The sequence below is a fragment of the Mastigoproctus giganteus genome, chromosome 10 (assembly GCF_048544385.1).
Source record: "Mastigoproctus giganteus isolate SK-2022 chromosome 10, ASM4854438v1, whole genome shotgun sequence".
NCBI classification, from domain to species: Eukaryota; Metazoa; Arthropoda; class Arachnida; order Uropygi; family Thelyphonidae; genus Mastigoproctus; species Mastigoproctus giganteus.
In genome coordinates, this window is record NC_143584.1 from 187,977,192 (window position 1) to 188,553,907 (window position 576,716).

The following is a 576,716-nucleotide window of genomic DNA, read 5'->3' on the forward strand; positions in this document are numbered from 1 at the left end:
CTGTGAAGAAAATGTTCCAAAATATAATGGCATGCAGACAATAATTAAAAAAAACTGTATGCATTATATCACCAATCTCCAATTAAGGATTATTGCTAAAGTACTTGATGTGGAAACTACTGCATAAAGATCGGTCGTGTGTTCGGGCCACGATGGGCAGTTTGCAGCTTGCGGACGGCAATATGAGAAAACAAAATTAAATATTTATTTTTTAATGCTAAAATAATGACAGTATGCAATTATTTGACAAACACCACATTTCTGACAGTAATCACAGTTTAATTATATCAAAATCACAAATTTAAATTTGCAAAAAATTATACAAATTATAATCAAACTTTTAAGTATTATAGTAATAGGCCTGACCACTCGGTCAGAAGCGAGAGTGCATAGCACGCGTTCCTTGAGTGTACCGAGGTTCCCGAGCGGCAACAGCTCGGGAACGTGTCAAGCAAAACCGTTCATCCGTACTTAGGATGATAGTTTCAAACAGAGGATGCATACGCATACCTCTGTCTCTGTTCATAATATTGTGGTCGGATGAACAGATTCGTAGGCTCTCGAGCCATTTACGGATCCAGAACCCATGCGCCCGATCCACAATAACCGCATCCTCTGGGGAGATTTGATTATGTGGACGAGACAAAACGACGGCTCAAGGATCGTCTGGGGCAGCATGCAAATGCTATAAAAACCGCTGATTACAATAAGTCTGCTGTGGCCGAACATTTTTGGGAGAAGCAGCATCAAACCTCCCCAGAGGATGGTGTTATTGTGGATCGGGCACATGGGTTCTGGAACCGTAAATGGCTCGAGAGCCTACGAATCTGTTCATCCGACCACAATACAGTATTATGAATAGGGACAGAGGTATGCGTATGCATCCTCTGTTTGAAACTATCATCCTAAGTACGGATGAACGGTTTTGCTTGACACGTTCCCGAGCTGTTTCCGCTTCCAGTTCAGACCATGCGCCGACTGCACCACGTGTATAAGTACCGTGAGCCTGTTATATATGGACGTGCTGCAGGAAGTTTTGTTACTGCTGAGGAAGGAAGCCGATGCTTCCGAAAGCTCCGGTTTATTTTATCGCAAGGATCTTATCACAGTTTTAATGTTTTTCACGTGTACATAATTTAATTTAATATAATAGCAGTTTTAGTAAATATTTATTTTATTTTTAATTTATAAATATTTTAGTTACAGTAAAATACTTATTCTTATGGTTGGTGTATGAGCTGATTTATTGCTAAAATATGAATTTGCCCAACCTCAGAGGCCTTTTTCAGGATACTTCTCTTTCTTAGTGATTCCCTTCTACTTCTCTGTCTCACACACACACACGGGTAACTCAGAAAATTTTTTTTTGGCTGGTGCAGCATAAGCCCTAGGCTTCCTTACACCACACGGCTAATAATTAGAATAATATTGAAAAATGCAGAGTGCAAAGCTATGATAATACAGCCAATATGGCTGGAAAATATTCTGCTTTTCAAGCTAGAATAAGGCAACATAGCTTCACAGCATTTTATATACCACGTACTAGTCATTTAGTCACTAAATATAGAAGGCAACTATGTAGAAGAATCTTGTTTTGCTGCATTTAAAAATCCATTCACATTCACAAGAAATCGGTGATACGCGATGGTCAGCCAGAGCGGATTAAGGTTGCCAACTCATTCACAGACTTGGGCCGGAGATTTAAGGGGGGGGGAGGCTTTTGAAATTTGAAAGTAATATTTTATATACAGACAGATAAATAAGTTTAATAAAATTTTAAAAATTTATTTCATAAAGCTTCATAAAACAAAATTGTTTTTTTTTTTTAATTATACTTTTTTTTGATCCTGTGCAGTCTTTAAGAATGGGATATGTTCAGGTTGTTAAGGAATTCAATAAATTCCTGGCATTCCATATTAAAATTTACACGAGTACACAGCCTTCACTAATTCGACTCGCATGCGGTTTCGATCTGCATGCCATACTGATTCCATAATCGAAAATATTCTTTCCACAAATGCATTGCTTACAGGAATACTCATGGCATTTTCAACGATCATTTTAACTGCTACTACTTCCATTAATTTGAATATATTTAACCATAGTGCCTCATTCGTCATATTGTCACTTTTTTAAATTTGGCAAACTTAAATTTATACTGTGAATCGGACCGTACACAGGGTATCCATCAACATTTAAATTTAAAAGTTCAGCTAATTTTAAAACGGGTTCATAATTTAAATTTCACTTTTTTATATATATTGGATTGATATATATAATGGATTAATATATATATATAATGATAAATATTGGATTTGATTCGATTCAAACTTGTAGTTTCGACATATATAATCAAGTGTCCGTTTGTAAGCACTCTGCTTCGGAAATAAATTTCGGTTGTTGATATGGTCTGAATTTATGTATAAAATCTAGCTTTTGCACCAAAAACATTATCCTGAATTCTAATTTCTAGTTTTTGTTTTAGATTTACCATTACGTCATGCAATTCCACCGACGATATATATAATCATTTTCTAAAATTAAAATAGATTCACAAAGAAGTTTAGAAAATGAGAAGCAAGATGTATCTATAATTCATAGAAAGATGGAGTATTCATATCTTTTTCGATTTCGTTTTGTTAATCCTTAAATATATTCTAAAGGAATGAATCACATTCTTCTTCTCCTTGTTGTAGGAAATACAATTTAACAGCAGGTCAAGAGGCAATGAGCCTGTCCACTGCTTTCATTAAACTGTAGTGCTGTTGCTGAACTCGGACAAATCTTATCGACCAATGTTTCTAAATCTAACGATAACTTCTTACATCCATATTTTGCGGCGTTATGGATAACGTGGCAATTACAATTCGCTTTTATTAAAAAAGGACTTTTATCCTTTAATTTCTGGAAAACAGAATTATGCTCACCATAATTTTCGTTAGCATTGTCAGCACTAAAAGCTGTTACATTGTCAATGGACAAATCTAGCGCATTGAGGCAACCCATAATCTTATTATAAATTGATGCTGAAGATTCATAATCGTTTGCATAAAAAATCTAATATTTTGCTCTTAGTCCCTTCTCCAGTTACGAAATAAGTTACAATTAAAGGAAAAAAAGTTTTTCATCGCCTCTATTGGATGCATCTGTTGAAACAGAAAAATAACGGTATTTGTCATCTTTCTTCAGATCATTTAAAACAATTTTGATCGACTCTGGGCCAAGTACGTTTTCAGTGTAACTGGATGCTTTTGTTTTACCACAATGGATTAGTTTGGAAAGGCAACTGTCATTAAAGGCATCTTGGCATTTAACTTAATCCCACAATCAGTGCTATTGTAGCTGTGTTGGTGTTTCACAGCAGGGTAAACCATAGCTAACTCGGCAATAACATTTTTTAAGTGTGTTTGAGAAGATTTTGTAGTCACAAAATTTACTATTGACATACTTTGATTTTGTGCACTCACAAGCTGCCTGTGATGTTTACTTCTTTCGTCCTTTTTCACAGATCTTTCTCCGTCGTGTTTTATTAAAAATGCTATGCGACACAACTTATATTTTGCAGTAGCGTTGTTCTGCTTTGTCAACTAACTTTTGTATTCCGATTGTTTGAGCCAGTGATGTTTGGATTTCTTCTTACGCTCTTCATTTTGTATAGAACCTTCCCGCATTTTGAGTTCCATCCTTTCATCACTATCACTTCCGGAATCTGGCATTTATAGAGGATTAAAGATTTTACAGTTTAACAAACAAATCAGTAAGAAAATACGCAAAACCAATAAAATACATTATATATTACTTAAACCCCACACCACATCTGGTGAGTATGGGCTTGGCACACCCAGGGTCCTGAGCTGGATATCATTCTTCTTCTTTTTCTTGGTGATTCCCTTCTACTTCACTCTCTCTCGGGGAATTCATAAATTTTTTTTTTTTTTTTTTTTTGCTGGTGCAGCATAAGCTTCAGGCTTCCTTCCACCATATGGCTAATAATAATAATAATATTATTATTTTAAATAAATACTTGATACTTGGCCCTTTGTTGGGCCGGCCGGAGAACTCCGGCCCAAAAGTACATAGTTGGCAACCATAGAGCAGATGCCGTATCAGCATTGAAAAGAGGTTATAAAAAAATTAAAGAAGCTCTTATCGATATTTCAACGTCTGACACGAAAAGCCGTTTTGCCAGTTAGATTCTACAAAATTAGCCACAAATTTCGACGAACACGAAACAGTTCTATCAGCAACGATTTGGAACACGGTGTTGGAGTGAATAATGCTCCTAGCAAATCCCTCAGGTTCCAAAAAATAAATTTACTGAAAAGCGCGAATATTTTAAAATCATTGAAAGAATTTATTCCAGAAATAGTTTTGAAACAATTGAATACGCAGCTAAATTATTAACTGATGAGACTGAATAAATAGATGAACAAAACGGAATAAAGAAACGTAAACTTATGTACGATGAAATAAGAGACGATGTTATTTTAACTGGCAGAAAATTATTCATTGCTAATTCCGCTAATGTTATTTGTGATACACTTATTGCTGAATTAAATAGCCGATCTATACATCGAGAGATTAAATATGTTTAGTGTTTTTTTTTTTTTTTTAAATGATAACTAAATACTATGGAGGAAAACAAGTACGAGTTTAATTCGTGTTGACATATTGGCAGATGTAAACGTGACATTGATATTGAAGAATTCAAATCAGAAAGAGAGCAATTTTTAAACTATGCCAAATAAGAAAATGTTTCAAATATTGAATGTATGTACATTATTATTTATGATGAACTCGGATCGACATTTCCGAATGATTAAACAATTCTGAAAATATTTCTCACAATGCCTGTGACAAACGCAAAGGGTAAACGGTCTTTCACAGCACTAAAAATAATAAAAACTAGTTAAGAAATAATTTTGTGCTCAACAAAATGTCCGATTTATCATTATTATTTATCGAGTCCGAGGTAATGAATACTATAAATTATGACAAGATAATTGATTAATTTTCGAAATCAAAGGCAAATAGAAAAAGAAAAAAAAAAGAGCCCATAATTCTATCCCCGGGGGCTCACATCTGGTGAGTATTGGGCTTGGCACACCCAGGGTCCTGAGCTGGATATCATCATTCTTCTCTTCCTTGGTGATTCCCTTCTACTTTTGACTCTCTCTCTCAGGGTAACTCGGGAACTTTTTTTTTTTTTTTTTTTTTCCTGGTGCAGGTGCAGCATAAGCCTCAGGCTTCCTTGTATCATATGGCTAATAATAATAATAATTCAGTACCAGGTACATCATAGAGTAGTTACTGTTACCACAGTAAGGCAGGCGTTAAAAACGTTTTAATTTTCAGATATTAATAAAATTCATGGATAATAATATAACAATATTTTTATTCTATTAATAATAATTACATATCGGTTACTGGAAGTATTGGTCTGCGATGACTGAAGTAGGATATATAATTTTTACATTGAAGAGATTTTAGTTCATTACTAAATGCACCATCTGTCGTTGTTCCATTATGTGTGGTATTTATAAAAAATCTGATGACATGTCCAAGTTGAAGAATGTCTTTATAAATGTGCAGAACCCTTTTCCAGTCTCAGAGTTTAATTCTAAAGAAAAAAGAAAAAAAATTCAGTTCAATCTGAATACACCAGGTGACTTGAAACCAGATGCGTTTTCGAATTAACGCATTTCCCAGATTCTGAAAGTTTTTTTTTTTTTTGTATTTTAAAACCTTAATATTTCAGTTTCTAAATTCCTTAGCTTTCCAACGATATGCTGTGTGTCCACATTATCCTGTTTATTACGTGAGAAAATTTCGTTGATCACATGTTCATATTTCCCACTAACCTGGAAAAAGTACTGCAATTTTCAGAGGTTTGAAAGGTTTCCCTCTAGTATAGAGCTAAATGCAAAATTTCGTTAGGTTTGGTCCAGTGGAAGATAAATTAAACTGGAAATCTTGCAATATTGTTAGCCTGAGAGTTTTTACTTTCCCTGGAATTATAACCTGTCCATACTAATACTCAGTTATCAGTATTGTAAGGGAGCAACATCAAGCCTGAGTTGTGTAACTGTAGGTATCTAGGACCAGCCAAAAGAATGAAGAGAATTTTTCCGTTGTAGCTAAGTGAAGTTTGTATCCCAGGGAATGTGAAAATCTCTCGTTCTAACTAGTTTATTCCCCCATAGCTGATGAGAAGCAAGATAAAAAAACTTCCCTGAAGACTATCACAGCACATGGGCCAAAAAACGGTACACGCATATGTCAAACATAGGAAACAAGGAGCCAGAGAGAATGTTATCTAGGAATATATCTAGAATTTCACAATTAATGTACAATGAAAGAATGCTGTAAACTAGGCCCTTTTCGCCAACCGCAATACCCAAAAGTTTTTACAACTGGGGTAACACAACAGAAAGCGTGGGAGGTTGGCAAAAAGGGAAGTCAGCATGACAGTAGGTGGGCATTTTATTAATATCTCCGACACTAGGATGCCAAGCAAAACACCCAGAGATGAGGGGACCCATCTGGGGGCACAAGTCATCCCTGGTCCGTCTTGGAAAGGAAACTTGTGACTTCCAGTGGCCAATAAGAGAATTTTGCTCTCAAAGACAAAGGAGAGCACAACGAATAAAAAGGGCCCAAAATGAGACCAAAGGGTTGTCTCTGTCTCGCCACAGCCGAAGGCTCTGCTGGGTCTAGTCTACAACGTTCCTGTGCTCCTTGAAGATTCCTCACCAGCATTGAGTTGCCCGCCACCGCCAAAGTCACCATCGGCTACTCACCTCAGCTCCCTCAGTAGCCGCCTGCACCACCCTTTCTAGCAAGAGAGATAGAATTGTGAGAATCAGAGAGGGCCGCCGCCAACTTCACTACAGAAGGAAGCTTTGCAACAAGCCCCGGCACAAACCCACCTAAACTGGTAAGCAAAAAAAAACCATCCTTACGTATAAATGAACATGTGTGAAACAGCTAAAATATATTTTAAACTCAATGCTTCTTTTCTTATTCTCTTTATATGTGGAAACCAGAATTAAGTCAATAACGTGTGTATGTCATAGTTTATGTTCTAGTATTGTTTAGAGGATGTTAGAAGTAAGGGACATGATTTGTTTAGAAAGATAAAATGTACAGTCCCCTGAAATCACAAGACCATTGAATTTTGTAGCTTTAACTATGTCTTACTGTTAGTATATCGTTGCACTTAGAATTGATGCACACTTTACTCATTGTTCTATTATTGTGTGAAAGCAGATTGTGTACATGAACTTGTTGTTTATAATAAATGTTATTAAGCGTTATTTGCATGTCGCATTCTCTCTGTCAATATCTTAAACCATGCCAGGGTAAACAAACTAAGAAAATGGATTTTGAGGGATGGAAAGATGCCAAGCAACCTTTCCATTAAAAACACAACGGCATCTGTTGCCGCAGAAATCCGGGGTCCCTAAAACCTCTGATTTCCTAGGGCTCAGATTATTGTCCTAACTGATTGCATAAATCGAAGCAGGATAGATGTCACAGGTGTACCCCGAAGAAAGGGGGGTCAACATTATATTGTCTCCAGGGGCTCACATCTGGTGAGTATGGGCTTGGTACACCCAAGGTTCTGAGTCTTGGGTATGCCAAGCCATTTATTCTCTTTCCGAAGATTTTAAAAAGTTTTTAAATTCTGAATGGGACATGTTATAGTTTTCTTTCAGTATAAGTTCGGCTTCTAAATTTTCTGATAAAAGACGGTTTCTCTTTCCACCAAGCAGTTTTCATTAAGCTGAAAACTCTTTCTGATGAAGCATTTGAATGTGGAATGCTTAATATGGAGCTTACAATTATTTAATTTCTGGAGGCAAATTATTTGCCTCCAGAAATCTTGAGAAAAATTGCACCCATTTTTTATCAACACGCATTTTCTTTTCTTCATTTCTTCAAATTAATACGTTATACATGTAATTAAAAACAATAAAGAGAAAAAAGATTTCTCAGTTCTCATTTTTCTCTTGTTATCAGAATTAATTTTTAACACATCTGTTAGATTCCAATAAGAATTAAATAAAATCAATGAATTAACAGTTTTTTCCTCTCTTATTGGGACAAATGATGGTATTATCTCGAAGCGGGACTTGAAGTTCTAAATCGGGACAATCCCGGCCATATTGGGATGGTTGACCACCCTGATCCTGAACTACTGAAAAGGATGTCGTAAATTGCATTGCAGAGGTGAACTGGTTTCATCAGGGCAACAGTTATTAACAGGCACATGAGGTGTTAGACTCGAGCATCGCCATAGAAGGGGATTTGCATTTGGTGATTATGGTAATTTTCAGAAAAAACATTTTAACATTAGCAGTTATTTAAAATGCCTTTTCTTAAAAGAAAATGTAAATTTTCAAGCAATCTTAAGACGAAGTATCGTTGCTTTGATGTTGGGTGGAACGAAAATGAGGCGAAGTGTACTATTTGTGAAAGTTACATATCAATTGCTCGTAAAGGTTCCACCTATTTGGAGCAGCATGTTCAAAAAATAAAGGTGCAGATTTCATCTCCTTCTGGGAAATTGGAATCATTTTTTTTTCCAACATTATTCACACAATACAAAATCACATTCTGCTAAGGGGCCTTTTTATTCCATGTAATTAAGCATCATCAGTGAAAAAAGATTTTCCTTCTTGAAGCAGACAGTGCTTTCCATTCGTGTGATTAGGGGAAGACTTTGGCCTAGGGCCCATAAAACGGTTTTATTATAAATTTTTTCATTATTTTATTTTAAATAAATTTATAATGTTCTGCTTGTTTCACGACGATCAATCAAAGCATCTTTGCATGCTGCACTATCTGGTGAATCATCGTGTATACCGTGTCAGGCTCGATATACACAATGATTTGGTGCCTCTGTAGCCAGGTGGGCAGGAGCAGCAGTGCGTAGCACACGCTTCTTGATTAGACTGGGGTTCAAGACCGTGACCACCAAATACGGAGGATGTGGAAAGGTCGGGAAATGACCACCGCATATCCCCGGAGCAATATGGCCTTAGTTGCTAATGCTCCAAATAACAAACAAACATAACATAAACATAACATGATGATTCACCAGATAGTGCTAGTTGCACATTGATTAGGTAGATTTAGTTACTTAATCAATGCCTCTGTTGTATGTTGGTATGAACTATTTGATTTAAGTTGGCAACTTCAATAATATAGTTCAAATGTATTTTTATCCATATTTAGTGATAGAAGACCTTTTTTAACCCATTCAATTGTGTCCTCCATTACAATTTCTGAAAGGTGGCAACCCTAGGTGGGGTCTGAAATGAGAATCATGCATAGTGCCTGATTTTTCCTTAGTCCGCCACTGCCTGTGATCATAAGGTCAAAAAAGTACTGTCAGCTTCAGTAAGGAAAATCGTTTTTCTCAATTTGCATTAAATTTTTAAATTGCTTTTTGAATTTTAAATTTTTTAAATTGCTTTTTGAATTTTAAATTAATTTTTTAATTGCTTTTTGAATTATTTTTTTAATTGAAAAGACTGTTTAAGCATGGGTAATGCATCTCCATCATTTCTACTACTCAGGTAGTATGCATGCATCATTTTATTATATCTCATATTGTGAATACCTTCACAATGAGTTGCCTAGGTATTGTACTACTTCGAATAAGTAATGCTTCTCTTGTAGAGAAGACTACTGTTACTTATTCTCAGATGGGCACTACCACCACCCAGATGGCACCGTTTCAAAGCTGGTTGGCTTCATCACCCAGTTATGAAGGGTTGTCAGTGGACAGTCTCTTTTGAAAGCACCTTAATGGAAGTTTACTGTAATAGAAATTATATGCAATTTTTATTTTTCCCATAAAAGTTGCATCATCGTTTTGATAATTTTCGGTTAGCATATCATTACATTTAAAATGACATTATTTTATGAGTAGTTTTTGTTGTTTTACTTACAAAATTCGATCCATGCTATCACTTCTGTTGGAACTGCATGAGTACAAAGAAGCAAAAAGTATCAGGTATTTATGGTATAAATCTGATACCTTTCAGTATTTATACCGAAAGCAAATAAATACAAATTTGCTTCATGTCAAGTCATTTAAAGAGTATTCACTCTGTTGCACTGCCAAGGTCTCAGACAATGCTGCAGGCTTACCACATGTGGAAGCAATTACCTTGATCTTCTATTTTCCACAATAGAAATTCACTGACTGACAGAAATAAACATGGTTTCTTCCAACTATGAAGCATTAAAGTTTGAAATTCTCTTAACAATGAAGCCAACAAAGTTGCAATGAAGCATTAGAATTACAGTGTAAGGGAGCCACAGGTTTTTCTGCAATGGCCAAAAACAAGTAGATAAGAAAATACAGATTATGCACTTCCCTCCTCATGTAGGTGACTATCCAGTTGACCTTTGAATTTCTTCAAACTGTCAGAATCAACTATCTGTGGAGGCAAATTGTTCCAGTAATCAGTGACTTGCTGACTAAAAGAACTTCTTACAATCTGGTCCAAAGTTCTTCCCCTATAACTTGAATTTATGGCCCCTAATTCTGGAATTCTCTATAACAGTGAAAATGATGCCTTTATTCATTTTACTAACCTCTCTAAGAGAAGAGCCTTGTCATCCTCAGTCGGGTTCCCCCAATGGTGTCTGGTTGCCAAGCTCTGTAGCCCACATAATCAGTCTTTCCTCATACAGTCACTCCTTTGCTGATCTCACCATGCGAGTTGTCCATCTTTGGATCCTTTCAAGAAGCTCAATGTCTTCCTTCAGATGGTCTCCATACTTGGACACAGTATTCCATATGCATCCTTACAATGGCATGGTGAGATATCAGTGGGATTATGACCTCCAAATCTCTACAGGATACTGTTTGATAAATCATCAACAGGACATCATGGGCTTTCCTGGCTGCCTGTTTACAGTGCTCAGAAAACTTCATAACTCCCAGATCCCTTTCTTCCTCTATTTTTTTAATTAAACTCTACCAAGTGCAGGGATTCACATCTGGTGAGCATGGGCTTGGCACACCCAGGATCCTGAGGCTGGATATCATCATTCTTCTCTTTCTTGGTGGTGATTCCCTTTTGACATTCTCTCTCTCTCTATTAGGGTAACTCTGGAATTTTTTTTTTTTTTTGGCTGGTGCAGCATAAGCCTCGGGCTTCCTTACACCATATAGCTAATAATAATAATAAGTGTATAATTTATTTTGGCATTGCTATTCTCCAAGTGTAAGACCTTGCATTTTGCTGGATTAAAACATAGCTGCCACTTTTCTGACCATTCTTGAAGTCTGTTCAAGTCATCCTGAAGGAGTACTGCTTGGAATTAATCGTTAAAAACTCTTCCAAAATTTGACATCATCTCCCATATCCCTTCATTAACATTATTTATGGAAATAAGAAACACCAGTGGTCCGTGAACTGATTCTCAGGGGACTCCACTTCTGATGTTACACCAATCTGAAGAATATCCATTGATCACAATTCTCTGCCTTCTGCCCTGCAATCCATCTTAGAATTTCCAGTAATCCCAACATGTTACAGCTTATATAGTAAACTCTCATGAGGGACTAAACCAAATACTTTACTAAAATCCAAATAAATTGTATGGAAATTGTTCCTTACATCCAGCTCATAAGCAACTGTGTCAAAATAGCCTACTAGGTTAGTTAAACATCGGTTAACAAAACCATGTTGTGTGTCCTTTAAATCTGCAAACTAGGTTTAATTTCCATAAGGCTAATTGGCCAAGAATTATAGAGCAACTTAATTCTGTTGACTGGTCTTCTGACTGTTTCCCTGATCTTAATAAATATTTTGAATTGATGTTCCAGAATATCAACTCTATTCTTAGCTTGTAGTATTAGTGGTGCAAATGATGCAAGGAAGCAAGCTCATAGCATCAGCCCAAAAAAAAAAAAAAAAAAAAATATATATATATATATATAATTATTTGCATAAATAAATTCTGAAGCAGTTTCCCAATATATTTAAATAGTAATTCTGCTTTATTTAATTTAAATATCAACTTAAATCAATAATAAATAAATAAAATGGTGAAAAATGTGTACAACAAAAGTAAAAATATATTTTTCAGAGAGTGTCATTTTGAAAGCAAATTTTATTTATAAGAAATACTACACATTCAGAAAAATAGTTTGTTTGTTTGTTATTTGGTTTTTAGGAGCATTAGCAACTAAGGCCATATTGCTCCGGGATATGCGGTGGTCATTCCCTGACCTTTCCGCATCCTCTGCATTTGGTGGTGACGGGCTCGAACCCCGGTCTAATCAAGAAGCGTGTGCTACGCACTGCTGCTCCTTCCCACCTGGCTACAGAGGTGCCCAGAAAAATAGTACAGTATATACAACTTATTGTTACTTTCCACACACAAATATGTTAATTTTATATTTAATGCTTAACGTTTATTCCCCTATGTTAATACCAAAATTGAACTTTGGTGCAATCAAAACTGTGGGTACCACAGGGGTTAAAAAAAAACAAAAAAAAAAACACATAATCACTGAAAAAGGTGTGATTGATAATGAATTCTTTTAACACATCTTTTTAAACTTTTTTTTTTCCTTCCAAGGAATGCTTCCACAGCCATATTTACAATATGAACCGCCGACCGGGCTAGCCGAGTGGGTAAAGTACCTGCCTGGCAACCCAAAGGTCGGGTTCGATTCCCGCCTCGGGCTTGGATCAAAGTACTGCAAAAACCTTGGGAGGTGCAATATGGCCACAGAAGCCGATGCGCCAACGACTACCAAATCAAAAAAAAAAAAAAAAAAAACAATATGAACCATACAATGTAATTCATAATTTTCCAGCAAAATTTTTATTTTATTATAAACTAGCACATATTAAGGCATAGGTAGACATTGAAAATAATTTTTTGTACTTAATTTTTCTTCTAATTATTTATTACCGGCATTTCTCAAACTGTGTTCCGTGAAATTAAAAAAAATAAATAAAAATAAATAAAATTTTTTGCATATTTGCAGCATACACCACTTTTGTATCATTATAATTTTTAACATAATACTTTTTTGGTTATTGATATACTGGGGTAAACTAATAATCAAATAGACCATGGTACACTTTATTTTGGCGGGCTTTTGTATAAAGAAGTATGCTTAGAGGTAATGATATTACGAAAAAGTAGCAATGTAGTGATGTAATATGCCATTCGTATGCAATTTAGCCTGGCGTATACGAATTGAAGGAGAGTGGAAAGCGAACCGATATCATAACTAAACTCACTTCCTTGTATAAAATTTTTTGATAATTATCAGTATTTTGAAATATTATTTTTAAAATAAATGACCATGGATTTGTGGTTGAAAAAAAGGAACTTTAAAATGAGTACTTCTAGTATTGCAACTGTGGTCGATGAACAATCGCAGCCTTTTGTTCCCAAAAAATCTGAAGTGAAAAAACAGGAACCAACTAACAAAAGATCAAACGAAAGTATGACGACAGTTATTTGAATTTCGGCTTCACATGTGTTGGAAATAATGATGCTTCTGATGCACAATGCGTAATGTAAATGTAATAAAATATTAGCAAACAGTTCTTTGGCTCCCATTAAACTTGTGTTCCATAAATAAATTGTGAGATGAAAAGTGTTCCGTGACTAAAAAAGTTTGGGAAACACTGTTCTAAACTGTTTCATTCAAATGAGAATTACAAAGCTTTAATAATACGTGAAGTCAGTGGGACTTAGAAATATTTTCATTAAAATGGAAATAATGAAATATTTTCATTTTCATTAAAGTTGTATATTGATCTTCAGCTTCTGATTATTTGCAGAAACAAAGATGTTGTAAGAAAGTTGCTTTATCAAATACTGACAGGAAACTACAACTCACACTGAACCTTTAGAGAAGGTACACCTCACCTGCTCACTGGCTGCAGTCCTTAAAAGGGACAGCTTCAAGAATCATACTTTTCAAGCCAATCTGGTAAAGAACAGCAACATTAACAGAACTGATCAATATTGCTAACATTACTTAAATAGATATGTTTCAGGACTGTTAATTTTATTGACTTTGCTGGTTGTATGTGATGTTATGAATAAAATAAAATAATAGCAATACCATCATATCCCATCTTCGGCTCTTATATCATGTATGTGAATAGACATTTTTCATAGAAATATTTGGCTAAGTGCCCCATTTTTTTATATCTTTTTATTTATTTTTGTCAATGTTGATCACAAATACAAAAGATATTAGAACATATATAATGTACTAATAATGTAAAGATGCTGTAATGTACTAATAGTGTTTAGTACATTACAGCATCTTCATACCTGTATCACTACATAGTAGCAGATGGTAAAAAAACAAAATTTTATGAAATGTAATGCAAGTTAATAAAATACCTTATTTTTAATAATGAAGTATAGACGTGACATTGCTGATATGTGTGATGAACAAATGGTGCTCCAGCCATTTTGAGTCCTGCATGGGGGTTTGAAAAGTTTGTGGCCTGAGTATAAAAGGTTAGTGGTCGAGCATTAAAAATTTCTGTACTCAATGTATAACACTTCAAACAGTAACCCACTAAGTTTCATACAGTTTCAATAACAGATTTTTTTTAATTACAAATCCAGAGGTTGTGAGAATGAGGAAAGATGGACAAAATCAGTTCCTGTGCACTCATTCATTATTTGGGGAAAAAGAGACTAAAGCCAAAGGCAATTCATAAGGATATGGTTACAACTTTTGGGGGTGGATGCCCCTTCCTATTTCATGGTAAAGAAGTGGGCCATAGAATTTAAATGAGTGGAGGAGAGACAGGAAGATGACACCAGCAAATTTACTTGCAAAGTTTATGAACATAGATAAGACGTGGGTTCACTTTCAGCAAGAGACAAAGGAGCAGTCTAAACACAGGAAACACAACTGTTCTCCCTCTCCAAAGAAAGCCAAGTTGATTCCTTCTGCTGGCAAGGTGATGACATAAGGTTTTTGGGATGCTGGTGGAGCATTGCTAGTGAAAACACAGACCTTGTGAGACATTTGCATGAAAACATCAAAGACAAACACCAAGGAAAACTCAGCAAAGGAGCCTTGTTCCACCAGAATACTGTGCCTGCTCACAAGTCTGTCATTGCCATGGCTGCAATGCATGAGTGTGGTTTGAAATCTTGGACCATTCCCCATATCACCAGACCTAGCATCATCAGAATTCCACCTATTTCCTGATTTGAAAAAACACCTGGCTGGCATCCATTTTCCCATCGATAGTGATGTCATTGCTGCATTCCTGGAGGCCCAAGAGAAAACTTTATTTGCAGCTGAAATCAATGCATTTCAGCATCAGTGGCAAAAGTGTATGGACTGCAAAGGGAACTGTTGAAACGTAACACGTTACCAGACTTCTCAAATAAATCTTTCATACTCAAGCCATAAACTTTTCAAATGCCTCTTGTAATATGGGTTACAGTATAAAAATATTCTGTAATTACATGTTCCAAAATTTGGATTTGGTGAAATAAATGCTAAGCAGTTTCTGTTCCTCATTCACAAAATAATGTTAAATAATGTAATAAAAAAGTAAACATTCCATAAAAGATATTTTCCATAAATTTTATGAAAAAAAAAAAAAGTTAGCTGGTATTTATGTAGTAATATTACAAAAAAGTTATAGGCCTTGTATAAGAGGTCATTTTTGCTGATGACATATGAGATAAGATCAGTATTTATATTACAAAATTTTAATGCCTTTCTTTTCTTACTATTTTCTCCATTTTCTAATTTAATTCTAGACTTCAAATCAAATTCTGTAGGTTACACGTAACAGTTATATTTTTGTTATATTAAAATACATTTTTAATTATGTAATTATGAACATTTTCATAAAAAAAAATAACCAACCACTGCTCTTCAAGCAATCCACTACTATATGTAAAAACATTATTCTAAGGTAACAGGTTCCCAACCAGTGGTTCACGAACCCCCAGGGGTTCGCACTAAAAATTTTGTAATGGCATCTGCTTAGATTTACATAGGTATATTTTTGTAAACTACAAAATAGTTTAATATTAATTTATGCAGTTTGGTTCAAAATTTATATTTAGTTGTGGTTTGGGTAACATGCCCTTACATAGTGAGTCTGCGTGACAGGATGTTGGTGGGGGGGGAGATTGGGTGCAAATGTGCCAATATTTATACACCATTTGGCTTTGGTAAAAGGGTTATTATTATTATTAGCCTTATGGTGCGAGGAAGCCTGAAGCTTATGCTGCACCAGGCAAAAAAAAAAAAAATTCTGAATTACCCCGAGAGAGAAATAGAGAGAAGTAGAAGGGAATCACCAAGAAAGAGAGGAATGATGATACCCAGCTCAGGACCCTGGGTGTGCCAAGCCCATATAAAAATTATAACTAATAATAAAAATGATAGAATAAAGTAAAATAAAATTAAATATTAAGTGAAGAATCGCAACGAAAGAAACTACATATCCCACAATTCCTTATAATTAGGTTACTATTTAACTTTATTAGTAAAATAATAAGAGGAGTATACCTCAATATAGTGCGTAGAACCCTTTAGTAAAATAATAAGAGGAGTATACCTTAATATAGTGCGTAGAACCCTTTGTTAGTAAAATAATAAGAGGAGTATACCTCAATATAGTGCGTAGAACCCTTGTATTAGTAAAATAATAAGAGGAGTATACCTCAATATAGTGCGTAGAACCCTTTATTAGTAAAATAATAAGAGGAGTATACCTCAATATAGTGCGTAGAACCCTTATATATTAACCGTAACTATCTAAGTTACTATTTAACGTATATTGTGTTAAATAAAAGCTTTCCATACTACATTTTCTTTCTCAAAGACCATTGTTATGTATAGGTACTCAATAATAATTTTATATTATTATGCAATATCCCTTATAAAAATGTAGTACTGGAAATATTTTATAATAAAAATTCAGAACTATTATACGATTTCAGAGAATATAAGCTTAGTGGTTCACAATAAAAATATTATGTTGAAAGGTGTTCACAAGTCAAAAAAGGTTGGGGGAACTGCTTCTAAGAGAATATTGGCAGAATGAATTCCCATAGATCAACTAATTACTGATTTTATTTCATATACCCATTAGGTTACACTTAAGCATATACAATTTGTAGTCATACAGCAAGTCAATACCATGCAGTGGTTTACCTCCCAAGTTATACTTTAAATATATACAGTTTGTAGTTACCTTATAAAATATCGAGCAGTTAGTTACTCCACACTAATTACAATCTGTAAAGATTAAATATTCTTCAACATTTTTTCAGTCTGTTCTCTCATTTTGTATTTTTGAATTTTACCAGATGCTGTCACGGGAAATTTCTCCACAAAAAATATATAGCGAGGAATCTTGAAATGACTGATCTATTAGAAAAAATCTATTAGTAAACAACACTTGGTATATGGCAGTTAAAAACAAAAGTTCCGAATCAATGTTTTTTAATCTGAGAATTGTTACACAATGCAAATAGAGTAACTCTGATAAAAATTTGATTCAAATATACATATACTGTACCATCTTATTATGGTATATAAATAAGAACATTTAGTGTAAACACACTGCTGATGCAACAGTACATTCACATGCTATCCCTTAGAAGGAAACAGATGAAGAAAAAACTTTTAACTGTGAAAAAAGGAGCTCAGTTTTGATTCAGCTGCTAAAGTTATAGTTAAATTAAACTGACCAGATGTCGTGGATTATGCAGGACAGTCCCGGATTTCAGTCATTTGCCCCGCATTGCAAACTGTCCCAGAAAATATTCCAGATTGGACATGTAGCCTCCATACTTAATGGCAAACATAATGCAAATCGTTTGCATTATGTTTGCCGGGAACCAATGGCACAACGGAAAGAGTTTTTTCGGTAGTAATAATAATAAGCTGTGGACACAACAAACACACAACTGATCGTAGAAACGCTGAAAGCAATACTACAAGTTAAGTGCAATTTTGCTAATTCTTGTGAAGAATTTTATGAAGAAACAGCAAATAATGAAGAATTATTAAAAAAAATTCACTCAGCGGAAAAATATATTTAATTATATTATATAATTTCTCTTGTTTTTATTATTAAAAGAAGTATGTATTTTTATTATTATTTCACAGAAAAAAATCTAAGCTTTTTTCACTAAACAAAAATGAAAATCGATTAAAAGCATGACCCCTTCAATAAGTGTTTTTTTATTTTTCCTTCTAATTACAACTATTTTTCTCAGTTCATGTTCTTCATGCAACCTTCTGTTTGTTTTCAGCCTTTCTGTGAAAAAAAAAAATTTGTTTTGTTTATGAAGAAAAAACTAACTGTGAAAAAAGAGCTCAGTTTTGATTCAGCTGCTAAAGTTATAGTTAAATTAAAGTGACCAGATGTCCTGGATTATGCAGGACAGTTCTGGATTTCAGTCGTTTGCCCCACATTGCAAACTGTCCTGGAAAATATCCCGGATTGGACATGTAGCCTCTTTACAGATTAAATTTGGAATCCTTTAAATGAAAGTTAGTATAGTTATTCTACTGTTGAAGAGTACGGGCAAAATGTATTTGTTCATTTGTAAGCAATGCTAACTACATTTAATAAAAGGTAAATATAATTTGTAAATAAAGTATTTTGCAATTCATTGTTACATGTTACATGTAATGTACATTAACATAAAAAACTGTCTACAAGCTTCTTTACAGGCATCAGACCTACTGTACTTACAAGAAAGCCGCTTCTATAGATTGGTGTACTTTATAAAATAAATAAACTTACACACTTTTATTTTGTAAAGTACAGCAATCTATAGAAGTAGTTTTCATGTGAGTACAGTAGGTCTGATGCCTATAAAGAAGCTTAAGCATTTTTTTTTTTTTTTAAGTTTTTGTTTTAAACTGCTGACAGTTGCAGAAAAGTTCTAGTTTAGTAATTTGCTAATTATTGAATATTTTGCCAATGAGAGCTTGTCTTCTTCCAAGCTGTAACACTGGTATTTTAATGGAAATTTGTAGCACAGGATGTTCAAATTACAAAGATTTTGTTCTTGTTATACAGTATTGTTTTGTCTTATGCTGATAGACAGTGTCTAGAAAAAAGAATTGCAAAAGATTCTTTGTAATTACAGCAAACCCTTGATTTAACAGACCCCAATATAATGGATTTCAGATTTAATGGACCGGACAAATAATAATACAGTAATGTACATATTAATCTCGACCATATTATTTTTTTTTTGGATTATACAAAACTTCAGTGTTATTATTAATTAAAATTAATAATAATTACCTATTTACATTATTGTTTTGATAATTACCTACTTTTATTTTTATAATTCAGGAAATTGTGTTTTATTCTTTCTGAAAACATGTTCAAATAGCTGTTTTCCCAGATTATAGATAAGAGCAGGCAGTGACTTGCAAGCTGAATGTGACTTGGGACTCTAAAGTGCAGGTCTACCGACTCGCTTTGTTTCGGTCTCAGTCTACCTCAAGTTATCATGCAGTCAGGTTGTATACAGAGCATTTCTATGATTTCTGAATTGTGACTTTATTTGTTAAATAATTTTGCAATCTTTACAATTTAAAATGGCATCAAGTGATAGAGGAATTAAAAGAAAGCATGTAAACTTAAACGGGCACAGAAATTACAGCTAATTGAGAAATTAGAACAAGGCATCTCAGTAGCACATGTTTGTGAAATTTACGCCGTAAAAAAACAAACTGTTTCTGATATCCGTAAATCAAAGGCCAAATTGCAACACTTTATATTTACAACAGAATATTACATATTCTTTATTATAATTTAATAATTTTATATTGTACAGTACTGTATATTGTATTAAAGCTTTTTTCTTTACATTAAGAACAATAAAAAATGTCCCCCCAGGTTACATTCGATTTAACAGACTTTCAGCACTAACAGACACCCTTTCTCCCCTATTAGTCCATTAAATCAGGGTTTTACTGTATTCTTGTTTCAGAAAAAGTATATTGTTTATTTTATTGATGAGAACAGCCTTTTTAAACTTGATTGATGTACTCTGTTGAACATGATTAAAGGTAATGAACCAATGAGTTTCTTGTTGTAATTATGTGTGAATGTTTTTCAAGGAGTAGTTTTGTTATTTAGGTTCATTATTGCACAACACCACACACACTTACTGTTTTGGTGGCGTAATTGTAATGGCAACAATTTCGGTACCAACAGTTTTTCTTCTAGGTACCTTCCATATCACATTAAAAAATTTTACTTGTAAAATTTTTTACTGTGTGATATGGAAGGTACACAAAAGAAATGTATTATTAGTTAATATATGTTAGTTGTTAATGAGTAATTGCTTACAAATGATTTCTTCTATATGACAGCAAAACATCTTGTAAGTAGAAGTGTGCCTAAAAAGCTAAGAAAATTTGATAATTGTAATATACAGAACTTATTATTGTTAAACTATAAAAAAATTGTAATATTTGTAAAAATTGTAAAATTGTAATATTGTAAAATTGTAAAAATTGTAATATTTGTAATAATTGTAAAAATTGTAAAAATTGTAAAAAAATTGTAAGGGTCAAACTAATCCATTATTATTGTGATTATTATACTAAAATTATTGCAAATTAGAGAGAGAGATGAATATTGCTGATGCAGTGGTGCATTCGTGTGCTGATACATAGAATGAGCCAGATAGAAAAGATGGGAAAAAAATGATGAATGTCAGGTATCAGGGGTTTGTTTATTATTATATTTTGGGTATTGGGAATTTTCTTGATATTATATTTAGTACTTATAACAGATATATATTCATTTTAAACACAGATATATATTCATTTTAACAGCCAGATATTACTATCCCCTCCCCCCTTTCATGCCCTTATATAAAAGTTGGGAACTGTGATTCATTTCCAGACTTTTACACAAGTGCAAAAATGAGGTGAGGGAGTATTTCTCCCATATGCCATTATATAAAAGGAACTGTAGTTCACTTACATAACTGATACTGTTATATAAGTGAAGTACAGTACTAAATAATATCAAGCAAGTTCCTGATGCCCAACATTTATCAAAAAATTTAAACTGTGGAAAATAAGCTGTTTTGATTCAGCTTTTAAATTACAGTCCTTGAGGCTGTCGTATATGGCAGTTAAAAACAAAAGTTTTTCAAATAAATTAGACATTCTCTCAGACATGCCTAGCTATGCTTGCTACCTGGGAGTCTAAAACGCTGATGGAACTGATGACACTCAAGTCAAGTGGACCTAATTTCAGCAAAGTCTGGTCAATCTGTGACAGCCAGATCCTCTGCTTTCACCTTCATGATGGTGGGACTGTTAGTAACCCTGGATATAAAACCCCCATGTGCAAGTCCTGAAATATGGCACCTAACACACAGTAAACTGCACCAAAGAAAAGACCACTAATCCAACAACCCAACATAGTGATTGTGAAACCTGCATCTAAAGATGCTCCCAAAACCAGCGAGGTAGTTAAAACAACTGTAGTCACAGAACTGAAGGAAGATTTAAGGACCACCAAGATTACATCCATCCAAAAAACCCAGACAGTCGGAGTCATTATAGAGACTGAAACGCGGGAGGAATCTGCCAAAATCCTAGAGAATCCATGGATACAGGTGCTTGGGCTAGTTGCAGAGAAACCCAAGAGAAAGCAATCAGTGATCCTCATTTTTGACATTGACAAAGATATTACTCCAGAGATATTAAAAGAAGAAATATACCATAGAAATCTCCAGATTGACTTCCCAAACATGGAAAAAGAGAGCACGATCATGCCAAAATACAAGACAAAATCAAGAAATGGGGGAGCTGCCAACTGGGTAGTAGAGCTTTCTCCTCCTGCCTGGCAAAAGATCTTCACACAGAACAGAGTTTATAAAGAATGGGGAAGCCACTGCTTTAAAGAGTATGTGGGAGTCCCCAAATGTTTTAAATGCTACTGGTATGGAGATACCACGCACATGTGTGCCTAGGCACACCAACCTGTGGGCATTGCACAAAGAAAGGACATGAGTACAATACATGCCCCAACAAATCAGCCGAGCCTGTCTGTGCAAACTGCAAGGCCCAGAACATGGATCATAACCACTCCATACGGGACAGTAAATGCCCTGTCTACTTAAAACAAAAGAGTATTTACCAAACATGAACTGACTGTGGGTACTCTACATAAATGTTTTAATACTAGAGAAATCAAGTTTATTCAAATCAATGCACAGAGGGCTCGTGCGGTGGTTGACCAAATTCGGATTAAGGCTGATGATACTAATACAGACGTAATTCTACTACAAGAGCCATATACAAGCAATAAAAAAGTGAGAAGATATCCAAAATAATCCAAATGGAAGGAGAGACACTGTGGGCAGCAATTGCTGTTCAGAATCCCGAGATCACAGTAATGAAGGTCACACATCTCTACTCAGCCTGGACAGGTTGTGCACAGCTCTTGACCCCCTTCCCTCTTGGTGATTTTTATGTAATTTCTCTATACTGCAGACTCGGCGAAGATGTATTGCCAGCCATTAAATACTTGGAAACTGCTCTAGTGGAACTACCGATGGCGAGACTACTAATTAGTGCAGATTAGCATTAGCATTAGTAGAGGCATTTGATGCAAGAAAGCAAGCTTATGCAGCATCAGCCAAAAAAAAAAATAAATAAAAAAATAAAAATAAATAAATAAATAAAAAATAACCACTTCCACTTCACCCCTCTGTTTGTTCGAAATACCTGTCCAGCTGAGCCTTAAACTTATTTAGGCTATCAACTTCCACAGCAAGGGATGGAAGTCTATTCCACCAACCAACCACCCGCTGGCTAAAGGCAAATTTCCTCACGTCTATCCTATTCAATGACTGATGACACAGATATGCAGTCGATAAGGCAGACTGGGCCCTCTTTCAAAAGACCCTGTGCGACCACTTCCACCAGTTACCAGCAGATGACCCTAGGCCTAGATGTCAATTGCCTTTCAAGGCTTTGGCATAGCAACACTGAAGATCAATGGGGAACCGGGAATGGACAGTGTCTGGAAGAATTCTTGGCTAATTCCACTCTTAGTCCTCAATCTGCCCCACAATCTTCCCATATTCTCCAGCACCCTGTGGGAGACTTCCATAGATCTAACTTGCTACTAGATCAATGGCAGGCTATCTCCAGAACTGGGTGGTCCAGGAGGCTTGAACCACCTCTGATCACCGGGCTATTACCTTTGAAATGAAGTGCTCCATTGCCCACGCTCCCATTCAATGACTGATGACACAGAGATATGCAGTCGATAAGGCAGACTGGGCCCTCTTTCAAAAGACCCTGTGTGACCACTTCCACCAGTTACCAGCAGATGACCCTAGGCTAACTGACCCTAACCAACATCAACAAACTGTCACCAACCTCATTACCACTGCGTGTGACACAGCAACGAAGAAGAAAAATCCTAGACTAGGCACTGTCCCCTGGTGGTCCGCAGAGTTACAGAATCTTCAATGAGAGGTGAACTGGAGGAGGGAAATCTTCCAGCATGTCAGGAGACCTTGGCCTGCCGCTGAGGTTGAAGAATTAAGACAACAATACAGGAACATCCGAAATGAGTACACTGCTCTAATTAGAAAAAAGAAAACAGAAATCATGGGAAGATCTTGTCATCTCAGTTGGAAATCAAGACCCCTGGGGGTGGTATATAAAGTTACCACCAACAAACTCCCCAGGGGAGAAGTTATCCCGTCAACCATAACACCAACGGGAATATGACAAACACCCAGACCAGCTCGATAAATAATATTCTTGTTGCAATATTTAAGCAGCCAGCAATGGTAACAACCCCACAGCAGCTCTTGTTATGCAGAGAAAATGATGACTACAGCACAGAAACAATGGAACCACCATTTACTTTGGAGGAACTTAATTTAGCAGCAGCAAGAATTAGGACACATAAGTCACCTGGTCTGGACAAACACCAGCTAGAAATTGTAAAAAACTAATTGAGTATATCACGCACCCTGTCTTGGACCTCTTCAACCACTGTCTCCGAGCAGGATATTTCTCAAGTGCATGGAAAGTAGCATGTGTATGCTTGATCCTAAAAAATCCAAACAAGCTGCCAGATAGACCAGACTCCTACTGCCCAATTGCTTTTCTCTCCTGCCTTAGCAAATTTTTTGAACATCTCCTACATAACAGAATAACAACTCATTATGTCAATGCCAATCTTCAGTCACAAAACCAGTATGGCTTCAGGAAGAGATGGTCAGCTGTGGATGCCCTGGATAACATCATCACAGCCACCAAAAGCTCTACCAAGAAATATTTTCTTGAAATCTCAATTGATTTCGCTAGGGGTTTTGACTCATTCTGGTGGTCAAGCATCCTGGGTAGCCTTCTAGACTTCGAGCCACAAACCTGTCCCAAAACCTATATCTCTGCATCCACAGCTATCTCTTGAACCGCAGCATAACTGTCAGAACACCATACAACCAGATCACCCGACTGATCTACAGGGGCTGCCCACAGGGGTCCGTGCTGGGGCCTCCTCTTCTGGAACATCATCCTAGACAAATTCCTCTCTACCAACCTAGCAAACGTCAATACCCAGGGTAAGGACCAGGTAAGCCAATAACAGAGCACAGCTTGAAGATATAGGAAATAGAGCACACGCTACCCTACAAAATTGGACTAATGAGCAAAACCTCCAGATCTCACCGGACAAAACCTGCTCCATACTTCTTAAAGGAATGCTCGATATCTGGAGACCTCCACAACTAAAAATACAGGGCAGAACTGTCAAGGGCGCCTCTGTAGCCAGGTGGGAAGGAGCAGCAGTGCGTAGCACACGCTTCTTGATTAGACCGGGATTCGAGCCCGTCACCACCAAATACAGAAGATGCGGAAAGGTCAGGGAATGACCACCACATATCCCTGGAGCAATATGGCCTTAGTTGCTAATGCTCCTAAAAACCAAATAACAAACAAACAACAACAGAACTATCAAGTTTGACAGTTCTGCCCTGTATTTTTAGTTGTGGAGGTTCTTATTATTTTTAGTTGTGGAGTTATTATTATTATTATTATTATTATTGGCCATATGGTGCAAAGAAGCCTGAGGCTTATGCTGCACCAGCAAAAAAAAAAAAATTTTGAATTACCTAAGAGAGAGAGAGAGAGAGAGAGAGAGAGAGAGAGAGAGAGAGAGAGAGAGATAGAGAAGTAGAAGGGAATCACCAAGAAAGAGAAAAAGAGAAGAATGATGATATCCAGATCAGGACCTTGGGTGTGCCAAGTCCACACTCACCAGATGTGAGCCCCTGGGGTATGGAGTATCTACGAATCATCCTGGACAAGGACCTATCCTTTATCCCTCATCTGACGTATCTACGTAAAAAGATCAGTATCTACACCTCACTAGTAAACAGACTAAAGAGCCATCTTCTTACCAATAATCACATGTGCAGCAGGAATCTGGTACACAAAGGCCATAACAGCAGTCAACTACAGAAAGCTTGAAACAATACAATGAGAAATGCTACCGACCATCACCAGGGCAGTGTGCACGGTCAGCACCCATGCCATTCAGGTGCTGGCCAGTGTACTACCCCTGGACCTTGAGGTCATCGGATGCGGGTTGCTATATCACCTCTCTAAGGGCAAAGCAGTATCAATCATGGATTACATAACAGACCCAGCTAACACAGCTAAAGCAGAGAAAAAAACACCTAGCCCACTACCTGCAATGAACCTGGCAATCCAGGTGGACTAACTCTGCTAAAGAAGAGATTACGAGAAAGTTCATTCTCGACACTACCAGAGTTTATCCGGAAATGCAGAAATGGTTCTCACCTGGCCTCCATGTCACGTTCTTCTTAACCGGCCATGGGCCCATCAAAGGGAAATTACAAGCACTAAGAATTATTGATGACTCTCTATGCCACTGTGGTTTCCCAGAAAGCTGAAGCCACTTAAATCAACAAAATCCACTGTCCTTGATAGAAGATTGAAACATGGGAAATAAGGTATAAAAAATGAAGTAATAGACCGTAAGAAGATAAAACATATTATTTATGATGCATGTAAACATGATGGAGACATTGCAGTTCTACTCAGGTTAACTAGAAATTCGTTAGATGTCAGGGCTGATGGGAATATCAATAAAATAAGAAAGGACTTCAAGCAAAGGGTAGCAAATTTATCAAGCCAGAGCCCTTACTTTTCAAAGTACTGCATTAAGAAATTGAAAATTGAATAACAGTTTGATAGTGTAAATTTTTTGACCTTTGCTGAGAATCGTAAACAGGTGCTTCCAAGGTTAAAACAGTGGGAAGATGATTGTTATTTTGGTTTTTAGGAGCATTAGCAACTAAGGCCATATTGCTCCGGGGATATGCGGTGGTCATTCCCTGACCTTTCCGCATTCTCCGTATTTGGTGGTCATGGGTTCGAACCCCGGTCTAATCAAGAAGTGTGTGTTACGCACTGCTGTCCTGCCCACCTGGCTACGGAAGCGCCATGGGAAGATGATATTAACCATCTGTCCAATGAAGTTGCACCTATCACTGTAGAGCCACCAGACAATTTCGTATACATTACAGACTATAAGCCTGGTGAAGGGATACTTATTCCCGATGATCCGTTAGTGGGCTGTGAATGTCAGAACTGCTACGAGAGCAAAAAGGAATGCTGCACAAGTCAGTCAGGTGGATGTTTTGCATATAACAGATATGGACAAAAGGCACTCCCAATATATGAATGCAATAAGAGGTGTTCCCAATATATGAATGCAATAAGAGGTGTAAATGTGGTCCGAATTGTTTAAACCGTGATGTTCAGAAAGGAACAAAGGTAAGAAAACAATTTGTTTGAATGTAAGGTAGCTACTTAATTTTAAAATTGTCAGTGAGTGATTCTTCCCATTTAAAACATCCAAAAATCACAGAAACCTTGAATGCATATATACCATTAAAAAAATACTCCACTGGAAGGATTCCAAGTTGATGAATAATGAAGTTGCCAGATTACTTGAGCAGAAAAAGACAGCATGGAAAAGTTAGAGCAATAAAAAGTACAGAAGTGTATAACAGCTACAAATTGATCTGTAATAATGCCACAGAAAAGGTTAGGCTGGCAAATTATGAGAAATTGCTGGCAAAGAGAGAAAAGGGGGGGAGATAAGGAATTCTTCACATATATAAATGCAAAGAAGAGAAGAACAAACCAGATTGGACCCTTATGTAATGGACATGGGATAGTATTAGATACCCCGGCTGAAGTTGCAGATGAACTCAACAGTTACTTTGCATCGATATTTACAGAAGAAAACCACTCAATGAGAAATTATGGGAGTAAAGTTGAAAAAAATGTAATTCATGATGTTGAAATTTCACATGTTTATTTAATAAAAAAACTTTCGCGCCTACAGGGTTGATGGCATATACCCAGTGGGAAGCTATATAATGAGCTCGCGAGAGCCCATTGTTACTTTTTATTGAAAATTTGCAAGCCTACTGTCGAGATGATCATTTATTTTACAAATGAAATCCTGAATGCAATTATTGAGTATCCAGAGCCGAAACTATGGTGGGGCCCCATTCCTAGCATTTTAATTAATGGAGCAATCGATCAGTTATGTATTTTAAAATTGCTTCATTTTTGACTTAATTACATTTGGACCTCTGTTTAACGAACTTCTTTATAGCTATTTTTTTAATTCCCCTTGGTAATTACCTAAAGACCAGAGAAAACCTCTGGCCTTTAGGCAATTTAGATAATTAGAAAGTGCGAATTAAGGGTGAGAGGATTACCATTTCACAGTGTTAGTGGTGTCCATAAAACCAATGCAGTTATATACCGAGAAGTCGTGTAGTCAATATGCTTTCCATAGCCAGTCAGAGGATTAAGAAGATTCTCGACACAGATTATAGCCTGTGGTCAACCTGTGTTGTGGTTCCCCTTTACTCCGACAAATGGTGTATGTTTTTCGGAGAAGTGAGTGATCCTTGCCTCCCAGTAAATTTCTCCTGTCGATGTTTACATGGCCACAGTTGCTGAATATCCATGTGATTCCAACATTTTGCACTGTATTCAAAGAACTAGTGAGAGTAAAATGTTCAACGTAGGGGGGATTGAGGCAACTAAGATATATAAACTTTACAAAGATGAAATGGTGGCAGATTTTGAAACGTTGGTGAGTTTCTACACAGTTTGCTATGTAGAAAATGTCCTAAAATATAATGGCATACAGGCAATAATTTAAAAACAAAACTATCACCAATCTCCAAAAAACTAGCACGAATTAAGGATGATTGCTAAAGAACTTGATGTGGAAACTATAAAGATCAGTCTTGTAGTAGTAGTGGCATGTGATGCAAGAAAGGAAGTGTATGAGCTTATGCAGCATCAGCCAAAAAAAAAAAAAAAAAATCACACCATTCCCTCCAAATTCCTGTCCAGTTCCTCCTTAAATTTATTCAACATATCAACTTCCACAACGACAGATGGACGTTTGTTCGAGCAATTAACCACCCGCTGGCTAAAGGCAAATTTCCGCACATCTATTCTACATCTGTCCTTTCTTAATTTGAATTTATGCCCCCTTAGGTTCGTAATCTGAACAAGTGGAAGGATCCCATCAGAATTCAGTGTGCTCAACCCATTCAAGGCCTTATACACCTCAATCAGATCACAGTGCAGGTGCCTAGTCTCCAGCCACTGCAATTTTCAGAACTTAAGCCTCTCTTGGTAAGAGGATCCCTTCATTCCCCTCACCAAACTTGTTGCCCTTCTCTGTTATTTGTTATTGTTATTTGGTTTTTTTTTAGGAGCATTAGCAACTAAGGCCATATTGCTCCGGGATATGCGGTGGTCATTTCCTGACCTTTTCGCATCCTCCATATTTGGTGGTGACGGGCTCGAACCCCGGTCTAATCAAGAAGCATGTGCTACGCACTGCTGCTCCTTCCCACCTGGCTACGGAGGCGCCTACCCTTCTCTGTACACACTCAAATAAATCTACATCCTTCCTAAAATGAGGCCTCCAGACATGTATGCAGTACTCAAGGCGTGGCCTGACCATTGCCTTATACAGATGGACAATCACCTCCTTTTCCCTGCTAGCAAAATTCCTATATATCATTGACAAAACCCCCATGACTTGCCCTGGCAGCCTCTCTGCATTGCTCAGAAAACTTCATATCTGACTGCACAATTACTCCCAGGTCTTTTTCATTTTCTACCACCTTAAGTGTAGTACCACACAGTTGGTACGTTTCTCTGGGGTTATGTCTACCCATATGCAGTACTTTGCATTTGTCAAGGTTAAACTTCAGTTGCCACTTCTTAGCCCATCTGCCCAAATTATCTAGATCCTGTTGCAGTAGCACACTGCCATTACTGTCATTAACAACCCTGCCAACCTTTGTATCATCTGCAAACTTCGACATTAAGCCTGATATACCTTCATCAATATCATTGATAAATATACAAATCAGCAGTGGACCCAACACCAAACCCTGTGGGACTCCGCTAATAACATTAGTCCACGAAGAGCAGCACCCATTGATTACCACCCTCTGTCTTCTCCCACTTAAACATCCTTTTATCCATTGTAGCAACTTACCCTTAATACCATTCTGCTCAAATTTGTACAATAGTCTTCCATGCGCAACAGTGTCAAAAGCTTTCCTGAAATCCAAATATATGATATCAAAATTATTTTTTGCATCCAGTTCCTTTGTAACCACATCATAATATCCTATCAAATTTTTCAGACAACACTTTCCCTTAACAAACCCATGCTGGGTCTGAATTATTGCTGCAGTCTTGTCTAGATGATCTTGCAATGCATCTTTAACCAGTGACTCCATTATTTTACCCGGAACAGAAGTTAAACTAACTGGTCTGTAATTACTCGTGTCACCCTTCGATTCCCCCCCCTTTGTGAATTTGGGATACATTTGCATATCTCCAGTCCATGGGAACCTCCCCTGAGTCCAAGGATGCTCTCATAATTATGGCTCAGGGTTTGCTTAGTTGATTTCCCGCCTCCTTTAATATAACTAGATAGATCCCATCCACCCCAGGTGCTTTTCTTATGTTTAACTTCAACAATTTCTCCTCCACTTTGCTCTCAGTTATTACAAAATCATTAAGTATCCTGCTACAATTTGATAACCTTCTGCCATTAAACCTTAATAATTCCAAACTTATTCCTTAATATTTTCCTTAATATTTTCAAACCTTAATAATTCCTCATGTGTGAATGTAGATGCAAAATACTCATTCAGTTTGTTTGCTATCTGAGCAGGATCATCAACAGTCGAACCATCAATGTCAAGTGGACCAATCAGATTCACTCCCTTCCTTTTAGATTTTATATAAGTAAAGAAATCCTTGCTGTTTTTCTTAGCATCTTTTGCCAAGGATTTCTCATAATCTGCCTTCGCCTGCCTAACCTCCTTGGTGACCTGATTACAGACTAGCTTATATCTGCCATAGGCTTCTGAGTCGCTTGATAATTTATATGCATCCCATGCATTTTTATTCTCTGTCACGAGTCTCATTAGTTCATTAGATAAACATTTAGGCCTAAACCTTGAACAATATTTCTTAATAGGTATGAAACTTTTAGTAGCATCCACGATTAATTCCTTGAATGCTTCCCACTTAGAATTTACTGTTGGTAACATCGTCAGTTGATCTCATTGTGTTCTGGCATCGATGAGCAGCTTGTAGTTGAGAGTTGGAGGAATTATCTCGCTTTGTGCAAACATTTTGCATCAGAAGTGAAATATTCCGGATTATGAAATCGACTTTTAAATTTGGAATTTCTTGACCATTTAGCACTAATGATCGACATCCTGCAGGAGCTCTCTTACCTTTCAGAAATTTTACAGAATCACAATGGTAAAAGCATATAAATTAATTATTCAAACTATCAATGCTATTGCTAATTTGAAAAATTCTGAACGAAATTATGAAACTACAATTGAGAGTATGTTGAAGTTAAAAGAATTTGAAGAAATCAAAATCAAAAGTAAAAAAATTACCTTGTGACAAGTTATTAAATGCATTGTTTTATTCTTAAAGGATTAGTTATTAATGCAACAGGGAGCTTTTAAATTAAATAAAGAAAATAATGATACCATTGAAAGAAATTTTAAATATATGCTACCCGAAATTGTGGAATGTGAAAGAACTTTCGTGCCGGTTACAAGACGGTGAAAACCGAATAAGAAATTTAAGTTTTCTGATAAAATATGAAATAAAAATTAATTAATGATTTTAGAGATTTTGTCAAAGACGACAGTTTATCTTTAAAATCAAGTGAAATTCCCTCTTAAATTATAAAAGCCAGAAATATCTTTGAAACCATTGCAATTAGCAGTGCTGAAGCTGAGTGAGCTTTCAACATAATGAATAATATTGTGACAATTAAACATGTTGCAGATTATGATGACCATACATCTAAATGGAAAACCACTGCTTCAATTTGATCAGGATCTTTATGTCAAATCATTCCTCTGTAATCATTGATCAGCTATTGAGTAAAGCAGATCGAAAACAAATATTAATAAAAAAGTAAATTGGCAATTTTTAGAATAAATTTTTCCTGAATATTTGTGAAATAATTTTTTTTTCACGTAATCTGTGATTTTTTGTGTACTTTTTCTAGAAATTTTGTTTTTTAGGTAATATTTGTTTTTATATTGTGGAATGCTTTGTGATAGTTTTTATGTTATTTGTGATATGGGAAATATTGGTCCTTGAGGAGGTCCCAGACATTCTTTCAGACAGGCCAGACAAGCTGTACTGGCTACCTGTGAGTCTAAAACGCTAATGGAACTAATATTTGGGTGACATCCAAGTCAAGTAGACCCAATTTCGGTAAAGTCCAGATGGTCTGTGACAGCCAAATCCTCTGCTTGCACCTTCACGATAGTGGGACTGTTAGTAATCCTGGGTATAACCTCCATGCACAAGCACACTGTGGGTGACCACCCAGGTATGAACCAACGTAAGCAGGGGTCGAGGTGTGGTGCCCACACCACATGGAGGAATGTCGACCCTCTGTGTTACCAGGCAATACTAGGTGGTAAATGACTCTCATCAACCGGTGCAATATTACCACTTTGCTTATTGGAGGCTTGAAGAGGTGGAACCCATGTTTAGTCTCCAGAGCTAAGTTCCGGTCAACCCTTCCCCATCTCTTCCATCATGCAGTATGACTGATGACTCTTGAGGTTATGATAAACATCATGGCGAGATCCAATCTTCCTTACATTTCGAGGGTACAGATCTAAAACGGTGTTCCCAGGCCGGCTGCTAGTTAGTACACTGGACCAAACCTATTGGTAACTCTTTAGGAGGCTTTTGGATCAACTAGTGTATACTCTTGCTACCTCTACTCTGCCAGATAGTGATGGAGGGAGTCCGAGTAGTGTGTATGTGGGTGGCATTGTCAAGGATCTGGATATATTCTTACCATGTGTATGCCATATCCAAAAATTTCATTATTTCATACAGCATGTCCCCTCACCTTTTTCTTACTATTGAATACACCATGAATGGTGAAACTAATAGAATAAGCTTATCTGCAAAAAAATTTTCTAAACCTCCCAAACACTTCCTAATTCATTTCAAAAATATACCTGGTCTCAATTCTAATCTCAACGATGTCCATTTCCACTTGCAGTCTGTCAAACCCCATGTACTTTTTCTGACAGAATCTCAGTTACTGGTTAATTCAACTACTGCTCAGTTGCCCAAATTATGCATTGTATGATTCCTTTCACCTCAAAGGTGGTACTTGTGCATATGTCCATTCCAATATTCCTTGCCAGAGAATTGGTAATCTGGAATATCCTCTGGCTTAAAATCTCTCTACCTCATTGTGTCAAATTCATCTGTTGCCTCTACTGTTCTCCCAACTCCACTAATCACTTGGAACTCTTTGACTTCCTCTCTTTGCAACTTGACTTTCTCCAGTCCAACTTTCCTAACAGTGAGGTAATTTTCCTCGGTGATTTTAATGTTCACAACTCCAGCTGGCTTCTGTTTTCTAGTCACACCGACCCAGCTGGTCGAGATTCTGAAGCTTTTGCAATTACTGATGACCTTGCACAGATTGTTCATTTACCTACAAGAATGGCAGACAATCCTAACCATACAGCCAACACGCTTGATCTTTTTCTCACAAACAACCCTTCTCAGCTGCCCACATCAACGCCAGAGCTTGCACTTAGGCAACACAGAGGCAGCCCCCTAGGCAGAATGCGCTGGTCCCACAGGAACTAGTAGTTGTTGGTGACTCTATTGTCAGGGAAACGGGGAACATGCTTTGTAAAAAGGATAGGTGGAATAGGACCAGGGTATGTCTGCCAGGGGCAAAGGTTGATGACGTTGTAGAGCGGATATCATCTTTTAAGGGCACAAAAGGTGATATAGTTGTACACGTTGGCACTAATGATATTAAGAGTAGAAGACCGGCGGAATTAATTAGCAAGTACAGGTCAATGTTGAAAAAAAGCCGTGAATTAGGGTTGAATTTGAAAGTGTCTGCAATTCTGCCCAGACACGATAGGAGGGAGTATATGATGAGAGCCTTGTCAATCAATTCGGCCCTGGAGGGATTGTGCAAGGCTCAAGGGGTAGAATTTTTTTCAGCCTGGACTGTACTTGTTAACAGGAGAGATTGCTTCTACAGGGATGGGATACACTTAAATAGAAAGGGTGCAAGAATTTTTGCTGATGCTGTCGAGGCAGTGTTAGGTGGGTCGGAAAACTGCTAATTGGGGGGGGATACAAGGACTAATAGATTAACAGTAGCCACTGGCAGAGGTGGAAGTGATTCTTGCACTGCTTCTATTGAAATGAGCAGTAGCCTGAAAAACAAGATGCAGGATATTTCAGAGACTGCTGGGAGTCATTGCGGTACAAGTAAACACATGGGTTGAGTTAGAGTAGCTAAGAATAGAAACAGGTGCATGTATACCTGCGTGTACACCAATGCTAGGAGTTTGGTAAATAAACTTGATGAATTTGAGGTATTGCTCAAAACATCAAAGGCAGATATTGTTGGGATATCAGAGACGTGGTGTCACACAGATATAAGTAATGCGGAACTGGAATTTGGGGAATACAATGTGTATAGAAAGGATAGACAGGACAGGAGGGGAGGAGGGGTTATGCTATTAATTAAGAAACACATAAAGTCCAAGGAAGTGAAGCCAGTCGACATCGATGGACAGGGCAGTGTCGAGTCAGTTTGGTGTGACATAAGCATAGGGAAATCAAAATTGAGAGTAGGAGTGTGCTATAGGCCTAATGACTCTGATGAGTATAATAAGATATTGTACAGGGAAATAGAGTGGGCCAGTAAATCAGAGAGTCTTATAATGGGGGATTTTAATTTCCCAGATATTGACTGGAATTTGTGGGTTGGTCACTCGCACACTAGCAAGGCTTTTGTGGATTTATTGGATGATTGTTTTCTACATCAGCATGTTCGTGAGGCAACAAGAGGGAGCAATACTCTTGATCTGATTATCAGTAGTGATTCTTCATGCATTAAGAACCTGGAGATAAATGAACCACTAGGTGGCAGTGATCACAGTGTGTTGAAGTGGGATTTACTCAAGGAGGTAACTACCATCAGAGGTAAAGGTTTTTGTTTTCGTAAAGGAGACTATGATGGTCTGAGACAGTATTTAAATTCTATACAGTGGGACCAACTGATGATGTTACCAACAGCGAACTCAAAATGGGAAGCATTCAAGGAACTAATCTTGGAGGCTACCAGGCTTTACATACCAACTAAGAAATATTGTTCAAGGTTTAGGCCTAAATGGTTGTCAGATGAACTAATGAGGCATGTGGCAGAGAAGAAAAATGCATGGGATACATACAAATTAATGGGTGACATGGAAGCCTATGATAGATATAAGTTGGTCTGTAACCAAGTCACAAAGGAGATTAGGCAGGCAAAGGCAGACTACAAAAAATCCTTGGCAAAGGATGCAAAGAAAAACAGAAAAGAGTTCTTTACATATTTAAACTCGAGAAGGAAAGGGATGAATCAGATTGGTCCACTGGATATTGATGGTTCAACAGTTGAGGATCCTGCTCAGGTGGCTAACAATCTAAACAAGTATTTTGCATCTACATTCACGCATGAGGAGTTATTCAGGAAAGAGAATGATGTAAGTAAAGTAAACATTGGCAGTGAGCTGGATGATTTTGTAATAACTGAGAGGAAAGTGGAGGAGAGATTATTGAGGATAAACATAAAAAAGGCACCTGGGGTGGATGGGATCTATCCAGTTATATTAAAGGAGGCAGCAAAGGAAGTAAGCAAACCCCTAGCCATAATTATGAGAGCTTCTTTGGACTCAGGGGAGGTACCCATAGACTGGAGATGTGCAAATGTAACCCCAATTCACAAAGGAGGATCAAAGGCTGCCACAAGTAATTATAGACCTGTTAGTTTAACTTCTGTTCCAGGTAAATTAATGGAGGCACTGGTTAAAGTAGCACTGCAGGATCATCTAGACAAGAATTCAGTTATAGCTCAGACGCAGCATGGTTTTGTTAAGGGCAGGTCTTGCCTGACCAATTTGATTGTATACTATGATGTAGTCACAAAAGAACTGGATGCAGGGAATAACTTTGATATTATATACTTGGATCTTAGAAAGGCTTTTGATACTGTTGCACATGGAAGACTGCTGCACAAATTGGAGCAGTGTGGCATTGGAGGCAAATTGCTGCTATGGATAAGGGGATGGTTGAGTGGCAGAAGACAGAGAGTGGTAATCAATGGACACTGCTCAACGTGGACTAATGTTATTAGTGGAGTTCCTCAGGGTTCAGTGTTGGGTCCGTTGTTGTTTTCGGTGTTTATGAATGATATTGATGATGGAATATCAAGTTTAATGTCCAAGTTTGCAGATGATACAAAGGTTGGCAGGGTTGTTAAGGACATTACTGACGCTATGCTGCTGCAACAGGATCTGGAAAGGTTGAACAGATCGGCTGAGAGGTGGCAAATGAAGTTTAACATTGACAAATGTAAAGTACTACATATGGGAAACAGTAACCCCAGAGCAGCGTATCAACTCTGCGGTACTACACTGACAGTGGTGGAGAATGAAAAGGATCTGGGGGTAATTGTGCAGGCAGATATGAAATTCTCTGAGCAGTGCAGACGAGCTGCAAGAGTAGCTCATGGTGTCTTGTCAATGATATACAGGAATTTTTCTAGCAGGGATAAGGAGGTGATTATTCCCTTGTATAAGGCAATGGTTAGGCCACATCTTGAGTACTGTATACAGGTCTGGAGGCCTCATTTCAAGAAGGATGTTGAGCTGCTGGAACGAGTACAGAGAAGGGCAACAAGATTAGTGAATGGAACAAAGGGTTGCTCTTATGAAGAAAGGCTTAAGTTTTGCAAATTACAGTCTGGAGACTAGGCACCGGCGAGGTGATCTGATAGAGGTGTATAAGGCTTTGAATGGTTTGAGAATGCTCAATGCCAATGGGATTCTTCATCTTGCTCAGAATAATCACCTCAGAGGGCATAAATTCAAATTGAGGAAGGACGGATGTCGGATAGATGTGCGGAAATTTGCCTTTGGCCAGCGGGTGGTTGGTTGGTGGAACCGACTTCCATCACTTGTTGTTGAAGTTGATAGCCTAAACAAATTTAAGGCTCAACTGGACAGGTATTTCGAATGAACGGAGGGGTGAAATGGGAGTGGGTTTTTTTTTTTTTTTTTTTTTTTGGCTGATGCTGAATAAGCTTGCTTTCTTGCATCATATGCCTCTACTAATGCTAATGCTAAAGTACACAATCGAAGTGAGTGGTCCTTTAGGTACCCCAGATCATAACTTGGTGATTGTCTCTTCTCCAATGGAGCCTTTATCTCATGGCTATTCTGAACCTCATATTGTTTGGCATTACAAGAATGCAAAATAGGATGACCTGCTAGATTTCTTTTCCTTGGTAGGACTACTGTTTCAAAACTTCTGATGTCAACGTTTGCTCAGATCTTTTCAGTGAAATTATTCTTCTAAGAATGGAATCCTTTATTCCACACTCCACTTTAAAATCTCATCCATTATCTAAACCTTGGTTTTCAAATAAATGTGCTAGTGCTAAGGCTGTTCAAGAGAAGAATGTTGCATATCGTAATTGGCTTGTTTCCAATTCTTCAGTTTCATTTTCTGCCTACACCAAAGCTCGCAACAATTGTAAAGCAGTCATTAATCAGTCCAAACAAGATTTTGAACAGGCTAAGAGTAGAAAACTTGCTTCTTACCCTAATGGTAGCCGAACATTCTGGTCTCTTGCCAAAGCTATTGGCCGCAACCTTTGCCCATCTCTGCTCCCACCTCTGTCAAAAATAGACAATTATGTTGTCACTTCAGCCAAGGATAAAGCTGACCTGCTAGCATCCCATTTTTCTTCCAAATCATGTATTAATGATCTTGGTAAAACACCTCCTACCATTCCCAAAACGCTCTATTCAATCCCTCCTGTGGTCTTCTGCCAAAAGGATGTCAGAAGGATTTTGACGAATCTCGATGCTAAGAAAGTTCCGGGTCCTGATGGTATTTCTCCACTTGTTCTCAAAACCTGTGCTCCTGAACTTACTCCTATTTTTGCCACCTTTTTTCACTTTCTTATTCCAAAGGTGATTTTCCTTCTGATTGGAAATTTGCTCACATCCAGCCAGTTCCTAAAAAGGGCGACAAGTCCCCCCCCATCCAATTATCATCCATTGCAATTACTTCTACTCTTTCTAAAGTAATGGAGAAATCAATTAACTACCAACTCTTAAATTACCTAGAAACCTTCTGTCTGATCAAAAATTGCCAGAATGGATTTCGTCAGTGTCAATCCACTGGTCTTATTCTGGCTTATGTTACCCATTTACAGACAAATTCAATGGAAAAGTTTGGTGAAACACAAGTAGTTGCTCTTGACATCTCAAAGGCTTTCGATCGTGTTTGACATAAAGGTCTTCTAAACAAGCTTCCATCTTATGGTTTGTCAACTGTGTTTTGTAATTGTTTTTCCAGTTTTCTCTCTGATTGCTCACTGAGGGTGATGGTAGGTGGCTCTTTGTCTTCTAACTTCTCCACTAATTCTGGTGTCCCCCAAAGTTCACTTCTCTCCCCCACTTTTTTTTTTTTTTTTTAGTTAGTTATTGGTGCATCGGCTTCTATGGGCATGATGCACCTCCCATGGTTTTTTCAGTACTTTGATCCAAGCCCGAGGCGGGATTCAAACCCGCGACCTTTGGGTTGCCAGGCAGGCACTTTACCCACCTAGCTAGCCCGGTCAGCACTCTTTTCCTCTTGTGTATTAATGACCTTCTTCCATTGACTGGAAATCCTATCCATAGTTTTTCAGACGATAGCACATTGCATTCCACTTTCTAGCTTGAAAAACCTTGCCCTGCTCAATCAGCTTCAACTTCTAGAATATCTGCTACCAATTCCTTAAATGCTGATCTCCAGGTAATTCTCCAATGGGGCAAAGACAACTTAGTTGATTTCAATCCTTCTAAAACTCAGTCTTGTCTTATATCTCGGAAAAAGTCTTCTTCTCTTATGCTTATCTTTGGTGACACTCTGATTTCTAGGCAAAATGATATCTTTCTTTTGGGGATTACCCTTACTTCTAATCTCTCTTGGCACAAGCACATTACAAATATTGCTTCCTCTGCATCAAAAAAAACTTGGTTTTCTCTTTCGCTCTCGATGTTACTTTTCTTCCAAACAGCTGTTCACTCTGTACAAATTGTAAATCCACCCTACCATGGAATATTGTTCCCACATCTCGGTGGTGTCCCCAAACCTCTCTCAGGTTTCTAGATTTCATTCAGAAGAGGGCAATTAGGTTAATTAATGACTCCTCTCTAACAGAGTTTCTCCACTCGCTGTCTCATAGACATACTGTTTCTGCTGCATGCCTTTTCTTCAGATATTTCCATAGGCACTGTCCTTCTGAATTGGCTTCTATAATTCCCAATCTCTCCTTGAAAACAGTCCAAACACATGCTGCCACCAGCGAACATCCATACATTGTCCAACTTCAAACTCACAGAACCAACTTTTCATCTTCCTCGTTTATTCTTTCAACTGCTGTTTTCTGGAACAACCTTCTTTCATACGTATTTCCTGAAAATCACATTCTGCAGAAGTTCAAGTCTAATGTCAACAAATATCTTCTTTCGTCTTCTCAACCTCCAACCCGAGCACGGTACTAAGTACTATAGGTTCTAATACCACTCGTGCTTGGGGTTTTCATTTAAAAAATATATATATTTCATGTTATTTTTTATTCGCAATATTAAAATTTTATCGTGAAAAAAATTTATCCATTATATTTCCCTGGTTGTTAAAAAAAACGAATAAAAAGGTTGCATGTGTGCCGAGCATGCGCGGTAGATGGTTTATGCGAAACATCCTTCGCGTTTCTTTTAGGTATTTTGATTTGTATATATCGATTACGAAATAAAAGAGCTTTTTTATTGTAATTATTTTATTGATCATTCACAGATTTTCATAATTTCTGGAAGACAAGATATAATGGATTTATGATAACTAAAGTAAGAGATGTTATACTTGCGAGTGCAACATATCTAAATTTCTCTGTAAAATACAGTAGCACCAATTGATGTACTGATCTTGTAGTTGAAGCGACATATGCAGGTGTTAGGGGCACCTAACAATGGAATATAATGAAAATGCGAGACAAAAAAAGAAATTGTTGACAAATATTTGTATTGTTGCAATCATTCTTACTGCAGTAATAACTTCAGAAAGCATGATTGTGACATCATACTATTTAAAAATTTTAAAAAGTTAAAACTCCAGACACTGTCTTATCCAGTTACCATCGTAAGACAAGGTATGATGACCAGGTTTTTAAGTTTTTTTTTTTTTTAATTAGACCTAGGAACGTTTTACATATTCACTTATACGCATGGTTAAGGGAGTAATAAGCCACATCTGATCACCCCCCTAAATCCGCCCTTGATTTGAGATATCATGCCGGTCACGAAAAATGCGTCACGCGCTCTAATCACACTACTAGTAGAAGAGCCAGTCATTGAGTTTGCGGAGCTGTGTACAAAAATAAATGCGAGGCCCCAAAAAAATAAACTTTTATTTACTCATTAAAGATACATGCTTTTTCAAATCTAAAAATAATTATTAAAATAAAATCACAGAAAGTTTTATAGCAAAAGTAACAAAAACAATTTCTATACCTCTAAACAAAAAAATATTAATATAAACAAAAAAAAACTATATATTTTATTACAAAGTAATTCTACGTGCTTTTTTCACTGTGAAATCATCTATAATTTGTGAAAAATCTATCTCATTGCAAATGTTTCTTTCAATTGCAACTAGCGATAGCCCAACTAGTTAAAAAATATTTTAATTTTTAATTTATTATGAAAATACATCGGCAGCGCGGGGCTGTGTGCGGTGCACATCCTGCACTCCCCTTTCGCGGCTGTGACTAGTAGTGCAAGCATGGGAAGTGCCTCTAGTGGAAGCCGCGGATGACGTCACTTCCATGACTGATCAAATGGTAGAAAGTTGGAAAAATGCAAGCCCATTGTTAAATATTCACAGCTCACCACTGCATATACCCTATAATCATAAGGGAGGCAGCAAGTGAGTGCATTGAGCCATTGAGGTTAATTATGCGAGCATCACTGGACTCGGGACTGATTCTTGGAAAAGTGCCAATGTATCTTCAATACATAAGGGCGGTTCTAAGAGTGAAGTGGAAAATTACCAGCCGGTTAGTCTAACTTCAGTAGTAGGGAAAATCATGGAGACAATGATAAAAGTTGGAATTCAGGATCATTTAGATAGAAATGGAATTCTTAAGGATACTCATCATGGTTTTGTAGAGGGAAAATCATGTTTAACTAATCTGGTTAGCTATTTTGACAGGGTCACTCCAGAGCTGGACTTTGGGAATAATTTCGACCTTGTTTATTTGGATTTCAGCAAAGCATTTGACTCAGTCCCACATGAGTGGTTGCTTCATATGATGGAACAAGTTGAAATCACAGTGAAAATCCTTAGATGGATAGCTGGATGGCTTCAGGGCAGTAGGCAGAGGGTTATGATAAATGGTTATTCCTCAAATTGGGTTGATATAAGGAGTGGGATTCCCCAAGGATCAGTATTAGGACCACTGTTGTTTTTGATTTTCATAAATGACATCGATGAAGGGTAGAGGGCGTGATGTCTAAATTTGCAGATGATGTAAAGATTGGTAGAGTTAATGATTGCTGCCAAGCAGAGCTTCTTCAGAATGAGCTAGATAGACTTCAGGGATGGTCAGGAAAATGGTAGCTATGGTTTAATTCAGCAAAGTGTAAGGTATTGCATCTGGGGAACAATAACTCCAAAATAACTTATACACTTAGTGGAGTTGAACTAAAAACGGTAGTGGAGGAAAGGGACTTGGGTGTTATGATACAGTCAGACTTTATAAGTTCTCTGAGCATTGTAGACAGGTTGCAAGGAAGGCCCATGGTGTCCTATCGATGATGTATCGAACAATTGTTAGTAAAGATAAGGACGTCATAATCCCATTGTATAAGGCTATTGTTAAACCACACTTGGAATACTGTGTTCAAGTATGGAGACCGTACCTAAATAAAGACATTGTTCTTCTTGAAAGGGTCCAGAGATGGGTAACTTGCCTGGTGAGATTGACAAAAGGGGATCCATATGAAGAAAGACTTTGAATATGTGAGTTGCAGATCTTGGCACCTTAGGCATAAACAAAATGAATGGGGACGAAATTTTCACAGTTATAAATGATTCTAGAACTAGGAGCCATAATTTCAAGTTACGGGGAGAGATGTTTAGACTGGATTAAACGAAGCTTTATTTGAGCCAGCGAGTTATAAATTACTTGAATAAGTTACCTACATGGGTGGTAGAGGCTGATAGTTTGGGGAAATTCAAAGGTCAGCTGGATAATTACCTACGGGAGGAGGGAAACGCTTAGGTTGTCCATTTCCTTTTATCTTATTTATTAAATATTATTTTTTAAAATTTTTTTCTTCTTATTATTATTTTATTTTGTTTATTTTTTGTTATTTTATTATTATTGTTATTTATTTATTTTATCATTATTGTTATTTATTTATTTTATCATTATTATTATTATTATTATTTTATTTTTATTTATTATTTTTATGTTTATTTTTTGGCTGGTGCAGCATATGCCATAGGCTTCCTTACACCATGTGGCCATTGCTAATACTAATAACACCGACGACTACATTGCCTTCACCCACTTTGTTCAAGAATTGTTCACCCGACTTGGGCGCTTCGACGAACCCAAACTTGAAAACTGTACAGTACCACCCACAACTGACGATGCAGCTTTCAATCTCTGACTGGAGCGTCGACTGAGAGAGAACTTCCATTAACGTACAGTGGAAGATAAGGAAACTAACACACTCCAACCCCATCAAGCACCATCTGGCGATTTGTATTAGGTGCCTAACCTTTTTTCCTTTAAATCTGGTGCCTTCATAGCCAGGTGGGAAGGAGCAGTAGTACGTAGCACACGCTTCTTAATTTAGACCGGGGTTCGAGCCCGTCACCACCAAATACGGAAGATGCGGAAAGGTCAGGGAATGACCACTGCATATCTTGGAGCAATATGGTCTTAGTTGCTAATGCTCCTAAAAACAAAATAACAAACAAATAAATAAACCTTTAAATCCCCTTCCCTAGGTGGGGGAGGATACGGTTTCTGTCTCCTCCCCTTCCCTGCCTCCCCCTTCTCCTGGTGAGGCCTGGGCCTGCCCCACTGACTTTTTGGGGTCGCCTTCTCTATCATCCCCATATTTCTGTCTTTTTCCCCCAGTCTTCAGTCTTCCTTCCCCGCTCTGACTAAACTCTCAGCGTACACCCCACACAATGTCAAACATTAACAATGTCCAAAATTAAACCGCATTAATATAAACCTATTTCGGCCTTACCTAAATTCCAGCATTTTTACCTCACATTTTTTTTTTTTAAGGTCCTAGCCACTGAAATCTCAGGAAATTAGGTGGCAGGACCTGCCAGAGTGAAAATTTAAAACTACTGGGTACCTGGTCTGCCTCCACAAGACATGGTGTGGACAACGTTGGGCCCCAGCAGGGATCTAGCGGCTAAATGGCCAGAAGAACAATGGTACATAACACTACATTTACAAAATCCATACACTTTTAAATCTCTGACTTTTACAGTGAACTGTTACACCTATAATGAAAGCAACATGGAGATGGGGGAAATCCATGGTGCCGTTGGACATAAATACACTATACACTAGCTAGCATACTGTAATTGACCACCCAGGTGCGAACCAACATTAAGCAGGGGTCGAGGTGTGGTCCCCTCTGTGTTACCAGGAAATTCTAGGTGGTAGATGACTCTCATCAACTGGTGCAATACTACCACTTTGCTTATCAGAGGCTCGAAGTGGTGGAACCTATGTTTAGTCTACAGAGCAAAGCAAACCCTCTCATCAATTCCATCATGCAGTATGATTGATGTCTTTTGAGGTTATGATGGACATCGTGGCAAGATCCAATATTTCTTACATTTGGAGGGTACAGCTCTAAAATGGTGTTAGCAGGCCTGCCGCCGGATTGTCCACCAAACTGAACCTATTGGTAACTCCGTAGGAGGCTTCCAGATTAGCTAGGGTATAATCTCGCTGTCTCTACTCTGCCAGATAGTGACTGGAGGTAGTCCAAGAAGTGTGTATGCAGGGGCATTGTTGAGGCCACGTTATATCAAGGAGCTGGGTATATTTTCACCAAAAGTTTCATTACTTCATAAAGCATTTCCTCCCCTCCCCACCTTACAATTGAATATATCATGAATTGGCAAACCAATAGAAAAAACATATCTGCAAAAAGATCTAAACCTCCCAAACACTTCCTAGTTCATTTCACAAATATACATAGTCTCAATTATAATCTCAATGATGTCCATTTCCACTTGCAGTCTGCCAAACCCACATGTACTTTTTTGACAGAATCTCAGTTATCGGTTGATTCAACTACTACTCATCTCAGTTTCCCAAATTATTCACTGTATGATTTCTTTCACCTCAAAGGTGGTACTTGTGCATATGTCCATTCTGATATTTGTTAGAGACTTAGTAATTTGGAATCTCCTCTTTTCAATCTTCTCTGGCTTAAAATCTTCTCTACCACATTCTGGCAAATTCATCTGTTGCCTCTATTATTCTACCAATTCCACTAATCACTTGGAACTCTAACTTTCTCTCTTTGAAACTTGACTTTCTCCAGTCCAACTTTCGTAACAGTGAGGAAATTTTCCTTGGTGATTTTAATGTTCACAACTCCAGTTAGCTTCTGTTTTCTAATCACATGGACCCAGCCCTTCAAGATGCTGAGGCTTTTGCAATTATTAATTACCTCTCACAGATTATTCATATATGTACCATGAAACCATGAATCCCAACATGCTTGATCTTTTCCCCATAAACAACCCTTCCAAGTACATAGTCGAGGTGAGTGGTCCTCTAGGCACCTCAAGATCACAACTTGGTGATGGTCTCTTCTCCAATGCAGCCTTTGTCTCATGACTATTCTCAACCTTGTGGTTTTTGACCTTACAAGAATGCAAAATGGCATTATCTGTGAGATTTCTTTTCTTCTTTTCCTTAGTCGGATTACTGTTTCAAATCTTCTGATGTCAACGTTTGCTCAGATTGTGTCAGTGAAATTATTCTTTTTGGGATGGAATCCTTTATTCTACACTCCACCTTAAAATCCGACCTTTGTTAAATATGCTAAGACTGTTCAAGAGAAGAATGTTGCATATTGTAATTGGCTTGTTTCCAAATCTTCAGGTTTATTTTCTGCCTACACCAAAGCTCGCAAAATTGTAGAGCAGTTATTAATTAGTCCAAACTAGATTTCAAACAGGCTAAAAGTAGAAAACTTGCTTCTTGTCCAAATGGTAGCGAGCATTCTGGTCTCTTGCCAAAGCTATTAGCTGCAACTTTTGTCCATCTCTGTTCTCACCTCTGTCAAAACCAGTTAGTGTACTGTTCTGTGTACTTACTCCTGTTCTGTGTATTGCCACTTCAGCCAAAGATAAAGCTTACTTGCTAGCATCATAATTTTCTTCCAACTCATATAGTGATTACATTGGTAAATCACCTTCGACCATTGTCAGTGCATTCCATTCAATGCTTCCTGTGGCCTTCAGTCAAAAGGATGACAGAAGGATTTTTAACAATCTTGATGCTAAGGAAGCTCCAGCTCCTGATGGTATTTCTCCACTTGTTCTCTAAACCTGTTCTGTGTCACCCTTTTTCACTTTCTTATTCCAAAGGTGTTTCCCTTCTTCCTTGGAAATTTTCTCATATCCCACTAGTTCCTAAAAAGAGCGACAAAGCCCTCCCATCCAATTATCTTCCCATTACACTTACTTCTACTCTCTAAAGTAATTGAGAAATCAAGGAACCACCAACTCTTAAACTATCTAGAAACTATCCATCTGATCAATGATCACCAGTATTAATTCTGTCAGTGTCATTGTATTGGTCATATTCTGGCTTATGTTACACATCTATGGACAAATTCAATGAAAAAGGTTAGTGAAATTCAAGCAGTTGCTCTTGACACTTCAAATGCTTTTGATTGTGTTTGGCATAAAGGTGTTCTAAATAAGCTTCCATATTATGGTTTGCCAATTGTTTTTTGGAATTGAGTATCCAGCTTTCTCTCTGATTGCTTGCTGGTGGTGATGGTAGGTGGCTCTCTGTCTTCTTACTTCTCCACTAGGCGCCTCCGTAGCCAGGTGGGAAGGAGCAGCAGTGCATAGCACACGCTTCTTGATTAGACCGGGGTTCAAGCCCGTCACCACCAAATACGGAGGATGCGGAAAGGTCAGGGAATGACCACCGCATATCCCGGAGCAATATGGCCTTAGTTGCTAATGTTCCTAAAAAAAAAAAAAAAAACTAAACAAACAAAAACTTCTCCACTAATGCTGGTGTTTCCCTCCCCAGGGTTCAGTTCTTTCTCTCACTCTTTTCCTCTTGTATATTAATGAACTTCTTCCACTGACCAGAAATCCTATCCATAGTTTTGCTGATGATGGCACGTTGCATTCCACTTTCTAGGTTGCAAAGCTTTGCCCCACACAAACAGATTTAACTTCTTGAATATCCACTACCAATTCCTTGAATACTAACCTCCAGGAATTTTTCAGTTGGGCAAAGATAACTTTGTTGATTTCAATCCTTCTAAAACTCAGAGATCTGTCTTATATCTCACAAATAGGATTCTTCTGCTGCTATGCTTATCTTCAATGACACTCTGATTTCTAGGCAAGATCATGTATTTCTATTGGGGATTATTCTGACTTCTAATCTTTCTTGGCATAAGCACATTACAGATATTGCTATCTCTGCATCTGAAAAACTTGATTTTCTCTTTCATTCTCAGCATTACTTTTTTTTCCAAACAGCTATTCACTCAGTAAAATTTGGAAATCTGCCCTGCTATGGAATATTGTTTCCACATCTGGGGAGGCGCCCCTAAAATCTCTCTTAGGCTTCTAGATTCCATTCAAAAGAGGGCAGTTAGGTTCATTAATGATTCTCTCCAATATCTGTCTCATAGACTTCTGCTGAATGCCTTTTCTGTAGATACTTCCATGGGCACTGTTCTTCTGAATTGGTTTCTTTAATTCCCGCTCTCTCTTTCAAAGCAGTCTGAACATATGTCACAGCCAGTCAACATCCTTTTTACTGTGCAACTTTAAACTAACAGAACCAACTTTTCTTCTTTCTCATTTGTTCATTCAACTGCCATTTTCTGGAACAACCTTCCTTCATACATATTTCCTAAAAATTACAATCTACAGAAGTTCAAGTCTAATGTCAATAAATACGTTCTTTCATCTTCTCAACCTTCACTCCATGCACGGTACTAAGTACAGTACTATAGGTTCTAATACTTCTCATATTTCAGGTTTTCATGAAAAAAAAAAAAAAGTATGACCTGGAGCTGCATATACTTATGTATGTTTAACTTAATTAAAGACTTCTCAAAATTTAGTTTTAGTCTAATCTGATTGAATGTAAAATTGAATATTTGAAAATTTAGTTAAAGTCCTGAAAAATAATACATTTTGAATAATAATAACTGTTGGTTTGATTAGGAGAAACACATTACAGAATGAATTTTAGCAAACAGTGAAATCATATCATATATATGAGTTTGACTTTCATCAGGAAACATTCTATTCCTGGGAGATACAGAAAAGTTTTTCTGTGGTAATAATTTAAATTAAAATTGCAAAGTACTTTTTTATCCTTTATTCTTCTTGTTTCTAAAATGTAATACTTAAAACAAGTTGCTTGAAAAAGGCTTCTAAACTGAGTATGTATCATAATTTTTATTTTATTTTTTCATGAAAACCTGAAACACGAGAGGTATTAGAACCTATAGTACTTAGTACCATACATGGGGTTGGAGATTGAGAAGATGAAAGAAGCTTTTTATTGATATTAGACTTGAACTTCTGCAGATTGTAATTTTCAGGAAATACGTATGAAGGAAGGTTGTTCCAGAAAATGGCAGTTGAATGAATAAATGAGGAAGGTGAAAAGTTGGTTCTGTGAGTTTGAAGATGGACAGTAAATGAATGTTGGCTGGTGGTGGCATGTGTTCAGACTGTTTTGAAAGAGAGAGTGGGAATTAGCATTAGCATTAGTAGAGGCATTTGATGCAAGAAAGCAAGCTTATGCAGCATCAGCCAAAAAAAAAAAAAAAAAAAACCCACTTCCACTTCACCCCTCTGTTCGTTCAAAATACCTGTCCAGCTGAGCCTTAAACTTATTTAGGCTATCAACCTCCACCACAAGGGATGGCAGTCTGTTCCACCAACCAACCACCCGCTGGCTAAAGGCAAATTTCCGCACGTCTATCCTACAACTGTCTTTCCTCAATTTGAATTTATGCCCTCTCAGGTGATTTTTCTGAGCTAGAGGAAGAATCCCATCAGCATTGAGCATGCTTAAACCATTCAAGGCTTTATACACCTCTATCAGATCACCTCGCTGGTGCCTAGTCTCCATACACTGTAATTTGCAAAACTTAAGCCTTTCTTCGTAAGAGCACCCCTTTGTTCTATTCACTAATCTTGTTGCCCTTCTCTGTACTCGTTCCAGCAGCTCTACATCCTTCTTGAAATGAGGCCTCCAGACCTGTATACAGTACTCTAGGTGTGGCCTGACCATTGCCTTATACAATGGAATAATCACCTCCTTATCCCTGCTGGAAAAATTCCTGTATATCATTGACAATACTCCATGAGCTACTCTTGCAGCCCGTCTGCACTGCTCAGAGAACTTCATATCTGCCTGCACAATCACCCCCAAGTCCCTTTCATTCTCTACCACTGTCAGTGTAGTACCACAGAGTTGATACGTTGCTCTGGGGTTGCTTTTTCCCATGTGTAGTACTTTACATTTGTCAATGTTACACTTCATTTGCCACCTCTCAGCCCATCTGCTCAACCTTTCCAGATCCTGTTGCAGCAGCATAGTGTCAGTAGTGTCCTTGACAACCCTGCCAACCTTTGTATCATCTGCAAACTTGGACATTAAGCTTGATATACCATCATCAATATCATTTATAAATACAGAAAACAATAATGGACCCAACACTGAGCCCTGAGGGACTCCACTAATAACATTAGTCCACGATGAGCAGTGTCCATTGATTACCACTCTCTGTCTTCTCCCCCTCAACCACCCCTTTATCCATAGCAGCAATTTGCCTCCAATGTCACACTGCTCCAATTTGTGTAGCAGTCTTCCATGTGCAACAGTATCAAAAGCCTTTCTAAGATCCAAGTATATAATATCAAAGTTATTCCCTGCATCCAGTTCTTTTGTGACTGCATCATAGTATCCAATCAAGTTGGTCAGGAAAGACTTCCCCTTAACAAAACCATGCTGTGTCTGAGCTATAACTGAAGTCTTGTCTAAATGATCCTGCAGTGCTTCTTTAACCAGTGCCTCCATTAATTTTCCTGGAACAGAAGTTAAGCTCACAGGTCTATAATTACTTGTGTCAGCCTTTGATCCTCCTTTGTGAATTGGGGTCACATTTGCACATTTCCAGTCTATGGGTACCTCCCCTGAGTCCAAGGAAGCTCTCATAATTATGGCTAAAGGTTTGCTTACTTCCTTTGCTGCCTCCTTTAATATAACTGGATAGATCCCATCCACCCCGGGTGCCTTTCTTGTGTTTATCTTCAACAGTTTCTTCTCCACTTTACTCCCAGTTATTTCAAGATTCTGTAGCTTACTGCTAGAGTTGAATACACCTCTGGCATTCCCCTTGCTGAATAACTCCTCATGTGTGAATGTCGATGAAAAATATTCATTTAGTTTGTTAGCTACCTGAGCAGGATCATCAACAGTTGACCCATCAATATCAAGTGGACCAATCTGATTCATCCCCTTCCTTCTAGAGTTTACATAAGTAAAGAACTCTTTGCTGTTTTTCTTTGCATCCCTTGCCAAGGATTTCTCGTAATCTGCCTTCGCCTGCCTAACCTCCTTTGTAACTTGGTTGCATATCAACTTGTATCTATCATAGGCTTCTGTGTCATGTGTTAATTTGTAAGTATCCCATGCATTTTTCTTCTCTGCCATATGCCTCATTAGTTCATCTGACATCCATTTTGGCCTAAACCTTGAACAATATTTCTTAGTTGGTATGTAAAGCCTAGTAGCTTCCAAGATAAGTTCTTTGAATGCTTCCCATTTTGAATTTGCTGTTGGTAACATCATCAGTTGGTCCCACTGTATAGAATTTAAATACTGTCTCAGTCCATCGTAGTCGCCTTTACGGAAGCAATAACCCTTCCCTTTACCCCTAATGGTAGTTACCTTTTTCAGTAAATCCCACTTCAGCACACTGTGATCACTGCCACCTAGTGGTTCATTTATCTGCAGATTCTTAATGCATGAAAAATCACTGCTGATAATCAAATCAAGAGTATTACTCCCTCTAGTTGCCTCCCGAACATGCTGATGTAGAAAATAATCATCCAATAAATCCACAAAAGCCCTGCTAGTGTGTGAGTAACCAGCCCCCAAATTCCAGTCAATATCTGGGAAATTAAAATCTCCGATTATAAGACTCTCTGATTTACTGGCCCACTCTATTTCCCTGTACAGTTCCTTATTATACTCATCAGAGTCATTAGGCCTATAGCACACTCCTACTCTCAATTTTGATCTCCCAATGCTTATGTCACACCAAACTGACTCAACACTGCACTGTCCCGCGATGTCGACTGGCTTCACTTCCTTGGTTTTTATGTGTTTCTTAACTAATAGCATAACCCTTCCCCCCTTCCTATCCTGTCTATCCTTTCTGTAGACGTTGTACTCCCCAAATTGCATTTCTGCATCCCTTAAATCTGTGTGACACCACGTCTCTGATATCCCAACAATATCTGCCTTTGATGTTTTGAGCAATACCTCAAATTCATCAAATTTATTTACTAAACTCCTAGCATTGGTGTACACGCAAGTATACCTGCACCTGTTTCTATTCTTAGCTACCCTAACACAACCCATGTGTTTACTTGTACCGCAATGGCTCCCAGCAGTCTCTGAAATACCATGCATCTTGTTTTTCAGGCTTCTGCTCATTCTAATAGAAGCAGTGCAAGAATCTCTTTCACCTCTGCCAGTGGCTACTGTCAATCTATTGGTCTTTGTCTCCCCCCAAGCTAGCAGTTTTCCGACCCACCTAACACTGCCTCGATAGCATCAGCAAATATTCTTGCACCCTTTCTATTTAAGTGTATCCCATCCCTGTAGAAGCAATCTCTCCTGTTAACAAGTACAGTACAGGCTGAAAAAAATTCTACCCCTTGAGCCTTGCACAATCTTTCCAGGGCCAAATTGATCGACAAGGCTCTCATCATATACTCCCTCCTATCGTGTCTGGGCAGAATTGCAGACACTTTCAAATTCAACCCTAATTCTCGGCTTTTGTTCAACAGTGACCTGTACTTGTTAAGTAATTCTGCCGGTCTCCTACTCTTAATATCTTTAGTGCCAACGTGTACAACTATATCACCTTTAGTGCCCTTAAAAGAAGAGCACAAGAAGAAGAATTGAAAGAAGAATTATAGAAGCCAATTCAGAAGAACACTGCCCATGGAAGTATCTGTAGAAAAGGCATGCAGCAGAAACAGTACGTCTATGAGACAGCGAGTGGAGAAACTCTGTTAGAGAGGAGTCATTAATAAACCTAACTGCCCTCTTCTGAATGGAATCAAGAAGCCTGAGAGAGGTTTTGGGGGCACCACCGCAGATGTGGGAACAACATTCCATGGCAGGACGGATTTGCGATTTGTACAGAGTGAACAGCTGTTTGGAAGAAAAGTAACACCGACAGCAAAAGAGAAAACCAAGTTGCAGAGGAAGCAATATTTGTAATGTGCTTGTGCCAAGAGAGATTAGAAGTCAGGGTAATCCCCAAAAGAGATATATCATTTTGTCTAGAAATCAGAGTGTCACCAAATATAAGCACAGGAGCAGAAGAATCCTTTTTGTGAGATATAAGGCAAGACTGAGTTTTAGAAGGATTGAAATCAACTAAGTTGCCCCACTGGAGAATTACCTGGAGATCGGCATTTAAGGAAATGGTAGCAGATATTCGAGAAGTTAAAGCTGATTGAGCAAGGCAAGGTTTCTCAAACTGGAAAGTGGAATGCAATGTGCTATCATCAGCAAAACTATGGACAGGATTTCCAGTCAATGGAAGAAGGTGATTAATATACAAGAACAAAAGAGTATGGGAAAGAACTGAACCTTGGGGGACACCAGCATTCGTGGAGAAGTTAGAAGACAGAGAACCATCTACCATCACCCGCAGTGAGCAGTCAAAGAGAAAACTGGATAACCAATTACAAAAGACAGTTGGCAAACCATAAAATGAAAGCTTGTTTAGAAAACCTTCATGCCAAACATGATCGAAAGCCTTTGAGATGTCTAGAGCAAATGCTTGTGTTTCACAAAACTTTTCCATTGAATTTGTCCATAAATGGGTAACATAAGCCAGAATATCACCAGTCGATCGACAATGACGGAATCCACACTGCCGATCGTTGATCACACGGAAGTTTTCAAGGTAGTTTAAGAGTGGGCAGTTAATTGATTTCTCCTTTAGTTTAGAAAGAGTAGAACTAATTGCAATGGGATGATAATTGGATGGGAGGGATTTCTCACCCTTTTTAGGAACTGGCTAGATATGAACAAATTTCTAAGCAGAAGGAAAAACACCTTTGGAATAAGAAAGTGAAAAAAGGCAGCAATGAACAGGAGCACAGGTTTTGAGAACAAGTGGAGAAATACCATCAGGACCTGGAGCTTTCTTAGAATCAAGATTCATCAAAATCCTTCTGACATCCTTTTGGCAGAAGACCACAGGAGGCATTGAATGGAGCATGTTGGAAATGGTGGGAGGTGTTTTACCAAGATCATTAATACATGATTTGGAAGAAAAATGGGATGCTAGCAGATCAGCTTTATCTTTGGCCGAAGTGACAACAGGACCATCTGGTTTTGACAGAGGTGGGAGTACAGATGGGCAACAATTGCGGCCAACAGTTTTGGCAAGAGACCAGAATGCTCGGCTACCATTAGGGCAAGAAGCAAGTTTTCTACTCTTAGCCTGTTCAAAATCTAGTTTGGACTGATTAATAACTGCTTTACAATTGTTGCAAGCTTTGGTGTAGGCAGAAAATGAAACTGAAGAATTGGAAACAAGCCAATTACGAAATGCAAAGTTCTTCTCCTGAACGGCCTTAGCACATTTATTGGAAAACTATGGTTTGGATAAAGGACGAGATTTTAAAGTTGAGTGTGGGATAAAGGATTCCATTCCTACAAGAATAATTTCACTGACACGATCTGAGCAAATGTTGATATCAGAAGTTTTGAAACAGTAGTACAACAAAGGAAAAGAAGAATAGAAATCTCGCGGGGCATCCCAATTTGCATGCTTGTAATGCCAAATAACACAAGGTTGGGAATAGCCATGAGATAAAGGCTCCATTGGAGAAGAGACGATCACCAAGTTGTGATCTGAGGTACCTAAAGGACCACTCACTTCGACTGTGTACATAGAAGGGTTGTTTGTGAGAAAAAGATCAAGCATGTTGGCTGTACGGTTAGGATTGTCTGGTATTCTTGTAGGTAAATGAACAATCTGTGCAAGGTCATTAGTAATTGTAAAAGTTATTCAATTTTCTCAACCAGCTGGGTCGGTGTGGCTAGAAAATGGAAGCCAGCTGGAGTTGTGAACATTAAAATCACCAAGGAAAATTACCTCACTGTTAGGAAAGTTGGACTGGAGAAAGTCAAGTTGCAAAGAGAAGTCGTCGAAGAACTCCAAGTGATTAGTGGAGTTAGGCGAACGGTGTAGAGACAACAGATGAATGTGACAGAATGAGATAGAGAGATTTTAAGCCAGAGAAGATAGAAAAAAGGAGATTCCAAATTACCAAGTCCCTGACAGGGACATTTTTGAGATTAGAATTGAGACCACGTATATTTGCGAAATAAACTAGGATGTGTTTGGGAGGTTTTCTTCTTTTCGTAGATAAGCTTACTCTATTAGTTTGACAATTCATAATATATTCAATAGTAAGAAAAATTGGGGGGAGACATGCTGTATGAAGTAATGAAATTTTTGGATATGGCATACACATGGTAAGAATATACTCAGATCCTTGACATAACGTGGCCTTAACAATGCCTCCCCCCCCAAATGCACACTACTCGTACTCCCCCCCATCACTGTCTTGCAGAGTAGAGGTAGCAAGATTATACTCTAGCTGATCTGGAAGCCTCCTAAAGAGTTAACAATAGGTTCAGTCCGGTGTACTAACTAGCGGCCGGCCTGCGAATTCCATTTTAGAGCTGTACCCTCGAAATGTATGGAAGATTTGATCTCTCCATGATGTCCATCATAACCTCAAAAGTCATCAGTCATATTGCATGATGGAAGAGATGGGGAAGGGTTCCCCATCTATTCATAGCTTTAACTAAGAAAGTGTGATGATGAATTTTTACTGATCAATTAGCAAAATATGAAACAGAAAAGTGTAATTTAAAAAGCTAAGAAAAGTACTTAAGGTAGAAAGTTTTGCTAAATTGTTACTTGTTATAAAAAAAAAATGTGTAGTTAACCATCATTCAATAAAATGATAGTGAAGTTATAAGCTTGCAGAGTGAAGTTCTTGAAATAAACCAAAAGCATTGTAGCAAATTTACTGTATATGTCAAAATAAACAAAAATTTGTACCTTTTCTTTACAAAAATCTTTGACATCTTTTTCTGATATACTATTCTTATATTTCAACTTAATCCAGGCACAAAGTTCCTCACCCATTCTTTTATCTGGCACTCCGATAACCTGAAAAAATAATAAATCCTCAGACATAAAAGATTTATTATGAAGAAGGGATTATTGAGTAATTAGAATTTAGTTATATTTTACAAATTAAGTGAGTGAATTTAATAAAATTAATAATGTCACCAGGGTTGTTCAAAACTTCTAGTGCAATGAATGACTGTGCTTTTTCAACAGAAATTTATGTCATGAAATGTAAACCTTTGATTGCTAATGAAATGTAAGTCTTGGATGGCTAATGAAACCAAGTATTCTTAAGGCAGCATTTCAAACTTGAAATTATGCAGATTTTTGACATTCAGTAATGTGGGATATGCAATTTCATGGAAGAGAATTTGCTCACTTTCAACTCAGATCATGTAAGTGGCCTTCAACTTTTTCAGTGATGTACATTATCAAGGAGAATTTATTGTTATTACCAGATTGTGTAGTGTTCTTAGCATAAATGCTTATGAAGGGGGCAGTGAAATTCAGTTGGTCTTTATTTCCCACAGAAATGAACAGCACTTCATATCTCTTCCCTCATGAACACTGTTAGTTTCTGTTAATTTCATTACCATTTTCAATCAGATGTCCATAACTTGATCAATTCAACTCCCCCCCCACTGATGTAATGCACACATGTAACTGACACTCTTTATAAGTAGTTTGTTCAAAAAGTATCATTTTGGAAAGAAAATTTTAGTTACTTAATGAAATTGGTAGCAAATAATGTAAAAAAGCAAGCTTATACAGTATCAGCCAAAACAAAACACTTTCCATATCACCTGTCTATAAACTTCCTGTATCACCTAGTAAAGCATTGAAGTAATGTTCCTATCACTTAATACAACTTCTTTAATTCAGCCATTAGATCACAGCATTATCCACTCTAAAACAGTAGTGATGTCACACTTTTGTAAAGCTTGGTTGAAATTCTGTCATTAATGAGAAACTTACTTTGAGTTACACAGTATTAAGCAGCACATGGAGACTCATAACATCTGTGTTGATTTATTAACACATTCTGCACCATTATTTAAATAATGGTGCAGAAGGATTAAAATAATAAATATTTTTAAAATATTAAAATATCAAGACTGTTGAAGGTGTAAATGTGTGTCCCATGGTCAGCCCCTAACTACTCATGCAGCAAACAACATTGATTCTCAATAGAATCAAAAATTTGCGCCTAGCATACTGACAATCCATACTATTTCAAATCCAGTGGGAGATAGTATGGCATCAAAGAGCCTTGAATGTCAAGAATCATGCTACTGGAATAAAATCTGATTAAACAGTGAAACCCAGATTAAAAACTATTTTATTTACAAATAAAATAAAAGAAATACAGGCAACCCCCGTATAACAAGGTACTTCTACAACATGGTTTTACTCTAACATGACTGATAAACTGTGGCAATCTTCGCACAATACGGTACTTATGTAACATGGTTTAGCTCTAACATGGTTAGAGAATTGTGGCAAACCTTGCATAATACAGTATTTTTGAGCTTTTGTGCGGGAAAACCCTGCTATTATGTTGGATGTAATTTTCAACATTTCCATTCTTTTTTGTGAATATCTGCTGTTGACTAGCTAGTCAATATGCAAAAAAAAATTGGGAAATCCCCATGTTAGGTTCTGTGCTATTGAACTTGTGCTTGTTTAAATTGTGAAAAAATCTAGATTTCAAAGTTTTATTTCTATTGGATAACATGCCAGGCCATCCAAAAGATTTAAGTCATCCAAATGTTGAAGTAATGTTCCTACCACTTAATATAACTTTTTTAATTCAGCCATTAGATCACAGCATTATATCTAACTTTAAAACTCATTACATCAGAAAATTGTTACAATGGATTTTGGAATAAGTCCATTGATTTTGATTAGGAATCTATTGAAGTAATGGGAGCATGGAAATATTTTTCAATTGTGGACTGTATAGGCTTAATAATAGCCTTATCTCTCAAAAAAAGTAAAACTGTCAAAATTAAATGCATGTTGGAAAAATGTATGGCCAGAGTCAGTTTATTCAGAAAATATGGTTAAAATCAGCAGAAAATGGAATCATGTGATAAAAATAACCCAATAAAATACAAACAATTATATTAGGACACCCAAATATTTAAATTCATCCGCTGTGCACTATGTCTGTAAATTGCATGTGTTCTATGGTCTATTTGCCTGTATTGATGGACAAAAAATCCCCAAGTTTCTGGGGAAAAAACCTTGCTATTTATGCCTGAGACCGACTAACTCAGCAATGGAGTGAAAAAAGCCCATTAAAGTTCCTCACGTTATTGATGGGATTCGAACACAGGCCTTTACCACCTGGGATGGGGAGGATGGTGATGATACCACTCTGCTACCTGCACAGACACGAAATCGTGTGATGGTAGAACTTGCTAAGTGCATATGAGGGGAAGGTTTTGATGATATGACTACTGAAGCCCTCCTGGGTAGCACAGTTGGTAGAATCTTATCCCCCCACACAGGGTTGAAAACACCTGAGTTGGAATTCTGTCGAATGCGGGAGGAATTTTTATGGGTATTTTTCACAACGTGGCTGAGTTAGTCATGCTACCCTCGAAAAAGCCATGCTAACCCTGTTCTCAGGCGAGGGTAGCATGGCTTTTTCTCCTGGAAACTTGGGTTTTTCTCTCTAGTAAAAGAGAAAATCGACCTCAGAACACATGCAATTTATAGATAATATATAGAGAGCAACATGGCCTTAGTCATTGATGCTCCTAAAAAAAAAAAAAGATATGATTACTGAAGATGTTCAAGAATTACTGGAAGAAAAAAAGTCTGGCAAGTCAGATTTGGTGGTAATGGCTTCAGAGGTAAACCAAATTAATTCAGAGGATGGTAGCGCAGATAAAAATTCTGATCTTCCCAATTTTAGACTAAAAAGCATACGGGAAGGAAAGCATAAAGTTAGCCGAGCAATTAGAATCTTATTTTTTGAATGCAGACTCTTTGACTGTAAGGAGTTCAGAGTTCAAAAGGGAGCTAGAAAAATGCTTAGTTCCATATGATGAAATTTACAAAGATCTATCAAGCAAAATTGAACAAACCCAGATTACTGATTTTTTAAAGAGAGCAGAAGATACACGAATTCTAGAATGGTGTATTTTTGTTAGCTTTTGGATAACACAGTTTCGTACTACACAAGATTTTATAGGAACCTAACTACCATATTATACGAGGGTTACCTATATATAAAAGATACTAAAAATTAAGATAAATTCATTGAAATATAGAAACGTTTTCAAAGCTGCATATGTCACTTTATAAAGTTTGCAGAAAATGATGTAAAAAAATTGTTAAATTTTCAATGGGAAGGAAGGAAAGGGGGAGGAAAGAAGGAATATCAAATATCAAAAATGAGTGAATATAGGAAAAAAGAAGGGGATGAGGAGGGAAAACATGGGACGAAAAAAAATATGAAAAGGAAAAATAATCAGTTTGTCCTTTTTTTGATATTCATATCCACCTAATTTTTAGTATTCAAGCATTACAAAATATATTTTTGTAATTGTTACCTTGTAAATTTCTATGATCCTATGTGACCATACTGCAGTATAAACTGAAAAGCTATTTATCTTACATATATTTATTTTATTTTATTTGTAAATAAATTGCTTTCTAGGCATATTAGCATATATGCATAATGTACCTATTATCTTCATCATATACATCTGTCCATTTGCATATAATAATTTGGCACTTTTAGAAAAAATTGTCAAGCCATCCCAAATTTTATTAAAATCAAGGTAATAGAAATACAGCAATTATTTCTTTGTCTGTCCATATGGATTTTCATGAAATTTTATACTTGATTCTTTTATAAAGTTTTGCAAAGTCTCTCCAAATTTCATTAAAATTGGAATAAAAGAAGTCTGGCAATTATTATTTCACAGATATCACATAGGCTATCCATATACCATACATCCAAGGTGGTAGATGACTTTCATCATTGCTTATTGGAGGCTTGAAGTGGTGAACCCCATGTTTAGTCTCTAGAGCAAAGTTTCCGGCATCCCCATACTTCTCCTTCAACCCATGCATGGTACTAAGTACTATAGGTTTTGATACCTTTCGTGTTTGGGGTTTCCGTAAAAAAAAAAAAAAAAAAAAATACCATACATTGTAGCCGAAGCACTGGATCTTATGTTTTTTGCTGCGAAGTGATTAGAGGAATGAATGGGAAAAAAGGATATATTTGCAGAAACAAAATGCCTTTGGTTCATGAATAAAAGTCATTGCTTTATTGGTAGTTTTTTTTTTTTGATTATTATAAATCATGAATTATTACTATTTGCTACTGTGCCTCAAATTTAATACACTAAGTACATTAACTAACTTATTAATTTGGTTTTCACTATTTAGTCAGTTGTAGCAAGATTTAATTATAGTGAGATACCACAGAGTAATTGTCTATGATTTATTTCCATGGTGATTAAATCAATTAATTCACAGCTGCAACCCTTTTTATAGCTTGTATATGTTATATTTATTGTGGAAAAAAATTCCAACATTATAAGTATTCATTATATTGACATAATTCCAAAACTCAAGCAACTTCAGGATTGTCATTACTAATTAAATCACTCAAAAACAGAGTAAAAGTACAGTATAACAGTCAATCAGTTGCATGATAATCAGTTTCCCTTGATAAAATCATTCAGAAAATTATTATATCAAGGTATGTTATTTATTATTATTCTAATTTTTTTTAAAACAGCTAATAAATTTAATAAATAAACTTACAGAATAAGACAATAATACAATACACCTTAATGATTAGTTAACTAGCACATTCAAAATAAATATAACTTAGGTTAGAAAGACCATATATATATATATATATATACCAACCTGAACTTCTGCTATTTGTGGATGTGTGTGTAGCAGACCCTCAATCTCTAAAGGATAAATATTTTCTCCTCCTCTGATAATCATATCTTTAATCCTTCCAACAATTTTTACAAATCCATCTTCATCCATAATGCCAGTATCTCTAAGTAACAAAAATAATTTATTTTTATTTAACTTATCTGAAAACAATTTCTTGTTAAGCCATAAAAACAATCCATTCATTAACATTTGTCGATGATGCTGATGTCAATAATGATTTTTACGGAGATCTCAAATATGAAAGTCGGTTGAAACTTCAGGCCTGAAGTAGCCGAGTGGTCAGGAGCGAGAGTGCATAGCACGCGTTCCTTGAGTGGACCGGGATTCAAGCCCGTGATTACTAAATACGATAAATATTTGTATTGACAATTTGTTGTAAACTCTACTGACTTGGTTGTCATGCAGGAGTATAAACAGAAAATTTATTTATTATTATTACTATGAATGGGTCATGGGAAAGATGAACTGCTACTGGCTAGATACCAGATTTACAACTGGCTTGGGTAACAATAATGGGATCAAATATGCCATTTCGCAAGAGCAGTGCCCATTTTTGAAGTTCTGTATCTACATAGAAGGTATGCAGCACAAACTGAATATCTATATGATAAAAAAGTGATGTGAGTCTGGAGGATGGGTAGGAGAAGATAGAGATAGAGAGATCACTGATTAATTTAATCAGAGTTGGGATTAGGACATCTTTATCAAAGATGTAAGAGTAAAGGAATTTAATGGTGTATGATCATCTGATAAAGGTAACTGAGAAGAAAGGGAAGAGGTGCACTTTAGTAACAACAGGCAGTGCAAAAGTACCTCATTCCAGCTCTGAACCTAATTCAAGGGTTTAGTGTCAAACAACTTTAACTACAAAATCATTTTGTAGTAAACATTTTGTAATTAACCAAAAAAATGTCATTTGACATTTAAATGACATTTTCTTGGTTTACCGGAAATGTGTTTATAGCCCAATCTAACTTATAAAGTACTAGAAATATACAGTTGTATGACATGATATGCATTGTTATTTGTATAAAGTAAAACTAAAGTTATCTCAAAACAAAAATGCAATTTGTTTTGAGATAACTTTAGAGTTTTACCCTCGAATTGCAATGATACAAAGGCAATTTTTAGATTGATTTTGAACATTCATCCAGTTGTGAAGATAGTACTGTATGATAGGGTAAATTTGAGATTTGTACCAATTTAACAGCTTCTCAGAACAAAAAAAATAAAGTTAAAAAGAAACTAGTTTTTTTTTTCAGTCTGAAGAAGCTATAATTGTACTTATAGTTATAGCAAAAGAGTTTATCGATTAAAATTATTCTAAGATAAATTTACTCTTTTCTAAAAATTTTAAATATTATTGAAGATGAACATGGACAAAACATGTTCTTTTGTTTACAAAAGATATGGCAGATTAGGTTTTAAAAGAAATAAAATTAAGTCACTTGCTCTCCACTAGAGAACACACTGGAAATTACTATTTGAAGGGTTTCAAGAGTTTAAATCTTGCTTGGCTTCCGTAGATGAGTGGTCATGAGCAGGAGTGCAGTAGCGTATGCCCATTGCGTAGACCGGGGTTCAAGTCCCTGACTGCTAAATATGTTGATCTGCCAACCCATGCTGGACCAGAATGGCAGATTATGGTTTATTTTCCTAAACACTTCATGTTGAGGAAGCTTCCATCCTGCAGTGGATTGATAATGGCTGTAGTTTACCTTTTTTTTCCATTCTTTTATGCTGATATGTCTATAATTTATTTAATGCTTTTAGAGGTGTTTTACTCATTTTTTAAGTTGATAAAGAAGCCTTCTGATCTGAGAGCTACTTCTGCTATTAGTTGAAATTTATCCATTAATGAATAAATTAAACTAAAAATTAAGTAATGGTACAAGCACATAAACACATTAAAAAGGATCAAAAAATCAAGACTTAGATGTCTCACCGCTGCATCAACAGTAGATGGTAGAATTAAAATTTGGTTGATAGAGTAAATTATTTAAGTCTGTTTTATTGCTATTTAATCATTTTTCTTATCAGTTCTCATCTGATTTTATTAGTTTTAATCTAGTGTTTACATGTTTAACTTTCTTCCTTTTTTAATTTTTTTTATAAAATACTTATTTTAGAATATTTCTTGATTTGCTGGCTGTTACAAGATTTTTTATTAGTGTTTTATTTGTATTTTTTAGCATTTGTATTAATATTTTTATTACAAATTCGTATTTGTCTAAAAATGTCACTGTTATTATAGTAACGATTTATTTGTCTACATTAAAAGTTCTATGGCTTAACCCAGCAGGTGGTGGGGCACCTCACAGGTGCTGTTCAAAAATAATATTCCCAACTTTAGCCCCATTAATCAATGATTAAAAATTTGAAATTTTTGAAATGTAGTCAAACTGATACTGGAACAGTGTCTGAAGGGATTTTCTTATGGTTTACTCATAGAAATTTGGTGCAAGAACCTGTCAGGTGCCCTGCCACCATTTTTGCAATTATTTTGATTTTGCTTGAAGTATGGCACATTGTCAGACAAGTGCCAATGCTGTGTTTGTTTAAAGTTTCAGGTTAACTGTTTTTCCTCTCCCAATTAAAAAAAGTTAAAAAAAAAAGATACTTCAAGTATCACCTATATTAGCAGTTCCCAAACTTTTTTGACGGGTGAACCCCTTTTGGCATATTTTTATTGCAAACCACTAAGCGTATATTCTCTGAAATCGTATAATAATTCTGAATTTTTATTATAAAATATTTCCAGTACTACATTTTTATAAATGATATTGTGTAATAATATAAAATTGTTATTAAGTAACTATACACTGATGAGCCAAAACATTAAGACCACCTACCTAATATGATGTTGGTCCTCCATGTACAGCACATACCTGGCGAGACAGGGACACTACAAGATTTCTAAATGTGTCTTGTCTTATCTGGTACCAACACATCCTTTAACTCCTGTAACGTCCGTAGTTGAGATACTGCAGATCGGAGTTGCTCTTCCAACACAACCACAGATATTCGATGGGATTGATATCTGGGGAATTTGGAAGCCAGGGTAATACCTGGAAGTCTTCCTCATGTTCCGCGAACCAGTCTCGAACAATCCAGGTGGTGTGTGGCATGGTTTATTATCCTGCTGAAAGATGGCACCCGCCAGAGGGGAAGACCATTGCTGTGAAAGGGTGTACCTGGTCAGCAGTGATGTTTAGGTAGGTGGTAGATGTCAGAGTGCTTGGCACATGGATGACTGGACCCAGGAAACTGAATCCCAGCAGAACACTGCTCAAAGCATGAAACCGCCACCACCAGCTTGTTTTCGTCCCACAGTGCATCCAGATGCCATCACTTACCCAGGTAAACAACAAACACATACCCGGCTGTCCACATGGTGCAACAGGAAACATGATTCATCGGGCCAGATGACCTTCTTCCAATCTTCTATTGGAATGAGCAGAAGCCTGGAAAACAAGATGCAGGATATTTCAGAGACTGCTGGGAGTCATTGCGGTACAAGTAAACACATGGGTTGTGTTAGGGAACTAAGAAAAAGAACAAGTGCATGTATACTTGCGTGTACACCAATGATAGGAGTTTGGTAAATAAATTTGATGAATTTTAGGTATTGCTCAAAGCATCAAAGGCGGATATTGTTGGGATATCAGAGACGTGGTGTCACACAGATATAAGGAATGCAGAACTGGAATTTGGGGAGGACAATGCCTACAGAAAGGATAGACAGGATAGGAAGGGAGGAGGGGTTATGCTATTAGTTAAGAAACACATAAAATCCAAGGAAGTGAAGCCAGTTGACATCGCTGGACAGTGCAGTATCAAGTCAGTTTGGTGTGACATAAGCATTGGGAGATCAAAATTGAGAGTAGGAGTGTGCTATAGGCCTAATGACTCTGATGAGTATAATAAGAAACTGTAGAGGGAAATAGAGTGGGCCAGTAAATCAGAGAGTCTTATAATGAGGGATTTTAATTTATGGGATTTATGGGTTGGTCACTCACACACTAGCAAAGCTTTTGTGGATTTATTGGATGATTCTCTATCTGCAGATTCATGCGGATAGAGATATTCCTCTATCTGCAGATTCATGCATGAATCTGCAGATAGAGGAACCACTAGTGGCAGTGATCACAGTGTGCTGAAGTGGGATTTACTCAAAGAGGTAACTACCATCAGGGGTAAAGGGAAGGGTTAGTTATTGCTTTCGTAAAGGTGACTACGATTGACTGAGACAGTATTTAAATTCTATACAGTGGAAACAACTGATGATGTTACGAACAGCAAATTCAAAATGGGAAGCATTCAAAGAACTTATCATGGAAGCTACTAGGCTTTACATACCAACTTAGAAATATTGTTCAAGGTTTAGGAATAAATGGATGTCAGATGAACTAATGAGACATATGGCAGAGAAGAAAAATGCATGGGATACATATAAATTAACATGTGACACAGAAGCCTATGATATATATAAGTTGATCTGTAACCAAGTTACAAAGGAGGTTAGGCAGGCGAAGGCAGATTACGAGAAATCTTTGGCAAGGGATGCAAAGAATAAAAACGCAAGGAGTTCTTTACTTATGTAAACTGTAGAAGGAAGGGGATGAATCAGACTGGTCCACTTGATATCGATGGTTCAACTGTTGATGATCCTGCTCAGGTAGCTAACAAACTAAATGAATATTTTGCATCGACATTCACACATGAGGAGTTATTCAGTGAGGGAAATGCCAGAGGTGTATTCAACTCTGGCAGTAAGCTAGATAATCTAGATAAAGTGGAGGAGAAATTGTTGAAGATAAACACAAGAAAGGCACCTGGGGTGGATTGGATCTAACCAGTTATATTAAAGGAGGCAGCAAAGGAAGTAAGCAAACCCTTAGCCATAATTATGAGAGCTTCCTTGGACTCAGGGGAGGTACCCATAGACTGGAGATGTGCAAATGTGACCCCAATTCACAAAGGAGGATCAAAGGCTGACACAAGTAATTAATGACCTGCGAGTTTAACTTCTGTTCCAGGAAAATTAATGGAGGCACTGCAGGATCAACTAGACAAGACTTCAGTTATAGCTCGGACACAGCATGGTTTTGTTAAGGGGAAGTCTTGCCTGACCAATTTGATTGGATACTAGGATGCAGTCACAAAAGAACTGGATGCAGGGAATAACTTTGATATTATATAATTGGATCCTTGAAAGGCTTTTGATACTGTTGCACATGGAAGACTGCTGAACAAATTGGAGCAGTGTGGCATTGGAGGCAAATTGCTGCTATGGATAAAGGGGTGGTTGAGGGGGAGAAGACAGAGAGTGGTAATCAGTGGACACTGCTCATCATGTACTAATGTTATTAGTGGAGTCCCTCAGGGTTCAGTGTTGGGTCCATTATTGTTTTCTGTATTTATAAATAATATTGATGATGGTATATCAAGCTTAATGTCCAAGTTTGCAGACGATACAAAGGTTGGCAGGGTTGTTAAGGACACTACTGATGCTATGCTGCTGCAACAGGATCTGGAAAGGTTGAGCAGATGGGCTGAGAGATGGCAAAAGAAGTTTAACATTGACAAATGTAACGTACTACATACGGGAAACAGCAACCCCAGAGCAACGTATCAAACTCTGTGGTACTACACTGACAGTGGTAGAGAATGAAAAGGACCTGGGGGTAATTGTGCAGGCAGATATGAAGTTCTCTGAGCAGTGCAGATGGGCTGCAAGAGTATCTCATGGTGTCTTATCGATGATATACAGGAATTTTTCTAGCTGGGATAAGGAGGTGATTATTCCCTTGTAGAAGGCAATGGTCAGGCCACACCTTGCGTACTGTATACAGGTCTGGAGGCCTCATTTCAAGAAGGATGTAGAGCTGCTGGAACGAGTACAGAGAAGGGCAACAAGATTAGTGAATGGAACAAAGGGTTGCTCTTACGAAGAAAGGCTTAAGATTTGCAAATTACAGTGTCTGGAGACTAGGCAAAAGCGAGGTGATCTGATAGGGGTTTATAAAGCCTTGAATGGTTTGAGCATTCTCAATGCTGATGGGATTCTTTCTCTTGCTCAGAATAATCACCTGAGAGGGCATAAATTCAAATTGAGGAAAGACAGATGTAGGATAGATGTGCAGAAATTTGCCTTTAGCCAGCGAGTAGTTGGTTGGTGGAACAGACTTCCATCCCTTGTTGTGGAAGTTGATAGCCTAAATAAATTTAAGGCTCAGCTGGACAGGTATTTTGAACGAACAGAGGATTGAGGTGGAAGTTTTTTTTTTTTTTGGATGATGCTGCATAAGCTTGCTTTCTTGCATCATATGCTAATGCTAATATGTGGAAACCAGAATTAAGTCAATAACGCATATCATAGTTTATGTTCTAGGATTGGTTAGAGGATGTTAGAAGTAAGGGACAGGATTTGTTTAGAAAGATAAAATGTACAATCCCCTGAAATCACGAGACCATTGAATTTTGTAGCTTTAACTATGTCTTACTGTTAGCATATCTTTGCACTTAGAATTGATGCACACTTTACTCATTGTTCTATTATTGTGTGAAAGCAGAGTGTGTACATGAACTTGTTGTTTATAATAAATGTTGTTAAGTGTTATTTGCATGTCGCATTCTCTCTGTCAATATCTTAAACCACGAGGGATGAAGTGGAAGTTTTTTTTTTTTTTTTTTTTTGGCTGATGCTGCATAGGCTTGCCTTCTTGCATCATATGCCTCTGCTAATGCTAATCACTCAAGGTCCAGTCTCTATGCTTGCATGCCCATTGTAGGCACTGTCGCTGGTGAACCTTGGTTAGCATGGGCACTCGGAGTGATCTGCGGCAACGCAGCCCCATTTTCAGCTGGGTTTGATGTACTGCGTGTTGCACAGAAGGGCAACTGAGTTGCACTTCTGTTGCCACGTACAATCTGGGAGAGCCTTCGCTCACCTCGAGCATCGATTAGCCGTGGTCGTCCAACACCTCGCTGGCAGTTCGTTGGTTCCCCCTTCTCGGACCACTTTCGGTAGGTGCTAACCACAGCTGACCACGAGCATCCCACCAGCTGTGCCGTTTCTGATATGCTCTGACCCGGTCGTCTGGCCATTGCAATTTGGCTTTTGTCAAAATCACTTAAGTCCGCTGTCTTTCCATCTGAAGAACAAGAGCACCACTGATTAATGGCGCTCAGTATCAGGTGTTTTTTATACCATTGTTCACCTGCAGTTGCTTTGATTTGCATAATGAATTGCTGGTCATAATGTTTTGGCTCATCGATATACATAACATTGTTCTTTAAGAATGAACAAATTTTAAAAAATATATATAAAATAAAAAATAAAAAATATAAAAAAAGAAAAATATATTCTCAGTGGGCACCACCACCCAGACGGCACCATTCCAGAGCTTGTTGGCTCACCGATCGGTGGGTGGGCAGGTACACTGGTACCCGCCCACCAATGAGTGAGCCAAGACAAGCTCTGAAATGGTGCTGTCTGGGTGGTGTGCCCACTGAGAATAAATAACAGTAGTCTCCTCTATTAGAGAAGCATTGTTTATTCGAAGTAGTGCAATACCTGTTATTTCATTGTGAAGGTAGCCACAATATGAGATAAATCAAACGACGTCTTTACACTACTTATGCCAACATTATATAGTAGTCTTCCATGCACAACAGTGTCAAAATATTTCCTAAAATACAAGAATATTGGTGAAAGTGATTCTTGCACGGCTTCTATTTAAACAAGCAGCAATCTGGAAAACAGGATGCAGGGAATTTCAGAGATGCTGGGAGTTATTGCGGTGCAAGTAAACACATGAGTTGTGTTACGATAGCTAAGAATAGTAACAGGTGCATGCATATTTGCGTGTATACCTAATTCTAGGAGATTAGTAAATAAATTCGATGAATTTGAGGTGTTGGTCAAAACATCAAATGCAGATATTTTTGGGATATCAGAGACGTGATGTCACACAGATATAAGGAATGCAGAACTGGAATTTGGGGAGTACAATGTGTACAGAAAGGATAGACAGGATAGGAAGGGAGGAGGGGTTATGCTATTAGTTAAGAAACACACAAAATCCAAGGAAGTGCAGCCAGTTGACATCATTGGACAGTGCAGTGTCGAGTCAGTTTGGTGCAACATAAGCACTGGATGATCAAAATTGAGAGTAGTAGTGTGTTCTGGCCTAATGACTCTGATGAGTATAATAAAAAACTATACAAGGAAATAGAGTGGGCCAGTAAATCGGAGAGCCCCTTATAATGGGGGATTTTAATTTCCCAGATATTGAACAGAATTTGTGGGCTGGTCACTCACACACTAGCAAGGCTTTTGTGGATTTATTGGATGATTGTTTTCTACATCAGCATGTTTGAGAGGCAACTAGAGGGATTAATACTCTTGATCTGATTATCAGTAGTGATTCATCATGCATTCAGAATCTGCAGATAGAGGAACCACTAGGTGGCAATGATCACAGTGTGCTCAAGTGGGATTTATTCAAAGTGGTAACTACCATCAGTGGTAAAGGGAAGGGTTTTTGCTTTCATAAAGCCTACAGAGGTCTGAGACTGTATTTAAATTATATACGGTGGGACCAACTGATGATGTTACCAGCAGCAAATTCAAAATGGGAAGCATACAAAGAATTAATATTGAAAACTACTAGGCTTTTCATACCAACTAAGAAATACTGTTCACGGTTTAGGCCTAAATGGATGTCAGAAGAACTAATAAGACATGTGGCAGAGAAGAAAAATGCATGGGATACATATAAATTAATGGGTGACATGGAAGCCTATGATAGATATAAGCTGGTCTGTAACCAAGTCACAAAGGAGGTTAGGCAGGCAAAGGCAAATTATGAGAAATCCTTGGCAAGGGATGCAAAGAAAAACAGCAAAGAGTTCTTTACCTATATAACTCTAGAAGGAAAGGGATGAATCAGATTGGTCCACGGGATATTAATGGTTCAACTGTTGATGATCCTGCTCAGGTGGCTAACAAACTAAATGAGTATTTTGCATCTACATTCACAGATGAGGAGTTATAAAGGGAGGGGAATGCCAGAGGTGAATTAAACTCTGGCAGTGAGTGAGATGATTTTTTAATAACTGAGAGGAAAGTGGAGGAGAAATTGTTGAAGATAAACATAAGAAAGGCACCCAGGGTGGATAGGATCTATCCAGTTATATTAAAGGAGGCAGCAAAGGAAGTAAGCAAACCCTTAGCCATAATTATGAGTGCTTCCTTGGATGCAGGGGAAGTACCCATGGACTGCAGATGTGAAAATGTGACCCCAATTCACAAAGGAGGATGAAAGAGCGACACAAGCAATTACAGACCTGTGAGTTTAACTTCTGTTTCAGGGAAATTAATGGAGGCACTGGTTAAAGAAACACTGCAGGATCATCTAGACAAGACCTCAGTTATAGCTTGGACACAGCATGGTTTTGTTAAGGGGAAGTCTTGTCGCACCAATTTGATTAGATACCATGATGTGGTCAAAGGAACTGGATGCAGGGAATAACTTTGATATCATATATTTGGTTCTTATAAAGGCTTTGGTTACTGTTGCACATTGAAGACTGCTGCACAAATTGGAGCAGTGTGGTATTGGAAGCAAATTGCTGCTATGGATAAAGGGATGGTTGAGTGGGAGAAGACAGAGAGTGGTAATCAATGGACACTACATGGACTAATGTTATTAGTAGAGTCCCTCAGGATTCAGTGTTGGGTCCATTGTTGTTTTCTGTATTTATAAATGATATTGATGACGGTATATCAGGCTTAATCGCCAAGTGTTCAGACGATACAAAGGTTGGCAGGGTTGTTAAGGACACTAATGACAGTACACTGCTGCAACAGGATCTAGAAAAGTTGAGCAGATGGGCTGAGAGGTGGCAAATGAAGTTTAACATTGACAAAGGTAAAGTACTACATATGGGAAGCAGTAACCCCAGAGTAACGTATTAACTCTGTGTTACTACACTGACAGTGGTAGAGAATGAAAAGGACCTGGGGGTAACTGTGCAGGCAGATATGAAGTTTTCTGAGCAGTGCAGACGGTCTGCAAGAGCAGCTCATGGTGTCTTGTCAATGATATACAGGAATTTTTCTAGCAGGGATAAGGAGGTGATTATCCCCTTGTATAAGGTGATGGTCACACCACACCTTGAGTACTGCATACAGATCTGGAGGCCTCATTTGTAAAGGATGTAAAGTTGTTGGAAAGAGTACAGAGAAGGACAACAAGATTAGTGAATGGAAAATAGGGTTGCTCTTACGAAGAAAGGCTTAAGTTTTGCAGATTACAGTGTCTGGAGACTAGTCACCTGTGAGGTGATCTGATTGAGGTGTATAAAGCCTTGAATGATTTGAGCATGCTCAATGGTGATGAGATTCATCCTCTTGCTCATATAATAATCACCTGAGAGGGCGTAAATTAAAATTGTCACCGAAGACAATCATAGGAGCTGAAGAATCCTTTTTGCAAAATATAAGGCAGGACTGAGTTTTAGAAAGATTGAAATCAACTAAGTTGTCTTTGCTACACTGGAGAATTACCTGGAGATCAGCATTTATGGAATTGGTAGCAGATATTCAAGATGTTGAAGCTGGTTGAGCAGGGCAAGGTTTTTCAAAATGAAAGGTGGAATGCAATGTGCTATCATTAGCAAAACTATGGACAGGATTTCCGGTCAATCGAAGAAGGTCATTAATATACAAGAACAAAAGAGTATGGGAAAGAACTGAAATTTTGGGGACACCAGAATTAGTGGAGAAGTTAGAAGACAGAGAGCCATCTATCATCACCCTCAGTGAGCAATCAGAGAGAAAACTGGATAACCAATTACAAAAAACAGTTGGCAAACCATAAGATGAAAGCATGTTTAGAAGACCTTTATGCTAAACACAATCGGAAAGCCTTTGAGAAGTCAAGAGCAATTGCTCGTGTTTCACTATTAAGAGTAGGAGACCGGCGGAATTACTTAACAAGTACAGGTCACTGTTGAAAAAAAGCCGTGAATTAGGGTTGAATTTGAAAGTGTCTGCAATTCTGCCCAGACACGATAGGAAGGAGTATATGATGAGAGCCCTGTCGATCAATTCGGCCCTGGAAAGATTGTGCAAGGCTCAAGGGGTAGAATTTTTTTCAGCCTGGTCTGTACTTGTTAACAGGAGAGACTGCTTCTACAGGGATGGGATACACTTAAATAGAAAGGGTGCAAGAATGTTTGCTGATGCTATCGAGGCAGTGTTAGGTGGGTCGGAAAACTGCTAGATTTTGGGGATACAAGGACTAATAGATTAACAGTAGCCACTGGCAGAGGTGAAAGTGATTCTTGCACTGCTTCTATTGGAATGAGCCACAGCCTGGAAAATAAGATGCAGGATATTTCAGAGACTGCTGGGAATCATTGGGGTACAAGTAAACACATGGGTTGTGTTAGGGTAGCTAAGAAAAAGAAAAGGTGCATGTATACTTGCGTGTACACCAATGCTAGGAGTTTAGTAAATAAATTTGATGAATTTGAGGTATTGCTCAAAACATCAAAGGCAGATATTGTTGGGATTTCAGAGACGTGGTGTCACACAGATATAAGGAATGCAGAACTGGAATTTGGGGAGTGCAATGTCTACAGAAGGGATAGGCAGGATAGGAAGGGAGGAGGGGTTATGCTATTAGTTAAGAAATACATAAAATCCAAGAAAGTGAAGCCAGTCGACATCGCTGGACAGTGCAGTGTCGAGTCAGTTTGGTGTGACATAAGCATTGGGAGATCAAAATTGAGAGTAGGAGTGTGCTATAGGCCTAATGACTCTGATGAGTATAATAAGAAATTGTACAGGGAAATAGAGTGGGCCAGTAAATCAGAGAGTCTTATAATGGGGGATTTTAATTTCCCAGTTATTGACTGGAATTTGGGGGCTGGTCACTCACACACTAGCAAGGCTTTTGTGGATTTATTGGATGATTGTTTTCTACATCAACATTTTCGGGAGGCAACTAGAGGGAGTAATACTCTTGATTTGATTATCAGTAGTGATTCTTCATGCATTAAGAATCTGCAGGTAAATGAACCACTAGGTGGCAGTGATCACAGTGTGCTGAAGTGGGATTTACTCAAAGAGGTAACTACCATTAGGGGTAAAGGGAAGGGTTATTGCTTTCGTAAAGGTGACTACGATGGACTGAGACAGTATTTAAATTCTATACAGTGGGACCAACTGATGATGTTACAACAGCAAATTCAAAATGGGAAGCATTCAAAGAAATTATCTTGGAAGCTACTAGGCTTTACATACCAACTAAGAAATATTGTTCAAGGTTTAGGCCTAAGTGGATGTCAGATGAACTAATGAGACATATGGCAGAGAAGAAAAATGCATGGGATACATACAAATTAACACATGACACAGAAGCCTATGATAGATGTAAGTTGATCTGCAACCAAGTTACAAAGGAGGTTAGGCAGGCGAAGGCAGACTATGAGAAATCTTTGGCAAGGGATGCAAAGAAAAACAGCAAAGAGTTCTTTACTTATGTAAACTCTAGAAGGAAGGGGATGAATCAGATTGGTCTACTTGATATCGATGGGTCAGCTGTTGATGACCCTGCTCAGGTAGCTAACAAACTAAATGAATATTTTGCATCGACATCCACACATATGGAGTTATTCAGCGAGGGGAATGCCAGAGGTGTATTCGACTCTGGCAGTAAGCTAGAGAATCTTGTAATAACTGAGAGTAAAGTGGAGGAGAAATTGTTGAAGATAAATACAAGAAAGGCATCCTGGGGTGGATGGGATCTATCCAGTTATATTAAAGGAGGCAGCAAAGGAAGTAAGCAAACCCTTAGCCATAATTATGAGAGCTTCCTTGGACTCAGGGGAAGTACCCATGGACTGGAGTTGTGCAAATGTGCCCCAATTCAGAAAGGAGGATCAAAGGCTGACACAAGTAATTATAGACCTGTGAGTTTAACTTCTGTTCCCGGAAAATTAATGGAGGCACTGGTTAAAGAAGCACTGCAGGATCATCTAGACAAGACTTCAGTTATAGCTCAGACACAGCATGGTTTTGTTAAGGGAAAGTCTTGCCTGACCAATTTGATTGGATACTATGATGCAGTCACAAAAGAACTGGATGCAGGGTATAACTTTGATATTATATACTTGGATCTTAGAAAGGCTTTTGATACTGTTGCACATGGAAGACTGCTGCACAAATTGGAGCAGTGTGGCATTGGAGGCAAATTGCTGCTATGGATAAAGGGATGGTTTACGGGGAGAAGACAGAGAGTGGTAATCAATGGACACTGCTCATCGTGGACTAATGTTATTAGTGGAGTCCCTCAGGGTTCAGTATTGGGTCCGTTATTGTTTTCTGTATTTATAAATGATATTGATGATGGTATATCAAGCTTAATGTCCAAGTTTGCAGATGATACGAAGGTTGGAAGGGTTGTCAAGGACACTACTAACACTATGCTACTGCAACAGGATCTGGAAAGGTTGAGCAGATGGGCTGAGAGGTGGCAAATGAAGTTTAACATTGACAAATGTAAAGTACTACATATGGGAAACAGCAACCCCAGAGCAACGTATCAACTCTGTGGTACTACACTGACAGTGGTAGAGAATGAAAGGGACCTGGGGGTGGTTGTGCAGGCAGATATGAAGTTCTCTGAGCATTGCAGACGGGCTGCAAGAGTAGCTCATGGTGTATTGTCGATGATATATAGGAATGTTTCTAGCAGGGATAAGGAGGTGATTATTCCCTTGTATAAGGCAATGGTCAGGCCACACCTAGAGTACTGTATACAGGTCTGGAGGCCTCATTTCAAGAAGGATGTAGAGATGCTGGAACGAGTACAGAGAAGGCAACAAGATTGGTGAATGGAACAAAGGGTTGCTCTTATGAAGAAAGGCTTAAGTTTTGCAAATTACAGTGTCTGGAGACTAGGCACCAGCGAGGTGATCTGATAGAGGTGTATAAAGCCTTGAATGGTTTGAGCATGCTCAATGCTGATGGGATTCTTTCCTCTTGCTCAGAATAATCACCTGAGAGGGCATAAATTCAAATTGAGGAAAGACAGATGTAGGATAGACGTGAGGAAATTTGCCTTTAGCCAGTGGGTGGTTGGTTGGTGGAACAGACTTCCATCCCTTGTCGTGGAGGTTGATAGCCTGAATAAGTTTAAGGCTCAGCTGGACAGGTATTTCCAACGAACAGAGGGGTGAAGTGGAAGTGGTTATTTTTTATTTATTTATTTTTTTTTTTTTTGGCTGATGCTGCATAAGCTTGCTTTCTTGCATCAAATGCCTCTACTAATGCTAATGCTAATATCATAGGTGATAAATCAGAATTTTTCTGATTACAACCTTACAGAATTTTTCTTCTTTCTGAAAGAAATAGGTTTATGTGACCATTTCTAACTGCTTCCATAGAAGACAACACAAGTAGTATTCACTACACTGATAGATGCAATATGGTCTAAGTAGCCTTTGACCAGAAAAATCCAAGCACAACAACAAACACTCTATTTTTTGATCCGAAAAGATACGAGACATTTTCTCACTAATCTCTATTAAATTATTTGTTAATGAAAATGTTGAAAATTTATGTTATACATACCCAGTAGATAACCTTAGAAAAAATAATTATTACTTGCGTTTGCATTCTTAATGATAGGTCTGGCATCTGATTGTTAATAAAATAATTAATAAAAAAAAAAGGTGATATGGAATATTTCCAAAATTATTTTATTAATTGACTGTGAAATTAATTGTCTGCAAAAGTTTTAACAAATTAAATTGTTATTAAAAAATAAAAACAAAAACATTTCAACTATTATTTTAAGGTCCAAAATACTTATCAAGATTGCACTACTTTACTAAATTTTTAAAAACATTTCAAATTCTATGCTCCCTCGTTTTAGAGCCCTGGTGCAGTAAATCCAATGCACCCCCATTTGCATAGCTCTGTATGTTGTAACACAGCAATATGCATAGTCTTACACTTGGAGAATAACAAAATAACTTATATACTTGATGGAGCTGAATTAAAAACAGCAGAGGAAGAAAGAGATTTGGGTGCTACAGAGTAGGCAGACATGAGTTCTCCATCAGACTGGTGGCAAAGAAGGCCTGTGGTGTCCGACATATCATTGATTCATTGAATATTTGCTTTTAGAGATAGGCATAATTCCACTGTATAAGACAATGGTGAAACGACAATTGAGGTATTGTGTCCAAGTGTGGAGATCACATAAATAGTCTGAGTTTCTTGAAAAGGTAAAAAGATGGACAATATGCTTGGAGAAATCAGCAAAATGGCACCGACCTCGAAATAAGTGGGCCAGAGAGTTTGGTATCTATGCACTTTGCAGGGGGTCTCCATGAGGTGTACAAGCTCTGAGAAGGGATAGTAAAATGAATGAATGAAGGTGAAATTTTCTAGGTTATTTATTTTATTTTATTTTTTTTTTTTGGTAGTTGTTGGCGCATCGGCTTCTGTGGCCATAGTGCACCTCCAAAGGTTTTTGCAGTACTTTGATCCAAGCCCGAGGCGGGATTCGAACCCGCGACCTTTGGGTTACCAGGCAGGCACTTTACCCACCAGGCTAGCCCGGTCGGCAATTCTAGGTTATAAATGCTGCTAAAACTAAGGGACATATTCAAATTAAAGGAGAAGCAATACAGACTGGATTGTAGGAAGTTTTCTTTAAACCAACATCTGTAAATCACTAAGAATAAGTTACCTCCCTGAATAGTTGAGAGTGATAGTTGGGGAAAATTTAAAATTTAAAGGTCAGCTGCATAGGTACCTTCACAGCTGATCTTTGCATTGGAGTTAAGGAGGTGATCTAAGTGCCATGATGTGAGAAGAGAAACATATAGGCAGTTTATTTTTATTTTATTTTATTTTATTTTTTGCTATTATTTTATTTTTTTGGCTGTTGCAGCACAAGTCTCAGGCTTCCTTTCACCATATGGCTATATTATTAATATTAATACCAATAATTTGCACCTTCATAGGACTTACCCAGTGTGATACCATCTGGCAGAATCTAAAACTTCATCAGTTCCAGTTTTATCATCAAAATAGCCAAGGAATACACCAAAACCACGAGAACAGATTTCACCTTTAGTGCCAATAGGAACAATTTTCCCATTAGAATCAATAATTTTAACCTGAAATAGGAAAAATAGTTAATGAAATATGAAATCTAATGTTATCCAAATAAAATATGCTAAAAGATGAAATAAACATCAAAGTGGTTATTTTTTGGTTCTTGGATGATTACATAACTTTGATTTTGGCTGATGGTAATGAGTTAATCAGAGGTTATTTATGAATAATAATAGTGAACAATTATGCTTATTATTTTATTTTCTTTCAACATACATAGCATCATGTCTAGTATTACTGTATACTAACATTTCTTGAAACAATGAGATTTTTAAAATTCTATAAGAAATATAGAGAATATTATGACTTATAATAAACAACATGGGTGGTGGTATCCACTGAGAATAAGTAACAATAGTCTTCTCCTTTAGGTGAAATATTACTTATTCAAAGTAGTGCAATGTTGTGGCAACTCGTTGTGCAGGTATTCACATTATGAGATATAACTTAAACGATGCCGCCCTTTGCAAATAATTTTGCTAATTCAGAATTAGCTGTGTACTAATATGATGCAGTTGGACTAACTTGTACGTAATAAACAATAATATAATATCTTATAAATAAGACCATAAGTAGTTACAAAGTATTACATTATACTATATATTGCAATATATAGTATATATATTATATATTGCAATATATAATATATATACTATATATTATAGTATATATACTATATATTGCAATATACTATATATATATACTATATATGCCCATGGGGCTAATAGGGCAATAGTGTAAAGTTAGTGAACAGTGAGAGGGTATGTCTGCCAGGGGCAAACGTTGATGACATTGTAGAGCAGATATTATCTTTTAAGGGCACAAATGGTGATATTGTTGTACACATTAGGAATAATGACATTGAGAGTAAGAGATCTGCAGATTTACTCAATAAGTACAGATCAATGTTGAAAAAAAGTCATGAGTTAGGGCTGCATGTGAAAGTGTCTGCAATCCTGCACAAACACGATAGGAGAGAGTATATGATGAGGGCCTTGCCAATCATTTTGGCCCTGGGGAGATTGTGCAAGGCCCAAGGGGTAGAATTTTTTTCACCTTGGTCTGTGCTTGTTGACAGGAGAGACTGCTTCTACAAGGACGGGTGCAAGAATATTTGCTGATGCTATCGAGGCAGTGTTAAGTGAGTTGGAAAACTGCTAGCTTGGGGGGATACGCAGACTAATAGATAAACAGTAGCACTGGCAAAGGTGAAAGTGATTCTTGCACTGCTTCTATTGGAATGAGCAGCAGCCTGGAAAACAAGATGCAGGGTATTTCAAAGACTTGTAGGAGTCATTGAAGTACAAGTAAACACATGGGTTGTGTTAGGGTAGCTAAGAATAGGAAGCGAGGCAGTGTTAGGTGGGTCAGAAAACTGCTTGCATAGGGGGGAATACACAGACTAAAAGGTTAACAGTGGCCACAGGCAGAGGCAAAATTGATTCTTTCACTACTTCTATTAGGATGAGCAGTAGCATAGAAAGCAAGGCAATGGAGATTTCCAGGACTGTTAGGAGTCATAATGGAACAAATAAATATATGGGCTGTGTTAGGGTAACTAAGAGTAGAAACAGATGCATGTAGACTTGCATGTACACCAATGCTAGGAGTATAGTTAATAAATTTGATGAGATTGAAGTGCTAGTCAAGACATCAAAGGCAGATATTGTTGGGATACCAGAGACGTGGTGGAATTTGATGAATACAATGTGTACAGAAAGGATACACAGGGCAGGAAGGGAGGAGGGGTTATGCTGTTAGATAAGAAACACAAAATCTAAGCAACTGCATCCAATTGATGTTGGTGGACAATGAAATGTCGAGTCTCTTTGGTGTGACATAACTGGGAAAGGAAAAATGAGAGCAGGTGTGTGTTATAGGGCTAATGAATCTGATGAGTATAATGAGCAATTGTGCAGAGAAATAGAGTGGGCCAGTAAATCAGAATGTCTTATAATGAAAGATTTTAACTTTCCAGATATTTACTGGAACTTGTGAGATGGTCACTCGCACACTAGCAAAGCAAGACTTTTTTGGATTTATTGGATGACTGTTTTCTACAGCAGCATGTTCGAGAGGCAACCAGAGGGAGTAATACTCTTGATCTGATTATCAGCAGTGATTATTCATGCATTAAGAATTTGCAGATGAAGGAACCACTGGTTGACGGTGATCACAATGTACTGGTATGGGAATTACTTAAAGATGTAACTACCATCAAGGCTAAAGGGAAGGGCTTTTGCTTTTGTAAAGGTGACTACAGGGATCTCAGACAGTTTTTAAATTCTGTACAGTGGGACCAACTGATGATGTTACCAACATTGAATTCTAAATGGGAAACCTTCATGGACTTAATCTTGGAGGCTGCTAAGCTTTTCATTCCAACTAAGAAATACTGTTCAAGGTTTAGGCCTAAATGGATATTGGATGAATTAATGAGGCTCGTGGAAGAGAAGAAAAATGTATGGGATGCTTATAAAGTATCAGGAGACACAGAAGCCAATGGCAGATATAAGCTTGTCTGTAATCAAGTCACAAAGGAGGTTAGGTAGGCAAAGGCGGATTACGAGAAATCTCTGGCAAAGGATGCAAAGAAAAACAGCAAAGAGTTCTTTACTTATGTAAACTCTAGATGAATAGAAATGAATCAGATTGGAACACTAACATAGATGGGTTGACTATTGATGACCATGCTCAGGTAGCTGATAAACTGAATGAGTATTTTGTATTGACATTCACACATGAGGAGTTATTCAATTAGGGGAATTCCAGATGTTTATCAAACTCTAACAGGGAGCTAAGTGATTTTGTAATAACTGAAAGCAAAGTGGAGGAGAAATTGTTGAACTTAAACACAAGGAAGGCACCTAGCATGGACGGGATCTATCTAGTTATATTAGAAGAGGCAGCAAAGGAAGTAAGCAAACCCTTCGCCATAATTATGAGAGCTTCCTTGGACTCATGGGAGGTCACCACGGACTAGGGGTGTGCAAATGTATCACCAATCCACAAAGGGGGGTTCAAAAGGTGGCACAAGTAACTATATACCTGTTAGTTTAACTTGTGTTCCACAGAAAATAATGGAGTCACTGGTTAAAGAAGCATTGCAGGATCATCTAGACAAGACTGCAGGAATAGTTAAGACACAGCATGGGTTTGTTAAAGGGAAGTCTTGTCTGACCAATCTGATTGGATACTATGATGTGGTCAGTAAGGAACTGAATGTAAAAAATAATTTTGATATCATATACTTGAATTTCATGAAAGCTTTTGATACTGTTGCACATGGAAGACTGCTGTACAAATTGGAGAGGTATGGCATTAAGGGTAAGTTACTACAATGGATAAAGGGATGGTTGAGTGTGAGACAACAGAGAGTGGTAATCAATGGACACTGCTCTTTGTGGACAAATGTTATTAGTGGAGTTCCCCAGGGTTCGGTGCTGGGCCCATTGTTGTTTTGTATTCATCAATGATATTGATGATGGTATATCAGGATTAATAACCAAGTTTGAAGATGATAAAAAGGTTGGTAGAGTTGTTAACGACAGTAATGACAGATATGCTACTCTAACTGGATCTAATATCCAGTTGGAGTAGCATATTGTTTCCACTTCTCAGCCCATTTACTCAATAAGTTGGGTAAATGGGCTGAGAAGTGGAAACTGAAGTTTAACATTGACAAATGCAAAGTACTGTATATGAGCAATAACCCAAGAGAAACGTACTAACTGTGTGGTACTGTACTCAGGGAAGTGGAAAGTGAAAAAGGTAAAGTAAAGTGCAGCCATTATCAACCCACTGCAGGGTGGAAGCCTCCCCAACAATTCATGCTGAGGGAAATGGACCATAATCTGCCACGCTGGTCCAGTGCGGGTTGCAGATCGACCGTATTCAGCAGTCAGGGGCTTGAACCCCGGTCTACTCAAAGAGCGTGTGCTACTGCACTCCCGCTCCTGCCCACTCGGCTACGGAGGCCGAAATGAAAAAGACCTGGGGGTAACTGTGCAGTCAAATATGAAGTTTGCTGAACAATGCAGATGGGCTGCCAGGGCAGGTCATGGGTCTTGTCAGTGATATATAGAAATTTGGCTAGCAGGGACAGGGAGGTGTTTATCCCGTTGTACAAGGAAATGGTCAGGCCACACCTAGAGTACTGTGTACAGGTCTGAAGGCCTCATTTTAGGAAGGATGTAGCGTTCCTAGAGCGAGTATAAACAAGGGCAACAAGATTGGTAAGAGGAACAAAGTAGTGCTCTTACCAATAAAGGCATAAGTTCTGCAAATTGCAGTGTCCGGAAAGTAGGCACCTGTGAGTTAATCTGATTGAGGTGTATAATGCCTTGAATAGGTTGAGCAAGCTGAATGCTGATGGGATTCTTTCTCTTGCTCAGATTAAGAATCTCTGGATGCAAAGATTCAAATTGAGGAAAGACAGTTGTAGAATAGATGTGCAGAAATTTGCCTTTAACCAGCGGATGGTTGATTGGTGGAACAGACTTTCATCTTTTGTTGCGGAAGTTGATAGCCTAAATATATTTAAGGCTGAGCTGGACAGGCATTTGGAACGAATGGAGGGGTGAAATGGGAGGGGTTTTTTTTGTTTTTTTTTGGCTGATGCTGCATAAGCTTGCTTTCTTGCATCGTATGCCTCTACTAATACTAATTGGTGAAACTATATCAGTGAATTTGATTATTTTGTTGTTTATTTTCTTGCTGTTGTGTTTTTGCCCTATTTAGGTTGTCCTACTTCTACGTAGTCTGGTGTGGGCAGTCAGGGTATATCCTTGCTGGCTAAATGGGCAATTTTCAGAGTTATTATAGAGGAAATTGAGTTAACCAATTCTGTGCCCTGAGATATTGAGCTCCTGGGATCTATGGCCCGTTAAACTTGGGCATGCTGTTTTTAATTTGCCGAGGATAGATTTCCTGAGTATTTTAGTCTTGTTTGAGGTATGGCATGACCATACCTCAAATGAGTAATGATACCTCCAATTGGATTTTGGAGGTTAAGTTGAAGGCACTGGGAATATTGAGAAATAATGATAGAATCTATGCGAATTGGACAGCATATTAATACAGAGAGATTTTCTCGGTGACACAATGCTTCAGGTATTTGAAATTTGGACACATAGCGAAGCACTGTAAGAGAGACGCATGTTGTGGTCACTGCTCAAGATTTAGACACTCCTATAAGGATTGCACTTTTAAAAGTGAGAATCCAGTCTGTTGTAATTGCAAGGTGAAAAATAAGAAGGCAATGCACACTGCGTTAGATAAAAAATGTCTGGAATATGTGACGGCCTTAGAGCAATATAAGAGTAAAATCACTTATGGCTAGTTGCTGGAGGATTATATAGTTGAATGCTCAAAGCTCAATGAGTGTAGCTGCCCAGTTAAATCTGGAAAAGGAGAGACAGAGTATAGATCTTGCATTATTACAAGAACCATATCAGTTTAATGGAAATACAAGAGGATATCCAAGTCATTATCATATTTTTCTCATGGAGAACATCTCAAGACTGCAATAATAGTAAGAAGTAATGATTTGGTGATGACCAAAATGTGTGATGACATGTAAATGATTTAGAGAGAATCTGTCAGTCCTTAATAACATGTTATATAGTGATAGCAATGGACTCTAATGTTAACTCTACTCTTTTGGGGAAAAGCAGTCCAATGAAAGAGGTTTGATGCTTGAGGAATTCCTCTCATCTTCAGGACTAGAGGTGCTTAATGTGCAAGGCCATATTCACACATATTCAACAATATACGGGCAATCGTATATAGATGTCACCTTAGCTACATGCTCTATCTTCAATAGGATATATGATTGGAGAGTTTAAGATCATTTGACAACAAGTGACTATAATGGAATTTGCTTTGAAATAAAGTTTGAAAATCAGATCAGAGAAAAGATAGAATTGAAAAGGTTCTCTATAAAAATGGCTAATTGGCCAAGCAACTTGACCTTAAATACTTTTGTGAACAGTGTAAACTGGAATATGCTAACACCAGTGGAAATTGTACAGAAATTGGAGGAAATAATGTAACTAGCATCAAAGAGTTCAATGGTAAAACAAAAGTTAAGGGATAGATCTGTCTTTCAGTGGGGTGTGGATTTAGAGAATAAAGGGAAACAATTGAGGAATGTAAGAAGGCAACTTTGTCGCTATAGATGAGTTTACAATGTGGAAATGTCCAATGTTTATTATAATGTGTACAAAAGCTTACGAAAGATTTATGTTACAACTATTGAGAAGGCAAAGTAGTGTTCTTGGAAGAAGTATGTCAGGGGAAAAGGATCACGAGACCCAGATTTAGAGATGCGCACTTAGAGAATAAGATGCAGATTTAGAGAATAAGAGAAAAACAATTGAGGAATGTAAGAAGGCAACTTTGCTGTTATAGACGAGTTCACAACATGGAAACATCTAATGTTTATTATAATGTGTACAAAAGCTTAAGAAAGATTTATGTTACAGCTATTGAGAAGGCAAAGCAGTCTTCTAGGAAGAAGTATGTCAGGGGAAAAAAGATCAAGAGACCCGTGGAATTCTCTTTTTAAGCTAATAACTGAGAAATACTATTTTAGAGATGTAAATTGTATAGTTGGAAATGTAAATATAACAACTTTAAATTGGCAACAATCCCTGAGCATGATCCTAGATGAACTGTTTCCTAGTGAGCATTATGTTCATTTGTCTGAAGATCAATTGTCGATGAATTATTATTATTAGCCACAGGATGCAAGGAAGTCTGAGGCTTATGCTGCACCAGCCAAAAAAAAAAAAAAAATTTCCCAAGTTACCCTGAGAGAGAGAGGGGGTGGGGAGAGAGTCAAAGTAGACAGGAATCACCAAGAAAAAGAAGAATGATGATATCCAGCTCAGGACCCTGAGTGTGCCAAGCCCATACTCACCAGATGTGAATTCTGGCAATGAAGGGTATTTCTCTGGTGTCAATGAGGGCTTATTCATTTCTGAGGAGGTGACAGGTGCTGTAGAGCAGGCAAAGGATGGCTGATCGCCAGGCCTAGATTTTATTGAGGTAAAAGTGTTCAAGAGAGCATGTCAAATAAGAACAGACCTGTTTGTAAAAGTTTTTAATGGGTTGCTTGAGCAAGGTTCCTTCCCCCAGGCATGGAAAGTGGCTGATTTGCAGTTGATAATAAAAAGTCCTGATAAATTGCCAAGTGAACCTGGTTCATATTGTCCTATAGCTCTATTACCAGTTATGGAAAAAACTTATGAAAGGTTATACATTAGCTGCCTGATTATTAGGTATGAACAAAGATACTCTGATAGCCAGTATGCCTATAAGAAAGGAAAATCAACAGAGGGTGCCATAACTAGAATGGTACAATATGTTCAAGAATAAGAGGAATAATATGTGCTGGGCTTATTTGTAGACCTTCAAGGCGCATTCGACATGCTTTGGTGGGGAGGCATATTGCCAAGAATTAGAGCAGTAGGGATCTCTTAAATTGTATAATGTTTTTAGAGATTACTGAGAGATTAGAAATACTTCTATTACTTAGTAATAGAAGTATTATTGTGAGAACTAACTAAACAGAGATCAGTAGAAGTGTAGAAAGAGGATGTCCTCAAGGCTCGGTGACTGGGCCTCATACATGGTTTATAGTTTTGGATGAGTTTTCGAATCGACACTATGTTGGAATTAATTTAATAGGGTATGCCAAAAATCTGCTTATTCTTGTATATGCAAATGCAAGATCACAACTTGAATATAGTGCTTCAGAAGTATTAAATGACTTAATATTGTGGGCAGATTCATATAAGTTGAAAATTTCGAAGGTAAAGTCGGTATAGGTCTTATTAAAGGGAGGAGGATCAATGATGAATTGGAGGCTGTATTGCAAAATAAATGGACCAATTCTGAGAAGGGACAACATTTATATGCCTTTGGGGTTCAGTTGGAGGTTGTTGCCAAAGACATGGGGAAGTTAATAGAGGAAGAAGAGAAGGAATTATCTAACGAAGAACTTATTGACTTGTAGGCAGCGATAGTGAAAGAAGAAAATGCTGACGAAGCTTAAGAAGAACTAAATGAGGAGCCAAGACGATTCATCACTGGAGAGATGGAATGGCATTTCGTGAAATTGCATCAGCAATGGCGAGGTTTGAGAAGATTGATCAGCAAACGATTCTTAAAAGTTAACAGAGGGGTGAATGATGTGCTTGCTTGCTACAAAGAAATCTACGATGAAAAGAAAAAAAGCCGCCATCCAGTCATCCATTAATATATTCTTTCGTAAGGTTGAGCGGTAGACCCCTTATAAATCTCCACAGCCCTCAACTTCTGTAGTGGCATACTTATCAGCTGAAGATGTTGATTCTGGCAACGATGCTTGTGAGGTAAAACTTACTGACATTATGCCTGTCTCCTCTCTTTTTCTGTAATTTTATAATTTTTAAATTTTTTTAAATTGCAGTTTTTGTAATTTTTCCTGTGCATGAGATAAAAAAAAATTGAATAAATACAATAAATAATTCTATTTACATGTTCATCGAACATTTCTTTTTTGATTCAATGAATTCAGTGAGCACAGTTGCGAGTGCTGCACAAACAAAATACCCCGACTTACGTAGCATTCCGCAGAACGAAACCCTTACGTAAGTAGGGGAGTTCCTGTATAAAGAAATGAGACGTTCTAAGATATTTAAACTTCATGTCTTGCACTCACATTTTGAGTTCTTTTCTGAAAACCTTGGCATGGTGAGTGACGAGCAGAGTAAATGATTCCTTCAAGATATTAAGTCAATGTCTTGAGGGAAAATCGCTCTCAAGGTTCCTGGAATGAATGTATGTTGACAGAATTCTGCTGCTGATTGTTATACTGCAATATGCAGGACAAATATTATCAAAAGAAATCACTGGAACAACATTTTTAAATTTTATGTATCTTTTTTACAATAGTGTATTGTATTATTATAATTATGTACATAAGTAGTGTATTAGATTTAAACTGTAACAGTGATAAAATGTAATCATAACTAGTTTTGTGTTTTGTAATGAATTGTCTTAATTAACTTGTACTGATATTATCAGCAGTCATATGAAAACTACATATACTAGGAAAAAAACAAGAATATATTTGAAATCAGTGCACAAAAGTGATTTACAAAAGTGCATTTACATTTTTTATGAGAGGGGAAAAAAAGTTTCATTTTGTTGACTGCTGTTATCAGGTGACACAAACGTCCAAGATAAGTATAAACTAGTAGTAGTAGTAGTAGTAGTGGCATGTGATGCAAGAAAGCAAGTGTATGAGCTTATGCAGCATCAGCCAAAAAAAAAAAAAATCACCATTCCCTCTAAATGCCTGTCCAGTTCCTCCTTAAATTTATTCAACCTATCAACTTCCACAACGACAGATGGAAGTTTTTTCCAGCAATTAACCACCCGCTGGCTAAAGGCAAATTTCCGCACATCTATTCTATATCTGTCTTTTCTTAATTTGAATTTATGCCCCCTTAGGTTCGTAATCTGAACAAGTGGAAGGATCTCATCAGAATTCAGCATGCTCAACCCATTCAAGGCCTCATACACCTCAATCAGAGGCAATCGTGCAGGTGCCTAGTCTCCAGCCACTGCAATTTGCAGAACTTAAGCCTCTCCTGGTAAGAGGATCCCTTCATTCCCCTCACCAATCTTGTTGCCCTTCTCTGTACACACTCAAGTAAATCTACATCCTTCCTAAAATGAGGCCTCCAGACCTGTACGCAGTACTCAAGGCGTGGCCTAATACAGAGGGACAATCACCTCCTTCTCCCTGCTAGCAAAATTCCTATATATCATTGACAAAACCCCATGACCTGCCCTGGCAGCCTGTCTGCATTGAACTACTCTGTAATAAGGTCACTTAGGCATAAAGCAAGCTAAGGCAGATTACAAGAAATGTTTGTTGAAGAATATGAAGAAAAGTAGCAAAGAATTCTTTGTTCATGCTAACACCAGAATGAATGGGATGAATCACACTGGTTAACTAGATATGAACAGTATAACTAATGATGATCCTGTTCAGATTGTTTACAAATTGAATAAATATTTTGCATCTATATTCACATAAGAAGATATTTTTAGGGATGTAGATATTAGATGTATTATCAAATTGTAACTGGAATCTAAATGATTTTGTGAGAAGAAAAATAAATTTTTGAAGCTAAAAGCAAATAAGGCACCTGGGACTGATAGAAAGTATCCAATTATATTAAACGAAGCAGCAAAAGAGGTAAGCAAACATTTTGCAAAATTGTGAGAGCATCTTTGAATTTAGGGATGATTTCTCAAATTGGAGGCTAGCAAATGTCTCTCCTATTCACAAACAGGGTTCAAAGGGTAAAGTGAGTAATTATTAACTTTACCCTTTGGCTTAACTTCTGTTACAGGGAAAATAATGAAGTCATTGATGAAAGAAGTAATGCAGGATCATCTTGACAGGACTGCATGGATTTTTTAAGAGGTGGACTTGTCTGACCTATCCGATCGGATACTGTGACAAAGGAACTGGATGCAAAAAATAATTTTGACATCATATACCTAGATTACAGAAAAGCATGTTTCTGTAATCTAGGATACTGTTGCACGTGACGGTTTTCTACATTAGCATGTTAGAGAGGTAACAAGGTAGACCAATACTCTTGATCTGATTATCAGTAGTGATTCTTCATGCATTAAGAATCTGCAGATAAAAGAACCACTAGGTGGAAGTAATCACAGTGTACTGAATTGGGATTTACTTAAAAATATAACTACCATCAAGGGTAAAGGGAAGGGTTTTTTCCTTTTGTAAAGGAGACTACTTGGTCTCAGACAGTTTTTAAATTCTATACAGTAGGACCAACTAATGATGTTAGCAACAACAAATTTTAAATGAGATGAATTCAGTGAAAAAATCATAGAAGCTACTAGGCTTTTAATATCAACTAAGAAATACTGTTCAAGACTTAGATCTAAATGGATGTCAGATGAAGTATAGAGACATGTGGCTGAGAAGAAAAATGCATGGGATGAGTATAAATTATCAGGTGATACAGAAGTCTGTTAGATAAAATCTAGTCTAGTCCAGTGCTACTCAAAGTGTGGTCTGTGAACTGTTTGTTACAAGTCCGCAAAGAATTGGAAGTTCGTCACGGATGTTACCGCTCCCCGACGATTCATCCATTACTGGTTCACAAGATTTCTATTTTACAAAAGTACAGGTCCATGACAGATTGGAAATAAAAGAAACTGTTCCTTTGCCACAGATAGTTTGAAAAGCACTGATCTAGTCTACAAATCAAGTCACAAAGTAGGTCTGGCAAGCCTATGTCAATGGTTTAACTGTTGATGATCCTGCTCGGGTTGGTGAACCTGAATAGGTATTTTGCATCTACATTCACACAGGAGAAATTCTTTAGGGAGGGGGATGCCAGAAGTTTATCAAACTAAAAGGGAGATGAATGAATGTGATAACTCAGAGGAAAGTGGAAGAGAATTTGTTGAACTTAAACATAAAAAAGGCACCTGGGATGGATGAGATCTATTCAGTTATATTAAGAGAAGCAGCAAAGGAGATAAGCAAATCCTTAGCATTAACTAAAGGGCATCTTTGGATTCGGGGCGGACACTGTGGACTTGAGATGTGCAAATGTATCCCAATTCACAGCGGGGGGATCAAAGGGTGACATGAGTAATTAAAGATCTGTTAGCTTAACTTCTGTTCCAGGAAAAATAATGGAGTCACTGGTTAAAGAAGTAATGCAGGACCTTCTAGACAAGAGGGCAATTATACTTTGGTCATAAAGTGGATTTGTTAAGGAGAGATCTTGTCCGACTAATCTGACTGGATATTATGAGATAGTGACAAAGGAATTAGATGCAAAAAAAAAAAATTATATCATATACTTGGATTTCAGGATAACATTCGATACTCTTGTACACAAAAGAATACTGCACAAATTGGAGCAATGTTGCATTAAGGGAAAGTTTCTGCTATCAATGTACACTACTCTTCGTGGATTAATGTTATTAATGGAGTCCCCCAGGGTTCAGTGTTGGGCTCGTTGTTATTTTCTGTATTTATCAGTGATATTGATGAGGGAATATAGGGCTTAATGTTTGCAGATGATACAAAGGCTAGCAGGGTGGTTAATGATGGTAATGAAGGTATGCTGCTGCAACAAAATCTAAAAAAATTAGGCAGATGAAGTTTAACATTGAACAATATAAGGTACCACATATGGGTAGCTATAATCCCACAGTAATGTATCAACTTTGTGATAATGCACTTAGGGTTGTGGAAAATGAAAAGGACCTGAGGTAACTGTGCAGTCTGATATGAAGTTCCCTGAGCAGTGCAGAGGCAATTATAGCAACTGCATATGGGTAGCTACAATCCCACAGTAACGTATCAACTTTGTGTTAATGCACTTAGGGTTGTGGAAAATGAAAAGGATCTGAGGTAACTGTGCAATCTGATATGAAATTCCCTGAGCAGTGCAGAGATGGGCTGCCAGGACAACTCATGGGGTTTTGTTAATGATATACAGGAATTTTGCTAGTAGGGATAAGGAGGTGACTATCCCATTGTATGAGACAATGGTCAGGTCACATCTTGAATACTGCATACAGGTCTGGAGACCTCATTTTAATAAGGATGTAGAGCTGCTGGAACAGGTACAGAAAAGGGCAACAAGATTGGTGAAGGGAACGAAGGGTGCTCTTATCAAGAAAGGCTTACGTTCTGAAAATTTCAGCATCTGGAGACTAGAGACCTGCAAGGCGATCTGAATGAGATGTTTAAGCTTTTCAATGGTTAGGGCAAACTCAATTCTGATGAGATTTTTCCTCTTGCTCAGACTGTGCACATAAGGGGGCACATATTCGTGTTGAGGAAGTAAGGTTGCAGTATAGATATGCAGAAGTTTGCATTCAGCTAATGAGTGGCTGATTGCTGGAACAAGCTACCATCCATTGTTGTGAAAGTGGATAGTATTAATAAATTGAAAGAAGAAGTAGATAAATTATTGGTGGGGATGGATAGGTGAAATGGTGTTTTTATTATTACTTTTTTTTTTTGGCTGATGCTGTATAAGGTTAACTCCCTGCATCTTTTGCCACTATTAATACTAATATTAATAATAAATGGCTTTACAAATTGGAGTAGTGTGGCTTTAGGGACAAGTTACTGCTAAGGATAAAGGGTTTAGTGGCAGAAAACAGGTGTTTTCTGCCACTCTTCTTCTTGAATTAATATTATTGGAGGAGCCCCTCAGTATTCAGTGCTATAACCTTACTGTTTTCAATGTTTATTAATATTCATACCATTCACTTCTACAAAAACAGATGGAAGTTTGTTTCAACAATCAACCACACACACTGTCTGAAGGGAAACTTCAGCACATCCATCCATCCTAAATTTGAATTAGCATTAGCATTAGTAGAGGCATTTGATGCAAGAAAGCAAGCTTATGCAGCATCAGCCAAAAAAAAAAAAATAAAGTAAAATAAATAAATAAAAAATAACCACTTCCACTTCACCCCTCTGTTCGTTCGAAATACCTGTCCAGCTGAGCTTTAAACTTATTTAGGCTATCAACTTCCACGACAAGGGATGGAAGTCTGTTCCACCTACCAACCACCCGCTGGCTAAAGGCAAATTTCCGCACATCTATCCTACATCTGTCTTTCCTCAATTTGAATTTATGCCCTCTCAGGTGGTTATTCTGAGCAAGAGGAAGAATTCCATCAGCATTGAGCATGCTCAAACCATTCAAGGCTTTGTACACCTCTATCAGATCACCTCGCTGGTGCCTAGTCTGGAGACTAGGCACCAGCGAGGGGATCTGATAGAGGTGTAATTCGCAAAACTTAAGCCTTCCTTCGTAAGAGCACCCCTTTGTTCCATTCACTAATCTTGTTGCCCTTCTCTGTACTCGTTCCAGCAGCTCTACATCCTTCTTGAAATGAGGCCTCCAGGCCTGTATACAGTACTCTAGGTGTGGCCTGACCATTTCCTTATACAAGGGAATAATCACCTCCTTATCCCTGCTATAAAAATTCCTATATATCATTGACAATACACCATGAGCTACTCTTGCAGCCCATCTGCACTGCTCAGAGAACTTCATATCTGCCTGCACAACCACCCCCAGGTCCCTTTCATTCTCTACCACTGTCAGTATAGTACCACAGAGTTGATACGTTGCTCTGGGGTTGCTGTTTCCCATATGTAGTACTTTACATTTGTCAATGTTAAACTTCATTTGCCACCTCTCAGCCCATCTGCTCAACCTTTCCAGATCCTGTTGCAGCAGCATAGTGTCAGTAGTGTCCTTGACAACCCTGCCAACCTTCGTATCGTCTGCAAAGTTGGACATTAAGCTTGATATACCATCATCAATATCATTTATAAATACAGAAAACAATAATGGACCCAATACTGAACCCTGAGGGACTCCACTAATAACATTAGTCCATGATGAGCAGTGTCCATTGATTACCACTCTCTGTCTTCTCCCCCTCAACCACCCCTTTATCCATAGCAGCAATTTGCCTCCAATGCCACACTGCTCCAATTTGTAATTTATGCCCCTTATGTGTGTAATCTCAGCAACAGGAAGAATGCCATCAACATTTAGCTTACTCAATCCATTCAAGGCCTTAAACACCTCAATTAGATCTCCCTGCAGGTGCCTAGTTTCCAGATGTGTCAATTTGCATAACTGAAGCCTTTCTTCGTAAGAGCACCCTCACGCTACCTGCACCAATCTGGTTGCCCTTCTCTGCACCCGTTCCAGCAGATCTACATCCTTCCTCACATTAGGCCTACAGACCTGTATACAGTATACAAGATGTGGCCTAAACATAGCCTTGTCCAAAGAGATAATCACCTCATTATTCCTGTTAGCAAAGTTTATGTATATCATTGACAAAACCCATGAGCTGTCCTGGCAGCCTGTCTGCACTGCTCAGAGAATTTCATATCACACTGCACAATTATCCCCAGGTCTTTTTCATTTTCCAATACCTGAAGTGTTATGCCACACAGTTGCTATGTTAATCTGTGATTACTGTAAGAGTTCTGTCCATATGTAGTACCTTGCATTTGTCAACATTAAAATTCAACAGTTATTTCAGCCATGTATATTACACTCTTATTTTATCTGATAAATTGATAAATTTATTACAAGTTTTTTTTTCCAACTGAAATACGTACTTCTACATGATCAAGAGGCCTGCCAATAGTATAGAAAACTTTTTCTCTGCTATCAGTTGAATTGATGGCTAATATTACAGGGCTGTTTTCAGTAGTTCCATAACCTAGCTGTAATAAAACATCTAAGATAAGTAATTTGTCTCAGAGATTCTACATAATATCTAACAACAAGAATATTGGAAACAAAAAAAACAAACAAACTACATTTCGCTAATAATACTAAATGCTAGGTGATACCGATTTGCAAATGCCTAAAAAAATTTGTAGACTTCACTTCAATGAAATATACTTGAGTAAAAGGATCTAAATCAACTGCACTGTAAAAAGCAATGCTTAGAAATACTAACATTCAGTTGTGTGCCTTAACAAAAAAGACAACATATTTATCAGCAATAATCAAAAAATAAATTAGTTTGTCACTTCATTTGTGTGCAGAACATGAAAAGTGCTAAGACCACGTAACCACTCATTGACAAAGTTTCAATTAGAGTTGATATATGTCAGGGTGGTGGAACAAGCTTTGATTTAATGGCATAAAGCACTATTAACTGTTTAAAAAAAAATAAAAAAGTAAAACATACAACTTCATCTCTCAGCAGATAGCAGATGGTCTTGTCTTGATTAGTGAATCGCTGATGACCTGTGAATAATGAAGTAGTTCTGTACGATTTGCCACTAAGACTTAGAGAAGTGTTAGCACATTGCCAATCAATAAAGTTGTCTGTCAGTCTGAAATGAGTAACTACAGACCAGTAAATCTAACTTCAGCAGTATGGAAAATAATGGAAGTGACAATTAAAAATGCAATAACAGGGCATCTTGATAGAAACGGTATTCCGAAGGAAACACAGCATTGTTTGTAAAGAGAAAATCTTGTTTAACTAATTTAGTTAACTATTATGAAAGAGTCACTCATCATGTGGATGTAGAAAATAATTTTGACATTACTTATTTGAACTTTTGCAAAGCATTAGACTGCCATACACAAAAGGTCACTGTATAAACTGGAACATGGTAGTATCAAGGATAAGATCCTTAAATAGATTGTACATTGATTACATTGTGAATAATGGTTACTCTTCAGATTGGGCATTAGAAATGAGGCTTAAGAACCAATGTTGTTTCTGATTTTTTTAAACAACATTGACAAAGGGCAGGCAGTGATGATATTTGAAGTTGATATCAAGATTGGGAGAGTGAACAATGACAGCAGCACTCCTTCAGAATGAGGTGCCTCCGTAGCCAGGTGGGAAGGAGCAGCAGCAGTGCGTAGCACACGCTTCTTGATTAGACCGGAGTTTGAGCCCGTCACCATCAAATACGGTGGATGCAGAAAGGTCAGGGAATGACCACCGCATATCCCGGAGCAATATGGTCTTAGTTGCTAATGCTCCTAAAAAAACAAAAACAACAACAACAACCTTCAGAATGGCTTGGATAGGCTTTGGAATGGTGAGAAAGTGACAGCTTGTTTTAATGCTGCAAAATTTTTTGGGGGGGAGAGATCTGGGGGTTACTATCCAGATGGGCATGAATTTCTTCATGAAGTGTTGCCAGACAGTAAGGTAGGTGTCCTTTTGATGATTTATAGGACATTTGCTTGCAGAGTTAGGAGGCCATTGTCTTACTGCCATTATATAAGGCATCACACATAAAGAAAAATATCGAGCTGATTGAAAAGGTCCAAAGATTCCCTGTTTGGCAGCAACTTTTTGTTTTTGTAACACCTCAGTTAACATTCAGTAAACAGATGATTTCGGTATTCCAGATTCATTGGCTATTTCTTCACAAGCCACATGTCTGTCTTCCTCCAAAATGGTGGAAATAATGACTACCAGTGTGCTGTCCATGAATGTTCTCAGCCTACTTGTGAATTTCTTGTCTTCAACACTGGTCTGACCTTGACAAAACTTGTGAGACCAGGAAATTGTGCTACAATCTACTGCTGACTCACCAAAGCTTCCTGCAACAATTCATAAAATTTGTGTCATCATTCAACAATGTAAAGTTTCAATTTTCATAAAAGAGCTTTGAACTGAAACTGTAATCTGACCTGAAACAATATCACCATCCATTTTTAAGTCTCCACACAAACATTCAATGCAAGCACTCTGCTTCAACCACACTAATCTTGAGGTTAAACTTCAAATTATTATCCTGATGACTGTCAGTTGTGCAGGTGTATGGGCGTGAGGAGCACATGCACTGTGTATTACTTTTGGGATAAACCTTGTATGATATAAAAATTATTATTTTCATCCATTTCCTTTGTTACTACGTCATAGTAGTTAATCAGATTGGTCAGAAAGCATCCCTTCCCATTAATAAACCCATTCTGTGATTTCCATATAATTCCATTCCTGTTAAGATAATCCTGCAATACTTCTTCAACCACTGACTATTATTTTCCCTGGAATAGAAGTCAAGTTTACAGGTCTATAGATGCTCATGTTGCTCTTTCATTCCTCCTTTGTGAATAGGAGAGACATTTGCAAACCTCCAATCCACAGGAACCTTCCCCAAATCCAATGATGCTCTCATAATTATGACCAAGGGTTTACTTACTTCTTTTGTTGCTTCTTTTAATATAAGAAAGGAAAAAGAAAAATGCATGGGATGCATATAAATTATCAGGCGACACAGAAGCCTATGGCAGATATAAGCTAGTCTGTAATCAAGTCATAAAGGATGTTAGGCAGGCAAAGGCAGATGATTATGAGAAATCTTTGGCAAAGGACACAAAGTAAAACAGCAAAGAGTTCTTTACTTATGTAACCTCTAGAGGGAAGGGGATGAATCAGATTGGTTCACTTGACATAAATGGTTCAACTATTGATGATCTTGCTCAAGTAACTGATAAACTGAATGAGTATTTTGCATCTACATTCACACATGAGGAGTTATTCAAGGAGGAGAATGCCAGAAGTTTATTAAAAACTCTAACAGAGAGATAAGTGATTTTGTAATAACTGAGAGCAAAGTGGAGCAGAAATTGTTGAAGTTAAACATAAAATATGCACCTGGGGCAGATGGAATCTATCCAGTTATAATGAAGGAAGGAAAGTAAGGGAAGTAAGCATACCCTTAGCCATAATTATGAGAGCATCCTTAGAGTCAGGGGAGGTCCCCATGGACTGGAGATGTGCAAATGTATCCCCAATTCACAAAGGGGGTTCAAGGGGTAATGATTGATGATTGATTGTTTATTTTTTAGGAGCATTAGCAACTAAGGCCATATTGCTCCAGGGATATGCGGTGGTCATTCCCTGACCTTTCCGCATCCTCCGTATTTGGTGGTCACGGGCTCGAACCTTGGTCTAATCAAGAAGCGTGTGCTACGCACTGCTGCTCCTGCCCACCTGGCTACAGAGGCGCCTCAAAGGGTAACAGAAATAATTATAGATCTGTTAGTTTAACTTCTGTTCCAGGGAAAATAATGGAGTAACTGGTAAAGGAGGTGATAAAGGATTACCTAGACAAGACAGCAATAATAGCTCAGACACAGCATGGGTTTGTTAAGGGGAAGTCTTGTCTGACCAATTTGTTTGGATACTACAAAGTGGTCACAAAGTAACTGGATGCAAAAAATAATTTTGATATCATGTACTTGGATTTCAGGAAAGCTTTTGATATTGTTCCACACGGACTGGTGTACAAATTGGAGCAGTATGGCATTAAGGGCAAGTTACTGCAATGGATAAAGGGATGGTTGAGTGGGAGATGGCAAAGAGTGTTAATAAATGGACACTGCTCTACATGGACTAATGTTATTAGCGGAGTCCCCCAGGGTTCAGTGCTGGCCCATTGTTGTTTTGTGTATATATCAGTGATATCGATGAAGGTATATTAGGCTTAATGTCCAAGTTTGTAGATGATACAAAAGTTGGCAGGGTTGTTAATGACAGTAAAGACAGTATGCTACTGCAACAGGATCTAGAAAAGTTAGGCAGATGGGCTGAGAAGTGGCAACTGAAGTTTAACATTGACAAATGCAAAGTACTCCGCATGGGTAGCAGTAACCCAAGAGAAATGTACCAACTGTGTGGTACTACACTCAGGGAGGTGGAGAATGAAAAAGACTTGGGGGTAATTGTGCAGTCAGATATGAAGTTCTCTGAGCAGTGCAAATGGGTGCCAGAGCAGGTCATGGAGTTTTGTCAATGATATATAGAAATTTTGCTAGCAGAGACAAGGAGGTGATTATCCCTTTGTATAAAGCAATGGTCAGGCCACACCTTGAGTACAGTATACAGGTCTGGAGGCCTCATTTTAGGAAGGATGTAGAGTTGCTAGAACGAGTATAGAGAAGAGTAGCAAGATTGCTGAGAGGAACAAAAGGGAGTGCTTAAGAAGAAAGGCTTAAGTTCTGCAAGTTGCAGCATCTGGAGACTAGCAACCTGCGAGGTGATCTGAGTGAGGTGTATAAGGCCTTGAATGGTTTGAGCAGGCTCACTGCTGACAGGATACTTCCGCTTGCTCAGATTAAGAACCTGAGGGGACATAGATTCAAATTGAGGAAAGACAGTTGTAGAATGGATGTGCAGAATTTTGCCTTTAGCCCGCTGGTAGTTGACTGCTGGAACAGACTTCCATCTGTTGTTGTGGAAGTTGATAGCTTAAATAAATTTAAGGCTGAACTAGACAAACATTTGGAGTGACAGGATGGGGTCACTCCAAATATTTGTCTAGTTTGTCTAAAATAGGAAGGTTTTTTTTTTTTTTTTTTGGATGATGCTGTATAAGCTTGCTTTCTTGCATTATATGCTTCAGCTAATGCTAATGCTTATAACAAAATCATCTGGTGTTCCCCACCCTTAAAAACGTGTTCAAATGTGAATCTAAATGAAAAATAATTATTTAATTTGTCAGTAACCTGAACAGAATAATAATGGGCCAATGTAGTCACATCTAGTAAGCCAATGCAATTCATCCCTTTCCTTCTAGTGTCAACATAATCAAATAATTATTTCTACTTTTCTTTGCATTCTTAGCCAAAGAATTCTCATAATCTGTCTCATCTTGCCTAACCTCTTTAGTGACCTGACTGAAGACTAGTTTGTACTTACTGTAAAATTCTATGTCCCCTGCTAATTTATAATCAACCCACATATTTTTTCTACTCTGCCACTAGTCTCATCAGTTCATCTGATATCCATTTATGTCTAAACCTTGAACAGTATCTGTTTTTCGGTATATAAAGCTTAGTAGCTTGTAATATAAGGTAGAAGCTTCGGTATATAAAGCTTAGTAGCTTCTTTTCTGAATGCCTCCCATTTAGAATGTTCAGTTGGTAACATCATCCATTGGTTCCACTGAAAGGCCACTATCTAAGGCTACTGTAGCTTAAATCAAAATGCCTTCCTTTTACCCTTGACAGTAGTTCTAATTTTAAGTAGATCCCACATCAATATACAGGGTGTCTACATACACATGAAACAACCTTAAGGGCTTATAACTTTTCATTGAAGAAAGCAAAAAGAGTAATATTCACTCAGTTCATAGCCAGCATGCTTGGGTTTCATTTGATATATGCAAAACAACATCTAGGCACATTACAGTATGTAATGTGATGTATGTGATAGTTCAACATTATAGATATTCAATATGTGCACCTTTCATAGCATGGAATAAGTCATGACGGTATTCAATTTCGATTCACACACACTCTAAGACATCAGGTGAAAGAGAGGCCACTGTTGATGTCATGCACCCTTTCAATTTAACAATGTCCTGTATCTTTGTAAGTACACATAACTCCCACAGGCGCCTCTGTAGCCAGGTGGGTAGGAGTAGCAGTAAAAAGCACACGCTTCTTGATTAGATTGGGGTTTGAGCCCGTGACCACCAAATATGGAGGATACAGAAAGGTCAGGGAATGACCACCGCACATCCCCGGAGCAATATGGCCTTAGTTGCTAATGCTCCTAAAAAAAAAAACAACCAAATAACTCCCACAGTAAAAAACTGAGTGGGATAAGGGCAGACAATCTCAGCAGCCAAGGAATGGGTCCATTTCTACCCATCCAGCAGTCTGGCACTCAGACATTAAGGAAAGAGCAAACATGATACCAGCAAGGAGGTACCCCATCCTGATGGAATATGAGGGTAGTTGGCAGTCCTCTAATTGCAGTGCCACAAACAGTTTAAATCATGTCTAAGTATGCATGGCCTGTCATGGTAATTTTAATTCAGCTGTCAATAGCACACATTTTGCTTTCTCTTGTGGGTTATCATAATTCAATCTGAAACACATTATATAAAATAAATATAATATAAAAATCATATAATTGGAAATATTTATTTATAAAATGTTATAAGGCTTCAAAGTTGTTTCAAATTCTATGTGGACACCCTGCATTATGATCACTGCCAACTAGCGATTCCTTTATCTGGATATTCTTAATGCATGAAGAGCCATTGTTGATAACCAGATCAATGGTATTTGCTTTATCTTGTTGCTCCTCTAACATGCTACTTTAGAAAACAATTATTAAGTAAATCCAGAAAATTTCTGCTACTGTGTGAGAGACCAACCCACAAGTTCTAGTAAATATCTAGAAAGTTAAAGTACCATGTTATAAGACATTCCGATATACTGACTCACTTTACCAGTTATACTCATCACAGTCGTTTAGCCTATAGAAGACTCCTGCCCTCATTTTAGTTCCCAGTGTTTGTTACACCAAACTGACTCAACATTACATTCTCCACCCACATTATATGTGCTTCTGAACCAAAAGCATTACCATCTCTCCTCTCCTGCCTGTACACATTGTACTCACCATTTTCAAATTCTGCATTGCTTATGTTTGAGTGGCACTCTTTTTCTGATAGTGAACAAGTGTATAAGCAAGTATACATGCACCTATTTTTGTTTTTAGTAATCTTGTAAGCTCCAACATCTCACTTTTCAGACTGCTGTATATCCCAACAGAAGTAGTGGCAAGAATCACTTTCACCTCTGCTTGTGGCTGTTGTTATCCTATTAGTCTATGTATCCTCCCCTGGCTAGCAGTTTTCTGACCCACTTAATGCTGCCTCAATAGCAATAGCAGATATTCTTGCATCCCTTTGATTTAAGTATATACAATCCCTGTAAAAACATTCTCTCCTGCTAATGAGCACAGAAAACACTAAGAAAAATTCTACCCCATGAGCCTTGCAGCCATTCCAGGTTCAAATTAATTGACAAAGCTCTCACCATGTACTTACTGTAGAATTCTATGTCCCCTGCTAATTTATAATCAACCCATATATTTTTTCTACTCTGCCACTAGTCTCATCAGTGGCAGAGTAGAAAAAACTCCCTCCTGACATATCTGGCCAGAATTGCACACACTTTCATATTTAATCCTAATTCATAACTTTTTCTCAACATGGCACTGTTCTTATTAAGTAAATCCTCAGCTCTCCTTTTCTTAATATCTTTAGTACCAACATTTAATACAATATCACCTTGTGTATGCCTTAAAAGATGATAGCTGTTATACATCATTTATTATTTATTATTTTTATTAAAATTTGATAGTGCAGCAAAAGACCAGGGCCTCATTGCCCCTTATGGCAAATGCTAATACTAAGAATAAGACAACAGTCTTACTTATAGCATTTCAAATCTTTCCGGCTACTAAATACCCAGAGCAACAGAGCATCATGTCAATACTATAATCTTATTGTCATAGTACATCAATTTATACTGCTTTTTTTTTTTTTTTTACACACTACCATCAATCTAATTAGTGTTAGTATTAGTGGTGGCAAATAGTGCAAGAAAGCGAGTTTATAGAGCAAGGGTGTCCATAGCGCGGCTCGCGCAGGCTTGTGGTGCGGCTCTCATGTGGATATATTTTGATTTTTATTTATATCGCAATTTTATATAAAACACTGATTAAAATTTAAAAATAGTAACTTTATTTTTTAAGTAAGCATATTTCTTGTTACAAAGTTTTTTTTTCAAAAACATAAAAAAGATACACAAATTTCTCAAAATACTAATTCTTACAGACATACTTCACAGAAGATATTTACATATTAAGTTTGATTGTCAATGCTTTATGGGTGTTGATCTTAGCAGTTAGCTGCTGAAAGTTTGGTTGATGGTTATTTGTTAGGGCAGTATGTACAGGCTCATTTAAATGCTCATCAGTCAAAACTGACCAATACTTATTTTTAATAAATTTAAGTGTTGAACACAAAGACTCACAAGAATATGTCGTACTGAAAATAGAGATTAATCTCTGTGTACATTCTTTTGTTTTAGGATATTTTTATTCTGGAACCTGCTTCCAAAACTCAATAGTTGAGCAGCCACTTCCTTTTAGTTGTTTCAATCCTTCATCCTCTTGGATCTCCAGTAGCTCCAAATTTACAGCTGCTGTATCCCCAGCAATTTGTGGTGAGACGGGACAGCCATTCTTCATAATGACAAGAAATGGATTTTTTAAAAATGCAAATTATGGTTTAAGTGCTCTTAAATCACAAAATCTATCATTAATTTCTTCTGCCAGTTTGTGTAACTTGCATGCATAATCTCTAGTTATTATTTCAAATCCAGGTAGAGTTTACAAAGTTTTACTCAAACACGTGAAATGAGTGAAGGTTTTAGAAACCAGATCCTTCTCGAAGAGTTTCAGTTTGTTATGGCAGCTGAACACACTCTGTGCTAGATCAGAAATAAATTTACCTTGTCCTTGCAGAGATACATTTAATGATTGTAAATGCTGAACAACATCTGTGAAAAATGTCATATCTATTAACCACTAGGCATCCTCAAGTTGAGGGAAAGATTTCCCTTTTTCTTTGAAAAATTGTTTGATTGGCTCCATCAAGTGAAAGAACTTGGTTAGAACAAGCTGATCATTGTCTATTTCTTCCATGAAGGCTTTGAACTGTCGATATGTTTTGGTGCTTGAGGGTATGTAGGTTTCAGAACTACCTCCATAACATGTTCATATTTAAAATATCTTGCTGCTAGGTGTTCTCTAAGAATAATGCAATGGACAGGGATAAAATTGGGAAAAAATGCATCAGCAGTTAAAAGTCCCACAAACCCTTTATTGACACTTTTCATAGCCAGGGCGCCATCAGTTACAACACTAACTATCTTCTTAATCGGTATAGAAGCTTTGCCAAGTGCAAGGTCAAGAGCTCCTTTATGTCTGAAGCTCGAGTCATATCCTTCAAAGCAATCAGATCTAATAGTTCTTCTTTGACGTCTAGGTTATTTGTTACAAAACAAACAAATATGGCTAGTGGTGGTTTATCTTCAATGTCTGTAGATTCATCCAAGGCCAGACTCAGCACTGAACAATTTTTTAAATCATGTTGCAAGTTATTTATGATGTCAGTGCTGATTACAGAAATTTGTCTTTCCACTGTATTAATTGAAATTACTTGAGCAATATTTTTCTTAATGAACTCTCCTTCGATGTAGGGGCGCTTTGCCCGAGCAATATTGAAGGCCAAAATAAATCCGTCCTCTGTTGTTACATCTGCTTGCCTCTTTAATAAACATTGATATAACCTTGGTTTGACTATTAAATTTTTCTTTTAAAGACAATATTTTAGTTCACCTTAACACAGTACCAGCAGGAAATTGCAGGGAGAAAGAAATGTGATTTATTTCGTAATGATGTTTAAGGTTACTGACATTTAAATGTGACAATGTTACTTGACACAAAAGACACATTGGTTTACCATTTCTCTCCACAAAAACAAACTCCTCTTCCCAATCTGCCTTAAATCCCTTATTCTCATCTTCATATTTAAGTTTTCTAGACAGAATAATAACTTTTAAAGGGCCTCACTTAAAAATAAACTAATAATGTTCGCACAAATTAACTCGTGCACTGTAAAAAACTGATTGAACCACATGTACGTTTAAAGCATTTTATCACAGAGATGCTACACACGACAGATGGAGCCATCAGCTCTTTCCAATAGGCCTTCCACTACTGCGGTTCACAAAGGTCATCTAGGTGGCCACCCCTGTTATAGAGCATCATCTAAAAAAAACTTCCCACATCACCCTTCCATCCTCTCTAACAATTTGACTAGTTCTTCCTTGAATTTATTTAAACTACCCACTTTTGCAACGATGGATGGAAGTTTGTTATAATAAACAAACACCGGCTGGCTGAAGACAAACACATCTGCACATTTATCCTACGACCAACCTTCCTCAATTTGAATTTATGCCCCTTCATTTGTGTAGTCTGAGCAAGAGGAGGAATGCTATCAGCATTGAGCTTGCTCAATCCATTCAAAGCCATCAATCAGATCACCTTACAGGTGGCTGGACTCCAGATGCTGCAATTTGCAGAACTGGAGCCTTTCTTGGTAAGACCTCCCTTTTATTCCCTTCACTAATCTCACTGCCCTTCTCTCCACCTGTACCAACAGTTTCCCATCCTCCAGACCTGTATGCAGTACTCAAGATGTGGCTTAACCATTGCCTTGTTAAATGAGATAATTGCCTCCTTATCCCTGCTACCAAAATTCCTGTATATTATTGACAAAACCCCATGAGCTGTGCTGGCAGCCTGACTGTACTGCTCAGCAAACTTCTTATCTGACTGCACAATTATCCCCAGATAATTTTCATTTTCTACTAGCCTAAGTATAGTACCACATGGTTGGTATGTTAATCTGGAAATACTGCTACCCATATACAATACCTTGCATTTTTCAGCTTCAACTGCCATTTTTCATCTCATCTGCCTAATTTTTCAAGATCTTTTGCTTACCTTGATTATTCTCATTCATTAACCACCCTGCCAATCTATGTTTGCTCTGCAAACTTACACATTTAGTCTGATATACCTGTGTCAATATCATTAATAAATATATAAAACAATGGCCCAGCACTGAACCCTAGGGTGCTCCACTAAGAACATTAGTCCAGGAAGAGCAGTAATATCTGCTCTTTGTCTCCATTAATATCTGCTCTTTGTCTTCACACACACAACTGTCCTTTTATAGCAGTAACATGCCCTTAATTCCTTAAGTATATGATGTCAAAATTATTTTTTGCATCCAGGTCCTTTGTTACTGGGTCATTGTATCCAATCAGATTGCCCCTTAACAAATCTATGCTGTAACTGCAATATAATTGTTTTCTGTCTGGATGGTCCTGCATTACTTCTTTAACCAGTGTCTCCATTATTTTCACTGGAACAGAAGTCAAGCTAACAGGTCTGTAATTACCTATGTCACCTTTTGATTCCCATTTGTGAATTAGGGATGCATTCACACATCTCCAGTCAATAGGGACCTACCCTGAATCCAAATATGCTCTCATAATTATGGCTAAGGGTTTGCTTACCTCCTTTGCTGCTTCCCTTAATATGATTGGATAGATCCCATCCATCTCAGGCACATTTTTTATGTTTAGCTTCAACAATTTCTCTTACACTTCCTCTCAGTTATCAAATCATTTCCTATTAGAATTCGATAAATTTATGGCATCCCCTTCCCTAAAGAATTCTTCATGTGTGAATGTAGATGCAAAATTGCTATTCAGTTTTGTCAGCAACCTGAGCATGCTCATTAAGAGTTAAACCATTGACATCAAGTGAAACAACATGATTCAATCCCTTCCGTCTTCTGTTAATATAAGTAAAGAAGTATTTACTGTTTTGCTTTGCATTCTTTGCTAGAGACTTCTCTTAATCTGCCTTCACTTGCCTAACCACCTTTGTGATTTGATTGCAGACTAGTTTATACCTACCATGTGCATCTGTATCACCCAATAATTATATGCATCCATGCATTTCTCTTCTCTAAACTGGGTCTCATTAATTGCCCCAATTTCCAGTTAAGTCTAAGACTTGAACGATATTTCTTACTTGGTATAAAAAGCCTAGTAGCTTCTTCAGTTACTTCTGTGAATGCTTCCTGTTTATAATTTGCTGCTGCTAACATCATCAGATAGTTCCACTGCATAGAATTTAAAACCTAGTCACATTTATGAAAGCAAAAACCCTTCTCTCTGCCCTTGAAAATAGTTACATCTTTAAGTAAATCCAACATCAATATGCTGTGATCACTGCCAGTATGCCAACTAGTGGGCCTTTTATCTGGAGATTCTCAATGCATAATGGGTTGCTGTGGATAATCAGATCAAGAGTATTGCTTTCTCTTGTTGTCTAATATGGTGGTGTAGAAAACAGTTATCTAGTAAATTCACAAAAGTTTTGTTAGCATGTGTGAGTGACCAACTCACATGTTTCTGTCAATATCTGAAAGCAACAATTCCTCCATCATAAGTTATCATGTTATTTGAAAAAAATGTTTAATGTAACAAAATAAAATTAATTTATGTAACTTCTTAAAATAATTCTTCTCTTACAACCTAATCCATGAACTGATGACAGAATTCATTAATCTAAATTTTTAGAATTTTTTACATTAAAATTTTTAATCATAATAATTAAATTTAACATTAAATTAAATTATATTTAATATTAAATTAAATATTTAATTATATTTAATATTAAATTTAATTTAATTTTGAATTAAATATATTTTTTTTTATCTAAAAGCAAGTGTTTTTAGATTAAAATGCCAGAGGTATCAATTTTCTCATTGAAGTAAATTAAAACAGTTGATCCATTTTTAAGTACAGGTGTCATAAAACTGACAGTAACCAATTTATTTTTTATGTAGCTTTGTTGGTTTATAGTGTCAAATAGAGATTAGGTTGGAGATGAATTTCATTTGCATTTTTTTGTGTTATACAGGGTGTTTCAGTTAAACGTTTCAGAACTTCTAAGAGGGGTAGGGTACATCCTGACAACTCGAAATCATATAGCAATGTGGGGTCGGAAATGCTTTCGTGAAGCAGTATTGTACACAGAAGTTGTCGTGCAGCACAGATTCGATTTTCGGTCAATGAATGGGCCGGTATTATGGGAGATCACCTCATCGGATCTTACCTGTTACCGTGTCGTCTAACCGGACCTATCTACTTGATCAAGTATTGCCACAACTTTTGAGAGATGAACAGATTTCTGCATCGACGCAACAGACAATGTGGTTCCAACATGATGGAGCCCCTGCCCATTATAGCGGAGATGTTCGTAACTACCTGGATGTCACATTTGGTCAACAGTGGATCGGACGTGGTGGTCCCGTGCGTTGGCCTGCTCGGTCACCCGACCTATCATGTCTTGATTTTTATTTCTGGAGTCATATGAAATCGCTAGTTTATGACACCCCTGTTGACAATGCTGAGGAGCTGGTTGCAAGAATCGCAGTAGCTGCCGAAGAAATTCGAAATTCGCCTGGAGTATTCCAGAATGTTCGGATGTCCATGCGTCGGAGATGTGAGGCGTGCATTGTAGCCCGTGGAAGAAACTTCGAACACTTACTTTAATCCATGTACCTTTTGCTTCTTTTCATGTATTATTAAAACGATTTCTTACTTACGGTCTCTTTTCTTTATGGTGCTTCTGTGAACAACACCGCTTCAGGAAAGCATTTCCGACCCCACATTGCTATATGATTTCGAGTTGTCAGGATGTACCCTACCCCTCTTAGAAGTTCTGAAACGTTTAACTGAAACACCCTGTATATAAATGTATAGAAAGCAACATGTGTAATGAAGTTACCATACTTCTATATGAAGTTGATTAAATCAAAACCTGCAGAATCTGATAATGTGTGACATTTTTTTTTACATATCTGGGTAGTTCTTTTATGACTATTTGTTTATGGTGCTATACTGCAGATTAGCTCATAACACAGGTGTTAAAGTTGTTCCCTGGTACCCATATTATACTGAGGTTTCACTGTATATAATTTCATGCTTCACTCTACTGTTATATGTTATCAAACAGTTGTTCTCTGTAATAGTACAGCCCGAATCCTAAACTTTTTGTCAACTGTGAGCCACATTTAAAATTTAAAAATATCTGATGTGTCGCCACAGGGAAAATTATGGAAATAAAAATTACCACTGGAAATTGGCTACTAAAAACTTTTATTTAAAGTTTAATTCAAATAAGTATAGAATTTTTAAACTTTTTAAAAGTTAAATCTCTCAGAATTGCTACTTAACAGTGTCCATTGTATTAGAGAACATTGCACTCTTTCCCAAACTTAAACTGCCTCCTTTCTACTGCAAGCTAAAACAGATTCTTTCCATCCCCATTTAGAAGAAAACTGACACCTTTATAGAAACTCTAGGCAGTCAGGAAATGCATAGGATAACTGAGTGAGTCATTCAGAACAGTCGTTGTAACAAACTACACGTAGCTCGCAAGCCACCCATTAGGAACCTTGGTAAAGTGGCTTTGTACTTTTCACTTTTCTGGAGGTCTGGATTAAAATCCTGTTTCAGATATGAGAAATTCTTAAAACATCTCTTCAATCAGGCCTGCAGTTATCTGATTTCAGGCAGAAGGACTGGGGTTTTCCCTAATTATTGCAGAACATATAAATCAGCCTATGACCATGCACTTGTTCAGATATAATACATGGCACAATGTAGCTTAAGATGCTGATGAGCCAAAAAAGGAACAATAAAACAGTTTATTGAAAATGTTCCATATATTCTTCAACTTATTAATGTTAGAATTATTATTAGAATCAGAATTAAAGCTTTACAATTATTTTTACAGTTTTTAAATACTTACCATTAATGTTTCGAGATTAAATAATCTTTTAGCTTCTCTTAATACCTCCTCAGGACATGGAGCACCTCCCAAAATACCTAAAAAACAAAGCAAAAATGAATTTTCTGCACATACGTCATATAGACTCACAAAAGCAGTAAGGTAGAAAGAACTGTCCACCGTTCCTATCTTAATAATGCAAAACCAACATTTTAAAATGCTAGTTTTGCATTTTGAAATATTAGCACTGTTATCCATACAGTAACATGTTAACTCCTGTGTTAACACTAAAACCATGTCTCAACATATTTGGACTGCAGACCTTGAGATCTGCCAACTGCATCACATGCTGTTTATTCTGTAAGATGGAAGAGAGGAGAGCTCTTGTTGTGCACTGAATTGTACAGACATTTCAAAATTTGTGACTCTGCAATTATGTGAAAGTACCTAATAGATAAGTAGGCTGCTTTATTGAATACTCCCTTTTATATATAAAATATATAAAAATATATTTCTTTTATTGCATTCTGGAGGGAGAACTAAATGACATATTTATGATAGAAAAATACAGTAATGCAAATATAATAAGGCATAACATTTCAAATTTGCAAGGAACAAGCTCAAGTAACAAAGAGCAAATCAAAATTTATAAAAATATTTATGCTTCTAACTAAATATCCAAACTATGGTTGCATTCATATAAACTTTTACATTGGAAAATTAGGCTACTGGCGAAAAGATCTATCCATTTGTACTCCTACTGCTGTTATAACCTGATTGTTCTATTGCATTCAAAACGATACATAAAGACTTTCTAGCATCTTATTTTTTTTTCTAACTCTTATATTATCAACAATTCAGTAAACCACCTCCTACAATGAAAATACACTCCATTCACTGCTTCCCTTTATCTTAAAAAAAAAGGATATTAAAAGAATTCTGAACAATCTTGATGTCAAGAAAGCTGTAATGAAGCTATTTCTTCACTTTTTCTTCAAACCTGCTCCTGAGTTTGCATTGCATCATAGCTTTAGTTGCTAATGCACCAATAAAATCTAAAACAAACCATCCCGGAGCTCCTGAGCTTGCTCCTCTTCTTTTTCACATTTCTACAGTTTCTAATTTCACTGGCATTATTCCTTCTGCCTGAAAATTTGCTTGTATCTAGCTAGTTCCTGAATAGGAAAACAAATCCCATCCATCCAATTACTGCCACATTGAACTTATATCTACTCTTTCCAAAGTAGTGGAAAAATCTATCAAACAGAAACTCTTGAACAGCCTTGAAACTTTCCATCAATCAAAGGTTGCTAATATTTTGCTAGCAGGGATAAGGAGGTGATTATCCCTTTGTATAAGGCAATGGTCAGGCCACACCTTGAGTACTGCATACAGGCCTGGAGGCTTCATTTTAAGAAGGATGTAGAGTTGCTTGAACAAGAACAGAGAAAGACAGCGAGATTGGTAAGGGAAAACAAAGGGTTGCTCTTATTCAGGAAGGCTTAAGTTCTGCAAATTGCAGCATTTGGAGACTAGGCTATCACCAGATCACCTATGAGGTGATCTGATTGAGGTGTATAATGCTTTGAGCAAGCTCAATGCTAATGGGATTCTTCTACTTGCCCAAATTATGCACTCGAGGGGCATCAATTCAAATTGGGGAAAGACAGTTGCAAAATAGATGTGTAGAAATTTCCTTTTAGCCAGCAGGTGGTTGATTGCTGGAACAAACTTCCATCTGTCATTATTGTGGAAGTTGACAGCTGAAGTTGTCAGCTGTCAACTTAAATAAATTCAAGGAAGAATTGGAAAAACTTTTGGAGCGAATGGACAGGTGAAATGGGAAGGGTTTTTTTTGTTGACGCTGTATGCACTTGCTTTCTTGCATCATATGCTTCTACTAATGCTAATATGGTTTCCATAAGTGATCCATTGGTAATGTATTGGCTCATGTTACTCACCTTTGGACATACTTGGTGGAAAAGTTTAGTGAAACTCCAGCAGTTGCCATTAACATTTCTAATATTTTTGATAATGTTTGACTTAAAGAGCTTCTAAACAAGCTCCTGCATACATAAGAACTGCATACTGTATTTTGCTCTGTATTCTAACTTATATACTGGTCCCCAAGGTTCAGTACTTTCTCCCATTTTTTTCCTCTTTCATCATTAACAACCTTCTTTCATTTATTGGAAATCCTATTCATAGTTTTGCCAATGTACATTCTATCTTCCACTCTGAGAAACCATGCCCTGCACAAACAACTTCAGCTTCTCAAATATATGCTACTAATTCCTCAAATTCCAATCTCCAGGTAATTCTACAATGGAATGAATAAAACTTATTAATTAAAACTGCTTTGTCTTATTTCTTGGGGAGGGGGGGGAAGTCTACTACTCCTCTGTTCATCTTTGAAGGTGCTCAGATTTGTACATAAGATTGCATATTTTTATTAGGAATTACCCTAACTTCTAATCTCTCTTAGCATAAGCACATCACAAATACTGTTTCCTCTTCTTCAAAAAAATTGGATTTTATATATTTCTCTTGGCATTACTTTTCTTCTAAGCAACTATTGTGTCTGTATGAATCTTAAATGCATCCTACCATGGAATACTGTTTCCACATCTGTGGTGGTGCTCCCAAAACCTCTTTCAAGCTTCTATATTCCATACAAAAGAATACAGTCAGGTTAATTAATGAGTCACCTCTTACAAAGTTAATCCACTTTCTGTCTCATGGAAAGTTTCTGTTTCAGTTTCAGCTGCAAGCATTTTATATAGATATTTCCATGGGCATTTCATCTTAATTGTCATCTGTAGTTCCACTACTACCTTTCAAACCAGTCCAAACAAGTGTCTCAACCTGTTAATGTTCATTCACTGTCCAATTCCAAACTCAAAGAATTAACTTTTCCTCTAACTCATTTATCTCTTCTATTCTATGGAGCAACTTCATTCTCATATATTTCCCAAAAATTACAATTTATAGAAATTCAAGCTTAATGTCAACAAGTATCTTCTATCTTCTCAGTCTTCAATCCATGCACAGTACTAAGTACAATAGGATCTAATACTGAACTTGATTTCTGTTCACCAAAAGTCACTTTTATTAAGAGTGTGAGGCTAAGTACAGGGGGTACATAAAATAATGGAAACATATTTCATAAGAATTACAGGCATGCACTAAAATGGCATTGGGCCCCCTTAGCTTTTAAAACAGCTTTTACTCTATATGGAATAGATTCAAATAAATCTTGAACTGTCTTAACAAGAATATTGGATCATTCCTCATGGAGGAATGTGTCAAACTCCTTTATGATCATTCCTTTATCCCAAGTGATAAAGGTGGAGGAAATCTGCTTTTAACTCTACTTCCAAATATGCCCACAGTAGCTCAATAACATTTAGGTCTGGTGATTGCCAGCGGGTAGTTAGGTCTGGTTATTAGCCAGCGGGTAGTTAGGTCTGATGATTAGCCAGCGGGTAGTTGGTTGGTGGAACAGACTTCCATCCCTTGTTGTGGAAGTTGATAGCCTAAATAAATTTAAGGCTCAGCTGGACAGGTATTTCGAACGAATGGAGGGGTGAAATGGGAGTAGCTTTTTTTTTTTTGTTTTTTTTTGGCTGATGTTGCATAAGCTTGCTTTCTTGCATCATATGCCTCTACTAATGCTAATGATTGTGCAGGCCATGGGAGATGCCTAGCCTCGGTTTCATGCTACTCAAACCAAGACTGGACACATCTGGCTGTGTTATTGGAGCACTATCATCTTGAAACATGGCATCATTTGTGGGAAACAATGTTTGCACTATGGGATGAACCTAATGACTCAGAATATCCTGGTGGCAGCAATTTGTCAGTTCAAGGTGATGATAGGACCTAAAGAATACTAAGACATTGCTGCCCAAGCCATCGTTGATCCTCCTCCATGTTTAAAGATTGGCACAAGACAGTCAGAATGATGTGCTTCCTTTGATATTTGCCAAATTTAAACTTTCCCTAATGTTTTAAAAGTTTCAATGATGATTCGTCTGAAAATATGAGACATTTCCAATCCTCAAGTGTCCAGTTTTTTGCTCCTTACCCCCATCACATCCTCTTTCTAGCATTACCATCAATAACAAGTGGCTTAGCAATAGTAGCTCTGCCATAAAGTTCTCGCTGAACTGCTTTGGTAGAAACTAGATTCCTGAAACTCACACTAAATTCTGAAGTTGTTTTTGAGGCAGTAGTTTTATGTTTTCAGGCTACAATACTTTTGAGCAGTGTTTCCCAACCTGTGTTCTGCGAAACACTGGTTTTCCGTGTGATGTGAACACGTTCTGTGAAAAAATTGTAATTAATAATTTTTTTTTTTTTTCTAATTTAAATTTTGCATATTTGAAGCATACAACACTTTCTGTATTTCAAAAAATAATGTTGAATTACACTCATACAGAGTGTAATTCAACATTATTTTTTCTGGCTATTCACAGATCACGTACTGGATATGATATATTCACTCAACACGTTTGTATGTGTAAATTTTTTTATGCATACAAACAGCACAATTGTTAAGTTTTAATAGATTTTTATAATACTTTATACATGTTTTCTTGATAGAAATATTGTGCAATATTTTATGTTTTCATTTTGATTTTCTTTTCAAAAATAAAATATATTTGAGCATTAATTATGTATATTTTATTTCAAAACCAAATAGCCACAAAAAAATATAAATGTTCCATAAATATAAGATAAAAAGTGTTCTGTGACTAAAACGGTTTGGTAAATGCTGCTTTTGAATGCCTGGCGGTCTCTTTCAAGTCAACTTCGATTATCTGACACAATTCATTCTATCAGATTTTGTTTTTTTATACTTGGTGAATACAGACATCACTTTTAACATAGTTTCTCTGGATACATTAAACAAATTAGCAGTTTTAGTCACAATGCCCCTGACAAATGTGCACCAACTATCTAACCTCTCTGGAATTCAGACAGGTCAGCCATTTTCTTTAAGTACCTTTTTACATCATCTCTAAATAAACATCAGCTTTTATCATCTTTCCTTCACAGTAGCACCTGCAGGAAACAAAAAAAAAAAAAAAAAAACCATCACTGTATGTTCATAAATATTCCATACAACCATTAAAAATGCTACCACTACTTTTATATCAAATGTTTCCATTATTTTATCCCTCCCCTCCCCGTATATTACACTGGTGAGCCAAAACATTATGACCACCTATCTAATATGGTGTCGGTCCTTCACGTGCAGCCAAAACAGCTCGTATCCTGCAAGGCACGGACGCTACAAGATTTCTAAATGTCTTGTGGTATCTGGTACCAACACATAGCCAGCAGATCCTTTAACTCCTGTAAGGTCTGTGGTTGAGATGCCGCAGATCGGAGTTGCTGTTCCAACACAAACCACAGATGCTCGATGGGATTGATGTCTGGGGAATTTGGAGGCCAGGGCAATACCTTGAAGTCCTCCTCATGTTCTGCGAACCAGTCTCGAACAATCTGGGTGGTGTGGCATGGCACATTATCCTGCTGAAAGATGGCACCGCCAGAGGGGGAAGACCGTTACAATGAAAGGGTGTACCTAGTCAGCAATGATGTTTAGGTAGGTGGTAGATGTCAAAGTGCCTGGCACATGGATGACTGGACCCAGGGTATCCCAGCAGAACATCGCCCAAAGCATGGCACCACTGCCACTGGCCTGTTTTCGTCCCATGGTGCATCCAGGCACCATCACTTCCCCAGGTAAATGATGCACCCATACCTGGCCGTCCACATGGTGCAACAGGAAACGTGATTCATTGGACCAGACGACTTTCTTCCAATCACTCAAGGTCCAGTTTTGATGTTCGTGTGCCCATTGTGGGCACTGTCGCCAGTGAACCATGGTTAGCATGGGCACTCAAAGCGGCCTGTGGCTACGCAGCCGCAATTTCAGCAGGGTTCAATGTACTGTGTGTTGTGACACATTACTCCCATCACCAGCATTCCAATTACCGGCAAGTTGTGCCAAACTTGACCTTCTGTTGCCACATAACATCCGGGAGAGCCTTCGCTCACCTTGAGCATTGATGAGCCGTGGTCATCAAACCTCACTGGTGGTTCATGGGCTTCCCCTCCTCGGACCACTTTCGGTAGGTACTAACCACGTCTGACTGTGAGCACCCCACCAGCCATGTAGTTTCGGATATGCTCTGATCCAGTGGCCTGGCCATTACAATTTGGCCTTTGTCAAACTCACTTAAGTCCGCTGTCTTTCCCATCTGAAGAACAAGAGTAACACTGATTAACGGAGCTCAGTATCAGGTGTTTTTTATACCATGTCCCGACCCGCGCCCACACTATAGTTCACCTGCAGTTGCTTCCACAGCTGGAACTAGGGTGGGGTGAGCAGGGCGCCAGCCCCAGGTGCAGAATTTTAAGGGCACATTCGGCCAGTTATATTTTAAAATTTCTCCATTTTTGATTTAATTACAGTTGGACCTGTGTTTAAAGAACTTCTTTATAGCGAATTTTGTGAATTCCTTTTGGTAATTACATTTAAAAGTTTCTGCGGAATGAAGAAAATTTCCATATAACGAACAGATTACGAGAGACTTAACTTTGTATGCTCTGTTTCTACTTCTGACTTTTATGCAATTTAAACAATTAGAAAGCGCAAGTTAAAAGGATTACTGTTACACAATGTGAGTGGAACATAAAACATATGCAGCACCTATACTACATACCGAGAAGTCATGTTAGTCAACTGTTTTCTATAGTTGCATATTTTCTATAGTTTTTTTATATTTTCTATAGTTGCATTACTATAGTTTTCTATTAGCATTAGCAATGCTAATGCTAATGCTATGCTACTGCAACAGGATCTGGAAAGGTTGAGCAGATGGGCTTGAGAGGTGGCGAATGAAGTTTAACGTTGACAAATGTAAAGTACTACATATGGGAAACAGCAACCCCAGAGCAACGTATCAACTCTGTGGTACTACACTGACAGTGGTAGAGAATGAAAGGGACCTGGGGGTGATTGTGCAGGCAGATATGAAGTTTTCTGAGCAGTGCAGACGGGCTGCAAGAATAGCTCATGGTGTATTGTCGATGATATATAGAAATTTTTCTAGCAGGGATAAGGAGGTGATTATTCCCTTGTATAAGGCAATGGTCAGGCCACACCTAGAGTACTGTATACAGGTCTGGAGGCCTCATTTCAAGAAGGATGTAGAGATGCTGGAACGAGTACAGAGAAGGGCAACAAGATTAGTGAATGGAACAAAGGGGTGCTCTTACGAAGAAAGGCTTAAGTTTTGCAAATTACAGTGTCTGGGGACTAGGCACCAGCGAGGTGATCTGATAGAGGTGTATAAAGCCTTGAATGGTTTGAGCATGCTCAATGCTGATGAGATTCTTCCTCTTGCTCAGAATAATCACCTAAGAGGGCATAAATTCAAATTGAGAAAAGACAGATGTAGGATAGACGTGAGGAAATTTGCCTTTAGCCAGCGGGTGGTTGGTAGACTTCCATCCCTTGTCGTGGAAGTTGATAGCCTAAATAAGTTTAAGGCTCAGCTGGACAGGTATTTCGAACGAACAGAGGGGTATAGTGGAAGTGGTTATTTTTTATTTATTTATTTATTATTATTATTTTTTTGGCTGATGCTGCATAAGCTTGCTTTCTTGCATCAAATGCCTCTACTAATGCTAATGCTAATGCTAATAGCCAGTCAAAAGATTAAGGCGTATTCCCAACATGGATAATAGCTTCTGATCAACATGTGTTCTTGTTTAAAATAAGAATAAAAATTTTATTAACAGAAATACTGCATTATCTTTGCATGTGCTGCTTATGATTCAGAAATTTTTGTGATTTTGTGAGAATTTTACAAATTTTGAAAATAACAGAGAAACTCCAATTACAAACTTTTATAAAGTATGGCTCATTTTGTGACATCACACCTCTGAGCTTTTTGGTTTGTCCTCCAGTACTAACCACTGGAGGACAAATAAAATTTTTCAAATATCTGTTGATATTTCAACAGATATCTGAAAAATCATGTTTTATCAATTCTGCAGGATATAAAATCTGTAACCCCTTTACAACTTCTCCAATTCATTCAGGGGTATTGTCTAATAGATTCTTATCTAAATACAGAAATAGTGCTATGAATTTTTCTTACCCTGCCTGTAACAGTAGCTTCTTGTGAAAGGTCCTTCAAAGCGAGAAAAATTCAATTAAAATAATACACCTTTATTGCATATTTTTTGTTTATGTTATAATGTTAAAAGTATTATATTTCATAATATTTTATACTAGATATATAAACAAACTATCTGGTTTTCGAATTTTGTTGTAGTTATATGTACTTTCTTTGTAGTTTATATAGAATTAAATTCTCTGTAGATATAAACGAATATTTGTAAGTTTCTTTTCTTTGATATTTTTGTTTTGTTATATTCATTATATTATTTAAATTATTTTATTAATAAATATAGTATATGCAAATTGTAGACCATTGCAATGGTAATTTTTATAAATTAATAAAGATTGCACAGGTGTAGCAAGGGAGGTGCAGTGGGGGGAATTTCCCCCGGGCACCGAGCTTCAGGGGTGCAAACTGAAGGAATTATCTATAACAATCAGGGGTACCAGGAAGACATATTGCCCCTGGGTGTCAACAACCCTAGGTATGCTACTGAAAGATTGACTACCTGCATATAATGGGGTGTACTTATAACACTTTTTCCCCAGCCATAGGATTGCCTAGTTCCAGCTCTGGTTGCTTCGAATTGCATAACGACTCGCTGGTCATAATGTTTTGGCTCATCGGTGTATACAGTAAAGTATATTTCATTTTACAATATGAGATAGATATATTACATAATAAAGCATATTTACCATCACATAAACAGCTGATATCATACTTCTTTAAGTTTGGATTATTCATTACATCTATAAACATTGTAGGAGTACCAAACATACTTGTACACCTGAAATATTGAAGCATTAATAATTTTTCTATTCATTTGTAATGCAATCAAAAACAACAATTTAATATAAGTATTAGTGATATGACAAAAGAAAGAGTGAATTAAATAACACTCTGAAGCGCTGTGGCCAGTGCAGATGATAGGAATTTAAAGTAAATCTATCTGCATACTTCTCATTTTGAATCCACTCACTCAATATCATCCTCCACCCCATCTTTGTATGATCTCCAACTCTGGGTAACTTGTTCCTTCATACACATCTCCTCTCCATAGGCTGAATCATGGCCCCATTCATAAATTCCTCCTTTAATTATTATCAATTTGCTAACTGCTGCTAGCAAATTGAAAATTTGCTAGCAGCAGTTAGCAAATTGATAATAATTAAAAGGACATTACATATTCAATAATTTTTACAAATACAGGTAACCCTCGTATAACACGGTAGTTTGGTTGCTGCAAAATCTCGTGTAATGCAAAACCGTGTTATACGGGACTAAGAACCAATACAAAAAGGGTGGTTGTGTTCCAAAAGCTAACAAAAATATGGCATTTTTTTTATAACTATCGGAAACTTAATTTTTATAGTAGTAATAACTTAATATTTTAACTTTATTTTTATAATAGAACACCTAGGCTTCGCATAACGCGAGTTCAATTAACGCGATATTCAGTTAACGCTATTTGAAAAATGATACCACTTTTCACTTTACACAATGCAAATTTCCAGTTAACGGGATCTTTTTTTTTTTATGCGATAGTTGAAAAAAGATTTGAATCGCGCATTAAGCTTACTGCGAGTCGTACAGTCAATAAACAAAGGTTTGCCTGCTGCCCGCCTGGGTGTGTTCCATCAACCATCGGAAGAAGACGTGTTTGTCTCCTGCTAATAAAGTCAATGCAGACTTGCATTTAAAAATTCAAATTTTTAAATGAGCCAGATGAAAATGTTACTGCGAAGGAGATAACGGTAAAAGAATTAGATGAAATCTTTCGTATCACATAGAACCTCAAACAAAAGTTTTGATGTTCTCTGCGATATTTATTTCGCCAGGGCCCAGAGAAGATTGTTGTCGGCTATCAGAAATTGACTGATGAAAAGAGAAAGTCAACACTGTTCAAATATTTCCGCAACAGTAATTTCTTCATTGTGTATTTTATGTCAGAGGTTCCCAAAGTTTCTTGGTTCACGGCATCTGTAATGTTTCAGTAATTTTTTCAAGGCGCACCCAGACCAAAAGAAATACCTAACAGTTTCATTTAGTGGTTAGGTCCAAACAACTTAATAAGAAATGCTGAAACTGTGAACTACCTCGAGCTAGTAGTCTGCGCGGTATCCGACAGATGTCGAGTATCGCTGTGTTTCCCTCAAAAATTTAAAATATTCCGTGGTGCACAGTTTAAGGATCGCTGTTTTATGCAATAAACATTTAATTCCATAATTATTTTCATTAACTTTTACATTATATACAGTTAAAAAGTTATTTAAAAGGTATTTTTAAAATTCTTTATGGACATTCCAGAAGGTCAAGGACCAATTATAATTTTTCCTATTGGTTATTATATTCGATTAACGCGTTTCCGTTTTGCGCGATGCGCTCGCAGGACGAATTAATCGCGATAATCGAGACCCGCCTGTAATAACTTAAACAGTAATAACTGAAAATGTCTTACCTTAAAAATTGTGATGCTTATATGTCAGATAATGTACGTTCGTTTAATTTTCTTCCTCTTCATCACTGCTAAGCACAATCTCTTCTACAGCATCTAGATTTCGTGTACCTTCTGCTCTCTTTAAAAGACACGAACTGCCCTCTTCGAAGCCACAATTATTTTTGATGGTCTCAAACAAGCACAAGTTCAATAGCACAGAACTTGTGCTATTGAACCCAGGGATCTCTCAACAAAATACAGTGGACTCCCGCTTTAAATGATACGTGAAAATCAGAATATTTTCCAGTTAGCAAAATAAAAATAAATTTACACTTACATACATAGCTTAATTAATATATACTCTAATATGTACATACTAATCGATATTTTTGTTCACTGGTTGTGTTTTTTTTTTTTTGGTTGTAAAATTTAAAACAGTAAAAATTATAAGCAATCAATAACAAAGAACAACGGCACGTACAAGTTGCAACAAACAGGATATGCACAAGTGAGATATGGAGTAATGAGTTTCTGAAAATTTATTTATGTTTTTTATGTGACAGAATATTTCACGGAAGGGAAAACACAATTCACCATAATAACGGAGAAACCCACAGAATTCCAGCTATCGGTACTATAGCAAATGTAAGATCGAATTTACTACCCGTTTATTATTATTATTATTATTATTTATTTATTCGTTTTATTACAATGCTTCACCCCTGAACAGCCTTCAGCTAGGAGGGTGCCTATTTACATTTATACATTATAAGTTAGAGAGCAAACATAGAAATCGTACATCTAAAGTGAGCAAATAAAGCAGATACAAATATGTACAGTGACACAAGCAAGATAGAGACATATAAACACATACGCATCCTAATATATGCATTTACAGCTAATACATATACATACAAAACACATAATGATTTAAAACAAATTAATTCATCAGTAAAGTAGAGTTCATGGGAGATTCCATCCTGAAGGAGATAATCAGGAAACTTCCACAGTTGTATGTGGTGGTACATGTCCTGTATCTTCTCAGATCTGTACGCTTTCTCATCACAGAACTTGTGGGGATCAATCTTCAGGGTGTTGTACGTTTCGAGGATGTTAGACGGAAAACATCTTCTAAGCATAGTTAAATTCTCTAATAAGCTTCTTAGGGGAATCCATGAACTATTGCAAAGAACGCGGGAAAGCCTAGGGCCTGCAACAAGATTATGGACATTTGGAGCATCAAAGCGATCGGTGAGGAGTTGGCAGAGATTACGCAGATTTCCTGTGATGAGCAACTGATTCCAAAGGGTGCAACCAAGGTTAGCATACATGACTGATCTCGAGATGGTGAAAGGGTGGCCATTAACACGATTCAACCACCTTAAAATCCAGTATTCGATACCCATGAATTTTTTGATGTTAGTGAGGGAAGCAGAGGACCAGATCGTCGAGGCATACATGGGAATCGGGACAAGACATGTTTGTATGTAGTGAGTGGCAAGTTTTTGGTTGTTTACACCAGTAAGTTCCTGTCTTATCGCCCACATTGCTGACAGAGTTTTTGCTTTAGTGTTGGCGAAGTGCTGTTGGAAGGTCAGGCCTTCATCCCAGGTGAGCCCTAGATCAGTGTGATGAGAAACCTTTTGAACTCTAATATCATTGATGTAGATGTCTATGTTCATCTTCTTCTTCAAGTTGGTGAAAGACATTTGTGCTGACTTGGTCGGATTTATGGATAGGCCAATATTCTCAAGATAATGGTCAAGTTCTTCTATTAGGGCAGTGGCATGGGCGGTGATTGCTTCAGATTTGTCACCGTGTTTTGACGAGATGAAGAGTTTTATATCATCTGCGTAAGAGCTGCAGTCAGGATGCGTAGAGAGGAAGGGGTCCAAAGCGGTAGCAAAAAATAGTGCGGAAAGGATGCCACCTTGGGGGACTCCTCTGTAGACGACGTGGTTCGATTGGAAGGTTCTATGTTCTACTCTCAAGTGCCTTTGTTTTAGAATGGAAACGATGACTTTTAATAAGCCTCCCTGTATTCTGAAATGCCTTTCAAGTATTGTCATCAAGGAATTGATTGAGACATTATCGAAAGCAGATTTAATGTCTAAAAATACTACATCAATCTGTTCTTTGGCGTTCAGAGTCGTTTGGATCTGAAATAGGGTGTCCATTAGATTAGTCACAGTTGATCTCTTTGGAATTACAGTGTGTAAATATGGTGGTCTTTTATGGAAAAAATGCATAACAAGAATTGGCAGCAGAGTCTTCTCGAACAATTTTAATAAATTGCAGCTTTTAGAGATGGGACGAAAATCCTTCTTGTCTTTCGGATGTTTGACTTTAGGCCCGGGTTTTACAATATAATGTTTCCATATTTCAGGGATAATTCCAGTGTGTAGGGTTTCTCTAAATATGTGTACTAAGACCTCAATGATGAATGGACTGCTTACTTTCATGATGAAGAGGGGGAACATATCGGGGCCAGAAGTGGATTTATTTGGGAGACTATTTAATGCCTGAATTACATTTTCTTTGGTTATGGTGATTTCTGTTAGTAGAGGTCTGATATCAAGATTGGATCCGGATGGAGTCATGTTATTCATGTAATTTACCAGCCAACTGGTATTGTCTGGTGCGAGAGAGTTATACTTTAAATTGGGATCTGGAGAGATTCCGAAGGTACTGTTCGCCCATTCCCTAAATAAGGTTTTGTCCATGGTGAAGCTGGTATTCTTGTTGTTGTTGATTCTTTTAGACTGTTTAAGCTTTTTAGAAATTGCAAAGTTGTACTCTTGACGTTTGTGCTTCAAGAAACAGGCTCGTTCTTTTTTGTAAGCGATGTAGTCTTCAGCGGTTCTGGTTTTCTGCCATTTTCTGTAAGCCTTTTGTTTTCTTACAAACACAACCTTCATATTGTTGTTAAACCACCAGTTAGATCGATGTGAGATCCGAATCTCCTTAGACGCACCAACACAAGCTATTTGAAATAATTCTTCAGCCAGGATGGAAGCAGCTTCAGGCCCTGACTTTTCTAACAGGCAGTTCCATTTATACGTTGTGAGGCGATGGAGGATTATTTCTTGCTTAATGAACTTGTTTGAAAAGACTCTTCTCGTATGCAGCGGGCCACATCCTTCAACCGAGGTATTAGAGAGGTCGGAACGGGCATAGAATTCACAATCTAGCGGTTGATGATCTGAATTGAAGAAGAAGGTTGGTTTGATAAGTTCTGCATGAAGTGTGTTGTGAAAAATGAGGTCGAGCTGCTGATTTCCGCGAGTTGGGGGAGTTTGAAGCGGATGAAGGTCGAGCATATGTAACATTTTTTCCAGAGAAGACCGAGCCGTTGAGTACCATGGCAGGGGCATGTTGAAGTCCCCTAAGAGAAAAGTAGGGATGTTGGGTTGGAGATTGGTAGTAATCCAGGTCGCTAATTCCGTTCTAACCTCTAGGGTGTGTTCTGGAGGGAGGTAGACAGTGCAAACCTGTATTCTAATTTCATCGAGGTCAATTATTACAGAGATGGCTTCAAAGTTTTCGGAACTACTTGAGTTGGTCCTATGTCGAGAAAAGGAATTTTTATAGATGATTGCAACTCCACCACCACGGCGAATGGCGCATCCATTAACTTGAGGAGCATAGTTCAATTTATAATTGAATACCCTAACAGAAAGGACCAATGAACCGGAAACTGCAAATCATATTTATTGTTTTATGGTAGTGACCTCCAGAAATGTGCTTTAGAAAAATATCATGAAGGAGATAACAACTTCAGGGATTCACAAAAAGGAATGGAAACGTTGAAAATTACATCTAACATAATAGTAGGGTTTTCCCGGCACAAAAACTCAAAAATACCGTGTTATGCGAGATTTTCAACAATTTTCAAACCATGTACTAGGAACCAGTAGTTGTTGGTGACGCTACTGTCAGGAAAACGGGGAACATGCTTTGTAAAAAGGATAGGGGGAACAGGACCAGGGTATGTCTGCCAGGGGCAAAAAAGGTTGATGATGTTGTAGAGCGGATATCATCTTTTAAGGATACAAAAGGTGAGATAGTTGTACACATTGGCACTAATGATATTAAGAGTAGGAGACCGGTGGAATTACTTAACAAGTACAGGTTACTGTTGAAAAAAAGCCGTGAATTAGGGTTGAATTTGAAAGTGTCTGCAATTCTGCTCAGACACGATAGGAGGGAGTATATGATGAGAGCCTTGTCGATCAATTCGGTCCTGGAAAGATTGTGCAAGGCTCAAGGGGTAGAATTTTTTTCAGCCTGTTATGTACTTGTTAACAGGAGAGACTGCTTCTACAGGGATGGGATACACTTAAATAGAAAGGGTGCAAGAATATTTGCTGATGATATAGAGGCAGTGTTAGGTGGGTCGGAAAACTGCTAGCTTGGGGGGATACAAGGACTAATAGATTAACAGTAGCCACTGGCAGAGGTGGAAGTGATTCTTGCACTGCTTCTATTGAAATGAGCAGCAGCCTGGAAAACAAGATGCAGGATATTTCAGAGACTGCTGGGAGTCATCGCAGAACAAGTAAACACATGGGTTGTGTTAGGGTAGCTAAGAATAAGAACAGGTGCATGTATACTTGCATGTACGCCAATGCTAGGAGTTTGGTAAATAAATTTGATGAATTTGAGGTATTGCTCAAAACATCAAAGGCAGATATTGTTGGGATATCAGAGATGTGGTGTCACACAGATATAAGGAATGCAGAAACTAAAATTTGGGGAATACAATGTGTATAGAAAGGATAGACAGGACAGGAAGGGAGGAGGGGTTATGCTATTAGTTAAGAAACACATAAAATCCAAAGAAGTGAAGCCAGTCGACTTCGATGGACAGTGCAGCGTCGAGTCAGTTTGGTGTGACATAAGCATAGGGAGATCAAAATTGAAAGTAGGAGAGTGCTATAGGCCTAATCACTCTGATGAGTATAATATTAGCATTAGCATTAGTAGAGGCATATGATGCAAGAAAGCAAGCTTATTCAGCATCAGCCAAAAAAAAAAAAAAAACCCACTCCCATTTCACCCCTCCGTTCGTTCGAAATACCTGTCCAGATGAGCTTTAAATTTGTTTAGGCCATCAACTTCAACAACAAGTGATTGAAGTCAGTTCCACCAACCAACCACCCGCTGGCCAAAGGCAAATTTCCGCACATCTATCCGACATCCGTCCTTCCTCAATTTGAATTTATGCCCTCTGAGGTGATTATTCTGAGCACGATGAAGAATCCCATTGGCATTGAGCATGCTCAAACCATTCAAAGCCTTATACACCTCTATCAGATCACCTCGCCGGTGCCTAGTCTCCAGACTCTGTAATTTGCAAAACTTAAGCCTTTCTTCGTAAGAGCAACCCTTTGTTCCATTCACTAATCTTGTTGCCCTTCTCTGTACCCGTTCCAGCAGCTCTACATCCTTCTTGAAATGAGGCCTCCAGACCTGTATACAGTACTCAAGATGTGGCCTAACCATTGCCTTATACAAGGGAATAATCACCTCCTTATCCCTGCTAGAAAAATTCCTGTATATCATTGACAAGACACCATGAGCTACTCTTGCAGCTCGTCTGCACTGCTCAGAGAACTTCATATCTGCCTGCACAATTACCCCCAGGTCCTTTTCATTCTCCACCACTGTCAGTGTAGTACCGCAGAGTTGATACGTTGCTCTGGGGTTACTGTTTCCCATATGTAGTACTTTACATTTGTCATTGTTAAACTTCATTTGCCACCTCTCAGCCCATCTGTTCAACCTTTCCAGATCCTGTTGCAGCAGCATAGCATCAGTAGTGTCCTTAACGACCCTGCCAACCTTTGTATCATCTGCAAACTTGGACATTAAACTTGATATCCCATCATCAATATCATTCATAAACACCGAAAACAACAACGCACCCAACACTGAACCCTGAGGAACTCCACTAATAACATTAGTCCACGTTGAGCAGTGTCCATTGATTACCACTCTCTGTCTTCTGCCACTCAACCATCCCCTTATCCATAGCAGCAATTTGCCTCCAATGCCACACTGCTCCAATTTGTGCAGCAGTCTTCCATGTGCAACAGTATCAAAAGCCTTTCTAAGATCCAAATATATAATATCAAAGTTATTCCCTGCATCCAGTTCTTTTGTGACTACATCATAGTATCCAATCAAATTGGTCAGGCAAGACCTGCCCTTAACAAAACCATGCTGCGTCTGAGCTATAACTGAATTCTTGTCTAGATGATCCTGCAGTGCTTCTTTAACCAGTGCCTCCATTAATTTACCTGGAACAGAAGTTAAACTAACAGGTCTATAATTACTTGTGTCAGCCTTTGATTATCCTTTGTGAATTGGGGTTACATTTGCACATCTCTAGTCTATGGGTACCTCCCCCGAGTCCAAAGAAGCTCTCATAATTATGGCTAGGGGTTTGCATACTTCCTTTTCTGCCTCCTTTAATATAACTGGATAGATCCCATCCACCCCAGGTGCCTTTTTTATGTTTATCCTCAACAATCTCTCCTCCACTTTCCTCTCAGTTATTACAAAATCATCCAGCTCACTGCCAATGTTTACTTTACCTACATCATTCTCCTTCCTGAATAACTCCTCATGCGTGAATGTAGATGCAAAATACTCGTTTAGATTGTTAGCCAACTGAGCAGGATCCTCAACTGTTGAACCATCAATATCCAGTGGACCAATCTGATTCATCCCTTTCCTTCTCGAGTTCAAATATGTAAAGAACTCTTTTCTGTTTTTCTTTGCATCCTTTGCCAAGGATTTTTCGTAGTCTGCCTTTGCCTGCCTAATCTCCTTTGTGACTTGGTTACAGACCAACTTATATCTATCATAGGCTTCTGTGTCATGTGTTAATTTGTATGTATCCCCTGCATTTTTCTTCTCTGCCACATGTCTCATTAGTTCATCTGACAACCATTTAGGCCTAAACCTTGAACAATATTTCTTAGTTGGTATGTAAAGCCTGGTAGCCTCCAAGATTAGTTCCTTGAATGCTTCCCATTTTGAGTTTGCTGTTGGTAACATCATCAGTTGGTCCCACTGTATAGAATTTAAATACTGTCTCAGACCATCATAGTCGCCTTTACGAAAACAAAAATCCTTCCCTTTACCTCTGATGGTAGTTACCTCCTTGAGTAAATCCCACTTCAACACACTGTGATCACTGCCACCTAGTGGTTCATTTATCTGCAGATTCTTAATGCATGAAGAATCACTACCGATAATCAGATCAAGAGTATTGCTCCCTCTTGTTGCCTCACGAACATGCTGATGTAGAAAACAATCATCCAATAAAACCACAAAAGCCTTGCTAGTGTGCGAGTGACCAACCCACAAATTCCAGTCAATATCTGGGAAATTAAAATCCCCCATTATAAGACTCTCTGATTTACTGGCCCACTCTATTTCCCTGTACAATATCTTATTATACTCATCAGAGTCATTAGGCCTATAGCACACTCCTACTCTCAATTTTGATTTCCCTATGCTTATGTCACACCAAACTGACTCGACACTGCCCTGTCCATCGATGTCGACTGGCTTCACTTCCTTGGACTTTATGTGTTTCTTAATTAATAGCATAACCCCTCCTCCCCTCCTGTCCTGTCTATCCTTTCTATTCACATTGTATTCCCCAAATTCCAGTTCCGCATTACTTATATCTGTGTGACACCACGTCTCTGATATCCCAACAATATCTGCCTTTGATGTTTTGAGCAATACCTCAAATTCATCAAATTTATTTACCAAACTCCTAGCATTGGTGTACACGCAGGTATACATGCACCTGTTTCTATTCTTAGCTACCCTAACACAACCCATGTGTTTACTTGTACTGCAATTACTACCAGCAGTCTCTGAAATATCCTGCATCTTGTTTTTCAGGCTTCTGCTCATTTCAATAGAAGCAGTGCAAGAATCACTTCCACCTCTGCCAGTGGCTACTGTTAATCTATTAGTCCTTGTATCCCCCCCCAACTAGCAGTTTTCCGACCCACCTAACACTGCCTCGACAGCATCAGCAAAAATTCTTGCACCCTTTCTATTTAAGTGTATCCCATCCCTGTAGAAGCAATCTCTCCTGTTAACAAGTACAGTCCAGGCTGAAAAAAATTCTACCCCTTGAGCCTTGCACAATCCCTCCAGGGCCGAATTGATCGACAAGGCTCTCATCATATACTCTCTCCTATCGTGTCTGGGCAGAATTGCAGAGACTTTCAAGTTCAACCCTAATTCACGGCTTTTTTTCAACAGTGACCTGTACTTGCTAAGTAATTCCGCCGGTCTCCTACTCTTAATATCATTAGTGCCAACGTGTACAACTATATCACCTTTTGTGCCCTTAAAAGATGATATCCGCTCTACAACGTCATATATGATACTGTACAGGGAAATAGAGTGGGCCAGTAAATCACAGAGTCTTATAATGGGGGGTTTTAATTTCCCAGATATTGACTGGAATTTGTGGGTTGGCCACTCACACATTAGTAAGGCTTTTGTGGATTTATTGGATGATTGTTTTCTGCATCAGCATGTTCAGGAGGCAACTAGAGGGAGCAATCCTCTTGATCTGATTATCAGTAGTGATTCTTCATGCATTAAGAATCTGCAGATAAAGGAACCACTAAGTGGCAGTGATCACAGTGTGCTGAAGTGGATTTACTCAAAGGGAAGGGTTTTTGCTTTCGTAAAGGTGACTACAATGGTCTGAGACAGTATTTAAATTCTATACAGTGGGACCAACTGATGATGTTACCAACAGCAAATTCAAAATGGGAAGTATTCAAAGAACTTATCTTGGAAGCTACCAGGCTTTACATACCAACTAAGAAATATTGCTCAAGGTTTAGGCTTGAATGAATGTCAGATGAACTAATGAGACTTGTGGCAGAGAAGAAAAATGCATGGGATACATACAAATTAATGGGTGACACGGAAGCCTATGATAGATATAAGCTGGTCTGTAACAAAATTACAAAGGAGATTAGGCAGGCAAAGGCAGATTATGAGAAATCCTTGGCAAAGGATGCAAAGAAAAACAGAAAAGAGTTCTTTACCTATGTAAACTCAAGAAGCAAAGGGATGAATCAGATTGGTCCACTGGATATTGATAGTTCAACAGTTGAGGATCCTGCTCAGGTGGCTAACAAACTAAATGAGTATTTTACATCTACATTCACACATGAGGAGTTATTCAGGAAGGGGAATGCCGTAGGTGAAGTAAACACTGGCAGTGAGCTAGATGATTTTGTAATAACTGAGAGGGAAGTGGAGGAGAAATTGTTGAGGATAAACATAAAAAAGGCACCCGGTGTGGATGGCATCTATGTAGTTATATTAAAGGAGGCAGCAAAGGAAGTAAGCAAACCCCTAGCCATAATTATGAGAGCTGCTTTGGACTCGGCGGAGGTACCCACAGACTGGAGATGTGCAAATGTAACCCCAATTCACAAAGGAGGATCAAAGGCTGACACAAGTAATTATAGACCTGTGAGTTTAACTTCTGTTCCAGGAAAATTAATGGAAGCACTGGTTAAAGAAACACTGCAGGATCATCTTGACAAGAATTCAGTTATAGCTCAGACACAGCATGGTTTTGTTAAGGGAAGGTCTTGCCTGACCAATTTGATTGGATACTACGAAGCAGTCACAAAGAACTGGATGCAATAACTTTGATATTATTCATTTGGATCTTAGAAAGGCCGTTGATACTGTTGCACATGGAAGACTGCTGCACAAATTAGAGCAGTGTGGCATTGGTGGCAAATTGCTGCTATGGATAAAGGGATGGTTGAGTGGCAGAAGACAGAGAGTGGTAATCAATGGACACTGCTCAACGTGGACTAATGCTATTAGTGGAGTTCCTCAGGGTTCAGTGTTGGGTCCATTGTTGTTTTCTGTATTTATAAATGATATTGATGATGGTATATCAAGCTTAATGTCCAAGTTTGCAGACCATACAAAGGTTGGCAGGGTTGTTAAGGACACTACTGACACTATGCTGCTGCAACAGGATCTGGAAAGGTTGAGCAGATGGGCGGAGACGTGGCAAATGAAGTTTAACATTGACAAATGTAAAGTACTACATATGGGAAACAGTAACCCCAGAGCAACATATCAACTCTGTGGTACTACACTGACAGTGGTAGAGAATGAAAAGTACCTGGGGGTAATTGTGCAGGCTGATATGAAATTCTCTGAGCAGTGCAGACGATCTGCAAGAGTAGCTCATGGTGTCTTGTCAATGATATACAGAAATTTTTCTAGCAGGGATAAGGAGGTGATTATTCCCTTGTATAAGGCAATGGTCAGGCCACACCTTGATTACTGTATACAGGTCTGGAGGCCTCATTTCAAGAAGGATGTAGAGCTGCTGGAACAAGTACAGAGAAGGGCAACAAGATTAGTGAATGGAACAAAGGGTTGCTCTTACGAAGAAATGCTAAAGTTTTGCAAAAAAGGTTAAAGTGTCTGGAGGCTAGGCACCGGCGAGATGATTTGATAGAGGCGTATAAGGCCTTGAATGGTTTGAGCATGCTCAGTGCCGATGGGATTTCTCCTCTTGCTCAGAATAATCACCTGAGAGGGCATAAATTCAAATTGAGGAAAGACAGATGTAGGATAGATGTGCGGAAATTTGCCTTTAGCCAGCATGTAGTTGGTTGGTGGAACAGACTTCCATCACTTGTTGTGGAAGTTGATAGCGTAAACAAATTTAAGGCTCAGCTGGACAGGTATTTCAAACAAACAGAGGGGTGAAATGGGAGTGGTGTTTTTTTTTTTTTTGGCTGATCCTGAATAAGCTTGCTTTCTTGCATCATATGCCTCTACTAATGCTAATGCTAATGTTAGAGTGAAACCTTGTTGTAGAAGTAGCATGTTATGTGAGGATTTCCGCAATAGAAGATCAGTAGGGTACGTAAGTCTTCTTCAAGTAATTGTTTTGGCATGATGTAATGTACATCATCTGGGCTGGCAGCACTATTTGAAGATTTATTTAAGGATTGCTTTAGTTCTGTTAAATTAAATGAGTGATTGTATGGAAGTGAGAACTGTGGAGAAGTCAATTTTGCAGTGTTCTGTATTTGCCCTGATGCACTGAAAGGAGATGAAGTAGGAATCCAAAGCGGATATTGTAGAGAATGATTCTGCTATTGCATTGGCGATTTTCTTAGGTGCAGAAAGATCTTTCCCATTCCAGCAGAGTATTGGAGAGGGTGGTCAAGAAAATTTTCCATTTAGCATTTTTATTCTTCTCCAAATGAGTTGTCGGTCAGTGTGTTTGGTGATAGTTGAGGCAAATGAGATCCAGGAGTCACATTTGGCTTTTCGCCTAATCTGCCTTGCTTTGGCTTTAAGTCTTTTGTATTCGATTAGATTACTGGTTGTAGGAAACTTACAGGATTTGTTCCAAGCACGGTTTTTCTCACACTTGGCATCAGAGCAATCTGTATTCCACCAGTTGCTGTGGTGGGAGAACTTGTGAGGTCATGACTTCGGAATTGAATTTTTTGCTGCAGTTAGTATTTGATTGGTAATGTAGGTAGTTATGTCTTCAATTGGATGTTGCTGAACATAACTCCTGTCTAACTGTACCTGGGTGGAGTAACTCTCCCACTTTCCTCTTCTTGAACTTCTACGTGGATTGGTGCTCAAGAGTTGCAGTTACCCGTGTTTGTAATGAGCAAAGGATTGGAAAGTGATCGCTGTTGAGAGGATCATTTTTCACTGACCATGTCATCCTTGGAAGAATTAATGATGAGCAGATTGACAAGTCTATTGCAGAAGTAGATCCTGTATGTAGGTGAATATAAATGGGAGATCCAGAGTTTAGTATAGTTAGATTGTTATTATTCATGAATGTTTCGATTAATTTGCCTCTTGTGTAAATCGCAGGCGACCCCCATAATGGATGGTGGCCATTGAAGTCACCAAAAAGGCAGAATGGAGATGGTAGTTGCATAACCAGATTATCAAGTTCTGCATTTGAAAATGGTTGAGAAGGGGAAATATATATAGAAGTTAGGGTTATTGATGTACCGATTGAAATATGTGCTGCCACAGCTTCTAGACTAGTTTCTAACTGAATTTGCCTTAACTGAATATTTTCTATGATTTGACCTTCAAAGCAGCAACACCAGTTTGTCTCTATTTTTTGGGCTGTTTCTTCTCACATGCAGCCAACAATGCAATTCATTCCAGAGGATCTCTACAGGATTGAGGTCAGGGCTCAGGGCTAGCCAGTCCAAATTTTCAACACTCATATCCTCAAACTAGTCGGTCACAATGCAAGCAATATGACATGGAGCGTTGTTCTGTCGATGCAGGTATGATCATCCCTGACATGCTACTGCAATGTAAGTAATGCATTATTGTCCAGGATGTCTGGACAGACCTTAGCATTCATAGTTTTGTCCAAAACAACCAATGATCCTAGTCAAACCATGAAAAACAGACTCAGACCATCAGACTGCCTCCAAAAAAACTTCAATGTCAGGAAAACACATTCTGTAGGTAGTTTTCTCTGAGCACCTGCTACACCTAAGCATAACCCTAGGACTGGTAGATCATGTACCATGGCTCACTATTCCGAAGAACAGCTTTCCATTGGTCTACAGTCTAAAAAATAAATGTTGGCTCCATGGAGCCAAATGTGGATAGGTGAATAACATCGTGTGAAATGAAAAAATACAATTTAAGCTTAATAAAATCAGTTTTATTTTATTCGGTATTTTCATTTACAATCAACAATAAAAGTTTGTGGTAACTAAAGTAGGATACATAGTTGAAACAATTCAAACTATTAACATTGCGATGTTCGAGCCTGTCACCACCAAATACAGAGAATATGGAAAGGTCAGGGAATGACCACCACATATTCCCGGAGCAATATGGCCTTAGTTGCTAATGCTCCTAAAAAAAAAACGAAACAACAACAATAACATTGCGATTAAAGACCAAGTTGATACATGATTGACCACACGTAGTAGATTTTGTAGGATTTGATGCGAGTTTAAGACTGAATGTTGATTCCATGAAGTCGAGGAATGGAGAATTTTCAGGTTTCTTAATGTCAATGTTGAAATCACCCACTAAAATTATTGGGATATTTTGAAAGTTGAATTTCCTTACAACTTTAGGTATGGCTCCATACTTTGGTATATAAATTGCTAGATTGGATATTAAGAAAACTTTAATCTGCTCCAATGTTGAATTAGGTGAGATGCAGAATGCTACAAGCAGTCTTCTGTCCATTTATTTCAACTTCAGCTGCACAAATGTTGCCACAATTATCTATACCAGTCATTTGCCATAGCGAGTCTGCATCCAAGGTAATGAGAATATGTGGCATACATATTGTCGAGTTGACTTTATTGTATATCGCAACACCACCAGATCGCACAGAAGATCTTTTGAATTGTGTGATATGTTTGTATCCTCAAACATCAACATTTTCATCATTTTCAAGCCACGTTTCATTTAATGCCGCGATATTCGATTCCATGAGAATTGGATCGGTCACAATGTCTTCACTATGAAGTTTCAAACTCTGTGTATTCAATAATACCATTCTGAAACTCGACAAAGCGACTTGATCCCAAAACTGTAATGCGGTTGTAGAGAGTGTTTCCAAATGATGGTTATTCAAATGTTTCAATTCAGTTCAAAGATCTTGCATCTTGGGTGCGTTACAACTGCGAGCATGGTAGAATGTAAAGTAGTCTTTCTGATGTACAGGCCATCGATGCTTCTAACTCTCGACAATGCAACATATACCAGTTGCTATTCAAGACTCTTATCTTAATTGAATACGATTTCTTTGTAAGTTCCAACCTGACATTTATGAACCATCTAGCACAAGCTTCAACCAAAGGAAATTGGATTCTTTTGCATTTAAGCATTTTGCTTTTGAAAGATACTGTGATGGAACATCTCGTAATCGGAGTCTGGTCAGATTTTAATATGCCACAATGCGACAATATGTGCGGGCGAGACTTGAGATGACTCTTAGTTCCAACATTCTTGTTTTCGAAATGTAACCACAATCTTTTGATTTCTGTTTCTTCCATCTTACATTTCGAGGGTACAGCTCTAAAACGGTGTTCGCAGGCCGGCCGCTAGTTAGTACACCGGACTGAACCTATTGGTAACTCTCTAGGAAGCTTCCGGATCAGCTAGTGTATAATCTTGCTACCTCTACTCTGCCAGATAGTGACTGGAGGGAGTCCGAGTAGTGTGTATGCGGGGAGCATTGTCGAGGCCACGTTATGTCAAGGATCTGGGTATATTCTTACCACATGTACGCCATATCCAAAAATTTCATTACTTCATACAGCATGTCCCACCCACTTTTTCTTACTATTGAATACACCATGAATTGTCAAAATAATAGAGCAAGCTTATCTGCGAAAAGATGTAAACCTCCCAAGGACTTCCTAATTCATTTCACAAATATACATGGTCTCAATTCTAATCTCAATGATGTCCATTTCCACTTGCAGTCTTCCAAACCCCATGTACTTTTTCTGACTGAATCTCAGTTATCAGTTGATTCAACTACTGCTCATCTCAGATGTCCAAATTATTTGCTGTATGATTCCTTTCGACTCAAAGGTGGTACTTGTGCATATGTCCGTTCTGATATTCCCTGTCAGAGACTTGGCAATTTGGAATCCCCTCTCTTTGATCTTCTCTGGCTTAAAATCTCTCTACCTCATTGTGTAAAATTCATCTGTTGTCTCTACCGTTCTCCCAACTCCACTAATCACTTGGAGCTCTTTGACTTCCTCTCTTTGCAACTTGACTTTCTCCAGTCCAACTTTCCTAACAGTGAGGTAATTTTCCCTGGTGATTTTAACGTTCACAACTCCAGCTGGCTTCCGTTTTCTAGTCACACCGACCCAGCAGGTCGAGATGCTGAGGCTTTTGCAATTACTAATGACCTAGCACAGATTGTTCATTTACCTACAAGAATACCGGACAATCCTAATCATACAGCCAATACGCTTGATCTTTTTCTCACAAACAACCCTTCTAAGTACAAGGTTGAAGTGAGAGGTCCTTTAGGCACTTCAGATCACAACTTGGTGATTGTCTCTTCTCCAATGGAACCTTTATCTCATGGCTATTCCCAACCTCGTATTGTTTGGCATTACAAGAATGCAAAATGGGACAACCTGCGAGACTTCTTTTCTTCTTTTCCTTGGTCTGATTACTGTTTCAAAACTTCTGATGTCAACGTTTGCTCAGATCGTGTCAGTGAAATTATTCTTGCAGGAATGGAATCCTTTATCCCACACTCCACTTTAAAATCTCGTCCTTTATCTAAACCTTGGTTTTCCAATAAATGTGCTAAGGCTGTCCAAGAGAAGAACTTTGCATATCGTAATTGGCTTGTTTCTAATTCTTCAGTTTCATTTTCTGCCTACACCAAAGCTCGCAACAATTGTAAAGCAGTTATTAATCAGTCCAAACTAGAGTTTGAACAGGCTAAGTGTAGAAAACTTGCTTCTTGCCCTAATGGTAGCCGAGCATTCTGGTCTCTTGCCAAAGCTATTGGCCGCAACTTTTGCCCATCTCTGCTCCCACCTCTGTCCAAACCAGATGGTTCTGTTGTCACTTCAGCCAAGGATAAAGCTGACCTGCTAGCATCCCATTTTTCTTTGAGCTCATGTATTAATGATCTTGGTAAAACACCTCCCACCATTCCTAACACGCTCCATTCAATGCCTCCTGTGGTCTTCCGTCAAAAGGATATCAGAAGGATTTTGATGAATCTTGATGCTATGAAAGCTCCAGGTCCTGATGGTATTTCTCCACTTGTTCTCAAAACCTGTGCTCCTGAACTTACTCCTATTCTTTGCCGCCTTTTTTCACTTTCTTATTCCAAAGGTGTTTTTCCTTCTGCTTGGAAATTTGCTCATATCCAGCCAGTTCCTAAAAAGGGTGACAAATCCCTCCCATCCAATTATCGTCCCATTGCAATTACTTCTACTCTTTCGAAAGTAATGGAGAAATCAATTAACCGCCAACTCTTAAACTACCTAGAAACCTTCCGTCTGATCAATGATCGCCAGTATGGATTCCGTCAGTGTCGATCCACTGGTGATATTCTGGCTTATGTTACCCATTTATGGACTGATTCAATGGAAAGGTTCGGTGAAACACAAGTAGTTGCTCTTGACATCTCAAAGGCTTTTGATCGTGTTTGGCATAAAGGTCTTCTAAACAAGCTTCCATCTTATGGTTTGCCAACTGTTTTTAGTAATTGGTTATCCAGTTTTCTCTCTGATCGCTCACTGAGGGTGATGGTAGATGGCTCTCTGTCTTCTAACTTCTCCACTAATGCCAGTGTCCCCCAAGGTTCAGTTCTTTCCCCCACTCTTTTCCTCTTGTATATCAATGACCTTCTTCCATTGACTGGAAATCCTATCCATAGTTTTACCGATGATAGCACATTGCATTCAACTTTGCATTTTGAGAAACCTTGTCCAGCTCAATCAGCTTCAAGTTCTCGAAAATCTGCTGCCAATTCCTTAAATGCCGATCTTCAGGTAATTCTCCAGTGGGGCAAAGACAACTTAGTTGATTTCAACCCTTCTAAAACTCAATCTTGTCTTATATCTCGCAAAAAGGATTCTTCTGCTCCTATGCTTATCTTTAGTGACACTCCGATTTCTAGGCAAAATGATATATCTCTTTTGGGTATTACCCTGACATCTAATCTCTCTTGGCACAAGCACATTACAAATATTGCTTCCTCTGCATCTAAAAAACTAGGTTTTCTCTTTCGCTCTCGGCGTTACTTTTCTCCCAAACAGCTGCTCACTCTGTATAAATCGCAAATCCGCCCTGCCATGGAATATTGTTCCCACATCTGGGGTGGTGCCCCCAAAACCTCTCTCAGGCTTCTTGATTCCATTCAGAAGAGGGCAGTTAGGTTAATTAATGATTCATCTCTAACAGAGTCTCTCCACTCGCTTTCTCATAGACGCACTGTTTCTGCTGCATGCCTCTTCTACAGATACTTCCATGGGCACTGTTCTTCTGAATTGGCTTCTATAATTCCTGCTCTCTCTTTCAAAACAGTCCGAACACGTGCTGCCACCAGCCAACATCCATTTACTGTCCAACTTCAAACCCACAGAACCAACTTTTCATCTTCCTCATTTATTCATTCAACTGCCGTTTTCTGGAACAACCTTCCTTCATACGTATTTCCTGAAAATTACAATCTACAGAAGTTCAAGTCCAATATCAACAAATATCTTCTTTCGTCTTCTCAACCTCCAACCCAAGCACGGTACTAAGTACTATAGGTTATAATACCTCTCGTGTTTGGGGTTCTCATAAAAAAAAAAAAAAAAAAAATCTCAATGTGCTGTAAAGTTCTGATCGCTCCATCGACCAAACCATCTTCAACATCGATGTTTGTAGTGATCATGTAAGGTTTTCCAGTCAATAGATGCAACACGTATGGCAAACCTCTAATCTCTGCTGCGCTCATGTGATGAATTTTGTTCGCATACTAGTCAACTGTTCATGACTCTTGTAACCAGTGAAGTGATCGTCGGCTGTACAATCAGTGCTGGTGCTTCCTTCCCATGCTTCAGCATAATATTGAACAACATCATTGTTACGATTAAATAAACGAACAGCATTTGGTACTTGTTCCATGACAAAGTCTCGTGTTCTAAATCAACTTTTGATTAACTTCTTTTCTTCAACATCTAACATTTAGCCATCTCCAATTTTAGTTAATATGCTGGAGAATACAACATCATTTTGTCTCATCACTTGAACCAGTGGAAAGAAACTGAGAGACTGCCTTTTCTACAATTTCTGCGATCATGCTAACTTCAATGATGAATACTGTTTGAACATTGTGAAATGCGTTACGATAGAGGTACAAATTTTCTCGAGCAAGACCACCATGTATTCGTGGCATACCAACATTCAAAGTCAAATAAACTGTAGTACTGTTGAACCTTCCACGTCGATGCGCAGGTGACAAATGCATTGTTAAGCAAGTTGTGCACCTGACTTCAGCAATTGTAAGTTTCCATCATAATTATCAAGGTAAACATCTTGCCACAGCCTGCTGGACCAGAAAGAATATTTGAAGCAGTGTTATGTTAGCTTGATCTGTTATTCGATGTATAACTTGAAGAATCAACTCACGTTGTTCTCTATTCATTATTCGAACCAACTTGCAGTAATCATCGCTGGTCATGACATTATCTCGCCAATGTACCACAGCAGATAGCGAGTTTGCCGAAATCATTTCAATATCATCATTGTTCTCTTGAAGTCTGTTATTAGCATCCTCTGCTATTCAACTTTGAACATATTCCTTGCATTTTGCTTGAGTATCCTCTTTATCATCTGTTTTCTACAATACTCTAATCTTTTGTCAATATCGATGTCCAACTTGTACCTTTTGCAGAAATTCATAAAGTACTCTTCATTTTCATCGTATATCTGAAGAAACTTGTTTGAATCTAAGATATCAACCATTTCATTTTCAAAAGGCCAGTAAAGTAAAATCATCTCACATTTATATTCTGCTAATTCAGACATTTCATAGTGGCGATACCTTATGACTCGCATCTGTTTTCTAGGTTTACATTGTCCCTTCACAACATTATATTTCACTGCAAAATCAGCCAAGCAAAGCTGACCGAGCTCACCATCTTTTGGTCTTTGCTCATATTTCTGTATAATATTTTCATTCCACATGCCGGTAGAATCATCATCAAGATTTTCTTCAGCCATTTGCTTTTTGCCCTTCTTACTTTTCTGACACTAATGAGGCCAAGTAGTTGGAATGTACACAACTTCTCTACTAGCCTCAGACATTGGCTGGTGAAGCAAATACCAAGCTGCCTCTTGCGAGCTCATTTCAACGCTGTTTAACATTTTAATGCTAAAGCATTTTAACAAGTCTGTGTAGTCGTGATCTGGATACTTTTCTTGCAATTTGATCAACTCTTGATGCAAATGGCTTATGCCTCTGTTGGTTTTGTTAACATATTCTACAATGTACGATGCACATGAATGTTCCTTGAGTATGAACCATAAATCCATGTTCGAATTTAATATGCCAGCTATCCAAGGGTTGAAGGTATTCGTTCAAAGTTGTGTCATATTTCTTTTCATTAGAATGGTAGGTGTCATCAATCCTGATCGAATAACATACAAGTAAGTTTTAATATCCAACTTCTGCTCTTCTAGAAACTGCTAGAGTGTATTGTGATGTTTCTGTTCAAGATCTTTCTTATATTGTTGAAAACGCCGTTCGAAACTTGAACGTCGATTGCCTTGTGTGTTCATCGGTATTAAAACTCAAGTTTGATCCATATGGAATAATGAATCTGCATCAATCATCATTCTTCTTGAAACAAGTAAATGTATGTTTGTGCACTTGATTTGAGTAAGATGTTGGAAGATCCGAAGCATTGATGCCACACAATTCATCTATTATTTCTATACTCTTTGGTATATCTTCCGAAACCAATTTTTTAAGATCATTTTATAGCCACAGCAAAATGTGAGCATGCAGACTGCCACAATGCTGGAACTCTATACGGTCGAAGAAATCAATTACTTTGAATTTTGCAAAAGGATTGTACCTTTTCGATTGCAGTATATGCATTATAACGTCAATTAGCTTATTAAAGCATATTACACATGTGACTGGATCATTGTTGACTAGCTTCATACGCTGCAATGCTGTCAATTCTTTCGTTGGATTGGCAACTTCTGTATCTTCGCTACTGTTTAGTCTGTGAAGTGTTTTCAAGAGATGTAGCGAGCGAACCTCTGTCGCAATCAATTTCAGAAACATGGTCAGTTTATCAAGTTGCCCGATCACAGCAAAGACATCTTTCTTGCGTTGCGACGAGTAGTGTACAGATTTTGAAATGTATTTGAGAAACAACAGGTTACGTTCGACGCATCCTTCAACAAATCTTTGGTCTTCTATAATACATTTTGTTATGTTGGAAGTTTCTCCAATGCATTTGAAAGTGGAATATAAAGCTTCGGTTATTCTCAAGAGTAAAATTTTCATCGCCATGTATAGAATATGATGTGGCATTACTCCTCGGTGAACTTTTCTTCTTATTTTGCTAGTTGCCATCGTAATCCATCTTTAAATTTACATGGATGGCCTAAATATATTGCTGGAAACGACAGTTCCTCAGCATGTTCATCGACATTGATTGATTGTGTTGTCCAGGAGCAATTGCAAGATATTTGTCTTTATTCCAAAGTAAAGCGTGTTGGTGTGCCATTAGTAATTCGATGTCACTTTCAGATGACCCAATCTTCTCTGCATTGTCCACTTGTTTGCTATTGATAACTCTTGATGAAACTGTAGCAAGCAACTGACGATCGACTGTGATGTTATAACATTTGTACAGAGAAGTATTGATTTTTTTTCTCACATATCCTTGCAAGTCAATTTATGAATCAAATGCTTCTTGATGTGAACGTTGAATGCATAATTGTTGTCTAAAGCATGAGGCAACTCTCTACCCATATTATTCACGTCCACTGGAACACAATCGAGCAACAGACAGTCAATTCAATGGAAACAGATGATATATGAAGCCATTGTACTTGGATAACAACAGTACGTTTCCCGATTCTAAGCTTGTGAAGCATAAACGATGCCACATTCTCTGCTTCTGGAAATTCATCTTCAAGAATTTGTATATGGTTTGGCTTTGGTAATCTCAAATCATTCTGAAACCACGGTCTGTCACAAACACTGCAGACATATCCGAATGAGTTGTTCAAAAAGGTTCTTCCAAATTCTTTTGAAGTTAACGTATAACATTTTGACGATCTTCATTCACTGATTGCACTGTTCTTTTCGATGTTGATAGCCGGACATCTGCCTCTAACTGATCTTGCTCGTGTTTATGCTTATGACTCTCTCTCTCTTGCATTCCGCCGTCAACTTTGGTACTTGCTTTTCAACGTTAGATTTGTGATTTTGTCGAAATCTTTGAACACGTTTAATTGATGTAACTTTCGGCATTGTCACAACTTAACTAAATGAAACATAACTGCACTGCTTGACAAATGTGAAGTAGTTACTCTAACGAGTTGTTCAACTCTCGAAAACTAAAAACCCAATTTGAAATCTAGTTATAAAGCCTTGTAAAGCTCTCAAAGAGCAACAATTTTGTTGCTTACTGTTTTTGTCTAACATTTATAGTTTTCAAGATATTGCGAAAACAAACTTGAAAATGCTCAAATTTTTTAACTCTCTCAACTTTGCATCGTTATTATGTGGGAATTTACATTTATAGATGTAAAATCAAAACTATTTATAGATGTAACAACTACATTGCCTACTGAAAAATTTTATCGCTTACTGTTTATGTCTATCTATCACAGTTTAGAATTTATTGAGAGTGAAAGTAACCAAGGCGCAACAGCAAATGACCAAAATGTGAAATTTTTAGTTTTTTTGAAAAAAATTATATTAAATATCAAAATTTCTAATTTTTCCTTGCATATTCGTTGATGGCATTATTTACCTGACAAAATAAGTGGAAATTGTTTTTACTATTGTCTATTAGTTTCGGAGATATAACAGCGGTTAAATGTTTCACTTTTTGTGACAGCCTGAGCCCTGTAGTGTACCCCCAGCATAGACGTTATTGACGTCAAATTGGTGAACCTTACACCAAGCTAGATGGCATCTAACACTAATTGGGGTGATTAGTAGCTTGTGAATTATTGCTTGTCCGTGGTAACCCATTTCACGTAGCATCATGAGCAATGTATTTGTGCTGGAACATGTCCCAATCATCTCACCGAGGGGCAGTGAGATGATTGGGACATGTCAATCTGTGTACCTTCCAAGTGGATGATTTGAATGGTTCTCCTGCCACATTCCATCAACTCTGGAGGTTTTCTGGGTCATCACTTTGTGAAAATGAAAGTGAATGAAAATGAAGAAAGTTCATGGAAGTGAACTGGTTTCAGCACCAGTCTGCTTCCATTTACAGATAACATCACTAACTGTTCACCTAGGGATCTTCAGTATCATTGAAATGTTATCTCCAGACCAATTGCTTATGTGGTACCTTATTATCATTCCACAGTGAAGTCTGTTAATTCCATTAATTGTAGCATCTTGCATTCACAATGGTACTATTGTTTTCTCTAAGGCTTATATAATCTGTAGCTGCATATGACACATTGTGCTAGGGTAGGATGTGGCCAACTGTCAATGGAAAGGTGTTCAGATAGAAGATGTGTTATTTTTTTAAGATAAATTTTTAGTTCCCCAATGTGTATGATCATCTCAAAATAAGATACATACCAATTTCAAATTAAAATGGCAGAGGAAAAAAGGCTCTATTTAAATACCTGTACTTGTGAACAGCCTGAAGGAATTTTTCAGCATCAAAACTGGCAGCAGGATATACAGAAGTGATTCTAAATATAACAGCCATTGTGCTCCCAGCAACGTTTCCAAAACAGTGAAACAAAGGAATATTGATACATATTATAGGTTTCTATAAAAAAATAAAGTAACAGGTTTTATGCAATCTTAGTAACCAGAGCATGGATTATCATAAATAAGCATAATGGAATTTTGGCAATATATAGAGAACATGTATATCAAGAAGGATATATGTGGTTTAAAAATATAATATAAAAAATAAAATTAAATTAAAAATATTAAAACTGAAATATTTAAGAGATCTAATTTCTATGGATTTAAAAAAGGCCTTTAAAAACACAATGAACAATAAAGCAAAAAAAACAGCTGCCATTATAATTAAAGAACTAACCTTGGCCATGAAGTGTGGTTATTTACATTCAAAGGAGATTTTCTGGAGTACAAACTAACAACCTAATATTTTAAATTTCATTCATTTTATGTAATTTTAAAGGATCCTTTCAATGCCTTTTTTCTGATTTATATGAGGATTTCTAAAGTGTAGAAAAATACGCTGCTGCAACAGGATCTAGAAAAGTTGAGCAGATGGGCTGACAGGTGGCAAATGAAGTTTAACATTGACAAATGCAAAGTGCTACATATGGGAAGCAGTAATCCCAGAGTAACGTATGAACTCTATGGTACTACATTGACAGTGGTAGAGAATGAAAAGGACCTGGGGGTAATTGTGCAGGCACATATGAAGTTTTCTGAGCAATGCAGATGGTCCGCAAGAGTAGCTCATGGTATCTTGTCAATGATATACAGGAATTTCTAGCAGGGATAAGGAAGTGATTATTACCTTGTATAAGGGGATGGTGAGGCCACACCTTGAGTACTGTATACAGGTCTGGAGGCCTCATTTTAAGAAGGATGTAGAGCTGGTGGAATGGAACAAAGGGTTGCTCTTACGAAGAAAGGCTTAAGTTTTGCAGATTGCAGTGTTTGGAGACTAGGCACCTGTGATGTGATCTGATTGAGGTGTAAAAAGCCTTGAATGGGTTGAGCATGCTCAATGCTGATGGGATTCTTCCTCTTGCTGAGAATAATCACCTGAGAGGGCATAAATTCAAATTGAGGAAAGACAGTTGTAGGATAGATGTGCAGAATTTTCCTTTAGCCAGCGGGTAGTTCATTGGTGGAACAGACTTCCATCTTTTGTTGTGGAAGTTGATAGCCTAAATAAATTAAAGGCTGAGCTGGACAGGTATTTGGAACAAATGGAGGGGTGAAATTGGAGCAGTATTTTTTTTTTTTTTTTTTTGTTGATGCTGCATAAACTTGCTTTCTTGCATCGTATGCCTTTACTAATGCAAAACTAATGCGAAAATTAATAATTACAACAACTAGCTAAAATAAACTGAGCCAACTGCTTGTATGCATAGAGAGACTTATCTAGAATTTTGTAAATACAGACTCTATAAAAAATAACAAACTGTATCCTCACCTGTTAGAGTTTATTTGTCACAGTCACAATATTTCACACACATAGAAATCCTTTACCAAAATCACATATCCCAGAAAAGAGCAATGCAATGCAATTTAGCATTTTAGCATTAGCAGAGGCATCAGATACACGAAAGCAAGATTACACAGCAGCAGCCAAAAAAAAAAAAAACCTTCCCATTTCACCCATCCATTCACTACAAAGGTTTATCTATTTCTTTCTTGAATTTATTTAAGCTATCAACCTCCACAATGACAGATAGAAGTCAGTTCCAGCAATCAACTATCCGCTGAATAAAAGGCAAATTTCTGAACACCTACTCGACAACTATCCATCAATTTGATTTTATGCTCCATCAGGTTTGTAATCTGAGCAAGAGCAAGAATTCCATCAGAAAACAGCCTGCTCAATCCATTCAAGGCCTTTAGCAATAGAATTAGCATTAGTAAAGGTACATGATGCAAGAAAGCAAGCTTATATAGCATCAGCCAAAAAAAAAAAAAAAAAAAGCACCTAATTTCACCCATCCATACGCTCCAATTGTTTGACTAGTTCTGCCATGAATCTATTTAAGCTATCAACTTCTACAACGACTGGTGGAAGTTTGTTCCAGCAATCAACCATACGCTGGCTAAAGGCAAACTTACCACATCTATCCTAAAACTAACTTTCCTCAATTTGAAATTATGCCTTCTCAAGCAATTATTCTGAGCAAGAGAAAGAATGCCATCAGCATTGAACATGCTCAAACCATTCAAGGCTTTATACACCTCAATCAGATCACCTCGCAGGTGCCTAATCTCCAGACACTGTAATTTGCAAAACTTAAGCCTTTCTTTGTAAGAGCAACCCTTTGCTCCATTCACTAATCTTGTGCCCTTCTCTGGCCTCACTCCAGAAGCTATACATCCTTCCTAAAATGAGGCCTCCAGACCTGTATACAGTACTCAAGGTGGAGCTGACTATTGCCTTATACAAGGGGATAATCACTTCCTTATCCTTGCTAGAAAAATTGCTGTATATCATTCACAAGACAACCTGAGCTACTCTTGCAGACCATCTGAACTGCTCAGAAAACTTCATATCTGACTGCACAATTACTCTCAGGTCCTTTTCATTCTCTACCACTGTCAATGTAGTACCACACAGTTGATATGTTACTCTGGGGTTACTGCTTCCCATATGTAGTACTTTACATTTGTCAATGTTAAATTTCAGTTGCCACCTCTCAGCCCACCTGCTCAACTTTTCTAGATCCTGTTGCGGCAGCGTACTGTCATTAGTGTCATTAACAACAATGCCAACTTTCATATTGTCTGTAAACATGGATATTAAGCCTGATATACCATCATCAATATCATTAATAAAAACAAAAAACAGCAATGGAGGACACCACTAATAACATTAGTCCATGAAGAGCAGTGTCCATTGATTACCACTTTCTGTCTTCTCCCAGTCAACCATCCCTTTATCCATACCAGATATTTGTCTCCAATGCCACACTGCTTCAATTTGTGAAGCAGTCTTCTATGTGCAACAGTATCAAAATCATTTCTAAGATCCAAATATATGATATCAAAGTTATTCCTTTCATCCAGTTTTTTTGTGACCACATCATAGTATCCAATCAAGTTGGTCAGACAAGACTACCCCTTAACAAAACCATGCTGTGTCCAAGCTATAACTGAAGTCTTGTCTAGAACAGAAGTTAAACTAACAGGTCTGTAATTACATGTTTCACCCTTTGATCCTCCTTTGTGAATTGGGGTCACATTTACACATCTCCAGTCCATGGGTACCTCCCCTGAATCCATGGAAGCTCTCAGAATTATAGCTCAGGGTTTGCTTACTTCCCTTGCTGCCTCCTTTAATATAACAGGACAGATCTCATCCACCCCAGGTGCATTTCTTATGTTTATCTTCAACAATTTCTCCTCCACTTTTTCTCTCAGTTATTACAAAATCATCTAGATCACTGCCAGAGTTCAATTGACCTCCGGAATTCCCCTCCCTGAATAACTCCTCATGTGTGAATGTAGATGCAAAATACTCATTTAGTTCATTAGCTACCTTAGCAGGATCATCAACAGTTGAACCATCGATATCCAGTGTATCAATCTGATTCATCCCCTTCCTTCTAGACTTTACATTGTAAAAAACTCTTTGCTGTTTTTCTTTGCATTCTTTGCCAAAGATTTCTCGTAATCTGCCTTTGCCTGCTTAACCTACTTTGTGACTTGGTTACAGGCCAGCTTATATCTATCATAGGCTTCCATGTCACCCATTAATTTATATGTATCCCGTGCATTTTTCTTCTCTGCCACATGTCTCATTAGTTCATATGACATTCATTTAGGCCTAAACTTTGAACAATATTTCTTAGTTGGTATGAAAAGCTTTGTAGCTTCCAAGAGTAATTCTTTGAATGCTTACCATTTTGAATTTGCTGTTGGTAACATTATCTTTTGGTTCCACCATACTGAATTTAAATACTGTCTCAGACGTCCATAGTTGCCTTTAGGAAAGCAAAAACCCTTCCCTTTACCGCTGATGGTAGTTACCTCTTTGAGTAAATCCCACTTGAACACACTGTGATCATTGCCATCTAATGTTTCCTTTATCTGCAGATTCTTAATGCACAAAGAATCACTACTGATATTCAGATGAAGAGTATTACTCCCTCTAGTTGTCTCCCGAACATGCTGCTGTAGAAAACAATCATCCAATAAATCCACAAAAGCCTTGCTAGTCTGTGAGTGACCAACACACAAATTCCAGTCAGTATCTGGAAACTTAAAATCCCACATTATAAGCCTCTCTGATTTACTGGCCCACTCTATTTCCCTGTGCCGTTGTTTATTATACTCATCAGAGTCATTAGGGCTATAACACACTTCTACTCTCAGTTTTGATTTCTCAGTGCTTAAGTCACACCAAACTGACTCGACACTGCACTGGCCAGCCATGTCGACTGGCTGTACTTCCTTGGATTTTATGTTTCTTAACTAATACCATAACCCCTCCTCTATTCCTATCTTTTCTATCCTTCCTGTACACATTGTACTCCCAAAATTTCAGTTCTGCATTCCTTATATCTGTGTGACACCATGTGTTTGATAGCCCAACAATATCTGCCTTTGATGTTTTGACAAACACCTCAAATTCATCAAATTTATTTACCAAACTCCTAGAATTGGTGTACATGCACTCTTCCTATTTTTAGCTACCAAAACAGCCCATGTGTTCACTTGTACCGTAATGACTCCCAGCAACCTCTGAAATCGCCTACATCTTGATTTCCAGGCTGCTGCTCATTCCAATAGAATCAGTGCAAGAATCACTTTTACCTCTGCCAGCGGCTACTGTTAATCTATAAGTCCGTGTATCCCCCCAAGCTAGCAGTTTTCCGACCTAACACTGCCTCTATACATCTCATTCAGATAATCTTGCAGGTGCCTAGTCTCCAGATGCTGCAATTTGCAGTTAAGCCTTTCTTTGTAAGAGCAACCGTTTGTTCCATTCACTAATCTTGTTGCTCTTCTCCTTACCCGTTCCTGCAGTTTTACATCCTTCCTAAAATGAGGTTTCTAGTCATGCATACAGTACTCAAGGTGTGGCCTGACCATTGCCTTATACAAGGGGATAATCACCTCCTTATACCTGCTAGAAAAATTCCTGTATAGCAAAATTGACAAGACACCATGGGTTCCCCTTTCAGACTGTCTGCACTGCTCAGAAAATTTCTTATCTGACTGAGCACAATTACCCCCAAGTACTATTCATTCTCTAAAACCCTGAGTGTAGTAACACACAGTTGGTACATTACTCTGGAGTTACTGCTACCCATATGCAGTACTTTATATTTGTCAATGTTAAACTTCAGTTGTCACCTCTTAGCCCATCTGCTCAACTTTTCTAGATCCTGTTACAGTAGAGTACTGTCATTAATATCATTAACAACCCTGCCAACCTTCATATTGTCTGGAAACTTAGACATTTAGCCTGATATACTTTCATCAATATAATTAATAAATATAGAAAACAACAATGGACACAATACTGAACCCTGGGGGCCTCCACTAATAACATTAATTCACAAAGAGCAGTGTCCATTGATTACCACTCTCTGTCTTCTCCCACTCAACCATCCCTTTATCCCTAGCAGCAATTTGCCCTTAATGCCATACTGCTCCAATTTTTATAGTAGGCTTCATGTGAACAGTATCAAAAGCTTTCCTAAGATCCAAGTATATGATATCAAAATTATTTTTTGCATCCAGTTCCTTTGACTGAGTGCAGGATCATCTAGACAATACTGCAGCAATAATTCACACCCAGCATGGGTTTGTTAAGGGAAAGTCTTGTCTGACAAATTGGATAGGATATTATGATGTGGTTACAAAGGAACTGGATGCAAAAAATAATTTTGATATCATATATTTGGATTTCAGGAAAGCTTTTGACACCATTGCGCATGGATGACTACTGTACAAGTTGGAGCAGATGGCATTAAGGGTAAGTTGCTACAATGGATAAAAGGATGATTGAATGGGAGAAGACAGAGGGTGGTAATTAATGGGTGCTGCTCTTCGTGGACTAATGTTATTAGTGGAGTCCCACAGGGTTCGGTGTTGGGTCCACTGTTGTTTTGTATATTTATCAATGATATTGATGAAGGTATATCAGGCTTAGTGTCGAAGTTTGCAGATGATACAAAGGTTGGCAGGGTTGTTAATGACAGTAATGGCAGTTTGCTACTGCAACAGGATCTAGATAATTTGGGCAGATGGGCTAAGAAGTGGCAACTGAAGTTTAACCTTGACAAATGCAAAGTACTGCATATGGGTAGAAGTAACTCCAGAGAATCGTATCAGCTGTGTGGTACTACACTTAAGGTGGTAGAAAATGAAAAAGACCTGGGAGTAATTGTGCAGTCAGATATGAAGTTTTCTGAGCAGTGCAGACAGGCTGCCAGGGCAGGTCATGGGATTTTGTCAATGATATATAGGAATTTTGCTAGCAGGGAAAAAGAGGTGATTGTCCCTCTGTATAAGGCAATGGTCAGACCATGCCTTGAGTACTGCGTACAGGTCTGGAGGCCTCATTTTAGGAAGGATATAGATTTGCTTGAGTGTGTACAGAGAAGGGCAACAAGATTGGTGAGGGGAATGAAGGGATCCACTTACGAAGAGAGGCTTAAGTTCTGCAAATTTCAGTGGCTGGAGACTAAGCACCTGCGCAGTGATCTGATTGAGGTGTATAAGGCCTTGAATGGATTGAGCACGCTGAATTCTGATGGGATCCTTCCACTTGTTCAGATTACGAACCTAAGGGGGCATAAATTCAAATTAAGAAAAGACAGATGTAGAATCGATGTGTGGAAATTGCTGGAACAAACTTCCATCTATCGTTGTGGAAGTTGATAGGTTTAATAAATTTAAGGAGGAACTGGACAGGCATTTGGAAGGAATAGTGTGATTTTTTTTTTTTTGTTTGGCTGATGCTGCATAAGCTCATACACTTTCTTTCTTGCATCACATGCCACTACTACCACTCCAGGTGCCTTTCTTATGTTTAACTTTAACGATTTCTCCTCCTTCACTTTGCTCTCAGTTTTAAACTCTAACAGTCCCTGTTAGAGATTAAAAGCTTATGTTCTCCACTTCCCTACAGAATTCCTCATGTGTCAATGTAGATGCAAAATACTCATTCAGTCTGTCAGCTATCTGAGCTGCATCGTCAACAAACCATCGACATCAAGTGGACCAATCTGATTCATTCCCTTTCTTCTAGAGTTTATATAAATAAAGAAGTCTTTGCTATTTTTCTTTGAATCCTTTGCCAAAGATTTCTTGTAATCTGCCTTTGCTTTCCTAACCTCCTTTGTGACTTGATTACAGACTAGCTTATATCTACCATAGGCTTCTGTGTTGCATGATAATTTATAAACATTCCATGCATTTTTCTTCTCTGTCACAAGTCAAATTACTTTATTTGACATCCATTAGCACTTAAACCTTGAACAGTATTTCTTAGTTGGTATGAAAATCATAGGAGCTTCCAAGATTAATTCCTTGAATGCTTCCCATTTAGAATTTGCTGTTGGTAACATCATTAGGTTGGGCCATGTATAGAATTTAAAAAATGTGTGAGATCATTGTAGTGATCTTTACAAAAGCACAACCCTTCCCTTTATCACTGATGGTTGTTACATCTTCAAATAAATCCCACATCAATATTTTGTGATCACTGCAACCCAGTGGTTCCTTTATCTGTAAATTCTTAATGCATGATATGAATATTCACTGCTGATAATCAGATCAAGAGTTTTACTCCTTCTGGTTGCATCTCAAATATGCTGCTGTAGAATACAATCATCCAAAAAATCCATAAAAATTCTTACTAGTGTGTGAGTGACCAACCCACAAGTTACAGTCAATATCTGGGAGGCTAAAATCCCTAATTATAAGACATTCTGATTTACTGGCCTACTTTATTTCTCTGTATAGTTGTTCATTGTACTCATCAGAGTCATTTTTTGTTTAACACAGGCCTACACTCATTTTTGCTTTCTCAGTACTTATGTCACACAAAATTGACTCAACATTACACTGTCCACCAATGCAAACTGGATGCACCACCTTAGATTTTATGTGTTTCTTTACTAACAACATAACCTGTCTTCCGTTCCTATCCCATCTATCATTTCTATACACATTGTACTCCCCAAATTCCAATTCTGCATTCCTTATATCTGTGTGACACCACCTCTCTGATATCCCAACAATAGCCAGCTTTTATATCTTGACCAGTACTTCAAATTCATCACATTTATTTATTATACTCCTAGCATTGATGTACATGCAAGTATACATGCACCTGTACCTACTCTTAGTTACCTGAACACAGCACATGTATTTACTTGTTCCATGATGACTCCCAGCAGTTCTTGAACTCCCCAGCAACTTGCTTTCCAGGCTGCTATTCAATCCAATAGTAGCAGTGCAAGAATCACTTTCACCTCTGCCTGCGGCTACTGTTAAACTATTAATCTGTGAATCCCTCCAAGCTAGCAGTTTTCTGACCCAACTAACATTGCCTCTATAGCATCGGCAAAAATTCTTGCACCCTTTTTAATTAAGTGTATCCCATCCCTATAGAAGCAATCTCTCCTGTCAACAGCTTTTCATTGGAACTAAGAAATATTGTTCAAGGTTTAAGCCTAAATGGATGTCAGATGAACTAATGAGACATGTGGCAGAGAAAAAAAAATGTATGGGATGCATATAAAGTATCAGGTGACACAGAAGCCTAAGGCAGATATAAGCTAGTCTATAATCAAGTCATGAAGGAGGTTAGGCAGGCGAAGGCAGGTTACGAGAAATCATTGGCAAAGGATGCAAAGAAAACAGCAAAGAGTTCTTTACTTATATAAACTCTAGAATGAAAGAGTTGAATCAGATTAGACCACTTAACATAGATGGGTTGACTATTGATGATCCTGCTCAGGTAGCTGATAAACTGAATGAGTATTTTGCATCTACATTCACACATGAGGAGTTATGCAATAAGGGGAGTGCCAGAAGTTTATCAAATGCTAATAGGGAGCTAAGTGATTTTGTAATAACTGAGAGCAAAGTGGAGGAGAAATTGTTGATGTTAAACACATAAGGAAGACACCTGGGGTGGACGAGATTCTATCCAGTTATATTTGTAAAATACAGTGGATTCCGGTTATTTGGGCCACCGGTTAATCGGGGCAGCCGTTTATTTGGGGCAAATCTTAAAAAACAAAAACCAATCGAGAAAATAGCCAGGGTTTACTTCGCTTAATTGGGACAAAATGCCATTTAATCGGGGCAGGAGACCTCAGCACTGGAGATTACCCTACGATTGTCTCTGACCGTACCACTTAGTTTGGTCGGATTTCTGGAGGTCACAACCATAAAACAATAAAAACAATTAGCAGTCACCTATTTATTGGGCTTCTCTGTTAGTGCAATCTATCATAAACGGACAGTAAACTCGATCTTATTGAATTTGCGATAATACCGACAGCTGCAATTCTGTGGGTTATTATGGTAAAATGTGTTTACACTTCCATGGAATCTTCAATCATATAAAACAAATAATTTTCAGAATCTTCTCTTCATTCCTATTTTTAAAGCTTCTTAATTTGTTACTCCGTTCTCACTTGTGTGTGTTGTGTTACTTGCAATTTGTGTGTGCCCTGTTCTCTGTTATTGATTGCTTATCTTTTTACAGTTTTAAATTTCAGCCCTCACCAACAAATGTCAGTGAACAGAAATGTCAACTAGTTTAGTTAGTATGTACATATTACAGTACGTATTAATTATTCCAATTATCACGTATATTCTTCCGATTTTCACGTATCATTTAATTTTTTAATTGGTAAGGTAATAAAGGGTAAATTTGTGCTTAATATATCTTTACTTTTATAACCTGTGGATAATATTCCTCCTATTTTCGCTAATTAGAATCGCTGTTTAATAGAATTAAAATTAAATTCACAAACATGATCATAATGACCGGCGCTTACTGCACATCGTATAGTGAACTGTACTTTACTATTTTGAGTTCGTCGTAACGTGATTTGATTGTACAGTGAACTAATTGTAAAGGGGGGAGTAAATTGTATTTTTAACTATTTACATGAAACTTCGGATAATTGGGGCAGCCGCTTAATCGGGCCAAAATGCACTAGTCCCGATGTGTCCCAAATAACCGGAATTGACTGTAATAAGAGAAGTTAACCTCAATATAGTATGTAGAACACTTCTGTATGATACTCTCCAGAAATTAAAACGAAAAAAAACCAAAAACTTACATTAGAGTAACAAATCGTTTAAAAATTAATTAAAAATCAATTTAACACAATTAAAAAAACAATTTAATGCAATTAAAAATAAGAAAATTAATTAAAAGAATTTAACAAAAAAAAAATTGCAATACGATTTTCCTTCCTGAAGCTGACAACGCTTTTCCACCGAATGTCATGATCACAGGAATGAAAATTACCGAATAGGGGTGAGTATGAAACAAATAGGGATTATTTGTCTTTGCTCATGCGTGTAAAAGCATCAGAGATGAGATACGGCCAACGAACATTAACAGAATTTTTGTGTAATTTAATTTCTACAGTTTCTACAATTAATAGTCGCGTATAATTACGATGGACACTAAGTATTTTGGCTTCGTTAAATAAAAAAGTATGTTTTTCGTTAATGGTGTGAAAGGCTAATTCTGATGCTGCTGAATGAGAAGGCGCCTCTGTAGCCAGGTGGGCAGGAGCAGCAGTGCGTAGCACACGCTTCTTGATTAGACCGGGGTTCAAGCCCGTGACCACCAAATACGGAGGATGCGGAAAGGTCAGGGAATGACCACCGCATATCCCCAGAGCAATATGGCCTTAGTTGCAAACGCTCCTATAAAAAACCAAATAACAACAATAATAATAACAGCTGAACGAGAAGACAGAACTGAGGCCTCGTGTTGATTAACACGAATATTCAAAGGAAAATGCGTCGAACTCTGATAAGACGAGTCACAATCACCTCAAGAAATGTATACCAGGTCATTAATTTGTGTTGCGAACAAGGAAAGGACTCAGCAATTGTTCAGTATAGTGTGTAATTTCCGTATTGGTCTGGCCACAATTTTAAATTTGGTATCTTTAAAGAATCTGTTAAGCTGTTTGTGCCACTGTTCAACATATGGCAACAGAAATAAAGTATTTTTTGATATTATTATTGTTGGTTGGTGTAGTTATTTTGTATCCTATCCTTAGCTTGTACCCTAATTCGGTTTATTGTAGCAAGGAGATAACCGCTGTTTATGAATCTGCTGTTTAATATTTGTATTTCTGAGCCCAAAGCAGATTCCATCGTTGAATATTTGTAGGCATTTAGAAATTGATTAAAGGTAATCGATCTTTTGTACGTGAAAGGGTGATAGCTTTTATAATGTAGAAGCATACCGGTGTTTGTAGGTTTTTGATAAATGTTAAATTGGATTTTATTCGAATCCCAAATAAGCGTGAAATTTAAAAAATTTAATGACTTTGTATCCGTATCCTCCCTTTCCAATGTAAATTTGAGCCTAGAATGAATATTATTAAACGAATGTAAAATGTCTTGGATAGTACTACTATCAGTAATAACTAGAACATTGTCTAAATACCTCCCATAGTATGTGATGCTGGGTCGAAAAGGCATCAAATGTATAGGCTCAATCGTTGAGAAATAGATTTGTTATTTTTGTTATTTGGTTTTTTTTTAGGAGCATTAGCAACTAAGGCCATATTGCTCCGGGGATATGCAGTGGTCATTCCCTTTCCGCATCCTCCGTATTTGATGGTCACAGGCTTGAACCCCGGTCTAATCAAGAAGTGTGCTATGCACTGCCGCTCCTGCCCACCTGGCTACGGAGGCGCCTCCCACCTGGCCTATGGAGGCGCCTGAAAGATAGATCTCCGATATTAAGCCGTTCAGGCTCAATCCCATTGGCAAACCAAAAATTTGTTTGTACACTTTGTCTCAAAAAGGTGATATAGTTGGCCTCAGCTATCAGTTTAATTAAGTGAAAAATTTCCTTCGTATAATTAATCAGTATCGAGTTATTATTTAACATATCTCAAATAATATCTAATGTGTATTCAACATTTACATTCATATATATAATGAGGTAACATCTAGTGAGAATAAATTGTCATTATCGGCAAGTCTACAATCCTTAAGACGCCTCCGTAGCCAGGTGGGAAGGAGCAGCAGTGCATAGCACACGCTTCTTGATTAGACCGGGGTTTGAGCCGTCACCACCAAATACGGAGGATGTGGAAAGGTCAGGGAATGACCACCGCATATCCCGGAGCAATATGGCCTTAGTTGCTAATGCTCCTAAAAATCAAATAACAAACAAACAATCCTTAAGGTTATTAAATAATGTATCGTAGTTTTAATCCCAAATTTTATCACCTGTCTAAAGGGTTTTATAATACTATATACATGTGTGGCTAAGGATGAAAATGCCGAGTTTCTGTAGGAAACAATAGGCCGAATAGGAAATCCAGTCTTGTGTAATTTTAACTGACTGAAAAGTGCAGGAATATTGTATGTTCTGGCCTTCAATTCCTTTAACTGAGCCATAGCAATGTACTCGTTTTTTCGATATGTGGTTAATGTTTTATTGTATTGATTGACTAAATTGGTAAATAGTGCTGGATCGACTTCAAGATAAGTGGAGGTATCTGAAACAACTGATTCTAACTTATAAATATAATCAGGTTTATCGAGTATTACAACTTTACTTCTTTATCTGCCCTCTATATAATAATGTCTTTATTTTCCTGAAGTTTACGTAAAGCTAAACTGTCATGTGTATCACAATTTAGAAAGTCGCGTTTTTTTATGTTATTCACCACTTGGTTAACTTGTTGAATAAATAAATCTTTTTGTGGAACGTTACGAAGTCCAAATTCAATATAAATTATGCACTGTTTTTTAGGTAGTTTTCGAAGTGGTAAATTATAATTTAATCCTTTGGATAAAAGTGAAATCCGGTCCTACGATAGCGTATAAGAGGAAAGATTTGTAACCTGTTGATATGTCAGTTCTTTGAATTTTGGGCGAGGAGGTGTTCGCGAATTAGCTGATGTATTCTGTGGTAGCATGTTGTGTGTATGTGGGGGGATCGTCACCCAAATTTTATGCGCTTGGTTGCAAGCCCATGACAATGTGTTAGAATTTGCATTAACATGTCTAAACAGGGGTTATTCCCTTGCTACAATAAACCGAATTAGGGTACAAGCTAAGGATAGGATACAAAATACTACACCAACCAACAATAATAATATCAAAAAATACTTTATTTCTGTCCCATATGTTGAACAGTGGCACAAACAGCTTAACAGATTATTTAAAGATACCGAATTTAAAATTGTGGCCAGGCCAAAATGTAAATTACACACTATACTGAACAATCGCTCAGTCCTTTCCTCATTCGCAACACAAATTAATGACCTGGTATACAACATTTCTTGTGGTGATTGCAACTCGTCTTATCAGGGTTCGACTCATTTTCCTTTGAATATTCGTGTTAATCAACATGTGGCCTAAGTTCCAGCTTCTCGTTCAGCAGCATCAGAATTAGCCTTTCACGCCATTAACGAAAAACATACTTTTTCATTTAACGAGGCCAAAATACTTAGTGTCCATTGTAATTATACGCAACTATTAATTATAGAAACCGTAGAAATTAAATTACACAAAAATTTTGTTAATGTTCGTCGGCCATATCTCATCTCCAATTCGTGGGCTTTTACGCGCATGTGCGAAGACAAATAATCCCTATTTAAGTTTCATACTCACCCCTATTCGGTAATTTTCATTCCTGTGATCACGACATTCAGTCTGGCGCCTCCGTAGCCAGGTGGGAAGGAGCAGCAGTGCGTAACACACGCTTCTTGATTAGACCAGGGTTCGAGCCCGTCACTACCAAATACGGAGGATGCGGAAAGGTCAGGGAATGACCACCGCATATCCCGGAGCAATATGGCCTTAGTTGCTAATGCTCCTAAAAACCAAATAACAACAACAATGACGACATTCAGTCGAAAAGCATTATCAGCTTCAGGAAGGAAAATCGTATCGCAATTTTTTTTTTCGTTAAATTCTTTTAATTAATTTTCTTATTTTTAATTGCATTAAATTGTTTTTTAATTGTGTTAAATTGAGTTTTATTATGTTAAACTGATTTTTAATTATTTTATAAACACTTTGTTACTCTAATGTAAGTTTTTCAATTTTTTCATTTTAATTTCTGGAGAGTATCATACAGAAGTGTTCTTCGTACTATATTGAGGTTAACTTCTCTTATTATTTTACAAATATTGATATCAACATAGAACGTACTGGGCATCACAGCTGTGGTTCATACTATCTAATCCAGTTATATTAAAGGAGGCAGCAAAGGAAGTAAGCAAAATAGCCATAATTATGAGAGCTTCCTTGGACTCTGGGGAGAGGTCTCCATGGACTGGAGGTGTGCAAATGTATCACCAATTCACAAAGGAGGTTCAAAAGGTGACACAAGTAACTACAGACCTGTTAGTTTAACTTGTGTTCTGGGGAAAACAATGGAATCACTGGTTAAAGAAGCATTGCACGATCATCTAGACAAGGGTGTAGTAATAGTTAAGACACAGCATGGGTTTGTCAAAGGGAGGTCTTGTCTGACCAATTTGATTGCTTACTATGATGTGGTCACAAAGAAACAGAATGCCAAAAAGAATTTTGATATCATATTTGAATTTCAGGAAAGCTTTTGATACTGTTGCACATGGAAGACTGCTGTACAAATTGGAGAAGTATGGCATCAAGGGTAAGCTGCTACAATGGATAAAAGGGTGGTTGAGTTGGAGACAACAAAGAGTGGTAATCAATGGACACTGCTCTTTGTGGAAAAATGTTATTAGTGGAGTTCCCCAGGGTTCGGTGTTGGGCCAATTGTTGTTTTGTACATTTATCAATGATATTGATGAAGGTATATCAGGTTTAATGTCCAAGTTTGCAGATGATACAAAGGTTGGCAGGGTTGTTAAAGACAGTAATGACAGTATGCTACTCCAACTGGATCTAGATAAGTTGGGAAAATGAGTTAAGAAGTGGCAACTGGAGTTTAACATTGACAAATGCAAAGTGCTGCATATGGGTAACAATAACCGAAGAGAAATGTACCAACTGCGTGATGCTACACTCAGGGAAGTGGAAAGTGAAAAAGACCTGAGGGTAATTGTGCAGCCAAATATGAAGTTCGCTGAGCAGTGCAGACGGGCTGTCAGGGCAAGTCATGGAGTCTTGTCAATGATATATAGGAATTTTGCTAGCAGGAACAGGGAGGTGATAATCCCGTTATACAAGGCAATGGTCAGGCCATGCCTAGAGTACTGTGTACAGGTCTGTAGGCCTCATTTTAGGAAGGATGTAGAGTTTCTAGAATGAGTACAAAGAAGGGCAACAAAATTGGTAAGGGGCACAAAGGGGTGCTCTTACCAAGAAAGGTTTAAGTTCTGCAAATTGCAGTGCCTGGAGAGTAGGCACCTGCGAGGTGATCTGATTGAGGTGTATAAGGCCTTGAATGGGTTGAGCAAGCTGAATGCTGATGGGATTCTTTGTCTTGCTCAGACTAAGAACCTGAGGGGGCACAGTTTCAAATTGAGGAAAGATAGTTGTAGAATAGATGTGTGAAATTTGCCTTTAGCCAGCAGGTAGTTGATTGGTGAAACAGGCTTCCATCTTTTGTTGTGGAAGCTAATAGCCTAAATAAATTTAAGGCTGAGCTGGACAGGCATTTGGAACGAATGGAGGGATGAAATAGGATAGTTTTTTTTTTTTTTTTTGACTGATGCTGCATAAGCTTGTTTTCTTGCATCATATGCCTCTACTAATGCTAATGCTGCATAAGCTTGCTTTCTTGCATCGTATGCCTCTTCTAATGCTAATGCTGCATAAGCTTGCTTTCTTGCATCGTATGCCTCTACTAATGCTAATGCTTGCTTAAAGAATTAATTCAGGAGTTGCAGTTTCTTAGAAGAGTTTAATGAATTATTTTCTTAAAATCTGTTGAATATAACTGTTATTATCTCTGGAAACTACAAATTCTGTCACTTCCTTAAGTGAATGGTACACACAACTTTATACTTTGCTATATTTTATCCAACGGAAGTTTTAACTAAATATTATTGTGTTTTTACACTATAGGGAAACACTCTCTCTCTCTCTCTCTCTCTCTCTCTCTCTCTCTCTCTCTCTCTCTCTCTCTCTCTCTCTCTCTCTCACACACACACACACACACACACACACACACACACACACCGCACACACACACACACACACACACACACAGAATGAAGCTCACTTTATAAGTAAACCGTAACCAACTTGCAAAACCAGCAAGAGGATGGTTTGCACTGTTCTGTGCAAACCAGCCACAGTGGAGGAGCTACTGACAGAAGTGTTGTCATTGGGGGGGGGGGTCTACTAGAGTTAGCAATTGCACTTTCAACACACCATCTAGCATTGAAGAATGCATCAAACAGTTATGTTGGGATACTCACAGAGCAACATCGATTTGTTGCTTCTTGTCTGTGAAACTTCATATACCCTGACAAGAATTTAATCTTAAATATCTTATTGATAGACCTAAACCACTCTAGTAGCTTTTAAAACAAAACTGCACATAGGAGTTTTATTTTATTTAAACTTAGATACTGTATATTACTATTACTTTGCTTTTAATCTATTTTTTTCAATAAATTAAATCATTTATCTGTGTTATTGGGATTGTTAAGGTAGAGATATGAGTTATTCACTTTACCTGCAATTTTTTTTTTTTAAAGTGGGTTACTATTTGTAATATTTTGTATTAAATTATTTTTTGTTCATTATACAATTTTTAACTTAATTTTGCCCTGTAGTTGTTGTTGGGTTAATGACACAAGGGCTACCGAGGCCAAATTGTATCTTTCCCTGTAGAGAAATATGAATGATGTAAACATAATTTAAGTGACAAGGCCAGATTTTATTCCTAGTCTGTCACCGATATCCATATGCTTTATTGAATCTCAATAAAAAAAGAAATTTAACTCAGCTCTTTCAAACTGATTTGTTTGTTTGTTTGTTATTTGGTTTTTAGGAACATTAGCAACTAAGGCCATATTGCTCCGGGATATACGGTGGTCATTCCCTGACCTTTCCGCACCCTCTGTATTTGGTGGTGATGGGCTCGAACCCTGGTCTAATTGAGAAGCGTGTGCTACGCACTGCTGCTCCTTCCCACCTGGCTACGGAGGCGCCTTTTCAAACTGACATAGTTTTCAAGACAGTATTCAAATCTGTTTGAACATAAGTGTTTCCTGCCCTCTATCAATAGTTGAAATAAGGATTTTTTTTCATAATAACTTTAACTCTGCACATCAAAATGCAACACATTCATTTTGACGAATTTTGTCATTGTATTACCATTGTTTTCATTGGATTTCCATTTCACTGTATAGATTGAGACAGTGAAAGCAAATTGAGTAATACAATAAAAATTTATGACATTTATTTCTTCCTGTTCTTCATATTCCATAAATGGTAATATGTGGACACATTCTTTCTCTTTGAAAGCTAATAATTGACACAGTCAGTTTCATATGGCCTTAATTAAGCTTGTGCTTAGTACTGCACATCCTTCCACTCTCTTACTCTTGTTAGTATTAGTATACAATATATATTGGCAAATGAAGCAAGAAAGCAAGCTTATACAAAATCAGCCAGAAAAACAAAATTACCATTTCATCTATCCATCCCCTCCAATAGTTCGTTTAGTCCCACCCTGAATTTATTCATACTATCCACTTTCACAATAATGGATGGAAGCTTGTTCCAGCAATCAACCTACCACTGACTGAAGGCAAATGTCCACATATCTATTCTGCAACTATCCTTCCTCAATTTGAATTGACACCACCTCATGTGCATAGTCTGAGTAAGAGGAAGAATCCTATCAGCATTGAGTTTTCTCAAGCCATTCAAATCCTTAAACAACTCAATCAGATCACCTCGCAGCTGCCTAGCCTCCAGATGCTGCAATTTGCAGAACTGAAGCCTTTCTTGGTAAGAGCAACACTTTGTTACCTCTCACCAGACTTGTTACCATTCTCTACAACCTTCCTAAAATGAGGCCTCCACACCTATATGCAGTACTCAAGATGTGGCTTGACCATTGCCTTATACAATGGGACCAATGCCTTATACAATGCTGGAAAAATTCCTGTATATCATTAACAAAACACCAGTTTTCCTGGCAGCCTGTCTCTGCACTGCTCAGGGAACTTCATATCAGACTCTACAATTAACCCCCAAGGGCCTTTTCATTTTCCAATACCCTGAGTATAGTATCACAGAGTTGGTACATTGCTCTGGAATTACTGCTACCAATATGCAGTACTTTGCATTTGTCAATATTAAACTTCAATTGTCACTTCTCAGTTCATCTGCCTGACTTTTCTAGATTCTGTTGCAATAGTGTGCAGTCATTACTGTCATTAATCACACTACCAACCTTTATATCATCTGATATGCCTTCATAAATAGAGAAAAGAACAACGGGCCCAGCACTGAACCCAGGGGGAACCTACTAATAAACATTAGTCCATGAAGAGCAATAATAAATACTTCATTAATAACTACTCTCTGCCTTCTCCCACTCAAGCATCCCTTTATCCATAGCAGTAATTTGCCCTTAATGTCTCATTGCTTCTTCAGTTTATACAGCAGTCTTTTATGTGCAACAGTATCAAAAGCCTTCCTGAAATTCAAGTATATAGTATCAGAATAATTTTTTGCATCCACTTCTTTTGTGACCACATCACAGTATCCAATCAAATTGGCCAAACAAGATTTCCCCTTTACAAATCCATGCTGTGATTGAAGTATAACTGCAATCCTGTCTAGATGGTCCTGCATTACTTCTTTAACCAGTGACTCCATTATTTTCACTGGAACAGAAGTTAAGCTAGCATATCTGTAAAAAGTTTGTGAATTGGAAATACATTTGCGCATCTCCATTCCACAGAAACCTCTACTAAATCCAAAGATGCTCTTGTAATTATGGCAAAGGGTTTGCTTACCACCTTTGCCGCCTTATGTTTAACTTCAACAATTTCTCTTCCATTTAACTCACAGTTATTACAAAATCATTCAGCTCCTCGTTAGAATTTGATAAAAAAAAGCACTATCCTCATATGTGAATGTAGATGCAAAATACTTATTCATCCTATCACCAACCGCAGCAGGATCATCAACAGTTAAACCATTGGCATTAAGTGGACCAAGGTGATTCAGCCCACTCCTTCTACAGTTAATATAAGTAAAGAAGTCTTTGCTGTTCAGAGACTTCTTGTTATCTGCCTTGGCTTGCCTAACCTCCTTTGTGACTTGAGTTGCAGACTAGTTTATATCTAACATAGGCTTCTGTATCACCTGTTAATTTATATGTATCCCATGCATTTTTCTTCTCAGCCATGTGTCTCAATAGTTCATCTGACATCCATTTAGGTCTAAGCCTTGATCATATTTCTTATTTGGTATGAAAAGCCTAGTAGCTTCCATGATTTTTTCCCTGAATGCTTCCCATTTAGAATTTGTTGTTGGCAATATGATTAGTTGGTCCCACGTCATGGTATTTAAAAACTGTCTGAGACCACTGCAGTCTTCTTTACGAATGCAAAAACCTTTCCCTTTACTCTTGACGGGAGTTACAACTTTAAATAAATTCCACATCAATTGAATGTGATCACCGTCACTTAGTGGTTCTTTTATCTGCAGATAATTAATGCATGGACAATGACTTCTCATAATCAGATGAAGAGTATTGCTCTCTCATGTTGCCCCCTCTAACACACTACTGTAGAAAACAGTCATCCAGTAAATCCACAAGTCTTGCGAGTGTATGAGTGACCAACCCACATATTAAAATCCCCTATTATAAGTCATTCTGATTAATTGGCCCACTCTGTTTCTCTGTACAGTTGTTCATTGCACTCATTACAGTCATTCAGCCTACAACACACTTCTACTGTCGATTTTGTTTCCCCAGTGCTTACATCACACCAACCTGACTCAATGTTGCATTGGTCACCCATATCAACTGGATGCACTGCCTTAGATTTTATGTGCTTCGTAACTAGGAGCATTACCTACCCCCACCCTGACCTGTCCATTCTTTCTGTATCCATTGTACTCCCTCATATTCAAATTCTGCATCCCTCATAACAACTTGTATCTGATATCCCAATAATTTCTGCATTTGATGTCTTGACCAGCAATTCAAATTCATCAAATTTATTTACTACTAGAATACCCATAGCAAATGTTTCCTTAAAACTCTTTCTGAGAAGTAAAGAGTAATATTGAAGTAACCTCTCCCTTTGCTGATAGTTAAGGTGTCAGTGGGACGTACTCTGGTAAAAAAATGACTAAACATGCAATTTGATAATTTTTTACATATTTAATACATGTATATCATCCTTTAGGAAAATTATAATTATTGCACAAAATTATAAGGATCTGGAAAATGCTATGTAAATTGTCCATGAGCAAAAACAACAACTTCGTTGCAAGTCTCACCCTGAGATTTGTTGATTGTGATAACAAAAGCTAAGAAATTCTCTTTTCTTCTAGGTAAATTGAAAATTACTTTTACTAAGAACTAAATAAATTCTCAAGATTTAAAATTGGTCAGAAAATTTTTTGGAATTTTTTTAAAATTTATTTTATATTATTATTATTTATTTTTTTTTTTATTCTGCCAAATACTTCATACTTTTATAGTTTATACTTTATATTTATATAAAGGCAGTATAAAATTAATTTATATTTTTATACTGCCAAATAAAAACTATTCCAAAAGGAATCAGGTAAAAAAAATCAGGCAGAACATTTTTTAGATTTTTTTAGAATTTTTTTATTTTTTATTTCAGTTAATTTCTATTGAAAAGGAATCAGATCAAAAGCTTATTTAGTCTTGGAGTTATTCAAGTTCAAAGAGCCTCATGGACAGAGGGAGACAAAAAAATTATATATATAATGCTCCTAGCATTGGTGTACATGCAAGTATACTTGTACCTATTCTTATTCTTAGACACCCTAACAAAGGCCATGTATTTCCTTGTTCCATGATGACTCACAGCAGGCCTTGAAATCTCTAGTACCTTTCTTTCTGGGCTGCTGCACCTTCCAATAGAAGCAGTGCAAGAATCACTTTCACTTCTGCCTGTGGCTATTGTTAATCTATTAGACTGTGTATTCCCCCAAGCTAGCAGTTTTCCAACCCACCTAACACTACCACAAAAATATCAGTAAATATTCTTGTGCACTTTCTATTTAAGTGTATTCTATCCACACAGAAGCAGTCCCTCCTGTTAACAAGCACAGACATGTTTGTTTATAAGTTGCTGCAATGGATAAAGTGCAGCAACTTGTGGCAGAGAGTGGTAATAAATGGACACTTCTCTATGTGGACTAATGTTATTAGTGGAGTCCCCAGGGTTCGGTGCTGGGCCCATTGTTGTTTTTTGTATTCATTAATGATACCGATGAAGGTATATTAAACTTAATGTCCAAGTTTGCAGATGATACATAGGTTGACAGGGTTGTTAATAACAGTAATGACAGTATGCTGCTGCAACAGGATCTGGAAAAGTTGGGCAGATGGGATGAGAAGTGGCAACTAAAGTTTAACATTCACAAATTTGACAAATGCAAAGTACTGTATATGGGTAGCAGTAACCCTGGAGAAATATACCAACTGGATGATGTTACACTCAGGGTAGTGGAGAATGAAAGAGACCTGGGGTTAATTGTGTAGTCAGATATGAAGTTTTCTGAGCAGTGCAGACACGCTGCCAGAGTAGGTCGTGGAGTCTTGTCAGTGATATACAGGAATTTTGCTAGCAGGAATAAGGAAGTGATTATACCATTCTACAAGGTAATGGTCAGGCCACACCTTGAGTACTGTGTACAGGTCTGGAGGCCTCATTTTAGGAAGGATGTAGAGTTGCTAAAACAAGTACAGAGAAGGGCAACAAGATTGGTGAGAGGAACAAAGGGGTTCTCTTAAATTCTGTAAGTTGCAGCATCTGGAAACTACGCACCTGCAAAGTGATCTGACTGAGGTGTACAAGGCCTTGAATGGTTTGAGCAGGCTCAATGCTGATGGGATACTTCTACTTGCTGAGATTAAGAACCTGAGGGGGCATAGATTCAAATTGAGGAAAGACAGTTATAGAATAGATGAGCGGAAATTTGCATTTAGCCAGTGGGTAGTTGATTTCTGGAACAGACTTCCATCTGTTGTTGTGGAAGTCGGTAGCTTAAATAAATTTAAGGCTGAAGTAGACAAACATTTGGAGTGACCAGATGGGTGAAATGGGAAGGTTTTTTTTGGCTGATGCTCTATAAGCTTGCTTTCTTGCATCATATGCCCTAACTAATGCTAATGTTTTTGTCCCAAAACAAAGAAGTTGGTCACCATTGCATTTACTATTAACTTAAAAATAATTTTAAAAATAAGAAAAAGGTGGGATGCTCAATAATTACAAAATTCTGGGTGGGGGTATCAGAATTATTTTCAGCATGTACATATTTGTGTCAGCATTAAAAAAGCTTGGAAAGAACTGGTCTAAGAGTTAAAAGTAATACCGGTGAAAGTGACCAAAGCATTCCATCAATGGGAACATTGCCCAAAATAATAACAATTTAGTTAATGTATGCAGTTTTCAGGTACGGTTGATTTTTGTTTTAATTAAATGAATTTTTTTCCTATTCTGTGATTAATATAATTGATAAGTAAATAGTTATCTCCTTATCAATTAATTACTAAGATTATAACTTTACAGAACACTTGGTAAAACTGTATAGTGTTACAGTCACTAAACTTAGCTTTCACTTAAATTACCATTGTATAATATTTATACAATGTTTACAATTTTTATAAATTTATACAATTTATAAAAAGAAAACACAGGAGGAGAGTAATAAATATTAATTCTCCTCCTGTGTTTTATTTTTCTTTTCTCTGTACATCTCTTCACAATCAATACCATGTTTGTCAAGAGATACATATTGAAGAGATCCATAACAATAAATGCAAAGCCTGCATAGACTGTGTAAAGTTAAAAATATTACATTAAAACTACATTTAATCTATGATTTTCTTTTTTATATACAAACCGTATGGGAAAAAAAAGAAATACTATTTGCTGGATTTCTATTTGTCTGATTTTATTGAGATCTGGAATTGCTTTACAAATATTTTTAAATGGTTTAGATATAAAGTGTGGTGAAAATCCATTCACTGGGAGCCAAATTGTTGCTTATGCCCAGAGAAACAGACAGACTTCATGAAGCCAGCAATTTGCCTCCAATGCCACACTGCTCCACGAGGAGCAATGTGGCATTGGAGGCAAACTGCTGTTATGGATAAAGGGATGGCTGAGTGGGAGAAGACAGAGAGTGGTAATCAATGGACACTGCTCTTTGTGGACTAATGTTATTAGTGGAGTCCCTCAGGGTTCAGTGTTGGGTCCATTGTTGTTTTCTGTATTTATAAATGATATTGATGATGGTATATCAAGCTTAATGTCCAGGTTTGAAGACAATACGAAGGTTGGCAGGGTTGTTAAGGACACTAATGACAGTACGCTGCTACAACAGAATCTAGAAAAGTTGAGCAGATGGGCTGAGAGGTGACAAATGAAGTTTAACATTGACAAATGTAAAGTACTACATATGGGAAGCAGTAACCCTAGGGTAACGTATCAACTCTGTGGTACTACACTGACAGTGGCAGAGAACAAAAAGGGCCTGGAGGTAATTGTACAGGCAGATATGAAGTTTTCTGAGCAGTGCAGATGGCCTGCAAGAGTAGCTCATGGTGTCTTGTCAATGATATACAGGAATTTTTCTAGCAGGGAAAAGGAGGTGATTATCTCCTTGTATAAGGAGATAATCACCAATGCAAGAAGGATGTAGGAAATTTAAGAAGGATGTAGAGCCGTTGGAATGAGTACAGAGAAGGGCAACAAGATTAGTGAATGGAACAAAGGGTTGCTCTTACAAAGAAAGGCTTAAGTTTTGCAAATTACAGTGTCTGGAGACTAGGCACAAATGACCTGCGACATGATCTGATTGAGGTGTATAAAACCTTGAATGGTTTGAGCATGCTCAATGCTGATGGGTCTGTTCCTCTTGCTCAGAATAATTACCTGCGAGGGCATAAATTCAAATTGAGGAAAGACAGACATAGGATAGATGTGCGGAAGTTTGCCTTTGTCTGTTCCCCCAACCAACTACCAGCGGGTAGTTGGTTGGTGGAACAGACTTCCATCCTTTGTTGTGGAAGTTGATAGCCTAAACAAATTTAAAACTGAGTTGGACAGGTATTTGGAACGAATGGAGGGGTGAAATGGGAGCATTTTTTTTGGCTGATGCTGCATAAGCTTGCTTTCTTGCATCATATGCCTCTACTAATGCTAATGCTAAGACATATGCATATACAGCAATACCTCGCTTAGTATGGCTTCAAACAGCATGGGTTTCACTATAACATGGTTTTCAGTTAAGTTTAAGTCAAAAATTTACTGTACATATTAAAACTCATTCAATAGCCTAGACATGTACTCTACAGGTATGCAGCATTGTGATAGCCTAGGTATGCATACCATACATATATGCTGTGGTGCCAACTCTATTGTTGCATATGTGCAAGTGCCAATAGTTCCCCTCAGGCAGTCAGCAACAACATGCAACAGTATTCAGTTTTCTTAATTCCATCCATACGAGACACATGATAGCCTTCCATTTCACAATTTATTTATTTTATTATTTTTTTTTTGAAAATATATTTGCATCTTGGCTAGAAATCACTGCTAACAACATGAGTTCTGTTTGGCAGCAAGTTTCATCAAATGATTTCACTGGTTTTGAATCGCAAGTTCCAACAATGCCAAAGACATTGTGCAGATCGGAAAATTTTGGGATTTGAAACTTTGGACACTGCCAATGTACTTGACACACATGCAAATGACTTAGATGATGCAACTCTCCTTGAAATTGACGAGAAAACTGTACATGAAGAAGAGGTATTGTGAAGTGGATAACAACTGAGGTGGCACCAAAAGAATTTTCAACAGAAGAATTGGAGAAAGTTTTTTGAGGGGTTGACATGGCCTACGAGGCATTTATGAATGGAGATCCGAATGTGGAATTAGCATCAAGATATGGCAAATTTTACAAGATAAGATTCAATGCTACAAAGAATTGTACCCTGAGAAAAAGAAAACACGACTTCACAAGACTATTATTGAAATACCTAAATAAACAATAAAGCTGTTTTCTCATCTTTTATGATGTTACTTTTTCATTAATAAAATTTTTGCAATATTTTTTTTATTTCAAATCCTTTTAATTGGCTATCAAGTGCCAATTGTTTATAGATTTATTACAATTTGTTTGCAGACTGTTTCTATGGTATGCATTTAATTAAAACCCATTATAATTATACCTCACTCAGCATGGTTTCACATAACACAGAACAGTTATCATACCAATTATCAGTGCTATGCAGAGTACTGCTGTATGTATGTATATATATATATATATATATATATATATATATGGGAACGTGCCTAATAGTAAAAATAATAATGTTTCCACCTAAATTAAACCCAGGGGCTCACATCTGGTGGGTATGGGTTTGGCACACCCAGGGTCCTGAACTGGATATCATCATTCTTCTCTTTCTTGGTGATTCCTTTCTACTTCTCTCTCTGTCTCTCAGGGTAACTCGGAAATTTTTTTTTGGTAGGTGCAGCATAAGCCTCAGGCTTCCTTACACCATATGGCTAATAATAATAATACATTAAGAGTACAATATCATCTGTACAGTATTTTAAATATTTGAACAACTTACTTTTGTATCATATTTCATCTTCTTTCCAGTAAAATATGCATTGTTAATAATTCCGTGGTGAGTTAAAACAGCAGCTTTAGGTATTCCTGTTGTTCCCTGAGAGGGAAAAGAAATAAACATACTTTGTTAGTGTTGTGCATTTTCTAATGTTATGAATTAGTAAATATAAGTTTCTGTATATTTCCTTAGTAATTAAAAATTTTAAACAAATTATTTAATTTAAATTGAACTTAACTCAGTTGTTCTGAATTTTATTAAATATAATTATCCTCTGCAAGAATAAATCATCTGTATTGTTATAGGTATAGCACATACAGTTTGGTTCCCCCTTTTTCTTTAACTAATTGATTCGTATACTCACTGAAGTAAACTGGATATTCACAGGATCATCAAACTGCACATTTTTAGCTATTTCATGGACTGCCTCATAATCATTAGTTCCACCTGTTTCTAATATCTCCTGATAAGTTATTGTTCCCCTAAAAATAAACCAAAGCAAGAATGTATTAATATCAAATATATATGTGTGTGTGTGTGTGTGTGTGTATATATATATATATATATATATACACACACAAATTTGATATTAATATGTTATGCATTAGTAAATATAACAGTTTCTCTTTATATTTCTTGACTAAGGTAAAGAAAGCCAACACAAGAACCACGGGAAACTTCGGGTCAAAAGCGTTTCCCAGTACCACAGCTTCTCCCTGCATTCTTGGTAAACAGATGGTGCGTGTTATCGGTAGTGGCAGTAGAAGTCGATAATGATGTATTGATTAGTTTTTTCTTATTATTAAAAGCAGATTATTGGAGTTCATAAGTGGGCTGAAATTTACTTATGGGTACACCCTCTGGACTACCTCAGTCTTAGGGTGTTTATCTCCCCTTCCCGCTGTTTTAAGCCAATACGAAAACGACTTCTACAGATGGTGCATGTTATCGGTAGTTGTAGTAGAAGTCATTTTCCTATTGGGTTAAAACAGTGGGAAGGGTGGATAAACACCCTAAGACTGAGGCAGTCTGGAGGGTGTACCTATAAGTAAATTTTAGCCGTGAAAGCTAGAAGTTTCCCGTGGTTCTTGTGTTGGCTTTCTCTACCTTCGCCTATTTCTTATTATAAAGTAGTAATTAAGTACTAAAAATAAAGTAGTAAAGAGTGTATAATTCTTTATTTTGTATAAGTACTACAGAACTATTCAAAGTGAGCCTTAAGGCCAAAAGAGTAGATGTATGATAAAACTTTAGCATGATGATATAGAATTAAAGTATAAGAGTACAAAATGAGTCATTAGGCAAAAAGAACCAATAAAGGCTAAGACAGCCTGGGTTGGTTTACTGCATTATACCCTATAAATAAACAAATAAGTAATAAAATAATAAGATAAAAATTAAAATAATTAAAATAAAAAAAATAATGATCATGTGGCTTATTATTGATAATAGTATACATCAAAGGGCTAGCACCATTCAATTAGCATTAGTAGAGGCATATGATGCAAGAAAGCAAGTATATATAGCATCAGCCAAAAAAAAAACCTTCCCATTTCACCCATCCATTCACTCCAAATGTTTGTCTAGTTCTGCCTTGAACTTATTTAAATTGCTGACCTCCACTACAACAGATGGAAGTTTGTTCTAACTATCAACAACCCACTGATGGCTAAAGGCAAATTTCCGCAAATTTTTTCTACAACTGTCTTTCCTCAATTTGAATTTATGCCCCCTCAGGAGTAATTTGGGCAAGAGGAAGAATCCCATTAGCATGAGCTTGCTCAAACCATTTAAGGCCTTATACATGTCAATTAGATCACCTTGCAGGTGCCTAGTCTACAGAAGCTGCAATTTGCAAAACTTAAGCCTTTCTTGGTAACACCAACCCTTTGTTCCACTCACCAATCTTGTTGCCCTTCTCTGTATTCATTCCAGCAGCTCTACATCTCTCCTAAAACGAGGCCTCCAGACCTGTATACAGTACTGAAGGTGTGGTCTGACCATTGCCGTATACAAGGGGACAATCACCTCCTTATCCCTGCTAGCAAAATTCCTGTATATCATTGACAAGACACCGTGAGCTACTTCTTGAAGCCTTTTTGCACTGCTCAGAAAACTTCATATCTGACTACACAACTAACCCCCAGGTCCTTTTCATTCTCCACTACCCTGAGAATAGTACCACCAAGCTGATATGTTACTCTGGGGTTACTGCTACCCATATACAGTAATTTACATTTGTCAATGTTAAACTTCAGTTGCCACCTCTCAGCCAATCTGTTCAACTTTTCCAGATCCTGTAGAAACCCTCATGCAATGCAAAATCATGCATTGCATCTTATGAGAAAAATAGGGTTAGATACCAACCACCCAAGGTTGAACACACATTTGTAACCAAAACATTTCCAAACACAATAAATAATCGTAATAAAATACTTACGCATTTTATTACAATTATTATGTAATAAAATGTTGCTATTTCTTTTATCGAAAACGAACTTGTTCTTTGTTTGATCTCCTATCCAAGCAGATGACAGACTTTCCATCTCTTCCAATTCTTTGTATCTTGATCTAATGGATTTTGTTACACTTTGAGTTGTTCCTGCTATGAAAGTTGCTTTTATTTTCTCTGCATTCTTTCTAATTGTTCTCGGCTTTGCTTCATTTAGGCCTGTAGCACACACAATATCACATGTTCTTTCATTTTGCTGAAAGCATTTTACAATTTCGTATTTTTCTCTATCGACAGAGGTGGACTGACCATAAGCCGTACCAGGGAAACTCCGGTGGGACCATAAACATGAGGCCGCCGGTAACAATTTTTGACCCAGTCCACCTCTGTCTATCGATATTGCTTTTCTTTTTCTCTCTGAATCTGTAGTATCTTTGCCAGGATGCTTCCTTTTCACACTTTTTTCAAGTTCAGGCAACCACCATATAACATGGTACTTCTACAACATGGTTTCGCTCTAACATGATTGATAAATCCTCGCACAACACGGTACTTATATAACATGGTTTCTCTCTAACACGGTATTTTTGAGGTTTTGTGCTGGGAAAAACCTTGCTATTATGTTAGATGTAATTTTCAACATTTCCATTCTTTTTTGTGAATCCCTGCTGTTGACTCGCTACTTGTTATCGCCTTCGTGATATTTTTCTAAAGCACATTTCTGGAGATCACTACCATAAAACAATTTGCAGTTTCCAGTTCATTGGGCTTTTCTGTTAGTGTAATCAATAATAAACAGGTAATAAACTTGATCTTCTTACATTTGCGATAGTACCAATAGCTGGAATTCTGTGGATTTTCACATTATTATGGTGAAATGTGTTCCCCCTTCCATGAAACATTCAATCATATAAAAAACATAAGTAAATTTTCAGAAACTCATTACTCTGTATTGTGTTTGTTGCAACTTGTGCATGCTGTGTTCTTTGTTATTAATTGCTTATCATTTTTACTGTTTTAAATTTTACAACCCAAAAAAAAAAAAAAAAAAAGTCAGTGAACAGAAATATCAATTAGTATGTACATATTAGACTACATATTAATTAAGCTATGTATGTAAGCGTAAATTTATTTTTATTTTGCTAACTGGAAAATATTATTCCAATTTTCATGTATCATTTAAAGCGGGGGGTCCACTGTATTTGTTAGGAGATCCCTTGGTTAGGTTCTGTGCTATTGAACTTGTGCTTCTTTGAGACCATAAAAAATAATTGTTACTTTTAAAGAGAGCAGAAGATACACGAAATCTAGTTGCTGCAGAAGAGATTGTGCTTAGCAGTGATGAAGAGGAAGAAAATTAAATGAATGTACATTATCTCACATATAAGTATCACAGTTTGTAAGGTAAGCCTTTTGTTCAGTTATTACTATTTAAGTTACTATTATTATAAAAATAAAATTAAAATATTAAGTTATTGCTACTATAAAAATTAAGTTTCTGATAGTTATAAAAAAAATGGCGTATTTTTGTTAGCTTTTGAAACAAAAATTTGCCTGCCAATTTGACTGGATACTATGATGCAGTCACAAAGGAACTGGATGCAGGGAATAACTTTGATATTATATACTTGGATCTTAGAAAGGCTTTTGATACTGTTGCACATGGAAGACTGCTGCACAAATTGGAGCAGTGTGACATTGGAGGCAAATTGCTGCTGTGGATAAAGGGGTGGCTGAGGGGGAGAAGACAGAGAGTGGTAATCAATGGACACTGCTCGTCATGGACTAATGTTATTAGTGGAGTCCCTCAGGGCTCAGTGTTGTGTCCATTATTGTTTTCTGTATTTATAAATGATATTGATGATGGTATATCAAGCTTAACGTTGAAGTTTGCAGATGATACAAAGGTAGGCAGGGTTGTCAAGGACACTACTGACACTATGCTGCTGCAACAGGATCTGGAAAGGTTGAGCAGATGGGCCGAGAGGTGGCAAATGAAGTTTAACATTGACAAATGTAAAGTACTACATTTGCTAGTGCTAGGTCCAAATGATCAAAATTATCAGCATTATCGATGATCTATATTTAAATTTAACACATGGGAAACAGCACATGGGAAACGTATCAACTCTGTGGTACTACACTGACAGTGGTAGAGAATGAAAGGGACTTGGGGGTGGTTGTGCAGGCAGATATGAAGTTCTCTGAGTAGTGCAGATGAGCTGCAAGAGTAGCTCATGGTGTATTGTCAATGATATATAGAAATTTTTCTAGCAGGGATAAGGAGGTGGTTATTCCCTTGTATAAGGCAATGGTCAGGCCACACCTAGAGTACTGTATACAGGTCTGGAGGCCTCATTTCAAGAAGGATGTAGAGCTGCTGAAACGAGTACAGAGAAGGGCAACAAGATTAGTGAATGGAACAAAGGGGTGCTCTTACGAAGAAAGGCTTAAGTTTTGCAAATTACAGTGTCTGGAGACTAGGCACCAGCAAGGTGATCTGATAGAGGTGTATAAAGCCTTGAATGGTTTGAGCATGCTCAATGCTGATGGGATTCTTCCTCTCGCTCAGAATAATCACCTGAGAGGGCATAAATTCAAATTGAGGAAAGACAGATGTAGGATAGACATGTGGAAATTTGCCTTTAGCCAGCGGGTGGTTGGTTGGTGGAACAGACTTCCATCCCTTGTCGTGGAAGTTGATAGCCTAAATAAGGTTAAGGCTCAGCTGGACAGGTATTTTGAATGAACAGAGGGGTGAAGTGGAAGTGGTTTTTTTTTTTTTTTTTTTTTTTTGGCTGATGCTGCATAAGCTTGCTTTCTTGCATCAAATGCCTCTACTAATGCTAATGCTAATAACCCCCCCCCCTCTTTTGTACTGGTTCTTGGTCCCGTATAACATGGTTTTGCATTACACGAGATTTTGTGGGAACCAAACTACTGGGTTATACGAGGGTTACTTGTATTTTACTCATTTTAGGAAATAAAGCACAATTACAGTATAAAAAGGACTAAAATGAGGAGACATGCTTGATACACATAAACAAAGCTGCGCACTTATAGCAACTGAATAAATAACACCATAAAGGTAGAAATCCACTATTATCACCTCTCGCTAGTTCACATTTTACTAAAGCATATTTCTGGAGGTCACTACCATAAAATAATAAAAACAATTACCAGTTGCATTTCTGCTAGTGGAATCTGTTATAAATGGGTAGTAAACTCAATCTAATTGCATTTGCAATAATACCAGTGGCTGGAATTGTGGGTTTTTATGTTATTATGGTGAAATGTGTTTCCCCTTCACTGAAATCTTCAATCATATAAAAAACATAAATACATTTTCAGAATCTTCTCTTTATTCCTATTGCATTGCATTCAGTTGGGGTTCCGCATTAAACTGCCATTTCTTGTAAACACAAAGGTGAATCGTGCATAAGTGAATTCATTTCTTGTAAACACAAAGGTGAATCGTGCATAAGTGAATTCATTTCATGTTATATATGACATCGTTCCCCTATTTATAAATCATGTATGATCGAATTTGTGTAGTGTAAACGTGTTATACTAGGACTGACTGTACTATCATTACTGTCATTAACAACCCTGCCAAACTTTGTACCGTCTGCAAACTTAGACATTAACCCTGATATACCTTCATCAATATCACTGATAAATACCGAAAACAACAATGGGCCTAACACCGAACCCTGGGGGACTCCACTAATAACATTAGTCCATGAAGATTTGATTGAGTTTTGATTTTCTCACAGGATGTCTGCTGACGAGGCTACTAGAGACGGTTGTGTTCAAAGCCGCTAAGTGGATTTTTCTTATTTATTGATTTGAAATTATTGTTTTTCTAAAACTTTTGATTTAAATTTAGTAGTATAACATTATTTTGTGATTTTCTGATTAATTTGGTGTATTTATTCTTTACTCGGCCTTGTAATTGCATAAAAGTATCGGTAAAGGTTTCCACGTGTTTCAACTCCGGTACCGTTCGTAATTTTCCCGCCTTTGTGATACGATAGTTATATACCGTACTAGATAGCGTTAGTTGAACTTCGTTAGCAGTTAAATTGTATGTTTAAATAAATACATATAACGACTTAGATTACAAACGTAATATAATTAATTATATTTAACATAATTAATAATATAACATAAGTAATTATAATTAATTAATAAATTAATAGAATCATGACTCAGACCAGAGCGGCAAAGCAAAAGGCTCAAGCTAATGGAAGTGCTGTGGCTCAGAGCAGAACTGAGGGGGGGCAGTTGTCCTCTGACTCACAGCCTTATAAAATGCACTGTTTGCTTGATGTTTGCAGAGCAATCGGGTACGGGACATGATACTGCCAAGGGGGATGTCTTTGTGTGTGCGCGATGCAAGGAGTGTATCGATATCAAGCAACAACTCGGCGTTCTTGTGGGCCTATATGAGAGCTTGAAGGACAGGGTGGATGCCCTTGAAGAAACTAAATTGAGGGGCCCATCAAGCTCTCAGCTGCCCACATCAACGCCAGAGCTTGCACTTGGGCATCGCGTGACACAGAGACAACCCCCAAGGCAGAATGCGCTGGTCCCGAAGGAACTAGTAGTTGTTGGTGACTCTATTGTCAGGGAAATGGGGAACATGCTTTGTAAAAAAGATAGGTGGAACAGGACCAGGGTATGTCTGCCAGGGGCAAAGGTTGATGACGTTGTAGAGCAAATATCATCTTTTAAGGGCACAAAAGGTGATATAGTTGTACACATTGGCACTAATAATATTAAGAGTAGGAGACCGGCAGAATTACTTAACAAGTACAGGTCACTGTTGAACAAAAGCCGAGAATTAGGGTTGAATTTGAAAGTGTCTGCAATTCTGCCCAGACACGATAGGAGGGAGTATATGATGAGAGCCTTGTCGATCAATTCGGCCCTAGAAAGATTGTGCAAGGCTCAAGGGGTAGAATTTTTTTCAGCCTGGACTGTACTTGTTAACAGGAGAGATTGCTTCTACAGGGATGGGATACACTTAAATAGAAAGGGTGCAAGAATATTTGCTGATGCTATCGAGGCAGTGTTAGGTGGGTTGGAAAACTGCTAGCTTGGGAGGGAGACAAAAACCAATAGATTGACAGTAGCCACTGGCAGAGGTGAAAGAGATTCTTGCACTGCTTCTATTAGAATGAACAGAAGCCTGGAAAACAAGATGCATGGTATTTCAGAGACTGCTGGGAGCCATTACGGTACAAGTAAACACATGGGTTGTGTTAGGGTAGCTAAGAATAGAAACAGGTGGAGGTATACTTGCGTGTACACCAATGCTAGGAGTTTAGTAAATAAATTTGATGAATTTGAGGTATTGCTCAAAACATCAAAGGCAGATATTGTTGGGATATCATAGACGTGGTGTCACACAGATATAAGGGATGCAGAACTGCAATTTGGGGAGTACAACGTCTATAGAAAGGATAGACAGGATAGGAAGGGGGGAGGGGTTATGCTATTAGTTAAGAAACACATAAAAACCAAGGAAGTGAAGCCAGTCGACATCGCCGGACAGTGCAGTGTTGAGTCAGTTTGGCGTGACATAAGCATTGGGAGATCAAAATTGAGAGTAGGAGTGTGCTATAGGCCTAATGACTCTGATGAGTATAATAAGGAACTGTACAGGGAAATAGAGTGGGCCAGTAAATCAGAGAGTCTTATAATGGGAGATTTTAATTTCCCAGATATTGACTGGAATTTGGGGGCTGGTTACTCACACACTAGCAGGGTTTTTGTGGATTTGTTGGATGATTGTTTTCTACATCAGCATGTTCGGGAGGCAACTAGAGGGAGCAATACTCTTGATCTGATTATCGGTAGTGATTCTTCATGCATTAAGAATCTGCAGATAAATGAACCACTAGGTGGCAGTGATCACAGTGTGCTGAAGTGGGATTTACTCAAAGAGGTAACTAACATTAGGGGTAAAGGGAAGGGTTATTGCTTCCGAAAAGGCGACTACGATGGACTGAGACAGTATTTAAATTCTATACAGTGGGACCAACTGATGATGTTACCAACAGCAAATTCAAAATGGGAAGCATTCAAAGAACTTATCTTGGAAGCTACTAGGCTTTACATACCAACTAAGAAATATTGTTCAAGGTTTAGGCCAAAATGGATGTCAGATGAACTAATGAGGCATGTGGCAGAGAAGAAAAATGGGATACTTACAAATTAACACATGACACAGAAGCCTATGATAGATATAAGTTGATATGCAACCAAGTTACAAAGGAGGTTAGGCAGGCAAAGCCAGATTACGAGAAATCCTTGGCAAGGGATGCAAAGAAAAACAGCAAAGAGTTCTTTACTTATGTTAACTCTAGAAGGAAGGGGATGAATCAGATTGGTCCACTTGATATTGATGGGTCAACTGTTGATGATCCTGCTCAGGTAGCTAACAAACTAAATGAATATTTTGCATCGACATTCACACATGAGGAGTTATTCAGCAAGGGGAATGCCAGAGGTGTATTCAACTATAGCAGTAAGCTACAGAATCTTGAAATAACTGGGAGTAAAGTGGAGGAGAAACTGTTGAAGATAAACACAAGAAAGGCACCCGGGGTGGATGGGATCTATCCAGTTATATTAAAGGAGGCAGCAAAGGAAGTAAGCAAACCCTTAGCCATAATTATGAGAGCTTCCTTGGACTCAGGGGAGGTACCCATAGACTGGAAATGTGCAAATGTGACCCCAATTCACAAAGGAGGATCAAAGGCTGACACAAGTAATTATAGACCTGTGAGCTTAACTTCTGTTCCAGGAAAATTAATGGAGGCACTGGTTAAAGAAGCACTGCAGGATCATTTAGACAAGACTTCAGTTATAGCTCGGACACAGCATGGTTTTGTTAAGGGGAAGTCTTGCCTGACCAACTTGATTGGATATTATGATGCAGTCACAAAAGAACTGGATGCAGGGAATAACTTTGATATTATATACTTGGATCTTAGAAAGGCTTTTGATACTGTTGCACATGGAAGACTGCTACACAAATTGGAGCAGTGTGACATTGGAGGCAAATTGCTGCTATGGGTAAAGGGGTGGTTGAGGGGGAGAAGACAGAGAGTGGTAACCAATGGACACTGCTCATCGTGGACTAATGTTATTAGTGGAGTCCCTCAGGGCTCAGTGTTGGGTCCATTATTGTTTTCTGTATTTATAAATGATATTGATGATGGTATATCAAGCTTAATGTCCAAGTTTGCAGATAATACAAAGGTTGGCTGGGTTGTCAAGGACACTACTGACACTATGCTGCTGCAACAGGATCTGGAAAGGTTGAGCAGATGGGCTGAGAGGTGGCAAATGAAGTTTAACATTGACAAATGTAAAGTACTACACATGGGAAACAGCAACCCCAGAGCAACGTATCAACTCTGTGGTACTACACTGACAGTGGTAGAGAATGAAAGGGACTTGGGGGTGGTTGTGCAGGCAGATATGAAGTTCTCTGAGCAGTGCAGATGGGCTGCAAGAGTAGCTCATGGAGTATTGTCAATGTGGTACTACACTGACAGTGGTAGAGAATGAAAGGGACTTGGGTGTGGTTGTGCAGGCAGATATGAAGTTCTCTGAGCAGTGCAGATGGGCTGCAAGAGTAGCTCATGGAGTATTGTCAATGATATACAGGAATTTTTCCAGCAGGGATAAGGAGGTGATTATTCCATTGTATAAGGCAATGGTCAGGCCACACTTAGAGTACTGTATACAGGTCTGGAGGCCTCATTTCAAGAAGGATGTAGAGCTGCTGGAATGAGTACAGAGAAGGGCAACAAGATTAGTGAATGGAACAAAGGGGTGCTCTTACGAAGAAAGGCTTAAGTTTTGCAAATTACAGTGTCTGGAGACTAGGCACCAGCGAGGTGATCTGATAGAGGTGTATAAAGCCTTGAATGGTTTAAGCATGCTCAATGCTGATGGGATTCTTCCTCTAGCTCAGAAAAATCACCTGAGAGGGCATAAATTCAAATTGAGGAAAGACAGATGTAGGATAGACATGAGGAAATTTGCCAATTTGCCTTTAGCCAGCGGGTGGTTGGTTGGTGGAACAGACTTCCATCCCTTGTGGTGGAGGTTGATAGCCTAAATAAGTTTAAGGCTCAGCTGGACAGGTATTTGGAACGAACAGTGGGGTGAAGTGGAAGTGGGTTTTTTTTTTTTTTTGGATGATGCTGGATAAGCTTGCTTTCTTGCATCAAATGCCTCTACTAATGCTAAAGAGCAGCGTCCATTGATAACCACTCTCTGTCTTCTCCCACTCAACCATCCTGTTATCCATTGTAGCAACCTGCCCTTAATGCCATACTGCTCCAATTTGTACAGTAGTCTTCCATGTGCCACAGTATCAAAAGCTTTCCTAAAATCCGATAAATCTAATCAATAATTAGCAAGGCTAACTGTTTCTGTTTGTTATCTGCCAGTTTAGCTAGGTCCAAATGATCAAAATTATCAGCATTATCGATGATCTATATTTAAATTTAACAGATGCTGGCATAATAATAGCTAGCCTGACAGATAGCTTTGAAACAAATAATACAGAAAGTGAGTGAGAGCCAACAATAAATTTCATGTGGATTGTGATGTATTTGATATATACCTGTGAAAAGAAAAGATTATGCTGACATAAGGGGAAAGGGAATTAAATGTATGGAAAGCAATAGCATCTTAATTTCCCTCAAATTACTCTAACAAACCATGAGGAATAAAATTTAGAGTTAGAGTTAGAGAGAAAGTAAAAAGCAAAGAAAATAGCTTCTAAGCTTCTAATAAAGGTACTTTGGATATACTGGGAGAGTAACTGCCCATCCCCCAGTAGGAATTGAAATAAGGGGTAAAGATAAGAAGTTTAAGTACTCTTTTCCTACCTTTCTATTATTATTTAATAATAAATCAAACGCACACACACACACACACACACACACACACACACACACACACACACACACACACACACACACACACACACACACACACACACAATATAACAATTACTTCAGAATAAACATTAATAACATAAGAAATTATTAACAATAACTTGATAAACAGTGACAAATGATTGCTTGCTTTGTTATAAAAAAAAGAACTTTATTCTCTGCTAATGCAAACTATCAGGTATATTTAACGGTATCATATGAATAAATAAAGGATGCAAACATATTTTTCAAGCTCCAATAGAGTTTGAATCCTTCTTGAGTTTGAAAATTATATAAACTGAAGAACACAAAGACCAGCAGCATAAATAATAATGAGAAATACTCTTGTGAATGTACTGGTGAGATCCTTTAATAAGACCTTGTTAATTTCATTTTTTCAGCCCAACAAAAAAAAATAGTTTTCTTTTCAGAAACTTTTCACCAAGGCAGAAATGAGTTTTCAGTAGGGGGTACACCAGTAAACAGTTAAAAGACAGAATTTTTAGCAGCTGGTAAGGGCACTAATGAAATATGAGATGCAAAAAGGTGACCAGCAACTGTAAGCATTAAATAGCAGAATTCTATTACAATTATTACAAAAAATAATCTTTCATACAATATACCTATTTATTTCATCTGTTTATTTTATCATTTAGTTCATACTCAACTTTTATCCTGAACTATCTTATACACAGTGTTATCATATCATAAATGAAATGTTTAGTGAAGAGGATTATATTGCATCTGTTCATAGTAAGTATCACTGAATAGGTTTCATTAACAAGTTTCCTTTTACTCAACCATTTTATTTTTCTTTCTTTTTTTTTATTTATTTTTTTTATATTTTATTCAAGTGTATTTTAGACAATCCATGGACCAATAATGCCAATAAATAATTTCCATATACAGGAGAGTTCTGATCACTTGAGTCTTAGTAAACTGAGTTTCACTTAATCCAAAATAATTTCTAGCAAAAAAAGAAGGCTATACTTGTTCTGAAATCATACTATAGTTAATGCTATATTGTTCTTTGCAAAATTATGAAAAGTAAGACATTCTCATCCTCTCTTAAGTTTTTGTAGCTGGCATGATTTAAACTGTCGTGCAATAATCTTAATATGAACAGCAAAACAAATTTCAATTTTACTAAAAATTTAACTTAGCACTATTACTTTACAAGTTCACACTTATGAAGATCTTTTTACTTTTAAATAAATGGTCACTTGAATCTGTCATTAATTTAAAAATTGGGATGATACTACAATCTATTTTGAGAATTACTGGTTCCTCAGTAAAAGCAATGATTAAGCTGCACCTTGACTACTACACACAGATTTGGATCTGAATGCACTGCATAAGCTATGAATCAATTATCCAATACTAATATTCAAGTATTAATTTTTAGGAAAGATGTGGATAGGGTATGGACAAGTGTGATATGATTATTTAAGTAAAAATAAGAAATATTCTTATCAAGAGAAACTATTTCTGTAAGTTATAGTGTTTAGAAACCCAAAATCTCTCAAACAACCTGATCAAGATGTTTAAAGCTTTAAAAGGGTTGAGTAAATTAAATACAGAGGAGACTTTATACTTAGTCATAAGACATATACAAGGGAAGCATAAATTTAAATTTATAGGGGAAATTGTAGAACAGATGTCCAAAAATTTTCATTAAGCCAAAGAGTGATTGATTGTTCGATGACTCACACCTACTTTTGTGGAAATGTAAAGTTTATCTCAGTTTAATGAAGAATTGGAACAAATTGAAATAGATAAATCAAGTGAGGGAAGGTAACATTTGTAACCAATCATGAATTTTTTTTTGGTGATGCAATATCAGCATGCTTCCATACATGCTTTTCCAATACTAATACTAATCAGATAACAGGCAATTTCTTGAGACAATTTCTTTCATTTGTTTAAAAGCAAACTAATACTATGGTTCCCAAATGTTTCTAAACAAAAATTTATATAAAAATGGCCAAATATGAAAAAAAAGTACTTATTTTGTTTTTTTCAAATAGAGAATCCTTACTAAAGCATCATCTAAGCAGAATTAAATTTTATTAGTTTTATACCAAAAATATGACAACTGACTTTAAAATTCACAACAAAAAGCTGAATTTCACCTGGATTATACTGACTTTTAATGTTTCCTTAATAAAAATAACAAAACAAAGCAGTTTAGCTAAACACATAAGCAATAATCCGATTCCTTAAGAATAACATGCTTTTTAGTAAAGTAGTTAGAAATTACATTGTCTTTTATTTTCTCTATTTTCTCTTGAAACACAACAAACAGTCTTTTTCATTAGTTTCTTCATTGTTTTCACACTCTTTGTATCATAGTTCATGCCAATTACTTCCTTCAGAATCCTTCTTTTGTAACACTTTTTTTTTTTTTAATCTGTTATTAGTCTCACTCAGAAATTTATCTGATATATCTGCCTGAACTTCTTTCTTTGCATTGTTCATCTTATTTTTAAGAACAGCATTTTCTTCCTTGTGTTTTGGCATACTTTTACTGCATAAAGGAGTTTAGGAAAGGGAAGGGAGATTATGAGAAATATTTGGCAAAGGATGCAGAGAAAAACAGCAAAAACTTCTTTAATTATATAAACTCTAAAAGGAAGGGGATGAATCAGATTGCTCCCCTTCATATTGATGGTTTGACTGTATATAATCCTGCTCAGATAGCTGCCAAACTGAATCAGTATTTTGCATCTACATTCACACATGAGGAGTTATTCAGGGAGGGGAATACCAGAGGTGAATTAAACTCTGGCAGTGAGCTAGATGAATTTGTAATAACTGAGAGGAAAGTGGAGGAGAAATTGTTGAAGGTAAACATAAGAAAGGCGTGTGGGATGGATGGGATCTATCCAGTTATATTAAAGGAGACAGCAAAGAAAGTAAGTAAACCTTAGTTGTAATTATGAGAGCATTGTTGACTCAGGGGAGGTTCCCATGGACTGGAGATGTGCAAATCTCCAATTCACAAAGAGGGATCAAAGGATGATACGAGTAATTACATGGCGCACTATGGTCATAGTTGCCGATGCGCCCAATAAATCCCGAAACAAACAAACAAACAAACAAACAAACGAGTAATTACAGACCTGTTAGTTTAACTTCTGTTTTGGGGAAATTAATGGAGTCACTGGTTAAAGAAGCATTGCAGGATCATCTAGACAAGACTGCAGTAAAAATTCACACACAGCATGGATTTGTTAAGGGGAAGTCTTGTCTGACCAATTTGATTGGATACTATGATGTGGTTACAAAGGAACTGGATGCAAAAAATAATTTTGATATCACATACTTGGATTTCAGGAAAGCATTTGATACTGTTGCACATGGAAGACTGTTGTACAAATTGGAGCAGCATGGCATTAAGGGCAAAATACTGCTATGGATAAAGGAATGGTTGAGTGGGAGAAAACAGAGAGTGGTAATCAACGGACACTGCTCTTCGTGGACTAATGTTATTAGTGGCATCCCCCAGGGTTCAGTGTTCGGTCCATTGTTGTTTTCTGTATTTATCAATGATATTGACGAAGGTATATCAGACTTAATGTCCAAGTTTGCAGACATTACGAAGGTTGGTATGGTAGTTAATGACAGTAATGACAGTATGCTACTGCAACAGGGTCTAGAAAAGTTGGGCAGATGGGCTGAAAACTGGCAATTGAAGTTTAACATTGACAAAAGCAAAGTACTACGTATGGGTAGAAGTAACCCCAGAGAAATGTACCAAACGTGTGGTGTTAAACTCATGGTATGGAGAATGAAAGAGATCTGGAGGTAATTGTGCAGTCAGATATGTTATTTGTTATTTGATTTTTAGGAGCATTAGCAACTAAGGCCATATTACTCCGGGGATATGTGGTGGTCATTCCCTGACCTTTCCGCATCCTCCGTATTTGGTGGTCACAGGCTCGATCCCCGGTCTAATCAAGAAGCGTGTACTACGCACTGCTGCTCCTGCCCACCTGGCTACGGAGGCACCGCAGTCAGATATGAATTTTCTGAGAAGTGCAGGCAGGCTGCCAGAATAGGGCAGTCATGGGGTCTTGTCAATGATATACAGGAATTTTGTTAGCAGGCATAAGGAGGTGATTATCCCACTGTACAAGGCAATGGTCAGGCCACATCTTGAGTACTGCATACAGGTCTGCAGGCCTCATTTTAGGGAGGATGAAGAGTTGCTAGAACAAGTACAGAGAAGGGCAACTAGACTGGTGAGGAGAATAAAGGGGTGCTCTTTCAAAGAAAGGCTTAAGTTCTGCAAATTTCAGTGTATGGAGATTAGGCACCTGCGAGGTGATCTAATTGAAGTGTATAAGATCTTGAATGGATTGAGAAGGCTCAATGCCGATGAGATTCTTCCCCTTACTCAGATTGCAAACCTGAGGGGGCATAGATTTAAATTAAGGAAAGACAGTTGTCTAAATGATGTTCAGAAATTTGCCTTTAGTCAGCCGGTAGTTGATTGCTGTCACTTCCATCTGTCATTATAAAAGTTGATAGCTTAAATAAATTCCAGAAAGAAATGGATAAACTTTTAGAGTGAATGGATGGGTAAAATGGGAAGATTTTTTTTTTTTTTTTTTGGCTGATGTTGTATAAGGTTGCTTTCTTGCATCATATGCCTCATCATCATCATCATCAGCCATTTTCAATCCACTGCAGGATGAAGGCCTCTCCAGCAACTTTCCAGTTCCTTCTGTTTTGAGCACTGGCCATCCATTTACTACTCAAAAATCCATGAATTTCATCTATCCATCTCCGCCTTTGTCTTCCAGGTTTTCTTCTAGCTCCTCTTGGGTACCATTCTGTTATTTTCTTAGTCCATCTGTCATCATGTCTTCGAGCTATGTGTCCTGCCCAAGACCATTTTAGTTCTTTAGTTTTGATAAGAATGTCCTTTACTTGAGTTTGCTGCCTAATCCATGTGTTTCTCTTCTTATCTAACATTCTGATTCCCAATATAATTCATTCCATTCTTCGCTGTGTAGTTCTTAGCTTCTCTTCCATTCTTTTGGTGAGTGCCCAAGTTTCACTTTCATAAGTCATGGTGGGGAGTATACACTGATTCATTATTTTATGTTTCAGACAAACTGGGATATTGCTCTTCAGTATGTGACTATATTTCCTGAATGCTATCCATCCAAAATTTATTCTTCTCTTGACTTCCAGCCATTTATCATTATTACAGCTAATAACTTGTCCCAGATAAGTATATGACTCCACCTTTTCAATTACTGCTCCTTCAATCATTATTTCCCTTTCCGTGGCATACTTGTTCATCATTACTTTTGTTTTAGCCATATTCATCTTTAGTCCAAAATCCTTACTAACTGTGCATAACTAATTAAGATTTTCCTCTAATTCTTTGGGATCGTGGCTTATGACCACAATGTCATCTGCAAATCGTAAATGGTTTAGGTACTCTCCATTCACATTGACTCCTTTCTGCGACCAGTCTAATCTTCTGAAAGCTTCCTCAAGGGCAGCAGTAAACAGCTTCGGAGATATTGTGTCTCCTTGTCGAACTCCTTTCTCGATTTTAAATTTCCTACTGTCTTTGTCTAGTCTAATAAAGGATGTAGCACTCTCATATATTTTCTTCAAAATCATAATATATGGAGTATCTATGCCTTGTCTTTCCAGTTCCCGAAACATTGCCTTATGCTGTATGGAGTCAAATGCCTTTTCATAATCCACAAATGCCAGGCATAATGGTGTTTTATATTCATTTGCTTTCTCCATTAGCTGTGATATTACGTGAAGGTGATCCATAGTTGAGAATCCTGTCCTAAAGCCAGCTTGCTCTTTCGGTTGATTCTCATCAAGTATTCTTTCTAATCTGTTAGTAATGACCCTTGTGAACAACTTGTAGATATGGGATAACAAGCTAATTGGTCTATAATTTTGAATTTCTAATTTATCTCCTTTCTTATGCAGCAAAACTATGATTGCATTATTCCACTGCTTAGGCATCACACCTTTTCTAATGCACTTTGTGAAGAGCCTTGCCAGTTTTTGTGTTATGTCTCTTCCTCCCAATTTTAACAACTCTACAGTAACTTCATCTTCCCCCAGGGCTTTCCGATTCTTCATTTTCTTCAATGCATGTTCTACCTCATCAGGAAGAATATCGGGTATGTTGTATGTGTTGCTACTTTGCAATCCATCTTCCCCACTGCTGGTATCATTCCCTCGTTCCTTGTATAATTCTCTATAGTAGTCTTCTGCTATTTGAATTATGCCTTCTCTGCTGTTTATAAGTACACCATCGCTATTCTTCAGTTTCAGTATCATTTGTCTTTCTGTATTACTGCTCATGGCTGCTGGTTTAAATCCTTTGTTTTCCCTTAATGCTTGTTCTACCTTTCTTGTGTTAAATCTTCTTATGTCCTCTCTGAGTCTCTTTCTAATGGCTTTGCATAACTCAGTATACTCAATTTTCTTGCTCTTCATTTGTCGTCTTTGGTTCATCATGACAAGTGTTTCTTGACTAATTTTTTCTTCTTTAGATTTCTGTTTCCCTATAGGTTTCTTGGGCTTTATCACTTTTAGAAAGTTGTAATATTCCTCGTCGATATCTTGGTCCTGAGCAGTCTGCAGAAGCTCAAACTTGTTCTTAAGTTCCAGTACATACTGCTTTTTCTCCTCCTCTGTTATTTCAAAGACCTTTGTATTATTTACTCGAGTCAGTTTTTGCCTTTCCTACATCTATATCAAGTGTACATCTTACCATTCTGTGATCACTTCCAACATTTACCTTATTCAGGACGGTAACATCATTCACAATATATCTTCTGTTAGTGAGGATGAAGTCGATTTCATTAGTTGTTAATCCATTTGGACTCTTCCATGTCCACTTTCTGTTCACCCTTTTCTTGAAAAAAGTGTTCATTACTGACATATGCCTCTACTAATGCTAATTCATTTTCCATTCTGCTTGCTTTCATTTATTTCATTTCTGTTGCCTTCTCAGCAGTTTCTTTTTCAGCTTATTTTTCCTTTACAAGATATTTTGTATGCAGTCTTAATTAATAATAAAAAGTTGATTATTTTTTCCCAACCAAAGATTTTTCACTTAGGAAAAAAAAAAAAAACTTATTCTGATTAATTCTTTTATGCTCCACTTAATTTTCACTTTCTAGGTGGAGAAACTTCCACTCATTCATCAATTAATCAACTTCAATTAAAATCCATTAAAAATTATTGAAAATTATTAAAGAAGTACAATGTCCTACCAACATTTTACAAATCTGAGCAACACTTTCTACAAAGAAAGATCATACAATGAGCTTTGGAACAAAAAATATGACTGACTGTTTGCTGAATCAAAGGCTAGAAGGAAATCATTGTAACAGTATACAAGAATTTACATTCTTTGATTAAATGGTACTTGAATATTATAGAAAGCAGTAGCAATAGGGTGCAGACCTGCCTCACTCAAGTTTTTCCTTTTCTAATGTTCCTTTCAATCCATATTGCAAACTTTTATCATACAAACTATTTATTCCCCTTTAAAAGATTATCTCTAATGCATATTTTTCCAAAATTTGAAAGAGTAGATTTTTAGGTACTTTATCATACACATTTTCAAGATCAGCAAATATTAAATATAGGTTCCTGTTATTTTCCCATGATTTTCCATAATTTGTCTTAGTGTAAATATTAAATCCTGGCATCCAATGTTTGGTCTAAACAGTGACAGCTCATACACATTCAAATTATTTCTACCTCTTTTTCTCTAAGATACTGTCATAGATTTTATGTACACAGTGAAAATGAAATTTCAATTTAATTGCCACATTCAGCTTTAGTCCCATTTTTATATTGTAGTACAAGTAATTCCTTGATCCAAAATCCTGGAATTTGTACCTTTTAAAATCAGATGTGATTAATGTGATGTATCCATCATGACATCCCTCTAGCTTTCAGCAATTCAGGTCCAACATTATCAACACCTGCTGCCTTACCATACTTCATAGTTTTTATGATGTCTTTTACTCCAATAATAGAAATTATCTAAAATTTATTCCATTTTAACCTTTTCCTCTTCTTCAAGATATCCTCAAGTCTTTTAGCAAATCATCAAAAGATTTACTCTATATTTCTAAAATATCCATCTCTTCTGTTTTAACTTTAAGAGACTGCTGGGAGTCATTTGCAGAACAAGTACTGTTAATACATCAGCTGTGTTAGGATAGCTAAGAATAAGAACAGATGCATGTATACTTGCATGTACACTAATGCTAGGAGCGTAGTAAATAAATTCGATGAAATTGAGGTGCTGGTCAAAACATCAAAGCCAGATACTGTTGGGATATCAGAGACATGGTGCCACACAGATATAAGGAATGCAGAATTGGAATTTGGGGAGTACAATGTGTACAGTAAGAATAGACAGGATAGGTAGGGAGGAGGGGTAATGCTATTAGTTAACAAACACAAAAAATCTAAGGAAGTGCATCCAGCTTACATGGGTGGACAGTGCAGTGTTGAGACAGTTTGGTGTGACATAAGCACTGGGAAAGCAAAATTCAAAGTAGGAGTGTGATATAAGCCTAATGACTCAGATGAGTATAATGAACAGCTGTACAGAGAAATAGTGGGCCAGTAAATCAGAATTTCTTATAATGGGGGATTTTAATTTCCCGGATATTGACTGGAACATGTGGGTTTGTCAATAGCAAGGCTTTTGTGGATTTAGTAGATTGTTTTCTACAGCAGCATATTTCGGAGGCAACCAGAGGGAGTAATACTCTTGATTTGGTTATCAGTAGTGATTCTTCATGCATTAAGAATCTGCAGATAAAGGAGCCACTAAAAGACAGTGATCACAGTGTGCTGATGTGGTATTTACTCAAAGAGGCAACTACCATAAGGGGAGAAGGGAAGGGTTTTTGCTTTCCTAAAGGTGACTACTGTGGTCTGAGACAGTTTTTAAAGTCTACACAGTGGGACCAGCTGAAGATGTTACCAACAGCAAATTCTAAATGGGAAGCATTCAAAGAATTAATATTAGCATTAGCAGAGGCATATGATGCAAGAAAGCCAGCTTATGCAGCATCAGCCAAAAAAACCAAAAAAAGCTCCGATTTCACCCCTCTGTTCGTTCCAAATAGCTATCCAGCTCAGCCTTCAATTTATTTAGGCTATCAACTTCCACAACAAAAGATAGAAGTCTGTTCCACCAATCAACTATCCGCTGCCTAAAGGCAAACTTCCGCACATCTATCCTACAACTGTCTTTCCTCAATTTGAATTTATGCCTCTCAGGTGATTATTCTGACCAAGAGGAAGAATCCCTTCAGCATTGAGCATGCTCAAACCATTCAAGGCTTTATACACCTAAAGCAGATCACCTCACACGTGCCTAGCTCCAAACACTGTACTCTGCAAAACTGAAGCCTATTTTCATAAGAGCAACCCTTTGTTCCATTCACTAATCTTGTTGCCCTTCTCTGTACTCATTCCAACAGCTCTACGTACTTCTTAAAATGAGGCCTCCAACCCATATACAGTATTCAAGGTGTGGCCTGACCAATGCTTTATACAAGAGGATAATCACCTCCTTATCCCTGCTAGAAAAATTCCTGTATATCATTGACAAGACACCATGAGCTACTCTTGCAGCCCGTCTGCACTGCTCAGAGAACTTCGTATCTGCCTGCACAATTACCCTCAGGTGCTTTTCATTCTCTACCACTGCCAGTGTAGTACCACAGAGTTGATACGTTGCTCTGGGGTTACTGCTTCCCATATGTAGTACTTTACATTTGTCAATGTTAAACTTCATTTTCCACCTCTCAGCTCATCTTTTCCAGATCCTGTTGCAGCAGCATTCTGTCATTAGTGTCATTAACAACCCTGAAAACTTGGACATTAAGCCTGATATACCATCATCACTATCATTTATAAATACAGAAAACCCTGAGGGACTCCACTAATAACATTAGTCCTCAAAGAGCAGTGTCCATTGATTTTCTCTCTCTGTCTTCTCCCACTCAACCATCCCTTTATCCATAGCAGCAATTTGCCTCCAATACCACACTGCTCCAATTTGTGCAGCAGTCTTCCATGTGCAACAGTATCAAAAGCCATTCTAAGATCCAAATATATGATATCAAAGTTATTCCCTGCATCCAGTTGCTTTGTGACCACATCATTGTATCCAATCAAATTGGTCAGACAAGACTTCCCCTTAACAAAACCATGCTGTGTCCGAGCTATAACTGAAGTCTTGTCTAGATGATCCTGCAGTGCTTCTTTAACCATTGCCTCCATTAATTTCCCTGGAACAGAAGTTAAACTAACAGGTCTATAACTACTTGTGTCGCCCTTTGAACCTCCTTTGTGAATTGGGGTCACATTTGCACATCTCCAGTCCATGGGTACTTCCTCTGAGTCCAAGGAAGCTCTCATAATTATGACTAAGGGTTTGCTTACTTCCTTTGCTGTCTTCTTTAATATAACTGGATAGATCACATCCACCCCAGGTGCCTTTCTTATGTTTATCTTCAACAACTCCTCCTCTACTTTCCTCTCAGTTATTACAAAATCATCTAACTCAGGGGTGGCCAACAAGTCGATCACGACGAATTTTAAATATATATATAAAAATATATTAGTCAAAATCTAAATGTTATTATTATGTGCCCCACTGTGTACGCTTATTACAAATCCATTGAAGCACGTGACTACTCTTGTTGCTGCACAGCTAGCTAGGGGCTGTTGTAAAAATTCATGCAGTTACCTTGTGGAGAGTATAGTGTTTGTGTAGAATTCTTATTAAAATATTATGAAAAAGAATAAAGCATATCATTTTCATCAAGAGTGGGAAACTAGAATACTTTTTTTGTAATGATAAAAGAAAAATGTTATTGTTTCAGTTGCAATGCTTCTGTGCCTATACCCAAAATAGCAAATTTAGAAAAGCACTTCAACACTCCATGGTAAATACCAATCGGATTTTCAGCCTAATAGTGACCTCAGAAAAAAATAAATTAAAAGAACTTAAATTCAGATTCGCACAACAAAATTTCTTCGTGACACCTAATTTACAATCTAAAGCAGAGTCTGTTAATCCTAAAAATGGGTCTTTGATAAATTGACCATCAGAAAATCGTTTGCATTTTTTTGCAAGAAGATGACTCACTTTAAATGATGCTACAGTTAGTCATCTTCTTGCAAAAAAATGCAAACCATTTTCTGATGGTCAATTCATCAAAGACGCATTTTTAGGAATAACAGATTCTCTTTTTGAAAATGTTAAGAACAAAAATGATATTAAAAGTACTCTTAAAGATCTACAATTAAGGCTGCTGCTCATTCCAATAGAAACGATGCAAGAATCATTTTCACTTCTGCTAGAAGCTTCTGTTAATCTATTAGTCCGTGCATCCCCACAATCTAGCAGTTTTCTGACCCACCTAACACTGCTTCGATCGCATCAGCAAATATTCCTGCACCCTTTCTATTTAAATGTATCCCATCCCTGTAGAAGCAGGCTCTCCTGTTAACAAGCACATACCAGACTGAGAAAAATTCTAACCCTTGAGTCTTGCACAATCTCTCCAGGGCCAAATTGACAGACAAGGCTCTCATCATATATTCCTTCCTATCTTGTCTGGGCAGAATTGCAGACACTTTCAATACAACCCTAATTAATGGGTTTTTTTCAACAGTGACCTGTACTTGTTAAGTAATTATGCCCATCTCCTACTCTTAATATCATTAGTGCTAACGTGCACAACAATATCACCTTTTGTGCCCTTAAAAGATATCTGCTCTACAACATCATCAATCTTTGCCCCTGGCAGACATATCCTGGTCCTGTTCCAGCTATCATGAATCATATTGGAAGCTACGAAGCTATTCATACCAACCAAGAAATATTGTTCAAGGTTTAGACCTAAATGGATGTCAGATGAACTAATGAGACTTGTGGGAGAGAAGAAAAATGCATGGAATACATACAAATTAACAGATGACACAGAAACCTATGGAAGATATAAGCTGGTCTGTAATCTCAAGTCACAAAGGAGGTTAGGCAGGCAAAGGCAGATTACGAGAAATCTTTGGCAATGTTCGCAAAGAAAAACAGCAATGAGTTCTTTACTTATGTAAATTCAAGAAGGAAGGGGATGATTCAGATTGATCCAATTGATATCGATGGTTCAAATGTTGATGATCCTGCTCAGGTAGCTAAAAATCGAATGAGTATTTTGCATCTACATTTACACATGAGGAATTATTCAGGGATTGGAATACCAGAGGTGTATTAAACTATGGTTGTGAATTCATTGATTTTTTTAATAACTGAGAGCAAAGTGGAGGAGAAATTGTTGAAGATAAATATAAAAAAAGGCACCTGGGTAGGATGGGTCTATCCGGTTATATTAAAAGAGGTGGCAAAGGAAGTAAGCAAACCCTTAGCCATAATTATGAGAGCTTCCTTGGTCTTGGGGGAGATACCTATGCACTGGAGATGTGCAAATCTAACTCCAATTCACAAAGGAGGATCAAAGGGTGACACAAGTAATTACAGACCTGTTAGTTTAACTTCTGTTCTGGGGAAATTAATGGAGGCACTGGTTAAAGAGGCACTGCAGCATCATCTAGACAAGACTTCAGTTATAGCTCAGACACAGCATGGGTTTGTTAAGGGGAAGTCTTGTCTGACTAATCTGATTGGATACTATGATGTAGTCAAAAAGGAACTGGATGCAAAGAATAACTTCGATATCATATATTTGGGTCTTAGAAAAGCCTTTGATACTGTTGCAAATGGAAGACTGCTGAACAAACTGGAGCAGTGTGGCATTGAAGGCATATTGTTGTTATGGATAAAGGGATGGTTGAATGGGAGAAGACATGGAGAAGAAGTGGTAATCAATGAAAACTGCTCTTAGTAGACTAATGTTATTAGGGGAGTCCCTCAGGGTTCAGTGTTGTTTTCTGTATTTATAAATGATATTGATGATGGTATATCAGGCTTAATGTCCAAGTTTGCAGACGATACTAAGGTTGGCAGTGTTGTTAATGACATTAATGACAAAGTGCCACTGCAAAAGGATCGACGAATGTTGAGCAGATGAGCTGAGAAGAGGTGGCAGCTGAAGTTTAACATTGATAAATCTAAGGTACTGCATATGGGTAGCAGTAACCTTGAATCTCAACTTTTCCAGATCCTGTTGCAGCAGTGTGCTATAGTTAGTGCCATTAACAACCCTGCCAACCTTCGTATCGTCTGCAAACTTGGACAACTGTAGGGTACTACACTCAAGGTGGTAGAGAATTAAAAGAACAAGGGAGATAATTGTGCCGTCAGATATGAAGTTTTCTGAGCAGTGCAGACAGTCTGCAAGAGTAGCTCATGGTGTCTTGTCAATGATATACAGGAATTTTTCTAGCAGGGATAAGGAGTTGTTTATCCCCTTGTATAAGGCAATGGTCAGGCCACACCTTGGATACTGTATACAGGTCTGGAGGGCCTCATTTTAGGAAGGATGTAGATTTGCTGGAACGAGTACAGAGAAGGAAGGGCAACAAGATTAGTGAATGGAAAAAAGGCTGCTCTTATGAAGAAAAGCTTAAGATTTGCAAATTACAATGTCTCGTGACTAGGCAATTGCGAGGTGATCTGATTGAGCTGTATAAGGCTTTGAATGGTTTGAGAAAACTTAATGCTGATGGGATTCTCTCTCTTGCCCAGATTAATTGCCTGAGGGGACATAAATTCAAATCAAGGAAAGACAGTTGTAGAATAGATATGCAGCAGTTTGCCTTTAGCCAGTGTGTGGTTGATTGCTGGAACAAACTTCCATCTGTCGTTGAAGAAGTTGACAGCTTAAATAAATTCAAGGCAGAATTAGACAAACATTTGAAGTTAATGGATGGGTGAAATGGGAAGGGTTTTTTTTTTTTTTTTTTGGCTGATGCTGTATAAGCTTGCTTTCTTGCATCATATGCCTGTACTAATGGTAATGGCTAACTTCACACTCACCCTTTTTTGCTTTATAGTTTTCTCTCATTCTGAGATTTTTAACTAGACACCAAAACATTTTTCACCTTTCTGATACTTATTTTTCTTTAGCCTCTTTAGCATTAGCAAAGGCACATGATGCAAAACAGCAAGCTTATGTAGCATCAGCCAAAAAAAAAAAAAAAAACCCTTATTTCACCCATCCACTCGCTCCATTGTTATTTGTTATTTGGTTTTTAGGAGTATTAGCAACTAAGGCCATATTGCTCCTGGATATGCGGTGGTCATTCCCTGACCTTTCCGCATCCTCCGTATTTGGTGGTGATGGGCTCGAACCCCGGTCTAATCAAAAAGCGTGTGCTACGCACTGCTGCTCCTTCCCACCTGGCCTCACTCGCTTCAAATGTTTGTCAAGTTCTGTCTTGAATCTATTTAAGCTATCAACTTCTACAACAACAGATGGAAGTTTGTTCCACCAATCAACGACCCGCTGGCTAAAGGCAAACTTCCGCACATCTATCCTACAACCGTCTTTCCTCAATCTGAATTTGGCGCCTCCGTGGCCAGGTGGGAAGGAGCAGCAGTGCGTCGCACACGCTTCTTGATTAGACCAGGGTTCGAGCCCATAACCACCAAATACGGAGGATGCGGAAAGGTCCGGGAATGACCACCGCATACCCCGGAGCAATATGGCCTTAGTTGCTAATGCTCCTAAAAACCAAATAACAAACAAACAAACAATCTGAATTTATGCCCTCTGAGGCGATTATTCTGAGCAAGAGGAAGAATCCCATCTGCATTGAGCATGCTCAAACCATTCAAGGCTTTATACACCTCAATCAGATCACATCGCAGGTGCCTAGTCTTCAGACACTGTAATTTGCAAAATTTAAGCCTTTCTTCGTAAGAGCAACCCTACATTCTTCTTAAAATGAGGCCTCCAGACCTGTATACAGTACTCAAGGTATGGCCTGACCATTGCCTTATACAAGGGAATAATCACCTCCTTATCCCTGCTAGAAAAATTCCTGTATATCATTAACAAGACACCGTGAGCTACTCTTGCAGACCGTCTGCACTGCCCAGAAAACTTCATATCTGCCTGCACAATTACTCCCAGGTTCTTTTCATTCTCTATCACTGTCAGTGTGGTACCACAGAATTGATACATTACTCTGGAATTACTGCTTCCCATATGTAGTACTTTACATTTGTCAATGTTAAACTTCATTTGCCACCTCTCAGCCCATCTGCTCAACTTTTCCAGATCCTGTTGCAGCAGTGTGCTGTCATTAGTGTCATTAACAACCCTGCCAACCTACATATCGTCTGCAAACTTAGACATTAAGCCTGATATACCATCATGAATATCATTTTTAAATACAGAAAACGACAATGGACCCAACACTGAATCCTGAAGGACTCCACTAATAACATTAGTCCATGAAGAGCAGTGTCCATTGACCTCTTCTGCAGTGCGCTTTCATTTTTCTTTTACTCTTTCATCTTAGCCCTCTTCTACATTTCTTTATATTCCAAAAAAGGATTTATTAAATTTATTTTCCAGAAATTTTCCCATAATATTTTTTCTTTTCTATAAGTGCTCTAGCTTTGGTTTATCATAGCATGATCAACTTCCTGTCTCTGCATTTTCCTCACATGCCTCTTTTGCAACTGCCACTAAAATTCTCATAAATGTTTCCATTCTTCATCTCAAGTGATATCAGCATCACAAATGCTATTTATCTTTTGAGTAAGGTTTCTCTTTAATTACTGTTGACAAATGTGAGAGCTTTTCAATTTTTGTCCATTTTAACACTGGACTTGGTCTTGGCGCATTATAGCCTTAGTTGCTAATGCGCCAATAAAATCCAAATCAAAAAATCAAATCAACCATTTCAGCACTTCTTATTATCCCTAAAAAAATTGAATGGCAAATGCCTAAAAAACGGTACTCACCTTGTATAAATCTGCAATAAATTTATTGGTAAATGGTGGCTGAATTTAGTTTGGAAGAAGCATTAAAAAGAACGAAGGCAGAGAATGGGGTAAAAATATTTTTAAACAAATTTTAAAATGAACGCAAGGAAGTAGAAGTGCAGATCTCCAATCCTTGGTTGTCATAAAAAGGTTGAAGGACGCGAATGAAAGAATGAAATAAAAGAGAAGACCGGTGGTGCCAATAGTCGTTGTGAGAGACTTTCGTTAAATGAACCGCCATCAGTTGGCAAATGGAAGAGAAGTGAGCGCGTGTTGTATTTAAAGTTGGTCTATACTCTCGTGATGCTCTTTTTGACACGTGGGAACTTTAGCTGCGAGAGGTTCCAAGCCGGTGAGGGGTTGAAGGGAAGTTTTGCGTTAATAATATTGAGATCGGAATGGTGTCGGTACCATTCGATGGTGAGGGCTTCATCTCGAAGAATTCTGTAGCTCGATCTAAGTTTAATAATAGTGATGGCAGAGTCAATAAGGGGGGGTGTGGTTGTGGTTTTGAGCATGGGTTGTTAACTCAGTGCAGGATTGACTTGTCCTGAAACTGTTGAAGTGGTAGTATGCGCGGGTGTTGGAAGTTGTGGAGGAACCGAATTTGGTGGTAGTGCTGCCGATGTAACAGGTGTCGCAGTTTGGTTGGCATTTTATGAGATATATTATATTATCGAGATCATTGATGGGATACTTGTTTGTTTCTTTATAAGAATTAAATAGGGAACCTAGTTTATTATAAGTAGAGAAAGTGAGGGAGATGTCGGTGTCTTTGAATGTACGTCAGAATTGTGCTACGAGTTCACTATGGTAAGGGAGAACTATGCCAGTATTTGTCTTGTTACTGTGTCTGATGGGGTTATTAATGTTGTTTTTAACGGTGGATATTGTGTGTTGGATGAGTTGAGGAGGATAGCTTCTGGCTATGAATTTATCAGTAAGGTATTGAAGTTCATTGTGTAGATCGTTTTGTGTAGAGCTGAATTTGATAGCATTGTAGATTTGGTTGTATAGGACGGCTTTTTTGGTACTAAAGGGATGATGTGAAGTGAAATGTAGTGAAATGTTTCTCTACTTATAATAAACTAGGTTCCCTATTTAATTCTTATAAAGAAACATACAAGTATCCCATCAATGATCTCAATAATATAATATATCTCATAAAATGCCAACCAAACTGCGACACCTGTTACATCGGCAGCACTACCACCAAATTCGGTTCCTCCACAACTTCCAACACCCGCGCATACTACCACTTCAACAGTTTCAGGACAAGTCAATCCTGCACTGAGTTAACAACCCATGCTCAAAACCACAACCACACCCCCCCTTATTGACTCTGCCATCACTATTATTAAACTTAGATCGAGCTACAGAATTCTTCGAGATGAAGCCCTCACCATCGAATGGTACAGACACCATTCCGATCTAAATAATATTAACGCAAAACTTCCCTTCAACCCCTCACCGGCTTGGAACCTCTCGCAGCTAAAGTTCCCACGTGTCAAAAAGAGCATCACGAGAGTATAGACCAACTTTAAATACAACACGTGCTCACTTCTCTTCCATTTGCCAACTGATGATGGTTCATTTAACAAAAGTCTCTCGCAATGACTATTGGCACCACCGGTCTTCTCTTTTATTTCATTCTTTCATTCGCGTCCTTCAACCTTTTTATGACAACCAAGGATTGGAGATCTGCACTTCTACTTCCTTGCGCTCATTTTAAAATTTGTTTAAAAATATTTTTACCCCATTCTCTGCCTTAGTTCTTTTTAATGCTTCTTCCAAACTAAATTCAGCCACCATTTACCAATAAATTTATTGCAGATTTATACAAGGTGAGTACCGTTTTTTAGGCATCTGCCATTCAATTTTTTTAGTCAGTTTGTCACGGTATTATAAGACTACTATAATTTCACTATCGTCATTCTTATTATCCCTTAGTTTTGCATATTTTTGCCCTTAGTTTTGTATATGAAAAATGCTTTACATATTTCAAAATGTATTCCTAAAAAAAAAATTCATGTATAAATTAAAATTCGAATCTCTAACTCACATAAGTAAGGGACACCTGTAATAAGATCCTTTCACTTTATTACCAAAGATTAAAGCTTCTAAGCACTCTATAAAACCAAAACATACAGCATAGAATTGCATCCTGACACAACTGAGAGGCATTATGCTGCACCAGCCAAAAAAAAAAACCTGAGTAAAAAAATAATAATAATAAAATAAAATAAAATAAATAATTAATAAATAATAAAAGAAAAGGAAATAGACAACCTATGCATTTCCCAACTCTATTAGATAACTAACGATCCAGCTGACCTTTGAATTTCCCTAAACTATCAGCCTCAACCACCTATGTAGGTAACTTATTCCAGTAATCTATAACTCGCTGGCTAAAATAAAACTTCCTGCAATCCAGTCTAAACAACTCTCCCAGTAACTCCAATTTTTGGCCCCTAGTTCTAGAATCATTTATAACCGTGAAAATTATCCTCATTCATTTTACTTTTGCCTCTGAGAGCCTTAAATACCTCAATCAAGTCACCTCTGTGGTGCCTAATTTCCAAGCTGTGTAACCCACATATTTGAAGTCTTCCCCTTTTGCCAATCTCACCAGGAGAGTTACCCATCTCTGGGCCCTTTCAAGAAGAACAATGTCTTTTTTAGGTGCAGTCTCCATACTTGAACACAGTATTCCAAGTGTGGTCTAACAATAGCTTTATATAATGGGATTATGACACCCTTATATAATGGGATTATGACATCCTTATATAATGGGATTATGACATCCTTATCTCTACTGGCAAATGTTCAATAAATCACTGATACGACATCGTGGGCCTTCCTTGCAACCTGTCTACAATGCTCAGAGAACTTCGAGTCTGACCGTATCGTAACTGCCAAATTCCTTTCTTCCACTATTAACTTTAGTTCAACTCCACCAGGTGTACAAGTTATTTAGGGGTTGCTGTTCCCCAGGCGTAAGACCTTCCAATTTGCTGAATTAAAGCATAGCTGCCACTTTTCTGACCATCCCCAAAGTCTTTCTAATAGGTTCTAATATATTGTGACTACAAAATATACTTAATAATAATATTTTTGTAAAATGACTAGATTTTAACTTCTCTGGTCTATATGGTTGTACAAGAGTATAAACAGAATTTTTTTTATAATATGACATCTCTTTATTGTTATAAAATTCATATTAAATGAAGTACGGGAACTCCCCGACTTACGTAATACTCGATTTATGGAAATTCAACTTTACATAAGTTTTTGCTGGACGGTGCAAACTTAAATCATGGAAATGTATTTTGCATCCCGTAGGAATAAAGGGAGGTATTGTAAAAATATTGTAATGTGAACCCAATAACATGTTTTTTTTTTGTTGTTGTTTTTTTTTGTAATTCGTTCCAAGTCCTTGGAAGTCGAAAATTTCGCTATATTTACTAAGCTATTTATTTCTCTAAAAAGATCATATTTATAATGGAAATTGCACTTCCCTTTCATCGTTATCATATGTTCCCATTATAAGAATCAATTTTGAACGTCTTTGTGATATTTTTCTAAAGCTTGTTTCTGGAGGTCATGACCATAAAACAATAAAAACAATTTGCACTTTCCGGTTTATTTGGCTTTTATGTCAGTGCATCTAATTATAAATGGGTAGTAAACTCGATCTTATTGCATCTGCGATAATACTGATAACTGCAATTGTGTGAGTTTTTATCCCATTATGGTGAAATGTGTTCCCCTTCACTGAAATCTTCAATCATACAAAAAACAAATTTTCAGAAACTTCTCTTCATTCCTATTTACATATTACAATGATGAAGGAAAAGTGACCAATGAAAAGTGCAAGTGCTGAGTGTGCCAGGAAACAAAATAAAATTGATTTAGAAATTAAAATGAAAATGATTAAGAAGTATGAAGCAGAACAAAGTTTGCCATCTATTGCAAAGGAATTAGATCTCGCTGCTTCAACAGTGAATACTATTTTAAAGGACAGTGCGCGTAGAAAAGAACATGTCAAAGGATCAACACACTTAAGATCAACAGTGATCGCAAAACAGTGTTCAGGCACCATATCGAAGATGGAACAGCTGTTAATAATATGGATCAAAAATCAGATTCAGAAGCGAGTGCCCCTGAGTCTAAAGACCGTTCAAGCAAAAGCAACAAGTACTTATAAAGTTATTAAGGATAAGTACGGCGAACCCCAACCCAAGTTCATGGCAAGAAACGGGTGGTTTAAAAGGTTCAAGCATCATGCTGGTTTTCACAACGTTAAAGTATGCGGTGAAATCAGCAGTGCCAATTCTGCAGAGAAATTTTGTGATGTGTTGGAAAAAATTATTGAAGGCGGCTATTCAACGCAGCAAATTTTTAACATTGAAGAGACTGCTCTGTATTGGAAAAAAATGCCGGATCTAACATATATATTTCCAAAGAGGAAAAGACAATGCCAGGTTTCAAGGCTTCAAAAGATAGGGTCATGCTCTTGCTTGGGGCTAATGCAGCAGGAGAAATACAGATTAAATCCACTGCTTGTGTACCAATCTGGAAATCCTTGTGCATTTATGGGACTCAATAAAGCCACCCTATTGCCTCAGGGGCTCACATCTGGTGAGTATGGGCTTGCCAAACCCAGGGTCCTGAGCTGGATATCATCATTCTTCTTTTCTTGCCTTCTTGGTGATTCCCTTCTACTTCTGACTCTCTCTTTCTCTCTCTCTCAGGGTAACATGGGAATTTTTTTTTTTTTTTTTTTTTGGCTGGTGCAGCATAAGCCTCAAGCTTCCTTGCACCATATGGCTTATAATAATAATAATACCCATGCATTTCTGATTGAACCAGAGAGCATGGATAACAATATCTCTCTTTGAGGATTGGTTTAAATGCTGCTTCATTCCAGAGGTTGAAAAATATTATAAAGACAATGATGTTCCTTTCAAGATTTTGCATCTATTAGATAATGCTCCTGGACATCCTACGCATCTAGATGATTTCAATTCGGACGTGAGAGTCATATTTCTACTGCAAACACGACTTCACTCATCCAACCTATGGGTGTTATTTTAAATTTAAAAGCATACTATTTACGCACAACATTTGCTCAGGCATTGTCTGCAGTAGACGATGAGAAAAATTTTATGTTAAGAGACTTTTGGAAATCTTACAATATTTACCATGCCATCTTAAACATTAATAAGGCCTGGGTGGAAATTACTAAAAGTTGTTTAAATGGCACATGGAAGAAAATATGCCCACAGCACGTAAAAGGCTTCAAAGGATTTGAAAAAGATGAATCTTATGAAGAGGTTACAGATAAGATTGTAAAGGTTGCAGAGCTACTTTAATTGGAGGTTGATGCCAAAGACGGGGAAGAGGAAGAAGAGAAGGAATTATCTAACGAAGAACTTATTTACTTGCAGGCAGAGATAGTAAGCAGAGATTGCTGACAAAGCTCGAGATGAACCAAATGAGGAGCCGAGACGCTTCATCACCAGAGAGATGGCAGTGGCATTTTGTGAAATTGCATCGGCAATGGCAAGGTTTGAGTAGATGGATCCTGATAGCGAATGAGTCTTAAAAGTTAACAGAGGGGTGAATGATATGCTTGCTTGCTTGCTACAAAGAAATCTATGATGAAAAGAAAAAAGCCACCATCCAGTCATTCATTAACATGTTCTTTCATAAGGTTGAGCGGCCGACCCCTTCTAAATCTCCACAACCCTCAACCTCCACAGCACCTTGCTTATCAGTTGAAGATGTCGATTTTGGCAATGATGCTCGAGAGGTAAAACTAACTGATGTTATGCCTGTCTCCTCTCTTTTTTTATAATTTTGAATTTTTTTAAATTGCATGATTTTGTAATTTTTCCTGTGCATGAGATAAAAAATTTAATAAATACAATAAATAATCCTATTTACATGTTCGTCGAACATTTATTTTTTGAATTAATCAATTCAGCAAGCACAGTTGCAAGTGCTGCACAAGCATGGGGAAATTCCAACTTACATAAAATCGATTTACGTAGTGTTCTACGTAACGCAACCCTTACATAAGTCGGAGAGTTCCTGTAGAAGCAGAAATAAAATACAAAACAAAAAAACGTATTCTTACTTACGGTTTTTTTTCAGATAACATAATCACAGTAGTTAAATGTGGATACCTAATAAGAATGAAATAAAAAATTTATTATTATTTTTTTACATTTAACTTCTTTAGATTAATTCATAAATTAATTTATATTATAGCATAACAAACTATAATGGACAAAACAGTATGAAAACTAGTGTGTAGATAAGTTTAGATGTTGTCAATGAAAACCATGAAACAATAATTCATTTTACTATGAGTAAAACCAGTTGTATTAATAAATTCAATTCTTTTTAGTTTCAATGAGTGCTTGACTCTAGACTAAAATAAGTCATTAAAACAATCATATATTTGTGTTTAAGTCTGAAATATTAAATTTTGGTTATCATCCTTTTTTTGTATTTTTAGCAGAGAGCAGAGTTTCCCAACCTTCCAATCGTGACCTGAAATGAGAGTCATGAAAATCACATTTTAGGTTCATTCATAAACCTAAAATGGAGATTTTCAAGCACTGTTGTGGATCATCATGGAAAAAGCAAATATATGGGCTGTGTTAAGGTTACTATGAGTAAAACCAGTTGCATTTATACTTCTATGTACATTAATGCTAAGTGCATAGTAAATAAATTTTATGAATTTGAAGTACTGGTCAAGTCATCAAATGTGCAGACTTTGTGGGGTTATCAGAGACATAGTCACTCAGATATAAGGGATTCAGAATTTGAATATGGAAAGTACAATGTGTACAGAAGGGACAGACAGGACAGGAACAGGGGTTATGCTCTTAGTTAAGAAGCATATAAAATGTACTGGGAAAACAAAAATGAGAGTAGAATGGTGTTAGCATTTTTTAGCATTAGCATTAGTAGAGGCATACGATGCAAGAAAGCAAGCTTATGCAGCATCAGCCAAAAAAAAAAAAAAAAAAGTTCCGATTTCACCCTCCGTTCATTCCAAATACCTGTCCAGCTCAGCCTTAAATTTATTTAGACTATCAACTTCCGCAACAAAAGATGGAAGATGGCCTAAATAAATTTAAGTGCTCTTTGCTCAATGACTGTGATGAGCTTAACAAACAACTATACAGAGAAAGACAGTGGGCCAGTAAATCGGGATGTCTTATAATGCTGTTTTTAACTTTCCAGATATTGTTTGGAAATTGACGGTTGGTCGCTCACACGCTAGCAAGACTTTTGTGGATTTATTATGGAATGACTTTTCTACAACGAGAGGAAACAATACCCTTGATCTGATTATTCACAGCAATTCTTCGTGCATTAAGAATCTGCAGGTAAAAGACCTGTGGGTGGCAGTAATTGCAGTGTGCTGATGTGGGATTTACTTAAAGACTGAAAGGGTGCAGACAAGGGCAACCCAATTGGTGAAAGGAACAAAAGCGTGCTTTTACCTCCGCAGGTGCCTAGTCTGGAGACTAGGCACCTGCGGAGTGATCTGATTGAGGTGTTTAAGGCCTTAACTGGATTGAGTAAGCTGAATGTGAATGGTATTCTTCCTCTTGCTGAGACTACACACATAAGGGGGGGGGCATAAGTTTAAGTTGAGGAAGGTTTGTTTGTTTGTTTGTTTGTTATTTGGTTTTTAGGAGCATTAGCAACTAAGGCCATATTGCTCCGGGATATGCGGTGGTCATTCCCTGACCTTTCCGCATCCTCTGCATTTGGTGGTGACGGGCTCGAACCCCGGTCTAATCAAGAAGCGTGTGCTACGCACTGCTGCTCCTTCCCACCTGGCTACAGAGGTGCCCAGTTGAGGAAGGATGGGTGCTGGATAGATGTGAGAAAGTTTGTCTTCAGCCAGCAAGTGGTTGATTGTTGGAACAGGCTTCTGCCTGTTGTTGTGGAAGTGGATGATATGAAAAAATTCAAGGAAGAACTAGACAAATTCTTGGAAGGTATGGATGGGAGAGGTGTGTAGTGTTTTTTTTTTCTTTTCAGCTGATACTATATAAGCTTTCTTTCTTGCATTATTTGCCAGTCACTACTACTATGTAACTACTGTCAGGAGTAAAAGGAAGGGCTTTTGCTTTTGTAAGGATGACTACAGTGATATCAGACAATTTATAAATACTATACAGTGGGACCATCTTATGATATCACCAACTGGATTCATTGAAGGGTAATCTTATCTGACCAATCTGATGTGGTATTATGATGCAGTAACAAAAGGAACTGGGTGTAAAAAATCATTTTGATAGCATATACTTGGATTTCAAGAAAGCTTTTGATACTGTTGCACATAAAAGACTGCTGTACAAATTGGAGCAGGTGTGGCATTAGGTACAAGTTACTGTTATGGATAAAGGGATAGTCAAGTGAGAAAAAACATAGTTATTAACAAACACTACCCTTCATAGACTAATGTTATTAGTTGAGTTCCTCAGGGTTCACTGGACCCATTGTTTATCCTTAATAATATTGATATCGAAGATATATCAGGCTTAATGTCTAAGTTTGCAGGTGATACAAAGGTTAGCAGGGTGGTTAATGACAGTAATTAAGGTATGTTGCTGCAACAAAATCTAGAAAAATTTAGGCAGATGGTTTGAGAAATGGCAGTTAAAGTTTAACATTGACAAATGCAAGATATTGCATTTGTCAATGTTAAACTTTGACTGCAATATATGCAATATCTTGCATTTGTCAGTAATCCTGGATTAAAACACCAACTGTGTGGTACTACATTAAGGGTTGCGGAAAATGAAAAAGACCTGAGAGTAACTGTGTAGCAAGATATGAAGTTTTCAGAGCATTGAAGACGGGTTACCAGGACAGATAATGGGTTTTTGTCTATGATACTCAAGAACTTTACTAGCAGGGATAAGGAAGTGATTATCCAATTATATAAGGCAATGGTTTGGCTGCACCTTGAGTATATCGTACAGGTCTGGAGGCCTCACTTTAGGAAAGATGTATATCTGCTCAAACTCCTGGGTACAGAGAAGGGCAACAAGATTGGTGAAGGGAACAAAAAGGATGGTTTTACCAAGACAGGCTTCAGTTCTGTAAATTGCAGTATCTGAAGAATAGGGATATCTGCGAGATGATCTGATTGAGGTGTTTAAGGTTTTGAATAGATTCAGGATGCTCTGATAGATTCATAACAGCACTACTACTGTGTGCATGACTAACCCTCCAGTTCCAGTCAGAGGGAGTAATACTCTTGATCTGATTATCAGTAGTGATTCTTCATGCATTAAGAATCTGCAGATAAAGGAACCACTAGGTGGCAGTGATCACAGTGTACTGAAGTGGGATTTACTCAAAGAGGTAGCTACCATCAAGGGAAAAGGGAAGGAATTTTGCTTTTGTAAATGGTGATTACTGTGGTCTAAGACAGTATTTAAATTCTATATGGTGGAACCAACTGATGATGTTACCAACAGAAAATTCAAAATGGGAAGCATTCAAAGAATTAATCTTGGAAGCTACTAGGCTTTTCATACCAACAAAGAAATATTGTTCAAGATTTAGGCCTAAATGGGTGTCAGATGAACTAATTAGACATGTGACAGAGAAGAAAAATGCATGGGATACATATAAATTAACATGTAACACAGACGCCTGTGACAGATATAAGCTGGTCTGTAACCAAGTTACAAAGGAGGTTAGACAGGTGAAGTCAGATTACGAAAAATCTTTGGCAAAGGATGCAAAGAAAAACAGCAAAGAGTTCTTTACTTATGTAAATTCTAGAAGGACGGGGATGAATCAGATTGGTCCACTTGATATCAATGGTTCTGGACCCATGGACTGGAGATGTGCAAATGTGACCCCAATCCAATCCACAAAGGAGGATCAAAGGGAGACACAGGTAATTACAGACCTGTTAGTTTAACTTCTCTTCCAGGGAAATTAATGGAAGCACAGGTTAAAGAAGCATTGCAGGATCATCTAGACAAGACTTCAGTTATAGCTCGGACACAGCATGGGTTTGTTAAGAGGAAGTCTTGTCTGACTAATTTGATTGGATACTATGATGTAATCACAAAGGAACTGGATGCAAAGAATAACTTTGATAATCATATATTTGGATCTTAGAAAAGCCTTTGATACTGTTGCACATTGAAGACTACTGCACAAATTGGAGCAGTGTGGCATTGGAGGCATATTGCTGCTATGGATAAAGGGATGGTTGAGTGGTAATCAATGGAAACTGCTCTTCGTGGACTAATGTTATTAGTGGAGTCCCTCAGGGTTCAATGTTGGGTCCATTGTTGTTTTCTGTATTTATAAATGATATCGATAATTGTATATCAGGCTTAATGTCCAAGTTTGCAGACGATACGAAGGTTGGCAGAGTTGTTAACGACACTAATGACAGTACACTGCTGCAACAGTATCTAGAAAAGTTGAGCAGATGGGCAGAGAGGTGGCAAATGAAGTTTAACATTGACAAATGTAAAGTACTACATATGGGAAGCAGTAATCTCAGAGTAACTTATCAACTCTGTGGTACCACACTGACAGTGATAGAGAATGAAACGGATCTGGGGGTAATTGTGCAGGCAGATATGAAGTTTCCCTGAGCAGTGCAGACAGTCTGTAAGGGTAGCTCATGGTGTCTTGTTAATGATATACAGGAATTTTTCTAGCATGATAAGGAGGTGTTTATCCCCTTGTATAAGGTAATGGTCAGGCCACATCTTGTGTACTGTATACAGGTCTGGAGGCCTCATTTTAAGAAGGATGTAGAGCTGTTGGAACGAGTACAGAGAAGGGCAACAAGATTAGTGAATGGAACAAAGGGTTGTTCTTATGAAGAAAGGCTTAAGTTTTGCAAATTACAGAGTCTGGGGACTAGACACCTTCGAGGTGATCTGATTGAGGTGTATAAAGCCTTGAATGGTTTGAGCATGCTCAATGCGGATGGGATTCTTCCTCTCGCTCAGAATAATCGCCTGAGAGGGTATAAATTCAAATTGAGGAAAGACGGTTGTAGGATAGATGTGCAGAAGTTTGCCTTTAGCCAGCAGGTGATTGATTGCCAGAACAAACTTCCATCTGTCGTTGTGGAAATTGATGGCTTGAATAGATTCAAGGCAGAACTTGACAAACATTTGGAGCGAGTGGATGGGTGAAATAAGGGTTTTTTTTTTTTTGGCTGATGTTATATAAGCTTGCTTTCTTGCATCATGTGCCTTTGCTAATGCTAATATCAAAAAAGTTAAAATCTCTCGCATTACAAGGTATCGTGATTTACTGGTTAACTCTATTTTTCTGTACAGTTGTTCATTATATTCATCACAGTCATTAGGTTTATAACACACTCCTACTCTCATTTTTGTTTTCCCAGTTCTTGTAGTGCACCAAAACTGACTCGATATTGCAGTGAACACCGATGTCAACTGGATGCAAAGCCTTAGAATTTGTGCTTTTTAACTAAGAGCATAACTTATCTCCCTTTCCTCTCCTTTCCTTTCTCTACACATTGTAATCTTCATATTCAAATTCTGAATTCCTTATATCTGAGTGACACCATGTTTCCAATATCTCCATAATGTCTGAATTGAATGATTTGACCAGTGGCCGCAGGTCAATAAGTTCACCGATCAGAAAGTTTATATCTTAGTTGCCTCAATCCCCCCCTCTCTACGTTGAACATTTTACTCTCACTCGTTCTTTGAATACAGCGCAAAATGTCAGAATCACACGGATATTCAGCTACTGTGACCATGTAAACATAGACAGAGAAATTTACTGGAAAGCATGGCTCACTCACTTCTCCAAAAAACATATGCCAGTTTGTCGGAGTAAAGGGGAACCACAACACAGGTTGACCAGAGGCTATTATCCGTGTCACAATCTTTTTAATCCTCTGACTAGATATGGAAAGCATATTGACTAGCGCAACTTCTTGGTATGTGACTGCATAGGTTTTAGGGACACTACTAATGTTGTGGAACAGTAATCCTTTTCATCCTTAATTCGTGCTTTTTAATTACCTAAATTGCCTAAAGGCCAGAGGTGAGAATAATGCATACAAAGTTGTCTCTCGTAATCTGTTTGTTATATGGAAATTTTCTTCGTTCAACAGAAACTATTTTAAATGAAAATTACAAGGGGGAATTAAAAAAAATTTGCTAAAAAGAAGTTCGTTAAACAGAGGACTGACTGTAATTAAATCAAAAATAAAGCAATTTTAAAATACATAAATTGGTTGATTGCACCATTAAAATGCTGGGGATAGGGACCCTACTCACCCCACCATAGTTTCGGCTCTGGATACTCAATAATTGCATTCAGGATTTCATTTGTAAAATAAATGATCATCTCAACAATGGGCTTGCAATTTTTAAAAAAAAATAACAATGGGCTCTTGCGAGCCCATGTGAGCTCACTATAGCTCACCACTGAATGTACCTCTTTTGAAAGAAAAAGGTGCAAAAAACATGATGAAAATCTTCCAGGAACATCGAGAACAGAGTTGGTTGTTTTTGTTGTTGTTATTTGGTTTTTAGGAGCATTAACAACTAAGGCCATATTGCTCTGGCGATATGTGATGGTCATTTCCTGACCTTTCTGCATCCTCCATATTTGGTAGTCACGGTCTTGAACCCCTGTCTAATCAAGAAGTGTGTGCTATACACTGCACCTCCTGCCCATCTGACTATGGAGGCGCCGAACAGAGTTGGACTTGCAGACTAAAGAGAAGCCACAATATTTCTTTAGTGATGAATCCAATGACAGGTCAGAATTAGATGATTTAGACATACATTCCAATTACAGTGATGGTGAGGAAAAGATCCAAACCTCAGAAGAATCTGATGAAAGTGATGAATATCATGAAATCAGTGATGAAAATAATGAACCAAATTCTCAAGTAATCTCCAATGCATCTAAGTCTGAAGATGTTACTTGGCAAGAGGTAGGAAAAACTAAAATTTCAATTAATGAGTATAATAAAGATGCTTAAATCCTTGTTGATGTTGATTTGAACCAACCTTACCACATATACATACTGTTTCTAACCAACGACATCCTTGAGATGATGGTGACTGAAACCAATAGATATGCACAGTACTGTTTGTCATCAGCAGCTAGTAATATACGAACACTCAAAAAGAGTGTTCGTATATTACTGATTGGAGACCAACCACTGAACCGGAAATGGAAAAATTTCTTGGAATATTATTGATAATGGGAATTGTTCATGTCCCAGATATAAGATTACACTGGTCAAAAAAAGATTTATACTCAAATAATATCATTAGGAAATCTATGAGTAGAGATCGTTTCCTAGATCTGCTGAAATGTTGGCATTTTTCTGACAATGAAACTGCCAATGGACAAGACCATCTCAACAAAATTGGAATTTTATTAGATAAAGCCAATAGGAATTTCCAAAGTGTGTTAAAGCCAGGAAAAAAGTTGGTCATTGATGAACGTTTGATCCCTTGGCATGGAAGGCTACTCTTTCGCCAGTATATCCCTAACAAATCTCATAAATATGGGATCAAATTTTATAAATTATGTTTGCCCGAGGGATATACTCATGAAATCTCTATTTACACCGGAAAGAGTGATTCAGTGGAAGTAAAGGACATTCCCATGCTGTCTCAATGTAACTGCTCAAACAAGGACATGTTCTTTATTCAAATAATTTTTACACCAGTTTTCCTGTAGCGCAAGAGTTATTAGAAAAGAAAATCTTTCTCTGTGGAACTCTAAGAAGCAATCAAAAAGGAATACCAAGGAATATTACAGGGGAAAAAATGAAATGGGGAGACATAATCACTCTTGAGAATAACAAAGGAGTGAAAATCATGAAATGGATCGATAAAAAACCAGTAACTATGCTAACAACATGCAAAACTCATGAGCGTAAAATTATTGAGACAGAAAAGAACAATAGAAAGGGATAAAAAAATCAAGAAACCCGATGTTATTATCAGCTACAATCAAGCAAGATGGGAGTGGATATATCTGAGCAAATGGCATCATATTACAGTAGCCTGTGAATCAATCATAAAATGGTTTGTTTGTTTGTTTGTTATTTCGTTTTTAGGAGCATTAGCAACTAAGGCCATATTGCTCCGGGATATGCGGTGGTCATTCCCTGACCTTTCCGCATCCTCCGTATTTGGTGGTGACGGGCTCGAACCCCGGTCTAATCAAGAAGCGTGTGCTACGCACTGCTGCTCCTTCCCACCTGGCTACGGAGGCGCCACTCATAAAATGGTATAAAAAAGCTGCAATGGAGATCATCTTTGGTACCATGCTAGTCAATGCATGGGTAGTACAGAGTAAATTTGGGGCTAATAATCGTCTATCCGTCCTCCAATTCCAAGAAAGTATAATATACAGTTTATTGAATAGCAAGACTACTACAAAAGTAACAAAGACACCTGGCAGAATTCATACTTTTTGTAAAATGGAAGTCAAGCAAGGAAAGTTAGGAAATGTTGCAGGGAGTGTTACAAGAAAATTTCTGAAAAAGAAGGAAAGAAAGAAGCAGACCAGAAGGCAAAAAAAGTTAAAACATTTTGTCAAGATCTTGTTAAGAATTTGTCAACATTTTGTTAAGACATTTTGTCATATTTACAAGCATGTATGTAAGGTTTAAAGACAGCGTAGACGAGAGAAGCATATACCATATACCAGGAGAAGGATGTCATGCCAGCCATCTGACCATCTATGAATTTTGAATGGTTCATCCTTTCAGCCTGAAACTGTTATGTTTCTCCTTGCACACCTGTATAAGGAATTACTTCTCCTCATGGGAAGACCAGAATCATTATACTGAACACATTAGCTTTGTGGGGGGGGTTACTCTAAGATCTTATGTCCAGTGGTATATCATCACAAGTTGCAGTCCTTTTAGTCTCTTTCCTCCCCTGAGCTCAAAGCCATCATGCAGCTGCATCACCTGTCCCATATGTCACAAAAACTGTTTAGCTAAAGTAAAATAATTATAGTTGTAATAGTTCAGGAACAAATGAACTACTGAACAAACTAGTTGATAACGAAAATTTCTGTGATGAGTTAGCTGGCATCGTGAAAATTTCGTATTGTGTATTCCAATCATGATAAATATACTATAAAATATGAAACAATATAACTAAATGCACCTATTTATTCAACGAATTTATAATAATCATACATACCTAGAACACCTTAGTTTTCCTGGTGTTGCTTCATCTAGTTCTGGAACTACAGACCTTATTTTACCATAATAGTCCTGAGTCTTGAATGCATTTTCCATTACAAGAACATTTACTTTAGTCTGAAATACAGAAGTTCAATATATTAGTAGTGGAAAATGATACAAGGAACAAGCTTATAACAGCATCAGCCAAAAAAAAAAAACTCCACATCACCTGTCCATCCTCCTCTAATAACATTGACCAAAAAAAATAAATAATTTTTTTGTACTTCTGGTGCAAGAGTTGCAAATTCTAAAGGGAATTGATCTGCTGATTCCGAAAAAATACCAAAATTATGTCTCTATTGTATCTCTATTGAAAGATATACAGTACTGAAGTTTTGGTAACTAAATGAACAACCAATTTCAAATACAGGTAACCCTCGTATAACACGGTAGATTGGTTCCTACAAAATCTTGTGCAATGCAAAACCGTGTTATACGGGACTAAGAACCAGTACAAAAAGGGGGGCTACGTTCCAAAAGCTAACAAAAATACATAATTTTTTTTATAACTATTGGAAACTTAATTTTTATAATAGTAATAACTTAATATTTTAACTTTATTTTTATAATAGTAGTAACTTAAAATAGTAATAACTGAACAAACATCTTATCTTACAAACTGTGATACATGTATATCAGATAATATTTAAAATAAATAAATGCACAAGGCATAATACTTTAAGAGTTTGGTATCTATATAATATCGGTGTTTAGATACACCATAGATAACTCTTAATAAACTACAAAGTAGTTGTTGTAGGCATCATTTGCTCTTTCTCATATTGTGCTCTGCCTTCACGACGAGTTGCCATGATGTTGCACTACTTCGAATAAGTAACTCTTCACTAATAGAGAAGACTATTGTTACTTATTCTCAGTTGAGTACCACCACCCAGACAGCACTGTTTCACGGCTATTGGCCGATCATCAGTGGGTGGGCAGGTACCCTGGTAATGCAGACATGACGACCCAGTTGTGAAGTTGATCACACAATATGAGAGATGCCAAGAGGTGTAGATGTCAATATTTAAAATAAATAAATGCACAAGGCATAATACTTTAAGAGTTTGGTATCTATATAATATCGGTGTTTAGATACACCATAGATAACTCTTAATAAACTACAAAGTAGTTGTTGTAGGCATCATTTGCTCTTTCTCGTCGTGAAGGCAGAGCACAATATGAGAAAGAGCAAATGATGCCTACAACAACTACTTTGTAGTTTATTAAGAGTTATCTATGGTGTATCTAAACACCGATATTATATAGATATCAGATAATGGCGCCTCCGTAGCCAGGTGGGAAGGAGCAGCAGTGCGTAGCACACGCTTCTTGATTAGACCGGGGTTCGAGCCCGTCACCACCAAATACGGAGGATGCGGAAAGGTCAGAGAATGACCACCGCATATCCCGGAGCAATATGGCCTTAGTTGCTAATGCTCCTAAAATCCAAAAACAAACAAACATATCAGATAATGTACGTCCATTTAATTTTCTTAGTCTTTATCACTGCTAAGCACAATCAAATGAGAATGTTTTGTCTGTTGCAGAATATCCTCACCTTCTGAACATTCTTCTGCACTCTTTAAAAAATCAGTAATCTGGGTTTGTTTGCTTTTTGCTTGATAGATCTTTGTAAATTTCTTGATATGAAGCTAAATGTTTGAACTTTGTGCTCCTTTCAGTAGAAGGATCTGCATTCAAAAAATAAGGTTCTAATTGCTCAGCTAAGTTTATTCCTTCCCATATGCTGTTTAGCATAAAATTTGGAACTTCAGAATTTTCAACTGCGCTATCATTCTCTGAATTGATTTAGTTTACTTCCAATGCCATTTCCACCAAATCTGCTTCACCATCCTCTTTATCTACCAATAATTCGTGAACGTCTTCAGTAGTCATATCATCAAAATCTTCCCCTCCTACCAACTTACCAAGTTCTACTAATGCACTGATTCCGTTTTCGTCCGGTTCAACCATATTTCCTGAATGAACTGACTCTGGTCATAATTTTTCCAACACACATTTAATGTTGATGGTTTTACTTCTTTGAGTGATAAAGCTATGATTCCAGTACAGTCCAAAATTGAGAAATGTTTCCATGCCTCCATCACTTCAATAGATTTGGAATCAATTTTTTCCAAAATCCATTATAACGATTTTCTGATGTAGTGAGTTTTAAAGGTAGATATAATGCCTTGATCTAATGGCTGAATTAAAGAAGTTGTATTAGGAGGTACGAACATTACTTCAACATTTGGATGACAATGACAAGGCAATGCCATTGCCATCTCTCTGGTGATGAAGCATCTTGGCTCCTCATTTGATCCATATTGAACTTCTTCAGCATTTTCTTCTTTCATAATCTCTGCCTGCATCTTCATTAGATAATTCCTTCTCTTCTTCCTCTATTAATTCCTCCATGTCTTCGGCATCAAACTCCAACTGAAGTAGCTCTGCAACCTTTACAATCTTATCTGTAACCTCTTCATAAGATTCGTCTTTTTCTAATTTTTTGAAGCCTTTCACATTCCATGCGACATTTAAACAACTTTTAGTAATTTCCGTCCAGGCCTTATTAATGTTTCAGATGGCATGGTAAATATTGTAAGATTTCCAAAAGTCTCTTAATGTAAAATTTTTCCAATTGTCTACTGCAGACAATGCCTGAGAAAATGTTGTGTGTAAACAGTATGATTTTAAATTTGAAATAATACCCTGATCTATTGGTTGGATGAGTGAAGTCGTGTTTGGCGGTAGAAATATGACTCTCATGTTCGAATTGAAATCATCTATATGCGTAGGATGTCCAGGAGCATTATCTAATAGAAGCAAATTCTTGAGAGGAACGTCGTTGTCTTTACAATATTTTTCAACCTCGGGAATGAAACAGCATTTAAACCAATCCTCAAAGAGAGATATTGTTATCCATGCTCTCTGGTTCGATCGGAAATGCATGGATAGGCTGGCTTTATTGATGCCCTTAAATGCACAAGGATTTCCAGAATGGTACACAAGCAGTGGTTTTAATCTGTAATATCCTGCTGCATTAGCCCCATGCAAGAGCGTGGCCCTATCTTTTGACACCTTGAAACCTGGCATTGTATTTTCCTCTTTGGCAATGTATGTTCGATCCAGTATTTTTTTCCAATACAGACCAGTTTCGTCAATCCTAAAAATTTGCTGCAATTGAATAGCTGCCTTCAATAATTTTTTCGAACACATCACAAAATTTCTCTGGAGCTGCAGAATCAACACTGGTGACTACACCACATACTTTAATATTGTGGAAACCAGCGCGATGCTTGAACCTATTAAACCACCCGTTGCTTGCCACAAACTTGGTTTGGGGTTTCCCATGCTTATCCTGAATATCTTTATAAATACTTGTTGCTTTTTGCTTGTATGGTCATTAGACTCAGGGGCACTCGCCTCTGAATATGATTTTTCATCCATATTATTAACAGCTGTTCCATCTTCAATATAGTGTCTGAACGCTGTTTTGTGATCACTATTGATCTCAAGTGCATTGATCCTCTTTGACATGTTCTTTTATACACGCACTGTCCTTTAAAATAGTATTCACTGTTGAAGCAGCGAGACCTAATTCCCTTGTAATAGATGACAAACTTTGTCCTGCTTCGTACTTCTTAATCATTTTCATCTTCATTTCTAAATCAATTTTTTTCATTTCCCGGCACTGCCAGCACTTTCACTTTTCATTGGTCATTTTTCCTTCATCATTGTAATACGTAAATAGGAATAAAGAGAAGTTTCTGAAAATTTGTTTTTTATATGATTGAAGATTTCGGTGAAGGGGAACTCATTTCACCATAATACGGTTACGTAAAAACCCACAGAATTCCAGTTATCGGTATTATCACAAATGCAAAAAGATTGAGTTTACTACCTGTTTATAATTAGATGCACTAACAGAAAAGCTGAATAAACTGGAAAGTGCAAATTGTTTTTATTATTTTATGATCGTGACCTGCAGAAACATGCTTTAGAAAAATATCACAAAGGCATAAAAAATTGATTCTTATAACAGGAACATATAATGATGAAAGTGTAGTGAAATTTCCATTATAAATATGACCGTTTATAGAGATAAAAAGCTTAGTAATATAGTGAAATTTTCAACTTCCAAGGAATTACAAAAAAAAAAAAAAACAATGTGTTATTGGGTTCACATTACAATATTTTCACGATACCTCCATTTATTCCTATGGGATGCAAAATACGTTTCCACGATTTTTTTAAGTTTGGACTGGCCGGCAAAAGTTTCCGTAAAGTCGAATTTCCATAAGTTGCATATTAAGTAAGTCGGGTGGTTTCTGTATTCGAGTACACAATCAATCGTACCTCGTAGACTACCAGTGTGAAGAATGGTGTTGTTTTTTTGTCTCACAAAGTCCTTTAAAGTTGGGAGTGATTGTAGACAACTGAATTCTCATGTCGGACACGACATCCAGTCTGTAATGATATTTAAATTTTGGTTTAAAAAAAATTTAAAATTCAAAGTAGCCATTACAGAAATTATCCATGGATGCCTTGGAATCCATGGAACATAGTTTTGTAACCATGCTTTAAGGCATTAGTTCCCACATGGATAGCTATGCAACCTTTAGTCCTCTTAAGAATGAATATCTAGTCAGTAACATCATCAATTCTCACGCCTAAAAGACATAAAATTACCAAAAATTCATTCAATTAAGTGCAAGTATTCAACAATATTTTCAAGTGTTTTACTTTTTATTGGAACAGCATTTGAGAAAATTAGTTCTGGAAAAATTTTAATTCCATTTGAGAACTTTTATTTTATTTAAGTAATGATTATTCCAAATCACCAAAAATTTCTTTTTTTTTTTTTTACCTTTTTCAGGCAGAAATCTACTTCTGGAGTTTGATAGGCAGGATTCAAGGTTACCTGTAATAAATAATGAGTCAATAAAATATCTCAAAAGATGCACATAAATTTCCAAACTTACTGCCTTTTGGGACTATATCACGATAAATTTTCACATAATTGGCAAATAATGAGCACTCTTAATAAATAAAGAGAGGAAAATTAGTCTGTAATTTCCACATTCTGTAAACAATTCATCAGACCAATCAAAATACTTTAATAATTGACTTATTGCAGCTCAACTAACTGAATAATATGGAAATACCAATTAGCACAATGGCATACAAATTAAAGTTAACAAATCTATTACAGTGATTCACTGTGGATGTTGGCATTTCTTTAATATGGTTTTGACACATTTGAACTGCATCATTTGCTATGTTAGAATTCCATAATAAAACTGATCTTTCAATGCTGTGTGTACAGAATACACTATATGACTGCTAGTATAAAATTTTTATTTAGTTTCTGCCACTTCGGTATAAAATTAAAAAAATAAAATAAATAAATAAAAATAAACTAAAGAATAACATTATGAACCACCTTTTTTGGAATACCCATGTGTTTACTTGTACCGCAATGACTCCCAGCAGTCTCTGAAATATCCTGCAACTTGTTTTCCAGGCTTCTGTTCATTCTGCTAGAAGCAGTGCAAGAATCATTTTCACCTCTGCCAGTGGCTACTGTTAATCTATTAGTCCTTGTATCCCCCCAAGCTAGCAGTTTTCCGACCCACCTAACACTGCCTCTATAGCATCAGCAAATATCCTTGCAGTGTTTCTATTTAAGTGTATCCCATCCCTGTAGAAGCAGTCTCTCTTGTTAACAAGTACAGACCAGGCTGAAAAAAATTCTACCCCTTGAGCCTTGCACAATCTTTCCAGGGCAGAATTGATCAACAAGGCTCTCATCATATACTCCCTCCTATCGTGTCTGGGCAGAATTGCAGACACTTTCAAATTCAACCTTAATTCACAGCTTTTTTTCAACAGTGACCTGTACTTGTTAAAATATGGGGGACTCCACTAATACATTAGTCCATGAAGAGCAGTGTCCACTGATTACCACTCTGTCTTCTCCACCTCAGCCATTTCTTAATCATACCAGCAATTTGCCCTTAATACCATACCATCCCAATTCGTGCAGAAGTGTTCCATGTGCAACAGTATCAAAAGCTATCCTGAAATCCAAGTATATGATATCAAAATTATTTTTTGCATACAGTTCCTTTGTGACCACATCAAATTGGTCAGTCACGACTTTCCTTTAACAAAACCATGCTGTGTCTGAACTGAAGTCTTGTCCGTTGATCCTGCAATGCTCAGTGACTCCGTTATTTTCACCGGAACAGAAGTTAAACTAACAGGTTTATAATTATTTGTGTCCCACTTTGATCTCTCTTTGTGTATTTAGGATATATTTGTACATCTCCAGTCCATGAGGACCTCCCCAGAATCCAAGAATACTCTCATAATTATGGCTAAGGGCTTGCTTACTTCCTTTGCTGCCTACTTTAAAATAACTGGATAGATCCCATCTTTCCCAGGTGTGTTTCTTATGTTTAACTACAATTTCTCCTCCACTTTTCTCTCAGTTATTACAAAATCATTTAGCTCCCTGTTAGAGTTTGATAAGCTTCTAGCCTCTGCTTCCCTACAGAATTCCTCATGTGTGAACGTAGATGCAAAATACTCATTCAGTCTGTCAGCTATCTGAGCTGCATCATCAACAGTCAAACCGTCAATATCAAGTGGACCAAACTGATTCGTTCCCTTTCTTCTAGAGTCAATATATGCAAAGAAGTCTTTGCTGTTTTTCTTTGCATCCTTTGCCAAAGATTTCTTGTAACCTGCATTTGCTTGCCTAATCATCCTTGTAACTTGATTACAGACTAGCTTATATCTACCATAGGAATCCATGTTGCCAGATAATTTATGTGCATCCCATGCAGTCTTCTTTCCTGACACGAGTCCCATTAGTTCATCTGACATCCATTTAGGCCTAAACCTTGAATATTATTTCTTAGTTGGTATGAAAAGCCTAGTAACTTACAAGATTAATTCCTTTAGCATTAGCATTAGTAGAGGCATTTGATGCAAGAAAGCAAGCTTATGCAGCATCAGCCAAAAAAAAAAAAAAAAAAACCTAATTCCACTTCACCCCTCTGTTCGTTCAAAATAGCTGTCCAGCTGAGCCTTAAACTTATTTAGGCTATCAACCTCCACTACAAGGGATGGAAGTCTGTTCCACCAACCAACCACCCGCTGGCTAAAGGCAAATTTCCGCACGTCTATCCTACACCTTTCTTTCCTCAATTTGAATTTATGCCCTCTCAGGTGATTATTCTGAGCTAGAGGAAGAATCCCATCAGCATTGAGCATGCTCAAACCATTCAAGGCTTTATACACCTCTATCAGATCACCTCGCTGGTGCCTAGTCTCCAGGCACTGTAATTTGCAAAACTTAAGCCTTTCTTCGTAAGAGCACCCCTTTGTTCCATTCACTAATCTTGTTGCCCTTCTCTGTACCCGTTCCAGCAGCTCTACATCCTTCTTGAAATGAAGCCTCCAGACCTGTATACAGTACTCTAGGTGTGGCCTGACCATTGCCTTATACAAGGGAATAATCACCTCCTTATCCCTGCTGGAAAAATTCCTGTATATCATTGACAATACTCCATGAGCTACTTTTGCAGCCCATCTGCACTGCTCAGAGAACTTCATATCTGCCTGCACAACCACCCCCAAGTCCCTTTCATTCTCTACCACTATCAGTGTAGTACCACAGAGTTGATACGTTGCTCTGGGGTTGCTGTTTCCCATGTGTAGTACTTTACATTTGTCAATGTTAAACTTCATTTGCCACCTCTCAGCCCATCTGCTCAACCTTTCCAGATCCTGTTGTAGCAGCATAGTGTCAGTAGTGTCCTTGACAACCCTGCCAACCTTTGTATCGTCTGCAAACTTGGACATTAAGCTTGATATACCATCATCAATATCATTTATAAATACAGAAAACAATAATGGACCCAACACTGAGCCCTGAGGGACTCCACTAATAACATTAGTCCACGATGAGCAGTGTCCATTGATTACCACTCTCTGTCTTCTCCCCCTCAACCACCCCTTCATCCATAGCAACAACTTGCCTCCAATGTCACACTGCTCCAATTTGTGTAGCAGTCTTCCATGTGCAACAGTATCAAAAGCCTTTCTAAGATCCAAGTATATAATATCAAAGCTATTCCCTGCATCCAGTTCTTTTGTGACTGCATCATAGTATCCAATCAAATTGGTCAGGCAAGACTTCCCCTTAACAAAACCATGCTATGTCTGAGCTATAACTGAAGTCTTGTCTAAATGATCCTGCAGTGCTTCTTTAACCAGTGCCTCCATTAATTTTCCTGGAACAGAAGTTAAGCTCACAGGTCTATAATTACTTGTGTCAGCCTTTGATCCTCCTTTGTGAATTGGGGTCACATTTGCACATTTCCAGTCTATGGGTACCTCCTCTGAGTCCAAGGAAGCTCTCATAATTATGGCTAAGGGTTTGCTTACTTCCTTTGCTGCCTCCTTTAATATAACTGGATAGATCCCATCCACCCCGTGTACCTTTCTTGTGTTTATCTTCAACAGTTTCTCCTCCACTTTACTCCTAGTTATTTCAAGATTCTGTAGCTTACTGCTATAGTTGAATGCACCTCTGGCATTCCCCTCCCTAAATAACTCCTCATGTGTGAATGTCGATGCAAAATATTCATTTAGTTTGTTAGCTACCTGAGCAGGATCATCAACAGTTGACCCATCAATATGAAGTGGACCAATCTGATTCATCCCCTTCCTTCTAGAGTTTGCATAAGTAAAGAACTCTTTGCTGTTTTTCTTTGCATCAATTGCCAAGGATTTCTCGTAATCTGCCTTCGCCTGCCTAACCTCCTTTGTAACTTGGTTGCATATCAACTTGTATCTATCATAGGCTTCTGTGTCATGTGTTAATTTGTAAGTATCCCATGCATTTTTCTTCTCTGCCATATGCCTCATTAGTTCATCTGACATCCATTTTGGCCTAAACCTTGAACAATATTTCTTAGTTGGTATGTAAAGCCTAGTAGCTTCCAAGATAAGTTCTTTGAATGCTTCCCATTTTGAATTTGCTGTTGGTAACATAATCAGTTGGTCCCACTGTATAGAATTTAAATACTGTCTCAGTCCATCGTAGTCTCCTTTACAGAAGCAATAACCCTTCCCTTTACCCCTAATGGTAGTTACCTCTTTGAGTAAATCCCACCTCAGCACACTGTGATCACTGCCACCCAGCGGTTCATTTATCTGCAGATTCTTAATGCATGAAGAATCACTGCTGATAATCAAATCAAGAGTATTACTCCCTCTAGTTGCCTCCCGAACATGCTGATGTAGAAAACAATCATCCAATAAATCCACAAAAGCCCTGCTAGTGTGTGAGTGACCAGCCCCCAAATTCCAGTCAATATCTGGGAAATTAAAATCTCCCATTATAAGACTCTCTGATTTACTGGCGCACTATTTCCCTGTACAGTTCATTATACTCATCAGAGTCATTAGGCCTATAGCACACTCCTACTCTCAATTTTGATCTCCCAATGCTTATGTCACACCAAACTGACTCAACACTGCACTGTCCAGCGATGTCGACTGGCTTCACTTCCTTGGTTTTTATGTGTTTCTTAACTAATAGCATAACCCCTCCCCCCTTCCTATCCTGTCTATCCTTTCTGTAGACGTTGTACTCCCTGAAATCCAGTTCTGCATCCCTTATATCTGTGTGACACCACGTCTCTGATATCCCAACAATATCTGCCTTTGATGTTTTGAGCAATACCTCAAATTCATCAAATTTATTTACTAAACTCCTAGCATTGGTGTACACGCAAGTATACCTGCACCTGTTTCTATTCTTAGCTACCCTAACACAACCCATGTGTTTACTTGTACCGCAATGGCTCCCAGCAGTCTCTGAAATATCATGCATCTTGTTTTTCAGGCTTCTGCTCATTCTAATAGAAGCAGTGCAAGAATCTCTTTCACCTCTGCCAGTGGCTATTATCAATCTATTGGTCTTTGTCTCCCCCCAAGCTAGCAGTTTTCCGACCCACCTAACACTGCCTCGATAGCATCAGCAAATATTCTTGCATCCTTTCTATTTAAGTGTATCCCATCCCTGTAGAAGCAATCTCTCCTGTTAACAAGTACAGTCCAGGCTGAAAAAAATTCTACTCCTTGAGCCTTGCATAATCTTTCCAGGGCCGAATTGATCGACAAGGCTCTCATCAGAATTTGCTGTTGGTAACATCATTAGTTGTTCCCACTGTATAGAGACCACTGTAAACTGTCTGAGACCACTGTAATCAACTTTATGAAAGCAAAAACCCTTCCCTTTACCACCGATGGTAGTTACATCTTTGAGTAAATATGACATCCGTACACTGTCATCATTGCTACCTAGTGGTTCCTTTATCTGCAGATTCTTAATGCATGAAGGATCACTGCTGATAATCAGATCAAGAGTATAGCCATTCCCTGACTTACATAAGGGTTGTGTTCCGCAGAACTCTATGTAAGTTGGAATTACCCTAATGCTTATGCAGCACTTGCAAATTTGATTGAATTTGATTGAACCAAAAAAGAAGTATTCGATAAACATGTAAATAGAATTATTTATTTAATTTTTTTATCTCATGCGCAAGGAAAAATTACAAAAGTGCCAAAAATTACAAAAATTTCAAAATTATATTTGTAATAAACTATATTACAAAAAGAGAGAGGACACAGGTATAATGTCAGCAAGTTTTTCCTTTCGAGCATCGTTGCCAGAATTAACTCTCCAGGTAATAAGCACACCGCTGCAGAAGTTGAGAGCTGTGGAAGTTAAGAAGGGGTTTTTTCCAATACATGACAAAATTTCTCTGCAGTTGCAGAATTGGCACTGGCAACTTCACTGAATACTTTAATGTTTTGGAAACCAGCACGATGCTTGAACCTATTAAACCACCCGTTGCATGCCATGAACATGGCTTGGGGTTTGCCACACTTATCCTTAATATCTTCATAAATACTTCTTGCTTTTTACTTGAATGGCCATTGGACTCAGGGGCACTCGCTTCTGAATCTTATTTTTGATCCATATTATTAATAGCTTTTCCACCTTCGATATAGTACCTGAAAGCTGTTTTGTGATTACTGTTGATCTTAAATGGGTTGATCCTTTAATGTGTTCTTTTATATGCACATTGTCCCTTAAAATAGTATTCACTGTTGAAGCAGCAAGACCTAATGCTGTGCAACAGATTACAAACTTTGTCCTGCTTCATACTTCTTAATTAATCATCTTCATTTCTAAATTGGTTTTGTTTCATTTCCTAGCACTGCCAGCACTTACACTTTCTATTGGTCCCTTTCCCTTCACCATTCTAATAAGTAAATAGGAATGAAGAGAAGATTCTGAAAATTTCTTTATGTTTTTTATATGATTGAAGATTTCAGTGAACTCATTTCACCATAATACGGTTATGTAAAAACCCACAGAACCCTCGAGTTTACTACCCATTTATAATAGATTGAGCTAACAGAAAAGCCTAATAAAGCAGATAGTGCAATTGTTTTTATTGTTTTATGGTAGTGACCTCCAGAAATGTGTTTTAGAAAAATATCACAAAGACGTTCAAAATTGATTCTTACAATGGAACATATGATAACGATGAAAGTGTAGTGCAATTTTCATTATAAAAATGACCTTTTAGAGAGATAAATAGCTTAGTTATATAGCAAAAATTTCAACTTCCAAGGTTGTGGACTGAATTACCAAAAAAAAAAAAAAAAAAAATGTGTTATCGGGCTCACATTATGATATTTTGACAATACCTCCATTTATTCCTACAGGATGCAAAATACATTTTCACAATTTTTTTATCAGCTGGCAAAAACTTACGTAAAGTCAAATTTCCATAAGTGGTGTATTACTCCTTCTGGTTGCCTCTCGAAGATGCTGTTGTAGAAAACAATCATCCAAAAAATCCAGAAGAGCCTTGCTAGTGTGCAAGTGAACAACCCACAAGTTCCAGTTAATATCTGGGAAGTTAAAATCCCCCATTATAAGACATTCTTATTTACTGGCCCAATCTATTTTTCTGTACAGTTGTTCATTGTACTCATCAGAGTCATTAGGCCAATAACATACTCCTACTCTCATTTTTGCTTTCCCAGTGCTTATGTCACACCAAACTGACCCAACATTGCACCATCCATCAATGTCAACTGTATATACTTCCTTGGTTTTATGTGTTTCTTAACTAACAGCATAACCTCTCTATCCTTTCTGTACACATTGTACTCCCCAAATTCCGATTCTGCATTCCTTATATCTGTGTGACATCACGCCTCTGATATCCCATCAATATCTGTGTGACATCACACCTCTGATATCCCATCAATATCTGCCTTTGATGTCTTTATCAGCACTTCAAATTCATTGAATTTATTTGCTATACTCCTAGCATTGGTTTACAAACAAGTATACATGCACATGTTCTTAATTACCCTAACACTGTCCATTTATTTACTTGTTTCATTATGACTCCCAGCAGTCCTTGAAATCCCCAGCCCCTTGCTTTACAGTCTGCTGCTCATTCCAATAGAAGCAGTGCAAGAATAACTGGTTTATAAATTTTATTTTACAAGTATTTATTCTTCCATATCGTATTATTCAATAATCCTGATGTTTTTAATGCTTATATCCATTATATTGTTGAAATAGTAGACAAAATTAACAAGAATATTGATTTGTTAGAATAGGCGCCAAGAAAAATAATGTGATTAGTCAAGGATACATAAGGCTATTCTTACCATAAAATATTTCAGTTCTTCAAACTGAAACTCTTGGTAACTAGACCCTTAAAGGAGACCTGATTGGAATAAAGTGATTAGTCAAGGACACATAAGGCTACTCTTACCATAAAATATTTCAGTTCTTCAAACTGAAATTCTTGGTAACTAGACCCTTAAAGGAGACCTGATTGGAATATTAAAAGCTTTAAATGAAATTGAATAAAACTAAATGGCAATGATATCTTTATTCTTTCTTGGGCAAGCCATACAGAGACAAATTGAAAATGGATTGCTGCAGGATAGATGTGTGAAAATCTGCTTTCAGCCAGAGTAACTGATTGTTGGAGACTCTTGTCTGGTGTTGCTGAAGTGGAAAGGTTAAATAAATTTAAGGAGGCATTAGACAAATTATTAGATGGATAGACAGATTATCTAGGTGTTTATTATTTTTTTTTCTGCTGATACTATATAAGTTTGTTTGTTTGCAAAATCACACTGCACAATTTTATACTATTACTTATCTTTCTTTCAAAAAAAAATTGAATGATGTGCAAAGTATCCATACATTTGCAGGCATAATTTTTGGTAAGAAAAAATTGCATGACAAAAGAAAGGGAAAAAGAAATCCTAATATTTTAGCACTTACAAGAATCATTCCTATTTTTGCAACTGCATATTGAAATACTATCCATTCATAACAATTAGGGCTCCAAATAGCTACTTTATTTCCTGGTTTTGATCCTAATGCCAAAAGCCCAGCTGCCAGTTTCAACACCTATAAAAATTAATTGTAAAAGTGTTATAATACTTGTGCTGATTATGCAAACTAAAATGAATATAATTATGCAAAGTTTTAATTTATAAGGAAATGACCCTGTTAGCAAAATTTGCAGTGGGGAGAGAGAGAGAGAGAGAGAGAGAGAGAGAGAGAGAGAGAGAGAGAGAGAGAGAGTGTGTGTGTGTTTTTGTCATTCAGAATTAGCAAATCAAAAACTTAAAATACCAAAAATGTATGTCTATTTCATCAACTCAATTTATTACATAAAATCAAAGTCAAACTGACTCGAAACACCTCCCATACTGGAACCCATGCTTTGCATTAAGTCATAAGCTTAATGATATGTCATATCAAACAATGATACACTTATTAAACTGTTTTCATTTTTTAAGCCACACAAACAAAACTGGCTCTGATCACTTATTTAGCCTGCCTAGTGATTTTTATGTTGAAAACCATTTTTTTTAACTTCTTCAAAAATAAATAATTCTAATTCTAAGTTAAAAATTTTTTTAACTTAATTACATAAAAAATTAATTTGATTACATACAGGATCACGAAGCAAGGCATACTGCTTGTTAACTCAGTGTTGATAGGGGCCTATATGAGAACTTGAAGGACAGAGAAGATGCCCTCAAAGGATTTAAATTAATGGGCCCATCAGGCTCTCAGCTGCATACATCAATGCTAGAGCTTGCACTTGAACATCACGCAACACAGCGGCAACCCCCAAGGAAGAAGGCGTTGGTCCCACAGGAACTAGTTGTTGTTAGTGACTCTATTGTCAGGGAAATGGGCAATATATTGTGCAAAAAGGATAGATGAAACAGGACCAAGATATGTATGCCAGGGGAAAAGGTTGATGACGTAGAGCAGATATCATCTTTTAAGGGTACATGTTGGCATTAATGATATTAAGAGTAAAAGACCGGCGGAATTACTTAACAAGTACAGGTCAACGTTGAAAGAAAGCAGTCAGTTAGGGGTGAATTTGAAAGTGTCTGTAATTCTGCACAGACATGATAGGAGGGAGTATGATGAGAGCCTTGTCAATCAATTCAGCCCTGGAAAGATTGTGCGAGGCTCAAGGGGTAGAATTGTTTTCAGCCTGGTCTGTGCTTGTTAACAGGAGAGACTGCTTCTACAGGGATGGAATACACTTAAATAGAAATGTGCGAGGCAGTGTTAGGTGGGTCGGAAAACTGCTAGCTTGGGAAGATACACGGACTATGAGATTAACAGTAGCCACTAGCAGAGGTGAAAGTGATTCTTGCACTGCTTCTATTGGAATGAGCAGGAGCCTGGAAAACAAGGTGCAGGGGATTTCAGAGACTGCTGACAGTAATTGCGGAACAAGTAAACACACGGGTTGTGTTAGGGTAGCTAAGAATAGGAACAGGCGCATGTATACTTGCATGAACACCAATGCTAGGAGTTTGGTAAATAAATTTGGTGAATTAGAGGTTTTTTGTTAAAACATCAAAGGCAGATATTGTTGGGATATCAGAGTAGTAGTGTCACTGATATAAGGGATTCAGAAATGGAATATGGGGAGTGCAATGTGTACAGAAAGGATAGATGGGATGGGCAGGGAGGAGAGGTTATGCTATTAGTTAACAAACGCATAAAATCTAAGGAAGTGTATCCAATTGAATGGGTGGAAAGTGCAATGTTGAGTCTGTTTGGTGGAACACTGTGAAAGCAAAATTCAAAGTAGGAGTGTGCTATAAGCCTAATAACTCTGTGAGTATAATAAACAACTGCACAGAGAAATAGAGTGGGCCAGTAAATCAGATTATCTTATAATGGGGGATTTTAATTTCCCAGCTATTGACTGGAATTTGTAGGTTGGTCACTCACACACTACCAAGGCTTTTGTGGATTTATTGGATGATTGTTTTCTACAGCAGCATGTTCGGGAGGCAACTAGAGGGAGTAATACTCTTAATCTGGTTATCAGTAGTGATTCTTCATGCATTAAGAATGTGCAGATAAAGGAACCACTAGGTGGCAGTGATCACAGTGTGCTCAAGTGGGATTTACTCAAAGAGGTAACTACCATCAGGGAAAAAGGGAAGAGTTTTTGCTTACGTAAAACTACAGTGGTCCGAGACAGTATTTAAATTCTATATGGTGGGACCAAAAGCAAATTCAAAATGGGAAGCATTCAGAAAATTAATCTTGGAGGCTACTACGCTTTTCATACTAACCAAGAAATATTTTCAAGGTTTAGGCCTAAATGGATGTCAGATGAACTAATGAGACATGTGACAGAGAAGAAAAATGCATGGGATACATATAAATTAACAGGTGACATGGAAGTCTATGGTAAATATAAGTTGGTCTGTAACCAAGTCACAAAGGACGATAGGCAAGCAAAAGAAGATTATGAAAAATCTTTGGACAAGGACACAAAGAAAAACAGCAAAGAGTTCTTTACTTATGTTAACTCTAGAAGAAGGGAATGAAATGGATTGGTCAACTTGATATTGATGGTTCAAATGTTGATGATCTTGCTCAAGTAGCTAACAAACTAAATGAGTGTTTTGCATCTACATTCACAAAGGAGGAGTTATTCAGGGAGGGGAATGCCAGAGCTGTATTAAACTCTGGCATTGAGCTAGATGATTTTGTAATACCTGAGAGCAAAGTGGAGGGAAAAATGTTGAAGATAAACATAAGAAAGGCACCTGGGGTGGATGGGAGCTATCCAGTTATATTAAAGGAGGCAGAAAATGAAGTAAGCAAACCCTTAAACATAATTATGAGAGCTTCCTTGGACTCGCGGGGAGGTACCCATGAACTGGAGATGGGCAAATGTGACCCCAATTCACAAATCAGGATCAAAAAGTGACACAAGTAATTACAAACCTGTTAGTTTAATTTCTGTTTCAGTGAAATTAATGGGGGCACAGGTTAAAGAAGCACTGCAGGATCATCTAGCATTAGCATTAGCATTAGTAGAGGCATATGATGCAAGAAACCAAGCTTATGTAGCATCAGCCAAAAAAATAAAAATATACTTCCACTTCACCCCTCTGTTCATTCGAAGTACCTGTCCAGCTGAGCCTTAAATTTATTTACGCTACCAACTTCCACAACAAGAGATGGAAGTCTGTTCCACCAACCAACTACCCGCTGGCTGAAGGAAAATTTCCGCACATCTATCCTACATCTGTCTTTCCTCGATTTGAATTTATGCCCTCTCAGGTGATTATTTTGAGCAATAGGCAGAATCCCATCAAAATTGAGCATGCTCAAACCATTCAAGGCTTTATACACCTCTATCAGATCAACTCGCCAGTGCCTAGTCTCCAGACACTGTAATTTGCAAAACTTAAGCCTTTCTTCGTAAGAGCAGCCCTTCGTTCCATTCACTAATCGGGTTGCCCTTCTCTGTACTTGTTCCAGCAGCTCTACATCCATCTTGAAATGAGGCCTCCAGATTTGTATACAGTACTCAAGGTTTGGCCTGACCATTGCCTTATACAAGGGAATAATCACCTCCTTTATCCCTGCTAGAAAAATTCCTGTATATCATTGATAAGACACATTGAGCTACTCTTGCAGCCCGTCTGCACTGCTCAGAGAACTTCATATCTGCCTGCACAATTACCCCCAGGTTCTTTTCATTCTCTACCACTGCCAGTGTAGTACCACAGAGTTGATACGTTGCTCTGGGGTTGCTGTTTCCCATATGTAGTATTTTACATTTGTCAATGTTAAACTTTATTTGCCATCTCTCAGCCCATCAGACATTAAGCTTGATATACCATCATCAATATTATTTATAAATACAGAAAACAATAATGGACCCAACACTGAACCCTGAGGGACTCCACTAATAACATTAGTCCACGATGAGCAGTGTCCATTGATTACCACTCTCTGTCTTCTCCCCCTCAACCACCCCTTTATCCATAGCAGCAATTTGCCTCCAGTGCCACACTGCTTCAATTTCTGCAGCAGTCTTTCATGTACAACAGCATCAAAAGCCTTTCTAAGATCCAAGTATATGATATCAAAGTTATTCCCTGCATCGAGTTCTTTTGTGACTGCATCATAGTATCCAATCAAATTGGTCCGACAAGACTTCCCCTTAACAAAACCATGCTGTGTCCGAAGTATAACTGAAGTCTTGTCTAGATGATCCTGCAGTGCTTCTTTAACCAGTGCCTCCATTAATTTTCCTGGAACAGAAGTTACACTCACAGGTCTATAATTACTTGTGTCAGCCTGTGATCCTCCTTTGTGAATTGGGGTCACATTTGCACATCTCCAGTCTCTGGGTGCCTCTCCTTAGTCCAAGGAAGCTCTCATAATTATGGCTAAGGGTTTGCTTACTTCCTTTGCTGCCTCCTTTAATATAACTGGATAGATCCCATGCACCCCAGGTGCCTTTCTTGTGTTTATCTTCAACAATTTCTCCTCCACTTTACTCTCAGTTATTACAAGATTATCTAGCTTACTGCCAGAGTTGAATACACTTCTGGCATTCCCCTCCCTGAATAACTCTTCATGTGTGAATGTCGATGCAAAATATTAATTTTGTTTGTTAGCTACCTGAGCAGGATCATCAACAGTTAAACCATCGATATCAAGTGGACCAATCTGATTCATCCCCTTCCTTCTACAGTTTACATAAGTAAAGAACTCTTTACTGTTTTTCTTTGCATCCCTTGCCAAAGATTTCTCGTAATCTGCCTTCGCCTGCCTAACCTCCTTTGTAACTTGGTTACAGACCAGCTTATATCTAACATAGGCTTCTGTGTCACATGTTAATTTATATGTATCCCATGTATTTTTCTTTTCTGCCATATGTCTCATTAGTTCATCTGACATCCATTTAAGCCTAAACCTTAGCTCGGACACAGAATGGTTTTGTTAAGGGGGAGTCTCGTCTGACCAATTTGATTGGATAAATAATTTTGATATATGATAACAAAATTATTTAATATATATATATAATCAATGGACACTGCTGTTCGTGGACTAATGCTTTTAGTGGAGTCCCCCAGGGTTCAGTGTTGGGTCCATTGTTGTTTTCTGTATTTATTAATGATATTGATGATGGTATATTAGGCTTAATGTCTATTTTTACAGACGATATGAAGGTTGGTAGGGTTGTTAATGATACTAATGACAGTATGCTACTGCAACAGATCTAGAAAAGTAGAGCAAATGCTGAGAGGTGGCAACTGAAGTTTAACATTGACAAATGTTTTTTTTTTTTTTTTTTTGATTTGGTAGTTGTTGGCGCATCGGCTTCTGTGGCCATATTGCACCTCCCAAGGTTTTTGCAGTACTTTGATCCAAGCCCGAGGCAGGAATCGAACCCGCGACCTTTGGGTTGCCGGGCAGGTACTTTACCCACTCGGCTAGCCCGGTCAGCCTTGACAAATGTAAAGTACTGCATATAGGAAGCAGTAACCCCAGAGTATTAACGTATCAACTGCGTGGTACTACACTGACGGTGGTAAAGAACAAAAAGGGCCTGGGGGTAATTGTGCAGTCAAATTTGAAGTTTTCTGTGCTTTTATATACAGGAATTTTTCAATGATATACAGAAATTTTTTAGCAGGGATAAGGAGCTGATAATCCCCATATATAACGCAATGGTCAGGCCACACCTTCAGTACTGTATACAGGTCTGGAGGCCCCATTTTAAGAAGGATGTACAGCTGTTGAAACGAATACAGAGAATGTCAACAAGATTAGTGAATGGAACAAAGGGTTGCTCTTTCAATGAAAGGCTAATCCTTTGCAAATTACAGTGTCTGGAGACTAAGCATCTCCAAGGTGATCTGATTGAAGTGAATAAGGCCTTGAATGGTTTGAGGATGCTGAATGCTGATGGGATTCTTCCTCTTTTTCAGAATTATCGCCTGAGAGGGCATAAATTCAAATTGATGAAAGGCAGTTGTGGGACAGATGTGTGGAAGTTTTCCTTTAGCCAGTGAGTGGTTGATTGCTGGAACAAACTTTCATATGTTGTTGTAGAAGTTGATAGCTTAAAGAGATTCAAGGCAGAACTAGACAAACATTTGGAGTGAGTGGATGGGTGAAATGAGATGGTTTTTTTTTTTTTTTTTTTTGGGTGAGGCTGTTTATGCTTGCTTTCTTGCATCATATGCCTTTACTAATGCCAATAACCCACTTATTAAACTGTTTTCATTTTTCGAGCTATACAAAGAACACTGGCTCTGATCACCTATTCAGCTTGCCTAGTGATTTTTCTGTTGAAAACCATTTTTTTTAACCTCTCCCCACCTTTTTTGGTGGGAAGAGGTTAAAAAAAAATAATCTGATTACATACAAGTTCATGGAGCAAGGCATACTGCTTGCTAGTTAGCAGCATTTTTCTACTACAGAAAACTGAAAGTAAGAGAGGCCATCTTGGATAGTAGCTATTCAAAATTGCTACTGCTTTAGTGTTATTGTCATATCTTTCCTGTTTTATGTACATTTAAAACTAGTACAAGCTCTTATAAAAATGTATGTCCAGTGGACTGTTATCCACTAAGACACTGGGTTTTAATACCTGTGACACATATTGAGACATCAGGGTTTGAATAATGACGTTGCCTGGAGGAACTTCTAAAGGCCTCTTCAGCCAGGCCTGTCGTTAGCTAATCTTCAGACTGAGGGAATAATTTTTCTCCTGTGAGTCATTCTTGGTTTAACAGCAAGCAACATGAAAATCAGTCTATGAGCACATCCAATCTACACATTATGCTGAGCCTGCATTTCAATAGATTATTTGATTAAGGAACTGAATACAAGTTTCAATATCCTGGTCAATAACCCCATTTGCAATAAATAAATAAAAAATGAATGACTTAATAAGAGTGCCAATATAGTATTACCAGACCTCCACCAACTTCCAAAACAGTAGCATTCTGCTATTCAAATAGTGCAATAAGGATAATGATGGTGAGTGTGTTTCTCAAAGACAGGCCCTTATAATTCTCAGAATTTATACAGGTTACATAGAGTGGTTTGGAACTGCCTTCTTCCATTTCTGTGTGTATGAGTCTATAGCCACACATGTTCAGGATCTGTTTGTGGAGAAGGAAAAAACCTTTAAATAACTCATGGAGGAACTTCCCCACCTCTACTTAAGATTGGCTAACTCAAACACAAATGAAAAAGTGATCAGAAATTTCTCCAGAACTTTTTCTATTTCTATACTGATATGGAAATCAATGTGGTGTAGATGGTATGGAGTCTCTCAATTCCTGGGTAGTAGATATATGCCCACATCAATGATGGCTCTTCCAGTGCTGTCCTAAAACTCTTCTATTGAAATGAGATCAAGTGATTGCACCAGCCAGATATGTTGGAAGAGATCACTGTCATGCTCCTGAAATACCTCAACTTTATATAGTATGAGTTACTGAGAGAATAGATAATAATAATAACTTTTTTGTTTATAAACAAAATCTGAATCTGTTTAGGAACAAAAAGGTTCATAAACAGAATAAGAGGAGTCCAAGACAGACTATAAGAATACAAGACAGATACATTCTTATACAAGAAGTATAAGAATATTACCATATTTTGTGATATCATATGGATTCCAGCATGCACTATGTTCAAAGTGAGTTACTGAATTAGGAGCATTTCATGACACATTTTGAAATTTGAAATTAGAAGCAATTGTCTTAAGAGAATCTTAAAAGCAATTGTCTTCACAGACGTTCTCTCAGATATGCCAGACAAGCTATACTTGCTACCTGGGAGTCTAAAACGCTGATGTAACTGATATTTGGGTGACATTCAAGTCAAGTGGACCCATTTTGGTGAAGCCTGGAAGGTCTATGACAGCCAAATCCTCTGTCACAGACCGTACAGAATTTCACCTTCACAATGGTGGGACTGTTAGTAATCCTGGGTATAACCTCCATGCACAAGTACTGTGGGTGACCACCCAGGTGTGAACCAATGTTAGCAGGGGTTGAGGTGTGGCACCCACACCACATGCAGGAATTCTGCCCCTCTGTGTTACCAGGCAATACTAGGTAGTAGATGACGCTCATCAACTGGTGCAATACCACCACTTTGCTTATTGGAGGCTTGAAGTGGTGGAACCCATGTTTAGTCTCCAGAGCTAAGTTCCGGTCAACCCTTCCCCATCTCTTCCGTCATTCAGTATGACTAATGAATTTTGAGGTTATGATGAACATCAAGCCAAGATCCAATCTTCCTTACATTTCGAGGGTACAGCTCTAAAATGGTGTTCGCAGGCCAGCCCCTAGTTAGTACACTGGACCGAACCTATTGGTAACCCTTTAGGAGGCTTCCGGATCAGCTAGTGTATAATCTTGCTACCTCTACTCTGTCAGATAGTGAATGGAGCAAGTCCTAGTAGTGTGTATGCGGGGGGCATTTTCGAGGTCACATTATGTCAAGGATCTGGGTATATTCTTACCATGTGTACGCCATATCCAAAAATGTCATTACTTCATTCAGCATGTCCCCCCCCACTTTTTCTTACTATTGAATTCACCATGAATTGTCAAACTAATAGAGTAAGCTTATCTGCAAAAAGATCTAAACCTCCCAAACACTTCCTAGTTAATTCACAAATATCATCATCATCCATTTTCAATCCATTGCAAGATGAAGGCCTCTCCAGCAACTTTCCAGTTCTTTCTGTTTAGAGCACTGGCCATCCATTTACTACCCACAAACTCATGAATTTCATCTATCCATCTTCAAGGTTTTCTTCTAGCTCCTCTTGGATACCATTCTGTTATTTTCTTAGTCCATCTATCATCATGTCTTCGAGCTATGTGTCCTGCCCAAGACCATTTTAGTTCTTTAGTTTTGATAAGAATGTCCTTTACTTGAGTTTGCTGCCTAATCCATGTGTTTCTCTTCTTATCTAACAGTCTGATTCCCAATATAATTCGTTCCATTCTTCGCTGTGTAGTTCTCAGCTTCTCTTCCATTCTTTTGGTGAGTGGCCAAGTTTCACTTCCATGAGTCACGGTGGGGAGTATACATTGGTTCATTATTTTACGTTTCAGACAAACTGGGATATTGCTCTTCAGTATGTGACTATATTTCCTGAATGCTATCCATCCAAAATTTATTCTTCTCTCGACTTCCAGCCATTTATCATTATTACAGCTAATAACTTGTCCCAGATAAGTTATTAGCTTTACTGCTCAATTACTGCTCCTTCAATCATTATTTCCCTTTCTGTGGCATCCCGTTCATCATTACTTTTGTTTTAGCCATATTCATCTTTAGCCCAAAATCCTTACTAACTGTGCATAACTGATTAAGATTTTCCTCTAATTCTTTGGGATCGTGGCTTATGACCACAATGTCATCTGCAAATCGTAAATGGTTTAGGTACTCTCCATTCACATTGACTGCTTTCTGCAACAAGTCTAATCTTCTGAAAGCTTCCTCAAGGGCAGCAGTAAACAGCTTCGGAGATATTGTGTCTCCTTGTCGAACTCCTTTCTCGATTTTAAATTTCGTTTTTTTTTTTTTTTTTTTTTTTTTTTTTATTTGGTAGTTGTTGGCGCATCGGCTTCTGTGGCCATATTGCACCTCCCAAGGTTTTTGAAGTACTTTGATCCAAGCCCGAGGCGGGAATCGAACCCGCGACCTTTGGGTTGCTGGGCAAGTACTTTACCCACTCGGCTAGCCCGGTCGGCTTTAAATTTCGTACTGTCTTTGTCTAGTCTAATAAAGGAGGTAGCATTCTCATATATTTTCTTCAAAATCATAATATATGGGGTATCTATGCCTTGTTTTCCAGTGCCCGAAACATTGCCTTATGCTGTATGTAGTCAAATGCCTTTTCATAATCCACAAATGCCAGGCATAATGGTGTTTTATATTTATTTGCTTTCTCCATTAGCTGTGATATTATGTGAAGGTGTTCCATAGTTGAGAATACTGTCCTAAAGCCAGCTTGCTCTTTTGATTGATTCTCATCAAGTATTCTTTCTAATCTGTTAGTAATGACCCTTGTGAACAACTTGTAGATGTGGGATAACAAGCTAATTGGTCTATAATTTCCAATTTCTGATTTATCTCCTTTCTTATGCAGCAAAACTATGATTGCATTATTCCACTGCTTAGGCGTCACACCTTTTCTAATGCACTTTGTGAAGAGCCTTGCCAGTTTTTGTGTTATGTCTCTTCCTCCCAATTTTAACAACTCTACAGTAACTTCATCTTCCCTCGGGACTTTCTGATTCTTCATTTTCTTCAATGCATGTTCTACCTCATCAGGAAGAATATTGGGTATGTTGTATGTGTTGCTAATTTGCGATCCACCTTCCCCACTGCTGGCACCATTCCCTCGCTCCTTGTATAATTCTGTATAGTAGTCTTCTGCTGTTTGTATTATGCCTTCTCTGCTGTTTATAAGTACACCATCGCTATTCTTCAGTTTCGGTATCATTTGTCTTTCTGTATTACTGCTCGTGGCTTCTGGTTTTAATCCTTTGTTTTCCCTTAATGCTTGTTCTACTTTTCTTGTGTTAAATCTTCTTATGTCCTCTCTGAGTCTCTTCCTAATGGCTTTGCATAACTCAGTGTACTCAATTTTTTCCTTGTCAGTGTTTATCTTGCTTTTCATTTTTCGCCTTCGGTTCATCGTAACAAGTGTTTCTTGACTAATTTTTTCTTCTTTGGATTTCTCTTTTTCTCTATAGGTTTCTTGGGCTTTATCACTTTCAGAAAGTTGTAATATTCCTCATCGATATCTTGATCCTGAGCAGTCTGCAGAAGCTCAAACTTGTTCTTAAGTTCCAGCACATACTGCTTTTTCTCGTCTTCTGTTATCTCAAAGATCTTTGTATTATTTACTCGAGTCAGTTTTTTCCTTTCCTACATCTATATCAAATGTATATCTTACCATTCTGTGATCACTTCCAACATTTACCTTATTCGGGATGGTAACATCATTCACAATATATCTTCTGTTAGTGACTGTGAAGTTGATTTCATTAGTTGTTAATCCATTTGGACTCTTCCATGTCTGCTTTCTGTTCACCCTTTTCTTGAAAAAAGTGTTCATTACTGACAATCCTTGAGATTCTGCAATTCCACAAGTCTTTCACCTCATTCATTTCTTTCACCAATTTCAAAATTTCCTATAGTTCCCCTTTCTACGCTGTTTTGTCTTTTTCCAACCTTAGCATTGAAGTCCCCCGTAATAATAGTGTAGTGGGTTTTCTGCTCATCTAGATGACTCTCAATTTCGGTGTACATTTCTTCAACCTCTTCATCATCATGGCTCGGTGTTGGTGCATAAATCATTATAACCTTTAGCTTGTACCTCTTGGAAATCTTGAGTATTAGTCTTGACACCCTTGGTGATGTACTTTTGAATTCCAAAATGTTGTTTTTTAAATCTTTATGGACCAGAAACCCAACTCCATCTTCACTCCTTTCACTGTTTCCATTGGTGTACAGCAGATTTCCACTTGATAAACTTATAAGTGATTCATTTCTTCTTCTTGTTTCAGCCAAACCGATGATATTCCACTTCACATTTTCTAATTCCTTTTCCAGCTCTAATATTCTATCTTCACCGATGAGTGATCTTACGTTGTAACAGGCCAGTTTCTGTGCATGGCAGCCTGGTCATACCCAGAGATTCTTAGTACCCTCTGCTTCCACTCTGATCCTCTCGCTGCCGTAAGAGGGGGGAGTGAAAGCCGCTGGGGACTGAGGGCCATTTGTTTTGTCGTGCTGTCATAGGCTGGAGGGTTTGGTCTTTTCCTCTTCACGCTGACCAGGTGTCTTGAAGAGAACCGCTCTACATGTTCGTTGCCACCTAAGTGACGTAACAGGGATTACCATTGAGAAGGTGTGCATGAGTGGATTTTTGGGAGGCTGGCCAACCGGACTTCTCCTAAATCTTCTGTAATAGAAAGATATTGGATCCATCAGTGTTTTAGACTGAGTGTCTGATAACACACAGGATACCTGTTCTCCTGTAAGCCCCTTCACAAATATACGTGGTCTCAATTCTAATCTCAACGATGTCCATTTCCACTTGCAGTCTGCCAAACCCCATGTACTTTTTCTGACAGAATTTCAGTTATCGATTGATTCAACTACTGCTCATCTAAGTTGCCCAAATTATTCTCCGTATGATTCCTTTCACCTCAAAGGTGATACTTGTGCATACGTCTGTTCCGATATTTCCTGTCAGAGACTTGGTAATTTTGAATCTCCTCTCTTCGATGTTCTCTGGCTTAAAATCTCTCTACCTCATTGTGTCAAATTCATCTGTTGTCTCTACTGTTCTCCCAACTCTACTAATCAGTTGGAGCTCTTTTACTTCCTCTCTTAAACAGTGAGGTAATTTTCCTTGGTGATTTTAATGTTCACAACTCCAGCTGGCTTCCATTTTCTAGTCACACTGACCCAGTTGGTTGAGATGCTGAGGCTTTTGCAATTACTAATGACCTTGCACAGATTGTTCATTTACCTACAAGAATACCAGACAATCCTAAGCATACAGCCAACATGCTTGATCTTTTTCTCACAAACAACCCTTCTAAGTACACAGCTGAAGTGAGTGGTCCTTTAGGCACCTTAAATCACAACTTGGTAATTGTCTCTTCTCCAATGGAGCCTTAATCTCATGGCCATTCCCAACCTCATATTGTTTGGCATTACAAGAATGCAAAATGAGATGACCTGCGAGATTTCTTTTCTTCTTTTCCTTGGTTGCATTACTGTTTTAACACTTCTGATGTCAATGTTTGCTCAGATCGTGTCAATGAAATTATTCTTTTTTGGACGGAATCCTTTATTCCACACTCCACTTTAAAATCTCCTCCTTTATCTAAACCTTGGTTTTCCAATAAATGTGCTAAGGCTGTTCAAGAGAAGAACATTGCATATCGGAATTGGCTTGTTTCCAAATCTTCAGTTTCATTTTCTGCCTACACCAAAGTTTGCAACAATTGTAAAGCAGTTATTAATCAGTCTAAACTAGATTTTGAACAGACTAAGAGTAGAAAACTTGTTTCTTGCCCTAATGGTAGTGGAGCATTCTGGTCTCTTGCCAAAGCTATTGGCCACGACTTTTGCCCATCTCTGCTCCCACCTCTGTCAAAACCAGATGGTTCTGTTGTCACTTCGGCCAAGGATAAAGCTGACCTGCCAGCATCCCATTTTCCTTCCAACTCACATAATAATGAGGGAGGTGTTTTACCATTAATGATAACGGTAAAACACCTCCCACCATTCCTAGCACACTACATTCAGTGCCTCCTGTGGTCTTCCATCAAAAGGATGTTAGAAGGATTTTGACGAATCTTGATGCTAAGAAAGCTCCAGGTCCTGATGGTATTTCTCCACTTGTTCTCAAAACCTGTGCTCCTGAACTTACTCCTGTTCTTTGCCACCTTTTTTCACTTTCTTATTCCAAAGGTGTTTTTCCTCCTGCTTGAAAATTTGCTCATATCCAGCCAGTTCCTAAAAAGGGTGACAAATCCCTTCCATCCAACTATCGTCCCATTGCAATTACTTCTACTCTTTCTAAAGTAAAGGAGAAATCAATTAACCACCAACTCTTAAACTACCTAGAAACCTTTCGTCTGATCAACGATCGCCAGTATGGATGTTACCCATTTTTGGGCATATTCGGTGAAACACAAGCAGTTGCTCTTCACATCTCAAAGGCTTTCGATCGTGTTTGGAATAAAAGTCTTCTAAACAAGCTTCCATCTTAGGGTTTGCCAATTGTTTTTTGTAATTGTTTATTCAGTTTTTCTCTGATTGCTCACTGAGGGTGATGGTAGATGGCTCTCTGTCTTCTAATTTCTTCACTAATGCTGGTGCCCCCCAAGGTTCAGTTCTTTCCCCCCACTCTTTTCCTCTTGTATATTTATGACCTTCTTCCACTGACTGGAAATCCTAAACATAGTTTTGCCAATGATAGCACATTGCATTCCACTTTCCATTTTGAGAAACCTTGCCCTGTTCAATCAGCTTCAACTTCTCGAATATCTGCTAACAATTCCTTAAATGTCGATCTCCAGTGAGGCAAAGACAACTTAGTTGATTTCAATCCTTCCAAAATTCAGTCTTTTTTTATATCTCGCAAGACGGATTCTTCTGCTCGTATGTTTATCTTTGGTGACACTCCAATTTCTAGGCAACTTGATATATCTCTTTTGGGGATTACCCTGACTTCTAATCTCTCTTGGCACAAGCACATTACAAATATTGTTTCCTCTGCATTTAAAAAACTTGGTTTTCTCTTTCGCTCTCAGCGCTACTTTTCTTCCCAACAGTGTTCACTCCGTACAAATCGCAAATCCGCCCTACCATGGAATATTGTTCCCACATCTAGGGCGGTGCCCCCGAAACCTCTCTCAGGCTTCTAAAGTCCATTCAGAAGAGGGCAGTTACGTTAATTAATGACTCTTCTCTAACAGAGTCTCTCCACTCACTGTCTCATAGATGTACTGTTTCTGCTGCATGCCTTTTCTATAGATACTTCCATGGGCACTGTTCTTCTGAATTGGCTTCTATTATTCCCGCTCTCTCTTTCAAAACAGTCCTAACACGTGCCGCCACTAGACAACAACTTCAAACTCACAGTACCAACTTTTCATTTTCCTTGTTTATTCATTCAACTGCTGTTTTCTGGAACAACCTTCCTTCATACATATTTCCTGAAAATTACAATCTACAGAACTCTAATGTCAACAAATATCTTCTCAACCTCAAACCCAAGCACGGTACCAAGTACTAAAGGTTCCAATACCTCTCATGTTTGGAGTTTTCAAAAAAAAAAAAAAATTGTCTTCATTGAAATGATGTGTGGATTAATCTTAATTGTGAAAATTCAGAGATACTGTTCACATTGGCTATTGGTAAGATTAAATATTTATATTAAGAAGACAAGAGGTCTTCACCAATATCAATCAAATTGTAAATTTGAATCTGCATGTCATCCATAGTTAGACCAGATTGAGAAGAAACAGAAAGAAAATTTCAGATTACCTCAGCCTCCTCTGGATTCTTGATATAACAGTCAATATATTTACTTACAAACCTTAAAACACTTATTAATACCTATTATATCTAAAAACACATTACATTACATTTAAGATTCTATTAATGCTAAAGGCCACTACCTAGGCTGCAGCCTATCCGTGGCGCCTCCGTAGCCAGATGGGAAGGAGCAGCAGTGCGTAGCACACGCTTTCTTGATTAGACCGGGGTTCGAGCCCGTCACCACCAAATATGGAGGGTGAGGACAGGTCAGGGAATGACCTCCGCATATTCCCGGAGCAATATGGCCTTAGTTGCTAATGCTCCTAAAAACCAAATAACAACAACAACAGCAGCCTATCTGTGGCTCTCAACGACAATGTTGTGCTGTTAACAGAATAGGAGTTTACAGTGAATTGATATAGACAATGAAAAGAGCTTAATACATAATTTTCTTTTTGAACTTTCAATTTGGCCATTAGGCCCCAAGTGAGGAAAATTGACTTTATACTTTCCATTTGTAAATCTTAATCAGGTGGGTTTCCATCCTTTCTACAATGAAGCAGGCCACCGCTATCTCACATTAGTGTTTTCAGTTTTCTAAATACTTCACTCACGAAGTATTTCACTTAATTAAAATAGGCGACGATCTGTGAACAGAACCCAGAGTTGCTCTTTCTCTAAAATACCAACTGATCTTTCCAATTTAGACCTGACATCCAAATAATAATGACAATCCAGCATAACATGTTCGGATGTTTCCAGTTCACCACAGACACATGATCCCTGCTTATGTAATCTTAACAATGACAATTTATATGCTAATCCATGTCCAGTAATGAGGCTTGTGGCATGAAAACCAAAAATTGAAGCCATGTTTTTAACTTTGGATTGATAATTTTATTATTAGAGAAAAACATAAAGGTCTGACGGCCTTTTTCTGCATTTTCCCAATCATCTTTCCACATGTCCATTATTTGCAAGACAATTCTTTTTTTCTCAGATTTCAAATCAACTTTAGAATAGTACCTATTTTCCTCTGGGCAAGATGTTATGCCCAGAATAGTCCTTCTAATATTATGTTTTGTATAATATAATAATACAGCCAACAAAACTCCGTACTGAACAGTAAGCCATCCAGAAATAATCTGTAAAGCTTCATTGGAGACAGTCCGGCATGCACGCATCAACCTGAGAAGAGCGAATATCTCAGCTTGAATCAAATATTTCTGTATTTTTTTTTTTTTTTTTTTTATGAGAACCCCAAACACGAGAGGTATTATAACCTATAGTACTTAGTACCGTGCTTGGGTTGGAGGTTGAGAAGACGAAAGAAGATATTTGTTGATATTGGACTTGAACTTCTGTAGATTGTAATTTTCAGGAAATACGTATGAAGGAAGGTTGTTCCAGAAAACAGCAGTTGAATGAATAAATGAGGAAGATGAAAAGTTGGTTCTGTGGGTTTGAAGTTGGACAGTAAATGGATGTTGGCTGGTGGCAGCATGTGTTCGGACTGTTTTGAAAGAGAGAGCGGGAATTATAGAAGCCAATTCAGAAGAACAGTGCCCATGGAAGTATCTGTAGAAGAGGCATGCAGCAGAAACAGTGCGTCTATGAGAAAGCGAGTGGAGAGACTCTGTTAGAGATGAATCATTAATTAACCTAACTGCCCTCTTCTGAATGGAATCAAGAAGCCTGAGAGAGCTTTTGGGGGCACCACCCCAGATGTGGGAACAATATTCTATGGCAGGGCGGATTTGCGATTTATACAGAGTGAGCAGCTGTTTGGAAGAAAAGTAACGCCGAGAGCGAAAGAGAAAACCAAGTTTTTTAGATGCAGAGGAAGCAATATTTGTAATGTGCTTGTTCCAAGAGAGATTAGAAGTCAGGGTAATCCCCAAAAGAGATATATCATTTTGCCTAGAAATCGGAGTGTCACTAAAGACAAGCATAGGAGCAGAAGAATCCTTTTTGCGAGATATAAGACAAGATTGAGTTTTAGAAGGTTTGAAATCAACTAAGTTGTCTTTGCCCCACTGGAGAATTACCTGAAGATCGGCATTTAAGGAATTGGCAGCAGATTTTCGAGAACTTGAAGCTGATTGAGCTGGACAAGGTTTCTCAAAATGGAAAGTTGAATGCAATGTGCTATCATCGGCAAAACTATGGATAGGATTTCCAGTCAATGGAAGAAGGTCATTGATATACAAGAGGAAAAGAGTGGGGGAAAGAACTGAACCTTGGGGGACACCGGCATTAGTGGAGAAGTTAGAAGACAGAGAGCCATCTACCATTACCCTCAGTGAGCGATCAGAGAGAAAACTGGATAACCAATTACTAAAAACAGTTGGCAAACCATAAGATGGAAGCTTGTTTAGAAGACCTTTATGCCAAACACGATCAAAAGCCTTTGAGATGTCAAAAGCAACTACTTGTGTTTCACCGAACCTTTCCATTGAATTAGTCCATAAATGGGTAACATAAGCCAGAATATCACCAGTGGATCGACACTGACGGAATCCATACTGGCGATCGTTGATCAGACGGAAGGTTTCTAGGTAGTTTAAGAGTTGGCGGTTAATTGATTTCTCCATTACTTTCGAAAGAGTAGAAGTAATTGCAATGGGACGATAATTGGATGGAAGGGATTTGTCACCCTTTTTAGGAACTGGCTGGATATGAGCAAATTTTCAAGCAGGAGGAAAAACACCTTTGGAACAAGAAAGTGAAAAAAGGCGGCAAAGAATAGGAGTAAGTTCAGGAGCACAGGTTTTGAGAACAAGTGGAGAAATACCATCAGGACCTGGAGCTTTCTTGGCATCAAGATTCATCAAAATCCTTCTGATATCCTTTTGATGGAAGACCACAGGAGGCATTGAATGGAGCGTGTTAGGAATGGTGGGAGGTGTTTTACCAAGATCATTAATACATGAGCTCGAAGAAAAATGGGATGCTAGCAGGTCAGCTTTATCCTTGGCTGAAGTGACAACAGAACCATCTGGTTTGGACAGAGGTGGGAGCAGAGATGGGCAAAAGTTGCGGCCAATAGCTTTGGCAAGAGACCAGAATGCTCGGCTACCATTAGGGCAAGAAGCAAGTTTTCTACTCTTAGCCTGTTCAAACTCTAGTTTGGACTGATTAATAACTGCTTTACAATTGTTGCGAGCTTTGGTGTAGGCAGAAAATGAAACTAAAGAATCAGAAACAAGCCAATTACGATATGCAACGTTCTTCTCTTGGACAGCCTTAGCACATTTATTGGAAAACCAAGGTTTAGATAAAGGACGAGATTTTAAAGTGGAGTGTGGGATAAAGGATTCCATTCCTGCAAGAATAATTTCACTGACACGATCTGAGCAAACGTTGACATCAGAAGTTTTGAAACAGTAATCAGACCAAAGAAAAGAAGAAAAGAAGTCTCGCAGGTCATCCCATTTTGCATTCTTGTAATGCCAAACAATACGAGGTTGGGAATAGCCATGAGATAAAGATTCCATTGGAGAAGAGACAATCACCAAGTTGTGATCTGAAGTGCCTAAAGGACCTCTCACTTCGACCGTGTACTTAGAAGGGTTGTTTGTGAGAAAAAGATCAAGCGTATTGGCTGTATGATTAGGATTGTCCGGTATTCTTGTAGGTAAATGAACAATCTGTGCTAGGTCATTAGTAATTGCAAAAGCTTCAGCATTCCGACCTGCTGGGTCGGTGTGACTAGAAAACGGAAGCCAGCTGGAGTTGTGAACGTTAAAATCACCAAGGAAAATTACCTCACTGTTAGGAAAGTTGGACTGGAGAAAGTCAAGTTGCAGCGAGAGGAAGTCAAAGAGCTCCAAGTGATTAGTGGAGTTGGGAGAACGGTAGAGACAACAGATGAATTTGACACAATGAGTTAGAGAGATTTTAAGCCAGAGAAGATCAAAGAGAGGAGATTCCAAATTGCCAAGTCTCTGACAGGGAATATCAGAACGGACATATGCACAAGTACCACCTTTGATGCAAAAGGAATCATACAGCAAATAATTTGGACATCTGAGATGAGCAGTAGTTGAATCAACTAATAACTGAGATTCAGTCAGAAAAAGTACATGGGGTTTGGAAGACTGAAGTGGAAATGGACATCGTTGAGATTAGAATTGAGACCATGTATATTTGTGAAATGAATTAGGAAGTCCTTGGGAGGTTTAGATCTTTTCGCAGATAAGCTTGCTCTATTATTTTGACAATTCATGGTGTATTCAATAGTAAGAAAAAGTGGGTGGGACATGCTATATGAAGTAATGAAATTTTTGGATATGGTGTACATGTGGTAAGAATATACCCAGATCCTTGACATAACGTGGTCTCGACAATGCTCCCCGCATACACACTACTCGGACTCCCTCCAGTCACTATCTGGCAGAGTAGAGGTAGCAAGATTATACACTAGCTGATCCGGAAGCTTCCTAGAGAGTTACCAATAGGTTCAGTCCGGTGTACTAACTAGCGGCCGGCCTGCGAACACCGTTTTAGAGCTATACCCTAGAGATGTAAGGAATATTGGATCTCGCCACGACATTCATCATAACCTCAAAAATCATGAATCATACTGCATGATGGAAGAGATAGGGAAGGGTTGGCCGGAACTTAGCTCTAGAGACTAAACATCGGTTCCACCACTTCAAGCCTCCAATAAGCAAAGTGGTGGTATTTCACCGGTTGATGAGAGTCATCTACCACCTAGTACTGCCTGGTAACATAGAGGGGCAGCGTTCCTCCATGTGGTATGGGCGCCACACCTCGACCCCTGCTTACGTTGGTTCACACCTGGGTGGTCACCCACCATGTACTTGTGCATGAAGGTTGTACCCAGGATTACTAACAGTCCCACCATCGTGAAGGTGCAAGCAGAGGATTTGGCTGTCATAGACCGTCCGGACTTCGCCGAAATTGGGTCCACTTTGACTTGAGTGTCACCCGAATATCAGTTCCATCAGCGTTTTAGACTCCCAGGTAGCAAGAACAGCTTGTCTGGCATATCTGAGAGAATGTCTGCGACAACCTCAAGGACCAATATAATAATATTATTAAAACACATATTACAGTAAAATCCCTATTAAAAGCTAACCTCCTCTTTTGGAAGAGGTTAGCTTCTATTACTCTTAATCAAGGGTTTCGCCAAATGGGAGGCATGCAAAATTAGATCAAGAAACTACCTTCTTATGACTTAATATATATATATATATATATTTATGATAAAATAACTTCTTTACATAAGTAGTTAAAGAATCTTTCTACGTCAATAAATACAATTAAATAATTAATAATAACAAGGTAATTCCTAAAATAATTAATTACTTGAAATAAACACTTCATATTACTGTTCTCCTTTTTTGGTACGTTTGCAGAAGCTCCTTCAAATTACTCTAACAACACTTTCTCCTGTACATCATGTGGAGAAGCTTTTATGTTTATTCTCTTATTTTCTTCATCTCTTCTTAATTCTGCACTTAGAAAATACTGTTTTTCATTATGCAGAATAAAGATGATATTCAATGGTAAAATTTTCATGCTGTTTCTATTAATGGAATTTTTTTTTAACTTCATAGATGTTTAACTTTTTCAATAATCATCAGCCTCTACCTTTTTATAGCCATAATAAGCAAGGACAAGTTGCAAAACAAAAAAACAATTCTGAATTACCCTGAGAGAGAGAGAAGTAGAAGGGAATCACCAAGAAAGAGAAGAATGATGATATCCAGCTCAGGACTCTGGGTGTGCCAAGTCCATACTAACCAGATGTATGGACAGAGGGATGATAACTGACTTTGAAAGAGATGATAATGACTTTTCTTTCAGTTAACTGACTTTGAAAGAGGGATGATAGTGGGTGCCAGACACATGGGTCACTCTATCGCGGAGGTGATACAGAAATTGTGCTTTCCCTGTTCAACACTATCAAGAGTGTATCGGGAATATGCCATTTCTGGAATAACATCTCATCGTGGACAGTGCTGTGGGTGGAGAAAGGTGGTGGATGAATGTGGCTGTTGACGTCTGTCTAGCATTTCAGCCAACCAGAGAGCAACAGTAGCACACCCCACCACCACTTCAAAGGGGGAGGTGCCAGAAACGTCTCCACCAAGACCATCAGGTGATCATTAGCTGCAATAGGTTATGGGAGCCACTGCCCCACCACAGTCCCATTGCTATGCTAACACCACAACAAAGGACTCTACACCTCATCTGGGTAAAAGAACATTGGCACTGGACCTTGGATGATTGGAGACAGGTCTCCTGGTCTGGTGAGACCCATTTCCAGTTATTTTGAGCAGACCGAAGGGTGTGTATCTGGCAGAAACCACATGAAGCTATGCACCCATCATGTCAACAAGGAACTGTTCAAGCAGGTGGACAGTCAGTAATGGTCTAGGGCATGTTCAACTAGCACACATTGGGACCTCTGGTATGTTTAGATGCATCTCTGAATGGTCCATATTATATGTCCATCCTTGCAGATCATCTGCAGTCCTTCACAGTCATCGGGCACCCACAGGGCAATGGACTCTTCCAGCAGGACAATGCACCTCCCCACAGAGCTGTGGTGACTAAAACATGGTTTGAAGAGCATTCCACAGATTTTACCGCCATGGAATGGCTTCCCCGTTCACCGGACATAAATGCTGGGAGCATCTTTGGGATGCTGTGGAAAGGTTCGTTTGAGTTTTGAATCCTCCACACAGGAATGTAACAGAATTATGGACATCACTGCAGCAAGCATAGATAGAAATACCTGCGGAATGCTTTCATGAACTAATGAACTCAATGCCTCACCATGTGACTGCCCTTATCTGGGCGAAAGGTGGGCCTACCCCTTACTATGTAGGTATCTGATGATTTCTGTCCACTCAGTGCACTTATAAAAGAAATAAAATAATCAATTTTATTTTAAAATTGATTATTTTATTTCACCAATAAAAGAATAATCAAAATGAACCAGTGTTTCAGGGATTGAAATGAAAAGTTTTATGAAATGGAGCACTTATTAGCAAACTGTCTTATTTTAATAATGAAGAATGTATATGACAGAAACCATCAGATACCTACAGAGGAACCAAAATGGCATTACAGTGTGCTCCAGTTCATTCCAAGCCCTACATTTTTAAAACTGGTGTGACACCACTGGGTCCATTTTAAATGAGCGCCATGTGTGGTTGCTGTAATGATGACTATACTTGTAACCTCTTTTTGCTTTGCATGACTGCTCTAGAGTAAAATTTGAATTTCAAATAATACAATGATTTGATATGAATGGGACTTTTGTTTATTTTGCAGTAGCTTCAACTAGAGGTCAACAATCTTTTGGCAGTAGCAGCTACATGCAATTTCCAGTTTCATAATATGGGACACACAAATGCAAATTAAAAAAAAAAAAAAAATGCATGGGTACATTTGTCATATAGGCATAATTGTTACATTTTATTCAATTTCATGATGTGAGCTATACAGACATTTCTTTGGGAGTAGAATTTGGATAATCATAACATTTTTAAACACAAAACAAAAAAGATAGCATCTTAATCAGATAGTGCAGACACTATCTGATTAAGAGGATGGCTAATGAAGTGTTTGATATGTAAATTTCATTTTGTATTTACTTTGCTGCTATCTGTGTATGTGTTTCTAAATACTATATGATCAAAGTATTTAGAAACACATACACAGATAGTAGCAAAGAGGGCTTTCAAAAACATGATATGATAGGGCCACTTTTGGCCAGTATCAGCATCAACCTTCCTGGGCATGCTTTCTAACAACTTCAGGTAGGCTGGCTGTAATCACCTTCATTGTTCCTGCAAAGCAGTTTGTACAGTCAGTTTGTAAGAAAGATTTTTTGCCACAACCTAATCAGGCACTCCAATTTGTCCTGCAAGTGTTCAGTGAGGATGAAGTCCATGCTCTGAGCCAAACAGTTGAGATTTTCAACGTCATTGCCCACATATCAGTCCAGTATGACCTATGCTGTATAAAAAGCACTGTTCAGTTTATACTGATGAAACCCATTTCCATAGTAATGTCACTGTGCTAGTAGCACGTAATTAAAGTGTCCAAGTAATGCACAGAATTTCAAGGTCTCAGACACAAGTTGCAAAGGACCAAGTCTGAACCAGCAGAAACAGCCCCACACTATCAGAACCACTTCCACTAAACTTCAGTGTCCAGAAGGTACACTCTAACAGAAGTATTTCTGTGCAGTCTTCACAACGAAACATATTCATCAGAATGAAAAGTTGCAGAGCAAGATTTGTTACTCCATAACACCTTTTGCCATTGTTCTAGACTCAGTGCATATTGGGAATGATACCACACCACTACCACCACTGAGCCCAAGACTAGGTAGCTCCCTACAAATGGCTGATGTATCAATGAACATTCCTCTGGCCTTCTGAATCTGCTCCAAGATGTTTCACACAGTTGACATGCATGAGACACAAACTATCCTCTTCATGGTTCATCAAACACATTTTGTGAGTTTTTGAGGCAATACAGACCTTGTTTTCCATTGAGGTATCACCTATAAGCTTCCACCTTTGAATAACATCTGCTATAACAGATTTAAGGAAGTTCCCAAGTTGACTGCACATATAGAAATGTTATTGATATGACATCCAATTCCCAACCCACACTCCATACCTGCCACACAGACAGACCCACAAAATTTATAGGAAGGCAACTGAATTGACAAAAGTCATAATATCAGAAGCCATAATGCTAACAAACAAAACACTCAATGGGTTAAAATGCTGACAGTATTGAGTAACCAAAGGATTTGAAATGCCAACTAATCAAAACGTCAAGTACAGGTCACTGTTGAACAAAAGCCGAGAATTAGGGTTGAATTTGAAAGTGTCTGCAATTCTGCCCAGACACGATAGGAGGGAGTATATGATGAGAGCCTTGTCGATCAATTCGGCCCTGGAAAGATTGTGCAAGGCTCAAGGGGTAGAATTTTTTTCAGCCTGGACTGTACTTGTTAACAGGAGAGATTGCTTCTACAGGGATGGGATACACTTAAATAGAAAGGGTGCAAAAATATTTGCTGATGCTATCGAAGCAGTGTTAGGTGGGTCGAAAAAACTGCTAGCTTGGGGGGAGACAAAGACCAATAGATTGACAGTAGCCATTGGCAGAGGTGAAAGAGATTCTTGCACTGCTTCTATTAGAATGAGCAGAAACCTGAAAAACAAGATGCATGGTATTTCAGAGACTGCTGGGAGCCATTGCGGTACAAGTAAACACATGGGTTGTGTTAGGGTAGCTAAGAATAGAAACAGGTGCAGGTATACTTGTGTGTACACCAATGCTAGGAGTTGAGTAAATAAATTTGATGAATTTGAGGTATTGCTCAAAACATCGAAGGCAGATATTGTTGGGATATCAGAGACGTGGTGTCACACAGATATAAGGGATGCAGAACTGCAATTTGGGGAGTACAACGTCTACAGAAAGGATAGACAGGATAGGAAGGGGGGAGGGGTTATGCTATTAGTTAAGAAACACATAAAAACCAAGGAAGTGAAGCCAGTCGACATCGCTGGACAGTGCAGTGTGGAGTCAGTTTGGTGTGACATAAACATTGGGAGATCAAAATTGAGAGTAGGAGTGTGCTATAGGCCTAATGACTCTGATGAGTATAATAAGGAACTGTACAGGGAAATAGAGTGGGCCAGTAAATCAGAGTGTCTTATAATGGGAGATTTTAATTTCCCAAATATTGACTGGAATTTGGGGGCTGGTTACTCACACACTAGCAGGGCTTTTGTGGATTTATTGGATGATTGTTTTCTACATCAGCATGTTCGGGAGGCAACTAGAGGGAGTAATACTCTTGATTTGATTATCAGCAGTGATTCTTCATGCATTAAGAATCTGTAGATAAATGAACCACTAGGTGGCAGTGATCACAGTGTGCTGAAGTGGGATTTACTCAAAGAGGTAACTACCATTAGGGGTAAAGGGAAGGGTTATTGCTTCTGTAAAGGCGACTACGATAGACTGAGACAGTATTTAAATTCTATACAGTGGGACCAACTGATGATGTTACCAACAGCAAATTCAAAATGGGAAGCATTCAAAGAACTTATCTTGGAAGCTACTAGGCTTTGCATACCAACTAAGAAATATTGTTCAAGATTTAGGCCAAAATGGATGTCAGATGAACTAATGAGGCATATGGCAGAGAAGAAAAATGCATGGGATACATACAAATTAACATATGACACAGAAGCCTATGATAGATACAAGTTGATATGCAACCAAGTTACCAAGGAGGTTAGGCAGGCAAAGGCAGATTACGAGAAATCCTTGGCAAGGGATGCAAAGAAAAACAGCAAAGAGTTCTTTACTTATGTAAACTCTAGAAGGAAGGGGATGAATCAGATTGGTCCACTTGATATTGATGGGTCAAGTGTTGATGATCCTGCTCAGGTAGCTAACAAACTAAATGAATATTTTGCATCGACATTCACACATGAGGAGTTATTCAGCGAGGGGAATGCCAGAGGTGTATTCAACTCTAGCAGTAAGCTACAGAATCTTGAAATAACTGGGAGTACAGTGGAGGAGAAACTGTTGAAGATAAACACAAGAAAGGCACCCGGGGTGGATGGGATCTATCCAGTTATATTAAAGGAGGCAGCAAAGGAAGTAAGCAAACCCTTAGCCATAATTATGAGAGCTTCCTTGGACTCAGGGGAGGTACCCATAGACTGGAAATGTGCAAATGTGACCCCAATTCACAAAGGAGGATCAAAGGCTGACACAAGTAATTATAGACCTGTGAGCTTAACTTCTGTTCCAGGAAAATTAATGGAGGCACTGGTTAAAGAAGCACTGCAGGATCATTTAGACAAGACTTCAGTTATAGCTCAGACATAGCATGGTTTTGTTAAGGGGAAGTCTTGCCTGACCAATTTGATTGGATACTATGATGCAGTCACAAAAGAACTGGATGCAGGGAATAACTTTGATATTATATACTTGGATCTTAGAAAGGCTTTTGATACTGTTGCACATGGAAGACTGCTACACAAATTGGAGCAGTGTGACATTGGAGGCAAATTGCTGCTATGGATAAAGGGGTGGTTGAGGGGGAGAAGACAGAGAGTGGTAATCAATGGACACTGCTCATCGTGGACTGATGTTATTAGTGGAGTCCCTTAGGGCTCAGTGTTGGGTCCATTATTGTTTTCTGTATTTATAAATGATATTGATGATGGTATATCGGGCTTAATGTCCAAGTTTGCAGACGATACAAAGGTTGGCAGGGTTGTCAAGGACACTACTGACACTATGCTGCTGCAACAGGATCTGGAAAGGTTGAGCAGATGGGCTGAGAGGTGGCAAATGAAGTTTAACATTGACAAATGTAAAGTACTACACATGGGAAACAGCAACCCCAGAGCAACGTATCAACTCTGTGGTACTACACTGACAGTGGTAGAGAATGAAAGGGACTTGGGGGTGGTTGTGCAGGCAGATATGAAGTTCTCTGAGCAGTGCAGACGGGCTGCAAGAGTAGCTCATGGAGTATTGTCAATGATATACAGGAATTTTTCCAGCAGGGATAAGGAGGTGATTATTCCATTGTATAAGGCGATGGTCAGGCCACACCTAGAGTACTGTATACAGGTCTGGAGGCCTCATTTCAAGAAGGATGTAGAGCTGCTGGAACGAGTACAGAGAAGGGCAACAAGATTAGTGAATGGAACAAAGTGGTGCTCTTACGAAGAAAGGCTTAAGTTTTGCAAATTACAGTGTCTGGAGACTAGGCACCAGCGAGGTGATCTGATAGAGGTGTATAAAGCCTTGAATGGTTTAAGCATGCTCAATGCTGATGGGATTCTTCCTCTTGCTCAGAAAAATCACCTGAGAGGGCATAAATTCAAATTGAGGAAAGACAGATGTAGGATAGACGTGCAGAAATTTGCCTTTAGCCAGTGGGTGGTTGGTTGGTGGAAAAGATTTCCATCCCTTGTGGTGGAGGTTGATAGCCTAAATAAGTTTAAGGCTCAGCTGGACAGGTATTGTGAACGAACAGAGGGGTGAAGTGGAAGTGGTTTTTTTTTTTGGCTGATGCTGCATAAGCTTGCTTTCTTGCATCAAATGCCTCTACTAATGCTAATGCTAATGCTAAAACACTTGCTGCCAAGCATAGTGCCATTATGCAAAGTGCATGCATTAGTACAGTGGTTTTCAACCGGGGTGCCAAAACAACATTCCAGGGTGCCGTGTAATTTGGGTTTAAGTTACTTAAACCTTTTTTTTTTAAATTTAAGTATTTAGAATTTCATTATAAAAAGGTACATCCTTATAATTATATTATTATAATGACATCCATATAACGTTTTTTTTTTAATATTATATATATATAGATAGATACAGGAACTCCCCTACTTATGAAAGGGTTGCATTCCATGGAACGCTATGTAAGTCGGAATTTCCCCCTTGCTTGTGCAGCACTCACAACTGTGTTCACTGAATTGATTGAATCAAAAAATAAATGTTCAATGAAAATGTAAATAGAATTTCTATTGTATTTATTCAATATTTTATCTCATGTACAGGAAAAATTACAAAAGTGTGCAATGTAAAAATATATTTCAAAATTATAAAATCAAAAAAAGGAAGGAGTCAGGCATAATTGTCAGTAAGTTTTACCTCTCAAGCATCATTGCCAGAATCGACGTCTTCAGCTGATAAGTACGCCACTACAGAGGTTGATTTTTTTTTTTTTTTTTTTTTTTTGATTTGGTAGTTATTGGCGCATCGGCTTCTGTGGCCATATTGCACCTCCCAAGGTTTTTGCAGTACTTTGATCCAAGCCCGAGGCGGGAATCGAACCCGCGACCTTTGGGTTGCCGGGCAGGTACTTTACCCACTCGGCTAGCCCGGTCGGCTACAGAGGTTGAGGGCTGTGTAGATTTAGAAGGGGTCGGCTGCCCAACCTTACGAAAGAATATATTAATGGATGACTGGATGGTGGCTTTTTTCTTTTCATCATAGATTTATTTCTAGCAAGCAAGCATATCATTCACCCCTCTGTTAACTTTTAAGAATCATTTTTTTTTTTTTTTTTTTATGAAAACCCCAAACACGAAAGGTATCAAAACCTATAGTACTTAGTACCGTGCATGGGTTGGAGAAGAAGTATGAGGCAAGGGGATGCCAGAAACTTTGATCTAGAGACTAAACATGGGTTTCACCACTTAAAGTCTCCAAAAAGCAAAGTGGTGGTATTTCACCGGTTGATGAAAGTCATCTACCACCTTTGATTTTGCTGTCAGGATCCATCTTCTCAAACCTTGCCATTGCTGATGCAATTTCACGAAATGCCATTCCATCTCTCCGGTAATTAATCATCTCGGCCCCTCATTTGGTTCATCTTAAGCTTCGTCAGCATTTCCTTCTTTCACTATCGCTGCCTGCAAGTCAATAAGTTCTTCATTAGATAATTCCTTCTCTTCTTCCTCTATTAACTCCTCAATGTCTTTGGCAACAACCTCCAACTGAAGTAGTTCTGCAACCTTTACAAACTTATCTGTAACAACTTCATATGATTCGTCTTTTTTCAAACCCTTCGAAGCTTTTTACGTGCTGTGGGCATATTTTTTTCCATGTGCCATTTAAACAACTTTTAGTAATTTCGACCCAGGCCTTATTAATCTTTAAGATGCCATGGTAAATATTGTAAGATTTCCTAAATTCTCTTGACGTAAAATTTTTCTCACCATCTACTGCGGACAATGCCTGAGCAAACATTGCATAAATAGTCATTTTAGGCACTACAATTTGTGCATAAATTAAATTGTATAAAAGTGCATAAATTGTATAAAGTGCATAAATAGTATAAAACTTTTAAATTTGAAATAACACCCTGATCCATAGGTTGGATGAGTGAAGTCGTATTTGGCAGTAGAAATACGATTTTCATGTTCAAATTGAAATCATCTAGATGCATAGGAGGTCCAGGAGCATTATCTAATAGAAGCATTCTTGATAGGAATGTCATTGTCTTTACAATATTTTTTGACCTCGGGAATGAAGCAGCATTTAAACCGATCCTCAAAGAGAGATATTGTTATCCATGCTCTCTTGTTCAATTGGAAATACACAGGTAGGGTAGCTTTATTGATGCCCTTAAATGCACGAGTATTTCCAGATTGGTACACAAGCAGTGGATTTAATCTGTAATCTTCTGCTGCATTAACCCCAAGCAAGAGCGTGGCCCTATCTTTTGAAGCCTTGAAACCTGACATTGTCTTTTCCTCTTTGGCAATATATGTTTGATCCGGCATTTTTTTCCAATACAGAGCAGTCTCATCAATGTTAAAAATTTGCTGCATTGAATAACCGCCTTCATCAATAATTTTTTCCAACACATCACAAAATTTCTCTGCGGCTGCAGAACTGGCACTGGCGACTTCACTGCATACTTTAACGTTGTGGAAACCAGCACGATGCTTGAACCTATTAAACCACCAATTGCTTGCCATACTTATTCTTAATATCTTTATAAATACTTGTTGCTTTTATTTGAGTGGCCATTGGACTCAGGGACACTCCCTTCTGAACCTGATTTTCCATCCATATTATTAACAGCTGTTCCATCTTCAATATAGCACCTGAATGCTGTTTTGAGCTCACTGTTGATCTTAAATGCATTGATCCTTTGACATATTCTTTTATATGTGCACTGTCCTTTAAAATAGTATTCACTGTTGAAGCAGCGAGACCTAATTCCCTTGCAACAGATGATAAACTTTATCCTGCTTCGTACTTCTTAATCATTTTAATCTTCTTTTCTAAATAAATTTTGTTTCATTTCCTGGCACTGCCAGCACTTCCACTTTCCGTTGGTCGCTTTACCTTCATCATTGTAATACATAAATAGGAATGAAGAGAAGTTTCTGAAAATTTGTTTTTTATATGATTGAAGTTTTCAGTGAAAGGGAACACATATCACCATAATGTAAAAACCTACAGAATTCCAGTTATCGGTATTATCATAAATGCAATAAGATCGATGTTCCTCATGCAATAAGATCGTGCTCCTCATCATACGATTTTCGCATGTGTGCACAGAAGGTTACACGAGACTGGTTGTTTCACGAGAGGTACCATGAATCGAGGGCGAACGACGAGGATGCCAGACAATGAGGAGAATGTCCTACGTCTTACAGAAGGCAATCCAAGTACGAGTACTCGAGTGATAGGCCAACGATTGGGTATTTCCCAATCTACTGTATGGAGGATACTGTCAACAAACCAAATGAGTTCATACCATCTGTAACGCGTCAATCATTGGAGCCTGCGGATTATCCACTCTGGAGGACTTTTGCTACTTGGTTTCTTCAACCGAAACGGTTCACAAATGCTGATTTCCAGTGGGATCGCTGTTCACGTGACCTCCCGTTCAACGTCCTCTACCGCATGACGAAGGCATTTCAGACCCTGCAATGCTATGTGATTCCGATTCGTCTTTGTGCCCCCTACACCTCCTGCAAGTTTGTCACACTGGTAGTGAATCACCCTGTATATACACACAGAGATATTAAGATCTGACAGGCAGAAAATTAAGTAGGGGTGCCACAAAATAAAATAAATTACTTAAGGGTGCTATTATTAAAAAAAGGTCAAAAACCACTGCATTAGTACCACTCAAAATGTTTCCCATTATTTTCACCCTGCTCAGTAGTGAACATACAGTCTCATCAATTATCAAAAAAAATTTAGGGATGATCAGTAAGGAAATTACAAATTTTGTTCTCCCCCTTAGATTCTCAAATGGGTCCTCCTTCGCTCTATAATAATCCATATCAAACCAAGTAACAGACTTCACTGATTCTTCCAGGTGAATAAGTATGGTGTTAAAATATTTTCTCTTACTTATATCTCCCCCATTTAACTCTTTTATTTAAAGAAGCAAACATTAAAAAAAGAATCAAACCAGTTTTAGAATTTACAGTAATTTTAGCTAAACTCACATCGTTTCTAAATTCACTGAATGTTTTCTTGATTTGTTGGTGACACATAATAATGGCAATCCTATCTCCCTCTGTATCAGCTGCTTCATCGAGAATTTCTCCCAATAGTTTTGACAGCAATGGATCCTCACTTTGCCCATGATAATAGCTCAATCTTCGTCCTTCAGATTTAGTACATTTGTAACTGCAAGAAATAAAATGAAAAAAAAGTTTAGTTTGAACTTGAAATTTTAATAATTTGTGTGGTTACTTAACTTTGGTAGATAAAGAAAAATAGAAGGGAAGATTTGATGAAGCAATGAATAAGGCATTTAAGGACAAACATTATATTAAGAAAAACAGAGAATGCAAAATTTATTAATTTATTACACCTGTTTAATATAAGTTTACAGGTATATCGGTATTTTTCCATTTTGTAGTCCTGCTAATACTGTCAGATATCACATACCCTCGTGAGACATTCAAATAAAATAAGGGCCAATCCTGTAAATTGGTGATGTGAAAATAGTAAATATTCATTACCAACTGAGAAGTAACAAATACAGCTAGTATGAAATACAGGAAACCCCCGTATAACACGGAACTTCTATGACAGTTTCCCTCTAACACGATTGATAAATTGCGACAATCCTTGAACAACACAGTACTTATATTATTATTATTAGCTATATGGTGCAAGGAAGCCTGAGGCTTATGCTGCACCAGCCAAAAAAAAAAATTCCCGAGTTACCCTGAGAGTGAGAAAACAAGAGTCAAAAGTAGAAGGGAACCACCAAGAAAGAGAATAATGATGATATCCAGCTCAGGACCCTGGGTGTGCCAAGCCCATACTCACCAGATGTGAGCCACTGGGGTTATAACAAGGATTGAGAATTGCAGGAAATCTCGCATAACACGGTATTTTTGAACTTTTGTGCTGGGAAAACCCTGCTATTATGTTAGATGTAATTTTTCGTGTTCCCATTCCTTTTTGTGAATCCGTGATGTTGACTTTTATCGCCTTCATGATATTTTTCTAAAGCAGCACATTTCTGGAGGTCGCTACCATAAAACAATAAAAACAATTTGCAGTTTCCAGTTTATTGGTATTTTCTGTTAGTGTAATCAATTATAAACAGGTAGTAAACTCGATCGTCTTACATTTGCTATAGTATCGATAGCTGGAATTCTGTGGGTTTTCACATTATTCTGGTGAAATGTGTTTGCCCTTCTATGATATATTCAATCATATAAAAAACATAAATAAATTTTTAGAAAGTCATTATTCTGTATCTCACTTGTGCATATCATGTTTGTTGCAACTTGTGCATGCTGTGTTCTTTGTTATTAATTGCTTATCTTTTTTTACTTTTAAAAATTTTACAACCAAAAAAAAAAAAAAAAAAAAAAAAGCCGGTGAACAGAAATATCAATTAGTTAGTTTGTACATATTAATTAAGCTATTTACATAAATGTAAATTTATTTTGCTAACTGGAAAATACTCTTCCGATTTTCACGTATCATTTAACTTGGTTAATTGGTAAGGTAAAAAAGTTAAAATTGTGCTTTACATCTTTAAAGTGGGGTCCACTGTATTTTGTTGGGAGATCCCTGAGTTAGGTTCTATGCTATTGAACATGTGCTTGTTTGAGACCATAAAAAATTGCGATTTCAAAGCATGCAGTTCATGACTTTTAAAGAGCAGAAGGTTCACGAAATCTAGTTGCTGCAGAAGAGATTGTGCTCAGCAACAATGAATAGGGTGAAAATTAAGTGAATGTACATCATCTCACAAATAAATATCACAGTTTGTAAGGTATATGTTTGTTCACTTGTTACTACTATTATAAAAATAATAGTTAAAATATTAAGTTATTACTACTATAAAAATTATGTTTCCGATAGTTATAAAAAAATGGTGTATTTTTGTTAGCTTTTGAAACGTAACCCCCCTTTTTGTATTGGTTCTTAGTCCTGTATAACACGGTTTCACATTACACGAGATTTTGTTTTACAAAGGTTACCTGTACTCATTAACCCACTAAGCTACAAAAATACTAACTATGCAAAATATTCTTTACTAACTATGAGTATTTTATATAGTCATTCGCATAGAATCCAGTAACAAATGTTATTGGATACTAGTCGTTATAGAAATGGAATTACAATAATTATGAAATTTTAAATAATAAATAAAATTATAAATCAAACAAATTACTGCATAGAATCATTTTAGTTTGTAGTAAATCACTGAAGTAGGTGAAATGGCATCATTTTTGTTATATCTCATATTGTGAATGCTTTCACAATGAGTTAGCATTAGCATTAGAAACTAATGGGTGCCAGTGATCACAATGTACTGATGTGGGAATTACTTAAAGATTTAACTACCATCAAGGCATTAGCATTAGTAGAGGCATTTGATGCAAGAAAGCAAGCTTATGCAGCATAAGCCAAAAAAAAAAAAAAAAAATCAAATAAATAAATAAATAAAAAATCACCACTTCCACATCACCCCTCTGTTTATTCGAAATACCTGTCCAGCTAAGCCTTAAACTTATTTAGGCTATCAACTTCCACGACAAGGGATGGAAGTCTATTCCAGCAACCAACCACCCGCTGGCTAAAGGCAAATTTCCTCACGTCTATCCTACATCTGTCTTTCCTCAATTTGAATTTATGCCCTCTCAGGTGATTATTCTGAGCAAGAGGAAGAATCCCATCAGCATTGAGCATGCTCAAACCATTCAAGGCTTTATACACCTCTATCAGATCACCTCGCCGGTGCCTAGTCTCCAGACACTGTAATTTGCAAAACATAAGCCTTTCTTCGTAAGAGCACCCCTTTGTTCCATTCACTAATCTTGTTGCCCTTCTCTGTACTCATTCCAGCATCTCTACATCCTTCTTGAAATGAGGCCTCCAGACCTGTATACAGTACTCTAGGTGCGGTCTGACCATTGCCTTATACAAGGGAATAATCACCTCCTTATCCCTGCTGGAAAAATTCCTGTATATCATTGACAATACTCCATGAGCTACTCTTGCAGCCCGTCTGCACTGCTCAGAAAACTTCATATCTGCCTGCACAACCACCCACAGGTCCCTTTCATTCTCTACCACTATCAGTGTAGTACCACAGAGTTGATACGTTGCTCTGGGGTTGCTGTTTCCCATATGTAGTACTTTACATTTGTCAATGTTAAACTTCATTTGTCACCTCTCAGCCCATCTGCTCAACCTTTCCAGATCCTGTTGCAGTAGCATAGTGTCAGTAGTGTCCTTGACAACCCTGCCAACCTTCGTATCGTCTGCAAACTTGGACATTTAGCTTGGTATACCATCATCAATATCATTTATAAATACAGAAAACAATAATGGACCCAATACTGAACCCTGATAACATTAGTCCACGATGAGCAGTGTCCATTGATTACCACTCTCTGTCTTCTCCTACTCAACCATCCCTTTATCCATAGCAGAAATTTGCCTCCAATGCCACACTGCTCCAATTTGTGCAGCAGTCTTCCATGTGCAACAGTATCAAAGGCTTTTCTAAGATCCAAATACACTGTATATGATATCAAAGTTATTCTTTGCATCCAGTTCCTTTGTGACTACATCATAGTATCCAATCAAATTAGCCAGACAAGACTTCCCCTTAACAAAACAAGTATTGCAGGATCTAGATGATCCTGCAATACTTCTTTTACCAGTGCCTCCATTACGTTCCCTGGAACAGAAGTTAAACTAACAGGTCTGTAATTACCTGTGTCTCCCTTTGATCCTCCTTTGTGGATTGGGATAACATTTACACATCTCCAGTCCATGGGGTACTTCCCCTGAATCCAGCAAAGCTCTCATAATTATGGCTAAGGGTTTGCTTACTTCCTTTTCTGCCTTCTTTAATATAACTGGATAGATTCCATCCACCCAGGGTGCCTTTCTTGTGTTCATCTTCAACAATTTCTCCTCTGCTTTACTCTCAGTTATTACAAGATTATCTAGCTTACTGCCAAAATTGAATACACATCTGGCATTCCCCTCCCTGAATAACTCCTCATGTGTGAATGTTGATGCAAAATATTCATTTAGTTTATTAACTACCTGAGCAGGATCATCAACAGTTGAACCATCGATATCAAGTGGACCAATCTGATTCATCCCCATCCTTCTAGAGTTTACATAAGTAAAGAACTCTTTGCTGTTTTTCTTTGCATCCTTTGCCAAAGATTTCTCATAATCTGCCTTTACCTGCCTAACCTCCTTTGTAACTTGGTTACAGACCAGCTTATATCTATCATAGGCTTCTGTATCACATGTTAATTTATATGTATCCCATGCATTTTTCTTCTCTGTCACATGCCTAATTAGTTCATCTGACATCCATTTAGGCCCAAATCCTGAACAATATTTCTTTGTTGGTATGAAAAGTTTAGTAGCTCCCAAGATTCTCACATCTGGTGAGTATGGGCTTGGATACCATCATTCTTCTCTTCTTGGTGATTTCCTTCTACTTCTCTCTCTCTCTCTCTCTGGGTAACTCGGAAATTTTTTTTTTTAGCTGGTGCAGCATAAGCCTTAGGCTATCTTGCACTATATGGCTAGTAATAATAGCAATAATTAATTCTTTGAATGCTTCCCATTTTCAATTTGCTGTTGGTAACATCATCAGTTGGTTCCACCACATAGAACTTAAATACTGTCTCAGAAATCATAGTCACCTTTACGAAAGCAAAAGGCCTTCCCTTTACTCTTGATGGTAGTTACCTCTTTGAGTAAATCCCACTTCAGCACCCTGTGATCACTGCCACCTAGTGGTTTCTTTATCTGCAGATTCTTGATGCCTGAAGAATCACTACTGATAATCAGATCAAGAGTATTACTCCCGCTAGTTGCCTTACGAACATGCTGCTGTAGAAAACAATCATCCAATAAATCCACAAAAGCCTTGCTAGTGTGTGAGTGACCAACCCACAAATTCCAATCAATATCCGGAAAATTAAAATCCCCCATTATAAGACACTAATTTACTGGCCCACTCTATTTCTCTGCACAATTGATCATTATACTCATCAGATTCATTAGGCCTATAACACACACCTACTCTCATTTTTCCTTTCCCAGTGCTTATGTCACACCAAACAGACTCAACATTGCATTGTCCACCCACAACAACTGGATGCACTTCCTTAGATTTTATGTGTCTTAACTAACAGCATAACCCAGCCTCCCTTCCTGTCCTGTCTATCCTTTCTGTACTCATTGTTCTCCCCAAATTCCTATTCTGCACTGCTTATGTCTGTGTGACACCATGTCTCTGATATCCCAATAATGTCTGCCTTGGATGTCTTGATGAGCACTTCAAGCTCATCGAATTTATTAACTATACTCGTAGCATTGGCGTATATGGAAGTATACATGCACCTATTTCTACTCTTAGTTACCCTAACACAGCCCATGTATTTACTTGTTCCACTATGACTCCCAGCAGTCCTGAAAATTCCCATTGCTTTGCTTTCCAGGCTTCTGCTCAATTGCAATTCAATAGAAGTAGTGCAAGAATCACTTTTACCTCTGCTAGTAACTACTGTTAATCTATTAGTCCATGTATCTTCCCAAGCTGGCAGTTTTCCGACCCACCTAACTCTGCCTTGATAGCATCAGCAAATATTCTTGCACCTTTTCTATTTAAGTGTATCCCATCCAGGAGAAGCAATCTCTCCTGTTAACAAGCACAGACCAGGCTGAGAAAAATTCTACCCCTTGAGCTGTGCACAATCTCTCCAGGGCAGAATTGATCAACAAGGCTCTCATCATATACTCCCTCCTATCGTGTCTGGGCAGAATTGCAGACACTTTCAAGTTCAACCCTAACTCACGGCTTTTTTTCGGCATTGTCTTGTACTTGTAAAGTAATTCTGTCGATCTCCTACTCTTAATATCATTAGTGCCAACGTGTACAACAATATCACCCTTTGTGCCCTTAAAGGATGATATCTGCCCTACAACGTCATCAACCTTTGCCCCTGGCGGACATACTCTGGTCCTGTTCCATCTATCCTTTTTGCACAATATATTGCCCATTTCCCTGACAATAGAGTCACCAACAACAACTAGTTCCTGTGGGACCAACGCCTTCTTCCTTGGGGGTTGCCGCTGTGTTGCGTGATGTTCAAGTGCAAGCTCTAGCATTGATGTGGGCAGCTGAGAGCTTGATGGGGCCCTCAATTTAAATCCTTCGAGGGCATCCACCCTGTCCTTCAAGCTCTCATATAAGCCCATAGCAATGCCGAGTTGGCGCCTGATTTCCTTGCACTCCTTACATCGTGCACACACAAAGATAAATTCCATTTGGCAATATCATGTCCCATTCCTGATTGCTCCACAAACATCAAACAAGCAGTGCATTTCAATAGACTGTGATTTCAAGGACAACCACCCCCCTCAGTTCTTCCCTGAGCCACAGCTCTTCCACTAGTTTGAGCCTTTTGCTTTGTTGCTCTGGTCTGAGTCATGATTTCTCTTCAAGTTCAATAAAATTCCAATACAAAATATAACTCTAAACCTATATCCCAATGCAGTTTTAGCACTATATATATATGTATTTCGGTATTGAATATTATCTCCCAGTTATGTTATATGACTTTCTTATCCCCTGTCAACTTATATATATTAATTTATGATGTTAGGTTTGTAATAACTATATCACTATATTTATTTAGTTAAAAAAGTACAATTCAAGTGACAATGAAATTTAATAAGATTTATAAAAATTCTAAAAAATTTTAAGCAAATTCTAAATAAAATACAAACAACTTATACTAATAATTACATTACATCATAATAATAACTAGATAAATTATTTTATCTGTTTCTGCTTAGACCCAACACAGAAAATAAATTTAAATCCCATGCATCCAGTTGCTGGATGTACGGAGTTCTTTTTCGGAAATGTAATCTAATTTTTGTTATCAATCTTTATATTTAAAGTTTATTTAAATATTTATTTTTTACATTTAATAAATAAATTTAATAATAACACGAAAATCCAACAATTATTACATAACATCTAACACCGTGGGCATCCGCAGCATGATGCAAGGTGGTTTTGCACCACATTTGGATTTCGAAGTAATACATAATTTTTAATATTTTCCTTAATTTATTGAAACATAAGATATTGTATGCATTCGAAATGTTCGTGAACAAAAAATTTATTCCCATATGCACCACCTTTCAAAATATCCTGTCACCGCCGATGTCTAACACTAATAACATTTTTAGTATAATGTTACTGGGGGAAATACATAAAACATCATAAGAAAACAATATAGAAAACTATTTTGTGACGAGCTAGTTTTAAACTTGGAGAAAGTTTAAAGTATCTTCATTCACACACCCGTCATAAAAACGGATGCGATACTGCTTGCTGCCCAACTCAACCAACAAAACTAAAAACTCTTCGCACCTCTTTAGTTGCTTGGGGCAATCAGAACAGTCGCACCAGTTCGGTATCGCGTGCGTTCACAATGCAAACGAATGGATGGGACTTGGACCTCTCCTGCTGCGAGCTATGGATTTTTACTACAAGTTCACTTGTCGGCAGCCATTTACACTATAATTAATGATACCAAGGGCAACAAGCAGGATATTTACTTCAATTGATGATGATTATTATTATTATTATTAGCCATATGGTACAAGGAAGCCTGAGGCTTATGCTGCACCAGTGAAAAAAAAATTCTAAATTACCCTGAGAGAGAAGTAGAAGGGAATCACCAAGAAAGAGAAGAATGATGATATCCAGCTCGGGACCCTAGGTGTGCCTAGGGTCCCTAGTTTAATTTAATCTAATTTTTGTTATCAATCTTTATATTTAAAGTTTATTTAAATATTTATTTTTACATTTAATAAATAAATTTAATAATAACACGAAAATGTTATTATTAAATTTAAAATTGAAATTTGAAATTTAAATTTGAAAATACATAACATTTCTGAATTTCAAGCTACAGTAAAAAATATTGTTTGGAATCAATTAGCTATGTGATGTCAAAATTGCATTGCGTAACACTTATCAGTCTTTCCAGTAAATCCTTCCAGAGTTTTTTATTTTATTTTTTTTTCCTTCTCTTGAATGTATAACTTATTTTCACGATCGGTTGTTTTTTATTCGAACAGTCGAATTCTAAATCAAGCCAATTCAGGATTCTCAATAGATCGCATTCCCTCCTCCTGATGCATTTCCCATATGTTTCCAGTAGCAACAACCATGTAATACAATGAAGGGCTGTTAAACTGAAAACAATAAACACAGTTCTAAGGTTTGGATTATACCAACAAATACCAGTTATGTTTATTGTCTTTTTTTTTTTTTTTTTTTTTAAGTATTGTAATGGAAGTCTCTGAAATGCTTCCTTTATCATCCATTAGGTATTCTTCATCACTTAGATGAGAAAGGATCATCTTCAATTATAATGTCTTTACACATTATACTATATCGCTGATAATCACTGGTATGATCAACTCACTCAGATCGAAAACTGATGGGACATTTTTCAAGTACACATCCACGAGATCTCGATATTTGCACGAACTGTCATTCATAAATGAATGCACAGAATGTTCATTCGTTTACGAATGAACATTCTGAGCTTGTGTGTTCACAGTTCATCTCTATCACTAAAACATCTTTATTACTTATCGGAAATTTTAGAAGTGTCTGCTTAATTCTTGATTCTTCTCTTCCAATTTGTCATTTCCATTTTTTTTCTTTCTTCCTTTTTTTTATTTTTTTATTTGGCGCACCTCATTTGAATTTTCTTCTTACATCACGACCCCTTTTAAAATCAGATATCACTCATAAACATTTAATTTCGCACGTTTTTCTAAATCCCTTAAACGTCTGTGCGGTAAACAGAGGTATCGTCACCGTTCTTCCCACACCGGGCGGAAAAGACCCGGGTTCGAATCCCGTCAGTGATACAAGGAACTTTTATGGACTTTTTTCATTTCGTGGCTGAGTTGGTCGGTCTCAGGAATAGATAGTCAGGTCCCATCCCCTACCTCGGAAACTCAGATTTTTCGTCCAGCAAGACAGACAAATCGACCGTAGAACATTCGCAAATTACAGACACAATACACATGAGTAGTTGAAATAATTTTCCGGGTGATCCTAATGTAATAGTTTTTAAAGCCCTTAAACAAAAACCAAGTCGACTAACTATGTTGCCCTCGTGACTAACGCAGTGGTTTTCAGGGCTGTGCAAAGGTACTGTACTTGGGAGTTCCGATGCAAACGGGTTAACGGGTCTCGTTCATATATACGTTGGGACTTCGATAGTTCCCTCCATTGGGGCTACAAGATCGGGGGGTCTGGTGCGGCGCATCCAATGCATCCCCCATTTGCACAGCCCTGGTGGTTATGTTTACGTTCTTCCATATCGTGCGGCAAAATGCCTTGGTTTTAATCCTCTAGAAATGGTGCGTTTGCATGTTTATAGTAAATAAACATTCTTCAATGTACACGTAAGTTCTTCAATGTACACCTTTGACGAACACTACTGAGTACAGTAGTGTTCGTCAAAGCAAGGCATGTAACGAGCACTACTACACTCAGCTTCAATTAAAATTGATCAGCTAGTGAAGTACAGTATTAGCATTAGTATTATCAGCCATATGGCACAAGGAAGCCTGAGGCTTATGCTGCATCAGCCAAAGAAAATTCCCGAGTTACCCTGAGAGAGAGAGAGAGAGAGAGAGAGAGAGAGAGAGAGAGAGAGAGAGAGAGAGAGAGAGAGAGAGAGGGGGGGGGGGGATCACCAAGAAAGTGAAGAATGATGGGTTTGCCAAGTACAAAGACCATAAAGAAATATTGACGGAGAGGGATCAGAGGATAAAAGTACGGTAATAGCACTTAGTTGATCAATCATAATAGTTAAACACTGGATATCAAGAATTTATTCCTGAGGCTACCAGAGAATTTATTCATATACAAAATGTTGCTGTCCTTTACACATCATGCTATAAGTTTGCATCAGTCATTCTTGCATTTAGTTCATTCACTTTCAGATGGCATCGTGTGTTATCAAGTCATGATCTGCCAAAAGGGGGTTGAGCAGTTTCTTATTTTAAACAAAACCAATAGCAAGTGCAGAAGCACTTGCTACTGGTATTGTTTAAATAAGAAAATGCATAATCTTTATTGCAGGAGCTGTGACAGGACATTACCTTGCAATACGCCCACAACTGGTGGCCAAGGGTTTAATAAACGCGTCTTCGGACTTTAGCCATGACCACAGAGTAGTAACATATATCTTACTTCTCTGTGGCCATGACCTACAGACCTACACTGCCAGTGTAGGTCATGACCACAGAGTGTAGTGCCATTTACTATCCGAAATAAGAACACTCACATCGAGAAGCCATATAAACCCACTTTTCTTTGCACTCCAGAAAAAACTAAACAGCTTGCTAATCCACACGACTGCCAAAGATTTACAGCAGTATGTGGGCCCAGAAAATATTTGGATTAAAAAATAAAAAGACGTAAATAATTATTATTATTTTATTGAAAAAGAAAAGAACTACAACATATCTCACATGTAATATAATGAAACAACAAAAATAACAAAAAAAAAAAAAATCATTCTAAATCACAGTTAATCGTACCCACAATAATAAAATAAAAGGAAAATTATAATGCTAAAAAATTATTCAAATTTTCCCTTGCTTTAAGATGTGCGAATTTATTAATTAATTCATGTCTATTTGTTCCAAAAGATCATTTTCTATTGAAATTATTGTCAAATTAGAGATTCGTTGTTGAGACCTCGCCGATCATAAATAATTTTTGATTAATTTTAATTTTTAAAAACTCCATTCACCTGAGGCAACTGAAACCGGTAAAGTTAGAAATATTCTTAATTAATGCATCTACTACATTTGGAAAATTATCTGTAAAATTGTTTTTAAAAATATATTGTAAAACTAAAATTGGAGTAATGTTGTCTTTAATATAAATTTGAAGTACTTTTAGCATTATTTGAAGAATATAAATTCTTCAGATAATGCTAAACAATCAGTATCGGACTCATTATATCAATGTCACTTAACTTAATATGTAAATTTTTGCAATGATTTAATATATCGTCACTGACCTTTTTTTTTTTTTTAATTCAGAAATGTTATGAAACATTTTAAATATTTCTACATGTTCTTTCATATTTGTAAACCTTTCAGTTAACGAGAAAATTGTTATGTCCATAATTTGAAAGAAAAAATTAATTTGAAATTTTCTAACGGATTCTTAATAGCTTGATTTTTACTTTCATAATCGAAATGACGTTTTTTCAATCCTTTCCTTACTTCTGGAAATGAAGCTTCGATGCCAACGAGATAGTAGCCATATTATTAGACGAATCGAGAATTGTTTGGACTGCTTTCTCTATTTTATTTTCTTTAAAATATTCCGTGATATTTTGTATACATTCAAGAGCGTCATGTGTATCAGGATCCTTTTTTTTTTTTTTTTTTTTTGAGCATTTTGCTTACCGGATTAATTTTATTTAAAATATCATACCAAATTATAATTGAACAAAGAAACTTATAATACGTTATTTTTAATTAAGGCTATTGATTTAGAACGATTCCTTGTATAATATTTAGCTTCTTTAATCATTTCTAGTATTTTATCTTCAATATTTTGTGAAATTATTTCAATAATTTCATTTTATATTGATCGCCCAAATAATGCACGATATTTTTCCATTCAGATTTCTGAATACGGGGAATATGTTCTGTCATAACTGAATCAAATTTAGCAATTGTTTCAGTAAATTTTAAACAGTTACCATTGATTTGTCATTTTCATATAATTCTTTTGAAGATCCCCTGAACGCTGTACATTGCTTGCTAAAAATAGTATCATATATTTATGCTGGCTAAACTACAGAACATGGTATCTCCGTTGAGGGAGTGGCCGAAGAACGGAGTGATTGTTCGGTCGAGTTCTGTGATTGGCTGATTACTGGGAATGCGTAATTTACCTCATTTTGCGTTTCTGATTGCTTGATTGGATGCAAATTCGCTTCTGATTTTAACGCCAAATTATCGTGCTGTTGTTTGTCGTCGTCGTGCTGCTTCGCTACCTCGATTATTGCTTGTGATTCCGTTTGCAAAAGAATGGATGTGTGAATCTGATAACTTCGGAATACAAGTTTTCAGTGTGAATGTTTGATGAAGTGTACCAGCCAGCATGCGATGGCTGTTGAGGTGAGGGTTTTTTGTTTGTTTGTTTTTAAGTTGTTTCTTAACGATTTGATGCTTTTCGCAGTAATTGTATGAGTTGTTAGTATCGGGTTCTCTTTTTATTAGCAGGGTGTGGGGACAAAAAAAAAAGAAAAAAAAGGGGGGGAAGCATTTCTGTCGACGTGCATGAGCAATTCTCGTTGTTAATGCACATGAAATCGCCTAGTAGTGTACGGACGAGAAGGATCAGTGGTTGTATGCAGTGGTGAGCTGTGAATATTTTAACAATAGGCTCGCAGTTTTTCCGACTTTCTACCGAGTAAATTTGATCGGTCACGGAAGTGACGTTATCGGCGCTTCCACTAGAGGCGCTTCCCACGCTCGCACTACTAGTAGTGTGATTAGAGCGCGTGATGCATTTTTCGTGACCGGTATGGTATCTCGAGTCAGGGGCTGATTTAGGGGGGGGGCGGATACGGCTTATAACCCCTTAACAATGAGTATAAGTGAATGTGTAAAACGTTCCTAAGTCTATCTAAAAAAAAAACTTGCAAACCTGGTCGTCGTGCCTTGCCTTACGACAATAACTGGATATCTGGAGTTCTAACTTTTTCGAATTTTTGAATAGTATGACGTCACACTCATGCTTCTTGAAGTTACTTCTGCAGTAAGTATGATTGCAACAATACAAATATTTGTCAGCAATTTCTTTTTTCGTCTCGCATTTTCGTTACATTCCATTGTTAAGTGCCCCTAACACCTGTGTATGTCGCTTTAACTACAACATCGGTACATCAATCGGTGCTATTTTACAGAGATTTTAGATACGTTGCACTCGCAAGTATACATCTCTTACTTTAGTTATCATAAATCCATTGTATCTTGTCTTCCAGAAATTATGAAAATCTGTGAATGATCAATAAAAAAGCTCTTTTATTTCGTAATCGATATATACAAATCCAAATACCTAAAAGAAACGCGAAAGATGTTTCGCATAAACCATCTACTGTGCCTGCTGGTCACACGCGCAACTTTTTTTATTCGTCTGTTTTTTTTAACAACTACGGAAATATAATGGGTACAATTTTTTGATGATAATATTTCCCATATCACAAATAACATAAAACTATCACAAAACATTCCAAAATATAAAAACAAATATTACATAAAAAACTAACTTTCTAGAAAAAGTATACAAAAAATCACAGATTACATGAAAAAAAATTATTTCACAAATATTCAAGAAAAATTTATTCTAAAAATGCCCATATACAATTTACTTCTTTATTAATATTTGTTGTCGATCTTCTGTTTTGTTCAATAGCTGAGCGATGATTACAGAGGAATGATTTGATGTAACGATCCGGATCAAATTGAAGCAATGGTTTTCCATTTAGATGTATGGTCATCATAATCTGCAACGTGTTTAATTGTCAACATATTCATTCATTCACTCAATATTATTCATTAAGAAAGCTCACTCAGCTTCACCACTGCTAGTCGCAATGGTTTCAAAGATATTTTCTGGTTTTCTTAATTGAAAAGGGAATTTCACTCTATTTTAAAGATAAACTATCTTCGACAAAATCTCTAAAATCATTAATTTTTATTTCATATTTTATGAGAAAACTTAAATTTTTTATTCGGTTTCACCGTCTTGCCACCGAGACGAAAGTTCTTTCACATTCCACGATTTCGGGTAGCATATGTTTAAAATTTCTTTCAATGGTATCGTTATTTTCTTTATTTAATTAAAAAATCACCTCTTTGCATTAATAACTTATCCTTTAAGGATAAAACAGTACATTTAATAACTTGTCACGAGGTAATTTTTTTTTTTACTTTCGATTTTGATTCCTTCAAATTCTTTCAACTTCAACATGCTCCCAATTTTAGCTTCAAAATTCCCTTCAGAATAATTAATTTATATGCTTTTACCATAGTGATTCTGTAAAGTTTCTGAAAGGTAAGAGAGCTCCTGCAGGATGTCGATCATTAGTGCTAAATGGTTAAGAAATTTCAAATTTAAAGTCGATTTAATAATCCGGAATATTTAAATTCTGATTCAAAATGTTTGCACAAAGCGGGATGATCCCTCCAACTCGCAATTGCTGTCCGAAAGCTACAAGCTGCCATCGTGGCCCGAACACACGACCGATCTTTATAGTTTCCACATTAAGTTCTTTAGCAATCGTCCTTAATTCGCGCTGGTTTTTTGGAGATCGGTAATTCAAATTTTTTTTTTAAATTATTACCTGTATGCCATTATATTTTAGACCATTTTCTACACAGTGAAGGCTGGACAAAGTTTCAAAATCTGCAGCATTTCATCTTCGTAAAGTTTATATAATATCTTAGTTATCTCAACCCCCCACCCCCCCTCTACATTGCTATTCTCACTAGTTCTTTGAATACAGTGCAAAATGTCGGAATCACAAGGATATTCAGCTACTGTGACCATGTAAACTTAGACAGGCGAAATTTACCGGAAGGCGTGAAGGCACTTCTCTGAAAAACATATGACTTCTTGTGGAATAAAGGGAACCACAACACAGGTTGACCAGAGGCTATAATCCGTGTCGAGAATCTTCTTAACCTCTGACTGGCTATGGAAAGCATATTGACTAGCGCGACTTTTGGTATATGACTGCAGAGGTTTTATGGACACCACTAACATTGTGAAATGGTAATCCCTTTTACCCTTAGTTCGCAGTTGTCTCTCCTAATCTGTTCGTTACATGGAAAGTTTCTTCGTTCAATGGAAACTATTTAAATTTAATTACCAAGGGGAATCAAAAAATTCGCTTTAAAGAAGTTCGTTAAACAGAGGTCCGACTGTAATTAAATCAAAAATGAAGCAATTTTAAAATATATAACCGATCGATTGTGCCATTAAAATGATGGGGATGGGGCCACGCTCACCCCACTGTAGTTTCGGCTCTGGATACTCAATAATTGCATTCAGGATTTCATTTGTAAAATAAATGATCATCTCAACAATGGGCTTGCAAAATTCAAAAGAAATAATAATGGGCTTGCAATTTTCAAAAGAAATAATAATGGGCTTGCAATTTTCAAAAGAAATAATAATGGGCTCTAGCGAGCCCACTATAGCTCACCACTGGTTGTATGTGGTGTTAATTTTTGTCAGCTGTTTAAAAAATGCCATTTTCACGTTTCTTTTTCTTAATTTCTTCTAACTCTTGCTTAGTAGCACGAATTAAGAGCCAAACTAATTGTCTGAATACCAGAGGTTCGAACAAAACGTTCCCAGTTGTCTCTCGTAATCCGTTCGTTATATGGAAATTTTCTTCGTTCTACGGAAACTATTTTAAACGTACAAAAACTCGCCGACTTACGTAAGGGTTACGTTCCGCGGAACGCTACGTAAGTCGGAATTTTCCCCATGCTTGCGCAGCACTCGCAACTGTGCGTGCTGAATTGATTAATTCAATAAAGAAATGTTTGACGAACATGTAAATATAATTATTTATTGTATTTATTCAATTTTTTTATCTCATGCGCAGAAAAATTACAGAAGCGTGCAATTTGAAAAACATTCAAAATTATAAAAAAAGAGAAGAGACAGGCATAACATCAGTAAGTTTTACATCTCGAGCATCATTGCTACAATCGACATCTTCAGTTGATAAGTACGCCGCTCCGGAGGTTGAGGGTTATGGAGATTTAGAAGGGGTCGGCCGCTCAACCTTACGAAAAAACATATTAACGGATGCCTGGTGGCTTTTTTCTTTTCATTGTAAATTTCTTTCTAGCAATCAAGCATATAATTCACCCCTCTGTTAACTTTTAAGAGTCGTGCGCTGTCAGGATCCATCTTCTCAAAACTCGCCATTGCCATCTCTGGTGATGAAGCGTCTCGGCTCCTCATTTGGTTCATCTTGAGCTTCGTTAGCATTTTCTTCTCTTCTTCCTCTATTAACTCCTCCACGTCTTTGGAATCAACCTCCAACTGAAGTAGCTCTGCAACCTTTACAATCATATCTGTAACCTCTTCATACGATTCGTCTTTTTCAAATCTTTGAAGCCTTTTATGTGCCGTGAGCATATTTTCTTCCATGCGCCATTTTAATCAACTTTTAGTAATTTCCGCCCAGGCCTTATTAATGTTTACAATGGCGTGGTAAATATTATAAGATTTCCAAAAGTTGCTTAATGTAAAATTTTTCTCATCGTCTACTGTAGACAATGCCTGAGAAAATGTTGTGTGTAAACAGTATGATTTTAAATTTGAAATAATACCCTGATCTATTGGTTGGATGAGTGAAGTCGTGTTTGGCGGTAGAAATATGACTCTCATGTTCGAATTGAAATCATCTATATGCGTAGGATGTCCAGGAGCATTATCTAATAGAAGCAAATTCTTGAGAGGAACGTCGTTGTCTTTACAATATTTTTCAACCTCGGGAATGAAACAGCATTTAAACCAATCCTCAAAGAGAGATATTGTTATCCATGCTCTCTGGTTCGATCGGAAATGCACGGGTAGGGTGGCTTTATTGATGCCCTTAAATGCGTGAGGATTTCCAGAATGGTGCACAAGCAGTGGGTTTAATCTGTAATCTCCCGCTGCATTAGCCCCATGCAAGAGTGTGGCCCTATCTTTTGGCGGCTTGAAACCTGGCATTGTATTTTCCTCTTTGGCAATGTATATTCCATCCGGCATTTTTTTCCCAATACAGACCAGTTTCGTCAATCCTAAAAATTTGCTGCGTTGAATAGCCGCTTTCATCAATAATTTTTTCCAACACATCACAAAATTTCTCTGCAGCTGCAGAATCGGCACTAGCGACTTCACCGCATTATTTTAACGTTGTGGAAACCAGCGCGATGCTTGAACCCGTTAAACCACCCGTTGCTTACCACGAAGTTGGCTTGTGGTTCGCCGTACCTATCCTGAATATCTTTATAAATACTTGTTGCTTTTACTTGAGTGGCCATTGGACTCAGGGGCACTCGCTTCTGAATCTGATTTTCCATCCATATTATTAACAGCTGTTCCATCTTCTATATAGCACCTGAAAGCTGTTTTGTGATTACTGTTGATCTTAAATGGGTTGATCCTTTGACATGTTCTTTTATACGCGCACTGTCCTTTAAAATAGTATTCTCTGTTAAAGCAGCAAGACCTAATTCCTTTGCAATAGATGACAAACTTTGTCCTGCTTCGTACTTCTTAATCATTTTCATCTTTATTTCAAACTCAATTTTGTTTCGTTTCCTGGCGCTACACCACTTTGAATTTCCGTTGGTCGCTTTCACTTCATCATTGTAATAAGTAAAAAGGAATGAAAAAGAAGTTTCTGAAAATTTATTTTTTATATGATTGAAGATTTCAGTGAAGGGAACACATTTCACCATAAAAACGTAAAAACCTACACAATTGGTTATCGGTATTATCGCATTTGTAATAAGATTGAGTTTATTGTTTTTTTGGTCGTGACCTCCAGAAACGTACTTTAAAAAAATATCACAAAGGCTTTCAAAATTGATTCTTATAACCGAATATATGAAAGTGTAGTGCAATAATGATTCTTATAACCGAATTGATTCTTATAACCGAATATATGAAAGTGTAGTAGATAATGATGAAAGTGTAGTGCAATTTCCATTATAAAAATGACCTTTTAGAAAGATAAATAGCTTAGTAATACAGCGAAATTTTCAACTTCCAAGAATTTGGAACAAATTATAAAAAAAAAAAAAATGTGTTATTGGGTTCACATTACGATATTTTCACAATACCTCCATTTATTCATACGGGATGTAAAATACGTTTCCACGATTTTTTTAAGTTTGCACCTTCCGGCACAAACTTACGTAAATCGAATATCCGTAAGTCGGGGAGTCCATGTAAGTACCAAGGGGAATTCAAAAAATATCGTCAAATAGAAAATTTCTCTATAAAAAAGTTCGTTAAACAGAGGTCCGACTTGTATATGTCAAAATAAAATTTGGCGTCCTGAAAGTAAGCTACGCTTACCTCGCCTACCCACTTGCGGCGGCCCTGAGGAGTATTATCAAGATTGTGCAGTGGTATCTGCCAGGATCCGGTTGCATGGTTGCTTTTGGGATCCCTTTCTTTAGTTTTAGCTACATGATAAACGTTTTTGGGGCACCCTCTGTCGGTCTCTGGTGCATCACATCCAGCTCACCTTCCATTTGCACGGTCCTGAGTATTGCAGGTGACGAAGACTTTTGTACATTTGTGGCTGGACTTGATTCATCCTCTATACTGCTGCACCAAACATTTAACATGCAACTTTTACTACAGAATATGAAAAAATTCTTAAAGATGTGAAGGCTCATTTGGCGAAAGTTGTATTTATTACTCTCGCAACGGATGACTGGACATTAATTACAAGTAGTGAAGAAAAGATGCAGTTAATTTATTTGTAACATTTTTAAATGATATTCGAAGTGTATATCATTAAAAAGTAAAAGAAGGGTAAGTCATTAATTTAAATGTACTATTTAACCTGTTTGTGTATTAAAGTGTTTGTGTATAATTCATAAAGCATAACATTTAAGCTAATATTTAGTCTTTATTAAAACTCATTTAGCAAATAATTTTATGTTTTTAACCCATTTATATTTTTCATATTTATTCATATATCATATTTTTAGTATCCACTATAGCGTCCGGTAGTCTGCACGCTATAGTGTATTCTCACACTATAGCGTCCAGTAGCCGCGGTAGACCGCAGGCCATAGCAGAACCCCGCAAAGTGTGTGGTACGTACAGTTCTGTAGTAACAGTCACATGATGTGGCATGACATGATGATGCTGGTAAACCATTCCTTGAATGTCAAAAAAAAGAGATGACCATAACCTTTCCTGCATAAGTGACACATTTTGCTTTTTTCGGTGTTGGTGATGACGTAGACTTCGAAAATAAAGCTTTGTTGCTTAGTCTCTGGGTCGAAATGATGAAGCCATGTCTCTTCCACCGTTCCGTTGCAGTTCCTGACAAACCTCCATGTAAACTTGCTGTTTCTCAGGTGTGAGTAATCTTGGAAGCCAGTATGCACAAACACGTGACATATGCAAATGCTCATAGAGAATACCGTGCGTACTTCCTACTGATATTCTCAACATCTCTGCCAGTTGCCTTAGCATTATACGACAATCTTTTCTGACGATTACAGCAGTGGTTAGAGCTCCAGGACAACAATTTTTGTGATTGAATCACGTCCATCTTCCACATTCTAAACCACCTGCGAGCTGTGCTATATGGAAGTGTAGATTCACCACAAGCCTCTTTTAACATTTCATAAGCTTCAGCTGATGTTTTTTTGAGAAGGAAACAAAATTCGAGAGCAGCATACTGTTCCTCTTGTGTCATGTTCATTGTTACGTAGGCGAAACTGAACAGGCATAAACTTAACCGACTGTCAAGGTCAAACCATGCGCACGAGTCACTGCGGAGTTGCTATGTGATGCAGCTTGGTTTGGTCTTAAATTCGGCAGCTCAGCTAGAAACAGTGAGTACAGTTTTTCATGAAAATTTATTATTATTATTATTGCTCTTATATTATTTCTCCCTGATTGGGGATTCCACCTCGTGACGGTTATTGCTACCAAGTACACAAGGTGGTTGTTGTTATGTCTGGTGTTACTGTTGGTCGAGGAACTCTCTGACTATCCTACGGGTGTTCAGGTTTGCGACTTTCTGGATTTCCTTATAGGTGTTCGCTGGGAGACTTATTGCTGCTAAGCTGTTATATAGGGTCTTTGACACCATACCTGTGGTTGACACGATGATCGGGATGGTCGTTATTTGTTGCATATGCCGCATCTCTTTGATCTCCTGTCTTAGGTTCGTGTACTTCCTGATTTTTCCCCAATCAGTTTTCTGCAGATTGCCAGTGTTGAATACTGCTATGTCTATATACAGGGTGATTCACTACCAGTGCGACAAACTTGCAGGAGGTGTAGGGGACACAAAGACGAATCGGAATCACATAGCATTGCAGAGTTCGAAATGCCTTCGTCATGCGGTACAGGACGTTGAACGGGAGGTCGCGTGAACAGCGATCCCGCTGGAAGTCAGCATTTGCGAACCGTTTCGGTTGAAGAAACCAAGTAGCAAAAGTCCTCCAGAGTGGATAATCCGCAGGCTCCAATGATTGGACGCGTTGCAGATGGTATGAACTCATTTGGTTTGTTGACAGTATCCTCCATACAGTGGATTGGGAAATACCCAATCGTTGGCCTATCGCTTGAGTACTCGTACTCGGATTGCCTTCTGCAAGACGTAGGACATTCTCCTCATTGTCTGGCGTCCTCGTCGTTCGCTCTCGATTCATGGTACCTCTCGTGAAACAACCAGTCTCACGTAACCTTTTGTGCGAAAATCGTATGATGAGGAGCACGCCTGTGCGGGAAACGTTCCTGGTAAAAGCGCAGAGCGGTGCGCCCGTTACAGTCCGCAGCTCCATACGCGAGGTGCATGTCGGCGACCTCCCGTTCAACGTCCTCTTCCGCATGACGAAGACATTTCGGACCCTGCAATGCTATGTGATTCCGATTCGTCTTTGTGCCCCCTACACCACCTGCAAGTTTGTCGCACTAGTAGTGAATCACCCTGTATATATATATATATAATCTTTATTTTATACAAACACGCATTATAGCCTTAGTCGATAATGCGCCAATAAAACCCAAGCAAGAATACAAACATGGTATATACAATAGACCCTTCACAGCAGCAATGCCAGGGGTTTTACATTGGTTGGTGGACAATAGCCTTGGGGAGATGGGGCCCACATCGAAGTTCGAGCTCATCCCCTAGAGCCAACAATAAAATAGAATCGGTGTCAGATTATTTACAGGATATATCAGACAGGTAGCCTTTTCCTTCTTGCCCACAACAGTTATGTCCAGTCTGTTATGTGGGAGTGTGTTATCCGTTATTATGGTGCGGTCCCAGTACAGTTTGTGGATTGGGGTCTCGAGTACTCCCTGAGGTTCGTACTTGTAGTACGGTACACTTGGGGTGCCTCCATAGCCAGGTGGGAAGGAGCAGCAGTGCGTAGCACACGCTTCTTGATTAGACCGGGGTTCGAGCCCGTCGCCACCAAATACGGAGGATGCGGAAAGGTCAGGGAATGACCACCGCATATCCCAGAGCAATATGGCCTTAGTTGCTAATGCTCCTAAAAAAAACCACCACCAACAACAACAACGGTACACTTTCTTCGAACAACTGGTATTTCCTTGCTAGCTTCTGATGTATTATCCCGGCTACCTGGTTGTGTCTGCGAATGTACTCAGTCTGGGTGATCACCTTGCATCTCGCGGTAATGTGTTGGATCGTTTCTGAGGCCAGGTGGCATCGTCGACATGTGTCTGCCATGAAGTGTCTTCTCTGCCCATCTTCCTAGCTTCGTTTGTGCCTCCTGGTTGGTGGGACGCTTCTCGCTTAGGTTGAGTGGGGTATACCACTTGTCTATCTTCCTTATTGCCTGCTGGAGTGCTGCTGTATGTTTCTGGTAGTAATTCTTCAGGTTAACTATCGCTGTTTTCTGTTGCTCAGTGAAGTCTATCAGGCCACTTCCTCCTTCTTTCCGTGCAATTGTCAGTCTCTCTATGGCAGAGTTCGGGTGGTATTGGCGGCTCTTGGTCATCATTGTCCTTATCTTTCTCACGATATCCTCCAGCTCGGTGTTAGTCCAATCTATGATCCCAAAGTAGTATGTTAGCACTAGGACTGCATACATATTTATTATTATTATTATTGTTTATTTCTCCCTGATTGGGGAATTCCCCTCTGTGACGGGTACTGCTACCAAGTAAATGGGTGGTTGTAATGTCTGGTGTTACTGTCGGTCGAGGAAATCTCTGACTATCCTACAGGTGTTCAAGATTGTGACTTTCTGGAGTTCCTTGTAGGTTTTCTCTGGGAGACTTATTGCTGCTAGACTGCTATGTAGAGTTTTGGTACCATATTGGTGGTTGACACGATGATCACGATGGTCGATACTTCTTGCATATGCCATATGTCCTTGACCTCATGTCTCAGGTTCGTATACTTCCTAATCTTTTCCTCATGGGTTTTCTGGCATTGCTAGTGTTGGGCACCGCTGTCAATCAGGTAGGTAGCCCTTTCCATCTTGTCCACAAGGTTATGTGCGGTCTGTTGGGTGGGATGGTCTTATCCGTTATTATGTCACGTTCCCAGTACAGCTTGTGGGTGCGGGTCTCTAGTACTGCCTGGGATTCTTGTAGTATGGTACACTTTCTTTGGTCAACTGGTATTTCCTCGCTACCACCGCCAGCGAGGAAATACCAGAAATACCTCGCTAGCACCGCTAGCGAGGAAATACTTCGCTAGCTCTGATGTATTATCCTGGCTACCTGGTCGTGTCTACGAGTGTACTCGGTCTGGGTGATCACCTTGCACTCCGTGGTGATGTCTTGGATCGTTTCTTGAGGCCAGGTGGCATCGCCGACATGTGTCATCTGATATTCCGGGCTCCTTTGCTATGTATTTTCTATAGTTTCTGGTGTTGATTACCTGGTCTTGGATGGCCAGCATGAATCCTTCAGTCTCAGGGAACAGCGTCTCGCTTGTGAGCCATGCATTGGAAGCTATGTTATCGATGTGATCTTGATGGAGGTCATTGTAGTGTCTGCCATGGAATGTCTTCTTTGCCCATCTTTCTATCTTCATTTCTTGTACCGTCTGGGCAGGAGGGGTTTCCTCGCTTAGGTTGGGTGGGGTATATCACTTATCTATCTTCCTTATGGCCTGGTGAAGTGCTGTGTTGTTCTTGAAGTAATCCTTCAGGTTAACTATCGCTGTTTGCTGTTGTTTTTTCAGGTCTGTCAGGCCCCTTCCTCCCTCTTTCCGAGATTGTTATTCTCTCCACTGCTGACTTCGGGTGGTGTTGGCGGCTCTTGGTCAGCATTGTCCTTGTCTTTCGCACGATATCTTCTAGCTCTGTTTTAGTCCAATCTATGACCTTGAATGTGTATGTTAGTACTGGAGCTGCATAGGTGTTTATGGCTTTAATTGTGTTCCCACCGTTCAATTTTGCTTTCAGCAGACGTCTGGGTCTCTGATGATATTTTTCAGTCAGGCACTTCTTAATTTCCTTGTGTTCTAACAGCTCAGCCTGCATCATCCCGAGGTATTTGTAGGTTTCTTCTTCTTTCATAGCTTCAATCTCTTTACCAGTCAGAAGCTGGTAGTTTCGGCCAACTAATTTTCCCTGGTGCAGTCTGGGGGTCTTGCATTTATCTAGACCAAATTCCATCCTGATGTCCATGCTGAATTTTTCGGTGATCCGGAGTAGTTGCTGGAGTTGCTTTTCGATTGCCGCGTAGAGCTTGATGTCATCCATGTACATCAGGTGGGTGAGGGTATACAGGTTCTTTCTTCCTTCTTTGAGGTTATATCAATACTTGCTGCCGTTGAGCATGGTGGATAATGGGTTGAGTGCTAGATGGGGCCATAGTGGGCTCAGAGCATCTCCCTGAAAGATTCCTCTTCTAATGGGGATTGGCCTGGTTGTGATGTTCTCGACCTTAATGGTGGTACTCCATTTCGCCATTGTTGCTCCTAGGAAGTTTGTCACTTTTGGATTGACCTTGTAGATCTTCAGGGTCTCTATTAGCCAGCTTTGAGGTACCGAGTCGAAGGCCTTGTGGTAATCGATGTAGGCCGTGTATAGGTTGCGGTGCTTCTTGAAGGCTTGCTTCATAACTGCGGCATCTAGGGTTAATTGCTCCTTGCATCCTTTCTGAGGTGCCTCCGTAGCCAGGTGGGAAGAGCAGCAGCAGTGCGTAGTACATGCTTCTTGATTAGACCGGGGTTCGAGCCCGTCACCATCAAATACGGAGGATGCGGAAAGGTCAAGGAATGACCACCGCATATCCCGGAGCAATATGGCCTTAGTTGCTAATGCTCCTAAAAACCAAATAACATAACATAACATCCTTTCTGCTGTTCGGTCATTATGTTCTGACTCACTAAGTGGTCTGATATCTTCTTAGTTATGCAGCTGATCAGGATCTTGTACATCGCTGCGAGGCATGTGATAGGCCTGTATTTTGTCGGGTTTCTTGTATCTTCATCTTTAGGCTTCAGATATGTAACTCCTTCAGTGAGAAACTTCGGGATTGTCTTCGGGTGCGTTATCATTCGAGTGAACTGCTCTGCTAGGTGCTTGTGTGTGCAGGTGAGCTTCTTATACTAGCAGTTGTGGATGTTATCGATTCCTGGGGTTCACCAGTCTGGGTGTTCCTGATTGGCTGTTTTACTTCTTCCCGAATCTCCCACTCTCTCATCTCTTGTATGTCCTACGTTTTCTTCTGTTCTACTCCAGGGTGCTCTTTTGTTATGTCTTACTTCAATGCTCCAGATATTTCCCCAGAATTGTTCGATCGTCTTCTTCTCGGGTGATCCGTTTCCTGCTTTCTCATCTTCACCCAGTTTCCTGTAGAAGGCTCTTTGGTTCTCATCGAAAAGTCGGTTGTTTATTTACCTCTGCTAGCTCTCTTTGTAGTCTCTTGCTGAGTGCGAGGAAGTTCTGCTTCAGTGCGTCCACGTATTCTCTGATTTCTGGTCTCATGTTTGCAGTGGATGCTGTCTCTCTTGAGGATGCTCTTCACCTTTCCAATCAATTTCTTAATTCTATTATCCTGTTGGTACTGGGTCAACTGACCTATCTTGACTCTTAATTCTTCTGTCTTCTGCTGAAGTTTTCTTTCTTGGAAAAAATCAAGCAAGATGTCAGCGATCTGCTACAAAGCACAAAGAATATGGTCAATATGGAACCAGAAGAGGAACAGCATACTATGGAACCATACAAGCCAGAGAAGCTGGCGGTTCCTTCTGTTTTCAGTTCTTCTGCTGCTGGTGTCTTGTTTCTTTTCCATTAATCCTAGTAGCTGCTATGGCAGCACAGTATATGACTGTGTGGATAGCCTCCAGCGTTGCACCATTGATGTCAAGGTAATGTGGCATTATTTGCCAATTGAGATGGTCTGTTACTCTCCACAGGATTTTATTTGGCCTCTGCTTAGGTATCACGTGGGTTTCTGTGGAATACATTCCTTCGAATTCTGTTAGGACCTTCTTCCACTCATCTTCTGTTCTGGATAGCATGACTTCTTCTCTTTCCACTTCAACTACTCTGGGTTGTATGGTTCCATGGTATGCTGTTCCTCTTCTGATTCCATATTGACCATATTCTTTGTGCTTTGTAGCAGATTGCTGACATTCTGCTTGATTTTTTCAAGATGGCAGGAGCTATTAGGTTCTTCGTGACAATGGTCCTTCTTTAGTCTGCTAATCACTGTTCAGCGAAATAAAGATCCGGGTATCGTTCCAACCACTTGGTATGTAGTCGTGATCTGTACATTGTCATATCAGTCTCTAGCCTGGTTATTTCATAGTGTGCTTGGATGATGTACGTATTCATTTCAATGCTCCACTTCATGCATTGGTGTTTTCTTCATTCCTGGGTAGTCACTAATGCAGTTGCACAGGAAACACTTCCAGTTGGTGGGGCTGGATGGGCTTGCCCTTCTCTTGTGGTAGCCTTATGGGGACAGCGCCACTTCTCCACTCTCCTGCTCTGGAGACTGTTTCCAACTTTTCGAACCGACCCCTCTGCCTAAGGCCTGAACGCGAGTGATTTCATCCTGCGCCACACTCGATGCAGTATGAATAATATTTATCTGCAACATCATCTATCGATGGAAGTGGACTTGTTTAGTTTCGGCTTATGTCCAGTGGTTATTTATTTATTTAGTTCTCGCGAGTGAAATCAGATGGCGCCACTACATGCCTCAGCCGTCACTCCGACTTTGGGGAAGGTAAGTCCAATGGGGTAACTTTCGCGTTGCTTTTTTTTTTTTTTTTAATCATTTAATATTATTATTATATCGGTATCCCAGCGTAATAGAGCCGCATTCGCTTCCACCAATGCGGGATTCGAACCCGGGTCCATCAGGCTGGTAGTCCAATGTCCTAACCACTGGGCCATCGCTCCCATTATTATTATTATAATTACTGTACAAGGAAACCTGAGGCTTATGGTGCAATAGCCAAAAAAAATTCCCGAGTTACCCTGAGGGAGAGAGAGAGAGAGAGAGAGAGAGAGAGAGAGAGAGAGAGAGAGAGAGAGAGAGAGAGAGAGAGACAAAAGTAGAAGGAAATCACCAAGAAAGAGAAGAATGCTGATATCTAGCTTGGCACACCGTGGGTGTGCCAAATCCATAGTCACTAGATGTGAGCCGCTGGGGATTATGATCTTATCTATTGAAGAGTCATCGTACAAATACAGAGTAGAAAATTAAAAATAGAGTTCACGGCACCGCTCGTATTTGTTTCCAGGTATACCAAAATATGTGCTATTATTGTATTCTCTGTGTCCTAAATTCCTCTGACCTGATCCGGAATATAAACAGAATATTTATTTAATACTGTAAATTTATTTAAATTTCATTTTGCAAATATCATTAAATTATAAGAATTTCGAAACAGGGGAGTGACATTTCTGGGGCAGACAGAAATTTACGTAGAGGCAGTGAATATGAATAGCCTGTTTATAACGGGTACTTGTAAGAAGGCTGAGATCTTGTTTCTAATAGTAAAAAAAAAAAAAAAAAAAGTAATACAAAAAAAAAAAAAAAGACTTAAGTAGTCTATGAAAGTTGACTATCTTTTCAAAATTAATCTGTGGTCGTTACACTTCAGAATTTGACATGTTACATTTCGAACAGTTACAAGGTAATAATACTTAAATTTTAGAATTGAATTTGCTTATTTTCTACCAATAAGGATCAATAAGAATAGACATACCCTGGAGTAAGGAAGGTTGCCCCTTTGTACCAAGTGCATTTTCAATATTTTAAATCGTTTTTAGACGATGGACTAAAACTTACGTTTATTAGTGCGTTATTAATCTTGTTGCGGAATAGCAATAGACAACCACACGACCTTCTAAAAAAAACCCTCTCATATTGTAAAATAAAATAATTGTGACACTTCAAAGTTTGGAGATGTGCATTAAAACGTTCATGGCTCTGAGATAAAAATTCTACCCGCGCACTACATTTTTAGCATTTATGGAAATTAAAAAAAAAAAAAAAAAGAAAAAAAAAGTGGATTTAATAGTGCATATATATATACTGTATATATATATTTTTTTTTTTGTATCATTATAGGCTTTTTGTTTTGATTTCTACTATTTTCCTTTGCGAATATATTTGCAAAGGAAAATATTAGAAAAAAATATTTTCCTTTGCAAATGTATACTATTTTAGGCAGGGCCATTTAAAAGGAGGCACCCTCGTAGGTAGCACAATATGTAGTTGAAATCACCGCCTTTCTCACACCGGGTGGAAAACACCTGAGTTCGAATCCAATCATTGATGACAAGGGTAGCATGGATTTTCACCTGGAAACTCGGTTTTTCGTCCAGCAAACAATAAATCGACCGCAGGACACAAGCAATTTGTAGACATATAAATAAATTTTATGTTTCTACCACGAGACGACCACTCGGTCAGAGCAGTTCACAAGGTAGACAGAATACAAAAAACAGTATTTAGCAGTCACGGGCTTGAATTCTGGTCACCCAAGCCATATGTACTTATGTAGCTTCGCGCATGACCTCTCAGCTGCGTCGGCCTAAAAAAATATTTACATTCATCCCTACCGGGACTCGAACCCGGGACCTTTGGATTAGAAGTCCAACGCGCTATCCACTGCGCTACAGGGACTTCTTCTATTTACGGCGAAATGTGGCTTAAGAAGCGTATGCGCCTAAAATTCAACAATAACAACGTGAAAAGGGCCCGGATAGGCAACCTGCGCGGCCTTAACTACGATAGGGAAGGTTCTAAAATGTACTTACAGTATATTAATTACTATTCACTTATATATTCGGGCAATCTAGAGGCTCCAAAAATTGTTCCTAGCCTCGAACCCTGACCAATTGCACTTAAACTTATCAGATCCACTAATGCCAAAGATTGAAACATTGGCTTTTGGTGTGTTAGCACATATGCGTAAAGCCTATTGTTCTTGCCATGCCTGTCCGTCCGTCCGTCTGTACGTAATAACTCTACTCAGATAAATTTTCATGAAATTTGGTTTGGTTCTATAGAAATCTTTGTCAAGCGTTCCAAATTTCGTTTAAATTGAACCAATAAAAATCCTGCAATTATTATTTATTTGTTCATCTGTCTGCATGTAATAATTCGACCTCCAGTGGATCGATTTTCATGAAATTCTACACTTGGCTCTGTTGGAAATATTTGCGGAGCAATCCTAAATTTCATTAAAATCGGCCCAATAGAAATTAAGCAATTATTTCTTTCTTTCCATTTTTAATCTTTTTTTTAATTTTATTTATTTATTATTATTTTTTTATACATATCAACGTGTATGCTATCTATGTATATTGTAGGCGAAGTACTGGATATTATGTTTATTATATTTGTTCCTTTGCACTGATGGGAGGAATGAATGGCGGATGCGCAGAAATGGAATGTTATCAGTTTACACATAAAATTCGCTGCTTTTTGCTCTTTTTATATTATTTTATTTATTTATTTTTGTTGTAAATCGTGAATTATTACTATTCGCCAACGCGTCTGAAATGTAACGCACTGTTTTCGAATGACATTAACACATCCGAAAGCTATCTTCAACATTTCGTAATTTCCTTTATATATATAAACACGAAATATATTAAAACCTATAGTATTTATTATCGTGCATGGGTTGAAGGTTGGGAAGTGAGAGAAGATTGCAGATCAACGGGTGATTCGTGCATTATTATGTCTAGCGTGCATTACCATGTTATGACACTTCGAAACTCGAAGCAACTTCAACATACAAAGTCAATCCTCGAATTTTTTGATCACATTTCGTATTAATAAAGACAATGATGCTATGAAGCTCCTGTAGGTAGACATTTTTTTTTTTTTTTTCACGTTATTAATCAATCGTTAACGCTATCGATTAGGAGAATCTCCAAACATTCCTAGAAATGAGAAGGAAAAGATTTAATGAATGTCCGGCAGTAGCTATCTATTTACACTGAAATCTGCTACCTGTGTGAAAATGAATCGCCATTTGCGGCCCTAAATTTCTTATTGTCTTTAGACAATGGCAGTCCAAGAATTCAGGGGGTTAGTGGCATAGTTCTTTGTAGAATGTGCCACTGGTGATTTCCCACATCTGCACCATAGTACTTTGTGAAAAAGTACAGAATCTGTAAAAGCCAGAAAAGTATAATGTCTGGTTTGTGTAAGTAGCATTATGTTCTGTTGTTGTGTATCTGGCTACTTGGCCACAGGGCCCCTAGTCGAACCCCGCGTTGCCCGCCACCACCACTGGGAGGTGAGCTAAGCTGCTCATCATACTCCGGCTGGCCTCCGCCAGGGTCTCCTGAGTTTCCTGACGGAGACCAAGCTAAAAAAAAATGGGAGGGTTGTTAGAAGAGAGCACGGGGAGTTAAATAGAAGAAAGGTCTGAATGCTGGATGTAAAGAGCGGGTGGACGATAGGAAAGGATGCCCATCTGGAGTATGTAGTATTTAGGCAAAAAGGGACAAAAGTCACAGATGCAGGTGCACCCACGCGAGCGCCATAGGCCGTGCCTCAGCATTCTATCCCGCACTTCGTGGGAATGCCAGCACTGGTGTCTGTGTAAGACACTATAAGTGTCTTAGATATAAGTCCCTCGTAATTTAGGACTCTAAATTACTATGATCCATATCTAAAGACAATCTCAGTATGTATGGATTTAGCGAGAGCCCCCAAGACTAAACAAGAGGTCCCCTTCTCTCTTCTCAGTCTCGAAAAGGGGCAACCGAGTAACTCCAACGTCAGTTTGCGCCAGAACCCTCTGAAAAGGGCACAAAAGGTGATATAGTTGTACACGTTGGCACTAATGATATTAAGAGTAGGAGACCGGCGGAATTACTTAGCAAGTACAGGTCACTGTTGAAAAAAAGCCGTGAATTAGGGTTGAACTTGAAAGTGTCTGCAATTCTGCCCAGACACGATAGGAGGGAGTATATGATGAGAGCCTTGTCGATCAATTCGGCCCTGGAGGGATTGTGCAAGGCTCAAGGGGTAGAATTTTTTTCAGCCTGGACTGTACTTGTTAACAGGAGAGATTGCTTCTACAGGGATGGGATACACTTAAATAGAAAGGGTGCAAGAATATTTGCTGATGCTATCGAGGCAGTGTTAGGTGGGTCGGAAAACTGCTAGTTGGGGGGGGATACAAGGACTAATAGATTAACAGTAGCCAGTGGCAGAGGTGGAAGTGATTCTTGCACTGCTTCTATTCAAATGAGCAGAAGTCTGAAAAACAAGATGCAGGATATTTCAGAGACTGCTGGTAGTCATTGCGTTACAAGTAAACACTTGGGTTGTGTTAGGGTAGCTAAGAATAGAAACAGGTGCATGTATACCTGCGTGTACACCAATGCTAGGAGTTTGGTAAATAAATTTGATGAATTTGAGGTATTGCTCAAAACATCAAAGGCAGATATTGTTGGGATATCAGAGACGTGGTGTCACACAGATATAAGGGATGCAGAACTGGAATTCAGGGAGTACAACGTCTACAGAAAGGATAGACAGGATAGGAAGGGGGGAGGGGTTATGCTATTAGTTAAGAAACACATAAAAACCAAGGAAGTGAAGCCAGTCGACATCGCTGGACAGTGCAGTGTTGAGTCAGTTTGGTGTGACATAAGCATTGGGAGATCAAAATTGAGAGTAGGAGTGTGCTATAGGCCTAATGACTCTGATGAGTATAATGAACTGTACAGGGAAATAGTGCGCCAGTAAATCAGAGAGTCTTATAATGGGGGATTTTAATTTCCCAGATATTGACTGGAATTTGTGGGTTGGTCACTCGCACACTAGCAAGGCTTTTGTGGATTTATTGGATGATTGTTTTCTACATCAGCATGTTCGTGAGGCAACAAGAGGGAGCAATACTCTTGATCTGATTATCAGTAGTGATTCTTCATGCATTAAGAACCTGCAGATAAATGAACCACTAGGTGGCAGTGATCACAGTGTGTTGAAGTGGGATTTACTCAAGGAAGTAACTACCATCAGAGGTAAAGGGAAGGGTTTTTGTTTTCGTAAAGGCGACTATGATGGTCTGAGACAGTATTTAAATTCTATACAGTGGGACCAACTGATGATGTTACCAACAGCAAACTCAAAATGGGAAGCATTCAAGGAACTAATCTTGGTGGCTACCAGGCTTTACATACCAACTAAGAAATATTGTTCAAGGTTTAGGCCTAAATGGTTGTCAGATGGACTAATGAGACATGTGGCAGAGAAGAAAAATGCATGGGATACATACAAATTAATGGGGGACATGGAAGCCTATGATAGATATAAGTTGGTCTGTAACCAAGTCACAAAGGAGATTAGGCAGGCAAAGGCAGACTACGAAAAATCCTTGGCAAAGGATGCAAAGAAAAACAGAAAGGAGTTCTTTACATACTTGAACTCGAGAAGGAAAGGGATGAATCAGATTGGTCCACTGGATATTAATGGTTCAACAGTTGAGGATCCTGCTCAGGTGGCTAACAATCTAAACGAGTATTTTGCATCTACATTCACGCATGAGGAGTTATTCAGGAAGGAGAATGATGTAGGTAAAGTAAACATTGGCAGTGAGCTGGATGATTTTGTAATAACTGAGAGGAAAGTGGAGGAGAGATTGTTGAGGATAAACATAAAAAAGGCACCTGGGGTGGATGGGATCTATCCAGTTATATTAAAGGAGGCAGCAAAGGAAGTATGCAAACCCCTAGCCATAATTATGAGAGCTTCTTTGGACTCAGGGGAGGTACCCATAGACTGGAGATGTGCAAATGTAACCCCAATTCACAAAGGAGGATCAAAGGCTGACACAAGTAATTATAGACCTGTTAGTTTAACTTCTGTTCCAGGTAAATTAATGGAGGCACTGGTTAAAGAAGCAGTGCAGGATCATTTAGACAAGAATTCAGTTATAGCTCAGACGCAGCATGGTTTTGTTAAGGGCAGGTCTTGCCTGACCAATTTGATTGGATACTATGATGTAGTCACAAAAGAACTGGATGCAGGGAATAACTTTGATATTATATATTTGGATCTTAGAAAGGCTTTTGATACTGTTGCACATGGAAGACTGCTGCACAAATTGGAGCAGTGTGGCATTGGAGGCAAATTGCTGCTATGGATAAGGGGATGGTTGAGTGGCAGAAGACAGAGAGTGGTAATCAATGGACACTGCTCAACGTGGACTAATGTTATTAGTGGAGTTCCTCAAGGTTCAGTGTTGGGTCCATTGTTGTTTTCGGTGTTTATGAATGATATTGATGATGGGATATCAAGTTTAATGTCTAAGTTTGCAGATGATACAAAGGTTGGCAGGGTCGTTAAGGACACTACTGACGCTAAGCTGCTGCAACAGGATCTGGAAAGGTTGAACAGATGGGCTGAGAGGTGGCAAATGAAGTTTAACATTGACAAATGTAAAGTACTACATATGGGTAACAGTAACCCCAAAGCAATGTATCAACTCTGCGGTACTACACTGACAGTGGTGGAGAATGAAAAGGACCTGGGGGTAATTGTGCAGGCAGATATGAAGTTCTCTGAGCAGTGCAGACGAGCTGCAAGAGTAGCTCATGGTGTCTTGTCAATGATATACAGGAATTTTTCTGGCAGGGATAAGGAGGTGATTATTCCCTTGTATAAGGCAATGGTTAGGCCACATCTTGAGTACTGTATACAGGTCTGGAGGCCTCATTTCAAGAAGGATGTAGAGCTGCTGGAACGGGTACAGAGAAGGGCAACAAGATTAGTAAATGGAACAAAGGGTTGCTCTTACGAAGAAAGGCTTAAGTTTTGCAAATTACAGAGTCTGGAGACTAGGCACCGGCGAGGTGATCTGATAGAGGTGTATAAGGCTTTGAATGGTTTGAGCATGCTCAATGCCAATGGGATTCTTCATCTTTCTCAGAATAATCACCTCAGAGGGCATAAATTCAAATTAGATGTGCAGAAATTTGCCTTTGGCCAGCGGGTGGTTGGTTGGTGGAACCGACTTCCATCACTTGTTGTTGAAGTTGATAGCCTAAACAAATTTAAAGCTCAACTGGACAGGTATTTCGAACGAACGGAGTGGTGAAATGGGAGAGGGTTTTTTTTTTTTTTTTTTTGGCTGATGCTGAATAAGCTTGCTTTCTTGCATCATATGCCTCTACTAATGCTAATGCTAATGCTAATGCTAACTCCTTCAGAATCCTCAAAATTCCCTTGAGCGCGGGATGTCAACACAAACACTAGTGCTGGCAGTCCCACGAAGTGCGGGATAGAACGCTGTGACACGGCCTAAGATATAAAACACTTATAATGTCTTATATCTATAAGTTATGTCGTATATCAAAAAACGTTGTTTTAGATATAAAACACATAGTATCTTATATCTAACACAACTTTTTTTGGCAACTTACCTTGGAACAGTCGTTATACTCTTGACACTGATATTCATTTGCAATGTTATCTTTAATATTCAAATCATTAAAAAAACATAGGGCCGTAATCAAATCCGATTTGTCTATGCATAGTCAATATACGCATTTCGCATGGGTGACCCATAATTGGGGAAGACAAAGCCGCCTTCTGTCAATATAACCGGGTTACCCAAAAGTGTTAAATTCATCACCGGCAGATTCAAGCAGCGATGCACATAACTGAATGATTAATAATTGATTATCAAATCTACAACAATAATCGATTATGGTATTTTTACATATATGCTGTATGTATAGGTGTATAGATAATGATTGACTGGAGCTATTACCCAAGTAGGAACAGGACCTCTGTAGCCGAGTGGTCAGCAGTGCATTAGCATACGCTCTTTAAGCAGAGAGTATTTAGCAGTCAGGGTTCAAGCCCCTGACTGCTAAATACGGTCAAACTGTCAACCCGCAGTGGTCTAGCGTGGCAGATTATGGTCCATTTCCCTCAACATGGATCGTTGAGGAGTCTTCCATCCTGCAGTGGATTGATAATGGATACAATTTACCTTTTAGTAACAATGCTTTATTTTTTAATTTTGATAGCATTGTATGGAACGTCTCCATTGGATTTAGTTATTTTTTTTTAATTACTTTTCTTCTTGCCGATTTCGTAACTTAATTTGCATGTAATCGATTAGTTAATATCATTGATCATTTCTGTTCTCGATTATGTCCATCATTAGGTTCAAGCATAAAGCGAAGAAATCTTCAGTTATAAGTAGTTAGATAAGATTTAGTTCATAGGGGAAATGCATCGATGCAGATAATAATGTCGTTTATTTGAATTAAAAGATAATACAGACATACCTTCCGTTGTTAGAGCAGAACGACATCATGTAACTATTAACCAGACCTGAATCAGTGGAGCTTTAGTTTGTCGGGTATGCACAAAATGTAATCATTCAACTAATAATAAAGTAAAATATAATGATACTCCACGGGACAAGAAAGACACCAGTGCGTCAGTCGTACCTGGTAGTCTGGCCATGACCTGCATACCACCAAGGGTGAAGGAAAAGCACCTTGAAATACCGAGGGGAAAGACGATATATTATAACATATTTGGACAGAATGCCAAATCTTTCATCGTGTTTACATTTAAAAATGTAAGGTATTTGCGATCGTTTTAGGAAATATAAAGAATCCATTCATAAAGCGCTTGTCATAAATATCCTATTTGACAACTGTATGAGATGTCATAGAGCTTTTTTTTTTTTCTTTCTATATAAAGCATAAAAATCTGGAACTAATAAATCCCGGTGAGGAAAATCAGTACTCGAGGTCACTTTGAATTATCAATAAGTCAAGAGTTTTCCGTTACGAAACAGTCAATTGTGAAACTCTCATTCCGAATTATATTCACTCTAAAAGAGATTATAATCTTAAACAATTTGCTTTTCGAGTAATGTTCGTAATACGAATATAGAAAGAAATTAATTAATTGGTGAATCGTTTTCCAACTAATCTCGTTAAGGTGGCATCCCAGAATTTTTCTAAAGGAGAAACTAAAGCAGCGTTACAGCGAATTATTAAGTTTTAATCACGTAGCAGTAAATAAATTCACATTATTTTGATCATAGGGGGACTACTTTTAGCCCCTAGTTAACAGGACGCATAACTACATGAAATACATGTAGTTATGCGTCCATGAAATAATCTCCGCCATAACAAGACATTCACCGACTACCAACCAGAGCAGGCCAACAGGTAGACAAAGAGGCATATCTACTGGAACCAGCAGTGAAAGCAGGCATTGTGGTTTTGATAGGCACTTCTACATCCACGTCGGGCGAGATATCTCCACCACATCAAGCGGGTTGGAAACGGGAAGTACTCAGAATAGCTCGTCTATAGGCTTTGTGCATGTGCCAAACTTCCTAATGTCACAGTCCAGGTTTTGGATGTCAAGCGACATTTGGGCCGGTTAAAATAGTTACTATCTTGAGTTAAAATAGTTATTAAAATAAATATTTTAATTATTCCAGCTAAAACAAACTGACGATTAATAAACAACCTAATGAAAAATTGACTGTTTATTGGTCATAACCTTACAGTACCCCGAAGGCTCTCAAGTTTTTAAGGTGGGGGAGAAGGAGGGAAAGTGTAGGGTATTCCCAGAAAAATTGTATCCTATAAGCCTTGCTAATAGAGCATAACTGTTGACAACCGGTGGACCATCTGCTGAGCGATAGATAGACCACCGGGTTACCAGGAAATTTCCTGGTAGGCGACCCTGCCAGTAAGCTCTAAGTAGCAAGACATACTGAATATATAATTGCACTATAAAATTAGTTATCTTTATTGACTAGGACTAAAGGAGCACTGGAGAAAACAGTGGCCAGGCTGGATAGTGAAGCACAAAGAAGAGGACTTAGGATAAATGAAGCGAAGACAAAATATATGGAAGTCCGGAGAACGGCAGATAACACGGAAATTTTAAGAACAACAGCTTCTTGTTTGAGCATGTTCAAAATTTCGCCTACCTAGGTTCCCAGAAAAACCAGCCCAACTCTATTACTAATGAAATGAAGTCGCGTATCCTGAGTGGAAACAAATGCTTCTATGTACATGAAAAACTAATGAAGTCCAGAGTATTGAACAGACAATTAAAATTAAGGATATACAAAAGTCTCATTAGACCAGTTGTAACATACGGTTGTGAAGCTTGGACATTAACGAGTAAAGATGAGCGGTTGTTGAGAGTGTTCGAGGGTAGAATTTTGCGAAAAGTCTTTGGGCCCGTACAAGACGTTGATGGATCCTGGAGGATCAGAAAGAACCATGAACTTGACAATCTTATTCAGGATGTGGACATCGACAGATTTGTGAAGAGCCAGAGACTTGCCTGGTTGGGATATGTTATGAGAATGGATGACAGCAGAACAACTAAGAGGATAATGGGATGGAAACCTATCGGTAGGATGGCAAGAGGAAGACCACGGAAAAGATGGATGGATGACGTAGAAGTGGACTTAAAGACCATGAGAGTAAGAAGTTGGAGAAGTTTGACTCCTGGGAGGTCTTACTGGTGGAGCATCGTTGAGAAGGCTAAGACCCGCCCTGGGTTATAACGCCAGAAGAAGAAGAAGAAGAAGATAAAAATAAAAAAAAAAAAAACTTAAATAATATTTAAGAAATTTCTAGAATATTCCAGAACATTCCAGAAAGGTGTAGAATACTCCTGAATGTGGTAGAACATTATTGAATTTTCCAGAATGTGGTAGAACATTGTTGAATATCCCTGTTTGTGGTAGAACATTGTTGAATATTCCTGAATGTGGTAGAACATTGTTGAATATTCCTGAATGTGGTAGAATATTGTTGAATTTTCCTTAACGTTGTAAATAATTCTAGAAAAATCAAAAAAGTTGGAGTATTATTTCAGTGTTATAGAAGATTGTAACTGATTCTAGAGTGTTTTTAAATAATATAAATTGAGAAGTAAGAGACCGTATAAAATCGAACACCCGTCTTTCAGAAAGAGTATTGGTATAAGTTTTGTGTGGTTCTTGATAAATATGGCGAGAGACAATGAACGGAGTGTTGAAAAAAGAAGAGTTATTATAACTCTGTATAAAGAAAGTTATTCCATGAGAAGTACTGATAAAAAACTAGGTGCAAACTACCATTCCACAATTCAAGGAGAGTGGTAGTTTAAAGGACAAACCACGGATATGGCGACCGCGCATAACCATGAACGCTTAAGATAAGACCACAACACCGATTTCTAAACGCAATCGATGGCCTGCAAAGGAAATAAATCCAGCCAATAAATATATCCACGGATCCTTTCATAACTTAAATTTAATTACCAGTTAAAAATACTCTTATGTATTTTTTTAGTGCAGTAAAGTTATGGTCAGTATTAAGAGAGTTAAAAAAAAAAAAACGAATTTGATGCAAACATTTCAAACAGTTTGCTCAGCCAGATAGTGGTCAAGTTTTAAACTTGGAACTTCGCAGATTAATGAAAAATATGCAGTTATATATAATATTTTATTGCAATCAGTCGAAGGCAGACTGGATATCTAGATAGACAATTGCCATCTCCTCCCTGTCATGTAGAGCTTCCAGAAATGTGTTAGTGTTTGCTAGCAGGTTGGTGATGGTGGAACTGCGTTTCAGTGCATAATGGATGGGAGAACCTGGTTGGTCAAGATGGAAAGAAGGCACTTCTCCATAACTTTGAAGATGTATGACGCTTTCATAATTGGCCTGAACTGTGATACTGAGGTAGCTCCATGTGTTTTTGGAATTGCCCGAACTGTATATTGGTTCCAGGCTGTTGGAAAACTTTGAGTTGTGAGAATTCCATTTAGGATTCCTCTGTGATGAAAACACTTACGCTCTTAGGGATAAATTGTGGGATCCCATCAAATCTAGCCCATTATGTTGGTGGGATACTATTCATGGCCTGGATGAGCTCTCCTTTTGTAATGATGATGGATGTGAGAGTATCTCACTGACAACCGTTGTGAAGGTTCTTACGGTCTGACGCAGACTTCGGCTCGAATCTTGTAATGTAGTCAAGCCATTCGATCGGATTAATTTGCTGAGGGAAATCATTATATCCTACCTTAAACGGTGTCTTCCCTACCTTGAGTGTTTTATCAATGTAGGCTTTCATGGCTTTAGATTTACATCTGTTCAACTGAGCACGGGTTCTTGAGTATGCTATCCTGTCGATTTGGGTCTAATGTGGCTTTCCGTTTTGCATGAAGCCTTTGCTTATTCTGAAATTCAAGGCTTCGCTGTTGGTTCCACCATGCTTTGCTTTGGCCAGAAATTGGCACTGTTTTTGGCGCTGCAGATCGAGTAATGGAATTCAGCCAGCAGGTAAGAAAGTACAGCCCGAGCTGTGGATGACATTGGTTTAGAGCATCCCAAGGAAAGATGGATGCTGCAAAGTATCATTTCTGTGGATCGAGAAGTGAAGGACTAATCACAGTTTTCTTAACTAGTGTCTGATGTTGCCATGGTGACTTGGAAGCAATTGAAAGACACAGGGCTACTGGTAAGTGATCTGACATGAAGGCTGTTTCAGGCTGGCTGTCTAAGGTGAGGGAGTCTGTGGCAAAGATGAGGTCTAACTGGTTAGTGCCTCTAGTGGGAGCAAAGTTCTGGAGGGTCAGTCCTACTGCAGCCAGATTAGAGGGCAACAATCTGTGAAGACTGTGTTGGTCTGAGCTAATATTGAAGTCTCCACACACAAGTAAAGTTGCTTTTGGGTGGCATTGATTAATGATCCAGTTGGAGACCTCTTGTATAGTGTTCTTAACTGAAGGTGGGGGATATAGACTGTGCACACGTCAAGTCTATTGCCTTGGACACTGAGTGAGACTCTTGCAGCTTCAAACAGTTCTGTCTTGAAAGTGGCTGAGCTAGTCAGTAAGAATTTCTTTGTGTTGAAGAGAATGCTAACACCGCCGCCAGTCCTCCGCTCTCTTGAGGCAAAAATGCCAGAGAAACATGCAGGTTGAAAGAAGGCGAAGTCCTCTTCATTAGGGGAGAACCAAGTCTCTGTAACGCAAATCACATCATACAACCTTGATAGGAGAAGAATTTCCATTGTCTGAAGCTTGTTTCTCAGGCTTCTAGCGTTTTGGTAGAAAATAGTGCACATCATAGAAGTTTTGATGTATGTCATTGTTGGAGCTTTGGTGGCCTTCGAAGTTAACATTGTGATGGAGCTTTGAACATGAGCGACATAATTCATTATCAAACACTAAGCAAAGGAATACAGCAATGAGTGGTTCAACAAGAAATCAAATTCTTGGAGGATGTCCAGTATTGTGATGGAAACCTGTGTATATACTAACACTCCTAAAAACGAAACGCAGTAAGAATGCTAAAATTGAAACTCATAAGAAATTGAAAATTGAAACTTTTTGACTTACATTTCTTTGCTGTCATTCGAAAGCATTGTTTTCTGTATTTTGGGAATGGCTCTGCAATACTACACACGCACTTCCGCGCTACTTTTCTTAATTATGAAACGTTTTCACGCATACGGAGAACTACTAGATCTGGGCAAAAAAAAAAAAAAAAAGAACAAGAAAAGTATTGGTATTAAAGTATACCGGTTTTACTTGTTTCAGCAACCAGCAGGAAACTTTGCAGAATTCAAACTTTCATTAAAAATTCCGAACACGCAATAATACAATAGTATGCACATTATCTGTGCTTCAGATGCCAGGCCTATTCACGATGGTGACCAGGATTCGGTAGAGGAATTGGTCTTGCGTCTCTTTTAGACTGGTCAGTAATATTACTTTATATTAGAAATAACAGGATAACCCACGGCGTGCATGTAGTGGTCCTGAGCACCGGGGTCCCCAGACAAAGAGAGTCCCAGTGTATTATTATTATTATTAGTCATATGGTACAATTATGCTGTACCAGAGAGAGAGAGAAGTAAAAGGGAATCATCAAGAAAGAGAAGAATGATGATATTCAGCTCAGGATCCTGGGTGTGCCAAGCCCATACTCACCAGATGTGAGCCCCTGAGTATGTGGAACCAAAAAATTAACGATAGAAGGCCCCAAAACGAATTTCGCACTGGAACCCCATAAGAATTAGTCACGTTACTTGGACACTTTTATCTTTCCAAGAATCTTTTTTTGATATCAACAGACCAGTTAAGTTTTGCACACTCATATTTTCAAACCAAATAACTATAGGCTGTACAGTATGACATTGTGTATTGTCAGGCTGAAACAGAAAGCAGTCTGGACATACTGCTGCCAAAGTGTAGCAGGAATAGAATTGTTCAGAACCTGGTCCGAAGCTTTTTTTTTTTTTTTAAGGTTGGATCAGTTTATAGTTTCTTGAAGTCTGAGCTGGTAGCACAGTGATTATAATAACCGTCATCCCCACACCTGGAAGAAAAGGCCCGGTTCGAATCCTATCAATGACGCGAGGAACTTTCATGGGCTTTTTTCATTCCGTGGCTGAGTTAGTCGGTCTCAGGCGTAGATAAAAAAATTTTTCTCTCCAAAAACTCTGGTTTTTCGTCCTGCAAAACAGGCAAATCTATACGGGCAGTGGCCTATGATAGTGTGTAAATATTTAATTATTTACAATAAGCAATTTTATGAAAATTCTCAAGTTATTTTAAAATAATGATATTGAATAAATTGAAATATAAATATAGAGGGACTGGGGTAGATATCAGTTCTTCTGAAATTCACGTTACTATTACATAGAAAGTTAGAAATGATTTAAGTAAAAGGAAATAGTTTTCATTAACATTATATCATATTATATTATTTTCTTATTATAATTTATTCATATGAGTTAAGCTTATATGAATAAATTATTAAGCTGCATAAATTAAGCTTTATTTTTACAACAGTAAACAACGTAATAAAAACTAAGGAATTATTAATATTAGTCGTTAATAATCGAAAGTTCGGAAACAGCGCGTCGCAAGATCGAATTCTAACCGACTGAATGACTAAAATCAACGCAAGCGCAAGTATATGTATTCTGCTGCCACTTTATTAGGTACACCTACCTAGTAGCGTGTTGAGCCTCCTTTAGCCTTCAAATGCATTAGCATTAGCATTAATGTTAATGCTAATGCTAAGTCCAGCAAGGCATTTCCTTAAAGGATGCACTGGAAAGCATTCTGACCTACAGTCCCCATTTAGTCATGTTTACCACTATACTGGCCAGGTAGAACTGCGCTGTCCACCAAAACTTGGTTGTTGTTGTTATTGCTATTGGGTTTTAAGAGCATCGGCTACTTAGGCCATGTTGCTCCGTGTATATTGTCTGTAAATTACGTGTGCTCTGAGGTCGATTTTCTGTTTTGCTGAACGAAAAACCCGAATTTCCGGGAGAAAAAACCATGCTACCCTTGCTTGAGACTGACAACTGAACCACGTTGTGAACTTGACCCATAAAATTTCCTCGCTTCATCGACAGAATTCGAACTCAGGTCTATTCCAGCCGGTGTGGGAAGACGGCGATTCTACCTCCCCACGAAGACCCAAAACTTGGTTCCATCCTGAACCGTTGTACTCTAACCTCTATCTTTAATATATTAATTTATATTGTATTTCAACTTCTAATTTAATTTATGCAGAATTTCTTAGCATGTATCGCTTTCTTTTTGGGCACTTTCGCATATTGCTCGCATATATATATGCATATATATACTGCTCGCATTTCACATATATATGGATACACGTGTATTGTCTTCCAGTTCACAGTGTCGTCCGTTTGTCCGTCCGCATAGAACAAAGGGGGTTTCAGTTGACGGATTATCGTAAAAGTTTATATTTGAACCCTTTAAAAATATTTAACCGGCCATTCCAAATATCATTAAAATCGGGCACATAAGAATACGGAAGTTATTCTTTCTTTTTCTTTTTCTTTTTTTTTTTTTTTTTCATACAAATTATATTTAAAAAAGAAATTCATCGATTAGATGTATTTTTAACGAAGTATTGGTAGCTTTAGACAGCCCGTGAACGCTCCCCGTGTATTATGTAAGACTAGTGAACGTGATGTCGCTTATGAATAGATATATACATATAGAGGAAAAAGAGACTTAAAAATATATTCAGGAGAAGAGTAATAAATATTATACAGTTGTAATTAAATTGAACAGCTAAGTTTAGAGAAGGTAAAACTATAGAATATATTAGTAATTAATTGATAAGGAGATAACTATATTTACTTATAATCTATTAATCACAAAAAAAGAACAAAAATTTCATTCATGAAAAAAAAAATAATAATAATTGCACTAAGTATATTGACTAACTTGTTATTCTTAGTTATTAGATTTTCCCCTTATGTTATTTTATTTTATTATTATTATTTATTATTATTATCTTTAATCCTCGTAGGAGACACCCGTTATAGCCATTGGCTAGGGGGTGTAATACATATTCTGTTATGCAACAGAGAATAATATTATATACAATTTTACATTATAGGCAACACTCGTTACTAACTTATACAATACTTATTATTATCAGAATTATATGATACATTAATAACTTGTAATCTGCTTAAGGCTTACTTAATAAATAACCGAGTAAAATTTTATACTGCTGCGTTTAAAGCATAACATCACCATATTTACATTAGCACAGAACAGAATACAGAATACAATATAATACAGAATAAAAACGTAAAAGTTTATTTTTACTGTTTTCAGTAGTCTGTTTCTTCTGTAGGAGTAGAGTGGAGTAGGTATGACATTACAGGCGAGTGTTTACAAATGAGGTCGGGATTCCTGTCAGCTACTGTATGGAGGTTCTTACTGCTGATTATTATTTTTTTCTTACATCTACAGGTAGCAGTTTTCGAGAACTTCTTTTCTCTATGTTTTGCTTGTGCAGAGTTTTTCAGGGTTGATTTTTAGAGTATTAAACAGCTTTAGAGTGTTTGCTGGAAAAAATCTTCCAAACTATCCAACTGGGTAAATGCGGGCTTGAGTTGCTGTTCCTTATCTGCAACTCGTCCGGGTGTTACTATCCAGTCTCAGGATTTCGGTGTATCCAGCCGTCCTGTTAAGATCTGAGCAAGTGTCATTATATTCTTTGTAGTGATCGTTTGTCTCCAGGGGGTTACTTCTAAATTGGAGTATATTATAGCTGTTGAGATGGTAAAACGCTTAGCTGTAATTCTATTTAGCCATCTCAAAAGTCAGTATTCTATTCCTAGAAAAGCCTTGATAGTGCTTTTAGGAGCTGAAGACCAGATTTCTGATGCGTATAGAGGAACAGGGATAACATACTGCATCATTCAATTGGGGTTTCTAATACCGGTGAGCACCTGCCTGGTTGTCCAGAGCGCCGCGTATGTTTTCCTACGCGGAAGGAAGTTCAATCCTTCGTACCACTTGAGTCCAAGAATAACGTGTGACTGATAACGTGTGACTGAACATTTTGGACAAGGATGTCGTTCACGTATATTCTTATTTTGTTTGGATTTATTTGTGCAGTCCTATCTTAATCATAAATAGTGGGAATTTGTCTGGCCCGATTGTAGCTTTATTTGGGAGACTGTTAATTGCTCGTTTTAAGTTGTCTCTGCTAATACTGATTTCCTTCAATTCTTCGTTGTTAGTCACAATTTGAGTAGTGTTGATAAGGCTTGACGTAGCCGAGTGGTCATGAGAAAGAGTGCCTAGCACGCGTTCCTTGAGTGGACCGGAGTTCGCGCCCGTGACTACTAAATATTTGTATTGACGATTTATTGTAAACTCTACTGACTTGGTTGTCGTGCCGGAGTATAAACAGAAATGGCTTTAATCTTCTTGATTACATCTTGTTAATGTTATCTTCACTATTAATTTGATTGTCCTTGAGGGGGGGTTCCGAACTTGGCTTCAGCCCAATCCTTAAAGATCTTATCAGAAATTATGCATGTAGCTTTTTTTGTTGGCAATTCTTTTGCCTTTTTTTTTTATTTTTTTATGATCTTTTCAAGGTTATCTTTTCAAGGTACCTGTTGCACTTTTCACGAAGGCTAAACCTTTTCAAGGTGTAGCCTTCGTGAAACGTGCTCTTTCATGCTTTTACTGGATGCCCTGTTCTTTTCCATTTCCTGTACAGTTTTGTTTATTTTTGAAAATTATTTTTAATTGTGGGCTGAACCAACGGTTTGCCTTCTCTGACACTTTTAGTTCCTTAGAAGCTCCTTCTTACGCTATATGTAAAAGTGATTGCGAGAGTGCTGTTAAGGCAGCATCAGTGCTCAAAAAAGTATAGATTTTGTCAGTTATATTCGGTCAGGTGTTTAACAATGACGTCATTTTTGATATATTTTGTTGAGAAGATTATCTTTGTTATACTTTTCGAATGCGAACTAGATTGCCGGATGTCTCGTTGTCTTCTTAATGTGGTTTCAAATGTGAGTGGTCGGTGATCTGATCCGAATTTCATAATGTTCTCCTTCAATCTTATGTTCTGCGGTGTAGCTTCCTGAAAAGAGACCAAGTAAAAAAAAAAAAAAAAAAAAGATATAGGGTACGGGGAGAACAGGATGTACCAGAGAGAGTAAAGGAAAGGAGGTATAGACTGAGTGACAGAGGATATAAGGGAAAGCATCCTCCACAGGTTGGCTGAGATTTTTCCAACCTAAGCGGAAAGTGGAAGAAGAGGGCCCTCGAGAGGGTGAGAAGACAGTCACGTATCAAGAGAGACACGGATGGACAATTCAAGCGACCTGAGTGTCAAATCCAGTATCTAGAAATGGTCACAGTCTAGGTGAAGATGGTCACAGTACGTGTTAAGACAGTCGAATCTGAGGTGGAGATGTTCCGTATATGATAAAGGGTATCGATCAATGTGCATTAGTTCCAGGTCGCTGTACCAGTGATCTTCTTCTGGTGAAGAGATCATGGGCGAAGGCAGGAAAAGCATAGTAGTGGTCTTCCTCATTGATCAGTAAATGTTCATTTCCTCGAGGCAAGGCATGCATTTTTGTTATGAGAAACATTCTCAGGTCCTCGTAGAGCGGGCAAACATAGAATAGGTGATCCCAGTCTTCGTTTTCACCACAAAGACAGCGAGGGTCATCCACGATGTTTATAGAGGCAAGTTTGTAATTTATGGATCCATGGCCTGTAATCAGGAAAGTGGTGTATAAACCTGGGCTGTACCATGCTGAGGCTTTAGGGTAGATCTGGGCTATTTGAGGTAAGAATTTTTTAGTGATGGAGCCTTTGGGAGTGGTATTTCATATGTTTTGCCAGGCGTTAAGGTAGACTGAAAACGATTTTTTTCTTCTTTGATGGTGTTTACTGGGTTTCTAGTGAAATCGAGGATGGTGGTAGGGAGTCCCTTTGCGAGCCGGTAGTGTACGCCTTTGCAAATTACCTGCAGGTCCAGAGGGAGAACTGCTACCAAGACTTGGAGCGCTGGGTTGCTTACTGTGCAGCAGGCACGGGTGATAGTGAGAGGGATATTATGCTGAATGGAGGTGAGCTTCCTTTGGTTACGAACAATGAGTGTACGATTATACCAGACACCTGCACAGTAGGTTAGAGTGGGAATAAATACAGCTTTGTATAGCATTTGCAGTGAGTGGCGATTTAGGCCCCAGTCAGACCTGCTGATCCTCACTACCATTGCGGTGTAGTTCCTGACTTTGCGATGAAGATAGTCTAGATGTGGGTAAAACATGAGCTTGGGGGCGAGAATTACCCCAAGGTACTTCATCTCAGTTGCAAGTTTGATGGTTCTACCAGTAATTTTAATCTGCGGTGACCTGCTTATTTGAAAGGTTCCTCTGAGTAGAATTGAAGTAGTTTTTTCAGAGGATATGTGGAGTTTATGGAGGCTAGTCCATTCTTGTAGCTTTTTAAGGGCTTCATTGGCTGTTGTTTCCAGGGAAGCTCTGGAGTTTCTAGTGACTGTCAGAATCAGGTCGTCTGCAAAGGCTTGGGTGGAAATATCTCTCAGGTCTAGGTTCAGGAACTCATCCATGAGCACATTCCATAGGAACGGGCCAAGGCCAGAGCCCTAGGGACAGCTTCTGTAGACATTTCTGGCTGTAACACTTCCGTTGTGCAGATAGTCCTGTATGCAGCTGTAAATATTTGTTGGAACGCTAGCTTCTCTGAGTCTTCGTAGTATACATGGCCATTAGAGCAAGTAAAAGGCCCCGGCGAAATCCACTGATATTACTAATAAGTATTTAGTGGCTGAATTTTTGACAGAATCCATAAGCTGTCGAGGGGCATATTCTGCTGAACGGCCTGCCTGAACGCTGGTTTGGGGACTGGATATTTGCATTTTTATAGTGTTTTTCCAATCTGAATAAGAGAAGATGTTCAAATATTTTGCTTAAAACAGGAAGGAATGCTATGGGTCTGTATGACCTTGGCTCCTCTGGTGGATTACTTAGGTTCTTCAAAATGAGGCGTAGATTGGCCTCTTTCCAGTCATCCGGGAAAAGTCTAACTTCCAGGCAATGGTTGTACAAGCGGAGAAGGAGATTTGATTGCGTCTCTGTGAGCTTCTTAATTACTTCTGCTTCAATGAAGTCTAACCCTGGTCTTTTTTTTGTTTTTGTTTTGCCATTATGGCAAATTTTAATTCATCTAAGTTGAAAGGCTATTCTATAGAAGTGGTGCTGTAGGATGCGTTTTCAGCACAGGTTTCTCGTTACTGGCTGGATTGAGGATCTGTGTTTAGCGGGAATAGGGTGTCCAAGATGTTTACTGACTCTTCCCATGTGAGGGTTGTGGTGCCCTGCTGGATGACTGTAGACGAGATGACCTCACCTCTGGGGAGCTTGTTTGTAACAACGTGATACATGACTTCCCAGGGTCATGTATCACATTGTTGCTATTTCCAGTCGTGGAGATTAGGTGCTCCCACGACTGTTTCTTCTTGGCTCTAATTGATGATGGGGGGCCAGGTATGGCAAGCACGTTGGAATGCTTTCCATGCTGCATGAACCTGATGGTGGAGGTGTTCCAGTTGGTTGCACACGTTTTCAGCACAGGTTTCTCGTTGCTGGCTGGGAGGATCTGTGTTTAGCAGGAAAGGGTGTTTCTTCTTGATTGTTTTGTTACAGACATTGGTTATGATTGATGTTATTTTCCTGTGATGCTGGTTTTGGTTGTGGTTGGTGAGATTGGTGTTTCCAGGAATTTGAAGGGAAGTTTGGACCATTGAATTAAAGAGGTTCCAGTCTGCTTTGTTAATTGCATAATGGATGATATTGTTTCTAGGCGGAGGTGCTAGTTCTATTGAGCGTTGAAGGTTAAAAGTAATCACTCTATGTTTGGAAGTTGTTCAAGCCTCGTGGACTTTTCAGTCAGTGATCTTAGTGGAAATGGATCTTGGGGCTGCTGGGATGTCTATTGTGGACTCCCATAGGGTGTTGCTGAAGGTGGGCATATTGTTAGGCTTGTTAACGATTACAAGTGAGAATGTAGCGAGAAAGTCCTCGGGTTTCTGGCCGTCGTGGTTGCCTGGGCGGTCTTCTGAGTTGCTGTGCCACATTGCAGAACGACAGTTGACGTCGGCACAGAGAATAATCTTCCCATCTGAGAGGAGGGCTTGGACTGCTTGCAGATACTTGATGGCAGGGGCTATGTCCTCACCTGAGCGACAGTACAATGATATGACGTGGAGCGATCCCATAGGCCCTATAAGCTGGGCACACGCCGCCCATGGGGTACAGAGTGTGTGGATTTTGGTGGCAGTGGGGGTATATATATTAAACATAATTGAAATCTCTTCATTTCTGTTCCAAAAGTGGCAATGATAGCCTCGAAATTTTCCGATTGCGATCTATGTTCGCTGACTACCGAGAATCCATTTTTGAACAGAATCATTACCCCACCTCCTCTTTTATTTTCTCTTCCATTTGCTAGGCAATTGTAACAGGAGAAGTCCGCAAGGGCATCAAGGTACCTGTTATTCTGGAGCCATGTTTGAACTAAACATGCAATCATTCTCTGAATTAAGCAGTAAACTTTGTAGTGTGTGCAGCTTATTCGAAATACTTCTTACATTTTGCAGGAAAATAATGATCCCATTAGATTCTTTTTCGTCAGCTAAGTTGTTTGCTAATTGCTATTGGGCAGTTCGATAGTTCGCTGCATTGTTCCTACATATGGGCTTCCCAGCCCTTTCTCTGTATGGTTTCACTAGCGATCCTACTGGCCAGATGTTTCTGTCCAAGAGACGGTCTTCACTGCTTACTGAGCAGGTGATTATGAAAGACGTGTACGCCGGATGTCTTGTGCGAATTTTCTTAACTTCTACGTCGATCCCTATTCCTCTGTTGCACATTTCTGTTATGAGATATGGCTTTGTCTGCGGGTCGAGTCTTGAGATAAATATTCTTCCTCTAGTTTGTACAGAGGTTTTGTTGAATCTGTCCGCTAGTCTCTGACTGTCTCCTAACGAACGTTTTGTTGCAGTGTCAGGTCTATTGTGGTAATCATTGCTTTGTGATGTTTTTTGATGCTTGTAGCCTACAAGATTGCTATCTAAAGTGATTTGCTGTGTGTCCATGGAGGGCATCCATGGGGCAGATTCACTTGGGGGAGGGCTGCAATTTGAGCGAACGTAGGTTGTCTAGTAAGACCAATATCTATTTCTGTCGTCTTTGGGTTTTTTTTTTTTTTTTTTGATTTGGTAGTTGTTGGCGCATCGGCTTCTGTGGCCATATTGCACCTCCCAAGGTTTTTGCAGTACTTTGATCCAAGCCCGAGGCGGGAATCGAACCCGCGACCTTTGGGTTGCCGGGCAGGTACTTTACCCACTCGGCTAGCCCGGTCGGCTGTCGTCTTTGGGTTCTGGGTTGGTAGGGTGATAGGAAAAATTTTGGCAGGGTCTGCTCTTGTTCCTGGCTTAGACATAATGTCTTTCTCGGTGGATATTTCGGTTACTGATACTCTTTGTCCCTTAAGTGTCTCGCCACCCTCGTTATGTAAGATATTACTCCTGTCATTCCTTATTTTTCCTTCTATATCACTCTGTAATTTAGTTATCCGTGTATGTTGTTCTGTCTTCATCGCGTCCGCATCATTGGTTATTGCCCCATTTTGCTGTTTCTTTATAGTCAATATTGCATTGTGTTTGTCATTTCTTTTATCTCTTAATTGTAATTGCGCCAGTACTGTATTTAATTTTTCCTCCACTAATTTTTGACTCATAATAATTTTAATATTTTGCTTCCTTAGTTCATGGTTCTCCTCCTGGATCTCCCGCAGGGCCTTGTACATCGGAGAGAGGAGTTCTGTCAAGTGATGTTCATGTCTGTTAATGTTCGGTTCCGAGCTGTAGAGTTCATTTTCCCCCGTTCCCTCAGACTATAGTCTTTTTTGCATCAGTCTGTACTGGAAAGTCTGAATTTCTATCACCGTTCTGGGTTCTTGTATCATGTCTCTGATGTTCGTAGTCATCTGGGCATGCGTCACACCCGAGGATTTCTATTATCGTGTCATTAATGATATTATTTCCTTCTCCGGTTATCCGAAAGCAGCTACCTTGAGAGAAGTCCCTTGGCTCGGGTCACTGCGTCGACACCTGACTCGCCTTCGCTAGACACTTCCTTAGGTGTCTTATTTCCTGGCTCTTTCCCATCATCCTCTCTCTTGGTTTTACACGATAAACACAAGAAATTTTCTTTCTAATTCGGTTTAGGCGAGATATGTCAACTGAAGCGCAACATCTCCCAATAACTGTCTTACAACCTATGCATTTAATAGTATACTTATTTACTTTTTGGCATAAGCTACATCTTTGTTCAGTTACTTCTGATCCCAATTTATCCATTCTTTCTAAGTTAGACATGCTTTGCAATTTTGCTTTTAAGGTATTTAATTCCCTGTGGGCAAACAACAGAAGGTGGGCTACTGTACTGAAGCCTTTCAGCCCAGCTGCACTAATAGCAATATCTATTAGGATAGGGGAGTCAACAGGGTATATGACCTTGTAGTGACTTAGTATGGTCTGTTGCCTCGGTGGGCGGACATATTGCAATTAAGCTATACTGGAAAATGTCCGATCGGATATTCGTCGTTTTAATCTTAAAAATAAAATTTACAACATATGTACAGTATACGTTACGAACAACTCTTTATGTTTAGGAATATTATAATAAGAGAATATGAGACAACAAAAGGAAATATGTATTTATTATTTACCATTTAAATACTAAACAGTCAGTAAATAAAATCCACATTAATGACAATAATCACATTTTAATAATATCAAAATCACTGATTAAAATTTGCAAAACAAACGTACAAATTATAATCAAACGTTTAGAGGTATATATACCGAATGTACATGAAAAAATAATGACTGGAAAATATGTACAGTAATATTAAAATAAAAATTCGCCGGGAGGAGTTTATTCCACCGGGGAAGAAACTCACCCCGGTCAAACCCCCCCCCCCCCCGATTCATCACTGCTTAAAATGTTTCGAAAAGTGCAACTTGTAATAATTGCTTGTGTAACTGCTCAAGCAATGCCAGACTTACGTAGTCTGAAGCCTTGGTGTACATTTTTAGATGCCCTAAAAGTAGGTGACGTTAGCCGAGTGGTCAGGAGCGCGAGTGCAGTAGCATACGCTCTTTGAGTAGACCGGGCTGTCAAGCCCGTGACAGCTGGATACGATTAACATTTGTATTGATTGATTTATTGTAAACTCCACTGACCTGGTGGTCGTGCTGGAGTATAAACAAGAACATTGTGAGGTGGGGATCAAAGAAAATTTCCCCACAATATTTTTCTTTTCAACGCTGTTTTCGCGGTAGTACAGTGTTTATACTCAATGCTATCCCCACACCCGATGGAAAAGGTCCGGGTTCGAACCCATAACTGATGAGGAACTTTTATGGGCTTTTTTCATTCCGTCGCTGAGTTAGTCGGTCGCAGACAAGGATAGCAAGAGTTTTTCATCCAGAAGAACAGGCAACCCGACCAGCGAACACAGTTTATAGGCATAATACACACAAGTAGATGAAGTTATTCTCCGATGGCCCCAATATGACATTTTATTTTATTTTTGTAGCTTTGTGCTTTGATAAATCTAGTCTCGCTCAAGACTGTTGCTTCGAAGAATATTAAAAGCGTTTTTAATTCTAACATCTACTAGTGCAGTCCCAGAATTTAATTGTTAAACCTTTTACTTTGCGAGTGATTAGATTCAGTGTTGAGGTTTTTCGCTGAACTGCCATATGATAAGGAAGTCTGGTGTTGCCACACGTTGGTAAAACAGGAAATAACAATCTTTTATTTCATACTTGACAGGTCAAATGTATTCCATGTAGCAAATATCCACTAGTATACGTTGTAGAAAGCACATTGCTATTCAATGCACAAGTAACCTTGTCATAGCTCTTGCAGCAAGTTTTTGTATGGGTATGTGGCTGCTTTGTTTGTGTAATTAAATAAAAATATATCATCGGCAGAGTCTCAGATCGTTCTACAATAAACTTGGCTAAATTTAGGGCTTCCAAAATTCAACTATGTCTTATTCCATACAAAAAATAAATTTTATCTACTTAGTGGAGAAACTATAAATTCGGTTCTACCTCCGCCCCCCCCCGCCTGTTTACCGAACGGCTCCCACGTGATCTTTAACCGCCATAAGCTGTTGGGCCGCGATTCCTGGGTCGAATGGCTGACCTGTCAGTATGGTAGTTTCGCCACTGTATCTACTGCTCCCAGGTTTAAATACTGTCAAGAACGCGAGGAACGTTTAAATAATGCGTGGATAGCAAGGTTCCCCCCCCACCCCGAAACGGATTTTTCCGTCCAGAACAGACAAATTATGGACATGAGAAGATGAGTCAGTTCTCGGGTGGACCAAATATGATACTTTACTGTTTTTTACTCTTTTTCACCTACATCTCATCATTAAACCACAAACTCCCTTGTAAAATCACATTAAAAATGACTGATTCCCCTACCCTCTTAATTTTCAGCTCTAAAACATTATTGAAACAAAATGAAAAGCATTATTTTTAAAACAGAGTTCGTATTTCGGCATGTATGATTTTCTGCATTTATGTGTTAGAAACCAAATTTGTGTCCAGTATATATAACATATCATTTTCTTGTGGCAATGTATGATGATGATTATACTTTGAATATAAACAATCAGATTTAATACCATAATTGACAATTTCCAAATTCGAACTGGAGTTTATTCAAATTCCTCTGAAGAAAGTGAAGTTGGAGAAACACATGTACAGTACTCCCATTAACTGGCTCCAAATTAGGTATGTAAGTTTATTATTGCATTGTGTGAGATACGGGATAGATCTTAACTTTGATCGAACTTTGTGGAAAAGGTCTCATTCTTAAATTTAAATAAAAAAATGTTTTCAGTTTTTTAACTTGAGCTTTGAACAGAGTATTTGGAAGACATCTGACCAAATGTCTACCGAATACCTTGATCCTGAAAAGCGAATTGTTCCTCCATTAGAGACAATTAACCTCAGGAGCTTTACATCTGGTGAGTATGGGCTTGGCACACCCAGGGTCCTGAGCTGGATATCATTCTTCTCTTCTTGGTGATTCCCTTATACTTTTGACTCTCTCTCTCTCTCTCAGGGTAACTCGGGAATTTTTTTTTGGCTGGTGCAAAATAAGCCTCAGGCTTCCTTGCACCATATAACTAATAATAATAATAACCAACAGCCAGCCTTTATTCTAAGCTTTTTTTTTCCCAGCAGACAAGTTTCTAAAATTCCCTAGTCAGACTGCGAAGTATGTCGTAACTTGAAGCTCTATTCAGGCTATGTTCGTTGCTGCACTCTATGAATACAAGTTTTCGACATGAATCAGAATTGTTGCTTGTGCAAATGGCAATAGTATTCGCCATATAGTGCAAGAAAGCCTGGCAAAATTTATTCGAACTGTCAGCCTCAACTACCTGCGAGGTCAATTTCTTCCAGCAATCAACGATTCGCTGGCTAAAAGAAAACTTCCTACAATCTAATCTTAACCTCAACCCCTGTAATTTGAATTTATGGCCCCTAATTCTGGAATTCTTTATAACAGTGAAAATTCCACCTTCATTCATTTTACTAATCCCTCTCAGAGCCTTATAAACCTCAATCAGGTCACCTCTGAGGTGCCTAGTTTCCAAGCTCAAAACTCCCAAATAATGGGAGTTTTTCCTTGAACGGTCGTCCTTCTGCCGATCTCACCTTTCGAGTTACCCGTATTTGGACCCTTTCAAGAAGCTCAATGTATTTTTTCAGATGAGGTCTCCATACTTGAACATAGCATTCTAAATGTGGTCTTGCAATTGCCTTATACTGTTGCATTATGACTTCCTTATCTATACAGGATAACATTCGAATAATCATCGATAGGACACCATGGGCTTTCCTGGCTGCCTGTTTTCACTGTTCTGAAAACTTCATATCTGCCCGATCTCTTTCCTCTTCCACTGTTTTTAATTCAGCCCCATTAAGTGTATAATTTATTTTGGGTTGCTGTTTCCCCAAATGAGAAGAAGTGATGGCATTTTGAGGATTATGTATAGTAATTGTGATTTATTCCTTTGGTAATTAATGATATATAATAACGAACGCAGAGTTTACACTTTCATGTTGTATGGTTTTGTTTATATTTATATTGTTTTTTGATACTTTTTTGGCAGTTTTGAAGGTAAATGTAACTTTGTATTGGTAAAAGATTTATTCTGTAATATAAACAGTCATCCCTCGATTTGCGCAGTCAGGTATACTACCAAAATTTTATATTGCGCAATATATTGGCTTAATATAAATTTTTGGTATTTTTATATTTGGTTTAGCAGATAGCGAAACCAAAATTTCGCTATCTGCGCGTTATTTATTTATTTATTTTATTTTATTTTACGAAGCTTCAAAAATAGGAATGAAGAGCACATTTTGAAAATTTATTTATTTATTTTTATTATTTATTATTTTTTTTTGAATGATTGAAGATTTCATTGAAGGAGAAACATTTCACCATAATAACGTAAAATACCACAGAATTCCAGCTGTCGGTATTATTGCAAATGCAATAAGATTGAGTTTACTACCCGTTTATAATTAGATTGCACTAACAGGAAAGCCCAATAAACCGGAAAGTGCAAATTGTTTTTATTGTTTTATGGTCGTGACCTCCAGAAATAGCTTTAGAGAAATATAACAAAGGCATTCAGAACTGATTCTTATAAGGATATAACCAAACAGAGCAATAAACGGTGGTGTGTTTGTCCGGTTATTTTGGAAACAATTTCCTCATTCGGGAATCCTCATCAATTATCCTACGTTAGCTGTTCAGAAAGAATATTTTTTCCGGTTTGCGCAAGTGTTTTAATCGGTAAGCATTGCTTTTGATGATTTAATAACTGGACAGTGCTTATATGTTAATTTAATACCCTTTGATTTAAAATGAATACTACGAAAAAAGAGTAAAACGTATCATTTTCATCAAGAGTGGGAACTAGAATATTATTTTATAATGGTGAAAGGAAAAGGTTGCTGTTTGATTTCCAAAAAAGGAAATTTAGAAAAGCATTTCAACGCACTCCATGGTAAATACCAATGGGATTTTCGCCCGAATACTGACCTCAGAAAAAATAAATTAGAACTTAAATCCAGATTATTCGCCTACAATTTAAAGCAGTAACTGTAGCATCATTTAAAGTGATCTTCTTGCAAAAAAATGCAAATCATTTTCAATTCACAAAAGACGCATTTTTAGAAATAATATATTCCCTTTTTGAAAATTAAGAACAAAAATGAAATTAAAAGTGCCCTTCAAGATCTGCAATTATCTCGAAATACTGTGATGCGAGGCATTGAACAAGTGTGTGCTCATATTGCTAGTGGTGTGTAATTTTCTTTACAACTGGATGAATCTACAGACGTCAGTGATACAGCTCGATTTTATTCGAATGGTTTTCGATGATTCTGCCACTAGAGAAGAACTGCTGGGTATGGTTTCGTTAAAAGAAAGAACTAGAGGTCGATATCTTTAACTCATTCAAACATTTTATTGAAAAAATTAAATTACCACTATTTAAGCTCGTGTCAGTAACAACAGATGGAGCTAAAGCAATGACGGGGCATCTTAACGAATTCATCGCATTGTGCCAAAAGGATGATGAATTCCCAGATTTTTTGAGTTACCACTGTATCATCCACCAACAAGTGTTAGCCAGCAAAAGATTAAATACTAAAAGTGTTACGGACATAGCTTTCAAAATCGTGAATTCCATCAGAGGACAATCTCTTCAAAGGAGACTTTTCAAAATGCAACTCGATGAAAAAGAACCAGATCTGATATTACACACAGATGTGGGGCGGCTGAGTCGGAGTAAGTTTCTACAGAGATTTCGAAATTTGCTGAATGAAATTAAATTTTGTTGATCAAAGGGGAGATGATTATCAGCAGCTACAAGATACGGAGTCGTTGTGTGATCTGGCTTTTTTGGCAGATTTTACCACTAAATTAAGTGATCTGAAGTTGGAATTACAAGGGAAAAAAAAAATTTTTCTGAAAAGGCGATCATATTTGCTGTGACTTTATTTTATCGATGGTTTTAATAAATATATTGAGAGATTGATAAAGAACTGTACAAAATTTTTTTTCAACCAGACGATGTCAGTGCACAATGCAGTGTATTGCAAGAACTTCGGGACATACTTCCTTTAGGTGGGCTATAAAACCTTTATGGTACCATCAGTGAAACAGGATACCAAATTTTCCAATGGTACTCGTTTTTCATCAAACTATGTTTTTACAGCAACAAAAATGGATGTTCCAGTACAGTTAGTTTCTGTAGATTTTACAAACATCTCTTCTTGCAATTTACAGTCATCATCAAAATAAAAAAACGTATGCCATTAGAAGGGCCTTATTGTCAGCAACTGTGGATTCATCAATCTGAATAAAAAATTTTCTTCAATGTTAACTGACATCTCATCGATTCGTCTTCGAATTGAATCGTTGCTCAATGACAATGCTTTTAAAATACTGGAAGGATTTTGATGCATCACTGTTGAAATTACAGTCTCTAATATAGATCATAAAATAGTCTCAGCAACTGTATGAGCATTAACTTTTTTTGCAATGATTTCTGCAATTTTATAAGACACAATCATTCCATCATAATTTCTTTGCGTGTTCTTCTTAAATAAGGAAGTAACAGTGTTAAATTGCTCAAAATTCTGTTTTAAATTATTCGATATGTTTACCAACTTTATCAGGATGTTTCCTTTTTAAGTGATCTAAAAGTCTTGATGGTTTCATAGCCTAATTTGAAAAAGAACTATTACACAGGCTGTCTTCAGTCGAATGGGCTTTCAATAAAACCATAAGCTAGATATTCATCCAGATACTGTCGACACTTTTTCTTTTCAGCACTTGACATAATTGATGATGGGTTGAATAAAATATAAACTATTTTTAACTTGCATAGCCCAGGTCACTCAAAAAAGCACTGTGGATCAAAAATAAACAACTTCCACAAGGAAACAATAAATCAATACTAACTGTCCCTTAGAAAGTAGAAACAATAGGCCGACCGGGCTGGGCGGGTGGGTAAAGTGCCTGCCTGGCAACCCAAAGGTCGCGGGTTCGATTCCCGCCTCGGGCTGGGATAAAAGTACTACAAAAACCTTGGGAGGTGCATTATGGCCACAGAAGCCTATGCGCCAACAACTACCAAAAAAAAAAAAAAAAAGAAGAAAGAAACAATAGATTGAAACATTTCCTCATCCCATCCATGCCTCATTGACCAATTGAAACAAAAGAATAAGTAAATAAGCCAATGAAACAAAAGAATAAGTAAATAAGCTATGCTCACCATGCCATGCTCCGCCAAGGTAGCAGCTGAGGGAAAGGCGCAAATGGCAAGGATTGCGGAGACATTACCTCTGAAAGCACAGGCATTTAATGCCTATGAAAAGCAAAGGTAGTTGAATTAAATCACGCCCATTGTCTTCCTTTAATCAAAATTTCTCACTCATTCCTAATATAATATACTGTACCTATATGTCTCAGGGAAAAAGAAAACCCAATGAGAGAAATTAAATATTAAGGATTAAGATGTCGTCCAGTAGGATTGAACTTGAGGGCCACAAACTCATTGTAATATCCATGATTTTTTCGCCCCCCAATTTTTGCTCCCTTGGGGGCGATATCGCCTCGTTGAGAATCCTTGATCTAAACAATAATGGCTTGCCATCCTGAGTACTGGAGATGAGGCCATCCTTCTGAGCAAGCCAAAAAAAAACTGGAATGACGGTTCTAAAATATGATTTCAATTGGATACTCAGAATTTGCATGCCCGGATGTCAATTACATCACATATTTGCCTTCGTCGACGCTGCTCACAATAAAATATTCAGGAAAAACATTTTGTTCTGTTAATTTTGTCAAGCAGTGTAGTTGGTACTGTCTATTCCATGTCATTTCCTTTTGATAAAAAAAAAGAGACCAGGTTCTGGTGTATTCCTATACCTTGAGTAGGGATATTTAGTTCATTTAAATCAGGGGATCCGTGTAGTGTTTGTGATAGGTACGTGAATCATATTATGAATCACTTGACTTTTTAAATCAGTGACGTGGTATTATTAAACAAGAAAACTTTAAAATTGCTATCATTTTTAAAATGTCAACTCAAAAGAGAAAGATATTGTAATTTTAAATGTTTCTCACCAACCACGTATTAAAATAAGACACGGAAACTGGAATTTTAAAAAAAACTGTGTTTACTACTATATATTAAAATAACTTTACAACTAAAAAGGATAAAATACCGGGTTAAGAGCGATAAAACCGACCGTAGCTTTCGAAGGTTCCTGCCTTCTTCTTCAGCGGTAGCTTCCTTGTACTGCGGTGCATCTTAAGTACTAGCAGGTTCACGGTCTAAATCACGTGTTTCATCGCCACGTGTTCTATTCTCCTGTGTACTGGGACCGGAAGCGCGTCATATGAAATCGTTCATCCCTTCTGAGGACCGTAGCCTCAAAGAGGGGATGAATCCGCAAACCTTTGTCTCCACTGATGTTCTCTGTCGAATAATCCGCAAACTCTCGAGCCACTTGCGGTCCCAGAACCTATGCGCATGATCAGTGATGATAGCTTCGTCCGGGAAGAACTGGTGTTGCTTCTCCCAAAAATGTTACGCCCCGGCGGACTTACCATAATCTGCATTCCTTATTGCCTTAGTGTGCTCCCCCAGCCGTTCTTTGAGACGGCGCTTTGTTTCACCTACATAACATTCCCCACAATCCGGGCATTTAATACTATAAACGACCCCACTAGCATTCGCTTTTGGAATGGGGTCTTTTACTTGTGACACGATTGTGTGCAGCTTCAGGCCTGGAATCTGCACACAACGCGTCTGATAATTTCTTAGTACCCTAGTTATATGCTCAGTTAAGCCCGGATAGTTTCTCACCAACCACGTATTATTTTAATACGTGGTTGGTGAGAAACTATCCGGGCTTAACTGAGCATATAACTAGGATCACAATATGAATTTACCCAACCCCAGAGGCCTGTTTGAAGAACAAAAGAGAAAGATTGAGCAAGAAAACCGGGAATTTAAGGAGGAATGGACTGAGTCGTATACATTTGTGACAAATTCTACAGGACTTCCATTGTGTTTATAATATGTAGTGAAAAACTTTCACATAAAAGAAACAAACGTAGAAAGACATTTTTTGGACTAAACGTTTGATACATTCTCCAAACATATCCAGCTGGTGAGCCAAGAAAAAAGGCTGTAAATGAGTTGCAACAGAAAATGTCGTTAAGGAAGAATTCATTGTCAAAGTGGATTAAATCACTAAACTGTTTACAGTGGGGAATACATAAAAGAATGTTTTATTAAAATGTCGAAAAATCTTTCAGTAATTTTCAAAACAAAACAGAAATAATTACAAAAAAAAAAAAAAAAAGAAAGAAATGCCAGTATTTGCAAAAACTGCGAGAGACATAGCTTTACTAATGGCCGAAGATAGAACCAGGCAGCAGATTATGGACCAAAGTCAGCATCAGGATTTTCTATAGCCTGTGATGAATCATGTGATGTTGGTGATATCGCGCAAGTTGTCCTCGTTCGTTATATAAATTCTCAAGGACCCCAAGAAGAATTGCTTGATTTACTGCCACTTACACGACAGACACTTGGAGAGGATATAGAAACTGGAATTGCTGAATGATTCAAAAATAAGAGAATTAATATGAACAAAATAATTTGTATCGCGACTGATGGAGCCCCCAGCATGAAAGGTAAGAAAAAGGTTTCATTAATTTTTTTAGAAAAGAAAAAACATTTCACATGATTTGTTTTCCTTTCAGTGTACAATTCATCAAGAGGCACTTTGCTCGCAAATGTTTCAAAAGACATAACACCAGTGATGGATTTGGTCATAAAGATAGTCAATAAAATAATGGCAAGACCACTATATCATCGACAATTCCATGAACTTCTTCATGAAGTCGATTGTCAATATACTGACCTTCTTATGCAAACAGCGTTAGTTGGCTTTCCAGAGGTACAGTGTTGACGCAATTTGGTGCTTGTCTTGATGAAGTGAAATTATTTTTAAGACAGAAGGATATTAATGCTGAATATGAAGAGCTAGTAGGCACTGACTGGTTACAGAAATCGTACTCTATGGCAGATGTGACTTCACATTTAAATGTGTTAAATAAGAAATTACAAGGAAAATGTAACCCAACAGTTATGCTTTTGAAAGAAGTGCTTTCGTTTGAACACAAATTATGTGTTTTCGAAGAATACATAGGAAGTGGCGAATTATTACATTATTAGCCATTATTATTATTATTATTAGCCATTTGGTGCAAGGAAACATGAGGCTTATGCTGCACCAGCCAAAAAAAAAAAAAATTCTGAATTACCCTGAGAGAGAGTAAGAGCCAGAAGTAGAAAGGAATCACCAAGAAAGAGAAGAATGATGATATCCAACTCAGGACCCTGGGTGTGCTAATCCCATACTCACCAGTTGGGAGCCCCTGGGGTTGTATTCTTGATTTTACTCCGGCATGACCACCAAATCAGTGGAGTTTACAATAAATCAATCAATACAAATTGTTAATCGTATTTAGTAGTCACGGGCTTAAACCCCAGTCCACTCAAAGAGTATGTACCACTGCACTCGCGCTCTTGAATGCTCGGCTAAGTCAAGCATATAGCAAGGAGGTACTAAAAATAATCCCAATCCTATTTGCCATATTTTCAACAAACGATTGTGAAAATGCATACCGAATTTAGTCGTAGATTTGAGGATTTTAAGAAGGAAAATGCGACATTATGATTAGTAGTGAAAAGGATGATTTGAACAGATTTTAATTGCGGCCGTGGCCGCAGCTAGCGAGGCACTTTGAACAGAATTGGATCGCGGCCGCTGACGCTAGAGGGCGCAGCCATAAGGCACATGGAACCGATTTTAATTGCGGCCATCGCTGCTAGGCGACGCTGCACGCCACCCTTCGATCACGTGACTTGCCTCTGAAAACTAATTTTCAGACGCATGGGGCTCCACAGCAGATGGCCCAAGACATCCTCACTTCACCGCTGATCATCATCGATGGCGAATGCTGCGATGTCAACTACATTCTGGTTGGACAGTGGAGGACTGGTAACGAGTGTGCTGGTTAGATGAGTCCAAATACCTGATCCAGCACGCCGACGGCCACCTTCGAGTACGGTGCAAGCAACAGGAGTCCATGAACCCATTGTGCAGTATTGTCCTGCTGATAGATTTGTGAGCCTTCTCCAACGTGCTGCCACAACAATAATTAGTCCAGGGCGTCTAGATAGTTATTGTAATTGGTGTAGAGTTTTAGGTACATCAGCAAATTAGGCCACATATGTCTTGCTTATGTTCTGTGGTCGATTTGCTGTTTGCTGGACGAAAATTCTGAGTTTACAGGACATAAAACCATGCAACCCTCGCCTGAGGCCGACTAAATCAGCCACATTGTGAAAAAGGCCCATAAAAATTCCTCGCAAGTAAGTACCTTTATATATACTGTATATATATTTATTTTTTTTTATGCAAGGCACATGAGTGTACGTACATTTGATATGGCCATTAATGACCAGTTTTGTTCAACACGGTGATAGGGTAAGGAGCATTATAAATATTAATTAAGAAGTTATTACTTAATAATTAAAATAAGATAACATTATCTACAAATTCACAGACAGCAATTAATAAGTGATGATTCATAATTAACGATTGATGAATCGTTATGGGTGTGAGCCAAATACCGTCAAAGACGGAGTCTGCGATGGTGTAAGGTAAGGTATATTGATGTCATGTGGCACCAGGGGTTTCCCCCCATCTCCGCAATGGTATTTCATACCTTGCGATGTCGATTTTAAACACTATTATATTCACTAATTGGAAGAATTTTAAATTTCGAAATTTTAAAATATCCCGCGGCGCCCCTGCGAGTTCGCTGCGGCGCATCGGACGCCGCGGCGCACAGTTTAGGAACTGCCGCCATAAGGCCTAAACTGTTTTAGTTTTACCTATCATCAGTAGAGATTCCTGATGCTACGCATCAGATGAATAGGCAGCATATAACGGCATTTTCAAGTTACCAAGAAAATAATTGGAGAAATGTATGAATATAATAAATATTTATCATAAAATAATTCACTAAAATATATTTTAGTGCGTAGTTACTTGGAGAATTTATGTGTTACCTTGGAGGTTTTATTTACGATAAAATCTAAAAAAAAACTTTGGATTTTATCTTAAGGAAAAGATAATATCGGGTGATTCTTTCAGTGTGTCTTTCTCTCGCATTATTTCAATAAAATATTTATTTATATTATTTCACCGTTTTTTTTTTTTTTTTCTCTCTAGATTTATCAAAATCAAAACACTAAACAGCGCGTTCCGGATTGACATTCTGATCTTCTCGATAACCCCACCTGCCAAGAAAATCCTCGGTATCGAACATAGCATTTATTTATTATTATTTTTTAAGAAGTACTGTATTTGTAATGACATTGCCAATAAGTAATAAATTTGATTTAATTTGATAATAGCATTCATTGGTGATCTGGCGTGAAATAATATCGACACTTTCAGTTTCCCCTAATTCCCATAATGGAATTTTCCTATATACAAGTACTTGAGCTTTATCGGCCTTATAATGCTATCTCATTTTGAGCAGTGTAAATTAAAGGATTCACTGTAGAAATAATAGAGAATGTCGATATTTCAATTAACGATTTTGGGTTTTTATAGCAACAAACAGCACTGATCGAAGGTCATTATAAATCAAGAACTTTAATAATTTCGCTTTAAGGAAAAGGAAAGGAAAAGAAGTGTTAAAGTGAATATTTCTTATGTTTAGCGTACGTGTCCTTCACCGGTTAGTTGAACTGAGCGGTGTCAAAAATTTTCCATGGAATGTTTATGCAAGAAGAGAAAGGTAAAATATAAACATAAGTGAATTGTGCATTTTTATTTTTTGTAATCATTTTTGATTTCTTCATGACCGTATCGATTATCGCTTTTACAATTTCATACCAAATATATATTTTTCTTAAAAAAAAAGTACGCTGCTGTCCAAAAGTTAAGCAACATAAAAGTTCGTAGAAATTTTTCATATCGCAATAAGTTTTGTGACGGCGTAGTTTCATATTATCATATTCGGTTATATTTGGTACCCCTTACGAGTAGTAGTGATTGACAGCCTTCTTCAATATACCGACTGCAGTTAGTTGCTGGCCATCTTGGCTTTCAAACTACGCTCCCTTTCGTGGTCCTATCTTTTCCCCTCCCCTCGTCTCTTCCCCTGGTGGGGCATGGGCCTACCCCACTGATTATCTGGGGTCGTCTTCTCTATCGTCCCCATATTTCTGTCTTTTTCCCAGCCTTCCGTCTCCCCCCACTCTACCTAATACGTTAGCGTACACCCCACATAAATTGAACTTTATTAGCGATTAAATTTAATTGCGGTCACAATACCCATTTTGCTTTTCTACTTCAATTGTCTTAACCCCACCGAGTGAGATTTTTTTATTTATTTATTAAATTTTAAATATTTTTTTTATTATTATTATTATTTTTTAGGTCCTAGCCAATGAAATCTCAGGAAATTAGGTGCCAGGATCTGCTAAGGTAAAACAAACTGCTGGGTACCTTGTCTGCCTCCACGGGGCCAAGTGTGGGTAACATTGGGTCCTAGCAGGGGTCCAACGGCTAAATGGCCAGATGAACAACGATACATAACACTACACATACACAACATCCATTTATCATACCTTTTTGTAGAAAAATTCTTCAACCCAACGCTCACATCCAATTGATCCGGTTAATATGTTATACAAAAGGTTCAAGTTAAAAACGCGATATAATCCATTTAAAATATTGTTAATTTAACCCGATTTTCTAAAAACTAATCTTGTATTTAGTTCCCATTGTCCACTCACCGCCAAGAAGGAAAAACAAAGCGCAGCTGATGCACACCAACCCACCCAAAGCTAAACCAACCAGCAATAAACAGTCTGGAAGCCGAAGACAATTGTCAAATTCTACATTAAAATCTTTTTGACAAAACTTCCTTATAAGTGACCAGATTATCACAAGAAGTAAAGTAACACACTTAACAAAATCCACTCTCTTATAAAATCGAATTCAATTAAAATAAGCAACAAGCGATGCTTACTCCTTGTCACTAGAAACATGTCAACTGCATGCTACTTTTTTTAAAACTCCTCTCAAACAAAGATCCATAATATTTTAATTTGGGGTATACACAATCGTAATATTATAATTTAATACGATGTCCATTTTATTTTTATATGAAAAGTACATAAGACATCACAAAATGATTGCAGCACAAAATACCACCGATCTATGACTGGTACGCCCGCTCGTACGCTGTACCGCAGCGCCCCCCCCTCACTACAGATGATTTTGTCAGGGGACATGACTCAACTAGTGGTGGGCGAATCGAATGCAAGTACAGTATTCGATTCATTCATCCACCATTAGACTAACTGGATTTAATTTTCCGCAAATGCGAGCCGTGCAGAGTCTGTGCGCAGATCCCCTCTCCCTATGGAATATTAATAATTTTTGAAACTTTATTTAAATAAATTTTTCATACTTATTTTAAACTATTAATTAGAGCTCAAAAGCTAATTTTATTGCGGAACCCCAAATGTTATCGGCGGAACCCTTGGGTTGCACGGAACACAATTTGGGAACCCGTGCTCCAAGGGATCAGTGACCGGTCAAAAGCTATATAGCGTACATGGAAGGAGAAAACCACGACGATAGAGTCTTTGATAAAACATTCTCAACATTCGGAAAATATCTTCTGGTAACAACACCAAACTCACTACCATCCCAGCAAGTCTGCCACTTAGACACCATGTGATTCCAAAATCTTTCTCCTCCTTAAGGTCATTATCTGGGTTACTACTAATATCCAATAAACTTACAGTTACCCCCTTTTTCAATTTGTATATCCAAGCGCCATAATAACGGGATAAGACAATCCCACACAACAAACCGGATATAACCCTTGTGGACAAGAAGAAAAAGGCTACCTATCTGATTGACATAGTGGTACCCAACACTGGAAACCTGCAGTAAACCCATGGGGGAAAAATCAGGAAGTACACGAACCTAAGAGAGGAGATAAAGAGATGTCACATATACAACAAGTAACGATCATCATGTCAACTACAGGTATGGTGCCAAAGTTCTTACATAACAGCCTAGCAGCAATAGGTCTCCCAGCGAACACCTACAAGGAACTCAAGAAAATCGCAATCCTAAAGTCAAGATTGCGATTTTCTGGATAGTCAGATAGTTCCTCGACCAAAATAACACCAGATATAACAACAACCACCCTGTGTACTTGGTAGCAATACCCGTCACGAGGTGGAATCCCCAATCAGGGAGCAGTAATATAAGAGCAATAATAATACTAATAAAAGATCTACAAAGTCAACCCGACCCTGACACACTTCCTAGAAGCAACTAAGAAGATGGAAGATGCTCTGAGCCCACCATGATTCTGTCGAACATTCAACCCACTCTCCACCATGAACAATAACAGCAAGAACGGTATACCATATAAGAAGAGAGGAATAATCTGCACACACTCTCTCACCTGATGTAACTGGATGACATCAAACTTTATGCCGCAATTGAGATTCAACTCCAACAACTACTTCAGATCACTGAAGAGTTCAACACTGACATCAGGATGCAATTTGGCAAAGACAGATGTAAGACCCATAGACTACATCAAGGACATCCGATCGGACAAAATTACCAGCCGAAGACCAGTGAAAAGATTGAAACCATGACTGAGGGAGAGACAAAGAAATATAAGGGGATCATCCAAGCCCATTAGTTCAACACAAATATGGCAATTACAGAATAACATCAAGAAGGATACGAAAAATATTTTCACAAACACAAGGAGATCAAGGTTTCCTTACTGAGAAATGCCACTAGTGACTGAGAAGCCTGCTTAAATCAAAGCTGAATGGCAGAAACATGGTCAGAGCCATAAACATTTACGCAGTCCCAGTACTAATTAACACCAAAATCATTATTATTATTGTTGTTGCTCTTATATTATTTCTCCATGATCGGGATGGAATCCCTCAACAGGATAGTTGTAATGTCTGGTAGTACGGTTGGTCGAGGAAATCTCTGACTATCCTACAGGTGTTCAAGATTGAGACTTTCTGGAGTTCCTTGTAGGTGTTCTCTGGGAGACTTATTGCTGTTAGGCTGCTATGTAAAGTCTTTGGTACCATACCGGTGGTTGACACGATGATCACGATGGTCGATACTTCTTGCACATGCCACATCTCCTTGACCTCATGTCTCAGGTTAGTGTACTTCCTAATCTTTTCCTCATGGGTTTTCTGGACATTGCTAGTGTTGGGCACCGCTATGTCAATCAGTTACATTGCCTTTTCCATCTTGTCCACAAGGGTTATGTCCAGTCTGTGTGCGGGATGGTCTTATCGTTATTATGGCGCAGTCCCTGTACAGCTTGTGGGTTCAGGTCTCTAGTACTGCCTGGGGTTCCTACTTGTAGTATGGTACACTTTCTTTGGTTAACTGGTATTTCCTCGATACCTTCTGAGGCATTATCCTGGCTACCTGGTCGTGTCTATGAGTGTACTCAGTCTGGGTGATCACGGAACACCCCGCCGTGATGTGTTGGATCGTTTCTGAGGCCAGGTGGCATCGTCGACATGTGTCATTTGACATTCCTGGCTCCTTTGCGATGTATTTTCTATAGTTTCTGGTGTTGATTACCTGGTCTTGGAGGGCCAACATAAATCCCTCAGTCTCGGGGAAGAGCGTGCCACTTGTGAGCCATGCATTGGAAGCAATGTTATCGATGTCATCTTGGTGGAGGTCATAGTAGTGTCTGCCACGGAGTGTCTTCTTTGTCCATCTTTCTAACTTCGTTTCTTGTGCTCTCTGTGTGGGAGGGGGACTCCTCACTTAGGTTGAGTGGGGTATACTACTTATCTATATTCCTTATGGCCCAGTGGAGTGATGCGCTGCTGTTCTCGAATTAATGCTTCAGGTTAACTATCGCTATTTTCTGTTGCTCTATCAAGTCTATCAGGTCCCTTCCTTCCTCTTTCCGAGCTATTGTTAGTTTTTCCACTGCTGACTTCGAGTAGTGTTGGCGGCTCTTGGTCATCGTTGTCCTTTTTCGAATGATATCTTATAGCTCGGTGTAAGTCCAATCTATGACCCCGAAGGTGTATGTTAATACTGGAGATGCGTAGGTGTTTATTGCTTTAAGTGTGTTCCCTACGTTAAATTTTGCCTTCAGGCTTCTGAGTCTCTGGTGATATTTTTTGGTCAGGCACTTCTTGATTTTCTTGTGCCCTAAATGCTGAGCCTGCATAATCCCAAGGTATATGTAGGTCTCTCTTTCTGTCACAGACTCACAGCTTCGATCTCTTTACCAGTCAGCAGCTAGTAGTTTCGGCCAACTAATTTTTCCTGGTGCAGTGTGTGGGTCTTGCACTTCTCTAGACCAAATTCCATCCTGATGTTCGTGCTGAATTTTTCGGTGATCCAGAGTAGTTGCTAGAGTTGCTTCTCGGTTGCCGCATAGAGCTTGATGTCATCCATATACATCAGGCGGGTGAGGGTGTACAGGTTCTTATTGCCTTCTTTGAGGTTATATCCATGCTTGCTGCCGTTAAGCATAGTGGATAGCGGGTTGAGTGCTAGACAGAACCACAGTGGACTCAGAGCATCTCCCTGAAAGAGTCTTCTTCTAATGGGGATTGGTCTCGTTGTTATGTTCTTGACCTTAATGGTGGTACTCCATTTCGCCATTGTTACTCCTAGGAAGATTGTGTCACTATCATATTGACCTTGTAAATCTTCAGGATCTCTATTAGCCAGCCATGAGGTACGGAGTCGAAGGCCTTGTGGTATTCGATGTAGGCCGTGTATAGGTTGCGCTGCTTCTTGTAGCCTTGCTCCATAACTGCGGCCTCTATGGTTAATTGCTCCTTTCATCCTTTCTGCTGTTTGGCCATTATGTTCTGACTCTCTAAGTGGTGTGATATCTTCTTGGTTATACATCTGGTCAGGATCTTGTACATCGTTTGGAGGCAGTTGATTGGCCTGTATTTCGTCGGATTTCTTGTATCTTCGTCTTTAGGCTTCAGATATGTGACTCCTTAAGTGAGAAACTTCGGGATTCCCTCCGGGTGTCTTATTCGAGGGAACCGCTCTGCTAGGTGCTTGTGTGTGCAGCTGAGCTTCTTGTACGAGTAATTGTGGATGTTATCAATTCCTGGGTTTCGCCTGTTGTGGGTGTTCCTATTATTATTATTATTGTTCTCTTCTATTATTTCTCCCTGATTGGGGATTCCACCTTGTGAGGGGTATTGCTACAAAGTACATATGGTGGTTGTTATATCTTGTGTTACTGTTTGTCAAGGAACTCTCTGACTGCCCTACAGGTGTTCAGGATTGCTACAGTCTAGAGTTCTTGTTGGTGTTCGCTGGGAGACCTATTGCTACTAGTCTGTTATGTAGGTTCTTTGGTATGATATCTGTGGTTGACACGATGATTGGGATGGTCGTTACTTGTTGCATATGCCACATTTTTCTGATCTCCTGGCTTATGTTCACGTACTTCCTGATTTTTTCCCCATGGATTTTCTGCAGGTTGCCAGTGTTGGGTACCACTATATCAATCAGATAAGTAGTCTTTTCTTTCTTGTCCAAAAAATCTGTTAGTCCTTGTATCCCTCAATCTAGCAGTTTTCCGACCCACCTAACACTGCCTCGATAGCATCAGCAAACATTCTTGCACCCTTTCTATTTAAGTGTATCCCATCCCTGTAGAAGCAGTCTCTCCTGTTAACAAGTACAGACCAGGCAGAAAAAAATTCTATGAGTGTATTCCGTCTGGGTGATCACCTTGCATCCCGCAGTGATGTATTGGATTGTTTCAGAGGTCAGGTGGCATCGTCGACATATGTCATCGAACACTCGGCGATGTATTTCCTATATTTCCTGGTGTTGATTACCTGGTCTTGGATGGCAAGCATGAATCCTTCAGTCTCTGCGAAGAGGGTTCCACTCGTGAGCCATGCAGTGGAAGCACTTTTATCTATGTGATCTTGATGGAGATAAAGTGTCTTCTCTGCCCATCTTTCTATCTTCGTTTGTACATCCTGGTTGAGGGGAGGGGATTCCTCAATTAGGTTCAGTGGGGTATACTGCTTGTGTATCTTCCTTATGGCCTGGTGGAGTTCTGCTGTGTGTTTCTGGAAGTAAACATTGAGGTTAACTTTCGCTGTTTTCTGTTGCTTTATGAGGCTTCTTCCCCGGCAATTGTCAGTCTCTCCAAGGCAGATTTCGGGTGCTGTTGGCGGCTCTTGGTCATCATTGTCCTTGTCTTTCTCATGATATCCTACAGCTCGGTGTTAGACTAATCTATGACCACGAAGGAGTACGTTAGCACTGGGACTACATAGGTGTTTATGGCTTTAACTGTGTTCCCTCCATTTAGCTTTGCTTTCAGTAGGCTTCTGAGTCTCTGACCGTAATTTTTTCGGTCGGGCAGGTCTTAATTTCCTTGTGATGTAACTGCTGTGCCTGCATCATCCCCAAGTATTTGTAAGCCTCTCCCTCTACCATAGCTTCGATTTTCTTTACCACTCTACAGTTGGTAGTTTCGGTTGACTAATTTTTCCTGACGCAATCCATAGGTCTTGCACTTGTTTAGACCAAATTCCATCCTGATATCATTGCTGAATTCTTCGGTGACCTGGAGTAGTTGCTGAAGATGTTTCTCAGTTCCTGCGTAGAGCTTTATGTCATCTATGTACAATAGGTTGGTGAGAGTGTACAGGTTTTTCCTTCCTTCTTTGAGGTTAAATCCATATTTGCTGCTGTTCAGCATGGTAGATAGCGAGTTAAGTGCTAGAGAGAGAACCACAATGGGCTCAGGTCATCTGCTTGAAAGATTCCTCTCATGGGGATTGGCCTGGTTGTGACGTTTCCGTCCTTAATGGTGGTACTCCATTTCGCCATCATTTTGCCTAGGAAGTTTGTCACTGTTGGATTGACTTTGTAGATATTCAGCGCCTCTATTAGTCAGCTATGAGGCACGGAATCGAAGGCCTTGCGGTAATCGATGTATGCCGTGTATAGGTATCGGTGCTTCTTGTAGGGTTGCTCCATAACCGCGGCATCTAAGGTTAATTGCTCCTTGCATCCTTTGCTCAGCCGCTTGCATCGTTTCTGCTGTTCGGCCATTATGTTTTGGCTCTCCAAGTGGTCTGATATCTTCCTGGTTATGCAGCTGGTCAGGATCTTCTACATTGATGGGAGACAGGTGATTTGCCTGTATTTCGCTGGGTTTCTTGGGTCTTTGTCTTTAGGCTTCAGATATGTGATTCCTTGAGTGAGAAACTTCGGAACTGTCTCTGGGTGCGTTATCATTCGGGTGAACTGTTCTTCCAGGGGCTTGCGTGTGCAAGTGAGCTTCTTGTACCAGTAGTTGTGGACGTTATCTGTTCCTGGAATTCGCCAGTTGTGAGAATTCTTGATCGTCTGTTTTACTTCTTCCCGAATCTCCCATTTCTTGTACGTCCTTGGTTTTCTTGCGTTCTAGTACTATCCAGGTTGCTCGGCTGTTATGTCTTACTTCCCTGCTCCATATGTTTCCCCAGAATTCCTCAATCGTCTTCTTCTCGGGTGATCCGTTCCATTTTCCCCCGTCTTCTCCGAGATTCCTGTAGAAGCTTCTTTGATCCTCATTGAATATTCGGTTGTTTATTTTCCTCTGGGGGATTTCTTTTTATCGGCCTTGTCTCTTGTGAAGTGCATGGAGGTTCTACTTCAATGTGTCCAAGTACTCCCCTATTCTCTCATTCTTTGTCTCATGTTTGCTGTGGATGCTGTCTCTCTTGAGGATGCTCTTCACTTTTTTCCAACCAATTTCTTCTTTCTATTACCCCATTGGTACTGAGTCAGTTGGCCTATCTTGACTCTTAATTCTTCTATCTTCTGTTGAAGTCTTCTTTCCCAAGCTGGTGGTTCCTTCTGTTTTCGGTTCTTCTGCTGCTGGTCTCTCGCTTCTCTTCCATTAATCCTGGTGGCCTCCAGTGTTGCACCATTGCTGTTGAGGAAATGCGGTATTGTGTGCCGGTTCAGGTGGTCTATGACTCTCCACAAGGTTGTATTCGGCCTCTGATACGGTATCACGTGAGTTTGTGGGGTCCATTCTTTTGAATTCTGTTAGGGCCTTCTTCCACTAGTCCTCTATTCTGGATATCATGATCTCATCTGTTTCCACTTCAGCTGCTGTGGGTTGTATTTCTTCTTGCTCTTTCTCCTCTGGATCGGTGGTGGCGTGTTCTTCCTCCTCTGGTTCCCTATTCTATATCCTTTGCAGTTGATTGCTCACATCCTGCTTGATTTTTTCCAAGATTGCAGGAGCTATCAGGTTCTTCGTGATGATGGTTCTTCTCTGGTGTTCAGTGACCTGAATATCCGAGAATCGTTCCAGCCACTTGGTATGCAGCCTCGCCCTGTAAGTTGTCATATCGGTCTCCAGCTTCGTTATTTCGTAGTAGGCTTGCACGATGTACGTATTCATTTCGATGCTCCACTTCATGCGTTGGCATTGTCTTCCTTCCTGGGTGGTCACTAGCACAGTTGCGCAGGAAGCACTTTCAATTGGTGGGGCTGGATGGTCTAGCCCTTCTCTTGTGGTAGCCATATGGGGGACAGCGCCACTCGTTCCACTGTCTTCCTCGGGGACTGTCTCCAACTTTTCGAACCGACCCCTCTGCCTAAGGCCTGAACGGGAGTGACTTTATCCTGCACCACACTCGATGCAATATGGTTAATTTCTCTCTGCAACATCTCCACCTATGGAGGGGGACCTGTTTAGCTTTGGCTTATGTCCATTGGTAGTTCTCGCGAGTGACGCCACATGGCGCCGCAATCTACCTCAGCCGCCACTCCGACCTTGGGGTAGGTATGTCCCTTGGACCAGCTTTCACGATTATTATTATTATTAGCCATACGATGCAAGGAAGCCTGAAGATTATGCTGCACTAGCTAAAATCAATTCCCGAGTTACCATGCGAGCGAGAGGGAGAGAGAGAGAGAGGCATACGATTCAAGACAGCAACCAACCGTATGCAGCATCAGCCAAAAAAAAAACTCCCGTTTCACCCCTTTATTCGTTTCAAATGCCTGTTCAGCTCAGCCTTAAATTTATTTATGCTATCAACTTCCACAACAGAATATGGAAGTCTGTTCCCCCAATCAACTACCGGCTGGCTAAAGGAAAAATTTCCGCACATCTATTCTACAACTGTGTTTCCTTAATTTGAATCTGTCCCCCCTCAGGTTCTTAATCCGAGCAAGGAAGAATCCCATCATCATTCAGCTTGCTCAACCCATTCAAGGCCTTATATACCTCAATCAGATCACCTCACAGGTGCCTACTCTCCAGGCACTGAAAGTTGCAGAATTTCGGCCTCTCTTGGTAAGAGCACTCCTTTGTTCCTCTCACGAATCTTGATGCTCTTCTTTCTACTCGTTTTAGCAAATCTACATCCTTCCTAAAATGAGGCCTCCAGACCTGTACACAGTACTCTAGGTGTGGGCTGACCATTGCCTTGTATAACGGGATAATCCCCGCTCTGTCCGTGCTAGCAAAATTCTTATACACCATTGACAAGTCTCCATGACCTGCGCTGGCAGCCCGTCTGCACTGCTCAATGAACTTCATATTTGATTGCACAATTACCCCCAGATCTTTTTCACTTTCAACTTTCTTGATTGTAGTACCACACAGTTTATACGCTTCTCTTCGATTATTGCTACCCATATGCAGTGCTTTCCATTTGTCAATGTTAAACTTCTGTTGCCACAATTTTCAGCCGATTTGCACAACTTATCTAGATCCAGTCGGAGTAGCATATTGTCTTTACTGTCGTTAACAACCCTGCTAACCCTTGTATCATCTGCAAACTTGGATATTAATCTGATATACCTTCATCAATATCATTGATAATTATACAAAACCACAATGGGCCCAACACCGTACCGTGGGGAACTCCACTAATAACATTTGTCCACAAAGAGTATTGTCCATTGATTACCACTCTCTGTCTTGTCATACTCAACCATCCCTTTATCCATTGTAGGAACTTAAACATAGTGCCATACCCTTCCAATTTGTACAGCATTATTCCATGTGCAACAGTATCAAAAGCTTTCCTGAAATCCAAGTATATGATATCAAAATTATTTTTGGCATTCAGGTCCTTTGTGACCACATCATAGTATCCAATCAAATTAGTCAGACAAGACCTATCTTTAACATACCCATGCTGTGTTTTAACTATTACTGCAGTCTTGTCTAGATGATCCTGAAATGCTTCTTTAACCAGGGATTCCATTATTTTCCCCGGAACACAAGTTAAACTATCGGGTCTATAGGTACTTGTGTCACCTTTTGAACCCTCCCCCCATTTGTGAATTGGTGATACATTTGCACACCTCCAGTGCATGGGGACCTTCCCTTAATCCAAGGAAGTTCCCATAATTATGGATAAAGATTTGCTTACTTCCTTTTCTGCCTCCTTTAATATAAGTGGGTAAATCCCGTCCACCTCAGGTGCCTTTCTTTTGTTTGACTTCAACAATTTCTCGTCCACTTTGCTCTCAGTTATTTCAAAATCACTTAGCTCCCTGTTAGAGTTGATAAACATCTAGCACTCCCATCGTTGAATAACTCCTCATGTGTGAATGTGTATGCAAAATACTCATTCAGTTTATCAGCTACCTGAGCATGATCATCAATAGTCAACCCATTTATGTTAAGTGGTCCAATCTGTTTCATCCCTTTCCTTCTATAGTTTACATAATCTAGAGTTTACAGTCTGCCTTTGCCTGCCGAAACCTCCTTTGTGACTTGATTACAGTCTAGTTAATATCTGTCATAGGCTTCTGTGTTGTCTGATGCTTTATATGCATCCCATATATTTTTCTTCTCCCTCACGAGGCTCATTAATTCATCTGACATCCGTTTAGGCCTAAACCTCGAACAGTATTTCTTAGTTGGAATGAAAAGCCAAGTTTCCTGCAAAATTATGTCTCTGGAAGCTTCTCATTTAGAATTCAACGTTGGTAACATCATCAGTTGATCCCACTGTACAGAATTAAAAAAACTCTCTGAGTCCACTGTAGTTACCTATACGAAAACAAAAACCATTCCCTTTACCCTTGATGGTAGTTACATCTTTAAGTAAATCCCACATCAGTACACTGTGATCAGTCACCTAGTGGTTCTTTTATCTGCAAATTCTTAATGCATGAATAATCACTGCTGATAATCAGATCAAGAGTATTACTCCCTCTGGTTGCCTGTCGAACATATTGCTGTAGAAAATAGTCATCTGACAAATCCTTAAAAGTCTTGCTAGTGTGCGAGTGATCAATCGACAAGTTCCAGTGGATCGATCCACTGGAACTTGTGGATTGATCTTCCCCATTTTAAGACATTCCGATTTACTGGCCAACCCTATTTTTTTGCACAATTGCTCAATATACTCATCAGGTTTATTAGGCCTATAACCCACACCTACTCTCATTTTTCCTTCCCCAGTGCTTATGTCGCACCAAACAGACTCAACATTGCATTTTTCACCAACATCAGTTGGATGCACTTCCTTAGATTTTATGTGTTTCTTAACTAATAGCATAACCCCTCTTCCCTTTCTGTACACATTGTACTCCCCAAATTCCAATTCTGCACTGCTTATGTCTGTGTGATACCATGTCTCTGATATCCCAACAATATTTGCCTTTATATCTTGACTAGCACTTCAAGCTTATCAAATTTATTAACCATACTCCTAGCATTGGTGCACGTGCACTTATGCATGCACCTGTTTCTACTGGGCTGTGTTCCCTAACATAGCCCATGTATTTACTTGTTCCACTATGACTCTCAGTAGTCCTGGAAATCTCCATTACCTTGCTTTTCCAGGCTGCTGCTCATTCTAATAGCAGCAGTGCAAGAATCACTTTTGCCTCTGCCTGTGGTCCCTGTTCACCTTTTAGTCTGTGTATCACCCGAAGCTAGCAGTTTTCCGACTCACCTAACACTCCCTCGATAGCATCAGCAAATATTCTTGCACCCTTTTTCTAGTATTAACGGATTCGAATCCAGACTTGTTTTTTTACTCGATGTGAAACGACAGCGATCATAATCAGTTGGTACCTACAAGCATGAATATATTTCATTGACAGCTATTATTATTATTATTATTTAAAGAATTTTTAACCAGTCTCTGTAGTTCTTGACTTCTACGTTGAGTGGCGCTGTGTTAAAGCGGTTTTCTGTGTTGGCCATATCGCTTTTTTATTCATGTTTTTTGTCTGGTTCTTTTACATTCGTTATTATGGCTAGACCTTCATTACTTAGTCGCATGTTTCAAAGTAAACAGGAGGAATCAGCTGTCGATGTGCTTGGAAACACGGATGTTCGCCGTTATGTAAATGCAGCAAGACTATATCGTAACAAAGGAATCTACTTTTCTCAGAGAGGCCCTCCAGTTTTGGTGGAGATACCCCTTGTGTATGAAGTAAATTCACTACAGGACATGTGTCTTAGGGTTATTACAGAAAATATTGACGCGTTGGAATACACTGGTGGTGTCCCATACCATGTACTGAAGCCATGTCTTGAGAAATGTACTCCTGTACAATTATACAATGTAGAACGTCACAATCCGTATCTAGTAGTAGACAGTGATGACCTATGGCAGGTGCATTGCAAAAAGGACTTCAAAGAAAAAGTACCCGATGAAGTAATAAGTTGGCGTGAATTATATCTTAGACTGTATAAAGAACGAGAAGGTAAATCGATAAGTACTGCCAGTAAAATGAGACCATCAGAAAAAGAACAAACACAAGGTAGGATAACAGAATCATATTGTGTGGATCTCTTAGTTACGTCCACCCGTGATTTTTTTAGGTATGATGATCAAAGTGAATCAGATTTGGTTGCTAATTCGGAAAAATCGCCCTCCTATAGTTCTCTTGCACGGCCATTTATTTGCACTGCAGTTATTCCCATTCCACATGCAAAACCCAAAGTAGCATCACTGGACTGAAAAATTGTTCAAGACTCAGAATTTTATATGGTGGACTAACCACTATATTATGCTTAAGCATAAGAAGCTTTTTGTATATTGGAAACATTTCTTTTTTTTAATTGCAAATTCCGTTTGAAAATTTTAATGGAGTCACCGTGATACGTTTACATATCACGGTGGCTCCATTAGATAATACATGTATATATTACTTATCCCTGCTTGAAAAATGGAAAGGTTTTGAGAAATTTTAAGAACTGTAAATAAAAATACATTTTGAACTCGAGAAAATTTAAGGTATAGTGCTGTAAATGTTAAAATTACAATTAAGTTAAGGAATCAGTTTTTGCATGATTTGTCAGCAAGTTAAGGCATAAGCTAAGACCATAAGCTACTAACTGCAACACCATGTTGCCTGCCTTTTTCATCTTGTAATAAAAAATTCAAAAAAATATGTTGACTCATCAATTGAAAGCTATTTGGAAGGGGGGGAAAGCACAGTCAAAGCATGATGTGCCATGTTAAATGATATATAGGGAGCGTGGTTGAATAGATAGTACTTGAGCAATTCTGGGCTCCTTTATTTTGACTACAACCTTACAGTACAAAATGAAGAATGCTGGATATTGAATAAAATGATATAAGATAATATGCTGTATAACATCAATGAGATAAAATCAGCCATTTCTGCAGAGAAGCAAAATTTCTTTGAATTTTGCTAGCTGTTGAGACATAGCATCTACCTTATTGCAGCTTTCCACAAGCAAATGTCCTTAGTTGATTAGCTAGTTGTTAAATCTTAACAAAATTCATAAGCTTATTAAAATTAGCTTTCACATTGTATATCTAACCTAACCTGCCCCCTCCCCTTTTTCCCCAAAGGGAAATTCAGTTTAAAGTGAGCAGTAAGATGCAGTGAATCAGGCCAGCTGAAATGATCAATGTCAAGTCATCTGTGCTGACACAGGTGCCACTGCCATCCATTTTAACCTTCCATTATGTTATTTTGTATTATTATAGTAAGGTGTGCTGTCTTGATAAAGTGTGCTGTCTTGATAAAGTGGCACACAAACTTTTTTTTTTTTTAATTCATCATATGTATCCCATATTTTATCCTGTGTAATGCTGGTAAATGAAATCATAATATGAAGTGTTCAAACTGTATTCATTTATGGCTTAGCATCTATCACATTTTGTAGGCCTTTATGGCAAGTGGTTGTCACTTGCCCCTCTCTGGGAAAGTCTGAATCCAAATCTCATCAATGGCAAGAAACTTAGACCTTTTTGGTTGTTGTGCCGTTAGCATTGAAGATTGCTGGATTTTTTCCTTCCTGTGGATACACCAGCCTAGTTGAATATCAACTAGATGCCTTATAGAATGACTTGCGGAGGTCCTGTGAAATTTTATTATATTTACAGAAGCTCTTCAATAAACTGATTAAACTAACTTTTTATTATTATTATTAAAATATGTTATTCTGGTGCCAGTGGATTGTGAAAAATTTTAGTAATAAACAGGAATTTTTAATGGCAATAGTACTTTGAAATATAAATTTTGAATATGATCGATGACAGTTTGCAATCTTTGTTCATAACTGCAGCTGTATTTGCCAAGTATTTCGTTCAGTGGTTTGAAAATAGCCCTTTTATGCTCAAAGTTGAAAAAGCTCTTTTGCTATTTGATGGTTAATTGGGGGTTTTCATTATTACTGTGTCAAGGCATTGGATGTAATCAAAAACAGTAGTGGATAAAGTTATGTATATGTATATACATAAAAGATTATTAAAGTCTGTGTTTTGAATACTTTATTTTAAACAAAATATATTTAGCTTTTTACGAAAATGCCATATGTAGTATTCTCAAGTGGTGTTTCATTATTTTCATTTAATCTGTGTTTTTTAATAAGTAATCAAAGTGTGATGTAGTATATCTGCTGCTGTATTTGTCACTAACTTTGAATGTGTACCTTTTATCTTGGAAAGAAACCAAATGTGTACATACTGTAAAGTACAGTGCACTACAGTGTGTATGATATGAAGTAAATCACTTAAAATAAGTTTAAAGAGAAAAATAATTTTGTGTAATGGTGCTTGCTTATTTGTTATTGTAAACTTTAGGATATTTTGAAATATATAACTTGTAATGTGTGTGTTACTGTCTGTATTTGTGTTTACTAATAACCTGATGTTAAATAAAAACTAATCTGTTTATGTAATATCTTATTAAATTGAATTTGTGCACCAAATTACAAATACTGTTGTCATGAAATCAGATACAATGGAATTAAATAAAATTGAAGATGTGCATATTGTTTTGACTTTTCTCTTTACTTATCATCTGGACAATGATTATTTAATTTTTTTCATGTTTGGTTTTAATTAAAGACAGTATGAACTATATATATTTTTTTTACATTACTATCATTATAATTGCATAAAGTCTACTAACATTTATGACCATTTTGTTACAGTCACACCTCTGTTGCTTTTAGTGATCAAAAACTAAGCTATGTTTATGGCCAAAGTCAACATCCTTTGCAGGTGTCAACAATAGGTCGTATACTTAATGAAGCGGCTAATACTGATGGAAACAAGATTGCATTAATTGTGTGTCACCAAGAGATTAAGAAAACATATAATGAATTGAAAAATGATGTAAGTTAGATAAAATGGTAATATATATGTAAGTTACCAAATATAATTTAACCCATTAGCTATATTACTTATGGTTTAAGAGACCATTCAGAAATATTTTTTTTTTTTTTTTTTTTTTTTGTCCCATTAAAACAGGGTGTCAGTTCAGCAAGTGTTCACTGGCATTATATTACCACTTTATTAAACAGGGTGTTTCAATTAAAAAAAGGCATGTGGTCTATTTGCTTATTTTTAGGTTTAGGCCTATTTTGTCATATTTGGACTGAAATTTTGAATTTGTTGTTAAAATGTGACTAAATTTTGCCATTATTTTATGACTTCTGGATTTAAATTTTGTCTAATCAATTACTTTTTTTATTCAATAGGAAGGTTGTTCCTCATTCTTAATTTAGTCTGAAATGCCATTGGTGTACTTCTTAAACATAAAAAAAAGTTTTATTTGAAATAAAAATAGCAATGGTTGTATTAGCATTAGTAGAGGCATATGATGCAAGAAAGCAAGCTTATGCAGCATCAGCCAGAAAAAAAAAAAAAAAATTCCACTTCACCCCTCCATTCGTTCGAAATACCTGTCCAGCTGAGCCTTAAATTTATTTAGGCTATCAACTTCCACAACAAGGGATGGAAGTCTGTTCCACCAACCAACTACCCGCTGGCTAAAGGCAAATTTCCGGACATCTATCCTACATCTGTCTTTCCTCAATTTGAATTTATGCCCTCCCAGGTGATTATTCTGAGCAAGAGGAAGAATCCCATCAGCATTGAACATGCTCAAACCATTCAAGGCTTTGTACACCTCTATCAGATCACCTCGCCGGTGCCTAGTCTCCAGACACTACAATTTGCAAAACTAAAGCCTTTCTTTGTAAGAGCAACCCTTTGTTTCATTCACTAATTTTGTTACCCTTCTCTGTACTCGTTCCAGCAGCTCTACATCCTTCTTGAAATGAGGCCTCCAGACCTGTATACAATACTCAAGGTGCGGCCGGACCATTGCCTTATACAAGGGAATAATCACCTCCTTATCCCTGCTAGAAAAATTCCTGTATATCATTGATAAGACACCATGAGCTACTCTTGCAGTCAGTCTGCACTGCTCAGAGAACTTCATATCTGCCTGCACAATTACCCCCCAGGTCATTCTCTACCACTGTCAGTGTAGTACCACAGAGTTGATATGTTGCTCTGGGGTTGCTGTTTCTTCATTTGCCACCTCTCAGCCCATCTGATCAGCCTTTCCAGATCCTGTTGCAGCAACATAGCGTCAATAGTGTCCTTAACAACCCTGCCAACTTTTGTGTCGTCTGCAAACTTGGACATTAAGTTTGATATACCATCATCAATATTATTTATAAATACAGAAAACAATAATGGACCCAACACTGAGCCCTGAGGGACTCCACTAATAACATTAGTCCACGATGAGCAGTGTCCATTGATTACCACTCTCTGTCTTCTCCCCCTCAACCACCCCTTTATCCATAGCAGCAATTTGCCTCCAATGCCACACTGCTCCAATTTGTGCAGCAGTCTTCTATGTGCAACAGTATCAAAAGCCTTTCTAAGATCCAAGTATATAATATCAAAGTTATTCCCTGCATCCAGTTCTTTTGGGACTGCATCATAGTATCCAATCAAATTGGTCAGGCAAGACTTTCCCTTAACAAAACCATGCTGTGTCCGAGGTATAACTGAAGTCTTCTCTAGATGATCCTGCAGTGCTTCTTTAACCAGTGCCTCCATTAATTTTCCTGAAATAGAAGTATAATGGGGAGATATGACACAAACTACCCTTGTACAGCTAGTTCTACGGCTAAATGCACATATCAAGGAGTGAATATCATATACAGCTATTGTGGTTTTTTTTTTTTTTTTTTTTTTGATTCAAATAAAATGGTTTACATTCGTTTCAGAAGTACATTTATAGACTAATTCAAGGACAAGTAAGGGTTTTCCCACTGAAGAAAAAGTAGATTGGACAAAATTTAGAAATCAAAATCTGAATGGTAATACTTAGTCCAATTTTAATATCAAATTCAAAAATTTTGGCCTAATGTGACAAAATAAAAAAAGGTTCAGACAACAAATAACCTAACCTAATAAATAATAAGTGAGTTAAACTCTGATGCCATTCAATTGAAACAGATATTATTCCTTTATAATATCTATTTCAAAAAAAAAAAAAAGTGTGTGTATATATATATATATATATACTGTATATATATATACTTTTTTTTTTTTTTTTTTCTATTTTTAATGTTACCATTTATGTGATATATAAAAAATGTGGCATAAAAAAATAACAAGTAACATACACTATGGATAAAATTGAATATAGTAAAGTTAATCATTTTGAAATGTTAATGTACTCACATGAATTCATTGCTATTCCTTTAAATTACGGGCTTTTTTTTTTTTTTTTTATTATTCTGTGTGTTCATACCATTAGCAATTTTTTTAAAAATCAGCAACAAAAAAAAATTAACATTGTATCCATAAACTGAAATTTTGTGAGAATATATACAGTATATGAAAATAAATTCTCATAATGAATTTCTTCTTTTGGGAGTATGCATATATAAGTAAATTTAGCATTATTTGGCTGTTTAGCTAATGGGAGGCAAATTAGGATAGAAATAGACACTCCTGCCCTCATATTACACTAATAACTCATAGTGTGGAAGAATTTTAATTGTAGGAAAGTAAATACAGTAGTACGTGATTGAAGAATATAAAGCTGGTGCTCAGGTTATCTGGGAGTGCAATTTCCCCATCTGTGTTAGTAACGGCCCTGGACATGGTAGACATATGTATTCGGAAGTGGTTGTCTATATATCTATATGCACCAAAATCTTATAATTAAAATTATACTTCATAGTACTGTACAATTGTATTTATTGTTACTGTATCTCTTATATTTATGTTGTTATAATTTTAAACTAGAAAAGAATAGCGAAAGCTTAAAAAGCGGTACTCACCTTGAAATTAATCTGCGATGGTTTACTTAGATAGCGTGGTTAATGTTTAAGTTGAATTGTTAAATTGAAATTTAACATTAAAGGGAGGGAAGTAGGTAAAAGTTGACTGAGTTAAATAGGCACAAGGAAATAGAAGTGTACACATCCAATCCTTGGTTGTCATCGAAATAAAAGAAAAGAATAGTTAAAAACTGTAAGTGAATCCGGTGAAGCCAACCAGTTACAGTTTTTAACTATTCTTTTCTTTTCTTTTCTTTTATTTCGATGACAACCAAGGATTGGATGTGTACACTTCTATTTCCTTGCGCCTATTTAACTCGTCAACTTTTACCTACTTCCCTCCCTTTTAATTTTTCAATTTAACAATTCAACTTAAACATTAACCATGCTATCTAAGTAAACCATCGCAGATTAATTTCAAGGTGAGTACCGCTTTTTAAGCTTTCGCTATTCTTTTCTAGTCTATTAACACGGTACTTGAAGATTTCTAAAAATTTCGTATTGTATAATTTTAAACTTAAATTAGTGGGTAACTGGTTGATATATGTGAAATGGTATCTCTTTAGGATGCCACACCGTTTCACTATTTCAGCAAAATATGCTGATATAGGCCATATATACAGCCTTTAACGTTTCAATGGTTATATATGGACTATTACAGCATATTTTGCTGAAATAGTGAAACGGTGTGGCATCCTAAAGAGATACCATTTCACATATATCAACCAGTTACCCACTAATTTAAGTTTAAAACCTTTGTTTAAAATTATAACAACATAAATATAAGGGTATACAGTAATGATAAATAGAATTATACTATGAAGTATAATTTTAATTATAGGAATAAGATTTTGGTGCATATAGATATACAAACAACCACTTCCGAATGCATATATCTACCATATCCAGAGCCGTTACTAACACAGACAGGGAAATTGCACTCCCGGATAACCTGAACACCAGCTTCACTCATATACTATTTACTTTCCTACAACTAAAATTCTTCCACACTGAGCTATTAGTATAATACGAGGGGCAGGAGTGTCTATTTCTATCCTAATTCACCTTCCATTAGCTAAATAGCCAGACAATGACTTTTAACCATAATACACATATTCATAAAATATATATATATACTTACTAGCTCTATCAATGCAGCCAGTCACAAGATAGGCGAGTAGTTTCATACAAATTACTTATACAAAAACCTCACAAATAACATATACAATTGAACTTGGTTGTAACGAGCATCAATGGACTGACAAAATTTCCTCGTTATAACCGTTACTTGCTATATCAGCAATAACAGAGAACCCCTGGGGCCGTTAAACAATGAACACTTATCAGTGATGAGTTAACTCTACCTCCTATTTTTTTAAAATTCTCAATTTTTTTTTTTTTTTTTTTTTTGTCCTCACTTTTTCCCATTATATATGGGGTCAGCATTTTTATTGTTTTGGCATGCAATTTTTATGGTCGGATGCCCTTCATGATGCCAACCCTCACCTTTTATCTGGGCTTGGGATATGCGGCGGTCATTTCCTGACATTCCGCATCCTCTGTATTTGGTGGTCATAGGCTCAAACCCCGGGTCTAATCAAGAAGCGTGTACTACGCACTACTGTTCCTGCCCACTTGGCTACTGAGGTGCCAGTTTTTTAAAATTCTCAATAACTTTATAAAAAGATAGATTCAAAAAACAAAAGAAATAGAGAGAGAAAAATAATATAAGTATATACCTACATATTATTTGTATTAATATGCTTGTATAAACTACAATACACTTAATATTAAACACAATTTTTATGTAATTTTAAAACCATACACTTAATACTAAACACAATTTATTTCTCTGTAATTTTATAATAAACATGATTTAAATTAGTCTTTATTTGTGAATCTTAAAATTGATGTTTGTTTTAAGGATTTCACTTTGTTTCCCCTTATATATTTAAGTTTCCCCTTAAAACACTCAATGCATTGAAAGTCTACTTGCCTCAGTTCCTTCAAAAAAAAAAAAAAATTCACTGTCCACTGCACCTTGAGCTTGTGAGATTGTTGGCACTGATTTTGATTCACTTTCACTTGTTATCATATCATCATCACAATCATCTTCTACCATCGTCGTTATCATCTTTGTTGAGCACAGCATCTATAATGGCACTCTCTGTAGGAAGATCACTAGTTAATAAGTTGTCATCAACTTGTACAAATTCATCGATGTTATCTGTATTAAAACCTACATTATTACATAGCAATCATTCGGATAATGGTAAGTTGTTTTCTTCGTTTCCATCTTCTTCATCTACAATTGAAATTTCATATGAATTTAATTTCGATTTCTTGAAGCAATTTGATATAGTTGTCAAAGTAACGTTGTTCCATGCATCATTCAATAAATTTATAGCATACGATATTGATATAGACTGGATAAGTTTCTGTTCTCTTTGATCAGATGTGGAACTAGAAATTGTTTATAAAATCCTTTCAAACTCTTGATTACATCTATGTCCATTGGGAGGCGGAAACACTAGCTTAATGTTGGACAAATTTTGAATCTGGGGATGTGCAGGACAGTTATCAACTAACAAAATATTTTTCTTCTTTTTGAATAGCTCCTTATCCAATCATTTATGTATTGCCAAAAAATATCTGAAGCCATCCAAGCTTTCTTGTTTGCAGTGTAATTCACAGGAAGTTTTACATTTTTAAAACACAGAGGTTTTAATGATTTTCGGATAAAGTTTTTTTTTTTTTTTTTTTTTTTTTTTATCTGTTCTGGTTATATTTGAACATATGAGCACCGTCAAGCAAGCCTTTGATTTTTTTCACCAACACATTTTCCCCCTTTGAATTTAAATGTATTGTTAGGTGTCAAATTATAAAAAAGTCCTGTTTCGTCGGCATTGTAGTAGTAATAGAGGCATGTGATGCAAGCGTATCAGCTTATGTAGCATCAGCCAAAAGAAAAATATATTTCACACAACTATTCCCTCTAAAGGTTTGTCCAGTTCCTCTTTCTCAAGGTGTGGCCTGACTATTGCCTTGAATTTATTTAAGCTATCAACTTTCACGACAGATGGAAGTTTGCTCCAGCAATTAAAAACCCGCTGGCTAAAGGCAAATTTCCGCACATTTGTTCTACAACTCTTTCCTCATTTCGAATTTATGCCCCCTCAGGTTCGTAATCTGAGCAAACAGAAGAATCCCATCAGAATTCAGTGCTCAACCCATTCAAACCCTTATACACTTCAGTCAGATCACCTCGCAGGTGCCTAGTTTTCAGCTGCCTCAATTTGCAGAACTTAAGCCTTTCTTGGTAACAGCAAAGCTTTGTTCCATTCACCAATCTCTTTGCCCTTCTCTGTACATGCTCAAGCAACTCTACATCTTTCCTAAAATGAGGCCTCCAGACCTGTATGCAGTATTCAAGGTGTGGCCTGACCATTGCCTTATACAAAGGGATAATCACCTCCTTTTCCCTGCTAGCAAAATTCATGTATATCATTGACAATACCCCATGACCTACTCTGGCAGCCTGTCTGCATTGCTCAGAAAACTTTATATCTGACTGCACAATCGCTCACAGGTCCTTTTCATTTTCTACCACACTAAGTGTAATACCACACAGTTGGTATGTTGCTCTGGGGTTACTTCTACCCATATACAGTACTTTGCATTTGTCAATGTTAAACTTCAGTTGCTACTTCTCAGCCCATCTGCCCAAGTTTACTAGATCCTGTTGCAGTAGCACAACTGCTGTAGATGGCTTCTCATTGAAATCTTTCTTGGTTTCTGCCCAAACACAGTCAATACATTCATTTGCCATTATTTGATCTGCTGATCGAAGGAAATTCTCCACTTTTGCATAAATGACAGTGTTTAAATCGATTCAGCCAATTGTTACCCACAAAATCGTCACATCCAAATTGTTCAGCAAATTTTTCTGCTTGAGCCTTCAAGATCGGACCGTCTATTGAAAATCCAGCACTTTTTTGTGTGGTGAACGATTGAAGTAATGCTTCCTCAACATTTGTAACCTCACACTGTCTAAATTTTTTTTTTTTTTTTTGGTTATGTTCTTTACCAGTGCCGATATGTAAACATCTTTATTCTTCCACAATGTCAATACACTTGAAAAAGACAAAGAAAACTTTTTACACACTCCAACATTTTTTGCATCACATTCTAATTCATGAATAATTTCAACTTTTTCGCGAATCGAGAGACACTTTGTTTTGTTAGTAGACATGGTTCCGAAGGAAGGGTTTGTTTCTAACTGATTTTACTTTAAAATGATAAAGTGATCTTCATACAAAGTTCTTAGAAGTCCCAAAATAAATTTATGGTTCAATGAATACAAGACAATCTGTAAATAGGGTAATGCACTATTGTATAGGCCCCCGGAGGACATGGTCATAAACTGGTAGCTAATCCGATTCAGGTGGTCATAAAGATAAGTCGCCCTTTTCATTTTCTTCTATTCTAAGAATTGGGTTTTTCCGACAACCCAAGCAATTAAGAATGTTTGCATGGTTACTAAAATTTGTTCTGTTTATCTGTGTAGTACACTCGTTATAACAGTGAGCGATTGTATGGGAATACGTGTAAATTAAAATCATTATGGCTTTTTGCTCGTTATCTCATTATTTCCATGCTCATTATAACCAAGTTCGACACTGTGTGTGTGTGTGTGCGTGTGTATATATATGATATGTGGTACCGTGTATTTGTCAATGCTAAACTTCAACTGCCATTTCTCAGACCAGAGAACAGAATAACAATGGGCCCAACCACACTGGACCCTGGGGACTCCACTAATAACATTATTCTAGGAAGAAGCAGTGTTTCATTAATAACCTCCTTCTCCACCTCCTACTCAACCATCCCTTTGTCCAGAGCAGTAATTTGCCTTCCTTAATGTCACACTGCTTCCATTTATACAGCAGTCTTTTATATACAATGGTATTGAAAGCTTTCCTGAAATCGAAGAAATTTTATTTCGCATCTAGTTCCTTTGTTACTGCATCATCTAATAGTATCCAATCAGATTGGTCAGACAAGATTGCCCCTTTACAATCTGTTCTATGACTGAAGTATATTTGCATTCCTGTCTGGATGGACCTGCATTACTTTTTAACCTGGTAATTCCTGGTTGGTAATTTCTTGTGTCACCTTTTGATCCATTTAGCTCTCTGTTAGATTTTGATGAACTTCTGGCATTCCCCTCTCTAAATATCTCATGTGAATGTGAATGCAAAATACCAATCAGTTTATCAGCAACCTGAGCAGGATCATAGCAGAGACTTGTTATAATCTGCCTTAGCTTGCCTAACCTCCTTTGTGACTTGATTAGTCTAGTTAGGCTTCTGTATCACCTGATAATTTATATGCATCCCTTGCATTTTTCTTCTCTGCCACAAGTCTGATCAGTTCAGCAAAATCCATTTTAGGTATAAGAATAGAATGATATTTCTTAGTTGGTATGAAAAAAAGCCTAGTAGCGTCTACGATTACAATTTTGTCAATTATATACATTATACAGGAATTTTGCTAGCAGGGATAAGGAGTAATTATCCCATTGTATAAGGCAGGGGTTGACAATCTGCAACTTGCAAGCTGCATGCGGCTCTAACTTTTAGCCCACATGTACGAAAAGGGACATTTTCATGAGAAAATATTTTTTGACATGAACTATATTAAAAATAAATCAAGAAACCATCTGAAAACAATGCGATTTTAAAGATGAAAATTATGGCATACTACTCGGAAGAAGTTCACCAGCAAAAGTCACGTTAATTCGTACCTAATTGGATGTTTGTTACATTTTTCAGTATTAATAAATAATATTTCAAAAAATATATTTTTTTAATAAAACACCTTCCCACTCTATTCCAAGCGACGTATTTTCGTGAGAAAATATTTTTTGACATGAACTATATTAAAAATAAATCAAGAAACTGTCTGAAAACAATGCGAGTTTAAAGATTAAAATTATGGCATACTACTCGTTGGATGTTGAGAGACTCACTCAAGAAGTTCACCAGCAAAAGTCACATTAATTCGTACCAAATTGGATGTTTGTTACGTTTTTTCAGTATTAAATAATATTTCAAAAAATATATTTTTTTAATATAACACCTTCTCACTCTATTCCATTTCTCAAAAATTTCCCTCCACTCTCCCCCCTTCAGTTTGAGCTGAGGTGCGGCTGTTCAGATTTGTTATTTTAATTAAATCAAAAATTACTCTTCACTCTAAAAAGGTTGCCGACTCCTGGTATAAGGTATTGATCAGGCCACAATTTGGGTACTGTATGCAGGTTTGGTGGCCTCATTTTAGGATGGATGTAGATTTGGAATGGTGCAGAGAGAGAGGGACCAAGACTGATGAGAGAACAAAAGGGTGCTCTTACAAGATAGGCTTTATATCTGAAAATTTTAGAATCTGGAGACTAGGCCCCTGCATGGTAATTTTATTGAGGTGTTTAAGGTTTGTCGTTGTTTGTTATTTGGTTTTTAGGAGCATTAGCAACTAAGGCCATATTGCTCCGGGATATGCGGTGGTCATTCCCTGACATTTCCGCATCCTCCGTATTTGGTGGTGACAGGCTCGAACCCTGGTCTAATCAAGAAGCGTATGCTATGCACTGCTGCTCCTTCACACCTGGTTATGGAGGCACCAACGGGTGTTTAAGGATTTGAATGGATTGAGAAAGCTAAATGCTGGTGACATTCTTCTTGCTTGGACTATTCGGAAGGGGACATAAATTCAAGCCAAGTAAGGATAGTTGCAGAATAGATGTTAGAAGTTCACTTTCAGCCAGTGGGCAGTTTATTGTTGAAAAAACTTCTGTCTGTTAATATGGAAGAGGGTAGTTTAAATAAATTTAAGGAAGTAGACAAACTGTTGGAGCGATGGACAGGTGATTTGGGTTATATTTTTTGGCTGATGCTATATAATTTTGCTTCATTTGCTGCTATTAATACTAACAGTAATGAAAGTGTCAGCAATTCTGCCCAGACACTATAGGAGGGAGTACATGATGAGAGCCTTGTAAATCAATTCGGCCCTGGAGAGATTGTGCAAGATCATGGGGTACAGTTTTTCTCAGCATGGTCTGTGCTTGTTAACAGGACAATCTGCTTTTACAGGGATGGAACACACTTAAATAGGAAGGGTGCAAGAATATTTGATGATGCTATCGAGGCAGTGTTAGGCGGGTCAGAAAACTACTAGCTTGGGGAGATGCACGGACTAATAGATTAACATTAGTCGCTGGCAGAAGTGAAATTAATTCTTGCACTGCTTCTATTGGAATGAGAAGCAGCCTGGAAAACACGGTGCTAGGAATTTAAGAGACAGCTGGGAGTCATCGCGGAACAAGTAAATACGTGGGCTTTTTAGGGCAGCTAAGAATAAGAACAGATACATGAATTCTTGCATGTACACCAATGCTAGGAGTTTAGTAAATAAATTTGATGAATTTGAGTTGCTGGTCAAAACATCAAAGGCAGATATTGTTGGGATATCAGAGACGTAGTATCACACAGATATGAGGAATGCAGAATTGGAATTTGGGAAGTAGAATATGTACAGCAAGGGAGGAGGGGTTATGCTATTAGTTAAGAAACACATAAAATCTAAGGAAGTGCAATGTTGAGTCAGTTTGGTGTGACGGAACCACTGGGAAAGCAAAATTGAAAATAGGAGTGTGTTATAGGCCTAATGACTGTAATCAATACAATGAACAACTGTACAGAGAAATAGTGGGCCAGTAAATGAAAACGTCTTTTAATGGACAATTTTAACTTTCCAGATATTGCCAGGAATTTATGGGTTGATCACTCACACACTAGCAATGCTTTTGTGAATTTATTGGATGATTGTTTTCTACAGCAGCATGTTCAGGAGGCAACTAGAGAACATAATACTCTTGATCTGATTATATTCTCAGTAGTGATTCTTCATGCATTAAGAATCTGCATATAAAGGAATCACTAGGTGGCAGTGATCACAGTGTGCTGAAGTGGGATTTACTCAAACAGGTAACTACCATCAGGGGAAAAGGGAAGAGTTTTTGCTTTCATAAAGGTGACTACGGTGGCCTGAGACAGTTTTTAAATTCTATATGGTGGGACCAACTGATGATGTTACCAACAGTAAATTCAAAATGGGAAGCATTCAAAGAATTAATCTTGGAAGCTACTAGACTTTTTATACCAATCAAGAAATATTTTCAAGGTTTAGGCCTAAATGGATGTCAGATGAACTAATGAGACATGTGGCAGAGAACAAAAATGCATGGGATACATATTAATTAACAGGTGACACGGAAGCCTATGGTAGATATAAGCTGGTCTGTAACCATGTCACAAAGGAGGTTAGACAGTCAAAAGCAGATTACGAAAAATCTTTGGCAAAGGACACAAAGAAAAACAGCAAAGAGTTCTTTATGTATGTAAACTCTAGAAGGAAGGGGATGAATCAGATTGATCTTGATATCAATGGTTCACTGTTGATGATCATGCTCAGGTAGTTGACAAACTGATCGAGTATTTTTCATCTATATTTACACATGAGGAGTTATTCAGGGAGGGGAATGCCAGAGGTTTATTAAACTCTGGCAGTGAGCTAAATGATTTTGAAATAACAGAGCAAAGTGGAGGAGAAATTGTTGAAGTGAAATAGAAAGGAACCTTGGGTGGATGTTATCTATCCAGTTATATTAGAGGAGTTAGCAAAGGAAGTAAGCAAACCCTTAGCTGTAATTATGAGAGCTTCCTTGGATTCAGGGTAGATTCCCATGGACTGGAGATGTGCAAATGTGACCCAAATTCACAAAGGAAGGTTAAAGGGTGACTCAAGTAATTACAGACCTGTTATTTTAACTTCTGTTCCAGGAAAATTAATGGAGGCACTGGTTAAAGAAGCACTGCAGGATCATCTAGACAAGACTTCAGTTACAGTTCGGACACAGCATGGTTTTGTTAAGGGGAAGTCTTGTCTGACCAATTTGATTGGATACTATGATGTGGTCACAAAGGAACTGGATGCAAAGAATAACTTTGATATCATATATTTGGCCCTTAGAAAGGCTTTTGATACCGTTGCACATAGAAGACTGCTGCACAAATTGGAGCAGTGTGGCATTGGAGGCAAATTGCTGATATGGATAAAGGGATGGTTGAGTGGGAGAAAAGAGAGAGTGGGTATTTTGCATCTACATTCACACATGAGGAATTCTGTGGGGAAGTAGAGGCCAGAAGCTTATCAAACTCTTACAGGGAGCTAAATGATTTTGTAATAACTGAGAGAAAAGTGGAGGAGAAATTGTTGAAGTTAAACATGAGAAAAGCACATGGGGGTGAATGAGATCTTTCCAGTTTTATTAAAGGAGGCAGCAAAGGAAGTAAGCAAGCCCTTAGCTATAATTACGAGAGCATCCTTGGACTCAGGGGGAGATCATCACGGACTGAAGATGTGAAAATATATCCCCAATTCACAAAGAGAGATCAAAGTCGGACATGAATAATTACAATCTTGTTAGTTTAATTTCAGTTCCGGGGAAAATAATGGAGTCTCAGGTTAAAGAAGCATTGCAGGATCAACTAGACAAGGTTTCAGTTATAGTTCAGACACAGCATGGGTTTGTTAAGGGGAAGTCTTGTCTGACAATTTGATTGGATACTATGATGTGGGCACAAAGGAACTGGATGGAAAAAAATAATTTTGATAATAAAAATGAAAAGTTCACTAGGTGCAAACTAATATTTAGTTGAACTGCTTCTGGCCCTGATGACAGCAGCACACCATCGAGGCACTGACAAGATCGATTTCTGAAGATAATCAACTGATGGTTCATCAGTTGATTATCTTCAGAAATTAATTCAAAAATCATAGTTCCGAACATGAATTTTGGCTTCCTGAAGTTCACAAAGGGTCTTTGGTTTCTTTCTGGCAACTGCAGATTCCACATGATGCCAACAGTTCTCTATATGATTCAGGTCTAGGCTGTTTCCTGGCCAGCTAAGAGCTGTAATGGACCATTCTTCCAACCATTTTTTCACCTGTAACAAATGTAAACACATTACTGTCAAACCTCTAATGCAGAAATGAATCTAAAGTAACTACAGAAGTGCCTACTTACACTTTTCGACCAATGACAGGGTGCAGAGTCGTCCTGGAAGATGCAGTTACTTGGCAGGTTGAAATGGTCTCTAATGGTTGGCAGCAATTTGCGTTCCAGTATGGCCAGGTATCCATTGGCATTTTCAGATCCTTTTATAAACTGCAGGTGACCTACTTCGTGATATGAAATGCACCTCCATATCATTTGATTGGTAGGGGAATTTCACTGTAGACACCATACAGTCTGGATGGTATTCTTCACCATGTGTACGGCGAATCATTTGTTTCCCATTAGTGTCATGCAGGTTGAATTTCTTCTCATCCGAGAAAATAACTGACTTCCACTCTCAGGGATCCATTTGACATGCTCCTTACACCAAATTAATTGGTCCTTTTTCATTTTTTGTGTGAGGAGAGGCTTCTTCTTAGGACAACAGGCTACAAGTCCATTTTTAAGAGGCGTCTTCTGACTGTTACTGCAATTGATACCGCTCCTGTATGTTCTTCCCATTCTCTTTTCAGCTCAGACAAAGAAGCTTTTCAGTTTTTAAGGCATAAGTGCTTCAAAACACGGTCCTGTTTTGGTGTAGAGTCCATTTTTAAGTCGTTTGTGTCCAGTTCCTTTTTTCCTATCAGCAGAACTTGTATTCTTGAGTTTGGAAAGAAATGTACTCACTGTTAACTGATTACAAGACACCCTATAAGCAATATGTTGAGAAGAACATCCTTCCTCACGTAAAGCAACAATAGCACTCTTTCTGCACGTAACTCACCACCCTGACACAAGCAAGGAATGACTGTAACTCTTGCAGAGTGTGCTTATATAGCTGAAGGTAACAGCTGATGCAGTATTACATCATCACCTACGCGTGTCACTCTTATATGATGCAATCTGTAAGAAATATTGCCATATACTTACATTATTCGGACGACAATTACAATTTTAAGAGGTGCTGCACTTTCTTCGAACACCAGTGTATTTTAAAAATATCATTGAAATTTTTTTTTTTTTTGGTAGTTGTTGGCGCATCGGCTTCTGTGGCCATAATGCACCTCCCAAGGTTTTTGCAGTACTTTGATCCAAGCCCGAGGCGGGATTCGAACCCGCGACCTTTGGGTTGCTAGGCAGGTACTTTACCCACCTGGCTAGCCCGGTCGGCCTGAAATTTTGTACTGGGATATCATTTTGAAACTTGGTTATCCTGAGTAGCAACACCTTTAGTTCTGATATAAACATCCATCATTAATTTGCTTATTAACTTATAGAACATTAAAAATGTTTCATAGTTTATTACATACATTTAATTACACCAGTTTAATTGCATAATTAAAGATATAAAAAATAAACTGCTCCATATTTCTGGGGACATAAGTGAAATTATGAATTTAGTTAATTAAATTAAACAAATAAAATTTCAATAATATTATATAATATTAATTAATATTACAGTAATATGTGTAATATTAATTAATATTATATACTATTACTATTATTATAATCAGGAGCATGCTCCACACTTTGGGAACCTCTAGTTTATGCTAAAAGCACACTCTGTGCAACTCCCCCCCCCCCCCCCCCCTTTTCACTGGAAATCAAACTTTCAGCTTAATTTCAGTGTAGTATCCAGTTGATCTCTTCTGATGAAGATCAGAAGACATGAACTAAAAATTTCATCTGATCATAATAATTTTACATATTTATTCATTTAAGGTGGAAAAGATGGCAGCTGGGTTGTTGGCATTAGGATTGAAACCAGGAAATAGAGTTGGCATTTGGAGTCCCAATTGTTATGAATGGGTAGTTGTTCAATATGCTACTGCAAAGGCAGGCATGGTTCTGGTAAGTTCTAAAATTTATATTAAAAATAAGCTACATTCATTAACAGATTAAATTCTTTCTATTAATCATTAATTCTAAATAGTAAATTAGGATATAATATCCAAAATTAGGATTTTAGGAGCTTTCAAGTGGCATCCAAAGTTGAGTCAATAAGCGTTTTTAACCATTTTTGTTACAGGCTGATGTGATTTTGGTGTGAATTGTTTACATACATAAAGTGTGCAGACAATTTACACCAAAAAAAAAAATATATTAGTGAATTTACATTGCCACAATGGTGTCATTTATCCACCGATAGTCAGAAAACCGTTTTATACAGGATAGTCATTTTAAATGAGAACCCATGAAAATACATATAACTTCAGGTAAAAGAATGCTAGAGATATGAAATTTAAAAAAAAAACATTCTTTGTTCTCTGAGATTACTTAATTTTCACAAAAAATATTTAAAATTATCAATCTTGATCACAGCATAATTAAGCAGGATGAAGCATGTTCAAAAATGCATCCTTCGATTTTTTTGGGAGTGATGTTGGATATATTGCTTTTCATTTCTTTCAGAGTGTGTAGATTATTCTTGTAGGCAAATTGCCTACAAAAATCATAAGTATTTTGAAATGAGTGTTTTTTTGAGGTGATGTTCTTTTGTGAACACATGCTCCTGTATGCCACATTCATTTATTGGTTGCACTGTGTGTGCATGTCCATTTGTAGTATTAAGATAAACTACCATTTCTTTCCCCTTCAGATCTATGGACAAAATTGGTCTCAACATAAAGATATGAAAAAAAGATAAACTCCATATTTCTGGGGTCAGAATTAAATAGTAATAATAATTAAATAGGTGAAATCATGGTTGTTGACAGATGTGATGTTATACACAATAAAGAATACTTGTAAATTTCATGTCTCTAGCACTCTTTTACTTGAAGTTATTTGTATTTCCTTGTGTTCTCATTTAAAACAAACACCCAGTACTGAGAAAAAGACAATGATAATAAAATATACAACCAGCCTCAAATGTACATGACAGTTGATGACTAACATGCATGTACCTCTTATAAGACTTTCTAATAGTAAATTACTGATCTATTCATATATTGCCTTTATTCTTCTTTTCAGCTACATTCAGTAAGCAATGCTTATTTCCTAATATTATTATGAAAGTCAGTTTTTGTGTTTTGTTTTTATTTTATTTTATATTTTTTTCAAAACTGCAATGTGCCATAAAATTTATTTTTTTATATTTGGAATTAAAATAGCATAATTAATATAAAAAGTTATTTTCCTTTTATGTTACTAAAACCTTGTTGATCAGTGTAACTTAAAAGAAAAAAATGAAAGATTAGTTCCATCTATAGTTCTCTTCTCCCACAATTTCTGGATGCATTATTGGAGATGTGTATATTTTAGTAACAAAATAAGAGAAGTAAAATTTTTGTTAATGTATTTGAATTGAAAGAAGATTTTGGCTAATTGTGGTGTTCAATCACAGCAGTTTCTAACAGACTTGTATTATGCATGATAAACGTGCTGGTGATCATTGGAGTAGAATTTTTTATTTAAAAAAGGGCTAGATATTTTTAATTAAGTTTTAATCCCAGTGTAACACTGCTTATTTTCTGTATCTAAGCACTGCTAAAAAATAAAAGTTACATTCAAAAAGTTTTGAAATTTACTACTGAATATAAGGGGGAGAGAATAGCTATTTTCTTTTTAACAAGCAAATAGCCAAAGTCCCTCCACTTAGAAATGGCCTTGTGGAAATTATTTACTGGATTCAGTCATTAGAGCAGTGGTTTTCGACCTTTTTCTAATAATGGCACCCTTAAGTAATTTATTTTATTTTTGTGGCACCCCTACTCAATTTTCTGTCTATTAGATCCAATTCTTTTTCTGTATATATATATATATATATATATATATAATATTAAAAAATATGTTATATGATAGTTATTATAATAATATAACTATAAACAAAATTAAAATTCATAATACAAATTATGTATGCTTATATAATAATTTTATTCTTTATATAGAGGTACTAAATAAACATCAATTATAGATCACCACAAAATTAAAAAGATAGCATACAATGGATACTGTTAACCTTTTTATAATGAAATGAATATATAAATTAAAAAAAAAATCAATTTAAGTAACTTAAACCCAAATTATGCGGCACCCTTGGAATGTTGTTGCGGCACCCCATTTGAAAAACCACTGCACTACAGCTTAAATGACATAAATTGGCACATATTATATTTAAACAGCTTAAATTGCAGGTTTCTGGTTTCAGCCATAAATAAGTCACTGTTAGATTTTCATTCAATACTTAAAAATTTATACCATTGATTCATTTGATTCAACTACAAATGTATGAAGGGAGTACAAAAGAGATTTGTATTAACCCAGAAGTAGTTGTGATAGAAGATGAAATTTTTTTTGTTTGATACCTTGAAATCAATATAGCTACCACACAAATTTTTGTTCTGATATATTATAATTCATTTTTTTTTTCTTTGCAGCACTGAATGAAATGAAGTGCCACATGGATAAAGCGGAATACATATCAGTGATTCGGTCCTCTTTTTGCAAAGGAAAACACTCAAAACAATCCATGAAGAAATGTTTGCTGTTTATGGAGAAGACTATCCAGGTTACAGTGTTGTTGCACATTGGTATAAACAGTTCAAATATGGAAGAGCCTCAGTGCATAATGAAGAAATGCTAGGACGCCCAGCAACTGCTGTAACAAAAGAGAGTGTTTCAAAAATTGAGGCATTAATCCTGTACTAGCATCAAAGAACTAGGTGCAGAGCTCCAAATTGGTGTAGGGTCTGTGGAGAGCATCATCCATCAACAGTTGCATTGAGTAAAGTGTCTGCTAGTAAAGTTTCCCAGACTTCTGATCCCTTACTAGAAGGAAAAGGCACATTTATGCACATGAAAAGATTGTCGATGAGCCAGAAAAAGCAAGAGGAATTTTTTTTTCTTGGCTGGTTACCATGGATGAAACTTGGATCCATCACTGTGATCCCAAAACTGAACAAATATCAAAACAATGGAAGCATGCGAAATCTCCCACCTCCCACAAAAAAAAGTTCAACCAAGTGCTGGCAAGGTAATGCTGTCAATTTTTTGGTTTTGATCTGACAAATTAAATTTTTTTCTTTGCAGCACTGAATGAAATGAAGTGTCAGCATGGTGTAATACTAACAAATTACCTTCAAAGGGCTGTATTGTGATGGAAAAGTATTATTCTAACCTCATTAAGCTACGTGCTGCTATAAAAGAAAAAAATGTGGGAAAACTGTCAAAAGGTGTGCACCTGCTCTGTGGTAATGCTCCTGTGCATTCCTCGCATCTGCAGTGAGCTATGCACACAAATGTGGGTTTGAAATATTGCTCCATCTTGCTTATTTCTCCGGCCTTGCACCCTCATATTTCTTCCTTTTTCCTGTGCTGAAGTCCTTTTTTGTGGAAAACACTTTGCTGCTGATGATGAGGTGATTTCTTCTACTGAGTTGTGATCAGAAAGAGTCGGAAGACTTCTACAAAACTAGCCTGTGGAAGTGTCTTGTCTGGTGACTGTGTTGAAAAAGTGTAATACATGGTGTTTGTTTACCTTCTATCGCAACTACTTCTGGGTGAATGCAAATCTTTTTTGAACTCCCCTCATATGTTTTATATTGGGTAAATTATTGCAATTTTTTTAAATCTTGAAATAAATACATTCATGATTTCATTGGTACGGCATTATTTAATCATCTGTTTTATTTATTACAGGTAACTTTGAATCCTGCATACCAAACCAGTGAGATAGAGTATTGCTTAAAAAAGGTAAATTTGTGAAATGGAGCATTATAATTTTTGATTACTTGATTTATGTGCTTTGCATTTGAGAAATCATAACACTAAACAGCATCATGATATTAAAATAGTATAATGCAAGGAAACAAAGCTTATGCATATCTGCGGTCAAAAAAAAAAAAAAACAAAAAAAAGTTTGCTTCTCTGTTTTCATCTACTTTTTTACACTAATCCATCTTTAAATCAATATAAGCTTTCTTACTCAACAACCCTAGGTGGTAACTTGCTCTACATAGCCTTGTAGAGAAAATTTACCATTGAATAATGGTAAATTTTCTTATATCTAGTTTAAGTTATCATTCCTCATTTGATCTGTTCCCCTCCCCTTGTTTGTGCCATTTTAAAAAGAGAAAATATGTCCTATTATTAAGTTTACTCAGCCCTCTTAAGGGTTGAGTAAACTTAATAATAGGTGCCTTAATAATAGGTGCCTAATCAATATAGACGCCTAATTACTAAATTTTGTAGCTTGTGGAATTAGAGTCCTCTTCTTGTAAGAATATCACTTTGCATCCACAACTAGTTTTGTTGCCCTCCTTTGCATACTCAAATGCATTTTGATATATTTCCTGAAATGAGTCTTCCAGGTAATATTCAAGACATGGTCTGATCATTGATTTGTACAATGGAATATATATATCTTTTTTTTTATGAAACCCCAAGCACAAGAGGTATTAGAACCTATAGTACTTAGTACTATGCGTGCATTGAGAAGATGAAAAAAGATACTTGTTGACATTAGACTTGAATTTCTGTAGATTGTAATTTTCAGGAGTTTGTACAGTGGAATAATTACATTTTTATCTCTATTGATAAAAATTTTTCTATACCTTAGTAAGTAAGTAAGGTGCTATACCTTACTTACTACACTGTTTGTGAGCACTTTTGAGAGCACCACCTCCAGCTGATAATTTAACTTAAGATTATTGTGACCCAAATACAGAACCTTGCATTTGCTAGCATAAAATCTTAATTGCCATTTCAGACTCATTATATAACTTATTTAAGTCTTGTTATAGAGGTAGGTTATGAAATTAAAGTTTATGATATATACTCTATTTGCTTCTTTTAATATAATTGGTTAGATTCCGTCAGCCCCAGTTGCTTTGTTCACTTTAAGCTGCAACAAATTCTCCTTCAGATTTCTTACAGTTATTGTGAATCCCATTTAAATCCCAATTAGTATTAGCCATCTCATAGCTGTACCTCCATAGCTCAGTGGTCAAGTGCAAGGGTACACATGTTTTGAGTATGCATTTCCAGTCTGTAACTACTAAATATGGTATAATGCTCTTGTATACTCTCTGTCTTATGAAATCCTCTGACTTCTGGTTGTCCTGGAGAATAAACAGAAAATATATTTATTTATTTACTTATATATAACTGTTGATGCATAATATTTATTCATTCTGTCATCAACCAATACAGGATCATCACTTTAGCATTCTTAGCCGAAGACTTCTTATAACCTGCCTTAGCATGCCTAACCCTCCTGAGCACTTTTATTTATTTATTTTTATTTTCTGAAAACTCCAAATATGAAAGATATTAGAGCCTATAGTACTTAGTATGTGTGTGTGTGTGTGTGTGTGGTTGAAGATTGAGAAGACAAGATAATTGTTGACATTAGATTTGAATTTCTGTAGTAATTATCAGGAAATACACATGAAGGAAAGTTGTTCCAGAAGACAGAAGTTGAAGGGATAAATAAGGAGGAGAAAAGTTGGTTATTTTGAAGTTGGACAGTAAGTGGATGCTGACTGGTTGTGGCATGTGTTTGGACTGGTTTGGAAGAGAAAGGGGAATTACTGATGCCAATTTCAAACAAGCACGAGAAAAATTCTTCCCATGGACTCATACCAGTGAATCCCTAAAAAAAGGGACTGAAACCACAGTATCGAATACACTTTAAATAAATAGCAATATATGTCTTACATGGAGTAGTGCGTTTTATTAGTGTAGTGCAGTGCTGAGGTAACTTGTAGTGAAGTAGCTCTACAATATGAGATTGATGCATTAAGTAGCAAACCTGGTTTTCTCATCACATCTTGCAAAATGAGACTATGCTATATGTACAGTGATGCTCTTTAGCTCTTGTAGCATGAGGATTTTGTCGTAAAGTTACTTGACAAACATATAATTCCATACAAAAGCCTCTGAGAGTTTGATACTTGTGCTTTTTAGAAAGTTTAACTCTCAGCTTCAAAACTTTCTTTAATTCTGCAGTGGCACAGAACTACCACTGCAAACCTTTTTAGCTTTTTATAATGTGCATTAGTTAACCCTGCATAAGATGATGACAGTTTTACAGGTACTAGTTATATTAATAAGTTAGCAATTCCTTGTCCTCAAAACATTCTTCTGCACTATAGATTACACAATTGCCCTATATATATGTTTTTAAGGCTGAAGACTGTTATGACTATGAATATTGCTCATTATATAAAATCAGTTAAGAATATTTCAGATGTAATTTTATTAATTATAGATTATCTGTTGGTTAGTAAAACAATAACATGCTAACTGCCACGAGACACACAGATCCCAAGACCTGTCAAACCAAAAAAGGCTGAAATATGTGGCTCAACCTTTTCAGCTCGAGAGACATGTCCCAAACTGAAATTGCCATTTCGTGCACCATTCATTCACACACTGTCATTCATTCATTCATTCAAGTTCTATGAGACAACAGGTGATATCATGTATCGTATCATACAGGCATTTCAAATAGGTAGCCTGGGGAACTCAAGTACAATTTTAGCAAAACTATCTAATAGATAATTTAGGCTGCTTTATTGAACACCCCTTTTTATGCTTCCTTTGTTATATTCCAGAGGGAGAGCTATATGATAGTTTTTTTTTTTTTTTTTAATATTATTTTTTATTGTGAATATAATGTAAATATAACAAAGCATAATTCAAGTAGATAAGAAAATAACTCATATAGCAGAGAGAAAATTTTATAAAGAGATTTATAAAAAATTTATACCCCAGCTATATATTCAAATTATGATTGTATTCATATAAAATTTTTAAAATAATAATGGCATTAATTACCCATCATGATCTTTGTAGAAACCTTTGGCCATAAATTATTGCTTACTTTTTTTTTTTTTTGTTTATATTTATTACAGAAGCCAATTTAACAAAGCATTTCATCTTCTGAATGTCAGTTTGTGCTTCTAGACAGGGCGTTTGGCTCTTGTTGGCTGTTATATCATATGAACATTTCAGTTAGGTAGCCTTAGGAGTTTGAATATTATCTCCCACTGCAGTTACATTTTTTTTTTTATAAGTTAACATTTTATTTACATTACACCAGGCAACTTCACAAATTTGTGTTATTTGGAGAAATAAATTGCATAAATTTAAGCAAATGTTATGAGATAAGCAATATGAGATGAATGGTACATGTCAGATGGCTTGTAGGTACAAATTTTACAATTAGGCATTGTGATATGTGCAGTGTTGCTTAGGAAAACTGATTATTACATTTTTATTATATGAATGGTTAAGTACACAGGTTAGGTACCATAATAACAAAAAAAAATTTAAAAAATATGGTGGTTCTTTACAATTTTTTTAGTTAACCATAGAACCTTTTTTTGAGTTCTTGCAATTGGCTTAAACTTAGCATTAGCATTAGCATTAGTAGAGGCATTTGATGCAAGAAAGCAAGCTTATGCAGCATCAGCCAAAAAAAAAAAAAAAAAAACCACTTCCACTTCACCCCTCTGTTCGTTCAAAATACCTGTCCAGCTGAGCCTTAAACTTATTTAGGCTATCAACCTCCACCACAAGGGATGGAAGTCTGTTCCACCAACCAACCACCCGCTGGCTAAAGGCAAATTTCCGCACGTCTATCCTACATCTGTCTTTCCTCAATTTGAATTTATGCCCTCTCAGGTGATTATTCTGAGCTAGAGGAAGAATCCCATCAGCATTGAGCATGCTTAAACCATTCAAGGCTTTATACACCTCTATCAGATCACCTCGCTGGTGCCTAGTCTCCAGACACTGTAATTTGCAAAACTTAAGCCTTTCTTCGTAAGAGCACCCCTTTGTTCCATTCACTAATCTTGTTGCCCTTCTCTGTACTCGTTCCAGCAGCTCTACATCCTTCTTGAAATGAGGCCTCCAGACCTGTATACAGTACTCTAGGTGTGGCCTGACCATCGCCTTATACAATGGAATAATCACCTCCTTATCCCTGCTGGAAAAATTCCTGTATATCATTGACAATACTCCATGAGCTACTCTTGCAGCCCGTCTGCACTGCTCAGAGAACTTCATATCTGCCTGCACAACCACCCCCAAGTCCCTTTCATTCTCTACCACTGTCAGTGTTGTACCATAGAGTTGATACGTTGCTCTGGGGTTGCTGTTTCCCATGTGTAGTACTTTACATTTGTCAATGTTAAACTTCATTTGCCACCTCTCAGCCCATCTGCTCAACCTTTCCAGATCCTGTTGCAGAAGCATAGTGTCAGTAGTGTCCTTGACAACCCTGCCAACCTTTGTATCGTCTGCAAACTTGGACATTAATCCCGATATACCATCATCAATATCATTTATAAATACAGAAAACAATAATGGACCCAACACTGAGCCCTGAGGGACTCCACTAATAACATCAGTCCACGATGAGCAGTGTCCATTGATTACCACTCTCTGTCTTCTCCCCCTCAACCACCCCTTTATCCATAGCAACAATTTGCCTCCAATGTCACACTGCTCCAATTTGTGTAGCAGTCTTCCATGTGCAACAGTATCAAAAGCCTTTCTAAGATCCAAGTATATAATATCAAAGTTATTCCCTGCATCCAGTTCTTTTGTGACTGCATCATAGTATCCAATCAAGTTGGTCAGGCAAGACTTCCCCTTAACAAAACCATGCTGTGTCTGAGCTATAACTGAAGTCTTGTCTAAATGATCCTGCAGTGCGTCTTTAACCAGTGCCTCCATTAATTTTCCTGGAACAGAAGTCAAGCTCACAGGTCTATAATTACTTGTGTCAGCCTTTGATCCTCCTTTGTGAATTGGGGTCACATTTGCACATTTCCAGTCTATGGGTACCTCCCCTGAGTCCAAGGAAGCTCTCATAATTATGGCTAAGGGTTTGCTTACTTCCTTTGCTGCCTCCTTTAATATAACTGGATAGATCCCATCCACCCCGGGTGCCTTTTTTGTGTTTATCTTCAACAGTTTCTCCTCCACTTTACTCCCAGTTATTTCAAGATTCTGTAACTTACTGCTAGAGATGAATACACCTCTGGCATTCCCCTCGCTGAATAACTCCTCATGTGTGAATGTCGATGCAAAATATTCATTTAGTTTGTTAGCCACCTGAGCAGGATCATCAACACTTGACCCATCAATATCAAGTGGACCAATCTGATTCATCCCTTTCCTTCTAGAGTTTACATAAGTAAAGAACTCTTTGCTGTTTGTAAACATTGGCCATTGAACAAATCTCAGACATTTTGCACCTCAGATAACTATTAAAATTATCCAAACTTAAGTTTTTAGTTTTTTTAAGCAACATATAACTCAATCTGCATTGAAATCCTCTGTATTTCAGGTTAGACTCAATGGGCTTGTTTTGCAGAATAACTTCAAAATGCGAGACTATTACAAGATGATACGGTCTCTAGTTCCAGAATTAGATGAAGGCAAAACCAGGCTAAGCTGTTCCAAGTATGTATAAATGTTACTAGTATTTAGTGAAGAAAAATAACATTAAAGAATAAAAAAATTAAAGTAGTACATATAATAAAGCAATAAAGAGAGAAAAGTCTTATTAATAAAAAAATTAATTTGAAAAAATTAAAAATAATTAGGAAGCTTGTAATTAATATAATTATAAGCAATATAATTTGATTGGGGGGTAGCAAATTAAATCCACCACTGCTTCTAGCCAAGTCAGACATATCAAAAAAGGCTATTTTAATTTTTCATATGCCACACTTGGTTGTAACAATTGTGTTCGATATCTGTACTCACTATTCACTAGGCTGTTCTGGTAGTTCCATCCACTATTATCCACCTCTTCATCTTAAAAACATAACAGCCAGTTCCCCATTCCAATTTTTAATCAGGAGTAACTTACATATCTTTGAAATACAAATTTTGCACATTTGTGCACTATTAAAATAATATTAACTGAGAATAAGTGGACCAGAAATACCAGGTTGGGTTGATTGATTGATTGATTGATTGATTGATTGAGTTTTTATTGGCGCATGCCAGGTTGGGGATTATGTTTTAGTTTCACTTTCAAATACAAGGAAAAGAATTTGTACTCCAGTTTTTCAAACCATATTATCAGAAGCCTTTCAGACTTCTAATATGCAGTAATATTGGAGTAAAAACATAACTCCATTATAGAAGGGATAAAAAAACAATATGAAAAGCACACAGTAATATCGTACTTTACAAATAATAAACGTCTGTTGACAGTTTAGTAGATTGAAGACATTGATTGTCAAGCAAAGAATATAACAAAAGAAACCAGCAAGCCATGTCATGTACTTATGATTTTTTCTTAACAACAGTGAACATTTCAGATTAGTTGTATGAAAGAATTTAAAAAAAAAATCTTACAAACACCAAAAAAGTTAATATAAACAAATGTTTGGAAATGCTTTTTTGCCAAGTAATAACTATGTTACTAGTCTTTGTGTCGATCTTGATAAATGCAGCTGTAAAGGCATTGAAGGCATTTGGAGCTTCTGCATCACAGCAGGTATTCAAAATTTCCAGGCATCAACATGTGTTTGCATTGACTATAGAACATGTTCAGAATTACCAGGAGTGTTGTGGATTGGGTAACTATTCACAATCACTTGCAAAAGGATTTGTTTTTTGCTAACTGCTATTGAACAGGCCAGAGCTTTTAGTTGTCCCCCATACATAAAAATCCATGGGATTCTTCAAACCTAGTGAAATGGAAGCTATGCAGTCAACCTGTCTTGACCTATCCAGTTGCTGCTAGAGTAGCAGGTATTGAGCAACTCATGAGCAGAATATTGAAATGTGTGGTCGGTGAGTCCCCATCATGCATAAAGCAATGTGCTCTTATCTGTAATGGTACACCTTTATGCAGGCAAATTGTTTTTGAAAAAATCTCTATAAATGTTGTTGCTGAGTCTGTATCAAGTTGGTGAAATAATGAGCATTTAAACTTATAGAGTGTAATCTGCCTTTCAGAAATTAAAGGTAGATTACACTCCACCAGACAGAAGTGGTACAGGAAGTACCACAAAACATCTGAGAATATGCAATTCTTTAAGAAATTAAAGGTGGATTACACTCCACACAGGTGTAATCATCTGAGAATATGCAATTCTTTAAGAAATTAAAGGTGGATTACACTCCACGCAGGTGTAAGTGCTCATTATTTCACTGATTTCTGGTTCTTGATATATCTGTGCACCATGTCACTAAAAGAATATTTAAGATCCATGTATGGAATCAGGACTATATCCACCAAGAAACCACAAGGCATGAGAAAGCTGTAAGAAGTGGTACAGGAAGTACCCCAAAATGTCTGAGAATAAGCTGTAATTCTTTAAGAAATTAAAGGCAAGTTGCACTCCATGCAGGTTTAAGTGCTCGTTATTTCAGTTTCCAGTTCTTGATATACCTGCACACCATGCTGCTAAAAAAATATTTGAGTCTATGTGGCATGTGAAGTCCAATCAAATAGTCACTAATGCTACTGATCAAAACATTGTTAGTGAACTGTTGCTGAGACTGGTTGATCCCATGAGAATTTTCTTTTGTCAACAGGTGTTATTTGTAAATATTGATGATACTATCCCTCCTACAGGCACACTCACAGAGGTGGTAGGGAATTAAAGTATCCCCTCGAAAAACATTTTGTTTATATTACAGTATATAGTTGTACTGTCATGCACTAATATTTGTAAAAGCTACTGATTATGGAATACATCCCCCTCCCCCAAAACAAAATTTTTGGGTGTGCCACTGCCATCCCCAGTGAGCTGTACTTCATCTGTAAAGAGAACCGACAAAATGAAGAGAAGGTTAACACGTTGCTGCATAAACCACTGGCAGAATGCAGTGTATACTGAAAAATTGTTTTGAAGGAGATCATTTACTTGCCTTATCATATACTTGCTATAGCTGACAAGGGTGTAAGTACCTGCTTGTGAAGAGTTCTTCACAAGCAGGTACTTACACCCTTGCCTTTGAAATATTGACCTCTGCTTATGGCTTTCTTATGCTGGTTCCATTTTTCTCCTTGATCTGGTTCAGAACCCATTCTTGTAATTTAGGCAATCAGGTAGCTTTTTCTCTCTCACAGTCTATTTTTAGGTTTACTCTGTTCTGTTTTTTCAATTTCAATAAATCTTAATACTTTTATCATTTTCTAGGTAATGTTTTATTGTGAAATGTTCCTTTAAATATTTCTAATAGCAGTTGGCAAAGTTTAATTTCATAATTGTTATTTCTCTTCTATTTTCATTACTTATACAATTAAGACAATTAAAAATAAATACTGCTATCAATTAAACAAATACTATTATCAGTTAAGATGAATACTGTTACTATTATACTGTTAATGCAAATACTATTATAATATCACATTCATTGGAAAAACATTGTTTAATGAAATATAATGACCTCTAATTACTGTAATTTGTATAAAAACAAAGTATTTTGATATTTTTCATTGCTATAGCTGTGTAAACAGCTGACAATATATTTTATATTGTCAGCTGTTTACTGGCTGAAATCTGTTTTTTTATATTAAATTTATTTTTACTGAAATAAATTGAATTCACTTCTAATTACTTCATTTTATTTAGATTCCCAGATTTAAATACCATCATTATGCTTGCTGAAGAAAGACCGTAAGTAGGTTAAAATTTTGATTCTTGTTTAGCAGTAATTATGTTATTCAATGTATACTTTTTATGAATAGAGGGATGCTACAAAAAGCACCCTCATATTTTAATCATGACTGCTAAATAGGTGGATTCCCTAGAGACAAACAAAACTGGAGACTTGTCATGGATTGAAGTTTCTAATGGCCTGCTAGGTGATGCATCCCAATTTGAGCCTCAGAACAAAACAGTCAAGTGTATACTGCTCTGGTAACAAGGATAGGTGGACTAGAACCAGAATTCCACATAGGAATTCTGGTTCTAGTCCTGGAATGTGGAAAAAATGCCAAGAATTAGGTCGGAATGCGTGTGTCTACAATTCTGCCCAGACACGATAGGTAGAACTATGTGCCAAAAGCCATGTGGAATCTGGATTTGATGGCATACACCCCCAGTAATTTTGAAGGAGGCAGCAAGAGTGCAGTGAATCATTAAGATTAATTTGGAGAGCATTATTGCACTCAGGACAGATTCCTTTGGTTTGGGGAAGAAGTGCCAATATATCACCAACTCATAATGCGTTGTAAGAGTGAAGTGGGTAATTACAGTCCGGTTACTCTTAACTCTAATGGTAGGGAAAATCATGGTGACAGTGATTGAGAATGCTGTACAGGATTATTTAGATAGAGATGGAATTGTTAAGGAAACACAGCATAGTTTTAAAAGGAAGATCATACAATTTGTATTTAGCCAATCTGATTAGCTATCAGATATTAATAAATTATCAATCTGATTAGATTGTAGGAAATAATTTTAACTATGTTAAAATTATTTAAAATTAATTTTGACTATGTTAAAATTATTTCTTACAAGACACAGTCCTGTCATTAAAGTGAAATGTGAAGATTTTTTATAATTTTTTAAAATTTATAAGCATTAAAAATTTTAACACTGTTAAACTGTAACACAAAAAAACCTAAGCTATATATATTTATGCTATTTTTTTATCATTGTGCAGTTAAGAGACAAAAATCCTGTATAAAAAACTTCACATATTACAACAATGCCACAGTTTGCATTCATGTGTCACATTCATTTGCTATTTTGTTGTTTGTAGCAGTTAAAAGTTGGTTTCAATTTTTTTGAAAGCTTTTGTGAAATTATTAATAATGAATGTTAAATAAAAAATTAATAAGTGGAACCATAATATATTTTATCAAGTTTTATTGCTTTTTAACTGTAAAACCAGTACTGAAAATAGATTTTTATTTTTACTTGTATGTTTTGTATGCCTTGTATGTATTCTTACTTGTAGATTTTTATTCTTTTAATATTTTTAATATAGGCCCACATTAATGTTGTTACAATTGTAGCAATATTATGAAATTTTCATTGGCAATATGAATAAAAAAAACTTAAAAAAAAATAAGTTCAATAATAATAATAATTATTATTATTATTATTATTCCATTTCAGCTGCTGTGGGTTATATGTTGTTTGTTTGTTTGTTATTTGGTTTTTAGGAGCATTAGCAACTAAGGTCATATTGCTCCGGGGATATGTGGTGGTCATTCCCTGACCTTTCCGCATCCTCAGTATTTGGTGGTGACGGGCTCGAACCCCGGTCTAATAAAGAAGCGTTGCTGCTCCTGCCCACCTGGCTACGGAGGCGCCTTGTGGGTTGTATTTCTTCTTGCTCTTTCTCCTCTGGATGGGTGGTGGCAAGTTCTTCCTCCTCTGGTTCCCTATTCTTTATCCTTTGCAGTTGATCGCTCACATCCTGCTTGATTTTTTCCAAGATTATAGGAAAGGGTGCGATGGCCCAGTGGTTACGACACTGGACTACCAGCCTGATGGACTAGGGTTCGAGTACCACATTGGCGGAAGTGAACGAGGCTCCATCACGCTGGGAGACCGGTATAATAATAGTAATAAATTTGAATAATAATAATAATAAATAAATAGTAATAAAAAAATTAATAAAATAAACATTGTGAAAGCTGTTCCAAGGGACCTAATTACCCCAAGGCCGGAGTGGCGGCCGAGGCAGATTGTGGCGCCATCTGGTGTCACTTGCAAGAACTACCACTGGACATAAGCCGAAGCTAAACAGGTCCACCTCCATGGATGGATGATATCGCAGAGAAAAATTAATCATACTGCATCGAGTGTGGCGCAGGATAAAGTCACTCACATTCAGGCTGGTCTAATAAAGATTATTGCTCCGGGGATATGTGGTGGTCATTCCCTGACCTTTCCGCATCCTCAGTATTTGGTGGTGACGGGCTCGAACCCCGGTCTAATAAAGAAGCGTTGCTGCTCCTGCCCACCTGGCTACGGAGGCGCCTTGTGGGTTGTATTTCTTCTTGCTCTTTCTCCTCTGGATGGGTGGTGGCAAGTTCCTCCTCCTCCTTAGGCAGAGGGATCAGTTCAAAAAGTTGGAGACTGTCTCCCGAGGGACAGTGGAGCGAGTGGCACTGTCCCCTGTATGGCTACCACAAGAGAAGGGCAAGACCATCCAGCCCCACCAACTGGAAGTGCTTCTTGTGCAACTGTGCTAGTGACCACCCAGGAAGGAAGAAAACACCAATGCATGAAGTGGAGCATCGAAATGAATACGTACATCATGCAAGCATACTACGAAATAACGAAGCTGGAGACCGATATGACAACTTACAGGGCGAGTCTGTATACCAAGTGGCTGGAACTATTCCCGGATATTCAGGTTACTGAACAGTGTATAGTGGATCAGAGAAGGACCATCGTCACAAAGAACCTGATAGCTCCTGCAATCTTGGAAAAAATCAAGCAGGATGTGAGTGATCAACTGCAAAGGATAAAGAATAGAGAACCAGAGGAGGAAGAACATGCCACCACCGATTCAGAGGAGAAAGAGCAAGAAGAAATACAACCCACAGCAGCTGGCACCTCCGTAGCCAGGTGGGAAAGAGCAGTAGTGCATATCACATGCTTCTTGATTAGACCGGGGTTCGAGCCCGTCACCACCAAATATGGAAGATGCGGAAAGGTCAGGGAATGACCACCGCATATCCTGGAGCAATATGGCCTTAGTTGCTAATGCTCCTAAAAACCAAAACAACAACCACAGCAGCTGAAGTGGAAATAGACGAGATCATGATATCCAGAATAGAGGACGAGTGGAAGAAGGCCCTAACAGAATTCGAAGGAATGGACCCCACAAAGACTCACGTAATACCGAAGCAGAAGCTGAATAGAACCTTGTGGAGAGTCACAGACAACCTGAACCGGCACATAATACCGCATTACCTCGACAGCAATGGTGCAACACTGGAGGCCATCCACACAGCCGTGTATTGCGGTAGCAACCACGAGGATTAATGGAAGAGAAGCGAGAGACCAGCAGCAGAAGAACCGAAAACAGAAGGAACCACCAGCTTGGGAAAGAAGACTTGAACAGAAGATAGAAGAATTAAGAGTCAAGATAGGCCAATTGACCAAGTCTCAATGGGGTTATAGAAGGAAGAAATTGATTGGAAAAGTGAAGAGCATCCTCAATAGAGACAGCGTCCACAGCAAACATGAGACAAAGAATGAGAGAATAGGAGAGTACTTGAACATATTGAAGCAGAACCTCCTTTCACTCAGCAAGAGACTATGATGATACAAAGAGAGCTACCAGAGGAAAATAAACAACCGAATCTTTGATGAGGATCAAAGAAGCTTCTACAGGAATCTCAGAGAAGACAGGAAAGAAGGGAACGGACCACCTGAGAAGAAGATGATTCTGGGGAAACATATGGAGCAGGGAAGTAAGACAAAACAGCTGAGCAACCTGGATAGAATTAGAATGCAAGAAAACAAAGGACGTACAAGAAACGAGAGGATGGGAGATTCGGGAAGAAGAAGTAAAACAGATGATCAAGACCTCTCACTACTGGTGAACTCCAGGAATAGATAACATCCACAACTACTGATACAAGAAGCTCACTTGCACACACAAGCACCTGGCAGAGCAGTTCACCCAAATGATAAGGCACCCAGAGACAGTTCCGAAGTTTCTCACTCAAGGAATCACATATCTGAAGCCTAAAGATGAAAATACAAGAAACCCAGTGAAATATAGGCCAATCACCTGCCTCTCAACAATCTACAAGATCCTGACCAGCTGCATAACCAGGAAGATATCAGACCACTTGGAGAGCCAGAACATAATGGCCAAACAGCGGAAAGGATGCAAGCAGCTGAGCAAAGGATGCAAGGAGCAATTAACCATAGATGCCCCGGTTATGGAGGAAGCCTACAAGAAGCACCGCAACATGTACACAGCCTGCATCGATTACCGCAAGGCCTTCAACTCCATGCCTCATAGCTGGCTATTAGAGGCGCTGAACATCTACAAAGTCAATCCAATAGTGACAAACTTCCTAGGCGAAATGGAGTACCACAATTAAGGTAGAAAACGTCACAACCAGGCTAATCCCTGTTAAAAGAGGAATCTTTCAGGGAGATGCTCTGAGCCCACTATGGTTCTGGCTAGCACTCAACCCGCTATCCACCATGCTCAACGGCAGCAAGTATGGATATAACCTCAAAGAAGGAAGAAAGAACTTGTATATAGCAGTCTAGCAGCAATAAGTCTCCCAGAGAACACCTACAAGGAACTCCAGAAAGTCACAATCTTGAACACCTGTAATATAGTCAGAGATTTCCTCGACCGACAGTAACACCAGACATTACAACCACCCGTTTACTTGGTAGCAGTACCCGTCACAGAGTGGAATTCCCCAATCAGGGAGAAATAATATAAGAGCAATAATAATAATAATAATAATAATAATAATAAATGGTATGCAGTCCCAGTGCTAAAATACTCCTTCAGGGTCATAGATTGGACTAACACCGAGCTGGAGGATATCATGAGAAAGACAAGGACAATGATGACCAAGAGCCGCCAACACCAACCGAAATGTGCCTTGGAGAGACTGACAATTGCCCGGGAAGAAGGAGGAAGAGGCATGATAGACCTGATAGGGCAACAGAAAACAGCGATAGTTAACCTCAAGGATTACTTCCAGAAACACACAGCAGCACTCCACCAGGCCATAAGGAAGATAGACAAGCAGTATACCCCACTGAACCTAAGTGAGGAATCCCCCCCCCCACAACCAGGAGGTACATACGAAGATAGAAAGATGGGCAGAGAAGACACTCCATGGCAGACACTACAGTGATCTTCATCAAGATCACATAGATAAAATTGCTTCTAATGCATGGCTCATGAACGGGACGCTCTTCCCCGAGACTGAAGGATTCATGCTTGCCATCCAAGACCAGGTAATCAACACCAGGAACTATAGAAAATACATCACCGAGGAGCCTGGATTGTTCAATGACACATGTTAACGATGCCACCTGACTTCCAAAACAATCCAACACATCACTGCAGGATGCAAAGTGATCACCCAGACTGAATACACTCATAGACATGACCAGGTAGCCAGGATAATACATCAGAAGCTAGGAAGGAAATACCAGTTGGTCGAAGAAAGTGTACCATAGTACAAGTACAAACCCCAGTCAGTACTAGAGACTCCAGCCCACAAGCTGTATTGGGACTGTGCCATAATAACAGATAGGACAATCCCGCACAACAGACCGGACATAACCCTTGTGGACAAGAAAGAAAAGACTACTTATCTGATTGACATAGCAGTACCCAACACTGGCAACCTGCAGAAAACCCATGGGGAAAAAATCAGGAAGTACGTGAACCTAAGACAGAAGATCAGAGAGATGTGGCATATGCAACACGTAACAACCATCCCGATCATCGTGTCAACCACAGGTATGGTGCCAAAGACCCTACATAACAGCCTAGCAGCAATAGGTCTCCCAGCGAACACCTACAAGGAACTTCAAAAAGTAGCAATCCTGAACACCTGTAGGATAATCAGAGAGTTTCTCGAACAACAGTAACACCAGACGTAACAACAACCACTCTTTGTACTTTGTAGCAATACCCGTCACGAGGTGGAACCCCCAATCAGGGAGAAATAATATAAGAGAGCAACAATAAGAATAATCAGTTTAAAATATTATTTAAAAAGTTTGCTGCATGTCTAGCTAAATGTTTTATTGTAAATATAATCTGAAATAATTTTACTGGTATGCCACACTGGCACAGAATTTTTTACCAGTACTCCATATTAGATCAAATCAGCTTATTTTTACTCCTTTGTAAAACCTGTATGGCCCACTTCTATTTCATTTTTCAACACTAGAACGCTTACAAAAAAGATTGCTGACTCCTGCCCTAATGGATCAGCATGATTTAAAAGATACAGTGCTTGATGATAACCATCTCATGGGAGATATGCATTTTACAACAGCATAGTAGAATTTGCATCTATTTTAAATATAACTGAAATACAGCATTCTTTGCAACAAGTCTCTAGTGTGTTTATATTTTATCTCTAAAGTTCATATCCACAATATTTGCATTTCCTGGAAAACTATGGCTGTTCTTTTGAATTATATATTAAATAAAATTCACTTTTTGTTTTTCCTATGTTTATAAACATGATCTATAAAGTGAATGTTTTTAAATATATAATTCTATCTATGAAGATAAATTATAAGATTGCTTCTAATGGTTAACAGTGTGTCATAATTTTGTTAATAGTTTACTGTAAAAATAGCAGTTACATTTACTATGCAATGGATATTTCCATATTTTGGAAAACAAGAATGTTTTTTCCAATAGTAGTTGAAGTTTATTATGAAATAAAATATTTTTATAATGACTTTCAAGATAATAATATGTTCATAAGACAGGAGGTTCATATAGATATCATTCTGAATGTCTATGGTAGATGATGCGAAGCTCTTTCATCTTCTACATAAAATGGAAGAGTCTTTACCACTCATGCAATTTCTGTAAATGCTGTTATTTAGATGCATACCTATTATGACCTTAGAATCATAAACTATATTTAATAAGGGAAATGGTGTTAGGGTAGCAAATTGCAGTATTATTTGCTACCCAATTTTGTTATTGATTTCAAAGTGGCCTGTTTGCTAGTTTGTGTACCATTTTTAGTTAAAGAAGTAATTTTTAAACTTCTTGTGATATATATCACAAGGCTCATATGATATGCTTTGCTATTTTTATTTTTAGGGGTACAACAACTTTTCAGCAGACATTAAATGCAGGTGGAAGTAATGATTTTGAGGCACTCTATAATTTTGAGAAAAATGTCCAGTTTGATGATCCTGTCAACATACAGTTCACTTCAGTGAGTATAAATGTAGAGAGCAAGAAAGTTAAGTCACCTGTACATTTACATTTAAAAAAATAAAAATAACTAAATTCTGTCAGGAAAATAAATTAATTTTTTTATTTTCAGGGAACTACTGGAATGCCAAAGGCTGCCGTTTTATCTCATTATGGAATTATAAACAATGCATACTCAATTGGAAAAAGGATGAATTATGATACAGAGGTAATTAAAATAAAATATTGACGATACCAGCAAGCCACAAAGTACATGCACTATATAATGTTCTGTAGTTAATCTTTACAACTTCAACTGGTACTAAAATATGAATGAAATGAGATCAAATTGTGCGCTACAATTGTGTGAGATAAAATAAAGTTTCAACAACAGGGCATATACTGCTAGTTGAAACTTTTATCTCTCATAGTTTTATTTATATTTTTTTTCCTTTTTAATTTTTTTACCTTCAATATGTGATATTGCATTTCATAATGGCATGCCTATAAGATAAAGCTCAGTGTATGGATTCTGTGACTGCTGTTAACCACACACAGCCTCCCTCTGATTTCATTTTATGGGTTAGATCAGTGGTTCTCAAAGTGGATGCCATGGCACCCTAAAAAGAGTAAGTGGAACCCTAAGGTGCCACGACATCAAATTTAGCATCGGCTTACATCGTGGCTGTCGCTACAAAAGGTCGTTGAATTTCATGCAACTGTGTAAATTAGAAGTCGTCATGAAATAATTGCTAACCACATTGCAGTGTTTATGTACATACACCTACATATATGGAACAGCCGAGCCATGCTGTCCGTCGCATACACTGTATTTGAAACAGCACCACCTTACAAAATATTCTGCTAGCGCCCATTGCACCTGGTGCTGGGCATTTTTTATAATGGATTTAGGGTGCCTTCACATTAAAAATTTGAGAACCACTGGGTTACATGAAGAAATGGGTTACCATTTCTTCAGTGGTCTCAGACAGTTTTTAAATTCTGTATAGTGGGATCAACTGACGATGTTACCAACAGTAAATTCTAAGTGGGAAGCATTCAATGAATTAATCGTGGATGCTACTAAAATTTCATACCTATTAAGAAATATTGTTCAAGGTTTAGGCCTAAATGGTTATCAAATGAAAAAATGAGACTCGTAACAGAGAAGAAAAATGCATGGGATGCATATAAATTATCAAGTGACTCAGAAGCCTATGGCAGATATAAGCTAGTCTGTAATCAGATCACAAAGGAGGTTAGGCAGGTGAAGGCAGATTACGAGAAATCCTTGGCAAAAGATGCTAAGAAAAACAGCAAGGATTTCTTTACTTATATAAACTCTCAAAGGAAGGGGATGAATCTGATCAGTCCACTTGACATCGATGGTTCGACTGTTAATGATCCTGCTCAGATAGCAAACAAACTGAATGAGTATTTTGTATCTACATTCACACATGAGGAATTATTAAGGTTTGAAAATGGCAGAAGGTTATCAAATTGTAGCAAGGTACTTAATGATTTTGTAATAACTGAGAGCAAAGTGGAGGAGAAATTGTTGAAGTAAACATAAGAAAAGCACCTGGGGTGGATGGGATCTATCCAGTTATATTAAAGGAGATGGCAAAGCAACTAAGCAAACCCTTAGCCATAATTATGAGAGCATCCTTGGACTCAGGGGAGGTTCCCACGGACTGGAGATGTGCAAATGTATCCCCAGTTCACAAAGGGGGATCGAAGGGTGACACGAGTAATTACAGACCAGTTAGTTTAACTTCTGTTCTGGGTAAAATAATGGAGTCACTGGTTAAAGATGCATTGCAGGATCATCTAGACAAGACTGCAGCAATAATTCAGACACAGCATGGGTTTGTTAAGGGAAAGTCTTGTCTTACAAATTTGATTGGTTATTATGATGTGGTTACAAAGGAACTGGATGCAAAAAATTATTTTGATATCATATATTTGGATTTCAGGAAAGCTTTTAACACTGTTGCGCAAGGAAGACTATTGTACAAATTGGAGCAGAATGGTATTAAGGGTAAGTTGCTACAATGGATAAAAGGATGGTTCAGTGGGAGAAGACAGAGGGTGGTAATCAATGGGTGCTGCTCTTTGTGGACTAATGTTGTTAGTGGAGTCCCACAGGGTTCGGTGTTGGGTCCACTGTTGTTTTGTATATTTATCAGTGATATTGATGAAGGTATATCAGGCTTAGTGTCGAAGTTTGCAGATGATACAAAGGTTGGCAGGATTGTTAATGATAGTAATGGCAGTGTGCTACTGCAACAGGATCTAGATAATTTGGGCATATGGGCTAAGAAGTGGCAACTGAAGTTTAACCCTGACAAATGCAAAGTACTGCATATGGGTAGAAGTAACCCCAAAGAAAAGTACCAACTGTGTGGTACTACACTTAAGGTGGTAGAAAATGAAAAAGACCTGGGAGTAATTGTGCAGTCAGATATGAAGTTTTCTGAGCAATGCAGAGAGGCTGCCAGGGCAGGTCATGGGGTTTTGTCAATGATATATAGGAATTTTGCTAGCAGGGAAAAGGAGGTGATTGTCCCTCTGTATAAGGCAATGGTCAGGCCATGCCTTGAGTACTGCGTACAGATCTGGAGGCCTCATTTTAGGAAGGATGTAGATTATTATTTGCTTGAGCGTGTACAGAGAAGGGCAATAAGATTGGTGAGGGTAATGAAGGGAACCTCTTACCAAGAGAGAGGCTTAAGTTCTGCAAATTGCAGTGGCTGGAGACTAGGCACTTGCGCGGTGATCTGATTGAGGTGTATAAGGCCTTGAATGGGTTGAGCACGCTGAATTCTGATGGGATCCTTCTACTTGTTCAGATTACAAACCTAAGGGGGCATAAATTCAAATTAAGAAAAGACAGATGTAGAATAGATGTGCAGAAATTTGCCTTTATCCAGCGGGTGGTTAATTGCTGGAACAAACTTCCATCTGTCATTGTGGAAGTTGATATGTTGAATAAATTTAAGGAGAACTGAACAGGCATTAGGAGGGAATGGTGTGATTTTTTTTTTTTTTTTTTTTGTCGGAATGCATAAGCTCATACACTTGCTTTCTTGCATCACATGCCACTACTACTACTACCAGTTTTATATATATGAAAAACAGGATTCTGGTAACAACAATGATTGTTAAGTTAGAAATACTCTACAGGAAATAGGTAATTAATATTATCCTGAGGTGTTGCTCAGTCTATCCCATATCAGTTATTTCTTTTGGTCTCTCTTCCAACATGACATTTTTTAGTTAGAAATGACTGATTGAAAAAAAGAAAAAAAAAAGTAAATATTAACTTTGCTTTCAGTATGATTGCTATTGAAATTATCATACTGCCAGGTATGATAATTTTGCACTGTGGAGACCCAATGGCTGGTTACATGTGATTGCTAAAAATCATGTGGGCTGTTCAGCAGTCTGTTTGGGGGACAGAATTTACACTTTCTAACAAAATTCTTTGCAACCAATAGGATATCAGAATTGAACTCAACCAGTGATTCTCAAAATAATTTGTGGATATTCAGTATTTTTAATGTTGTCATATCTTGTTTCTCTCTGTTTTCACCATTATGCTGGTACTGTTATTATGATTTATATAGGTGCAATATGGCCACAGAAGCCGATGAGCCAACAACTAACAAAAAAAAAAAAAGAAAGATTTATATAATACGTTAGCATCTATGGCTATCCTGTTACACACACACACACACACACACACACACACACACACACACACACACACACACACACACACACACACACACACACACACACACACACACACACACACACACAGATTGATCTAGTTTGTGAAATGACAATACCACTATATAACCACTCAAGTGTCAGTGAACTGCAGCTAGCTAGAAGAAGAGTGTACATCCAAGAAAATGTTGACATTAACAATAGTAGAGGCATATGATGCAAGCGAGTAAGCTTATACAGCATCAGTCAAAAAAACCCTTTCCATTTCATCCATCTGTTCACTCCAAATGTTGTCTAGTTCTGCCTGAATTTATTTAAGCTGTCAACTTGCACGACGACAGGTGGAAGTTTTTTCTAGTAATCAACCACCCACTGGCTAAAGGCAAATTTCTGCACATCTATTCTACAGCCGTCTTTCCTCATTTTGAATATATGTCCCCTCAGCCAACAATTAATTTGGGCAAGAGGAAGAATGCCATCAACATTGAGCCTGCTCAAGCCATTCAAGGCCTTATACATCTCAATCACATTACCTCAGAGGTGCTTAATCACTGCAATTTGTAGAATTTCAGCCTTTCTTCATAAGAGCAACCCTTTGTTTCATTTGCTAATCTCATTGCCCTTCTCTGTACTCGTTCCAGCAGCTCTACATCCTTCTTAAAATGAGGCCTCCAGACCTGTATGCAGTGCTCAAAGTGTTGCCCGACTATTCCTTATGCAAGGGAATAATCATCTCCTTAACCCTGCTTGCAAAATTCCTGTTTATCATTGACGAGACACCATGAGCTACTCTTTCAGATTGTCTGCACTTCTCAGAAAGCTTCGTATCTGACTGCACAATTACCTCCAAGTGTTTTTCATTCTCCACTAAATTCTAGTTTGCTGGTCCACTCTATTTCTCCACTAATTTCATTCTCATCTAAATTCTGATTTACAGGCCAATTCTATTTTTCTGTACACTTGTTCCCTGTATTCATTAGAATCATTAGGCCTATGACACACTCCTGGTCTCATTTTTGCTTTCCCAGTGCTTATGTCACACCAAACTTACTCAACATTGCACTGGCCACCAATGTCAACTGCAATCGATTTTATGTGCTGCTTAACTAAGGGCATAACCCCTCCTATCTTCTCTGTCACTTCTGTACACATTGTACTCCTCATATTCAAATTCTGCATTCCTCATATCTGTATGACATCACGTCTCCAATGTTCCAACATTTGATGACTTGACCAGCATTTAAAATTCATTAGATTTATTTACTAAGCTCCTAGCTTTGGTGTACATTCAAGTATACATGTACCTGGTCTTACTCTTAGTTACTCTAACACAGCCTATGTATTTATTTGTTTCGTGATCTCTCACTTCAGGCCTAGAATTCCCTTGCACCCTGCTTTCCAGGCTGATGCATGTTCCAGTAGAAACAGTGCAAGGATCACTTTCACCTATGCCTGCGACTATCGGTAATCTGTTAGTCTATGTATCTCCCAGAGCTAGCAGTTTTCTACTCACCTAACACTGCCCTTGATAGCATCAGCAAATATCCTTTCATTCTTTCCTTTTTAAGTATATCCCATCATTTTAAAAGCAGTTTCTCCTGTTAATAAGCACAGACCATGCTGAGAAAAATTCTACCCCGTGAGCATTGCACAATCTCTCCAAGACCGAATTGATTGACAAGGCTCTCATCATATACTCCTGCCTATCCTGTCTGGGCAGAACTGCAGTTTCAAATTTAACCCTAACTCATGACTTTTTTTTCAACATTGACCTCTGCTTAAATAAGTCTGCAGACCTCTACTCTTATGTCATTAGTGCCAACAATAGTTTAAACATTAGAGTACAACAATATCACCTTTTTCTGCCCTTAAAAGATATCTGCTCCACAATGTCATTTTGCTCCTGGCAGACATACCCTGGTCTTATTTCACCTATTCTTTTGTACAATGAATTTCCTGTTTCCCTGACAATAGAGTCACCAACAATACCTACTCCTGTGGACTAGCACACCCTGCCATTTGGGGTTGCTGCTTGTGTGATACACAAGTGTGAGCTTTGGTGTTGAGTTGAGTAGCTGAGAGCTTGATTCCCCCTCTCATTTTAATTCTTTTGAGGCATAGACAATACTCTTCAAGCTCTGATAATCAGCCATCAGAATGCTGAGTTGGTACCTAATTTCTTTATAATCACCTGCACCAAACACACACAATGACATCCCCTTTAGCTCAAGTAGTACATTTTGTTAGGCCATGATTCATAGGAGAACTGTCCCTTCAGTTCTCCTCCAAGCCACGACACTCCTGCTACTTTGAGCCCATCGCTTTGCTGCCCTAGTCTGGGGCATGATTTCCATTTAAATTCAGTATAATTGAAAATACTACACTAAACTAATATACTTAAATACAATAAATAACACTACTGTATTCACTAGTTATGCAGTTAAATTATATCTATTATGCTATCAAGTTTATATTTTATAAACTCGATTATAAATTATCTAATTATGCCAACCTACATGATTCAGACTTTTGAGATACCTACTAACTACTTGTTTACCACAATTAAAAACCTACAATTCCAATACTTTGCGGTACTTTGCAACTACTAGATATGCTGTCTAGTAGTTGCAAAGTGGCCTTAAGTTACATGCTCTGAGTAAGAACAATTTTTTGAGCTGTATAATAATTGATTTTGAACATGTTGCCACTTGAAAACTGGCAATTTTCAAGTGGTACTGGTGCATTGAAAAAGGTTGAGAATCTGTGGCTGATAATTTATGGCCTGGACAGCAAGGACTTCAGCCATTCTGGAACAAATTGTAAAGCCAGGATATTTTGAATGAATACAGGAGAATAACACTCTCCTTAAAATGTAGCAAATCAATGCTTACACTGGATTCCCCACCATTTGACACATGATCAGAAACAAAACCCTGTGAAAATTGTGTAGTCTCACAAATTGTGTAGTCACAGTCTCTGCATACCACATTGAATGCACAGCATATAACAAAACACCTCTCATTCCTTAAATCTTCTATTATACAGCTCACAAAATGGTTCACACTTACAGCATGTAACTTATGGCCCCTTTGCAACTATCAGGCAACATATCAGAGCTCACAACTGTGTCAGCAGTGCAGCTACCATTTCCCAAATTAAATGATAACCTGCCTAAATGTAAAAGTATGTGTTTTCACAGGCCAAATTGCACATTGTTTGGGCTGAAAAACTCAGAATCTTCTTGGAGAAAATTCTACTCCCTCCACCTGAAATATGCAAACTACAACTCCAATTGAAGAGTCCTTTAAGAATCTTCCCATTTTCAAATGGGGTTCAAACCGAGACCTTACCAAATGAGTGACAAGTGGTGAAACTACAATAATGTCATGAAGCACATCATGTTGGTAACACATTAACTAAAAATGTGAGGCTGTTATTCTTGAGTGTTTCTAACAGAAATAAGATTGTTCACAGTATTTCATGGGTTAAGATCATTTAAATGGATATATAAATATGTTTTAAACATGAGCAAGATTCTTGGTAATTGTTTACTGTGTCTAAGTTTGGCATTTGACATGTTCAGTATTCATCATGAGGTGTCATAAGAAGATTCCTTCCTCTCCATATTCAGTGTGCATCTGTGATACGAGACAACAGAGAGTGGTAATCAATGGACACTGCTCTTCGTGAACTAATGTTATTAGTGGAATTCCCCAGGGTTCGGTGCTGGGCCCACTGTTGTTTTGTGTATTCATCAACAATATTGATGAAGGTATATCAGGCTTAATGTCCAAGTTTGCAGATGATACAAAGATTGGCAGGGTTGTTAATGACAGTAAAGATAATATGCTACTGCAAATGGATCTAGATAAGTTGGGCTGAGAAGTGGCAGCTGAAGTTTAACATTGACAAATGCAATGTGCTGCATATGGGTTGCAGTAACCCAAGAGAAATGTGCCAACTGTGTGGTACTACACTCAGGGAAGTGGAAAGTGAAAAAGACCAGGGGGGGGTATCTGTGTAATTTTTTTACGATGAATGAAGTTTGCTAAGTTTATGAAAGGAATAGTGCAACTATTCAGCTATTTTTCTGTTTAATTAAAAGATGGAAAATTCTCCTCCACCTGAATTACATAATAATGTATTTAATTTTTAGTCTAATGCTCATGCTAAGGATATTGGAAGAAATCCACATGTACAGACAATAAGTTTATTTGAGAATATTTACTGTCATAGCCTTTAAGGAAACAATATGTTTTGTTAAAATAAGGGATTATTGTTGGATAAGTAAATTTTCAGAAATTTGTGTATTTGAAAGTAAATAATTAATGGCAGGCTAATGAATCAGGATTCGTTATGGGATAAGCACTGTAGACGTTGTGCCTAGGACCTATGCTCAAAAATTCAAGCAAGCAAAAATGTTAACCAAAATATTTTTTTCTTTCCTTCGTTAAAATGTACATCATTAATAGCCCTTATGTTTAAGCTAGCAAGCTGATATGTGCAATGGTAATGCTACATGTCATTGTCATCCATCAAGATTGACCATGCAATTCTTGCTGTAATAATTGGCATTCACATAAAGTTTGTCTGTTGTTTCAAGGAAGTTTATGTGCAGTTTGGTTTTTATAGATACCTGAAAGAGACTGGTGTGTGGCATGTATGATGTCCTGTCTTTTTTCCAAATGCTGATCCTGGAGAAGTTCTTTCATTTTGGGGACCAAAACAATTTATGGGACTCATGTCTCAGGAGTACAGTGGATTCTCTAGTGTTTCCAGTTCCATTGGCCAGAAATTTCTCTATAGATGCTGCTTCATGGCATCATTCATTTTCATGCAAGACAATTGACTAAAGTGGCATCATTACATTTGTCATGTTTGCTGATTGGGGGAACATTTAGGAAATGAGAATTCACAATGATAAAACACTTTTGGGAGGTATTTATTTTGAGAGATGTGTGTTGCACTCCTAAAAGGAAACACAAGTGCTCATATGTCATTTGTTAGAGTCCATTTTTGTTTTTATTATAAACTCTTAGCTTTTTTGCTGATTGGAAATGGTCTTTTAGTAATTATTATTTACAATATTTATCCTACTTCTCATTGTTTGAATTTTTTTTTTGTATTATATGCATTTTTCTACTCATTTTCTATTATACTCCCCTTATATCAATGTCCAGCTTTTCATCTGGCAAATCTTCCCAAATCTTGAAAAAAAGCAAATTTCAGAAAAATATACGACAGGTATAATAAGTCAAATTATAGAATAAATAGTGGGTTGCTAATGAGGGGTGTTTGTACACCCCTGCCACATAAACTCTCTTTATGCTGAAATATTATGTTTTTAATTCCGAGTGCATGGCTTGCACAAAAATCTAATAGACTTTTACCGTTAATTTTACTCACCAGATTTTCCTAGATTATCTCCTTAGATGTAATTTTCATTTCCTACCCTGCTCTTTATATCTCTAGCCAATAATATTCTTTTTTTTTTTTTTGGCATTAGTTTATAGTGCTCTTTCTAAGGTATTTCATCATCAGACTTTCTATTTTAAAATTTGCCCAGAATTGTATATGATGAATTGAAACAGCATTTTGATGTACTCCAGTTCATTCTGAGCCCTGCTTCCCAGCTAGTTAAGCTTTCTTTCAGACTGGTTCGAAAAGCTATTACTACTCTTTCCTGAATTGTACCTTGCTTACAGATATTGGCTATATCATTATAGAAAAGGATCTTGTGATCACAGTTGGGAGCAGGGCCTGCTAATGTCTTCGCTGAAGCAGGAGATCCATTCCAGTTTAATGGTAACTCTTTCAGGAAACTTTGTATAAAAGTTGAAGATACAAGGATATTTAGTTATTCCATTTCTTTGTTTATTAACATTTTAGGGGTTTCTTATTTCATAACTGTATCTTGCTTACAGAATAAATTAATTTATAATTATTGTTTAGCTGCAGGTTCCAGTATTCATCCTCTTGGATGCTTGCTGTTCTGATATCTGATGACAAACTATTTCTGATAATCCCATTCTTTGCCATTTGATTTCTAATATTGATGACACTTATCTTCATGATTGTGTTTAGCATGTTTGGCACTGTGTCCTGGTTTCTTGACAAGCACTGTGGAGAACCTTTTTGACTAAGACAACATCCAAGCTGTTATGAGTTGCAATTGCTTTTGTTTTATCATAGTGCTATGCTTTTGATTTCAGCCTATAATTTATCCATTTTCTTTGTCTTAGCCTCCTATTGATAGCCCATCGTTGTTCAGTAGCCATATAGCTGGATCCCTACTAACAGGTTACACAATGGGAAGGTGAGGGGTGAATATTTGATCTGGTTCCCCACAAACTTATTTAAAGTACAATAATATTAAATAAAATGCACAACAGTTTGTCCTAATTTAGTGTTTTCCTCAATTTAGGGCATAATATATTGTTTCCTAGAGGAAAAATTAAGCAGGGTACACTTTCACTCTATTTAAAGCTTATTTATTATTGAGAATTTACATCTCTTCAACTCTGGTATCAACTCTCATTTGACATTAACAATGTTAAATGAGATATTCCTGTAGCTTGAAATTGTAAAGGTGGTTTATGAACATCTTGTACATAAAATGCAGTTTGTACAGTTTTTATGGCCTTCATTTCCACTCTGTACCCAGAACATTGCATTTGATGACTTTATTTTAGTTTTATGTCATAGATATTTTTGATTAATCAGACATCATGTTCAGAATTTCATCATGTAACAGTTGCTCATTATTATTTCTTCATGTTTTTATAGAAACCCATAACATGTACTCCTGTACCCCTCTTTCACAGTTATGGGTGTATTAATGGAAGTATACTTCCTTGCTTGTATAAATATACTGCTGTATATCCTTCATCCACATTTGATGTTGAAAAAATATTGGAAGCTATTCAAAACCACAGGTAATTAAATGAGTTTCAGTTCTTTGTATTAGAAATATTACGCCAGTACCTTATGTATAAGAATAAATACATGATCTGTGTTAAATAAAAGCTAGTTATTTAATGCACTAAGCTTTACAAAAGTACAATTGACATTAAATACTGAATAAATAATAAATTATAATTAGAAGTAGTTTCTGTTTACTGATAATTTCATCAGTGGGATATTAACAATTAACTTGTTGTTTGTACAAGGAAGCTAGACAAAGATGGAGAAAATCAGTTTATAGCCATTACAAGTCTAGTTACCTAGATGTCCATGTGTAGGTCACACGGATCTCTAGGCAACTAGAACTACTGTCTTTTGTTTTTTTGCTGCCAATCTGAAAAACTTGTGAAGGTGAAATCTCTCATGAGAACTGATAGAACCATTGATAATGGATAACCATCGAGAGAACCGTTGATAATGGAGCTTTGTTGTTAGGGATGCTGAGGAGATGACATTGCCGCTATTGCATCATGGTCAGAAGTTTGGGAACCCTCTAGCAGACGCTTTATTTGTATGCAATTGTTGATGGATGATGTTCTCCATAGATCTGATCCTACACTGATTTGGAGCTCTGCACCTAATTCCTTGACACTAATACAGCAGTCTTCCAGGATTAATGTCTCAATTTTTGCAATACTCTCTTCTGTTACAGCAGTTGCTGGCAATCCTGGGATTTCTTTATCGTGTGCCAAGATTCTTCCACATTTGAATTGTTTATATCAAAGTGCAACAGTGCTGTAACCTGGTTAATCTTCTCCATAAAAAGAAACCATTTCTTCATGGATTGTTTTGGGTGTTTTTCCCTTACAGAAAGAGGAACCGAATCACTGATCTGTATTCCACTTTATCCATTGTGACACTTCACTTCATTCAGTGCTAAAAATTAAAAAAATGAATTGTCAGTTCAAAACCAAAATTTGTGTGGTTGCTATAGAGATTTCAATTCCTAAGTCTTAAGTGAAGTCCCAGCATGCTGAAAATATGCAAAAATGTGTGTCCAAATTACAAAAGTAATTCCAATGGGAACTGGGTAATTTTAGAAATGTACAGTTTAACCTTCTGTTGAAAGAAGAATTACTGAATCAAAGGATGCACTGAGGGATCAACTGGGCAGAAACAGAAAGAAACATAACATGGATTTGTAAAAAGAAAATCATAATTTTCTAATCTCCTGAGCTCTTATAAGAATTGTCATGAATGAACTGTATGAAAGAATAAATTTAGCATACTATTAGCATATAAATTTAGCATTTAGCAAGAAAGTGGTTAGTATTAGTAGTGGTAAACAATGCAAAAAGGCTTATAAGGCATTACTCAAAAAAAAAAAAAAAAAAACCACTTTCCATATCACTTGTCTATCCCCTCTAATAATTCGTCTGGTTCTTACTTGAATTTATTCAAAATACCCACTTCAGCAACACCAGATGGAAGTTTGTTTTAATCAACTACCCACTGGCGAAATGAAGGCAGATTTCCACATATCTATCCCTGCAACCATCCTTCCTTGGTTTGAATTCGTGTGACTGAGCAAGAAGAATTCCATCAGCATCAAACTTACTCAATCCATCCAAATCCTTAAGCACTTCAATCAGATCACCTCAGAGGTGTTAGTCTCCGTTTTAATTTCCACTACTGAGTGTGGATGTCAATCAGAGATTACTGCTGCCGTATATAGTACCTTGCATTTGTCAATATCAAACTAAAGTTGCCACTTCTGAGCCCATCTGCCTAATTTTTATACATCTTGTTGCAGTAGCATACCCTGATTACTGTCATTAATCACCCTGCCAATCTTTATATCATCTGCAAACTTAGACATTAATTATGATATGTCTTCATTGACATCATTAATAAATACACAGTGTTTAACGAAGATATGGTATAACTTCAGGAGCTGATTTCTGAAGCAATTTTGAGTTAAAAATATGCTTATAAACATGGGTCTGATTCCGAACAATTACAGTGGCTGTAGAATCTTAGAAAAAAACAAAAAAAAAAAAAAAAAAAGGAAGCAGTTATAAGCAATATAAAATAAAAATAACAATAGACACATAAACATATCTGATAAAGCATTGATTTAGTTATTAATTTTATTTAGGAAAGTTACAATGTATTTACAGATATGTGTGGAAATTTGCCTTTAGCCAGCAGGTGGTTGATTACTGGAACAAACTTCCATCTGTCGTTGTAGAAGTTGATAGCTTAAATAAATTCAAGGAAGAAGTGAACAAACTTTTGGAGCAAATAGATGGGTGAAATTGGAAGGGTTTTTTTGGCTGATGCTCTGTAAGCTTGCTTTCTTGCATCATATACTAATGCTAATGCTAATATGTACTTGTGTATGGTTAGATTGGATTCTCAAAATGCCACCTTCAACTTCAGTACATTTCACTGCTTGTGTGTGAATCACACAATCACCTAAGCTCATCATGGCAGTCTTTTATGTCGGCCCAGTATTCAATATGTGATCAAGTAATGCATCCCACATTTGTACTTTTGTGTGGTATACAAGCTCCTTCATCTATCCCCACAAGGGAACATCTAAAGAGTTTAAGTCTAATGGCTTAGCTAATTTTGTGTACCTCAGCAACCAATCCATCTCCCAGGGAACTGGTCACTGAGGTGAATAACCACTGCATGGGAAGAATAAGGAAGAGACTATTGTGAGTAACCAATGCATGGAAAGAATAAGGAAGAGCTCCATTGTGTTGAAAGTATGTTAGATATTGTGTAGCTAAAGGTACATCTTCTAACGTTTGTGGCAATTCATTTTGCAGAAATCGCAGATAGACTTCTTCAATAAGATCACCCTCAAAAATAAATGGACTAATCAGTTGATCATGAAGGATTTGATGCCACACATTAATACTGAATCGATGTTGATTTGGTGTGTAGGTATTGTTGCCAGTGTCTCAGGAGAATTGAGTTTCATCACTGAATAGGATGTAATGATATATACGGCAATAGCCATTCAGCCAATTCCAAATTCCAGCCATCAGGCAGGATCTCTTATTAGATGTTGAATATGCTGCGCACAGTATGAATACATGCCTTCTTTATGCAATGTTCTCTGCACTCTTGATTGGGAAACACTGATGTGCATGGATATCTTTTGCATACTAGCACTGTGATGTGTTGCCTCAATGATGTATTAGCATAAGTATTAGCCATATAGGACAAGGGAACCACAGGCTTTTGCTGTAATGGCAAAAAAAAAAAAGTTTATAAGAAAATGCAAATTATGTGCTTCCCTCCTCATGTAGGTAACTATCGATTTGACCTTTGAATTTCTTCAAATTGTCAGCCTCAATTACTAGCGGAGGCAACTTGTTCCAGTAATTGACAACCCACTGGCTAAAATAAAACTTTCTACAATCTAATCTAAACTTCTTTTCCTGTAATTGAATTTATGGCCCTAGTTCTGGAATTCTTTATAACAATTAAAATTTCACCTTCATTAATTTTACTAACTCCTCTCAGAGTGTTATAAACTTCAATCAGGTCCCCTCCAAGGTGCCTGGTTGCCAAGCTATGTAAGCACACATAATAGAGGTCTTTCCCCATGTGGTTGCCTTTTTGCTGATCTCACCATGTGTGTGCTCATCTTTGGACTTGTTCAAGAAGCTCAATGTCTTTTTTCAGATGAGGTCTTCATACTTAGACACAGTATTTTTGAAATATGGTCTGATTAATCCTCGATAGGCCATGGGCTTTCCTGCCTGCTTGTTTACACTATTCAGAAAAATTCTTATTTGTCTGTATTGTAAAAACAGTAGAAGGAGAAAGGCATCTTCTTCAGTATTAAAAACAATAGAGGAAGAAAGGCATCTGTAATTCCTAGATGCCTTTCTTCCTCTACTGTTTTTAATCCAACACCACGAAGTGTATAAGTTATTTTGGGGTTGCAGTTCCTCAAGTGTAAGTCCTTGCATTTTGCTGCATTAAACATAGTTGCCACTTTTCTGACCATTCTTGAAGCCTGTTCAAGTCAACCTGAAGGAGCACTGCTTGGCACTGATCATTAACAACTCTCCCAATCATTACGTCATCTGCAAATTTTGATATTGCACCCTTTATTCCTTTGTCGATGTTGTTTATGAAAATAAGAGACAACAATGGTCCAAGAACTAATCCTTAGGATGCTCCACTTCTGATGTTACAATAATCTGAAGAATATCCATTAATCATATACCTTTGCCTTCTGCTCTATAGCTATCCTGTAATCCATCTTAGAATCTTTCCACTGACCCAGCATAATTCAGTTTATACAGTTCCAGCTTATATATAGAAAGTAACCTTTGATGAGGGACTGAGTCAGATGTCTTCCTAAAATTCAAACAGACTATGTTGAAATTGATCCCTACATCTAGCTCATGATTAATTGTGTCAAAATAGCTTACCAGGTTAGTTTAACATGATTTTCCCTTAACAAAGCCATGTTGTGTGTGTGTGTGTGTGTGTGTGTGTGTGTGTGTGTGTGTGTGTGTGTGTGTGTGTGTGTGTGTGTGTGTGTGTGTGTGTGTCCTTCAGCATAACACAAATTGGAGCAGTGTGACATTGGAGGCAAATTGCTGCTATGGATAAAGGGGTGGTTGAGGGGGAGAAGACAGAGAGTGGTAATCAATGGACACTGCTCATCGTGGACTGATGTTATTAGTGGAGTCCCTCAGGGCTCAGTGTTGGGTCCATTATTGTTTTCTGTATTTATAAATGATATTGATGATGGTATATCGGGCTTAATGTCCAAGTTTGCAGACGATACAAAGGTTGGCAGGGTTGTCAAGGACACTACTGACACTATGCTGCTGCAACAGGATCTGGAAAGGTTGAGCAGATGGGCTGAGAGGTGGCAAATGAAGTTTAACATTGACAAATGTAAAGTACTACACATGGGAAACAGCAACCCCAGAGCAATGTATCAACTCTGTGGTATTACACTGACAGTGGTAGAGAATGAAAGGGACTTGGGGGTGGTTGTGCAGGCAGATATGAAGTTCTCTGAGCAGTGCAGACGGGCTGCAAGGGTAGCTCATGGAGTATTGTCAATGATATACAGGAATTTTTCCAGCAGGGATAAGGAGGTGATTATTCCATTGTATAAGGCGATGGTCAGGCCACACCTAGAGTACTGTATACAGGTCTGGAGGCCTCATTTCAAGAAGGATGTAGAGCTGCTGGAACGAGTACAGAGAAGGGCAACAAGATTAGTGAATGGAACAAAGTGGTGCTCTTACAAAGAAAGGCTTAAGTTTTGCAAATTACAGTGTCTGGAGACTAGGCACTAGCGAGGTGATCTGATAGAGGTGTATAAAGCCTTGAATGGTTTAAGCATGCTCAATGCTGATGGGATTCTTCCTCTAGCTCAGAAAAATCACCTGAGAGGGCATAAATTCAAATTGAGGAAAGACAGATGTAGGATAGACGTGCGGAAATTTGCCTTTAGCCAGCGGGTGGTTGGTTGGTGGAACAGACTTCCATCCCTTGTGGTGGAGGTTGATAGCCTAAATAAGTTTAAGGCTCAGCTGGACAGGTATTTTGAACGAACAGAGGGGTGAAGTGGAAGTGGGTTTTTTTTTTTTTTTTTTTTTGGCTGATGCTGCATAAGCTTGCTTTCTTGCATCAAATGCCTCTACTAATGCTAATGCTAAATTTCTGTCTAAATGTTGCTGGATTCCCCCTCTTAATCATTGCTTCTAAGATTTCCCTACCACTGAAGTCAGACTAATTGTTCTGTAGTTACCCGCTTCATTCTCAGAACAACCTTTATGATTGTTCTGAGCATGAAGCTGGCTTTTTGGCTCTTCTCCAATCCAAAGGAATTTCTCCCATGTCCAAAGATGCTCTCATAATTAACCACCTGAATGGTTCAATACACTCTCTGGCCACCTCCCTCAAAATTACAGGGTATATGCCACTGGCTCCAAGAGCCTTACTTGCTTTTAGGTTTGAAAATTTTTCTAATAAACAGTCATCTGTAATTTCAAAATCACTAATTTCATGTGACTCAGCCTTGCTTCCACAGCCTCTCCTCAGCATAAAGGATCTTTCATCAGTAAAGACCATTCTCTTGTTCAACACATCTTTTCAAACTGCACACTCATATTGAGATGTAACTGCTGGGAAACGAGCTGGTATCTTGCAGTGTTTGGAAAACTCAGCTAACAACTTGTTGATTTGCAACTCTGCTGTTTATAAAACTTCACTGGTATTCAGTGACAACAGTGAAAGCATTTCCTTTGCAAAATTCATAAACATATACCATATTGGAATATTTAGCACTTGTAAGTAAATTTATTTAGCACTTGAAAGTAAATGACATTGCAGACACTGCTCTGCATACTGCATGTTTCCTCAGGCTATGTTCATTCAAGGTTTCACGGGTGCACAGGTTACAAGTGTGACTTGCAATGATCCATTGCTGAGAATCTACAAACATTACATGATTCCGTAATTATTCAGAATCTTACCCATGTTTGTATGAACTTTTTTACCAAAATTTGACTCAGAAATCAGTTTCTGAAATTATGTCATATCTTTGCAAATCACCTTTATAGAAAACAATTATGAACCAGCATGACCCTGGTGGAACCCACTAATAATATCAGTAATGAATGACTATTGCTGTAAGTGGACCAGTATCACAAGTGGAGTTTTGCTGGGTTCAGTACTGGGGCCTGTATTTTTTCTGATATTTGTCAATGACATTGATGAAGCAATGTCAGGATTTGTGTCAAGGTTTGTTGTTGATTATATGATTAAAAGATTGGAAGGACAGGCAAATGATGGTAACTAAAGTATGCCACGTCAACAAGACAGACCTAGATTGATTATTTAGTTGATCTGAATTTTTATGAAAACTCCAAACACAAAAAGTATTACTACTTATTGTACTTAATACCATGTATTGAAGGTTGAGAAGAGAGAAGATACTTGTTGACTTGAATTTCTGTGACTGTGATTTTTGGGAAATATACATGTTAAGGAAAGTAATTCCAGAAAATGGAAGTTGAAGGGATAAATGGGGAAGAAGAAAAGTTTGGAGCAATACAGTGAATTGATGCTGACTGGTAGAGCTACAGGTTTAGAAGAGAGTAGGAGAATTACATTGTTCTCACAGATGCCAATTCAGAAGAACAATGCCCTTGGAAGTATCTGTAGGAAAGGAATGCAACAAAAACTGAATGTCTATGAGACATAGAATGGAGAGACTTTGTAAGGGATGGCTCATTAAATAACCAGACTGTCCTCTTTTGAATGGAGTGGAGTGGAATGTACAGGGTATGATAGGAGGTGGTTTACTGAGATCATCAATACAAAAGTTAGAAGAAAAATAGAATATTAGTATGCTAGGATGCTAGTTGGCTGTATCTTTAGCTGAAGATGCAGTAGAACCATCAGGTTGGAACAGAGGTGGCAGTACAGTTGGATAGAAGTTGCTGCCAGTAGCTCTGACTAGAATGCTCAAATAAAATTTAGAAAAGAAGCAAATTTTCCACCCTTAGCCTGAAAATCAGGTTTGGGTTAATTATTATCTGCTTTTTTGTTATGAGCTTTAGTGATAGCTGAAACTAAACCTGGACATTTGGATGCAAGCCAACTGTGATATGCAGCATTCTCGAGCAGCCTTAGCACATATATTGGAAAACCCAAGTTTAGATAAAAGGATGGGATTTTAAGGTGAAATGTGGAATAAAGAATTTCATTTGTACAAAAATAATTTCACTGACACAATCTGAGCAAACACTGGAATCAGAAGATTTAAAATAAAAATCCATCCAAGGAAAAGAAGAATAGGAATCTCACAGATCATCTCATTTCACATTCTTGCAATACCAAACAACATGAAACTGAGAATGGCTGTGAAATTGGAGAAGAGACCATCACCAAGTTCTGATCTGAGATGTCTAGGGGATTAATAACCTTGATGGTGTACTTTAAAAATTTGTTTGTGAGAAAAAGATCAAGAGTGTTGGGTGTGTGGTTACGATCGTAAGAAGTAACTACAAAACTGAGGCCAGCTGGAGTTGAACACATTAAAGTCGCCAAAGAAAATTATCTCACTGTTAGTAAAGCTGGACTGGAGAAAGTTGAGTTTCAAAGAAAGGAAGTCAAAGAGTACCAAGTAATTAGTTGAGTTAGGAGAATGATGGGAACAACAGATGAATAAGACAAAATGGGGTAGAGAGATTTTAAGGCAGAATAGATCAAAAAAGGGAGATTCCAAATTAGTAAGTCTCGGACAAGGAAATCATAGGGTTGCATGTGCACACATACCACCCTTAAAGTGAAAGGAATCATAGAGCAAATAATTAGGGAAACTGAGATAAGCAGTAGGATAAGCAACCAGTAACAAGCACAGACCATTCTGAGAAAAATTCTACCCCATGAGCCATGCATAATCTCTCCAGGGCCAAATTGATTGACAAGACTCTCATCATATACTCCCTCCTATCATGTCTGGGCAGAATTGCCAACACTTTCAAATTTAACTCTAATTCATGACTTTTTTTCAACATTGACCTGTACTTGTTAAATAAGTCCTCAGATCTCCTACCCTTAATGTCATTAGTGCCAACATGTACAACAATATCACCTTTTGTGCCCTTAAAAAATGATATCTGCTTATAATGTCATCAACTTTTGCCCCTGGCAGACATACCTTGGTCCTATTCCACTTATGCTTTTTGCACAATATATTTCCCGTTTCCCTGACAGTAATCATCAACAGTAACTATGTACTGTGGGACCAGCACATTCTGCCTTGGGGATTGCCACTATGTTGCCTGATGCACAAGTGTGAGCTCTGGTGTTGAGTTGGGTAACTGAGAGCTTGATAGCCCCCGTTTTAATTCCTTTGAGTCTATAAACTCTACTACTCTTCAAGCTCTCATAATCGATCATCAGAATGCTGAGTTCCCACCTAATTTCTTCACACTCACCTGTACCGAACACACACAAAGGCATCCATCCTCCTTGGCCATATAATGTACTGTTCCAGAAAGTCTGCAAACATTGCACAAGTAGAACATTTTGTTAGGTCATGATTTGGAGGGCAACTGCCCACCTTAATTCTCCCCAGAGCCAAGGCACTCCCACTAGCTTGAGCTCTTTGCTTTGCTGCTGTGGTCTGAGGCATGATTTTCATTCAAATTCAATATAATTAAAAATACTTCATTAAACAAATATATCTTATTCAGTGATAACACCGGTTATGCTATGAAGTTTGCTGTTATGTATGACATGAAAGTCAAAAATAAACAATTGCACATAAAATACTTAAAAAAACATATTAAAATACAAAATAAAAGCACCCAAGATACCCAAGGTATGCAGCACTGAATCCATTATATAAAGCCTTGGTTAGGTCACTTTGAGTACTTTATGAGGGATGTTTGAAAATTTCATAGCCAGCATTTGCTGCAACTTGGGCCTCGAAGAATGCATCCACCAGTAATGATATCACTGTCAGTGGGAATAGGGATGTGAGCCAGGTATTTTTTCAAATTAGGAAATAGGCAAAAGTCAGATTGTTCTATACCTGGTGAATATGGGGGGTAGTCCAAGATTTCAAAGCTGCACTCATGCAATGCAACCATGGCGCTGACAGACTTATGAGCAGTTGTATTGTGCTGATGAAAAGAGATTCCTTTACTGAGATTTCCTCAATGTGTGTCTTTGTTTTTTCACACAAATGCCTCACAAGGTCTGTGTAATGTGCCCCATGACTGTCTGGTCTGTAGGTAACTAACAACACTCCATCAGCATCCCAAAAAAACAATGCCATCACTTTTCCAACAGATGGAACCAACTTTACTTTTTTTTGGAGGGGAAGTAAAGCTGTGTTTTCACTGTTTGCTGACTGTTCACTAACCTTGCAAGGAAATTTGCAGGATCTGCTTTTCAAGCAGATCCTGCAAATTTCCTTGCAAATGTTCACTTGACTTACCAACTCCTGTGCATTTTTAATCTACTATCAACAATTTTGGGACTAATTGTGCTGGCATCTTTTTTTCATAGTGTGAACCTGTTATTATGTGGTGCATATGTTCAGATGAGATGCCTAAGATGCTGGCAATGTACTGAACTGTCACTTATCAATCACTCAACACCAGATCATGCACACTGTCAACAACTTCTTTGAGTAATGTACATTGTAGGTCTTCCAGGCTCTCTTTCCCTTGTTTGAATTCTTCTTCCCACTTCTTAACCATGGAATAGGTAGGGGGCATCCTCCACCAATATTGTAACTTTATGAATTACCTTTGAGATTAGCCCTTCTTATTCTCAAATATTAGATGATTGCACGGTGACTGATTTTATCCATCTTTTCCCATTAACACAACTTTTTTGACTTCACAACCTGTAATTGAAACTGCACAAAACTTGATGGGTGGCTATCTGAAGTTGCTTTTTGTTATACATTACGTAAAGAAATTTTTAACACTGTACCACTACCCTTTCATACTTAGGCCATGAACTTTTCAAATGCCCCTCATATATAGGTCTGGAGTCTTCCTTTAAGCAAGTGAATTGATTTAAAAAGTTGCAGCAAAGAGAAAAAGTTAGTTAACAATGTAAATAAGTATTTCTGTAGAGAGAGAGAGAAAGAGAGAAATTTCATTTTTGTGGGTTGAAAAACCTCAAGTCCTCATCTGCATGGGGACTTCATCAAATTGTTTAAGCCTTTGAAAGGTTTGAGTTAATTAAACAATTTTGGATATTTTTTTTTGTTTTATTTTGCAGGCAGCACACTAGAGGACATGTATTTAAATTAATGGGAGAGCAGGGCCAATTGTAAACTGGATAGAATGAAATTCTCTTTTAGTCAAAAAGTCATTATTGTTGGAACAAATTATCACCTAATCTTGTATAACCAGAGAGCTCATGTCATTTTAATGGAAAGTTGGTAACCTTTTTTTTAAGGCTGATGCTAAATAAGCTTGATTTCTTTCTATAAGTTTGCCTTTAGCTTATTTATAGATGTGATTTCTTGTTTATAGTGTTTATTGTGTTTTATAACTTAAACCTACTCAGTGATCATGGTTTCTAAATTACAGGTGTACAAATCTTAGCGGTACACCTACAATGCATATAGATGTGCTTAATCATCCCAATTTAAAGAAATATGACCTTAGTAGCTTGCAAGGCGGTGAGTAGATTTTCTTGTTAGGGGGTATTATATGTGATACTGGATATGTTACCTTTTAGCTGTATGTAATAAATTCATATATTTATATATATTCATATAAATTCATAAATACATATATTCATATATGTATGACAAACAACTGCTAATTGTGCCAAGAAAATGTTTTGAAAAATGGTATGGAAGAATGCATCCATATGGAGAAGTCTACCTTTCCTCCGCATTGCATGAAATCTGATAAATAAAATAAATTTTCTGTTTATACTTCAGGACAACCACATTGTCAGAGCTGTTCACAAGGTAGAGAGAATATAGGAAACAGCACTGTATTTAGCAGATACGGGCTTGAATCCCAGACACTCAAAGCACATGTACTTATGCACCCTCATGCTTGACGACTCAGCTATGGAGGCTTCTGATATGGTGATAAAATATATTTTAAGATAACCATATCTACCAGCTTTTCCAAAGTTACAGAAAATGTTGCAAGTAATATTTTATCAGTTGGTAATATTTGTTGGTAATATTTTATCAGTATAACAGAAATTTTACATTCCTTCCAGATTCAGTCAAGTTTGTGTTATTTCTTTAAAATATCACTATGTTATGTGTTTTAAAATTAAAACTAGCAGATTTATTGATATAGACTTAAATGCCACTGTTAGGTGGCTTTACTCATTATTAGAGTTAAGTAGAATGTATACAGCGTAGGTATTGAGCTTTTGTTTTATCAGACAGGAGTGGTATCTCCATATTTTCTATAACTTTTTTTTTTTTTTATGAGAACCCCAAACAAGAGAGGTATTAGAACCTATAGTACTTAGTACTGTGCTTGGGTTGGAGGTTGAGAAGACGAAAGAAGATATTTGTTGACATTAGACTTGAACTTCTGCAGGCTGTAATTTTCAGGAAATACGTATGAAGGAAGATTGTTCCAGAAAACGGCAGTTGAATGAATAAATGAGGAAGATGAAAAGTTGGTTCTCTGAGTTTGAAGTTGGACAGTAAATGGATGTTGGCTGGTGGCAGCACGTGTTCGGACTGTTTTGAAAGAGAGAGCGGGAATTATAGAAGCCAATTCAGAAGAACAGTGCCCATTGAAGTATCTATAGAAAAGGCATGCAGCAGAAACAGAACGTCTATGAGACAGGGAGTAAAGAGATTCTGTTAGAGATGAGTCATTAATTAACCTACTGCCCTCTTCTGAATGGAATCTAGAAGCCTGAGAGAGGTTTTGGGGGCACCACCCCAGATGTGGGAACAATATTCCATGGTAGGGCAGATTTGCGATTTGTACAGAGTGAACAGCTGTTTGGAAGAAAAGTAACGCCGAGAGCGAAAAAGAAAACCAAGTTTTTTAGAAGCAGAGGAAGCAATATTTGTAATGTGCTTGTGCCAAGAGAGATTAGAAGTCAGGGTAATCCCCAAAAGAGATATATCAAGTTGTCTAGAAATTAGAGTGTCACCAAAGATAAGCATAGGAGCAGAAGAATCCTTTTTGCGAGATATACGACAAGACTGAGTTTTACAAGGTTTGAAATCAACTACGTTGTCTTTGCCCCACTGGACAGTTACCTGGAGATCGGCATTTAAGGAATTGGTAGTGAATATTTGAGAAGTTGAAGCTGATTGAGCATCTCGACCAGCTGGGTTGGTGTGACTAGAAAACAGAAGCCAGCTGGAGTTATGAACATTAAAATCACCAAGGAAAATTACCTCACTGTTAGGAAAGTTGGACTGGAGAAAATCAAGTTGCAAAGAGAGGAAGTCAAAGAGCTCCACGTGATTAGTGGAGCTGGAAGAATGGTAGAGACAACAGATGAATTTGACAGAATGAGGTAGAGAGATTTTAATCCAGAGAAGGTCAAAAAGAGGAGATTCCAAATTACCAAATCTCTGACAGGGAATATTGGAACAGACATATGCACAAGTACCACCTTTGAGGCGAAAGGAATCATACAGTGAATAATTTGGGCAACTGAGATGAGCAGTGGTTGAATCAACCGATAACTGAGATTCTGTCAGAAAAAGTACATGGGGTTTGGCAGACTGCAAGTAGAAATGGACATCGTTGAGATTAGAACTGAGACCACGTATATTTGTGAAATGGACTAGGAAGTGTTTGGGAGGTTTAGATCTTTTCGCAGATAAGCTAACTCTATTAGTTTGACAATTCATGGTGTATTCAATAGGAAGAAAAGTGGGGGGGGACATGCTGTATGAAGTAATGAAATTTTGGATGTGGCATACACATAGTAAGAATATAACCAAATCCTTGATATAACGTGGCCTCGACAATGCCCCCCGCATACACACTACACGGACTCGCTCCAGTCACTATCTGGCAGAGTAGAGGTAGCAAGATTATACACTAGCTGATCTGGAAGCCTCCTAGAGAGTTACCAATAGGTTTGGTCCAGTGTACTAACTAGTGGCTGGCCTGCGAACACCATTTTAGAGCTGTACCCTCGAAATGTAAGGAAGTTTGGATCTTGCCATGATGTCCATCATAACTTCAAAAGACATCAGACATACTGCATGATGGAAGAGTTGACCGGAACTTAGCTCTGGAGACTAAACATGGGTTCCACCACTTCAAGCCTCCAATAAGCAAAGTGGTGGTATTGCACCAGTTGATGAGAGTCATCTACCACCTAGTATTGCCTAGTAACACAGAGGGGCGGCATTCCTCCATGTGGTGTGGGTGCCACACCTCCACCCCTGCTTACGTTGGTTCACACCTGGGTGGTCACCTACGGTGTGCTTGCGCCTGGTGGTTATATCCAGGATTACCAACAGTCCCACCATCATGAAGGTGCAAACAGAGGATTGGCTGTAACAGACTGACCGGCCTTTGCCGAAATTGGGTCCAGTTAACTTGAGTGTCACCCGAATATCAGTTCCATGAACGTTTTTGGCTCCCAGGTAGCAAGTATAGCTTGTCTGGCATATCTGAGAGAATGTCTGCGACAACCTCAAAGACCATGGTGGTTATACTTGAATAGTTTTTCTAAATGTTTTTTAAGCTAATTCACTTGATTAGAAAGGATATTAAGAATGTGACAGTTTATGTGAGTATTGATTTATCTTCTGTGAGTTCTTCCTCCAAATGTATTAGATGTTACACATTTACTCCATAATAAAAAAATTAGCCAATACTGGTAAAGTGAATGAAATTTTTAAGTATGATTTAAATTTGTGTCTATCCTCATTGTTCCTTATGTGAAGAATGCGGGCATGTTTTTAGTCTTGTCAAAAAGGAACAGAACAGAATTCAGAACATCCATGTAAAATAAAACATTGAGTCTATTTTGGTTTTGAAATGCAGAAATTGGGATTTCACTGTGAATGAATTTTTATTGCAGATTATTTCTTGAAAAGAGCAAAGAAGGCTGTTGCTACTTTTTAGCATTCCAAATTAAGACAGTAGGTGAAGAAATGCATCTCATATTTTGTATACTTTTGGCTGTTATGATAGATGTTTATACCGGATATTAAATATTTTTTATTTAATATAATTTAATTTCTGTAATTTTGTAAGTGTCATTAATCATTCATTTTGGCCTTTTTGTGTCTGGATTTTGGGATTTTACATACAGTAAAAATCCTTAAATCTGTAAAAACAAAAAGCTAATTTTGTCCGTACATCTGGGAATAATAATCCTTGGGGTGTCATTTATAAAATTGCTAAAAATAAAATGATCCTGGGTGACATTTTTAACTCCATTACCTCCACAACAGTATGGAAACTCTTACATTAACAGACTCCATAAATGCCATCTTGGACCAACTGCTGCCTAATGATGATCTCACTGTTGATACTTCGTACCATCTATCTATTCGAGATTTAAACCAAAAATACCTTCCTTTAGAAGAAACAAGTCCATTCACTGCAGAGGAACTTACTTCAATCCTGAATAAAATTCAGTCAAACAAATGTCTTGGCGATGTGATTGATAATATATTTACCAAACATTTTTATGACATAAGGCCCAAAGTTCTACTTAAATTATTCAATAACTGCTTAAATAATGGAACGTTTCCCAAACCATGGAAACACGCCATTCTTAAGATTTTACATAAACCTGGTAAGCCACTAGACAATGCCGGATCCTACCGCCCCATAGCCTTGCTCTCTCACCTGGAAAAAGTGTTAGAGAGAGAGAGAGACTAATCGCTAATAAAATTACCAACTGCAGGGAGCTACAAGTCCCATGTCCTCTCTTCAATACGGTTTTAGGCAAGGACTTGGATGCAAAGACGCCCTATTAGAACTTCACCACCTTATTGATAGCTCCACTTCCAAGTACATTATGGTGATCTTTATCGATTTTGAGGGCACTTTATGGTGGGAGAGCACCCTCAGTAGACTCCAGACTCCATTCCAATCACTGCTCTCCTCAGCTTTATAAACTTGTTAGAAACTACTTTGCTAATCGCACTGTCACCATCATCACTAAAAGCATGAAGATTTACAGATCTGTCTAGGATCAATTTTGGGTCCCTTGATTTGGAACCTAGTTCTTGATGATTGGCTGCTTAGGACAACTGAATTTCAAAATGTGCAAGAACTTGCATATGCAGATGACCTTATCATTTTGGTGAATGGAAACTCAAGATCTGATTTAGAACTCTATGCCATTAAAGTACTCTTTGCACTATTGTCTTGGTCCTCTAAGAACAAATTGAAATTATCCCCAACCAAATTGAAGATCATGATTTTTAAACACAAATTGGACTATGGCAGACCACCAGTTGTAAAACCTGACAAGAAATCACTTCCATTTGTCTGAAGCACCAAATTTTTAGGAGTCATCATCAATGACCACTTTTCCTTTACTGTACATATTCAACATCTGTCCGTCAAAGTTAGAGTTTTACTGCAATTCTGCTCCAAATTACCAGAGTTCAATCCCCAGACAAGACTGGGGATTGAACACTAAAATCCTACATCTATTTTATAATGCTGCCATAATCCCAATTACAACCTATGCTGCCAGCCTTTGGTTTAGACATACTGCACTTAAAACTGTACAAACTAAATTATCCACTATTCAACGTTGTTTTTAGCATTAGCATTAGCATTAGTAGAGGCATTTGATGCAAGAAAGCAAGCTTATGCAGCATCAGCCAAAAAAAAAAAAAAAAAAAAAAAAAAGTAACATAAATAAATAAAAATAACCACTTCCACTTCACCCCTCTGTTCGTTCGAAATACCTGTCCAGCTGAGCCTTAAACTTATTTAGGCTATCAACTTCCACGACAAGGGATGGAAGTCTGTTCCACCCACCAACCACCCGCTGGCTAAAGGCAAATTTCCGCACATCTATCCTACATCTGTCTTTCCTCAATTTGAATTTATGCCCTCTCAGGTGATTTTTCTGAGCTAGAGGAAGAATCCCATCAGCATTGAGCATGCTCAAACCATTCAAGGCTTTGTACACCTCTATCAGATCACCCCGCTGGTGCCTAGTTTCCAGACACTGTAATTTGCAAAACTTAAGCCTTTCTTCGTAAGAGAACCCCTTTGTCCCATTCACCAATCTAGTTGCCCTTCTCTGTACTCGTTCCAGCAGCTCTACATCCTTCCTGAAATGAGGCCTCCAGGCCTGTATACAGTACTCTAGGTGTGGCCTGACCATTGCCTTATACAAGGGAATAATCACCTTCTTATCCCTGCTAGAAAAATTCCTATATATCATTGACAATACACCATGAGCTACTCTTGCAGCTCGTCTGCACTGCTCAGAGAACTTCATATCTGCCTGCACCACCACCCCCAGGTCCCTTTCATTCTCTACCACTGTCAGTGTAGTACCACAGAGTTGATACGCTGCTCTGGGGTTGCTGTTTCCCATATGTAGTACTTTACATTTGTCAATGTTAAACTTCATTTGCCACCTCGAAGCCCATCTGCTCAACCTTTCCAAATCCTGTTGCAGCAGCATAGTGTCAGTAGTGTCCTTGACAACCCTGCCAACCTTCGTATCGTCTGCAAACTTGGACATTAAGCCTGATATACCATCATCAATATCATTTATAAATACAGAAAACAATAAAGGCCCCAATACTGAACCCTGAGGGACTCCACTAATAACATTAGTCCACGATGAGCAGTGTCCATTGATTACCACTCTCTGTCTTCTCCCCCTCAACCACCCCTTTATCCATAGCAGCAACTTGCCTCCAATGCCACACTGCTCCAATTTGTGCAGCAGTCTTCCATGTGCAACAGTATCAAAAGCCTTTCTAAGATCCAAGTATATAATATCAAAGTTATTCCCTGCATCCAGTTCTTTTGTGACTGCATCATAGTATCCAATCAAATTGGTCAGGCAAGACTTCCCCTTAACAAAACCATGCTGTGTCCTAGCTATAACTGAAGTCTTGTCTAGATGATCCTGCAGTGATTCTTTCACCAGTGCCTCCATTAATTTTCCGGGAACAGAAGTTAAACTCACAGGTCTATAATTACTTGTGTCAGCCTTTGATCCCCCTTTGTGAATTGGGGTCACATTTGCACATCTCCAGTCAATGGGTACCTCCCCTGAGTCCAAGGAAGCTCTCATAATTATGGCTAAGGGTTTGCTTACCTCCTTTGCTGCCTCCTTTAATATAACTGGATAGATCCCATCCACCCCAGGTGCCTTTCTTGTGTTTATCTTCAACAATTTCTCCTCCACTTTGCTCTCAGTTATTACAAGATTCTCTAGCTTACTGCTAGAATTGAATACACCTCTGGCATTCCCCTCGCTGAATAACTCCTCATGTGTGAATGTCGATGCAAAATATTCATTTAGTTTGTTAGCTACCCGAGCAGGGTCATCAACAGTTGACCCATCGATCTCAAGTGGACCAATCTGATTCATCCCCTTCCTTCAAGAGTTTACATAAGTAAAGAACTCTTTGCTGTTTTTCTTCGCATCCCTTGCCAAGGATCTCTCGTAATCTGCCTTCGCCTGCCTAACCTCCTTTGTAACTTGGTTACAGATCAACTTGTATCTATCATAGGCGTCCGTGTCACGTGTTAATTTGTATGTATCCCATGCATTTTTCTTCTCTGCCATATGCCTCATTAGTTCATCTGACAACCATTTAGGCCTAAACCTTGAACAATATTTCTTAGTTGGTATGTAAAGCCTAGTAGCTTCCACGATAAGTTCTTTGAATGCTTCCCATTTTGAATTTGCTGTTGGCAATATCATCAGTTGATCCCACTGTATAGAATTTAAATACTGTCTCAGTCCATTGTAGTCGCCTTTACGAAAGCAATACCCCTTCCCTTTACCCCTAATGGTAGTTATCTCTTTGAGTAACTCCCACTTCAGCACACTGTGATCACTGCCACCAAGTGGTTCATTTATCTGCAGATTCTTAATGCATGAAGAATCACTACTGATAATCAAATCAAGAGTATTACTCCCTCTAGTTGCCTCCCGAACATGCTGATGTAGAAAACAATCATCCAATAAATCCACAAAAGCCTTGCTACTGTGTGAGTGACCAGCCCCCAAATTCCAGTCAATATCTGGGAAATTAAAATCCCCCATTATAAGACTCTCTGATTTACTGGCCCACTCTATTTCTCCGAACAGTTTCTTATTATACTCATCAGAGTCATTAGGCCTATAGCACACTCCTACTCTCAATTTTGATCTCCCAATGCTTATGTCACACCAAACTGACTCGACACTGCACTGTCCAGCGATGTCGACTGGCTTCACTTCCTTGGATTTTATGTGTTTTTTAACTAATAGCATAACCCCTCCTCCCTTCCTATCCTGTCTATCCTTTCTGTAGACATTGTACTCCCCAAATTCCAGTTCTGCATTTCTTATATCTGTGTGACACCACGTCTCTGAAATCCCCACAATATCTGCCTTTGATGTTTTGAGCAATACCTCAAATTCATCAAATTTATTTACTAAACTCCTAGCATTGGTGTACACACAAGTATACATGCACCTGTTCTTTTTCTTAGCTACCCTAACACAACCCATGTGTTTACTTGTACCCCAATGATTCCCAGCAGTCTCTGAAATATCCTGCATCTTATTTTCCAGGCTGCGGCTCATTCCAATAGAAGCAGTGCAAGAATCACTTTCACCTCTGCCAGTGGCTACTGTTAATCTATTAGTCCTTGTATTCCCCCCAATCTAGCAGTTTTCCGACCCACCTAACATTGCCTCGATAGCATCAGCAAACATTCTTGCACCCTTTCTATTTAAGTGTATCCCATCCCTGTAGAAGCAGTCTCTCCTGTTAACAAGTACAGACCAGGCTGAAAAAAATTCTACCCCTTGAGCCCTGCACAATCTTTCCAGGGCCGAATTGATTGACAGGGCTCTCATCATATACTCCCTCCTATCGTGTCTGGGCAGAATTGCAGACACTTTCAATTTCAACCCTAATTCACGGCTTTTTTTCATCAGTGACCTGTACTTGTCAAGTAATTCCGCCGGTCTCCTACTCTTAATGTCATTAGTGCCAACGTGTACAACTATATCACCTTTTGTGCCCTTAAAAGATGATATCCGCTCTACAACGTCATCAACTTTTGCCCCTGGCAGACATACCCTGGTCCTATTCCACCTATCGTTTTCTCCTTAGCCTACTTCACATTTGCTGAACAGTATCAACTCCAGCTCTACAAACTCTTGAAGGCACTATACCACTTGACCTGCATGTTGTGTTTAGAGGGCTTTGCTTTTACATCCACAGAGGCATTTCTACGGAATTTCAGGGAATCATTGTTAACCCTCAGACTGATCCCAAAACTTAACGAACCCGATGCTGGAATTTGTTAGCGAACACCTGGCAGAATAGATGGAATTCTGCCAAAAAAAGGAGCTATTACCAAAAAATTTGTTCCCGACATAACTGCACTACTTTCATCATCCACCAGAAAATGATTTTCAACCTCACTATTTACCTCCTATATACTAACTGGACATGGTTCGCTTAACGCAAAACTCTACCAATTCAGACATTCTAATACAGTCTCATGTCGATGTGGGCTACCGGAAGACTCTCCCCACGTACTTTTTGAATGCTCCATTTACAAGGACCTAAGATTGGCTCTTAAGGCAACAGTTCCAAACTTGTCTCCTGGATGTGAGAAGATACTCATTTCTGTCAACAATTTCCAGGCTCTTTAAACCTTCTGCAATGCTGCTCTTAATCGCAGGAAGTCTTTCAATGTTAGTGCAAGTAATCAAACTGAAAACACTTCATAAATGAAAATACAACCTGTTGCCTCGTTTGTCGTCCTGATGATGTAATGTCCAAAATTTTGTTGGCTTCAAGAACACATGAAAGTTTTAACAGATGCTGCATTTTTCTGGTTCGTTCTTTATCAAAACTCTCCACAACTCAATCGTTCCTCTGCACAGTGATACAGTCATCAACCAGTGACTTCTGATTAACAGAATTATATCTAGAACGTGTTCCTGCTGATCTTATTTGAATAACATTACTACTTCTGTTTGACAGTACACCTTTTCTCTTTGTGGACTACTTTGGGCAGCACTGCATAAAGACATGGATAAAGATTTTATTTTTATTTTTATTTTATTTTTTTGTTTTATTTTATTTTATTTTATTATTTTTTTATCCTTTTTTTATTATTATTTTTTTTTTTCATTTTTATTTTATTTTTATTTTTTTTTACTTTATGCTATTCTTTTCTTTATTTCTTCCTCTTCTGCTGTCCTGTCTCCTAGGAATGATTGTTGTGTGTGTGTGCGCGCTCGCTGTTGCCAGCTTGCTGGCACGGGGTTCTTTTGAATGGCCCCAAAACTCTCTTTGGACATTCGGTATGTGACTGTTGAGGTTACCCGTGGTTCATGTGTAGTTGTGGCGTACCTCCTCGTGGTGTAGACAGACACTGGGCAGGCTTTCCAGGTGATCGCCTGCCTGGTGACAAAACGGCCAGAAACAACTAAACAACACACACACTGCACGAACATAATATTACACACATTTCTGGCCTGTTACAATGCTCTGTAACCATCACAGAGTACAAAGGTGGAGTTGAACTTTTATTCAGGTGCCGTCCTACATAAGATACTATACATGTCTAGCAGACAAAGGGAGGTGATTATCCCATTATACAAGGCAATAGTCATGCCACACCTAGAGTACTGTGTACAGGTCTGGAGGCCTCATTTTAAGAAGGATGTAGAGTTGCTAGAATGAGTACAAAGAAGGGCAACAAGATTGGTGAGGTGAACAAAGAGGTGCTCTTACCAAGAAAGGCTTAAGTTCTGCAAATTGCAGTGCGTGAAAAGTAGGCACCTGTGAGGTGATCTGATTGAGGTATATAAGGCCTTGAATGGGTTGAGCAAGCTGAATGCTGATGGGATTCTTCCTCTTGCTCAGAAATGTGCACTGCTATACACAGTATGGTCAGTTCTCCTAACAGAGGGAGCACTCAAAGTTAGCAGCTCTCCGCACCACTAACTTTGAGCACTGAGCTGTGGCTGAGCATTACTGGGTTGAGGGGTGCCTCCGTAGCCAGGTGGGAAGGAGCAGCAGTGCGTGCACACGTTTTTTGATTAGACCGGAGTTCGAGCCCATCACCACCAAATACAGAGGATGCGGAAAGGTCAGGGCATGGCCACCGCATATTCCCAGAGCAATATGGCCTTAGTTGCTAATGCTCCTAAAAACCAAAATAACATAACTGGGTTGAGCAGCATAACGTTGATCCCCAACACGACATTCAAACCATCGACTATCACATGATTACCGCCAACGCACATGGCTTGAAGCACTGCACATAGTCAACTGTAACAGTACTATGAATCGCAATGGGGGGGTGCACATGCACCCAATTATGGAGTCTACCATTTATTACGCATGCGTAATGCTGTGTTACCAGCACTGGAGGTGTAATTTATGATCATGCACAGTCTGCTTCTGTTATTATTTTACCCAGTGTGTGTATATATACTCAGTACACCATTCACCGAATAGCTGATGAAGGGACATTTCGCGCCCAATGCTTCTATTTTATTATTTATATGTATTTTAACACTTTTATGTATTTTATTTTATATCTGTTTTAGTATTTTAGTTATGTACATATCTATTTATTTTAATAAAGTTTAACTTAAACAAGTCTGTTGGTCATTACTAGAATTATATAGTGAAGGAAAACTTCTGCACATCTATCCCACAACCATCCTTCCTCAACTTAAATTTACGATCCCTCATGTGTGCAGTCTCAGCAAAAGGAAGAATGTCATTCACATTTAGCTCATTCAGTCCTTTCAAGGCCTTAAATACCTCAATTAAATCGCCCTGCATGTGCTTAGTCTTCAGTTGCTGCAATTTGCAGAACTGAAGCTTGTCTAGGTAAGTACACCCTTTTTTTCTCTTCACCAATCTGGTTGCCCTTCTCCGCACCAATTCCAGAAGATCTACATCATAGTATTCTTCCTAATGTGAGGCCTCCAGACCTGTATACAATACCCAGGATGTGGTCTAAGCATAGCCTTGTACAAAAGGATAATCACTTCCTTATCCCTGCTAGCAAAGTTTCTGTATATCATTCACAAAAACCCATGAGCTGCCCTGGCAGCATATCTGCAATGCTCACACTGCACAATTACCCCCCAGGTCTGTTTTTCATTTTCCATTACCCTGAGTGTAGTATCACACAGTTGATAAGTTGTCTGAGATTACTGCTACCTATATGCATATCTTGCATTTGTCAATGTTAAACTTCAACTCCCATTTCTCAGCCCATCGACCCAATTTCCTAGATCTCGTTGCAGTAGTTTACCCTGATTATTGTCATGAACCACACTGCCAACCTTTGTATCATCTGCAGACTTAGACATTAAGCCTGATATACCTTCATCAATATCATTAATAAATATTGAAAACAACAATGGGCCCAGCACTGAACCCTGGGGGACTCCACTGATAACGTTAGTCCACAAAGAGCTGTGCCCATTGATAATCATTCCCTGGCTTCTTCCACTTAACCATTCCTCTAACCATAGCAATAGCTTGTCCATAATGCCACATTGCTCCAGTTTATACAGCAGTCTTTTATGTGCAACAGTATGAAAAGCTATCCTGAAATCCAAGTGTATGATATTAAATTTATTTTTTGCATCTAGCTCCTTGGTTGCTGCATCATAGTATCTAATCAGGTTGGCTAGGCAAGACTGCCACTTAACAAATTCATGCTGTGACTGCAGTATATATATTGGCGCCTCCGTAGCCAGGTGGGTAGGAGCAGCAGTGCATAGCACACGCTTCTTGATTAGACCGGGGTTCGAGCCCGTGGCCAACAAATACGGAGGATGCAGAAAGGTCAGGGAATGACCACCGCATATCCCGGACCAATATCGCCTTAGTTGCTAATGCTCCTAAAAACCAAATAACAAACAAACAAACAAACTGGCATCCTCGTCGTTCGCTCTCGATTCATGGTACCTTTCATGAAACAACCAGTCTCACGTAACCTTCCGTGCACATGTGCGAAAATCGTATGACGAGGAGTACACCTGTGCAGGAAACGTTCCTGGTACAAGCGCAGAGCGGCGCGCCCATCACAGTCTGCAGCTCCATACGCGAGGTGCATATTGGCCAGTTCAACGTTTGAATACTCGTCCATCCTACTGCCTCTCGGGAACCGGTTCGCAAATGCTGACTTCCAGCGGGATCGCTGTTCACGCGACCTCCCGTTCAACGTCCTCTACCACATGACAAAGGCATTTCGGACCCTGCAATGCTATGTGATTCCGATTCGTCTTTGTGCCCCCTACACCTCCTGCAAGTTTGTCGCACTGGTAGTGAATCACCCTGTATATATAGTTAAAGCAAGTAATCAAAATACCATAATTTATAAAAGTATTGATATACATTTGATACCCTATAATGTATTTTTTTCATTTAGTTTCAATGAGTGGTGCTCCTTGTCCTGAAGAACTACTAAGAGAAGTTCAAGAAGCATTACAATTACAGAGAGTTACTGTAAGCTTTAAATAAGTGTTAAAGATTATTTTAATGAAATGTTTTGGATATTTAAAGAATAGAAGGTAGTTTTAATTACATAAATATAATTCTTGAATGAAGTTGCCATCATGTAGGTAACTCTTAATTACCATAATAAAAGAAACTTTTAACTTGTTTATTATACACTTAAGTGGAAAGAGTTGCAAATGTTTCAAACTAAATTATAGTTATTGTATTGTTTCTTTAAAAATATTGTATTGCTTATACCAAACTAATGTGTGTAGAGAGGAATTTACTAGAATATAGTGTTGCTCTCCTCCTCTCCTTGATCTACAAAAAAAAAATGAAATATAACATTGCTTGTATAATGACTCAAAGGGATGACTTTTGTGTCAGAAATTGTTACTAGGCTTTTGAGCGAGATTTCTCAGTTTGGTTCTGTGTTGGTTGTGTTTATCTGTCAAAAGAGTTAATGCTTGTTTTATACATGCTAAGAACATTTTTTTATTTATTTATTTATTTTTGGCACATATAAGCCTATCTTGAGTTCTCTGGATTTGTGATGGATATGCCACTGAACAAAGTAGAAACCATCTCCCAATTGTTGGAAATATTTGTATTTACATGTTTATTTACAAATAAAAACAATTATTTGTAAATAAACTTTACAAATATTAAGATGTTAGCCACGGACATTGCTGAAGATAAAGAGAATTCACTAAATGCTTCCTAATGCAAGTCAACAAATTCATTCCATTTAAATTACTAGTAGCTGTCCTTGATGCTAAGATCATCCTTTTTGACCACCATGCATTTCATATCATATTCTTATTATTCTGTGAGAATAAGATGCAAGAATAATACCTCTGGTCTGCCATGAATTCCAGTTTAGATGTTAGTTTGAAATTATTGTAATTCTCCTGTTCACGCTGATATTCCTTGCCAGAGATTTCATTTGGAATCTCCTATTTTTGATCTACCCTAGCTTAAAATCTCTTTACCCCATTCTGTCAAATTCATCTGTTGCTAATATCATTCTTCGAACTTTACAAATTACTTGAGGTGCACTGAAGTAGAAATTGAATGGGAGGGGGTTTTTTTTGGCTGATGCTGCATAAGCTTGCTTTCTTGCATCGTATACCTCTACTAATGCTAATACTAAGTTTGGCTTCAGCCTCAGTATTCGGCAAAAATCTGCTATTTGGCTTTGGCTTCAGCCTCGGCCATTGGTAGGCCGAATACCTACATCTTTTTCTTAATGAAATAAAAAAATCTGCTAACAGATTGTTTAATATATAATAAAAGTAGGACCCCCCAGATGTGTGGCTTCAAAATTTGCATGCTTCACAGTTTCATCAGCTGTTTCTGCAGTTTATGAAGTAAAATAAACAATCTGAAATAAATTATCCATCTAATTTCTGTTGGGAATTTTCCCGCAGTGCCACCTGTTGGTGAGTAATAGCACTACATGAAGAAGAGCAATATTGAATCGCGAATTTTCATACTAAAAACAAAGACTGCAAAACAACAAAGCAAAAGTAATTTGTGTGTTTAAAAATAATTGGTGGCTTATAACAATAATTTAACTGTGTAAACTAGTGATTCCCAAACTGTGCGGCGCAGTATATTTTAAATTTTCGAGGGAAACACAGCAATAGTCAACATCTGTCGGACACCACGCGAATGGCTCAAGGTAGTTCACAGTTTCAACATTACTTATTAAGTTGTTTGGCCCTAACTGCTTAGTAAACAGACTGTTTGGTATTTATTTTGGCCTGGAGCACCATGAAAAAAATACTGAGACACTAAGGGCGTCGCAAACTGAGAAAGTTCGGGAGCCCCTGGTATAAGCCATTGTGATATGAGCCTTCATTCCAGAGATAAAAATTGATCTATTATTACAAAACTTTACTATTATGAAGTGAGAAATGAAACTATATTTTAACTTTTTACTATAATAAAAATATGTCAAATATAAATATTATGCTTAATCCACTAAATAATATTTCAGTTAACATTTCTGTACTATCGTCCACATCACTCACTTGCATTTATTGTTAATATGTGAATAGTCCCTTTGAACAAGGTACCTAATGCATTCTAGATGTAACTAGAAGCAAAAATCATATGTGCTTCATAAATACACTTTAAAAGCTATATTTAGTTTTTATTTGTTTAATTCTATTTAAGCCATGAGTCTTTCAAGAAAAAGTCCTATTTGGAAATTCTTCATATCTTGTGAAGCGGTGTGTCAACTATGCCACCTCAGAGTTTCACGAGGAGGAAAAACAGCAAAATCATTTACAATGCGGTGCAGCCCAAAATCCCGACAACCAGATTCCCGATGACTAAAATCCCGACAGCCTAAAATCCCAACAACCAAAATCCTGACATACCGATTGTATTTAAAAAAACAAAGTTAGAGTCCATATTTCAGAAACTGTTTGTGATAAAAAATGTTTTTCAAGTAATCAAAATGGCCACTAAAAAGATTACAGTATATTATCATATTAATATTTTATGTCATATTAATGAATAAATAGTACACATTTTATATATACAGTAATACCCCGACTTACGCTACCCCGACTTACGCGAACTCGGAGTTACGCGGTTCCTGATTTTTTCGTTTGGCAACGCTGCCGCCCACTATCTTCAAGGTCGTTTTTCATATGTTATCGATATACGGTGCGACGGTGGAGAATGAGAGCGAAAGATGAACAAAATTCAACTTTGCTGCTTTTATGTTTTTTATATCAGTGAAGGGGAAACACACTTTCACCATAATAACGTAAAAACCAACACAATTCCAGCTATCGGTATAATCGCAAATGCAATTAGATCGAGTTTACTACCAGTTTATAACAGATTCCACTAGCAGAAACGCAACTGGATTTTTATTGTTTTATGGTAGTAACCCCTAGAAATGTGAGGTGTTAATAGTGTATCTCTGCCTTTATGGTGTTGTTTATTCAGTTGCTACATGCGTGCAGCTTTGTTTATGCGTATCAAGCGTGCCTCCTCGTTTTGTAATTGTGCTTTATTCCCGAAAAATAAAAAGGAAGCGTCCTGGTGAAGACACTGCAGATTCAGAGAGAAAAAGAAAAGCAATTATCGATAAACAGAGGCGGACTGGGTCAAAAATTCTTACCCGGGAAAATTTATAGTGGCCTCATACTATGGTTTATGGCCAAAATCACACTGGCCCACCGGGGTTTCCCCGGTAAGGCTTATTGCCAGTCCGCCTCTGTCGACAGAGAAAAAAATATGAAATTGTGAAACGCTTTGAGCGAAATGAAAGACCATGTGATATTGCACGTACTACAGGCCTAAATGAAGCAACGGCGAAAAGCACATGACAATTGCAAACTTGACAGGTTGAAAATTGAAAAGGGCTCAATTGTAAAGGGCTTAAAAATTTTAGAAAACATAGACTCCAACGAAGAACGCGTTATAGCTACAAAGCAAGGAATAAAAAAATTATTAGCTTGCTACGAAGAAATTCTGCGTGAAAAAAAGAACGCGCTGTGTCGTCAGACGAATTTGTTAGATTTTATGAAGCCATCGACATCGACATCGAAATAACTTTTTAACGTAAGTCATTTGTTTTTTTAATACATATTTTGTATTAATATGTATAAAGAACTCCAATTTTATTAATATTTTTCTTCTAAACTAGTGTTTTTGTTAGTCCTTGGTCCCAATTAAGCAAAATTTATATGTATTTATATGCAAAGTTGTACCCCGACTTACGCGAATTCGACTTACGCGATTTTCGTCGGACCCACCTATCGCGTAACTTCGGGGTATTACTGTATATATATTTAATCTATTATGAAAAGTTGGGATAGATGTAAAAGTTACGTTAGATCAGATTAATGCCATCAATAGTAGATTGAACATTACATCAGTCTGTAATCTACTTACTATAGTAAGGGTATAATATGTACTATATAGGTACTGAAAGTGTATTAAAACATAGGCATAACAGTATATAGCAGGCCAAAAGAACTTATAAAGACTAAGATAGCCTGTGTTGGTCTACATTGCCGTACCCTAGAAATAAACATATAATTAACAATAATATAAATAAATATATAATATAGAATACAATAATGATTATGTAGTTAATTATTGATATACAGATACATTGAATGGAACTTTAAGGGCTAACCCCATTCAATATATCCTATCAATAATTAGCAAAGCTATCTGTTTCTGATTGTTTAACTAGGTCCAATTAATGAACATAAAGGCAATTTATGCTAAACTCTAAATTTAAAAGCAAACAGGCAAGATAACAGCTAGCCTAATAGATAGCTTTGAAATGAGTATACAGAATATAATACAGAAAATGGAAGGCCAACCATAATTTTCATTTCAGTTGTGGTGATATTAATTTAATTTATATTTGTGCAAAAGAAAGCTAGTGCTGATATAAGGAGTAAGAATAAGTATAGTAATAGTACCTCAATTTCCCTTGAATTGCTCTAATAGATCTTGAGGTATAAAAATTTAGGGTTAGATAGCAAAAAGTGAAAAGTAAAGAAAATAGCTTTATATAATGGTACTTGGGATATACCGGGAGCATAACTGCCCGACCCTTTAGTAAGGGATCCTGGTATGACTACAAAGGGGTTAAAGGATGGTATTTAATGGACTAAAATAGATTTACAATAATGATGAAATACAGAATAACAATAAGGGAATAAAGGAATGGCTAATTCCAAATACCAAAATGTTGAATATTTAAATAAATATTTAAATAAAATTGAAATTAGTAATAATTATAATTAATATAATTCATCCTAACTGATATAGTAATAAATTAGACAATCATTAGCATTAGTAGAGGCATTTGATGCAAGAAAGCAAGCTTATGCAGCATCAGCCAAAAAAAAAAAACCCACTTCCACTTCACCCCTCTGTTCGTTCAAAATACCTGTCCAGCTGAGCCTTAAACTTATTTAGGCTATCAACCTCCACCACAAGGGATGGCAGTCTGTTCCACCAACCAACCACCCGCTGGCTAAAGGCAAATTTCCGCACGTCTATCCTACATCTGTCTTTCCTCAATTTGAATTTATGCCCTCTCAGGTGATTTTTCTGAGCTAGAGGAAGAATCCCATCAGCATTGAGCATGCTTAAACCATTCAAGGCTTTATACACCTCTATCAGATCACCTCGCTGGTGCCTAGTCTCCAGACACTGTAATTTGCAAAACTTAAGCCTTTCTTCGTAAGAGCACCCCTTTGTTCCATTCACTAATCTTGTTGCCCTTCTCTGTACTCGTTCAGCAGCTCTACATCCTTCTTGAAATGAGGCCTCCAGACCTGTATACAGTACTCTAGGTGTGGCCTGACCATTGCCTTATACAATGGAATAATCACCTCCTTATCCCTGCTGGAAAAATTCCTGTATATGATTGACAATACTCCATGAGCTACTCTTGCAGCCCGTCTGCACTGCTCAGAGAACTTCATATCTGCCTGCACAATCACCCCCAAGTCCCTTTCATTCTCTACCACTGTCAGTGTAGTACCACAGAGTTGATACGTTGCTCTGGGGTTGCTTTTTCCCATGTGTAGTACTTTACATTTGTCAATGTTAAACTTAATTTGCCACCTCTCAGCCCATCTGCTCAACCTTTCCAGATCCTGTTGCAGCAGCATAGTGTCAGTAGTGTCCTTGACAACCCTGCCAACCTTTGTATCATCTGCAAACTTGGACATTAAGCTTGATATACCATCATCAATATCATTTATAAATACAGAAAACAATAATGGACCCAACACTGAGCCCTGAGGGACTCCACTAATAACATTAGTCCACGATGAGCAGTGTCCATTGATTACCACTCTCTGTCTTCTCCCCCTCAACCACCCCTTTATCCATAGCAGCAATTTGCCTCCAATGTCACACTGCTCCAATTTGTGTAGCAGTCTTCCATGTGCAACAGTATCAAAAGCCTTTCTAAGATCCAAGTATATAATATCAAAGTTATTCCCTGCATCCAGTTCTTTTGTGACTGCATCATAGTATCCAATCAAGTTGGTCAGGCAAGACTTCCCCTTAACAAAACCATGCTGTGTCTGAGCTATAACTGAAGTCTTGTCTAAATGATCCTGCAGTGCTTCTTTAACCAGTGCCTCCATTAATTTTCCTGGAACAGAAGTTAAGCTCACAGGTCTATAATTACTTGTGTCAGCCTTTGATCCTCCTTTGTGAATTGGGGTCACATTTGCACATTTCCAGTCTATGGGTACCTCCCCTGAGTCCAAGGAAGCTCTCATAATTATGGCTAAGGGTTTGCTTACTTCCTTTGCTGCCTCCTTTAATATAACTGGATAGATCCCATCCACCCCGGGTGCCTTTCTTGTGTTTATCTTCAACAGTTTTTACAATCTTTACAACAATCTTTACAGAACTATTAAATTAAGCAATTACTACCAAATAGCAGACGATCTTTGCAGAACAGTTAATTAAGAATAACCAATTTTAACAATAAATAAATAGGAAAATGCAGCTTACCACCTTCAACTGTACTAAGTAAAAGAATGAAATTTTCTTTTGGCCTATGTTTTAATACACTTTTAGTACATATTATACTCTTACTATAGTAAGTATATATATATATATATACACACACAGGGTGATTCACTACCAGTGCGACAAACTTGCAGGAAGTGTAGGGGCACAAAGACGAATCGGAATCATATAGCATTGCAGGGTCCGAAATGCCTTCGTCATGCGATAGAGGACGTTGAACGGGAGGACGCGTGAACAGCAATCCCACTGGAAGTCAGCATTTGCGAACCGTTTCTGTTGAAGAAACCAAGTAGCAAAAGTCCTCCGGAGTGGATAATCCACAGGCTCCAATGATTGGACACGTTGCAGATGGTATGAACTCATTTGGTTTGTTGACAGTATCCTCCATACAATGGATTGGGAAATACCCAATCGTTGGCCTATTGCTCGAGTACTCGTACTCGGATTGCCTTCTGCAAGACGTAGGACATTTTCCTCATTGTCTGGCGTCCTCATCGTTCACTCTCGATTCATAGTACCTCTCGTGAAACAACCAGTCTCACATAACCTTCTGTGCACACGTGCAAAAATCGTATGACAAGGAGCACGCCTGCGTGGGAAACGTTCCTGGCACAAGCGCAGAGCGGCGCGCCCGTTAAAGTCCGCAGCTCCATAAGCGATGTGCATGTCGGCTAGTTCAACGTTTGAATACTCGTCCATCCTACTGCCTCGGGAACCAGTTCGCAAATGCTGACTTCCAGCTTCCAGCAGGATTGCTGTTCACGTGTCCTCCCATTCAACATCCTCTACCGCATGACGAAAGCATTTCGGACCCTGCAATGCTATGTGATTCCGATTTGTCTTTGTGCCCCCTACACCTCCTGCAAGTTTGTCGCACTGATAGTGAATCACCCTATATATATGTAATTTAAAAAAAAATGCCTATATATATATATATATATACATAAATTAGTAGTCATGAAGGGCAATGTGCTAACGTTACGGTACTAGTAACGCTAATTATGGAGAACAAAGGGCGAACGGAACAGAAATCGCTATCACAGTGAACAAAGAAGGGAGCTAAGATAAAGGAGAAGTAATAAGAATTAATAAGAATAACCTAGTGCTGTTCGTCCTGTGACCTCAGTGCCTTTTTCAAGGGCCAGCCGCCGAAATCAAAGGAGGAATCGACAATAAGTGGGTATAGCCTCTGTTTCTGACATGAAATACACGCCGTGCGTGGTACACGTGAAAAGTAGGTAAAGTTTGTTTAAGGTAGGTAAAGTCAGTTAAAATAATTTTTTTAAATTTAATTTTAACTTTAATCATTGAAGTTAAAATTTAAATTAAATTTAAAAAATTATTTTAACTGACTTTACCTACCTTAAACAAACATTACCTACTTTTCACGTGTACAAACGTGCAGTGAGTATTTCGTGTCAGAAACACAGGCTATACCCACTTATTACCATTTTCTCCTTTGATTTCGGTGGCTGGCCCTCGAAAAAGGTGCTGAGGTCACAGGACGAACATCACTAAGTTATTCTTATTAATTCTTATTATTACTTACTACTTTTCCTATCTTAGCCCCCTTCTTTGTTCACTGTGATAGCAATTTCTGTTCCGTTCACCCTTTGTTCTCCATAGTTAGCGTTACTAGTACCGTAACATTAGCACATTGCCCTTCACGACTATGTAACAATTATGGTCGTTGGGTTCTTTCTGCATATGGCAGTGTCCCAGGTCCATAATCCATTATTATTATTTTTATTATTAATAATATCTGAAACTGTTGCTTCCTTTAAAACATATATATATATATATATATATATATATATATATATATATGCATAAAATAAAATTCTATTTATAAAGATACATTGCATGCAATACCCCCAAGGTAATCCATCACAGATCTATTTTCATGATTGTTCACAGCCCTCGTTATTCCCATTTCTTTCTCTCTCTCTCTCTCTCTCTCTCTCTCTCTCTCTCTCGACTGTTGCTTTCTTGCGTTTTTGACAGAATTCACTACGAAGTATGCATTCAGCCTGGTTATCGACCTGTGCTATTCTTTCTGAAATTCCTTGATGATCCTATATATGCCAATATGTGCTCATCCAACTATACACTCCCATCTTCTATGCCAAGCCTCAACGCTGTTTTAGGTGCATGGAATTCCCAGTTGAATGGAATCATATATGGACCATAATGTTGGTGGAAATAATTGTGGAGTGCGAATTACCATACCATTACGCACATACCGTCTACTTCTTCCATATATATAATTGTCTTCAAACCATTCTATCACATCACTAGCTTCCCTTGGTAAATGTGGCTTCAGAACATTAAATGCTTGTGGTATCTCACCAGAAGGAGTAAATATGCCAAGACACACAAATGTCGAAGCAGCAAACTAAATTCTTTATCGGTGCCGTACTGAGATGTCAGTCCACTTGCTTGAATTTTTCTCCAAACACATTGTCCCAGGTGGAAAAAACAGACCTTATTAGACACATTAGGGAACTCACCTTTGGAGGCATTTATTGCAGCTAATTCCAGGTCAGTTTATTTGGCCTGTGGTCTCAATTCAGTTTCATTTTTTTTCGGCAAAGTCAATCATGTCTTGAAACAAACATTTATAATTTTGTTCATTCATATTCGTCATCAACACATAAACTAAGGGAAGAATTTGATAGTTTTCATTACTGACGGATGCATGTATTGTATATGCAGTAATTGATAAAAAATTGTGCACACTTTTTTATCAATTTTAAATATATAATATTTATAACTGTTTTACATATATAATATTGTAAAAATCAAAGCTGTTGGCCTATCACCCACCGATGATAGGCCAACAGCTTTGAAACGGTGCCGCCTGGGTGGTGGTATCCATGGAGAATAATGATGTTCTGTTCACACCCTTCACTTGTGTGTTCAGAAAGCTGTTATAGCACAGCATAACAGTAGTCTTCTATACTAGAGAAGCGTTACTTATTCAAAGTAGTGCAATACCTGGTATCTCGTTGTGAAGGCAGCCACAATATGAGATACAATTAAAACGATGCCTTTCACACTACATACATAGTTTAAATTTATGGATAAACTATGGTGTATCTACACTGATATTATATAGTTAATTACTAAAAACCCATATATAATTATGCCTTGTGCATTTCATCTTTAAATACGGTTTTAAATGTACCATCCATAATCCAATATTGAGCACATGATAGGCATTGAATATTTACTTTTGTTGTAAATAAAAGAATTCTTTCCTCTCCCACTGCAGAATCTTTAACAAGAAATCCCATTTTCTTATTATTATAATAATAAGAAGAAAATGGAATATTTTTTCTGGGGGATATATTTTTCAGGGATATTTTTTCCTGTTACCTCTTTCAAGGCGCCTCCGTAGCCGGAAGAATTAATTAAGGAAGGAGCAGCAGTGCTTAGCACACGTTTCTTGATTAGACCGGGGTTCGAGCCCGTCACCACCAAATACGGAGGATGCGGAAAGGTCAGGGAATGACCACCGCATATTCCGGAGCAATATGGCCTTAGTTGCTAATGCTCCTAAAAACCAAATAACAAACAAACAAACAACTACCTCTTTCAAAATATCCTGCTGGTGCTTATGGTCATGCCTAATGTACTTGTCAAAGAAATTTGTGAAACTACAGCTAATAACAAATACCAGTATAATTACAGTTTTAGTTATGCTAATAATATTTATGACAAATATTACACAGCTGCCAAAATAAATTACTCTAAATTTTCATATTCCGAAAGTATTCTTATTTCAAGTTTTTTATCTTTAGCATTTCAATGCTGTACCTATAATTATTGCTCAAACGCCCTATACAAATACCAAAATTCTAATTGAAAAATTACCAATTAAATGCAATATAATAAAGTAAAATTAATTAAGTTGTTTTTATTTGCTGATCATATTTTAAAACTTTGTTTCTGTAACAGAAAACATGACCTTCAAATTGAGATAGGTATTTGTCGTCAAAATTTTTGTTATTTTTTATATTTTTTCTACAAAATTAATGTAAGGTAAATTTTTACTTACTAAAAAACGAATATATAGAATTATGTTCGTATATTTTTACAATATGGTAGATACTGTCAGGATTCTGGGCTGTCGGGATTTTCGAATGTCAGGATTCTGGGCTGTCGGGATTTTGGGCTAGACCCTTTACGACATCTATGACAAATCATCTTCAATCCCAACATAATAAAGAGTATGAAGAACAGAAGAAAGAATTAAAGAAAAATTAGGTATCTAAAACACAATGTGTTTTCACTAATCAAACTTCAAAACAACAGACTTTACAAGAATGCTTTAAGAAGACAATTCCTTATAGTTCTGAGTCTATGGAGGCTAAAAATTTAAACAGAAAGCTTGTTGAAATGGTTGTTATAGATTGTCAACCATTTTCAATAGTTAGAGATGAAGGATTCTTGAGATTTGCCCAAGCTATGAATCTTAGATACAAAGTTCCTTCTAGAAAACATGTTACAGAAAAATTTTTTCCTAATGTACATTCTGCTGTGTTCAAAAAGGTTAATGATCTTATAAAATGTGCCACTTCTGTATCTTGTACAACAGCAGACATTTGGACCTGCACAAACAACCAGAAGTCTTTCTTAAGTTTGACAGCACAATGGATTAATGATGAATTCAACTATGCTTCCGTTTTACTTGCTTGCCGAGAGATTTCTGGGTTTCATACAGCTAGCAATATAGTGAAGCTGACTGAGGAAATATTTATGGAATGGAAAATTAGTAAAGAAAGTATCATGCAATTATCACTGACAATGGAACAAACGTGGTGAAGGCTATAAGTGATTTATAAATCATAAACATATGATGTTCTGTTCACACCCTTCACTTGTGTGTTCAGAAAGCTGTTATAGCACAGCATAATATAACAGAATTGCTGGTTATGAGCAGAAAGATAGTAGGTCACTTTATGATTATGATTATGAAAGATGGTAGGTCACTTTCATCATTCTTCTTCAGCTAAAGACAAGCTACATGATATACAAGAGACTTTGGAACTGCCTTTTCACTTATACAAGATGTTCAAACAAGGTGGAATAGCATCTATTACATGTTAAAAAGGCTGATTGAACAAAGGAAAGCCATAATACTGTACTTTACAGATAACAATACCAACATAGCAGGACTTACTAACAATCAGTGGTTGCTTGCAGAGAAAGTAGTTCATTTGCTGGAACCAGCTGAAGAAATAACAAAATTGATGTGTCTTGATAGTGCAAGTATTTCTTACATGATACCTGCTGTAAAAATCCTCTTATCATTCTACTCCCAGGGGAAGATGCTGAAATTGGTGTGTATGCATTGAACGCTGAGATGAATATGGAAATTTAGAGACGATTTTGTTATCTTGAAAGTCAATTACATTGCTTCATTGCCACATTTCTAGATCATGGGTTTAAGGACAAATTTTTCTCAAGTGATGATGTGAAGCAGCAAGTGCAAGCAAAAATATTAGAAAAAAATATATATAAGTGAGGGCACCGATTTTAAATCTGCTTCTGAAAATATTCAGAAAGCATCACCTTCAAGCAGTGTGCAAGGCTTCAGTTTGTGGGACTGCTTCAATGAAATTGCATCATCACCATCAACCAAATCTTCTGGTCCAGGAGTTGAAGAGGAGATAAGGGTGGGTTTACATTAATCAGGCACTATTAGAGAGGAAGGAAAGCCCAACAACTTGGTGGCAATGCCACCATCAGCAGTACCCTATACTAGCAGAAATTGCAAAAAAATATCTTGCCCTTCCACCAACCTCAGTTGAAAGTGAGCATCTGTTTAGTATTGCAAATGTGCAGTACACTGACGGTAGGAGCAGTCTAGCAGCTGATAATGCTGGAAGTTGTTGTTCCTGCACTATAATGTCAAACTTTTAAATTTTGACTACTGATATTTTTTAATGACAAAAATTTTAATAATAATTAAATATTTTTTGATGGAATTTCAGATTTATCTATCTATCCCAGAAGTTAATTCTATGCCAGTAATGTTCAGCGTTGCTTCTCGGCTGAATATTGATTTTAACACTTGGCCATTTGGTATTAGTCCAAAATATATCTCTACAAATTACTCTGAACTTTTTTACTTCCTTTCTTTGAAACTTTCTCCAATCTGAAAAGTCAGATCGGAGAGATCACAGAGGAAAAGTAGTTTTCGTCTGTGATTTTAACATTCACAATTCCAGGTGCTTTCAATTTTCTAGTTACACAGACCCGACTAGTGAAGATGCAGATGATTTTACAATTGTTATTTACCTTACATAGCTTGTTCACCTATGAGAATACCAGACAATCCTAGCCACCACATCACTCATGATCTTTTACTCATCAGCAACCCCTCAAAGTATACAGTTAATGTTAATGGTCTTATAGGTACCTCAGATCACAATTTGGTGATGGTCTCTTCTCCAATGGAGCTCTCTCTCTCTCTCTCTCTCTCTCTCTCTTGTGATTAATTTCAGCCTTGTGTGATTTGGCATACTTTATATGGGAGGAATACTTTATCTTCACAAAGTTTAAAATAGAGATGACACAAGCATGCACTCTCCTTGTAAGTGACCACCCAATTGGTGTATGGAAGAGAAAGTTCCAATTTCACACATAACAATAGTTATTTGTACCTTTAGCCCCTAATACTGGGCTGTGTTTATTCTACACAGCAAAGTAATAAAGGTTGCAGGGTTTCAAATTCTTTGAACACAGGCATGAAATAATTCGAAAATTGCTTGCTTTTGCAGTCAAACTTGGGGACACTTGGGTCCCTCCAGTAACAGAAACCTACTATTGACCATTGAGAACTTAGGTTCACATCTCTAATTGACGGTAGGAGCAGTCTAGCAGCTGATAATGCTGGAAGTTGTTGTTCCTGCACTATAATGTCAAACTTTTAAATTTTGACTACTGATATTTTTTAATGACAAAAATTTTAATAATAATTAAATATTTTTTGATGGAATTTCAGATTTATCTATCTATCCCAGAAGTTAATTCTATGCCAGTAATGTTCAGCGTTGCTTCTCGGCTGAATATTGATTTTAACACTTGGCCATTTGGTATTAGTCCAAAATATATCTCTACAAATTACTCTGAACTTTTTTACTTCCTTTCTTTGAAACTTTCTCCAATCTGAAAAGTCAGATCGGAAAGATCACAGAGGAAAAGTAATTTTCGTCTGTGATTTTAACGTTCACAATTCCAGGTGCTTTCAATTTTCTAGTTACACAGACCCGACTAGTGAAGATGCAGATGATTTTACAATTGTTATTTACCTTACATAGCTTGTTCACCTATGAGAATACCAGACAATCCTAGCCACCACATCACTCATGATCTTTTACTCATCATCAACCCCTCAAAGTATACAGTTAATGTTAATGGTCTTATAGGTACCTCAGATCACAATTTGGTGATGGTCTCTTCTCCAATGGAGCTCTCTCTCTCTCTCTCTCTCTCTCTCTCTCTCTCTCTCTCTCTTGTGATTAATTTCAGCCTTGTGTGATTTGGCATACTTTATATGGGAGGAATACTTTATCTTCACAAAGTTTAAAATAGAGATGACACAAGCATGCACTCTCCTTGTAAGTGACCACCCAATTGGTGTATGGAAGAGAAAGTTCCAATTTCACACATAACAATAGTTATTTGTACCTTTAGCCCCTAATACTGGGCTGTGTTTATTCTACACAGCAAAGTAATAAAGGTTGCAGGGTTTCAAATTCTTTGAACACAGGCATGAAATAATTCGAAAATTGCTTGCTTTTGCAGTCAAACTTGGGGACACTTGGGTCCCTCCAGTAACAGAAACCTACTATTGACCATTGAGGACTTAGGTTCACATCTCTAATTGCGCAGTTATCTAATATGAGCATCCAGTTAAAATATTTCTATTTACTTTTGATAATTTTAATGTTTGCTAGGCTCTATGTATTTTATTTTATTTTTTTAATGTTATTATTGTATCTTCTGATTTGTGTTCGTAAACATTTTGGTTGAAAGATTCCAAATAAAACAAAAAAAAACTACAGTGTGTTCCGTTTTGATATGTTTAATCTGTGTTGCATCATATTATTTCTTCATTATGTAATTTATAAATTAAAATATTAAAATTATATCTTGATATCATGATGTAATAATATATAATAAGATTAGCATAGGAAACATAACTTGAACATTGCTTTAAATAGTTAAAGCTCTTCTTGTGTCACATGCATGTTCTGTACAGTTTGTACAATCAAAAGTTTAAGATGGATATCTTTTTTTATATATATAAACAAAGCCAGACTTTATGTTTTCATTCTTGAAACAACTACCGTCCCACTTTCACGACAGTGGGACTGTTAGTAATTCTGGGTATAACCTCCATGCACAAGTACATGGTGGGTGCCCACCCCAGGTGTAAACCAATGTAAGCAGGGGTCGAGGTGTGGTGCCCACACCACATGGAGGAATGCCACCTCTGCTATGTTACCAGGCAGTACTAGGTGGTAGATGACTCTCATCAACCGGTACAATACCACCACTTTGCTTATTGGAGGCTTGCAGTGGTGGAATCCATGTTTAGTCTCTAGAGCTAAGTTCCGGTCAACCCTTCCCTATCTCTTCCATCATGCAGTGTGATTAATGACTATTGAGGTTATGATGAACATTGTGGTGAGATCCAATATTCCTTACCTTTCGAGGGTACAGCTCTAAAACGGTGTTCACATCCGGCTGCTAGTTAGTACGCCGGACCGAACCTATTGGTAACTCTCTAGGAGGCTTCCGGATCACTAGTGTATAATCTTGCTACCTCTACTATTCCATATAGTGACTGGAGGGAGTCCGAGTAGTGTGTATGCAGAGAGCATTGTCGAGGCCATGTTATGTCAAGGATCTGGGTATATTCTTACCATGTGTACACCATATCCAAAAATTTCATTACTTCATACAGCATGTCCCACCCGCTTTTTCTTACTATTGAATACACCATGAATTGTCAAACTAATAGAGCAAGCTTATCTGCGAAAAGATCTAAACCTCCCAAGCACTTTCTAGTTCTTTTCACAAATATACGTGGTCTCAATTCTAATCTCAACGATGTCCATTTCCACATGCAGTCTGCCAGATCCCATGTACTTTTTCTGACAGAATCTCAGTTATTGGTTAATTCAACTACTTTTCATCTCAGTTGCCCAAATTATTCGCTGTATGATTCCTTTTGCCTCAAAGGTGGTACTTGTGCATATGTCCATTCTGATATTCCCTGTCAGAGACTTGGCAATTTGGAATCTCCTCTCTTTGATCTTCTCTGGCTTAAAATCTCTTTACCTCATTGGGTCAAATTCATCTGTTGTCTCTAGTGTTCTCCCAACTCCACTAATCACTTGGAGTTCTTTGACCCTCTCTTTGCAACTTGACTTTCTCCAGTCCAACTTGCCTAACAGTGAGGTAATTTTCCTTGGTGATTTTAACGTTCACAACTCCAGCTGGCTTCCATTTTCTAGTCACACCGACCCAGCTGGTCGAGATGCTGAGGCTTTTGCAATTATTAATGACCTTGCACAGACTGTTCATTTACCTACAAGAATACCAGACAGTCCTAATCATACAGCCAACACGTTTGATCTTTTTTTCACAAACAACCCCTTCCAAGTACACAGTCGAAGTTAGAGGTCCATTAGGCACTTCAGATCACAACTTGGTGATTGTCTCTTCTCCAATGGAGCCTTTATCTCATGGCTGTTCCCAACCTTGTGTTGTTTGACATTACAAGAATGCAAAATGGGATGACCTGCGAGATTTCTTTTCTTCTTTTCCTTGGTCGGATTACTGTTTAAAAACTTCTGATGTCAACTTTGCTCAGATTGTGTCAGTAAAATTATTCTTGCAGGAATGGAATCCTTTATCCTACACTACTCTTTAAAATCTCGTCCTTTATCTAAACCTTGGTTTTCCAATAAATGTGCTAAGGCTGTTCAAGAGAAGAATGTTGCATATTGTAATTGGCTTGTTTCTAATTCTTCAGTTTCATTTTCTGCCTACACCAAAGCTCGCAACAATTGTAAAGCAGTTATTAATCAGTCCAAACTAGAGTTTGAACAGGCTAAGAGTAGAAAACTTGCTTCTTGCCCTAATGGTAGCCGAGCATTCTGGTCTCTTGCCAAAGCTATTGGCCGCAACTTTTGCCCATCTCTGCTCCCACCTCTGTCCAAACCAGATGGTTCTGTTGTCACTTCAGCCAAGGATAAAGCTGATCTGCTAGCATCCCATTTTTCTTTGAGCTCATGTATTAATGATCTTGGTAAAACACCTCCCACCATTCCCAACACGCTCCATTCAATGCCCCCTGTGGTCTTCCGTCAAAAGGATGTCAGAAGAATTTTGACAAATCTTGATGCTAAGAAAGCTGCAGGTCCTGATGGTATTTCTCCACTAGTTCTCAAAACCTGTGCTCTTGAACTTACTCCTGTTCTTTGTCACCTCTTTTCACTTTCTTCTTCCAAAGGTGTTTTTCCTTCTGCTTGGAAATTTGCTCATATCCAGCCAGTTCCTAAAAAGGGTGACAAATCCCTCCCATCCAATTATCGTCCCATTGCAATTACTTCTACTCTTTCTAAAGTATTGGAGAAATCAATTAATCGCCAACTCTTAAACTATCTAGAAACCTTCCGTCTGATCAACGATCGCCAGTATGGATTCCGTCAGTGTCGATCCACTAGTGATATTCTGCCTATGTTATCCATTTATGGACTAATTCAATGGGAAGATTCGGTGAAACACAAGTAGTTGCTCTTGATATCTCAAAGGCTTTTGATCATGTTTGGCATAAAGGTCTTCTAAACAAGCTTCCATTTTATGGTTTGCCAACTGTTTTTACTAATTGGTTATCCAGTTTTCTCTCTGATCGCTCACTGAGGGTGACAGTAGATGGCTCTCTGTCTTCTAACTTCTCCACTAATGCCAGTGTCCCCCAAGGTTCGGTTCTTTCCCCCACTCTTTTCCTCTTGTATATTAATGACCTTCTTCCATTGACTGGAAATTCTATCCATAGTTTTGCTGATGATAGCACATTGCATTCTTATTTTCCATTTAGAGAAACCTTGCCCTGCTCAATCAGCTTCAACTTCTCGAAAATCTGCTACGAATTCCTTAAATGCCGATTTTCAGGTAATTCTCCAGTGGGGCAAAGACAACTTAGTTGATTTCAACCCTTCTAAAACTCAGTCTTGTCTTATATCTTGCAAAAAGGATTCTTCTGGTCCTATACTTATCTTTAGTGACACTCCAATTTCTAGGCAAAATGGTATATCTCTTTTGGGGTTTACCCTGACTTCTAATCCTCTTGGCACAAGCACATTACAAATATTGCTTTCTCTGCATCTAAAAAACTTGGTTTTCTCTTTCACTCTCGGTGTTACTTTTCTTCCAAACAGCTGCTCGCGCTGTATAAATCGCAAATCCGCCCTGCCATGGAATATTGTTCCCACATCTGGGGTGGTGCCCCCAAAACCGCTCTCAGGCTGCTTGATTCCATTCAGAAGAGGGCAGTTAGGTTAATTAATGATTCATCTCTAACATAGTCTCTCCACTCGCTGTCTCATAGACATACTGTTTCTGCTGCATGCCTCTTCTACAGATACTTCCATGGGCACTGTTCTTCTGAATTGGCTTCTATAATTCCCACTGTCCAACTTCAAACTCACAGAACCAACTTTTCATCTTCCTTGTTTATTCATTCAACTGCCGTTTTCTGGAACAACCTTCCTTCATACGTATTTCCTGAAAATTTCAGTCTACAGAAGTTCAAGCCTATGTTAACAAATATCTTCTTTCGTCTTCTCAACCTCCAACCGAAGCACGGTACTAAGTACTGTAGGTTCTAATACCTCTCGTGTTTGGAGTTTACATAAAAAAAAAAAAAAAAAAAAAAACTAGAATGAAACAGGAGAGACTGCTTCTACAGAGAAGGGATACACTTAAATAGAAAGGGTGCAAGGATATTTGTTGATGCTATTGAGGCAGTGTTATGTGGGTTGGTAAACTACTAGCTTGGGGGAAATATACGGACTAAAAGATTAACAGTAGCTGCTGGCAGAGGCAAAGGTGAAAGCGATTCTTGCACTGCTTATATTGGAATGAGCAGTAGCCTGGAAAACAAGATGCAGGAGATTTCAGAGACTGCTGGGAGTCATTGCGGTACAAGTAAACATATGGGTTGTGTTAGGGTAGCTAGAATAGGAACAGGTGCATGTATACTTGCATATACATCAATGCTCGGAGCTTGGTAAATAAATTTGATGAATTTGAGGTGTTAGTCAAAACATCAAAGGCAGATATTGTTGGGATATCAGAGACTTAGTATCACGCAGATATGAGGAATGCAGAATTGGAATTTGGGAAGTACGATATGTACAGGAATGGAGGAGGGGTTATGCTATTAGTTAAGAAACACATAAAATCTAAGGAAGTGCATCCAATTGACATGGGTGGGCATGTGCAATGTTGAGTCAGTTTGGTGTGACGTAACCATTGGCAAAGCAAAATTGAGAATAGGAGTGTATTATAGGCCTAATGACTATAATCAATACAATGAACAACTGTACAGAGAAATAGTGTGCCAGTAAATGAGAACGTCTTTTAATGGAGAATTTTAACTTTCCAGATATTGTCAGGAATTTGTGGGTTGATCACTCACACACTAGCAATGCATTTGTGGATTTATTGGATGATTGTTTTCTATAGCAGCATGTTCAAGAGGCAACTGGAGGGTGTAATACTCTTCATCTGATTATATTCTCAGTAGTGATTCTTCATGCATTAAGAATCTGCATATAAAGGAACCACTAGGTGGCAGTGATCACAGTGTGCTGAATTGGGATTTACTCAGAGGTAACTACCATCAGGGGAAAAGGGAAGAGTTTTTGCTTTCGTAAAGGTGACTACGGTGGTCTGAGACAGTATTTAAATTCTATACGGTGGGACCAACTGATGATGTTACCAACAGCGAATTCAAAATGAGAGGCATTCAGAGAATTAATCTTGGAAGCTACTAGGCTTTACATACCAACTAAGAAATATTGTTCAAGGTTTAGACCTAAATGGATGTCAGATGAACTAATTAGACATGTGACAGAGAAGAAAAATGCATGGAATACATATAAATTAATGGTGACATGGAAGCCTATGATAGATATAAGATGGTCTGTTACCAAGTCACAAAGGAGATTAGGCAGGCAATGGCAGATTATTAGCCACCTCCGTAGCCAGGTGGGAAGGAGCAGCAGTGCGTAGCACACTCTTCTTGATTAGATCGGGGTTCGAGCCCGTCACCACCAAGATGAGAAAAGGTCAGGGAATGCCCACCGCATATCCCGGAGCAATATGGCCTTAGTTGCTAATGCTCCTAAAAACCAAATAACAAACAAACAGCAGATTATGAGAAATCTTTGGCGAAGGATGCAAAGAAAAACAGCAAAGAGTTCTTTACCTATGTAAACTCTAGAAGGAAAGGGATGAATCAGATTGGTCCACTAGATATTGATGGTTCAACTGTTGATGAACTGTTGTTGTTGAAACTAAATGTGTATTTTACATCTACATTCACACATGAGGAGTTATTCGGGGAGAGGAATGCCAGAGGTGAATTCAACTCTGGCAGTGAGCTAGATGATTTTGTAATAACTGAGATGAATGTGGAGGAGAAATTGTTGAAGATAAACATAAAAAAGGCACCTGAGGCAGATGGGATCCATCCGGTTATATTAAAGGAGGCAGCAAAGGAAGCAAGCAAACAATTAGCCATAATTATGAGAGCTTTTTTGGATTCAGGGAAGGTACCCACGGACTGGAGATGTGCAAATGTGACCCCAATTCACAAAGGAGGATCAATGGGCGACACAAGTAATTATAGATCCGTTAGTTTAACTTCTGTTCCAGGGAAATTAATGGAGGCACTGGTTAAAGAAGCACTGCAGGATCATCTAAACAAGACTTCAGTTATAGCTCGGATACAGCATGGTTTTGTTAAGGGGAAGTCTTGTCTGACCAATTTTATTGGATACTATGATGTGGTCACAAAGGAACTGGATGCAGGGAATAACTTTGATATCATATATTTGGATCTTAGAAAGGCTTTTGATACTGTTGCACATGGAAGACTGCTGCACAAATTGGAGCAGTGTGGTATTGGAGGCAAATTGCTGTTATGGATAAAGGGATGGTTGAGTGGAAGAAGAGAGAGAGTGATAATCAATGAACACTACTCTTCGTGGACTAATGTTATTAGTGGAGTCCGTCAGGGTTCAGTGTTGGGTCCATTGTTGTTTTCTGTATTTATAAATGATATTGATAATAGTATATCAGGCTTAAGTCCAAGTTTGCAGACGATACGAAGGTTGGCAGGGTTGTTATGGACACTAATGACAGTACGCTTGTGTAACAGGATCTAGAAAAGTTGAGCAGATGGGCTGAGAGGTGGCAAATGAAGTTTAACATTGACAAATGTAAAGTACTACATATGGAAAGCCGTAATCCCCAGAGTAACATATCAGCTCTGTGGTACTACACTGACAGTAGTAGAGAATGAAAAGGACCTGGGGGTAATTGTGCAGGCAGATATGAAGTTTTCTGAGCAGTGCAGATAGTCTGCAAGAGTAGCTCGTGGTGTCTTGTCAATGATATACAGGAATTTTTTCAGCAGGGATAAGGAGGTGATTATCCACTTGTATAAGGCAATGGTCAGGCCACACCCTGACCATTGCCTTATACAAGCAGATTTTTGGAGTTCGTGAGTGTTATTACTATATTGTTGATTTAGGTTTGGTTACAAAAAAAGGAAAAGGTTTCTTTATTTTTTGTTCCATTTCTTAACCTGAACGACCTTAAATAGTAGGTTAGGAAATAATAGGAAAAGAAAGAAAGATTCTTTATATATATATAGTGAATAGCTATTGAAGTGTTGATGGACGTCGTGATACGTGTGTATCCGCACGAATATCTTTAAAAATAAAAGTACAGTAATAAAAAATTTAATATTTTGTTAATAAACAATTTATGCGCTAGTCCACCCATGATTCTAAAGAAAAAAGGTTAGGCTATCCCCTCCATTTCGGGAGGGGTTCAAGCTCCTATGGGATTCAAGTGGAAGCAACCTGACCTTTTTTTTCACTATTAGGGTATATTATTGAACAAGAAAATAAAAATACAGTCATAAAAAAATTTATTTTTTTATGAATGTATTTCTAAATATGACTGTGATTCTAAAGAAAAAAGGTTAGGTTACCCCCCTCTGCTTCGAGAGGGGTTCAAGCTCCCGCGTGGGAGTAACCTGATCTTTTTGCATCATTATGGAAGGTGTTCATTAGGGCAAGTTACCATTAGTGCTTCTGAGTGATACTAAGCCGATGTTATCGTGTGTTGTGTTTGCACACCACACGATACCTGTCAATCATTATATCGTTCTCGACTTTGTTCCAGACCGATAACACCTACCGTCTGTTTACCGAGCAAGCAGCGCTAGAGTGCCATATCAGAAAACTAATTTTCCACGTAATAAGTTATCTGTTTCTCGTCATTCTCATGTTGGCTTTCTTTACCTTCGCCAATTTTTTCAGTATCTGATAAGTTTAAACTAGATAACTAAAAGTTTGATAATTGCAACTCTGTTTAATAATTTATTTGTTTACAGATTGGATATGGGATTACTGAGATGAGTCCTGCTGTGACACTAAGTATGCCATCTGACAGCATAAAAAAGAGAACTAAAACTGTTGGTAGACCATTAGATCATACAGAGGTATGTTGTTGAACAGTATAAAAATTAATGATTTTAAAATGAAATTAGTTAACCTGATAACAGGTGCATTGAGGGTGATTTTTGTTTTCATATTTTAGCTGTTTTGCACTCTAAAACTATTCACCAGGGCCGGTTACTGATCCTGGGGGGGAGTGCATATTGGTCCCCAATTGAAAAGATTGGGGAGGGAGAGCCCAATTCTTCACCTCTTGATTAACCACTGCTCTTGTTAATTAAACATTGATTGGGATATTACAATATGTGAATAATATATACAGGGTGTTTCAGTTAAACGTTTCAGAACTTCTAAGAGGGGTAGGGTACATCCTGACAACTCGAAATCATATAGCAATGTGGGGTTGGAAATGCTTTCCTGAAGCGGTGTTGTACACAGAAGCACCATAAAAAGAAAAGAGACCGCAAGTGAGAAATCGTTTTAATAATACATGAAAAGAAGCAAAAGGTACATGGATTAAAGTAAGTGTTCGAAGTTTCTTCCACGGGCTACAATGCACGCCTCACATCTCCGACGCATGGACATCCGAACATTCTGGAATACTCCAGGCGAATTTCGAATTTCTTCGGCAGCTACTGCGATTCTTGCAACCAGCTCCTCAGCATTGTCAACAGGGGTGTCATAAACTAGCGATTTCATATGACCCCAGAAATAAAAATCAAGACATGATAGGTCGGGTGACCGAGCAGGCCAACACACGGGACCACCACGTTAGATCCACTGTTGACCAAATGTGACATCCAGGTAGTTACGAACATCGCTATAATGGGCAGGGGCTCCATCGTGTTGGAACCACATTGTCTGTTGCGTCGATGCAGAAATCTGTTCATCTCTCAAAAGTTGTGGCAATACTTTCTGCAGAAAGATCAAGTAGATAGGTCCGGTTAGACGACACGGTAACAGGTAAGGTCCGATGAGGTGATCTCCCATAATACCGGCCCATACATTGACCGAAAATCGAATCTGTGCTGCACGACGTCGTATTGCATGCGGGTTCTCGACCGCCCAGATATGGTCGTTATGCGTGTTGAAAATTCCTTCCCTTGTGAAGGATGCCTCATCGGAAAACAACACTTCAGCAGGAAAAAGGGGATTTGTAGCACATTTTCCAAGGTACCGCTGTGCGAAAGCAATACGAGGTTGAAGAAACTTCGAACACTTACTTTAATCCATGTACCTTTTGCTTCTTTTCATGTATTATTAAAACGATTTCTCACTTACGGTCTCTTTTCTTTTTATGGTGCTTCTGTGTACAACACCGCTTCAGGAAAGCATTTCCGACCCCACATTGCTATATGATTTCGAGTTGTCAGGATGTACCCTACCCCTCTTAGAAGTTCTGAAACGTTTAACTGAAACACCCTGTATATATATATTTTTTGTCCTGTCCAAGGTTCAAAACTCAGACCATTGTCTACAAACAGGATTTTGAAGTAGGTTTATTATCCACAGCACAACAATAAACTGTCAAAAAAGTGTCAAGTAAACTAATTTTATTTCTTAAATTAGTTGTTCTTTTTTCCATGATTAACATAAGTGAATTATTTTTATCTAATCAATTAAATACTAATTGATTAACTAATGATATTAAAATAATTAGTATTAGTACTGGAAATTGACGCAAGAAAGCATGCCTCACCTGTCAGGTAGTTTTTTTAGCTGATGCTCTATAGATGTTTTAATTTTTATTTCTTAAATCATTTGAAGTTGTTCCTTTTCTGTGATAACAGAAGTGAATTATCATTCATTAATCAATTACTAATTGATTAACTAATGACAAAAATAATTGATATAAAAATAAAAATTGATTAACTAATACTAATTATAAAAATAATTAGTATTAGTATAAGTATTAACAGTGGCATTTGATGCAAGAAAGCAAGCTTATAGAGCATCAGCCAAAAAAACTACCCGCCTCACCTGTCCATCCCCCTCCAATAATTTTTCTAGTTCTTTCTTGAATTTATTCAAACCAGATGTAAGTTTGTTCCAACAACTACTCACTGTCAGAAGGCAAACTTCTGCACATCTATCCTGCAACCACCCTTCAACTAAAATTTATGCCCTCTCGTGTGTATAGTCTTAGCAAGAGGCAGAATGCCACGAGCATCGGGCTTGCTCAGTCCATTCAAGGCTTTAAACACCTCAAATCATATCTCTTCACACTTGCCTATTGCCTATTCTTCAGATGCAGCAATTTACAGAACTGAAACTTTTCTTGGTAAGAGCACCCTTGTGTTCCCTTCACCAATTTTGTTGCCTTTCTCTGCATCCATTCCTGCAGACCACCTACATCCTACCAAAAATGAGGCTTCCATATCTGTATATAGTACTCAAGATTCAGCCTAATCATGGCCTTATATAAAGGGATAATCACCTCCTTATCCCTGCTAGTTTGTTGTAGTTTGTGTAGCAGTCTTTTATGGGCAACAGTATCAAAAACCTTCCTGAAATCCAACTATATGATATCAAAATTATTTTTTGCATCCAGTTTCTTTACTGCATCATAGTATCAATCAGATTAGTCACAAAAGACTGTTTTTTAACAAATTCCATGATGTGACTGCAGTACTGTCTAGATGGACCTATATTACTTCTTTAACAAGTGACTCCATTATTTTCCTTGGAACAGGTGCTATGAGTGCCATTCACACATCTCCAGTCCACAGGGACCTCCACTGAGTCCAAGGATGCTCTCATAATTATGACTAAGGGTTTGCTTACATCCATTGCCACCACCTTCAATATAGCTGGATAGATCCCATCCACCCCAGGTGCCTTTCTTATGTTTAACTTCAATGATTTCTCCTCCACTTTGCTCTCAGTTATTACAAAATCATTTAGCTCCCTGCCTTGAACTTATTTAAGTTGCTGTCCTCCACTTCCCACAGAATTCCTTGTGTGTGAATATAGATGTGAAATACTCATTCAGTTTGTCAGCTATCTGAGCAGGAGCATCAACACTCGAACCATTGATTCACCCCCTTCCTTCTAGAGTTTATATAAGTAAAGAAGTCTTTGCTGTTTTTCTTTCCATTCTTTGCCAAAGATTTCTCATTATCTGCCTTTGTTTACCTAACCTCCTTTGTGACTTGATTACAGACTAGCTTCTATCTACAATAGGCTTCTGTATCGCCTGATAATTTCTATGCATTTTTGTTCTCTACCACAAGTCTCATCATTTCATTTAGGTCTAAGCCTTGAACAGTATTTCTTAATTGTTATGAAAAGCCTAGTAGCTTCTATGATTATTTCCCTGAATGCTTTCTATTTAGAATTTACTGTGATTACATCATCAGTTTGTTAGCAGTCTATACAAAATTTAAAAACTGTCTGAGACCACTGTAGTCACTCTTATAAAGCAAAAGCCTTTTCCTTTACCCTTGGTAGTAGTTGTCTTTAAGTAAATTCCACATCGGTACACTGTGACCACTACCACCCAGTGGATCTTTTACCTGCAAGTTCTTAATGCATGAAGAATCACTGCTGATACTGCTTCCTCTTGTAGCTGCTGTAGAAAACAGTCTTCCAATAAATCCCCAAAAGACATGCTAGTGCATGATTGACCAACCCACAAATTCCAGTCAATATCTGGAGAGTTTAAATCCCTCATTATAAGTCATCCGGATTTACTGACCCACTTTCTCTATCTAGTAGTTTGGTATGCTCATCATGGTCATTAGGCCTATAACACACTCCTACTGTCATTTTTGTCTTTCTAGTGCTTATGTTACACCAAACTGACTCGACATTTCACTGGCCATCCACGTCAACTGGATGCATCCTTCAATTCAATATGCTTCTTAATTAAGAGCATAACCCCTCCCTTCTCCTGTCGTGTCTGTTTTTCGTGTACACCTTGTACTTCACGTATACATTGTACTCCCCATATTCAAATTCACCATTGCTTATGTCTCAGTGACACCATGTCTCTGATATCCCTACAATGTCTGCATTTAATGACTTAATCAGTACTTACAATCATTGTAATAGGTTTTATTGTACAGTAAGACACCGGTATCCACGGAGGATATGTTCCGAGACCTACCATGGATGGCTGAAACCGTGGATATAAGCAAACACCTGCTGACCCCATATATAACGTGATTTTTTTGTACATACACATAATTTTGTACATATGTATAATAAAGTTTAATTGATAAATTAAATACACAGTAAGACATTACCAACATTAAATACAGTAATAACAAAGTACAGCAGACTCTCAATTTACTGGGATTGTATTAACCAGGACACTTCGACTTCAAATTAAAAAAAAAAAAAAAGAAATCAACCAGAAATCATAAAATTGAAGTAATAACTAGAATAGGTATAAACAGATATTTTGCAAGTTGCAAATAAGCAACAAGAACTGGCATTGTAAGTCATCATTGGGAGATTAGTATACCTATTATCTTGCAACCCCCCCCCCAGTGTCTTCACACCTACCACTCAAAACAAAAAAAAAAGAGAGGCCAAATGTTTATGTTGAGTACACTGTGTCAATTGTTGTGTTCCATTGCACTGCAAAAGGACAAATTTTGTTTCGTTATTTGTCAGAGATGTCGGAATTTTTTTTTTTTTATAGTAACTATTTTTTTTTTTTTTTTTTTGTTTAGAAATTGCAAAAATGATGGGCAAATGCAAGAGTTGTGCTTTCAAATTAAACAAAAACTTGAAATTATTCAAAAGTTTGAAAACGGTGCATCCATTAAATCTCTAAAGAACCATTATAATGTTGGTGACCAAATAATATGCGACATTATAAAAAATAAAGGGAAGCATCGTATTGGACATGCGAGTAGTACGTGTTAAGTTTTTTCATTTTTTTCCATAGTTAACCACGGGTAACTGACTCAGCGGATACGAGGAGGGGGGGAAACAACTGTGTATCCAAATTGCAGGTTAAAAAGTACATAAATGTTGAAGAAAATAAAAAAAATGAGATGTTATATGCACACTTCTGATTTCCATCCATTACAAATAATGTGTTGCAATTAAATAACAGGAAAAGTAGCTAAATAAAGTTGGTGTTGATATCCAGCATACGAATGTTAGACATTTATAATTCTCACATTTTAATTTGTTTTTTAATTTTTTTTTCCATTCCAGTAAGCTTTATCTTAAGAGGTATAGTACACATTTTTCTATGCAAAGTAACTTCAACAAAATTTGTACTCTTCCAAATGCACACAAGTTCACTCTACAGCAAAAATATCCATAGTGTTGACTTACTGACAGAAAGGCAAGTCATCATTTTATTAACTCTTTTCCATGCTTAAGACATCTGCTCCTATTGCACAAACTTGTTTTCATAATGCTGAAGAACTAAAACATAATAGTGGGTGCAAGTTACCTCCATAATGGATAAAATTAAACAAGGGTACATATTTGTTGTACATATTTAAACAAGAGTATGTATGTATTTGCAAAAATATGTACAAGAAAAATTACATTATTGTTGCAGTTTAAAGCATTTGTTATTGCAAAAAAGTTTTGGGTTTACGTATATTTCACTTGCTATAACTGTGGAATTTCCTCATATTTAATGTTATTAAATTGACAGTACATTAATATCCATCATGGGCTGTATATCCATAGTGTTGATTAACAACATAACAACACTCTTCCACTGGATCTTTTAGACAATACTGAAAAACTTATTTCCTGACTTCTTGTTATAAAAACATAAGGCTAGCAATGTGTCTTCCAGTTTTATTTTATCTTTTTGATGTCTAATTTTTGTTTTCCTTTAACAAAGGATATCGACAAATTGTTACTTTCGGATATGTTTGCAGTATCCTAAAAGATGTCATTCTGCTATCTTGCTTTACCTTGTATTCATTTTGTTTGATTGCATTTCGTGAATCAACTGAAATCCATTACCTTTCTTTTTTTTTTGGCTGATGCTGTATACGCTTGCTTTCTTGCATCATATGCCTCTGCTAATGCTAATGTCCTGCTTTAAGTTTGGGAATAGCCATACTTAAAAAAGGACACCAAAGTAAAACCATCATGTCAAATGAAGAGAACAGGTGGGTACAGCATGAAGAGGGTGTTTTTGTCAGTCAGAATTGCTGAATGGCAAGTGTTTTCATGTTGGTCAAATTTTGTCATTTTCAGTATACAAAACAAATGAGAAAAACAAATGTTTATTCAAAGCAGCTTTCTGTTAGACTGGTGCTTAAAAACAAGTTAAAACTTGGTACATGTAGGCACATGCTCAAAAGATGACATAAGTTATGCTCACCATCTTTTAGCTGTTGGCATGCATTCAAGAATTATAAGATCATTCATTGAACTTTTTAATCAAACCTTAAACAAATTAGCCTGAGAATACACACTTGTACAGACATAATACACCAGCATACCATATGAACTAGCACACTACATTATGACCAAAGATAGTCAATGTACCAAAAACTCTGAAAAAATTGCCTAGCCAATTACTGAAAATCAAATTAAGGACAACTCTGTTCAAGGCTTTAAAATATTTTTTATTTTCAGATTAAAATAATTGATCATAATGGTAAAATTGTTCCAGTGGGTACTCAAGGTGAAATTTGTTGTCGTGGTGCTGGTACATTTTTGGGCTACTGGGACGATAAAGTTAAGACAGATGAAGTATTAGATTCTTCTAGGTGGTATCATAGTGGGTAAGTGCTATAAAAGAGAAAACTGCATTATATTAAAAATTTAGCTTAAATCTGTATGTTAACTTAAAATTGTATTAATTCCTGAAACTCCAGTAATTCATGTACGTGACTAGCCATTAGTGAATCTATGTGGCTGATGTGCTCATAAAAGATTTAGCTGTGGCCTTAATGCTTACAGTTGCTTGAACTTAATTTTTTTCCAAATGAGATAAACCAAGGCAACATCCCAAATAGCAGTTTTTTTTGTTTTTTTTTTTCAAATTTGCACAATCCTTTGTGAATGTTTCTTGTACACATTCCTTTGTGAATAATAATTGCATTATCACACAGCACAGGGTTTTGAACTAGCATCCTACAGACTAATTGCAGGAAGCAGTACCCTTGTAAGGGGCTCACATCTGGTGAGTATGGGCTTGGCACATCCAAGGTCCTGGGCTGGATATCATCATTCTCTTTCTTGATGATTCCCTTCTACTTCTGACTCTTGTTTTCTCTCTCTCTCTCTCTCTCTCTCTCTCTCAGGGTAATTCAGAATTTTTTTTTTTTTTTTGGCTGGTGCAGCATAAGCCTCAGGCTTCCTTGCACTATATAGCTAATAATAATAAAATCAACAGGCATATTATGTTGTTGGCAGATTTGTAGGGAACTGCCTAATGGTCACACTATGTCATATTTTGTAATAAATTTTGCTTTCTGAATTCCTGTCAGTTGTGACTGGAATGTGTTTTATGTTATTTACTGTGGTCTGGTGTAGTCATTTCTTTGGTATCAATTAAATGAACTTACATCCATTTCTCTGATGTCAGAACATTTTTTTTAAAAATTACACTATTCAAAAAATTCATCAGAACATTTTTGATTCCTTTTATTGTTAGAACTCACTGCAGAATTTAAGACATGCAATTCTGAATCACTCTCTGTATATTAAGCCTTTATAAGCCTTGCTTTTACCTTTCCAGTAAACTTACAGATTCCTTATTTAATTTTAATAATTACTAATTTATTCAAATTGTACATTTGAATGAATGTACAATTTGAAAGGAAATTAAACATTCCTTTAATTGGAAATTTGTGAAATAATGAGCATTTAAACTTGCATCGATCATAATCTGCCTTTAATTTCTTAAAGAATTACAGATTATTCTCAGCCATTTTGTGGTACTTCCTGTACCACTTCTTCAGAAAGAAGCATTTTTAGAATTAGAAGAGGCATATGATGCAAGAAAGCAAGTTTATTTAGCATCAGCCAAAAAAAAAAACTGTTTCCCCCAACCATTCACTCCAAAAGTTTGTCTGCTTCAGCCTTGAATTTATTTAAGCTGTCAACTTCCACAATGACAAATGGCAGTTTGTTCCAGCATCGGTTGCTGGAACAAACTGCCACACACCTATTCTACAACCATTTTTCATTTATGAGCCCTCAGGTGCAGAATCTGACCAAGAGGAAGAATCCCATCAGCATTGAGCTTGCTCAAACCATTCAAGGCCTTATACACCTCATTCAGATCACCTCACAGGTGCATAGTCTCTAGATGCTGCAATTTGCAGAAATTTAAGCCTATCTTCATAACAGCAACTCATTGTTCCACTCACTAATCTCATTGCCATTCTCTGTACTCATTCTAATAGCTCAACATCTTTCCTAAAACGAGGCCTCCAGATCTGTATGCAGTACTCAAGGTGTGGTACTCATTGCCTTATACAAAGGGACAATCACCTCCTCATCACTGCTAGAAAAATTCCTATATATCATTGACAAGACCCCATGAGCTGCTGCTGCAGGTGCCTCCATAGCCAGGTGGGAAGCAGCAGCAGTGCGTAACACGCGCTTCTTGATTAGATCGGGGTTCAAGCCCGTCACCACCAAATACAGAGGATGCAGAAAGGTCAGGGAATGACCACCGCATATTCCCGGAGTAATATGGCCTTAGTTGCTAATGCTCCTAAAAAAAAAAAAAAAAACGATGAGCTGCTCTTGCAGCCTGTCTTCATTGCTCAAAAAACCTCAGATCTGACTGCACAATCACTCCCAGGTCTTTTTCATTCTCCACTACACCCAGTGTAGTACAGCACAGTTAGTATGTTACTGCTACCCATATGCAGTACTTGAACTACATGGCTAATACTTATTTTCTGCTATATTAAACTCACAACCATTGTAAAACAGATGTAGAATAGATGTGCGGAAATTTGCCTTTAGCCAGCGGGTGGTTAATTGCTGGAACAAACTTCCATCTGTCGTTGTGGAAGTTGATAGGTTGAATAAATTTAAGGAGGAACTGGACAGGCATTTGGAGGGAATGGTGCGATTTTTTTTTTTTTTTGGCTGATGCTGCATAAGCTCATACATTTGCTTTCTTGCATCACATGCCACTACTACCTCTCAGCCCATCTGCTCAACTTTTATAGATCCTATTGCAGTAGCATACCATCCTTACTGTCATTAACAACTGTACCAACCTTTGTATCATCTGTAAACTTGGACATTAAGCCTGATATAACTGCATCAATAAATACAGAAAACAACAATGGGCCCAACACTGACCCCTGGGGAACTCCACTAATAACATTAATCCATGAAGAGCAGTGTCCATTGATTACCACTCTTCTCCCACTCAACCATCCATTTATCCATTGTAGCAACTTGCCCTTAATGCCATACTGATTATGAATTTTCACTTTAATAAAGAATTCCAGAACTAGAGGCTGTAAATTCAAATTTCAGGATAAGAGGTTTACATTATATTGTAGGCAGTTTTCTTTTAGCCAGTGAGTTGCTGATTAATGAAACAAGTTTCCTCCATTGGTAGTTGAAGCTCACAATTTGAAGAAATTCAAAGGTCAGTTGGATAGTTACCTACATGAGGAGGGAAATGCATAATTTGTATTTCCTTAACTACTTGTTTTTTGCCACTATAGCAAAAGCCTATAGTTTTCTTGAACTACATGGCTAATACTTATTTTCTGCTATATTAAACTCACAACCATTGTAAAACAGTTATTAATCAATCCAAACTTTGTACTAAAAACCTAGAGGAGAAAATTTCTTTCTTTTCCAAATGGTAGTTGAGCTTTCAGCTCTCATGCTCAAACAAGCATTTAAATGCTTGTTATTTCATCAATTTCCAGTTCCATTCCTGCACACCATGCTGCTAAAAGAATATTTAAGATCCATAAACATTCCTTTTGAAATCAAAACATTACAAAAGTAATTGCTTGATCAGCCATCAATATTGTGTTCAGAAACAGTACTTTTAGTACACTTATTTATTATAGATGAGACACTGCCTCCTGGCCTAAGCTGTCATAATGCAAATCCAAAACAAACCCAACTAACTGACCCATATATATCTACTCAAATTTTGTTTGGTTGCCACATTATTTCACTTAAATTTGAGAATTTTCTTTTCATAAATCAAAAAAGTAATAAATATTAAATAAATGTAACATATAGCTGGCAAAAATTATAAATAATAAAAGAAATCACTTGATATTTAGAGATATTGGAATCATGGATGAAGATGGTTATATAAGTGTTGTTGGAAGAATCAAAGATATGATTATCAGAGGAGGAGAAAACATCTATCCACGAGAGATTGAAGAATTTTTACACACTCATGATGATGTAGCAGAAGTTCAGGTTTGTACAAAGGACCCATATGATTGGTACTTTTATTTTGTTATTTTTGCATATAGTTCACTTGTTATATGACATTGTTACACACAAATGCATGCAAAGACTTTAATTAATATATACTTACATGTATTGGTTGTGTAGAATTAAAGTGATACTCTTACTATAAGTTGTCTCTATGTCACAGAACAAATAAATAGCACCTTCCTTTTGTGGGACCATTACCTTGTTGTTTTTGTGGTTATTGCCATCTCCTAAGAGGGCGCAATGCATTTCCATTAATGCAGCCCTTGACAAATCAGTGGTAATCTAAATTATAACAAAAGATGCCATATGCTGATCGATACCAAATAGTGACTGTCATTGGGTCATCTAGGAATGCTGTGTTACCTGTATGTACTGATGTTAGCGAATGGAAACTGATTAATCTGAATAGCTGATCTTTACAAATTCCTTATATTTTAATATACAAAAAATACTTATTTTTTCTGTATTCAAAAAAGCAGTATGACACAAATTTATCCCTCTGACTTTCTGTAATACTTAAATAGACAATGCAGAAATTTATAAACAATTCTGATACTGGTTCCACTTTCGATTGCTGAACTGTATCAGTGTTTCAGCCTTCTCAAAATTATAAAGGTTACAGGGTTTTTTGAGGACTGTGCTCAATTACAATGATGTGCGGTACATGGTTCACATAGTCAGAGTAGGAGACCGGCGGAATTACTTAGCAAGTACAGGTCACTGTTGAAAAAAAGCCGTGAATTAGGTTGAACTTGAAAGTGTCTGCAATTCTGCCCAGACACGATAGGAGGGAGTATATGATGAGAGCCTTGTCGATCAATTCGGCCCTGGAGGGATTGTGCAAGGCTCAAAGGGTAGAATTTTTTTCAGCCTGGACTGTACTTGTTAACAGGAGAGATTGCTTCTACAGGGATGGGATACACTTAAATAGAAAGGGTGCAAGAATTTTTGCTGATGCTGTCGAGGCAGTGTTAGGTGGGTCGGAAAACTGCTAGTTGGGGGGGATACAAGGACTAATAGATTAACAGTAGCCACTGGCAGAGGTGGAAGTGATTCTTGCACTGCTTCTATTCAAATGAGCAGAAGTCTGAAAAACAAGATGCAGGATATTTCAGAGACTGCTGGTAGTCATTGCGTTACAAGTAAACACATGGGTTGTGTTAGGGTAGCTAAGAATAGAAACAGGTGCATGTATACCTGCGTGTACACCAATGCTAGGAGTTTGGTAAATAAATTTGATGAATTTGAGGTATTGCTCAAAACATCAAAGGCAGATATTGTTGGGATATCAGAGATGTGGTGTCACACAGATTTTTGTACATACACATAATTTTGTACATATGTATAATAAAGTTTAATTGATAAATTAAATACACAGTGTAGAGTAGGAGCTGCTACTTTTATTGCTACTGATAAACTCAGCATCCCAGATCTTTATTTTAAGAAAGAGTGTAGTTTTTTTAATTATTATTTTTACCTAATATTAATTATTTTTACCTAATACCTAATAACTGGAATTTGGGGAATACAATGTATATAGAAAGGATAGACAGGACAGGAGGGGAGGAGGGGTTATGCTATTAATTAAGAAACACAAAGTCAAAGGAAGTGAAGCCAGTTGACATCGATGGACAGGGCAGTGTCGAGTCAGTTTGGTGTGACATAAGCATAGGGAAATCAAAATTGAGAGTAGGAGTGTGCTATAGGCCTAATGACTCTGATGAGTATAATAATATATTGTACAGGGAAATAGAGTGGGCCAGTAAATCAGAGAGTCTTATAATGGGGGATTTTAATTTCCCAGATATTGACTGGAATTTGTGGGTTGGTCACTCGCACACTAGCAAGGCTTTTGTGGATTTATTGGATGATTGTTTTCTACATCAGCATGTTCGTGAGGCAACAAGAGGGAGCAATACTTTTGATCTGATTATCAGTAGTGATTCTTCATGCATTAAGAACCTGCAGATAAATGAACCACTAGGTGGCAGTGATCACAGTGTGTTGAAGTGGGATTTACTCAAGGAGGTAACTACCATCAGAGGTAAAGGGAAGGGTTTTTGTTTTCGTAAAGGCGACTATGATGGTCTGAGACAGTATTTAAATTCTATACAGTGGGACCAACTGATGATGTTACCAACAGCAAACTCAAAATGGGAAGCATTCAAGGAACTAATCTTGGTGGCTACCAGGCTTTACATACCAACTAAGAAATATTGTTCAAGGTTTAGGCCTAAATGGTTGTCAGATGGACTAATGAGACATGTGGCAGCGAAGAAAAATGCATGGGATACATACAAATTAATGGGTGACATGGAAGCCTATGATAGATATAAGTTGGTATGTAACCAAGTCACAAAGGAGATTAGGCAGGCAAAGGCAGACTACGAAAAATCCTTGGCAAAGGATGCAAAGAAAAACAGAAAGGAGTTCTTTACATACTTGAACTCGAGAAGGAAAGGGATGAATCAGATTGGTCCACTGGATATTGATGGTTCAACAGTTGAGGATCCTGCTCAGGTGGTTAACAATCTAAACGAGTATTTTGCATCTACATTCACGCATGAGGAGTTATTCAGAAAGGAGAATGATGTAGGTAAAGTAAACATTGGCAGTGAGCTGGATGATTTTGTAATAACTGAGAGGAAAGTGGAGGAGAGATTGTTGAGGATAAACATAAAAAAGGCACCTGGGGTGGATGGGATCTATCCACTTATATTAAAGGAGGCAGCAAAGGAAGTATGCAAACCCCTAGCCATAATTATGAGAGCTTCTTTGGACTCAGGGGAGGTACGCATAGACTGGAGATGTGCAAATGTAACCCCAATTCACAAAGGAGGATCAAAGGCTGACACAAGTAATTATAGACCTGTTAGTTTAACTTCTGTTCCAGGTAAATTAATGGAGGCACTGGTTAAAGAAGCACTGCAGGATCATCTAGACAAGAATTCAGTTATAGCTCAGACGCAGCATGGTTTTGTTAAGGGCAGGTCTTGCCTGACCAATTTGATTGGATACTATGATGTAGTCACAAAAGAACTGGATGCAGGGAATAACTTTGATATTATATATTTGGATCTTAGAAAGGCTTTTGATACTGTTGCACATGGAAGACTGCTGCACAAATTGGAGCAGTGTGGCATTGGAGGCAAATTGCTGCTATGGATAAGGGGATGGTTGCGTGGCAGAAGACAGAGAGTGGTAATCAATGGACACTGCTCAACGTGGACTAATGTTATTAGTGGAGTTCCTCAAGGTTCAGTGTTGGGTCCATTGTTGTTTTCGGTGTTTATGAATGATATTGATGATGGGATATCAAGTTTAATGTCTAAGTTTGCAGATGATACAAAGGTTGGCAGGGTCGTTAGGGACACTACTGACGCTATGCTGCTGCAACAGGATCTGGAAAGGTTGAACAGATGGGCTGAGAGGTGGCAAATGAAGTTTAACATTGACAAATGTAAAGTACTACATATGGGTAACAGTAACCCCAGAGCAATGTATCAACTCTGCGATACTACACTGACAGTGGTGGAGAATGAAAAGGACCTGGGAGTAATTGTGCAGGCAGATATGAAGTTCTCTGAGCAGTGCAGACGAGCTGCAAGAGTAGCTCATGGTGTCTTGTCAATGATATACAGGAATTTTTCTAGCAGGGATAAGGAGGTGATTATTCCCTTGTATAAGGCAATGGTTAGGCCACATCTTGAGTACTGTATACAGGTCTGGAGGCCTCATTTCAAGAAGGATGTAGAGCTGCTGGAACGGGTACAGAGAAGGGCAACAAGATTAGTAAATGGAACAAAGGGTTGCTCTTACGAAGAAAGGCTTAAGTTTTGCAAATTACAGAGTCTGGAGACTAGGCACCAGCGAGGTGATCTGATAGAGGTGTATAAGGCTTTGAATGGTTTGAGCATGCTCAATGCCAATGGGATTCTTCATCTTTCTCAGAATAATCACCTCAGAGGGCATAAATTCAAATTGAGGAAGGACGGATGTCGGATAGAAATGCGGAAATTTGCCTTTGGCCAGCGGGTGGTTGGTTGGTGGAACCGACTTCCATCACTTGTTGTTGAAGTTGATAGCCTAAACAAATTTAAAGCTCAACTGGACAGGTATTTCGAACGAATGGAGGGGTGAAATGGGAGAGGGTTTTTTTTTTTTTTTTTTTTGGCTGATGCTGAATAAGCTTGCTTTCTTGCATCATATGCCTCTACTAATGCTAATGCTAATGCTCTAAACACCATAATGCAAGCACCAAAAACTAAAACAACAGCACTTGATGGTAGCATTTATAAATGAAAAGAACACAGTACACTTTGTTAAGAAACAATACTCTTGCCACAAATTGTTAGGGAAAATGTGCAATTTGTCAGCAACATTGGTTGTTGTTTGGTTTTTAGGAGCATTAGCAACTAAGGCCATATTGCTCCGGTCATTCCCTGACCTTTCCGCATCCTCCGTATTTGGTGGTGATGGGCTCGAACCCTGGTCTAATCAAGAAGCGTGTGCTACGCACTGCTGCTCCTTCCCACCTGGCTACGGAGGTGCCCAGCGACATTGGTAGCTTGTTATACCAACCATATGTCAAACACATCAGGAGTAAGTTCTTTTGGTAAACTCGGGATCCTAGACCCTTACTTTGATACAAAGTTTAGCTTCTGCTATTGTTATTTTTGTTTGATATTAAAGTGCATTAGCAAAAGTATTGCTTTTTGTCAAGGCATGTCTTATTGCTATTGCTCCTGTTCTAACCTTATTTTAACAGGAGTTATAATAAACCTTTTACTGCTACTTTTATTGCTACTGATAAACTCAGCATCCCAGATCTTTATTTTAAGAAAGAGTGTAGTTTTTTTAATTATTATTTTTACCTAATATTAAAGTATATAATTTTGGTAAGAGTTTTGAAAATGTTCTAAAAACTATTCGGTAAATTCCTCTCTCCCTCACTTAAAATACACAGCAGAGTCATCGATTTTCATTTTAAACATGCAGCTAGAATGGGGGATGCCCAGCTATCAGCTATGATTAATGAAAATAAACAAGAGGATGGTATTGAAATAATTGGAAAATTTCTCCTAATAATGTGCATATAGTTCATTAACAGGAAAGTCCCCCTTCACATTTTATGTTTATTTTTCTACTCTTGGTTAAGTCCATGGCTCTCTTCATACTCAATATTTTTCAGTTTAAATTAGAATTTTATCATTGTAATTCAATTTACACAAATAACCACTGATAACTGATAATCTAATTGATTAAAAGTTAAATTTCTCCTTGCTTTCAGCAATATTTTAAATTTTAGCTTTCTTCACTAATGGAGAGATAGGACTGAAATGTAAATTTTAAACCACACAGTTACTGAAGCCTAGCAGTCCCAGTGGCTAAGAAAACATTTGAAGGAGAAACTATACATTTTACATCCTAGAAAGATTGTCTGGTCAGGTTACAAATCCATCTTTGTTACATGAAAGAGTGAGTATGCACAACTGTCAGAATGAATTAAATAGAAAGCTGTGTAGTACAGCTAGAAATAGAAAGTTGTGTATTAAAATAGTACAGCTGGTCTAGTATCATATTTCTCGTTATTTATCATCCTAGTACTGTTAATGAATGATTTCCCACTGATGTAATCAGTAGTATAAAAATCATCTGGAGGGCTCCAAAAAATAATGTGGCAGGCAGTGGGTTGGCCAGGCCTGCCTTATACAAAGGACTAATCATCTGCTCATTCCTGCTAGCAAAATTCCTGTATATCACTGACAAAACCCCATGAGCTGCTCTGGCAGCCTGTCTGCACTGCTCAGAGAACTTCATATCTGACTACACAATTACCCCTAGGTCTTTTTCATTCTCCACTACCCTGAGTACATATTGTGCAGTGCAACAATACAAATTGTTGCACTGCACAATTTGTATGTCACACTGGGGTTACTACTACCCATATGCAGTACTTTGTATTTGTCAATGTTATTCAGTTACCACCTCTCAGCCCATCCTCCCTTCCTATCCTTTCTGTATATGCTGTACTCCCCAAATTCCAATTCTGCATTCCTTATATCTCTGTGACACCATATCTCTGATATCCCAACAATATCCACCTTTGATATCTTAACCAACCAGCACCTCAAATTCATCAAATTTATTTACTATACTCCTAGCATTGGTGTACATGCAAGTCTACACGCACTTGTTCTTACTCTTAGTTACCCTAACACAGCCCATGTATTTACTTGTTCCATGATAATTTCCAGCAGCTTCAAATCTCCAGCAACCTGCCCTCCAGGCTGCTGCTCATTCTGATAGAAGCAGAGAAAGAATCACTTTTGCCTATGCCTGCAGCTACCAGTCTGTGAATCCCCCAATCTAGCAGTTTTCCGACCCACCTAACGCTGCCTTGATAGCATCAGCAAATATTCTTGCGCCCTTTCTATTTAAGTATATCCCATTCCTGTAAAAAGTCTCTCCTGTTAACAAGCACAGACCACACTGAGAAAAATTCTACCCCAGGAACCTTGCACAATATCTCCCAGGCTGAATTGCAGACACTTTCAAATTTAACCCTAACTCAAGACTTTTTTTTTTTTTTTTTTTTTTTCAACATTGACTTGTACTTGCTAAGTCCACAGATCTCCAATTCTTAAGGTCATTAGTGCCAACGTGTACATTATTTGCTTTTTTTTTGTATTTGTAATGCTCAATATGTTCTATGTGATATCAATATTTGTAAAATAATAAGAGAAGTTTACCTCAATATAGCACGTAGAACACTTCTGTATGATACTCTCCAGAAATTAAAACGAAAAAATCAAAAATCTTACATTAGGGTAACAAATAATTAAAAATCAATTTAACACAATTAAAAATAAATTTAATTAAAAGAATTTAACGAAAAAATTGCAAAACAATTTTCCTTCCTCGGCTGTAATTGAGCATTACAGCTCTGGTCAAATATTGATATCAACGTAGAACCTATTGGGCATTACAGCTGTGGTCCTTTCCCAGGTTAGGAAGCTTCGCGATAAATTAAAATATTATCTACATCCTAACAATTGGCCCGTATTGCAAACATCCATAGATTTGCGACGGGAAGCACAGGCCTCAGAAATAATAAAAAAAAAAAAAACATGTTAACAAATTACAAACATTATCAGGAGGGTCAAGACACGAAAAAAAGGAAGGAAAATCGTTTTGCAATTTTTTTGTTACATTCCTTTAATTAATTTTATTTTTAATTGCGTTAAATTGATTTTTAATTATTTGTTACTCTAATGGAAGATTTTCGATTTTTTCGTTTTAATTTCTGGAGGGTATCATACGGAAGTGTTCTAAGTACTATATTGAGGTAAACTTCTCTTATTATTTTACACATTATTTCCTTTTGTGCCATTAAAAGATGATATCTGCTCTACATCATCAACTTTTGCCCCGTCAGACATACCCCTGGTCCTATTCCACCTATCCTTTTTGCACAATATATTTCCCGTTTCCCTGACAAATGAGTCACCGACAATAACTAGCTCCTGTGGTACCAGCTCATTCTGCCTTGAAGGTTGCTGCTGTGTTGCCTGATGCACAAGAGTGAGCTGGACAGTCGAGAGCTTGATGACTTGAGTTGGGTTGGGCAGCTGAGAGCTTGATGGGTCCCCCCATTTTAATTCCTTCGAGGGCATCTCCCCTACTCTTCAAACTCTCACCCATCAGAACACTGAGTTTGCACCTAATTTCTTCACACTCTCTGCACACACAGAGAGACATCTATCCTCCTTGGCTAGATCATGTACTGTTCCAGAAAGGTTGGCAAACATTTCACGTTGCACAGTTCTCCCCTAAGCTGCCACAGCACCCCTGCTACTTTGTGCCTGTTGTTTTTCTTTCTGCTCTAGTCTGTGGCATGATTTCTGTTTAAATACAATTTAATTGATTAACAATGAAAATTAATAAGGTTAATAAATTGAATTGATTAATTGACAATAATACACTAATTGATTCCTAAATGCAGTGATACTTATTAAGCTATCTAGTTTTACATTAGCATTAGTAGAGGCATATGATGCAAGAAAACAAGCTTATATAGCATCAGCCAAAAGAAAAAAAAACCTTCCCATTTCACTCATCCAATCACTCCTAATGCTTGTCTCATTCTGCCTTCAACTTATTTTAAGTTGTTCACCTCCACTATGACAGATGGAAGTTTATTCCAACTATCAACCACCTGCTGGCTAAAGGCAAATTTCCACACAAATCTATTCTACAATTGACTTTCCTCAATTCGAATTTATGTCCCCTCAGGCGAATAATCTGAACAAGAGAAAGAATCCCATTGAGCTTGCTCAAACTATTCAAGGCCTTATACACCTCAATCAGGTGCTTGGTCTCCAGATGCTGCAATTTGTAGAACTTAAGCATTTCTTGGTAACAGCAACCCTTTGTTCCATTCTCCAATCTCGTTGCCCTTCTCTGCACTTGTTCTAGCAGCTCTACATCCTTCCTAAAATGATGCCTCCAGACTTGTATACAGTACTCAAGGGGTGGCCTGACCATTTCCCTATACAAGGGGACAATCACCTCCTTATCCCTGCTAGCAAAATTCCTGTAAATCATTGATACCCAGGAATTGGTACATTACTCTGTTATACCTTATATACCTTACGCTATCAAGTTTGGGATATACGTTACACTATACTGTAACAATTACAATGTTAAATTAATAAATGCTATTAATTAAACAATGTTAAATTGATAAGAAAATTATCCTACTAACTCCACCCTAATTGATTTGAACTTCGAACATATTTACTATGATTAAAAATTAGAATTCCCCTACCACTTACTCTACAATACTATAAAAATGGCAGCAAGTTCTGAATGATACAAAAGTTCTATGTATATTAAATAGTGACCTGAAATCTCTAGAAAAAGTAAGGAGTGTGACTAGGACTATAAAGCTACTTATAGAACATGGTTTAATATGACAATTATGTCAATAAAATGGTAAAACATTTCTAAAAAACTTGTTTCATTCAGCTGGAAATTCTTTTACTAGCAAGTGGATAATCTCCAACCACTTAACGCAGATTCTCTAATGTATATTCAGAAACTCACTTGAGTTTTCGATGTAACATTTTTTATAGTAGAGGTCTTTTTTTTTAAATCTACCCACTAACCAGAAATCCCCCCCCCCTTTTTTATTATTATTATTAAGGAAGGTCTTATATTTTAGAATTTTTTTTTGTTGATTTCAGATTGTTGGTGTACCAGATAAAAGAATGGGACAAGAAGTTTGTGCTTGGATTAAGCTAAAATCTGAAGCAAAGACAACAGACCAGGATATTAGAGAATTCTGCAAGGGGAAGGTAATCTCCTTTTTAGACAGATAATACTATAAACCTATATAATTAGACAAAATATTTAGACACCTTCATTTACTGGCTCAGTCATACTCTCTTACATTAGTAAATATTACACTTAATGCACTGGAAAGTACACCCCACTGTCAAGGGAAGCTGCTTTTTGTTTGATCATGGTTTCACTGTGATCAGAAACTACATATCACCTTTCAAGTTCAGTATTTGAAGGAGGGGTCAGCAGCATTAAAATTTATAATCTGATCACAGAACTCTACATTCTATTAGGGAGGCTGGTTATTAGATTATAAACAATATTCAAGTACGTTGTTTCTCAGTCTAGTGTTTTTACATAAATTACTTACATAATTTATTTATTAACATAAATTATTCTTAAGAACCATCACTACCATTGTTCTTTTTATCTTCATCTGAGTTACATAACTCAGAAAATTCTTCACTTTTGTCATTATTCTCATCCCATATATCATAGGGCAAGAGTGGCAGAAGTATTTCAGACATGTTGATCACAGTGACATAATACTTATCTTTCTCTCTTTAACAACACAACATAACACTGAAGTGGCTGACTGAGAAATTGATAGTTTGTAACTCTTGTTATAAACTCAAAATAAATGGCAAAATCCAATCATTCACCTCTTCTAAAATAGTTTTTAAACTTTTATCACATTCACACCTAATGGATTGAAAGTAAGTAATGTAAATGAAATAGGTTTTACCATATAATTTTTTGTATGGTAAAATGGTTGACTTTGCACTTTTCTTAAGGAGTAACTACTATCATTATAAGTAAAATATAATATTTTTACAGTGTTTATAGTTTGGTTGGAGGTAAAAATGGAAACACAGTAGAGCATCAGTTATCCGGAATAACTGATGTCAGACCTCTTCCGGATAGCCAAATTTTCCAGATAATCGAACCGTAAAATTTTCCGGATAATTTTTCCAGTAAGATTAAATAAATTTAATAATTTATTATTAGTAAGATTAAATAAAGTAAAGTAAGATTAAATAAATTTAATCTTACCTTATGATTAAATTAAATAATTAAGGTTAATTAAATAAAAAAAAATTATAAACTAATCTCAGAAAACAAAAACATCCATCCAGGCATTTTTATACAAAACAGGAAGATTAGAAAGATTTTTAAATGCTCTTGGTTTTTTCAACTTACAGACAATCTGTGCATACCAGTGGCATTGTTAATTATTTTTTATTTGGTTTTTTTTTTTTTTTCCGGGGGTATGTGGTGGCCATTCCCTGACCTTTCCGCATCCTCCGTATTTGGTGGTCACGGGCTCGAACCCCGGTCTAATCAAGAAGCGTGTGCTATGCACTGCTGCTCCTGGCTACGGAGGTGCCGCATCCCAGTGGCATTTGCACACAGCAATTGTATCTCACTGTTTTTTCATCTTTAAACTTGGTGCAGGCATTTCTCTTTTAGTGGCTAGGGTTTTTTCTCGGTAATGCTTTCCTTATATAATAAGCCAGTCTCATCAACATTATAAACATTTCCTTTCTCGTAATTTGCTTAACTGAAGCGAACTTACTTTTAAAGGACACCCGCTGCTGATTTGTTTGCAGAAAGGTTCTCGTCTTGAATATCTAGTTCATGTATACCATGTCTCAGTTTAAAATTTTTCAGCCAACCTGTAAAAAAAAAAAAAGGTAAAGTGCAGCCAATATCAACCCACTGCAGGATGGAAGCCTCCTCAACAATTCATGCTGAGGGAAATGGACCATAATCTGCCACGCTGGTCCATTGCAGGTTGGCAGATCGACCGTATTCAGCAGTCAGGGGCTTGAACCCCGGTCTACTCAAAGAGTGTGTGCTACTGCACTCCCACTCCTTGATCACTTGGCTACAGAGGCCAACCTGTGCTTGCCTTTAAATCTTCATTACCTCTTAATTTTCAATTAAAATCTAATGCTTTTTCACACAACATTGGGCCAGACACTGGTTCACCTAAACTTCGCTTCTGAAGGAAAAAAAATAAAGTGCTCTCTCTAAAGTGGCATTTTCAGGTTTCGACAGTCTTTTTCCTGCTAGATCCTCCTTCACTATCCATAATCTACACAAATTCTGTTATAGCATTGGAATTTTTCTTGATATTGTAAATTGTTGAAGTCCCCACATTAAACTCTTTAGAGAGATTTCCTAAATTTTCACCTTTTCTAATTCTATTAATAATTTCGTTTTTTTGTTGCAATGTTAAAACTACGTGTTTTCTTTTTGTTCACATTTTTCCATAAAAAAAAATAATAAATTGCACAGTTTCGGGCTGATATTATTCTTACTGAATCTGGAGCTAAACTAATCTGAAATTCACTCATGGTTTCAGAGAAAATATCGGAGATATTCAGAGAGAAAATGAAGTTATCATTTCTGAACTTTAACCAGTTCTTTATATTTTGATATCTTAACAAAGATTTAAAGTTTTTAAGTATGGAGACCTTCAAGTGTTATATACATGTACATTATTGAAATAAAACAAATTTTATATAAACGTTAACTTAATACAAAAAATACATCACAAAAATTAACTTAATACATCACAAAAAAATTAACTTTTATAGCTAAAAAAAATTTGTAAAGAGCAGTAATCACAGACAGTAACTATAACTACATGATAGTAATAGCATTTTAGTACATGCTTTTATGAGATGTGATAGCTGAGTGAGCTGCCTACATTTAATTTGTTTAGGTTTGATTAATGTGGTTTTTTTTTTTTTTGATAAAATCTAATTGAAATCTAGCTAAGTACTCCAAGATATAAAGGGATAATTATAAATATTAATTTAGAAATCAATTTTTAATAATTAAAATTTCAAAAAGATTAAAACTCTTAAATGCATGTTTCTGTATTTATAACTGGTATTTTATAGCCTTTTATGTTAATGCAATTCCTCTAAGTTTATTATTGTGATGAGGTATATGACAACTTATAATATAGTGCAACCTATATAAGCTTTTGTTGTCTATTTTCAGTTGCCAAATGAAAACAGTAAATTCATACCTCGATTATCTGTAAATTTATTATATTCCTTACCAACTATAAAAAACATTTTTTATTATTATTTACATAATTTTACAAAGTAATTTACTGAAATTATTTACCAACAGATTAGTCATTTCAAGATTCCTCGTTACATATTTTTTGTGAAGGATTTCCCCAAAACTGCCACTGGTAAAATTCAGAAGTTTCGAATACAGGAAGAAACAGTAAATATGATAAATTCTCAAGAGGAAAAAATATAAACAGTATTTTTAGGTTCCAGTTTGTTCTTATTTATAAGCAAACAGATGTAAATTGTGCTCAAACGTATAACAGTACTGGCACTTTATAATCTGGAATTCTTTAAAATCCAGCATGTTTTGCAAAAAAAATCAACATTTTACAATCAAAAAATATTAAGAAATCAATCAGGTACTCATATAAATGAGACATGTCTTTCTTTATATGATTTTATGGAACTGTCTTATCCTTTAATCTTTTTTTTTTTTTTTCGCCAGTAGGACTTAAATTACATAGATAATGTGCAATGGTCTTAACTTTCACAAACTTTCCTGGTATTGTGCTACTTTCAAACAGATGGCCTCTCCAAAAGATTAATTGCCATTGTGTAAATGATGAGACAGCTATGATAGCCTCTGTCAGGACTAACTGGTCTCTCATTAGGTATCAGATGGTTTCTAGTGACTACACGCAGGCAAAGCAGTTGTAAAGTTGTTGTAAAGCAGTTGTAAAATTGTGAACAGCCATGTGGCATATGAAATCAGTTTTCAAAACTGTGATATGTATAGCTAAAGCTAGATGTTGAAAATAGTAGTGCAGTACTAGGGCAACTCATTACAAAAGCAAGTTGGTTGTGCTGTGAGAATTAAAAATTTGCATTATTCATGCAATTTAAATCCTGCTGCCCACAAAAATAAATGAAAGAACAAGATATCTAAGCCATTATAAATGCTTACAGATGCAAATAAGTCCAGTTTGTGTTTAATATATATTGAAGTGTGCTCTTCTAAAACTACCCAACAACCAGCTATACTTCTTTAAAATCTGAAAAATTTTACTTCTTTAAAATCTGAAAAATTTTAAAATCTGGCACCTCTCATTCCCAAATGGTGTTGGATTTTAAAGAGTTTACTGTATTTTTGCTATTATTAGCAATAATTACCAAAATAGTATTTATTTTTATATGAAATTTTCAATATTAAAGTATATTTTTGTAATTTTTCTGTAGACATATTGTTGTTTCTGTAACTGTGCATTATTGTGGAGATACATAAAAGAAAGTTTAAAAGATATGCCAGTAATTAGTGTTGTTATATCTTCTGTAATAGTATAGTTGCCATTGGTCACTTTTTTTGGAGGTGTGTGTGAGATCAAGTTTCAGAAACTGGAGGAATCTTAAAGGGACTGCTTCTATCAGGGTCTGTAATCAAACCAATCTCAGTTGGAGGAGGAGTGGGGTCCTGAATTATTCAAATTTTTCAATCCACACAACATTTAAATCAGCCCACGAACACACACACACACACACAGCTGTACTAATACAATACACAAGAGAATGGAAATAAACAATAGAATTTTTGGAGAAATTAAATTTATTTGGAGAAAAAAAGATTGATTAAAATTTCAGAAATAAAAGCTATCTTATTAATTAAAATAATTAATAAGATGTAAATAAATGTTTGAAAATTTGGTGGTTTGTAAGTTTTGAAATTAAAACTAACTTAATTAACCAAAAAGTGAAAGATATTGAGAAAATAAATGAGAATGAAAATTCTCAGGTAGCAAGCAATTGAATATCAGAAATTCTCTAGTCACAAACAAAAGCAATGGTGTCATTGCAGAAAATAGAAAAAAAAAATATATATAAATAAAATAAAATCACAGGTGTATAGCGTGCACATATGAGAGGATTTAAATTCCAAGGGTGGGGGGGGGACATTCATTATTCGATTACTTTCCAAAAATGGATCACCATGGAAAGCCATTTAGAACTATTTAAAATCCATTACAAACGAAATTTACTGCACATGGGAGAGAGACGTAAGGTTCCTTGATGGGAGAATTTTTATTTCATCCTGCTATTTCAAAATAAAAATGAAATAGGTTTCACTATTTATTGCGTAAAAAAATGCTAAAAATAGGAATAATTAGACTAATATATGTTATTGTTTTTATCAACACTTCTTTAATCAAATTAATATTAAAACAAAAAAAAATTATGTAGTCTTTTATAAAATAAATTAAGAAAAACATTAATTTTAAAAAAATTAAAGCTGATCAAAGCCTATAGATAGGCTTTGATCAGCTTTAATAATAAGATAGATAAGAGACCTATTCGTTTTTGTTGAACAGATGGATGTAAATAAATGACAAGCATCGCAGGTATGACAAGTATTCTGGCCATTAGACATTTGAAATAAATAGTAGATCAATGAAACAAAACATCCAAAATAAAGATCATCCAACTGTCTTTCAATCAATCAAAAAAAAAATAGTTTCGTAAACCATACATTCCACTTGTTTGTGACTAATTACAAATATCAAGGGTAAATTAACTAGGAAGTGTTCAATTCAAACAAAAACATGTAAGTCCTGGTCTCATTGTCAAATATAATGAAAATCTGAAACTAAAAGCGATTTCATTTCATTGAAACTTATGTTTTTTTTTTTTCCTTGATGCTTTGTGTAATTTATTAGCAGTAATTTCTGATTTGGTGGATGTCAGAAGCTGTGACAAAATTAAGCAATTTCTTTATACTATGCTTTGAGATCAACTTAAATTCTCTTGAAACCCAACAGAACTCCCTTTTTAATAATCTATGTGCGAGAGAGAGAGAGATGGTCACATTATCCAACTGCTTTTCTCACTTGGGTACAGTTCCTAAAAATAAATTTGTTTTTTTCAGACTATAGTATACCAGTTTCTCTTTGAATGTTATTAATGTCTAACCTATGGGACAAGTTCGGAGGATGTTTTAATTGGATCTACATCACAACAAACAAACAAACAATTCCTGGTTTCTAAAATATTTATTTTAATGGTCAAAGAAATATTGCAAAACCAGTAAGATTATCAGCAACCAGCATAAAAACTAAATATAATTTAAAATTATGGTAAATGCAGAACAGACCACATATATAATCACATTTCACAAATCATGGAAGTCAATTATAAAAGTTTATTTTTACATTACCAGTACCTTATAACTTTTAATACAACTTATCAGAAGTTTACAACTGTAAAGCCTGTCAATACAGACAGTATCACAGATAAGTTTATTTACATACATTAGGCTATATTAATACCAAAACATTTGGCACATGGATTAAATTAAGATAAGGATTTACATTAACAATGTTTCTTGGTTTGTATATAATTGCTTAGTAAAGGAATTTACTAACTTGTGCAAAACATTTTACATATAAGGATAAATAATACTGAACAAAAATATATAACGTTGTCTCTAATTCATCAGATTTGTGGCTGATGTTCTCTTAAACTAAAATCAGTTCACAGGTTCATACCTTCTTGGTATTACTGTGCAATATATTATGGTCTCAGAGAAAATGCAAATAATTTTGTGGTATTAAGCTCTTTTTTTTTGTTTCTAATGTGTTAAGTAAAACACATTAATGAATTGTTTAATTTTTAAGCTATATGAAAAATGTACTCTATTCAAAATTTTCCACACCCAACACATCAGATACACTAAATTAATTTGCCATTTCACTGACAACATTTATGAACCCACTTTGAGATTCTGTTTTCAAAGTCTGACAAGAAAAAATTGACATACTTTGACTGGGACATAAATAAACCCAAAGTGGATTTAGAAACATCAACAATTTGGAGTATGTACTGAATTTTGCTTTGTTTTTCCTATATTATAGAGATTGGTGAACTAATAATTTTGTTATTTTCACATGGAGCATGTGTTTTTTGTATAACTTTAGTAATTTTTTTTCCGAGATTTACAATGCTATAATCTGTACTAGTTAAAAATCTAAAATAATTGTAAAACTTCACTAAGACATTTGGTGAAATCACTATAATACAAAAATAATTCATTTTATAAAGCAAAATATGATAAAAGTACTTGCTTTGAACATTAAATTATTATTATTATTATAAATCAGTAAAAATTAAAATACATTCCATTAGTGCAAAAAGCATTCAGAATTTTTATCAAAGTAAGCTGATTGTAATGATCTACCATTTACCCATATTACTTTTTAAAGGCAATAACTAGAATCTGTCTAATTTGCTTCACATCACTAGAAAACTAAATCTAAGGACATTCTACTTATTAGTTTTAATTAGTAGTTAATCCTATATGATGTTCAGTTTTCCATTTGGACACAGAGGCACCTTGCATACATATAAAATTAAGAATGTAAAATATTTGTATGATGACAAAGATGAACTTTTTTCTGCATTACAGAAAGCCATGAATAGCATCAAAATCAATTCCAAGAATTTGATTTATTTTGTTGTCCATCTGCTTACCTAGTGATGGGCCAACCGGAATTTGAATTTCATTTGGGCCTTTGAAAGTCCTACCATCTTTTATTAAGTACAGATGCAATTGTTTGTTTCTGCCTTTTACTTATTCTTCTACAGACAAAAAGAAATTAGTCTAAGTATGTGAATGCCCCTGACAACCTGACTTGTATGTTGCACAATGATTATGCGATCACTATCCTTTCACACCAAATGAAAAAGGCCAAGGTTTGAATCCCATCAAGACAGGAGGAATGTTTATGGAATTTTTTGCTTCCCTCCTCATCATTATTGCTAGTGCTCACTATTTATATATATACTGTTCAAGTATGGAGACCTCATCTGAAAGGGTCCAAAGATGAGTAACTCACATGGTGAGATCAGCAAAAGAGCGACCATATGAGGAAAGATTCCATATATGTGGGCTACAGAGCTTAGCAACCAGTCACCTCAGAAGTGACCTGATTGAGGTTTATAAGGCTCTGAGAAGGGTTAATAAAATGAACGAATGGAATTGTCACAGTTATAGAGAATTCCGGGAGACAAATTAAAATTACAGGGGGAGAGGTTTAGACTAGAAAGTTTTCTTTTAGCCAGTGAGTCGTTGATTGCTGGAACAGTTGCCTTTACAGGTAGTTGAGACTGACAGTTTGAATAAATTGAAAAGTCAGCTGGATAGGTACCTATGTGAGGAGGGAAGCAAATAATTTGGTTTTTTTTTTTTTTTTTTTTTTTTCCCAGCCAGTGCAGCAAAATCCTGTGGCTTCCTTGCACTATATGGCTATTACTATTACAATTTGACTGGTGATATGATGGTGTGAGGAGCATTTTGTGCTACAGACTCAGACCCTTCATGTGAAATATTTGGATATTTCAATGCTACTTCTTCTGGGAATCGTGTTCAAGAGATGCTAATGGAGTTTTTGATCATTATCCATTGGTACCCTTCTAATGAGCAAATACTTTGGTATGCCATGTCCAGCTCAGGTCTAAATCCCAGAAGAATCACTAAAATAACCTGAAGAGTTATCTGCCAACTAAACATCCAATGATTGCCAGTTCTGGCATTGTGCAATTGGCCAATGGACTTATTAAATAAGTGGAGGTTGTAACTCGCATTGTAATTTTCAAAACTTTTTAATTTCAACAATCATTACCTATAATTATTATTAAAAGTAACAGTTTTAAAATTTAAAACCAAACTATATTCATAATTTAAGTTTTCTTGTCCATGTAAAGGCACAACTAATTGCAGTATCTAACAAAGAATTTACTGAACTACTGAGTTGCAAGTGTTCTGAAACTCAACCAAGCTGTATCACTCAGTGACATCTATGGCTGGACTCCAGCACATGCATGAAAATATAATTGAAAATAGGTTATTGCTGGTGGCTGCACACTACAATCTGGCCACAAGCCACTGCTGCTCTTCACAGAGTCAAACTGTTTAAATATAATAACACATCTAATAATACATGGGGTTGCTGAAGGCCTCATGCTGATAGTTTATCTTCATTATATTAAATATAAACACAAAAGTACAGTAATCAAGCCATACGGCAATCATTCTAACAGTTTCAAAAATGAGTATCTTGACCCAGGAATTACGATGGGAATAACTATACATGGCCTGATCCATGGGTCCATTCTAAATAAACTATTCACATACCAAAACTTTTACAATACCAGACCTATAAGTTACTGCTAGCTAAACAAAGCAGGTTTTGAGTACTAAAGAGCTTAAAAAAAAAAAAAAAAAAAAAAATGCCCATGCACATACAAGACAATTAATGCAGCAACTATCATAATGATTTTGATAGTTTTATCATATACACAAAGTGATATTCTCTATCAACCAAGCTACCTGCTCTTAACAATAAAATGTTTGAAATGAGAACAGTGCACTTTTTCTACCCATTTAAGGAGTGAGTTGTAGGTTTGTCTATCCTCTAACTCTTGCAACACTATTTGACAACTCCCCATAAACTTAGCACAGTAACTTCTTGTCCTCATAAGTAACAGGAAGCTGTCAAAATTCCTATCAATTTTCTCACAAAAAAGTTAATAGCACATCTAACAAAAAGTTATTTGAATTTGTTACCCTTCCAGAATGGCATTCTGCATATAAATCTTGATCAATGATGTGGAAAATAATTTTCCTGTCCACTGAAAAAATGAATGGCAAAATGGTAGTGGCATGTCATGAATTCTCTCCAATTATAGCCACGCATTATATTGTGAATAAGTTGAAGTGACAACATTTATGATCAAAAAATTAGGGGACTGAACTAATAGTGACACCTTCCTTAATGGACACCTCTCTAAAAGGGATACTCAAGCTTGAGTCACACCAGAAATATTAGAAATTGTGTTAAGTGATCTCTACAAAATAGACATGCTCTAATATGTATGCAGACACTTTAATAGGTATCTTTTTTGTATTTTCAACCTTCCTGGTCCATACACTTTCAAGGGTTTAATGTATATGCATGTTTTCACAGGTCAACAGAATTTGCAATGAAAGCAAGTGAAGGTCATTGCAGTAATACTAATTATACTTGTGATAGTCATGGTTTACTTGTGGAGCCAATGGCGATCAACATGTTAATACACTGCTGGTAAGAAATGTTTATAAATTTATTTGGACTATACAATGCAGTTTAATGGTGAGCATCACTTAGCAAAGCAATAAAATTGCCAAACTTAGATATGTTGCCAGGATTTAAAAAAAAAAAGAACTGCACTGTAGAAAGTCTTTATACAAGGTTCAGTTTGCGTTAGACTGCACAAAATAAAGTGTGGGAAAATACAGCTGTAATACATTTCTTTCAAAAAATAAAATAACGCTCTACCTATAGATTTCATAGGTAATTTCTGACTAGTAGCCCATGGAGATTTTCCATGTCCACAAATACTTTGATAAAAATGCTACGTGAGACTTTACTTTCTTAACCACTTTGGACAGTGGTGTCCAGCACTTTTAATTAGTGATGATGACAATTTTCTTATGTCCACGCATACCATGTTCACTAAGCAGCGAGAAATGGCAGTTATTTAAATAGATACATGTAAAGGTTTTATTGAAGTATGTTCACGTATGCAGGTTCTCCCTCTGGAATGCTGGTCAAAATTTTCCTATGCATTACACTGATAGTGTTAATTTTTTAAGAAATAATACTTCTTGGTGTTTGTGACATGATCTGTACTGCAGAAATTTAAGGGGGGAATCATATCCTATTACATTAAAAGAATTCAATGTGAACAAAAATGATAGACAAACTAGTAAAGATAATTATATCACTAGTAAGTGATCTAATTATCCATAATGAAAATGCTAAATTCATGTCTAAACAAAACAATTTATATTCAATTTTTAAAAGTTAATTGTTATTTACTAAAAGTTAATTAATTGAAATACAAATATGTATATTGATAATCAATAAAAAGCCCTGAATAAGTAACCAGTTACACCGAATTTCTTCTTTTTTTTTTTTTTTTTTTTTTGAATTATTGAAACTGGCTACATTGACTTCTGCAAAGCAAAGGACACCTCTGTATAGTACAGTTTATTCCTGGTGGTGTCTGCTTTAGAGAAGTTTCACTGTATTTAAGAAATGAAGCTTACCAGCCATTCAGCTGATAAGCTTCAGTAGTCTCCTTGATACAGCATACTGATTCCAATATTTCTGCTACTTCTGGCAGCATTTCTGTGTTGCATTTTGAATAATTTTTTCAGTCATTTTAAATCTGATATTTCAAAGGAGCTCTCAGCTTGTGGGGAGGGAGCTGATCACTGAAAGCTAAATCTGGTAAGGATGGAAAACCACAGTGATCCAGTGTTTTGCAAGAAATTTTTGAAGGGAAAATGGTAAGTGTGAAGGAGTATTGTCACAATGCAAGCACCAATTCCTTGAAGCCCACTTTTCCAGGCAGTCTCCAAACAGCATTGCACAATTGCCACAGAACCATTTTATAGTATTCCTTGTTCACTCTTTGATCATGTGAGACAAATTCATAATGAAAAATGCCATGAGCGTTAAAAAATATACGCATGATCTTCACATTTGATCAAGGTTGTCTCTTTTTTTGGTCCTCAGACATGGTCTCTCAATGATAGAACTGGGCATTGTCTTCTGGATCATGCACTCATGATTCATCACTAATAATAATGGAAGAAACAAAGTGTGAGTCCAGCAGCACATTGACAAGATCTTAACATTCAAGAATTTGCCACTCTCTGTGATCATCAGTGAAAATTAGAGTTACCACATTTCTGGCATTAAGCCAGACAGCGTAGTTTTCTGAACTGGCATCTCCTTTGAAAGTCAGTTGTCTGGCTTTCTAAGTTAATATAATATAAACAAATTCAAGTGAACAGTGTTTACTGCAAAAATTGTCAGATTCCTGAAAGTTAGGTTCATCATTCCAAGCATGTTTATTCTAAAATTCATCCTCATCCAATTTATTTGAATTACATACAGACCAACAATGATGCTTGTGCATACAGTAGAGTTCTGTATTGGCTCAGGTCTCAGGTAATTTTGCAGTTTGTGGGTTGGGTCAAGTTGCGGTTTCAGTTCTGGAATTATGTAATTTATCACAATATTTTTTTTTTTTTTTTTTATGTAAACCCCAAACACGGGTATTAGAACCTATAGTACTTAGTACTGTGCTTGGGTTGGAGGTTGAGAGGATGAAAGAAGATATTTGTTGACATTGGACTTGAACTTCTGTAGACTGTAATTTTCAGGAAATACGTATGAAGGAAGGTTGTTCCAGAAAACAGCAATTGAATGAATAAACGAGGAAGATGAAAAGTTGGTTCTGTGAGTTTGAAGTTGGACAGTAAATGAATGTTGGCTGGTGGCGGCACATGTTCGGACTGTTTTGAAAGAGAGAGAGCGGGAATTATAGAAGCCAATTCAAAAGAACAGGGCCCATGGAAATATCTGTAGAAGAGGCATGCAGCAGAAACAGTACGTCTATGAGACAGCGAGTGGAGAAACTCTGTTAGAGATGAATCATTAATTAACCTAACTGCCCTCTTCTGAATGGAATCAAGCAGCTTGAGAGCGGTTTTGGGAGCATCACCCCAGATGTGGGAACAATATTCCATGGCAGGGCGGATTTGCGATTTATACAGAGTAAGCAGCTGTTTGGAAGAAAAGTAACACCGAGAGCAAAAGAGAAAACCAAGTTTTTTAGATGTAGAGAAAGCAATATTTGTAATGTGCTTGTGCCAAGAAAGATCAGAAGTCAGGGTAATCCCCAAAAGAGATATATCATTTTGCCTAGAAATCGGAGTGTCACCAACGATAAGCATAGGAGCAGAAGATCCTTTTTGCGAGATATAAGACAAGACTGAGTTTTAGAAGGATTGAAATCAACTAAGTTGTCTTTGCCCCACTGGAGAATTACCTGAAAATCTGCTTCTCATAGCAGATTTTCGAGAAGTTGAAGCTGATTGAGCAGGGCAAGGTTTCTCAAAATGGAAGGTGGGATGCAATGTGCTATCATCGGCAAAACAATGAATAGGATTTCCAGTCAATGGAAGAAGGTCATTAATATACAACAGGAAAAGAGTTGGGGAAAGAACTGAATCTTGGGGGACACCAACATTAGCGGAGAAGTTAGAAGACAAAGAGCCATCTACCGTCACCCTCAGTGAGCGATCAGAGAGAAAACTGGATAACCAATTACAAAAAACAGTTGGCAAACCATAAGATGGAAGCTTGTTTAGAAGACCTTTATGCCAAACACAATTGAAAGCCTTTAAGATGTCAAGAGCAACTGCTTGTGTTTCCCCAAACTTTTCCATTGAATTTGTAAATGGGTAACATAAGCCAGAATATCACCAGTGGATCGACACTGACAGACTCCATACTGGCAATCGTTGATCAGATGGAAGGTTTCTAGGTAGTTTAAGAGTTGGCGGTTAATTGATTTCTCCAATACTTTAGAAAGAGTAAAAGTAATTGCAATGGGATGATAATTGGATGGGAGGGATTTGTCACCCTTTTTATGAGCAAATTTCCAAGCAGAAGGAAAAACACCTTTGGAATAAGAAAGTGAGGCGACAAAGAACAGGAGTAAGTTCAGGAACACAGGTTTTGAGAACAAGTGAAGAAATACCATCAGGACCTGGAGCTTTCTTAGCATCAAGATTCGTCATCCTTTTGACGGAAGACCACAGGAGGCTTTGAATGGAGCGTGTTGGGAATGGTGGGAGGTGTTCTACCAAGATCATTAATACACGAGTTGGAGGAAAATTGGATGCTAGCAGGTCAGCTTTATCCTTGGCTGAAGTGACAACAGAATCATCTGGTTTGGACAGAGATGGGCAAAAGTTGCGGCCAATAGCTTTGGCAAGAGACCAGAATGCTCGGCTACCATTAGGGCAAGAAGCAAGTTTTCTACTCTTAGCCTGTTCAAACTCTAGTTTGGACTGATTAATAACTGCTTTACAATTGTTACGAGCTTTGGTGTAGGCAGAAAATGAAACTGAAGAATTAGAAACAAGCCAATTATGATATGCATCGTTCTTCTCTTGAACAGCCTTAGCACATTTATTGGAAAACCAAGGTTTGGATAAAGGACGAGATTTTAAAGTGGAGTGTGGGATAAAGGATTCCATTCCTGCAAGAATAATTTCACTGACGCGATCTGAGGAAACATTGACATCAGAAGTTTTGAAACAGTAATCTGACCAAGGAAAAGAAATCTCACAGGTCATCCCATTTTGCATTCTTGTAATGCCAAACAGTACAAGGTTGGGAATAGCCATGAGATAAAGGCTCCATTGGAGAAGAGACAATTACCAAGTTGTGATCTGAGGTGCCTAAAGGACCTCTCACTTCGACCGCGTACTTATACGGGTTGTTTGTGAGAAAAAGATCAAGCGTGTTGGCTGTATGGTTAGGATTGTCCAGTATTCTTGTAGGTAAATAAACAATCTGTGCAAGGTCATTAGTAATTGCAAAAGCCTCAGCATCTCGACCAGTTTGGCCAGTGTGACTAGAAAACAGAAGCCAGCTGGAGTTGTGAACATTAAAATCACCAAGGAAAATTACCTCACTGTTAGGAAAGTTGGACTGGAGAAAGTCAAGTTGCAAAGAGAGAAAGTCAAAGAGCTTAAAAGTTTAATGAAATAACTATTTTTATTATTTTTTTTCTAAGTAGTATTAATTAAATTATCAGGTGTGTTGCATTTTTATTGTGCAATTTGAAACAACTCCACTATTGATATTTTTAAATTAAAAAATTTTACTTATTAGGCATGATTAATTTTCTAGATTTAAAACAATATTTTTATCCACCCTCCTCTATTCCTCTCTATCTCAACTCAACATCTTTCAAAAAATAGACATTTTATAATTTCCATTCACTCTCTGTTGTCCTTGGAAAACAAGAAATTGCACCATTTTGTTTCTTCAAGTCCTCTTCTATTAGTTTGTCTTTTTTGTTTATTTGCAGGTATAAACAGTGAAAGTCAGATTCAGGTGTGGTTCCAGTTACTATGAGTGCAGGTCAGGTGTGGGTCTAATACAATGGACCTACACAGGACTAATACAATGTAGTCTTCTTTCTGTGGACATTGCAGTAACTGCATGCACTTTGACATGTACTGACAGTTAGTGTTAGCATTATGGTATTGGTTGGTTTGAGTATTATGCTTAGTGTTTTATTATTTATTGTGCACTGACATTAAAATTGCCAAAATTATCAGCACTGTACTCAGAATTGCGGGAAAAAGAACAGTGAAGGTAGATATCGTGTCTATTGTTCACTGTGCTGGTATAATATTGAAATATCAAATAAAGGAAAACGTAACTTTATCAAACATGCTGTAACTAAAAAATATAAAATGAATCAAAGAAATGCATTGTTTGCAAAATGTAGACTTGTTTTTAAATATTATTTATATACATATTTACAAAATATTTTACAGAAAAGGTTTTTTAATAATTATATTATATACCCAAAATTCATATTTCATTCTGTAAAAGATAATTCTTTTTTGAATTATAAAATTTTTTGAATTATAAAAGGAGACCATCAATTTTAGTGTCCTTTTTGGATTTTAAAACATGGCAATCCCAGTGAGAAAAAGGCACAAACTTGGCTGAAACACATTGCAGCTCCAAATCTTGTGTTAAAATTGGCTGATATGCCCCATAAGAAATATCACTTTCACTAGCAACTTCATGGATAGTTCAACATCAATCACTTCCAATCAGATCAAGATCACAAGCAATCAAATCACTGGTTTTTTGAAGTTGAAGGGCAACCAGAGCAAGTATCACCGAAAAGTTCTGGAATGATACAGAGCATTTAGCACTTAGGAAGGATGTAGAGTTGCTAGAACGAGTACAGAGAAGGGCAACAAGACTGGTGAAGAGAAAAATGGAGTTGCTCTTATGAAGAAAGGCTTAAGTACTGCAAATTGCAGCTTCTAAAGACTAGGCACCTGCAAGGTGATCTGATTGAGGTGTATAAGGCCTTGAATGGTTTGAGCAAGCTCAATGCTGATGGGATTCTTCCTCTTGGTCAGATTCTGCACCTGAAGGGGCATAAATTCAAATTGAGGAAAAACGGTTGTAGAATAGGTGTGTGGAAATTTGCCTTTAGACAGTGGGTAATTGGTTGCTGGAACAAACTGCCATTTGTCATTGTGGAAGTTGACAGCTTAAATAAATTCAAGGCAGAACTAGACAAACATTTGGAATGAATGGATCAGTGAAATGGGAAGGGGTTTTTTTGGCTGATGCTGTATAAGCTTGCTTTCTTGCATCATGTGCCTCTACTATTGCTAATGCTAATTTTTCTTCAAAGCTATTGTCACAAGTGAAGACACCTGAATATTTTTGCAAAAAATTGCTGGATGGAGATTTTTGCACATTTTGATTTGGAACCAACTCCATAAAATGACATTTCATGGATTTTTGATGCAAATTTGATGCTCAGTAAAATCACCAATTTTAAAATGTTCTAATTAGTATTAGTATCGGAAAATGATGCAAGAATGCAAGCTTATACAGCATCAGCCAAAAAATATATATACATATAATATTATATAATACACTGAGTGATCACTGCATTATGACAACCTACCTAATACTGTGTCGGGCCATCATTTGCACAGATAACAGTGCTATTTGCCTAGGCACTGACTCCACTAGATGTTTAAAGACATCCATAGGGATCTTTAGTCATGCTGCCTGCAAGGCATTTTCAGTGTCAGAATAGATGACAGGTTAATGTCCATATGCCTCACTTCGCATTCCAAAACATTAGCATTGGCAGAGGCATATGATGCAAGAAAGCAAGCTTATACGGCATCAGCAAAAAAAAAAACAACTTCCCATTTCTCCCATCCATTTACTCCAAAAGTTTGTCCAGTTCTTCCTTAAATTTATTTAAGCTATCAACTTCCACAGACGGAAATTTGTTCCAGCAATCAACTATCTGCTGGCTAAAGGCAAATTTCTGCACATCTATTCTACAACTGTCTCTCTCAATTTAAGTTTATGCCCTCTCAGATTCATAATCTGAGCAAGAGGAAGAATCCCATCAGCATTGATTCTGCTCAAACCATCCAAGGCCTTATACACTTCAATCTTGCAGGTGCATAGTCAGTCTCCAGATGCTGCAATCTTCAGAACTTAAGCCTTTCTTGATAAGAGCACCCCTTTGTTCCCCCTCACCAATCTTGCTGCCCTACTCTGTACTCATTCTAGCAATTCTACATCCTTCCTAAAATGAGGCCTCCAGACCTGTACACAGTACCCAAAGTGTGGCCTAACCATTGCCTTATACAAAGGAGTAATAACCTCCTTATCCCTGCTGGCAAAATTCCTGTATATCATTGATAAGACACCATGATCTGCTCTGGCAGCCTGTCTGCACTGCTCAGAAAACTTCTTGCCCTTAATGTCACACTGCTCCAATTTTTACAGTAATCTTCCATGTGTAACAGTATCAAAAACTTTCCTGAAATCCAACTATATAATATCAAAATTATTTTTCTGCATCCAGTTCCTTTGTGACCTCATCATAATATCCAATCAAATTGGTCACATAAGACTTTCCCCCTTAACAAACCCATACTGTGTCTGAATTATTACTGCAGTCTTGTCTAGATGATCCTGTAATGCTTTAACCAGTGATTCCATTATTTTCTCCGAACAGAAGTTAACCTAGCAGGGCTGTACTCGTGTCACCCTTTGATCCTCCTTTGTGAATTGGGGATACATTTGCACATCTCCAGTCCATGGGAATCTCCCCTGAGTCCAAGGATCCCACAGTTGTTCAGCTGGATTGAGGTCAGGCAAATTTGGAGGCCAATCAAAATGGATATCTTTTTTGTGTTCCTTGAACCACTCATGCACAGTGTGGGCCCCATGATATGACATACTGTCTTGAAAGATCCTGTTTCCGTCCAGAAAAAAAATACAACAGCAGGGTGCACATGGTCTCCTAAGAGCTACTGGTAGACCTTACCAGTGATATATTGGTCCATGCACACCAGGGATCCTAGTTCTTACCAGAAAAACGTGCCACATATTAAGCAACCAACAACACCTGCCTGGATAGTGGGCACCATGCATAATGGGTCCATGGATTTGTGTTGCTTGTGCCACACATGGAGGAGTCTGTTGGTGTGTTGTACCAGGTATTTGGACTCCTCTGGCCGGTGCACTCATTTCCAGTCCTCCAGTATCCTACCAGTGTGTTTTTGACACCACAGCATTTGCCATCAACAAGAGGATTCTCTTGGGTCAACTGCTGTAGAACCCCACATGTCTGAGTGTGCAGCACATCATCAATTAGAATATTGTTCTTGAATTCCCCATACTGTATTGTTATGTCAACTGTCCTGTCATTAAGTCCATACACAGTGACCTGCCGTAAAGTCCATATGTGCTGCACCCTTTACTCACCCACAAACATTCACCTTGCATAATCCTTTACAGTTCTGTTGGGGGTAGGTGGTTTGACCCATTTGACACTATTCTCTGTACACCTTAACCATAGTGGGTTGTGAGCAATCAACAAGAAATACTGTTCCCAATATGGAAGCACATGACACACAAGCTCCCACAATAACACTTCTTGAATTCCCCATACTGTATTGTTATGTCAACTGTCCTGTCATTAAGTCCATACACTGTGACCTGCCGTAAAGTCCATATGTGCTGCACCCTTTACTCACCCACAAACATCCACCTTGCATAATCCTTTACAGTTCTGTTGGGGGTAGGTGGTTTGACCCATTTGACACTATTCTCTGTACACCTTAACCATAGTGGGTTGTGAGCAATCAACAAGAAATACTGTTCCCAATATGGAAGCACATGACACACAAGCTCCCACAATCATGCCCTTTTGAAATTCATGATATCTTTACTATATCCCATAACTACTGTCTTATCACTTCAACTTGCATGACCATATGCAAATTACCATTGGTCTAGCATACGAAGCTATTAGCTATGTGGCATAGTCTATTACTAATGGGGTGGTCATAATTCAGTGATCACTGTGTGTATGCATATAAGTTATATGAAACATATATAATATTATATAATTATTTATTCAGCCTGACTGCAGATACATAGTGATTCATGCATTTTTATGTCTAAATGAGCCACTGAGCATGTTGTGACAAGTTGCAACTCACTATATGCCCCAATTTCAAGATACAAGTCAATCTTCAAACTTTCTGATTACACCTCGCGGACAGTACATTACTGGATAAATGAATGAGGTTTGATAAACACATTCAGTAAGCAATGAACACAGGATTAATAAATACTACAGAAATCAACATTGGGAATAAGGGGGCACTATGGAAGAAGGTCATATAATTTTATGCATATATTTAAAAAGAATGAGTAACCCAGATAGTATATCATAAATCAGCAATAAGTTACAAGGTCTTGAATAACACTTTCTCTTATAAATGGTTCTATTTAACAAGCAACGTCTCCATGAGCCAAAGATTATCTAACCATAGCAATACCATAGTGCTTCAGAGAGAAGGATGATATTCCTTCCTATTCTCTGATGAGGTTCCAAATAGTCAGCATGCTGAGATCACCCAGATAAGGCTTCTATTTTTGAAGAAGTGAATAGTCAATGTATTCATTGATAAAACAATGTTAGGTGATGGCTTTTTTGGTTCTATGATTGCCTCTGATTGCCACATTTCTGCATTTATCTTTTGATGAAATGCAAGATATGTATTAAATTAGAAATGTTTAATCAAAGTTAAAATTCTTTTCTATTAGTTGAAAATCCAGCACAAAACAAAATATACCCATAGGGAAGTTTGAGAACCTCCCTACTAGTTTAAGTGAATTGTTATATGTAACTGATTAAAAAACATTCAGTTTAAAAATCAGATGTTCAAAATTATGTGCAGATATCTGTATAAATAAATATAAGATTAGAGAAATATATTACTTTCTTTATGAAACCAAAGTTTACTTGAACCCTTAACCATCACAACATTAATTTTAGTACATAACTATTTCTGCAGTGCTGTCCTCCGTGACAACACAACAATTTCACTACTTACCACTCATTTAGAGAGGTCAGGATTTGAATCTAATTGGAAACTGTAGGAATTTTCAAAGACTTCTTCAATCATGGTTGTGTTTAACCAATCTCAAGGCAAAGGGAGTAGGGTTTACCTGTAAGCTATTCTGGGTTTTCAGCTTTCACAACAAACAAATCAGCTTATGAACATTCTTGTAAAATAATAATCTTGTAAACTGCTATAATCAGTATTTGTACAATGATCAATCCAATGACTACTACCCCACCAGTACTTCCAGATGCTGCTCAAAAATTTTCTTTGGTTATTTTATCAGTTGTTGTTATTTGGTTTTTAGGAGCATTAGCAACTAAGGCCATATTGCTCCGGGGATATGTGGTGGTCATTCCCTGACCTTTCCGCATCCTCCGTATTTGGTGGACACGGGCTCGAATCCCGTATTTTATCAGCAGTATACTTTACAGGCACCATGCACTTATTCTTTAATGCATATCAATTTAGGCTAAGTATCATGGTTATGTTTTAATTTATTAAATATACTTCATAATTACATAAATATTCCTGAATTACTGAAAATGGTAAAAAAACAATGCTTTTTAATTTCAAGTGATACTTATTATACAGGGTATTTCAATACCTACCAATAAACCTTAACAGCACATTCTGTAGTTAAAAATAAAGGAAATAAACTTTCCAAAAACATTTACTTGCTATTAGCAATAGAGCTATTTCAGTTTTGTTCTTTTTTCAAGAAGCATTAGCAACAAAAATTTTCATAGGTGACACTTAATTCACCTGTTGAATTTAAATTTTTAAATTTTAATTATTTAAAATTAACTTAATAATTTAAATTAAGGTATTACACTGTTAGGCCAAGTAGCCTGAAAAATGTTAATAAGTGAGTATGAATGGAGGATTTGTAACTTTATCAGGAAATTCAATAAACTAAATTTGTTTACCATGTGGGTATAGTGTTTCCCTAAACTGAAAACATTTTATTACTGTGGTGCATCTCAGACACTTAAAATTCAAAACAAAACAAAAAAAAAAAAAAAAACTTTATGATGCTGTACAAAACACAACTGCAACTGCTCAAAAATTTTCTTTGGTTATTTTATCAGCTGTTGTTATTTGGTTTTTAGGAGCATTAGCAACTAAGGCCATTGTGTTTGTTCAGTGATCACTGAATAGCAGGCTGAGTGGGAGTACATTGATGGGACAGTAACACACGAATTGGGAGAAGTGTTTCAGAGGTGTTTGGCAGTAATTAAGAATTAAAGCATTATGAATGGTTCAAATAGGAGAAATTATTTAAGAGTTTGTGTGTGATTTAAAACAGATATGTGACCAGAAAGCTTGAAGATTAGACAATCTGACTGGTAATTTCACGTGATGCTTAATTTGCTGTTGAATGAAATTAAATTTCCGAGTTACGATATCTATTTTAAAGTAACATGTCGTTGCACCATACATTAAACTCCTAATTATCCAGAGTGGATGGGAAATAAATTTGCCCAGATAACTGAACCTGTGGATAATCCACAAAATGAAAAACTTGTAAATATGGAAAAAACAAATTTATTTACATAGCTATTACTGCATTTGTATTTAAAAAATTATACTAAAGTGTGAGATCTGACATAAAATTTAATATGGACATATATAATTTGTTACAAAAAGAAACCACTTTTATTCTTTATTTAACTTCCTGTGAATTTCAAAATATTATCAGTGAGGGTGGCCTTGTTGCAGTAGTCAAATAGAGTCAGTAAAGTTGACACTTTAGCACCTTTTTCATGTTTATTGATGAGATGATGTATTTGTTCAATAGAAAAATCAACCCTTTTCTATTTTAGCATGATGGATGTACACTGATGCAAAAAAAAGAAAAAAAAATATTTTTATATATTAACCATATATTACAAAATGCAAACCACACCTGTAATGAATTCCAAGTACTTCTTTATATTATCTAACTTAGACATCTGTGGGCCATAAAGATCCTGGTTAATCTGCCCCAGATAATCGAGATTGCACTATATTTTAAACATAATAGGGTGTCTACCCATTGCAATATGCTGTATATTGATACTATCAAGATAGGTTTGTTAGATTATGAGACAAATCAAATTATTAATGGCACAAGCAAATTACAACACAAAGTGACAATGAATGTGCATGGTTTACTGAATGAGAAAAAAAAAAGGCAACCTAGATGGAAATTAATTCAATGTTTAGAAATTTAAGGCACTACTACAGAATAGTACATTATTAGCTTTGAAACATTCAAAGTTTTGAGCTTGAAAATTTCTGAAGGCTTGACTGTTTGCTTTGTGTAAAATTTATCAATCATGATTCACAGTTCATTAATAAATGCATAGAAATTGAACATCTGTATCACATTTATTTGACATGCTTTTATTAAGTTACCCATAGAAGTTTATATAAAGATATTATAGAAAACTTAGGTAGAATGTATAAGTAGGTAGAACTAAGGAACATTCTCTGTTGATAAAGCTCGATAGAATTATTCACAAAATTTTTGTCTTTAATTTTTCAAATCATTGTGCGTCAACCAAAGTTTGCCTCAAAAATAATAGCATGATTTACTTACTTTGTGCATTACAAAGTCCTGCTGCACATGATTATTGCTTATCAACAACAGTCTAAAAATAATCTGTAGCCATCAACTTTCTTTGTGCAACTACAAAGTTATGCAATCTACTCAGAATTTTTTTTTATGTAAAAAAATTCTTCACTCATTGAGTGTTCTGTTCGTACAGTAAAATTCCACCACTGAAAGAACTGCAAAAAATTTGCTAACAGCTGGATATTTTCATCATCTTCAGGGGTAAAAGGCAACAATTATTATTAGAATTTTTTTTAATTATAAAATGTCTTACAAAATTTTCATGAATTTTGTTCCATTACTAAAAACAACATATATATCTATTGTACATTCACAGGATACAGTGTTAAGTAACAAGTCTTCACTACTGAATCAAAGTTAAGGTACCCTCTCTGTGCATTATTTGAATACTGCAACCACTGGAAATTGCAGGTAAATGTATAATTCTGTTTCCTTAAATCAAGGTTGCCAAGGCTTCAGCGGTTCCCCAATAAAGATTATCAAAAAATAAAAATAATAAGTGATTTTCTTGAATAATCCTTGAAGTCAAAGCAATCATGCTTATGCTTAGCTTCCATTCCTATAGGAAAACCTTTGGTGCACCAGTACCTTAAACAATACAGTTTTGTACTTCCTGTTTATCCACTATAATTATACCACCTAAATGTGACAAAACTGCTTAATCATTAGAATCATTAAACAGTTTTGCCACTTTTGTTTTAGTAACAACAGTTCCTGCACACCACTGATGCAAATTTGTGGCTTCCAGTTCAGTTCTCATTTTGCAGGCGGCAACCTTTTTAGATCACTTCCTGTACATGTTTTTGTTATAAATGCTCTACATTCCTCCCATGTAATCAATTCCATATGAATGAATGAAAAAAAAAAAAAACTTTGTCCAACTTAGCAACAACAAAAATTTATAAAAAATTGCCCTGAGTTGTATCCAACTTTCAACAAGTACGGTATTTACATGACAGATTTCTCATTTTGAGTTTTAAGTCAAGTAATGTTATTATACTGCATTTAGTAGTTAGTTTACACTACAAAAACAAGTGCTTCAGACTATTTTTTCCCCAAGAAAAATGCTTTCTTGATGATTTCATGAGTGTCTCCTCTTGTTTACAATAGAATACATCTCAAAGATTATTGCTATTTTCAGAAACTAATTAAGGTAATATAAAAGACATACATATTATGACATTCCTGTTGAATTATTTTGGCTTCCACTGTAATTTTAATAATAAATACTGCTGCTAAATCAGGCAATGACATCCCTGTTCAATAAGTCAACTTGTGTTCTGTTCACGTAGTATTTTTTCTAGATAAATAGTCAATAAACAGTCAGAAAGGTAGATTTTTAAATTTGAGGGCCCTGGATGTTAGTTTTTACTCTCTCTCCCAAAATATGAACCCCAGACTTTGTATAGTACACTGCCCCTCACAGTCTTTATTATCTGCCTTTATATTAAATAAAACAAAATATATCAATACTCAAACTGTCTTTCACAAATCATGCTTTACTGTTCACTTTAGTATAATTATTGTCTGCTAATTTTGAAAAAATAACATGAAGCTTTCATGATATGAAATTATAACAAAATACATATTGAAAAATGGCCAGGCATAAGTAATATACATTAGTAATGGGCATAATCAAATGATTTCCATACACAATTATTTTGATTATTAAAATATTCAATTATGAAATTAAAAAAAAAGAAAGAAATGACAACAGACCTAACCAAACCAATGTTATCAAAACTAAAACGGAAGTTCTGCATTGACTTATGCCACACAACAGTCTCATGTTCTCTTTCTGTGTTCCTCCCCTGCATCAGCCACATTTCCAATTATACCTTTCTATCTGATTATCAAAAATCCACAATCAATTATGAAAATGTTTATAATCAATTACTGGCCATAATTATCCAATTATGACCTCTCAATTATGCCCATCACTAATAAACATAGTGGGCATGAAAGGTCTTTCATAAATTTCTGGATGGATTCTAGGCACAAAACTAAAACAAAATTCATAAAAACATGGGTTGAAAAACACTTTGTTTCAGTTATAAATGACAAAAGTTATTTATTACATTAAATTTATTACAAACAAATGGAAATTTATAATAAATGCCTAGGATTTCTGATAGCATATGGTATTCACTAGTTCAATATATGGGAAAGCATGTATTGGAAAAGCTGGAAGAAATTTTGAGCACTTATTTTCTGAGTAATAAATTTCACATGTGATAACATTTATTGCTTACTTTTTTTTCCTTGTCCATAACACAAACTAATAGCATTTTTGAACTCTGTTTATACTTTTTTTTTTTTTTTTTTAATTTTGGAATCCATCAGAAATTTGTGAAAGACCATTTATGAACACCCTCTGAAGTCTGCCTATTTCCACTGCAAAATGCACATGCTTCTTGATACAAGGCATAAATAACAGATACATAATGAACTTGTTTTGTTCTATATTTACATAAAGTTTCCTAAACCAACAATTCCCAAACTTGCAAACTCATATACCAATAAAATTCCAATGAAGGTTTTCTAGTTAAACTTTTTACAAGTTAATTGAATTCAAGAAGAACATTGTGGAAATACTACCACAAAAGTTTAATAAATGACACTTTACAATGTGAAATATTTAATTAGTTTATTGATATGAAAGGACAAATTGATACATTCAGAACCCAATAACTAAATAAAACTGGCTACATTCTAATTTCTATGTTGAAATCAGCATTTGGGGCTTGGATTTAGATGTCTGTAACTTAATCATAATAGGAAAGGGTCTGAAGACATATTCCAACAAATTCAAAACTAAAAAATTCAAAACTTAGTTTTGGAGCTGTTTTGAGTCTTATTTAGTTAATTATTGGGGCGTTTGTGTCTAACTGTATGAATTTTTCCTTTCATACCAATAAACCTAATTAAATATTTCACCTGGTAAAGTATATTTTATTAAACTTTGCACAAGTTTAAGGAAGTGATATGATAATTTACTTTGTCTGAGTGTTCTATTTGGAAATCTAAGAGTGCACAATCACTTTTTCCTTAATATTTGCAGATAGCAATTGTTGACAGTCTACAAACCAGTGAATGGAATACATGTTTAATGCTAGTTTGTTAAAATGTTATTAACAGTCTGTATTGTTACATTGCACCATAATTGTTTATAAATCTCCTCATCTAGGTCACAATGTTCATTCTGAATTCCTCTTAAAAAAAAAAAAAAAAAAGTTTGCATCATCTAATTTGCTTTATTCTTAGTACTTGCTTCTTTTTTTTTACATTAATTTATGCATGTAATCAATCACAGCTGTGTCACTTCTTTTTCCATGTACGTTATGAATGCTAAATTATAGAGTGCACTCAGACTGTAAAATTGAAATTCTGCTTAAGATTCTTACAGAAAGTTAACTATTCAAATAGGTACAGATTTCAGTGAAGCTCTATAAAATCATACCAGCAGCATCATTTGCAGTCTATTAGTAATATCTATAACAAAGGCTATCACAATTAAAATTTCTAGAATGGAGTTTCTCTTCTAAAATATTACCTTCCCTAACACTGATTTCAAAAGCTATCTTTTTTTATTTTTTATAATTAAAGTTTTTCATAAAATGGAAAAAGGAAAGCACCTTTTTCCTTATTTTTTGTAATTTTGATGAAATTTATCTAAATAACAATTTACATCCAATATGACAGAACTCAATTAGAGTGAAGAAAACCGAAGAATATTAATACAAAAGTGAACTTTTATGCAAATTCACCAGATTTCTTGGGAAAAATTCTGGTCTTTTGGTCTCAAATACTTTGTGCTTCTTTTATGCATTAAAAGATAACTTCCTTTTCAAAGTGCAGCAGTAATCTGCTTTCAGGTTTACATTCCATCTGCACTGGATGCATTTTCTATCCACCTCCTTTACATCTTGGAATTACTCAACTTCTTCAGAACCAATATTTTCCGGAAAAATCAATGTGAAAGTCAATTCAAGCTCATCTTACATCCTAATTTTTGAAATTTATTAGCATATTTTCAATGATACTTTCGTTGCATCTTTTAGAAGTTGTGAGCAATACTTATCTGCCTACACTGACCTGCCTATTGCTGAGCTAATCCGTGCTTCTTTTTCAACCGTAGTCATCAATCCTTCAAACTACAGATAAAGTGAACAAGTTCACTTTATCTGTGGCCCAACAAAAACGCCTTCTCTGAGTCTGATAAACTTGGAAATTAACTGCAGCAACAGTTAAAGCAATTAAAATTCTTATCTAAAACATTTACAAATTGCTTCATATTAATTCTAATTTGATATGAAGTGGTGGTAATAGGATTTTCATTTGGTCCGCCAGACTTTCACATTTAATATTATATAACATATAATATTTCTTTTTTTTTTTTTTTTTTTTTTGATTCTGGTACAAGGCTCTCTCTGCATGGCCACAGCTTCCTTGTCCAATGCTGACTTCATACACCTGCTGTTCCATTCACATAAGAAACACAGAATTTTAGTTTAAGTTGACTGCTAATACAACACAGAACCCTCTAGCCTCCAAAAAATAATCAATTAAGTGCTTCATATTTAAATTTAATAAGTTTGAAATATTCATATGCTTCCTTTAACTAACTATACAATTGAAACAGAAACATAAAAGCTCTCTACAAAGGAAAATGCCTTTCAGGATAGTTTTGGAGGAATCTGTGACAATTCTCTGCTCATTTGGTTTATATACTGGAGCTCCTAAGGCTGTCATTAATCCAAAACTATTGCTGCAATATAGACATGCAAATCTTCTTGAGATAAGTATAAAAGGAACTTCTCATAGTGTCTTTATCGGAAAATGAAATCCTGAAGAGAAGGTTATTACTTTAGAATCTTGTTCCCCAGGTCACTGTAGAAGATTCTGGAAAATCTAAACCGCTCATTTGGCTTATTTTGTGTGAACTGCTGAAGTTTAGACACTTCAAGCTGGGAATAGTCACTGTTCATTATATGCATTACATTCAGAATATGTAATGCATGGAAGTTCATTTAATAATATTTAATAATAGAAGTTAATTTAATTTATAAAATTATGTAATGCATAATTTTATAAATTAAAAATAAAGAATATCCGGTTAAAGCATCGAGCTTATACTGTGTCCTTATATGCCACTCCTTTGCGCTTTTCTTCAAGAAATGATGGTGAAAGTGGGAAGGGTCCCCATGAGTATCTACATGAATGGGGTACACAGTCTCGTAGGGAAGACACCTGTGTAGAACAACTGCTCCATCCTTTTCCCTTCCAATAGGTGCACCCCTAAACTCAGCACAATTATCCCCACCGTCCACCACATCATCAGGTCAACCGTAGCAGGGAAAGAAAATGAAACACATCTGACATACCAATCTGGAGCACCAACTCATATGAGCACAGGTTTAAAAAAAAAAAAAAAAATTGTACTAAAGTGCAATTTTCATCACATACAATTTTAATGGAGACAGTGTAGACAGGTCAAGTCCACGGGTATTACAGAAGTTGGCAGATTTGAATAGAAAATGGTGTTTTGTTTTGTTTGTTACAGCCTTGCAATTCAGATAAACAAAAATAGCAATCATTTCTGTGGTGGTTTTCTGGTTCATGCCAGACTATGTTCATAGCAAAAGTCAGAGACTTCTTACTTTGACTCCATTTCCTTAACTGTTCAACATAAATGTTGCAAACTTTGTGCAGCACTCATGATTGCAAAGTTTCATCCTTAAATATATACACAATGTCTTTTTAGCAAATTCTGTCATTTTTTTATCCTTTTTTTACAATAAAGTCATCACAAATGTAGCAAAATATGTCATTTTTATTTACACAGTCTCTTGTTGCCATACTGGCTACAAAACTCGCAAATACAGAAATAGATATGTTTTAACTTGGATTTTTCTGTACAAACTAAAGCATTTGAATAATGCTTCTTAGTAATCAGCTGTCCATTTACATACTAATAGTCGACCGGGCTAGCTGGGTGGGTAAAATGCCTGCCTGGCAATCCAAAGGTCGCGGGTTCGAATCCCGCCTCGGGCTTGGATCAGAGTAGAAATGCAAAAACCTTGGGAGGTGCAATATGGCCACAGAAGCCGATGCACCAACAACTAACAAAAAAAAAAAAAAAACATACTAGTATCCTCTTACCCTGTGCATTCTCACTTTTGGAAGGTTCTCTATTTGCAAGCAAACTATTAAAATCACCAATCAAAGATTACCAACTTTGTCATAATAATGAATGCAATATCATTTTTGTATACTGTATTTGATTCAAAAACACAAAAGGGTAAAGGATGAAACTGATGGATTCAATTTTTGTATATAGTAAGCATACATGAATTACTAACAGACAAATATAATTAGCCAGATCCCAAACCACTGCAGGCCTACATAACTGAAATCAAAGCAAAGCTGAGAAAGTACACTGGAATCAAATATGCTACCTATTCCTTAAATCAAATATGCTATCTAACCTTAGTGGGTTACTGAAGAGTCAGAGACTATCTAAGGAGCAGGAAACCTCATATCTCCTATGCTCTCCTGAGAAAAGTTTACTTAAGAGATAGGTCGTTTTCTAATGGGCGAGTTCTGGAAGACTGGGGCAAGGTATTAATTGCACCAATATATAAAATGAGAAATAAAGTTGAATGTGGATAAGAGGAATTTCTCACCTTAGTGCACCAGGTAAAATTATGCATGGCATGTATCACAGAGAAGGGAGACATTGTTCAGTGTAACCTTGAGGAAGAAAAATCGGGTTTTAGACCAAACAGGAGAGGCAGGGATTAAACATCTGCATTATGATAAATTATATATAAATATGATAACTTAAAAAATATGTTCAAAGCAGAAACGAATACTAATAGGTCTATAGGCAGATCAAAAGAAAAGAAAAAAAGTGATGTCAAGCAAGCATTAGAGGAAAGAGGGATTTAGTCTGGTTGGGGCTAAAGGTCTAAAATAAACAGAACAGTATTAGTACTAGCCATATAGTGCAAGGAAGCCATAAGCTTTTCATGTACTGGCCAAAAAAATAATAAATAAAAAAAAATATATAAAAATAATAATAAAATAAAAAAATAAGTATGTGGGGGGGAGAGAAAGACCGTAAATGATTTGTACTATTGTAGCGACCTGTACACTAGAATACAAAGCCAGATTTACCAGTGCACAGTGGTGCAGTTGCTTCATGGGCTCAGAGTCATATCTCCCCAAAACAACACACTATAAGGAGTGAACTTTTATGGGTTTTAACTGCATTTCATTTACAGCAATTATTGCTCTTTTCATGTACTGTATCTAAATGGATTTGTAAATATATCACGGCAACACATTATTGCCAAGTAAATACCCATTTTTATGTAATTTTGTTTTAGCATGTTTTTTCCTTAATATTGTGAATTTATGAGCCCCAGCCTCCTTAAATCTGGCATTAACAGCATATAACATATTTGAATGATGATGATGATTACTTGTCTGCAGCCTATCAGCTGAGAGCAGTTGACAATACTCTCCTTATTGAAGCCTATCAGTTATAAATAACTAACTAAAGCAAAACTGAGAGGATAGATAAAAGATTTTAAACTTTAGGAAAAAATCATAGGTGGCAATAAAACAAGTATTTATTTACATATATTTTGTTTTTTTGCAATCCCGAAATGGTCACAATTGAAAGAAGGGAAAAATTTTATCATTTCATCTAAGTTAAAAAAAACTGCATGTACTTTAAAAGAAATTTAAATGGAGTTGTTCTAGATCTTTTTATAATTAACAAAGTGCACTCAGTACCCTGCTGAAAGCTTGCATACATTTCTAGAAATACTAATTTGTTGTGATTCTGTACAACTTGAATAATGTATACACATATATTTCAACTGAAGCAACTAATTGGTAATGTACAACCACTTGTCATGGCAATCTGACTAGATAAAACTCCAGTTTGCAGTGCTCCCTGGCTGTGGCCAATGACCAGTTTTTGCTTAAATCCTTCCTGAAGTCATGTGAAAACCTAACCTTTTTTCACTAAACACACATGAAAGTCTATTAAAAACATGACCCCTTTTATAATTGTTTTTTTTCCCCTTCTAATTGCAACTATTTTTCTCAGTTCGTGTCCTTCATGCAACCTTCTGTTCATCACACAGCAAAACACAAGATGTACCCTAAACTGGAGTATAGCCTCTGACTGGTAAGCATCATTGAAATCTGCCAGTTACTTTCAATTTTCTTCCCGCTGAAAGCTGATTCAATTTCAACGGGGAAGCTCTCAGCAGGGTACAATTTCAGTAATTCCATTACATAGTTTGTTTATTCCAGAATCTTTCCTATTCCTAAAAAAAAGGTCAATTGCTGGATCAAAAACTAAACAATGAATTTTGAATAAAGAGAAACTAATTAATGCTATTTATTGACTTTACCTGTGAAGATTGTATACTAAAGAAAAATAGCAAATATAAATTAGCTATATGTAAACCATTGCCTTTTAATATATTCTTTGTGAGATAAAGTTTAAGTATTAATTTTATAAAAGCAAGCCAAAGCAAAAGTATTTTGCCTTGGCTTGTTTTTATATAATAAACAAACATTCATTTAAATTTTCATTCCTTTCCCCACAATTCATGATAGTATTTCGTACGATTTTCCCACTGAAAATGATTTTCATTACTCATAAAAATTAAAGTTTCTTAAGTTGAATGCCATTCAATTGACATTTCAAACCACATTGAAATCAATGCTGTGTATGCTATACCTGTGACGATATACCAAAATACTGCGTTACTAATTACGTCAAAGTTTTAAAAATACTATGCGCTATTGGGCTTAAACACCCTAAAAACATTTCTGCCTAAGGCAACTTCATTACATACAAAGGCATAAATTCCGATCACCAAATCTTACTTCTACCTTGTTAGCTAACAACTTTCAGAGAAAAACATGTTAGAGGAAGATGCAACTTCCTCGTCTGTCATAATCGTATACAAACCATATGCCTAACTTTATACCTCGATTTGAAGCAACAAGTAAACCGTGTGTTCTAATTGAGTTTTTCTCCAATAAAATAATAATTTCAAAAAATATTAAATCAAAGCAATTTACTGATATTCACCATTACTCTCAATAAGCAAAATAAACCATTGAATTTATTCGCTGTACAACATAACATTTCTTAATGCTTCGATTAACGAGTCGCTTCTGATAAATTTGCGACACGATTTACAAACGCCACCTGTCAGTAGAGATTTCATAGATAATAATTTAATAATTATTTTTTTCACTCGTTTTGCCCGTTTCTTCACAGATGGCGCTGCAATCTTTTGCTCGGACGGCTATGAATGCTGTTAAACATCAAACAGCTGCAGCGTTGTTTACTGTAAACTTCCTCTGCATTTTTCGTTGCTCTCTACGTCTCGCGACAGGTTCGAAGACCCAAACTGCTGCTCCTAGGAATTGTCCTACACCCAGGATTGTTTGACAAATACCATAGCTTCCTGTTGCTTCTAAAATGTAACCTGGGGGGGGAAAAACTTTACTGTCAAATTATGGCACAGACAATAAATATTCATTTGCAATTCCTTTAAAATTATGTACAACACATTCGTGTTAAATAAATCATCATCAGTAAAGACTATTTCATAACATACAAAGAATGTCAGCATTCTGTCCCTTAGCAACAGCACAGATCATTCAAAGACTGAACAACGGAAACGATAATATCGATGTTATATCCTGTTCTGGAATGTGAGCGACATTGCAAATATGTAGCTGTAATGTTGATTGAACGCTTGTTATCTAGCAAAACAAAGAGAATGGCTAATGGTTCCGATATGCGTGTCATTGATTTTAAATTTATATTAAAAAATAATTATAATATTTTGAATAAGTTTACACATTAAATTTAACTTTAATGTGTTAAACTTACTGAAAATGATCAAAAAGCTAGCTCACCAATTTAAAATTTGTATATAGGTCTGATAAAAAAGTTACGAAACTAGATTTATTTTAAAAATATATCTCATACATATACAAATAATAAAATATCATACATATATAATACAAATCTCATACACATAAATGAAACAAATACATGTCCCACAGAACATTCTTCTGAACGAATACAATGATTCCAGGGTCTCTACAATTTTTGGAAGTAACGCTTCTTCTGGGATAGATTTGTATCGAGTTTCCAATTATGTTCTTTGTCCTTAAATCTTCATCCATTAAATTTATTAATTCACGTGACAATAAATTAATTTAAATTTATTTGCAATCCGATTAAGCATGGAACTTTCTGTAGAAGTATATATAACACCAGCTTCTACTCCCATTAACTAAATTGCAGGATTTTCCCATAATAAACTGCAGCCATTATCAACCCACTGCAGGATGGAAGCCTCCTCAACAATTCATGCTGAGGGAAATGGACCATAATCTGCCACGCTGGTCCAGTGCGGGTTGGCAGATCGACCGTATTTAGCAGCCAGGGGCTTGAACCCCGATCTACTCAAAGAGCGTGGGCTATTGCACTCCCGCTCCTGACCACTCGGCTACGGAGGCCCATATGCTGCTACAATATGACCTAAAATGCTGATGCACCATAAATTCAACCAATCTAAGCGCCATTTCTTCTCTGTTAATAAGGCTTTCCCAGAATGACAAAACTTCCATTTACAAAATACATTGTCACTAAATGTTTTATTAAATGTAAACTTACAAAATTTGCATCAGCATTAGTAATTTCCTATTAATTAAAACTTTCTCTGCGTCAAAGCTTCATTTATGCAAAGTAATCAAATTAAAGTACGAATGATATTTGAAAAATAATGTTTTGTAACTCTTCTCTTTATTAGCAGAAAACCGTCCACTGCCTTAAACCGATGCCATGTGTACACGTAATTTAAAAGACTGAATACAAAATATATGAATCATTGACTCAGATAATTAAATCGACCTTAAATCAATTATCTGGCTTATCATAAATTGAATTATAACTACAGCTCGTCTTAAACAGCATAACAGCATTTTTTACAAGTTTACAACAGCCACTTGGGGTGGATGGCACCTGGGGTGGATGGGATCTATCCAGTTATTTTAAAGGAGACGGCAAAGCAACTAAGCAAACCCTTAGCCATAATTATGACAGCATCCTTGGACTCAGGGGAGGTTCCCACGGACTGGAGATGTGCAAATGTGTCCCCAATTCACAAAGGTGGATCGAAGGGTGACACGAGTAATTACAGACCAGTTAGTTTAACTTCTGTTCCGGGTAAAATAATGGAGTCGCTGGTTAAAGATGCATTGCAGGATCATCTAGACAAGACTGCAGCAATAATTCAAACACAGCATGGGTTTGTTAAGGGAAAGTCTTGTCTGACAAATTTGATTGGTTATTATGATGTGGTCACAAAGGAACTGGATGCAAAAAATAATTTTGATATCATATACTTGGATTTCAGGAAAGCTTTTGACACTGTTGCGCATGGAAGACTACTGTACAAATTGGAGCAGAATGGTATTAAGGGTAAGTTGCTACAATGGATAAAAGGATGGTTAAGTGGGAGAAGACAGAGGGTGGTAATCAATGGGTGCTGCTCTTCGTGGACTAATGTTATTAGTGGAGTCCCACAGGGTTCGGTGTTGGGTCCACTGTTGTTTTGTGTATTTATCAATGATATTGATGAAGGTATATCAGGCTTAATGTCGAAGTTTGCAGATGACACAAAGGTTGGCAGGGTTGTTAATGACAGTAATGGCAGTGTCCTACTGCAACAGGATCTAGATAATTTGGGCAGATGGGCTAAGAAGTGGCAACTGAAGTTCAACCTTGACAAATGCAAAGTACTGCATATGGGTAGAAGTAACCCCAGAGAAACGTACCAACTGTGTGGTACTACACTTAAGGTGGTAGAAAATGAAAAAGACCTGGGAGTAATTGTGCAGTCAGATATGAAGTTTTCTGAGCAGTGCAGACAGGCTGCTAGGGCGGGTCATGGGGTTTTGTCAATGATATATAGGAATTTTGCTAGCAGGGAAAAGGAGGTGATTGTCCCTCTGTATAAGGCAATGGTCAGGCCACGCCTTGAGTACTGCGTACAGGTCTGGAGGCCTCATTTTAGGAAGGATGTAGATTTGCTTGAGCGTGTACAGAGAAGAGCAACACGATTGGTGAGGGGAATGAAGGGATTCTCTTACCAAGAGAGGCTTAAGTTCTGCAAATTGCAGTGGCTGGAGACTAGGCACCTGCGCGGTGATCTGATTGAGGTCTATAAGGCCTTGAATGGGTTGAGCACGCTGAATTCTGATGGGATCCTTCCACTTGTTCAGATTACCAACCTACGGGGACATAAGTTCAAATTAAGAAAGGACAGATGTAGAATAGATGTGCGGAAATTTGCCTTTAGCCAGCGGGTGGTTAATTGCTGGAACAAACTTCCATCTGTCGTTGTGGAAGTTAATAGGTTAAATAAATTTAAGGAGGAACTGGACAGGCATTTGGAGGGAATGGTGTGATTTTTTTTTTTTTTTTTTTTGGCTGATGCTGCATAAGCTCCTACACTTGCTTTCTTGCATCATGTGCCACTACTACTACTACTACTACTACTACTACTTTCGTCTAGGTTTCATTCTTGAAAAGTGGTCTATTACAGTCTCATATGATCAATGTCATTAGCAATAAATCTTTCAATGGACAACGGAGCAAGTCCTGACAACCTTTCTTCTGCCATAGTTGATCTCGAATATGACTTATGACTTAACAAGTTTAAATCTGCTGAAAGAACGTTCAGTTGCAGCACTGCTATTTGGGTAGTATCATGTAAATTCTATACGCTGCACAAATCATTTGCAATTAAGAACTTCAGTACATTGTTTATGGTCAGTTCATTGTCACTCGAATACTTGCTGCCCAACATTTCTCTACAAAGATTTTTAAATGACAAAAACTCTTGCACAAGTTCATCTTTACAATCAATGTCTTTTGGGTCTGCCAAAAATTTAATTGTGCTTAAATTATCATCTTCAAAATATTTGGGATCAAGACCTTTAAACTTTGTAGCTATATCTTTAAAATTTTCAAATCTACTTTTAGCACTGTTTATAACGAAATATAGTGATACCGAAAAAGTTTCACACCGACTTGGGAAGGCTCTGGCATCGCTTGGGCCTTCATCTTCAGCAAGTTCTTCATGATACCTCTTTTTCTTACGCATTCTTTGCTGTTTATATGTACTTATTGCAAAACTTTCACATTATGGGCTTTTATGAAGCAATAACTTGCTAAGCAAAAACTAAAAAAATTACCATATGTCATTATTGAAATATCTTCAGGTGTTAAGGATAAAAAATGGATTTATTGGGAACTTGGAAAGGCGCCAAGTAGGACAAAATTTATGAAAGGGAAGTATTCGTTCCCACTGCTTTTCCCTGACTACGCCCCTGATCCTGTTATAATATGCAAACCTGATGAGCAGATAAAAACAGGATATTTTTGAAATACCGGTATTTTCGCGTTTATCAATCATATTATCGTCGGCAAGGTAACATCATTGCGAAAATATAAAAGCGCCATCTGGATGAATCTTTGAGGAAGAGATTAACGAACAGAATGGAAGCGGGACAAAATTAAAGATATAAAGACTGTAAGCTTAATAAACTATATTATAAATTTCACGTGGTATAAGAGTGATTATTAATTATAGTAATTAATTTTCATGGAAAACAACCACGTAACGTCCTTCCCTAATTATAATTTAAATAAATAAAACGTTTCATTGCAACTCAATGAAATGTTTTTGATTTATTTGTTTGTTGTTTGCTCCTTTACTTTTGAGCACCAGTGTACTCAGTTTCGAAAAAATTTACCATGGACCAGGTCTGGTCAAAAAGTTATAAGATTTGTATTACGAAAGAAGTGGTGGAGGCAGAGGACCAAGATGAGAGAGCGCAGAGTAGAGCGCAGGTCACCACATTACTGGTTCCAGCCACTTCCTTCTCCACCAAACTAGAAAATGATTAGCACGTGTTGTTCAGAAGTGTCTTAGGCCTATGTCGCAAGTGCAGTAGATATGAAAAGCAGAATGACGAGTGTGCATCAAGTTTTACGTGAGTAACGGGGAAAAACAGAACGGAAATCCTTCAAAAATTAAGAACTGCATTTGATTATGCTTATTTCGATTTTTCACTTTCGTTTATCAGTGTAAGGAACATTTCCAAAACTGTTAAGAATCTGTGGAAGATAATCGACATATAAGTCGATCTTCAACTCTAAGAAGTGATTAAATGGTTGGTAAGAACGAAAAAAAAATTGTTCTGATCAGTGATTAACCATCTGAGAAATTGCCGGTGAACTCCGAAGGATCTTTTCTGGTTCATACCAGGCGATTTTCACACAGCGCATTCTCCATTCAAGAATTTTGCATAGGGGTAGAGTCAGATCTTGCATCATTCTATCTATGATGCATGTATTTTCATCACTCAACAGACATTAATTTCTACATCAGGTACACGGAACTGGTTCAAAGTCGCTTGGGTAGTAATTCAGTAATACAGTATTTGCGATGGATTCTAACGCAAGATCAGCATCGTGGTTTGATAGAATTACAAATGATCGTGGTCGTCAACTAGATGAATTCTGGGCCTGTTATGGATTGTTTATATAAATCTACAAAGTTCAGATAGTATTTTCTTCACTGTTAATGGAGAATCAAATATTGACTTGACAATCTGTAACGTAAGGGTAGCTGGTATCGTGGACGATTGGCGATTAAGAGCAGACTGGGTTTGCTCTGATCATCGCGCCATTGTATTTTCGGTAAGGGACATAACAAAACTAGCTCCGTCTCAGGAACAGTTACGACGATTTGCTATCGAAAATGCAAAGTGGGTTTTCATATCCGACTTGGGAATCTGGGTATTTGGACATTCAGTCAGATGTCTGGAGAGAATGCAGTGGAGTTACTTCAGTGCTCTCTCTTTGAGGCTTCCAGCAGATCTATGAAGCAAAAGAATTGTAATAGGATTTCAGTTAAATGGTGGTCTGGTGAGTTAAGCCAACTTCGGAAGCAGGTTCATAAAGCGCGGAAAAGGTACCAAAGAAGTAAGTGTAATAATGGGGAGGAGAAGTTAATGTACTTAAAGTAGAGTATCAGAGGATACGGAGTGCATACGTGCGTATGATATCTAAATCAAAATTAACTGCCTGGAGAACGTTGGTTAGAACAGTGGGCAATGAGAACCCATGGGGAATTGTATATAAGCTATGTACTGGCAAGACTAAAATATATAATGGAGATACAGCATACTCTATTGGAAGTGTTGACCAGGAAAGTACGAGTTGGAGAGGAAGTATGTCTGCGATTTTGGATCATCTGATTGGAGATACTATCTCTGAGCAAGCGGTGAGGAACAGATGTTGATGAAAAGGCTTAATCATACTTACTCTGGGGTACATGACGAGGATCCCTTTAGCCTGATTGAACTCTGTGATGCAGTACAATGCATAAGGAACAATAAATGCCCAGGGATTGACCTCATTGAAGGAGAGGTCATTAAACGGACTCATCGACTGATACCAGGGATCCTTCTTGAAGCTTTTAATAGCTGCCTGCGTGACAGGGCCTTTCCATCACCATGGAAGGATGCCCTATTAAAGCTGATACTGAAAGGACCATCTAGGCCAAAGAATGATCCACGATCTTATCGACCTATTGCCCTCCTCCCTGGATTAGGAAAGGTGTTTGAAAGGATGCTGGCGAGACGGATTACTGACTATACTGAAAAAAACTTAGGCTGGTCTGGCATACAATATGGTTTAACTCCAGGTCGTGGAATAGAAGATGCGCTTTGGGCATTGCAAAACTATATATTAGGCTCGAACAGTAAGTACAGTATGTCCTTGGAATCTTTATTGACTTTGAGGGAGCTTTTGACTCCATTCAATGGAGCAGCGTTTTTATGATGTTGAGACTTGCAGGCTGTTCAACTAAGATCTTTATGGTGGTAAAGGACTACTTCACGCACCGTACAGTGACTGTTAAGTCGTCGGTTGATTTTTTGTACGAGAGGTGACCAGAGGATGCCCATAAGGATCGGTTTTTGTACCACTAATGTGGAACCTAGTTTTGGAGGACGATTGCGTAGGGACTTCGAGCATACAGAGATGGTGGCATATGCCGATGATCTTGTGTTGCTTATTGAAGGAAATACGCGGATGCAACTAGAAATCATGTCACAGCAGGTTTTGTTTGAACTTAATAACTGGTGTAGGTTACATAAACTGACTGTATCAGGAACCAAAATAAGGACAATGATTTTAAAAGATAAATTTTCGAGTAGAAGACCCCAGGTTGTTAGAATGAATGGGTCGAGCCTAAAATCGGCAAGGCAATTAAAATATCTAGGGATTATGTTTGACGGATCTTTGACTTTCAACTCACATGTTACCTATCTATCAGAAAAGGTGAGAAAATTTATTGGGATGATTACTCGAATCACTAGAGTTGGCTGGGGAATAAAAAGTAAGGCGCTCAACTTGCTATATGAATGTGCATTTATCCCCATGGTAACGTATGGTGCACCAATTTGGTTTGAACGTGTAAGTGGAAAAGTATTTACTAGAAAGCTCAGTTCCTTTCAAAGAGTAATGCTCCTTAGGATGTACATGGTACGCAGAACTGTGTCGACCCCAGCTTTGCAGATTGTGACTGGAAAATTGCCTATTGATCTGCATTTATTGTATTGTGCATTGGCTTACTTCATCTGCAGTGGCATTCCCTGTTCTTTTCGCAATATACAGGTGGACATTTTGGCAGATCCCAGGAAGGATAGGACAAGAATCTGAGATGCTTTGGTAAAAGTCTGGCAAGAGCGTTGGAGTGTTTGTGATAAAGGGCAGATTACACAAAAAATTTTCCCAGATTTAAGAAATGCAGCCTCGATAAAATTCAAATGGTTTGCCCCAAACTTACATGCTATGTTCTTATTAACTGGTCATGGTTCGATTAATGCAAAGTTGCATGATTTAGGAATTAATGAAAGAGCTAGTTGCCATTGTGGCGAAAGAGAATGATGGGAACATATTATGTACAACTATTATGTACTGCGATCTACGAATTGAATTGGTATCTCGGGTTAGTAATCTCAATCTTATGGCAGAAAGCTGCGAGACAATTCTAGTTGATAAACAGAAGAACTTCTTTGTTTTACAAGCCTTTGCAACTCCAATATTTCTCAAGTGGAAGACTCTTCTGCATCTGGAAGCCGTGGATTTGTAATGCGGTATGGTGTATGTCGAATTACCTAGAATTCTGTGAAATCGTGGCGGCTTGAGTCTGCGATATCCACTGCAACTCCAGCTCTTTCTGCTGGCATTTCTGTTCTCGGCAGCTCCTTATGCTGGAATTTCTGCTCTCGGCAGCTCCTGGCGCTGGTATTTCTCTTCTTGGCAGCTCCTAGCGCTGCTGGCTTTCCAACAGACTGTGAACAGATGCAGATCTTTCCAATGAAGTTTGGACTTTGTCTGAAATTTAATTATATGTATATTTTATTTTTTATGTAATTTGATTATTTTTCAGTTTGTTTGTATCAATCTTTTTTGGTCATGGCAGGTTTTTTCCCTCCCTGTACTTGGGCAAACAGGAGAGGGAGTATATAAGAGTACTGCTAAATTATGTGTAACTGACAGCGGGGTTGCCATTGGTTGGCTGGGACCGCTTTAAGTAATAAATATCAATACCCTCATTATATGAGTCGTCTTCTCTATTAATCCCAGTTCATCCTACCTTTCCCCCCAATCTTCAGTCTTCCCCCTCTTTATATGCACGCCAGCGCACGACCTACACCAAAATTTTAACTTCTCTAAATTATTTTCCCCGACTCCTCGGCCACTAAATCTCCAGCACCTCCATCTAACCAGGAAAATACAATATATATGTGTTCAACATACCAACGGGCACGCTATATACTTTATTTTTTTTTTTTAAGGTCCTAGCCACTGAAATCTCAGGAAATTAGGTGGCAGGACCTGCCAGAGTACTTATTTAAAAATACTGGTGAACCTGGTCTGCCTCCACGGGGCGAAAGTGGGGCAATGTCGGGCCTCAGCTGAGGTCTGGAGGCTAAATGGCCAGAAGAACAACGGTACACGACACCACACACTTCAAGAGCCATACACTTTTAAATCTCTGGCCTTTACAGTGAACTGTATCACGACACAATGTAAACTACGCGGAGATGGGGGGAATCTCTGGTGCCATCTAACCCTAAATACACTTTACTCTCATTATACATGACCTTTCCTCCCATGTAATTTTTTTTTCTCCAAACTTAAAATTGGCATAAATTTAGATACAGTATTAGAATTAGTTGAAGCATATCATGGAAGAAAGCAAGTATATACAGCATCAGCCAATTTTCCACCTATATTCACTCGAGAGGAATTCTTTAGGGAAGGGGATACCAGAAGTTTATCAAACTCTAATGAGAAGCTAAAAAAAAAAAAAAAAACCCCAAACCCTTTCCATTTCACCCATCAGGTCACTCCAAATGTTTGTCTAGTTCAGCCTTAAATTTATTTAAACTATCAATTTCCACAACAGATGGAAGGCTGTTCCAGCAATCAACTACCCGCTGGCTAAAGGCAAATTCCACACATCTATGTCTATTCTACAACTGTCTTTCCTCAATTTGAATCTATGACCCCTCAAGTTCTTAATTTGAGCAAGCGGAAGAATTCCATCAGTACTGAGCTTGCTCAAACCATTCAAGGCCATATACACCTCCAACAGATCACCTGGCAGGTACCTAGTCTCCAGATGCTGCAACTTGCAGAACTTAAGCCTTTCTTCGTAAGCGCACTCCTTTGTTCCTCCCACCAATCTTGTTACCCTTTTCTGTACTCGTCCTAAAAACTTTACATCCTTCCTAAAATGAGGCCTCCAGACCAGTACGCAATACTCAAGGTGTGGCCTGACAATTGCCTTATATAAAGGGATAATCACCTCCTTGTCTCTGCTAGCAAAATTCCTATGTATCATTGACAAGACTACATGATCTGCTCTGGCAGCCCGTCTGCACTGCTGAGAGAACATCATATCTGACTGCACAATTACCCCCAAGTCTTTTTCATTCTCCAATTCCCTGAGCGTAGTACCACACAGTTGGTAAATGAAGCTGAAAGGACAAAACATGGAGACATTGCAACCATCCGAGTTCGAAAAATCTACACAGGATCCGCACTCTCTAAGAAAAGTGGTCACCAGGCTTGAGAGTTGAGGTTTGACTACGATCACGAAACATTTTTGTAGGCTTTTTTAACAACTCGGCTTTTCTAGCTGGTGTCAGGATTTTTTTTATTTTTATTTATTTTTTTTTTTTTTTGTTATTCTGCTCCTCCGGACAACTCGGATTTTTTTTTTTTTTTTTTTTTCCAGAAAACAGCAAAGCGACCATTCGTCTGTTGTAGGGTTTTAGGCTCATCAGCAACTTAAGCCATATTGGGGCGTATATAACATGTCTGTAAATAGCGTGTATTCTGTGGTCAATTTGCTGTTTGTTGGACGAAAAAATGTCCATAAAAATTCCTCGTGTCATTGACGGGATTTGAACTCAGGTCTTTTCCGCCCGTTGTGGGGAGGATGGTGATTATACCATCTGTGCTGCCAACGAGGGCCACAAACCGACCGAAGAATATACCCAATTACAGACACAATATAGTGAAGCCGCACAGCCTTAGTTGCTTTGGGCTAACACACACACAAAAAGACGGTTTCCTTAGTGTAAAAAAAAAAAAAAATCAGGCTTTATGTGGGTTATTACCACAATCGTTAGTTCATTCTCGGCTAGCCACGTAGTTAGAACAATGACCCACATATACGAAAGTTTCCAGGAAAGAGTGAAACAATTGGAGAAAACAAGTTTCTGACGCCATTTATCCTCTTAAGACATTACGATATTAATATTCTGAGAAAAGCAAAAAAGGGCATGTTTGCGGACACAAGAAGAAGCGGAAGTCATGTCCAAGAATGAATAAATATTAATGAAGATAAATGAAAATGTGTAACAGTGCAGGGCCGAATTTGTGCCTATAAGACAATTATCTAAGGCCTGTAATTTGCAGGGCCTGGTGACAACTCTTCACACAGGTTCTGTGGCATTAATTAGATTATATTTTGTAATTAGGCGCATGTAGGTGTTACTTTATTTCGCAGTACACGCTACAGTCAAACTATCATTCTTTTAATTTTAAAAAAAAAGTGTAAAATTAGTGTTTCAAGAATCATTATTTCAACATTTTCCTGAGTTCCCCTCTGTATTGGCCGCGTATTGCTATTTGTCTGGAACTCACAAATTTTTATATTCGTCCACGTAACGACGTCTTATATTTCCATATTTTCTACCCAATTATTATAAGATTTATTATCAGGATTATTATTTAGTATATATATATTTTTTTTATTTTAATGAAAACCCCAAACACGAAGGATGTTGTAACCTATAGTACTTAGTTATATGGGTTGAATGGGTTGAAGGCAGAGAAGATAGAGGATTTTGTTGACATTAGATTTGAATTTCTGAAGACACCGAGGCAGATAAGGCCATGAGATGCCAGTGCATCATGTGTAAATTGGGTATATTCTATGGTTATTCAGTCTGTTTTCCGGATGAAAAATCCCAGTTTCCAGAGGGAAAATCCTGCAGTCCTTGCTTGAGACCGACTGACTTCGTCAGTGTTAAAAAAATACTGTGATGGCAGGCTTTCATCAAGGTAATATTAATTCTATATACTGTAATTATAATTTATTCGTAATTTTCTGAATCAGAAATAAAGTGAAATATAGTTGTGAACAACTATATTTCACTACATTGAGTACCTATAAACTCAATGAATATTAAAATACCTGTATGACGACACCCACAAACCGGGTGTAAAAAATGAAAAGCTGAACTAATGGCACTATTCAAAACATGCTATAAAGAGACTTGTCCATTTGTGATCTGGTAATTGTACTGTAAAAGTAACATATTTAAAGACAAGGCTAGGCAGCTAGCCATCACCAGCAATGTGGTAGGAAACGGGTGCATGTTGGTCAGAAAAAGTTTGAAACTTAATGCATGTCAATAGGTCAGTAAAAATGGTTTGGTCAAATTTTGTTACTGGCCAGTTTTAAGTCTTCAGGGCCTCTTCGCGGTTGTTTGTTTTATCGATAAGCAGATGAAAACAGAATGTGCCACTGCTCAAGGCTAACATACCTCCAGTCAGAATAGCCAGTTGCAATGGAGGAGCTCATTGTAGAACGCAATTATAGACAGTTTGGATCCATTTCCTGAAGGATAATCTGATGTGTGTCCTCTTTTTAAAGTACAACAGCAGGTTCGAATTCCGTCAACGAGGCGAGGTACTTTTATGGGATTTTTTCCACTCTGTGGCTGGGTTAGTCGGTTTCAGCAGTGGACAGCAAGGTTTCCACGCTTGAGATCGACAATCAGGCGTGGAAATCAGGACACTCCAGGTTTTTTTTCTTCCCTAGAAACTTTGGTATTTCGTCCAACAAAACAGACAAATCAACAAGAGAACACGCACAATTTATGAACGTAATACACATGAGCATACAAACTAGTTCTTAGTTGGTTCTAATAAAACAGGGTTTTTTTAACCAACGGTAATCATAGGGCCAAGCTTTATTTCCCTTACTGGTATATAATACTCGTTTATGTTTTATTTGTGAATAAAATATATACACTAATTGGTTGGTGGTTGTAGGGTTTTAGGAGCATGAGAGACTTAGATCACATTGCGCCGTATGTAATAAGTCTGTAAATAGTGTATTGTGGTCGATTTGCTGTTTTCTGGACGAAAAATCCAAGTTTCTTAGAGAGAAAAAAAACAATGCTACCCTCTTCCGAGACCGACTAACTCAGCCACGTTGTGAAAAGACCTATAAAAATTCCTGGTGATATTGAAGAGATTCAAACTGATGTGTGGAGGACAGTGATTATAACAACTCGTGTGCCCTCGTGGGTAGTATAACAGTGATATGTACACGATACTTTTGGCAATACAGTGTGGACAGTTTTGGCAATATAGTTTGGATACTTTTGGCAATATGGTTTGGATACTTTTTGCAATATAGTGTGCCCTCGTGCTACCCATCAGGGCACACTATATTGCCAAAAGTATCCAGACACTACTGGAGTTTTGAAAAAAATTAATCATACCCGCCATCTACTGTCAGGAATAAGTGTCATTCAGCTCTTGCCAATCAAGGAATGATAATTTATCAAAACATTTAATACACTAGTGAGGTCTATATGTATAAAAAAATTACTATCTTGTGGTTGTCTGTTTTTGTATTATCGACTATTTTGATTATAGTAAAAGCAAGCAGATCAATGAAACACAATAGATTGGTCCGGTCATCATAGTTTGTCATAATGGCGGTTGATCTGTTCGTGCCATCGTAGGAAAACGTGCCATTTCGTCAGCCATCGGCTGAAGAAATGAAAAGGTCATGGTGTTTTAAATTAAACTGGCGGAAGGAGACTACCGGAGGGTGCTCAGGAGAACGATACATAGATCCCTCAGTCCTTATCGAATACTGTCAACCATGAGTTCACGGAAGCCACAGGAACTGATATTAGTAAATCTATGATATGGGGATTGTTTCTCGTCGTCTGGGCTTTGACAATTGGTCGTCGTTGCTAGAACAGTGATATGTAGAGACTAGGGAGGTATATTGTATTGGTTTTATGGAAGAGCTGCAGCACACAAACCGAACATCATAGCGTGCAATGCACAGCGTCAATTTGCTTCGTGCATAATCCATAGTAATCGGTCCTTGGAATGTTGGAAAATTGTGTTATGGAGTGCCGAATCACGTATACAGCTCGTGGCGGTGTTCAGATCTGGTAGATGCTTGGAATCGTTATTTACCAGAGTGTGCTATCCAACTGTGAAGTTTAGTGGGGATGCTACCACCATCTGGGGGTTGTTTCTCGCTGTCTGGACTTTGACAACTGGTCGTCGTTGCTCGAACAATGAATGTTATACGTTATATTGACATTCTTGACAATTTAACTTTTCTTAAAAGCAATATAGGGTGAACTCTTTTGTGTTTCAACGTGACAATGCACCATGTCATACTGCATAGCTTGTAGTGACTTGATCCGAAGACATGGGCAGTGTCATTAAACACCTTTGGGATGAATTGGAACTTAATCGGCTTTGAGCCAGGCCAACAGATCTTCAATCAATAGTTGAACTGACCGCTGCGTTAGACTGCGGGGTAGCACAGTCGTATCGTCACCTTCCTTTCCACGCCAAGTGGAAAAGGCCCGAGTTCGAATCCCCTCGATGACGCGAGAAACTTTTTTCACTCCGTGGCTGAATTAGTCAGTCTCAGGCGTAGATAGCAAGGTTTTTTCCTAGGAACCAGGGGTTTTTCGTCCAGCAAAGCAGGCAAATCGACCAGAGAACACACGCAATTTACAGACGCACTACACATGGATAGTTTAAATTACATTTCCAGGTGACCCTAATAAAATAGCTTATATTTATTTATATATATATATATATATATATATATATATTTTTTTTTTTTTTTTTTACCGCTTTGGTAATTTAGCTGAATAGACTAGAATAGAAGAGACCTGCGGTTCCCAAATTGTGCGCCGCGGCACCCCGAGGCACTGCAGGGAACTCACAGGAGTGCAGCGGGATATATTTTAAATTTTAGAAAAAATAATAAGTTACTAAGTAATTGTGGTTATTTAAGAATGAAATAAAAATATTATTTTTTTCTTTCAATTTATGTGTATTATTTTTTTCAAACGGCTACTAAGTTGTTAGGACACAAATACTTATTAAGTTGTTTAGCCATAACTACTTAATAAACGGAATTGTTAGGTATTTCTTTTGGCCTAGGGGCACCGTGAAAAAATTACTGAGACACTAAGGGTGCTGTGAACCGAGAAAGTTTGGAAACCTCTGAAAAGGACCAAAATACATTTTCCTGTTATCAAAAATTGGTTCAGAGTCTACCAGTGAGCATACAGTGCGTAATTAAGGTCAAAAGTAGGACGAAAAGTTATTAAATATTGTATCAATAACTTAATATTACAATAAATTATCAATATAAATTAGTAAAAATCAATTAGTCAATAATATTGATAAAATTAAATATTGTATCAGTACTGAATCTTTTGAAACATGCAAGTATTCGGTTACCTTTTGGAAATATAGTGGCAGTGGTGCTCATAAGGTTGATCGCAAAATAATTTTAAAAAATAACTTATGTAATCTTTATACAGATATTTTATTAAATTTATTACAAACCTAACCAATTTAACTTAATTTACTGAACTAATATCAATGATTCTATATAATTTAAATAAGTCAAACTGAGCTGAAAGAACAACTTACCTATTAGTGGAGGGCCCCCAAGAGACATTACTCCACCAAACACTGTGGCCAGACTATATGCTTGAGCGACTTTATCCCCTCCGAAAACGTCTGCAAACATAACTACTACAAGTCCTATGTAAGCTCCTGAAGACAAGCCAAAGGCACCTGATCCAATAGCCAAAGTGAGGTAGTTATGGCAAAACTGTAGCGAAAAGGCACAAACGCCAGACATACATAGCCCTCCTATGAACCAATACTTCCGCGGACACAAATGAAAATCGGACAGCCAACTGCACGTAACTCGTCCCAAAAGATCAGATAAGGCCAAGATGGATAAAAGTGAGGCAGTGTGGCTTTTTGTTAAACCTAACATAGTTGCTCTGAAAGGAAGGTAAATTTGAGTTCCAGGGTAGCCTAAGAAGTGAAACGTAAATGAACATGTGAGCACATGAAAAACATTATTACTCAGGACGGTTGTATCGATGGGTAATCTTGAGAACCATGAGCCTTCTTTGGTCTTTAAAGATTTTGCAATCTGAGTTGAGTTCCCATTTGAGGACGTTAATTGTTTTTGTGATAAAAACTTGTCCGTTAACACAGGAGCAGGTGGCGAACCAACATCAAAAGTACTTAGATAAACAAAAGAGGACGTGAAAGACTTTTTTTTCAGGGACAGACTTTCTTTTGATTTATTAGTGAAGGCAGCAACAGTTTCAGCACTATGAACTCTTGACATTGAGTCATTTTCCTTTCGTGAAAGAAAAGGCAACGAACTGCAATCCGGAAGTTTTGCTTTTCCTCTTCTGATCCCACTGAACTGGACGGGAATATCTTTGAGTGAAGATGTGATACGGTAGAGAACAAGTTCATCCACAGACGCTGCTCTTGGCATTAAGAAAGACCTCTCTACGGTAGACAATTCAATGTTCTTTTCTTTCTCCTCTTCCTTTTCTACAATATCTTGGTCTTCGGATTGCATTTCATCTTCAGGCTGAATTTCTTCCCTCATGTGCCATTCCACTGGTTGCCACAACATAACCCCAACACAGGCATGCAAAAGAAGTCCTCCCATTAGGCACCATCCTCCTTTGATGCCATATTCGGTAACTATGCTGTTGGCTACTAGAGGCATGATGATCCCTCCTATGGCGTTACCCGCCATACCTAGTCCATTAGCTAAACCCCTTCTCTTATGGAAATAACGACCAATCATCATGATTCCTGGTGTGAAGGCGCAAGTTAAGGCAATACCTGAAAGGAAGAAACATCAGTTTAAAGTGTTAAAACAGAATTGGATATCTGAACATTAATAATTAGAATTTACCAATCACGATAGAACCTAATACGTTTTAACTAATTGGTTTTCTTGAACAGTTGTAATGCTGTAGTGTCTATACATTTGTTCAATATGACAGACAGAGCTTATCTAAAAATCTGTTGGAAGGGAATTATAAAAATTTAAGACAGAATTATAAAAATCTAGTTCAGTTACAAAAGACTGATATACTGATAGGAAAATTAAGCGCAATTAATAATATTTTAACCAAATTAAGTTAAGACTTAATTACGAAGCTTTTTATTATTATTATTATTATTATTCCGCTGAGGGAATAAGTGCCACGATTAATGTCAAGTACATGCCTGATTCTTAAATAAGATGTTTATTTAAGATATGTATATCATCATTGTTCTCTTTCTTGGTGATTCCTTTCTACTTCTGACACTTTCTCTCTCTCTCTCTCAGGGTAACTCGGGAATTTTTGTTTTTGGCTGGCGCAGCATAAGCATCAGGCTTCCTTGCACCATATGGCTAATAATAATAATAATAATAATAATATACTATATCGAGAATATTAATAATATTCTCGTTATTATTATTATAATATTCTCCTAATTATTAATATTAAAAATATTAATAATTCACGTAAAGTGAAAAATAAACATACACAGTTTTCGGGTATAAATATTTTCTTCTTTTCTAATTCTTGAAAAATTTTACTGTTATTATTTGATATAAAATTGACAAAGGTATTTAAGACATTGAACTTTGAAGCTATGAATGGAACATTTTAACATCTACGCGTTATGGATTACTGCCAGCTCCCAAATAGTGCATTACTTCAATGCTGACATAATGGCGCACTTCCAACAACTGCAGTAATCGTTAGTACCATATCAACCAACAAGGCTTTTCTTTAGGTCAATAACAGGACAGTAAATTATTTACAAGTAACAGTAATGGATGATCTTTTGACAAAATGAATTATAGAAAAGAAAACTGTAATTTTGTTGCAATAAATATAATATGAGCAATGTCTAAACAGACGACTGACTTGTGTTATCTTTTGCTTGTAAAGAAAATCTGCTGAAATACAGAACACTGCAGACGAAACAGGAGAAACAATACTATAATTTAAAGAAATTCCGAAAAAAAATTTATTATAGCAAAAATGAAAAATTATAATAAAACTCATATTTGCGGTTTGCACAGACATTTGATTTTTTCGGTGTGTCTGCATATACGAGTATGTAAATGTTTAATAAGCACCAAAGCAACTATGGCTATGCGGCGTTAGTACATTGTGTTTGTAAATTACTCTTATTCTGTAGTCAATTTGCCTGTTTGCTAAACTAAAAACCCCAGTTTCCGGGAAGAAAAGCCTTCTCATGGGACCGACTAATTCAGCACCTTTAAAAAGGCCATAAAAATTGCTCGCATCATTGACGGGTTCGAACTCAGGTCTTTTCCACCCAGTTTGGGAAGAACGGCGATTATATCAACTGTGCTACCCTCGAGGGCGTATATGTGTAAAGCGCATATTTGTCTTCACTGTGTCCGCCTGCATCAACAACTTGACTCCCAGTGGTCTTATTCTCATGACATTTTATATTATTCTCTTTTAAACATACTTATCGAGCCAACCTAAATTTCACTGAAATCAGACCAATAGAAATACAATTATTGATTTTTTATACATATCACGTAATATCCATATACAATCAGATTATGAAATTTTGCAGTCTAAATGGGCACCTAGAAAGGGCAAAAATGCACAATTTGTGCAAAGACCTCTTCTTGCGGCCCGTGACCTTCAGTATTTTGTTTTGGTCCCTTGCCAAGATATGTTGGCACCATTGGCTTAGAGTTGCAATTTATGCAACCATAGTATTACTAGTGTAGTTTATAACGAAAGTCTATCATTACATGCATTATTTAATATACCGTTAGTTAAAACAAGTTATTACAAAAGCATCTTTTGTATAGGTAGCAAAAACTCAAAGTTCATTAAACATACTTTGTTTCTACAAGTAGTTAACATTAATATTAGTTTCAAAAGCAGTTACAGTATGTTTGTATCTAAAGTAATCATACCTACAGCATTACGATGGATAATCCAACATTTTCATCCCATGTCCAGCATTGAATAGTTTCTGGAAAAATGTCCAGCAAAGGTGATTTAAAATTTTTAAATTTTGCATGAAAAATAATTAAATATATCCAGAAATGGATACATCACAGCCTTAGAAATTGCATATCCTTACAGCAGCTTGAGAAACTATTAGAGTAGAAGAAAGCCAGCTTTTTCTGAAGTTTCGTATGCAAAAAGAAAAAAAAAAAAAGTATAGCACTGATTCTAGAAAAAAAGAAAATGGAATGAGAAAAAATTTATTGAAATGTGAAATGAGTTGAAATGAAGTATATGAGCATTTTGATAATGAGATTGAGTTCTAAAAAAGTGTTAAATTAAAAGAAAAAAAAAAACACGTTTGAATTTGTCTAGGACGAATGCTGTCACAAAAACAATTTTCATACCATACATTGAAATTATATATCATTAAGTAAAAAATCAAAACAATCTGGAATTTAAAAATTGTATAATTCGAAACATAGGCATAGTAGAATGAAACCAGCATTAAAAATTATTTATTTCCAGTGCGAATGATAACCATCACAGGGCATCGCCATAGATAAGCATTAATATAAATTTCATGTGACACCAGCCGTTGAGAAAGTTATGATAGCCCTTAGCTTCCGTATAGTCCTGGCACTTATGCGCACTGTGCTCTCAGCATACTCCTCGAGTTGATTCTGCTTGTATGACGGGCTTCGAGGCTGTAAGAGACAAGGAGTGGCCAACTTTGGCTCAGCAACGACAGGATTAAAATTTTATAAATTGCTGCAGATCGGCAGGCTAGTTGGGATCATTGTGTAAATTCCAACGGTAACTGGTTTTTATGGATACAGATATTAAACTTAAATCAAACAGTCGACATAAATGGAGTAGATGTATACAATTATTACATAATAACACAAGAAATTATTATTATTATTATTATTATTATTATTATTAGCCGTATGGTGCAAGGAAGCCTGAGGCTTATGCTGCACCAGTCAAAAAAATTCCAGAGTTACCCTGAGAGAAAGAGAGACAGAGAGAGAGAAGTAGAAAGGAATCACCAAGAAAGAGAAGAATGATGATATCCAGCTCAGGACCCTGGGTGTGCCAAGCCCATACTCACCAGATGGGAACCCTCCCCTGGGGTGAATGAAGGAATAAAATACTGTACCATTACTTTTGGACTCGGGCAATTTTCCTAAGGGTCAATGTTTGACGAAATGCTCATAGTGGCTGTCCATCGACGATAAAATCAAGTCAATGCAATTTTATTGGTAAATTCTGCCATGATTACAGTTTTGTGATTATGCCGACATCTACTGCTGCGCGCACATTTTTCGGTTGGTAAATAAAATTTCCAGTCTTTGCGGTAGCACGCTGGTAGAACCGCAGTCCTCCTTACACCTGATGGAAAAGTCCCGAGTTCGAATCCCATCGATGACGTCTATAGTGAGGTTTGTTTGTTTTAGTATCATCTTTTATGAGCTTTTTCACAACGTGGCTGAGTTAGTTGGTCTAAAGCGAGGGCAGCATGGTTTTCTGTCCTGGAAACTCGAGGGGAAAACCATTTTATTTAACAAGAACAACCAATCATTTAACAAGAACAAATAAGTATAAGAATTCAGAAAAGAAACTACATAAAATATCACGCTATATCAATTTTTTTTTATGAAAGCCCCAAACACGAGAGGTGTTAGACCCTATAGTACTTAGTACCGTGCTTGGGTTGGAGGTTGAGAAGACGAAAGAAGATATTTGTTGACATTGGACTTGAACTTCTGTTGACTGTAATTTTCAGGAAATACGTATGAAGGAAGGTTGTTCCAGAAAACGGCAGTTGAATGAATAAACGAGGAAGATGAAGAGTTGGTTCTGTGAGTTTGAAGTTGGACAGTAAATGGATGTTGGCTGGTGGCGGCACGTGTTCGGACTGTTTTGAAAGAGAGAGCGGGAATTATAGAAGCCAATTCAGAAGAACAGTGTCCGTGGAAGTATCTGTAGAAAAGGCATGCAGCAGAAACAGTACGTCTATGAGACAGCGAGTGGAGAGACTCTGTTAGAGATGAGTCATTAATTAACCAAACTGCCCTCTTCTGAATGGAATCTAGAAGTCTGAGAGAGGTTTTGGGGGCACCAACCCGGTTGTGGGAACAAAATTCCATGGTAGGGCGGATTTTCGATTTGTACAAAGTGAACAGCTGTTTAGAAGAAAAGTAACACCGAGAGCGAAAGAGAAAACCAAGTTTTTTAGAAGCAGAGGAAGCAATATTTGTAATGTGTTTGTGCCAAGAGAGATTAGAAGTCAGGGTAATCCCCAAAAGAGATATATCATCTTGCCTAGAAATTGGAGTGTCACCAAAGATAAGCATAGGACCAGAAGAATCCTTTTTGCGAGATATAAGACAAGACTGGGTTTTAAAAGGGTTGAAATCAACTAAGTTGTCTTTGCCCTACTGGAGATCGGCATTTAAGGAATTGGTAGCGGATATTCGAGAAGTTGAAGCTGATTGAGCAGGGCACGGTTTCTCAAAATGAAAAGTAGAATGCAATGTGCTATCATCGGCAAAACTATGGATAGGATTTCCAGTCAATGGAAGAAGGTCATTAATATACAAGAGGAAAAGAGTTGGGGAAAGAACTGAAACTTAGGGGACACCAGCATTAGTGGAAAAGTTAGAAGACAGAGAGCCATTACCATCATCCTCAGTGAGCGGTCACAGAGAAAACTGGATAACCAATTACAAAAACAGTTGGCAAACCATACAATGGAAGCTTGTTTAGAAGACCTTTATGCCAAACACGATTGAAAGCCTTTCAGATGTCAAGAGCAACTGCTTGTGTTTCCCTAAACTTTTCCATTGAATTTGTAAATGGGTAACATAAGCCAGAATATCACCAGTGGATCGACACTGACGGAATCCATACTGGCGATCATTGATCAGACGGAAAGTTTCTAGGTAGTTTAAGAGTTGGCGGCGGTTAATTGATTTCTCCATTACTTTAGAAAGAGTAGAAGTAATTGAATGGGACGATAATTGGATGGGAGGAATTTGTCACCCTTTTTAGGAACTGGCTGGATATGAGCAAATTTCCAAGCAGAAGGAAAAACACCTTTGGAATAAGAAAGTGAAAAAAGGCGGCAAAGAACAGGAGTCAGTTCAGGAGCACAGATTTTGAGAACAAGTGAAGAAATGCCATCAGGACCTGGAGCTTTCTGAGCATCAAGAGTCGTCAAAATTCTTCTGAGATCCTTTTGACGGAAGCCCACAGGAAGCATTGAATGGAGCGTGTTGGGAATGATGGGAGGTGTTTTACCAAGATCATTAATACACGAGTTCGAAGAAACATGGGATGTTAGCAGGTCAGCTTTATCCTTGACTGAAGTGACAACAGAACCATCTGGGTTTTGACAGAGGTGGGAGCAGAGATAGGAAAAGTTGAGGCCAATAGTTTTGGCAAGAGACCAGAATGCTCGGCTACCATCAGGGCAAGAAGCAAGTTTTCTACTCTTAGCCTGTTCAAAATTTAGTTTGGACTGATTAATAACTGCTTTACAATTGTTGCGAGTTTTGGTGTAGGCAGAAAATGAAACTGAAGATTTGGAAACAAGCCAATTATGATATGCAACGTTCTTCTCTTGAACAGCCTCAGCACATTTATTGGAAAACCAAGGTTTAGATAAAGGACGATATTTTAAAGTGGAGTGTGGAATAAAGGATTCAATTGCTACAAGAATAATTTCACCCACACGATCTGAGCAAACGTTGACATCAGAAGTTTTGAAACAGTAATCCGACCAAGAAAAAGAAGAAAAGAAATCTCGCAGGTCATCCCATTTTGCATTCTTGTAATATTAAATAATACAAGGTTGGGAATAGCCATTAGATAAAGGCTCCATTGGAGAAGAGACAATCACCAAGTTGTGATCTGAGGTGCCTAAAGGACCACTCACTTCGACCGTGTACTCAGAAGGGTTGTTTGTGAGAAAAAGATCAAGCGTGTTGGCTGCATGGTTAGGACTGTCCGGTATTGTTGTTGGTAAATAAACAATCTGTGCAAGGTCATTAGTAATTGCAAAAGCCTCAGCATCTCGACCAGCTGGGTCGGTGTGACTAGAAAACGGAAGACAGCTGGAGTTGTGAACATTAAAATTACCAAGGAAAATTATCTCACTGTTAAGAAAGTTGCAATGGAGAAAGTCAAGTTGCGAAGAGAGGAGGTCAGAGTTCCAAGTGATTAGTGGAGTTGGGAGAACGGTAGAGACAACAGATGAATTTGACACAATGAGGTAGAGAGATTTTAAGCCGGAGAAGATCGAAAAGAGGAGATTCCAATTACCAAGTCTCTGACAGGGAATATCGGAACGGACATATGCACAAGTACCACCTTTGAGGTGAAAGGAATCATGCAGATATCATAAACAAAATTGAAATAAAATATACTGCTTCATGAAACAAATGAACAATAACAGACTAACATAAAGATAAACCTGTCTTTAATGATAATTTAATTTCCTTGTTAGAAAATATATTGGAACTAACAACTTTGATTCGATATTTAATTAATGACACATTGGTGCCTTAGGTCACGATGCGCCAAGTTGAAGAATACTACGACTTTTTCGAAGTTAGCCGATGCATCTTGAAAATAGTGAACACCTCAAACTTGTTTTGGATTTCATTTGAATTTCTCGTTTAAGTTTTCATGTGTTGAGATAACAGTTATTATAATATATCATATATACTATAATAACTATAATAATAAAAAGAAAAGGAAAGTGCCTTTGTAGGTTCATACATAAGGATCCCCATTCACACAGATCCCCATCAGGAGAGGAATCTGTCAGGGAGATGAGCTGAGTCCACTGTGGTTTACTGTCTAGCACTCAACCCTCCAGACAAATGCAAGACCACGGATTGCATCAAGGGAAATTAGTCAGCTAAATTACCAGCTAGATTAGTAAATGGATCGAAGTACGAACAAATAAATTTTTGATCAAAGAAAGTGTACCGTACTACAAGTACGAACCCCAGGCAGTACTAGAGACCCCAACCCACAAGCTGTACTGGGATCGCGCCATAATAACGGGATAAGACAATCCCGCACAACAAACCGGACATAACCCTTGTGGATAAGAAGGAAAAGGCTACCTATCTGATTGATATAGCGGTACCCAACACTGGCAACCTGCAGAAAACCCATGGGGAAGGAATCAGGAAGTACACGAACCTAAAACAGGAGATCAACGAGATGTGCCATATGCAACAAGCCAACAAATAACGACCATCCCGATCATCCTGTCAACCACTGGTATGGTGCCAAAGACCCTACATAACAGCCTAGCAGTAATAGGTCTACCAGCGAACACCTACAAGGAACTCCAGAAAGTCGGAATCCTGAACACCTGTAAAATAGTCAGAGTTCCTCGACCAACGATAACACCAGACATAACAACAACCACCCTGCGTACTTGGTAGCAATACCCGTTACGAGGTGGAACCCCAAATCAGGGAGAAATAATATAAAAAGCAATAATAATAATAATAATAATAATAATAATAATAACTTTCTACTTCGATCCAGTACTCCACGAACTTTACATATTCATGTGAACACGAATATGAACACACTACCTTATGTGTGTCCGTCTTCTGAGACACCATTTGGTTCGCCCTGAGATCAACTATCCTGCAGTCGACAGCATTGTCCACTTACATCTCATGTTTACAATAAATTCCTTCTTGCATATACAATATATCAAGAATTCAAAAATAACATGCTGTTTCTGAAGGAAATTGATGAAGGCAGCCATGTTTGAAGACTGCTACAACACTGCACGTAGGAAGACGATGTCATTAGCATAATAAGAAAAAGAAGGAAGGATATTCTTAAAATAGTATTTAGTATTAGTATTGACAAAATTATGCAAAGAAACAAACTTGTTATTATTGGACTAATAATTTGTCCAATCCTTGAAATTTAATCAAACTATCCACTTTCGCAACGCAGGTTATTCCTGTAATCATCCTTTTCCAAATTTATGTACCCTTGTGTGTGTCGTCTGAGAAGAGCAAAGATGCCACCAATATCTTTATTCTTTATATAAAAATACAGCTTTGTGAAAACATGTAGGACATTGCTTTTATAGTAACCTTAGTAAAATATCAAATCAAATAATAGCAGAAACTGTCTGATCAAAAAATTAAATCGAAACCTAATATTAAAGTAATCAAAATCGTACAGGTTATTGCAGACATGCACACGAATCTTGAAATATTCACTTGGACAAAAAATAGTGTTTAGTTAATTAGCATAATCAGATGAAATTTTAATCAGAAGTTTATTTTAGTTTTAAGAAACTAAATGCTAACAAAAATTTTACATGATAAATCTGAAAACTCAATCTCAGAAAATGCTAAAACGCTTTTGTTTAACATTGAATAAAAAGCATTTTCACCTCTTATACATTAGGCCAAAGGCATAACAATAACAAATCTCCTATTTCTCTTCCCATATCAACAGTAACCTTATTAAAAATTAGAACTCAGAACATAATGGTTCCATGATTTTCTCAAGACATTTGGACTGGTACAAATACACGCATGCGATATTGATAACAAATAAAAGTTTCCATTAACTTTTGAAGGTAAACTACTTTTGCTTCATTAAAAGGTATAAAGAAATGTTTTTTTGGTTCGAAAATAAATAGGTGATATGTAGGCACTTGAAACAATACTGTCACAGGAAGGAACAAAACAGATTTTACAGTATGATAAAGTTTTTGATACATTGGTACGGCTACCAAGGGGCCAGTGAAGGTTACAATATCATTTTAACTGCTTTTACGGCAATCGATATAATAGCATCCAGTTAGAAATGGGTCGCGTATATTTTGTATCATAGGCAAACACGAACGAAACCTAAGATTGAATTAATCTGCTAAATGAGTAAATTATTATTTGATTCAATATTTAATCATAATCAGAAGTGAAAGGGGAAAAATTTAGAAAGGCACTGGGTCAAAACTGACACAGCGTCTTTCTAATTTTTTTAAACTGACACAATGTCTTTCCATTTAACTTTTTCTAAAACTGACGAAAGAATTATGACGGAACGAATCCAATAAGAATAGATTTGAAAAGTATGTGTGGTAAAAGAGAAAAATCGAAAATATTGGGGACCTAGACGTTAGAACCAGTCCTAATTTAAGTTTTCAGGGTAATACGTAAATATTTTTCCCAGAACTAGCTGCTATTTAGTGTTTGACACGGCAATGAAGAAACACAAAAGAATATTAGATTTTTCCGAAAACACATATTCGCTATTATGAAATCGAAAACCAGATATGAGACCTAATACCACAAATTACCTAATAATGACTTCTATAAGTCATTACGTGATGTCTTCAGGAAAATAAACTTGAAGTGTTTTCCTCTATCGATAGTGATCAGAGAGTTTATGTAAATTGCTGGAATGTAAATGTAATCCTCATATACTAAAGAAAGCACATTATGGATGGATTCCACAATAAAAAAACTTCGATGACTTAGGCGGATGTTCGTATAGTTTGTAAAGTTGCGTGACTCTGCACACCTAGCGTGAATCAAGTCTCCAAAGGCGTACAAAGATCTTCGAGATATAAAACACAAAGATGTGCTGTAAGATGAATTCATAACATTACACACAACACATACTGGAATTGTATGTGCCTCCAGAACAGGAAGCTCTCAAAAATAATATCAACGAAATACCTCTTATACAAGTATGTACAAGGAAATGACTTATGGAGTGCAATTTATGAATTTGGTGACAAGGCAAAAAGGTACAAGTAACAAAGCAAAAGGCAGCACAACGAATACTCTGATGAATTTAAATCAGGGCAGATAAAATTTGTAAATTATACAACCATGTACAGTTAGTCATTTCACGTATTTTACATAATATGTATGTATGTATATCCCAGACTTTGGTCTATCTCCACCTGTTTACTTTGTGGGGAAAGAAGAAATCGCAATATATCGGCCTGAATATGTAGGTACTGTATATGTATGTTAGTGAAGTGTAGTGTGTTGTCATGTAAGGCGACTCTGCCACCAGGGAGCAGCGACCTAATGGGCAAATGCTACGCGGTACCCATCCATGTAAAGCCAGGCCTGGGTCCACTAGTTCTATCAGTGCAAGTGGACCCACTACCTCTGGTGGGTGCGAGATTATTGGGTGCTAGCAATCCCGCTCCCAGGCTGCCCAGACCTGGGCAGCCTGGGAGCCGGATTGCTGGCACCCACCCACAAAAAATAAAATAAAAATAAATAAATAAATAAAATAAAACAAATAATAAATAAAATAAAACAAATAATAAATAAAATAAAACAAATAATAAATAAAAATAAATAAAAATAAAATAAATAATAAATAAAAATAAATAAAAATAAAATAAATAATAAATAAAAATAAATAAATAAAATAAAATAAATAATCAATAAATAAAAGAAAAATATATTTATGAAATACGGGACTGTTCAGTGTTTCATTTTAGTATCAAACATACCAATCTGATTCGGATTCATCTGATAAAGCAATGTTTTCCGCCATTTTAAAATGTCAACCCCTTTCTCCGCCATGAATTTAAACAAATATGGGACTCCCCCACCTTTTTCTAAAGCTTGAATTAATTGTAATTCCCTTACCTTAAAAATCAATAAATAAATTATAACTATTATTTACCCACCACTTTTAATCAACTAGTATTTTGAAACCAAATACAGTACTGTATATTGAACAATTATTTCTAATAAGTTACAATGCTAGCCGAGCGATTTTTATACCTAAAATGTACACTTTTATTAATTCGTTGTTTATATTGTTAATTAAACATTCTTAATAAAAATTTCTTCCATTGAAACCAATATAACATACCTTTTTTGCCATTTGCAAATAAAATTACCATGTTTTTAATTTTGCCTTTCTTTAAAATGTCGAAAAATACTAGAAACATGTTCTAAAAGTAACTGCAATATTCTGCCATATTTCCCGTTGTCTGCAATGCTATTGTATCTTGCACTTCCTCCAGGAAGTGCAATGCAAACATAGGAACATCAAACACTCAATATAACTTGCGTTTTGTACAGGCAGCTTCTGTTATGAAATACATTAGAGGTAGTATTTTTTCAATAATCATTTTTTTTTTCAATTTCAATTAGCAATAATTTTTTCTTCAATGTTCCATAAGTCTAAAATTAAAAGAGATAGAAAGAAAAAATCTTTAATGCAACTAGATGAGCAGTACAGTATTAGCTAATGTTGCAACTGTGGCATCACGGCGAAAAACCAGAGGGTCACATCAGAATTAATTATTTGGGCATGCTGAATGACCTTACACAGATGAGTTGTGGTCTGCAGAAGCATGGATACGAAAGACTTCACCTCCAAACACAACAAAAGGATTTTATCACCAGGCACAACAATAAGAGATGGTCTAGGGTTCAGTGTAACTTTTCAACTTAATGGGTAGCGCACAGCTGGTAGACACACTAGGCTGTATTTCACAATATGGCATAGGCAAATCTGGTATCACTACGTTTTTGTCGTGTTCGCTTATAAAGTTCTTATAAGCGTTTGTTGTATTCGCTTATAGCATATGAGAATAGCGCGCGCGTTCTCACACACACACACACACACACACACACACACACACACACACACACACACACACACACACACACACACACACACACACACACACACACACACACACAGGCTGGTAATAAGAAGGGCTGTACTTAAGTTAGCATTTGGTTTAGGAGGAATCTTCTGATAGATGAAGTCTCCGACTTCATCTATCAGATTCGTGCAGAGCATCGGAGTTGTCTGGAGTTCTATCCCGGATATTCGCCAGTGATACGAATGGACGATGTTGAGATTTGGTCTATGACCATTATAACTATGAGTACTAATCGTTGATTTTCGATTATGTCAAGTAGGAGCTGCATCCATATTGAGGTAGCTAAAGTTGTCGTTCTCTCTCTTGTGGTGGAAGACAAGTTTTCCAGCTGGGAAATCCTGGTCCAAAAGAAACTTCCCATTAAATCTTTCTGAAACGGTGAGGTAGGATGTCTTCGATTATTAAATAAATTGAACTTACTTTGCAGGATCAGCAGGATCATTAAGGCCTTTCTCGGGTTTTTCAGGTGTTTCCCCGACAGGTGACCTCTGCTTTCCAAAGAGGCTGTAAATGTCGTCTCCCATCCAATATGGAAATTACTACTTTAATTTAAGTTTTTCTCTAATCATTTGCTCATATTCAATCAATTCACTTATATTATGATCAATCAATGAATATTAAATGTACAAGCCACATAATGTTAGCCAATCTGATGAGTATGCTGTTAGTAGACATATACCATCAATATAGCTACACCGGACTTCATATGTTCGTGGATCTTTAAGCAATCAAATTTATATTCATAAGAGTTTATTTTGGTTTTAATCTCATATTTCTTTTTTATCTTTAAGACGTTATAATTTTCACTAGAGCTAAATGGATTATCTTCATAAAAAATGCATGTTCTTACACTCTCAAAGAATTTGGAAAGATCCATGCTTGCCATTCCGTCATCAACATCAGAATCAGCGTCATCAGTGGCGAAAGAGCTTTCTTCGACTCAACCTTCTGACTGCATAGGAGCTAAGCTGTGAACTGATTTTTTTTTAAACTGAAACTCCAAAATCGAAAAATAATGACGAAAATTCGTTGCAAACCAACAATAATGGTGGTGCTGGGTCATCGTGAAGTTTAGAACCAGATTTAATAATACTTCAGCAAGATGTGGGCCTCTAAATTAAAAAAAAAAAAAAAAAAAAAAAATTACCTGGCCTTGCTTCAGCACTGCGTGTATCATACGTATCATGGCAAACTCACCAACGTATCATTTCAGATATATTTTTCACTACAGCTAAAGGGATTATCTTCATAAAAAATGCATGTTCTTATACTCTCAAAGACATCGTAAAAATCAAAATCAGCGCCATTAGTGGCGAAAGAGCTTTCTTCGACTCAACCTTGTTTGTGAACTGATTTTTTTAACTGTTCAAAGTTGTGAACAGATTTTTTTAAATGAAACTCCAAAATTGAAAAATAATGACGAAACTTCGTTGCAAATGAACAATAATGTTGGTGGTGTGTCATTGTGAAGTTTAGAACCAGATTTAATATTCGATCTATCATCAATATCATCACTAGTAGAATCATCACTAGTAGAATGATCGATAACGTTCAAAGCTTCTGAATTAAGTCAAAATAATTTACATACTGCTGGAATTTTAATCAGTATTAAGTCAAACGAGAGATCATAGTTTTCATATTTCTGAAGAATGGAAAGATTGCTGAGTAGAGCCATTAGGAATAAACGAAACAGTTGAACAAACATCAATAAGAAAACAAAACGAATATGCATTTTACTTCTAAAGTCCACCCAGAAATTGCAAAATTAATCAATCAAAGAAAGACGTTCTTCAAAAATCATATTAATAAAATAAATGAAAATACTTTATTTAGCATCTGTAAAGTATTTAATACACTTTACAGTTTGGCTAAAAGAAACACCTTTATCCGATACAGATGACAAATAAGATATGTGTTGTTGTTTATTTGTTTTTTTTATTATTTTTTTTATTTTATTTTATTATTTTTTAATGGCCAAATCGTATCTTCCCTCCTAAAATCAGTGAACCGCTGATCAAATATAAGCAGCTTCCGACTTTATAAAAGCCGCATCTTTTTTTCTGGAATATCTTACCAATCAAAGCAAAAATTACGTCATAAATTCATCTTGAGATATTATCGTACTGATTTAATGGACCTATTTTCATTATCTTCCAGTTTAGTAAAGTCCTTAGGTCTGGACCGTAGCTAATTGAATATATGATATCATCTGTGTAGTGCTGTTACTCTATCAAGGCTCAATGATAAACTGAACTTTGTTTTTTTCCTTGCTCCTCAAGGTGAATAATCATTATGGGAAAGGCAAAGTCAACAGACAAAACTATCGAGACAAATTTAAAACAGTGGTTTTATTTAAACTAACAAAGAAGGTAGGAACAAAATAAATTTAACTCACCAATTAAAATGGTCCATGTGGAATAATTTACAGAAGATAAATAATGCAGGAGCTAAAGACAAAAGCATCTAAGAATATCAAATACAGCAGGGAAAGCAAGCCAAACAAGTCAGAATTAGTAACGTATTTTTATGGAAAGGAACACTAGTTTAACAAAGACAACTTTACAATCTTAGACAGTGCAGCAAACAAGATTGAGAGAGAGAATAAAAAGAAACATTTTTTCATTAATAAATACAGAAATAAGATAGTCAACAGCAATAATGACAGGCAAAGTGGCATTGACTAGTACTGTATTTTATTTAAAGAAAGAACAAACCGTACACAAAACTATTAACCGTAATTAAATAATTTTTTAAAAAGGAGTTAAAAAAGTAAATTAGGCACTAATTTTTGGTTTAAATTAAAATTTTATTTTTATTAACTGAAGAATTATTTACTGCTAAAATAAAATCAATCTTTTAAAAGGGTAATAGCAGCAGAGGAAAAAAAACGAATTTTAGTAAGGATAACTATGCGGAAGTGAAAAACCTAAACAGAAATATATACTATATATAGTTAATAAACGGCATATGAATTCCCTTTGAAATGGAATTAATATGAAATGCAAAGAACGGAAGGACAAATGTGATTGGACACTTATGTAATGGATGTGGGATAGTATTAGATAGCATAGCTGAAGTTGCAGATAAACTCAACAGTTACTTTTCATCGGTATTTACATTAAAAAAAAAAAAAAAAACCCTTTGTGTCAATGAGATATTATGGAAGTGAAGTTGAAAAAAATGTAATTAATGATGTTGAAATTTCACATGATTATTTAATGAGAACTTTTGCGCATACAGGCGAGTAAGGCTCCTGTGGTTGATGGCATATACCCTATAATCTTAAAGGAGGTGGCAAGTGAGTGCATGGAACCATTAAGGCTAGTTATGAGAGCATCACTGGACTCAGGAGAGATTCCGTTGGATTGGTGTAAATTGTAACATAAAGGCGGTTCTAGGAGTGTAACGGGAAATTACCGATCGCCCAGTCTAACTTCAGTAGTAGGGAAAATCACGAAGGCAATGATCAAGGGTGGAATTCAGTATCATTTAGATGGAAATGGAATTCTGTAGGATACACAGCATGGTCTTGTAAAGGGAAAATCATGTTTAATTAATCTGGTTAGCTATTTTGACAGGATCACTCAAGAGCTGGACTTTGGGAATAATTTCGACATTGTTTATTTGGATTTCAGCAAAGCATTTGACTCAGTCCCACATAAGTGGTTACTTTATAAGATGGAGCAGGCTGGAATCATAGGGAAAATCCTTAGATGGATAGCACGATGGCTTGAGGGCACCAGGCAGAGGATTGTGATAAATGGTTACTGATCCCAATACTGATCCTTGGGGAACCCCAAGGATCAGTATTGGGACCACTGTTGTTTTTGATTATTATTTTATTTTATTTTTTTTTTTTTTGTTAGGAGCATTAGCAACTAAGGCCATATTGCTCTGGGATATGCGGTGGTCATTCCCTGACCTTTCCGCATCCTCCGTATTTGGTGGTCACGGGCTCGAACCCCAGTCTAATCAAGAAGCATGTACTACTACGCATTGCTGCTCCTGCCCACCTGGCTACAGAGGAGCCTTTTTTTTTTTTTTTTTTCCTGATTATCTCAAATGACATCTATGAAGGGATGGAGGGCGGGAGATCGCAACTTGCAGATGATGTAAAGATTAGTAAAGTAGTTAATGATCGCCGCCAAGCAGATTATTCTCTTTTTTTTCTTTTCTCTTTTCTCTTTTCTATTCTCTCAGGCTATTCTCTTTTCTATTCTCTCAGGCTATTCTCTTTTTTTTTTTTCAATGTTGTATGGAGTCTTATCGATGATTTGTCGAACATTTGCTAGTAGAGATAACCACGTCATAATTACATAAAGGTGATTTTATAACCTTTATGTGATTAAATTATAAGCAATTATTTTTGTAAAATTAATACCGAAAAACCGGTATTTTTTGTATCAATACCGGAAAAAAATGACCGGGATCCCGGTATTGTAAGCCCTAGTTCTCGCTGTAGCAGTGTTCTGTTTGCTCAGTCTTGTAAGGGCTACGATTTTTAACACACGTAAGTACATAATACTGCAGACAGTTTGAAATTCTCTTCCATAATGAAAACTGTACTACATATATGCAGGGATCAGAGGAAAAAGGAGTGATTTTGGGAGGGAAGTCTGCGAAAATGAATGTTAATTTTATACTGCAATTATCATTAGTAAACAGTAATTTTAAAAAGGAGTTAGTATCGTACGCTCCTATATCCTACCTTCTGTAATCGTGAACTTGCTATATGCGAATTCACTTATTCAGAAATCACGATTTTTTTAACATTTTTGAGATTGAACTCTTCGGTACAGAATCTTTTTTTTTTTTTCACAAACGTCGTGAACTTTCAGTTGAGCTATAACTATTTCGTATTGCGTCACGTAACACGCCACTTTATTCGAATACCAATATCTCGTAAAGTATAAATTTTATTTTTGGATATTTTATGTGAATAAAAATTAACTATACCAAATTGGAACTTTAACATTATAAAACAGCTTCTACTATTTGGTCTTACTGGATTTAAACGAATCTGAGAGAACTATCTTGGACTAACAGAATTTAAACTGCTTAGTTAAAGCAACGATGTTATTGCTTACAGAACAAATTTTGTCCGGTATGAGTCTGTTCCAAAATTTATTGGTCCCATTAGATGATCGCTTTTTAATAAATGGATATTAACCTTTTAGCGTTGCTAATTGTTAGACAATAGTACCAGGGAAATTCGCTGTGAAGGCAAAGTTTGCTCAGGGGTCGAGTTTTGTATAAATTTTATTCATATAATAAATAATAACGGTTAGTAAATTATATAAATAATACTGGTATACTTTTTTAATTCGTACTGCGCTACTTTTTTTTTTTACATAAGTTATTTGTCAAAAATATATTTAATCTTATTTTTGTTACTAAATTGGTTTGCGATATTTTACAATTCGACCACTGGATGTATCAGTGTTTTATTTACATTATTGGATTGATTTTTATATTATTTTAGAAAGTCCCTTTCGCGTGCCTGCAGGTTCTGCCCTCTATAGGTACACAGCACAAGTCTATCTGTCTTCTGAAAGCCAGCAGATGAACGCGTTATCAGTGACTGTAAAAGTGATGTGTGCGTATAAAGAAAATAAAATTACTTTACAAAAACAGTTCGGTGTAAATTTGCTATCCTGAGAATATCAAAATAGTCCACTACAGCTCCAGAAGCCGTTCATCTGAATTCTTCCTTACTACCGGAAGCAGAGATTAGTACTCGGCTAAGAGAATTGATAAATGCAAGTCTGGATGCTATAATACTAGTAAGTTTTCGTAATGAAATTTAACACTTTCTGCCCATTTAGATTTGGTAAGCTAAGCAAATAAAATGTTTGACTTATTTAAATAGGGAAGGAATTTTTTTTCTACTACCTTCCGCTTTTTATCCAGCCACGTAATAAAAAAATGGCATGTAATATATTCAAAGTATAATTAGTCTCTTCAAAACAGGCTTCACTTCAGATTAGTTCTTTTTACAACGCTTGTAGCTTTTGTTATCAAGATATTATAATGTTTAATTTTCTAACTTAAAAAAAAAAACCGCTCTTTTTGGTCTCTTGGGGGCAGTGAAGCATTACTAATGGAATACACTGAAACTCCCGCTATAATTAGCAACTATGATGTATTGCTTTCTTCTTCTAGATTTCGCTACACGATTTCTGAGAAGCTCTCTTTTAATAAGAAGGAATTCAGTTTTTTTTTATTTTTTATTATTATTATCATCTTTATTTTATTTCTCGAACCGTCGACTTAAAGACTGTCGCCAATTCAATGTCCTATCTATTGTGGAACTCAATTTTTGTTGTGTATCTTAATCACGTGTCGACTGTACTTGAATGGATCCGTGAGTAGCTTTCCGCAGCATGCCCTTGATATAGTGGAGTAACTACTAACAACGCGATGCAACTGGCCCATTCAAGGGGGTGGGGAGAAACGAAAGCCCATGTTTATTTTTTTTTTATATACAGTATATATAAATTGAAGTTGTATTACTTCCTTGAGATATGAAAAGCCATAGCATTTTTTTTTTTTTTTTTTTTGTTTCTACCCGAATGCACCAGAATGGCTTTCCGGAAGTTATAAACTTGTAAAAATAAAAATTTACACATATAATTAACATGTTATACATATATTAACATATTATACATATATATAATTAGCAAAAATTTATACATACAGTATATATATAATTAACAAAAAGTTATACATATAATTAAAATACAAAAAAATATATTTTTTGTTATAAATAACAAATTGTTTAATATAGTTAGGGAAGGATGTTACGTGGTTGTTTTCCATTAAGATTATTACTATATTTAGTACCACTCTTATACCACGTGAAATTAATAATATGGTTTATTAACCTATTCGCCTAAACTATTATACAGTAAGGTGACGTTTCAGGTATCTCATGGGTATTATGATGATTGGTATCGGTAAAATAACTGAAACGTCAATGTAATGTATAGTAGTTTAGGCGAATAGTTTAATAAACTATGTTATTACGGTAATTTCACGTGGTATAAGAGTGGTATTAAAAATATAGTAATAATCTTAATAAATATTGTTTATCATTACTAATGCATACATGAAGCTGACAGTCGCAGTACTACCTATACTTTATTAATATGAAAATAGCCTTAAATGATGTATATTTGGCACCATTATTTTTAAAAAAATTCCCTGGGGGAAAGGTCCGAACTCCCTCTCTGGTAGTAGAGTGTATTCCGTACTAAACGATCTCCACAGCGTTTGGGAAGCTTAATTTTTACAATAAATAAATAAAATTAAAAAATAATAATAACTATAGGGCTCCGTCCCCTGTTCGCTTTGCTCGCCAACCCCCGCGCACGCTTTTCTACGTAATATGTAGAGGTATGACGAAGCAAGTCAGATCTTTTCTACGTAAACGATACCTGTCGAAACGCACTGATCGATATCTAATCTAATATATAAAATAAAATAGAAAGTGTAAGAAAAAACTGTAAAAAGTAAAATTGTGGGAATGTTGAGTGAATGAGTTATTATTTAATTGCATGTTCTATCTTAGCCTCTTTACTGGACAGACTGATGGCTATGCAGGCCCTCAGAAGCCTCGTGGTTATCCAAGCTGACAACCATGCTGTGCTTTTCCTAGTTGGCATGGTACGGAATGCTGACACTGGCCATCAGGGTTACCCAGGCCAGTGTGGGACAGAGCTGTATAAAGCACCACCATAGAAATCTCTTTCCCTATGTACTTTTATTCCTCCCACCTGGGGTGGTTGAGTCTCCTTCCCCCACCCTGGATGGCCCTACCCCCTTTTACATGATGGCTCACCCCACCACCCACTTTTAACTCCCGCCCTCTGGACGAAGATGGGCGTCCTGTACCACGGGTCCCCTTACTGTTTCCCCTTTCAAATCAGGCGAGTGCCTCAACTATTCCCCCCCTCTGTTCTTTGCTCCTTTTATCCCACCTTCTTCTTATCTCTCCATTATCTCCTTTCCAATAATTTTTTTTTTTTTGGGGGGCTCTCCTTGGATGCCTAGGCTACACCAGGATTCACCCCGCCAGAGCTTTCTTCTGTCCTAATGTGTCCTGGTCGCCTCCCCGGGGCAGTGATGGAAACTGGGGATGTTAGTGGCTCTCCACAGGCCCCCAGGCTAAGTGGCCAGAGCAACAACACAACCCACACTAATACTTCACAAACCACACTAACGCACACCCTGGCTTTATACAGAGTATTGTATTCTACACAGAGTAAAAACGCGGATTTGGGGGAGACCCCCGGTGCCACCATACAAAAAATATTATGTCACTATAATCGATATCTAATCAGGAAATGACCTCTGTAATTATTTACCTGTGCATTTGTAGTGTGCAGAATTCTCAAGGTGGAATAAATATCACAATGTAATTATTTACCTGCTTTTGCATAGGTCACTTAGGAAAAGGCCTTTTGTTTCGAGTTTCATGTTGCATCCCAAAGAGCAGGACTAAAATACTGTATTTCATTGAAATATTTACAAAATACTAAATTACTGTATTTACAAATATATAATATTCATTAATATACAAAAAAACGTGCACGAGGTTGGTGAACGTTATGGAGGCAGTTGTCAATAATTAATTGCATTTGTAGTGACGTAATTGCCTCTCCCTCTTCTCCCATTGGCTCAAATAAATATCACTACGAGGAAAATGTTTTTAATGTATAGAGAGATAATAATAATAATAATAATAATAATAATAATAAATATCTGTGAAAAGCAACGTACATGTGACATAGCATGTGTTTTTTGATGACACGTTCAGCAAGGAATATAGAAACGTCCATATTGTTAAGTAGTTCTATCTGGGGGGGGGGGATACTTATAAACTTATTTTTATTTGTAAACTGTAATCACTTGTACATATTAAAATGCATTTTATAACAGTTTCCTTAGTTTAATTTGTGTTATTCGTAATTCGCATTAATTCTTTTTGGGAAACAATATACAGCAGTGTTTTAGCAGTCCAAGATAAATGGAACCAGAAGCAACTGGCATTACTGAAAAGTGGATTTATATGGAATGATAACATAAAGCGCATTTCTTAATTTTATTTCTTAAACTTATTAAGTTTTATTTATCATTAAGATTTTAAAAAAAAACTTTAAACGAGTGAATGAAATAAATGATAATAAAATCAAGTAGAAATTAAGTAGAAAAAGATACGCAAAACAAACACAAAAATGCCTAATTTACTTGAAATTAATTTGGTTTACAGCAAGTTATACAGCTGAAAAATGTTCCGACAGTTTTTCAACCGATGTTGTGCAATTTTTAACGAAATATAAAAAATTTTGTTTTGCTACCTTTGTGTAGTTAGAAAAAGTATTACTTCCTGTTTTCAATAGGGATGAACGCCGATTAAACGAAACTCGGATTATCGAGACCCCACTGTATTTTAAAGCTTGTAAGAGTAACGTGTGGTTTTATGAATGGAAGGCACTTTTAGTAGTGCATATAAAAATACACTTGAAAATATGCATATAAAAACATACTCTTAACGACATGCATATAAAACACACTGTTTATGAAAACACTTACCTTGTAATACTCCATATAAAAAATATATATACTCTAAAGAGGGAGCAACTGATGATAGAATTAATCCAAAACATGCCAGTAGACTACCTACGAGTGCCACCTTGCGAGGACCAAAGACTTGGGACAGAGTACTAGATACGGGAGCTGAAAAAATAAAAATAGCAAAATAGTGTGCGTTACCATCCTTCTCCGATCTCTCTCTCTCTCTCTCTCTCTCTCTCTCTCTCTCTCTCTGCAATTGAATTGTTACCCAGAAAAACATTTTTTAAAAAATCCTTGGTATTATTATTTACGTTGGACCGATATTACTGTTTATAATTAGTAGGCTAAACTTAAAAGAGTCGTATGTGAAATGGAAGTCAACCATTAACTTGATTCTAGGGTGATTTCAGGAGTACTGTTCTGAATTTGGTAATAATATTGTGTGGTGAAGTGGATCTGGAATGTGAAAATTTATAATTATTCACATAAAAATAATCTCGGAAGGGAAGGAGAAAATAATTTTGGATGCAGAGGAAAATAAGGTTATTTCAAGAAGTGAAATGTGCACTTGTAATGTGTATTACATCCAAATGGGTCCTGTATTATTTTCCACCAAAAAAAAAAAAAAAAAAAGGAAGGAAGGAAGATAAGACAGGATTTCATTTTGAAGGACTGAAATTAACTAGTTGCAGCCCTGAAGCCCTTCCTTGCAAAGCACCCAAACTTACATACGGCGACGATTTAAAACTGGTTGTCACCTCAGATGATCCTACAAATTAAGGCTCGGGCATCTACGATATTCAGAACGTCTTAGTTGAACTGTAAAATTATTGGGACGTCTAGGCTCAAGCTGAACTCTCCAGAAAGCAACTCAAATGGCCTTCATATGGAGGACAAAGAATGAAATTCACTATCAATGAACTGTCATCGAAACGGTCCCCCCATTTGCACCGATTTGGGGCAAAGGTGGATGAAGGGTTGACCTTCAGGGACTGCCTCAAAACGGCCAGACAGAAAACGCTTACAGCTCTCTCTAGGCAACCCGACAGGAGTTTGTCGGTCTACGGCCTCGGGATTTCCTTTTTACAATACAGTATATGCAAAGAAATTTGATTCCTGTACTGCTCTATGCAGCTGTGCTTTGGTCTGGTCTCATCATGAGTGCAAAAGAGTGGAAGAGGAATGGAACCATGATATTCGGTTCAATAAATAAAAATATATTTTCAATTGCATTTTATACAGGAAACACACTCTTTAGCTTATTTTCCTCTTTCATAATCTGAAGCTCTCCTTCAAAGTCGTTACACTTGGACTGACGCAGTAATTTCGAACCCACTCCATAAGTCTCTGACCGACATTACCGAGAAATGCAAGGAAGGAGTTGACAGTTAATCCAAACAGTTTGATATTAAAACCACCCGAAGAAAGAGGAAGTAAATATTCAAGGAGATGTCGTGGTAATTTTAGTGGATTTTATTTATGTTTATCAGTATTAATTTGGAGCCATCAGAATCTACCCATGAAAAATGACGTCGCTTAATATTTGGATTAAAAAGATGTTGATTTTATCGCGAAATAAGATTTATCTACGCCAACAATGACAATTTTTGTGATCAAGGGCCGAAGAGAGCTCATGCGTGAAGAGGCTGCCAATCAAAAATATACCCGCATTTCATCATGCAAACCGTTTCACGTCATATTCTGAACAATGCTTCGATGTTTTTCTTTTATTTACGTGCGTCTCTTCTTTATACAACATGTGCAGCGCAGAATTCCAAGGCCACGAAAAACGCATCTAAACTATCCAGCCAAAGACATTTGACTAATGTTTCTCTGATATACGTAATCGTATGCACCTCTACGGAGAGAGTAGCCATAAATTCCGTCATAACATATAAATCGCAAAAGCACATTCTAGCCCTGGTTGAATGGCAAGAGAAGGGAAGGAAAAAGAAAAAAAGAAAAAAAAGGCGAGCATTCTCAGTGCCGTAGGGACAATAGCTAGCACGGAAGAGAAAAATCGGAGTGGTGTTAGTACGGCGTTACAAATTTATTCCCATGTTCTCTAGCTCGCAGCAAGAGCCTGTCTGATTGCCTCAGTAAAGTTGGAATTCGCAGTATGTTAAACGCGCATGCGTTATGGCAGCAAAAGAGTAATTTAGTACGCTTCTCTGACAGATATCAGAAGACATTAATTCGCGGTTCTTTCAGAAAATAATTAAAAAAAATATATATGTTCTATAGAATTCAAAGCATCCAAGTTAATCTGTGAATCTCACGAGCACGTAGCCAACTAACGGATAAACGAAAAGCATTCCTTATTACGTCATACATAATTAAATTTACAACATAAGACTGATTTCAATAGAGTGACACAAATTTGTTAAGTAACCGAGTTAAAGCCAAATTTTGTTTTAGAGCTTATTATTTTTCAGTTTCCCCAGACAGAGGGTGGTAATCAATGGGTGCTGCTCTTCGTGGACTAATGTTATTAATGGAGTACCACAGGGTTCAGTGTTGGGTCCACTGTTGTTTTGTGTATTTATCGATGATATTGATGAAGGTATATCAGGCTTAGTGTCGAAGTTTGCAGATGATACAAAGGTTGGCAGGGTTGTTAATGACAGTAATGGCAGTGTGCTACTGCAACAGGATCTAGATAATTTGGGCAGATGGGCTAAGAAGTGGCAACTGAAGTTTAACCTTGACAAATGCAAAGTACTGCATATGGGTAGAAGTAACCCCAGAGAAACGTACCAACTGTGTGGTGCTACACTTAAGATGGTAGAAAATGAAAAAGACCTGGGAGTAATTGTGCAGTCAGATATGAAATTTTCTGAACAATGCAGACAGGCTGCCAGGGCAGGTCATGGGGTGTTGTTAATGATATACAGGAATTTTGCTACCAGGGAAAAGGAGGTGATTGTCCCTCTGTATAAGGCAATGGTCAGGATACGCCTTGAGTACTGCGTACAGGTCTGGAGGCCTCATTTTAGGAAGGATGTAGATTTGCTTGAGCGTGTACAGAGAAGGGCAACAAGATTGGTGAGGGGAATGAAGGGATCCTTTTACCAAGAGAGGCTTAAGTTCTGCAAATTGCACTGGCTGGAGACTAGGCACCTGCGCGGTGATCTGATTGAGGTGTATAAGGCCTTGAATGGGTTGAGCACACTGAATTCTGATGGGATCCTTCCACTTGTTCAGATTACGAACCTAAGGGGGCATAAATTCAAATTAAGAAAGGACAGATGTAGAATAGATGTGCGGAAATTTTCTTTTAGCCAGCGGGTGGTTAATTGCTCGAACAAACTTCCATCTGTCGTTGTGGAAGTTGATAGGTTAAATAAATTTAAGGAGGAACTGGACAGGCATTTGGAGAGAATGGTGTGATTTTTTTTTTTTTTTTTTTTTGGCTGATGCTGCATAAGCTCATACACTTGCTTTCTTGCATCACATGCCACTACTACTGCTAACACAGATGTTGCGCTATTGGAAAGTGAACACGAAAAATATATTTAAAACTAAATGTTTTTTGATAAAAGCCTTTTAAAATGGTTACATAATGGATTTTCTGAATGTTATTCACCTAATTAGGCTTACATTACCAATAAAAATAACGATTGAAACAGGACATTAATATGATTTTTCCAGTTATTGTGTTTCTGGGTCATGTATCATTTTCTACATTCAATTTGCTTCTTTTAAAACATTGTTACAACTTTATCATAAAGTTTTTATACTACATGCCTTCACTAGATTTTATTTTCCTCCTCAAACGCTTTAGTTGCATTTATTCCCGATCTTTTCAAGGTGATGGAAAAGTGGATGTAGCTAATTTCATTCCCTTGACAGGTGCATTGAAGTAAAGGAATCTGCGATTATGATGATGTCAGAAGTAGCGGTACTGGGAATTTGACTACCACCTGCAAGGGTAATTATTACGAGGAAATCATTTTCTGTCCTCCTGAAACCTGATTTTACTGCCGCTTTGACACCCTACTACGGAATTGCACTCTACCCTATTTATCTTCTGTAGCAGGGCGTTGCCCAACTGACTTGGTCATAAGGTTCAGGACATTCATAACAATCACTTTAATGTTACTTGGGATGTGGGGAAAGAAATGTGGACCCTTAAGAGGTACAACTGATGGCTGTATAAGATTATGTTCTTTTTGATTGTATTAGTCTAACAGTTTGTTTCTTGTGCTCAAATTATCTGATCGCTGTCTCTATGAATGAAGTGGTAAATCATTTCCTAACAGTGTAAGAAATCCCGTAAAATATAAGCCATTAATTACTCAAATTGAAAAAATAGTTAATTTTAAACCACAGTTTTTTAAGGGTTGGTGTGAGTAGCGTACATCTGATGAAATAAAGTATCCCAACTTGATTTGCCTTCATTAGGCTTAGGGTTATTAATTACTCAATTTTTTTGTTGACTTTAATTAGAGGGCGTTACTCGTGTCTACATCCTGTTCTGAACGAAAGTAATAAAAGGACAGATCAGAAGGTAGAAGTTATTCTATTAACTGATTCCGAAGACAGGCAGGTGATGGAATTACAGAATCAACAGATAAGCACTCCAAACATGGTAATGAGATTGATTAATTAGACAAGGAAACAAGATCCTCAGAACAAGTTTCTGAAGCCATACAGAAAAGTTCGTCGTAGACTGATACAGCGAACATACGACCGATTGGGATATTGACCATTTTGGATTATTATTATTATAGGTTAGTTCAGAAGAAAATTTTAAAAGACTTTGCTTTTTTATTTATTTATTTTTTTTTTTTTATGTCTGAAATCGTTGATTTCCCTACTCTGTATTCGATCCCCAGAACTGATACCATTAACACCTTTCTTCAGTTTTTCGATGATATCAGTTTCGTCATTGATGGATAGCGCTATAAGTGGTTTCTTCACTGGTCACTGGTTTAGAGAAGCCGGGTTTGAATTCGTCAGAAACTCGAGGCCCATTTAAGGAAAGACTGAGGGGAACTGTAGCTATGGGTGACTCTAAAATTTACTTATATTACAATGCAGTATATTTATATATTCTGACAAAAAAATATTTATATTACAAAAAGATAACGAAAAATTAATGAAAATTAAAATAATAATAATTAAATATAAAATAAAACAACATACAGGAAATCCTGTTCTTGACACACACACACACCATTATGTTTACTTACTGTATGATGAATCCCAAAATTATAAGTTTATAATCAAGGACCACAGATTTTTTCTCAGGCCTAACCCCGAGAGAGCCCCTAACCCCCTGAATAGGCCGTTCGATTGGGACTGCAATTTGTCGATCACTGGCGGAGGGAGCAGGGTCCCCACCTTAAGTTATTCCGAGTTTTTCAGCTCGTACAACATGCGAATCAGCCCATAAATACACACTTTTATATACAAATGTACAAAGAATGTTCAGTAATTTGTCTACGTTGACTATAAATATGCTTGACATACAGGGTTGTTCAAATTAAAGTATCCCTATGTATAGGGCCCTGAAGCGAGTTCTAAGGCTCGTACTGAAGAGAAATTTGGATAAACAGGTACAATAAAAAATGCGCGCGCCATTTATTGGGGGGAAAAAAAATTAGTTACAAAATTTGTCACTATATGGCGCTGTGGAAATACAAATCACTTGAACAGCACTACAGTTTTGGTCAACAACAGTTTCCATTCATTTTGGTCAACAACAGTTTCCATTCGAAGAACAGCATTTTCTACAGCAGAACGTAACATGACGTCTAATGCTGTCCTTCAGATCTGCCAGAGTTTGACATCCTTTCCGATACACCTGGTTCTTCAAAAAAACCCCACAATCAGAAGTCGCATGGGGTGAGGCCAAGATGTCTGGAAACAACGGCTGATGACCCGTTCGTCTGTAAAGTGTTGCCTTAGCAATCTTTGCACACAACGGTGGATGCGGGTGGCGCACCATCTTGCATGAATATGGTATCCTGAAGGCACCCACGTTGTTGCAGCTCTTGTATTGCGAAATTTGGCAACATTTCATAATATCGCTGTCCAGTGACGGAACAGGTGCGGGGTCCAGTCGGTGTTACCTCTTCAAAAAAATATGCCCAATCATGAATGTGGCCTTAAATCTACACCACACTCACTTTTGGAGAATGCAACGGGACTGTTGGATAACTCGAGGGTTTTCTGTTGCCCAAATGCGACAGTTGTGCGTATTCACTTGCCCATTTAAGCAGAAGTGGGCTTCATCACTCCAGAGGGTGTTCCATGGCCAAGTGATATCCACTGTCATTCGCGCCAGAAACCGAAGTGCGTATGTGAAACGAATATCTGCATCACCATGCTTTAGCTGCTGTAGCATGTGCATTTTGTAAGGAGAGTACCGCAACGCCTGACGCATTACTAGCCTTAGAGTGGAATACGGCATGTCCACTTCACAAGAAACAGTTGGCACACTTGCGCTACCACATGGAGATTGACTTGATAAATCCACGAGGAGTCCACTCGTTTTCGACCTCTACCTGGTTGAACACCAAGATGTCCTGTTACTTCAGATTTCGCCATCATTTTGCGGACAGCACAAACAACCATAGGTCCATCTGTGCCTTATGCGCTTCTGACGCCGGAATTCTCTGATAGCCGCAGCTGCATTCTTGCTGTTCTGATAGTACAGCTTCACTACTAGCGCCTTTTCCTGCAACGTTCTTGCAGGAAAAGGCGCTAGTAGCGGAAGCAAACATCTACTGTATGATTTTGAAGAGACTGCTTTGCTTTTATACAGTACAGTAGAGCTGAGTAGTGGCGCTGTGGCAATAACTTACGATTATGCAAATAACGTAAGTTATTTGCATAATCGTAACTAAGATAGTTACGATCCATACAGTGACAAATTTTGTAACTAATATTTTTTTTCAATAAATGGTGAGCGCATTCTTTATTGTACTTGATGTCCAAATTTCTCTTCAGTATGAGCCTTAAAACTCGCTCCAGAGCCCTCTACATAGGGATACTTTAATTTTAACAACCCTGTATATATAAAAAAAAAAAAACTAGTTTTTTTCATATTCCCATAAATGTTAGTGACTTATTTGTGCCGGCCAAGCTCAATACATTTTAATGTATTGAAAGACCGAAGAGTACTGATGTAATGAAAGACGTAGAGAAAAACGAAAGATATTTAAAGTAGCGAACTCAAAGGAAAACATGGATGTCACGAAATTGAAATATCGAGCCATCATCATTTTTTTTTTTTTTTTTTTTTTACAAAAGAAGGAAGACAACCAAAAGTTATTCGTGAGCACATGAAAACTGTGTGTGTGGTGATGAATACCAGAAAAAAATTTGATCTAAGCAGTTTAAATGAAGTCGAGAATCTGTGGATGACGATCTCTGTTTGGGACGACCAACGGAAGCGACAACTCCTGAAATGCACCAAAAAATTGAAAACCTGAGTATACAGGATAAGCACATTAAAGTGTCTGTGATTTCCAGAGAATGTAATATTTCTGATGGGTCGTTACTAACCATCCTCCATGAATAGTCAAAGGACAGTTCTCGCTGAGTATACCAAGAATGCTCATAGCTCTTCAGAAACAGTGCAGAGCTCAAATTTGCGAAGAACGTTTTCACATGCATGATGCAGATCCACAACAGTTTCTTTCAAGAACTGGTTATTAAACATGGATTCATCGGCGGATTCACCATTTATGGATTCACTATGGGTCACCACTACACAAAAAATTCAGGACTCAATCCTCCACCGGGGATGTGGAAGGATTCTTTTTGGGATATGGAAGGATTCTTTTGAATGTCACTTAAGAAAACAATCACTGGAGATGCCTATACCACCGTTCTCAAAATTTAAGAGGGAACATAAAACAACAGGGAAGAGGTAAATTGACACGATGTATTTTGCTTCTTCCTGACATTGCTCCTCTACACAAGTCCCATAAAGCAATTGCCGCTCTGAGAGATTACAGATTCCAGGATCTGTAATCCTGGAATCTGTTTATACACCCTCTCTATAGTCGAGATCTGGCCCCTAGTGGTTATTTCCTCTTCGGAAATCTGCCTGTTTGAGCGTTGATTTTCAAGTGGTCACGATCTCAAGGGCTTTTTCAGAAACCAGAGCAAAAGCTTTTTTTCTTTTTCTTTTTTTTTTTTCTTCTTTTTCAGGTACTGTATTTCTCTTTTGTTCCTCAAAATGGAGGACATGCCCAGGAAGACATGTGCTGAATTCAAGGGGCTATATATTGGAATTTTTTAAAAAAAAATCAGTCTGTTGTTTATTACCGAAGTAGATAATTTTTTGAGTGAACCTCGTTATATTATTGTATACTACAAATTATTAAGAAATAATTTGTAGTATACAATTATTTATTAACTGAATTAATATCGAGACAAGCAGTTTCTCATTAACATTGTAGTTACAGTCATCAAGATTTTTATTTTGTTCATGCCGTTCACGAAAAAACTGTTGCTTTCGAAAGTGGCCCATTGGTCAAATTTGAGTTATCCAAGCCTGCAGTACAGAATAAGGAAGTGTCAGTTACAGTCCCGAAATTAAAGTTCCGAAACGCCTTCTAGCTACGGTCGTGCATATGTCAATCATGCTTACAAAACTAAGTCTCTCTCTCTCTCTCTCTCTCTCTCTCTCTCTCTCTCTCTCTCTCTCTCTCTCTCTCTCTGTCTTCTTTTCTCACAGTTAGAGAAATATTTTGCATTGTTCATTAACGGGAACTAACAGTGTGTGTTCGGTGGGCGAGAGGTCAAATGAAACTGAGTCCAAATGCTTGCTAAAGTGTAAAGAAGCACGCATGCTACTCAAGATTTATTTTATGAATACCAGGATATAAGCAACTATCATCTCTTATTTTCCCGTATACATCTTTTTTTATTAAGGGATAACTGTACTCTTTGCAAGATACCAACTAGTGTTTACACTAAATAAAGCTAGACATGAAAGTACCCAGCGCAAGGTTTAATCGTCAAAAACTAAATTACATTGCAGTGGGGAAAGACATGCTTGATAAAGTTTGTTATTTATAAGTAAATTTAAAATATTGTCCTTCGTGCAAATGTAGTTTTATTCTGCCTGTAATAACAAAAAAAAAAAAAAAAAACTTAACTCATTAACGAAGATTCCAGGATCCAGTTTCTTTAAAATTGATTGCCGTAGGCATCCCCAGGCTTCAGAGTCATTAAGGGGTGTTACTGATCAGATAGCTAGGTCAAGGAAGACTGCCGTGTTTCTTTACTCATCAATCTTTCCGACGTACGCTAAGGGACGTGAGGTTTACCTCTCAACTCAGGTGGCGAGATGCACACAAAGAGTAGGTGAGAAAGCGTGTCATTGACTCATACCACGTGAACTTGCAGGTGTACGTTGCTACCACGTGGTGATGGAGTCAAGCGAAACAAAAACCCCCGTAATAAAAAATAATAATAATAAAAATATAAACCATCAGGCGCTTTCTAGCTTGGTCTTGTTAAGAATAAGACATTATTTAGGTCACCGTTTCGAAACGAATATGTTAACCTTAAGCGCTTACATATCGAATGGATACATCTCATCTTTACACACACACACACACACACACACACCACCTTTGATGATAATAGGGGACAGGAACGTGTAATAATCCTTACAATTCTAAGGTTGATGTAAAAGTGTGGGTTTCATCTCTTCCTCTTGCAACTGATGGATAATGTCACTGAAGTAAAATGAGCCTTCAGATATATAAAGATATCCCTTTTAAGGTGCAAAACAGCACAGCGGGGTACTACCCACTGTGTATGTGTGTGGAATTATGTTAGCATCAGTTGTATCGGTAGCTTACCTTACCAATTATATTGTATACAACAGCTGGGTAAGCAACTCTTCGACGCCCTAACGTTGTTGACCTGCAGATGCGTAGGGTTATTACTCGCTGCATCGAGGGTGGCGTTAGATAATAAGATGTATCGCTAATGGGTGTTCCTTGTACGGTAGGTGGGTCAAGAACACACAGACTCCTTCGTATTGGGACACACTGGAAATTACTTCGAAAACGTGATGCGAAACAGTATATAAGGGAAGTAGCGATTGTAAAGGGATCAATGAAAACACTCGCACGTGTTCTGTTTATTTGTATTCGGCGAAAATAGTCGATGTATTTAGGTCAAAGCAAATTTAAAAGCAAGGGAGTTGCCCTGTATAATTAGCGGCCACCTACACAGTGCAGCCATAAATATGCCTGGTTGAAGAATAAGGAAAATAGCAAGATTATATCAAGATTCGGTTCTCATCAGGACTAGAGAAATTTTTACAGGATTTTTTCATGTCGTGGTCTAGTCTCTCTCTCTCTTCATTGTAATTAAGTATATGGTGAGAATTACAGATCTCTGATCTGTAATTGATGTCTTTTTCTATTTTTCTATTTTCTAAAGATGCTGCAAATATGGGAAAGAAATTAGAGAACACAAGAAAGTTATTTCGATAATTCATAAATAATACTTAGTGTAAATGATTTGTTGATTAACTTAAATATTTTAAAGTTTAATTAGTTGATTAATTTTAATTGATCGGGAAAAATATTGAGTAATTTAAATGGAAATAAAACAACAAATCAACGGGAATCCAAAAATGCAGCTATACAGATGTAATTTTTAAATTCAGACAGCAATTTTTACTCATCAGGGGATGGAAAGTTCATGGCAATCACATTTCACAATGCGCGTCTTTTAAAACATGTCTTGCTGACGTGGCATTAACCGAAATCGATTTTCCCACATACCTAACATTATAAACTGGAGGTACTCTCTTTTCTTTGAGAACTGATCAGAAACACGTCACTGCTAAATACGGTAATGTCCTTATATTCTCTGTCTTGTAAACTTCTCTGACTCATGTGGCCGTCTGGGAGTATAAACAGAAACATTTTTAAACTTACTGTGTGGGGAAAATGAGATCTGTGGTCGATAATCCTTCCAGAAAAATATCAGTAAACCTAAAAGAGGGCTTGGATATCATCTACATATCGCTGCCCACATTTATTTAATTTCAGAAAATACTTTGGTATAGTTTATTTAACACCAGTTAAAATATTTCAGAAAGAAAACAAATCTAACTTATAGTTAATGAAAATTGATGGAATCTCTTTCACTTCTCGCGGTAAATTCCAAATAGGAATTGTTTTACTCTCTGTTTAAATATGGAAATAAGGAAAGGCATGACGTAACTACAGTACTTGACTTGGCAGAAACCTTTTGATTGCATAAGTGGAATTTTAACTGCGTAATGTTCGATTATCACACATGCTTGAATTATGAACTATTATCATACGTGGCTGAAAGTCATAAAAGATCAATCATTTGTTTAAAACTAGTGTTGTAACTGTTTTTAAAGTACAGCAATTTTAATAAAATAATGCGTAACAACTCTTGCTTGAATTAATGTATAAGAACATTGTCTTGTGGAGAAATGGTAAACTTGGCAGTTTCACCTATTAAAATTTATTCGTTAATATTTTATTGACCCTCCCCAGTTCGGAATTCGCAAATGGTTAGCTCTGTTAAATTCCAAATTTCAAAGTATTTTCCAAATTCCAATTTTCAAAGTATTTTTCAAATTCCGACGCAAATTCCAAAGTATTAAAGTAAACGACATTAATAGAAGTCCGAAGGGAAGTCTTAATTTCGAAAGAGCGTTAAATGAGGTTAACTGATGTCCAGTTTAACTGGAAGTGAACTGTTAGTCAAGCTGCTTCCATCACTGTTATGTCGTCCAAGAATTTCATTTAGACCTCGGTTAACGTCGTTTCAGTTTCAAGTCATGTTTACTTAGTTACTTCGCAATGATTTCAAATAGGGAAATGCTAATATAGGAAAGCCTGGAAAGATAATCGGATTAGATACAACGCGCAGTTACAAAATAAATTGACAAATATATATATTCGGGGATGTAACCTCATATAATCATGCCTGAAATCGTAGTTCAACCATATGCATAATAATAGCTTGTAAAATAAATCAAAGTTCTATTATATTCCAATATGGTCATATAGGATCGGAGAAATTCGCAAATAGAAGCTATAAGGATATCACTGTGCTTTGGCATCATGTGAATTTGAGCACACGGTACATAATTTCATACTTCAGTTAATCACTTGGCTATGGCCATGCTTAAATGAGGCCTGCTCGTACTTATCTTATTATAATTACAGTTGCATGTAGATGCTTACTGTTGACATCATTGTCCGAGCAGAAGAAATCGTCAAACACCTTTTTTTTTTTTTTTTGGATTTCATAAATCCTTAGAATTTAAAATCATCAGAATGTGAAAATCATATTCCAGTTCATCTAAGTGTTTGATGAGTTATAAATAAATAATAAAGTTAAAAAAGAGATACTGTAACTCAGTTTTCCTGAACAATAAAAAGAAACCACACTGTTTATATGCCCATGTGACCTTTCCTTTTTTCATGAATTTGACCTCAAGACCCTGTGAGAACTATATTTTCTAAAAACTATTGCTCCACCTGTGAACACAACTATTATCGATGATTGCCCTAAATCAATCATAATTACTTAACCCATCAAAGTGGAATAATACGCTCTTCAGCACAGACCCCTCTCATTATTATTGCATACAGGACACAATTACTGAAGTTGTGAAATGCAAAGGGAATCAACAAAAGGTCAGTTGAACAGATAAAATCATTGGTAATTCAAAGTTTTATTCTTCTTTACCGGTCCCATCCTCCTCCTTCCTCCCCCATTCGAGGAACAAAGGAACAGGAAAGATGTTTGCCCACCCTGTTAAGTGAACAGAACCATTACGCAGTTATCGCTTGCTACAAATGACGTCAGAAAGTGCGAGGAAATCATTATAGCTTTGTTGCATCTAGAAGCGTGAGAGGAAAAGTGAAAACAATTTATATGGACGCTACAACACTGAACTCAGAATAAATAACAGAGGAGCAGACGAAGAAATCAACGAATCAGAAAACAGCAGCAGACAGAAAACAAACAAAACTGTATTAATTTCTAGAATTAACAGCTGCGTTTATTATTCTAAAAGAAGTGCGCATGCGCAAAATAGACAAGAGAATGATTACACTACATATAACAAAGATTCTTACAGCAATAATTATTATTTTATGTTTAATTCACTTGTATAATTCTCTGCAAAGAAATACAGCATAGCCGTATAAAAGTGAAATGCCGAATTATGTGGATATTTTTCCGCGAAATAAAAATGTCAGATACCATAATTTTAAACGATGCTTGACACTATAAAGAAATAAGGAAAAGTTTTCAGATTCAAATTATTATATCTCTCCAGACGGACGTGGGTTACACTGATGAGCATATCCGTCAGTTCGCCCGGATTGTTGAGTGATGTCTGGAGTCGCCCACTATCACTTATTAAATAAGGCAGCAATCAAGAAGGGGCCAATTAAATTATGATGAATTTCTTTACAGTGGGCTGTTTTTTATTTTGTTTTTATAGAGCAAAAAAGTAGCAGAGATGAAAAAAAAAAACGCTGTCTAGTTGAGTAGGATAACAGATCTATTAAACTTATTTTCCTCTACTATCGCTTGAAAGTGATCAAACGCATAATTATAAGGCTTCTTCTTCTGTCCATCTTTGTTGTTTGGAACAATGAATGAACGAATCTTGGGACGTCAGTTCTAAAAGCCACGATAGTACTCAAGTCAAGTTACAGTAAATAAGTATTGATAGTAGTTTCTCGTGATGGTATTTGATATGCATCTTAAAATAATGCTGATCACCACAAAGCCTTTGAAGGAATGATGCTTGAGATCATTTTGGCAAATGGCTTCTGTTTGAGGGATTTATATTTGATTTTAAATGCCGTATTTTCTTGACCATAAGAAGACTTTTCTTCATGGAAAATGTTGCCTAAAATGCCCTTGTGTCTTATGATACAAAGACATGCTAGATGCATGCAGCAAGAATATTTGGTTTTAGATTAGACCGTACATGATCTTGCCTAGCATATGTGAGTGAGGTAGTTTGTTCATGTCTGACAAGAGCTTTATTTCCAAGAATAAACCATTAAGCCATACTTCCTTCTAAAAACCGAAGTCTTTCAAGAAATATAGAATCAATAATGCATTGATGGTATTGAAGATGACGCCGTCTTTGAATAAAGTAAAAGTTCAGATCATAGCATCTGTAATGCATTGCGTGATACTAACGATTTTTTTGGATTCTGTGACGATCATTCTTCATTGACATTTATGTTTAATGACATGTTTAATGAACAGTTGTGAATTTTGGTCCTTGGGTAGCACGGTATAATCACCGTCCTCCCCGCACCGAGTGGAAAAGATCCGAATTAGAATTCCGTCAATGACGAGGAGGATTTTTATGGGTCTTTTTCACAACCTGGCTGAGTCAGTCGGTCTCAGGCGAGGTTAGCATAGTTTTTTCTCCCGGAAACAAGGGTTTTTCGTCCAGCAAACAAAATCAACCATAGACCACAAGCAGTTTACAGACATACATATATAGCACAATATGGCCTAAGTTGAGTTGCTGATGCACCTAAAATTCTCTCTACTTGTGAATTTTGCGTTTTTCACATATGCAATAAAATATATTTTTAACAAAAATTCAATTTCTAAAACCTGTGTGTGTGTGTCTTATCGTCGGGAAAGTACAGTATATGTGATTCATAGAGTTTTGTTTTGTGTTTTTTAGTCTGTTTGGGATTTCTGCGCGAAGGTAACTAAACTCGTTAGCAGACAGTATATTTTGTCTTTAAATTGCGTGTATTCTGTGGCCACTATGTGTTCCCATCTAAGTCAGAACAGTTGTTACGGTCTCTGTTCTTCTATTACACGTGAAAAATACCCGAATCTGAAGTCGTCAAAACAGCTGTCTGTGGGCTCTTTCATAATATAAGTCGAGTTAGTTGGATGGGGGGGGGGGGGGCTTTCGTAGTTTTTCGGCAGGAAACTATAGATTTTCATCCAGAAAAACAGGTAGACCGACTACAGAATACACGCAATTTCTAGAAAAAAAGAGAGCAAAATTCCAAGAAACTGCCCGTTTTGCTGCGGAAAAAGAAACTATACAACGCTCGCCCGAGACTGTCTGATTAGGCCGTAGTGTGCATAGTATTAGGATCATTTGGTGAAAAATGTCTGATTAGGCCATTAGTGATAAAAGCCCATAAAATATCCTTCCGTGTAGACCAATGATGAACAAAACGCTGCCCACCTAGTTTTACAGTACAGCCCGCCACTAATTTCACAAACAAGAACCGAAAAAAAAAAAAAAAAAAATTAAAGTCAGTCAGCCAATTCAACTACAGTAATATTTTTAATACGAAAATGTACAGATCACACAAGTTTTATCTCACGTGAAAACACCATCGCTATACTGTATTTGGTTTTGTTGCTTATGTTTATGTTCTGGACAACAGCAAATCGGTGACATAAACACTTCCTAATTCATTTCACAAATATACGTGGTCTCAGTTCTAACCTTAACGATGTCCATTTCCACTTGCAGTCTGCCAAAACACATGTACTTTTTTTCTGACAGAATCTCAGTTATCGGTTAATTCAACTACTGCTCATCTCAGTTGCCCAAATTATTCGCTGTATGATTCCTTTCGCCTCAAAGGTGGTACTTGCGCTATGTCCGTTTCGATATTCCCTGTCACAGACTTGGTAATTTGGAATCTCCTCTTTTCGATCGTCTCTGGCTTAAAATCTCTCCACCTCATTGGGTCAAATTCATCTGTTGTCTCTACCGTTCTCCCAACTCCGCTAATCACTTGGAGCTCTTTGACTTCCTCTCTTTGCAACTTGACTTTCTCCAGTCCAACTTTCCTAACAGCGAGGTATTTTTCTTTGGTGATTTTAATGTTCACAACTCCAGCTGGCTTCCGTTTTCTAGTCACACCGACCCAGCTGGTCGAGATGCTGAGGCTTTTGCAATTACTAATGACCTTGCACAGATTGTTCATTTACCTACAACAATATCGGACAGTCCTGACCATGCAGCCAACACGCTTGACCTTTTTCTCACAAACAACCCATCTAAGTACACGGTCGAAGTGAGTGTTCTTTTAGGCACCTCAAATCACAACTTGGTGATTGTCTCTTCTCCAATGGAGCCTTTATCTCATGGCTATTCCCAACCTCGTATCGTTTGGCATTACAAGAATGCAAAATGGGATGACATGCAAGATTTCTTTTCTTCTTTTCCTTGGTCAGATTACTGTTTCAAAACTTCTGATGTCAATGTTTGCTCAGATCGAGTCAGTGAAATTATTCCTGTAGGAATGGAATCCTTTATTCCACACTCCACTTTAAAATCTCGTTCTTTATCTAAACCTTGATTTTCCAATAAATGTGCTAAGGCTGTTCAAGAGAAGAAGGTTGCCTATCGTAATTGGCTTGTTTCCAAATCTTCAGATTCATTTTCTGCCTACACCAAAGCTCGCAACAATTGTAAAGCAGTTATTAATCAGTCCAAACTAGAGTTTGAACAGGCTAAGAGTAGAAAACTTGCTTCTTGCCCTAATGGTAGCCAAGCATTCTGGTCTCTTGCCAAAGCTATTGGCCGCAACTTTTGCCCATCTCTGCTCCCACCTCTGTCAAAACCGGATGGTTCTGTTGTCACTTCAGTCAAGGATAAAGCTGAACTGCTAGCATCCCATTTTTCTTCCAACTCCTGTATCAATGATCTTGGTAAAACACCTCCCACCATTCCCAACACGCCCCGTTCAATGCTTCTTGTGGTCTTCCATTAAAAGGATGTCAGAAGGATTTTGACGAATCTTGATGCTAAGAAAGCTCCAGGTCCTGATGGTATTTCCCCACTTGTTCTCAAAACCTGTTCTCCTGAACTTACTCCTGTTCTTTGCTGCCTTTTTTCACTTTCTTATTCCAAAGGTGTTTTTCGTTCTTCTTGGAAATTTGTTCATATCCAGCCAGTTCCTAAAAAGGGTGACAAATCCCTCCATCAAATTATCGTCCCATTGCAATTACTTCTACTTTTTCTAAAGCAATGGAGAAATCAATTAACCACCAACTCTTAAACTACCTAGAAACCTTCCTTCTGATCAACTATCGCCAGTATGGATTCCGTCAGTGTCGATCCATTGGTGATATTCTAGCTTATGTTACCCATTTATGGACAAATTCAATGGAAAAGTTCGGGGGAACACAAGCAGTTGCTCTTGACATCTCAAAGGCTTTCGATCATGTTTGGCATAAAGGTCTCCTAAACAACCTTCCATCTTATGGTTTGCCAACTTTTTTGTAATTGGTTATCCAGTTTTCTCTCTGATCGCTCACTGAGGGTGATGGTAGATGGCTCTCTGTCTTCTAACTTCTCCACTAATGCCAGTGTCCCCCAAGGTTCAGTTCTTTCCCCCACTCTTTTCCTCTTATATATTACTGACCTTCTTCCATTGACTGGAAATCCTATCCATAGTTTTTTCGATGATAGCAGCACGTTGCATTCCACTTTCCATTTTGAGAAACCTTGCCCTGCTCAATTGACTTCAACTTCACGAATATCCGCTACCAATTCCTTAAATGCCGATCTCCAGGTAATTCTCCAGTGGGGCAAAGACAATTTAGTTGATTTCAGTTCTTCTAAAACTCAGTCTTGCCTTATATCTCGCAAAAAGCTCTTTTGGGGATTACCCTGACTTCTAATTTTTCTTGGCACAAGCACATTACAAATATTGCTTCCTCTGCATCTAAAAAACTTGGTTTTCTCTTTCGCTCTCAGCGTTAGTTTTCTTCCAAACAGCTGTTCACTCCGTACAAATCACAAATCTGCCCTACCATGGAATATTGTTCCCACATCTGGGGTGGTGCCCCCAAAACCTCTCTTAGTCTTCTTGATTCCATTCAGAAGAGGGCAGTTAGGTTAATTAATGATTCATCTCTAACAGAGTCTCTGCACTCGCTGTCTCATAGACGTACTGTTTCTGCTGCATGCCTCTTCTACAGATACATCCATGGGCACTATTCTTCTGAATTGGCTTCTATAATTCCCGCTCTCTCTTTCAAAACAGTCCGAACACGTGCCGCCACCAGCCAACATCCATTTACTGTCCAACTTCAAACTCACAGAACCAACTTTTCATATTCCTCGTTTATTCATTCAACTGTCGTTTACTGGAACAACCTTCCTTCGTACGTATTTCCTGAAAATCAGAGTCTACAGAAGTTGAAGTCTAATGTCAAAAATATCTTCTTTCGTCTTCTCAATTTCCAACCCAAGCACGGCACTAAGTACTATAGGTTCTAATACCTCTCGTGTTTGGGGTTTTCATAAAAAAAAACGAATGTACTTTCAACATTTCATACATCTTATTTTATATATAACAATAGTGACCGCCTCAGTGTAGGCATTTGCCTAGTTTGACGGAATTGGTCAATTTGTAGTGTCATTAATGATGAATTAAAAAAAAAAATGTAGATATAGTTTATTAATGCGGCCCGCGTATATAGATATTTTTCCCCTCCTGAATTGTCTCTCGTGAAAAAGATTGCGCACCACTCGTCCAGACCTAGCCTTTCCCAGCTTTTTGAGAACGTGATTCGCTCTGACAATTCAGTAAGACTTCGTGACCTAAGTCGGTTCAAAACTGGAAAGGGGGAGCCCCTCTACTGGGTAATTTTTTTAAATGATGACGTGAAATGCGCAAAGGAAAAGATATTTTCGTATTATACTAAAGGGAAAAAAACATATCACTCCTTAAATTTATCGCGTTTAGTATTAATATTGATTGCAATTGGGAATCACAAGTCCAGACGGAGTCGAACCTAGTCCTTTATCACAGAGTGTGCAAAGACCGCAATCATAACCACTGTGTGCTAGCCACGAGGACCTTTCATCGTTTCGGACCGTGGCCAGTTAGTCGATCTGCGTGATTTTTGCTTCCAAAACTCGAGTTTTTTCATCCAGCACAACAGGCAAACTTACCACAGAATATGCTCAATTTACCTATGTAATATACCCACGCCTCATGGCCTTAGTTTCCTCCCACATGCCTATATTTTAAAAAACATTGATTTAAATAATATTGAGCATTACAGCTATGGTTCATACTATTTAAATAACAATGATATGCTTCTGTGCACTTATACAGCTTGTCCAGAATATAAATAGGAACTTTTATTGAATTTATTTATTGGAAATTTATGCTTCTCTCACAATTTACAGGAAAAAATAATAATAAATAAATCTAGTGCAATAAGGAAATATGCGAAAAAATAATTTACATAATATTTTAATAATTATAACTGATAATTATAACTAAATAATAATTATAACTGATAATTTTTTTATGTAAATTCGGCAATGTTGACAAAGTTTACCACATTAAGTTTGTAGAATTCTAGGTATTTTCCGATTTATACTTTAAATATTCAGAAGCAGAGTTAGTTTTGCCTCTGGACACGTCCTGAATGAACTCTTGTAGTGCATTTGACTGAAAGCATCAAGGTGTCAGGTGAGATGTTAGCATAAGCGAAGCCCATTGAACAGTTTAAAAATTGAGATCACGTCACTTCCAAGGCGTCGAGGGATGAGAGGTTAAGTGGTTGCAGTCTGTCAGAATAAGAGAGAGAGATTGAAGTCTTCTGATAGCTGCTCTCAGGAGTAGCTCATAGAGGTCGTAGTCTTTCTGAAAGTGAGGGTGACAAAACTGACTGCACTATTCAAGTTGGGGAGTAAAAACTGTTTAATCACAATTCTCAACGTCAAGTTTTTTTATAAGTCGAGACCCTGTAGAAGTATACTAGCAATTTGTTTGCTTTTTGGCGACAGTTCCCAGATGTTCAGAGACATGTAATGGTAATGGCGCTGTCTTTGACAGATCTAACAGGAGTGATAAGAGAATTATGCAGGTTTAACATTTTTTTTTTTTTTCGAAGATGTTACTGAACAGCATTTTTTACTTCATGTTTTCCTAGAAGTTGTTCCGTTTGACTACATTCTAGATTTTCTAATCAGCTTGTGGGAGATAGTTGAAATGCATAACAACATTGAGAAAAATGGCGAAAAGCAGCTGATGCTTTAGAGATGGTTTAGCTGGGCCAAGAACCTTAACCTCTCCTATTCTGTCTTCTACCAAGACTTTACTGTATTAACTACCTGCCAACTTCTCTAGCCTAAAATATTCTTCACACTGTGCTGTTTTGTGGTTGATAGCCACCAGCAGTGGTTTTGCGTACCTCTTGGGGTTCTTATACAATGTTGTGGGGATGGAGCACGAATGGGAAATATTGCATTATAAAATAAAATTTCCGTTTATACTCTGGGACGACCAAACGGAGTTTACAAGATACACGGAATACAAGAAACAGCACCGTATTCAGCAGTCACGGGCTTGAACCCCGGTCACTCAAGGCACGTGTACTTATGCACCCGCGCGCCTGACCACTAGGCTACGGCGGTACTGGAACACGAATAGGAAATATTGCATTACTATTTTTATTACTCGTTATATCTGATAATGGTGTACTGGTTACAAGATTTTCAAGATAACGATTCCTGGATCACGAAACTTTCGAAATTTTTTTCATTTTTCTAAGCTTTGAATTAAGATTTTCTGATACAAAGATTATTTTTATAATTGGTCTTTAACTCGTATATTGAAGCAGAAGTAAGATCGGGATTACCGGATTTTAAATCTTATGATAAATTATTTTATGGCCTAATGATACGTAGGAAGTTTAGATTGTGGTGGGGAATAAACGAGAATATTATTCGGATGTTGAAGTTTCATTAATGTGTATATATTAATATTTTTTAAGTATCATCGATTCAGATAATCTCGTGATATCACGAGTGATACAGCGAAGTTACCAGAACTAGTGAACTTTCACAAGTATAATGAACAAAAGTTATTATTCAGAAAAAATTTACACTCATATTAATTTTACGCTACCCAGAAAAGTCAACATGGCAGTTAACCACAGGTTACTCGACTCCATCCGCAGAGCTATGCTATTAGCCATCACACGGACCTGCAGCACAGTGGGCACACATGCGCTGTAGGTGCTGGCTGGAACCCTTCCACTCGACCTGGAATTGGCCAGAATCGGAATCCCTATGAATTATCTAAGGGAAACGCCTGCACCTTCATGGGCTTCAATGCAGATCCCACTGCTAACCGAGCGACCGAGAAGAAAAGACTTACTGCCCACCTCACGCAAATATGGCAATCTAGATGGCACAACTCTTCCAAGGGAGAGATCACTAGGAAATTCCTCCCCAACGTGGAGAAATTACATCCGAAGACCCCGCTGTGGTTCTCACCGGGCCTCTATACAACCTTTTTACTTACCGGACACGGAGCATTCAAGGCAAACCGCACAGCCCTGGGCATCACAGAGGACCCTGTCTCCCGGAGAGTCTGAGAGCTGGCAGAACCTCATGGACGATTGCCGTTTCTACGATGACCTTCGCTGCCGGCTCATCTCCAGGATCACCTGCTTGCCCAGACACAGGGAAAAGCACTTACTCGACAGTAAAGAGCAATACGTTGCACTCTCCAAATTCGCAGAAGACCTCTACAAGAGGAGACTTACCCTCATCGTACATCAACCAAACCGTGACCAATAGCAATAAAACAAAACGGAAGAAACCTTCGAAGACAGGCCAAATTCAAGCTGAGAACTGATAACGACTAGATGTCATGACTTCTGCATCGTGGAACCTTCAAGGAAACCGACTCTACTAAGAATAAAGGACATGGCTTACAACCGTATGAATGACCTCAACACTGGACTTGTCAAAGGAACACACCGACCTGGACCGTGCAGTTCGCTGCCACCAAGCCATATTGGCGAACAAATTCGAGCACCTGACTCGATTACTTTAAACCCAAACCCAGGCGGGAGGAGGGGAGACACCATGTCCCCCCTCCCTGCCGACTCTCCTTTTCCTTCTGGTGAGGCATGGACATGCCTCACTGACCACCTGGGGACATCTGCTCTGTCGCCCCCATACTTCTACCTTTACCCTCCAGCCTTCTGCCTCCCTTCTCCCACTTTACCTATACACGACGCGAACACCCTACATACTAAATTTAATCAATTTCCAAAATAATTTTCGCCCAGTCTCGGCGTAACTATCACACGCATTGCCCTATTCCTGCTGTATGAATGCATGGACGCTATGCGCTGTATGCAAACATTCAAAGTAATTACAACTGCACGGATATATATACTTATATATGTATATTTTCATTTTTTTATAGGTCCTAGCCGCCGAAATCTCAGGAAATGAAACGGCAAGACCTGCCAGAGTAACTTAAGTCAAGTGTGGTCCTGGTCTGCCTCCACGGGTCAAAAGTGGAGCAACGTTGGGCTTCAGCAGGGGTCCAGCGGCTAAATGACCAGATGAACAACGGTACACGATACCACACAAATACAATTCCCACACACTTTTAAATCTCTGGCTTTTCCAGTCAACTGGCTCACCCACAATGTAAACTACGCGGAGATGGGGGAAACCCCTGGTGCCGTTTTACCCCAAAAACACTTTCACTACCTCAGACATACACGTAATAATCAGTCATCATTATCGCCATAATCGTCACTAGATAAAGGGATTCAGGCTATCTGCTTTTACAAATTATTTCGTGGCCTGTGAATTTCCTTCATATTGTCACAAAATTGATAGCGGAAGGTTCTATGCAAAATAAACATGCTTTCTAGTGTCAGTCAATGACAGAAATGCGATTTCTGGATCTTTTGAAAAATTATCAGGGATATTACTTGATCTTACCGTACATCAAACAGGACATTACGTCTGTTACTTGGATGGACTTCACGAAGTTACAGGAATTAAGTCACACTACCAAAGCATTATTTCAATGAGCGAATATTGGTTTTTCTGAGAGATTAATGGACAAAAGAAGAAAGAAAGTAAAGCAATCTTAATGAAACGTGTCTTTCTTAAGGAACTCGATATCGCTAAGTTGTTTTAGCGATATCATAAGGAGCCTACATTGCGTGTCACAAACAATCAGAAAGCAGAAAACAGAAAACAAAAATGCATTAAATTCTAATGAACTAAACTGATACTAATGTTTCCGTTCCTAATTACTTTAGTTATTTCTCCTAATTTTTTTTTTTTTTTTAATTTTCTGATCCCTCTAAACCACACTGGCTCCATTTTTATGCAGTTTTGTTTTAGATTTTCAGTGCTGCTACTGTATGCATTGATTGCGGTCATCTGTTATGAAAGGTTTCCTGTACGAAGTTCTACATTTAGATGCGATTTCATCACCTTGGCAACGGAAAACCGGTTAAGGATACATCGATTACACGTTTCAATGTAATATGGATACGAGTAATATACAGAAGCCACTTCCACTCACTCAATTCAGTTGCTAGTATTCTTTAAACCAATTGACAGGATGTACAGCACCCCTTGTTTCAAAAACCTGTTCTTAATGATTTACTAATACTGCATTACGTACAGGGGTGACTCAAATGAAATGTGAATTATTTAACCAGTAACTGGTATTTCATTTTTCAAAAATATCTCCATCACAATTTAGACACTTGTCCCATTCGTTCACCAGAATTTTGATACACTACTCATAAAAGCCTTTGGTTGCTTTTGGCCCCTCTTTAACAGCTTCCTCACTTCATCATCCGTGTGTAATCGACGTGCTCTCAGATTCAGTCTTCCGAAAAACATGAAAATAGCAATGCGACGTTATCCGACTTATACAGAGGAAGTTCAACCACCGCCCAGTGTAGTTTCTAGATGGCTGTCGTAATAATTTTAGCCGCGAATTGTTACGTAACAAAATGACATCTTCAGCAAACCTTCAGGTCTCTTGTGTCTGATGGCATGTCACAGACAACTCTGAGAATTTGCGCTTTGATTTGAAATTGAATCAAAGCGCCATGAACGTCACTTAAACGGTAATACGGACAGCTCTGAAACCATTACCAATCACATTCTTAGCACAAATTGCTTTTATCACAGTTTTCAGAATTAACCATTTCGGCATTTTACAGAATTTGATAGAGAGAGAGAGAGAGAGAGAGAGAGAGAGAGAGAGAGAGAGAGAGAAAGATGCTTTTCCGTGTAGTTGATCATATATATATATATATATATATATATATATATTACAGGAAGTAACAGTTTAAGATGTTATTAATAAAAAGAATAATAATTATTATGGGTTATGGACCTGGGACACTGCTATATGCAGAAAGTACCCAACGACCATAATGGCTACATAAGTTAATAGTCATGAAGGGTAATGTGCTAACGTTACGTTACTAGTAACGCTAATTATGGAGAACAAAGGGCGAACGTAATTCATAATAATTATTATTCTTTTTATTAATAACATCTTAAACTGTTACTTCCTGTAATACATGTTAGATACAAGTCATGTCCTAGTCTTGCTTACGCTACCAGGAATGGCTTTCTATTTTCCATAGTACGGGCAACGAAACTACACATTGTAATTACGGTTTACAGATTGATTCGCATCTCTTTATATCAGTAGCCTTACCTTATTAGCCTACATTTCTTCTTATCAGTAGCTTTGCCTTATTAGCCTACATTTCTTGCTTCATATCGTTATATTCGCCCCATTATCTTATATTTCTCCCCCTTGAAACCAACCTATCACACTTCTTTGTATTGGCACCATTGCCTCTTTAACCTAATTTCTTCATATCGTGAACACTCTATAGGCTTATATTTCCTTAATGAAACTTAATTTTCGATTTTTTCATTTTTATCTTATTTATTGAGTTTTTCGACTTACTACTATTTTCACTTTATGTATTTATTTATTTATTTATTATGTACATGGAACTTTTACGTGGATAGACAAAAATTACCTAACATGCTACACGGGCAGAGTAGAATAAACTTGACCCCGGGAGCCTATGCTTTGTATGGCTCCTCGTTACCTACTATTCCTAAACATACACATATTACACACACCTCGCAGAGCAATCCAGCATAAATGCTCCCAGCCTAGCCAACACCGGGTTAATATTAATAAGGAGGATGCTACCATTATATTAAAATTTCAGAACACCTTTATTTATCAAATCAACATAAACCGATGTATTAATTCACACTCAGATACAGATATGATAAACCTTTCGACCTTCTTGCCTGCAATTACAAATCCCTTGCTACTAACATGGACAAAGTAAAATTAGACATTGACACATGCATTTGCCCCAAGGCAGAACCACAGCAATATGCTAATCCCAACCACAAGCATATTATAACCGATAACCTAGAGATTATACCATACCAGGAACTGAGAAACATTCTTTTCTATGGATACAAATTCAGGTTGTTTAATAAATATCTTTTGTTTATATATATATTTGTGATGCTAGTCATTAATGTAACATACCATCGCGAAAAAGGGTTATAAATATTAAATTCCTAGGTGACACTTTCTTTGAACACCAGTGTAGCTTCATTTTCTTTCGCGGACAGAAAATATTACACTAACGATTGTATGTTATTGTAAAACTTTTAAAACGCATGTTAGCCCTCGCCAAAAGGATCTTTTGCTTAAATAAAAATAGAAAGGCTAAAAACCATAAAAAGTGACAGTAATTTATGACATTAGGATAACAAGAACGACTTTTGTTTTATTTATTTATTTTTGTTATAAATATTCTTTTGAAAATCTGGTGGATAAGTAGCAAAACGCCTCGAAACCTCCACAGATAAAACAACATGTCCTTGTTTCAAGCGGGGAATCTTCAGAAAAGTGAAATTTCCTATGAACGCAGGGACAAAAGTTTTTTCATCTTAGACAATTCTGATCTAGCCTTTCAAAGAATCATGCCAATCCTTATAATGTACATCGAATGCAGCCGAATATCTTTGAACACCAAAACACCGCCGACAAAATACCATTTGAAAGATATTAACAACTTCATTTCTTTCCCTCGGGCCCACCCAATGTAGTATTGTGTTACTTGAATGTAACCAACCATTTACAGCAGTGAGAGAAAGAACAAGTTTATGAAGAATGAATCCATTATTCATTAAAGAATTCCGAGAATAATTTACTATTTCTTTTGCGCAAATATTTTAGCGCAACCTTTTATTTTCAGTCACGGTGTCGTAGGGTGTGATAACTCTATTGCCTCTTCTTTCTCGTATTTTATCACATGCCCTCGGGAGATCGTTTCCCCTTGCCTGTTTGTTATCCATTCAAATATACAACGTACTTGACGCATATGCGGTGATTTATGCGCATGTGTCAGCTATATTTGGCTTGTACTCAATGGCAGCACGTTATGAGAAACGACTTTTGAATGGCGTGTGATCCCCCCCTCTCAGATTCTCTTGCGGGAATATGGTAGTAGTGCCCGTATGATTACTTGTTGGAATACAACTTAATATATCGAGGCTCCTAAGAAACTTGTGGTTTTTAGAGGGTCAGTAGCTAGCTCTCTCTCGCTCTCTCTCTCTCTCTGCATTGGTGTTGGGATAGAAAAATCATCATGCTTTTTTTTTATTATTTTTTTTTAATATGATGAAGTTTGGTTTGAGAATCAGGGCGTTACCTCCAAGTCTTAGCTATGTAGGTGTGTCAGAAAGATAAGTGGTCTCTATAACGACCACACCTCCTCCCGACACTTAGAGGACGACACTTAATAATCCAGAGATCATCATTTGCTCTTGCAGGTCATGACCTTCGTTAGGAAGGCGGCAGCTAAAAATTTCGGGTGCTGAGTAGTTTGCTGGATCCATTTCTGAGGAAACATTTCCTACACAATTATGTATTTTATTATGAGGATTCTGAATCATGAATTTTGCAACTTACAGCATTCTGTATGAACACTTGTGATTTCTTCGTTATTTGAACTTCGCTTAAACCAGCGCGAGTGGGTTAGCTACATTTACCCCAGTAAATTCAAAGAATTCAAAACTTCTTTTGAAATCTTTTTTAAAAATCGTCACGGAACGACAGATATACATTTCATTAAAAATTATAAAACTTTATGAGTGGCTTTCGTCGTGTGATGAGGTATGGATATTCCCGAAACATATCGTACGTTATTTATTCACGATAGAATCTGCATCTTCCTGCTAAGGACCTTTATGAGCAACTGATATTATAGGAGTCTTCTTCTTCTCCACAATAGCCGGAGCGCTAGAGGGAGTTATCATGCACTAACAGTAATATTTTACATACCCATCATCAGACCATAATGGTTTGATTATGAGTATCGGCAAGATGCCTGAAACGTCACCTTAGTGTTAGTGGTTTAGGCGATTGCTTAATAAACTATACACTGTATTATTCATTTTACGTGGTATATGAGTGATATAAAATATAGTAATAATCTTGTCGGGAGGTTGTTTTTGATGTCGATTTTGGTAGCCCTAAGATATTATTCTAGCCTTTACAGCAGAGGCACCCTTTCTGTTCTCAAAATATGCTTTCGCATCCTTTACCAAATTTTGTTCAATGAGGTAAATTATTTAAACCTATGATATCAACATAAACGTTACAGATAGATGTGGGGGGGAGTACAAACCAGGTCAGTTCTCTTTAAGTTAAAAAAAAAAAAAAAAACAGAATGACAACGGAATTACGGTATATATTTATCTTGATTCGATGTTAAAATTAAATTTCAAGCTGAGTGACTCTTCTGCTGTTGCTTCTGTAAATTTCTTTTAAAAAATCAGAGATTTAATTTTAGTGAATACACTATTGCCATTTATTTGCTTTATATTATCATCGATTGTTATGATAAAAAAAGGAACCTGTAACCTATTTAGTCGACTGATTATTTTCACGCCGACTGACTAAATATAAAAATAAATAAATAAATAAATAACCTGCAGGTTCATGACAATAAAAATTCTTTCTTAATACAGGTCAGATTCGCTTTGGGGGGTTGAGCATGGTGTTTGCTGTTTACGTTAGACAGGGTGGTGCTTAACAGAGGGTGTTCACAAAAGGGATTTAGCAAGGGACCGACAAAAATGCACCGCTTAAAGGGGAGGGGGTTGATACAGGTTTCACTGTATATTTTTTTGTTGTTTGAAGAAAAAAGTATTTGTACATACGTCTCTGTATTTGATTATTGACCTTAAAAAAAATCTGACAGTTTATCGCACCCCCAGGTTAAGAACCAGGGATCTGGACGGTCCAGAATATCTAGGCTAAAACGTAGGTATTCATGTGTATCAAAAGTAGTCGTCTCTCCGGATTTGACCCAGAATCGCCGGATTTAAGGATGCGGGCTCCGGGTTTTGTTGTAATTTCTCCGAGTGGTGAAATGATAGAGAAAAAATGTAATTTCCATTCCACTTTGAGGTGACTGTGTTTTAGTTGTAAACGTATAAACTTTACAATAATATTTATTATTGTACTTGTATCATGCGCCATAATAAATAAATTTTCTGTTTATACTCCGGGACGACCAAACGGTCAGAGGAGTTCACAAGATAGAGAGAATACAAGAAACAGCACTGTATCTAGCAGTTACAGGCTTGAACCCCGGTCACTCAAGGCACGTGTACTTATGCACCCGCGTGCTGACCACTAGGCTACGGCGGCCTTGTTTTAACCCAGTGGATGACAGCCTTTCCCACTCTATGAGCTTTTAAAATTTTATGAACTTTCCCACTTCATGAACGTTTAATGTAAAAAAAAAAAAAAAAAAAGTGTCACGCGATCAACCTGTAACAATTTTTTACAAGCGTATCTCTATTTTAAATAAAATACTCTAATTTGTAGAATTATAATTTTTATTATAAATACACATTAAGTAGGTACATAAAAGTTTTACGTAAACTTAAAAACTAAATCAGGCAAATATATAATGAGATTGCTAGCGTTGGTGTTCTCCATAAAATTACATTTCAATTCCTATTCACACGGTCAATCATTTGCGAACCCCCGCGTTTAAAACTATGGCATTGATAAGGCCCTGCACTGGAAACTAGAAACCTATTATAAGAATAGTTATTACAAAGATCCTTTTAGCAATTTTTTCTTGATAAATAACAATTAACGAATTAATCTTTTTTAGTTGGAAAGTAATCTAAAAAACGTGAATTTTACTTGAGAAACTTTAGGATTGCTTTCACTACCTCCCCTTCGTGATTTCACTGGGTAACAATGTTTAAGAGGTCTGATACATCTATTTGGCTGTTAATTTTGTCAGCTTAAAAATTAACAGCCAAAGGTTTCTTCGTTTTTTGTTTTTTTCCTTCACGCCAACCTATTTCAATGTTAGCGTGAAGGATGCGTTTGTCAATGGTTTACTTAAGGTTCTGTTGAATCAGATTGTATTTAAAATTTTTAAATAAAAAATATAAATAATTCGACATTTATATCGCTTTTTTCATACGTGTTTTGGAGTAAATAACCAGATGGGAAACATAAACCATGCTTCAGACAACGCATCTCAAAATATATGCTGGCCTTGGACCATGGACTCCAAGTTCTTATTCCATAAGGTTCCGAGGGTCTTTTTCTTTGAGCTCGAGAAGTGTGAACAAAAAAAGAGCGGCGGTCATTCCAAAAAAAAAAAACTCAGATCTTTCTGAGACTTTTGTAGACAAAAAGTCCATTCATGGAGGATTTTTATTGATTTCCTCCCACCCCCTCTTTTATTTGTGATGGATTTAAGCTGTGTTTGAGGCACTGGAGGTCAAACGTCTGAAGATAAAGAACAAGTTCCCGAAGCTGCTACTGCGATCTGGCTAGGCATCTTCATCACTTTTGAAGGAACATTTTTAGGTCCAAGAGAACTACTCATTTCTGTTTAGTCATTTGGATTCGACGGGAAATTTCTAGATTTTTAATCGTGCAAATTTGTAATTACCTAGTGCATGTAGCCACGTCTGTTACCAGTGCGGTGGTGATGATCTTTTCAAAGATCATAAGGAGTCCACATCCTACTGAGATTGACCCTATAGTTTCTCCATGACTTCGGGTTATTATAATTTGGCATTCAGTTTGAAGTATAGCTTCCAAATGGCAGGAAGGGTACGGCATGTAAAATTTTGTTAAATAATATTATACAGTAGTTCCGACGGGGCCAACTACACATTTATTGGGGAGATTATTTTCATTAACTCTTGTTTTTGTGACGCCTAGACCCTCCAGAGGGGCTTTCTGCTTCTATAAGTTGTAGCGAGTTGAGAGCTTGGATGTCCAGCGGAACTTTTTATCGATTTTAATTGTTTATCTATTCATAAATGGAGTGCCTCCGGTTTAGGTTAGTTATTTTATATTTTCATAGTTAGTTATTTTTATATTTTCGTGAATAAATGTATCCACGAAAGCGATTTTCTGAGTTCTCTGGATGCTGACAACAACAGGTTTTAATTTGTGTGCCGACAACAGCATTCATTAGGAAAGTTATTCCTCAAACTGCTGTTATGCAGCCCAAGTGTTAAGTTTTAAAGGGTCACAGCATCACACTTAATATAAGCTGTACAGTTAAAATATTAAGATCACTGCCATGTTTTAGCAGTCGGCCGTTCCTCCCCACTTGGTGGCACACATGTCGCAGTGAGAACTAGTAAATGTGATACTGCAGGTTCTGGCATGCGATTCATACGAAGTATACTTTATCGACATGGGCAAGGGACATAATAAGACAAAAAAAGGGGTGAAAGTCTGGTACCGGTTGAAGGGTGGAAGTATTACGGAAACTGTGAATCTTGTGGATTGTTCGCTGTGTGCTGTAGTTATGGTGTTCCAAGAGTGGATGGACAATGGACAGAACAAAAGCCGCCGGCTGGGGCCCACCTCTCATAATTCTTAGTGCACTATAAAGATGGCGAACTTAGGCCGTGCCACCTTGTGAGAGATGATAAACGAAAAAACTGTGGTACCGCTGACCATGGACTTTAACGAGCGGACAACTATCAGTATTTTCAAGATCACGATCCAGTGATTCCTCCAGAGTTTGTTTGTTATTTGGTTTTTAGGAGCATTAGCAACTAAGGCCATATTGCTCCGGGAATATACGGTGGTCATTCCCTTGACCTTTCCGCATCCTCCGTATTTGGTGGTGATGGACTCGAACCCCGGTCTAATCAAGAAGCGTGTGCTACGCACCGCTGCTCCTTCCCACCTGGCAACGGAGGCGCCCTCCTCCAGAGTAGGCACCTGGACAAGATACCCATGTTATGGCTACACATTGCCAACGACGCCTAAAGCTTGCATCTGAATGACGTTGTTGTTAAGGTTTAGGAGCATTAGCGACTAAGACCCGTATTGCTCCGTATATATTATCTGTAAATTGCATGCGTTCTGTGGTCGATTTTCTGTTTTCTGGACGAAAAACCCAAATTTCCTTGAGGGAAAATCATGCTAACCTCGCCAGAGACTGACTAACTCAGCCATGTTGTGAAAAAGACCCATAAAAATTCCTCTAGTCATCGACGGGACTCGAACCCAGGTCTTTTTCACCCGGTATGCAGAGGACAGCGATTCTACCAATTGTGCTACCCACGAGAGCCTGAATGGTGTCATTGGACCATTGATGACTGAAAAAAGTTGCCTTTATCCGATGAATCACGTTTTCTGCGATGTGGATGGTAGATGGTAGATGGTAGATGGATGGTATGGCGACAAACTGTGGAGAGGAATCACTCCCGATGTCTTGGTCCATCAGAAACAGGCTGGTGGCAGCACTGTTTTGGTATGGGGGATATTTTTCTGCGAATCTCTTGGATTCCTCATACCCTTAGACCGCACTCTGGGTGCTAAAAACTACCTATCCATTGTGGCTTCTTGTTAAGTTGCCGGTATTATTCCAGAGTGGCTTGCTGAACACGAAAATGACTCCCAGGTGTTACCTTGACCGCCGAATTCGCTGGATATGAATCCCATAAAACATCACTAAGATTATATGGATGGATAGATCCAGCTTTGGATTCTCCACCACGGACTGCCATAGTCTACGGGACGCAATCCTGGCGACGTAATACAACATATTTCTTGCAACGTTCAGAGGCCTTATAGAGTTCGTGCCTCGCAGTGTGGCGGAGGTACGGGCGACAAGAGGAGGACGTACCCACTATTAGCAGGTGGTCATAAAGTTTTAACTGGATAGTGTATATGAAAATAGGAATACGTGGTAGTGGTGCTTAATGCACTGTATGACTGAACTGTGTAAATTTCAATAAAAATTCGTGAATTATACGAACAGGAACAACATTCTTAGTAGATCCAGGACAATTATTTGGCATTTGACCGAGACATATCCTTGTCCCTGACATGACTATGGTGCAAGGGTTAAGAGGTTTAATTTTATAACTTACCACATGTCGGTGCGAACGTCTGAATAGCTGCCTCGGACACAGAAATATCTCCTCTCCACTCTCATAAGGTTTGCTAGTGGAAGATTGTCCAATCTTCCACAATAATCACCGCAATAAAATATTTTGCAAATTTCTTTTAGATAGTCTGTCAGGTCTTCCAGACAGACTACCAGCTAGGCCGTATGAGTTTGATATCCATGGCCTTCTACAAAAAGGAATGCTTCAGAAGCTATCGTAAATAACTTCGTCAAGTATTTACAACTTTATTTCCCAAATTGAGACGGACTATTTCTTGTGTCCAAAAGAAACCGAGATAAAGGTAACAAGCAAGGTGCAGAAATATTTTTAATAAAGAGAATATAATACAGAAAGGAAAATAAAGATGAAGGCAAAAAAAAGCAGAGAGGAAATTTATGTACTGGCAAATGACCCCACAACCATAATTTCCATATCTGATGTGATATTAAGGTGTGGCCTATGACTAGCGTGCTAATGCAATAATATCTTAGGGCAGTAATTTCCTTTGTCTAGAGCACTTTTAACTTCTGTAGTACAGAAACGATGCTGGCACACCATCAACTTTAAACTTCCACTCCTGAACTTCCCCTGTTCTAGACACATGGCAAACAATGATGTAACAATCATAAGTGCATGCACAAGTAATATTCTCTCCCCCAGCCTAAGAAAACACAAAAGGTGATGTGTGATATCCCCAACAGACACATTAGCAGGTAGACACCCACCGTACCGGCACGTTAACCGGAGAAACTAGTACATCGCCCTTTTTAAATGACCTAGACAGAGGAGACAGTAATTAAGGTTACCATAGTGATGCTAATTTTTTATTATTTGATTATCCATTATTTAAGCAACAAGATTCAATATCAGACGTTACTGGCTTGTTTTAGAAAAATCTTAAAATGGTTGGTGCGTACTTTTTTTTTTTTTTTTGCGTATTATTAGTTTTGCCTTCCTTCTTACAGATAAGTATCTTTGTCTGTAATATATCATAGATCGTAAATGCGTAGCCATATTTAAAGTAGGTCAGTTGAGCAGATTACGTTCTATTTGTGGTACAGTTCTAATTATTTTGCATTACAAATCGAAGCGAGTTAAAAAAACAAATGCATTCCAAGTTGACCTCTAAATTAACATGAAAGACTTGCAGACTTCCTTCCAGCCATAATCAGAATTTTCGATTCATTCACTAAAAAATAGTATAATATATAACTGAACCGCATACATTTCAATAACAATAACCATATAGATGTCTGAAATCCCGTAATTTCAAACATCTATTTGCCTCAGAACCTTCAGGTGAGAGTAAATTGCTGCCTTACTTTGTATTAGATTAAACTGATAATCGTAGTAATAATTCTTAACATTTACCAGCCCATAGTGTCCTTTTTTCGTTAGGTGTAAAACAGGTTAACTAAAGTAGGCAGTACGTTATATTTCAGAAGTATCCGATTAATTTACGTTTTTTATTTCAATAATTTGCTAATAATAAAAATAATTCTTTTCCCTTCACCGCGAATACCTTAATATAATATTCACTCAACTTTTTGTGATACTTTATTAATTTTCTTCTGGATTTTAATAAAAATTGAAAAGTAACTAGCATGTCAGATATCTTCTTTGATTTAAAAGAAAAATTATCAAATAGCAACATATATCTTACATTATAATATGTAGTAAAACTCTCGTAATGTACTTTACTTATGTTTTCCTTTTGGAAAAGGATTCGAATACCGTCAATGACGCGAAGAATTTTTATGGACTTTTTTCTTTTTTACAAGGTGGCTGAACAAATAGGTCTCAGGCAAGGGTCCCACGGTTTTTTCTTCCACAGAGTTGGGTTTTTCGTCCAGCAAAAGCAAATCAATCATAGAACACTCTATTTATTGACATAATGTAAGGCCCAATATGGTCTTAGTTATTGATGCGACTAAAACACGACAACAATAACTTATTTCTTCCTGGGTTTTAATAATAATTGAAAGATAACTCGTATTTCACCTTTTCGTTATGACTAATATAATAAACATAACGTAATTCGTGATTTATACATTTAGTAAATTGATAGCAAAAAAAAAAAAAAAAAAAAAACACGAACTCTTCGAAAAGCAGCAATTTTCATTGGCGCAATGCTTAAATTGAGAACTTTACCTTTTTGCACATCTGCCATATTGCCCATTCATTCCTCCAATAAACGCATGGTAACAAACAATTATCCAGTGCTTTAGCTCCAATATAAAGTATACGAATAGCTTGTGTGACGTGTGTGAAATAAATGAACAGCAATGTTCGGATTTTAATGAAAGTTCGAGTGGCTCGACAAATCTTTCTAAAAGAGTCAAATATAAAATTTCATGAAAATGCGTCCATTGGAAGACGAGTGTTATATACGGACGGACATGGTGATGACACTAGGCGCTTTAAGCATATATGTCAACGATCCTAAAAAGACAAAAGGTAAAATTGTACCCCCCCCTCCGACGTATAACTACATCCGGGAGTAACATTTCTCCTTCGTTGCAGACGGATTGGCGATTGTGCACTGGGCGTTTTTTATTTCAATATTAAGGTCTACATCGTTTATTACTGCAATCCTGGGGCGTATCAACACTTTTAAACAGCTGGATACGAACAAGAAATGCCTCCCCCCACACATGAAAAGATCTGTGCTCATTTTTCCGCCTCTGATTGCTGGTGCTTAGATGTTTTTCTTTCCAAAGCTTACCTAACCTTTATGAATAGATTCCCTTCTCTTACTGTAGTTTACAAAAATGTCTAATGTAATAATATAGTTTTTAATTAAGTGCCAATTATTGTGTGCTTCAAAGGATTCCACAACGGGCCTAGAGAACCCAAATGACTTAAGGCTTGCACCTCTCAGAACACGGTTCCAAATAGATAACATTTCTGACTGTCATTTGTTATAAGTGGATGTAGTCTTCCGAACATTTCACGGACTTCTAAGAAACCCTCAAGACGTAACTACATAAAACAGCATGCAATGCAAATCCAGTGAGTTATTGCCTTATGTATTCTCCGCATGAGAGCGGTAATTATTCTCAAATGTGTCTGGATTTAGTAAGCGCAAATAATTATTAAATATTAATAAAAGATGCTGCTCAGTTCCACTCATCTGTTACTTTCTCGCAGACTAAGACTAAAAAGTCCCTACAGCAAGCAGTTCTGCCGAATTAATATCTATGATTAATGAAACAATGATAAAGTCTGTGCTTTATGGAACAGAAGTGCACTTAAAAATAACTTGGTGTTACATCAGCATGTCACGATCCTAGCAGATGGTAGAGTTCTTGACGTGAACAGCTATTTATTAATGGCATTCTTGTTCTCTGTTGTTTCTAAACGTGACGAATGAGCTTTTTTTTTTTTTTTTTTTTTACCACATGATGCCATTATTCAGATTAGCTGAGTTGCTAAATGAAGCCTTTGAATTCAATACAGTCGCTTAAAACTGAATGCGTAATTTCTTAATGCTATATTTTTAAAAAGTCTTGTTTTAAATTTATCTTTCGGTGGATAAAAATTCAGATAAGTTTTTATAAATGAAAACGAGGTCGCTGGTAAGTTGAATCTTTTCAATTAGATGACAGATAACGTTTTATGACGATAGCTACTCCCATCTCAGAAGAGCATTTGTTTTTCTTTATGAAATATTTGATTTGAGCCAAATATTTCAAAGGAGACAAGTGCTCTTTTCTTCACGGTTGAAATCTCTGCAGGCTTAATTTTTATATTTTGTAAGTTGCTATATGAATAACTAAATAACCGCTTTGTATAATTCTGAAACAAAACACTTAAACCCAAGTTTCACTCAATACATACCTAGCAAACTCAGTTTTGAGAAAAAGTAAGACCATATGTCATTAATCAGTGTTTTATCACATCTTACATTTCATTAATAGGATAATGCTGACCAAAAGAGTAGCAGACAGCATCATCCTGATATTCCCAATACGCAGGGCAGACAGGCATCATCAAAGTGAAGCCTAGTTGGCGAGAGGTTGCTGTAAGGTGAATATTTCAATGTCGTAACCCACTGTGTCGTTAATGTACACACTGGGTTACATATCAGGTTCGTTAACATATTAATTCATGATTTATAATAAAACCAAAAAAAAAAAAAAAAAAAACGAGAAAAAAGCAACGATTTTTATGCACGAACTGAAATCTGAAATATGGCGGATATGCAGAACATTTCGTTCTGCATATCCGCCATATTTCAGATTTCAGCATATCCGCCATTTCTGCACTATGGCGGATATGCAGAACATTTCGTTCTGCATATCCGCCATAGTGCAGAAATGCTTAGCGCTCTAATTAGCGCACGGAAAGAAACATAATATCAATGCTTCAGCTACATTATACGGTATGTGATATGTATATAAAAAAAGGAAATAATAATTGCTGAATTTTTATTGGTTCGCGTTTAAAAAAATTTGGGAAGGCTGGACAAATCGTTTAAAAGACTCAAAATATAAAATTTCTTGTAACTCCAGCGATTGAGAGCCGAGTTGTTATCAACGGACGGACAATGAAATAATAATTTGTGGAGCCATCCCAATTTTTCCACAAATCTTTCTAAAATATCAAAATAGTAAATTTTATGAAAATCCATTCAATAAGAGTCAAGTTATAAATAAGATAAATAAATAAGATCTTTATTGTACAGTTCACCGGTACACGCAGGTACCACGACCATACAATACCCTTCACAGCACCATGCCAGGGGTTAACAAACGGCAGAGATAATAAAGGAATTGTAAAGATTAATTATAAGCAAATTATATATATAAAAAAAAAGTACTCATAGCAGATAACATTGACTTGAAAGGAAAACTAATACAAAATAACAAAAATAACAAATTGTGATAACAAAAGCTTTTCCTCAAGTCCAGTTTTCTGAGAGTCTCTTGCCCCGCCATAACGATCTGAGATCAGTTGGTAGTTCTGGAGACCACGTGCAGATCTAGGATGATCCGTCTATACTTTTTATCATCTATGATTTTAAATAAGTCAGCATCCAGGGATTGAACCAGGTGGAGCTTCTGATAAGGGAGGAACCGATCTTTCAAATGTAGTCTCGAAGGAAGAGCAAGAAACTTGGGAGTGGAGCGGAGACCTGGTTGGGGAATCCGCCAGCACACGGTGTCCCAAACGTTGGGTGCTGAAACTCTCCCGGCAATCATTTTTACGGTGAAGATGAGTCTTCTCTCGTGCATTAATGCTGAAAACCTGGTTAAATTCAGCGCGTTGGCCATCGGTGTTGTGCGCTGCTGTGGTGGGAGATGACACTTCCAGGTTGCCCACTTCAGGAGCCAGTATTCAGCGGCTTTTAATGGTTTAATTGTGGTGTCTGCAGCTGAGCCCCACAACTCTACTCCATACAGTACACTTCCAAAAATCATCATCCTGATATACATTTTTATCAGGTTTCTGTTGTGAATGTGTAGCAAGTGCTGCTTGGCAACCCACCGTTTCTTGTTGAATTTAGCACAGAGTTCTTCTATATGGTGATGGAATCGTAATTTTTTGTCGAAGATTACACCCAGATCTCTTTGCTTTTCAACACAGGGGATCGGGATTCCGTCAATCGCAGGCTGAATTATTACATGTGAACGGACTGACGGATGGACTTGGTGAAAACAATAGATCCTTTACGCATATATTCTAACGCACCTAAAAATGTCATTTCAATGCTGTTCCTAAAATTTATAGACAAATCTCGATGTTATGAGCAGATAACGCCCTTATCTAAGAAAAGTAACCATTCTTGTATATTTTCAAAAATCAAATGCTATTTGTTATGTTTTCTACTGATGTTATTTCTAATTATTATCTATTAACTAAGATGGCAGAATGTGGTTTGCCATATTCCTCTTTCAGAAAACTTCAATGAATTAAAATTAATTTATTGAATCCATTTTTTGCATGACGTAGTCTTGATTTTAGTCTTCGTGCTGTATTTTATTTAGTCTGTTGTGTATTATTAGTATTAGTATTGGCCGCATGGTGCAAGAAAGCCTATGGCTTATGCTGCACCAGCCAAAAAAAAAAAAAAAAAAAAAACCGAATAAAACAATGATAAAAAAAACAAACCTAATTATTAATAAAAGAAAAGGAAATTAAACCTATCATCCTATGCGTTTCCCTCACCCGAAGGTAATATCCAGATGTCCTTTGAATTTCCCCAAACTGTCGGCCTCTACCACCCATGAAGGCAACTTATTCCAGTAATTTATAACTCGCTGGCAAAAATAAAACTTCCTGCAGTCCAATCTAAACATCTCCCCAGTAACTTGAATTTATGTCCCCTATTTCTAGCATCATTTATAATCTTGAAAATTTCGTCCTCATTCATTTTACTGATGCCTCTCAGAGCCTTAAACACCTCAATCAAATCTCCTCTAAGGTGTCTAGTTTCCAAACTCTGCAACCCACATATTCGAAGTCTTTCTTCATAAAGACGCCCTTTTGCCGATCTCACCAGGCGAGTTAGCCGTCTTTGCACCCTTTCAAGAAGCTCGATGTCTTTCTTTAGGTGCGGTCTCCATACTTGAAAACAGTATTCCAAGTGTGGTCTAACAAAAGCCTTATATAATGGGATTATCACGTCCCTATCACTACTTGCAAAAGTTCGATAGGATAGAATTTCATGTCTGACCGTATCGTAACACCCAAGTCCCTTTCCTCCAGTACTGGGTTTAGTTGAACTCCACCAAGTGAATAAGTAATTTTGGGATTACTGTTTCCCAAGTGTAATACCTTACACTTCGTTGGATTAAAGCATAGTTGCTATTTTTCTGACCATTCCTGAAGACTATCTAGTCTCTCTGAAGAAGATCAGCTTGACAGTGATCATTAACTACTCTACCAATTTTAGCATCATCTGCAAATTTAGACATCATGCCCTCTATCCAATCAATGTCGTTTATGAAAATTAAAAACAACAGTGGTCCTAATAGTGATCCTTGGGGAACCCCACTTCTTACATCATGTGTTGCATGATTCGCTGGGCCATTGAGTTTAGGGTTGTCCGACTTAAAATTACTGCGGGACCGCATTGTACCTTTGGTACCTACTCAGGAACCTCGTTATTATATATATATATATATATATATATATATAACAATTTTTTTTTAGTTACTTATAATACCAACTAGATAAATAGGAGAATTTAGCATAAAAGCATTAGGGGCGAAAACTATACTCATTATTTCAAAGGGCCAAGATTAGGTAACCTAAGCTGGACTTCTTTGCTGTACCCTACAAATAAACAAATAAAATAAAATGAAATAGTAAAATTAAAATGATAATATAGCTAATTATAGATGTATGGATACATTGAATGGAACATTAACAACGTTCCTGTTAACGTTCATTTTAATTTTACTATTTCATTTTATTTTTATTTTATTTTAATTTATGTGTTTATTTGTAGGGTACAGCAAAGAAGTCCAACTTAGGTTACCTAAACTTGACCCTTTGAACTAATGAGTATAGTTTTCTCCCCTAATGCTTTTATGCTAAATTCTCCTATTTATCGAGTTGGTATTATAATAATTAATACATTTATATATAAGGGCAGAAAAATGGAATATAAATCCTTTTGCTAGGTGGTAGATGACTCTCATCAACCGGTGAAATACCACCACTTTGCTTATTGGAGGCTTGAAGTGGTGAAACCCATGTTTAGTCTCTAGAGCAAAGTTTCCGGCATCCCCCTCCCCCCATACTTCTCCTTCAACCCATGCACGGTACTAAGTACTATAGGTTGATACCTTTCGTGTTTGGGGTTTTCATAAAAAAAAAAAAAAGAGAAAAAAAAAGTCCACTATAGGAAGGTATAGTTCATTTTCTATTTATTTAATTTCTGTTTTTACTGAAAACTAGTTTTGATTAACTAATTGAACTGCTATTTAAGTAAATGAGGGTTTATTCTTATAATTTCCCATGGAGCTTCTATATTTTTATCTAATATATCAGGTATTTTCTATTGTAATTGATTTTTATATCTTATTCAAAAGACTTCTAATATATCAGATAATTTTCTAATTATATCAAATATCACTACATACTATAATATCAGGATCCTTACTAAAGGTCGGGCAGTTACGCTCTCGGTAAATCCGAATTATCTATATAAAACGCTGTTTCTAGGCTTTTGCTTTTTGCTTGCTAACTCTAATTTTTTATACCTCAAAATCTATTAGAGCAATTCGAGGGAGATTGAGGTCTATTGCTATCCTTATGCCTCTTCATATTCGCCTTATTTTAGGCATAAGCCTTACTTTTCACTACATAAATAAATAGTTCGTACTCACATATATTATTCATTTCCATTATTATTATTAATTTTCACTGCTATCTGTCGGGCTATCGGTTATTCTGCCAATTTTCTGCCAAATTTAAGGTATATTAAAGTAATTAAGCCAATTTGATTATATCTTCACAGTAAATTCTCAGTATATTTGAACATAGAATAACTGTCAAATGGAAAACAGAAACAGATAGCCACAGCTAATTATTGATGGGATATATTGAGTGGAACTAGCCCTTCTTAATGTTCCATTCAATGTATCCATATATCTATAATTAGCTATATTATCATTTTAATTTTACTATTTCATTTTATTTTCATTTTATTTTATGTGCTTATTTTTAGGGTACAGCAAAGAAGTCCAACTTAGGTTACCTAAACTTGGCCCTTTGAACTAATGAGTATAGTTTTCGCCCCTAATGCTTTTAGGCTAAATTCTCCTATTTATCTAGTTTGTGTTATAATTAACTAAAAAAATTGTTATATACAGACAGATGTAATGTACAATCATAAATTTGATGGCATTAATCTGTTCTGCCACTCTTTCTCTTTTTCTATTTCTTATATATTTTTACATAACTTTATATATACTGGGTGTCTCAACACAGCATAACTTCAGGAATGAGTTCCTCATATGTAGACAATAAAAATATTTTATATCAACATAGTTCCGGAAATGCTTGGTTCCCGAGTTATTAACTGGAATGTCTTATCTTGCTGAGGTGATTTCCCTCATCACAAGGTACTGACAAACTCTGGTGGTCTTCCATTCCGACCATGTACTCAAACAGGAGCAAGCGGATATGCACTTTATGTACGTTTTGGCGGACGGCAATGCTCTGGAGGCTCGTCATTTGTACCACGATAGGTTTTCAGAACGAAGATGTCCAGACAGGAAAACGTTTGAAGGTATACATCGTCGCCTTTATGAACATGGGACCTTTACACCTCGTGCTGCCGACAGAGGACGACCAAGATCTACGACTCCTGAATTAGAGTGGTGGACCAACTGCCTGACCTCCACACTCAACTGATTTAAACCCACTAGATTTCTTCTTGTGGGGCCATTTAAAGTCACTGGTGTATTCGACTACAGTAGCTGATGTGGAAACTCTCCGCAATCGAATTGTGGCAGGTTGTGGGACAATACGAAACGTGCCAGGAATTTGGCATCGTCTTCGCGAGTCCATGAGACGTCGATGTGAGGCCTGTATTCAGGCAGAAGGTGGACATTTTGAACAATTACTATAAGGTGACGTGAACAGTTAAGTGTCATAGACAGACCTTCAAAACTCGAAAACAAAGCATTTCCGGAACTATGTTTATTGTCTACATATGAGGAACCCATTCCTGAAGTTATGCCGTGTATTTTTGAGACACCCTGTATATATATATTAAAAAAAAAAAAAAAAATATATATGTATTTTTTCCCCAATATACAGATACAAATATCTGCCATACAATGATTGGATCTATTAATCACAAGAACCAGAATTAGACCCATGAAGTTCAAAATTATTTATTTTAAATTTAATTATGAAACAACAGGGATTACCTTTATTTTAGATGTAGATTTGATAATAGAGAGCTATTAAGTGCTCGATAATTCCTATATTCTATTATATTATTAAACAACAGGGATTTAAATTTAATGTATTGTAATGCAAAAAATATATAAATGCAAAATTTTAAAATTAAGATAGTAAAATAACCTTAATTTCCCAATTTTGAAATTTTTGAATAAAAGCTGAGAAGATTTTCAGAAGTGAATAGTTAAGTATTTCTCTCTTTCTTTTGTTCTCTGACAATTAAACGTCCATAAACTGGGTAGGAATCCCGCTGTGCTGCGCACCTTCTTAGGGTTAAACAAGAAAGTGACCTTCGCCCAGCCCGACCACATTCCTGGAATTGTAGTGCAAAAGTGTCCAAAAAGATTTACAACATTAGCAGACCACAAAGTAGCGAACCTATCTACTAGTTATTGGCAATAATCAGTGGCCCACCCAGCAATTTAGTTCAGGAGGGAGGGGGAGTAGCACCCCCTAAAGCGACTACACAGTTTCCATCACACACCTCCCCTCATGCATATATAGAGTTTTTTTAGGGGAGGGGTTAAGTCCACGAGTGGCCCCTGAGATTCGCCAGTTGCATTACAGTACTTCGCAATGCAAATAATACTGAAAACACATTTCTCAGTCCAAAATCCCGTTAGAACGAATTTCACGGGGGAGCACCAATCATTTAGTTGTATTGTAATTTCGTTCTAATAAAATCGCTGATTATTATTCAAAAGAATCTATTTGTTATTGGTTCAAATAAATTCTGCCGCGCTTTCTGCACTTTTATAATACAGTATGTAGATATAGAAATTTCTGCCTTATTTTACTTAAATATCGATCTTTAAAATAATAAATAAATATAAATGACATGTACTGAAAAAGTAAAAAAAAAATTTTTTTCAGAGTTTCGTTGAAAACATTTTATTTTATTCGGAATTATTCAGAATGGCTCATCTAAGCACTAAGGTAAATTCGATTACTAATTCGGATACTTCTTTTTTTTTTCGATTGAGTGAACTGTTTGAAATCATGATAAAACGAGGCCTGTTTTTGTTAATTTGCTCTCAATTTGCTTTTCGTAACTTTCTTTGATTTGAGCGTTTTTTAAAATTTATTTTACAAAATAGAAGAAAAAAAAGTAACTACAAGTACCCGAAGTAATTACAGTATACACATCTTTTTTTTTCTTTTTTTTTTTGTGAAACGTTGCTGGACCGCTGGACCGGTTGCATGGGGGAAGGAGGAGGGAACATAGATTCATTGAAAATTGTGGAAAACGTAGAGGTTGTAATATTGAATTCTTTTACCATAGTGAAAACTAAACTCCCTTATTTTTAATCACGCGAATGATGAAAACGCGCAGAAATACAATTCTCTTGTCCACGCTGCTCCATAGTAATAGATGTGGTTTTATGGTGATGTGTGGGGGATTCTTTCCGCATTTTAAAAACTATCCATTCCAACAAAACGTCTATTTACAGTGCTGAACCGATTTTTAAAGTTCTGTCTGCCTCACCCCATCCATAACCGCTCAGCAACACCTCCAATGTTTCATAATTGATAAAAGAAATGAACATTGGTCTCGCTTTCTGTTCAACTTCAGTTTTTGGTTGAATCCCTTTGGGTCAGTTTGCAATTTTCTTTTCGTTTCTCTTTTTTTTTTTTTTTTTGCAATACGACAAGTGCAACATATTTCCCCCAGGGGGCTCTCAAGGAAAGGCTGTATTAAAGAGATGATGCATAGAGACGGAATGCCAAGGAGGAAATTTGAGACTGTTCACATACAACCGATTCACACTGGCCTTTGTGAAACGTACACCTGCTCGAAGCTAGAGTTCAGTACGTGTAGCGATAACTAACAAGGAAAAACGAAACCGATTAACGACACCAGACCATTCTACAAACTACGCAGCACGCAGTAGGCAATCATAGAGTAGCGACAAAACCCCCTGAGGTGTCGTATAGTCTATCATCTTTTGCTCGACCTCGTCGAGGCATAAAGAACCGCACAAGAAGCGCAGTTGACGATAGTTTTTCTCTTATGCTGTACAAGAGATTGGGCTGTTAAATTTGTCTTCAAAATAATTACGGGGTCGATGATGAATAGTGTCAGTCTACGGGTTAAGTTTAAATTTCCAATTGTCCGTGACAGCGAAGAAAAAATAATGTTTTTCTGCTTGTCTTCCCCCCCTCCCCCAGTTTCCAAAACCTTCCAAAAAAAATTATATTTGGTTCTTTTAGGAGTATTTGTCGAGTCATTCCAAATTTCATTAAAATCAGACAAAGAGGAAGCCGACAAATAGAAAAAAAATCTCGAATTTTTTATTCAACATATTTCAGGTTATATTATATAGTCAACGGATTTTCATTAAATTTTACAACGTGAAAAATTAATGAAAATCCATTTAAAAATATTTATAATTCTATATAAAAATAATTAAATAAAAGTAACTAAATGAATTAATAAGAAAAAAATCAAGATTGATTTGAACGATTCTGAAATGCAATGCAGTACGTACATTAACTAATTTTTTTATTAATGAATAAAATACAATTGATGGTACAATATTTTGTCTTCCATTAATTTCCATAAATAATATACTGTATATATATATGACCGCTAGTTTTAAGTTTTTTTTTTTTTTTTTACTTAATTTAAACTTTAATTTGTAATGTGGCGTTAATGCTATTGCAATCAATTATACATTATACGCACACTAATAGTATTAGGGGATGATTTTATTTAAATTTTTGTGGGTGATTTTTATTTGTATGGGATGCGTTTCAGACATTATGGCCCGACTGTCTGCCTAGCAATTGGAGTGCTACAGTTGTCGGGTAGCCTATTGTTATATATTTAAATTTAAAAGGAAATAAAGTTAAAAGAATTTTTACCTAAATATAATCTTCATATAATCTCAATGTAACATTCTTTTAAAAATCTTTTAATTTTATTTCCTTTTAAATTTAAACATATAACAACAGGCTAACCGACAACTGCTAGCACCCCAATTGCAGGGCAGACAGTCGGGCCATAATGCCTGAAACGCATCCCATTCAAATAAAAATCACCCACAAAAATTTAAATAAAATCATGCCATAAAAACAATAAAAAAAGATTATTGTTTTAGCCGTTGTAGCAGTATAAGAATTTAAATTTTTTTTAGAATACTGTATATGGGTCCAGCAGGGCGAATAGTTACAGTGAGACACCAGGCACCTGCCTCAGTGTACAGAACTTTGGGGTGAGGTGGAAAAAGGCCTAGGGGGTTGTTTACACAATTGGGAAAACAAAAGTACGGCTAACACGTGGAACGGTTTTGAAAATATGGCGAACACGAAGACCGTGTGGAATCCCCATTCCAATGAGCGCTAAGTAGCTATAGCCCAGAGAAGGAAGTACATGTACAATAATTTAAAATAGACTTTTAGAGCATAAATAATTTTTAATTAATTAATCAATAAATGGCTTTTTGTATAAGGTGCAGTGAGTTAAAATTAATGTAATATTATGAGGTTAACCATACTAATATTTATTTATTAATTCGTATGGTTGGAATCCCGGGCATAATTTTGCATTGTCTATAAACCATTGAAAACCACGGGCTAGGCTTACCGGTCATTGCCCTACAATAATGAAAGAGCCCTGAAATTTAAATTTTTTGTCATCAACATAAATTTAAATCCCACATAAAACGCTTTTCGCTTTTTTGTATCACGATCTAGGTCAAGGTTGATTCGATTCTCGCGGACTACTCGGCGTTCTTTCGGTGATTGTTCGGTCTTATTGAGCGTTGAAAACTAAAAGCGATCTGCACTGAACTCCATATTCATCACACGTGGTATCTTCTGACATGATTTCCATACTGTCATTAACCTAGTCGCGTTTGTAATATATTGAGTATATCACTAAAAGGCCATTTGTCTCCTTGGCCACTGTTAGCCTACACCTGTTCTATAAGAGCTTATAATCTATTCAGCTCATCGCCTTGACTCATTTTTAACATAATTAATTCATTTTATTTTTTGTTTGATTGTGGGATTTAGATTCCACACCACATATTCGGATTCAAGGGCCAAGAGTAAGCAAAAATAAAAGTAGCCACGTTAATATTTATGACTGCAACATGGCACTGAATGCACAAAGATTTTTTTAAAATTTTTTTAATATGTGATATTTATGTTTCAGTCAGCTTATTTATCTATGCTATTAACGTTATTCTGTCAGTATGTCAAGTCTAATAAATAGTTGAATGAATGGCGCTAGTAACGCGTACACGCCTCTGGTGTCAACAAAGAAAAACTATAACTTTTCGTCTGCCTCATGCTAGACTCCTAATGAGGTTGCTAATACTACTCTTTTATATAATATATAATCTCTTCTCCTTCCATTAGATTTCTTTGTCTCAGTCTTAGTAGGACTTAGTGAAAGATACCACCGTGAGAAATTGCTATCCGAAGTTTGGGGGTTATGTAAGTATCTGGTATACTGGCATTTAAGTACGCAGATAACACTAAGTTACATAATAAAAAACAGGATATTACATAGGCTGTTTAGTTGCCAAAACGAACTAAACAGTATGCAAATTAACCTTGTTAACTCATCGTCCTGGCTTCTTACCAAGGACAGCCCGCCTGAATGCGGTTGACTTCTGTTACTTTCACTTTCATTCTGTGGTACCACGACTTGTAATGAACATTTAGATTAACGCTAGAGGGATTTCCACATAATGGTTAGTTCCGGTTTCAAACACAAAGAACTTCTTGACGTGTTTCGCGATAAAATGATGTTAGAATATATTGTTCAGAGACAATATAAGCGTTTTTTTTTTTTTTTTTCAAGGGGAATTTATTACGTAATTTAGATCAAACAGTCTTCAGGAGCTACAGGTCTTGGGGGAGAATTTCCTTATGTAGGAGAGCATAATGATAAGAATGAGTAATAATTAACGGACAGCTAATTATAGGAGATGCCAAATTTTGAATTCAGGAACAGAAAGAAAAGCAAACTTTAAGGAGAGTGAAGAGCAAAATCCGATCGGAAACTTGATAAAGAAAAATAGTGTTTTTAATGATGACATCATAAGATGGATGAATAGACGTTTGCATGAAAGTTAAGAGATTGTAAAGATAGAATGGTGGTATTAGAAGTGTAATTTAACTCGATTTAAATTGGAAGTGACTCGGGGCTTTCTATATGTAAGTAAACGACGGGGAACCATAACTGACAGAAGACAAAAGGTCCAAGAATACAAAAATAAAAGTTGACATAGGAGGAGGAGGACTAATTTCTTCTTTCATTAGGCTCAATAGCTGGTTACGAACCTGGTTCTCCTCAAGATCCAGGTCAATGTCATTATATCTGCACAATGCACGTATTCTGCAGTTGATTTTGAACTGGATCTAACCAGCCCTCTAAAGTTCTGGAATTTCTTTGAGGGAGTGGGAGGAACGTACTATAATTTATTGTTCTTTCTGTAACCCTTTCGGCGGGTTTGTCCGAAACGAATAAAACAAAAAATACGAGTTATTTTTTTTCTTTTAAAAGGAAGAAAAAAGGATCTCGCATTGTTGGTGACTTGCCCATTCATTAACAACATTGCTGCTTTGTTACTGTTAATAAAGTTGCTGCGATACTTGAAAACACAAAACTAGAAATGTGAAAGGCTCTACCATTATTCATCTAATTAACAAGGCCTAGACGGTACAAACGAAGTTCGTTTCAGTGCATTAATAAAATACCGTAATTAGATAATACGTGAAGACAGGTGTGGGCGAGCGTAATAAATCATCAAAAGGAACTTCGGTAAACCAGTTTTAGACTCTTATTAGCATTTAAAACTGAGTGGCTTGTCGTAAATTCCAAAACGTCGTGAGACTTTATGACCTTATTTCATGAGAATGCGTTTCTTATCAAGAATTTTGTGCAATTCGATTTCTTTTCTCGTTATCGTAATTCATCTGCGATCAAGGTTACAATTAATTATTTTTTTTATCCATTGTGTGCTCCTTATACTCTCATCCTGCTGGTTAACTTTAATTATGCAATCATGATTTCGTGGAATAGGTAGTTCGTTTCTTTTCACTGTAGTGTTCACTGCTAGCTTATTGGCATGGATCCAGTGTTGTCAAGCGGATGACCTTGAGGTATTTCCGAAAAGTAAAAAAAAAAAAAAATATAAAGTACAGTTAATTTAAGTTAACTAGAGATTCTTCTTCTGTTGAAATCTGACTTTCTTTCATTTTGTTATAGGGGCATACGGAGAAATTTATTGCCGATGGAGACGATTTGTAACTGATGGGGGGGGAGTACATGGGTCATAATGCGCCAGTTCATATGATCTATTTTGCATTACATCTGTGCAGTCAGACGAGGGTAGCATGGTTTTTTCTCCCGGAAACTGGGGATTTTCGTCCAGCAAAACAGAAAATCGACTATAGAACGCAGGCAATTTACAGACAGTGTACGCAGAGCAATATGGTCATAGTCGCTGATGCGCCTTAAACCCTACTACAGCAAGAACAACGTCTGTACAAGTTCACGGACTGATTTGCAAAATTTGCGGGATGAAAAATTTTACTCTTCCGCCTCTGACGGGATTTTAACCCATACCAAACGGCTAAAAAGTGGCGAATACATTATACTTTCAATGAGGAGGAGCTGGGGGATCAATCTTAAAAGAAATACACTCCAAATTTAAGAAAATTAAAGTCTTTTCCAAATTTCTGGGAAGAGGAATATTCCACCCCATTCACGCCCCTGATTCGTTATTAATATTAGTATAGCTTTTCCAATGATGCAAACATAACCATCTATGCATGACAATGTTGCATTATCTTAACTTGCAGACGATTGACTGAAATGCGTAGCGAATCAGCCGCTTACCACTTTCAACTTCTTCTTCTTATTGTTATTATTAGAGGGCAGACGTTAAAACGCTCAAGAAATAAAAGTTGACGAGGAGGAAAGTAAAAAAAAAAAATTTCAAAATTAAATTTGAAAGTTTTTTAAAAAATTTCAAATTTAATTAATATGATTGTTTTCATGCATATTATTATAATATACTGTACTTTTGCTATATTATGACAATGTAAAGATCAATATCACGTAATGCTATCATGTCTAATAAGCTCAAATACTGCCAACAAGATTTGCAATGTATGTAATAAGATTGCAATAACAACAATTCTTGTACGGACAAGAATGGATACCTCTTTTACTGTGGTTGAATTGGTATCGAAATATGATATTAATAATTAATCTTTTCTGCGCACTTAAAAATGGAAATAGACCTAACTGACACATTTCTGCCGTACTGCAGCAAATCCAGAAGGCGGCAGTTGTAAATGTTATTGTACTGCACCTCGGTAACATCAGTCAATATATTCTCGAACATATACACACTTACCTAGAAAACTGAACACGGACAGCTGGATGGCTTGAATCCACGCGACGCGGGAAGGGGTAGCATCGTACAGTTTCATCACACTGGTGAAGTAAACACCAAAGGATTTGGCGTGTCCGATTAACATGATATTGACAATCATTGCGCCGGCTAGGACTGCCCAGCCCCAACCACCATCAGGAGGAACCTTCGTAACCATGGTAACGGAGTTGCCGGCACGCGAGGACAGTCGAGCGAGATTGCTGGAGGTGCGTTTCGCCGATTCCTGTTGAATAGACAAAGGCGGAAGCTTGTTTGGGATATTGTTCCTACCCTCTTTATTGGCGCCGTCATGTTCTTGGGATCTCTCAGTGCTCGGGGCCATCGAGACGCTGCGGGCCACACAGGGCTAGCAGCCTTGGGTTATAACTCCTTTTTTTTTTCTGCCTCCTCTTTTCACTCGTCAGCCCGTTGTAGTGTGCGGAATAAATCCCCGAGATGTTACGGACGGTGAATGTGCGGAGGATGCGATCCCCTCCCGTTAGGTGACAACATAACCCAATCTGTGATCGCCAATCGCATTGATCTTGCCTCTCCAACCTGCACCAGCACACTGCCGTCATCTGGTCACATCGTGTCTTCGCCGTACGGCAGGGGTGCTACTCCAGAGCACGCCATCGATGGTGTGACGCAGGTTTGAAGTTCTGTTTCGTCATTTCCGGCACGTTGCTGGCACTTTTCTCTTAGGCTCCGTAGTATTTACTTTGTGCCAAGTCTGTCGCTACCTATTTCTGCTCCTTATGTGATGGTGTCAATTAAAGGTCACAGGGGTTGGAACTACGATATGAGGGGGTAGGGGAGAATGACAAGTGCGGAAACTCCGTGGGTATGATTTAATCAAAACACCATTAAGGAAGCGTAGTTTGGGTCATATAGACGTCTGTCGTCGGTTCTCCCGTGTTGTGTCTTGTACTTGTAATCATTACGTTAATAATTACTCGAAATATTTTGATGACACAGAAACCATGTGATACTTCACTCGTATCACGTGATTCATCTGATGGAAAAATCTGCAGCCTAGTTTAAGCTGTGTTTAGGAACGGGAAAAGAAATGAATGGCGTTGTTTCCACAGAATACGTTAATAAACAAGTAATACTATTATTACTACTACTTAGATTTATAAAAAATCAACCTTAGATTTATAAAAAATATAATAAAAGACAAAATACACAAATTTTCAGGACAAAAGTCTTAATTTTAAAACCACCTAAAATCAAAAGATGTTATATTCATCATTATAAAGATTGACCTAAAGGTTTCTGTGATCCTAAGGTTTAATAAATAGGTTATTTGAAAACGAAAGTACATGAAAATGAAAACTTCATTAATCTCGCATAAAAAAAAAAACTGCTAAATACGATTAACATTTGTATTGATGATTTATTGTAAACTCCACTGACCTGGTGGTCATGCCGGAGTATAAACAAGAACAAAATGTAATTGGATTTATTTATGGCTTTCTATTTCATACTCTATTTCAACGCCACTGTAGAGTCACTGATTACCAACCATTCGGACCTAAGCATCGCAAGAGAAGAGAGAGGCCAAATTGCTTCAGTTCATTCGCAACCTTTTGTATCTTCCTTTTAAGCGCTATGTATTGGCAAGAACTGTCTGATTTAATAACTCGTAGCAGTAACATTGGGGTCTTCACGATTTCCTTTAATGCTTTGAATAGTGATATTGAAAAGGAATTTTTATTGCTGGGATAGCACTTGTATTTAAATACTTAAATGCTTTTAAATGCATTTAAGCTTTTAAAAGTTTTTAAACGCTTAATATTTTAGGATAAAAATATCGTGTATTAAATTCTTGTAGCTTTTTATTTACGATCATTTTAGTTTTATTATTTTATTTATTATTTAATATAAAATTGTACGCTTTTAGTTCAGATTTTCGTTTTAATGCCATTTTAAAAATTAAAAGCGTTATATTATGCTTGGAAGGCTGAAAGTTTAAGCTCGTTTCATAGCATGTTTGTTATTCACTGAGTGGTCATATTATCATTAAATCGTTATTGCATGTTTCTGTGACCTTCGCGTGTAGCACAGTGGATATAATCAGCATCATCCACACCGGGTGGAAAAGGTCTGAATTCGAATCCCGTCAATAATGCAAAGAATTTTTATGGGTTATTTTCACAACGAGGCTCAGTTGGTCGGATCAAGCGAGGATTGCATGGTTTTATCTTCCTGACACCCGGTTTTTCGTCCAGAAAATGCCATTGCGGGAGCATAGTTGATATAACTATTGTCTTCCCCATATCAGATGGAAAAGACCTGAGTTCGAATCCTGCCAATAACGCCAGGAATTTACATAAGCTTATTTCACAATGTGGCCGACTTAATCAGTCTTAGATGAGGAACGCATGTTTTTTTTTTTTTTTTTCCTGCGGGAAAGTCGGATTTTTTGTCCAGCAGACTGGCAACTCCACAGACCACTCGCGATTTACAGACATAATGTATACGGCACAGTAAGGTCTAAGTCGCTGATGTGTCTAAAACCCAACAACACAGTCCAGGAAACAGGTAAATCGACAAAGGATCTCAATTTACAGACAACACAATATTCTGATACCTCAATAGCCTGACTGCTGGTCGCTTTAATACATACGTACACGCGTGTTTCTATCTTTACATGAAGATTTAGCAGAAGAAATCATAGCAGTATTATTCGTCACAGCCCGAATAATTGTGACCACAGGTTCATATATACAGGGTGTCTCAAAAATACACGGCACAACTTGAGGAATGAGTTCCTCATATGTAGACAGTAAAAATATTTTATATCAACATAGTTCCGGAAATAACCGGAATGTCTTATCTCCCGCAGATGATTCCCTTCATCCCTAGGTACTGACAGAATCTTGTGGTTTTCCATTCCGACCATGTACTCAAATCAGGAGCAAGCGGATATGCACTTTATGTACGGTTTGGCGGATGCAATGCTCTGGAGGCTCGTCGTTTGTACCACGAAAGGTTCCCAGAACGAAGATGTCCAGACAGGAAAACGTTTGAATGTATCCATCGCCGCCTTTGTGAATATGGGACCTTTACATCCCATTGAATTCTCTGCCGACAGAGGACGACCAAGATCTACGACTCCTGAAGTAGAGGAGGAGATTTTTGATCTTGTGCATGCCACTCCTGGAATCAGCACACGCAGAATAGCAATGCAACTGACTGTTCAACGTTCCACTATTTGGAGAGTGTTGCGAAAACACCAACTGTATCCTTACCATCAGCAACGGGTACAGGCCTTGTCACCAGCAGATTACCCTGCGCGAGTAATGTTCTGCCAGTGGTTCTTGCAGCAGTGTGGTACAACTCCTCACTTTCCTGCCTTAGTGATATTCATAGATGAAGCACAGTTTACACGAGACGGAATCCAAAACTTTCACAATCAGCATGTATGGGCTGAGGAAAACCCGCATGCAATTCTTCCATCACATCACCAACAGCAGTTCAGCCTCAACATCTGGGCGGGTGTTTTTGGTGATAAGTTATTTGGGCCCCATGTACTTCCAAACAAACTCACAGGGTAGGCGTACAGAAACTTTCTGGAAACAACATGCCTGATTTCTTGGACGACGCCACTGATCATTGGTCAACAAGCACATTTCATGCACAATGGCGCTCCCGCACATTTCAGCCACTGGCTCGCAATTACCTGAATCGAAGATTTCCTGGTCGGTGGATAGGTAGAGGTGGACCAACTGCCTGGCCTCCACGCTCACTGATTTAAACCCACTAGATTTCTTGTGGAGCCATCAAAAGTCATTGGTGTATTCGACTCCGGTAGCTGATGTGGAAACTCTCCGCAATCGAATTGTGGCAGGTTGTGAGACAATACGAAACATGCCAGGAATTTGGCATCATCTTCGTGAGTCGATGTGAGGTCTGTATTCACTCAGAAGGTGGACATTTTGAACAATTACTATAAAGTGATGTGAACAGTTAAATGTCATAGACAGACATTCAAAACTCGGAACCAAGCATTTCCGGAAATATGTTGATATGAAATATCAATTTTAAAATATTTTGAAATATTTTTATTGTCTACATATGAGGAACTCATTCTTGAAGTTATGCCGTGTATTTTTGAGACACCCTGTATAAAGCAACTACTGATTAAGAGTTAAAAGAATTACAATAATTAAGAAATAAAAAGGTGAACCAAAGAAAGGATGAACTTCTTGGCTGAGTATCCATTAAAAATCCGAGCGTCAGAGAAAAAACCCTGGTAGGTAGTATGGTCGTTGATGCACCTAGAATCCTACAATAACCAACCAGAGGGAAGAGGGCTTCATGAACTATCTGATGCAATGAGATGAGCATCTTCATTGCATTTCTGTTTACGGAACAATGCTATTTACATAGTTACACATCTAATATAAATCGCGGTCAAAATAATAATAATAACAGAAAGAACACAAGTGTTATTGTACTGTATACACAACCTGCGACGTTCACTGAAGTCGTGCATTTTCTTTACCAATGAGGTGGCAGAGATGGAGGAAACCCCTGGTGCCGTTAGACACAAACACACTATACTTACCAGCGGAGATGGGAGAAATCCCAGGTGCCGTCTGACACGAACATACCTATACTTACCAATGAGGTGGTCTGCGCGGTAGCACAGTGGTATCATCACTGTCCTCCCTCCATCGGGTGAAAAGGCTCGGGTTCGAATCTCGTTGTTGACACGCCGAACTTTAAGGGGCTTTTTTCACTCCGTGGCTGAGTTAGTCGGTTTCAGGCGTAGATAGCAAGGTTTTTTTTTTTTTTTGTCCAGCAAAAAAAAAACCTTGCTATCTACACACGCAATTTACAGACACAAATATAGGTTTATGTAAGAAAATACGGGTGACCTTAATATAATAATTTGGATTTTTTTTTTTTTTTTTTTTACCAATTAGGTGGGCAGTTACACTCAGTCAAGGAAATGTGTCCTGCGATATGGCGAAATAATAAGTTTTCATGGATGAGCTTCATTGGCGGTATGAGTTAATCGAGGATTGTTGTTGAAGTCAGGTTTTGGGCCCAATGGCGACTTAGACTGTGTTGTGCCGTATATATTATGTTTATAAATTTCGCGTGTTCCGTGGTTCATTTCATGTTTCCTGGACGAAACATCTAAGTTTCCGCGAGAAAAAAACATTATTTTAAATGAAGTTTAGGAGAATCATTAAACATGAAAGTTTTTTAAGTGTCTTACAAATTTATTCCGAGAATCACTTCAGAACTAGAAGATTGGTGAGGGAACACAAGGGTTCACTTACCAAGAAAGGCTTCAATTATGCAGATTGCAGCGTCTGGAGACCAGGCACCTGCGAGGTGATCTAATTCACAGAGAAGTAAGATATTATGTTACTACTCTGTGATCTAATTGAGGTGTTAAAGGCCTGAGGAAGCTCAATGCTCTTGGCATTCTTCCTCTTTCTCAGAATATACACGTAAGTGGGCATAAATACAAATTGAGGAAGGATGTTTGCAGGATAGATGTGGAAGTTTGCCTTCAGCCAATGGGTGGTTGATTGTTGGATCAAACTTCCATCTGTTGTTGTGGAAGTGGGTAGTTTAAATAAATTCAAGGAAGAACTAGAATATTGGAAGGAATGGCAGGCGATGTGGGATTTTTTTTTTTTTTTTTTTTGGGTAATGCTATATATGCTTTGCTTTCTTGCATCATTTGCCACTACCACTTCTAGTACCAATACTAAACCAAGAGCTCAAAATAACAAGTTCATGCCCAAAGACAGGACACGATAACAATTTTTAAACTATAACTCCAATGTGTTCCTCTCCACAGAAAAATAAAAAAAGCTCTTTCAGCCATACAGAGAAATATATTGACTGCAAGATCCCAATGACATGGAAATGAAGCAATACCAAGAAATTTTTTCAGTAAATAAAAAAAATGTAAAAACTGAAATTTAGCTGTTTTGACAAGCAGATTATTCCAGAAGCACATCTATTGCAGTTTGGCATCTGGAACCACAAGCTAGGGATACTTGATTGTCCATGAATAAAAAAAAAAAAAAAAAAAAAACTCCTCAAAATAACAGGAAACTAACTACGCTGGTTCACCTACTTTTATGGCCAGCCAAGCTGTGCATGAAATTTTAAATAAATTTTACTCAAATAAGCGTACTTTGTGTGCTACCATCCCTGGGCACTCTTTTTCATGAGTAACGCCACACAGCGTTGGCAGGTGCAGTTTAGAGGCTAGGTGTTTCGAAACAATTTCAAACATCGACTCCCTCTGTTCCTATAAAAGTAGAACGCTTTATTTCTCCATCTAACCATAAACTGAAGAACCCAATTGCCGTAATACACTCTGTTTTTAAAGTAATACCATGTTAAGTGGTATTACTTTAAACTTACGGTGCTACTTACCGTGATTAAAGAGCTGCTAAGATGACTGAAAATTTCTCGAACTCATCATTTTTTATGTCATCACGAAAAGTATTGAGGGAACACATTGCCAAGTAATATATTTGTTCTCCTTATTACCCTTGGTGTTTCCTTGTAGAAGATACTCATTACTGTAGTCAGTGTACTATAGACGCCACGATACAAGTAGAAAACATTGTGTAATCATAGGAAGCGCAAATGTAATTACCGTGTGATGTTTTACGATTGAGTAATAACATTTGAGATTTCACGCTGTCATCTGTAGAGCTAAACCTACGGTGTGTCTAAGAAAAAGGTTAGGAAATATTGTAAGGGAATTAAATGCTTTTAGTGATGTTATAAAAGTCTTGTGTTCGATTTAATCAGGTGAATGCTCAGTTAGATGTTAGGTAACAGCGAAACTTCTCGTTCTTCTGGTTTCAGAATTTGATAAAGTGATGCATGAAAGTATATAAATGTTTTTCGTGATTATGTCGAAACATAAATTCTGTTAAGATTAGTTTCTTATTTACTACTTTTTTCTCCTTTTTACTCTGTGACTTACTGACAACCTCTCGTATACTATGATATCCTTCTAACTAAAGAAGAAGAACTCTTTATTACATACAGAAAGTACATTGCTGTATACAACTCCCTTCACGGCTACAAGCCAGGGGTTTACATAAAAGAAATCACAACATGATAAACACAAAAAAAAAAAAAAAAAAAAGCATTATGACTCCTGAAAGGTTTGAACACTGGGATGATGGATTCAGGCAGTGATGAATAGGTCTCCGGGAGCAGGTTCTAAGGTCCTCTGACGCGGTCCTGGGAAGGAAGTCGACCGAGTACTTTCTGCCTATATTCCTTGTCGACTGCGAATTTGTAGAGGTCGCTGTCCAAGGACTGTATGTCTTGCAGCATTTGCACAGATAGGAACCGATCAGATAGCTTTAACCGGTTTGAAATGGCCTGTAGGATTGTATTAGCCCTAAAGCTTGGAACCGGGATCCTCCATCTGCAGTTAGCCCAGAAATCTGGTAAGTGTAAGTGTAAGTGTTTTCAGTGTCTAACGGCACCAGGGGTTTCCCCCATCTCCGCGTTGCTTTTATTGTGGATGTACCAGTTCACTGGGAAGGCCAGAGATTTAAAAGTGTATGGATTATGGAAGTGTGGTGTTTTGTACCATTGTTCCTCTGGCCATTTAGCCGCTGGACCTCTTCTGAGGCCCAACGTTGCACCACTTACGCCCCGTGGAGGCAGACCAGGTACCCGATAGTCTTTAGTTCACTCTGGCAGGTCCTGCCACCTAATTTCCTGAGATTTCAGTGGCTAGGACCTTAAAAAAAAAAAAAAATTTTTTTTACACATATATGTATAGATATATGTGTGATATCTCTCGATTGCGTAGGGTGATGTCGCTTGAATAAGGATAGACCGAAATATGGGCGTAAGTTAATTTGGATTCATTCAATTTATGTGTGTGGGGGGAATTCGCTTGTGTAAAGATAGAGAGGGGGGAGAATGAAGACTGGGGGGGTTAAAGGAGGAAGGATAAGGCCAATAGAGTAGGAGGCCTCAATTTGGTGTCAGCAGGGCATGCCCATGCCCTGCCAGAAGGAAGAATGGGGATGGCGTGGAGGGGAGGAAACAGTATGACCGTCTTCTCCCCCCCTGCCGGGGTGGGATAGAAAGGGCCGAACAAGGGAGCCGGCACAGGTCGCCAATATGGCGTGTGTGCAGCCTGGCTGCAGAGTGGTGGCTAGGCCAGCAGGTTCAGGACAGCATCACATCACTGGCCCCACCAGGAGGTACATCCAGGGACAAGGTCTCTACCGACTTGTTCACAGATCGGTTGAATGCCGGCGTTGGTAATGGGATCAAGGTCTCATTCAGTTTGGTTGTGGTCATGGTCCTTCTATTTCCATTTTGGGTGGTCATTGTTGGTATGTGGTCACTTTCACTGTTTGTTCTGTTATTTGGGCGTCGATGCAGTGTTGTCACTCCTGCATATGGTGATTGTCACATTCTAGGGTAGTTCGTTGGGTAAATTACATGCGCTGTCGGTCCAGTTGGCAGAGTGTCCGTGTTTGATTGTGATGTTCGTGGGAGCAAAGTCCCGTGCGATATCGTGGTACTTTGATCTTTCTGGTACAGTTGACAAAGTAATGGCACACATGAGAGCAGAGTCCCGTCCGATGAGTTGTAGTTGTAGTCAGGTCCTGCATCAAGCCTGGGGAGGTTGGGTCATTGCCCTTAGCCGGGTAAACAGCTCATGTGCAAAGCACGAGAGGGCCTTGTAGTGCTCCTCCTCATGTAATATAAGGTGCTCCCGTTCCTTCGGATTAAAGCGTATCTTTGTGATGAAATGACATCTGATGTCCTCAAAGAGGCGACAATCGTGCATTAGGTGTGACCATGTTTGGTTTTCTCCGCAGTGGCATAATGGGGAATCCCTGATGCCGAAAGTTGACAGCTTGGCATTAAAAGAGCCATGCCCTGTTAGAGGAAAGGTGGTGTACAGCCCCGGTGAGAACCAGTTTGGCTGTTCGGGATACACTTGGGTAATGTCCGGGATGAACTTCCGGGTTATCTCACCTTTAGTTGTGTCGGCCCATCGGGACTGCCAGGTTTGTTGAAGATATTTGGTTAGTCGTTTCTTTTCTGCGTTGCTGTTGTTGGTCGGGTCTGTGGTGAAGCCAATGCAAGTTACACTGTTCCCTCTTGATAGTTGATATTCAGTACCAGAAATCTGGTAAAGTGTAAAGTGTATTGATGTCTAACGGCACCAGGGGTTTCCCCCATCTCCGCGTTGCTTTCATTGTAGGTGTACCAGTTCACTGGGAAGGCCAGAGATTTAAAAGTGTGTGGATTTTGTATATGTGTAGTGTTGTGTATCGTTGTTCATCTGGCCGTTTAGCCGCTGGACCCCTACTGAGGCCCAACTTTGTCCACACTTGGCCTCGTGGAGGCAGACCAGGTACACAGAATGAAGTTTTACTCTGGCAGGCCCTGCCACCTAGTTTCCTGAGATTTCAGTGACTAGGGCCTTAAAAAAAAAAAAAAAAAAAATACTCGGTAGGGGTGAGCTCTGGAATTAGAAAAGCCAATTGAGGTGTATGCGGTTTAATTTGGACGAAGTTAAGTTTTTGCAGTTTGTGTGGGATTATACGCTGGCGTATTAGGCAGAGTAGGGGGGGAGACTGAAGGCTGGGGGGAAAAGACAGAAGTATGGGGACGATAGAGAAGGCGACCCCAGGATTTTCAGTGAGGCAGGCCCAAGCTCCACCAGGAGAAGAATCAGGGTTGGCAGGGGTGGAGAGGAGACAAGACTGTCTCCTCCTCCCCACCAGGGGAAAGGGAGTAAAGGTACCAGGCAAGGGAGCCCGGTACAGATCGCCATCAGGCATTGACAGTTGTGAGCACGTGGGTGTCCAAGCGATCTGAACTGGATTTCTTTGGTGTTCTTTGTCAGTTCCCTCGTGAACAAGGCTAAATGATGGCCATGTTCGTAGTTGTGGGTACAGTTTTCTTGTGTGTATTCCGGTTTTCTCTAGTCCTGGTTTTGGGATTCATCATCAGCTTCTTGGTGCTGTGCATGGTGGTTTGCTATAAGTGCTTGCCTTCTAGCAAAGAGTTTCTGTGCAAAAATGGTAAGGGCTTTGTATTCTTGTTCCGAGTCGAGAAGATGCTGTTCCATGTTCTGCGGGAAGTAGGTGATAGCAGTGGTGAGCCTGCATCGCAGGTCCTCATACTGGTCGCAGTCATACATGAGATGTTTATATATATATATATAATCTTTATTGTATACAAACATGGTATATACAATAGACCCTTCACAGCAGCAATGCCAGGGGTTTTACATTGGCTGGTGGACAATAATAGCCTTGGGGAGACGGGGCCCACATCGAAGTTCGGGCTCATCCCCCAGAGCCAACAATAAAATAGAATCAGTGTCAGATTGTTTACAGGATATATGCTTTTGACAGTATTTACAATGAAATAATAAAGATATTCTTCACTTTATTTACAACACATTCATAAAGACATCGTGCTTTGAACATTATTTACAATATATTGGGCATTATTATGCTGCCCTTATCAATGTGCACTTTGCCTGGCCAAGGCCAGGCTCTTAAGGATCTCTCTTCGGTACCTCCGATCCTTCACAAACCTACAGAGGTCGCCGTCAATTGAAAGGATTGTGGGGAGCATCTCCCTGGGGAGAAAGCGGTCACTGAGTGCTAGTCTGTTATAGTGAGCTGTGAGCGTGGGAGCTGACCTCAGTCCGGGTAGAGGGATCCTCCAGCCACACAGTTCCCAGATGCTTGGCTCCGAGACCATTCCGGTTGTCATCTTGACAGTGAGAACAAAGCGTTTTTCAAATACAAGATTTGGAAGTCGGGCAAAATGAAGTGACGTCGCCATCGCAGTTGTCCTTTGCTGGGGTGGACGACGATGTTTTTGCATGATCCAACGAAGGAGCCAGTATTCGGCGGAGTACACGCGCTTGATGTTGGTAGGGGCCGCGGACCCCCAAATTTCCGAGGCATACAGTACGATGGAGTATACTGAGGTGTATACGTACCGACGAGTCACATCCAGATCCCTAACGTGGAGCAGTTGTTGTTTTGTGGTCCAGCGCATTTGACAGAATTTTGCTGTGAGCTTGTCAATGTGGGGGTTGAAGCTCAGTTTATAGTCGAAGACGACTCCCAAGTCTGTATGCATCTTGACCACTGGGATGGGAATGCCGTCTAGAGAGGCTTGGATTTCAGTGGGTTGGCGCTTCAGAGAAAATACCATTTGGGCTGATTTGGCGGGGTTAATGAGGAGGCCAAATTTATGGAGATAGGATCCTAAGTCGTGTAACTTTTCACAGATCTTTTTATTGATGTTTGAGAGATGTTCGCCGGGGTTAATCTGAGTATATATTTTAATATCATCGGCATAGCAGAGTATGTCTTCTCTCTGTTGCACAAACGGAATAATAATTGCGGTGAATAATGCTCCGAAGAGAACTCCGCCTTGGGGAACTCCCGCAGTGATCTTTCTCCAGATTGTGTGTTGATCCACTTTGAGAAGAATGGTTCTGTCAGAGAGCAGGGCTGTGATAAACCACAACATGTCACCTTTTATGTAGAAGTGGTTTTCTAGGAGGTGAACAAGTGAGGGGATACTGATGGAGTCGAAGGCAGCTTCCAGGTCGATGTAGGTGACAGAAAGCTCTGCTTTCGCTTCTAGTGCACTGAGAATGGTGTTGGTTATCGATGTTAAATTGGTGACTGTGGATCTACCTGGAATGCCATAGTGAATCTGTGGGGGTTTGTGAGGCATGATTTGATTGATGATGGTGGAAAGTAATGTCTTCTCCATGAGCTTCAAGAGGCTGGAAGAATGAGAGATTGGCCTGAACTGTTTAATGAGGGTTGCAGATTGGCATTTAGGGTGTGGCCTCACAGTATATCTGTTCCAGAGAGGGGGAAAGTATTGCTGCGTTAATACACGGTTAAAAATTGATAGTAGAGGACCGATTATAAACGAGCTAAGACATTTAATCATGAATTGTGGCACAAGATCGGGGCCTGCAGTTGCAGTGGGTGGCAATCCATTTATAGCAGTTATAAGCTGCTTCCTGGTGATGCGAACGGTGGCGAGCATATCAGTAGGGATGTCGTTGATGGGTAAGTTGCCCAGGTGCATCGGGGCCACATTGTTTGAGAACCATGCAACGTGGTCCATCCACAGTTCAAGGTCCAGTGCTTTAGGAATTCCTGTGTGCTGAGAGTCATAAAACGATTTGCCTTTTCGTAGGGTTGAATTTAAATGCTTTTTAATTGCAAATATTTTCTGACGGTTGAAAACTGCCCGGGCTCTGGAGAAGGCAATACGATCTTGAATAGCGCCTGATTCTTTCCATCTCTTATGCAGATTTTGTTTTTGTTGAAAGCTGTTGTTCAGTGCTGGTGTCCACCAAGCTCTCGAACGGGGAGTGATGCAGACAGTCTTTGTAGCACCATAACTTGCAATGGTTCGAATCCATCTGGTCATGAGGTCCACAGCTAGCTCGAGATCACAATTATTGAGAGCCTCCCAAGGTATCGAGGATGCAGCTTCGAGACATCGTGATGGATCAATGAATTTGGGTGCTGTGATGTCTTTTTTCTTTTTTGGGCCTTGGATATCAAAGTTAGGTGCGGCTAAGTGCAGGAGTATGGCAATGGGTTCGTGATCGGATTGAAATAGGTTTTGAGGACTGTCTTCGAGGTCGCATGGTGCTGAAGAGAACATTAGATCCAAGAGATTAGATCCTCTCGTGGGGTGGCAATTAAGTAGGCCGATACCCAATGAATCCATACTTCTAATGAGTTTCCTATTAAGATGTGTGAGAGTAGGTGGAAGATTGAAATCTCCACAAATAATGTGCTTAGCAGAGGCATGGAGGTGATTTACCAGCCAGTGGATCACATCTTCAATGATGTCACTGTTTGGGCCTGGTGGAATGTATACTGTTGCTATGTCTATCAGGTTGGCATTGAGCTTGAGGGATACCATAGCAGCTTCAAATGCAAGGGATTGGGTTACTACAGAATGTACCAATGAAAAGATAGTGGTATTATAGAATTGCGACTCCCCCACCTCTACGATCCTCTCTGGAGGAACTGAGCATCTGGTACCCAGCCTGAGGAGCACAGGCAAGGGAGTCCCGCCCGTTCCCAAGCCACGTTTCGGCAATGCAGAGAATATCAAAGGTTTTAGAGAGGAGAAGCTGTTCGACAGTGTCTAGCTTGTTACAAATACTCCTTGCATTTTGATAGACAATTCGAATGGTGGTAGCCATAGTAACTGGAGTTAGTACAGGTGGCAGGTCTCTTTTTAAGGTTCGCACTGGTCTACTGTGCATTGCCATGTGTACAGGGATATTCTTTACAGGTCTGAAGCTCTGGGGATTATCATTATAATCTGCTGAGAGTTGGATTGAATGATATGTGGACAGTTTGTTTCCTATGGTAAGTTTCCTATGTTGCCATGTTTCCTCGTGGCCACAGAGGCAACGGGGATCCTCAGGGATTCAGAAGCTAGATAGTTTTGCATTAAATGGCCCGTGCCCTATGAGCAGAAAGGTGACGTGGAGCCCTGGTTGGAACCAACTCCGGAGTTTTGGAAAGACTCTGTTTACGCTAGGGAGGAACTTCTTGGTGATTTCCCCTTTAGTGGATTCTGTCCACCGATCCTGCCATTCCTGTCGGAGGTGGTCGAGCAATCTGGTTTTTTCAAGCTTCCTGTTGTTGGTGAGATCCAACGTGAAGTTCAGGATAGTGCACGGTATTTCTTTTGCCATATTATATGCCAGGGCGCATCTGATGATTTCCAAGTCCAGCGGGAGGACTCCGGCCAGAACCTGGAGTGCGTGCGTGCTGACTGTGGAGACAGCTCGTGTGATTGTCAGAATTATTGACCGCTGGATTCTGTCCAAGGTTCTTCTATTTACCACTGTGGTTACCTTTTTGTACCAAACTGGTGAAGCATATGTGATGACCGGGATGAAGGTAGATTTGTAGTAGAGGGACAGGGTACGCTTGCTTAGCCCCCAGTCCCTCCTGGTCACTCTTGCGACCAATGCAGAATATTTCCGTATCTTTTGTTTAATGTACTTTAGATGGGGCTGAAAAGAAGATTTTTGTCAATGATGATTCCGAGGTATTTTATTTCTGTAGCAAGTTTTATCTGGTATGAGGTATGAGGTATGAGGTATTGAGGGTCTAGCGGCTCCTGGGATTTCTCCCATCTCCGCGAATGTTCTATGTATCGGTGACAGTACCCTGTCAAAGCCAGAGATTTAGAAGTGTGTGGGTCATGAGTAGTGTTATATGTTGTGCCCATTGTTTCTCCGGCTTATTGGCCGCCAGGCCCCTAATGGGACCAGACGTTGCCCATACCTCGCCACGTGGAGGCTAGCCGGGTGTTACCATTGAGTCAATTGTACTCTGGCACTGGTTTTATCTGGTACTGAAATAATGCCGACCATCATTTTGATGGCAAAGACGAGTCTTCTTTCGTCGTGAATGATATCAGGCTCATGTTGAGAGCTGCCGCCATCTGGGTGGTCCTTAGTGCAGGGGGAAGCCGAAATTTCCATATGGCCCACTTCAGTAGCCAGAATTCCCCCGCGAAAATCCGTCTAAGATGGGTCGTAGCAGTTGAAGTCCAGACTTCGGAGCCATAGAGTATGACCGGATAAACACACGTCTTAATATATCTGCACTCAACAGCCTGGTCATGGACGTACATGAGTTGTTGTTTAATCATCCACCGGAGTCGACAGATCTTTATTTGCAAGTGGTCTATGTGCGGTAGAAAGGAGAGCTTTTGATCGAAAATAATGCCCAGATCTGTATGTTGTTGGACGGCAGAAATCGCGCATCCTCTTAAAATGGGTTGTACTATTGTTGGGTTCCGTTTGAGAGAGAAAGTCAACTGTTTTGACTTCTCAGGATTGATTTGAAATCCG

The 576,716-nt window shown here is 37.5% G+C and overlaps 3 protein-coding genes and 1 non-coding gene across 5 annotated transcripts; 1 reads left to right on the forward strand and 3 right to left on the reverse strand.

The window, feature by feature from the left end:
• Positions 1-17,020: 17,020 nt before the first annotated feature.
• Positions 17,021-291,699, reverse strand: LOC150079655 (medium-chain acyl-CoA ligase ACSF2, mitochondrial-like). Of its 2 annotated transcripts, none has more exons than XM_090382450.1 (16): positions 291,618-291,699; positions 251,892-252,075; positions 220,744-220,872; positions 212,203-212,256; positions 207,286-207,404; positions 198,190-198,234; positions 164,999-165,116; positions 164,638-164,733; positions 138,581-138,729; positions 114,408-114,499; positions 105,530-105,606; positions 90,894-91,001; positions 75,524-75,672; positions 59,425-59,566; positions 54,454-54,564; positions 17,021-17,419 (listed from the first exon to the last, which is right to left on the reverse strand). In XM_090382450.1, exons 1-16 carry the CDS (start codon positions 291,641-291,643, stop codon positions 17,297-17,299), a joined length of 1,722 nt encoding a protein of 573 aa, XP_090238576.1. In that variant the 5' UTR covers positions 291,644-291,699; the 3' UTR covers positions 17,021-17,296. The 2 variants fall into 2 exon arrangements, with proteins under 2 accessions (XP_090238576.1, XP_090238577.1); XM_090382451.1 differs by lacking the exon at positions 291,618-291,699 and adding an exon at positions 259,343-259,445.
• TRNAR-UCU (transfer RNA arginine (anticodon UCU)) lies at positions 279,811-279,883 on the reverse strand. Its single transcript has one exon. It is a non-coding gene; the product is annotated as a tRNA-Arg (tRNA).
• Positions 291,700-327,161: 35,462 nt separating the features above from the next.
• LOC150079657 (medium-chain acyl-CoA ligase ACSF2, mitochondrial-like) lies at positions 327,162-445,589 on the forward strand. Its single transcript, XM_090383155.1, has 16 exons — positions 327,162-327,736; positions 330,326-330,509; positions 345,330-345,458; positions 349,248-349,301; positions 354,913-355,028; positions 358,166-358,210; positions 365,343-365,460; positions 365,572-365,667; positions 375,960-376,108; positions 387,194-387,285; positions 400,196-400,272; positions 422,519-422,626; positions 429,150-429,298; positions 432,797-432,938; positions 442,208-442,318; positions 445,455-445,589. Exons 1-16 carry the CDS (start codon positions 327,162-327,164, stop codon positions 445,587-445,589), a joined length of 2,280 nt encoding a protein of 759 aa, XP_090239281.1.
• Positions 445,590-474,350: 28,761 nt separating this feature from the next.
• Positions 474,351-562,364, reverse strand: LOC150079658 (monocarboxylate transporter 12-like). The gene is made up of 4 exons (XM_090382549.1): positions 561,773-562,364; positions 512,180-512,323; positions 489,485-490,717; positions 474,351-474,581 (listed from the first exon to the last, which is right to left on the reverse strand). Exons 1-4 carry the CDS (start codon positions 562,131-562,133, stop codon positions 474,418-474,420), a joined length of 1,902 nt encoding a protein of 633 aa, XP_090238675.1. The 5' UTR covers positions 562,134-562,364; the 3' UTR covers positions 474,351-474,417.
• Positions 562,365-576,716: the final 14,352 nt, after the last annotated feature.

Excerpts from the sequence above, each read along its gene's own strand:
- LOC150079655 (XM_090382450.1), bottom strand. The coding sequence starts at position 291,643 with ATGCTTTCGAATGACAGCAAAGAAAT. Across the intron at positions 75,673-90,893 it reads GGCCTCTTGATCATGTAGAA|GTTAAAATTATTGATTCTAA; the intron begins GTACGTATTTCA and ends TTCCTATTTCAG. Across the intron at positions 59,567-75,523 it reads GCCAGATGGTATCACACTGG|AGATACTGGCATTATGGATG; the intron begins GTAAGTCCTATG and ends TTTGTTACTTAG.
- LOC150079658 (XM_090382549.1), bottom strand. The coding sequence starts at position 562,133 with ATGGCCCCGAGCACTGAGAGATCCCAAGAACATGACGGCGCCAATAAA. Across the intron at positions 512,324-561,772 it reads GTCCGTGTTCAGTTTTCTAG|CTCCCGTATCTAGTACTCTG; the intron begins GTAAGTGTGTAT and ends TTATTTTTTCAG. Across the intron at positions 490,718-512,179 it reads TTTATATGGAGTATTACAAG|GTATTGCCTTAACTTGCGCC; the intron begins GTAAGTGTTTTC and ends TCTTCCTTTCAG.
- LOC150079657 (XM_090383155.1), top strand. The coding sequence starts at position 327,162 with ATGGCTAGACCTTCATTACTTAGTCGCATGTTTCAAAGTAAACAGGAG. Across the intron at positions 330,510-345,329 it reads ATAATGAATTGAAAAATGAT|GTGGAAAAGATGGCAGCTGG; the intron begins GTAAGTTAGATA and ends TATTCATTTAAG. Across the intron at positions 432,939-442,207 it reads ATGATGTAGCAGAAGTTCAG|ATTGTTGGTGTACCAGATAA; the intron begins GTTTGTACAAAG and ends TGTTGATTTCAG.